The sequence below is a fragment of the Melanerpes formicivorus genome, unplaced genomic scaffold (genome assembly GCF_026170545.1).
Source record: "Melanerpes formicivorus ecotype bairdi unplaced genomic scaffold, bMelFor1.0.p_v2 SCAF_5, whole genome shotgun sequence".
NCBI lineage: Eukaryota > Metazoa > Chordata > Aves > Piciformes > Picidae > Melanerpes > Melanerpes formicivorus.
Genome location: NW_027142357.1, coordinates 33,693,485 through 34,199,294, shown reverse-complemented (window position 1 = coordinate 34,199,294; position 505,810 = coordinate 33,693,485). Strand labels below are relative to the sequence as shown.

At 41.3% G+C, this 505,810-nt stretch overlaps 1 protein-coding gene across 1 annotated transcript; it reads left to right on the top strand.

Moving 5' to 3' along the window:
- The first annotated feature begins 18,744 nt into the window (after window positions 1–18,744).
- On the top strand, window positions 18,745–343,730 carry DPP10 (dipeptidyl peptidase like 10). Its single transcript, XM_068139088.1, has 26 exons — window positions 18,745–19,127; window positions 86,917–87,031; window positions 96,931–97,026; window positions 171,843–171,937; window positions 183,174–183,248; window positions 253,852–253,904; window positions 254,005–254,086; window positions 278,832–278,952; window positions 283,128–283,282; window positions 287,662–287,759; window positions 296,905–297,028; window positions 299,130–299,168; window positions 300,845–300,952; window positions 306,732–306,823; window positions 308,553–308,600; window positions 308,686–308,807; window positions 313,647–313,694; window positions 317,187–317,285; window positions 317,394–317,463; window positions 328,935–329,129; window positions 330,604–330,658; window positions 336,623–336,722; window positions 338,122–338,180; window positions 338,265–338,337; window positions 341,528–341,601; window positions 343,070–343,730. Exons 1-26 carry the CDS (start codon window positions 19,056–19,058, stop codon window positions 343,205–343,207), a joined length of 2,406 nt encoding a protein of 801 aa, XP_067995189.1. The 5' UTR covers window positions 18,745–19,055; the 3' UTR covers window positions 343,208–343,730.
- Window positions 343,731–505,810: the final 162,080 nt, after the last annotated feature.

Genomic DNA, 505,810 nt, shown 5'->3' with positions numbered 1-505,810 from the left:
CTTTAAGTGCAAAGAAGTGGTTGGTATGCAGTAGTTTTGCAAGTGTAACAGTGTGTTAAATCTGTGAAATCCTGTCAGTGTCCAGAGATGCCAGTGCTGCAAGAGGGCATGAAGGCTGGTTGCCATACTTAGTGACTACTGAGCCTCATTGGAATGCTGAGCTTAAGGCTCTATTTTGTGTTTTAAACATTCCAGGTATTGCACATTTGCCATGTACTTCATGTCAAATGGTCCTCCAGTCAAGAACTGATACTGTAACTTTTCAGTCAGGCACTTTGACTGCTGTTGACCAAGCTAGTGGAGAGCTAGAGGTCTCTTTAATCTGAAAAGTTTCAGTCAATTAACATTCATAGCCATACAATTTCTGTCAAAATGAGATACCCAATTCTGTGTTTGGAAGCTAAGATCAGCACCAATGCAGTAAGATACCCATTTAGAGCATTGATTGGGTGGCAGTGTCTGAATATCTACCTGCTGCTTTCAGACTTCGTGTTTGAAGCTGGAGCTAACTGAAGAAAATGCAGGAGTCTGGAAAAAGCTTTAACTTGGGTGAATGTTGTCCAGAGCAGACACCAAGAATGAAGTTATTCCTGAATGTCAGAGTTTTCACAATTTTCTTCCACTGTTAATAGGTGAATGTCACAGAACAATTGAGGCTACTGGATAATGAAACTCATTAACCACCTTCAAAATGTGCATTCAAGCTGTTATCTTTTTTTAAATGAAGCAGTGGATAGTTACTTTGTTTCCTTCAGTTAGAGTTTGTGATTTCTTTTTAATTAAAAGCTAAGAACTGACAAACAAGGACAGGTCCTCAGTAGGGAAGAAAATAATTTTGGATGTGTTACCAAACACCTATTTCTGGATGACTAAATGTCAGTAATGTATTCAAAAATATGTCTAATTATGACCTGAACCAGTGGCTAAGTAACATTTCAGAGTGTTTAATACATGAGCATATGCAGAATTTCTATCACCTGAAGCTATCCTGGCATCATTCTGATGGCCTAGTGTATTTTTGCAAATTACTTTGTCTTCTTTGTGGCTGTGCAGTTCTTCTTCTTGATGACATGTCACTGATAATGTCACTTTCAACAGTGACTGTGTGAACACTAAGAATTACTAATAATTTTCTGATGGTCTGTTTCTTACATCAAGATTTTCTTGTCCTGCTGGCCAGTGATGACAGACTTTCTGAGAACTAGCATTCAGAATATTTGGTTTATAAATACAATTTTCTTTATGTAGTAGACTGTTCTTCAGGATTAGGGAGATAATATGACATATTGCTCTTTAAATAAAAGTCAGGTTGAAAGATGAAATGTAGACTACTTTTTGTAAGATTTCATTCTGCAACAAGTAATTAAATACAGTTTAAGCATGCCATAAAATATGCTATTAAAAAAAAAAAACAAACAACAAAGAAAAGTTCATGCACCCTGGAAGGTAATATAGTAGGATAGGATAGGATAGGATAGGATAGGATTAGGATAGGATAGGATAGGATAGGATAGGATAGGATAGGATAGGATAGGATCATAGAATCATAGTATCACTCAGGGTTGGAAGGGACCACAAGGATCATCTGGCTCCAACCCACCTGCCATGGGGCAGGGACACCCCACACTAGATCAGGCTGGCCAGAGCCTCATCCAGCCTGGGCTTAAACACCTCCAGGGACGGTGCCCCAACCACCTCCCTGGACAACCCATTCCAGGGCTTCACCACTCTCATGGTGAAGAACTTCGTCTTAATGTCCAGCCTGAGTCTCCCCACCTCCAGCTTCACTCCATTCCCTCTAGTCCTATCACTACCTGATATCCTGAGAAGTCCTTCCCCAGCCTTCTTGTAGGCCCCCTTCAGATACTAGAAGGCCACAATTAGGTCACCTTGGAGCCTTCTTTTCTCTGGACTGAACAGCCTCAACTCATTCAATCTGTCCTCATAGGAGAGGTGCTCCAGCCCTTGGAATGGTATGGAATGGAATGGAATGGAATAGAATAGAATGGAATGGAATGGAATGGAATAGAATAGAATAGAATAGAATAGAGAATAGAATAGAATAGAATAGAATAGAATAGAATAGAATAGAATAGAATAGAATAGAATAGAATAGAAATAGAATAGACCAGGTTGGATATTACAGTCCTGCAGTTTGTTCTTCTTGCTACCTTATAAGAAAATACAAATATTGACTTTTGGTGAAGGGCTTTTGATCAGACAGCTAAATATTGACTAAGCTGAAGTGGATGTCAATGTTCAAACCCAAGGGTCAGAATAAGTGTATGTTTAGAAGGCGTGAAAGAGTCTGCCAAAAAAAACCCCAACAAAACAACAAAGCAAAGCAAAACAACAAAAAAGAAAGATGACCAGCATGTAGATTGTCATAGTTTTGGAGGTTTCCCACCCAAAAAAAAGTCATTATGACACCGGTCCTACTTGGTAGCATTAAGGCAGCTGTCTAGGTTTGGGGTTTTTTTGCTTGAAAATCCTCAAATCAGAGAACCTTCCCATTCCTGCTGCTTTAAGATGATATTTGAGTTTACTGCGTAACACTGCTTTGATGAGGTGTGCACAGCTTGTTAAATTCATGTCTTTGTACTGGAGTGCTAAGCCTGAAGTCACCTATATGTTAAGTGAATGTTATTCAACCTAAAATCTGCATGGCAATTGATTGCAGAAAAATACCTCTCTAGGAACAGGGACTGTGCAGAAGACTATCATTTTCATCAGTGTGCTCTGAAAAAACTATGCAATGTACGAAGTGAAGATTAGCAGTCTGTGGCATTCTTCTTCCTCCTTTCTAGGTCTCTTGCTCTATAGCAGGTAATTACATTCCTGTGTAGCAATAATTTAGACCCATGTCACCATTGTAATGACTTTGGAAAGCTATAAAGACACCGTTTGCAGAGTTTTAAAGTATGTGCTTAAAGTATATTGCTGTTGAGCAAAGCACTTAAGCATGTGCTTAATTTCAGGTATGTAGTAAAGTGTCATTGGGTTTATTTATACAGTAGTCTAAAGATGGATGAAAGGTTCATTCAGAATCGTGTTCAGCTACCATGCAGAGAGGGGTGCCAGAGGGCAGGGCATGCTGGGAATCATGGAAACTGAGGGTTTGAAGGAACTCCTCATGTCTATTCCTGAAGTGCCTGTAAATCACCACTGACAGTACCTGCTCAGTAAAGATTGGGTTGGTAATGAGGGAAATTCTGTATCATTAGAAATACAGTCCTGAACCATTCCAGAGGTTTGTGTACTGGAAATGCTTGTCTTGCCCCATTAGAGGCTTTTCAAAAAGCAGGTGTCCTCTGTCCTTTAACACTTCTTTACATACTGGGTGATTTACCAGATCTAGGCAAAGCAAATCTAAGCATGTTTTCTCTAGATTAAACAAATCCAATTTCTTTAACTTCTCCTCAGATCTCATGCCTCCTTAACTACTGGTGGTGGTGTTTCCCATTTTGTTTTTTGTAGTGCTGTGACTAAAATTAACCACAGACCCACAAGACTGATTTGTTTTGGACATACATAGAAGCTGTGCTCTTCATCCATCCCAGGAATTACATCTGATTTTTGGAGAACAGCATCAGACTGCTGAGCTGTATTTAGTTTGTGGCTCAACACAACATGGAGCATGGAACAATGTTTCTCTGCTGCTTGTGGACCCTAGTTTGTCTTGCTGCTTTTGTGCATGTGTTTTCAGCTCTGCTTGGGTGGCACAATCCACACTCTTTGACTAAGTTTCACGTGGCTTATTAAGGATCATTTTCCCAACCAATTTTCAGTTCTGATCCTGTTCTTGAGATTGTGATCCACCTTTCTGCACATTCCCAAGTCCGAGTTTTGTACTCACAAGTGTGTCTAAGAATATTCTCTAATGACTGAAATAATGATGAATAATGCTGGACTTGCACAAAAGTTCCTGAAAGTTCCTAATTGAAAATACTTCCCCTTTTGGCAATTTAATATTAAGAATTGATATTTCTTCTACTTTGTGAACTGGCTGTGCAATACTAATTTCATCTAAATCTCATTTTCTTATGAGAAAATCATATGGTATTGTTCTTGAAGTCTTACAGCATGCTCCTCTGATTATTCAGTTTGTCTCTTAAAGAGCAAAACCAGATTATTGGCTGGACATTACCTGGTCTGGATAAATTAATGCTGACTGTTATTTTAATTTCTATGAAGTTAAGTTCTGTATTTATGTATTGGGTAGTTTTGTTGTTTCAGTTTGGTTTGGTTTGTGGGGTTTTTGGTGTGTGGTTGGTTGCTTGCTTGCTTGTTTGTTTTTCCAGGAACTGGAGACTACGATGTTTGTATATACTTTGCTCTCTTCCTTGTTAAAGGGATGCACAATTTTTGCCCCTTTCCAATCCACCAGAATTACCCCAGGTCTTTTAAATTTTGCAGAGACATCTCTTAAATGGTTCAGAGATGGCTGAATTTTCAAATGCATTTGAGTGAGAATATTTTCTTGAGAGGAAGGTTGATTTATCGAAGGTATTTTCCAGCCTGGTTAATTCCATTCCATTCCATTCCATTCCATTCCATTCCATTCCATTCCATTCCATTCCATTCCATTCCATTCCATTCCATTCCATTCCATTTATCTAATAAGTTATCTATCTGATATATTTATTTGCTTTTATGTTCTGGTCTTCATAATCAGTGAGTGTATAGATAACTAAGTATGTGGTCTCAGTTCTTTGTGTGTGACAAAATACAAGAAACATCAGCCTTGCTCATTTTCTCTTTCTTCTTTTGGAGTCTACCTTTGCTTACAGCCACACGTCCAAGTGCTGGGTGCTGCACTTTGGCCACAACAACCCCATGCAGCACTACAGGCTGAGGTCAGAGTGGCTGGAGAGCAGCCAAAGAGAAAGGGACCTGGGGGGTACTGGCAGCTGGCTGAACATGAGCCAGCAGTGTGCCCAGGAGGCCAAGAAGGCCAGTGGCATCCTGGCCTACTTCAAGAATAGTGTGGCCAGCAGGAGCAGGGAAGTCATTGTGCCCCTGTACTCAGAAACTGGTTAGGCCACACCTTGAGTACTGTGTCCAGTTCTGGGCCCATCAATTTAAGAAGGATATTGAGACTCTTGAATGTGTCCAGAGAAGGGCAACAAGGCTGGTGGGAGGCCTCGAGAACAAGCCCTATGAGGAGAGGCTGAGGGAGTTAGGATTGTTTAGCCTGGAGAAGAGGAGGCTCAGGGGATACCTTATTGCTCTCTACAACTACCTGAAGGGTGGTTGTAGCCAGAAGGGAGTTGGTCTCTTCTCCCAGGCAATGAGCACCAGAAAAAGAGGACACAGTCTCAAACTGCACCAGGGGAGGTTTAGGCTTGGGGTGAGGAGAAAGTTCTTCAGAGAGAGAGTTGTTGGCCATTGGAGTGGGCTGCCCAGGGAGGTGGTGGAGTCACCATCCCTAGAGGTATTCAAGAGGGGACTGGAAGTGGCACTTGGTGCCATGGTTTAGTAGTCATGAGGTGTTGGGTGACAGGTTGGACTTGATGATCTTTGAGGTCTTTTCCAACCTTATTGATTCTATGATTCTTTTAACTTTTTTTTTCCTCATTTTTCCTAATGATCTTGTTGGAATAACTTTCAAACTTTAGATCCTTAAACATTTTTATTTTTTTTTACTTCTATTTCCATGATGGTTTCTCCTTTCATTTGGAAAATAAAACAATTCCCCAGGTATATTCAGAAAGCTGACATGTCATCTTGGTGTGCCAACTGTATTGCTTTTCCATCAGACATTTGTATAATAAAAATCCTCTTTGCTGCCTGATCCTTCCCCAGCATTTCTCTGCATATTACTCCCTTCAGTACAAAGACATGAATCTCAGGATATTTGTGAAGACTAAGGCTTGTGCTTGATTTTCAAGGTTAAATAGGGAAAGAATGACTCCCTACAGAGTAGCACCCTTATTTGTGTGCCCTTTTATGCTTACACAGAGTCATTTGAGAAGACACTAATTTCTTCTGACTTGTTGAACTGCAGACTTCAGAGCCAGGATGTGTGTTATTGATGCAGCAGCAAGGCCACCTTTCTTCTCTCTTTCTGCTCTTCTTGAACAATTTATTACTGTTTTACAGCGAAATCCCAATTCTGCAGCACATCCCATTAATGCTGGAGCGCTGCTTATGTTTTTGACTGCGTGCTACAACTTCAGCTTCTTGCAGCTGTTTTTCATTTTCGTGGCATTTACATATCGATACTTTAGATACTTAACTGGGGGCTCCGTTATTTCCTTTCCCATGATTCTGTTTCAATTTCTCAACCAAATTGCTGGCCTGAGAGTTTCAGACTTCCATAATATCCACTTTTTTTGCTCCTCTGTGTGATTTTTTTCACTGTATCAGCCTAGCTTAGGGGAGTGATGTGAAGGATAGCTCTTCCCCCTTATAGTATTTTTTTTCCTCAAACTTACTGTATTCTCCAGAGTTAGAAGTATCAGCAATTTTTTATCAGCCTCTCTTGCCCAATAGCTTGTCAAAATCCTTGAGAGGTTTTCTGAATGTAGCTCCCAGATGACTAATGACGCTGAGGCCATGTTTTAGATAGTTATTTAGAATCAATGCACCCCTGTGCCAATATGTGGTTCTCTGTAAGTCTCCTGAGAGCATCCTATCAACACAATTGGGAAGTGGGAGGTTTGTGTCCAGTTCTCAAGGTTAAAAATAGTCCCAAAGTTTTTTGTAATGCTTCTTAATGTGTCCTCCCAAGTCTCCAACTATATTAACTTGTCTGTGTTTTGCTACTCATTAGAGATTCTTGGCAATTAAGATGAGAGGTCTGAGGGAACTGGGATTTTTCAGCCTGGAGAAGAACAGGCTGAGGGAAAACATCATTGTTCTCTTACAACCACCTGAAAGGAGGTTGTAGCAAGGTGGGAGATGGCCTCTTCTCCCAGGTAACAAATGATAGGACAAGAGGAAATGTCCTTAAGCTGCACCAGGGGAGGTTTAGATTAGATATTATGAAAAATTTCTTCACTGAAATGGTCATTGGGCCCTGAACAGGCTGCTCAGGGAAGTGGAGGAGTCACTGTCCCAGGAAGTGTTCAGATGATGTTTGGATAAGGAGCTTAGGGAAGTGGTCTAATAGTTGTGTACAGGGAGATGTTAAGGTATGGTTGGACTTTATAATCTTTAGATCTTTTCCAACCAGATGATTATATAATACTATACTGAAAGGGAAAGAGCTTTTGCACTCTATGACTTCTGCAAGTACTCTAAAGTATCTCTGCTGCCTTCTTTATTGAGAAGTGCTGAAATGATTGCCAGTCATAGAATAGAATAGAATAAAATAGAATAGAATAGAATAGAATAGAATAGAAAGAATAACCCAAGCTGGAAGAGACCTTTGAGATCATTGAGTCCAACCTATCATCCAATACTAATCAATGTAATCAACTTAACCATGGCAACAAGCGCCCCATCCAGTCTCTTCCTAAACACCTCCAATGATGGTGACTCCACCACCTCCCTGGGCAGCCCATTCCAATGGCCAATCACTCTTTCTGAAAAGAACTTGTTCCTAACATCCAGCCTAAACCTCCCCTGGTGCAGCTCGAGACTGTGTCCTCTTGTTCTGTTGGTGGTTGCCTGGGAGAAGAGACCAACCCCCACCCGGCTACAACCATAACGGAATATTATCCAAATGAAGAATCTGGACACTGCCATCAGGATTAGGTCTGAAATGAGAGTTCAGCCATATGCAATCCAAATGGCAGAGTTGCACAAGGTTGGTATTTTTTATTTTGGAAACACTCGGTTGCATAAACGTTTTCCAATAGAAATTGAGCAGACTTGCTGAGTCAAGTACTGTATTCATTTAATGATTCCTTTATAGCTTTTTTAGGTGTTTCTGTTTCTGAGCTAAACTTCATCAACAGAACATTTTTGTTATTATTATTGTTCAATTTTTGTTTATTGTGACACCAGTATTTTGAAATGTGAACAAAGACATGCAGGAAACTAGTCTTACAGGGTTTGATTTCTCAGTCATTCCATTAATTTTACTTGTCTATGATTCCAAAACGTGGTCTGTATCCTATTCTGTCAGGAAGGAATGGTACATTTCTCTCTAAGCCAGTCCTTTAGCGTGAGGCTGGGTATATTGCCTTGCTGTGTTTTAATACAATTCTTATTAATTCTTAATAGGCTATATACTTAGATTATATACAAGCCTTATGAGGAGAGGCTGAGGGAGCTGGGGTTACTTAGCCTGGAGAAGAAGAGGCTCAGGGGACACCTTATTGCTCTCTATGACTGCCTGAAGGGAGATTGTAGACAGGCAGAGGTTAGTCTCTTCTCCCAAGCAACCAGCACCAGAACAAGAGGACACAGTGTCAGGCTGCACCAGAGGAGGTTCAGGCTGGAGGTCAGGAGGGAGTTTTACACAGAGAGAGTGATTGCCCATTGGAATGGGCTGCCCGGTGAGGTGGTGGAGTCACCATCGCTGGAGGTGTTCAGGAGGAGACTTGACAGGGTGCTTGGTTGCATGGTTTAGTTGATTAGGTGGTGTTGGATGATAGGTTGGACACGATGATCTTGAAGGTCTCTTCCAACCTGGCCTGGTCTTATTCTATTCTATTCTATTCTATTCTATTCTATTCTATTCTATTCTATTCTATTCTATTCTATTCTATTCTATTCTATTCTATTCTATTCTATTCTATTCTATTCTATTCTATTCTATTCTATTCTATTCTATTCTAGTCATTCTTATTACTACACTTAATATTCTTAAGCATTTATTTCTTTCAGTTAGTGTTGTGATTGCCAATGTTCAAGAAACATCCTACTCTATTCAAGACTCAGGATTATAAAAGCAAGATTCTTGCTAAATCCTGTGTATTTATATGCTGTACACTTAACACCTTCCTCATGGTCTTGACTGGAGAATAGTTCCTTCACTTAGTAATTTTGTGTGTGTGTGTGTATTTATACAGTTGTTCTGGTTTGCCTTGGGCTGTATTTGTGCTTCCTTGATGGATGAATAGCTTTCTGCATGGGTAATTTGTATATCAGTTTGTAAAACATTTGGAGATCCTTTGGGAAAGAACAGGTATTACACAAATCTCCTATAATATGTATGTGTATTTTCATACAAACATTTGATACCTTTCATTATATAATGTCTGCTATGGATAAATAGGCTCTTATCATATAATTCTGTAACAGTTCCACTTCATGTTGTTATAACATCATGGAAAAATACTCAATGGTATAATTTTACACAACATCTTTCCTCCTTCCCTTTGATGCAGGAATAAGTCTTTCAGGATGCTAAGACCCAGTCTATCAAAGGCCTGCTAATCAGAACTTGCATCGCTGCTCTCTGCTTCTTTCCCCCAATGTTTTAAGACATTCCAGAAACACAGTGGCCAACAGAGTTATATCCAAACTGTGCAGTGTTAGATTCATAAATTGATAGAATGGCTAGGGTTGGAAGGGACCTTAAAGATCATCTGCTTCCAAACCCCCTGCTACAGGGAGGGACACCTTCCACTAGACCAGGTTGCTCAAGGCCTCATCCAACCTGACCTCAAACACCTCCTGGGAAGGGGCACCTATGACCTCCCTGGGCAACCTGTTCCTGTGTCTCACCACCCTCACTGTAAAGAATTTTTTTCCAATATCCATTCTAAATCTACCCTCCTCAAGCTTCAATCCATTTCCTCTTGACCCATTACTATAGGCCCTTGTAAGAAGTCCCTTCCTGGCTTTCTTGTAGGCCCCTTTCAGGTATTAGAAAGCTGTTGTAAGGTCTCCCTGGAGCCTCCAGGATGAAAAGCTCCAGCTCCCTCAGCTTGTCCCTATATGGGAGGTATTCCAGCCCTCTGATCATCTTTGTGGCCCTCCTCTGGACCAACTCCAGCAGTTCAAAGTCCCTCCTATGCTGAAAGCACCAGAACTGGATGCAGTGTTCCAGGAGGGGTCTCATGAGAACAGAGTTGAGAGGGAGAATCACCTTTCTCATCCTGCTGGTCACACTTCTTTTGATGATCTTTCTAATTTCCAGCACAAAGTGAGTGCATACAGTCATACCTCTGTTTCAAAGGAAAATACAATTCTCAACAGATAACTGGGGTTTAATAGTTGCTAGCATCCTAAGTCTTATTGGTTTAGTTAGAGAGGGAATTAGAGCTGGGTGGAGGATATTTCAGAGGGCAATCATCCTGCAAGAATGAAATCTGATGAAAAGGGTCAGAGAATTATAGAGATTTATACAAAATTGTAGAAAAGGGGCAGAGAATAATTCATATTGGTATTAGAATGTTTTCCTTAACTTTCTGCCTTAAATTAGTTTTGACTTTTGCAATGAAGTATAACTAACGTAATATCACTTCCATGTAATATAGATAATGAAGCTTAATTAAATAATATAATAGGGGAAATGTATCATTTTGCTTCAGTGAAAGGGAAATATTTCAGAGCTATTAAGCATTTTAACTTTTTCCCCCCTGAAATTTGATTTTGTTGTTGGTTATGGCATATAATCAAGACTCTATTTCAATTTTTAAATCCCCCTGTTCTTTCCTTTTTTTTTTCCTTGTCATCCCACTCTTCTTCCTCTCCACTCCCCAAATTAGCAAATGAACCTGGGGCCTTCTGATCCATCCCAGTTGACTTATGTGTGGTTTAAGGGCAACATTTTCAAAGTTGCTCAATTAATTGAAGCATTCAATCTGGGTAATTTTTATTGATAAATAAGTGCCGAATCTATTGAGTCTTTTTTTTTATTATCCCACTTACTTCCTAGGAGCATCCCCCATGGCTAAATGTCTGTGAATCTGACAAGGTTTCCAAGAGCAGCAAGGAAATCTCAACTCCTGAATACGCCAATTTTGTTTTTGTAAGCTGTGGTATAAGACAGGAGAGCCCCAATGCACCATTTCATGTTACTGTACATGAGTGCTGTAGCCAAGGAAAAAGGAAATCAGTCTTGCCACTTGTGGTTTCAAACATGAGCTTACACTACTGTCTTTTTTTTCTAGATATCTGGGTTTTTAGCTGTGTCAGTATGGGGCCAGGCATATATTGGCCAAATTTAACCTGATTAAATCTTAAAAAGTTGGCAAATTAGTCAGTAAATATATATATATATATAACATTAGATAATATAGATAATATAAATATTGTATATTTATCACAGTATCACAGTATCACTTAGGTTGGAAAGGACCTCGAGGATCATCGAGTCCAACCTATCAACACAGACCCCATGACTAGACCATGGCACCAAGTGCCACGTTTATATTATATATTATATGTTTTCTTACAATATATTTATATTTCTGGAATCAGATATTTTACTGCAAATATGCATCAAGAGAACTGTAACAGTCTGAACCTTCTTATTTTTTTGCTTTGCAGATTGATCCTCAATACAAATTGCACTATTTTCCCCCTCAAATTCAGGTGTGTCTAAGAATTACAAAGTTAGTCAAAAGTTATTATATGCAAGCTTTGCTATAGCAGTTCTTCATGGGTGAGGGGTTAACTGATTAACTTTTGCCAGATTAGAGAGACAGTGCAAGGCTAAGGAAAAGGAAATATGTTTCAAAATCCATGATGTAGTTTTGCCTCTTCTCAGCCTAATCCATAACTTTTATATCTGCCATGACTTTTCTAACTGCTTTCTTGAGTAAAAACAGTTTTAGTGATAAGCACAAGTAGTGCTATTTTTATATTAGTGAACTGCTTGTGAGATTTGAATCAGGATCTTTTGCTGTAAGCTACTGTTAGGATTTAAAATCCACTAATCCATTTGTACAGTATTTACTTCACAGAGACCTCTGGAGTAGGGTATGTCTGCCTTTTGAACTTTGAACAAGTACTGTTGTCAAAATATTAGTCTTGTTTTTCATTTCATAGTTATGTTTTGCAAATTTGCTCCTTACTATATTGGTAAGAAGAAATATTTTATGAATATCATAAAGCTGTTCAGAATTACAACAACTAAAAGCGTTCCTCTGAATGTGGAAATTCCTCCCCATAGCCATAGATAGTTCATATAAAGCCATGCCTGGCTTCTGGCTATGGCACATAAAGAGAGGAGAGAGGAAGGTCTTGTGGGACCAGGTCAATGTAGTTATATGGTGACTAGAGTAGCCCCCTGCATCCCTGTTTTATGCTGTGATCTTGGATGCAAATGATCATCTATCTCTGATTCTCTTAGCAACTCTTGTTCTGAAATAGAATCATAGAATCAATCACAGAATCATAGAATGGTCTGATTTGGAAGGGACCTTCGAAAATCATCTAGTCCAACCCCCTCTGCATTAAGCAGGGGGCATCCTCAACTAGATCACAGCTAAATCACAGCTCCTGTGTTCTTCTTTTATGAACCATTCCTCCAAACACTTGTGAATGCTGTGGCTGTGATTTTTGTTGCTTAATGAGGGATATTTTTGGAAATGTAGTCCTGTTCTGCATAATTTTGGTGAAGTATTTGCACATGTGTTTTATTAAGCCCTGTAAGTTTCCTACTGGAATATCTTTGCATTTATTTGTATTAACTCAGTGTTTGCATTGATTGTTGTTTGGTTTTTTTTCCTGAAACAAGACAAGGAGAGAAACATAAAAAGAAAATAGCCTTTCACTGAAGCAGGTATTAGAATATAGTGTGTTTCTGAATGCAGAAGGGTACTTTGAATTTTCTCTCTCAAAGAATTTCTTAAGAAACAAAGTTCAAATATACTGTCATTTAAAACCACAACTTAAAAAAGCATTCTATATAAACCCACATTTTGTCTGGCTCTCAGGTTTATGTGACTCAGAGTGGTTCTTCTCGGGACAAGTGTTTTTAGTTTTAGCAAACCCACAGCTGCACTTAAAACACCAATGATGAAGTTCAGCTTTTCTTGGGTTTTGGTCACTATGATTTGACTTTTAAATTCACCTTTATCATTTCAAGGATTTTTTTTGCAGCCCAGTTGCTAGAGCTTTAAGAGGAATAAAAAACACATAATCAGAGTATATTCATAAGATCTGATTTGAAAAAGCCACTGACAAGCTCTCAAACTATGACATTACAGCTTTCATAAACATCAGTGTTGGGCTGCATGGAATCTGTGAGGTATATGATGGGAGGCTCTTCTCCTCAGTTATAAAAGCTTGAGCAGTAAGGCTGCTACCAAGTTGTGGTGGTTTTAGGCTATGCCTTTAAAATTTAGCTGCAGATTTTGAGCAGAAATGCTGGGGGGAAACTTCAACCCACCACACAAGTGAGATACGAACCTGAACTTTTAGGACAGAGCTGATCTCAAGGATCTTTGATCTCAATAAATTGACTTTGTGGCAGAGTTTCAAAGAACCAAACTGCAAAGGGTAGTTTTGTTTTCTGTGTATTTTACATGGCACTCATCACTGTGTAATTAATAACTATAAAGCCCAGTGGAGATGTAAATACAGCATGATTGCTAATTATTTAGAATTTAGAATTAATTTCCATAAAAGTAAAGAAGGCCATTACAACTTTTCCATCCAGCTGACCCATTCCTACCATGTCTGGGGTTTTTGCCATGAAGTCAGTTGATATCAAAGATTGTCAGCCACCTCTAGCCTGAAAGTTCACTTGGTAGCAGCCTTACTTTCCAGGTTCTTATAACCTGAGGAGAAAAGCCTCCTGTCATACAATCAACAGCCCCTGTGCAGCCCAATGCTGATGTGTTTATGAAAGCTGTAAGGTTTAGCTTGAGAGCTTGTTGGTGGCTTTTTCAAATCAGATCTTATGAATATACTCTGATTATGGATCTCTGATTCCTTTCAAAGCTGTAGCAACTGGGCTAAAAAAAGCCTGGCTATTCATTTGCCATGCATTCATTGTGAGGTTTTAGAACTATAGTGGACTGACATATGAAGCACAAGTTTCATAAAGGTCATGCATGCTGGTTGTTGGTGTGTATAAATCAGAATTATCTGAAACATGAGGATTTTGGAGGTGGAGTTTGGGGGATTGGCTGCAAACACACTGAGTCCTAGCTAAGCTTTTAAAAATGAGTACCAAAACTCAAACTAATATTATTTGATCAACCCTCTTGACATTATTTTTGAATACTTGTTTGTTGATTCAGAATATTGATTCTTTGGAGCTGTTAAATTAATTCTCCAATTTTTCACTACACCCCATACCAGCTACTATTTGGGTGATTTCTGGTAAATTACTTCTCAAAACTCCTTTGAGTTGCTTAAAAGGCCAGTGGTTCTACAGCCATTAATAGGACATGTCTTTGAAACTGGAGCTTGGTACTAAAACTGATGCCATAAGGGTAAAAGCAATTGAGATGTAGAATATTTATGGTAGTTTCTTGCATCATTTTGACCAAACTGCCTTATAGTATCATCAGGGAAAGCACTTTAGGCTTGGGTGAAATAGCTGCGAAAAGAAATGGAATTATGTTCTTGATCAGTTCTTTACAGAGTCATTACATTAATTCAAATCAACTGAAATTTTATGTTACAGACTCCTTGTAATTTCCTCTGTCTTCCTTATCAGGCACAAGATCTGGGTGCATGAGTCAATGTAACACAATTACGTTGTCTTCCACATAAACTAAGTATCAGCTCCATCAGAGTATTATTTGATCATTACAGCTTGTGCCACATGGTGACTTAATAATATAGCTGTTTTCTTGACATAGCAGACTAATACCTAGCGCTGATTTTGAACAGGCAGTAAATAAGCCAGAAAAAGAGGCACAAATGGCCTGGACATATGTGCAACTAGCACATACCAGTGTATCACAAGTGAGGAGAATTCTCCCTTTTCTCTTTGAAGAAATCCTGGTTTACTACTCTGCTGGACAGCTCCCACTTCAGGCTGGAGGAGTTATTGAGAGCAACCCTGAGTGCCAAAGGCTGTGTTTGTGCCTTGTGTTCATCACTCCCATGCCCTTGGAGTTGGGGTGGGAGCTGCAGTGTCTGAGCTGAGACTGATTGCCAATGTCTTTTTCCTTCTTGATTAATAGTTGAACTCCATCACAATGAATGTCGTCAAAAACAAGCTAAAATTAATCTCTTTTGAAACATGCCCATTCAAAGCCTAAATCATCAGAGTTCTTCAGCTCTGATGGGGTCTCAGTAATTAGTGGAGTTGCACTAGACCTGTGCCATAAACAGCATGAATCAGAACATGTCTGCTTCTAAGACTTATTATTTGTATTACTGTAGCACCTAGAGGCCACAGGCAAAATCTAAATCTCCCTGATATGCATTGCTTAGAATACAACCCCAAGTGCTACAGAATGCAGCCAAGGCACAGGCAGGACTGGCAGTAAGGGCTGCTGTGCAGAGGTAAAGCAAAGCAATAGGTATTGGCATACAGAAAATGCCATCTTGGTCACCCTTTTGCTTTTTCTTTGTATAGCGACATTATTATACCAAAAGAAAGAGCAGCAGAGGGCAGGAAGTTAAAGGGATAGTACTGATGGCAGCAAGGGTACAGAAGTTAGGGAAATAATGAATTATGAGAGAAAACAGGGATATGAAATGGAGAGGTAAGGGCAGAGTTGATGTGAAGAGGAGCACAGGATGCCTATGCCTGAGCTGAAAGCAAGCAGCTGTGCAGGCTGACACCCAAGGGGAGCAGTCCAAGTCCTCGCTGCAGGCTCTTGCAGCTGGATCTCATGTGGGGGGCTGTGCGTAGTTCTCAGTATCATGCTAGAAAGGAATTGTGAAGCCAGCAACACAAAGAGATTGAGTCAGTTAATTTAAACAATTATGCCCTCAGCAACACCAACTATACTCATATAGCTCCAGAACAGGCATTTTATCAGCTTCCAGGGCTGGAGGCACCCAAACATTCTAAGGCAACTATCCTGGTTTGACAGCAACCCAGTCCATGGCTTTGCCTTCCCCCCACCTTTGGAAATAATAATGGTCTTTTCCTAATGTTTACCCCAAATCTTTCTTCCTGCTTTTAAAACCTGTTGCTGTTTATTCAACCTACCATGTACACAGGAGATTAACTGTTTGGTAGTATCTTCACTTAACTGGTAGTTTCTTTTAATAATTTGAACATTGTTTCTGTATCTGTCCCCAGTTTTGTCACCTTAACTGATCCAAACAATATTCAGTTTTCCTTCAGAGCACGTGCTTGCCTCACCTTTGATTCTCCTTTTTACATGGCTGTGTCACTGTGCATTCCCTGATCTTGGCCCGTGTACTCAACAGATGCTGTGCCAGAGCTGACAAAGGCAGGATTTCTCCATGAGTTGTGGTAGCCATAGTCCTGCTTGTCCATCACAGTGTCTGGTTTGTCTGGTTCACCACGGCAGGACAGCTGCAATCTTGAGATCCTCTGTAACATCCATTCCTTGTTTGACAATGTGATCTAACCTGCTCTCCGTACCTCACAGAGTGCCTTGCATACATCATTACTGAGCTGCGCACAAATCCTTATGTCTGTCAAGATCACATTTAAGTCTGATGGCGTCCTCCAATATTCTTGGCATCCTCCCCAGCTTCATTCAGTTTGTGAATCTAATGTTTGTCAGCATAGTGTGCTCAATTACCCTGGTGCTGATGGAAATGGGAAACCCCATGAGGATGGATCATTGAGGAACCCAAGTGCTGTAGCCTTGTGCTGTGTCTGTGGGCTCCTGGAAATGATGTGGTGGAGACAGATTTGTAGAGAATTGGTTTACTTTTACTCAGATTGTTTCCCTCTACTGCACAGAACTGTCCTGAAGCCTGGTGCTGGAAGCCAGTGTGAATCCAGATAGATGACATTTATTGCTCTCCTATCCACGGTCTTGTTACCCTATTAAAGAAAGAAATTAGATTTGTTTGACATGACCTGCTCTTGACAAATTAATGGTAGGCATTATTTGTCTTCTAGTTTTTGCCTAGGTGTTTGTAAAAGTAATTTGATTATTTTTCTGTAACTTTTATTGGGACTTCAGGAGAACTTTTGTGTGTTGATTTGAGGTGTCAGCACAGTGGTAGGTGATACAGGAAGATAGAAATTACTCAGTGCTGTGTTCTCTGGCTGGCTGCTCTGTAATTCCTCAGTTCTTTCTCATCTTCCTGTTCCCACCATATGTTGAAATAATAGAATCAATAAGGTTGGAAAAGATCCCAAAGATCATCAAGTCCAACCTGTCACCCAAGACCTCATGATTAATAAACCATGGCACTAAGTGCCACATCTAATCCCCTCTTGAACCCCTCAGGGACGGTGACTCCACCACTCCTCGGGCAGCCCATTCCAATGGGCAATCACTCTCTCTGTGTAGAACTTCTTCCTAACATCCAGACTAAACCTTCCCTGGTGCAGCTTGAGACTGTGTCCTCTTGTTCTGGTGCTGTTGCCTGGGAGAAGAGACCAATCCCCTCCTGGCTACCACCTCCTTTCAGGTAGTTGTAGACAGCAATAAGGTCTCCTCTGAGCCTCCTCTTCTGCAGGCTAAACAATCCCAGCTCCCTCAGCCTCTCCTTGTAGGGCTTGTGCTCAAAGCCTCTCTCCAGCCTTGTTGCCCTTCTCTGGACACGTTCAAGAGTCTCAATGTCCTTCTATAAATTGCACTGACCATCGAATCAGAACTAATCTTTCTTGTCAGGTTTGAGAAAAAAAAAATACTTAAAAGATCAAACACTTCTCTCATTTTGTGCTGACAACTTGCCTTCTATTCAGAAGTCTGTTAGGACTCAAGCTGGCTAAGAGAGCACTGGGGCTGCTCCCATCAGCCGTGCGTCCCTGACCCAGTACACTAGCTCCTCCACAGTGACAATCTAGCATTCTGTGATTCAGCTGTGAGCTGGATCACAAAACACCTGAATTAACAAACAGCCCAATCCAAGGCTGGGTGTTTCACTTGCTCTTGTTTGAGATTCTTCTTCTTTGCAATGGTTCATGTTCACTTCCTTGAGTCAGCAGCTACCTCCACATTTTCAACTGTTTCTTCTTGCTGGTTAGAAAATAACCTAATAGATGGTCTCCTTATGAAAGGATGTCTTTATAAATGTGTATCTTAAAAAAAAACCCAAACAACCAACCCAAAACCCACGAGGTTGAAGCCAACTGATGATACAGATTTGGGATTCAGGGTAAAATGTGTCCCTAAGGTCTTCCTGAAGTTGTCTTTTTTTTTTTTTTTCCTAGCTCAGTATGAGGGCTTCCTTTGCCGAGTTTAGCAAAAACGGGTACTCCAGACTCCTGTTACAGCCATGGCCTTCGTCAGATGAGTACCTTCGTGAAAACAAGGGCTCTGATGCCCCATGGTGAGCTCCTCAAGCTAGGGGACATTGCCGTATGGGAGCCCCACCTTTGGCTGGTGGGTGGATCGCTGCTGAAAAGCAGTGCCTAGCCTGCACCGCGGTGGGCAGATCCTGCCCTGCCCGTGGGGGGCGGTTGGAGCTCCGGGGTGCAAGAAGTATCACATGAAATCCAATAGCACGACTGTGTGCCCTGTTCCCTTTTTTCCCCCTTTACTCTACCTCATGTTTTCTCTCTGCCGGAGGGGCAGCAGCAACCGGGTGAGCTCGGGGAAAGACCCCGCCGGGCCGGGGCCGGTCTCTGCGGGGCGGTAGCTATAGGAGGGGCGGGCAGCGCGGCCCCACCGCAGCCGGCAGCGACGCCCCCGTGGCGGGGGCGCGGATGGTCTCTCCCGGGCCGGCGGGAACCGCTGTGACACCTGCTGGCGGCGGCGGGCCGGCCCACGGCGGGCGGAGCGGAGGGGAGCGGAGCGCGGGGCGGAGGAGAGCCGAGCGGGGCGGGCGGGCAGAGAGTGCCCGCCGCGGGGCGCTCCGCGGCCGGCGCCCGGCGGTGATGCGCGGCTGTATCCCGGCGCGGGGCACGGCGGCAGCGGTCACCGCGGGGCCGGACACCCCCTGAGCATCGGCGCAGCGGGGCACTGCGGTAGCGGGCGGCGGCGGCAGCTCCGCGCCCCCCGCCCGTCTTCCCCTTTCTCCTCCTCCTTCTCTGCCGCGCCACTTCCAGGGGAGGCTGGTGTCATGCGGCTGGCGCCGAGGGAGGGGTGCCCGGGGCCGCAACGGCAGTGAGAGGCGGCGAGCTGAGTCGAGCCGAGCCCCCTGCGATGACAGCCATGAAGGAGCAGCCGGCGCACCCGGGCGGCAGGGGGAACCCGCCGCCGCCGCAGCCCGACCAGGTGGGACCCGTGGCGGGAGCCGCTGGGGGGCCGGGGGATGGACAGACCGGTGAGGATATGGGGGGGACAGCTGCCGTCCCAGAGAAGTTGTGCGGACAGGGTAAAAAGTCCGGGGGGTTGTGCGGGTGCCCTGGGAGCGGTTCGGCCGGAGGCAGTAGGACCCCCACGGAGCCGCCTCGGGGAATGCGGGGGGAGCGGCTGGATCACTCGGAGAGGACCCAGCCTTGCTCACCTCGGAGCTGGAGGTCGGTCAGCCCCGGCCCCTGCCGTCAGTGGGTCCCGCAGGAGTTTGCGCTCCGCTTCCCCGCGAGTTGAGCCGGGGGGAGGCACAAGAGCTGGGAGGATCCTACGCTTCCAGCGGCGCCGAGACGGGGCTGCCGGCCGCGAGGGCCGGGAAAGCAGCGGTGGCACATGTGGTGCGGGTCGAGGCTGCCGGTGGCGGTGTGGTCCGATGCGCCCGGGAGCGGGGCGCAGGGGTTTCCCAGTACCCACGGCGATGCTGCTCGCCACAGCGCGGGCCCGCGCTCCTCATCGCCGCCCGGACCGCGGTGGGGCGTGAGCGGCCCCGTGGGGCCGACGATGATTGCCGGAGGGTTTTTGACAGAGCCCAGGCGGTGGTCACGTCTGTCGGCCCGACGGATGCCTCCCCGCCGACTGGCGGGTGCAGGGCTGGCAGGGTTACTGATGCCTCTGGGCACTGGATCGCTATGGAAAGGGGCGAGTCTCGGTTGGCTATCGGGATGGGTGATGGGGGAGCAGCTGAACTTGGATGTCATCATCATAAAATCGAAGTTTTCGCTACCATACCGCCGTAGCTGTTGCTCTGGGGCGGTAGCGCTAGGGCATGAGGAGGGATAGTGCTGTGCGTGCTCCCAACGAGACCCCCGATGCAGACCCTTCGGTACCCTCTGCCGCAGGGCCGGGTGCGGGGCGGCGTGGTGAAACCGGAGCTATGCACCTGCTCTCCCGCCCGCCGGCGAGGCCCCGCAGCTCAGGTCGCCCTCTTCCTCCCGCAAACATCTACAAATGTGCCAACTCTGGCGGTATTCCGAGACGGAGGGGTTTTGCATTTTGTCAGTACCCTCCACTCTCTGTTTTGGGTTCCTGCATGCGGGATGGGGCTGGCAGGATGTGGGAAGGCGCATTTCACAATGCCAGTCTCTGTTATGTGCATCTACAGAGCTTATTTTCCCTCTGGTACACTCAAACTGGGTGAAAAACGCCAACACTGAGAGCTGCTGTGCACAGTTATGCTTTAGAAAGCCCATACCCTAGTGTCCAGTCCTGCACACACAGCCAGGCTGCACGTTGTGTTTCTGGCTTTCCCCTTCCAGAATTAGTGAACCCATTCATTCAAATAAACTTACAAATATATGCTTTTTGCTGAGAAGTCTGTACATAATGACACATTTTCGTGCCATACTAGTAATGTATTTGAGCTTGCAGAGTCTTCTTAATTGCTTAAATTCTGAAAAAGATGGGTAACTTCCATCAGTACTGTCATGCGAATACTAGAATTTATGGAAAAGTCAAGATCACTTTAAATAGTCTTAGAGGTTCACAGAGCTCGTAAATTTCAGGGACATTGTTTTGCTTTAGAGGGATACTTCTTTTCGATGGAACAGAAAGTACTTGAACTTGAGCAATCTTTATTTCTTTCTATTCAGTTCAGACATGTTGAGTTGCCAGAATGCTTTTTTTTGTTGTTGGGGTGGAAGTCTTTTCGCAATCAGCTTAACATTTTATGCCAAAAATTACCAGTTTGACTGCTCTTTTAGGTCATAATGAGGAACAGCAGTGAGTTCTCAATTTACAGCATGTATTTAGGAATTTAGGAATTAAGAGCAGGCTGGATGAGGCTCTGTCCAGCCTGATCTAGTGTGGGGTGTCCCTGCCCATGGCAGGGGGGTTGGAACTAGATGATCCTTGTGGTCCCTTCCAACCCTGAATGAAACTATGAAACTATGAATTTATCCTAAATATGGAAATATTATTACCCAGATGCTCTGGAGTTCTCAGTCTCTTTTGGAGTGGATGGGTGGTCCACTGCTGTGTCAGGCTACATGGGGCGTTAAGTGTCAAGTCCTGTATATCTGCATCATGTTTTTCCAAACCAGGTTTGGTTTTCTTGGTTAAAGTTGACACTGAATGAACTTTGATTGCCTGTTGTCCTAGGTGCTAGAGACCTCACACTGTATATAACAACGTCCCATGCAAAATCTTGAGCTTAATGGATGGCAAGTCTTTCTGTGGCTGTAAATGTTAATAAGGGTGCAGTCCAAAGTCTTACAGTGAGCTCTGTACAGTGAGGCTGTGCTTGGTGAATCTCTATGAACAGGAAGGCCACACTCACCTTTGCAGCAGCTGAGATCCAGAATCACATAGAATTACAGAATGGTAGTGGTTGGAAGGGACCTCTGGAGATCATCACATCCAAGCCCTCTGCCAAGGCAGCGTCACCTAGAGAAGGTCATACATACATCCACATGGGTTTGGACTGTCTTCAGAGACAGGCACTCCACCACCTCTCTGGGCAGCCTGTCCAGGGCTTGGTTACCCATAAATTGAAGAAGTTTCTCCTCATGTTTAGATGGAAGCTCTGATGTTTGAGTTTGTGCCCATTACCCCTTGCCCTGTCACTGGGCACCACTGAACAAAGCCTGGTCCCATCCTCCTGATACCCATCCTTTAAGTATTGATCACCATTGATGGAATCCCACCTTGGTCTGCTCTTCTTCAGACTAAAAAGTCCCAAGTCCCTCAGCCTTTCCTCATCAGAGACGTTCCATGTGATCATAGTTCAGCCCTGGCCAGGGCTTGGCTGCAGGATGGATCTGACTCTAGGTTTATACTGGAAACCATTCTTAGCACAGCAGTGGGATGTGGCTGTGATCCTAATAGAAGATATTGTGGGTTCAAAGCTTTTTCTTGGCTTTTTGTGGTTGCAGTTACAGGGCTGCAGCTGCGGTGTGCATGGAGAGGAGAATAAACAGAGGCTCATATGCTCACCCAAGTTTTCCAAGTGGAAAATGCAGCCTTCTTAGGGCCTTCCATAAATCTGTCTCTGTGAGAGTACTCTTGTTTAATGCTGCATTTTGCTTGGGGAGCTTGTATAAGCCTTTAGTGTTGTTATAAGCAACACCTGTGGTTTATTTATTTACTTTTAACAAGAAGCCACAACTGCCCTGAGAGGGTTTCCTGAGGTAGGAGCAGCAAATCTTTTTTGGTAGTGAAGTGGCTGGTCCTGTAGGAAGTCCAAAAAGGAACAAGGAATTACACCAAGACTTTTTGAGTGTAAATCTCCTTGATTTCAAAAATCTGCTTCTACATATGCCTCTGAGAATAGCCATGCTGAAGTTGATGCCTTTGTGGTAAATGTATAGGCTTGGGACCTGAGCTTTAATTTCAAATTATAGCAGGCTGGGACCCTCCACTTAAATAAAAGCCTGGATAAATGGTCTGAAGCCTCCACAGCCATCGCTTTATAAACAAATTGGATACAACTTCACATCCAGCGTGTTCCCGATGGCACTTTTAAACCCAGCCTCCCCTGGACCAAGGCATCTAACAACAACTTCCATTAACAGTGCTATTGATGTTTTGGTGATCAGTCTGATAAATTAGCCAGATTTACTCTCAACTCTTTGCTAGATGATGAGTCATATTTACTGCCAAAATTACAGTTTTATGTTCAGATGATATATCTGTCAAAAGGAAAATAGCTGTAAATTACTTGCGTTTCTGCTCATTTCTGGAAAGCTCTATCAGAGTGCTCAGACTTCTGTCCCTTGAGCACTTGTGTCAGGAGTGAATGTGCCTCTCTCAATTCCTCTTAGAGAGTACCCAAAAATAGTGGTTTTCATGTGGTAGCTTTTAAGAACACTCCTGGGGTCTTGGACAATGCTGTTTAGTGATGGTTTTTAAAAGGCATAACCATTCAGTAGTCAGCAGACACAACATATTTGAAAAATATAATGTAATTGCATGACTTGTTGGTTGGTGAATGTTGCTGCCTTTGCAGATGAAAAGCTAAGATAACTCCTCTAGGCATTACTTCTGTGAGGCTTCAGTCCATTTACAAAAACCCAGCTGATCTACACCACCTGGTGCTACTTGCTGTTCTTTGTCTGTGCAGAAGACAGACCTTTGCAATGTATGGTCCTTCTCTCATGAGCCCTCTTGATCTTCCAGCTTAAGGTATTTTAAAAATCAATTTTAAAATAAATAAGTTTAAAAACCTTCTAGATTATTTTTTTTTTTTTAACTGTATGTCATTTTAGAATCTACTGCATTCCTTACCTGCTTAAAACCAGGTAAGGAAAAATGACATCAGGCTGTATTGTTTTGTACTAAATAGGGAAGTTATTTGGTAAGCATTTAAATTACATGCCTAGCATATCTACAAGGGCAACCAACTACTGTTTGCCTCACTGCCTTGATTTAAGGAGTTGAATTTTCTCTGTCTCAGGACCAGTTTCTCTGGGCATGAAAGAAGGGGCATATCCTTAAAGCATGTCTGAACAAAAGAGAACAATCTGTGGTGGAGTCACCATCACTAGAGGTGTTCAGGAGGAGACTTGATAGGGTGCTTGGTTGCATGGTTTAGTTGATTAAGTGGTGTTGGATGATAGGTTGGACACGATGACCTTGAAGGTCTCTTCCAACCTGGTCGGGTCCATTCCATTCCATTCCATTCCATTCCATTCCATTCCATTCCATTCCATTCCATTCCATTCTCTGAAGGCCAAAGAAATTACCAACTCCACTGAGTTGGTGGTCCTGGCCTTCTTGTCAGACCAAACTCTTAGAAAATGGATGATTCCTCACTGTTATTATTCAGTGACTGAAGCCAAAATGGTTTATGTTCTTATGTCTTCCTTTATTGCCTTACTTCTTTTTCCCAAAGATAGACTGATCTTGAAGTAGGAAAAATGTTGATGGATAGCTGTGTCTGTCCAGAGCAGTATTTGTCTTAATGGGGTTTTATCAAGGTAAAAGGGCTCTCCCCTGCCCCACACAGGTCATTTGGAACTTGATAGGTCAGGGAGAAAGTTGAACTCTTTAATCCTGTATGTACCACAGTTCCAGTAACTTGAAAGATTTAGTTAGTTGAATCCATGTCCCCTGCTCTTGGTTGTGTTCACAGCTGGCTGCAGGCTGAAATAAGAAATTCTACTGAAGTACATAATCCAAAGTGACTTTTGCGTTTTTCTTTCTTACCAACCTAGCAGAACTTTTTACTTTTTTTATTGCAGCAATATATCAAGCCCTCTGGTTTGCAAGGTTCAACATAACACCAGAAACATCAGGTAAAAAAAGCCAATAAAAGTGGAGAAATAAGGTCATATTATTATGCCCAGAATAAGAACTTACATCTAAATCTTAGCTGTAACTTCTGAATTCTATTTCATGTATTCTATATATGTCATACTATATCTGTGCTGGATCCAGAAAGAAGTATTACAGACCTTCAGTATCTCTTGGATATATGACTATCAGCACAAGTATACATGAAAATGTATTAACTGGTGGTTTGGAATGTTGTTCAGGATTTAAATTCTAGGGAAAGACATGGGATGTATCATCTTTCAAACACTCTATTTGGCTTCGATTCAGTTTCTCTTGCCATGTCTCTCTTTCAGTGTAGTTCAGTCATGTATTTGTGGTGATGAGCACAAAAAGCATGAAGCCCATTTTCCTTCTTTACATTTCTAATCTTCTGCCCTGAGCTCTGTGGAGCAGGGGCAAGTAGGATCTCATTTTTTTGTGTGATTTGTTTTCTCATGTACCTTGTGAAACATCATTTTATATGACATCTTGTAAATAGCTTGTGTATGTACAAGATCTCAGGCAGCTTGAGAGAACAGTCATATGAGTTTTATTTTAAGTGGCTGTGTAGTACCTGTGTTTCCCTGTGCATCCCAAATTCAGAATCAATCAGTCTCTCTTCATAAACTCAGTTGCCTAACACAGCGAACTTTACAAAGAACTTTCTAGTGCTCAGTCCACCCTCTGCCCTAGGAACTTGTTTAAATAACAACCTTGAAGAGGTCTCTGTTGGTCAGCATAGGGCAAGGCAATCATGGTTGCTCATGCTCTCTTGCACTTTGTACCCTCCCTTCATGGTTTCTATACTTTTTGTAGGTTCTCTATGTCTTCCTTTGAAAAAGACTGTGTGGGAATCTGTGCCTCAGAAGACAGCACCTGGTCGTTCAGCATGTAGAGCCCTCCACTTTGCAGCTGGATTAGAGGAATTACTTAATGTAGTACATAAACCACTCCCCTGTGGAACAGGGCAATCTTCTTGGCTCTGCTGTCTGAATTTCAGCCATGATGTAGGTTACATAGTAGCCTCAGATATTTGTAAATCTTATTGTATTAGCTACTTTTAAACATGCTTTGTGTATTTCTTTCCAGTGTCTTGCAACTGAAGGTATTGCCTCAGGCAAGCTATTTTGATAATTAACAAGAGGGAGGAACTCTCAAAGTAAACTGAGAAGTTGTTTGATGTTATTCTAGAATTTGAAAGCCAACATCATAGCATTTTTTAATAACTTGGGGGCATTCAGAGATTGCATGCATGTGTTCCTAACTTGAAAATGTGAATTCAGACTTTCTTCCCATAGTGGTAATAAGGTTGAATGCAATATGTGATCCCTAGAGAAGTATCTTGTATTTATTTATTTATTTAATTTATTTATTATGTTAAACTATTAGAGCTTTGAAATGTGCCTGCCTTATGGAAAAAGTTGTGGGTGTACAAGGCTGTACTTCAGACATTACACTTCCTTTAGGATTTCATTGGAAGACGCAGACACTGCTTGCTACAAATGCCCGTGTCCTGCCAGCAGGGAGCTGTAACTCATTGACACCGTCTTTGTAGCCCTTATAAGCCCTGTGTCATATTTCAAGTCCATGCATTAGCCATGAAGTCTCAACTGCCTCAAACTCTGTCCCTTTCCACTTTAATCATACACTTCCTCTGTGCTCCACTCAGCTGCATCAAATAAGGCTCATGAATATATGATAGTAAAAGGAACAATGCTGATGGTGACTGATGATGATGAATTACTGTATTTATCCATTAGGAAGGACACTTCGTGACCTACAGATCCGAGGCTGAAGCTGAAAGACCTTTTCTAATCGTTCTTAATACTGCTGGCAACAGTAACATAACTTACTCTTTGTTGTTTGTGTAGAGAGTCTCTAAATATTTTGAATGATTCTAAAGCAAGATAAAACCCCTCTGACATTTGGAGGATGTTGTCTAAAGAAAATCAGTTAGGAAGTGTTAAAACATGTGATAATTTAAGGAAAAATAAGGATTCTTTAAATGCTTTTAGATTACTTTAAACTGCCTGGGGCAACATTTGCAATTTGCATCCCTTCAGGGAGAAAAATAGAACAATGCTTTGTAGCTTTTCAGAAAACAGACTGGGCAAATGTTAGAGTTTTCTTTTTGGAAATAGAGAGACTTCCAAATGCTGGTGGGAAAAGCCATTAAACTTGTTTGTAATGCTGGGTGAGTGGAGGAAACGAAATCAAACGCTGCCAGTGCCACTGATCATTCATCCGCCGTGGTTGTTCTTTCTGCTCCTGAAGGTGCAGGGGCTGCTGACCTCCCCCTTTTCCATCCTCAGGGTTCAGGGGCTCATTAAATCAAAGTGTTTAATATATATTAGAGAAGTCTTTCAGAGTAAGGATCTGAGCTTGAGTACACTGAATTAGGAGTAATGATGTGCCATGGTTTTGAGTCTCACAGAAGAGCTGTTTAAATGAGATGGTCTAATGTCAGTTCTAAATAAAACAAAATGACTATAAAAATCGTGTGGCTTTAGTAAGAGAAAGAGATGAACTTCTTGACACTTCCTGCTGGAAATCTGTGTGGGAATTTATACTTGATTTGTGAAGATTTCTGCAATACTTCGATGTGTGCAGCAACACAACACATCCTAGTCAGGTTTACTCAAGGGCATTCTTGTTCTGGGGTGCAGATGATTGTACTGGATAATTGGAGGTCATCAAGCATAAATATAAGTGTAAATCTCGAAGTAATAAGCCCACTAAGTCAGGAGACTGTGCAGTGAGTGGGCAGCTGCATTGTGAGGAAATTAGTTGAATAGTTTCATTTTTAGTTTTGGTTCAAAAGCTCAGTTATTGTGGCGCATTGACTGCATGTTCCCTTTTGGTCCCTGAACAGATTTCTATGTCCTGGCCTGTTTCTAACACATTTATTTACATGTTGTTTACTTCAGTGGCATTTGCCCTTTGGAGTCAGTGGGACCACTTATGTGAATGAAGTCTGCAGGACTAATCATAAAATTTGCTCTGTAGCAGTTTCCATTGCATTTTGGGGAAAACATCTTGTGGTATACAGTAAGAGCTGCAGTACTCAAGCTGTATGAGAGGTGGTTATCAAAATGTTGTCACTAGCATTCTCAGAGGTTTTTTGGTAATAAATGTTCAGTGTTGTGGCATGTTTTCAAATTCAAAAGGACAGAACCATATTTCTAGTATTATGTGTCAGACTCTGAAAAGGTTCCTGAAGGCAGCTGTCAGTTTATGCAAGCTGTTTGCTCACCCGATCCAGGAAAGGCAGGGTTTACATCTATATATAGTACATACCATTTTTTTGTGTGCCTTGCAGGGTCTCTGCATGCAGTTCTCTACTGAAGAGAGGATTGGCCTGGTTTGGGTCCTGTTACTGTAGGTAGAAATGAGCTTAGTGTTATAGTCCTAAGTAGCAGTGTCAAGATCCTGCATTTCTGATTTCATTGTGACATAACTAGTGACAACTGAAGGAAGGAGGGTGAAAGATCATCAGGATGGGTTTGTAGACTCTAGCAAAGTCTTTTTTTTTTTGCTAGTGACTGTTTAGACCGTGTCCTTAGCTATTTTCTTTTGTCCTTCTACACTGTTTCTAACAATGTTTTTGGTTCTGTAAAATACTGTGTTCTGCATGAGTGGTTCTCAGTGCCGACTTCTTTTTCACTTCAGTTCAGTTACATCTCCATGTGACTCCCTCCTGTCCCATACTTATCTACCCCATCTTCCCATCTTTCATCTTCTATCCATAGACTTTTCCTGACAATTTTCTTCTAACAGCCATTTTGCCTTTATCAGTGTCATATTTCTGCTTTGTAAGCTAAACAACATCTTTGTCATCTGTTTCCTTATTTTTATTTCCCTATTGCTAATCATTTGAAGAACACTATCTCACTTAAGTGTACCACAGTGTAAAAGGAGTCTCAGAACAGAGGCTAGTAACATGCATATAATGAATTTATGTAGTTTGATACTTTCATTGTGATCCAGTAATTTCATTAGGTACTGGGAAACCATTAGCTTTGAGGGCATGGAAGAGAATAGACTTAGGGTAAACAAGAGTGTCATTGTGGTAACCTGTCTCAGCTGCCCAAATGGAAGCCACAGAAGACAGAGAGACATTTGACAGAATTGTATTCTGTTAGAACAACTCGCACTCTTATTTTCCTATCCCATAATACTAATCTACATGAAGCTTTTAGTTTCAAGAATGCACTGATCAGGAAATGAAAATGGAGTAATCCTTGCAGAATATGTATTGATACATCATAGTAAATCTGAATTCTTCGTATTTCTGGTTTCTGCTGTATTTATGTAGGAAACAAGCACACGCAAGCAAAGTGTAATTTAGGGGAAGGAGCTTCCTTCCTTGCATCCTCGTGGTATAAATAGTGCAGAAAGCCCTTGCTTTTTCAAGCAAATGAAAAATTTGAGGAGAAAAGGCTTTAGTGCACTAATTCTGTGAGCATCACAGCACAGGGGATATCATTTTGCTCTATTTATACATCCTGTACACCAAGCCCATGAATCTGCTCTAGCAGTCTCAGACCGTACCACACATATGGAGAGATGATAGATAATTTCTGAAAGAGGCACATGCAGGGGTATACATCTGTCAGCAAGGGAATATATTCAGTGTGTAAGGAAGAAGTAAGCTTCTTCCCTGAAAATGTGCTTTTCCTGAGGTCTCTTTAACTTCCTCATTCTGGCCGCCTCCCTGCATTATTTCCACTTGGGGCTACAGTACCACAGTACCCAGCCCAGATGGGGTTACAAATGGGCTGTGGATCTTTTTACTCTAAAAAACAACCAACCAATCAACCCAGTAACAACAGCAACAAAACCCCCAAACCCAGAACAACTCTCCCCCTCAAAACTAGCTTTGAGAGTTTTCTTTGTCTTTTGCTTCTATTCTTCCTAAATCTTGCTTCATTTCTGAGAGGATAAAGATTCCTTTCTAAAGTGTAAGCTAGGGAGGTAGGGTGAACTATTGCTTTAGTTCAGCTCACCCTTGCCAGCCTAAGTGGACTTAACAGCACTTCTTTTCCTGGGATGGAATGGTCCTTCAGTAAAGGAATTTTTCTTTTCCCTCTAAAAATGAAGTTTCTGCTAGAGTAAGACATTGGAAGTGTAAAGTAGATAAATGTCCTTACCTGCTGTTGTTAATAATTTTTAAACTACCATAACTTACAAAGGTGTAATCTCTTTAATTTTAATTACCTATTCCATTTCTTTTTGTCAGGCATCCTCTTTCATCTCCCCTGCAGTAGGGTGGGGGAGATGCTGTATGTGTTTGCTCATCTTTAGGAGGGGAAATACTTCCACTGAAATAATATGCTCTGAGTCTTTGCATGTAAGCTTGCCCTTTGGCATTCCTTTGGTGTGCAGTAAATTTGGGTGTTGCAGTGCAATAACTCTTGGCTAAGCCCATGGCAGCATTTTAGTTTGGATCAGAAATACACCAGTGAAACAAATCTGATCATACTTACTGAACCTTTTGGCTTGCACCCCAGAGCAGTTTCAGAATGTGAAGTGGATTCTTTTAGAATGAAATTAAGCAAGGTGATGTGCTCCAGGAGCACACTTGGTGTGCTTCAGCTGCTACTGGGTATGTGGTCCCTGTGGTTAGACAAGAGGTGGTCCATGTAACCCCAAGAAACACATAGTTTGTGGGCATCAGGTCCTAAATATGAATGGTTTCTCTCTCTGCTCCTCTCTCCTTGCCAGTATACACCTAACTTCAACAAACACAGAAGGTGATGCAGGAATGCATATTTTTAAAAGTAATTGATTTTGCTTTGTTTTTCACTTGGTTGTAGGCCTGGTGCAACTGCCTTTCAAGACCCTTTCTTGGTTTTAATTGCAACACTAGATTTTATTCTTTTTTTCTGAAGCGCAGGTATTTGTTTGGTGTGTTTCAAATGTGCCAGTGTTTGTTGCCTCTGCAGTTCAGATGAAAAATGAATGGGTTGCAGGTGAGGAAGAGTTCTCATCTTCACTGGAGGGATGGCTATGGATCTGACTATAGAAGAGAAAATAGACACAAGGATAGAAAATGAGGATAAGTCTTGCTGGAGGTTTATAGATCGTATGATCTTTTGTGACTGTACCTGAAATAGTGCCACTAAACTAGAAGAGGATGGAGTTTAGGAAATCAGAGATTAAACCCCCTGCTTCTGTTCTTGGCTGGCTGCAATTTCAGAAGTGCTTGCAGAGTTTGAGGTGTCTTGTTCTGGAAATTAGAAAGGTCAGAGTTGCCTGTGTTGGACAAAAATACCTTCAGTGCATTGAAGATTAATTACTATTTGGAAAGACTATGTTGCCTTTAAAAGATGTTATCAAGCAATAAAATAGAGGTGCTATGTCATGTTTGGGGAGTGACCTGTTGGTAATACAGTGGTTAGTGCGAGTCTAAACTTGCTTATATTTGTGTATTTATTTGAGACTAACAAAACCATGTTAGGAAGACATTCTTCCCAGCAAGAGAGCTTGGCCCTTGGAATGTGCTGCCCAGGGAGGTGATGGAGTCACCATCACTGGAAGTGTTTAAGAAGAGACTGAATGAGGCAATTGGTGCCAAGGTTTAGTTGATTAGATGGTGTTGGGTGATAGGTTGGACTCGGTGATCTCAAAAGGTCTTTTACAGCCTGGTTAATTCTATTCTATTCTATTCTATTCTATTCTATTCTATTCTATTCTATTCTATTCTATTCTATTCTATTCTATTCTATTCTATTCTATTCTATTCTATTCTATTCTATTCTATTCATCATTGCCTGGAGTATACTCACAATCCAGGTGGGTTGCAGAATGATAACATTATTGGAAAGTTAACTAAGTCTCTAGATTTCTGCCCTGAATTCAGGAACCTGAGACACTATTAAATGTAGTGATCATGGTGGTTGTCATTCAAGGTGCAGTTAATACTACCAAAGTGTCACATTTCTTGGGTGTCCTGTGTTATTGAAGCAGCTCCATGGGTGGCTGACATGAAGTGTGTCCTGCTGCTGCTGAGGGTTTATAGCAGAGTTTGGCACTGGCTGCTCTCAAAACCATCTATGCAGGCTGATCCTGCAAGTGCCACCTGCAAGATTTTCCATTAATTTCAGTACATGTTGCCTCTGCAAGTGGAGTTTCATGTGAGTAAATGTGTGAACTACTGAAAAAACTTGTATTGAAATAGGATGATTGGAAGGAAAAAGATTTTAATCTTATTTTCTTATACTATGCATTGTCACATCCATTATTCTAGGAAAAATACTCTTAGATTGTAAATAATGGGGATCATTTTGAACTTGAGGTATGATCCAGGGTATTTTTCAATGATCTATAAAGTAGTTCATAAGGCAAACTTGTTATTCACTTTTTTATGTGAATAATTCTGTGATTTTGGGTAGAATCAGTACATAACCCCAGCAGATAAGGGCTGTAAGTTCCTGATCTGTTCTGTCTGTCAGCGCAATCCTCTGTGACTCAGCTGAGCAGAACAGCCTTAAGCACTCAGCTGTTTTTCAGTATTCTGTAGCCACTGAGGACTACCAAGTGTTGCTTTTGCATCAGTTTGTGTCTTTCCATCATTTGTAGGAATGTACACAGGTAATAAGGACGAGAGGAGCAGCACAGAAAATTGTTAGCAAATAGCAAAGTACCTGAAAAAAACAGGTCATTTTTTTGTCTGTCTGTGCTGCACCTGGACAGTGTGCTCAAGTGTGCTCAAGTACAGTATAGAGTAATGAGCTGTGGTCACATTTACATGGAAACCAGTCCCCTTAATGAGGGGAATGAATGGCATTGTTTATTTTACTGTAGTGGAGTAAAAAGCAGAGAGTTCAGCATGTTCACCATCTACAGTGTGTGCTGGGCTGAGCTTGATGGCAACAACCCAATAGCAGGAATGAATGAGGCTGAAATCCCTCATTGTGACTAGTTACGGGATGAAACATGCACAGTAAGAAGTGCCTGGTCTGTGTTACGTTCCACACGCTGGTCTGTGTCACACATGGGTACGGAGTGTCAGAGAAATTGTAGCAAGAACCAATAGATACATAAAAGAACAAAGGGAAAGTGAAATAAGGACAGTATTTTTAAAGTGAGACCATTTAACCCTTGGACTAGAAATGCTGAGATAATCTTTGAACTCTCCACGTGTGAAATATTTGACCTAAAAATGGTTTTCAGAAAGATGTCCAAGCAAAAATTCTTGGCCCAGCAAACCTTTTTTTACCAATCATTTCTCATTCCACGCCCCCTTCTGTGGCTTGACAATGATAGTAAGTTCCTCCTTACCTTTTTATATGTCATTGTAAATCTTTGCTGTAGTAGCAAAGGAATAATACGTTATCTTGTATAGGAGCTAAAGGGAACTTTTCCTGAAGAGCTGCAAACTTAAATATCAAATCCTACTGTTAGGGAAGTTTCCATGCAGCAATTGACAGAACTTAATGATTTAAGTTTATGGATTTTTAATTATTTTAGTGATTAATTTACTTTGGATTTGAAAGCTGCAACTGTGACCATGAAAGGGATTTCAGAGTCTATAGTTCTATATCTGACTGTCAGTAATATGCAGTCTTCTTTCTTGATTTATTGTTGTTGTTGTTGGTTTTGTTCTGTTGTTTCTGTTTTGTTGGTTTTTTCCCCCTCCTTGATAGCATCTCACTTGCTATTTAAGTGTTGAGGAAAATACTTCTTTCTTTCCTGCTTTTTATTGCATGGCCTGTTGCAGTGAAAAAAGACTTAATGAGTGTCTTCCTTGTGAATATGCAGAGTGGTGATTCAGTTAATGCAGGCACAGAAATACATGGACCCTTTAGCTTTAGTAGATGCGTGTTTGGCCATGCAAATGAGTAATGTCCACTTAGCTCCAGTGGAGTGACTCCATCTGTTCAGTGTATCAGGCACTTTGGATTTCATGGGGGTATTTTCTTCCCAAAAAAAGAAAAGTCTTGTTTTACATCTGGTATACTGGGACTTGATTTTGAGACTGGGTCAAATGTAAGACGTTGCTTTGCCATATTGTATCTCTCTTCCTGACATTGCATGATAGGCAGACAAATCTTGTATTTAAAAGTATTTGTAGAAGTAGTGTTTAGCCTTTGAAGATGAGTTAACTGTTTCTCTGAAGGCTCTCAGATTTATCTGATAGATTACTGAGAGGATTTTGCCCTTAAGGACATTTTTTGAGTGTCCTAGTATGGAGAAAACTGTGCTTTGAGATTAAATTATTCAGCGAGTGTTTTTCAAAGTAATTAAAGCTTCTAGCATTTAATGTTTTATGGATGCAGATTAAAAATGAAGGTTGATTAAATCATGACAAAAAGAAAGTTTATTCACAAACAGAAGTTGGTAATCTCTCTTTTATGACTGGTGGAGCACTGTTGAGCCTCCTACATTATATTGAATATTGAACCATTATATTAGTGCAGTTTTTTCTAAGTGATGGCATAATTAAAGAACAGAAGGTAGAATTTGATGCAGTACAGCCCTGGCTTTGCTAAATAGAGCAGAATCCTTATTTTTCTGTCAGGTATCTGATTTATAGACAAGTTCTCAGCTTGTGTTTTTTGAAATGGCCAGGTGAGCTAATAGACATGCTAGCATAGCATGTGATGACATCAGGCTTTACAGCATGGTGCAGAACAGTAGGAGTCTGACACGTTAGATAAATGATCTGTGCATAAGTTTTTGCTGACTTAGTATCATAGTATCAGTCAGGGTTGGAAGGGACCACAAGGATCATCTAGTTCCAACCCCCATCCCATGGGCAGGGACATCCCACACTAGATCAGGCTGACCAGAGCCTCATCCAGCCTGGTCTTAAACACCTCCAGGGATGGGGCCTCAACCACCTCCCAGGACAACCCATTCCAGGGCTTCACCACTCTCATGGTGAAGAACTTCCTCTCACATCCAGCCTGAATCTCCCCACCTCCAGCTTCATTCCATTCCCCCTAGTCCTACCACTACCTCCCCAGCCTTCTTGTAGGCCCCCTTCAGATACTGGAAGGCCACAATGAGGTCACCTCGGAGCCTTCTCTTCTGCAGACTGAACAGCCCCAACTCCTTCAGTCTGTCCTCACAGGAGAGGTGCTCCAGCCCTCTGATCATCCTCGTGGCCCTTCTCTGGACCCGTTCCAGCACCTCCACATCCCTCATGTAATAGAGACTCCAGAACTGGATGCACTACTCCCGGTGGGGTCTTACCAGAGCTGAGTAGAGGGGGAGAATCACTTCCCTTGACCTGCTGGCCACACTTCTCCTGATGCAGCCCAGGTTCTGATTGACCTTCCGGGCTGCAAGTGCGTATTGAGAGCTCATGACTTCTGGGCTACAGTAACTCATTCATGATGTTTTAGAGTTTCAATGCATGTTTCAGCCATTAAAAAGTTTTACCTGTCTATCTCCTCTGGATTGAGTACCTCTTCCTTTGAATACGTGTATTTGCTGTTCAGGAATGAAAGAATGCTCATCTTTGAAATGAAACCTCACTGTTGCAGGTGCCCCTGCGGATGATGTGCACACTCACATGCACACCAAGAGTGATACTGACTCTGAAGATTGGCAATATTTTCATGTCAGGTGAAAATTGTTTCTTAAATTGCTACATAAAAAAGTTTTGTCATCCTAAGGAATTAGAGTATGTGTGATCACATGAAAATGAAGGTAGTTCTTTAAACTGTCACACTGAATCACAGAGTTGCACAATCACAAAATACATCTCGTTGGACGAGACCTCAAAGATCATCCAGTCCACCCCTTGACCCAGCACTGAAGAAGGGTCAACACTAAACCATGTCCCTAAGTACCAGGCCTGCATGCTGCTTGAACAACCCCAGGGATGGTGACTCCACCACTGCCCTAGGCAGACCATTCCAGTGTTTGACAAGCCTCTCAGTGAAGAAATATTTCCTAATATCCAGCCTGAATCTTCCCTGGTGCAGCTTGTAATCATTTCTTCTAGTCCTGTCACTTGTCATCAATGAGAGGAGGCTGGACCTCTCCTTGCTCCAACCTCCCTTCAGTTGTAGAGAGCAATGAGGTCTCCCTTCAGCCTCCACCAGACTGAACAAGCCCGGCTCTCTCAGATGCAGGTCATGTGCTCCAGGCCCTTCATGAGCTTTGTTGCCCTTCTAATGAATGAAAATGTTCATTATACAGTAGATTCTCTGAGTGGATTTCCCAGTGGTTTCCCTGGCAGGATCTTTTAACTATCCAGTAAGTGCAACTTCTGATATATCAAAGGGATGAAGATCCATGACATCTCCCACCTTCCTATCAGGCTGGGCAGGCTGCTCTGGGTATCTTGGTGCTATGTTTCCTGGAGGTAAGAAATGCCTTCATCTGATAGAGACCTTATATCCTTAACATGGATCGACCAAGTCTGTTCCCATCATTAGGGCAAGAATAACAGGCAGACAGGCGGATGATGGTCTCTTCTCCCAGGCACCCAGTACCAGAACAAGAGGACACAGTCTCAGGCTGCGTCAGGGGAGGTTCAGGTTGGATGTTAGGAAGAAGTTCTATACAGAAGGAGTGATTGCGCTATGGAATGGGTTGCCCGGGGAGGTGGTGAAGTCGCCGTCATTGAAGGTGTTCAGAAGGAGACTTGATGGGGTGCTTGGTGCCATGGGTTAGCTGTTTGGGTGGGTTGGATTGGTTGATGGGTTGGACACGATGATCTTGAAGGTCTCTTCCAACCTGGTTTGGTTTATTCTAATAAAGGTTTTATTCTAATAACCACCTGTCTAGTCTAGCAGTATGCTTAGCAGGTGTTGGTTAGAGAAAACATCCCTTATGTCAAATGCCTTGATAGCTGTGGCTTGAGCAGTGTGCAATACTTCTAATGCATCTTTTCTACCATCTCATTAAGGACATATGAATTCCATTCAGTAACTGGAACTTTCTCTAGACTGTAATTATATTTTCCAATAATGCTTGCTTACAGCACTGGCAGTTCATCAAAACAAGCAAATAAAAAGTGTGATTTTTATTTTTTCAAAATGCTTGATTTAGTTCTAGGTGGCTGATCAAGTTAAATTGAGGATCAAATGACCAGGCTTTAAATAACAGCCTCCATGGAGCTTGTTCCACATATGCTGCAGTTAGAAATAATCTGAATTCTTAGTTTTATCACAGAGGTTGGTTGGAGTCCAGGGCATGCAATGTCTAAAACTATTTTTATTTCTTCCTTTTGGTTGGGAGGGCTGAATAAGTTCCTTATTTTAGGAACTACACTCTAAGCTCCAAATGATAAAACTGGAAACAATTTCTGGTGGAGCAAATGCAAAAGGGGAATATTCTCCAGTGCATTTGGGCATTTCATAGTTTTTCTGAAGTCAAATCAGAGAGGACAGGAAATACTGGCTAGGATGAGGAGGGGGCAGAAATCAAGATGTGGCTGAGAAAGGCACCACACCAACAGCATTATGAGCTTCTGAAATAGGACTGCAAGCCAAGAAGGCTTGGCTTTTACAGCTGGAAGATGACATGAAGTGGCTGAGCTGAACTGAGAAGCCTGTGTGGAGAGGGAGCTTGATGGCTTCATAGAGCTCTCTGCAGACTTGGGTGCTTGCTTGACCTTTATCTCTCGTTCATTCAGGGCCCCTCCAGCACTAACTGTTCTATTCCAGTAGCTGAATTTTTACTGAATGCCTGTGATGTCTAAAGAATCACTTATGTATCTGTGTGTACACGTGCAGATCATGGTGGGATTTATCAGTGTTGCTGTGGAAACTTTTCATGTTCCAATTTCCTCTCCTCATCCTCTTTGCTATCAGGGAAAACAACAAAGCAGCACCCGGTATACAAACTTAGAATATCTGCCACACTGTGTAAGTGTGAGATAACTTTACCTTACCTTTAGTATTTCTTAATTAGTCTGAGTCTGCTTTCTTGGCTGCTTTTGTAAGGGCTACTGCCATTGTACTGCCAGGACTTTGTACTCTTCTGATAGTGCTTCTTGGTCATCATTCTGATTTATACTTGTCCATCTTCTTTTGTGTGTATTATGTAAATACATACAATGTGCTTTGTCCTGCACTGTGCCTTGTGCTTTCATTTCTCTACTCATCAGCCTGTATAATGCATTAGAACAGCTCATTCCTGTGTCTTGATTCCTCCACAGTGTATCTCTTTCACAACATCTAGGGAGATGTTGTGTGTCTCCTAATCATTTCTGCAAAAAGCAAACTCACCAGAGAGCATAGCCCATGAATATTTGTACAAAACTGATATGTGATGGGTCATCTCAGGCTAGAATTAAGAGCCCTAATTCTTGAGAATAGACATGTGAAAAGTGCAGCTCCTTAAAATTTCATAGGCATTTGAGGGATTTGCAGCCCCATCAAACAAACAGTGAAATATCTTGACTCTTTGTCAGTTTCCACCAGACCTGTAGAAAACACAGTAAAGCTGGTTCTTAACTAGCAAAGATTGCACCTTTTTGTTCTACTAGGATGTAAAACTTCCAGATAACATTAGTGGATCCTTCCAGAGGGGAAAAGCTTCCACCTTTTGAATGGTTTTGTCCTGCCCTGAGGACATATTTTTTTTTAGTGAGGTTACTTTGGGGAAAGGGAAGATGGTTATGGAGATAATATTTTCATATTATGAAGGTCATAGAAAGGCTCTGCAGAGGGACCTCGACCGACTGGACAGATGGGCAGACTCCAATGGGATGGCATTCACCAAGTCCAAGTGCCGAGTGCTGCACTTTGGCTACAGCAATCCCATGCAGAGCTATAGGCTGGGGTCGGAGTGGCTGGAGAGCTCCCAAACAGAGAGGGACCTGGGGGTGCTGATTGACAGCCACCTGAATATGAGCCAGCAGTGTGCCCAGGTGGCCAGGAGGGCCAATGGCATCCTGGCCTGCATTAGGAATAGTGTGGCCAGCAGGAGCAGGGAGGTCATAGTGTCCCTGTACTCTGCCTTGGTTAGGCCGCACCTTGAGTACTGTGTCCAGTTCTGGGCCCCTCAGTTTAAGAAGGACATCGAAACACTTGAACGTGTCCAGAGAAGGGCAACAAGGCTGGTGAGAGGCCTTGAACACAAGCCCTATGAGGAGAGGCTGAGGGAGCTGGGACTGTTTAGCCTGGAGAAGAGGAGGCTCGGGGGTGACCTCATTGCCCTCTACAACTACCTGAAAGGTGGTTGTAGCCAGGAAGGGATTGGCCTCTTCTCCCAGGCAACCAGCACCAGGACAAGGGGACACAGTCTCAAGCTGCGCCAGGGGAGGTTTAGACTCGAGGTGAGGAGGAAGTTCTTCACCGAGTGAGTCATTCGTCATTGGAATGGGTTGCCCAGGGAGGTGGTGGAGTCATCGACCCTGGAGGTGTTCAAGGGGAGATTGGACGTGGCACTTGGTGCCATGGTCTAGTCCTGGGGTCTGTGTTGATAGGTTGGACTCGATGATCCTCGAGGTCCTTTCCAACCTAAGTGATACTGTGATACTGTGATACTGTGATATTAAGCCTCTTACAAATCCACCTTGATGAACCAACAAAGTACTTTCTGGTTTTGTTTACTTTATTTGTTTATTTTGTTGCTGTTGTTTGTTTTGTTCTTTTGTTATCATTGCCCTCCCCCCTCCCCCCTTTTTGTTGTGTGCCATACTTCAAGGCTGTTTCTGTCTCTGTGACTCTTTTTTCTAACAAAAAAAGTCCTTACCCCTTATCATCTGAGCCCTTCATGCATTTACAGACCAAGTTTTATGTAGCACTTCTGGAAAATACATCTACTTTCTAATCATGTCACAGTCATCATCTGAGACTTAGAGGTGTCTACCTCACCTTGAAGTGTTTGAAAACAATTCCCTGTTACCAAGATTTAACATCACTTGGGAAAAATCAGAGATTAGTCAGCTTTTAAGATATCGCCCAGAGGCACTGCATTCAGGATACAGCCTGCTCTGATGCTGGTGAAGCATGAAATTTGAGACTCTACAGAAGTTCACCTCGAGTATGAAACTTCTAAGTAAAAACAGGATTTGGAGGCTGCCCGGAGGTTAATCTGGGCGAGGGTGAGTTGTTTGCACCAAGAAAAGCCTGTGCTTTTATGGCTTTGTGAACCAGGGCTTTTGGTACAGAGGCATGCAGCACTGAATCTGTCAAAGTTGCTGAAATATCCCATCTTTTTTAGTGAGCAATGAAGGATTTTTGTACAAGGTTGTAGGACCTTTCATTATTTCTCTTCAAAGCAGCTGCTGGTTTTTTGAGGGCTCCATTCTTCAGCTACGTGGCACCAAAGACTTTATTTCTGTGGTTTTGTGCTTCGACAGTTCCAGCTTAATTCTGAGAGAGCAGATGGTTGATCAGAGTTTCTGAAAGTTTTATTTATATTGTGACAGGGCTTTAATCCTCATCCAAGATTGGATTGCTATTCTAAGATCAAGGGAAACAAAAGCATTTCCCCCAAATCTAAATAGATAGGATAAGTATCAAGCGGATGAAAGATAATACTGTTATCCCCTTTCTCTGATTTGCCAGTTTGCTATTTCTGTTCTTCTCAAATAGAAGTGATTTGCTGTGGTCTGACAAACCTACCAACAGCTTGCATTGGCTGTGTTTGAAATGGGGACAGAGTCTTTCCAGGCAGAGGGAAAGTAAAGCGGGAAGAGTATTTAACTCCTTTGAAGTCATTTGGTTTAAAAACAAGCAAACAAAAAATCACTGCAAACCCAGAATATTGGCCAACAATCCCATCAAACTGGGAAAAGAGGCAGGAAGTCTCTATACTGGGAAAAGAGCTGCAGGGTATAAGTGTGGCTTGGTTGGAAACCTTTAACTAGAACTTCAGGATCGTTTTCATGATGACCTTTCCTGCTCAAGGATTCTTGGTGAACACTAATAATTGTATGCATGTAAGGAATTGATTTAAAAGAATGTCTTCAGCATACTGTATAGCAAGGTCTTATATCTACTGCAATCTGTGTTATAATTTTTTGTACATGCTGACTTGGAGAGTTCAGTCTCTACCCACCATTGGTATCTCAAACTCTGGGACAAGTTCCTGACATGCCAAGAGTGGAACTATTATGGTTCTGCTTTGCTCTACGCCCCAAAACCTCAAGGGTTGGGCACCAGAGCATGAACCACTGAAGCGAGAGGCTGCAAAAAGCCTCTGGAAACAGTTACTGGTGCGTAAACCAGCTAGCACTTCTGAGAAGGATTTTGTCCCTTTCACAGCTGTAACAATACCTTTCTCTCCTCCTTTTTGGGTATGTGCCCCTCAACAATTTTTTCAAAGAGTCTAAACATAATTTCTAGAAGAAACAGTATGGTTTATTCTGAGTTTTATTGCGTTACCTCTGACCAGGGCTAGCCTTTTTGTGCCTGGATTTATGATAGTTGGTATAAAAGCTATTGTCAGCCTTTCCACTCCTGATTATTTCCGGCCCCCCTCCCCTTTCAAAATGCAGTCACATGCCTGGAAGATGCCCTAATTCTTACAGTTGAGTCTGGAAGTTTGAAGGCACCAAAATCATTAGTGATACTAAACCAAGATGTAATTGTTTGTAATGATACCTGCTTCCCAGGGCAGTTAAGATTTGTGAATCGGTTTGAAATGCTGAAGTAACAAGTGCTTTGAAAGTACAAAACGTTGTTATTATTCCCCAGAATACAGGGCTTGCCAGTAGAAGCACTCATAAACATGCTGCAGTTCTTGAGATTTACTTAAGTCTTCATCTTGGGCTATGTGCTCTGTAAATTCAGTTGGAGATTTTATTGATTTTTTTTTTCCATATTAAATAATGAATCTACAAGTAGCCCTGTTGCTCAGTGAAGAGCCATATTCCAGTTGTGCTATGGCTTTGAAGAAACCAGTCTTACTGGAGATTCTCCATTCTTGCAAGGCATTCAACTGGTAATGCTGGATGTCATCCTTATTAACCCTTGACTCCAAGTGCTATAGCTGACAGCAAATAACCTTTTCCTCTAAGCAATACCCCTTCTTCTCCATGGGATAAACCAGCCTTGAGAGGAGTAACAGATTAAGAAAAGCTTTAATCCAGTCATCCAATCCCTAAACATTAAGCTAAAGCTCTAAATCCCATTTTCTTGTTCAGAAAGCTTACATAATAAAAACATCAGTTATCTGGATATAATCTGCCTCTTGCTCCCCTGCTGCTGACCTGCATGAAGGGCTCCTGCAATAGCATATGGGACTGGGGAATGACACAAGCGAAACGTCCGAAAAAAAGATACTGCAACACTTTATGGTATTTTTGTATTATAATTGGAGATTGCAGACAAGGTTTGACAGTTTAAATGCTGGAAGAGTGGAGCAATGTTGGTGAGCTACCCATTGTTCACCACAGTGCAGACTAATGCTCACAAAATAGAATAGAATGGAATAAACCAGGTTGGAAGAGACCTTCAAGATCATCATGTCCAACCTATCATTCAACACCACCCAATCAATTAAACCATGCAACCAAGCACTCTATCAAGTCTCCTTCTGAACACCTCCAGTGATGGTGACTCCACCACCTCCTCGGGCAGCCCATTCCAATGGGCAATCACTCTCTCTGTGTAGAACTTCTTCCTAACCTCCTGCCTAAACCTCCCCTGGCTCAGCTTGAGACTGTGTCCTCTTCTTGTTCTGGTGCTGGTTGCCTTGGGTCACACAGAGTCAGGGTTGAAGCATCACCCAGTGGTGCTGCTGACCTTGGCATCATGTGTGTTTTGAGGTCATAGAATCATAGAATGGTTTGGGTTGGAAGGAACCTCTAAAGGTCACCTAGACCAATCCCCCCTGCAGTAAGTAGGGACATCCTCAATGGGATCAGGTTACACAGAACCCTGTTGAGCCTCACCTTGAATATCTCCAGGGTTGGGGCCTCAACCACCTCCCTTGGCAACCTGTTCCAGTATTCCACCCCCCTCACGGTAAAGAACCTGTTCCTAGCATTCAATCTAAATCTATTCTAGTTTGAAACCATTGCCTCTCACCTTATCACTACAGGCCTTTGTAAGCAGTCTCTCAGATGCTGTAATGGAAAAGACTGGGGAAGGAGATGCATGCATGGCAGCAGCATGTGTGGCCAGGGCAGTGCAGCATGAGTATGGTGTCACAGATGCTGCAGTGTCAGCACCTGCTAATTTTAGTATGAGCTGGTACAGCCTGCAGTCAGGGTGCCACGCTGGTGTCAATGTGTTACCTGTCACCAGCATATTGTTTGCACAGCGATTTCTCACTCCACCTGTTTCTGAGTATGCATGGGATGATTTACCACCATTTGGAGCTGCAGATGCTGAAGCGTGTTTTCACTTCTTCCATTGCCAGACCTGAGAAGTGAGTCGCAGACTGATTTTGCAGACTCATTTCTCTGGAGTGGATCATAGCTGATCAATATGCAGAAATTGCAAATATTCTTAACAGCCTGCCTGGAGTACTTGGGCTCCTGAAACCCACTCTAAAGCAGAAATAATTACAAACCAGTAGATGGTAACTGATTTTCACACCACCATGACAAAGCCTTTTCAAATAATGGCTTGAAAATACAACTTTGAAATGTGTTTTCTCTCTTCCTAGTGCTATTTATCAGATAAGCATCATGTTGTTAAAATTAATCTTCATTTACAAGTAATTTTTTTTTTAAAGCAGAGCCCTACTGCTCTGCCTACTGTTATTAATCCCTTGAGTTTACCAACATGCAGACATCAGAAGGAAATGTTGTTTTGTTTTGATTGGGCCCTTGTGCTTAGATAAGAGCACATGCTCTGCCCATCTGCTTCATTAAACTGGAAAACTGCCTCAGTTTTTTTAACATCTTAAAGGACTTTTCCATCCAAAATGATTCTGGCAACATATTTGACTTCACAGGCATTAAATATTTTGTGGACCTTGAGTAGCCATCTGGCTTTTGTATTTTTAAAGCAGACTGTCCTAGATTTCTGGGTTGCTTTTCGTTCTTTGGGGTTTGTTTTAATTTATTTTTAATTTGAAAGTCTTCTTACCTGACTTTAAGGCTGTAGATGAGGTTCTTAAATCTGCAGGGAGGATGAGGCAGATTTTAGGTATTTCAGCAAAATGATTTGGGTCATCAGTCTTTTGCTGTTAATTAGAGACAGGAGCCTGGGTAACCTTGCTCTCAAATTAGATGTCTGCAGTGATGGTGGAAGGATTCTGGATCTTAGCATGGTGAAGTGATGTCAGATCCCAGTATAAGCAAGTTAAATCTGAAATACAAAATATTATGGTTTTTGTTTGATTTGTTCATGCCTAGAGAAAGCTCTGGGGAGACCTTATAGCAGCCTTCCAGTGTTTGAAGCAGTGGTTGAAGCTGGGGAGGGACTTTTTACAAGGTTTTGTAGTGATAGGATGAGGGCTCATGGCTTTAAGCTGAAAGAGGGTAGGTATGAGGAAGAAATTCTTTACAGCAGGGGTGGAGAGATAGTGTAACAGGTGTCCAGGGAAGCTGTGGATGCCTCCTCCCTGGAAGTGTTCAAGGCGAGGTTAGATGGGGAGTTGAACGACCTGGTCTAGTGGAAGGTGTCTCTGCCCATGGCAGGAGGGTTGGAACTAGACGATCTTTCAGGTTCCTTCCAACCCAGACCATTCCACGATTCTCTGATGATTAAAAATGCATTCTCAGAATAAATTTTTATGAACATCTCCTATGCATAAAACATAGCAATGTATGAGCTGGCTTTTCTTCAAATGTTATTCTGCAATTCCTTTTGAAATGGAGAGCAAGCAACAGAAAATCTAGTGACAGGAGGAACTAGGTAAGACAGTCACAGCCAGCAAAGAGAGGAAGCTTGATCTGCAATATCTTTGAACAGTCTAAGACTGCTTGACTGAAAATCATAGAAGCTACTTCAGGACTCCTGGTAATTCTAGGGATTTATTAGTTATGCCATGATTTCAGAGTTAGCTCTGGCTGCTGGTTCCCAAGGGAGAAAGTGTTGTGTCAGTGTGTTCTGGTGTCACAAAACGTAAACCATAAACAAAGGTGATTGACAAAGATTAATGTTTTGTAATTATGAGCAACAAGAGGAAGCTAAAGACCTTTGTACAGTGTATTTTTAAAAACAATCAGCAAGCTGTTAAGAAATGTTTAGGTGTGGATTGGCATAAAAATTATTATTTATTTTTCCCCTGTGTAACGAGAGCCTTAGTGCTGAGTAAAAATATTACTTTCCTTTGAGTTGCTTATTGGCCTTCTTCATGAGAATTGAGTAGAATAGAATTAACCAGGTTGAAAGGGACCTTTGAGATCATCGAGTCCAAGCAACACCATCTAATCAACCCACCATCTAATCAACTAAACCATGGCACCAAGCACCCCATCCAGTCTCTTCCTAAACACTTCCAGTGATGGTGACTCCACCACCTCCCTGGGCAGCCCACTCCAATGGCCAGTCACTCCTTCTATGAAGAACTTCTTCCTAACATCCATCCTAAACCTCCCCTGGCACAGCCTGAGACTGTGTCCTCTTCTGATGCTGGTTGTCTGGGAGAAGAGACCAACCCCCATCTGGCTACAACCTCCCTTCAGGTAGGTGTAGACAGCAATAAGGTCTGTCCTGAGCCTCCTCTCCTCCAGGCTAAGCAACCCCAGCTCCCTCAGCCTCTCCTGATAGGGCTTGTGCTCCAAAACATTTTGCTTTCATGAGTGTGGGAAAATAGAATAGAATAAACCAGGTTGGAAGAGACCTTCAAGATCATTGTGTCCAAGCTATCATCCAACACCACCTTATCAACTAAACCATGGCACCAAGCACCCTATCAAGTCTCCTCCTGAACACCTCCAGTGATGGTGACTCCACCACCTCCTCAGGCAGCCTATTCCAATGGGCAATCACTCTCTCTGTGTAGAACTTCTTCCTAACATCCAGTCTAAACCTCCCCTGGCACAGCTTGAGACTGTGTCATCTTGTTCTGGTGCTGGTTGCCTGGGAGAAGAGACCAACCCCCATCTGGCTATGACCTCCCTTCAGGTAGTTGTAGAGAGCAATAAGGTCACTCCTGAGTCTCCTCCTCTCCAGGCTAAGCAGCCCCAGCTCCCTCAGTCTCTCCTCATAGGACTTGTGTTCCAAGCCCCTCACCAACTTTGTTGCCCTTCTCTGGACATGCTCCAGCAAGTTAACATCCTTCCTAAACTGAGGGGCCCAGAACTGGACACAGGACTCAAGGTGTGGCCTAACTAGTGCAGCATACAGGGGGAGAATGGCCTCCCTGCTCCTGCTGGCCCCACTGTTACTGATGTACTGTGTACAAAAGTACTGGACACTGACTTCTCTGAGGCTCAGCTATGTCTCTGAATATGCTTTGAGATCCACAATTGAATTTTGCAGTACCAATGTTACATTTTTCACTGCTGAGGTGTTTTCCCACCTGAAATTTAAATTCCTTCCTTATGCAGTGTTGCTCAAGCTGTTAACAATCTTGTTTTCTGTTTTTGCTGTCAGATGAAGAGAGTGCAGATCATGACTGTAGCAACTCTATGGCTGTAGAACAAAAAGACAAAAGTGTTACTGTTCTTTTTGAAGCATCAGCCACAGATGGGTGTTTTTTTTTCAAGTGTTTTCATCAACTGGTTTCAAAACCCTCTTCACCATTACATTTATGTGCTTTCTGTTTGGGTTCAAATCCAGGTCCACACTTAGCTAGCTGAAGTCAGGAAAACTGGTCCAGATAGAACATGGTAAAGCATAACTCCAATAAGGAAGGAAAGAGGATTAAAACACATTTTATCAATGAAAATATCTGTCATTGCCCCGAGATTGCACTGTCTGAATGGCCTCACTTGTTGGCATCAGGGTGCTCTGTGCTTGACTGAAGCTGTTCACATCTTTGCAGGCTTCGTTTTGCTTAGCTTCCTCTGTTTTGTCACTGCAGCACAGGAAATTCACTGTGGCCCTTAGAGGAAGGAGGTGATAGAGGTGAATTATTTTTGACCTGTGGTCAAACAGACGGTACTTTCAATGGAAAAGGAGTGCAAACAGAACAGGCTTTATTGTGGAGTCCTCCTGATTTCCCCTTTCCTTCCACCCTGTGTCTCTCTGTGTTTTGCTGTACTGGAAAATAGCTTGTCTTGCTTCCCCGGTGCCTTGCTTCCCTGCCTCTTGCCAGCCTCACTGGGGCTGCTCCACATTCATGTGCAAGCACTCTTCATAAAGAGAGTGATTGGCCATTGGAATGTGCTGCCCGGGGAGGTGGTGGAGTCACCATCACTGGAGGTGTTCAGGAGGAGACTTGATGGGTGCTTGGTGCCATGGATGATAGGTTGGACACGATGACTTCGAAGGTCTCTTCCAACCTGGTCTGGTCTGGTCTATTCTATTCTATTCTATTCTATTCTATTCTATTCTATTCTATTCTATTCTATTCTATTCTATTCTATTCTATTCTATTCTATTCTATTCTATTCTATTCTATTCTATTCTACCCCATTCTATTCTATTCTACCCTATTCTATTCTATTCTACCCCATTCTATTCTACCCCATTCTATTCTATTCTATTCTATTCTATTCTATTCTATTCTATTCTATTCTATTCTATTCTATTCTATTCTATTCTATTCTATTCTATTCTATTCTATTCTATTCTATTCTATTCTATCCCATTCTAATCTATTCTATCCTATTCTATCCTATTGTACCCTATCCCTACCCTATCCCTACCCTATCCTACCCTATCCTATCCTATTCCTATTCTACATGGACAGTGTGAGTATTCCTGCTACATGAAAGCCTCGTCCCATACAATCAAGGACATAATGGGATAAAACCTGGTAGAGGACATAGCTCAGCTACTGCTGACAGCAGGATGAAGTTAAGGAGTGATTTCTCCTTCCCAGCAATATGCTTTTTTATCTTGGTTCATTTGTGGTAGGAGTACATCTTCAAGACCCAATCTCTATATTTTCCCCGCAAAAGAACAAAGAGAAGATTTATGTCAGAGAAATGCTTGATTACTTTTCAAGATTTATAGTCTTATCACCCTTTCCCTAGTACAGGGTTCTCTAATAATCATGCATAGTCTTACTTTATAATAATGTTGGGACTTTGTTGAAAAATGCCTGCAAGAGAAATCTAGATGTCAGCTAGTCAAAGCAAAAGGCATTTCCCTGCTATAGTGCTTTCATCATTATGGGAGATAAAGGAGATTCTGATGGAAGATATTTGTAAAAGATACATTTCTGAAACCTTTCTTAGCAGCAGGGCCCGCAGGACACTCTCAGCTGGTACAGCCTGTTCTCAGGCTTCAGGACAAAGCTGTGTTCAAGTTTATCTTGTTTCACCAGCCATTCTTTCTAAGGTCCTAATTGTGTACTGCTCCCCACCTGTCTGTCTGCTGGATTAGTGTGTTAAGAAGATGAAAGGCTCTAAATACTGTGTTTTGGAAATAAAATATTCTAAGCATCTTAGGGTTTTGCTATTTTTGGTTTGCCTCCGGGAAAATTGTCCATCTTCTCCGTGTACCAGCTTTGGTCTCAGCAGGATATCTTTTTCTCCTTCTTCTTGAAAGGAGGCAGCAGCAGCTCCTTCACTCATAACCAGCTCTCAGGAATTACAGGTACCATAGGGCAGGCTTGCCTAGCGTGCCTTCAGGCTATATGTAGCCATCTTCATAATGGCAGGAGCCCTAAGAGACAAATACTATCCCATCGAAATTCAGGATGTTTTAGGAATAATTTACAGTGTATAGCTGGGTTAGTCTTTGCTCTCAGCAGTGGACTATTTGCATATTAGATCCCTGGTTTCTTTCCTTCTCTCCTTCTTCACAGGCCACTCTTTGATGACACAGCCCAATACTAACAGGGCAGGTGCTGGTGTGATTGTCCCTTCCCTTGTGTTTTAGGGAGTTGAGAGGTGTCTTGTTAAGCAGATGTGAAGGTCTGGTCTGTTAAATGCGATTTGGATGTGGGTAGAGATTGCCTTCCATGCTTTGCACCTCTGATGCTTATCAGGATGCAGTTATGGCAGCTGTGGTACCTTGTGCATGATCAAGAGCCCCAGGATTCTCCTAAACCAGCATTTTCTGTTAGTGTCTCAAAATTTAGGTGAACATTTGAATGCAGACAGGGATCCTGTAAGTGCCCATTTATATGTGTCTATGTAATTCTTGGTCAAGGAGTAAATGAGAAGAAGCTAGAAGGATGATATTTGGAGAGGCTTTTGAGCGCTGCTGGCGATAAACTATCTAGGAGTGACTCTGCCCAACTCACCTGTGTGCAAAATAGTTATGGCAGAGCCTTCTGCTCAGGACAACCTGCTGGCTTTATGCCACATCAGTCCTGGAGAGTGTGAGCAAGCTGTGGGGTGAGAGCCTGAGAATCTGGGCAAGCCCAGGTGCTGGCTTTGGGGTGAGCTGTGGGCTGTATTTGCAGGTCCAGAAAGAGAAGCCTGTGATTTTGTGCAAGGACAGACACAAAGAAGTGCAGACTTTACCCTGGCTAATCACAGCCTCCCTCAGGAAGCATGAGCAGCTGTGTAGGAAATGGCATTTCAAGAAACTGTTAAATTAGCAGTTGGGAGTAATTGCATTGCATCTTGTGTATTTCTTTTGTCAGGTCTCCTGGATTTAAGTTGTTTGTTTATTAAAATAAAGAACCCCTGAGAACTCTCCTGCCTGCAAAAGACTCAGGCAGGGTGTTGCTGCTTGCCATAACATAGCAGCCTGTTTTAACATGCTGCAGGTTCAGCATAAAATCACAGAAGAAATAGGATCATTACTCTGCATTAAAGAATTAATTATGCTGCTTAGTTTATTGGAAGAATTATGCATTGGCAGTAGAGAGCATGATCTTGCAGGTAGCAGAGATGAGTGAGAAAAATAATGGAAGTAACTTCTGCAGTCCATCCTGCACCTGACCAGAACATCCATCATGTCTGAAATCCCACTTATGCCCATGTCAGGGTGCTGCAGAGCTATTACCCCTAGAGAAGACCCCATGGGATATTCCAAGGGAGGAAGATGTTAATTTTCCCCATTAAGGCAATGCCTTTTGGACCTTATCTGAGGTGGGAAGTGGAGATGTCGGCCTCAAAACTAGAGGGTGGATCCATTCCTCTGCTTCCTTTCCACTTTAACTCACAGTCTACAGAGGGGTGAGAGGTTCTCCTTGTGCCATGCCCTCTTGTTAATGTTTCTAGAAGAGGTGTGCCCCTGCACCATCTTGGCAGTATCAGGGTCTTTTTCTCAAAGGCTTGTCAAAGCATCCTTCGGTTATCCCTGCAATGCTTTTATCTATTTATAGATAAGCAGTATTTAAAGGGAACAAATGGTCTGTGTGATCATTCCTGTGTTCATTTTTTAATGCATTTAATTCCTGATGCTGACACTTTGTTTCTAAAAGTGGGATTAAAATTGCCGAGGATAAACAGTGCCAACATTGCACATGGCAATAGAGGGGGCCTGTGTAAAGCTCAACCAGGGTTCCTTATTGACAAAGCCTAATTAAAAATGGATGAAGTTAAAGATTTTTTGTTGTTCTTAGTCAGATGTCCTGGCATGAACTATCTCGTGCAGCTATTCTTTTGGTGGTAGCACAAAGGGAGTTAAATCACGAGTTAGTAGAAGGCTTTGTTGCCGGTGTCAGTGGTCTCTGGGCACTCAAGAAAACCATGGGCTGGAACATGCCATTGCTATGAACAGCATGGCTAGACCCTTCAGCACAGCTGCCTTCTCTGTATGTATTCTATTTAAAAATCTTCAATTCATTTCCTGGAGCAATTCCTCAATGCAGCCAGATTGAGCATCAAAGGACTGCCCAGAGCTCTGGGGTAGACCTATTTATTAAGGCTGATTAACACGATGAACATACTGCGTATGAATTAATGGCTTTCTTAAATATTGGGCCTCCAAGAGTTTGTAAACATGTCTCTGGAGAAGCTGGTTAGGAGGCTGTGCTACAGCCATTGCTCTGCATTTATTTTAGTTGCTCCTGATTACCTGGAAGTTCTAGTCAATTTATTCGGCGGTTAGATGAATATCATGTTTATAACAGTAAGGGGTGTAGAGGTTGTGTCTCAGAATTAAGAGCAATGTTTCATTTCTTTGGTTTTGGAGGGGATGAACAATGACTTATGAACAGCTTTGTTGTACAGTGTGTTTTGCTTTGGGTTTACTGCTGAGTGTTGTTTTCTTCAGCCAGCAAGCTGGCAGGGAATTGCAAACAGTGACCTCATTTATCCTACTAGAGCTCACTCTTCTTCATGGTTTCATCAGCCAGTGGGAAGACATTTACTGCTCAACTGCTCCCAGCAAAGCTCGGGCTTATTCTTAGCTCAGTGAACTCAGTGAATATTCTCAACATTGCATCAGCTTAAACAGTGTTATACTCATCTTATAGAGTACCAAATTTTGTTGCTGAGCTAGGAGCTGGAGCAGGCCCCAGCAATTCAGTTAGTTCATTGGTGTATTTATTATAGCTTTGTGCAGGATGTGCAGTAAGGCTGTATATAAGGCCGTACATAATTTGAACCTTATTAACTGGGAACCATTTACAAAAATAGAGCAGCATAGTGGTTTAATGAAACTGTTATTTTTCCTCATTCAGGACAGATGAAGGGATATCTGCACATACATAATATTACTGCTTTGATTTTGGGGAAAGTAGATACTGAAGCTGTTGCAGATTTATCATTTTCCTAACTATTTTTAACTTTTAGTATGGAGCTGACAGGAATGTTTTTGCATAATTTAGGGTCTGTAGATCAACCAATAGTGAAATTGGTGGTGGAGTCGCTGTCATTGGAGGTGTTCAGGAGGAGACCTGATGGGGTACTTGGTGCCATGGGTTAGCTGTTTGGGTGGGTTGGATTGGTTGATGGGTTGGACGCGATGATCTTGAAGGTCTCTTCCAACCTGGTTTGGTTTATTCTAAATAAAGGTTTATTCTAAATGAAGTTCCTCAAAGAAAACCAAACCAAACAAAAAACCCTCAAACACAAAAAAAACCCCAAACCCCACCAAAAAAAAACCCAAAACCCAAACAACAAAAGAACCCCCCAAATCCAACTGTTTTCCAAAAACAGTTACCTGGAGTTTCCTGCTCTCAATTAGTTGCTTTGATTTTGTAATGTCATGCTTCTTAGACTTTTTGTACGCTGCACAGATTGTGTGTGAAGTCCAAAGTGCAATGAATCAGGACTCAAGTGTTTCTTTTTGTCTTATTACCATGAAATTAGCAATGCATACGTGTGGTGGTGAAGGGCAAAAGTCTCCTTGCTGCAAGCTGGCAGACAGGAGCTTCTTGATTGCAGATTGTCAGGTTTGTTTTGTACGTGTCCTGGCAGTGATTTTGATGTGTATGATATTCAATGGAACTTCCTGGAACATTTTGAGGAATTCATTAGTGCTGTAAGAGTCCCTATCAATAATATTTACTTAATAGTGTTTAGTTTAAGCAAGGAAATACATCCACATAGTTAGAAGTAAGGGTTATAAAAAATTTCATCAAGTTTTCAGACTTTGGACTTTTAAAACTCATAATTACTACACAAAGTGTCTTTGCTTCCCTCTTTTGCACAGAATCCCAGCAGGACATATGTGAGAGATCAGAGCGGAGTACCTGCACCTTGTTTTGGGTTATTGATAGATTGATTGGATAAACTGATGATGCTTTTTAGACAGCTTCTCCAGAGAAGAGACCCTTTTGGGGCTTTATCTATATCTATCTATCTATCTATCTCTATATCTATATAAATATCTATAAATGCATGAAAATATTTTTCTTTTCCATTAGCTATTTGAAGATAAAGTGGTTTGGTTTGTCTTTTCTTCCGTGGTTCTGGAGAAAAAAAGCATATTTCCAGAAAAAGAAGCCAGACAGCCTGTGTGTATGCTCAAATGCTTAGAGAGAGCTTTGATCTTGAGAGTGCAGGAAAGAAAAGGAATATTATTGTAGTTGTATGATGCCAAAGCTGCCTGCTGAATAATAAGCAAGACATTTTTGGAGATGTTTCACTGGCAGGTCATATGTGAAAGGGGAGAAAGCAATAGTAAACTGAATGTGAGGGTCAAGATCTGATCACTAGGTGGTGAGCCTTTTGATAGAGTCTGTTAGGAGGCTGAACTGCTGCTTTGATGCCCTGCTGGGATGTGCACCAGAGATGGGAACAGCGACAGACTGGGAGGAGGCTGAGTACCAGAAGAAGCCTTCCCAGGGATACTCTTGCCATAACACCATGTGGGAGGATGACATGAGGTCAGCTTTTGGCCATTGTCTAAAACATGTATCTTACTGTGTCATAAGAAGGTACTTGTTTTCTACTACCAAGTTTTCTCTTTGCAAGCTATTTCTGTATCTGCCAGGAACATTTCTAGTTTAACTGAGGGGAAAAAAAGCTGCAGTGGATGCACTGCACAAAATGAATAATGTAAAACATATAAGACCGATAGGTCCTGTCACATCTTTGTTCAATTTGAATAGATTGCTACAGCCATTAAGGTTAAAGAAAGGCAGACTACTAAGAGGTTTTTTGAGTAACTGAAATCACATTTGAATTTACTAGCAAGACTTAATCATGTAATTCATTAATAATAAGCATTCTTGGAAACTGCTGCTATTCAGATTACCTTTCCTGACTTCACATCTTTCTGGAATAGGTTGAACTCTGCTATTTGCTCTACAGCATACAACTGAGAGGAAATACATCCATCCCAGAGGCAAGACTTGCTGGTTTGCTCTGGAAGTGTAATGAACTCTTACTGAATTCTCATTTATTCAGTATCTGCTGTCCGTATCACTGTATCACTGTTTAATCCTTAACAAAGCTTCTTGTTACTGTTCTTAATTCCTGATTCTAAACCAAGATGTAAACAGCATAAAGTTCCTGTGCTATCACTGTGCTGGACTTGGAAGCTAATTTGCTTTTCTGAATTACAAAAAAAAACAACCCACAACACAGTACTTACATATGATTGAAACTGTTCTGATGATTTTAGTTTACTATTTGTTTTCCTGAAGGATCAACCCCCCCTCCCCCAACATGCCCTAGCCCAGACAATGGGCTAATCACCTGAAGATAGAATAGAATAGAATAGAATAGAATAGAATAGAATAGAATAGAATAGAATAGAATAGAATAGACCAGATCAGACCAGGTTGGAAGAGACCTAAACCATGGCACCAAGCAAGATTATGCTAACCTGGACATTTCTTGGGGTCTTGATGGCCAAGACAAATGTATAGCATGTGTGATTAACATTGTGAGCACCTGTGAATGTGCAAACCAGGAAACTTCCTGGAGTGCAGATCCAGGTGTTGATCTTTTTACTGGGTAGGATATCTCTGCAGAGGGACCTTGACAGGCTGGACAGATAGGCAAAGTCCAACAGCGTGAGATTTCACACATGTAAGTGCTGGGTCCTACACATGGCCACAATAACCCCATGCAGTGCTACAGGCTGGGGTCAGAGTGGCTGGAGAGTGGCCAGGCAGAAAGGGACTTGAGGGTGCTGGTTGATAGTAGGCTGAACATGAGCCAGCAGTGTGCCCAGGTGGCCATAAGAGCCAATGGCATCCTGGTCTGTATCAGGACTAGTGTGGCCATCAGGAGCCGGGAAGTCCTTCTGCCCCTGTACACTGCACTGGTTTGGCCACACCTTGAGTACTGTGCCCAGTTCTGGGCCCCTCAGTTTAAGAAAGATGTTGAGTTGCTGGAATGTGTCCAGAGAAGGGCAACGAAGTTGGTGAGGGGCTTGGAACACAAGCCCTATGAGGAGAGGCTGAGGGAGCTGGAATTGCTTAGCCTGGAGAAGAAAAGGCTCAGGGGAGATCTTCTTGCTCTCTACGACTACCGTAAGGGAGGTTGTAGACAGGCGGATGATGGTCTCTTCTCCCAGGCAACCAGCACCAGAACAAGAGGACACAGTCTGAGGCTGTGCCAGGGGAGGTTTAGGCTGGATGTTAGGAAGAAATTCTCAATAGAGAGAGTGATTGGCCGTTGGAATGGGCTGCCCAAGGAGGTGGTGGAGTCACCACCACTGGAGGTGTTTAGGAAGAGACTGGATAGCACACTTGGTGCCATGGTTTAGTTGATTAGATGGTGTTGGGCTATAGATCGGACTTGATGATCTCAAAGATCTCTTCCAACCGTATTTATTCTATTCTATTCTGTTCTGTTCTGTTCTGTTCTGTTCATGAACCTGTATTTCATGATTCTATGTTGATACCTTAAAAGCATGGAGATGCTTTTTATATATAAAGACAGCTATTTAACAATGCAGTGTAAGGCTTGCACTAATGTATACAGGATGAGTATGTTCCCTTTCACCATGAATACTCTGGGCATGGATTAGGCTGCAAAAACCCTTTGCTTCATGCTTCACCTTGAGTTTCTGTTCCCAGTCACCCAGAGTGTCTTCATGTTTGGTCATTCCTGGCTTCTCTTTGGAGAAGACCAGCTTTTTCTTTTTAAAGCAAAGCTTATGTGTTGTTTCTGGGTTTATTTTAGTGCAGGGATGACTACTCATTGTAGGTGCTATTGTGGAGGATGCATTGAGTTTTCTTCTCTCCCAGTCCTTTCCACAACCTCCATGTATTTCTCCAATATTACTCTGGAAAGCTTTGCACACACCATGGGGACAGGCTTTCAGTACTTGCTGTATATCACCTCTCTTGTGTGCTGTTAAAGCAGGCTTTTAATAAAGCAACGCAGGTCTTGTTTTATTTTGTGCATTTTGAACCAGAAAAGTCCCTCACAAATAAATATGTCAACAAAGATGCCTCATGGGACCCAGAGGAGATCTGTATCAAGTGCTGTGCGGTATGGCTACAGCTAGCATAGCTCTGAGCACTGTAGGCAAAGCCTTTCTCTGCAAGGTTTTTTACGGACTAGAGAGATTGGTATGGTCAATAATTTAATATGCACTTTAAACACTTAGAATAATTTAGTGTGCTACATAAGTGGGAGGGGAAAAAGCTCTATCTATTTTTCCAGTTCATTGTTCATGATGATGAAAGGAGCTTTATTAACTTCAGAGTTGGTGCTACTCTCTTTAGCTCTTAATTTTTACTGGGTTTTATTTTAATGCATTCAAAAATAACAGAATTTTACTGAGGTTTTTTTGTGGTTTGGATTTTTTTTGTATTATTATTATTTGTTTTCCCTTTCCCTTTCTGCCTCATTTGTCTTATTTGGAAGCTTCAATTCTTCATAGTGTTTAAACCTGAGGAGGACCTTCCATAGCAAGCATGCCCAATACAGGCACTGAAACATGGAGGAAGGGAAGTCAAGGGCTGTATTAGTATTAGGCTCTTAGTTTGAAGGGTTGAGAATGCCATGTAAAACACATTTTCCAGTAAGACATCACTAAAACATTTCCTTCAGAGAAGGAAAACATCCCTTACAGAAATTATGGACAAATAATATAGGTGAAGAGCTCAAGATATGTCCTTGTCACTTACCTTTGCCTGTGGAGTGAGGCAAAGTCTTTGGTTTTCGGTACTCAGTATTCTGTGGAGGCTGTGCTGGAAGCAAGCACGTGTTGGTTGTGTGCATTTGCTTGCTCTGTAAAGCAGAGCACATTAACAATTTTTATTTCTATTTTACTTGTGATACTTCTTTTGCTCTGTAAGGGTCCTTAGATGACCAGTAATTCATCAAGAACTGGAGATATTTGTTATGATTTACTGACACTGGTAGCATGGATAGCAGAAAATCCTGCAAATAGGTAGGAAAGATAAAACCTGGCTGAGAAACCAGAGTGTATTCAAGAATTTGGCATGGTCAGGAAAAAGAACTTGATTAGGCAGTTCTTTAAGACAGGTTTAGGGATATTTTGTAGACAAAACTAGCAGCAATTTGCCACAAAAGTGTAGTAAGATACAGGAGACAAAAAAAGAAAGTGAGCCATAAGAAAAAAGCAGGGAGAGATTGGAATAAGAAAACATGTAAGTAGTGCAGGCAGGCACTACTGTCGGAGGATTTTCTCTGCATGATATCTGCAGACAGTTCTTTTTGGAAAGGGGAGTTCTTTGTGGTGCAAACAATAGCTATAGAAAGCATTGGAGGTGATTACCAAGGCAGCTTTGTAGGATGCTGTGTAACAGATAGATTATCACTTAAATGTACTGAAAAAGTGATGAGTATAAGCACTGCAAGTAATAGCTCAGCTTTGTGGTATGTGCATGGTACATCACTGAGTGAGGGTTTAGCAAGAGGCTCCGGAGCTGCATTCAGACCCTAAGCAAAGTTTGAATGAATCAGTGAAGCTTGACCACTTTTCATCAGAAAACACCCTGCATTTTGAAAATAGATTATTGGTCTTGAGTGATGCTCTGTTCATTACTGTGATGGACACCAAGTAATCCAGATCCAGGTTTACTGCAAAATAACAGTTACGTGTTCAAATAAGGCTGCATGCAGTCTCAGAAGGATCAGAGGAACTGTAAGGTGCTTTCTATTGTCTAAACTCCAGGAGAGCAGTTCATTTATCTTGAGAGATCTACAAAATTTAAGAAGGCATTTCAAGAGGTGTGGAGAAGTCAATAAGAATTGTCTGCTTCAAAAACTTTCTTTAACTTTCTTTGTTCAAGTATTGTATAAAAAGAATTTACAGAAGTGAAGGTCTGCAGTCCTAGATGGTTTCAGGGCTTACTCAAACAAAGCAATAGCAACTTTTGGGGGGATCATCAAGGGCACAGCTTCAAACGATGATTTATGTAGAGGTCTACCTTTGGATTCAGTCCCTGTGTTCTCTGCCTGAGGTAGTTGGCGTGCCTTATCATCAGCAAAGCTCTTATCAAGGAGGGAAAACTTTGGCAATGATCTCTTCAGTAGTGCCTGGTCTACCTTTTCTTTAAAATGTGCTGGTTTCAGTCTGCTGCCAAAGGGGATCTTGTCATTGTCCTGGAATTTTCTGTTGGTGACTCCCATACCTTAATCCAATGAGATGCACAGTGCACCACTGTGCTCTGCCTAAGAAAACAATGGGCCCAGTCTGGGTTTCATCTCTGCTAGAATCATCTCCTGTGATTTTGGTAGTGCTGCTCCAGACTTGTAGTTGAAATCAGAATCTGGCATATATGTTGTTTGAGAAGCTGTAAAAAAAAACAACAAACAAAGCAAACCCAAACCAAATTAATGTTCTTGTGAAGGTGCATGCTGTGCCTTACAGCTTTCTAAAGCCAGATAAACTCTAACCACAGAATCACAGCATTGCCAAGGTTGGAAGAGACCTCAAAGATCATCAAGTCCAACCTGTCACCACAGTATCACAGTATCACACTATAACTTAGGTTGGAAAGGGTCTCGAGGATCATCAAGTCCAACCTATCAACACAGACCTCATGACTAAACCATGGCACTCAGTGCCACGTCCAGTCCCCTCTTGAACACCTCCAGGGATGGTGACTCCACCACCTCCATGGGCAGCATATTCCAATGCCTAACAACTCTCTCTGTGAGGAACTTTCTCCTCACCTTGAGCCTAAACTTCCCCTGGCACAGCTTGAGACTGTGTCTCTTGTTTTGGTGCTGGTTGCCGGGGAGAAGAGACCAACCCCCATGTGGCTACAACCTCCTATTAGGTAGTTGTAGAAGGCAATGAGGTCTCCCCTGAGCTTCCTCTTCTCCAGGCTAAGCAACCCCAGCTCCCTCAGCCTCTCCTTGTAGGGCTTGTGCTCGAGACCTCTCCCCAGCCTTGTTGCCCTTCTCTGGACACATTCCTTTTGTTTATTTTCTGTCAAGAAGTGGCTCTTAACCCTGAAACAGGGAAATAGGGGACTGATTCATGGCAACCTACAAAAAGAGAATTCTTTCCAGGAAATTCAAGAACATTTCAGATGCTGAAATTGGGAGGGAAAAAAATAAAAAGGCAAAGAAAAAAAATAAGGCATCCCTGTATATCTTTTCTGTAGTTAGCAAATGAAAAAGACTGATGTGCAAACTCATGCCATTCATCACCTTTCTCAAAAGTCATCCTCTTTTCAATGTTTGGCAATATATAAAGTCTTATGCATGTGCGTGGAATACTAATTGAGACAGTTTTAAAGATAATCTTGCATCAAACATTTTTTTGAATCAAGTTCGTATGTTTTTAATTGATGATTACTTCTCCAGCAGTCCAGTGTTACATACTTTTAAGGCTGGCTCTGATCCATGTTGGTATTGAAAGTGTAGAGATCAGAACTCTTCTGACTAATAGAGCGAGGCACCAAGCAAATACTGCAACTTGAAATGCTGTGTGCAAATTGTTATCTCCTGCCTAATAATAAACCCCATGGATCTGGCAGGCTGAAGAGGGAGTGTGTAGCCACCAAACAGTATTTAGCTGTGAAATGTGCCATGCACAGTTGGTCTCTTCTCCCAGGCAACAAGGACCAGAACAAGAGGACACAGTCTCAAGCTGCACCAGGGGAGGTTTAGGCTGGATGTTAGGAAGAAGTTCTTCACAGAAAGAGTAATTTGCTGTTGGAATGGGCTGCCCAGGGATGTGGTGGAGTCACCATCACTGGAGGTGTTTAGGAAGAGACTGGATGTGGTGCTTGGTGCCATGGTTTAGTTGATTAGATGGTGTTGGATGATAGGTTGGACTTGATGATCTCAAAGGTCTCTTCCAACCTGGTCCTGTTCCATTCCATTCCATTCCATTCCATTCCATTCCATTCCATTCCATTCCATTCCATTCCATTCCATTCCATTCCATTCCATTCCATTCCATTCCATTCCATTCCATTCCATTCCATTCCATTCCATTCCATTCCATTCCATGGTGCCTGTTTGCACTGTTTGCATAACCATGGGGAAGACCTAGAAAGTTTTCATGACACTTACTGAATAAAAATGTTTAGAAAGCAATACCTTCTCCTAATATTATCTGTCACCAACCATCCAAGAAAAATGCATCTTTTAGATGAGAACCAGTGGAGAAAAAATGATATTAATAAAAATATCTGTTCAGGACAGGTTTGTCATGATGGACGTGTAGGGGGTGTGTAATAGCTCTTGTTAAACTGAAGTTAAAGAAATACTTATAAAAAGTGCTTTCCTAGTGGGAGAAAGATTTGAAAGAGCTGGGTTTCATTACACTGTCTTTAGTGATGTGCACATGAGCATGATGTGAGGTAGGCAATTTTACTGGCTTAGCTGTAGAAGAGCTTCTTTAGTTATGAATTGTCTCTTTTGCTGCTGCCATCAGTAGCAGGAGTGAAAAAAGAAGAGACTTTCCTCTAGTAGAAACTTCTGGGGAAGATGAAGGGTTGTTCTTCCTGGTAGACTGCTTAGTACATGCACAGTTTTAGAGTTGGAAGTGGCCTCACTGTGTAGAGGCAATGGAAGTTGTTTCATCTCTGGATGAACATCAAAGGAAAGTGAGCTGCTGGCATGCAGGTTTCCTGCAAAGCTGCTTAAGAGTGACAGTGTGTGTGCACCTCAGCCTCTGCTAGAAAAGCACAGTATTCCCTTTTCCTATCCAGTTGTCTGGCTGCATAAGATAGGCTTTCAGTGACTACAGGGGAGGGGAGCTTATTGCACATTTCTGTGGTTGCTGCTGTTTTGTTTGGTCTTGCTAGGCAGTTTTTCTGTTAGGAGGAATGCAGAAATAGTGAAGTTTCCAGGAGGAAACTTGTTTGTAAAGGATCTAGCATCAGTGAAGGGACACACACTCCTGCTTCGCCCAAGACTGCGCAGCTTGTGTTCATGCAGGAGTCCAGTAGCTCCATGAGCGTAGGTGTCAGCCTTCAAACTTCTCCTTCCCTGTGGTTGCCTCCTCTCTTCAGAGGCTTTCCTCATGAACATGTGTTGATAGTAGAGTAGTTGGGTCTTCTCTCAAGCCAGAAACTTACATTATGTATCTCTCCTCCCCCCCACCCCCCAGCCCAATCTTTCTGTCATATGAATGGATTACCAAAAGTCTGTTTCCATTTGTGACAGTACCTATTGCTTGTTAACTAACATCTCTTACCCTTACCTCAAACTGGTCTGTCTTTGGAGAGGTATTGCTGTGAAAGCTTTTATTTTAAGGCACAATGTAGAGCCATAGCAGATTTGCCTTCTGGCTGATATGCATTGGGTGAACTCTTGCTCCTCAAGCAGCTTTAATTCTTGACTTAAAACTGAGCAGTGCTTCATACCCTTGCTCCATACCCTGCGTTTAGGATGATCCTCCAGCTGTAATGGTGAAAACACCACCACTCTTCTGGCTGCAATCCTCCTTCCTCCAAAAGTCATTAAAAACTGTTTTGTGAATGCAGTCTGCATAGGTGGGTATGGGCTGGTGGAAATGGGGAGCTGCTTCCTGCTTCCACTTGTGCCTCCGTGCTTAAGTTCAGCATGAAATGAATTGGTATAGTTCTGATAAATTGTGTCCTTCACTCCCTTTGCAATTAGTATTATTTTCTCTTGGGAATGAAAGTGTCTGTAACTTTGGCACTACTTCTGTCTTGCACAGAGTTAGATGAGAATTGTATTTTCAGAGTTATCAACTGTTGCAATAATTTTTTTGTAATGATCTGTTATATTTTAATTAAAAGGTCATATTTGAAGACTGAAGTCTATTTTTTGTGTGTAATGGATCTGCTTCTCAAGTGCCTTTGTTCATTAAAATTACAAAATTAAAACAGAAAAAATAGACAAGGGAAGTGAGGCATATTATATTATTACTTTCATGTTTGGTTTTGAAGGTAAAACTATGTCAAAATGGTAATTAGGTTTTGTCCTCAAAATGGCCTTGCCTAGAGTACGTGCATTGATGGGAAAAAAAAAACACTCTGGTACTTCTTCCTTTCTGGAGTTAGATAATTCCTAGCTAAGTAGACTCAGAATGCCCCCAACCACTCCACTAAAACACAATTACAATACCTAAACCCAGGATACCTGTAAGCTGTAAATTCATGTGGGAGGAGTAGAAGCCTCATTCTGAAGACACGGACTGTGGAATTGATTTCACTTGGAAAAATGTATACTGCTGTCTGTGTTGGAACTGTGGACTTGGGGCTCTTGGCAAAATGGCAACCTTCCTAAACTCATTTTGTTTCAATGCTTTTACATCCCAGTTTTAATGTGTGCTGTGGTTTTTGGTTTTTTTTTACCCTCTGAATGGAATGGAATGGAATGGAATAGAATAGAATAGAATAGAATAGAATAGAATAGAATAGAATAGAATAGAATAGAATAGAATAGAATAGACCAGACCAGGTTGGAAGATACATATTTCTATTTCATATGCAAAAGTATTTGTATAGCCTTTAAGTTAGATGCACTAAATAACAAAATATACTTCCTGTGGTGGAAGAAGTCATGTACTAGGATAACTTTTCACTGTGGGAAGGTGCTTTTGATGTCTGAAGTAGGTTGCTGTTCTTTGTATGAGCACATTCTGAGGATAAATAGGTATTTCATCATCACTTGAGCAACACAGCTCATGTTGGCTGCTTTGAGGTCCTGTGGGCTTCCCAGTTAAGAGGCTGACTGCAGTTAGAATAGAATAGACCAGGTTGGAAGAGACCTTTGAGATCATTGCATCCAACCTATCATCCAACACCACCTAATCAACTAAACCATGCAACCAAGCAGCCTATCAAGTCTCCCCCTAAACACCTCCAATGATGGTGACTACACCACTTCCCTGGGCAACCCATTCCAATGGGTAATCACTCTCTCTGTGTAGAATTTCTTCCTGACCTCCAGCCTAAACCTCCCTTGGTGCAGCTTGAGACTGTGTTCTCTTGTTCCAGTGCAGGTTGTCTGGGAGACGAGACCAACCTCTGCCTGTCTATAACCTCCCTTGAGGTAGTTGTAGAGGGCAATAACGTCTCCCCTGAGCCTCCTCTTCTCCAGGCTAAGGAACCCTAGCTCCTTCAGCCTCTCTTCATAGGGCTTGTGTTCCAAACCCCTCCCCAACTTTGTTGCCCTTCTCTGGACACGTTCCAGCATCCTTCCTAAACTGAGGGGCTGCATCGATCCCTGTATCGGTTAAAGTTTTCTACACTGGGATTTAATTACTGATTCCCATAAAATCATAGAATGGTTTGGGTTGGAAGGGACTTCCAAAGGCCATCTAGTCCAACCCTCCTGCAGTGAGAAGGGACATCTTCCATTAGATCCAGAGCCCCGTATACAGGAAAGGCTGATCCTCTTTAATATCTCAGCTAAGCTTTGTAAATAAGGGAAGATTCTAGTCAGGTAGACAGATTTTCTCTGATTATTCACTGAGATAGTAAAAACTAAAATTAGTGTTGTAGCTCAAAACCAATTTTCCACTGGTACTTAAGGTTTGCTTTTATGATTTCTTTTTGGTTTTGAAGGGAGAATGCCTGAGTAGTACGGGGAAGATTTGCATGCTACTACCTGTACATACTGAAGTACAGGGAAATTAAAATGCAGTGCTTTTCATAGTGCTTTAACTTGATTAGGATGTTAGTGGAACTGTTTGTACTAAGGTAAAGTAAGTAATCTCCATTGAAATAAAGAGACTTAATTTAGGTGCTATTAAAAGCGTGACCCTGAGAGGCAGCTGAGGACTTTAAATCAGGTCTGAGGTCCATCCATGCTTTTGCGTAATCCATTCATAATGAATGAATCCTTCCAAAGTATGTGCAGTGCAAATACATTTACAGATTACACACTCCAAATCACTGATTCACATTAAAAATCCCGAAACCAATTGTTCATAAACATGACTTGTTTTGCCTCCTCTCTTATGAGTGTAAAAGGAAATGCTTCTGAAATGTATGTGAAATTTCTCACATATTGGGGGGAGATTTTTTGGGGAAAAATCTCAAATTTCAAATATTAATTTAGAAAAGAAACATGCTTTTTTTTTTCCCCTCAATCTAACTCATAACTAGCATAATAATATACTACTTCTCTCCACCTACCGATCAAAAGTAAACCTCAAATGTACAAAATCTGAGGTTCCTTTAGTGAGTCCACACCCAAACCTTGTATTCTATATTGACTCAATTTCAGCAATGAATGACTCATGTTCAGATGAAATTTATACCTTTCATTTGTATCTATGGGAGCTGCTCAAGGTTGCTCCACTAAACATTTCCACTTTCTGAAGTTTCTCATTTCTGACTTTCTGAAGTTTTGCTCGTTGCTAGGCAGGGCATGGGAGTTTCATTGTCCTTCCAGCTGTATTGCTGTATGTTAGTTATGCAGGCAGTCATTGTGCATGAGCAAAGTTTTAATATAAAGTAGTGTTTCTTGTAAATCCTGCATAGACATGTAATGTGCTACCTTCATTCAGAAATACAGTGTTAGCTCAAAAGAGTGAATTGACAGAAGTTGTTTTTGGTCTGCATTAGCAAAGAAATGTGTGGATTTTATTCAGTTGGCAGTGCTACTTATTTTTGATAAATCTTTTTCTTTGATGTGGTCTAATAAATATTGCAGCATTAAATCCTGGAGATTACCAAGTATTTGGAGAGAATGCAAATTGTCTTTGCGTTGTGCATTGTATGCTCAAAGCACTGCAGAAATACAGGAGCTATTGAAAGCTGTGTAACAATTCTATTAGTTCGCACAGCAAGCAGTGCAGATGCATCACTAGTGAACTATCTGCAGGGTTCCTTTGCATCAGTGTGAACATTCCCAGAGACTGCAGAGGTGGAACTCACCCTTGCATCTCTCATGGAGTAGTTGAAACAGTCTTACCAGATTCACAGGCATTATAGTTCCATAGTTCCGTAGTTCCATTCAGGGTTGGAAGGGACCACAAGGATCATCTAGTTCCAACCCCCCTGCCATGGGCAGGGACACCCCACACTAGATCAGGCTGGACAGAAACTTATAACTTTGAAGATCGTTAAAAGGCTGCCTAGATACTACTTTTAATGATTTTTTTGGGTGAAATATATCTGACCATGAATTAGTTTCACAATGCAACATTGCTCATAAATGGAATTTTTACTTGAATGTTATTTAATACTGTTCTTTTCACAGAAAGCCTTATGTGCTTATATGCATTAAAAATGTTAGAAGGTATTCTTATGGCCATGAGCGTTTGATAAAGCAGAGTGATTTGGCTTTATCTTTCGGGTTCTTAATGGTCACTGTAGATAAAAGGGCTACTTACACTTCTAGGTAGTAAAACTGTAATGTAGAGAAAATGAGAATTGTGGAAGGGAGAAGATAGAGTTATATGGTGTCTGTAAAATGTGGAAAGGTAAAGATGAGAGGGAACAGAGAGCTTTTGAAGAAATGAAGGTAATTTAAAGTCTCTCCTACCAGTGTTAGGGGTAACAAAAACAAGAGCAAGAGTAGAATAATGGGCTAGATGGGAAGGGGAATAAAATTTCAGTGGCCTGCTACAGCAACTCTTCTCTGCTTGTACTTCCAGTTTTATGAAACTGAACAAGGGAAATGGTTTTCCAAATGATTTGGAGATTAACAAGGGTTTCAGCAATTTAAAGAGAAGTCTTCAAACAGTAGCCACAAAGTTCAAAAAGTTTGAGTAGATACACCTGAAGACTGAGTTTAGTTAATGTATTGTAAAGCAGCAAGCCAGATTGTATGAATCCAGGAATTATTAAAGACTACTGGAAATTGCACCCTAGGTGGTAATTTTTAACATCTCATTTTTGAATGACTGAGTAGGCCAGGGTTGTGATTTTCCTCAGTGCTTCAGCTACGTGATTTCTTCTGTGGCACAATGGCAAGATGAAAAAACTTCTGAGGACTTCAGAAACCAGTCAAGGAAAGACTTAAATTACAGCCTAGGGAATTTTATTCTATTGGTTTTATTCTTCTGAAATGGACAAGCACTCAGTGTTCAAATAAAAACGTTATAGTACTCAGAAATCCACTACTATCATGTTGTTGTTCTCACTCTACTGAAAACTTCACTGATATTAGGATGCTTCTCTATTGTATTTTTCCTTCTAAGCTTACTAAGATTTTCTAATTACATGAAGGCAACTATGCTAAATGCTGTGTCTTCATGAAGCTTTGAGCAGATAGAATTGCCTCCCTTGCAAAATTTTGACTTGCTGAATTTATGTGCTTTGTCTTCTAAGGGTTTGGTTCACACACAGAATCACACAGAATCACCAAGGTTGGAAGAGACCTCAAAGATCATCAAGTCCAACCTGTCACCAAAAACCTCATGACTAAACCATGGCACCAGGTGCCACGTCCAATCCCCTCTTGAACACCTCCAGGGATGGTGACTCCACCACCTCCCTGGGCAGCTCATTCCAATGGCTAACGACCCTCAGTGAAGAACTTTCTCCTCACCTCGAGGCTAAACTTCCCCCGGTGCAGCTTGAGACTGTGTCCCCTTGTTCTGGTGCTGATTGCTTGGGAGAAGAGACTAACTCCCACCTGGCTACAACCTCCCTTCAGGTAGTTGTAGGTAGCAAGAAGGTCTCCCCTGAGCCTCCTCTTCTCCAGGCTAAGCAACCTCAGCTCCCTCAGCCTCTCCTCACAGGGCTTGTGCTCCAAACCCCTCCCCAGCTTTGTTGCCCTTCTCTGGACACATTCAAGAGTCTCAATGTCCTTCTGAGGGGCCCAGAACTGGACACAGTACTCAAGGTGTGGCCTAACCAGTGCTGAGTAGAGGGGCACAATGACTTCCCTGCTCCTGCTGGCCACACTATTCTTGATGCATACCAGGATGCCATTGGCCTTCTTGGCCACCTGGGCACACTGCTGGCTCATCTTCAGCCAGCTGTCAATCAGTACCCCCAGGTCCCTTTCTGTTTGGCTGCTCTCCAGCCACTCCAACCCCAGCATGGTTGCTTTGTTTTTTGCTTGTTTGTTTGTTTGGTTGGTTTTTCCCCTTAGAATTTCTCATTCTTTTGCTATGGTGAACCCCTGACATCAGTTTTAATGTAGCCTTAGAACGAAAGATGACAATTGAGATTGAAGATCTGTAAATAAGGAGGAGGGAAAAAAAAAAAAGAAAGTGGAAATGAACTAAACTCTTCAGGTTTAGATAATCATGATGTTTCTGTAGAGGAAAATTTCCATGCTCATGTTGAGTAATATTCTCTGTTGACCTTGTATCATCTTTATTGATGATCTGGATTAGGGCATTGAGTCCATTATCAGTAAATTTGCTGACGACACCAAGCTGGGGACAGGAGTTGATCTGCTGGAGGGTAGAGAGGCTCTGCAGAGAGACCTCGACAGGCTGGACAGATGGGCAGAATCCAATGGCATGAGATTTAACACATCCAAGTGCCGGGTTCTGCAGATTGGCCACAACAACCCCATGCAGAGCTACAGGCTGGGGTCAGAGTGGCTGGAGAGCAGCCAGGTAGAGAGGGACCTAGGGGTACTGGTCGATGGTAGGCTGAACATGAGCCTGCAGTGTGCCCAGGTTGGCCAATGGCATCCTGGCCTGCAGCAGGAACAATGTGGCCAGCAGGAGCAGGGAGGTCATTCTGCCCCTCTACACTGCACTGGTTAGGCCACACCTCGAGTACTGTGTCCAGTTCTGGGCTCCACAGTTTAGGAAAGATGTTGAGTTGCTGGAACGAGTCCAGAGAAGGGCAACAAAGTTGGTGAGAGGTTTGGAACACAAGCCCTATGAGGAGAGGCTGAGGGAGCTGGGATTGCTTAGCCTGGAGAAGAGGAGACTCAGGGGTGACCTTATCACTCTGTATGACTACCTGAAGAGAGGTTGTAGACAGGCGGATGATGGTCTCTTCTCCCAGGCAGCCAGTACCAGAACAAGAGGACACAGTCTGAGGCTGTGCCAGGGGAGGTTTAGGCTGGATGTTAGGAAGAAGTTCTATACAGAGAGAGTGATTGCCCATTGGAATGGACTGCCTGGGGAGGTGGTGGAGTCGCTGTCACTGGAGGTGTTCAGGAGGAGACTTGATGGGGTGCTTGGTGCCATGGTTTAGTTGTTTAGGTGGGTTGGACTGGTCGATGGGTTGGACGTGATGATCTTGAAGGTCTCTTCCAACCTGGTTTGGTTTATTCTAAATAAAGTTTATTCTAAATCTATTTTGTCTGAGGTATCAAGCTGCAGTCAGCTTCAGAACCCCTTGTAACTGATAAAATACTTCAGTTTTGGCAAATTTGTGGAGCAGGTTTGGTAGAAAGTTAAATAAACTGAAGGGGTAAAGAGCATGACTGATGTTTTGGCTACTTTGGTGCCTGTATTTCTGTTAGCCTAAGCAAAGTGTTTTTCAGTATAGTGTTTTGTGCCACTATTTGCAGTACTTATTGAAGTTTTGACCTATCCTATGATTATCAGTCTAAACTAAGTATAAAAATTACTGTTGTAATCTCAGAAGACAGTGACCCATAAAAGAGGTGTGATTGAAAATCAGATATATAATTGCAAATGTGATCATTGTTCCTTTATATATGTATTTATGTGTTAAAGCTGTCTAGCAGTAGCTGATCTGCCCTTAATTTAACTGTCATTAATGGACACAGGTATCAGGATAGATATGGGTCATGAAGATATTCTCCTTTGAGATGAGAGTGGCCTCATTATAATTCATTTTTCTCATAAGAATGAGTCTTTTGTAAACCCAGTTACAGAAGAAGGAATCACGGGGGAGGTAGAGCTCTTTATGGTTGCTTGTGCTGTTTGAGCTTTCCTATCTGGCTATCGGCTCCTATCTGACACGGATATTTCAGAAGTTGTCTTTTACATTTGAGCTGCAATTAGTTGTACTGATGATTTCTTCCATTCATGTGCCTAATTACCCGATGGAGCCTGCAAATCAACTTGGCTGCAGTCAGAGCACAAGTAATTGCACTTTCAATTTAGAGCATGAGTGGAGGGCTCGTGAAGATTTGCAGCCCTGATGCGTGGTCATGAAGGAAAGCTTGAGTATTGTTTGTGGGCACTTCTTGATAAAGCAGCTGTAGTTAAGGCATTGATTTGATTCTTCTCCTTTGTTTTATAACAATAGCTTGACTTGTAATCTCAATCATATGTTTTTCTTTTCTTTGTAACCTTTGCATTAACACAGTAATTACTGGGTGGCTGTCACATTACAGAACAAGGCAGCTCATTTTTTCAAGCAGTTTATGCTCTTTTCTTGCTTGGTGTGCTCAAATATTTGAAGTTACAGTCTTAAAATAAACTACTTGACAAAAGCACCATGGGTTTCTTTCATTGCTCACTTGCAGGGTTACCTAAACGTGCAACTAATAACCTCAGGGAATGAATAGAAAACAGCAAATAAAACATTCTTATTGCGGTGTCTTGCAGTGCATTGAGTACCGACACAGATCTATTCAGAAAGGAGGTTAAGTATGTTTCTTGGTAGATGCTGAGTGGTATATAGACAGCTTTTGGGTAAATTTGCAGTCCTTGCATCTTTGGTAAGGGCATCCAGAGAAATTAATGTATGTATTTTTAGTAGCTTCTTGTTTCAGAAGCTGACCTATAAAAGATACAGAGAACTAGAAAAACTCAACAACTAAGACTGTTAAGGAGGTATTGTTTAATAATTTATGTACAGTGCTAGACACAGAACTGGACACATGCTGGGGGGGGGGTTGTTTCCCCTCCAAATGTGTGCATCTGAATTCATGTTTTACAGAGTTAATATACAGTTAGCTACTATATATTTATGCTATTTCCTATCCATTTGCATTCAGCTCCTTCCATCTGAACATGGCAGTGTCCCCTGGCAATGGGCTTGGAAAGGTCTTCCTCTTGGTTGCATTTTTCCTCTCCACATATGCTCTGTTGGTGGATTTTCCCATTCTTCTGCTCACGTCTGCAGAAGCAAGCTGGTCTGTCCCTAGCCTGTTTCCCATTATCTATACATTGTCTTTGATAAGCATTCTATAGATACTCTTTCCTTTAAACATTACAGTTGTAGTGTGACAAGCTTTCTGCCTGTAAGGTGAACAGGCCTCAGGCTTAGAAATACAAAATCCAAGATTCGTGGCTTCCCTTCTTTCAGTTCACAAATCAGAAGCACATTGGTACCATTAACATCTGTTTTGCAAGGTCAGAAAAATTAGAATAGAATAGAATAGAATAGAATAGAATAGAATAGAATAGAATAGAATAGAATAGAATAGAATAGAATAGAATAGAATAGAATTAACCAGGTTGGAAAAGACCTTTGAGATCATCAAGTCCAACCTATCACCCAACACTATCTAATCAACTAAACCATGGCACCAAGTGCCCCATGCCGTCTCTTCTTAAACACCTTCAGTGACAGTGAGGTCCCTGGGCAGTCCATTCCAATGGCCATTTACTCTTTCTATGAAGAACTTCTTCCTAACGTCCAGGCTAAACCTCCCCTGGTGCAGCTTGAGACTGTGTCCTCTTGCTCTGGTGCTGGTGGCCTGGGAGAAGAGACCAGCCCCCACCTGCCTACAGCCTCCCTTCAGTTAGTTGTAGTTGTAGTTGGCAATATGGTCTCCTCTGAGCCTCCTCTTCTCCAGGCTAAGCAACCCCAGCTCCCTCAGCTTCTCATAGGGCTTGTGCTCAAAACCCCTCCCCAGCTTCATTGCCCTTCTCTGGACACTTTCCAGCAACTCTTGCCCCATCTTACCATGTTACATACTCATTTTGATACATATTAATTAAGAATAACATCAGCAATGTAGATATGCAGTTGTTATGAGGCTGGATTAGAAACTTCAAATACTTCTCCTGTAAGATGTATTGCTTCAAGTCCTTTTGCTGCATCATGTTGAAATATTATACAATTAAAATATCACATTGTTTTGCAAATGATTCTGTTGTGGGCAGGTACTTCTGATGAACTGATGAGATTAAGACATCACTTTCAAATGTGTGATAAACCATGCTTTTTTTTTTTTTTTCTCTTAAAGACCTCTGTAGAAAGCATTAAAGGAAAGTAGAGTCTTAGTTGCTGACTGATTGGATTTTAGAAGCTGAACTTTTTTACTGATGCAAGTTTTCATGAAAAAAATTAATCTGTGCATTCCCTATTTATGTCTAAGAAAGTCTAGGGCAGAAGACCATGCACAGAAAAATGTCTTGGGGTGTTCTTTTGCTAGGAAATATAAAGGGGTTACTTATGAGGCTTGCGATGGCCAAGACCAAGTTTTGTCAGAACCACTTTTGGTTTGCTTTGCCCATTTTTATCTTTTCCTATGTTCTGACTGTGTTAGTGAGGAACTTAGAAAGGATGTAGTTCAGTCTCTGGGTTTTGTTTTCCCATTTAATGTGCTGCACAAGTTACTTTAGTAGTAAGTTTTTGTTTTCAATGCCATGTACCCAGCAAAGAGACATGTCCCCGGAGGTGTTTAAGATCAGGCTGGATGAGGCTCTGGCCAGCCTGATCTAGTGTGGGGTGTCCCTGCCCATGGCAGGGGGGTTGGAACTAGATGATCCTTGTGGTCCCTTCCAACCCTGACTGATACTATGATACTATACTATGATACTATGTCTCCACAACCTTTGATTTGACGAGTTGTTTCCTCCATGGGCCACTGTGGCCAGAAATCTTGGGGGGCAGCATGTAGCCAGCTGCTCACTTGGTCACTTGGTGTGTATCATACTAGCTTCAAGGCTAGTTTTAATGTTATTCGAAGTTTTCATCCTGTGGGAAAGCTGCCTGAAGTTGTAACTTAATAATTTGTAATATAGCTGCTCCCAGAAAATAAATTGTTTGCACAAAGGAGACAAGGTTATGAAGGATGATTCGGTTTTACAAGAGGGAATAAGCAACATACAGTACTATGAGATGTAGAAAACAGAAAGAAACCCCACAGGTGTAGAATCAACAGAAAATGTGAAGAAGGAAACTTTCCTGCCAAAGTCAGATATTAACTACCCCTGCACTTTGGATAGACACCATTCCCTTTTTGTGAAATAGAGAAAAAATAAATCCTGACAGATTTCCACACACTTCTAGAGAGGTTTGTTAATTACTGCCACTTGTCTGTGAAGAAATTCATACTTACTGTGGGTGCTATGTTTTAGTTTGGTATTTTTCTGTCTTCTGCTCTGAAAGTGGTGTGTATGACCATTTAAGATTCCCTATGAACCTGTTTTTGCATGGCATGAATCTGGAAAAGCTCTCTTTTTGTAGCTGATTAAATAAGGTATTCAGATTACTTGTCCATATAGGCCTGGATTCTAACTTGTAATAGATGATTTTTGAAGACAGACTAAATGTGTTCCTTCAGTCTCATTGAAAAATAAGCAACTCCTGACAGGCATTTGGGAAAATGACATTGAGGTGGACACTTCTGTAATTATTAATCTGTGAAATCATGAGGTATCCCAGGAATCCATTTCCTTTTAAACCTAGAGTATATCTCTGTAAGTACCTACAAGAAAGCCACAGTATTATAGCCTGTCTCGCAGCCCAAAACCCTTGTTTCAGTCAAATATGGTCCTTGGCCTTCAGACATTTCAGTAGTGGATCTGAAGGAATTATTTGGCTATTATATTAAAACTCAAAACCAAGGAGAGATTTTGAACTGAGTATCTCTTGTGAGGGGTAGATCTGTAAACAGCAGAGTTTATTCAGGGCATGAACTTTTCATCCAATTTAGTGTAACAGCTCTGTCAATAGCCAGGTACCCACCCCTGTGTTACTAAGACCTTTGCTGTCTTTCTCTGGCTCTATTTAACTAACTTCTGATTAGAACTCCTCTGACTCTCAAAATGGCAAGAAACCAACAAGAAAATAGAGAGTACATGTTTTATAAAACTCAGCCTTGCCTTATTTGCAATGAGAATCAGCGAGGAAAAGACATTACTCTAGAGAAAATGAAAGGTGCCATTCATTCCTTGCTCTAAGTCAAAACTCCTGATTTGGATGGATTTCTGCCAAAATCTCTATGGTATTCAGTGATATGTTTTCACCTTTATTACTATAAATACTAATGTATGCACAGGGTGTGTGGCAACATCATTGCCTTTCATGCCACTATCTATTATTCTCCTTTTAAGAGTATGACAGAGCTCTAAAATATTTTTAGTGCCCCATCTCCCTTTTAATCTCAGAGCTCATCTGTTTATTTTACAAAAGAAGCCCCACTAAACCTGAATTCCCTGATTTCTGTTGTTCTGCTTGTGATTCCCATACTGTTACAGCTATGTAGAAATGTATCTCAGAAATGGTTTTGTTCTGGCAGTGATAGAGCCTGCATGGATTAGAGAGAAATGAACGTATTACAATATATGTAACTTTGGTTAAAAACCATCTGTGCACCTCAGAGGAAGCTGTGATTGCTACAGGAATTGCTAATTCCGCATTTGTTTTGCTTGTTCAAATAATTTAAATATTATTCCCACAAAAATGTGGTGGAACACAAATGGATTACTATTTCTCTCTGTGCAGTGCAGATGTATTCTTGATTCATCAAAAAGCGTAAATTATCTACACAAAATGACTCAACTATTGCTGTTTTGTACTGCTTGAAATAGTATTACCTAACCACCAGCAAGGAAAGGGTTTGGGCACTCTTCCATAAGTTGCAGTAATACAGTTTATTGCTCTTCCATAGGCTTTATGCTACTGTGATAATGTTAGATTATGGTTGGACTCAGTGATCTTAAGGACTTTTTCAATCAGGTCACTCTGTGATTCTAGGATAAGCAAAGAGCTGTATGTAAAGTGGGAATGCTTGTTCTTTGGTCATCAGTGTTATTCTTTTCCTGCAAGGGCCTTTGGAATCTTTTGTGTGGATAGAATCATAGAATCAATAAGGTTGGAAGAGACCTCAAAGATCATCAAGTCCAACCTGTGACCACAGACTTCATGACTACAAAACCATGGCACCAAGTGCCACTTCCAATCGCCTCTTGAATACCCCCAGGGATGGTGACTCCACCACCTCCCTGGGCAGCACATTCCAATGGCTAACAACTCTCTCTGTGAAGAACTTTCTCTTCATCTCCAGCCTAAACCTCCCCTGGTGCAGCTTGAGACTGTGTCCTCTTGTTCTGGTGCTGGTTGCCCGGGAGAAGAGACCAACCCCCACCTGGCTACAACCTCCCTTCAGGTAGTTGTAGACAGCAATAAGGTCTCTCCTGAGCCTCCTCTTCTCCAGGCTAAGCAACCCCAGCTCCCTCAGCCTCTCCTCATAGGGCTTGTGCTCCAAACCCCTCCCCAGCTTTGTTGTCCTGCTCTGGACATGTTCTAGCAACTCAACATCTTTCCTAAACAGAGGGCCCCAGAACTGGACACAAGACTCAAGGTGTGGCCTAACCAGTGCTGAGTACAGGGGCAGAATGACCTCCCTGCTCCTGCTGGCCACACTATTCCTGATGCATTGCCAGGATGCCATTGGCCTTCTTGGTCTCCTGGGCACACTGCTGGCTCATGTTCAGCCTACTATCAACCAGCTCCCCCATGTCCCTTTCTGCCTGGCCGCTCTCCAGCTACTCTGACCCTAGCCCGTAGTTCTGCCTGGGGTTGTTGTGGCCAAAGTGCAGCACCTGGCACTTTGGCTTGTTGAATGTCATCATGTTGGACTCTGCCCAGCCATTCAAGGTCCCTCTGGAGAGTCCTTCTACCCTCTAACTGATCAACATCTGCTCCCACCTTGGTGTCATCTGCAAATTTGCTGATGAGTGACTCAATCCCCTCATCCAGATCAATAAAGAAATTGAACAGGATGGGTCCCAGAATTGATGCCTGTGGGACCAATTGGCTGTTAGTGTAAGAAGAGTTAACAGGGGTGAAAAAAAACCGAAGAAATGAACAAACTAAGTGAATTTTTGCATTATCTTGAAGTATACTTTTAAAATCAATGAATCCTGTAAAACAGCCAAAAAATTCCTGATATTTTTTTTTCTCCTTATACTGCATTTCCTTTTTAATGGAGTGGAATATATGTAAGGAGATGATCTAGTGACCCAGAGGCTTTCTACAAATGCTTTTTTATAAGCTCTCTCTGTGTGTGAAAAATGTGATGTTAGTGCTGTGAAGACTTGGCTTGTTTTTAAGTGAACTATGATCTCAGTTCCACTGGGTTGTTGTGTATATTATTTCTGTGAAATATATAGTATCCAATGTGCAATTTTTTTCTGATCACCTCTCTGGTGTGTTTCCCCTAAAAAAAATGCAGGATAAAACCTTATCTTTACTTCTGATGAATTTCCGCTTTGAGTAAAATTCCAGCTTTCAGTAAAGCAGGTAATTTAATCGTGAAGAGGACTGTGAAAAACTAAATGATGAATTCCTAACCAGAACCCAGTGATCCAGGCCAAAAAAACCAAATTTGTTTGCTGCACTTTTTGTTTACAAATATTTACATAAAGAGATGCTGGTTTACCATTCTCACATGACCTTGGGAAACCAATCTAACTTTCTACTACCTTAGATCTCCCAGAGATTGCAGTCTTCTCTTTCCTGGCACTGACACTCTTTGGCTTATTTACATTTTAATTTATTTATAAGAATATTTATCTGTATACATATTCAGTGATAGGTGGGGGTGTCTGTGCATATGTACATGCACAGAAAGGCTTATTAAGGCACTTTGGATTAAAATTACCTCTGTTTGCAAGTAACTTCTGTGTAAATCTGGAACTAAATAACCTTTACAAATTTGTTCCATATTTTCACAACTCTTGATTTAATCTCACTCATCTAAAAGAAATGTTTTTTGTCAAATGCCTTCCCCAGGACTCTTAAATACCACAAAATGAAGCATGTGCATAAGTATCTGAACAATGAGAAAATCTCAAGAGGCAGTTTTGATTTTTCTGATCTAACAGTGGTCTTGACTTAAAGTTATGCTCGAGTGCAGAGCTTGTTTTTTTTACCACCAAATATAGGGGCAGTCTTAAGCTGTGCCAGGGGAAGTTTAGGCTCGAGGTGAGGAGAAAGTTCTTCACAGAGAGAGTTGTTAGCCATTGGAATGTGCTGCCCAGGGAGGTGGTGGAGTCACCGTCCCTGGAGGTGTCCAAGAGGGGATTGGATGTGGCGCTTGGTGCCATGGTTTAGTAGTCACAAGGTCTCGGGTGACAGGTTGGACTTGATGATCTTTGTGGTCTTTTCCAACCTTGTTGATTTTATGATTCTATGATTCTGCTTAATTTAAATTGTAAAATTATGTGGCATAAACCGGATCTTGACTTCTGTGACATTACTGCAGCATAATAACTTTTCCTTACCTTCACTGAAATGTAGTGTTAGGCTGGCACAGAGATCCAGTCAGTAGTGCCAAAATCAACATTATCAGTTTTAAAAGTCATATGCTATAGGACCTTACAAATATATTGAGAAATAAAAATGCACCTAAAAGTTTGTGGCATTTTTAGTTGTTTGTTTTTAAATGCAAATCAAGCAATGCATAGTTTAGCTTCTGAGTAACAAACAGGACTGATTATAGCATACAACACTGATAGATCTGTTGAGAGATCTGTAGTTATGCACCAGGTGAATGGAATAGAATAGAATAGAATAGAATAGAATAGAATAGAATAGAATAGAATAGAATAGATTAGACCAGGTTGGAAGAGACCTTCAAGATCATCATGTCCAACCCATCATCCAGCGACATCTAATCAACTAAATCATGCACCAAGCACCCCATCAAGTCTCCTTCTAAACACCTCCAATGATGGTGACTCCACCGCCTCCCTGGGCAGCCCATTCCAATGGCCAATCACTCTCTATGAAGAATTTCTTCCTAACATCCAGTCTAAACTTCCCCTGGTGCAGCTTGAGACTGTGTCCTGTTGTTCTGGTGCTGGCTGCCTGGGAGAAGAGACCAACTCCTACCTGTCTACAACCTCCCTTCAGGTAGTTGTAGAGAGCAAGAAGGTCTCCCCTGAGTCTCCTCTTCTCCAGGCTAAGCAACCCCATCTCCCTCAGCCTCTCCTCACAGGGCTTGTGCTCCAAAACCCTCCCCAGCTTAGTTGCCCTTCTCTGGACACATTCCAGCAAATCAATATCTTTCCTATATTGAGGGCCCCAGAACTGGACACAGTACTCAAGGTTTGGCCTAAGCAGTGCAGTGTACAGGGGCAGTGTTGCCTGTATTCATCTTTGTATTTCACTTGATTGGGGGATTTTTCTTCAACATCATAGGAATGGAAGAAATATCTTAGTATCTTGTGACATTTCATTAAAGTTTGGATCAATAGAAATGTGTGAAAATACCTTTTGGGCCATAAATGATTGTGTCACTTCACTTGTACAGACTTATGCCTTTACATCACAGTAACCTGCATCAAATCATGTTTGTGCCTGCTGCTTTGCTATCTTTTTCTGTCTATGGAATTACTTGCTTTAGGAAAATACATACAAAATTTTCTTTAGTTATGGCAAATGAATTGTTGATTTTCTCTAGATACTGATAGGCTCACTGGAAATGAAGCAATTGTTTCATTGCTGTGTAATCTTGAAGCAGTTTTCAAGATACAGAGGTAGCTTCTCATATTCAGACAAAAATGTCATTAGCTTCAAGATGAGACTTGTGTGGAGCATAGTGTGAAAATTGGAGCCTTGGTCTGGTGACGACCCAGGGAACATAACCTGAAGACACATCAAGACTAACAGTGAGCTTCACACCCTCAGAGAGGTGTGAGACTCCTCCTGATGCCCCACTGTCTGGAGGTGAGATTTACAGGGGAAGTTGGATGAGTATTGCAAATAGATGTTTTTAATAATGCACCTATTTGGTAGCTGTTCCACTTAGGCATTTGCAAAAATCCCTGTAGGTGGACATCTGTAGCTTTTGTGTACACAGTACATAGCTTACTGTGTCCAGAGAAGGTCAACAAGGCTAGTGAGAGGCCTTGAGCACAAGCCCTATGAGAGGCTGAGGGAGCTGGGATTGTTTAGCCTGGAGAAGAGGAGGCTCACGGGTGACCTCACTGTGCTCTACAACTACCTGAAAGGTGGTTGTAGCCAGGAAGGGATTGGTCTCTTCTCTCTAGCAACCAGCACCAGAACAAGGGGACACAGTCTTAAGCTGCACCAGGGGAAGATTAGGCTTGAGGTGAGGAGAAAGTTCTTCACTGAGAGAGTCATTCGTCATTGGAATGTGCTGCCCAGGGAGGTGGTGGAGTCACCATCCCTCGAGGTGTTCAAGAGGGGATTGGACGTGGCACTTGGTGCCATGGTCTAGTCATGAGGTCTGTGGTGACAGGTTGGACTCGATGATCTTTGAGATCTCTTCCAACCTTGGTGATACTGTGATAGTTACTTCTCAATCTCAAGATACTTACTCTCACATCTTGCCAGAACACTTGTTCTCCTTCTCCAAATATTTCTGCTGGACTAGAAAAAAACCACAGTATTTTTACTTCTGAAACATTTTTAGAAACAAACTGTAAAAGACTGTGAACACAGGATGGGAAGGGCTAACACCCTCAGTGTAAGCTGCCTCTGAATCTGCAACAACTCTATGCAGCATTATACCTCCTCGTGGAAGTGTGTAACATTCAAGTCAGCTCCGAAAGCTAAAGGAATTCCATTGCCTGCTCAAGCTTGTCTCTCCACCATGACCTCAGTTTTGTCATTCATCGTTATTTTATCCATGTCTTCCTCTGCTTCTGCCACTCCACTGTCCTTATGGCAGTATTTTCCATGACCAACGTTTATGTTTTTATTTAATATTGTGCACTGTGACAGTTAGCTTTCCCCTCCCTTGCTTTCCTATGCTGCAAATATGCGTCCTACTGTGTCAGAAAAAAGTATATGGCCACAAATTTTAACTTGGGCACGTGCCACTCACATGTGTTTGGTTGTGCTAACCACATTTCCTGCTTGCTTTGTATTTATTGCATGTATAAGTAATGACCAAAAATTTATGTTCATCTGCAACGATTAGACCTTGATCAGAGATTTTGATGGGATGCTTTAGAAGGTGGGCTTTTACTTGTTTGTCTAGTGTAATAGCTAACTCATTGTCTTTGAGTAAATGTTGTAAGGTACACTGCAAAATGAGTTGGAAGATGTGAAATGCATTCTTAATGCTAGCCATAACACATGAAATAAATTCCATAAATGCTTCTGATCTCTTTGGTGAGTAGTCAGAACTAAGGGCATTGACAGAACCTTTCCAAAATAAGAAAAATTGCCAACATTCAGCTCATGATTGGTCACTTGCAGGTCCAGGGGGAAAAAAAACCACACATCTTTCTGCTTGGGGAAAAATAAAAAAGGAATTATGAAGGCTGAAAAAAAAAGCACAAAATGTTCTGACAATTTAAGAAAATACCTAACCAGTGTGGGTGATTAACACCTGTCAGAATGGCTTACACATGCACATTTATTCTTTCAGTTTGTTTTTGCTGAGTGGTTTTTAGATTGGGCTGGGCTTTTGTTCAGTTTGGCTCTACAAAAGGAAAGGTTTCTCTTACCAGCACGGCCCAATGAAATAAAAATATGAAGACAGATTGTTCCCATATCCAAATCCTGCACCTGTTCTAAGCAGGGTAATTGCTAACAGGCTGCTCTCTTTAAAATGCCCATTACCCACAGAGCTGACAGTCATGAGTTCCTGTGAAAGTGGCATTTTACAGTGACTCTGAACAGAAGCACCAATGTTTTGATGAATAAAGGTATTGACTGGGGAAAGTAATTGTATGACCATAATGAGTCAGGAAAGAACTGGAGCTGTGGGATTTTCTGACACAGTGAATTGTAAAGGGAGCATGAGGGATGAAGATGATAGGTACTTATGCAAATGGATTATAGCTGTCCTGTGCCACTTTGTGGATCTGTCTCTTAGTCTCTTGCCATCTAGGCCATGGGATTAGGCAAAAACAGCTGGAAGGGAATGCATGCAATCATTTCATCATTCTAAATGCTTGCTGTGGTAATTTTCCTGCAAATAGTGTGCTGTAAAATCAAGGCAGGTAGTAGTTAACATCAGTTGCAGGACCAGCTATATGAAGAACTCAGTAAAGACTGTAGTCTTTCTATTAAAAGTGTCCTGCATCTGTCTTATAAAACACCTGAGATACAATGTGAAACAGTTTGTCTTTTATGGTTATCACCTTTTTTTTTCCCCTTTTTTTATGTTTGGGGAATGCAAATGGTAGAATTTAATGAAGTAGATGCTGGAGGAGTCATTAAATGATATTGTGATTACATCTATGCTACAGTGAGACATTCTCATTCCTACTGCAAAGCAAATTACGTTTGCTTTTCCTACTCCAATGCACTTTGTCCTTGAAATTCTCATCTTGTCTTGTTTGTTTCTGGTGACAGTGTAGAAACAGTCTGAGAATTTAAAAAAAAAGGAAGGGAAAAAAAAAGAAACAATAAAGAATGAAGATCATTCAAGGCTTCAGAAGGTGCTGTGCTGGAAGAAACTACTCCAGCCTGTGGCCCCTGTAAAACTAAGATTCATAGAATGGTTTGGGTTGGAAGGGACCTTAAATATCATTTAGATCCAATCCCCATGCTGGGGTCAGGGACACCATCCACTAAACCAGACTGCTCAAGGCCTTATCCAGCCTGGTCTTGAATAGTTCCAGGGAGGGGACCCCATGACTGTCCCAGGAAACCTGTTCTGGCATTTCACCACCTTTACTGCAAAGAATTTCTTCCTACTATCCAGTCTAATCTACCCTCTTCAAGCTTCAATCCATTCCCTTTTGTCCTATCACTACAAGCCTTTGTAAAAAGTCCCTTCCCACCTTTCTTGTAGGTCTTCATCTGCCCTTAGTGCCTCAGCACAAAACCAGCCAACCACAAAGGCACCACTGCAGTGCTGTGCTGATGGGGTTTCTGTTTCAAATACCTAGAGGTCTAGGTCTAGAGAGTCTAGAGGTAAACACCAGTGCGCATCTGCACACTTGTACCACTGAGAATGTCAGGTAAATAAAGTTCATTCTAGGCTGCAGAAACATTGGCAGAGTCTCATCTTTCACTTTGAGCTGTATGCAGCTCCACACAATTAAAACTGGTAGAATTCATAATTTTTGTAGACAAGTGCCTGTTTTCTCTGTTTGGCTCATCACACCATTTATCAGCTAGGTCAGTTTCAGCATGGACAGGTAGTCCTGTGAGAAAAAGCAGTTCAGTTAAACGCCAGCTCTCAGGGTTAGCTTGTCTCTTAAAGTTTGTTTTTCATTTCTTCTCCCAGAGGGGATGCAGCATTTGAACTAACCTGCCTCTTCTGGGAAAGCCTTGCAGAGGCACTCTTTAGTCTCCAGGCTTTGGGCAGTGCTCTTCAGTGTGCCTGCTTGTACCAGGCAGTCTCCCACTGCTTCTGTCATTATTTCCATGATAGAAATTATCTTGTGGTTTATATAAAGTTTTCCAAGAAAGCAGGAAAATGCTATTAATCAAAAATAAACTACCTTTACTTATTAATGCAGCATATTACAGAAGCTGTTTCTGACCTTTTATTGTCTCCTTAGTTGTACACCTTTGCTTAGAAACAGGATGCCTTAATGGCTTTTTATCTTTGCTGATTAACATTAAATCTGTGCAACTTGATAAGCTTTAGGAAGGAAGCTGTGATTTCTGATTGTGTTGCTTTCAAGCAAGATTGGAAGTTTATTCAGATAAATATATGGTAATATTGGAGAGGTTTGCGTTTGTTTTTGTTTTACAGCAGTACATCTACTAATTTAAGTGATTCTTCTTCACAAATCAATATCCCCAATACTACCTAAAAGGAAACAGCATTCTTAAATTATAAGCATTTAGGTCCCTCTGTCAAGGGTTAAAAAATACTTCTATGTGAAATAAATGTAATGGAAATTTACTTTCATGTTGTTTCTCCTGCAATAGGAGCTTGGGTTATGTTTTGTTGCATTCAGGGGTAAGAGCTGTTATGAAGGCAATACTATAGTTTTTTATTTTTAAGATGAAATATCCATGTCAAATTCTGTATATTGTTCAAAAATAGAGAACAACTCCTCAGAGCTGCCAGATGAGGTTACATGCCGTAGACTGTGAAATTCAAGGCTATGTCCTGCTAGTGCCTAAAAGATTTTCCTGCTTGTAGTGAATCAGTTCATCATCAGTCAGTAAATTGTGTTTGCAGAGGGAGTTTATATATAGAAATCAGCATAGCAAAGGAGAGAGCATCAGAGTATTTGATTTCTATTTCCTGGATATAGTTTTTCAGCATTTCCCTCTGAAATATCTTGTTTGGCAGTGATGGGATTTAGCATGAAGGGATGCTGACAGGTTGGAATGACGCATGCTGTCCTTCGAGAGTCTCAGCCTCTCATGTCTGATCTCTGCAGGTTGTTGGTTTAGCCTTTCTTTTAGCTACCCTTGCAAAATTGTGGTGTGATCGCTTAATTACACTCTTTGCATCCTCTATAATGACACGTAATACCTGTTTTTTGTAAAACTACTCTGACAGCCAGAGCTCCTTTTCTTTTAGGGGTCTTTTCAATAGAGATTAAATGGAGACAATCACAGAGCAGAAAGTTCTTAGGCTAGAATCTTTCAGTTACATATGTTGGATTCTTTGATGGTAGTGATTTAAAGCTCATGGTAAAGGGTGTTCTTTAGCCTTTGGCTGGAGTAGATCGAAAGCATTAGGGATTATAACACTGGTGTACATTTTTTGTGTGTATGCAGGATGATGATTTTTTTTTGTCTTTGAAGAAAAAAATTACTCAATCACAAACTGCATTCAGGGATATATATTACCTGAGGATTGGTTTTGGCAACAACACAATTAAATGGCTTGTGAAAAAGGTACTTTAAATAATGAGAAAACCTGCAGTGTATGGTGCTTTGAGCAGCCATTTTCTGATTCATTAGATTTAGATTGTAAAATCTATAACAGTACTATAGATAGTGTTATATTAAGCAAAAATATTCAAAAGTTGGTGTTTCTTCAAGCCACATTAATACAAGAGCCTTTTTAGGGATTAGATTAGTTGATTAGATGGTGTTGGATGATAGGGTGGACATGATGGTTTTGAAGATCTCTTCCAATCTGCTCTATTCTATTCTATTCTATTCTATTCTATTCTATCCTTAAATCTCTATCTGCATGTTCATTATTGTTGCATACCAGTTAGCAGTTTGTTATGGGGAAACTACGATACCAAAAGCTTCTCATTGTAAAGCTCTCTATGATGTTTCCTCTTGAATGCCTCAATTTGTAGTCATACTCAAAAAAGACAGCTTCTGTCTTGCCAGTGATACATGGTCTAAACATCTATTTAGCTGCCTTATGCTATTTTGAAGAGCAACACAAGGCTAAAAATATGTTATTATTTGAGCTAACTCTATTTAAAATATGTAGGGTTTTCTTTTATTTTTTTTTTCTTTCTTTCTGTATAGCTAACATCAAGAAGGTTGGTTGCAGGTATCCTTGAAACTGGTTGTACCATGAATTCACCTTCTGGTAATTTTTCTAATATTTTATCAGACCTTTTTTGTTAGTGTATATTTACTTCACAAAGTCTTATCAGAATGTTGCTTCTCAATATTAAAACATTGTCATGACCTTTTAATAACTTCTTACAGAATAGAATAGAATAGAATAGAATAGAATTAACCAGGTTGGAAGAGACCTTTGAGATCATCGAGTCCAACCTATCACTCAGCACCATCTAATCAACTAAACCATGGCACCAAGCACCCCATCAAGTCTCTTCCTAAGCACCTCCACTGATGGTGACTCCACCACCTCCCCAGGCAGCCCATTCCAATGGGCAATTACTCTTTCTGTATAGAACTTCTTCCTAACATCCAGACTAAACCTCCCCTGGTGCAGCTTGAGACTGTGTCCTCTTGTTCTGGTGCTGGTTGCCTGGGAGAAGAGACCATCCCCCACCTGTCTACAACCTCTCTTCAGGTAGCTGTAGATAGCAAGAAGGTCTCCCCTGAGTCTCCTCTTCTCCAGGCTAAGCAACCCCAGCTCCCTCAGCCTCACCTCATAGGGCTTGTGCTCCAAACCCCTCACCAGTTTAAAAATAAATTGAAACAACTAATGAATTTTATCAAAATCATAAACCCAAGTACTTTATTCTTAGAGATAAGTCTTTTTAGGCCTTTCTCTAGGATTTTCAACTAGCTGGAAGGCCCCCTTTCTCACTGTGATTACCATTAAGCTTTCTATGCTTGCTACTAGATTTATCCTTTTGCTATTTTTCTTCCAAATGTTTGCAGAAGCATTTAAATTTGAGCTTTATTTTTAGAAGCAGAACAATAGCCATGCCTTTAGAGAAGAACTTTCTGAATAAAGAGGATTTGGTACATTTTCTTAGAGGTTTTGCTTCATTCATCAAGTTGTCCAGACTGTTGTTTTGACTTAGTCCTTTGGAATAGAATTTCAGGGTTCTCTGGAGGTAACTACTGCTTTCTCACCTCCACTTGTTTGTACAAAGTGCTAGTTCTTCAGTTAGAATTGGACTCTGTTACATCTCATTGAAGAAGTTTATATTTTCTAAACTGTGTTATTGACACTAAAATAATTCTTACTTAAGGGAGGATAATAGCTTGGATCTGAGTTTACATGCAGGACATGGAAGTTTTGTATTTGTATGAAAAGGCCAAGGGATTCTTGCAATGTCACTGTGGATAGGGCTGTCTAGAAAGGACTGCACTATGCAATCCTCGTAACCTCGGGGTCATCACAAGAGCTTGTGAAGCTGTCATGCAATCATCTTAAAGTCTAGCGAGGAAGTTGCTCTGATAATTGGTAATAAGCAAGATTAAAATATAGTCATGACAGTCAGGCTTCCCCTGCGTGGTGAGTCCCAGGAAGGTCACACAGTTTGAGAGGGATTCTCAGACTGAGAATCTCTATGGGTTTTTTTAGAGATTTTTTGATGGAACTCCTCTTGGTTTCCTGGATAGAGAATATCTTTTACAAGTTGAAATTAACCATTAGAGGTGTTTTTCTGGGTAGTGTATATTGCTGAGGTGGTCTGCAACAGCTGAGAAGTCACAAGAGTGTTGTCATAGAACAAGATGACTGAGGTGTCAGTTTCCCCCATCCCTCTGCCCTTTTGCCTGTCAGAAAGGGGCAAGGTTAGCAAACGCAGGATTGCAGATCAAGTAAGAGAGACTCCAAGTGATATCTCATCTTTTGTGGCAGTTGCTCCCTATGTCCTCAGTGGAGAGGTGGCCTTGCTGGGCTCTGCTTGAAGCACCTTATTACAGCAGGTCTCAAGAAGGGGGAGAGGCTTTTATGTGATGTTGTTCTCAAGGGCATTTTTTACCTCATCTGGTATTTATTTGGAGTTTAGTGGAAGCATGTGCAGACTGTGAAGGTCTCAAGTAACATAACTCAACTTTGAAAGCAGGCTGAAGTGAGACCTGAGAAGCCCCACCCAGGTTTCTCTTCACTGAGAGTCTTACTCTAGCAATTTAATTTTAAGATAGTAAAAGTCTGGGTAATTGTGGTGAATAAATATTTATGCCTGCTAGCTGTAGGGAGAGAAAAAAAAAATGTTTCCTGTGGGAGAAAGTAGAGGCTGGATGAAGCAGTTGTAGTTTGTCATTCTGTTGTTAGATGTATGTTATTTGGTCTCAGACTGTCCCATGAACACAACCAATGCATTGCTACTACTGACAAACCTATATGTCATCTTGTTTGAGTTAATAGAAGTCAAGTATGCAAGCACAGAGAATTAGGTGTAAGTATACTAGTAGTTACAGAAGCCTTAACATTTGTTACAACCTACTGTTGGTTTTTTATGAGTAATGGGGGAACAGTTTGCAGTTGAACTACTGTGTAAGAAAGAAGAGCTGTGTGGCTTCAGATGGAGTACTTGGCATGCCTCAGGCATTTTTTAGGATGTTTTCCATTACAAGTAAGTTTAATAAAGTACCTTTAAAGGGATGTGTATTTAAATGTTTATGGTCCATACCACATTAGGTGAAATTACAGTAAATTGCAACGTTTTATTTCTCTAATTATCTTATAAACTACAAGATAATATTGTCCTGAAGTTTATGTTCGGTGCATTGTAGCAACAGCCATATTTTGGACAGCTTGTATAAGCTCATTTGATTGTCTCATAGGGGATACAATTGCATATTTTTGTTTGTTTTAAGAAGAGACATCTATTTTGGCAGATGAGGTTGCTGAACCCCTCTCTATTATATTTCAAAAGTCATGGCAATCTGGTGAAGTCCCCACAGACTGGAAAAGGGGAAACATTGCCCCCATCTTCAAAAAGGGCAAGAAGGAGGAACCAGGGAACTACAGGCCAGTCAGTCTCACCTCTGTGCCTGGAAAGATCATGGAGCAGATCCTCCTGGAGTCACTACTCGCTCAAAAGAATAGTGAAGAGGTGATTGGGAACAGTCAGCATGGCTTTGCCAAGGGCAAATCCTGCCTGACCAACCTGGTGGCCTTCTATGAGCAGGTGACAAAATTAATAGATGAGGGGCAAGCAACTGATGTCGTTTATCTGGACCTGAGCAAAGCCTTCGACACTGTCCCACACCACATCCTGATATCCAGGCTGGTGACACATGGGTTTGATGGGTGGACCACTAGATGGATAAGGAACTGGCTTGAAGGCCGCACCCAAAGAGTGGCTGTCAATGGCTCCATGTCCCAGTGGAGGCCAGTGACAAGTGGAGTCCCTCAGGGATCAGTCCTGGGACCTGTCTTGTTCAACATCTTTGTGGGGGACATGGACAGTGGCATTGAGTGCACCCTCAGCAAGTTTGCTGATGACACCAAGCTGTGTGGTGCAGCAGACACGCTGGAGGGAAGGGAGGCCATCCAGAGGGACCTTGACAGGCTGGAGAGGTGGGCACAGGCCAACCTCATGAAGTTCAATAAGAGCAAGTGCAGGGTCCTGCATCTGTGTGGAGGCAATCCCAGGCACAAATCCAGGCTGGGCAGTGACTGGCTGGAAAGCAGCCCTGAGGAGAGAGACTTGAGGGTGCTGGTGGACAAAAAGCTCAACATGAGCTCTCAATGTGCACTTGCAGCCCGCAAAGCCAATCAGATCCTGGGCTGCATCAGGAGAAGTGTGGCTAGCAGGTCGAGGGAGGTGATCCTCCCCCTCTACTCAGCCCTGGTGAGACCCCACCTGGAGTACTGTGTCCAGTTCTGGAGCCCCTATTACAAGAGGGACGTGGAGGTGCTGGAGCGTGTCCAGAGAAGGGCCACGAGGATGATCAGAGGGCTGGAGCACCTCTCCTGTGAGGACAGACTGAAGGAGTTGGGGCTGTTCAGTCTGCAGAAGAGAAGGCTCCCAGGTGACCTAATTGTGGCCTTCCAGTATCTGAAGGGGGCCTACAGGAAGGCTGGGGAAGGACTTCTCAGGATCTCAGGTAGTGACAGGACTAGGGAGAATGGAATGAAGCTAGAGGTGGGGAGATTCAGGCTAGATGTGAGGAGGAGGTTCTTCACCATGAGAGTGGTGAAACCCTGGAATGGGTTGTCCAGGGAGGTGGTCGAGGCCCCGTCCCTGGAGGTGTTTAAGAGCAGGCTGGATGAGGCTCTGGCCAGCCTGATCTAGTGTGGGGTGTCCCTGCCCATGGCAGGGGGGTTGGAACTAGATGATCCTTGTGGTCCCTTCCAACCCTGAATGAAACTATGAAACTATTTAAAAAACCCATGTGAGTTACACACCTTTGGATGACTGTCTGCTATTGAGGGTGGAGGGACCATGATCACCTCCCGTGCTGTCATTATGAGTATCCCCTGTGCAATTTTCCTATCACTGATCTTCCTAGAAATATATGATTATGAAACATGGTCTTTTCCTTTTATCTTTTTCCATTCCTGTAGGAACTTGGAAGTAACAGCCCTCCGCAGAGGAACTGGAAGGGAATTGCTATTGCGCTGCTGGTGATTCTAGTTGTTTGTTCACTCATCACAATGTCTGTCATTCTTTTAACCCCAGGTAACCTACTTCTTTATTTTATCTTAATGAAGGTGTATGATTCATAATGCAGTTATTAAAGTGGCATACAAATGTTAAAGTATCTTATGCCTTTATGTATTTTTAACTCTTGGCTACTATAAATTCGGTGCCTATCTACAGACTTGACATATACTAGAGACCTTATGGAGCAGAAGCATTTGGCTTTGGCAGTAGGTCCTTGTGTCAGCCTTGAGACAGCTACCAGCAATCCTCATTAGCCTCAGCAGGTTTGAGTTGACTTTAAGACTTTGATGTAATTTCCAACTCTCAGATAAGCTGAGAGAAAGCTATATGTCATGGAAAACTAATACTGAGGAGGAAACTTCTCATTGAACCAGAAGGATGTCCCTTTCATACATGTATGCACACGCTTCTTCCCTTTTCCTCCTCTCAGAAACAAAGACAGGAGAAATTAAGAGTTTATTTGCAAAAAAAAAAAAAAAAAGCAACAAAAAGGAGAGGAGAGCAAGTAAGAAGAAAAAAAAAGGCAATGGGACATATAAAATAATTATTAACTTTTGTTGTTAGTTCTAATTTGATCTGAGTTATCTTTCAAAATGTTTTCTTTTTGCTGATGGGACAGCAACCATTTAAATGTGTAGGAACATAAGAGAAGGAAACACTGCAGAGGTTGTATATTAAAACATATCTTTGAATTCTTTTTGTCAGTTTTAAAGATATGTGAAATCTTTGATCAGGATGTCATGTCAGGATGGGAAATACTGGTCTACAGCTATTCTGGCATGCAAGTGCTCAGTTTATGTAAACAAAAATATTAATGAAGTGTTTTAGTTAAATTGTGGTTCCAGACTGGATGAATCATCAAGGGAAGTTGGGTAGAACTGTTCATGGGCAAATACAGTAGCAGGCTGCTGCTGCTTGGAAGGAGAATGGTGAGACTGAATAGAATGGGATCAAAAAGTTTTGCTTGTCAGAGGGAACAGGACATCTGGAAAGACTATATAGGAATACTGCATCCGGTTCTGGAGCCCCTATTACAAGAAGGATATGGACGTGCTGGAGAGAATGGCCACGAGGATGATCAGAGGGCTGGAGCACCTCTCCTATGAGGACAGACTGAAGGAGTTGGGGCTGGTCAGTCTGGAGAAAATAAGGCTTGAGGTGACCTTATTGTGGCATTCCAGTATCTGAAGGGGGCCTACAAGAAGGCTGGGGAGGGACTTCTCAGGATATCAGGTAGTGATAGGACTAGGGGGAATGGAATGAAGCTGGAGGTGAGGAGATTCAGGCTGGATGTGAGGAGGAAGTTCTTCCCTATGAGAGTGGTGAAGCCCTGGAATGGGTTGTCCAGGGAGGTGGTTGAGGCCCCATCCCTGGAGGTGTTTAAGCCCAGGCTGGATGAGGCTCTGGGCAGCCTGATCTAGTGTGGGGTGTCTCTGCCCATGGCAGTGGGGTTGGAACTAGATGATCCTTGTGGTCCCTTCCAACTCTGACTGATTCTATGATAATAACTATGGATTCTCTGCTTCCTCTATTTTGTAGAAATATCTGCTACATATGCATGGTGTTGTCCAAGGAATGATAAAAAACAAAATAGGAAAAAGAGGAGGAATGTTTACTTATTTCCACTTAGAACATTTTAAGAAACATAAAACCAAAGGTTACTGTCTCAGTTTATTCAGGGACTAATAAAAAACAGTTGTTGAAGACAAAATGTGGGATATATTGGTACACTTTAAGACAGAAATCTGTTTCCTTTCAAGAAGATGTAACTTCTTTTTTCTTTAAAGCTTGTAAAATCTCAGAAGTGTTTTATCTGGAATTCACAATAACAAACATCAGTTCTGGCTCTTATGTCTATATAGAATTATTAATGATGCAAAAATGGAAATGGAAGTCTTTGAAGGCACTAGTGGGAAAAAGAATAGGCAACCTGGGGAAATGTTAATTTTTATATATATGGGTTTTTTTTAATATGGTAAAGACGAGTGAATTATGATGTCTCTGAGGCTGTTTCAAAATCCAGAGCTTGCCTGAAAACTTGGTGTAAGCTGGGACCTACATTTCATTTCAAGTCAAGCAAGGGAAAACTGGTTCTGTCTAAGATATCGCCATAGAGACTTTGTAGAATTTGCTATAAATAAAACCTTTTTCCCAGAATGATCTAGGTCTGTAAAACTGGGGTTTCTTGCAGGTTTGAAGTGCTTACCAAGGAAAGCTTTGGAGGTACATTGTAGGACAGTTACTTTTCCTGGTTTGATCCCAATTAGTGCTGTTCCCCCTTCACTTTTATGATGAATTCATATGTTTTGGGAAGAAAATATTCTGGTAATCTGTCACTTTGCTGGTGGGCATTAAGCACTGTAGCTGCAGTTGTCTGGTCTTGAAGATAGGTAAGATTACTTTGACATGTCTGGCATTTGAGATAAGGGAAAACTTGGAAACTTTCACAGGTCTGGCTATTGCAAGTTGCTCAATCCTGAGGTGTTACCAATATCTTATTATCATAGTATCAGTCAGGGTTGGAAGGGACCACAAGGATCATCTAGTTCCACCCCCCTGCCATGGGCAGGGATAACCCTACACTACATCAGGCTGGCCAGAGTCTCGTCCAGCCTGGTCTTAAACACCTCCAGGGACAGGCCCTCAACCACTTCCCTGGACAACCCATTCCAGGGCTTCACCACTCTCATGGTGAAGAACCTCCTCCTCACATCCAGCCTGAATCTCCCCACCTCCAGCTTCATTCCATTCCCTCTAGTCCTATCACTACCTGATATCCCGAGAAGTCCCCCTCAGCCTTCTTGTAGGCCCCCTTCAGATACTGGAAGGCCACAACTAGGTCACCTTGGATACAGCTTGAATATATAGCACTGAGCAGGAACAGTGTTGAAATAAGAAATGTATTTTGACCTACTAATAGCTTTTGTTAAAGTATGAAGTATCTGTGTTGCAATTATGGCTGTGCTTGTACCAACAATATTAATAATATTTTTGGTTCCTCTGATACTGCTTTTCATCTGTGCTAGTACTCAGAAACATTATAAATATATTCATTTTCTCAACAAAGACCACTCAGTAATGTAAGAGATCAGTGGTAGAGCCTGAACGGACTCCCAGTACAGTAACCTCTTGTTGGGGCTCAACAATTCTTTATGCACCTGTATGGACTAAGAACCTGAGTAAAAAACCACAGCTGAATAAGTACAAATTGCTACACTTTTCTGTAGCCTGGAGTAGGAGGCTTGCAGGCAAGTTTCTCTGCTAGTTTTCTTCACAATTAGGTAAGTACAATAATAATGAATGAAGTTACAAAAGAATGAGGTTAGTCTTGTTAAAGTGAGGGACTGGAGTGTGGAAAAACTTGGGAGGTTCACAATTGAAGTCTGTCTGTTCTCTGGGGCAGTTTAATTATAAATCTAGTGACATTTGTGTAATATTTGGAGATGATTAGTGGAGAATTATTTAAGAGAGAAGAAAAGAAGAAAGCAGCTTGAGAATAATCTTATAACTTTCTTTAGCTTGGGAATTAATGGCCAGTGCAGGGTCAGAAGTAGGTGTTAATGAGATGCCATCATTTGATTTGTATAAACACAGTATAAACACAGCACAGGTAACTTTCTGTTAATCTGTTATTCTGTTTGATGTTTACAAACCTTAATCACATATTGCACATACTGAAATATTCATAGGTAGATTTTTCTGGGATCAGCACCTTACTCCTGCCTTTAATTCAGCATGTTTTTGTGCTTTGCACCGTGACAGTGTGTTCCACATCATAGGAATTATCTGAAGACCTACCTGACTGGCCACTGTTGATCTACATTTCAAAACTTAGAAATGCTCAATTGGAAGTGCTGGCAGCTGAAGGCTTTTATACAGAAAATCACCTACAAACAGCCTGACTTGTACAGGCATTGCCACCCTTGTACAGCTGTTTTGCCCCAACACTTAAGGCTGCTTTCCATTTTGCGACTGACAGTACTTCTACTTTCATGTTAACTTACCGTTTCTGAAGTTGTGGCAGACTCAAATGCTTTGTGTGGGATTTCTTTACTGAGGTTTTGATGTTAGCTTTTAAACCATGCATGCTGATCTATGGTAATTACTGTTGAGCAAAGTGGCGTGTAACTCTAATCATAGACTCAAAGCAAACTCAGAGTTTGCTTTGCTGTCTCTTGACGGGAAAACAAATAATGCAGCTTTGCAGAAAAATTCCTCTAGGGAACATTTAGGTCAGCCAAACTGTCACAAAATGCTTTTTTTTGAGAAAAATCAAGCTTTAGGAGGAGAGTCCGTTTGGATTATAACCAACAGAGGAATCCTCTATTTAGAACGGTGTTGGGCCTGACCCCTCCACACTGTCTCTCGTGATGCTCTTGAATGAATAGAAAACAAGTGGAGATTCATTACTAGAAGATGCAGGCTTCTGTTCATGCTGTATTTTCATGCCTGTAGCTACTGTAAATTGGCAAACGAGTTTTGACATCTGACTACTTTACAGCAAGTTGGTTTTTTGCTTTTCATGCAAATGCAGTAAGACCTATACTAATTCCCAGTTATTGATATATCTATTAGCTTGCATACAGTTTACTAGTGATGTTTTTACCCTTGCCAGATGGTACTTAACATCAAGCCTTTATTGTCAAGTCTAGTGTTAAAAATTATTTACCCATAGAAAAGTCAGTGAGGAATTTGCTTTAATAAGAAACTACAACACATCATGCTTAGTTTTATTTGCTAAGTTACAAGGTAAATTTTATTAAGTGTTTAGACTATTTTAAACTGCAAAAATAGTATCTAATAAACTCAGGAAAAGTAACAAGGCTGTTAATTTCTGCTTTTGCAGTCCTCTAGTTTAGTAACATGTTTATCATTTCGCATAAACACTCAGCAGGGAGGTCATTCTACCCCTGTACTGAGCACTGGTTAGGCCACACCTTGAGTACTGTGTCCAGTTCTGGGCCCTTCAGTTTAGGAAAGCTGTTGAGTTCCTGGAACATGTCCAGAGAAGGGCAACAAAGCTGGTGAGGGGTTCGGAGCACAAGCCCTGTGAGGAGAGGCTGAGGGAGCTGGGGCTGCTTAGGCTGGAGAAGAGGAGGCTCAGGGCAGACCTTCTTGCTCTCTACACCTCCCTGAAGGGAGGTTGTAGCCAGGTGGGGGTTGGTCTCTTCTCCAGCACCAGAACAAGAAGACACAGTCTCAAGCTGTGTCAGGGGAGGTTTAGCTTGGCTGGTAGAAAGAAATTCTTCATAGAAAAAGTGATTGGCCATTGGAATGGGCTGCCTGGGGAGGTGCTGGAGTCACCGTCCCTGGAAGTGTTTAAAATAAAACTGGATGAGGAACTTAGTGCCATGTTTTAGTTGATTAGATGGTGTTGGGTGATGGGTTGGACTTGGCGACCTCAGAGGTCTTTTCCAAACTGGCTAATTCTGTGATTATGTGACATTAGAAATAGGATTCCTTCAAGGAATAACTGAGTAAAATTTTAAATGGAAATGGAAAAGTGATAGTAGGCTATTGGGTAATAAACATAAAGTGGAAAAAGACAGTTTTAAAAATAAAGTGTCTTATGAAATACTAATTTGTGCTTGTACTCAAGAAAGGATGCTATGTTCAGCTCTGGGGCCCTCACCTTAAGAGGAACATGGACCTGTTGGAAGGAGTCCAAAGAAGGGCCACAAAAATGATCAGAGAGCTGGAGCACCTCTGCTATAAGGACAGGCTAAGAGAGTTGGGGTTCTTTAGCCTGGAGAAGACTCCAGGTAGAACTTCTAGTACTTAAAGGAGACCTACAAGAAAGATGGAGAGGAACTTTTACAAGGGCGTGTAGTGATCGGACAAGGGGTAATGGCTTTAACCTGAAAGTGACTAGATTTAAATTAGATGCAAGGAAGACATTTTCTACTGTGAGGCTGCCCAGAGAAGTTGTGGATGCCCCCTTCCTGGAAGTGTTTAAGGTCAGGCAGAATGGGGCTTTGAGCAACCTGGTCTGCTGGAAGGTGTCCCTGTCCAGGGAATGCCTCTCCCCCCAAAGGGATTGGAACTGGATGATCTTTAAAATCCCTTCCGAACCAACCCATTCTATGATTAGTCCAGTAGAGTGTTTTTGGAGTTCACTTGATGTGTAATTATCTTGCTCCATACAAATTAGGCATTTTGAAAACATAAATTACTGTTTTAGAGTCTTTTGATGTCAAATTAGCATTTTTTAAAAAAATAATTATACTATATGAGATATTGACAGGGGGGAAAGCAAATTACAAGGATCACAAGTCAAGCTCTGCTTTGGCAGTGACTTAACATCAGAAAAAAACCCACACTTTTCAACCATATAGTAAAGTTGCTTGAAGATGCCAATCTGTTCCAGTTTGCAAATGCAAGTAGCAATTAAAAAAGTTACTTTCAGATTCAGATTATGCCAAGATTACTTGGCAGGCACATGAATTAAACAGAAGACAGAGAGCAGAGCCAGTGTAGTTTTCTTCTCTGTACACAGTGTATTGTTCAGTGATTTTTATGAAAGCAATTAATAATAATAATAACAATAATAAAATTTGTGAAAACTAAACTGTCTTGGGTAAGACAATTTTGGCAACATAACAGCTTGTGTGAGCTTGTTTGATAGTAGGCAAACTGGCAGGATGTATGGGGTCACAATAAATAGAAACCAACTCAAAGGTTAGACGGGGAGTCCTTTTGGGATCACAAACAGCATCAGGACCAGGGTGCCTTGAAACAGAACAGGTGATGGAAAACATCTGGTTGAGGGTTGGGAGTCAGCAAGGTTATGGAGAAAGGGGAAAATGGACATAGAGGTTTGATGCTGTTAAGTTAGAAGTAGTGTTTTGAAGACAGGAAATGTGTTTGTGGAGCTGCGTAATGCATATATAGCAATATGTGCTTACTTTGAAGGTAGAAATGCAGCGTGTGGCAGGAGCAAGAGCTAACAAGGTCCCATGATGTGTAAACAGAGGGATTAGGTAAAAATCAAGAAAGATAATGTTACTCTGATTTAAAGCTCTAGTAAACCTGCAAGTGGAATATTGTGTCCCATGCTGGACTTGGAGGGAAAAAAAAAAACCAAACAAATAGGCTATTTTGATCCCTGGGCGGTAGGAAGAGGGCAAAAAGCTTATTTAAGGGTTAGAATGTTTGTCTTATGAAAGAAGATTTGAACAACTCTACATGCTTATCCTTATAAGACATCAAGTGCAGGAAGAGTTGATTATGGTGAGTAAGTGCTTACTGGAGACCTGCTGAGACCTGGGAGGCAGGTGCATGCAAAATGCAGCAGCACTGTGGAATGAGCAGCTGTGGTGGCTTTATGTCTATTGTAAATTTATGATGTGCATTAGAAAGGAGCTTCTCTTCAATACAGCAAGGGTGCACCTTATTAATACTGACTGGAGTGACTACAGTGGGCACTGCTGACATTTAAAGGCAAAACAATCTTACTGTTGTTGATTCCAGTGAGCTTTCAGCTTTTCTGATTGAGAAACTTGGCTAAATGAAGACCAATAACGAAACTATGATTGACTTTATTCACTGTGAAGGGGTCACATTTTCATCTGAAATGTAATACAGGATATGACATTTACAAAGCACATTTCTTTGTTAAAAAGTGCTGGTAACATAATGGGGTCAACATCAAGATAACAAGATTGTTCCTTGACTGCTGCGATTCTAGGTATTCTTTGTCTATGAGTCTAATATCAGTGGTGGTGTTTGATAAGGAAAAGCTCATAAGACCAGAGAAATACTTCAGTAATCAATTCCAAACCTGCCCAATGGTGATAAAATGATGAAAAGATCTGGCTGGGCATCTGTCTAGTTGATTGTCTAGGAAGTGCATAGTGCATTTGTTTTTTTGCCAGGACACAGGTGTTGTATAATACAGCTTTTGGCGGCTGCTGTTCTCCTAAATAACCTATAGCAGTCACATGAAGTGCATAGAATAGAATAGAATAGAATTAACCAGGTTGGAAAACATCTTTGAGATCATCGAGTCCAACCTATCATCCAACACTATCTAGTCAACTAAACTATGGCACCAAGTGCCTCCCCTCAGGTAGCTGTAGATAGAAATAAGGTCTTCCCTGAGCCTCCTCCTCTCCAGGCTAAGCAACCCCAGCTCCCTCAGCCTCTCCTCATAGGGCTTGTGCTCCAAACCCCTCCCCAGCTTTCTTGCCCTTTTCTGGACATGTTCCAGCAACTCAACATCTTTCCTAAACAGAGGAGCCCAGAACTGGACACAAAACTCAAGGTGTGGCCTAACCAGTGCTGAGTGCAGGGGCAGAATGACTTCCCTGCTCCTGCTGGCCACACTATTCCTGATCCAGGCCAGGATGTCATTGGCCTTCTTGGCCACCTGGGCACACTGCTGGCTCGTATTCAGCCTATTATCAACCAGCTCCCCCAGGTCCCTCTCTGCCTGGCTGCTCTCCAGCCACTCTGACCCCAGCCTGTAGCACTGCCTGGGGTTGTTGTGGCCATTTTGTAGAACCCAGCACTTAGATCTGTTAAATCTCATGCTGTTGCACTCTGCCCATCTGTCCAGCCTGTCAAGGTCCCTCTGCAGAGCTCTCCTACCCTCTAACAGATCAACTCCTGTCCCCACACTGGTGTCATCTGCAAACTTACTGATGATGGAATATTCATTGGAATCTTTGTGTTTTGACAGCAAAATTATTGCTTTAGTAATACCTCTGATGTCACATTAGTGTGACAGTTCTCTGTTGAATTTTTACTGCTTACTATTTGTTTAACCTACAGCACAAGAGAAGTAGAATTCAATAAAATTGTTTTTCCTATTCTTTTCGAAGCGTGGGGATGGTTTTAGGATCTGGCAACTTCTGTTTGTTTGTTTGTTTGCTTGTTGTTTTGAAAATGAATGTTGGCTGATGTTCAGAAGCACAATATTCCTGGATTCTATCATGTTTGGGAAAAACACAGGGTGGTTAGCCAAATGCTGTGTTGTTTTATCACTAGAGAGCAAGAACAGCCTATAAAATGTGCATATAGAATTACTATTTTTTTACATTTTAGTTTGTAGAATAGGTGATTAGAGGGCTGGAGCACCTCTCCTGTGAGGACAGGCTGAGGCAGTTGGGGTTGTTTAGTTTGGAGAAGAGGAGGCTCCGAGGAGACTTTATTGTGACCTTTCAATATCTGAAGGGGGCCTACAAGAAATCTGGTGAAGGTATTCTTAGGCTGTAATGTAGTGATAGGTCTAGGGGGAATGGTTCAAACCGAGAGGAGGGGAGATTTAGATCAGACGTCAGGGAGAAGTTCTGCACCATAAGGGTGGCAAGACACTGGAACAGGTTGCCCAGGGAGGTGGTAGAAGCCCCATCCCTGGATGTTGTTATGGCCTGGCTTGATATATCTCTGGACAACCTGATGTAGTGGAAGGTGTCCCTGCCCATGCTAGATGAGATCCCCTCCAACCCTGGTAATTCTGTGATATTGGTTCCAAATTTACTTACAGGAGGATTTTACGTAGTTTCTGTCTGCAGAAGGTGATCAGTATAGTCTATGTCCTTTGGCTGTCATGGAATTTTTGTATCAGTTTATAAACAAACCTATGGTGTAGGGCTGTGGGAAGAAGGAGTTTTGTCACTGTAACCCCAGTGCAATAAATAGCCAAGCACTACATTCTTTGCTTATCCTGTCTGTGAGGTACCGACATTTTGTTTTCATAGATTCATAGAATGGTTTGGGGTTTCTGAAGGTTTACTGAAGGAAAATGAAATGTTTTCTTGTAGTGTAAAAATAATAAAATCAAGGTATTGTTACTGTTTTTGACATGACCTTTAACTGTGTATTCTGCTTCTGTAATTTCAATGATGTACAGACTACAGTGAGTGTACTGCTTTTAACGACTCTCTGAAATGATTTTGTTATGTCTGTTTTAGACGAACTCGCAAATTCGTCAGAAACCAGGTTGTCCTTGGAAGACCTCTTCAGAAAAGAGTTGACAGCTCACAATCCAGAAGCCAAATGGATTAATGGTAAGTGTAAAAACTCTCACATCATTCAAATCTAGGTAATAATTGTGAGTGCTGGATGATAGCGCTCTCCAGTCGCTGAGAAAGAATGAGTTAAAATTTCCCACTCTTGAGATTGGCCAGTGTCCCACTTTTCCTTGGAGTTGAGAATCATATCTGTTTCATTAATTTTTGAAGTTCCTTTCTAATTTTAAAGCTTCCTCTGGTAGAAACCCACTAAAATCTTCTTCTTATGCTACTGACTCAGTTGGAAGCAGTGATGAAGAATTGTTTTGAAGAACTGGATGTTGTTTCTGGATTCTCAAGAATATCAATTCAGAAAATTGAGTATTCCTATTAATACCTGAACTTTGGTTCTAACTCCTCCCATTGGGAATGGAGTTTTTAAAAATTTCAATATATTTCTACAGCTCTTAGTCATTTTCTGATGTCTGCAAATTGTATTGAGTGTCTACTTTGTTACATGATTTATAAATGCTATGCCAAAGAATCACTTGGGTTTAATGCAAAAAATGGAAAGAAATTCAAATCCTTTTTGTCAGCTCTTTGGACTCCTTTTCTCTGCATCATGTGGGTTGTTGTCACTACCTGGTATCCTGTGCCAACCCTGGATGGCAGGGGAAGTCTCATTAAGATTCAAATATTCCCTTGGAGTAAATAAAAGTGAACCAATACCAAATGGGTTTGTTAGAGCCAGTGGAAACTCTCAGTAATGGACTGGAGCAGATTGAAAATGGGAAGAAAAAGAAGATGGAGAGATAGAGAGGGAGAGAGTTAGATAAAAGAAAGATATCACCACCCTTGGTTCCTGCAAAGTCTCATGAGCACAGTCCAGGTTCTTGGTGGTGGGTGTACATTCCAACGGGGTCTACTGTAGCAGATGCAGCACCTAGTCCTCGTCACAACTGCTGACTCTTCTTCCTCAGGGGGAGGAGTCCCCACACTCTTTCCCTTCTCCAGTATGGAGTCCATCCCACAGGAGACAGTCACCCAGAAACTTCTCCAACATGGGTCCTTCACACAAGTTGCAGTTCTTCATGAACTCCTCCAGTGTGGGTCCTGTCTGCTCCAGTATGGGTCCTCCATTGTGTCACAAGTCCTGCCAGCAAACCTGCACCAGTGTGGGCTCCTATCTCCATGATTACACAAGTCCTGCCAGGGGCCTGCTATAGCAGGGGCTATCCCATGGAGTCACAGCCTCCTTTTGGCACCCAGCTGCCCTGGTATGAGATCTTTCCCCCTTCTTAAGCATTCTTTTTCCAGAGGTGCTACCACTTTGGTTGTTGATCTTTGCCTTGGCCAGCAGCAGGTCCATCTTGGAGATACCTGGCATTGGCTCTGTCAGACATCAGGGAAGCTTCTCAGAGCTTCTCACAGAAGCCACCCCGGTAGCCTTTATTCCAAAACCTTGTCACACAAGGTTTAGTATGTACATGTGAACTGAGGAAACAATGGGGATAATTAGTTTATAACTAATTATTGAATATTCCTGGTAAAAAGAGTTATGTATAGATTTGGGGTTTTAATTGCATTTTCTTTGGAAAATTCCCAGTTTGGTCAATGAAGTCAGTATCCCAGATAACAAATGAAGTGAGAAGTCTCATTTCTGCTTTCTGCTTCTATTTTTCTTTTCAAGATTTAAGATTGTATTTTTTTTCCTGGCATGGTAGTATTGCCATAGTGACATTATATGCATGGAGAATGAAATATTCAGCATTCATTTCTGTGGAGCTGGAGGGGAGCATTTGGCACTTTGGTTATTGTCAGGGTAAGTGCTTCTGGACTCTGCAGAGGAAGATTTTAGCAGAAAATAAGTAGCTACTCACTACTGGTTTTTGCTCCTCTGGGGATGGTATAATTTGTATCCATCTGAAAGTTTCATCATCTTGACCTCCTGAGAGGGGTGAGAATAGAGACTGAAAAAGTGATTCCCACTGTAAGCAGTTTCTATAAGGTCTAGAGAATATTTTGTAGAAAAACATCTAATGTAAGGATTTCAAGTGCTAGATGAAGCCTGATGTTCCTAGGTAAGGTCTAGTATTTAACTGCTGCTGCTTGATGAAACTCCATACTGATGTCTGAATAGCATTATCTTCCAAACACAATCTTATTTCTTCCTTGTTTGCAAGTTCCTCCACTACAAAATTCATCCCCATGTAGTTGTTTCTAGTGTACTCTTTAGTAAGAAAAGCTCTGCATACCAAAGTTTTTACAGTCCATTTCCTTTTCTGCTTGAAACTGACTCCACAATTTTATGTACTTGCCACCAAAGTTAATAATTATGCAAATGTTTAAAGCCACAGAGGAAATGTTGTCCTTTATCTGAGATAATCAGCTGTTGCCAAAGAAAAGGAAAAATCCTGAGCCGGCTTTAAAGTCACAAAAGATATTAATATTTAATTTAATTTGAGCATGTATCTATGCAGGTCTCTTTCAGATTTCTTCCTCCCTTTCTGTTTTTATTCAAAGGTAATTTTTTAGAAATGTATCATAGTATCAGTCAGGGTTGGAAGGGACCACAAGGATCATCTAGTTCCAACCCCCCTGCCATGGGCAGGGACACCCCACACTAGATCAGACTGGCCAAAGCCTCGTCCAGCCTGCTCTTAAACACCTCCAGGGACGGGGCATCAACCACCTTCCTGGACAACCCATTCCAGGGCTTCACCACTCTCATGGTGAAGAACTTCCTCCTCACCTCCAGCCTGAATCTCCCCACCTCCAGCTTCATTCTATTCCCCCTGGTCCTATCACTACCTGATATCCTGAGAAGTCCCTCCCCAGCTTTCTTGTAGGCCCCCTTCAGATACTGGAAGGCCACAATAAGGTAACCTCGGAGCCTTCTCTTCTCCAGACTGAACAGCCCCAACTCCTTCAGTCTGTCCTCACAGGAGAGGTGCTCCAGCCCTCTGATCATCCTCGTGGCCCTTCTCTGGACCCGTTCCAGCACCTCCATATCCCTCTTGTAATAGGGGCTCCAGAACTCCAGGTGGGGTCTCCCCAGAGCTGAATAGAGGGGGAGAATCACTTCCCTTGACCTGCTAGCCACACTTCTCCTGATGCAGCCCAGGATCTGATTGGCTTTCTGGGCTGCAAGTGCACATGTCTTGAATGTGGGATTTTTTTTTTTGGTAAGCATTTGCAATGAAAAAAAGAAAAATATGGGTGATGGGTACTGGTTTTTGAAAATAGTAGCTGGCTTCTTCAAACACAATTCTGATCACTTCAAATGTATTTAAAAGGCCATGATAGAGAGCATACACAGGCATCAGCCAGATCAGTCCATGTTATCTGGAAGAGCATTTGATTTCAGAAATTAAATAAAAAGTGAGTCTGGGAAACTTGGAATGAAGGTGGTTGAAATTGCTTTACAAAGTGGATGATGAAAATGGAAGTGGTTTGAAAAGCACAGCTCACGGATTCCACCATACCACCTCTGCCAATTTGTGGGGGAAAGTATGATTTAAAGCATTCAGCACTTTTTAAAGGAAGCTTTTCCTGTTCATGTGAGGCAAATATGAACTTTATCCATCAGAGCTGAGCATGTTGTGATGTTTGCTAGTGTATATAGGTCAAGTGCAAGAAATCAGTCCATCACTGAGCAGTAAAAAGAGACAGATTCTACTCCAGAAACTTGATACTGAATTGGAATCAATAATCAGACAAACATCTCTATTAGATTTGTGCATCTCTATATGTTGCTATTACTCATGTAATTTATGATGGATATTAAGAGTGAATTTTATTTCTTATTTCTGTCCTTCAAATGAGATGAGAAGTGGCTGGGCTGGAATGCAGCCATGGGGCACAAGTGCATTTTTGGTGTAGCTGGAGCTGTGTTTGACATTCAGGTATTTAGGGTGTGATATTATGCATTAATGTTCTGGCAGGGACTTGGGCAGAAGGGAAGAGGAGTATGTACAGTAGAGCTTTTGCCAGCTCTGCATATAGCTTTCATTATTTATCTGAATCTCTCTGTGCAAACCCTGAAGCTGACAGCCAGGCCGGGGAGTTGTTTTGTTGCCTGTGGTTCAGCACGAAGGGTTTATTTCTGAAAGGCAAAAGAAGGTGGTCGGGCTTTGATTCCTCATGTAGGGAAAATCAGCACACAGAAGAGCAAATAAAAAATAATAATTCTAGATAACAGTCCAGACTTTGAAGGCTTTTAGCTAAAATTCTTTCATAGAAGTCTAGCAGTGGTGTGAACTACATACCTGCTTTTTGTCAAGTCTGATGACTGTATTTTGGGAAAGTCTGCAGAACATTTGAAAAGATGCATTGACTCTCCCCAGGCTGGCAAAATTTCTCACAGAGACTGCTAAAAAAGGGGAACCAAAGTTTTGATTGATACCATTCTACTGATTTGTTAAAATAACTTGTTAATAGCATTTAAACAGTGTTGTTGTGAAATGGACTGATAATTCAATTCTCTCATTAAGGAGCTCAGTGAAGGAGTTTGGGGCTGTATTTATGCTGATGTTGAGGACTTCCCTAGGTCCCTAGCTGTAGATGGTCATTCAGGATAAAGTTATGGAGGTACCTCTGGTGCCTTTTTGCATCCTTTGATGCAGGAATTGTTGCTTCTCAAGCAATGGCCAATCTTGGATTAGGAAGAAGTTTCATTTTCTTGTTTGTTTGGGTGTTTTGGGGATGATTGCTTTAGTTTGGTTGATTTTTTTGTTTGTTGTTCTGAGTTTAAGTGCAGTAGTTCTTTGGTTTGGTTTTCTATGCATTTCTCCTGTTAGAGAATGAAATTATTCTTAAACATGAATCATGCATGCAAAGTAGGAGATAAATAATGTGAGGTGCTTAAAGCTACAAAAGTGCTAATGTGAACAGCAAATACAAATGGAAATAAATTATACAGCATCGTAAGTAGGATTGCAAATGATAAAGCATGAAATGATTTGGATTGCACCTGTACATGAATTAACATACTCCTGTAAAAAACAGGGTGGGGAAAATCCTTTACTTTCTTCTGCATGGAAGTGCAGATTTCATCTCCTATCTGCAGACATTTATCAGAAGGAATAAAAGCAAAAAAAGATGCCCTTTTCATCCATAAACATTATCACAAGGGAAATACTAATTTTCTTCCATGAAGCAGAGAGGTTTTTGTGCTTCATATTCAGAGCCTTGTCCTTGTGAGTGGATCTCGCCTGTTTAGATGTTGTGTCTCTGCAGCTGTGGGACTGTCATCAGGGTTGCAGCAGATCTTTCCCTAATGGGGAGAAGGCCAGAGGGTTACTGTTCCTTACATCCTCTGATTCCCCACCCTGAGGATGGGCAATTGTATAGCCTGTTTATGAGGAAGGTGTTTTGTGCTCCTCATTAAATTTCTGTTTTACCAGTTGTAACACAAGCAAGTTTTCCCTCACTTATATTTTCCTCTGAACTACATGCAATCTAGTCTTTCAGTAATGTTACTTAGTGGCTGTTGTAACTGATCTTCCCTGCTGCATCCACTGGACTTCTTCCTGCTCTTGTATTATCGATGTCTTTACCACATGACTTGCTTACTTAGAAGTAGATCTTGGGTAATTTCTCCTCAAATCAACTATGTTAAGCCCCATTGCAGTATCGATACTGGTGCCACTGTTAATGATTGTTAACAAGCATTAAGTAGTGCTATGTATTCAGGACCATTAACTCGTGTCACCATTGCATTTTGTTACTTCTTAGTGTACCTCTCCAGAAATCTCCCTTCCTTCACTATATTCTTTGTACATAAATAGGATACTGTATTTAGCATGACCTCTATACTGTCTTGTAGCTCTCTGTGACATTATTGATTGCAAAAGTATTTTCCTGGGCATTTGTTTCCTGACCCTTTGATTTTGGTTTTGGTTGTTGATGTTTTCTGTTTTAGTTTCTTCCACAGAATGGAATGCTTATGGTTTATTCTAAAAAGTACCCAAAATTTATTTTCCTTGAGTCTTTTGCTTCTTGTAACAGCTTAGTTACTTCTAGTTGCATTCATTAAGACATAGATTGATTCCATGCTTACTGAAATCTATGGTTATGGGACAAAATCCACATCTTGGGGTATGTTAGGAAAAATGATAAACTGTTTTCCAGCTAAAAGAACATAGAATCATAGAATTGTTACAGTTGGAAAGGACCTCAAGGATCATCTAGTTCCAACCTCCCTGCCATGGTCAGGGACACCTCACACTAGCTTAGGTTGCTCAGAGCCACATCCAGCCAGGCCTTAAAACTTCTAGGGATGGGGCTTCTATCACCTCCCTGCGCAACCTGTTCAAGTGTCTCACCACTCTCATGGTGAAGAATTTCTTCCTAACATCCAATCTGAATCAAACTACTTTTTGTGACCTTTAGTCAAAAATACAGCTAATCATTGCAATCCTTAAAATTTATGTTTCTATTGATTTTTTGTTTCTTCCACAACCCTAAGCATTAAGTATTTAATAAAGAGATCAATGTCCTTACTTAAAATTTACAGGGCAGAGTGTATCTGTTGCATAAGGTATTGTATTTTGAAAGAGGTTAGCAGAATGGTTTACATCTTCCAAGCAGTATTTATAGATAGCAACCTAATGTTGAAGGGTTAATTACAGTAAATGTGTATGTGAACTGCTAAAAAAGTGGACCAAACACTTAATAAATCTTAGTTCTTCCTGTTTGTTGAAGCAAAAGTCTCCTGAGTGGAATGCATGTATTGAGGTTACTATTTCAGTTACCATAGCAATGTCCATGAAAGAGAGAGACCTTTTCTCAGTAATATATTTTTGACTAAGAGAGCAGGCTCCTTAATGTCATGAACAAGTCTAAACTGGATGTGCTATGCCAATACTCTTGGGACGCTACACGCGAGGACAAATATTTTTACTACATGAGCAAACCAGAACAGTGGATTGAGAGCTTTGGGATGATGATAGATGGTGGGTGCTTTACAAGAGATTTGTGGGTTCCCTCCAGAATGCCAGACTTTTTTGTGTTACACACATAAAGACTCCAGTGATATATGTGTTCATACATCATTGGGTTTCTATATGTGTGAAAAGTATTCATTTTATCCTGTGCCTCATTTTTCTGCCTTCCCCACTTACTATAAATGCTCCTGAGCAGAAAGGTGCCTGTTGCCCAGCTGGAGCTGTAGTCTTTTCCTCATGGGTTGGATTTGTAGTGATCTGTTTCCCTTTCTTGTGGGAACTGCTGTTTATACAAGTCAGCTGCTTTTATGGGTCCTTCTTACAGGCTCATTTAAGTCAGCTCTAATTTGCTCATCAGCAATTTGATTTGCTTAAAAAGAGTGTTGCAGGAGGGGGATACGCTCTTAGTTGTTGCTGCATGCAGCAGTACTGTTGGCTGATTCTGCCTTGTTTCCTTTTGCCAAAAAGAAATCCTTTCAATTATCTTCAGTTTTCTTACTTATTTGCCTAAATAGACCTTTAACAAATGCTCAGTTGTGTTTTGTGGCAGATTGGTAATCTGTGCAGTGTTTAAAGTAGTTCTCTTTAAACCCCTGAATTTTACATTTGCAATCCTTAAGGGTTGCTGTCAATTTTTGTTCTCTTGATTTAAGAGGCAGTAAAAGCAGTGCTTTGTGTACCATCCTGCACTGCTCAGATGCTTACATAATGGGTTAAAAAAAGTTTTTAAACACATATGTATCTATGGACATGTAGGTTTATTTCATCTTTAGTGGTTTGATTTTTTTAAACTACTTTTTTCCCTCTCATTAGTTGATTCAATTGTGTCTACTGACTTGCCTTTTCCTCTTCAAATACCAAATTTCAGAGACACTGTCTCATATTTACCATTCACCCATTATTTCCCTGCTCTGTTTTGCTTTCTGTGTCATTTATACTTTTTCTTCAATGGGTGAACTATTCCTCTACCTCTGGCATGTCAAGGCAGTTCAGACACACAGAAATGGATACCAAGCCAGGGTCATTCTTCATATGAAAATGTGTACTTGAAGGATTTTGTTTCTCTTTCATTATGTTAAAAAAAGAACTTTTGATTTCAGTATGCTTGGGAAAGTGGATCTATCCATCTATCAATCTATCTGTCTATCTATCTGTTATTTATACATACTTAAGGTCATATATTTGGGATTCTTTCAAGGGTCTACTCAGTGCATTAGTTCTGATAAATTCTCTCATGAGGTGTTTCCTTGAGCAGCAGGAGATGGCACAAGTGTTACACAGTTTTGCATCCTGTTGCAGTTGTTTGGATCTATTCCTTTAGGTAGGTTGATATTAGAAGGGAAGGCACTGGAGGGAGAAATCCATAAAGTAAAAGCATAAAACAAGTAATGACAAAAAAATAATGAAAAAAAACAAACAGTAAAACAAGGGGCCCCAGAGAAAGCAAAGGCAGGAGCAAAAGAGAAATTAAGGGCCAGTCCAATGGAGAGCACAACTGTGCTAGATCTTCATCAGTGCCATAGAATGTGTGTGTTTCCCATTACAGACATCTCTTTATTCTGTAGCTCTGGGTAGCTTCTGGGAGGATGTATATAGGCAGTGAAAATTTCTACTTCATCATAGTGTTCATGATCTTTGAGAGACAAGAGTTGGCCCAACTGATGAACAGGTAATGTGAAGCTGGTATGAAAAGCACTCATGTGATGTGTTGCTTATGTGGCTGGCTCTAACACTGGATCACAGCTATACTACTGCCCTGAAGCTGCTGACACAAGTACCTGAGGAGCATCCTGCCTGCCATCTTGTTTGGCCAAAAGTTTTGCTTTAGAATGGTATCTTTGTCTTTATTTGGGCATGTGTGAAGAATAATGCTATAAACTTTAAATGATTACATTCTTGATGACCTGATTTAATTACATTTTTAATTTACTGTTGCAAAAATCATATATGGCTCCCAGACTGTCTGCTCGAGGATGCAGAGCTGAGATAACCAAAGGCAGCTTGGTATTTGCCAGCTAGTAATCATTGTAGCAACCATGTTTTCATTTTGCCATATGCATAAATATAGATTTTGATCCATTAACAGGGCTATACAAACCCAGAACCTCTCTTTGTTGAAATAAAATTACTAAAACACGAAACAATGGGATAAACAATTGGGGTTTTGTGAGAGAATTTAGATTTTGGCCTCCCCTGCTCTGAGCAGTTCAACTTCAACTCAGGTTAGGTAATCTTTTCTATTGCAGGACAGGCACTTTATGAGAATGAATTGTAATAGTTTCAAAAGTGATAGTTATTGACCCCATCCTAGAGCACCCATCTCTACAATAGGAAGATAGCTTTTTCTGTTCTTAAGCCTGGAGTTACATCCTAAGGCTTGTCTGCCAAAATGACTCTGTTAATTCTGTAATGATGTTTCAGGTATTTATGAATTTATAACTGAGACAGCTCATCTGTAAAGGTCACTAGGCAGCTGTCAGGTGATGATAACTTTTCAAGTACTACTGGCATCAGTTAGATTTGGAGTGACAGTTACAGTTGCCTAAAGATATTTTTGGCAGAAAAGTTTTCTGCCTATTTTCTGCTTACAGTCTTCCCTTGGAAGTTTTGTATGACTGTTTCTGGAGAAGCTGTATGAAAAAGGTGTAAATAGTTCACTTCAACTCCCTCACATTTTGGGGAATGTGGGTTTTATTGTTGAAATCTTTTTAGCATAATCATTTTGTTCTGACATTTCTCTGTCATTTTAATGTCTTTCTTAGTTTGTGCACACTTCTGTTCATGCAGAAGTATTGGTATTGTCAGAGTGAATGGTTCAACATTTTAAAAGAAGAGTTTCAAAATATTCCAGTTGAAATTCTGAGGAATCTTTTCAGAATCAAAGATCCAATTTAGAGAAGGAGACTCTAAGCTGTATCATCAGTTACATCTCCAAGACGCATTACAAATTACCCAAATGATGATGCCATGTTCCAATCATGGAAGGCAACTGCAGAGTTGCTATTACAAGTGTCAGCATTTGCATTGACTTCTGATGGATTCAAGATGTATAGAGGTAAAGACATAGGCTCTTGTTATGAGATAACTCACCACAAATGACAACATGCTAAGAATAGAATAAAGCAGGTTGGAAAAGGCCTTTGAGATCACTGAGTCCAATCCATCACCCAACAACTATCTAATCAACTAAATTATGGCACCCAGTGTCCCATCCAGTCTCTTCTTAAACACCACCAGTGATCGTGACTCTGCCACCTCCCTGGGCAGCCCATTCCAATGGCCAATCACCCTTTCTGTGAAGAACTTCTTCCTAACATCCAGCCTAAACCTCCTCTGGCACAGCTTGAGACTGTGTCCTCTTGTTCTGGTGCTGATTGCCTGGGAGAAGAGACCAACCATTTACCACTGGGTTTTATTGGCTCCTTCAGAATGGAGGAGGCTATTAATGTATATAAATAAATGCTAGTATAAACACTCTGTTTATGTACCAGGAATTTGTCCTGACCTGTCTCTTACTCTCCACACAGCAGATTTGCTGTGTTTCCTTTTGTCCTCCTGACAAAAAGACATTCTCAGGCAAAGAGCAACCTCAAACTCACAACTCGGCAATCACATCCAGCAGATGTGATTGGATGAGATGCAAGACCTCAGTGATGAGAACAGATTTCAAAAAGCCCAGTGAGTCAGATGTTCTAAAGTTGTATGATAGTCATTTGCTTTCTGTGTAACTGCACAAGTAATGAAATTCATGCAAGTTATGAATTTTTGTCTTTTTTTCCATGTACTTGCCCAGAGTTAGGCCCTGTCCTCCCAGAGGCAAGGACTCACTGTGCTAGCAAGTAAATCCTTTCTTTTTTTAGCAGTTTGAAGTGGTCATAGAAAGTGTTACATAAATGTTCCTCTCTGTCTTACTACTCATTTCTCTTTTCCAGCTACTTCTTGAGTTCCCATTGCAGTAAATTGTGAGTCGAAAACAATTTGGCCTCAAAACTGTTTCTGAAGACCTTGATTAGCCCATGCGGGTTACTATAATGGAAATAATAACAATAGTTCTATTATGTACTTCCAGTAGAAGTTATAAAATTGTATTGCATTTTTTAACTACTGAGCTAATGTATGAGGACAAAGAATATTGAAAAAGAACTAAGAGTGAAGATGCACAAATTTTTTCTTCAGGTAGCGTCATTGTCGCCTCCCTCTTTGCTCCCTCGCTATTTGGTATATAGTATATGGAAGTAGAGGCAGACAATATGCCCTTCAGGACTAAATGCTTTCTGTCTCATTACCATCCTCAAAGTGATGTTTTCCTAGTTTTAACCAAACATTGCTGTTCTTATAGGACATGTCTGTCCTGGGTAATACAGCATTCAGCCGTCATTTGACTCGCCACTAAATTAAAATCTACTCTGAATTAACAGTGTCTCTTACTCTAAACCTTGTTACGAAACTAGGAAGTCAGAGTGTTCAATAAATGACATTCTATTGTGTTGGTATTTTGTTTGGATTAAGGTGTACTTCTGAGGAAATAAAACTACATTTGAAGTATACTCAGTTTTCATCTGAGAGGAAGACTTCCCAGAGATGAGAGTATTCTGAACTAACCTAACTCATGGCTGGCTTGTGAGGTTTTCTGAACATAAATTGAAGACATTCCCTTTGTTGAGAACCATAAAATTCCCAAATTCCAAACACTGGTAGTGTGTTAGATTAAAGTTATTTTAATGCATAATAAGGCCATTGATTGATTTGTTATCCATTTTGTTCTCTGCTTTCTGACATCGTTTAAAAAACACAGAAAGCTTCATAGCAAAACTTCTCAGTCAGTCCTATTCAATAAGTTGAACTGGATACATCGATCTATCTGTGGCTGGCAGCGAATTCCTGCTCATTCAGTGCCTAGTACTGAAGGTCAGTACATTAACATAATGAAAGGTATTTTTAAATTAAGGTGGAGATTAAAAAAATGCAGTTTCAATGAAGTCAGAATATATGGATATTAATTTTTAGTTAGAATTTTGAAAAGGCTTGGGAGCTTTGGGTATTTCTAGTAGGTGTAATGTCTCTGCTGAATAGTAGTTTATAATGTTTTATTTGTCAAATAGAAAAAACAGGAGTATTTGCATCATAACATAAAACTTGATTTTTTTTTCCCATGAGTGCTGAGCACCCACGTTCTATACAGAGAGAGTGATTGCCCATTGGAGTGGGCTACCCGGGGAGGTGGTGGAGTCACCATCATTGGAGGTGCTCAGGAGGAGACTTGATGGGGTGCTTGGTGCCATGGTTTAGTTGATTAGGTAGGTTGGATTGTCACTGGAGGCCAGTGACAAGTGGAGTCCCTCAGGGATCAGTCCTGGGACCTGTCTTATTCAACATCTTTGTGGGTGACATGGACAGTGGCATTGAGTGCACCCTCAGCAAGTTTGCTGATGACACCAAGCTGTGTGGTGCAGCAGACACGCTGGAGGGAAGGGAGGCCATCCAGAGGGACCTTGACAGGCTGGAGAGGTGGGCACAGGCCAACCTCATGAAGTTCAATAAGAGCAAGTGCAGGGTCCTGCATCTGGGTCGAGGCAATCCCAGGCACAAATACAGGCTGGGCAGTGACTGGCTGGAGGGTAGCCCTGAGGAGAGAGACTTGGGGGTGCTGGTGGACAAAAAGCTCAACATGAGCTCTCAATGTGCACTTGCAGCCCGCAAAGCCAATCAGATCCTGGGCTGCATCAGGAGAAGTGTGGCTAGCAGGTCGAGGGAGGTGATCCTCCCCCTCTACTCAGCCCTGGTGAGACCCCACCTGGAGTACTGTGTCCAGTTCTGGAGCCCCTATTACAAGAGGGATGTGGAGGTGCTGGAACGTGTCCAGAGAAGGGCCACGAGGATGATCAGAGGGCTGGAGCACCTCTCCTATGAGGACAGACTGAGGGAGTTGGGGCTGTTCAGTCTGCAGAAGAGAAGGCTCCGAGGTGACCTAATTGTGGCCTTCCAGTATCTGAAGGGGGCCTACAGGAAGGCTGGGGAAGGACTTCTCAGGATATCAGGTAGTGATAGGACTAGGGGGAATGGAATGAAGCTAGAGGTGGGGAGATTCAGGCTAGATGTGAGGAGGAGGTTCTTCACCATGAGAGTGGTGAGACCCTGGAATGGGTTGTCCAGGGAGGTGGTCGAGGCCCCGTCCCTGGGGGTGTTTAAGAGCAGGCTGGATGAGGCTCTGTCCAGCCTGATCTAGTGTAGGGTGTCCCTGCCCATGGCAGGGGGGTTGGAACTAGATGATCCTTGTGGTCCCTTCCAACCCTGAATGAAACTATGAAACTATGAAACTATGAAACTATGGATTGGTTGATGGGTTGGACGCAATGATCTTGAAGGTCTCTTCCAACCTGGTCTGGTCTATTCTATTCTATTCTATTCTATTCTATTCTATTCTATTCTATTCTATTCTATTCTCTCCTATTCTCTCCTATTCTCTCCTATTCTTTCTTACTTAGGTGTAAAAGAATTTAGGGAGTTCCTTGTTTGGTTTTTGCCTATTTGTTAGGTGATGTTTAGACAATTGTGAAGAGGTTTGGGGTTAGGAAAAGCATTTGGTCTTCTAGCAGAAAGGGAACTTGATATTGAGAAGCTATATTAACAGCCACTGACTGTGATAGTGCTGTCAAGGGCACAGTGCTGAGCATAGGGAAACTCTGGTTTGATATGACACAAAAGATGGTTTCTTGCATGCCTTTTTGAGAAGGTTTTTACTATGGTTTGTTGTATTCCTTTTTTTAAACTGTTGTGACTGTTTGAGGCGGTGCCTTTAACAAAGGGACACCATGGCCGAATGTTTATAAACAAAGGACAGGTCTAAACTAATTTCATTGGTGGAGAAGCAGAGCACTGCCTTAAGTTTGGATTCCCAGTGGAAATTGTTTCTCTTTTGAGTCACATCATACAGAGGTTTCACAATCTGACTGTATCCAGGAATGTGCAGTCTCCAAAATCCCACTATCCCCAAGAAACATAAGGTCTCTTGCTTGTTTGTGGGATTTGCCATGGTAGAGACTCTATTTACCACATCCGCTGGAATGTGTTGGCATCCATCCTGCCACCTACCACAACTGTCCTGAAGCTTGTGCTGGAGTAAGAACTAGGATCCAGTGTTTTGCTTAGTCTTGATGAATAAATAGTGTTAGAATCATTGAATCATAGAATCAATAAGGTTGGAAAAGACCTCAAAGACCATCAAGTTAGATGGGTATCTATAAGACTTCCAATGGAGTGGGTCCACAGCAGGGCCACAAACATGGTTGGAGGGCTGGAGCACCTCTCCTGTGAGGAAAGACTGAGAGTTAGGGTCATTAATTTCGGAGAAGAGAAGTCCCTGGAGAGACCTTATTATGGCCTTTCAATACTTAAAGGGGGAATATAAGAAAGATGAAGACAATCTTTTTAGCAGGGTCTGTTGCAATAGGACAAGGGACATTGTTTTTAAAGTAAAAGAGGGTAGATTTAAACTAGAGATCTGGAAGGCCTTGTTGAAAAGTCTGTCCCAAACAGAACACCTAGATAGGCCAAACCAGTTTGCTGATAGACAAAACTGTAGCCATTCCTTGGAAAGGTATTGAATAACAGACCATAGACAGGAATCACCTGATTAGAACTTTACCAGAGCAGCCCTGAAAAGTTCTTTCAAGAATGGGATTTTTAAAAGCATTTTACTGTGACAACCTTTAATTATAAGGACAATTATTTTTATTGCAGTTTGTGATGTATTTTTTTTTTAACATAATAGCAAACTGATTTCCTGCATTCAGTCCTTTCTAAGTGCATAATTTGAATTTAAATGAATGCAAGCCTCTGTGCTCAGCTTGCATAGCATGTGAGCGATAACTTGAGAAAAATACAGCTTTGTGACACTCTGATTACTTTTGTAAAGACAGAAGTATATTCCCCCTTTGATGACTGTGTCTGACTTCCATTAGTGCTAATGGGAGCTATGCATTTAGGCTTTGAAGAGTCTGCACTCCAATTAATTATAACACTTTAAAGAAAATGTGAGATGTTATTGGAAGTGGAGATTCTTTGGTGTTGAAATATTTTTTTTTCCCCCTAAATTTCTATCCTGTTCCTCCTTCTGTGAGTATTTTGACACTGACTGACATACTTTAATGAAATCTTGTAAATACGACTATTGTGTTTAGTTGACATTACATTGTGACATATCGATAGTGGAAGTCATCTCACATCTAGTTTTTAGACACCTAGCCTACTTCCTGACGGTCTCTTTTTTTTCCTCTGTTTATCTTTAGCTGACAGCTGAATAACTGTTCCATTGAGTTATCAATTCCAAGGTTAACCTCAGATCAAGTTTTATCTGACTGAATTTGAGCTAGACGAGTGAGCTATGTTCCTTGTGCCTTCCTTTAATTTTCCTGTTGTGAGCAGAAACCAGTGAGCATCAGAAAGCAGATAAATTGTCCCTGGATCCTGTGCTTCAAATATGATTGCAAACACTAAACAGCACTCGACAAAAGGCTGAATGGCTTGAGGAGAGCATGGATGAGTTGTTGCTAGTAGTTGCCCATATTGAAGGTGGTACATCTGGAAACTGAAAGCAGTTATGCAATTCATGCACAAAGTGAATGAATCAGTGTGACCAAAGAAAGCTAATTATTTATTTTCCCCAAAAGTAGTTTATTAATATTAGTCTCCATTGCTTCTCCTTGAAGCTCCTTAGAGCTGCCCAGGCATCTGACAAATTCACTGCATGATTGAAATCTGCCTGTGAACCACGGAGAGGTTGAATGGGAGCAGAGGAATAAAATTGCATTCAGATTCTAATTCACAGATCTCAGACATGAGTAAGATTGAGAAGGATGTAACAGTACTTTATTGATTTATTATTTTCACCCACAATATAAAATTTGAAGCTCAACTTTCCCACAAGCTGGAGTTGAGTCCTCAGAAAATTTCTTTTTCTCTTGGCTTGAAGGATTGTGTTGGTGGCAAATACATCACCTGGAGTGTATGCCAAAAAGAGGGAGCAGGTTTAAGAAAGCAGAAAGACTAATTGTTTAGTCCAGTGCATAGAAATAGACAGAGAATGTACACAGAGATGCAGAGAAGAAAACAATCTTTCTGCTAAGATGATAGAAATACTGAAAAGACTTTGCTGGATAAGCCATAGCAACTTGAAACCAAACCACACCAAACCCACAGCTCTAAAATGTGCAGGAGAGCAAAAGGGTGAAAATTAAAACGCACAACTGGTCCTCCTTAGGCTGTCATTTGTTGGAGAATACACACTATCATTTACCTTCTAGTTGTCATAGTTCTTTGGTTCTGTTGAGCATAGGAATGGAATTTATGGATCCAGACTACCCAGAGGTTGTCAAAATTCAGCTTTATTGACAGCTAGATGACAAGGCAGTTGCTGCAGAAAGGAGCAGAAGGAAAAGCTGTTTTGCACTCCAGAAGGCTCTGATAACAGCCTTGGTGTAATAGTGCACTGCTAAGGTCAGATGGGACAAGGTACTTCATGCTTCCTTGCAGTGAAGTATGTGGACTAAGAAAATTACCAGATGCACAGGAGTGAGTGACTCAGTGCAGTTTCTTACCTGTTCATGACCTTTTGAAGATGGAAAATAGAGGCAAGTGAATGTGAAGTCACTAAAGACAGACTTGGGAATTTGGATTATAAAACTGCCAGACTACAGACTGCAAAGTCAATCTTTGGTGCAAGGGCAAAAAACAGGAGTCACTGAAGTTTTGATTCACTGTGATACATACCTGTTCTCATGATACTGTGTGTGTCCTACTGTGACTTATTTATTCTTAATTTATATGCTATATATATTCCTACTGTAATGCAAAGTTCTACAGTAGCAGAGTTTTCTAGAGAGAGTTTAGGCCAAAATTTTGATGCTTCATGATCAAATTAATTCCACTTATTTATTCTAACATAAAGAACTACATTTTGAAATGAGGTATTTTTTTCTTTTGCTGAAGTGTTGAACTCCATGTATGGATACTATGTATGGATATTGTTTCTCATTGTCTCCAGTTTCTTAATACCCAGTACACATATTTCCTACAGAGAGATGTCTTATATTTATATTTGTGTATTGAGTTTCATGAGAGAAAAACAGTGTGGCCAGCAGGAGCAGGGAGGTCATTCTGCCCCTGTACTCAGCACTGGTTAGGCCACACCTTGAGTCCTGTGTCCAGTTCTGGGCCCCTCAGTTTAGGAAAGATGCTGAGTTGCTGGAACATGTCCAGAGAAGGGCAACAAAGCTGGGGAGGGGTTTGGAGCACAAACCCTATGAGGAGAGGCTGAGGGAGCTGGGGTTGCTTAGCCTGGAGAAGAGGAGGCTCAGGGGAGACCTTCTTGCTGTCTGCCACTGCCTGAAGGGAGGTTGTAGACAGGTGGGGGCTGGTCTCTTCTCCCAGGCAACCAGCACCAGAACAAGAAGACACAATCTCAAGCTGCACCAGGGGAGGTTTAGACTGGATGTTAGGAAGAAATTCTTCATGGAAAGGGTGATTGCCCATTGGAATGGGCTGCCCAGGGAGGTGGTGGAGTCACCATCACTGGAGGTGTTTAGGAGCAGACTGGATGGGGTGCTTGGTGCCATGGTTTAGTTGATTAGATGGTGTTGGATGATGGGTTGGACACGATGATCTCGGAGGTCTCTTCCAACTTGGTTAATTCAAATCTATTCTATTCCATTCCATTCCATTCCATTCCATTCCATTCCATTCCATTCCATTCCATTCCATTCCATATTCTAATTCCTCTCACTGGCTCAGGCCAGGCTGATGTAGAAAATCCTGACATCCTTCACCACAGAACAAGTGTGCTGATGTGATAGTTTAGTTTGAAAACATGTAATTATGATAATGGCAAAAGAGCATGTCTCTGTGGGGACTTAGATTTCTTTCGGTGTTACAAACCAAAGGCACTCTCAAAATGTAAGTTCTGTTGTTTCATCTAATATAATGGGCAATTAATCAAGACGCAGTGAGGAAACTCTGCTGATAATGGTAAAAGCTGGCACGTATCTTTCTAATTTGTATTGCAACAAATTGAGAGATGTAATCACAGCAGAGGAAGATGTTAAATAAAATTTGAGCTGTGATAGAAAATGACAAAGGGGAGAAACCAAGAGTTAAGTATGACATTTTGTCTTATTCTAAAGCAGCTGTGAAATGGAACAAGACCATCTCAGTGGCATGAGCTCTGCTGATACAGATGAGCTGTCAGCCCTAGCTACAAATTTCTGGCTTGGCATTTGGTTATGATACGTCAGCTGCACTAACAGGATATAGTTTGGTGTGTGAGTTTTGAGCCTTTATTGTTCTTCAGTGCAACTGGGGAATGGATGAAAATGGTTTTATTTAAGAATGGGAACTGGAATGGAATGGAATGGAATGGAATGGAATAGAATAGAATAGAATAGAATAGAATAGAATAGAATAGAATAGAATAGAATAGAATAGAATAGAATAGAATAAACCAGGTTAGAAGAGAGCTTTGAGATCATTGAGTCCAACCTATCATCCAACATTATCTAATCAACTAAACCATGGCACCAAGCACTCCCATCAAGTCTCTTCCTAAACTAGGTGGCAAAGCTTGTTTTCTAACCTGCATTGAGACTGATTTATTAATATGCATATAATATCTGAATTGCTTTCATATATTTGTGTCTTTGCCTACATATCTTATGCTTGGCAACACTTAAACCAAGTGTCACTTTTGTGTCAAAAATTAGGAATGCTACCTATGGTTATGGGTATATTAGAACTCTAACAGAAAAAAAAACTTCTTTTTCTCCTACAAAATTGACTGCCATACCTATCATTGGAGATGGGATAGCCCATGCAGTGCTACAGGCTGGGGTCAGAGTGAAAGGAGAGCAGCCAAGCAGAAAGTAACCTGCGGGTACTGGCCGATAGTAAGATGAACACGAGCCAGCAGTGTGCCCAGGTGGCCAAGAATGCCAATGGCATCCTGGCCTGCATCAAGAATAGTGTGGCCAGCAGGAGACCTTCGTGCTATCACTACCTGAAGGGAGGTTGTAACCAGGTGGGGGCTACGTTGGAATGGGCTGCCCAGGGAGGTGGTGGAGTCACCATCACTGGAGGTATTTAGGAAGAGACTTGATGGGGTGCTTGGTGACATAGTTTATTTGATTAATTACTGTTGGATGATAGGTTGGACTTGATGATCAAAAAGGTCTCTTCCAACCTGGTCTGGTCTATTCTATTCTATTCTATTCTATTCTATTCTATTCTGTTCTGTTCTGTTCTGTTCTGTTCTGTTCTGTTCTGTTCTGTTCTGTTCTAAACTAAAAAAATTCTTTTAAATGAAGAATGGAGCATGATGTAAATCTCTGTTTGGTTCTTCACTGTGTACCATATACCTCTACAATCCCTAGTCTCTAAAGAGTGCTTCAATACATATTTTAGTAAAAGCCCCATTCTTCTGTGAAACAAAGTTGGTGTGACCTAGTAACTTATTACGTAGTAGTAGGCTGAAGTCCTTCTTTTGCATCAGTGCTTCTTCCTTTGAGTAGGAGTATCTTATTTCTGGAGCCATAGAAATAATAATGACCTCAAAGACATGCAAGATCTTCACAGCACATTTTCCACCACAGATAAACAGGTCCTTTATCATTGAGAAGCACAGTCACTGTGCCTCGTCTGCTGTGAGAAAGTTAAGACAGAACAGAAGAAGTGAAAGTGGTAGTTGAAGAGAAAGAAATTATAAACTCTTTTTCCAGAGATGAGATGGAAAGAGATGATTGATTTAGGCTGCATCTGTTTTAGCAAGTGGTGTGAGGCTGCAGGGAGGGCCTTTCAAAGTGAATCAGCTGGTGCTGAGATCAGCTTCCACCCTGTAGGCTAACAGGGATGCTTTATTTCAGACCAGCTTCAGTCTGGTCCCTTAGATGGTGGGATAACTGCTGCTGAAATGCATCTGGTGTTCTGGAAAAGTTTAGTTCCATTGTGCAGGACTCCAGTTTGTGTGCTCCAAAATTGCTTTGTGACGTGAAACCAAGGATTAAAGGGAGAGAAATCAGATGATGAGACAAGCGTCTGCCTGAGACAGTTTAGGTTCAGTTGGTTCTAAGTAGGTCAGGGGAAGTTACAGAAGATCAGAGGAAGAAGGAAGTTCAAGGAGGAGAATAAACCCCCAACCTTGTCTATTCTATTCTATTCTATTCTATTCTATTCTATTCTATTCTATTCTATTCTATTCTATTCTATTCTATTCTATTCTATTCTATTCTATTCTATTCTATTCCATTCCATTCCATTCCATTCCATTCCATTCCATTCCATTCCATTCCATTCCATTCCATTCTCTTTTTTGGGGTATGTGGGTTTTTCCTTCCCCCCCCCCTTTTCTTTTTCAGAGGCTTTTCCTAGAAGCACAGGGGAAAGGGGGTGTTTGTGGGAAGCGAACACTTTCATCCCTTTCCTGTGTTTTCATTGTTGCAGGGCATTGCTCCCCTTCAGGAAAATTGATTAACCTATGAAATCCATCATGAACCTTGTAAAGGTGATTTTATCTCTATATCTATGGTGGTAACTACCTTGCAATATCAAATTCTGAGAGAAACACATTCCAGGGTTGAAAAACCTTTCTGCAAAGCTATAGAAGGACTTTAGGTAGAGCTCTTGGGTAGCAATTAAGGGTGAAGTTTAATTAAAAAAAAACAACAAACCAACAACAAAACAAAGCCCCCAAACCCCCAAACAACTCCTGGAGTGATTTAGATAATATGTCTATAAAATCCTAAAGGGTATATCTACAGTGCTGGTCTGTTTTAATTGGACTTAACTGATTACAAAGAGCAATGCCCGAATGTTTGTGCTATGTGTAGATTAGCATTTACAGTTGTGTGCTTAACTCAGTGTAATGGCAATTTAATTAATTTGAATTAAAAAGAGCACTTGGGCTGCCTGGTCCTTTCACATTTCACCTCCTGATGGTTCAGAGGTGCCAAGGTGCGTAATCTGAAGCCATGCACTTAATCACACAGTCACCCAGGTGGTTGACTTTCATGAAGTGAACTGAAAAATCTCTTCCCTGATAAAGCACAGATATTCTGAATTACAGTACATACTGCAAGGCATATTTGTCTTTGTGGTGTTTTCTTCAGGTTTGGATGCAATGAGGAAGGATACACAATGATCCTCTAATGGCAATTGCATGTTGTTAGGTTGCGGTTTTTAGGTACTGTAGGTACTTTTTGTAGGCACGTGCCTAAGACTGCACATGAAACTGATTCTTACTCAATATGATTACTTTAAGCAAAAGTGAATGTTTTTAAAGGAAATAGTAATTGACAAAAATTTTTACCTTCAGTCTCTTGAAAAGTCCTGATGATTATGGTGCTTTTACAAAGAATGTACTCACACATTCATGTTTCTGTTGAATGAAGCTCTAAAGAGACCAAATGCATGTTACAGGAAAGGAGCCACCTTGTACCCTAGCCTCAGTACATACTAATTTCTTTCTTGTCTGGCACTTCTAAATTATCAATTTCCCCAAAAGCTAAAAGCAAACAAAAAAACAACCCAACAAGTCAATATAAAAAGAAAACAACATTACATCTCTGAATCATAATTATTTACACCATTTTCTAGAACTGCAAGCCTTTTCTTGTATCAAAATATCTTTTCTATAACCAATGACCCTTTTCTTTTTTTGCTTACACCCATCTGTCAGTGTTTAAATGCCAATATTTAGTACTTGATGCAAAAAAAAATTGTTGTTGTGCTCTAACCAATGGCAAAAATTTAAATCAAGGCTCTTGAAGGGGGTTCCTGTAACAAATGAATTTCAGTGGCTTTATTGGACCTTGATATATTCCCCTGTTGCAATGTGCTGCCTTGTAAGTGGATGTTGAAGTTTAGATCAAACAAAGAAATGTACTGAATCTGGAGAAATTGTTGGAAGCCAGAGTAGCTTGGAAACCTTGTGTGTTATTCAAAAAAAGTGGGGTTTTTTCCTGTACATCAGCACCCAATGAGTCAGAGCTGCTAAAACAAATGAAAGAGTAAATGGAACAATGTCAGAATGCTGCCTGTGCCCTGCTCCCACCTGTACCTGCCAGAAAAGCAGCCAAACAGAAAGGGACCTGGGGGTGCTGATTGACAGCCACCTAAACATGAGCCAGCAGTGTGCCCAGGTGACCAAGAAGACCAATGGCATCCTGGCTTGCATCAAGAATAGTATGGCCAGCAGGAGCAGGGAGGTCATTGTGTCCCGCTACTCAGCACTGGTTAGGCCACACCTTGAGTGAGTTCTGGGCTCCTCAGTTTAAGAAGGACATTGAGAAACGTGAACATGTCCAGAGAAGTGCAACGAGGCTGGTGAGAGGCCTTGAGCACAAGCCCTATGAGGAGAGGCTGAGGGAGCTGGGATTGTTTAGCGTGGAGAAGAGGAGGCTCAGGGGAGACCCCATTGCCCTCTACAGCTACTTGAAAGGTGGTTGTAGCCAGGAAGGGGTTGGTCTCTTCTCTCAAGCAACCAGCAGCTGAACAAGAGAACACAGTCTCAAACTGTGCCAGGGGAAGTTTAGGCTGGAGGTGAGGAGAAAGTTCTTCACTGAGAGAGTCATTCATCATTGGAATGGCTGCCTAGGGAGGTGGTGGAGTCACCATTCCTCGAGGTGTTCAAGAGGGGATTGGACATGGTACTTGGTGTCATGGTTTAGTCACGAGGTCTAGGGTGACAGGTTGGACGTGATGATATTTGAGGTCTCTTCCAACCTTGGTGATTCTGTGATTTCCACGAAACGTGTTAAATCTTTAAATAATTCTATGAAATAATTCCAAAGGAATTGCTGTGCAGAAAATGCCACTTGGCCACAGGGAAGAAATGTGAGACAAACCCTTACTCTGTAGGGTTCACAAATTCAGGGCAGTCAAATTGTAGGTAACAGTTTATCCACACAGATACATGTGCAAAATGAAAGCCAGGAGAAAAAAAAATATTGGAGGCTGAATTTTGGTTTATTTTGCAACTCTGTTAATAGATTTTGAGGGTATGTAAATTTTGCCTTACTCAGATTTGTTTCTTAGCAGTGCATCTCTGGGGATTTCATGTGCTACTTTATTGTTTTCTGTGGTAATAAACTTAGGCTGAAATATTCTTCATCTACAGGCTCACTCTTGCTGCTGCTAAGAGTGAGCCTAACAAGTGAGGCTGGCATTTTTTAATTTCAAAGCTATGTTAGGAGATGAAAAACTGAAGAGAGTGTCCTGTATTCCACTGTTCAGTTGAAACACTAGGTATGCAAGAATTACCCTTCTCCATCAGGAGAAGAAACAATAATTTAGATTCTTTACTTAGAAACCATGATGTTACTTTATGAATTGGGAGCAAAAGAACAAGTTCTGGGCCCCTCAGTTTAGGAAGGATGTTGACTTGCTGGAACGAGTCCAGAGCAGGGCAACAAAGTTGGTGAGGGGTTTGGAACAAAAACCGTATGAGGAGAGGCTGAGGGAGCTGGGCTTGCTTAGCCTGGAGAGGAGGAGACTCAGGGGTGACCTTATTGCTCTCTACAACTACCTGAAGGGAGGTTGTAGACAGGCGGATGATGGTCTCTTCTCCCAGGCAGCCAGTACCAGAACAAGAGGACACAGTCTCAAGCTGCAGCAGGGGAGGTTTAGGCTGGAGGTTAGGAAGAAGTTCTATACAGAGAGAGTGATTTGCCCATTGGAATGTGCTGCCTGGGGAGGTGGTGGAGTCACCATCATTGGAGGTGCTCAGGAAGAGACTTGATGGGGTGCTTGGTGCCATGGGTTAGTTGTTTAGGTGGGTTGGATTGGTTGATGGGTTGGACGCAATGATCTTGAAGGTCTCTTCCAACCTGGTCTGGTCTGGTCTGGTCTATTCTATCCTATTCTATCCTATTCTATCCTATCCTATTCTATTCTATTCTATCCTATTCTATCCTATTCTATCCTATTCTATTCTATCCTATTCTATTCTATTCTATTCTATTCTATTCTATTCTATTCTATTCTATTCTATTCTATTCTATTCTATTCTATTCTATTCTATTCTATTCTATTCTATAATTTTGTAACTGCTGACTTCTTCAAGCAATCTATGGAAATAAACACAATTCTATGTTTCTTCAAAGTCTGATTTCTTTTCTTCCTGAAAGCTTGTGTCATATCTGACTGAAACCTGAGTATAAATCTGGTTCCTTAGCTTTGACTTTTGTTAGGTTTTCTCTAAGGAAAAGTCTGCTTATTTGTTCAGGTGTACCCAAAATACACCAGGTGGAAATCCTTCATAGTTCTCTGGAGCTGCAGGGTAAGAACTGTGTTAGTGCAAGCAGGTCAAAGAGATGAGAGAGGTCAGCCCTTACAGCTCTTATGACTCATTGCAAGAAACCTGAATCTGTTTCTCAAAGCATAATAAGACATGCTACATGCTTGCTATTGAAAACTACTGCATCGGCAGCCTCACTCCATCATACTTAATGTGGCAAGGATAAGTGCAGAACAGCCTTAGGTGAGTAACCTGTTCAGATACAGAATTAGTGATGTGTTTCATGGTAGGTGATTTGCCCAGAGGTTATTTGGGGATTTTTTAGGCTTCTTTTTTCCAGTGGAAATCTTCAAATCTTATTTCCTTGGGAAGATAATAATATTTTCTGACTGAAGGGAGTAAGTTGATTCAGTGGCTGAAGTAAAACTGTTAGCACTGTGGTATGGGCTGCCCGGGGAGGTGGTGGAGTCGCCATCATTGGAGGTGTTCAGCAGGAGACTAGATGGGGTGCTTGGTGCCATAGTTTAGTTGCTTAGGTGGGTTGAATTGGTTGATGGGTTGGACGCGATGATCTTGAAGGTCTCTTCCAACCTGGTCTGGTCTGGTCTGGTCTGGTCTATTCTATTCTACATTTTTAATTCAGAAATTCACGTGTGCTGCATGTCTCCTTGCATGGTACAGATTTTGTGCCACGATTGAGCGATGGGACAAAGCTTGATACAAGCAATAGTGTCTCCTTTATTGTACAAAGTCTTTTCTTTATATAGGCTAACATAATCAAAAGCAATTTGTGATTGGTTATTAGATGTGTCTGTGCGACAGTTAGAGACTCATGATTGGCTGCCAAGAAAATGCCAGGGAACACCTATCCCTTTGCAAGGCTCAGACAGATGTTAGACAACAGACAAACGAACACACGTCTCTTATCTAAGTTCAGACAGAAGACAAAAGACTCTGTTGCAATGTTTACCATCTCCTATTTTCAGGTCCTTATGTAGCTTCCCTGAGTCACAATGGCCATTGGTAATCAGCTAAATGCTTTTTTCTCTCTACACAGCTGCAGTTTGTCCTCAGGGTTTGTGGCCCACAAGAGCTAAAACATTTCCTTCTATCAGCTGAGCACTGCTTGAGGTTCTACTCTCTACAACTACCTTAAGGGAGGTTGTAGATAGGCAGAGTTTGGTCTCTTCTCCCAGGCAACCAGCACCAGAACAAGAGGACACAGTCTCAGGCTGCACCAGGGGAGGTTTAGGCTGGATGTTAGGAGGAAGTTTTACACAGAGAGAGTGATTGGCCATTGGAATGGGCTGCCGGAGGTGGTGGTGGAGTCACCATCACTGGAGGTGTTCAGGAGGAGACTTGACAGGGTGCTTGGTTGCATGGTTTAGTTGATTAGGTGGTGTTGGATGATAGGTTGGACACAATGATCTTGAAGGTCTCTTCCAACCTGGTCTATTCTATTCTATTCCCTAAATTCAGTCCTTCAGTTTTGGATTCTGTAGGCTTAGATCTGCCATCTCATTTATGTGTTTGTGTTGCAGGATGTTGATTGTAGCTGGAGAAGAAATTACTGTAAATCAGATTGCAAAAAAAAATATTTTTATTGATTATTTTACCTTTTGCTAAGACACAAACCAGGAGGAGGTGGATATAATTTTTATTTCCTAATGATCTGATAACAAAGAAGGAGCATCTCCTTATTACACTGGAAAATTCCTGGTCTCTATGTACCTGTAGTGCTAACACGGGTTACATTGTTGAATCCAAGCAGTAGGCACCTGAACAGTCAGGGGGTTCCACACAGAGACAACCAGTTTTATAAATAGTCCTGCAAGATGGTTTTAGGGCACATGTGTAACACTAACAAGCATGAAGTGTGGTACGTTTAAGGATGTTGTTAGATTGTGTAGGAGAAAAATTAGAGAGGCAAAAGCCCAGTTAGAACTTAAACTGGCCACTTCTGTGAAAGACAAGAGTAAGCATTTTTATAACTACATTAATGCTAAAAGGAGAGGCAAGAAGAACCTCCACTCCTTACTGGACCTGGAGGTAACTGAAGATTGGAACTGAACATTGTAACTAAAGATGAGGAAAAGGATGAGGTCCTTAATACCTTCTTTGCCTCCATTTTCAACAATAATGCAGGAGGACTTCAGGATAACTGGCCTCCTGAACTGGTAGATGGAGTCAGGGAGCAGTATAATTTCCCTGAAATCCATGAGGAAGTAGTTAGGGACTTGCTGAACCACTTGGATCATCACAAGTCCATGGGACCAGATGGCATCCATCCCAAGGTGCTGAGAGAGCTGGCAGATGAGTTAGCTAAGCTGCTTTCCATCATTTTTCAACAGTCCTGGCTCACTGGAGAGGTCCCAGATGACTGGAAACTGGCCAATGTGATGCCCATCCACAAGAAGGGCCAGATGGATGAACCTGCAAACTCCAGGCCTGTCAGCCTGACCTCAGTGCTTGGAAAGATTATGGAGCAGATCACCTTGGGGGCAATCACAGTGCACCTACAGGATGGCCAAGGGATCAGGCCCAGCCAGCATGGATTTAGGAAGGGCAGGTCCTGCCTGACCAACCTGATCTCCTTCTATGATCAGGTGACCCGCCTGGTGGATGTGGGGAAGGCCTGTGGATGTGGTCTACCTGGACTTCAGCAAGGCCTTTGACACCATCCCCTATAGTAAACTCCTGGCCAAGCTGTCAGCTCATAGCTTGGACAGCAGCACTCTGAACTGGGTTAGGAACTGGCTGGAGGGCTGTGCCCAGAGAGTGGTGGTGAATGGTGCCACATCCATCTGGCAGGTAGTCACTAGTGGTGTCCTCCAGGGATCAGTGCTGCACCCAATCCTATTCAATATCTTTATTGATGATCTAGATGAGGGGATTGAGTCCATCATCCGTAAATTTGCAGATGACACCAAGCTGGGGGCAGGTGTTGATATGGTATAGGGTAGGAGGGCTCTGAAGAGGGACCTTGACAGGCTGGACAGATGGGCAGAATCCAACATGGTGGAGAAGGGGAGGCTCAGGGGAGACCTTATGGCTCTCTACAGCTACCTGAAAGGAGGTTGTAGCCAGGTAGGGGTTGCTCTTTTCTCCCAGGCAACCTGTGCTGGAACAAGAGGACACAGTCTCAAGCTGTGCCAGGGGAAGTTTAGGCTAAAGGTGAGAAGAAGGTTCTTCACAGAAAGAGTGATTGGCCATTGGAATGTGCTGCCCAGGGAGGTGGTGGAGTCACCGTCACTGGAGGTGTTCAAGAGGGGATTGGACGTGGTACTTGAATCCATGGTTTAGTTAGTCATGAGGTGTTGGGTGATAGGTTGGACTTGATGATCTCTTAGGTATTTTCCAACCTTATTGATTCTATGATTCTGTGATTCTAAGAAAGTTCAGTTACTGACTTATTACTGTGTTACTAACACACTTATTTTTATGGTCATAGAATTATGGAATGGTTTGGGTCATAAAGGACCTCCTAATGTCATCTAGTCCAACTCCTCTGCAGTGGGCAGGGACATCATCCTCTAGATCAGGTTGTGCACAGCCTTGTCAAGCCTGACCTTGAGTATCTCTAAGGATTCTAAGGATGAGGCCTCAACTAACTCATTGGGCAACCTTTTCCAGTGTTCCACTACCCTTACATTAAAGAACTTGTTTCTAACATCAAAGCTAAATCTATTTTTCTCTAATTAAAAACCACTGCCCTTTGTCCTATCACTACAGGTCTTTGTAAACAGTTCCTCTCCAGCCTTCCTGTAGGCTCCCTTCAGGTACTGGAAGGTTGCTATCAGGTCTGCCTGGAGCCTTCTCTTCTCCAGGCTGAACAACCTCAGCTTCCTCATCCTGTCTTCATAGGAGAGGTGCTCCAGCCCCCCCAGTCATCTTCATGGCCCTCCTCTGGACCCAATCCATCAGGTTCATGTCTTTCCTGTGTTCTTTCAGCAACTTCTTTTAGTAACAGGAAACCACATTAAAAAGCAGTTGAGGGTTTTCATCAGGTAATCAGAAATTCTATATTTTGTGAAAGAAATGTAGCCAACTATAAACAGAATTTGTGTCAAAATTGGGAAAAGCAAAACAAAGCAAAACAAGAACACCCCAAACCAAAACAGGAGCTACTCTCAATAACTTTAAATTAAATCAGGAATAAATCCACATAACAATCAAATCAAGGTCAAACCAGCAAGCTGACTTCAATATGGTATGTGAATCAACTAATCAAATTAGTTGAATTGTTAGATTAACACAAAGGTAATAAATCCTTTTAAGTCCTAAGAAAGATCTGAGGAGGCTTTTGTTACTTGAATTATAAGCCTCAACTAAGGGCTTAAAGCACGTCGTAAACAAGTCTTTAATTTAGAGCCAAATAAATATTTTAATTCCAATACTCCCATATAAAGTTTGAACAGATGCCTTAGGTCTTTTCATCCAATAGATCTCACATTACAGTCATTCCTTCTTCTAGCAATTAAGAAACTGCCGTGCAGCCTTAATGAAAAGTTCTGATTAACTAAAGTCAAGTGTGCAGTTAGTTAGCATTTGACTGTGTTGGATTCTTCAGGACTCAAACAGTAAGGCAGACACTGAGAAGCATAACGCCTAGGCCAGTTTTTAGAGGTGTTGCAACCTGTAGAATATTTCCCTCCCATCTATGGATTTTATTGCAGCTTATATGGGCTTACACTACCTTAAGGAAGGTTGTAGACAGGTGGATGTTGGTCTCTTCTCCCAGGGAGCCAGCACCAGAACAAGAGGACACAGTCTCTGGCTGCACCAGGGGAGGTTTAGGTTGGACGTTAGGAAGAAGTTCTACACAGAGAGAGTGATTGCCCATTGGAATGGGCTGCCGGGGGAGGTGGTGGAGTCACCATCACTGGAGGTGTTCAGGAGGAGACTTGATAGGGTGCTTGGTGCCGTGGTTTAGTTGTTTAGGTGGGTTGGATTGGTTGATAGGTTGGGCATGATGATCTTGAAGGTCTCTTCCAACCTGGTCTGGTCTATTCTATTCTATTCTATTCTATTCTATTCTATTCTATTCTATTCTATTCTATTCTATTCTATTCTATTCATTAAAAGGATCTTACTGATGAAGGATTAAAATGACTTGCTGGAGCGTGTCCAGAGAAGGGCAACAAAGTTGGTGAGGGGTTTGGAACACAAACCCTATGAGGACAGACTGAGGGAGCTGGGGTTGCTTAGCCTGGAGAGGAGGAGACTCAGGGGTGGTGGAGTCGCCGTCATTGGAGGTGTTCAGGAGGAGACTTGATAGGGTGCTTGGTTGCATGGTTTAGTTGATTAGGTGGGTTGGATGATAGGTTGGGTATGATATTATATTAAAAAAAAAAAGGAGTGTGATGACTCTTTGCTCTTGCAAATAAGTAGATACCACAGAATAAAATAAATTAGTCTGGGGCTAGGAGGACTGGGGAGCCCAGCTATTTTTGGCCATGAGAACCCTCCTGCCAAAGGCTCTCAGATTTTTACTCTTTCGTGCAGCTACTTCCTCTTGCAGTTCAGGCTTGGGATTCTGGTACATAAACAGTGTTGTAAGTGGTCTGTTGAACAGAAGAAAGTAGATTTTTTTTTTTACCCTTACCTCTCACAGGTTCTCTCAGCTCTGGTCATACTCCATAGAAATCAGACACATAGCTTCCCTCCAATGCACACACACTAACCCATGTTTACAGTGTCTCCTTTCCCTAGCATCAACTTGGAAAAGCTGAAAGACTAAAATTTGTGATTATGAACCACAGACACACCAAAGAATTTAGGAGGCTATCTAAAAACATGTTTTTAGTATATGAGGATTTATATCCTGAGATGTCATCTTAAATTAAATCCAAAGAAATAAGTTCCTTTAACAGCCAACTCAGAACACCTCAGATGCTATATGAGCCTCTTAATTTCACTTGAGCAGAAAGCCAGACTAATTAATCTCAGTAATTTCAACATTAGCCTCGGAGATGATACTTTCTTCTTCCTTTCACAACTCCCCAACATCTCATACTGTGATATTTTAGCACTGAAAATAAAAAGAATACCCATAAGACTATTTTGGAGGCACCTGGCACAACCTCTTCCAGCTGAAGAAACCTTATAATGGCACACTTGTCACCAATTTACTAAACACTCATCCCAGAAATTTATAGAAATAGCTAACTGAAAGAAGCTAACAACTGCAGCTACTCAGCATTCATCTATCAGCAACATTAAAAGTGAATTTTACGTCCTCATGACTAGATGTCACCCTTCATCTTGCAAACAAATGTAATGGGAACTAGGCTGTAAGTCAAACAGCCCACCTTTGAAACATTTTTTTGCCTGGATACAGAACAGGTATTTAAGAACTTTACAAAACAGAAATCATTTTAGAAGAATAAATTGTATGAAAGGACTGTGTTACCCTGCCAAGGCTGTTTCACACATCTGCAATTACAGTATGATAATACTGTACAATAATGCTCCAGTCAGACATTCCAGCAAAAAAACCCCAACCAAAAGACCCCCAACAACCTTGGAGGCTTTTCCTACCAGAGCACTATATTGCTGTCTTTTGTATTAAATTATATAAAAGCTTCTTACTAATCACTTTCTATTCCAGCATGCAGGCACTTAGCTAACCAGAATTTAGGGAAACTACAAAAAAAAAAGAGTGTTTTTCAGAGCCACAATCATGAAGTCTTATCTTCTTTCAATGTTTTTGTTTTATCCATTGCTTTCCTCTTGTTCTTCTTTTAGCTAAACAGCATTTTATATGTCATAGACTCACAGAATGTCAGAGATTGGAAGGGACCTTGAAAGATCATCTAGTCACATCATCACCTGGAGCAGGTCACACAGCAGTGCATCCAGGCAGGTTCTCAATGTCTCCAATGAAGGGAACTTCACAGCCTCTCTAGGCAGCCTTTTCCAGTGTTCTGTCACCCCCATAGTGAAAATGTTTTTCCTTATGTTCACATGGAAACTCCTGTGCTCCTGCTTGCACCCACTGCCCCTTGTCCTATTATTGGATGTCACCAAGCATAGCCTGAATCCATCTTCCCCTCACTGCCCTTCACATCTTTATAAGCATTAATGAGGCCACTCCTCAGTCTCCTCTTCTACAAGCTTAAGAGACCAAGCTTTTCCAGCCATTCCATATAAGGGAGATGTTCCACTCCATCAACTATCTTTGAGCTTTGCTCTGGACTCTTTCAAGCAGTTACCTGTCCTTCTTGAGGGGTCCAGAACTGAGGGGCCCAGAAATGGACACAGTGTTCCAGGGCAAAGTAGAGGGGGAGGATAACCTCTCTTGACCTACTAGCCATATCCCTTCTAATACACCTCAGAATGCCATTGGCCTTCTTGGCCACAAGGTTACTTGTCTCTTGTCTGCAGTGTGGAATGAAATGAGTTTTCGGGCTTACCTTCAGTGATCATTCTCAATCTGGTTTAAAGGTCTCTGAGATCTCTTCTTATCCATGCTTACTGATTTTTTACATCAGATGATCAAATAATTAGTATTAGGATCTTTGCTGAAATGGTATAATTACATCATTTTGAGCTATGCAGCAGCAGGTTGCATAAAATATATTACATGCTTTTGACATCGACTTAGTGAGTCAAATACCCTGCTCTGAGTCATGTAGTTAAAGCCCAATCTGTGCAGCACTCAAGATCAATTAATATTTAATCATTTTATCCAAAATGAAGCCACTGCAGCACAAAGCACTGAAAAATCTCTACTCCAGAACATACCAGAGTGGTCCTTTTGTTATTTATCTAGGAAACAAAAATTCACTTTCAGATATCACCAGAAAGAGATTCCTTGGCTCTCTCGTGATTGAGCTACATCCTCTACAGCTTCATGCTACCAGTCAAATTAGAGTCTGAAAAAAACCCTAGCAGGTCAAACCAAACAAATCCAAAACCAAACACAAACAAATTATAGAAATAGAAATAAACAGTTTGGAAGAGACCTTCAAGATCATTGTGCCCAACCCATCAACCAATCCAACCCACATAAACAAATAAACCATGGCACCAAGCACCCCATCAAGTCTCCTCCTGAGCACCTCCAATGATGGTGACTCCACCACCTCCCCAAGGCAGCCCATTCCAATGGGCAATCACTCTCTCAGTATAGAACTTCTTCCTAACATCCAACCTAAACCTCCCCTGGCACAGCCTGAGACTGTGTCCTCCTGTTCTGGTACTGGCTGCCTGGGAGAAGAGACCATCATCCGCCTGTCTACAACCTCCCTTCAGGTAGTTGTAGAGATTGATAAGGTCACCCCTGAGTCTCCTCCTCTCCAGGCTAAGCAACCCCAGCTCCCTCAGCCTCTCATAGGGTTTGTGTTCCAAACCCCTCACCAACTTCGTTGCCCTTCACTGGACTCGTTCCAGCAAGTCAACATCCTTCCTAAACTGAGGGGCCCAGAACTGGACACAGTAATGAATCTGTATAAAATTGTAGAGGATTAAATGTTCACTACATGCACATGCCAAGCAAGTGTTCCACCTCTGGACAGCAGAGCAGTAGATACAACTTTGAGTGAAATTGATTTTGCAGTTTCCAAAGAAGGGCAAGGTATTGGGCCTATGCAAATGTGATGAGGGTGAATGATCATAGAAAGTATCAATAAAACAAAAATGGAGTCATCTGAATGTTAATCAAAAGTTCCTGCTATTTCCTTCTGACAAATGGCTGGAGTAAGGGCTGAGAAACCTTGGAAAAAATTCAGAAGCTTAATGTTAATGACAATGAATGCAAATTATTTGCATCATCTTGGACAGAGGATGCTCAAAGATCAGGACTTATCTGATCTGCTCTTGAATTCTGCCACACAATAATTATTTATCCAAAGTACATGAGAAGAGTTATAGATCTGACATTGCCAAAATAATGAAGCAGATAGAGAGATATAAAAGTAATATAATTAAAGAGATGAAACTGACCTTCATATCATAGTGAAGTGACCTTCCTGTATTTGTTAATTCAGATCTTTTAGGACTACAGCCTTCAGGAAACCATATTTATAGAGACTTAACTGCTGACAACACTTTGTTTTTAAATGTTAGACTCCAAGGACTAACAGTGAATCACCACAGGTGATAGCTGATCATCACCAATATCATCACTTGGTCTTTTCTGTCAGTGTTTTAGTCATTAAATAAATAGCATCAAAATTAAGCACAGGAACACAGGCTAGATTTCTTGCATCTCATCTTTTTTTAACCCAGAGATATAATTTGTGATTTTTTTTCCCCCCTAATTACCTTGTGCATCTGTTTATGAGGTGTGTGCCTCTGATCATCACCACAATATTCAGTATCAGTCTGAATTAGTTTGACATGGAGAAGGGTCTACCAGGCTTTCAGATTTCCCTGTCTGTCTTTGCCTGGGAGCTAGATATTCATCAGTGCCTACAGGGCAGACTGGGTTTAATTTGGATACTTTAAGAATAAAGGAACAGACTTACACTGTAAAAGACTTTCCTTTTTAGCACCAGAGCACGTAAGTGTTACGTACTGGAGTGGTGGCTACTTACAGATATTCACATCAGGACTTGTCTTGCTTTTACTCTGTATACACTCCTTGTATCATTTCCCATTTGGTAGATATTTCTTTCACTTTATACACAGAAGAGAAGACATTACCTGACCCCACTCCCAAAACTCCATAGTAAGTGTGATTCCTTGTCACACAAACCAAAGCCTACGTTTTGGTGATTGTAAGCCTCTGTGATGCCACCATTACAGTTTATGTGTATCGATAAAAAACGTGCTTTTGCTAGATGCATCAGTGGCAGCAGAGTCAAAGGGGTAGTGTTAGTTTGCTTATCCCCTCAAAGGCAACAAGAAGCTCGCCAGGGAAACATCATGAACATCAGAAGAGCATTTAGCATGAGGATAGTTCAATATTTCATTTACCACAATAGAATAAGTCCTTTCTTCCAGTGTTACTGGAGGAATAGTTCAATAACTCAGACAACAGAATATATGAAGCAGAGATGAGTGAAGAGGTACTGGTGTCTCCAAAAGATTTTTGGAACTAGTCTGTCATTGAAGGGAATGTATGCATAAAGTAGGTATGAGAGAGTAAGGAAAGTGGCAGTTGCAGTTCATAGCTGCTGCTGCCCACAATTCATGCAGCAGCTTTGGAAAAATTGCATCACCTTTCTATTTTAAATGGGAAACATTCCAGAAGCTTTGCATTGGTGTCAGGTAGTCAACAGACTCTAGAGATGCATATATGGAAATAGGGATTGGGGCTGGTCTTCAGGCAGAATGACAAATTTGAGTCCACTTTTGAGCTTTGAAGATCAATTTTATATCCCATCACCTGACACTTCTATACAGACAACAGATCATATTACAACTTTTCAATGTTCCCTCTTCTATCTTCCAGTAAAGTGCAACAGCCCACAAACTGAGGAACAAAATGCTGTCAACAGGGACAAGCACAAGCAAGGGAATGCAAGGAAGAATTGTTTAGAAGAGTTCTGAATTAACTGTAATGTCTTAGGAAAAGAAAGCAGAAGAAAATGAGGAATATTGTGTTTTCAATGCAGTACAGGATCTGACAATCAAGCTGCGTAAGGAACAGGAATGTGTTGAGAAAGATGTTAAAAACATAGGTGTTTCATAGAGGTACATCTTCAGTTTGTTTCCTAAACATATGACACAAAGGAAAGCAAAAGGATGCAGTCAGAAACAGAGATTGCCACTTGTAAAAAAAAAAATTACAGACAATATCCTCAATTTAGAAAAGAAAAAGAAAATGCTAGAAGAATGCCCCCAGTACAATAACAAACAACATTTATATTGCTTTCCTTCTCTGTAAGAGAAGTCTTTCTATGATTGCTCTAAAATGGAGATATGATATGGATAGAATAATTTTTTTTTCTAAGAAGATATAATGAACCTTTTGATCTTGCTGTCATAGGAGATCTTGAGGCAAGTGGTAATTCGACTCAGCGAAGCTTTGACAGCACAAAGTTAAATTTATGGTGAAAGCATAACCTTGAGTGAAATATTTTCAGTCCTACTGATTTTAACTTTAATAGTCTCAGGATCAGAATGAAATAGTATTTCCCAGAAACAGAGCAGTTTACCTAGATTTGGATTTCTGGTAGGTCAGCCTTCTACATTGCTGACTTGGAGCACTCTGTACATTTGTTTAATTATATTTTTAAAAGGCTGCATGCTATTTGAACACCCTTATGAAATATTTATCTCCTAGAAAGACCATCATTCCAAAGGCAAAACTATCCATCTCTGGAAGTGCTCATCCTTCTGTCACATCTGGGCTGTGATGTAAGGCAGGACACCTGCTGCTGTCACTGTCACCATCCTCCACCTGCTGGGATTAAAAACAGCAAGTCTGTGTCTAGAGGAGAAAGGACAGTGCTCACTCTTTTCTCATAATTGTCAGTCATTGTCTTGGTGTATTGGTGATGTGATGAAGTGACCCTATTAACCCATATATATGATACATTGCATAACATTTTATATCATTTTAAGAAAGACATTGAGACACTTGAATGTGTCCAGAGAAGGACAACAAGGCTGGTGAGAGACGTCGAGCACAAGCCCTATGAGGAGAGGCTGAGGGAGCTGGGATTGTTTAGCCTGGAGAAGAGGAGGCTCGGGCGACACTTTATTGCTGCCTACAACTACCTGAAGGGAGGTTGTAGCCAGGTGGGGGTTGGTCTCTTCTCCCAGGCAACCAGCACCAGAACAAGAGGACACAGTCTCAAGCTGTGCCAGGGGAAATTTAGGCTTGAGGCGAGGAGAAAGTTCTTCACGGAGAGAGTTGTTAACCATTGGAATGTGCTGCCCAGGGAGGTGGTGGAGTCACCATCCCTGGAGGTGTTCCAGAGGGGATTGGATGTGGCACTTGGTGCCATGGTTTAGTCATGGGGTCTATGGTGACAGGTTGGACTCAATGATCTTTGAGGTCTCTTCCAACCTTGGTGATTCTGAGATTCTGTGATGTTGCTTATTACGCATGTTTGTCTTATAATGCCCTGTGCTATCTATATTCATTTTTCTAAGCCATGCAAGACAGCTGTTGTGCTTCGAGTGTCTAGAACTGTGCTCTGTTTAGATTTCACCAAAGGTTTTAGTCTGGACTTACAATCAACTTTCAAGTCTGAGGTATCCTGACAGAAGCTATGACCACTTTTATAGGACTCTGACTTACCAGTGTGTTAGAACAAATGTGTTATTGGATAATCATCAGACTTTCAGAGCAAATAGGAAAATGCTTGCCCAGAATCTGTCCACAGAGAGCTGTAATGCTAGTTAAAAACTTTGCAAAGTAGCACTGTCAGCCATGTGTTACACCTCATGTCAGACAGGACCTGTTCTTAATAAGGGAGGCTGCACTTCTCCAGGGAAGTGAGTAGTACCTTCAGAAAATCAAGGTGCAGAACTTGTCACATTTCTATACTCAGACTGATGTAATTCACTTTACATTATACAACCTGGTATTCTTTCTCCTAACCCAAACTGCCTGGGTAACCATGTGTCTTAGTTATTAGTGCTCCTGAGATCAATCATTTCTGACCTTCAGCTAAATTTAGGCTGCAAGGCTTTTATGAAGGTCTGTTTTTTAAGATATCCCTACAAGATGCTGCCCATTACTACATCAGTGGACTCCCTTGGAATGGAATGGAATGGAATGGAATGGAATGGAATGGAATGGAATGGAATGGAATGGAATAGAATAGAATAGAATAGAATAGAATAGAATAGAATAGAATAGAATAGAATAGACCAGACCAGGTTGGAAAAGAACTTTGAGATCATTGAGTCCAACCTATAATCCAACACTATCTGATCAACTAAACCATAGCACCAAGCACCCCATCCAGTCTCTTCCCAAAGACCTCCAGTGATGGTGACTCCACCACCTCCCTGGGCATTTAGTAAAATGCTAGGGGGAAAACCCCACATGCTTAAATATCATGCTACATAAATGCATTGTAAATATATTCATGCAATCAACATTTTATTATTGCATACCAAGTGCTGTTTTTTTATTGAACAATCTCTACTATTATAGAACAATTTCCATTTCATAAGGATACATCCATCAGAAGAAGAAAGCTGAAAAGGTTAGGTATGACTAAATGGTTTGAAATTTAGGAGCTCTTTATGTACAGAAGAAAGGACAGTGGGAGCTAAAAGACAGGAAAGGGCAGAATGATTTGTATACACAAAGGCCTAAACAAAATGCTTCTAGAACGCTGGTTAGAATGTGAAATACTTGAAAACCAAAACACTTGCATTTCTCCTCCTAGCTATTTTAAAATTGATGAATTAAGTAGATTTATTCAAGTGATCCCATGCATAAAACTCTTCCTTTATTTTTCCTCAATTAATTCTGTGGAGCTGTGGTTCCTGAAATGCCTTATATGAGATTGCTTTAATACTGTTAGGTGCATCATCAGACTGATAATACTGTGTTATGTCATCAACTAATGCCATATTGAGAGCATGGTCATTAAAGCTTTCCAGAGGGAAAAAAGAAGAAAAAAGAAGAAAAAAGAAAAAAAGAAAAGCTATATCCAAGTGCTGGTTTTGAAATTGATGAATGAATGTGCCCATCAGCTTCTGACATTTTCCTGTTGGGGGAATCCTGCCTGGTTCAGTAGAAATATGTGCTTAGACAGCTAACAGACTGAGTATTCTAGAAATTAAGACTCAAACAGAAGGCAAGGAAAACACTGGAGTCAAATGCAAATGTAATTACCATTGTGGTGGTGGTGTTTTTTTATTTCTGAGTAGATGAAGAATGAAGGAGGATTTCTCTGTTGCACAAGTTCTACATGTGCTAAGACAACACAGCAAATAGGGTAGGGTACACACAGAAAGAAACTGCAGTCTGGGACACTGGAGCTCTAGGGGCTTGAGTTTTTCTCTTCGCCTATATCTGAGTGGTTAGGAACTAGCAGAGACTAATCATGGAATATTGTCTCTTCCTCTCCTACCTCCCCTACTACCAGAGTTTGGAAAATACCACATTATTTGGGGTGAGGAGTGCATGCATCACAGAAGTTGCTGTGCTTGCAACTGCTGACAGTGGCATCATTGGCATCTTTGGGCGGCCTTTGCTTTGTTTCTGGCCATGTGCTTCTGTTTGGCCAATGTACATCAGCAGGCTGTGTGCTTTTTGTTACTGGAGCCAGAGGCATAACTGGCTTTGGAAAAGTTCACTATCTCAAACAATGTCCTATGTTTATAATTCTAAGTGCCTATATTTATCTTCTTTTCTGTCAGTGAAAGTAGACCAGGATGGAGAATCCATAACGATGTAAAAGCAAATTAAACCAAAACAGATTAAGAGGAATCATGAAATGGGGATACTACTCTGTATTTTAAATGGGAATTGCTTTTCATCCTAATTTAGTTTTCTGAAAGTAGTGGGGGAACAGCTACCAGGATGAATGGTGCACATTTTAAGTCTGGAAGAGGACAACTCCAATGCAGTGGTCCTAGCTGTACCCTGGCGGGGGGCATTTTTTACTAGGTTATTGGAGTTGTATCCTGTAGGAAGTGATCTGAGTGACTACAATCTGTCTGCCTGTCTGCTTTAATTTTGAAATAACATTATTTTGTGAAAGCTGCATGAAATCATTGCATGCATAGTAAGCTGCTTACTGAAAAATCCTTACGAAAAAAATAGATGCTGTGAATTTGCAGTAGGCATGCAAACGATTTCAGATTTTTCACTCATTTAAATTTATTTGTTAAAAATAATTTGCTTACCAACTGGGAGAATGTAGGAGGCAAGTTTCAGGGACACTGATGACTTGTGAAGCCTTCAAAGCTGGTTAAATTGTAAAAACATTGGTTTGTCTGTTTGGGGTATTTATTGCCTTACAGCTGTGAGTATATTTATTTATCTATGGAGGAATGAAAATGCTTTTTTTTTACTCTCCTTTTAATAACTGAGGAAATGAGTCAGAATATGAGTGATATATCTGCCATCAGGCAGGATCTCCACACACAGCATGTAAAAAAAACAGCTGTGGTTTTACATAGAATGGCTTTACATAGAATAAACCAGGTTGGAAGAGACCTTCAAGATCATCGCGTCCAACCCATCAACCAATCCAACCCACCTAAACAACTAAACCATGGCACCAAGCACCCCATCAAGTCTCCTCCTGAACACCTCCAATGATGGTGACTCCACCACCTCCCCAGGCAGCCCATTCCAATGGGCAATCACTCTCTCTGTATAGAACTTCTTCCTAACATCCAACCTAAACCTCCCCTGGCACAGCTTGAGACTGTGTCCTCTTGTTCTGGTACTCGCTGAATCTACATCCCAGACACTTATCATTACCCAGGAGTAATAACGCACCCCTCAAACTGACTGATTCTCCTAAACCAGGAATTACAAGAATGTGGAGTACAGTCTGCTTTCCCTCCCACCTCTGGCTGAGGAACAAATATACTGGAAATTCCAGGTAGACTGTATTCTTTTTCTTTTCAATCTTCCTACAGGGAAAGAATGTCCAAAGAAGATAATGTGCCTAGTTTGCATGCATAGACCACATGGCTTTACTCTTTTTCTTTCTGATCTTGTCTCGGTGACACATTGCAGCAATGATAAGGATATAGAGAGAACTGGGACTTCAGAAATATTACTTCACTCTTTATGAAGACTGAATTTAGCTGCTTCTGAGAAAGTGTTACATGTATATAGGACTAGTGGTGCAAAAGTTAATACTGAGAACTTTGTCATAGATTTCAAAGGGCTTAAAAAAAGGTGGAGGGATTGTGGGGAGATGGTAATCAAAGATGAGTTTCCAGAACACTTAGTGTTGGCTCTGTCCACAGAGGTCACCACACTCTGTTTTCTTTCTTCATCATCTCTCAGTCAGGTCTGCATTCACCTTTACAAGAAGAGCGAGTTGTGTAAACTGCATTGTATGGCAAATCTGAAATCTGGTAACCTTGTAATTTAATGGCAGTTTCTTTGTTCCTTTAAGGTGATAAAGTTAAAGGACAGTCCCAAAACTCCAGTAAATTGACTTGTCTTTGCTTTTCTTCCTGTTAACTGAAAGGACATTATTTAGAAATCAAGTGGTTGATCCACACGTAAAATCTTATTAATAACCTCTTTGTGAACAGAACTGCATAATATAATAACAGTTTTGTCAGAATTCAGAAATTCATTTGATATTACTTATGTGATTCCAAGGTCATGGTGAAATATTTTGTTTGTGTATAATTAGTGTATCTGTCTACCATTAGGGACAAGAAGAAAAAAAATAGAGCAAAGCAAGACTTCTACAGCTTGATTTGTATTCACTCTTACCAACTCTAGCCTTGTCGTTGGTTTTATGATGAGTATTAGTGTAGATTATGCGTTGCATAGCACCTGTGAAGAAACATGTGGCTATTCTGATCCAGCACTTTGCAAACATCTGTACTAAAGGTTCAGCCTTGCAAGCTCTAAAGCAGCATAACTTTTCATGTGAATGACCATATTGATATTTGCAAGGCAATGCAGATGAAACATTACAGCCTGTTTGCAACAATAAGATCATAATCCAAATGCTGCTGTTATTGTAGATGTCTCCAGATGTTTCCCAATGAGGATCACTTGTTAAATATTCTTGGGAGAGGTGGGGCACTATGATCTAATTTAGCCTCACTCTGTGAGGGCACAGGGGTGGTGGTGGGCATCCCAGTTGCGAGGCCCTGTGGCAGTTTTCTCAGGATGGAGGTGTCTTTTGAGTGTCTCTACAACCAGCTTTTTGCTTGGGTTGAATTTTCACTTTACAACTGAGTTACCCTGTTGCCCACACTTGCTGTACTTGACCTTGCAATGTGGTTGGTTGCAAAGCACATGAAGTGAATTCTTTTCAGATGAAAGGAATCCAGGAGGGATTGGTGGATCCAGGAATATACTATGCTTCAGTCCCTGAGGGAAGTTCAGTTCACCCACTTTAAAGTGGGTCTGAATTAAAAACCCTGATACAATTACTGTAGGAGTATGTTAGATCTTCAGCAATCTGTCTACAGATTAAATCCTGCTGGGCTGCAGCACTTCTCACTATACATTTGTTTTCTTTTCTGTGCAAGAGTAACAAGCTGGTGAGAGACATTTGCCACCGCCACTTGATAGCAAGTTTGGGCTTAGCTTGGAAGTTGCTACACCATGGAACTGTAATCCTTTAGACTGAATTTCCTGAATTGACTTTGTGTCAGCATTAATATATTTATAAAAATGCCTTTTATTGTCTTTCACAGAAGTGGCCAGCTTGAGTGCTAACTGGGCTTTTACCTCTCTAATTTTTCTTCTACATGATCTAACAACATCCTTAAACATATCTCAACACAGTCTTGGGCTTCACTGGGGGAGGTTTGGGCTCGAGGTGGGGAGAAAGTTCTTTGCAGGGAGGGCTGTTGGCCATTGGAATGGGCTGCCCAGGGAGGTGGTGGAGTCACTGTCCCTGGAGGTGTTCAGGAGGGGATTGGACGTGGCACTTGGTGCCATGGTTTAGTAGTCATGAGGTTTTGGGTGACAGGTTGGACTTGATGATCTTTGAGCTCTTTTCCAGCCTTGTTGATTCTATGATTCCATATAACTCAGGACCTTAGCAATGTGCAAAGGATTATACCTTAATTTTGAGTCACCATTACGTGAAGAGTCCTTACAAAGAAACGTTGAGTTTGGTGATGTTATTTGCACAAGGAGGGATTCTTACAATCAAAATCTTGCTTGTTGATAGTTTTTTGTGCCCTCAGTTTGAGATTCTTGGGATACATAGGGAGTGACTTGGTTCAAACTTCCCAGAGGGTTACTTTGAATTACATTTACCTTCAGTTGGCTTTAAATCAGTGCTCTTGTTGGGTTTAACAGCAGTTTAAAAAGGCAAGTAAAGAAAAAAATACTGATTTCTAGAAAAGTAACAGTTTTGGATCTTTTTTTTGCCAACGCCTAGGTTCTAAGGACTTAGCTGAAAGACCTCCCTTTCTTTTTCTTTCTTACTCTCTCTCCTTTTGGTTTGTTTTGTGATCATGAGAACATTTTATTAATTCTGTGCCTTTATAGAAATCATGAAGTAGTCTCCATCATCCTTGTAGTGACCCTTTATGTACTGGCACATGGTAATTAGGTCTCCCCTAAGCCATTTCTCCAGGCTGAGCAAACACAGTTCTCTAAGCCTTTCTTAATATCCATAATTCATAACTGATAAAATATGTGGCAGGTTTTGAGGTGTGGTTTTTTGTTTGGTTGGTTGGGTTTTTTTGCTTTTGTTGTTGATAGTGGTTTCATTTGGGGGGGGAGTTTTGTTTTGTTTTGATTTGGTTTTGCTTTGGAAGATTAACTGGTTTGGCAATGAAGACTATGGACTTGGTAGATAGGGAGGAACAAAATGCACAGACAGGTGTGCACTGGATTCATTGACATTTAAATTAGTTAAGAATTCTCAGGAATAAAATCAGCATTTGCTACCAGGAGTTTCTAGTAGTATTTCATTCAGAAATGCAGTTGCAATTGTCTGTGGTTATGCATGTGTTTGGTTTGTGTTGTGAAAGACCTGAAATAAAGTCTTAATGCAGTCAAAAAGTTTGCTGTAATGTATATTTAATTGGGATCATGAAGCCCAACTTTCTTTTTATGTATTTGGAAGCCTATTTTTATGGTTAATTTGTTTCTAAGCATACAACAATTCCAAGCATTGTCTTCTCAGTCCCCACATAAAATCACTGATGAGATGGTGCACAGAGTAGCACCTTAAAGGTCATGAGGAAGTCAGTCTGCCTTGTCTGAGGGTAGAGTCTTTAAGTGGCCAGTATTTCATGTTCAGGGCTATTGAAGCCTCCAGGAGCACAGTTGCATCCCAGCCTTTCTGTCAAGGATGTCTACTTCTGGGCAGCCATCTGGCCACATACTGTTATTTTTAATTTCAAAGAGCTTTTCCAGGTATCCTTTCTTGCTCTGTTTCACACATTTCTGTAACCTGTACTTGAGATGGAGGATACTGACTATACTTTTTAATCTTTAAGCTCTGAGAGAGTAAGGCACAAACTTCTGTTAGCTTTCAAGGCTTGTTGTCTCCTAAGATGTTTTTAAAATAACCTGTAGTGGAAAAGGTGGGTGCAAATCAGTATCTGAAGGGGGCCTATAGGAAGGCTGGGGAAGGACTTCTCAGGATATCAGGTAGTGATAGGACTAGGGGGAATGGAATGAAGCTGGAGGTGGGGAGATTCAGGCTAGATGTGAAGAGGAGGTTCTTCCCCATGAGAGTGGTGAAACCCTGGAATGGGTTGTCCAGGGAGGTGGTTGAGGCCCCGTCCCTGGGGGTGTTTAAGACCAGGCTGGATGAGACTCTGGCCAGCCTGATCTACTGTGGTGTGTCCCTGCCCATGGCAGGGGTGTTGGAACTAGATGATCCTTGTGGTCCCTTTCAACCCTGAATGATACTATGATACTATGATACTATGAAATGAGAGACTTGAAGCCATGACTACTTTTCAATAAACACTGATGTTTAGAATTGTGCAAGATATTTCAGCTACCACACTAAACAGAACGGCAGTAGAGAATAGCAGCACAATTAATTTTAAATGAATGAAGAATTATCTGATTGACAGGCCTTAAAATGTAGCTGTCAGTGGAAAGTTATGTCATGAAAATGGTTTGAATGAGGTTCCCAATGAGTGAGTCCCACACTACCTGGTGTGCTCATTAGCGAGTTGAAAGTAAATCACTGCTGCTACAGTTTGCTGTAAATGATGTTAAGATCCTGATGTGAGTAAGAGTAATCTCTATGTCTGTCTATGCTGTATGTTCCTCATGTGAGTGAAAGTAATTTGTATTTCTTTCTATGCCATTTATGGCAATAATATGGATCTATGTGCACTCAAGGTGATTTTGTATTTCTTTTAAGAGAGCAGAACCACAAGAAAAACCCAACAAACCCAAACCAATACTTGTACTTCTAGGAAGGAAATTGCTGTGGTACAGTCATATTGCTCTTGTGATATGATTGTATTTTAGAAAGTGATGATCCTCAAGATGATTTAGCTGTGATGATAAGCAAGAATTTGTGAGTTCCCAGTGAAGTTCTGGCAAAAACTGGCTGGCGGGAGTGGTGCCATAATACAGCTCCTGGAACTGTTAAAGCAAGAGCAGAAGCAGACAGGTAACTTTTAGCTCAGGATGTGGAACTGGCAAGATTAGTACAGAATTCCAGGTGAAAGGTCTTCAGTTTTCAAAACCTATTACAAAAATTTTGGTGATTAATAGAGAAGCTTTGGGTAGTCACAGATGTAGATTAAGCTGTGTTTGCACTGGACAGCTCTTGGTTAAAAAACATAAATAAACCTCAGTCTCTCCTCTAAGGGATCTCACATTCTCAGGTGAAAATCTGAACAACTGAACTGCAGAACTGTGTCCCTATTAGTCTTGCTCAGTTCTCCAGTAAAACATTATTTTATGTAATTTCATTAAAGGAGGAATGTGCTTCCTAAGGAAAATCAGCCTGAAACCTATGATGTGTTGGAGCATTTTTGAGGGAAAGTAGGGGATGAAATGTAATGTCCTTAAGGAGAATATGAATTTAAAGTGTTTTCCATATCTTGTCTAAATGTTACTAGATAAAATGTATTTCTACCAAACTATGAACAGAAGCTTCCAGTCCAGTTTCTATCTGCTTGCAAATGCCTGGACTGAGATCCACAGAGGACTTGAACTGTGGGACAGGTAATTTATTGATTTGGAGTGGGGTTTGCAAGCAGGTAGGTATCAGGATGCTGAGCTCTGGTTGTGTAATGAATGCACAGAAGCAGAAGGTAAAGCATCTGGAGAATGGTGACATTAAAAGTAAAGTTCTTTGCCATTTAGGAGTCCCTGTGTTTAGGCAGTAATTGAGGGCTTTCAGGATCACAATTTTGGCTGCAGGCCCTCAGAAATTGTGAACATTTATCTGGAATACTGAAGGCTCACTTTTTCATTCTGATGGCCCAAAGGAGGTTGATTGTACTCTCCTGATTATTCATCCATTTGCACCACCAAGTGAAGCCTTTTTTATTGCATTATTGTGTCACATTTTTGACAACTAAATAATTCCGAACACTATTCTCCCAGAAAAGTAGAAAGTGTCTCAGAATGATTGGCACCTCTCTACTAACTGCAGAGAGCATTACAATGATAGATGACTTCCACAAGCTTCAGAAAGTAAAAGGTTAATTCAGGGAATGTGGCCAAATAGTTCAATACAATGAAAGGCCAGGGGTTTGTATGTGCTTTACCGTTTGTCAAGCTGTTCAGGAGCACAGCCTAGCCTATGTGGTCTGCCATGGACTTTGTGTTCTTGGGAAAAAGCAAAACTAAACCGACAAACCCAAACCCAAGCACCTGTGCATTGTTTTGTCATTACTATGTTATAATTCATATGCTCATTTTTTGCTGCAAATTCAATAAAGAACTAATAGTTTAAGGCAGGATCCGTAAGTACTAAGGTGTGTTTTGCAGTTGTCAGAGTACATCCCATTCATTTTACATTTACTTTCCCTGTGCTTACACAAGGCTCATGCAGTAAATGTATCTTCTCTGAAGAGTCTGTGTGACTGAATGAAGGAGGAGGAGGATAAACTTGTAAACTGACCTTGTATTTACATTCTTCATATCTGCAGACTTCTTTTTAAGACAAGAAGCATCTGAATTATTTTTATTTCTTCTGAAACATGGCTACTCTTAGCACTGCTCACAGAAAATTGCAACTTGGGTTGTTTTTTTTTTGTTACTGAAAGGTCTGAGGTGTTGAATAGCTGTCAGACTTGCTTTTATCCTATTACATGCTCTCAGGGAGTTGAAGGTGCAGTTTGACATTTAGTGGGGAAAGACTAAAACTTCACTCTTAAATGTTGTTCTGTCTTTCATGTTCCCAGAATGACTTTTATTCCTTTTTTTCTTTGTTCTTTTGTTCATAAATCATAACAGCCATGTAGAGTGTGTTTCTGCTTTGGCCAAATCTCTGTGTGTTTATGTGGTAAATAATTGCAGTGGTACTAAGCAGCCACTCTAAAGGTGGCTGTGGACACCAGTCAAACCACAAACCACATAGTCACTTGTCAGCGAACACACTGGAACTCTTATGGTTGCTTGGCCAAAAGGTCATGTCATTGCTCCTAAAGTTGCTGGGGCAAAGCACCTTTTCATCTTTCTCATTTGCAGATGTTGTATTGCTCCTTATGGGTCTCTTGGTTTTGTCATTTAACCCTGAGCACTGCCTGAGAGTTGGAAACACAGCATGGATTAGCAATACTCTCTTGAAGACTGTAAGGCTCTAAAGAAATGAGAAAAAACCCACAAATACTTCCCCCTGTGGTAGACTCTAGGTGTTGGACTGACAGGTGAGACTCTTCAAACTAACCTTAGTGCTGGACTTCAAAGATGGGAGTGAATACCTTATCAGAGATCAAGGATTCCCAGAGCTGGTACAGTAAATTATTTAAGATTGGAATTCAGTTCTAATATTAATCTGCAATGTATAGAGACCAGGCTTCAATCTGATTATTGGAAACTTCCCAGTTTCAAATGTCCCCCTCCTCTGTGATGTTGCACAATCAGGAGACAGGATGGAAGGAAGTAAATAAGTAGCAATTGTCAAAGACACAAGAAGTACCTCTAAATATGACTAAGCTGAGACATAAACATGAGAATTTAGCACCAATGCTCAGAAAGTGTTTTGTTCTAAGAGTGAAATTACTGGTGCACAGTAGTAAGACAAGGAACAATGGGTTCAAACTTGAACATAGAAGATTTCACCTCAACATAACAAGAAACTTCTTTACAGTGAGGGTTACAGGGAACTGGAACAGGCTGCCCAGGGAGGTTGTGGGGGATTTTCAAAACCCACCTAGATGCATTCCTGTACTGACTACCCTAAGTGATCCTGCTTTGATGGGGGGTTTGGACCCAATGATCTCTTGAGGTTTCATAGTTTCATAGTTTCATAGTTTCATTCAGGGTTGGAAGGGACCACAAGGATCATCTAGTTCCAACCCCCCTGCCATGGGCAGGGACACCCCACACTAGATCAGGCTGGACAGAGCCTCATCCAGCCTGCTCTTAAACACCCCCAGGGACGGGGCCTCGACCACCTCCCTGGACAACCCATTCCAGGGTTTCACCACTCTCATGGTGAAGAACCTTCTCCTCACATCCAGCCTGAATCTCCCCACCTCCAGCTTCATTCCATTCCCCCTAGTCCTATCACTACCTGATATCCTGAGAAGGTCCCTTCCAACCTCTAATACACTTTGATACCGTGAAATTCACCGTTAGAGGAATTAGGTAGGCAACAAAAGCATCGCTTAGAAGATGCTTGTAAGTATTGCATAGTATTTCTGCCAGCACCTAGCAGACAGGTAAACATCACCTGTGTTTCAAAAGAAAGTACAGGCAATTTTTCACCAGGTTTGTTTTTGTTGGTTATTTTTTAAGCTACATCTTGAGGATTTAATGGATTGATTAAGCCCATTCAAACAACATTTCTTCTGACTTGGTTACTGTTTGTAACTTTAAAATAAAATGCTTCTAAACAAAAGGCATATCCAGAGTATCCAAAGGTAATGTAAATTTGCATCTTGTCAGCTGAGTAAATGATAGCATTATAGCGAATTAGATAAGTGATTTAATTCTGTAATTTACCTTTGTACCTTTACTTTTAAGATAGGAGAGTGAGGATTTTTTTTGTTTGTATGATGTGAAAAGTTCTTAAATCACAGTGAAACTAATAACATTGGATCATCATCTTAGCCTGTTATAGGCATTTAAATATGACAAAATGTAGAGGTCTAATCATGCCAGTTACAGAAATGTGTAAAAACAAAGATGTTTGCATATACATTTGAAAAATCCTAAGTCAAATCAATAGCTGTACTGAGCTTCAGCTTGATCCAGCCTTTGTTGATTAACTGAAATTACCATAGCATTGAAAGCAAATCCAAACACTGAAAACTCTGTGTTTTGTTCTACTGTTTTAAGTCTGCCTCAGTGGCTTCTGCCAGAGTCAAAGGGTATCACCACTAGTGATGATAAAGTAGATTAAAGTAGATTAGTAAAGTAGATCTTAGACCGTCGTGAGACAGGTTAGTTTTACCCTACTGAGGATGTGTTTATTCTACATTTCACTGCCAGGGAGAGACTAAATGATTAATATTTAGTAGTGAAGCTTGCTCTGATAACTCATGCCTTTTCTTTTTGCAAGCTTGGAATGCATCATGTGGGAGGGAACTGAAATAGAACGGGGCATGAAATCACACATATTGGGAAGAAAGAAATTTGCTCTATTTTTTTTTTCTGAGCCTCTAGAGCTGATACAGCAAATTATTTATTATTCATGCCAATTGTACAAAGAAAGCAGACAGCAATAAAATATGTGATTAATAGGCTGCTCTTTAAAAAGATTACCAAAATGAATAAATAGATAATGCTAAGGTAGTATTCCCATTTCAACAGATGCATTAAATATTATTGGAAATGAATTTTTCTTTGTCTCTGCTTCGATTGTATCTCAAATAATAAAGCAGCCCTCAGCTTGAGCTCCCACCTCAAGTTTTCTTATTTCTATGCATGCACTCGATCACTGCAATACTAATATTATTGCTTAATACTGAGCTTTGTGTAATTGATCTCAGCCCACTTATTCCTATTGATCAGAGTGAATAGGATTTCAGTTGTGTTCAGAGTAGCTGTATTCCCTTCCATTTGGGGATTTCATGCACATTTGAGTGATGCAATAGCTGCATTATGCAAGCACACTAGTTCTACAAGCATTATCACGGATGGATTATAATGGGTTTGGATCTTAGTTTTGTGACATAAAACTAGTAGGGAGAAACATAACAAGAGTAGTCATTGTGAGTGACTGCTGTGCTCTTCTGGAAACAAATAGCAAGAAACACCATGGTTCATTATTCATCCGTGTTACAGCACTGATATAAATCACTGCAGTGATTGGGATAATTGCTGGTATGCATGATGGCCCAAACCTGCTCCATTAGAAGACCCTGAGATTTCAAGTCTCCCATTGTTTTTTGGAAGATAAAGGTGATTCTGCCAATAACTTGGAAAAAGTATTCTTCCCTGCTTGATGTGGTAGCTGAACCTGCTCATGATAATTACACATAAGAATCCACGCGTGAAACTCAGTTAGCTTTTTAATACCCTAAAATTGCCTGTTTTTAACAGCTGTGAGTGAGTAACTGATTCTTTACAACTCTATCTCATCTAGTGTGCTATAGGATACAGCAGTATTATACTATCTTATAGGAAGGCATGCTATCTTATATAGGAAGATATTTTCAGGATGAAAGTAAAAATGTGCTAAATAATAGTCTTTGTAAAATAATGTTCTTCCCCGTAGCAAGTTGGAAAGTGTCATACGTAAAGACACTTTTTAAGGAGAGGATCAGTGCTTATAAAGTAAGGGAGGTAACTGTATGTAGAGAAGACCAATCTGAACACAGATGTAATTTCAAATCTTTTTGTGCTCTTCCTCATTATAGTGGAGCTATCCCTGGAAATACTTTATTCAGTTCTCACTGACTACTCAAAGAAATGTTCCCTACAGATAGCAAGTTTACTTTTCTGTGTTCATGCCCATTCTCACACATTACAGCTGAAGCTATATCTTAAAAGCTTTGTCATTGCTCATTCTTCTTTGCTCCTACTCAAAAGATGATGATAACTTCTGGTACTGGAATTAAGTGAGGTACTTTTAAGGCATCACAACCTGAAAGTCCAGAAAAAGATTCTAGCATACTGTGCAGCCAGCATTTCTGAGAATGCATTATTGCTAGAAACAGAATTAGCATGAATTATTTACCTGGAAATATTAAACTGGCTTGAGAACAGTGCTGGAAATAGAGGGAATTATGGGCCTTGTGACTCATTCATGAAACTTTATCATAGACTTCTTTTTGACTTCACAGACAAGTGAATTGTATTTTATAACTTCTAGGATGCTTCTGTGTGTTTCATTCTGCCCATAAATAGGTGGGTTTCTTTCAGTGCTTTCTAAGGAAGAGCTGAGCAGGAAAGCTACCATTTTATGTTGACTCTTGTGTACCTGGTTGGTTTTTTTACAAGTAAGGAGCTATGGAAAAAGAGGCAAAGTAGTATGTGGCAACGAAGAGGAGATGGGTTTGATCATGTACTTTGTCTCACCTTTGATAGGGTGCTTGGTTGCATGGTTTAGTTGATTAGGTGGGTTGGATAATAGGATGGACGCGATGATCTTGAAGGTCCTATTCTGTTCTATTCTATTCTATTCTATTCTATTCTATTCTATTCTATTCTATTCTATTCTATTCTATTCTATTCTGTTCTGTTCTGTTCTGTTCTGTTCTGTTCTGTTCTAATGTGGATGTTTACCCAAGCAACTTAACCCATGGATAGTGTGATCTTTAGTTACTTGCAGGATTTGCTCAGCAGCTGCCACAAGTAAGCTGTTGTCTTCTCTGCTTCCTTTCCACAATTGTGAAGTTGCTATTTATATATAAGGATTTTATTAAGCAGCTCTATGGCATCTCCTTCAGTGCCACTGAAAAGTTGTATTTCAACAGTCTATCCTTTATCAGACTGTTCCAGAGGTTATCCCACACAGTGATGTCAATCAAGACAAATAAAGTCCTATCACTAGTGATGGTCTCTCTTCTTGTAAATAACGTATCCTCGGCTTGCATAGAACGTGTGGTGATGAGGCTTAATCCATGTCTCCAAATGACAATAAAAAGTGCCATTCCATTAATTTATACACAATCCAGATAAAATGTTTAAACATATCCACACCACAACTGTTAACTGTATGTAGATGTTGGAGCTACTAACATGAAAAATATTGCATGCTAGTCCTCAGTCATTATGATGAAAGAAATGCAAACCGAACAACCCTAAAGTGCTCTGCTCTTATTTGTCAGATTTTATTAGAAATGCTGCTTAACGTGGCCAGAAATTTGTTTTAATATGTGTAAATATTTACACTGTTAGCATTTGGAGACACATCAGCTAGTGCTAATTTGGTAAAGTTCAAATGTGAGCTTGTGATAATCTTCTTGGGTCTTTTAAAGATTTAATAGTCTCAAAATCTGAAACTTGCATTGATGTGAGGACAAAAGCAAAAGGAATTATTTGCTTTGGAAGCCCAATGCATACACTTGATTCTTGATATGGTATTGCTGATCAGTGGGGTTTTTCCTCTCGTTTCATAGTTTCATTCAGGGTTGGAAGGGACCACACGGATCATCTAGTTCCAACCCCCCTGCCATGGGCAGGGACACCCCACACTAGATCAGGTTGGACAAAGCCTTATCATTCAGGGTTGGAAGGGACCACAAGGATCATCTAGTTCCAACCCCCCTGCCATGGGCAGGGACACCCCACACTAGATCAGCCTGGCCAGAGCCTCATCCAGCCTGGTCCCAAACACCTCCAGGGACGGGGCCTCGACCACCTCACTGGACAACCCATTCCAGGGTCTCACCACTCCCATGGTGAAGAACCTCCTCCTCTCATCCAGCCTGAATCTCCCCACCTCCATCTTCATTCCATTCCCCCTAGTCTAAATCACTGCTCCCTCCATGAATGCTATTTGTTAAGATAAGAGCCAGCAGGTATTGAGAGTTTGGCTTTTGTTATAAAGGAGGTAGAAGAGAGAGCCCATAAGACTGAATCAAAGCCCACCAAGGTCGCTGGAAATACTTCATGGGCTGTGTTTTGGCACCATGACTTCCAGAGATGCCATCAATGCTTGTTTTAGAATAATGTCCTATCTGATAATGCTCGTTGGCCTGACATTGTGAATCAAAATAAGATGCTGGTTTGTTTACATGAATAGTGGTGTTTTTGTCATACCCTTCTGAAGAAAACGTGGTAATATAAGAAAAGAAAAAGGAAGTAATCATAGCTGAATTTGAGGAAAAGCTAGAAATACCAAGACATCTCAGCTTATAGTGGAAGTCCTCCTCTTCTGCCTGATCAAAAATAGCTGTGACTGTTATTTACCGTGAAAGGCAGAGGTAGTATAGATCACAATGACATCCTGAGTCTTGCTTGTGCAGCTACGGTATAGATGAACAAGAAGCATGCTGAAAAAAGCCCACTCGAATCTATTTAAAGGCAATTTAATTTCACAACAGCTCATCCCGCGCCAGACACACGGTCGAGCAGATACGATTACACAATGTTTCTTTACGTTCCATTTTCTTTTAAAAGCTCTGGTTGTAAGACAGATTTCTCAGCAGTGTTGCTCTTTTTTGAACATACACTTAATAAAAAGCATTCAGCAACCAACATCTGCTGGTGTTTCCAGATGATTTACCTGTTTGTAGCACATGGCTGGTATAATCTAACTTCTTGGTGCTGGAAATTACACATTTGTAAAGAAAATTCCAATGAATGAAGAAGGTGGATTTTTCTACTGGGTAGTTTTTCTCTACTTTTTGGCCAAGAGTTTTTTATAGCATGTCAGCACAAGTCAATCAATTTGGTTTATCTTTATAGGAAGATGAGAGCAGAAGTGACCTGTAGTCCCTACACCCCAGGGAGAGAATGGAAAAAACTCTTAAACAGTAATTATTTTCTACTGATAGCCTTAATTCTTTCAGCTCCTGTGAGGACCCTCAACAGGAGTGAGAAAAGTTTTTCGTTCTCTGCTGCTTACACAGTTGTTCATCCTTAGGCTTGTCAATGCAAAGGTCACTGGAAGCAAGAGATCTGTAATCCTAATTAGCAATGGAATATACTCACCTATCTAACTAAGTCTAATAGAAATTTGTTAGTATCAAGTATATAAAAAATGTTTTTATGATCCATACAGAAATACACTTTTGTTTTTTTTTAATCCTAAACTGCACCTAGAACAGAAAATTAGAGTGAAATGTATGGTTGCTGAAGCACCTGGAAGTCTTTTCTGCCTCTCCTTTCACCAGGCTGATTGATTCAAGGCAAAAATAGCAGTTCTGATTTCTTTCTCAAGAGATGTGTGCAGTTAAAGCAAGGTTTGGCTGTTGTGGGTGCTAAAGTGACTGTGTTTTGTCCTCTCTGATATTAGTGCAAAGGTTGCTCATTTTCATCTGAAAACCTGACTGCAGTGAATGAATGTTTTGCTATGGCAGCAGAACTGAAGGAAGACAGACAGATATTTGTGTGTATGTGAAATGCTGATTGTGGATCAGATCACATCAACCTCTCAGCCAATACCGAAATTGATTGTGCAGAAACCATCAGTCATCACTACGTGTCTAGGGAAAAGCCAGGTATCTCCTGTAAAAATATCATTAAAAACAGGGCATCATTTCAATAAAGGCAGGAGTTTTAAGCACATTGTAATGATACTGCTTCTGTTATACTCTGTGCTAAGATCAGTGTCTTTCAGACCTGGGGAAGAAGTGGTAAAGGCATATCTGCTATAGATGTCATGAAAGATATTCCTTCCAATTAAAAAGAAAAATAAAGGCTGTTATGTGAGTGATATACAAATTGCAGCAGACAGTCTGCAGGGAGTTCTGTGGCTCACCAGAAGGTTTCAAATAATGTCCTCAGCATTTCAGCATGCTAAAGATGCATTTCAAGCTGTAAGCTCTTTTTCTGTCTCTCTTGGACTACCACTATTACCTGCAGAGGTTGTTGGCATGGGTACTTAGCTAAACTGGATGTAGTATTTTGTCTCAAAGCAAATTTAATCTCAGTACCCTGTGCCTAATGCTTAAATAAATATAGTCTGTGCTGCTGCCTTACATCAATACTGGGGTAATCTGTGCTAAGAAATACTATGTGCAGTTAAGAACTAGGTGAGTGATAAAGACATGTATTAACAGCCTTAATGGCCTTAATGGGAAGTCTGCCTGGTGATATCATATACCTTATTAAGCTGATTAGTATATAGCTTTAGGAGACAACAATACAAGGGTGATAATGCATTTAGCACTACAAATTGTTGTATGTGAGAAAATAGTGAGGTTAAAGTCACTACAAGATAAGAAAAGGCCGGTGATAAAAGTCTCACCATTTACATGTTGTTCCTTCTGCAGGAAATGCACATTTTCATTTTCTGCCTGTAGCACCACTAAAGTCATCATAGTTCTCTTCCTGTTGTTTGCCACCATAATTCTGTCAAAGCAACTGTTGGATGATTCAAGAGAGAATGTTCCTCCTCAACCATTTATTTATACTCTATGTACAAATGCTGTCTTTGTGCAGCCACCAACTATAATGTGTTCATGACTAAGTCCTTGGTTTTGAATGCAGACTCCAACACCTTCATCTTTGCTGAAGGTTTGCTGGGATCTGTTCCAGGATCTCTCCTGACAAATGTCTAAGGAAACTGCCCAGGTATCTTTTCTATCTATTAAAAAATAGCAGAATGAGGAAGGAAAGCTTTGTCAGCTCATTTTCTCTCCTTTAGATTTGAAGAGACTGTGAAATGTTTGCCTGTAAGTATGTATTTGCTTTTGAAAACAAGAGAACTGACTTTTTACTTTAGTGCCTTCTATCTGCTGTCTGAAAGTCTTGTAACACTCAGACATTACCTGCATGGACCCTTCATGAATAACAATGGCTCTTAATGTTGAGTGAATGCAGAATTTAAGTGTTACATTTTCTGGAAATATTTTGAATGTCTATGTCTCTCTCTGTCACAGGAATCACCAGCTGGTGAACTGAAACAGTCTTTTATGTCTTCCTCCATAAAAATTCTTTCTTAGTGTTAGTAGTTTCTTGTGAGGAGGAAGGATTTATTTAAGGAATTCACTAGTGAACTTTTTTTCCATGGCAAAGATTTTGCCATGGTATGTATATAAGCAAGTAAATAACAATTTTTTTTTTTAATCTGGATCATAAATGTTCATTCTGGTTCTATCTCATGTGATGCTGGTTATCTTAGAATCATAGAATCAGTCAGGGTTGGAAGGGACAACAAGGATCATCTAGTTCCAACCCCCCTGCCATGAGCAAGGACACCTCACACTAGATCAGGCTGGCCAGAACCTCGTCCAGCCTGGTCTTAAACACCTCCAGGGATGGGGCCTCAACCACCTCCCTGGACAACCCATTCCAGGACTTCACCACTCTCATGGTGAAGAACTTCTTCCTCACGTCCAATCTGAATCTCCCCACTTCCAGCTTCATTCCATTCCCCCTAATCCTGTCACTACCTAATATCCTGAGAAGTCCCTCCCCAGCCTTCTTGTAGGCCCCCTTCAGATACAGGAAGGCCACAGTCAGGTCACCTCGGAGCCTTCTTTTCTCCAGACTGAACAGCCCCAACTCTTTCTGCATTTTCTGCAGTATAGTCCCCAGATCTTTCCCAGCCTGCATATAAATTGGACAGTTCATCTGTTGCTTTCTGTAGAAGATGCTTTCCACCAAGATAAAGCATATTTGGAAGTGCATTTTGTGCACTGAATGTCCTTCACTGTAACAGCATCTACTTTTCTTCTGTTTTATGGTTCTAAAACCAGACACATCTATTGATTCATTGGATGTGATATATCTCACAACTGAGGTTGTCCTTCTAGCTATAAGCTTTAGATAGAAATTAAATAAAAATAATAGTTGAATCTATTCATATCTTCATAGTATTAATGAGTTACTAGTATTTAGAAACATTGCTCTTAAACATATTCCTTTAAGTTACCTCTACTTTGCATGTGATAAGACAATAATTTTGACATTTAACTGTGTTAAGTTTTGCTAGCATAGTACTCTTTATTCTGCCATGCCCTGCCATGTATATGTCTAACCAGTCACCTATTTAAGAACAATACATGCAGTAGAATCTCATATACTAATTTGAAGTAGTATTTAGAAATCCCATACTTGGAAATAACTTTGTGCTGAAAAGCTTCAAAGGCTTTTTGTCTCAAGAAAACCTAGCATGTTACAAACAATGAAATGCAGGTTATTTATTACATTACAATTATTAGCATTGCCTTGGGGCATTTCACAAGAGTGTTTAATTTGCTGTAAGAGTGCAGGAGCAGGGATGATGTAATTTTGCATGATTGTTCATAGCTAGAAATAACTTTGTGTTTCATAGATAGTCCTGTAATTACTGCTTAGTTACTGAAAAGAGTGAATGCATTTTTCTTACCTGGTGTATGCTTCCATTTTTCCTAGAGGTAGGAAGAACAGTAAGTCCTGCAGTAAGAGGCAGAGACAAGCTTTGCCAAACTTCATCAGTGATGAGTTTCAAATATTTTGAAAGTTACCTTTTTTTCCTGACTGCTTTTCTTGCTGTAGGGAAGAAGTAACCTGCTCTTGCCAAGAGCTAGCTGCTTTTCCCTTTTCTCTTTATTTATTTTTTAAAGTGAGAATTAAGGCACTTCTCTCATTTCTTGTCTCATATCCCCAATCCCAAGTATGCCAAGCATGTCCTCATCACTGAACACTGACTCATAGTGCTGATATTTCACTCCAGGGAGCTTGGAAGCTTTCTTTCTCTGCCCTTCTGCTGTGTAAGAAATGTGAAAAGTATTTCTTAGAGTTGTTGGGATCAGGCCAAGGGTTCTCTGCCCAGATTGGGCATCTGCATGGAACAAGCCAGCCCTCCTCAAATATAGTAGATATTTTCTTACTAGGAAGTAATTGTCTTCCTAGCAAACTTCATTTGTGGGTTCCTTTCTTGGAGGGGAAAAAAGTGGAATGGAATGGAATGGAATGAAATGGAACGGAAAAGAATAGAATAGAATAGAATAGAATAGAATAGAATAGAATAGAATAGAATAGAATAGAATAGAATAGAATAGAATAGAATAGAATAGAATAGAATAGAATAGACCAGGTTTGAAGAGACCTTGGAGATCATTGAGTCCAACCTATCATCCAGCACTAACTAATCACTAAACAATGACACCAGACACCCCATCCAGTCTCCTCCTGAACACCTCCAGAGATGGGGACTCCACCACCTCCCTGGTCAGCCCGTTCCAATGGTGAACGACTCAGTGAAGAACTTTCTCCTCACCTTGAGCCTGAACTTCCCCTGGTGCAGCTTGAGACTGTGTCCTTAGTATGGACCTTCTGCCACAGGCACAATTACACCAAATGAAATTTCATTCCTGTTGCTTGTGGATCAGTCCTTTCACATGTCCAGGTAGTGAAGTAGAGGAAAAAAAGCAAGGATGCTTTTGTTCAGGGTTTCGTAATGGCATTGTGATACTTCCTCTGGATCCGTTTTAATAGTATTAGATTACGAGCACTGCTGAGTATATAATTTTCCTCTTTCATCCTCTAGTTTATTCAGTCCTCCCAGCCATTTTGCTAGTTTGTTTTTGGGTACAAAAATAAAAAATCTCCAAGCAGGTGTGTTAAGCTTGTAATAGAATAATTTCTAGGTTTTTCTAGCAGCTATTGAGCCAGTTAGCGGTTCAATGAAAAAAAAAATGACGCATTCACTTAGGGAAGACCAGAAATGAATAAAATCAATAACAATGCTAATCTGAAAGTGGAGCAACATTTAAATGTAAAACAAAAGGTGAATTGCTTGAATTTCCTGATCAGAAGCAGTGTAATTCCCTGGAAAATCAGTAGGATACATTTGGAAACATCATTTAAATATTTATTATTTGAAACTAATGGATGACTAAAATGTGGAGAGAAGTTCTACTGTTTGACTTGCACATCACACCTGGAGCAGACCTTACCTCCTCCTTTTGTGGGTAACATGCAGTCAAATTACCACTAGATGTTTTTGCTGTTAAAGAACAGTTGTTGGCTTGCCAAGAGTGCCATTGTTCAGCCTTTCTTGGATTTTCTTCTTGTTGTAATATTGTCATTCATATGTTTCATTTTAAATTAATTGCATAGATGAACTGCACAGTGTCCCTAATTAATATGTTGCCTTTTTAATTTTTAAAGGCATAAAGGCCATGAAGATAGTGTTATAGTTAAAACTTAAATTGCTTGTGCCTCCTTCCTCTGGAAATAAGACTTCATCTTTGAGCCAAATAAAATCTGTTCATGAATGCTCTGAAATACAATCAGAATCCTTTCCAGGTCATTATGAATAGCTTTAGCTGATCTTTTTCTATCAGAATGTTTGTTTGCATGAGCTTACACCTGAGTTTCCTGTTTATATCCTGAGTAGAAGACTGTTGCCCAAGTAATTTCATCCTCCAGATCATTTACTGCACCTCGAGTACTGTGTCCAGTTCTGGGCCCTTCAGTTTAGGATGGATGTTGACTTGCTGGAACGAGTCCAGAGAAGGGCAACGAAGTTGGTGAGGAGTTTGGAACACAAGCCCTATGAGGAGAGACTGAGGGAGCTGGGGTTGCTTAGCCTGGAGAGGAGAAGACTCAGGGGTGACCTTATTGCTCTCTACAACTACCTGAAGGGAGGTAATAGACAGGCAGATGATGGTCTCTTCTCCCAGGCACCCAGTACCAGAACAAGAGGACACAGTCTCAGGCTGCACCAGGGGAGGTTTAGGTTGGATGTTAGGAAGAAGTTCTCTACAGAGAGAGTGATTGCCTGTTGGAATGGGCTGCCCGGGGAGGTGGTGGAGTCACCATCATTGGAGGTGTTTAGGGAAGAGACTTGATGAGGTGCTTGGTGCCATGGTTTAGTTGTTTAGGTGGGTTGGATTGGTTGATGGGTTGGACGCGATGATCTTGAAGGTCTCTTCCAACCTGGTTTATTCTAATTCTAATTGGGTGTGCCATATGGGAGAGGACCCCAAGACAAGCAATGTCCTGGTGATCCTACACAGTTTACTGGCACTGCCTAATTCCTCAGGCTTCAGCAGACCACTAGAATTGCATGTGCAGACTACACAATGATAACAACACAAATGAATGCCAAAGGAAATTCTGCCAGTGTTTTCAAACGTTGATGCCAAAGCTTTGTTTCCCTATCTATGTTGATTAGAGACCTACACACTCACCATCTAATTTTCAAATTAGCCAGCATGGCTATTTCCCAAGAACTGCAGTCATATGGTAGGTAGTGAACACATACGAAAACAAGATCTCCTAAGTGCTTTCATTTCAGAGCTTAAATTTAGATACACAGGATTTAATATTTCTGGGCAAAAATATTAATCCTATATGCACTTTTCATATGTCTAATTTCTATTTGAAGTCCAGATGACTGATAAGCAGAAATAATATAATATAGACTGATATATTAGGTGTGAATAAAATCAGAAAACAATGCCTTGCTGTAGTTTATGGTTGCTTGGTTTCATGGTTGCTTGATAATTCTCAAGAGAAAATGATCTTCATTTAATCAGCATGTTTTTTCCTGTAAATCAGAATGAGACACCTGTTGTTTGGAAAAAGCAGGTTAAATAATTAAAAAGGAACAGAAAATTCCCTACCCTAGGTAATTTTTATAGCCACTTAGAATATTTTGTTTATCCTTTGGTAAAAAAAAATGCAAACCCCAAGTCCTCTCAATTGCATGTTTTTCTGACATTTAGCTGCACCTGCTAACCTGTGGGTCCACTGCACTGAAGCAAAACTCTCATGAAGTCCAGCACAGTCAGGATTTTAAGAAGTATGTCTAAATTGTAGCAACAATGTTGGATTCAGTGCAGTGAAATGGAAGCACATGATAAATATCAGGTAAGAAAGGGCTAAGAGTAAACAGACTGGTGGCTTACTGAACTTTTTTGCACCATTTGTATGGTACATTTATGCCATAATGATGAATATTTATTAAAATAAGAAGCATTTCTATTGCACACAGATATGCTATTATTCACAATCATTTTTAGTGGCAGAAAATTGTGACTGCAAAATATGCCTTTTCGTTACCTCTAAGTAAAAACTTCAGAGTAGATTGAAACTACATGCCTGAGATCACAAACTTTTTACCTTTTTCTACTCAATATTTAGCAGATACTCAGTCTCAGACATACACATAAAGTAATAAAAGAGAGAGGAAAGATTTTCACAGGTAACTAGCAATATCTTCTGCATGTTCTGTCACCACAGACCTCATGACTAGACCATGGCACCAAGTGCCACGTCCAATCCCCTCCTGAACACTTCCAGGAACAGTGACTCCACCACCTCCCTGGGCAGCCCATTCCAATGTCGAATGACTCTCTCAGTGAAAAACTTTCTCCTCGCCTTGAGCCTAAACCTCCCCTGGTGCAGCTTGAGACTGTGTCCTCTGGTTCTGGTGCTGGTTGCTAGAGAGAAGAGACCAACCCCTTCCTGGCTACAACCACCTTTCAGGTAGTTGTAGAGAGCAATGAGGTCTCCCCTGAGCCTTCTCTTCTCCAGGCTAAGCAATCCCAGCGTTCTCAGCCTCTCCTCATAGGGCTTACGCTTGAGGCCTCTCCCCAGCCTCGTTGCCCTTCTCTGGACACATTCAAAAGTCTCAATGTCCTTCTTAAATTGAGGGGCCCAGAACTGCCACTTGCCACTGTCATACTCTGAAAATTGTTTTTCAGTGGGCTTCATATGCACATTTTCTTTTGAGACATAGTATATTGTCCTCTAATTTCATTGGCTAAAGTTGAAGTGCTAGGTGCTCTGGTAGAAGGTTGTTCCATGCTGAATGAAACATCTGCTAAGATCCAAATAAAAGTAACTTGGTAGTATAGATACATTTATTTCATCTTTCAAGTACCTGTGAACATTTCTTCTCCACAAAACCATTTGCAAGATTTTCAGTAGCAAGTAACCTGACTCTAGGCTATCCTTGCTTTCACTTAGGTATTAGATGTTACACTGCATAATCACACGTGCTCTATTCTCTGTTCTCACTTAGGTTTTAGACATATATAACCACATGTGCTGTATCCTCTATTTTGAGTAGAGTTCCTTCAAAGAGAAGATTTGTAGAGCCTGGGTTTGGTGCAATTTCCACATGCTAAAGAAATTAACTATAGAGTGGTAAATAGTAAGCATCAGCATTGTCAGTGTAAACCTAGAAATCTTATGCCATGACCTTATTTGCCTTTGACATGCTCTGCTGGGAGTGCCAGATTCTTAAGAGCTGCATTACACAGCTTGTTAAGGACAGCCTTTAGGCCAATTCAATACTATACTTGCAGTCTTTTCACTGCCAGTCTGCAGCCTAAGTGTGGTGGTAGGCATTAAGCCATCATCTGAAGGTGAATCAGCTTGCCGAGATGTCTTCATGTGGACAAAGTGGGTGAGAAAACTACAGCCCTACAGTTGCTCAAGGGACTGATCTTTTACTGTGCTGTGTTTGCAGACCTTAAATGTTAAGTTTCTCACTTGTTGGGCCTGTCTACGAAATGCCAGTCACATCCAGAGTACCATGGTAGTGGGAATGCTGGTGAGCTCCCAGGAGTGTTTGAAAGGCACTGGAAGTTCATGTTTCTATTGCAGGTTGAAATACCCAGTTTTATTTCAGAAGGGCCACAGGGATGATCAGAGGGCTGGAGCATCTCTCCTATGGGGGCAGGCTGAGAGAATTGGGGTTGTTCAGTTTGGAGAACAGAAGGCTCTAAGGAGACCTTATTATGGCCTTTGAGTATGTGAAGGGGGCCTATAAGAAAGCTGGTGAGGGACTTTTTAGGGTGTTGGGTAGTGATAGGACTAGGGAGAGTGGATCCAAGTTAGAGGAGAGGAGATTTAGACAAGATGTTAGAAAGATGTTCTTCACCATAAGGGTGGTGAGACACTGAACAGGTTGCCCTGAGAGGTGTTAGAAGCCCCATCCCTGGATATTTTTAAGGCCAGACTGGATGTGGCTCTGGGAAACCTGACATAGTGGAAGGTGTTCCTGCCCGTGGTGGGGGGGTTGGAACTAGACAGTCTTTGAGGTCCCTTCCAACCCCAACAATTCTGTGATTCTATAATCATAATTGTGTAGGAGTGGAGAAGCACATAAATCATCCTTCATTTAAATCACTGTATCACACCTTTGCCAATTCAGTAAACTGTGTGAAATCAGGCCTGGGCCATGTTGCCCCCTCCACAGCAGAGCCATTCACATGTGTATGGCTTGTCCTCTTGATAGTCTCAGCAGAAAGGTCAACTCCTGGGACTGTCAGAGAAATGCTGCTCTATTGAGATACCTTCTTATCTCCCTGGGGAGGAGTCTGGGATGGGATGTGTGACTGATTGATAATTTGTTCCCCAATTTTCTCAATAGTCCAGGGACTTGTACATTATTCAAGCAACAGCTGGCTGAGTCCATTGCCAAGCTGGCTTAGTAATGGTCCTTAGTGCAATGCATGAGAGCAACCAGAGATGATATTTTATTCCTGAGCAAAATTTTTTCCATTTATTTGGGAAATCTGAGCAGTGTTGTGGAAAATTTAAGGAAAAATGGAATGTTGTAGGCAGGCAAACACACTTACAACAATGTCTGATGTTTCACCATCACTGTGCAATGTGAAGTGAGAAAACTGAAGTGCTGGTATAACCCTCCCTATTCATTCTCCTTAATTTTTTTAGCACATTAAGTGCAGTGCATTTTCTGGTTCAAAGCCCCTAAATGTGTCAGAGGACACAGTCTTAAGCTGTGCCAGGGGAAGTTTAGGCTCAAGGTGAGAGTGTTGTTAGCCATTGGAATGGGCTGCCCAGGGAGGTGGTGGAGTCACCATCCCTGGAGGTGTTCAAGAGAGGATTGGATGTGGCACTTGATGCCACGGTTTAGTCATGAGGTCTTGGGTGACGGGTTGGACTTGATGATCTTTGAGGTCTCTTCCAACCTTGGTGATTTGGTGATTCTGTAAATATGTATATGTACATGTATATATGCATATATATATATATATATCTGTATATATTTTAGAGGGAAAACAACTAAGTAAAAGTGTAGCTACCAGAAAATTTGCTGGAGTAAGAACTTGGTGGACATTATTAGAGTTATGTGGCGCACAAGCAGTGATTCGCCTAATGGAAGGCTGTCAGAGTGACTTGGTTGGAAGTGTCTGCCATGAATACTGCTCTTTTTCCTTCTCTTTTTCTTGGTGCTGGTTTACTGTTAATTGCATTTCCAACAAACTGGACTGGACTAATAGACTCAAGTCTATTATCCCAACCATTTAACACCTAGAAATCATGCCTTGCTTGAGGGGAGAAATGAATATCCCGAACTTTTTCCTCCCACTAATCACAGAAATGCATATGGAGATTTCTGCATTAAGAAAAGTGGAATGGGGAAAGTATGAGGAAGAAAGACAGAAATAGTCAAACCTTATGCTTTAGTCCATCAACTGATTTTTTTTTTTGGGTTGGATAATTGTCTCCCTTTACTATTAGCACACACATAAATTTGCTTTTTAAATTTAATTGTTTTCATTTGCTTTGTAGTACTTTGTCCTGTTGTGTTCTAAATTACTTCTGATAGGATATTGTGGCATAGCTCATATTTTCTTTCAACTTTTTGTAATTGTTAGACATCTCCTTAAATGTTGTAAGTTAACATCTTGCTGATGTATTGATGATTTCAGAAAGCTGTAGCTCAATTCTAGCTCTGTTATTGTGAGTGTACTCCTGAGACAGGAAATGAGACAGACACTGCTGGGACAGCCTGAATTTGGGAAGTCAGAGTGAGGAGGTTTGCACAGAGGTGCTATGCTTGCTCCCAGTCAGAAACACCAGGCAGTAAAGAGAACTGCAGAAAAGTTTCTTCATCCAGGAAGACTCCAAAAGGAATAGCTTTTACTCCATCCAACATGACTGAAAAACAAATAGCTCCAGGAAGCAATTTCTGCTCTCTGCAGGAAAACCTTGGAAAATTCTAGATTAGAATAACTGTGTTATCACAGAAGTACATAGAAGAGGAATATATCTTTCAAAAACTTGTATGTGATGGTTTAGTTTTGCTGTGAAACTAAGTTGACAGCACACCTGGATTCCACAATGTGTCTGGGTAGAGTCCCAGTAGAATAGAAATGGAATGGAATGGAATGGAATGGAATGGAATGGAATGGAATGGAATGGAATGGAATAGAATAGAATAGAATAGAATAGAATAGAATAGAATAGAATAGAATAGAATAGAATAGAATAGAATAGAATAGGCTGGGTTGGAAAAGATCTCTGAGATCATTGAGTCCAACCTATCATCCAACACCATCTAATCAACTAAACCATGGCACCAAGCACCCCATCCAGTCTCTTCTTAAACACCTCCAGTGATGGTGACTCCACCACCTCCCTGGGCAGCCCATTCCAATGACCCTCCCGTGAAGAACTTCTTCCTAACCTCCAGCCTAAACCTCCCCTGGCACAGCTTGAGACTATGTCCTCTTGTTCTGGTGCTGGTTGCCTGGGAGAAGAGACCAACTCCCACCTGTCTACAGCCTCCCTTCAGGTAGTTGTAGACAGCAAGAAGGTCTCCCCTGAGCCTCCTCTTCTCCAGGTTAAGCAACCCCAGCTCCCTCAGCCTCTCCTCATAGGGCTTGTGCTCCAAACCCCTCACCATCTTTGTTGCCCTCCTCTGGACACGTTCCAGCAACTCACTGGAACTTTATTCAGATACATTCTTTGTGATTATGTGTTTTTCAGTCTGTCTAGCTGTATATTTGTTGTCTTTGTGAAATAAATCAGCTCCATCTTTCCAGCATGTACAGAAATGACTTGTTTAGGCATCAGACAGGTGTGTTCTTCCAGCTGAGCTCATCACAGACATTGCTACCCGCGGCTGATGATTGCTTTCCACCTTATCGCCTCCCACGGCTCTGAAGGGAATATTTCCTCACCTGCTTCAGTTCAAACTCAAGCAGTCTTGCTTTAACTGCACTGTTCATTTTACTATTGCATTTCTTTTCCCTTCAAAGTCAGTCCCTCTATGGATTTGTTATTATTCAAGAACTATCTAGCTCCTCTGCCCCATCTGAAATGCTAGCACAGGGATATCAGCAGCTGTAATAATGAGGCACAATCCTCTGCAATTGTATGACAGGGAAGGAATCTGCAGTTTTATAAATGAATAGTAACTGATAATAATAGCTGGAGGTTTTCTTACATTGATATAGTAGTTGGGACCACTGAAAATCGGCATGAGTTGAGCATGGCTTGGCTTGATATCCAACAAGGTCAGGAAGAGAGGAGTATACATTGGTTATGAATAGAGATTTAAAATTTCCAGGCCAATCCATTGTACCTGATTACTTTATTGCAGAGCTGAAGAAAGTAGGAGGATAGGCTTTGTGCAAGTGCCTAAAATCCCAGTTTGTGCTACTTACTCCTTTCTGCACAAGTGTGCAACATGCAATAAATATAATTGAAAAACAAATTCAGGTTGGTTTTATTAGGCTGTTTAATCCATCAGTAGCAGCATAACATTTGAGATCTGCTCTTTTGGGCTCTACCTTCACATTAATATAGCTCTGTACAATAACTGAGAAGTCCACCTTCTCAGCAAAGTGAATTGCTTGTGAGCAACAGGATGCTGGTCTGACCATGCTGGTTCCATTTCTGTAGCTACTGTGCCATCAGTTGCCCTCTTGGCTTTTTTGTTAGCTTTTGTTGGGCACAGGAGGGAAAGGAAGCAGAAGATCTGTAGAATTACCAGAGTAATTGTGTTTTAAAAGCAGAGCTTAGATTCTATTCTATTCTATGTCCAGAGAAGGGCCACGAGGATAATCAGGGCTGGAGCACCTCTCCTGTGAGGACAGACTGAAAGAGTTGGGGCTGTTCAGTCTGGAGAAAAGAAGGCTCCGAGGTGACCTAATTGTGGCCTTCCAGTATCTGAAGGGGGCCTACAAGAAGGCTGGGGAGGGACTTCTCAGGATCTCAGGTAGTGATAGGACGAGGGGGAATGGAATGAAGCTGGAGGTGGGGAGATTCAGGCTAGATGTGAGGAAGAAGTTCTTCACCATGAGAGTGGTGAGACCCTGGAATGGGTTGTCCAGGGAGGTGGTCGAGGCCCCATCCCTGGAGGTGTTTAAGACCAGGCTGGATGAGGCTCTGGCCAACCTGATCTAGTGTGGGGTGTCCCTGCCCATGGGAGGGGGATTGGAACTAGATGATCCTTGTGGTCCCTTGCAACCCTGACTGATACTATGATAATATAAGTCATAAAGCACAGGAATTGCCTGTCTCCACCGCTTTACAAAGCATTTTGAATAGGGAATTTTCCATACAGTAAAAGGTTGTCTGGAACAGTCACAGTTTACATATTAAAACTGGTACAGAATAAATACTGCATTGGAAGCACTGCTAAGAAGAGCCTAAACTTTTAGAAAAGCAGTGGAAATCTTGCTCCGATGACGTGTGACTGGTCTGGCATATTGAGATGCGGTCTGTATTTGTAATATCTTTGTAAATTACTATTTTATTTAATTAGTAAGCACTTACTTAGACAAAGATTTGTCTAGCACCTCCTGTCCTGAAAGCATTCTCTATTTTAATTAGCATGACATTTTCTATAATCAATTTAATGAAATGCCATCTGCAGTTCTAATAATACTGTGTGCAGCAAAGGCTGATTGACATGTCTGTTGACAGCAGAGTATCAACCTTCTTCTATGTTTATGCTTTTTATAAAAAAAAAAAGCAAAATACAAGGGAAAGGAGGAGTCTGACTTGCTGATTCTGCTGTTTGTGCTGCAAAACAGAGTTCTATTTAAACAAACCAAGTCTTAATAAATGTTTGCCAGTGTTTGCAACCTTCAGGTTAACACCGTCAATAATTTCAGAAGACTCCCCTGAGGCCTTCTTATTCTAGATGTTGTGGAGCAGATTTTCAGCATTGCTTGAATATCTCTCCTTCACTTTCTGTATGCTACTTGCCCCCTCAAGAATGGTTCATATGTTGTCTTAATAGCTGATGGTTTCTATGCGTAAAACTGTCTGACTGCTGATGCTGCTGTTTCCCCAGAAACTCCTTGGGCCCTGCCTGTGAGCATCAGCCCCAGAGCTCATCAGCTAGGTGTCTTCCAGCCAAATGAAAAGCAGGATCTGGTAGAGGGATGAGGAGTCTGCTCCTCTTGCTATGGTACTTGCTGGATAGGGAGAAGCCCCAGATTTGAGTCTTTCTTCTGTATTATCATGAGAACTGAGAACATGAAGTGGTCAAAAGCTCATCAGATTTCTGTAACACTCATCATTTGTTAGGATGTGAATATTTAATGTCAATGCATGCTGCTTCTGGGCTCCTTAAGACAGCTAGATTAGGCTGTGATTTAGAGTGCTGTAAACAAATTAGCCAGCAAATATCTGTCTATGCTCTACGTATCTTCTTTCTAAATCATTTTCTTCTTCAAACTATTCAATATGAGTAACAGTAAATTCTACAACACTAAGACTGGTCCTAGGAAGTTGCATGTAGTCTGTCTTAAATGAAACTGATGGATCTGCACAAATTTATCTCTGGAGTTACTATAAAGTAAACCTTACTATCAACAAATAATTAGAATCTAGTAAATATTCTACCAAAGTAAATTTGTTTTGCTAACAAAATTTACATCAACAGTACTATGGATTAGGTAGGATTTTTTTTTCTTGACCCCAGTTGGGATCTATTGAGTCTGCTATCCCTTGTCACTGTTACCATCTGCAGAGATCTGCAGTTAATCTCAGTGAACACAGTGGCAATGCAGATTTACAAGCTCAGCAACTTTTAGGTTTATAATAAGCTTGGATATGATGAATGTTAAAGGCTAGAGGACAAACACAATGTGTATTCACAGGTTAAAATTCACAGGTTACAAACTCTATGAATAGAACAATATTCAATAAAATAAGCCCACTGGTAGAACCACAACTCTTGCTTGGCTAAGTTGAATCATGCATTGAATAGTGGAGGTTCAGATTCAGGAATCCTAACTCCTGTGGCTTTAGTGAGACTATAACGCAGCTCTGTTTTCATAAATTTACTGGGTTCATGAAGGGTAAGGTTCCTGTTTTTATGCTTTATAAAGGAAACCCTACTTGTTCCAGAAGCTGTTGGATCATTCTAAGTACAACATTGATAACGCTTAGTATTTAATTGACTGGACATGTCTCATATCTCTGTTGAATTGTGATCTCTTGCAGTATATCCCAGATTTAGAGACCTGCAGGATTTCATATCACCTTTATTCAATCATGCATAAGACATGACTAGACTTCTCTTGACTCTTAGAGCTGAAATATGCAGTTAATAAATGTGTCAACAGTTTAAGGCACACAGGGAGTCTCTTGGAGTGACTCAGCAGGAGAATGAAATTAAATATGTGGTAAGTAGCCTGGAGCTGTTTGTGACATGACCTTGCAGATACCACCAATAAAAGAGGAAGAGTTCCTAGAGTGCTGAGAGAGCTGGCAGATGAGCTGGCCAAGCTGCACTCCATCATTTTTCAGCAGTCCTGGCTTACTGGAGAGGTCCCAGAGGACTGGAAGCTGGCCAACATGATGCCCATCCACATGAAGGGCTGGAAGGAGGAACCAGGGAATTACAGACCTGTCAGGCTGACCTTAGTGCCAGTCAAGATTATGGAACAGGTCGTCTTGAGTGCAGTCACACAGCACTTAGAGGATGGCCAAGGGATCAGGCTCAGCCAGCATGGATTTAGGAAATGCAGGTCCTGCCTGACCAACCTGGTCTCCTTCTATGATCAGGTGACCCATCTGGTGGATGTGGGGAAGGCTGTGGATGTAGTCTATCTGGACTTCAGCAAGACCTTTGACACCGTCCCCTGTAGCAAACTCCTGGCCAAGCTGTCAGCTTGTGGCTTGGACAGCAGCACTCTGTGATGAGTTAGGAACTGGCTGGAGGGCTGTGCCCAGAGAGTGTTGGTGAATGGTGCCACATCCATCTGGCAGGCAGTCACTAGTGGTGTCCCCCAGGGATCAGTGCTGGGCCCCATTCTATTCAATATCTTTATTGATGATCTGGATGAGGGTAATGAGTCTGTCATCAGCTGGGGGCAGGTGTTGATCTGTTAGACGGCAGGAGAGCTCTGCAGAGGGACCTTGACAGGCTGGACAGATGGGCACAGTCCAAGGGTAGGAGATTTAAGACATCTAAGTGCTGGGTTCTACACATTGGCCACAACAACCCCATGCAGCGCTACAGGCTGGGGTCAGAGTGGCTGGAGAGCAGCCAGGCAGAAAGGGACCTAAAGATACTGGTTGATAGTAGGCTGAACATGAGCCATCAGCGTGCCCAGGCGGCCAAGAAGGCCAATGGTATCCTGGTCAGTATCAGGAATAGTGTGTCCAGCAATAGCAGGGAGGTCATTCTGCCCCTGCACTCAGCACTTGAGTGCAGGCCACACCTTGAGTCCTGTGTCCAGTCCTGGGCCCCTCAGTTTAGGAAAGATATGGAGTTGCTGGAATGTGTCCAGAGAGGGGCAACAAAGCTGGGGAGGGATTTGGAGCACAAACCCTATGAGGAGAGGCTGAGGGAGCTGGGGTTGCTTAGCCTGGAGAAGAGGAGGCTCAGGGGAGACCTTATTGCTGTCTACAGCTACCTGAAGGGAGGTTGTAGGCAGGTGGGAGTTGGTCTCTTCTCCCAGGTAATCACCAACAGAACAAGAGGACACAGTCTCAAGCTTTGACGGGGGTTGGTTTAGGCTAGATGTTAGGAAGAAGTTCTTCATGGGAAGAGTGATTGCCCATTGGAATGTGCTGCCCAGGGAGATGGTGGAGTCACCATCACCGGAGGTGTTTAAGAAGAGACTGGATGGGACACTTGGTTTAGTTGATTAGATAGTGTTGGGTGATAGGTTGGACTCGATGGTCTTGAATGTCTTTTCCAACCTGGTCTATTCCATTCCATTCCATTCCATTCCATTCCATTCCATTCCATTCCATTCCATTCCATTCCATTCCATTCAGTTCAATCAGTATTGAGGTGAAAGTGTGTATGGTGTTGGACTAAAAATCAAGAGACTTAAGTTCCCCAACACACTATTGACAGGCTGTGTCACTTGCAGCAGATGACTTCAGCTCTTTGCGTATCTTCTTTATCTATTACATTTTGTTCTGTCACTTGTAATGCTTTGCAGCAGGCAACTAACAATATGTTATCAAATTTCTAGTAAAACAGATTTGTACATCTTTAAACAAGATTGGTTTTGGAGGAAATAGTTGCCCTACTGGGCCAAACTCTTATGCCAGCAGGGTGAGATTTTCAGTGATGGTGATGTAATGAGGGATGTGAGTTAGTCCATTTCCCCCTGCAACTAATACATCATTTTTCATTAGAATTTAGGAGGATGATATTTTTTTTGAGATGTGAAGATACATGATGCCATGTATGAAGCTAATTGGAACAACAAGTACTGCAAATGAATTCTACAGCATTTAGGACATGGCAGAGTGTTGTCAATTCAATAAATAAGGGAAAATTCAATAAATGTGGGTAAAGGAGTTATTGTAGAATTGATGGAGGTCAAGCTGCTTGTCAGAACCAAAAAGTTTTGCATTGATTTCTCTGCATTTTATGATATTTTGCTTGCATTTTGACATTCTCTGGAATGACATATGTAGGCCAGGCACAGTGCAAAGCTGCATCTCCTGCCAGCAACACATGTCCTAATCTTGAGCAGAGCCTTTAGCAATGTGGACTCTAAACCAGGAACAATAGCCTGAGTAAAACTATTTATATGGAAGGCTGCTTTCATTTTAAAAACAGCTGAGATTGTGATTCAACATGTATCAATAGTTGCATCCTTAAGTACTGTATTTATGATACTGATATGTGCATCCAAGCTATGATTTAAACTATGTGGGTTAATCATTTCAGAAGAACATGTGTTCCATGTTCTTAGCCTAGAAATAGAGCACATGCTGAAAAGGTTTTCTTACAAGAATATGCAGTAGCATAAGGGTTTGGACATTTAGCCTCATAATGATAAATTATTCTTTCTTCTACAGCTAATATAATGGTGTAAGGAGATGGAATGTTTATGTTGCTGACTCAGAGGAAATTATTATGCTGCGATAATAACAGAAGACTTTTGGGTTTAGGGTTTGGTTTAACATAATATCTTATTTAATGCTTCATTCTTTGTGAAATCCAAGTAAGTTGTAGAGAAGCAGCAGGTTTAGTCTACAGGGCTTTATGCCCACTAGACAGCCTCCCTCAGAGTCAGCTTTAGAAATAAGCTCAAAATCACAGAGGTAAATACTTCCCAAAGATAGTTATCTATAATGTCATATGAGTAAATCATACCTATGCCTGTCTATCATCAGAATGACTGCTGAATCACCAAGTTTGTTATCTCATCCAAACAGGCATTAGGTTTGTCTTCTAACACCTTCAGTAGTTTATTTAAACTAGACACCGAGGTTCTGATGAAAAACCTTAAATACTCAACAGAGAGAACAATGAAGATATTTATGGTACTCTGTTGAAACCTTTGCAATTGTGCTAATCAACTTGGTAAGCCATTCCAGAACCATCTCAGCAGGTAAACTAAACCAACTGCTGCAGGATGAGGCAGGGGAGAGGAGAAAGCTGTATTCCATTTTGTCTGTCTGGGAAAAGTTTCTCTTCTGAAGTTCATGGAATTTGCATGCTGTGCCTTTAAGCATCACACCAGGCATACATCCACATGGATTCTCTGAATGAGGCTGCAACACTAACCAACCCTGGTATGCTGTCTGCAGCTGAGATCAATATTTGATAGTTTGTAGGAAAGTAGAGTAGAAGTCATAAAGAGGAGACAAATTATGTATCAGAAGGCAAAATAAATATCCCTTTATCCCATGGAAAGTCAACTAAAAAGCCCCAATATTTGAGATTCTTATTAAAAATATCTTAGCACAGAACTACAAACACAAGTTATATTGTACAGACAATCCAGTATTTGCAAAGATCCATTGCAGAAGGGGATAAGAAAATCAGGAGAGGTAGTTAAATCCACAGATGCCAGGCCAGAAGAGATTGCAACAGCCATCCAGACTCAACCCTTTATATTTTTACGTACATTCAGACTAAACTAATTCTTGACATGAAGTTCTAATGCATATATTTAAGAAAAATCATCCCAGGGCTGCTGATTCTGTCATTTCCTTTGCTGAGCTCTCCCACACATCCTAATGTCCATACCTGTTGTCGGCTTTTCCATAACTACGTATGTACCTGACATGGGTACCTTTGAATTTTCCTTTTGATCACCTGAACAGTTTTAGCCATTTCAACCTTTATTTAGAATAAACTTTTATTTAGAATAAACCTTTATTTAGAATAAACCAAACCAGGTTGGAAGAGACCTTCAAGATCATCGCGTCCAACCTATCAACCAATCCAACCCACCCAAACAGCTAACCCATGGCACCAAGCACCCCATCAAGTCTCCTCCTGAACACCTCCAATGACGGCGACTCCACCACCTCCCTGGGCAACCCATTCCAATGGGCAATCACTCTTTCTGTATAGAACTTCTTCCTAATATCCAACCTGAACCTCCCCTGGCGCAGCCTGAGACTGTGTCCTCTTGTTCTGGTACTGGCTGCCTGTGAGAAGAGACCATCATCTGTCTGTCTACAACCTCCCTTCAGGTAGTTGTAGAGAGTGATAAGGTCACCCCTGAGTCTCCTCTTCTCCGGGCTGAGCAACCGCAGCTCCCTCAGTCTTTCCTCATAGGGCTTGTGTTCCAAACCCCTCACCAACTTTGTTGCTCTTCTCTGGACTCGTTCCAGCAAGTCAACATCCTTCCTAAACTGAGGGGCCCAGAACTGGACACAGTACTCAAGGTGTGGCCTAACCAGTGCAGAGTACAGGGGCAGAATGACCTCCCTGCTCCTGCTGGCCACACTGTTCTTGATGCAGGCCAGGATGCCATTGGCCCTCTTGGCTGCCTGGGCACACTGCTGGCTCATGTTCAGCCTGCCGTCGACCAGTACCCCCAGGTCCCTCTCTGTGCACCTTTCATTTTTATGTTTGCCTTCTGATCCAGAGTTACACTGACAATTCCTTAGTATTCCTCAGTACTCATCCTCACGGTGTGCATGCCAGGACCTAGGCATTTTACAATAGCGTCACTCTCACCAGTGGTGTGAGTAGAGACTAGATCACCCTAGGACTTTTGCTTGTGATCTACTTATGCTGAAGAATTGCATCAACTCTTTTTGCCACGATGCTGCACTGAGAACACATAGCACAGTGTTAATTTGTATAAGCCCATAAGCATTCCTTTCACTGCTCTTCAATTCCTCTCTCCTGCCTGCAATTATGTGCAGCTAGCCAAGTGAGAGAGAACACTTGGTAGGAAAATAAATCAAATATTATAAAGAAAACCCAAGGCACAGTTCCCTCATAGTAGCCTCTATCAAAAAAAGATCTGTTTTCCTTAAAATGCTACCAGGTATTAATTATATTGTTAGCCACTATTGTGTAGGAAGAATCCTGGATTTACTGCCACTATTTTATTTGGGGCTGATGTCAGGATAACTTAAATATAGACCCTTCATCATCTGTCTTTACCTTTTAGCAACACAGAATAAACTTTCAAGTCATTCAGTGCTCTGGAGTTTCCAAAGTTTTCAATTAGGAATTTTTCAATGAGCTGTTTTAAAGACTGTTTTGTGTATATCATCTAGGGTTAGTCAGTTCTTTATAGAGGATTCCTCACATTCTCCTTTGCTTGGGACAAAATGCTTTCTGTTTTAGTGATGTCCTCGCACAGATAATGTGGCTCTCCAGTGCTGCAATTTGTGCCAAGAGATTTTTATGTCTTACTGCTCTTTGTTTTAAACTAAATCAGAATTTCTTTGAGGTTGGATCTCTACATCTCTGATGGCTTTGAGAACTATCATGGATTCCTGAACTTCTTTGTGGTGAAGACACCAAGACAGTAAACAAAATAAATCAACCTGTTGTGTAAATGGACAATGTTAAGGGCTAGGTGTTACTTTCTTCTGTAGACTTTTTTACTCTAGGTAGCAAAAACTTCAAAACAAACTTATGTTTATGGCTCTTATTTACATTTGAGCTATCCATGAAAAAAGCATCATGATGTTGCTTGGCCATCAACTATCACATTATCCAGCATGGCAAGATATTGACTGGAATGAGACTTCCATATAAATTAATAGGATTACTTTTGAAGACTGTATTTATGCTTGATGCCTGCATGGTATTTTGCTGTATCTTTTATTTGAAAGTCTCTATGCATTTTGCAATTTTCTTTATGTACTTCAAGAGTCAACTACTGAAATAAAAATAGAGATGAAAGCCCATGTTCAGTGAGAGGTATCATTACTGTCCAGTCAAGTCTGCCTTTTGAAGAAGCCTGCCTCTCAGTTTCCTGTTTTGGTGATTTGAATGTGTTTTCTTCTAACCTGAGAACAAAGGCTTTGTTAGAATCACTTCTAAGGAGACATGTGAACATGATGTTCAGCAAAAGGTTTTTTCTTTGCAAAACTTTACTTTGGTATATATCCCTTTTCATAGTGCATGTGGTTGAACTTTAAAGTGTCAGAGTGACAGTGATACTTAGATGACTGCAGTTTTACATTCAAGATGTCAGTTTGTTCATAGGAATCCCATTGGGTATGATTTCACCATGGAAAAGGTTTCCATTTAAATGAAATAATATTTTTTGAGGCAGATGAACTTGCTATAAGACATAAACTGGTATTTTTGAAGCTCATAAGGCAAATTAAAAAGCCCTAGATGTTGTGAATGCAATTCTTCTCTCAATCTTGTTGGCAGAGTGCAATAAAGATATCCTAGTGACCATAAGATGCTGGGTTTCTCTACAGATTTTGTCTTTGCTAACTTTTAATGCTTTCATTGTTGCAGATGCAGCAGTGGTGTATAAAACCAGGAATGGACATGTTGTCGAACTGAATGTAGAAACAAATACAACTACATTAATACTGGAAAATACAACTTTTGTAAGTAATATATATTATTTACTTATTTCTTAGGGGAAGTCTATTACATATTTTTTTCCTGCAAGGGGAGTGAGAGAATATAATATTTAGAAGTTACAGAAAACACATTTATAACCTAGACCTCATTACATCTAAATGGAAAGCACAACCCATTACTCTATCAGTGCACAATTTCTGGCTGAAGTTTGTTTTATTCAAGCTGTGTATAAATATCCAAGATGTTGGTGGATATGTTGTTGGCTGTATTCCATGCTTTGTTCAGGCAATTTGAAGGATCATGCCTGGCATATGTGCTGGTGAGTCTACCTGATGTCTGCTATAATAGATTTCATAAAATGAGGGAATGACACTCAAATGCTGAGAACATTTCACTGTTTGAATAGGGGAAAAATGCTCAAAAGTCATATTAAGATTTTCCTTTAAGTAATTAAATATGAAAAGAAAAGTATATTTCCTAGCCCTGTTAGTTTCTGTCTTGTTCTTCTGTGCTTTAATGGTGAGCTAGATGACTGTGGATCATTCCTCTTGACTAGTACATACGTGAGTGCTTTGCATATGTTTCTGACTTGCAGCAATTGGTAAGAAGTGCTTTAATGCTTTAGTCTATGGATCCTTTTTGCTTGGCTTTGTGCTGTTCTTCTCAGTGGTACCCTATCATTCTTGTTTATCAGTTTTGCAGCATAAATGTGTGGCTTGTCGATCTTTCTTCATAAACACTTCGTACAGACCACTGGCTGTTACTATTAATCCCTGTATTTTTAAAGTCTTTAGCACCTGCAGACCCAAAGGATAACTGATTTTCATCAGCAGTCTTTGGCAAAGGCTGATTTTATTCCTGGTGTGTTCATGGCCTTTGCTGATGCTGATTCTTCCTTTCAAAGCATAAAGCTCATGGTGACCTTTTCTTCTAACTCTTGAACTAGAAAGAGGAGACTGGAACTTCAGGAGAAAGAACTTGGTGCTGGCTTCCTAGGTCAATGTAAAGATGAAGGAGGGGGGAGGAAAGAGCTGCATTTTAGTGGTGTGTGTCAGGCTCCCTTTCTGTCAGATGAGGCCATCTATATGCTGGGAAATGCCTTAGGGTACTTCTTCACTCAGAAAAAGGCTGGCAGAGAATTAAAAATGGGCAAAAAGGTGATTTTCTGTAAAGTACAACCCAAAAAGTATTGCAGAAACGTTTCCCCTCTTGTCTGTATATGTGTGTGTGAGCACTTGCCTGACTAAGTAAAGGATTAACTGTGTCAGGACTATGCATTGCCTTTAGTTAATAACTTGAATGCAAGCTGCTTGGACATCCTTGACTATAAAACTAGACTTTAGTTTTCTTGAAGATTAATTAATGTATTTTTGGCTGCAAGTATTTGGCTCATGTGATGTCAAGTGTAATGTCAGGATGACAAGCTATTCAGACCATTATGCTAAACCAGCCTGGCCAAGTGTACCGATGGATCAGTATGGACAGGCTGCTTCACACTGTGAGGATAGCCTCTTCTCACAAAGCTGCCTTTCTCTGGACTTTTTATGAAACTGATTTATCCAGTGTCAAGCAGACACTAGGTATCAACTCTTAATTAGAAAGGTGAGATACCCACCTATAATGAATAATATTCAAGTAACCACTAACAAGTATGGACAGAACAGACAACAAATAGAAATGTATCTTTTATCCTGCAATGCTTCTCTTTGTACACAGTCAAAAGCTAAGAATGTTAGAGGCAAATAATTCCAGCAATGATTATTCATGTGGAAGTAGTTGGTGTATGTTTGGCAGAGAGCAATGGGAAATGCTGCTGTGCTGATTTGTCTGCTGACAAAGTGGTCAGCAATCCCAGCAGAGGAGCATAACATTGCAGAGGCAGACTGAATGGCTGAAAGCAAAAGGTGTCCTGTTCTTCTAGGCTCCACTGTCTTGAAATTCACACTGCTAAATGTACTATTCCAAAGTTAGACACCTGGATCATTAATCAAACATTTTCTTTGCTCAATCTCACATCTGCTTAATCACTGGTGCATAATTAGAATGGCTCTGGTTTAATGACTCTGTAGATATATCTTGTAAAATACCACACAGGTCCAACATAGGCAGTGCCAATACAAGTTCCCGTGTTCTTCCCTAACAAAGGATTTTAGTCATGGAAGAGTCACCTTTTGATGGGAGTTACTAATCTGCTTTCAATCTGCATTCCTCCTTCTGTTTGCTGCTCTGCTCAAGCAGCCCACAGAAGTGCCAGGTTTTTCTTGCTAATCTTGGTAATTGTCCACTGAAAACTGAACTGCCATGGTGAACTCATTGTGCAGAAGCAAGGGGCTGGTAATGACTCTTTGTCACTACTGATTGGGCTGTATTTAAACCAGCAGCTCGGAAGATAGTTTCTTTTTTCCTCATTATTAATCCCCTAAAGCAGTCTTCCACTGTGTGCAGGTCACTGGCTCTTCTTTTGCATCTTAGGGACTGCCATTTTTGTGCGAAGTGCATTTCTTTTATCCTTCTTTGTGTTTCTTATTGTCTAAAACTCAAGTAGCCCTACTGAACAGCTGCTGTGCTTAATATGGATGTGGATCTGCAAAAAAGCAGGCTGCAGATTTTGAAAAAATCATGCATGCCACATATATAAAAGATTTGACAAGACTCCAGCTTTAAAAATAACTTACAAAAATATCCATGCACCTGGAGAGAAGGCCAGTGTTTTGTCATTTTAAGATGCTAATTTCTCTTACATGGGGAAGTGTGTGTCCAACATTCCAAAATTAAAGTATTTTCTTTCCAGCTTCTTTAGGTTTTATTCAGAAATAGAAGAAATTGCTGCACTTCATTTGCTAGAGTAGAATAGAATAGAATAGAATAGAATAGACTAGAATAGAATAGAATAGAATAGAATAGAATAGAATAGAATAGAATAGAATAGAATAGAATAGACCAGACCAGACCAGGTTGGAAGAGACCTTCAACATCATTGTGTCCAACCTATCATCCAACACCACCTAATCAATTAACCCATGTAACCAAGCACCCTGTCAAGTCTCCTCCTGAACACCTCCAGTGACGGCGACTCCACCACCTCCCCGGGCAGCCCATTCCAATGGGCAATCACTCTCTCTGTGTAAAACTTCCTCCTCACCTCCAGCCTAAACCTCCCCTGGCACAGCCTGAGACTGTGTCCTCTTCTTCATTTGTACTTTTCAAATCACATCCTTTTCTGTCATCGATCTATTAGTAAATTAATCTGTCCTTTATACAATTAAACTATCTGCAAAGCAGTATCGTAGACACCAAGTACAGTGACATAACTAAAAAGTGTACCTTGTAATGCACAGAGATGATCTGTTAACATCTCTGGATATTATGGCTGAAAGACTTTGTCTCGTGCCTATTTGTCCTCTGAGTGTGTTTGCGTAGTGCATTCTGTTTGAGCCATCTAATAAACAGTTAATATTCTGAGCCAGCGGCATACAAATGTTAACAGCTGGAGGCTGGGCAAGTCTTCTATTAACTGAAGCCAAAAAAAAAGCCCTAGACATTAATCACTGTGTGGCATCCTGATGTTTGTGATGCTGCCTCAGTGTGTGATTACAATATGTTCTCTATCATCTATCTGACGTGCCTATCACCGTGATTGTAAGTGACATGCCTCCCAGTCTTTCAGCATTTAGCAATACATTATTACACATTCCAGTTCCAAAATAAGTAATATTATGCCACACTTATCAAAGGAATTTCAGTGTTTAACAAGCATTTTATTTATTTATTTTGCCATCAACTATTAGGCAGAGCAGCTTAGCAGTTCACACACCACCCATCCCAAGATTTGGCTAAGCTGGAAAGCAGTGTGTGGAGGACCACATGGATTCTTTTGCTTAGGGGAGGTTGTCCATCTGGTCCCTTACCATGCTTCTAGCTCAGCCTCTCTGGTGTGTTTGATGAGTGGACCACTAGATGGATAAGGAACTGGCTTGATGGCCGCACCCAAAGAGTGGCTGTCAATGGCTCCATGTCCCAGTGGAGGCCAGTGACAAGCGGAGTCCCTCAGGGATCAGTCCTGGGACCTGTCTTGTTCAACATCTTTGTGGGTGACATGGACAGTGGCATTGAGTGCACCCTCAGCAAGTTTGCTGATGACACCAAGCTGTGTGGTGCAGCAGACATGCTGGAGGGAAGGGAGGCCATCCAGAGGGACCTTGACAGGCTGGAGAGGTGGGCACAAGCCAACCTCATGAAGTTCAATAAGAGCAAGTGCAGGGTCCTGCATCTGGGTCGAGGCAATCCCAGGCACAAATCCAGGCTGGGCAGTGACTGGCTGGAAAGTAGCCCTGAGGAGAGAGACTTGGGGGTGCTGGTGGACAAAAAGCTCAACATGAGCTCTCACTTGCACTTGCAGCCCACAAAGCCAATCAGATCCTGGGCTGCATCAGGAGAAGTGTGGCCAGCAGGTCGAGGGAGGTGATCCTCCCCCTCTACTCAGCCCTGGTGAGACCCCACCTGGAGTACTGTGTCCAGTTCTGGAGCCCCTATTACAAGAGGGATGTGGAGGTGCTGGAACGTGTCCAGAGAAGGGCCACAAGGATGATTAGAGGGCTGGAGCACCTCTCCTGTGAGGGCAGACTGAAGGAGTTGGGGCTGTTCAGTCTGGAGAAGAGAAGGCTCCGAGGTGACCTCATAGTGGCCTTCCAGTATCTGAAGGGGGCCTACAGGAAGGCTGGGGAAGGACTTCTCAGGATGTCAGGTAGTGATAGGACTAGGGGGAATGGAATGAAGCTGGAGGTGGGGAGATTCAGGCTGGAGGTGAGGAGGAGGTTCTTCACCATGAGAGTGGTGAAACCCTGGAATGGGTTGTCCAGGGAGGTGGTCGAGGCCCCGTCCCTGGGGGTGTTTAAGAGCAGGCTGGATGAGGCTCTGTCCAGCCTGATCTAGTGTGGGGTGTCCCTGCCCGTGGCAGGGGGGTTGGAACTAGATGATCCTTGTGGTCCCTTCCAACCCTGAATGAAACTATGAAACTATGAAACTATGAAACAATCCTTAAAGCCAAACCAAAATTAAAGAAAACAAACAAACAAACACAGAGATGGGACAAAATGTGTGCAGGGACTGTGTTCTGTTTTGGTACCTTCCATATGTGTTAAATCCTGTGGAAGAAACCTGCAGAAATTTTGCCTTCCTTTCTCCCTCTTAGGAAAACGGCAAGAACTATGGAAGTGCTAAGACTGTTATTTGATTGCCCTGTTTTCCACTGATTTTGTGGTGAATATATGCAAAATTATTTGGATGCTGAATATATAGAATGGCTTGAGTTGGAAGGCACTTTAAAGATCATCTAGTTCAGACACCTCTGCCATGGGCAGGGGAACCTCCTACTTGACTAGGTCGCTGAAAGCCTCATCAAGCCTGGTCTTAAACATTCCCAGGGATGAGGCATCCACAACTTCTTTGGGCAACCCATTCCATGCATACATCCTAACAAACACAGTCCAGGATGCTTGGTCAGAAATTAATCTACTGTGACTCGTTAAGCATTTCAAGTGTAGATGATGGAATATATTTTGAATCATCCAGTAAGAGGCTGTTGGTTTGCTTGCAAGGCCCAATGTTACAAGTATCACAGTGAATCAGAGGTTGGAAGGGACCTCAAGAGATCATTGGGTCCAACCCCCTGCTAAAGCACAGGAATGGGTAGGTGGGTTTTGAAAGTCTCCAGAGAAGGGCAATCCACAACTTCCCTGGGCAGCCTGTTCCAGTGGCCCATCACACGCACTGTGAAGAAGTTTCTCCGCATGTTGAGGTGAAGTCTTCTATGTTCAAGTTTGAACCCGTTGTTCCTTGTCTTACTACTGTCCACCACTGAAAAAAGCTTGGCCCCATCCACTTGATACCCACCCCTCAGGTTTTTATACACATTGATGAGATCCCCTCTGTCTTCTCTTCTCAAGACTAAATAGCCCCAGGGATCTCAGTCTCTCTTCAATTATATATAATGATGTAGCAGTTTTTCAGTTTGGAAACTAGAATAGGGACACATATTTACAACAGGTTCCCCTCAGCTCTGTGCCTTAGACTCTTTTAAAACCCATGAGCTTCTAACTTGCTCTTCCACCTTGATTTTGGTGCCTTTCCACAGCTCTTTTCTAGCATCCTGGTGCACAGCAAACCAATGTTACTGAGTCACAAACCTGTTTCCAGTTTGCTGAGGGTATACTCCAGAGTATGCTAGGTTGTCATATTACTATAGACCATCTTTTACAAAGGAAGGAGAGAGAAGTATTACTACTTGCTGCCTCCTAATTAGGGGATGGTATCAGAAGGGTGAGCAGAGCAGGAGTAGTCTTGGCTCATGAATCATGATTAGGCTGTGGCAGCTCAGCTGTGAAAAGCCTGTGGAGGCCTTGAAGCCAAAAGCAGAGAATGAGAGTGTTAGTCTGAGGGGAGCTTTTGGCAGGGACTGTTTTGTGGTGTTTTACGGAGTGTTGTTCATAAACAGCCCTTTTTGTTGATAATTCTCCTCTTTTCCATTTTTTACTTATTTTATATTTACCATCACCACACCCTCTTCTTTTTGATAGGAGACTCATTGAAGCATCTTAATGCAATTATAGTTCCTTTGTTGATTAATGTAGATTTAATTACAAGAGTAGTTTACATGGTTATGTTTTAAGAGCCTTATATAAGAGATTAATGAAAGGCTGAACAACAGTAAATACATTAAATAACATTACATAACCACATAAATATTAGTAATTGTTGTAACACTGGACATTTTAATGACCCTTGCATGTTGTAAATAGGTGGTTGTGAACATTGTGAACATTATTCTCCCATGCTCCTGTAAATGTTAAATAATCCCTTCAGCAAAATCTTTTCAGTAGAAGAGGTTTTATGAGTTGGGGTTTAATGTTGCAGTGCACCACTGTGCAGAGATGGGAAAGCCTGACAGATGGAGGGGTTTGCAGTCACTGTGTTTTGGTAGTAGCCGTTGGGTTTTGTCCAAGTGAAGGATGTTTCAGCATAAAAGATGCAGAGAACAGTGCTCCCCTGTAACTATCAGGTTAGGGTAGGCCTGCATGGAATCTCTCCAAATAATAGTCTTGCCAAGATCATTCCTTGATATAGAAAATAGTTGAGGTTCAACTGTCAAAGATGGGGGATAAGAGGGAGAAAATTCTGAGATTTACTGGATGGAGGTTATTTTTCTACTAGAAAAGCAATGGTGCGAGGCTCCTGCGTGCTTCCCAGGTGTGTTCATGTCTTTTTCATGTCCTGTGATCACCTGCTTAGGGGTGTGAAAGTATCTTGGGACTACATGAGGAGTGTCAGATGAGATTTGGGAATTTGATTTGTATTTTTGAAAACCATCCATCTAGGATTGCTCTCATCCATAGGGTAGAGTTCAGCTTACATCAGGTTTTAAAGGACATTCATCTTTTACACTGGATAGGAAGCCTCTGCATTAACGGTTAACTGCGGAGAACATTGAAGCATTTTTGGATCTAGATTAAATACTCAGGTGACACAAGAAATAGTGTATTAAGAAATGTAACCTTGGAAACCCAAGTTTTTCAGTATTCTAATTATCATACATTTTCCTAATTACGACCTGACTATCTTCTCAGAGGTTCCCTGGGTTTTTGCTGCTATGCGGCTTGCTCTCCTACTAGCCTGCACTCTTAGTTTCTTTTTCATTTAACCTACCCATGGTCCATCTTCTTTCAGTTTCAGTAGTGGTAATAGAAGGAAAATCCTATTGTTCCCTTAATTGCTGATACCACCCAAGGAAGCTGCTACATGACATGCTTTCTCATTTGCCACTAGTGTATTTCTGGCCCATCTGATTCCTCTTATGCATTGCCGTTTGGTCAATGCTTGTCTGACAATGCAACGATACAGAGGGAAACTAAGCTCTGCTTCTGCATTCAAGGAAAGTACCTAATTATCTGGTTATATTTTCCCTGTTTCAGGGCGTATTTGTCCAGAGCTACATTTCTTAGAGATCACAGAATGCTAGAATTTGTGAGGGACATCAAAAGATTGTCTATTCCAACCCGCCTACAATTCTATTCAATATCTCTATTGATGATCTAGATGGGGGTATTGAGTCCATCATCAGCTGGGGGCAGGTGTTATCTGTTAGAGGGTAGGAGAGCTCTGCAGGGGGACCTTGACAGGCTGGACAGATGGGCAGAGACCAAGAGCATGAGATTTAACACATCTAAGTGCTGGGTTCTGCACATTGGCCACAGCAACCCCATGCAGTGCTACAGGCTGGGGTCAGAGTGGCTGGAGAGCGGCCAGGCAGAAAGGGACCTAGGGATACTGGCTGATAGTAGGCTGAACATGAGCCAGCAGTGTGCCCAGGTGGCCAAGTGGGCCAATGCCATCCTGGCCTGTATCAGGAGCAGTGTGGCCAGCAGGAGCAGGGAGGTCATTGCACCCCTGTACTCAGCACTGGTTAGGCCACACCTTGAATACTGTTTCCAGTTCTGGGCTCCTCAGTTTAGGAAAGCTGTTGAGTTGCTGGAATGTGTCCAGAGAAGGGCAACAAAGCTGGGGAGGAGTTTGGAGCACATGCCCTGTGGGGAGAGACTGAGGGAGCTGGGGTTGGTTAGCCTGGAAAAGAGGAGGCTCAGGGGAGACCTTCTTGCTGTCTACCACTACCTGAATGGAGGTTGTAGGCAGGTGGGGGCTGGTTTCATCTACCAAGCAACCAGCACCAGAACAAGAGGACATAGTCTCAAGCTGCACCAGGGGAGGTGTAGGCTGGATGTTAGGAAGAAGTTCTTCACAGAAAGAGTGATTGGCCATTGGAATGTGCTGCCCAGGGAGGTGGTGTAGTCACCATCACTGAAGGTGTTTAGGAAGAGACTTGATACAGTGCTTGGTGCCATGGTTTAGTTGATTAGTGTTGGATGATAGGTTGGACTCAATGATCTCAAAGGTCTTTTCCAACCTGGTCAGGTCTGTTCTATTCTATTCTAAATTAAGTGCTTCTTATTTGCCTACAAGTAGACATTTCTGAATTAATCTCCAAAATTTTGCTTATACTTTCTACAAAACAACCAACTAAACTATAACCAACTAAAAGTCCCAAACCGACAAAAAACCCAATCAAAAACCTCTAAGGAAATTTAAGTCACTTTAGGTCACTTAGATCTCTACAAAATTGTGTTACAAATAAACATCTATTTCTTTAACAGCTTGCTTGATTATAAATCCAAACTAAGAAATGGTCCAATTATGTTTTTATAATCATTTAAAGAACTCACCATTGCTATCAGATTTGGCAGTGAACACATGGTTTCTGATGGTCTAATTTTTATTTCCTCGTTTCTTAAATGAAACATTAAGAAGTATGAAACAGTTTTATGCTCCTTATAACAAGAATAATGGCATTATACCAACAAAAAGAAAACTACTTAACAAGAATAATGGCATTATACTAACAAAGAAGAAAACTATTTTTGCCAAAACCATTACCTGCAATCAAGGGATTTTAGCTTATTTGCATTGTGTACACACCACATACCTGAGGCATTTCTGGAGGCAAACAGAATTTTGCAGGTGAGTGCAAGCTGAATGACTATAGGTGGCTTCAGCAGGATTCAAATGACTTGAAACCCTGAATCCACAATACTCTATGATTGGATACAGGATGTGTGAGTAGCTCTTGTTAGTATTGCCTCTAACTGCCAATCATTTGCAGCTGAGCTAGTCTGGGGTTTACTTTTGTGGTGCCATAATCAGTGGCTGAATGTTCTTACTAAAAGCCTGAAATGGTAGGCATCATACTCCCAGAGAATGAATTTGAAAAGCTGCCTGGGTTGTATATTGTGGAAGACTGAGGTAGTGGCGCAATAATTAGTAAGCTGGTAGAAAGCAGAGACCTTTCACATCCAAAAGTATTTTCAGTGATGTGTCTAGAAAAGGGAATGCTACACGTAGACTAACATTAACAGTCTCTGCTTAAAGATGGTTAATGTATAAGAGCCAATTTAGGCACAGTAGGAATCTATTCTGAATATTTTGTAGATACAAAAGAGTGCTTTTAGATTGGTGAGGGTTTTTCCTTCTTTTTCTTTTCTTCTTTTCTGTCCTGTGGATTGATCTTCTAAGTTTTGATACTGCCATACTCTTGCATCAAATGAAGACACAGTTTGTCTTCAAAACTGTTTTCCCCTTAGATTTCTTTGGATAGCTTGCTTCTAATTATATTATGTAGGAACCTGAATTTAATCTGCATATCAAAACATAGCATCTTCACAGTTTATTGGAAGATTAGCTTCTGCTTGGGTTCCTTCTAGGAATAACTCCTTATCTAGTCTGAAAATATTACTTTCTGACTTCAAGTTTGTGTACCTTAAACCCCCTTTGAATTCATTAGATTAGCAGTGGGATTAGGGTAAACTGAAGAGGATGCTTAAGAAGTAAAATAAGGGAAAGCCTTCCTTTGAATAGTGGCTAGATTTTACTTTGCATAGGTATTTGTTTTCTTCCATCTTGTACTTTTGTGGTTCTCATCTGTTTTTCTATCCTGCTCTGATTTGTGTTTTTCGTTTCTTCTCACTTTTCCTTTCATTCTGCAAGTAGATGTCTTGAGATTCATTTTAAATTATTTCCTTCAGTGCCTTTTAAAGCACATTCTCATCTTTTGTATGCATTGGATGTATTAAATTCTTTCTGACATCGACATTACCCCTTGATTAAATTACCACCCTGAATTCAATTGGGTGCCATGTAGCTTTGCATAGACATAAAGCAATATTAGTTTTCTCTTGCTACCTTGTGTTTCACTTTGGTCTCTGCTAGGCATTTTCTTTCTTTTAAGAAAGAGTTTTTCTCTAGTCCAAGTTGCTTTTCAAAATGTTTATGTATACGGCCTTAAAAGAAAAGCAGCAGAGACACAGTGCGCACCTGATTGTTTTCTTGTATGTTATCTTTAAGCCTAACCTAGTGATGAATCTCCCTTATAACTAGTCCTGAAGTACACACCAACGAAAGTGTCTTCTTTCATCTTCTGTAAATGAAATTGTAATAGTAGTTATCCTTGAGCAACCATGATAAAAAATACATCAGCTTCTTAATTGGTATTTAGTGTTGAAGCCGCATTCATCTGTTGTTATTGTATGTGCAAAAAACAGACTGAGAATTATTTAAGCCTTTCTTTTGTGAAAATTATATAGATGCTCTGAACCAGATATCTCTTTAAAATAGAAAGTTCTTAAGAAAATCACTTTTATTGTTACTTCATTTCAGGTAACATTCAAAGCATCAAGATACTCTGTTTCTCCAGACTTAAGATTTGTTCTTCTTGCATATGATGTTAAACAGGTAAGCCAACTGTTCTTAACCAGAGAGCATCTAAATTGAAACTCTGAAAGCCTTGTTTTGTATATTTCATGTGCAATTCCACGTAATGTAATATGATTCATATACATGGTTTAGTTGATTAGATAGTTTTGGATGATAGGTTGGATTCGATGATCTCAAAGGTCTTTTCCAACCTACCTTACTCTACTCTACTCTACTCTACTCTACTCTACTCTACTCTACTCTACTCTACTCTACTCTACTCTACTCTACTCTACTCTACTCTACTCTACTCTACTCTACTCCCCTACTTCTCTTCTCAAAAGCTATCTGATGCAATGGTAGTGAAGTATGTATTTAGGTATGTACGGAAATGACACAAGGTAAATTGCTGTGTCTCCTCTCTGAAGTGTCATGCTTATTTCTTTAGCAAAGGTGTCATAACCCTTAAACTGCTCTGTGACTAGCTGATTGTGGGAGAGCACATCTTTTGATGTGCCTTCTGTTTGAAAAAAACTCTACATGTCCTTTATGGACTCTATATATGGATACACACATATATATATATAATACTCTCATTTGATTCATGTTTTATTCCTGATTTTGGTAGTCTGAAACCTGATTGTCTAAAAGTCTCTTGGACGATATGATGTGGGGTATTTGTTTCTCATAGTATTTAGAGATTTTCCAGGCTATCATGTTGTCAAAAAGAGTTTCAATCAGTAGTACCACATGGAGATTTCTTAAATAAATCTTTGAACAAAACAAAGAAGGAACTGGCTTAATTAATTTCCTCTGTGCATATTGGTGTTTGTATAAAAGGGTCTGTCAAAATACGAATTGTTCTTTGTTACAGAATAGTTCTGGATTGATTGACTCAGTGGTTATTCAAGCAAGTTTAGTTTGGGTCTTCTTAATTTTATTTTGGAACAGTAAAATTTACAAATTCATATTAATACCTGTGTCCTTAATGTCAGAAGGTAATGTTTAGCAATGAGAAAGTGTTACTATTGTTTAACACTTTAAACTACAGTACAGTAGTTTGCTTACTGTTTCACGTTGGTAACTGATAGCACAATAGATGTGTGTTGTGGATTTAAATTCTTAGAACAATAAAAGATTAATTTCCAGGTCAATATACAAACCTTTCTTGTCTCCTGGTAGCATTGCTGTATTGATCTGTATACCTGCAGCTTTAAGAATTACGTCTGCAGACTAGAAAATGTGCTGGAAGCTGCTCTGAAATAGTCTAGAGTTGCTGATGTAAAATGGTTTGTTTATTTGGTACTAGAGCCAAGCAGAGTTTTCTTCTACCAATTCCAGTGCACTTTGGATCAAGATCTTTTTCACAATACACAAATACCAATGAACTTGGAAAGAGCTGCTGTTCAGTCCACGTTTTTTTTGCTGTGAAGGTTTCCAGTTTGATTGTTGCCTGAAACCTACTTGCACCTTGCTGTTTCCCTTCTTGATTGCTTATTATTGTGTGAAAGAACCTAATAATCCCTCACACTGACTTAAGTGCCTCATCTGATTCTACTGAAATGCTAATTTTTGATGGATTTGTTTGTGTAGGATTTTTCTTAGTAATAGTATATATAGCTGATACAGAAAAATATGGAAAATGTGTAAGTATCCATTATACTTCATTGCATCTAAATGTTGTAACATCAGGGATGAATCCCTGACTCACAACAAAGACAGTCCATCAATGTGCATATTGCTCTCAATATGGGCTGAACAAATATATCACTTTGCGGTACAGCTCCCTTTCCATATTTAATTCTTGGGTTTGTTGCGAAAACACATTTTCCCCTCCTTTTACAGTCCAGTTGCTGGTAGTGACATAGAGGGTTGAGATTTGTAGCATTCACATTTTGCATCTGGCTCTTTCCTTTGCTCAAGTATATTGACAAGAAGTAATTAAAATGAGGAATTAAAAGGGCTTGGCAAGCAATTTGTGTTGGTAGTCCTGGATGGCTTTAGATGAGGCTTGTGATGCTTGCTGTCAAGTGCTCCAGCTGGGCTCATGGCTTTCAAACCAGAAACATACTGTGATTGTGGCATCCTCTAGAAATGATGGTGATGGTGCTAAAATTGGTTAATAGCTGCATGTTGTTCAGTCAGGTGTAAATACTAACAAATGCCATTGATGCCTACTACATCCTGAGAAAAATTGGTTGCTTAGGGTGGAAGGGAAAATAACAAAGAGTCTAAACCAATTCTTTAAAGTTACAAAAAAGTGTTATTGTGGTAAAAAGCCTTTTTCCTCCCTCCTTTTTTTAGAGCCTGGCCTATTTGGCCTTGATGAAAGGAAATCCACCTGTAGCCCTTCTCCTTCCCCTGGCTATCAACTATGAATTATTAAATTTATTTCTTATAAGATTAACATTAAACAGCATAACTTAATTGAATATTAAAGAATCTGAACTGATTCTACTGCAAATAATTTTTTAATCTCATTTGAGTTTAACATTTTATGAAACTGAGGGTTACTTGTCATGTGCTACAACATAATATTGAGCCTTTAATGATACCTAGTTTGAGGAACCGCAAGTAACTTAATGTAAGCATTTAACTGATCTCATCTATGAGTTGCTACAGAGCCCTGGACTTTTCTCCCTGTGTTTGCCCCTTATTTTTCCTTCTTTATGAGGATTTAGGTGTAATTCTGTCATATATTTGAGGGGATTTCTGCTTTTGCAGACTGTTCAGACTTTGGGCTTTTCAAATGATAATGGTTGTTTACACACATTAATCTGTGTTCTTCGCAGTGTGCAGTAATACAGCTGGGACAGATTTATTAATCAACAGTTTTATAAATAAGCCAGGGTGCTTCAGCTGAGCAGATTGGAGAAAAATAGAGACAAATGTTTCTTCAAGACATTTTGTCATGAAATCGTAATTAGAAGCAAGGTTATTTTGATGTTTGGATTAAAAATAAATGCAGAGTTAAATTAAATTGTCGAATATTTATTTTAGTGTTGTCAGCATTTTCTTTAATCTCTTTTATGCTTGGAATGGCAAACTTTAATTAAATTTGCAGTTGTTTCAGCGCAATTAAGACTGTCCTCTCTGCATAACGGGACATAAATCTGCATGAAAATAAGCCATCTTTGAATACAAAAGTAATAATTGAATGAATCATTTAAATTGTGCTTAATGGAAGGAGCAAAACCATTTCATGTGGCATAGCAGCTGTTTTGGTATAGCTTTACAAGATGCATGTGGAGTAAAGTTCCATTCCTAAAGAATTCAGTGTTGCAAATTGACTGCTGGACCCCAGATTCCCCTCCATCTATGCCATAGCAGGTGACAGAATGTAAGCCACTTACTCCTGGAACAAGCAGGTTGTCTGCCTGGCTTTATCTTATCTAATAGAAAGTTGTGACAACTTTAGAGGCACTTTCTGAGTGTTCTTTGCTGCAGTATTCCATAGTTCTCCATGTCTAAAACACTTTCATTAATTCTTTGAGTTTTGGGGTGTTTGTTTCTTTTGGTTTGTTTGATTTACTTTAGCAAAACTTGCATGGATCCACTGTGTGTCGTTCAGACTTTGTCACTCACCGTAATTCAGTCAGCATCACTGAAAAAGTCTCAGTTTTTCAAGGCAGCAGATCAGTAAGTAGGAAGTAATTTGAGAAATGAACACGTACATTCTTGCTGAATGTCCTGCCAGCTTGATTCTTCTGGGACAGTGGGAACAGAGCAGCAGGGAGACAGTTGTATGTATTGTAGGCAGAGAGGAGACATTTCCATGGTTCTATAACTTTTTGATTTGCTTTTGAAGGCTTCCAAGGTATGAGCAGAGAATGTGATGCTCTGAGAGGCAGGGTACCTAAGACAGTTGAGAATTCCAGAGAGAGGTTATTTCACTACTGCTTTAATAAGGACTATGTTCAAATCACATTTAAAATTTCTCTCACTCTGCTCATAGTGTTACTCACAACTACAAAATCCTTAATTATAGTTTTGATTAGAAAATTGGACATTCTGTATTTGGATTATTGGTAAAGAATGGGGCAGTAATTTGCAGCTTGCCATGCACTGAGTACTGAGGTCCTAAGAATATCTTTTACCGTTGGGGAAGTCTGAGGTCCTAAGAAAGTCCTTTACCATTGGTGTCCCTCAGCAGAAGTTTGTACCTTGCAACATGGCTCTGGAGCCCACATAAAATGAAAATGAGCTTTATTCCAGACATTAGTGTGGGTTTTGCATGTTCTTCCCATGCTCTTGCTATAATATAATATGCCACAGAATAGTAAGTGAAGAAGTAAATGAGTTCCTCTTTTTCTTTTAAGTCTCTTTCTTTCCCCCTCACTTGATGTAATAATCCCTTTCTTTGTGATTTTGTTTTTTTTCCTATAAGCTGTCCTTTCCTTCTCCTTGCTTTCAAGTCCCTTTTGAATACTAACATTCAGGATCTTTTCTTGCTTTATTCTCTTTACTGTTACTAATGCACAATTTCCTGCTTTCAATGCAAAATGAATTATGTGCCGGTTTTTTTTAGCCTTTGGTTCATAAATGTGCTTAAAAGACAGATTGAAGTTCAGCTCCAGTTTAGAAACATAATCATTTATAAACTCTCTAAAAAAGGAAATATTTTTTTCTGAATTAGGGCTTCAAATGGTAATCTTTTTTTAAGCTAGATAACTTTGATAAAACAATGTATTTAACTTAAAACACCGTGAAAATAACTTCTAATCATTCTTATGGTAAGATCAGGATGAAGAATAACCCAATTATTTTCAGAAGAGTAGGAGAAAAATAGTTCTAAACATCATTCATTCAGTAAGAATGAAAATTATTTCAAAATATTTTAATGTATTGAAGTATCATGGTATCAGTCAGGGTTGGAAGGGACTACAAGGATCATCTAGTTCCAACCCCCCTGCCATGGGCAGGGACACCCCACACTAGACCAGGCTGGCCAGAGCCTCATCCAGCCTGGTCTTAAACACCTCCAGGGATGGGGCCTCAACCAAAGTGAAGATGAGAGTCCAACATAGCATTTGAAGCAAAGAACTCAAAGAGAAAGAAGCTGCTTATCTGCTGTGTGCTGATGGATGTCATCACTTTGCTGCTATAATACCTATTTTTAGAGGATAATGATAGGGAGTACTGACCACAGTCTGCAGCGAATGGCAACAAGTGACAGGCTCATCAAGCTTTTAGAGATTAGCACTGATACTGGCTTACTCAAGTGCACTGAAATGATCTTCAGTTTATCTGCAGATTAGAAGAATACATGAGTAGGAAAATACAATGAAACCTTCATTTATGATTATCTGTTCTGCATTAGGAGATTGTCTTTCTTCCAGTTAAGTGGCACACAAATGTTCAGTGGTCTCTAATCTTCTTGGTCAGTGAAATTGATTATTGGATGCTTCTTTCCTGCAAAACTTAGAGGACACAGAAATTACCTTGCATTATGTCACATTATCTAATGAAGGCATTGGTTGGTGTTAACGTGCAGGTGTTTTCAAGGTATAGTTTATATAGTACCTATGAAAATCTGACTTTGAAGAGTACTACCTAATGATTAGAAACATATATGCCAAAGATGAAATGAAATCTGTCTTCTAACATAGAAACAATATTTTCTCAACAAGATTATTCCATACAAAAGAGTAACAAAAGACTTCTTACCTCAGCAGTGATTTTTGACAGCATTTTTTGTAGTGCTGTCTGTGAAGTATAGGTGTGATACAAAATTCATACTTTTTTTTCTCCCCCCAGAAATGCATGCTTTTTAAAGATAAACCTGTTTGTCACATGTATTTCTCTAGGTCCTCAGGGTGATCTTTAATCTTTCATTTGTTCACTTTGAGGTGAGTCCAGAACGTGCATGCTCCTGATCCAGACATGACTTTCCCGTTCATATTTATCTCTCATCTCTACCTTGAGAACAATAAAGACCAGGTTTTATCAGCAATGCGAAAAAAAGGGGGCAGGAAAGAGAGAAAAGGGGGGTGGGGGAAAGAAACAAAAGGAGGGACTTTTAAGTCAGATTCACCCTCAAAATTTGCCAATATTTTTTTAATACATTTTAATATATTTTCTTAGGTATGATCAAATTAAGTGTTTAAAAGGTCAGATATTGAGAAATTCATGGAAGTGGGCTTCTCAAATTTTCCCCTTTCAAAGGCTGTTGCTTTACTTCAGTTGAAGTTTTATCTGGATAGAACAGAATATGTTAACATAATAGCTAGGCTGTAGATGGGCTTGGCATAGTGTTGACTCCCATATATTTGACTTTATGTAGTGTTGTGGTTTAACCCCAGCCGTTAATCAAGCACCACACAGCCACTTGCTCAACCCTGTTATAATCATAATAGAATATACAAAATGAATGAAGAATAAAATTGCATACCACCCACTGAACAATGCTTAGTCAACCCCCAAGCCATGGCCCCTGGCCAGCTCCCCCCTGGTTTATATACTGGGCATGATGTTATATGATACGGAATAACTCTGTAACTCATTTGGATCAGCTGTGCTTGTTGTGTCCGTATCCAGCTCCTTTTGCACTCTCACCCTCCGCTGTCAGGGCACTACGAAAAGCTGCAAAGTCCATGACTTAACTGCTTAGCAACAACTAAAACATCAGTGTGTGACCAACATTATTCTCTTCTGAAATCCAAATCACACCACTCTAACCAACTACTGTGGCAGAAATTAACTGTATTCCAAAGAAAAGCAGGGCATACAGCTCCACAGATATGCGAGGCATGTTAAAGATGTAACAAGACAAGATCTTTGCCTGGGAAGATGATGTGTTTTGTAGTGAAGTCTGGCAAAAATGGTGATGCTATGTGTTATCATGAATTATGCCATAAAAGTGACTATTCATATGAATTATGTCATAGTAGTGACTTTTCATATGAATAGATTATGTCTCACTTCTATTCAGGGTTTCATCTAAATTATGTATCACAACAGAATAACCACCAGTCTCATAAATAGAAGATGGGGAAAATAGAATGCATTTATGCTAAGGATTGTGGCCATTGATGTTTTAGTATGTGTCTGATAAACAGCCTGTTCATGTGTCATCCATGTTGAAGTGCAGTGAAGTAGTTCCATTGAATTTATCACAGAGCTTACTAGCTTGCTGCTTGTTAGAAGTCACAGTTATACCTGGAGCATCTGCATAATATTTTGCATTAGTTTTCTTCATGTATACATTAATATATTTACATTATTGCACATTTTTGGTGGGATAACAGAGCTGCTCTCTCCCAGGGCATTGCTGTGATCACCTGCAGAACAAGAGGTGAAATGTCACACTTTGCCCCTATAAAAAAATTTATGAAGTGAAAAAGTGAGAAAACTGGATACTTCCAATAGTTTTTAGGTTTCATTGGTGGTTGTTGTTTGTATCACAGTATCACTTAGGTTGGAAAGGACCTCGAGGATCATCGAGTCCAACCTATCAACACAGACCCCATGACTAGACCATGGCACCAAGTGCCAAGTCCAATCTCCTCCTGAACGCCACCAGGGACGGTGACTCAACCACCTCCCTGGGCAGCACATTCCAATGACGAATGACTCGCTCGGTGAAGAACTTCCTCCTCACCTCGAGTCTAAACCTCCCCTGGCCCAGCTTGAGACTGTGTCCCCTTGTTCTGCTGCTGGTTGCCTGGGAGAAGAGACCAACCCCTTCCTGGCTACAACCACCTTTCAGGTAGTTGTAGAGGGCAATGAGGTCACCCCTGAGCCTCCTCTTCTCCAGGCTAAACAATCCCAGCTCCCTCAGCCTCTCCTCATGGGGCTTGTATTCAAGGCCTCTCACCAGTTTTGTTGCCCTTCTCTGGACATGTTCAAGTGTTTCGATGTCCGTGTTTAGTTTTGCTTTTGTTTTACTCTGTTGCAACAGCTGTCCTGTCACTTATGTGCCCATGTGCATACATTTACCTATCTATCTTAAATTTCTGCTGGGAACTGCTTGATTTCATCAGCTGACATGGTGATTCAAGTATTCAGGTTCAATGTTGTGTAACAGTGTCAAAAACATAGCTCACCCTCCACTTTACATAGGTAACAACATGAGACAAGGTGCTGTTGCTTTTAAGATAACTTAGTCTCTCTGTTCCGTTTCTTCTTACAGAATTGCTGTTTAACATAATTTTGTATGTAAACATTTGCCTCAACAACCAATGCAGCACTACAGGCTGGGGTCAGAGTGGCTGGAGAGCGGCCAGGCAGAAAGGGACCTAGGGGTACTGGTTGATAGTAGGCTGGACATGAGCCAGCAGTGTGCCCAGGTGGCCAAGAAAGCCAATGGCATCCTGGCCTGTATCAGGAGCAATGTGGCCAGCAGGAGCAGGGAGGTCATTCTGCCCCTGTACTCAGCACTGGTTAGGCCACACCTTGAGTCTTGTGTCCAGTTCTGGGCCCCTCAGTTTAGGAAAGCTGTTGAGTTGCTGGAATGTGTCCAGAGAAGGGCAAAAAAGCTGGGGAGGGGTTTGGAACACAAGCCCTATGAGGAGAGGCTGAGGGAGCTGGGGTTGCTTAGCCTGGAGAAGAGGATGCTCAGGGGAGACCTTCTTGCTGTCTACAACTACCTGAATGGAGGTTGTAGGCAGGTGGGAGTTGGTCTTTTCTCCCAAGGAACCACCAACAGAACAAGAGGACACAGTCTCAAGCTGTGCCAGTGGGGGGTTTAGGCTGGATGTTAGGAAGAAGTTCTTCATAGACAGAGTGATTGGCCATTGGAATGTACTGCCCAAGGAGGTGGTGGAGTCACCATCACTGGTGGTGTTTAGGAAGAAACTGGATGGGGCACTTGCCATGGTTTAGTTGATTGGATAGTGTTGGATGACAGGTTGGACACGATGATCTTGGAGGTCTCTTCCAAGCTGGTTAATTCTATTCTATTCTATTCTATTCTAATTTACCTACAAGATAGCTTTTTTTTTTTTTTTTTTCCCATGTAGAGTTGCCCAAATATAAAAATCAGTGTTCATGTTTTCAACTTCTTGCTCAAAGACAGCCTTGAAAAAATAATATTGTGCTTTGCTATAGTAAAAACAGAATCTAGGGCACTTGGCTTTTCAAACAAATAATACTATCATTTGTATCAAGTATAAATTCTGTTATTTTTAGGAAGACTGAAGCAATGTCCAGCTGAGTTGGCTAGATCCAGCAGTTTAGAAACACAGTCTTAACATAACTCTGATTTTCACATGGTAATATTCCTGTGTCACATAATATGCCAGAGGGACTGCAATCCCTTTGTTCTAGTGCTACATAAGTAGGTGATATTGCACTGTTTTAAGACAGCAGTTGTCTTTATGAACTATTTATTTTATACAGCAGAAGTTCTACCTTCAGCTGTGAAATTGCCATCCCCTATCACATTCTGTTTCTAATGCCCCTGAAATGCCTTCTGTGAGTGAAGGGTAATTCTGTCATATTCCACAAACAAAAAAAAGCATTAAAAAAAACCAAAACAGAATTTTTTAAAGCCCACTTACCTCTTGCTACAGTCTGTTGTGTGTATTGATTAGAGGGGACAGTCTCAAGCTGCACCAGGGAAAGTTTAGACTCAAGGTGAGGAGAAAGTTCTTCACTGAGAGAGTCATTTGCCATTGGAATGGGCTGCCAAGGGAGGTGGTGGAGTCAGCATCCCTGGAGGTGTTCAAGAGGGGATTGGATGTGGCACTTGGTGCCATGGTTTAGTCATGAGGTGTTGGGTGACAGGTTGGACTTGATGATCTTTGAGGTCTCTTCCAACCTTGGTGATTCTGTGATTGATGAAGTTACCAAAAATCATGTACAACTGAAAGTTAGTTTTAAAATCCAATTGTAATGTATGCTTTTTTAGAAGGTGAGCTACTGGTGATAGTTGTATCAAGTATCTGTGAGGTCATTCTTCTTCAGCAATGCTGAATGGAAACATAAGGGTTTGTTTCTTGCTTTTGTTGCATTTTTGTTTGGTTTGTTGAAGGTTGTTTTGGTTTGGGCTTTTCCGTGTCGTTGTTTGGTTTGGGTTGGGTTTTTCTTTTGTGGTTTTGTTGTTGGTTGGTTGGTTTGTTTTAACAAGGAAAAAGACATAGAAAGGCAGCCTGAATAGGTCAAAAACTTTTAGGAGTTCTGATTGGAGACTGTATCAGTAGCTGTTAGGGGCTGGAAAAGCTGAAGAGAGCTTTAATTTGGATTAAGATCTGACAGAGTTGACCAGTAGCAACTACAGTCAGCTGATACACCCATCCATTTTGAAAAGGTCTTTGTTCCATGCTTCCAAGAAATAATTCCCTTCCATGCTGTCAAAAGAATGTGGACTAAAAGAGTATTTTACACATCTCTCCATTTTGACAAGTATTACCCTGTGCATTTATCGTTGTTAGTTCAACTGCTAGTTATTGATTTCTCCAATACAGCAGCTGGCTCACATCTTCAAATGCAGCAAATAAATGACTGCTGAGGACCAAAATCACTAGAACATATTACTGAAATCCCATGCATGTTTTTTGTGATGTGGACATCAGCATGTTCCATAATGACTAATTTCAGATCTAACTTAAAGACACATTCTTTCTGCATGTACTGAAAATAAACATAATGAGATTACATAGAGGATAACCACCTTAACAAATACCTACAGGCCACTTCATGTGTTCAATACACTTAGAAACATCTATTTTAAACACTGGGGTGGGTTTTTTTGGTCCTTAATTTCATTGTTTTCAGAATATCTTCTATCTGAAATTCAATAACAATGTATCTTACTGAGAAATGTGATATGCATGATAGCTTTCCCATCAAAGCTTTAAATAAGATACTTTAGTATTGATGAATGTAATCCCAAATGGTCACTTAATCTTTAAAATAGCCATTGATCACATATTCAGATTCTTAGTCTTGCAGCCAAGCTAGTATATGTTCTCAGTGGTCATGGATTTGTTGCCAGAGGAATTAACATCTTTCTTTGGCTGTTGTGTCATGAATTGAATTAAATTTACCAACTAGGCATGACTTAGTGAATTCCTGGGGTTTTGTATTGCGGGTGGGGAGGTTGTTTGTTGGTTTTGGGGTGGGTTGGTTTGTTTGTTTTAAACTTTTCAGATACATTTGATGTATGAAATAGAATCTTTAAGCACAGTCTGAAAGCTCTAAGTCTTCATTGTCTGAAGTATTTTGTCTTTAACTGTTAAAAATCATTCATAAAATGGAAATTAAGAGACAGAGTTAATCCACAGTATTGATTGATGTGCTGCTATATGGTTGGAGTCACATTATCATAGTATCACTCAGGGTTGGAAGGGACCACAGGGATCATCTAGTTCCAACCCCCCTGCCATGGGCAGGGACACCTCACACTGGATCAGGCTGGCCAGAGCCTCATCCAGCCTGGTCTTAAACACCTCCAGGGATGGGGCCTCTACCAACTCCCTGGACAACCCATTCCAGGGCTTCACCACTCTCCTGGTGAAGAACTTCATCCTCACCTCCAGCTTCATTCCATTTCCCCTAGACCTATCACTACCTGATATCCTGAGAAGTCCCTCCCCAGCCTTCTTGTAGGCCCCCTTCAGATACTGCAAGGCCATTAGTAGCAGAGACACTGGATTTATGTGTTTCTTGATATCTTTAGAAAAGCTAAATCACATCTCTGTGTAGAGGAGCCCTGCTGTTTTTCATATCTTAAACATAGCTAAGGATATATATAAATATACATAAATATATGCATATAGTTAAATAGAGATTGAAATATTTATTTTTAAATAGCCTAGAAGTTAAATAATGTGGACAAATTGGAAGCACATATAAACCAAAAGATCTAATATTTCTCTAGTTTTGTCAGTGTTGTCATACATCTTTTGAATGAAGTCCATCAGTGATGCTATCTTGAAATCAACCCCCTCTGCCCCCCAACATTATGTGCATCTCTTTGTCATTTGTTACATGCAATCAAGCATAATTTAACTTTACTCAGAAAGGCTGTGCACCTGCACCAAACCCTGGGCCGTTTTGTCTGCATTCTAAGTTAATCCTTCTTTGTGCAGGAAGTTGGACTAAAGACTTCCTAGGATGCTTTCAACCTGGGTGGGTCTGTGAGGCCGTATTATGGTGTCAGTGGTATTCCCCCTTGAGATAAAGATTCCCAAGATTAAATAAATACTTTTAATTTGTTCTTATTTTATTAGAATAAACATTAGAATAAACCAAACCAGGTCGGAAGAGACCTTCAAGATCATCGTGTCCAACCCATCAACCAATCCAACCCACCCAAACAGCTAACCCATGGCACCAAGTACCCCATCACGACTCCTCCTGAACACCTTCAATGACGGTGACTCCACCACCTCCCCGGGCAGCCCATTCCATAGCGCAATCACTCTTTCTGTATAGAACTTCTTCCTAAACTTCCTAACTTCTTCTTATCTTGGGACAGTTTCCAAGAAAGGTCTGCCCAAATGTCCAGTTTTGTAAAGTGCCAAACACATCTGTTCCTTAAACCGTTCTCAGCAGTTTTATTCATCCTTCTTTTATATGTTTCCTTACATTCTCAATTCTCTCAATGTTTCTATACCTTTGCCTAGATGAGAAATCTCATCCTCTGCCATGGAATTCTCACTGCAGCAGTCAGATTTGGATGGAAGAAGTTCTAAAATATTTGTGCTCTGCAAAATGGTGAAAGTAGATGAAGGGAAAACCTCAGCTCTGACTGAGTGAAGCTTCACAGTTACTTCTTATTATGATTAAATAGTGAAACAGGCTGGCCAGATATGGAAACCAATTATCCTAAAATGTGAGAGCAGAAAAAAAAAAATACATCTGTTTCTTTTTTTTCTCCCCCAGTTATTCTGCATAATTCTGTCTCTATCAGCAGCATGCATTGAATAATAATTAAATTTTGCTTAAAATAGAGAAGTTGGAAAAAAAAAATTAGTGACTTAAAAAATAAATGAAGACATCCCAGTAACAGATAAGGCTTGCAACTGCTTTTTTAATTCCAGTCTGCAAGTTTCTGGTCAGAAGAATGTCATGGGGTAACTAAAAGTGTAATTGTAACATTCTTAATTAAAAATAGTTTTTAGTCTTGAAGGAGAAACTTTGTGTGTTGTGCATTAACTCAAATTGCTTGAGTCAGAGGGTGTTGACTTTTATTTTTGTTGTTTGCTTGCTTTCATAAGCAGAAAAAAACCCAACATGTAGGTTGAAATCTTGAAATCCTGACACGTTTCTGGAAAATATTAGCCAGATCAAAGTAAGGTTCAAGTATCAGTATCAGCACAACCTGTGACAATGGCAAATGGCCCAGAAAATGACCAAACTTGTTCAAAAGCTGGCCCCTAGAGAATATTTGCTTGTCCCAAATGCTTGTACCAAAAATGATCTTGAAGTTGGAGGGTGTTCTGTGCCATGGGAGCTCCAAAGCTGCTTGTCACATTTCTGAGAACCAGTGCAAACACTTCAGAGTTTAATTTTCCTCTACGATCTTTCACTTTCACTGTGCAGACAATATCATTAACTTCATATTTAAGTAGCAACCTTTATCTAGCAGGCCCCTAAAGTGCTTGTCATATCTGAACTTGATGAAAATGCCATTAAAGTCAGTGGAACTTTTCCCATTGAGTTTAAAATGGACTTTTGGATTGCCTCTTGTCTACCTATCACACAAATGTGATAAAATCATAGAATCATAGAATCAGTAAGGTCGGAAAAGACCTCAGAGATCAAGTCATCTCCTATCACACAAGTGTGATAAAGTCATCTCCATAGTGCAACAGTCAGATGAACAATGAATAAGGCTTAGTGTGCTGCCAGGTTTTTCAGCAGGATCTTGTAGAGGATAGATTTATCAATGATTTCAGAATGTCAGCTGTGCTGTAAGTCAGCCTTTAGGTCTGTAGGCTGTTCGTGCCTTTGTGAACATTAGTCATCTTGATTCCCCATAGTGTTCGTTCTCTGCAGGGACAGCCACGACAGAGACTTTTGACAGCTTGCTATCCTCATTGCTATTTTCTGTAGCATTTTGAGTGCAATTCACTGAGCCCTGATGCACTGTCAGCTTGTGGTGGTTCTAATTGCTGTCTTCAGTGTCATTATCATAAGGATATTTTAAAACTACATTTTCCCGCAGTGGAAAGCTTCCAGCATGTGACCTTCAGCTGCTTCTTGTGGATGCTGAGATAAGAATTGATTCAAGTTCTTGTCACTGCAAACTTCATCTGTCCATGTTTTTTTAGTTTGTTTGGTTTTAATTGTTGGTTTGGTTTGGTTTTTTTACAAACTCTCTTCACTTTTGTCTTGACATGTATGTGAAAGTTCTGTGTTTAACATATTTAAGACCAAGAGCCTGCATAGGGGAATGAGAGCAGCCCTATTCTTCTTCTTCTTCCTCATGGGGAGTTGGGATTGTATTGGTATCACGCCTACTCACATCATCTGTTCTCTCTTTGGGATTTATGATCAAGGAGTAATCAGAAGATGAACAGGGCCTTTATTTCGCTCCCTAGTCTTCACCAACTGTGCTGGCCAGATTTGGAGAGTGACAAAAAAAGTCACTGATGCTCTGTGCTAAGTGCATCTGAAGCTCCATATTTTCTGTGATAATTCCTTACCTCTCTACTGTCCCCTGAGGGTGCCTGTGTCTGAAACTGCGATCTAACAAATTCAGCTCAACTGCTTGAACTCCCATTTATGTTCTGGTGGAGAACTTGTTACTTTATGTAGTTCATTCCTACAAAAATTTGCTTTTTTTAAACTTAACTTGGAGGGTTAGTAGGAAGTGGCTGTTAGTAACATAAGCTCTTCCACACCTTGCTTGTTTACTTATTTATACATTCTGATACTTTGCAGCTGCAATGTACCTACTAGGTCTATTCTACACTGGTGTCTTGCAGTCTTTGTGTTCTAAAAATGCATCTGGCTTTTTCAGTTTCCTTTAACCCTTTGAATTTCAGTCCTTAGGAAGATGAAGATGATCAAGTTGGCAGGCGTAACTTTGTGTCTCTTTTTCCAGCAGTTCACAAAGGCACAAACAGCCTACAGACCTAAAGGCTGACTTACAGCACCGCTGACATTCTGAAATCATTGCCAGTGCTGCTTTGTTTTTGCCTCAGGTGTCTTTTTGAGTCAGCAACATTAACAGTAATGGCAGTTTTGGTACAGTGGCATAAAGATCTTAAAGGACATGATGTTAAATGTGCTTTTAGCTCATCACAGTAGTCTTGAGGTTAAGGGCAGATCATTAGTACTACTGTAACCCTTTCTCTTTCTTTTTTTTTTTTTTGGAGGCTTCTTTCAGATAGTTTAATTTACTGTATAGACCTTGGCATTTTGTTGTGAGGTTTCTATTTGTCATGCAGTAATGTCTGTGACTGTTGGTCAAAGCCGAAGAGCCTTTTCCTGAGAAATACTGTGCTAGTTAACTTGGCATTGTATCAGGAAAGATCAAGATACCATAATGGTTGAAGAACTTACTTGAAATAGTGTCAATATACTGTAGTTACACATAAGTTATCAAATTGAAGTGGTGCTTGCCATTTTAGTAGAGAACCTATGGCTATTTCTCTCTTGATTTCTCTGTAACCTGATCTCATATATATCAAGTAAATAAGGCTTTTGTATGAATGTTAGAGAAATTGGATCAGTCTTATGTTTGAGGTGATGGTTCTTTTTCCACATACCTTAGTCTCAACCTATATATGATCCCATAACACTTACTTGAGGTTCTGTATCATAGAAATACTCTGTATAGAAGCCACCCCAAGTGATGTGAAAGCATACATGAGTTATACCTCTCAAGGGTCCTACGAAGATGTTTTCAAATTTGAATACGTTATGTGTTTATAGACTTGTAAAATTTTTTAGTTATACACTAAGGTTGTCCTCTTTAGCAATATATCCACATTTAATGATGTTTTATTTTTAATATTAGAAAAAGCTCAGTTGGATGCCTTGGTGAAAAAGTTCAGGGTTTCACGATGTGCTATTAGGCCTAATTATTTGGTTTGCTAAATGATTAGAAGCATTTGGTCTGGGTGCTTGGTATGACTTTCACATAGGAGGCTTAAAAACAATTAAGCTAATATATGTAGGGAAAAAAAAAATAGTAATTTGAGGTATGTAAAAAAACCTAGTCCTCCCCAAAAGGACAGATTATCAAGCTGAGAAAGGAAACTTTTATATTAATAGTATTTCTCATCAGTGGAATTTCCCTCTGACTCTCTGCTGTAGTATTCATTACTGCAGCCATCTGCTTTCCCAGTGCCACCATTTCATTTTCTCAGATGAAATTAAAATTGTCATACAGTGAACACTGCTAAGAAACTAAAATCTAAACATAAAAAAAGCCTAAATATGAGCTTGGTATTAAAGTTATTGTGCTCATTGCAATTCATATTCTATTTGTATATTTGTTCCAAAAATATGCTATCCAACTACTGGTTTGAACATTAACTGGTTTGAAATTTCAGGGAAATGCTGTCTATTGGGATGGTCTAGCTCATATTGCTGTACCAGTAATTTTTGCAGCTGTACAGTCAAATAGGATTTTAGAATTTGTTGTAAATGTGACAAGTGAAAGAATGTGGATAAACAGAGAATCAACCAGGGACACAATGGGGTACCAACTGCTCTACCATTCTCTTCCCTATCACTAACATTCAATAATATGTCATTCTAACTCTCTTTTTTTCATAATATATATTAGTAGTCTTAGGTTTCCAGTTATTTGCACTTATCCTAGTAATTTGTTATGTTCCACTAGGGAATGTTCCCAAATTCCTGATGTGTTTTCTTGGTGTGCTTCCGGAATCAGAACCTTAGAGTACCCACCTATTGGAGAAACCTCACCTCTCCTTCTTTTCTATCTTTTTCCATTTCTCTATTTTCTTTCTTACTTTTCCTTCCTCTGTCTACCCTGTTTAGTGTTCAGGAGACCAACTTTCTGTCACTTAATCACATCCTCTTCCAGTTAAAGTTAGGCACTCTAGATCTCTTCATTTTCCTCTTCTTTCGCTCTTTCCCTAAGAGAGAAAGTTCCAGTCCCAAACAATTTCTTGGTCTCAAAAATCCTCACTTAATCGATGTTCTGTCTACTATTTTGCATTTTCTCACAATTAGTAATATTTTCTTTCCTTATTACTTGTCTTACTTGATATATTTTTTTAAATGTCAGTCATAAGGAATCTTAGGAAATGTGAGTTGAGTATGTCCCAGCAAAAATGGGAATCCAGACCACGCAGTTACAGCAACTGATGATTTGGCTACAATGTGACACTGGAGCACACTTAGTGATTAACTGTTCAAAGATACCTGATTCCAGAACTTCTTTGCTCATTTTTCTGATTGTATCTCAGTCTCAGAAGTGGTATATGACTGACATTAGTTATATCTTCTGATGAACTGGGCAGATGGTCTTGTTCATGCTGAGTGCAGCTTGATGGGATGAAGTAGAGGGGTAGCCAATTTGAATTCCTACAGAGGGCTTGCCATTGTGATGCTTTATCAAAAAGTCTGAGACTACAAAATGTTCCCATGCATAGAAAAATGGGTTTAAATAATAAGCAGAGTAAGAAATGAATACAGTAGATGATAAATGCTGGCAGCTAGATTTGGTCACCATTTATACTCTTTTATATCTGATAAAGTACTCCAAATGGAAAATTATTGCCAGTAGTGGCTAGCATAACTATCAATCTATACATTTACTTACCTTAGATAATGCAAATAAAAGTCAATTTATGAGCTGTATCTCTTTCAGAAGCGTTTGAGAGTCTTTTTAACCTTGGGATTGTATATATGGTAGTATATTAAATTAGCATAAAATGTTATGATCGTTGAAAGTGATATATGCTCCTGTGTTCTCTTACAATGCATCAAGAATAACGAGTGATAATTGGGTCAGGACATTGATTAAAGAGCTATTGAATAAATTTGAGATGTAGTTTACTATACAAATGGCATACAGAATTTCATCTCTATTGTACTTGCTACTTTATTAGTCTAAACTGAAAGTATAGCTGGACATACATGCAGCGCTTTATATATCCATTTAAATTGTGGAAAAAAAACTTCCTTTGTTCAAAGAGTTGTTTAAAGGATTTACTCCAACATCTCCAAGAGTTGTTGATGGATGATTTTAGTGAAACTGGGTCTTCAGCTGTCATATCTGTAATTGTGGAAAATCATGACGAGCACATACTAGTTACAGAAAGCCGATGAGTACCATACTGAACAGAATTTATTAAGCTTACCTGTTAAGCTTACATATGTATTACAAGCCCTATGAGGAGAGGCTGAGAGAGCTGGGGTTGCTTAGCCTGGAGAAGAGGAGGCTCAGGGGAGACCTTATTGCCATCTACAAGTCATTCGTCATTGGAACGGGTTGCCCAGGGAGGTGGTTGAGTCATCGACCCTGGAGGCATTCAAGGGGAGATTGGACGTGGCACTTGGTGCCATGGTCTAGTCACGGGGTCTGTGTTGATAGGTTGGACTTGATGATCCTCGAGGTCCTTTCCAACCTAAGTGATACTGTAACTATCTGAAGGGAGGTTGTAGCCAGGTGGGGGAAGGTCTCTTCTCCCAGGCAACCAGCATCAGAACAAGAGGACACAGTCTCGAGCTGCACCAGGGGAGGTTTAGGCTGGATGTTAGGAAGAAGTTCTTCATAGAAAGAGTGATTGGCCATTGGAATGTGCTGCCCAGGGAGGTGGTGGAGTCACCATCCCTGGAGGTGTTTAGGAAGAGACTGAATGGGGCACTTGGTACCATGGTTTAGTTGATCTGATGGTGTTGGATGATGGTTGGACTTGATCTCAGATGTCTTTTCCAACCTGGTTAATTCCAGTTCTAATTCTAGTGTTAAACATTGCCACCAAAATGAGCTTAAAATAAAGGAAACTTCTTGGAAATGACACACTAATCCTACATATGTTTTGAAATAGTTTGGAATCAGTGGTTTTGTTGGTTTTAGCTGAGGAAAACACTTATAACACCCTGGGCATGGATAGATTCTCAGAGATTTGTTTCTGATTTATTTACAAGATTTTTTGGTGTTGTTCTGTATTATCCACACCAGATACGAATTTCAGTGTACCAAAGTAATCTTAATTCACTGGAAAGCTTATTGTTTTGAAAGTGTAATCACAAATTAGAAAATGGTCTACTCAACTTAATCATTTAAATTTCTGGAATAAAATGCCTTGCTGGCTTGCTTTCTGCATACATAAGAACATAGTTGTCTTGAATAACATTTCCCTTGCATTTACTTTTTGGGGGCAACAACCTTCTTATTTAGAGGAGAGGAAGTTTGGTCAGTCTGTGTGAGATTCAGGGAGAGTGTTGCCTGTCATAGCAGTGGGACACATTTGATACAGGAGAGATGTTTATAAACCTTATTACTCAGTAGTTATGGTGAAGTTTACAACCAATGATTTCAGTGATAAAACAAAAACAACTTGTAAAATTAGAATAAACTAGGAGAAACTGTTCATTAAATTCTTCATAAAACAGTAACAGAATTCAAAGGGAAAAGACCTGTAACATGAATGGAACAATTCTGTTCTATGAAGTAGGTGGACTGGGTGATATGCAAGAAGATTTCCATATCTAATTGCATTTGGTCCCTTTGATCTTCAAACTCTGATATATTTCTCCCTGATGATTTTCTGCTTTCAACTGCCTTGCATTCATTTATTTCCAGTCCTACACAAAATGCTATTACCAATCTCTGCACTGTTCATCTATAATCTATTACATTTCCTTTTCTCATTCTTTTTTTTTTTTTGTCTTTTTCCCTTAAAATACCTACTGTAAAATATTTATTGCCCAGAACCATTCACCATCAAAGTGAGTGAACAAAGAAGCATATGTGATCAAACTTTTCTGATAGTTGAATAAATTCTCTGGAGCCCTGGTCTAGTGAATTCCAGGGAATTTCAGACAAACACAATTTTTCCATTTCTTTTCAACTTTCCTGTGTTAGGCAAGGAAAAGGATTCAGTAACTTAAATGAGGCAAAAGTAATGAATATTAGTGTGAATTCTGTACTAAAGGTTTTTTCCTCCATCTCAGATTTTGGCTGTGGATGAAAGAGACTCTATAAGGGTGAGTTGAATCCAGTCAATAGATTCAAAATGCACAAAGATACCTAAGCAGATTAAAGAAGTTCAAAATCAAAGCTGACTCAGTAACAAACTTCAGTGTAGACAGTGAAATGCAGTAAGACAACACTGACAACTGTCATCTAGATCTTATTTGCCAGAATACAGAATTAATCATGTTGGAAAAGACCTTTGAGATCATCAAGTCCAATCTATCACCCAACACCATCTAATCAACTAAACCATGGCACTATGTGCCTCATCCAGTCTCTTTTCAAATGCTTCCAGTGACTGAATAAGAAGAAATATTGATCTACACATATGAGTAGAATTAGAAAGAAATCTCCCCTCATTCTAAATATTTAATCATTCATGGAGTTTGCATTTACTGTAGAATCAGTGTTTTAATTAGTGTAGAATAAGTGTATTAATAGAATTAACCAGGTTGGAAGAGACCTTTGAGATCATCGAGTCCAACCTATCATCCCACACTATCTAGTCAACTAAACCATGGCACCAAGCGCCCCATCCAGTCTCTTCCTAAACACTTCATAAAATCATAGAATCAGTCAGGGTTGGAAGGGACCACAAGGATCATCTAGTTCCAAGCCCCCTGCCATGGGCAGGGACACCCCACACTAGATCAGGCTGGCCAGAGGATGGGGCCTCAACCACCTCTCTGGACAACACATTCCAATGGCTAGTCACTCTTTCTATGGAGAACTTCCTCCTAGCATCCAGCCTAAATGTCCCCTGGCAAAGCTTGACCTGCAATTTTCAAATTTCTTTTTTCTTAATTGAAAATTGAGGGGAAAAAAACAAAACAAAGATTTCTTGCTAAGGCTTTTAAACTTCAAAATGTTCCAGTTTTAAGGTAGCACTAGCCAGGTAATACATTTATAAAGGCATGCAGTCAAGGTGTTTTAGGTTTTGTTGATCTGGTAACAGTCAGGAGTAAGTATAAAAGATGTGGAGAGGCTCTATCAAGGGGGAGTTAATGTGGTACTTTGAGATCACTGAGCAGTCAGCTCTCAGAGTATGCAACTGAAGTGAGAAACTTTTGCAGCTCTGCAGTATTGTTGAGTTGTACTACTAGAGACTGAATGAATGTATGGGTTGAGGGAATATTCAAAATGGACATTTGGTGGCTTTTGTGTTTCCTTTAACTACTAAACCAAGACTGCTTGGTTAAGGAGGGACTAGTCTATTGTGCACATAACATGTAAGGATGCCTTTAGTTGATACTTGAACATGTCTGGAGAAGGGCAACAAGACTGGTGAGAGGTATCGAGCACAAGCCCTGTGAGGAGAGGCTGAGGGAGCTGGGGTGGCTTATCCTGGAGACGAGGAGGCTCAGGGGAGAATAGAATAGAATAGACCAGACCAGGTTGGAAGAGACCTTCAAGATCATCGTGTCCAACCTATCAACTAATTCAACCCACCTAATCAACTAAACCATGGCACCAAGCACCCTATCAACTCTCCTCCTGAACACCTCCAGTGGTGGTGACTCCACCACTTCCCCAGGCAGCCCGTTCCAATGGGCAATCACTCTCCCTGTATGGAACTTCTTCCTAACATCCAACCTAAACCTCCCCTCTTTACAGCTTCCTGAAAGGAGATTGTAGCCAGGTGGGGTTGGTCTCCTCTCCCAGGCAACCATCACCAGAACAAGAGGACACAGTCTCAGGCTGCACCAGGGGAGGTTTAGGCTTGAGGTGAGGAGAAGGTTCCTCACAGAGAGAGTAATTGGCTGTTGGAATGTGCTGCCCAGGGCACTGTTGGAGTCACCATCCCTGGAGGTGTTCAAAAAATGATTGGATGTGGCACTTGAAGCCATGGTTTAGTTGTCATGAGGTGTTAGGTATTAGGTAATAGGTTGGACTTGATGATCTCTGAGGTCTTTTCCAACCTGGTTGATTCTGTGATTCTGATACAAGCACAGGGGAAAAAAAACAAACAAACCAAAAACAAGCTCCAGAGAAACCTGTCCTGCAGAGGAAGGAGTTCATAATAAGTAGTAGTGCTAAAGAATGTTTGATAAACACCAAAATTATAAGGAAAATAAAAAAGATGCAATGAATTGCATTGTTTTGTTTTTAAAGCCATGTACACCATCATAAACTAATTGCACACTTACGTCTGTGCTACTTGCAAAGATATTTGTTCAACAGAATACACATGTTGCTATAGCAATCATTTTGGTTGTCAAATGTTAAGTAAACTTCAAAAAAATCCTTAACCTGTTTTGGTTTTGTTTTCTCTGTTGTGTCTAGTATCTCCAACCCACAGGCAGCTGTTGTAAAATAGCTGATAGTGTTACAGTACACAGGATTCATATTCTAAACTGGCAGTAGCTTAGTAGCATGACTGCTGTCAGAGGTGATATATGCATTGCTGGGTTTCTGTACACTTGTCTTCAAGCATGATGTACACAAAACATCTTTCTCCACCCACACTGTTTCTCCATGTGCTAGGCACTATTTGCTTGTTCTGCACTGCACTTGCCTACCTGGTTTTTGAGGCCTGAGCCCATCTTCCCTACATGCCTAATATCCCTTTAAGACCCCTGTGGGATGATCCACTTTTCCTTATGGCCCTGATAAAAAGGATGTTCTAGCCTGTCATCACACACAGCTACAGAAAATGTGCAATTTTGTAAATATGTGGTGTTGCTGTGGAAAGACTCTTATTGCCTGACTCCGATGCTTACACAGTAGGGTGGATGTTCAGGTTGATGTATTGCCTATGTTCCTCTCCAGGAGGGCAGAAACCCTGATAAGATCCAGAAGTGCTGTTCACCTGTAGCTATTACTGACATCATCTAAGCTTAGAGAGCTGCCACACTGGCAAAGGATGAAATATAATGCTTTGCACTTCACCTGATATTTTCTCATTACTTGTAAATACTGGTGGTAAGGACTTTTTTTCCAGTGCTATCCAGACAACAGTTTGCAAGGACATACCTGACAACTGTTGTCTATAGGACCTTCTTTTTCAAAGCAAATGTTACATGTTTATGAGCTCTGTCTTAAAATTCTGTCTATGAACTACATGCTTTTATAAACAGTGACAAAACATTGTGAGAAAAACACATTTTGACTGTTTATAAGAACTTCTGATGGATGTGTAGCAATGACAGCACAGTGAGCCATTTGCCTTTTGCAAGTTCATGTACTTTCATACAAATCTTTGTTTCTTGTCTATCACAGTCACATTGAGATGTGCCAGCGTGATAGTATTTTAAGAAGGAAGAAATAGGAAGCTGTAGCATAAATCCTTTATACAGATGCTGCTCTTATTGGATCATATACAGAATCATCCTTAATTTGATATCTACCTGGAAAAGCTTCAGTGCTTTCACTCTCTCTGAAGCAGTATCAATGATGTCAGCACTTACTTGCTTGCAGCACCATTTTTGACACTTCTGTCTCCATGGCTGTGTCCATAATTGCAGAGCTTGATTCAGAGATGTGAAAGCTTTGTCTCACACAGAAGATCCTGCCAAGAAGTGGATCAACTGAAAAAAGAGGAGTTCGTATGTCTTACTTAGACATAACTTGGACACCTTCCTCTCTTCTCCTGAAGACTGCAGTCTTTGCTCCAGAGTGCCAGAACTGTGCGGAGAGCAGCTGTTGCCTGGATCTTTTCTCTATGAAATACTGCCTTTATCAGGCCTTCTGCAAGCCCTGGGAGTGCAGTCTGAAGCCAAAGGAATTATGCTCATAGCTGGGACTAGGTGCTGAGGAAAATGGGGTTAAGAGCAGAGACAGATACTGCTCTTGAAATGCAGGAAGGCTAAAGAGAAGGTAGATAGAAAAAGAGAAGAAAAAGTAGACAAACTTCTGTAACTCCAATTTGTGTTGTTACTTCACTGTATGGGGGGTTGATAGTGATTGAGGTGGACACAAACCCATAACAGGGAGAGACCTGCCAGCTTTGACAAAAATTATGTGTATGTTTTGAGGGGGGATGATAGGGTTGTATGGGCAAGAATTTATATTCAGATATCTCAAAATTTAGTCATAGGGATTTCTTTAAGCTATAATATTGAGAGGAGGATACCTTAGGGAAAGAAAGGGTGTTCTGAAGAAAACTTAACTGATGTGTTGGTTAAAGGTTAAAAAAAGTTAAATGCATTTATGTATGTGAGATGCAAACAAAATTATTTTGCCCCCCCAAAAAAGACATAAACCATCTCTGTTATTCCTGCTCCAAAAAATAACTCGCAAAGCAAATCACAACAGCTGTAACAAAATAAAGAAAACTAACAAACAAAAATGCAACAACATAACAGATAGTTGACTGGAAATGGAAACCTTCTAGAAATTATGTGGTGAGAATTAATAAACTCTCAGCCTTATAATCTCCATTAATGTCTGCAAGACAAAGAAAGTGGAAGAGGCTGATTGCTGCTCAGAAGAGTAGAAAAGCCTTTATGATAGGCAATTGCTAAAGATTCTGATTCAGGCTTCAATAGAATAGAATAGAATAGAATAAACCAGGTTGGAAGAGTCCTTCAAGATCATCGCGTCCAACCTATCATCCAACACCACCCAACCAACTAAACCATGGCACCAAGCACCCTGTCAAGTCTCCTCCTGAACACCTCCAGTGATGGTGACTCCACCACCTCCTTGGGCAGCCCATTCCAATGGACAATCACTCTCTCTGTGTAAAACTTCCTCCTGAAATCCAGCCTAAACCTCCCCTGGTGCAGCCTGAGACTGTGTCCTCTTGTTCTGGTACTGGCTGCCTGGGAGAAGAGACCTATCTCTGCCTGTCTACAACCCCCCTTCAGGTAGTTGTAGACAGCAATAGGATTGCACTGGCACAAAAGCAAGAGCAATTCAAGGATTTGATGATGTTGGGCAAGGCATTGAAGAGACCTTTGTGTTTTCACCAGAATGGAATTGTTACCTTTACAAGCTAATAATAATTGCTTTCTCTATAGCATTTTCCACTTTTAGACATTTCAGATGTTTGGACTTTTTTCCACCTAATTATTATGATTTTGATGTCAGACAGTTATGGTGTCTGAAACCACTCTAAGCAGTTGTATCACACTTTCAAATCCAATGGAAAGAAGAATAGTCAGTAGCAGGTCACCTGTGGCTTCTGAGCTTTGCAGAGATTAAATTAGTGTGGAGGAACTTTCCTGTTACTGGTGTTGCCCAAGGAACCTGCAGACATCGGCAGTTTGCAGGTCAAATCTCTGTGTCTTCTACTTTTTGAAGGCTGCTGCCCTTCATCTTCCCTCCTCTTCTATTCACCTCTTTCTGAGAAAGTCTGCTGGGAAAACTACACAATATGTTGGCAGTAAAGATTTTAATTAAATGTCGTATTTCTCTGATCCATTACTTGTTCAGTCGGCATTATAAATAACATTTTAATTTGGGAGCCTGAAGCTTTTGTAAACAACACCTGAAATCTTTTATAGGTCAGAGAATAAGAATGAAAGATAACTTTTCTCCTGGATTTGGTGTGGCTTAACATTACTGTGATAGTATGTATTTTTCTTTTACTGTTTTGAGGGGCTTTATTTTAGTTGATAGCTCTGATTTTGGTGCGTGTTTAGTGAAACACATTTTTCCTAGGTTTTACTTTTTAAAAAATACATTTAAAAATCAGGAGCATGTTGTAATTATAATAACTGTCTCTTTCTCCTTCCAAAGCACTCCCCCTCCCTCTAAACTCTGACTGAATGCAGTGGCTGAATTTCAAACAGAAATGTTGTCCCGCTCCATCCTGGCCAGCCACTGCCTTCAGCCGTTCCAGAAAGTATTGGAGTGGATTTCAGGCTTCAACACTTAAAATATTGGACTGTAATCACTTCTGATTAACTTGCAACTTAAATACTTTATTATTAGTTTTACTTTTTGAATAATTACTCTAGAATAATTTCTAATGCACAGTTCTGTACAAGCCAGGCAGACCTGTTGAGAAAGATGACTCATTAGGAAATGTGATTTGACAGAGTGCTGCTTGCTGAAACCTCAGATATTTATAATAAACATGCTTTTGGTACTGGAAAATAAATTGGACACGTATTTCAGTGATTTTTCTTTCACCCAACCCATTTGTGCCTGTCTATGCCATGATATATATAAGTGAAATGGACTGATGACACACATGACCTGCATTTAATCTGAACCTGCGACAGCAATATGCCTGCAACAGCATGTGTTTACTCTAAGTCATAGAGCAGACAGAACAGAATGGCAGAGATTGCATATGGGGTGTTCTCCCCCCTGTTACATTTAAACCAGCAGCATTATTGCATTCACTTGGGGGGTTGTTATTCTGAGATCTCCCTCTTTTGTTTTTGTTTCACAGTAACGCTGTGGGTTTGTTTGGTACTTAATATAACTGGCAGAATTTCAAGTGTCAGGCAGGAGGCTTTATCAGACAAGCCATCAGCTGTGAAGTTAAAGGTTGTGAATGCACACATGTGCACAAATAAACGGAGGCTAAAAGCAGAAAGATGCCTGTATAAAAAGATAGGTGCAATGTGTTTCAGCTGTTTATGTGCAAATACAAACTGTACTTAGTAACCACGACTTCAAGTTGGCAAAGTCTTTAGTTCTTTCACCACTGTTCCCAATTATAATCATCAACCCCAAAACAGCAATGAAGGAAAGCTTCTTACATTTATCTTCTGAGCTAATTCATGGATACTTAAAGTCTGTTTATATGTAATGGCTGTTCTTGTGCACAATGTTTCCAGGTGTGATGGATGCTTTATTGCATGAAACACTATTCTGTATTGCTCAGTTCTTACTTAAAGAGTATATTTGAAGAGGGTAGACTGAGTGTAGACTACAAAACTGAGGAACGTTTCATGCACAACATGGTATTTTATGTATTATTATACGACATAAGTAGTATACTATTTTTGTTTTAAGTTTGTAGCTTGGATCAAATCTCTCAGTTGGAGGAAACCAGTGTATACTGGGAAATAAGTTTGTAGATGGTACAAAGAGAATCAGTTTTGAATTTCTATGAGCTAGTTGCTAGTTGTCTGTATTTCTTAAATAGTCATCTAGTCAGGTATTTTTTTCAGCATCAAAAAGTTGCCATTCGTCTCTCATTTCCTTTTTAAATTAGTACCTGTATAATCTGCTCTGGGTAGTGGACTCTGGCTTTCAGGCTAAAACATGATATACATATCCTTGACTTGAGCAGAAATTAGTCTTCTCAGTACCCCATCCAGTTCTCTATTGTGATGATGTCCTTGAAATCTGGGATTGTTTCACTGTTTGACTTCTTAGCTTCTAAGCTCTTAAGAAATAATATGATTAAGAGCTGGCTCCTCATTCCATTGTCTTCATTGACTTGATTCAGTGCTGATGGATCAGATTTTTCATATGCAACATACAAATTGGAAATAAAGACTTTAAAAACCATTATTTCTCCTCAGTTAATGGGGATCATTCTGACACTTTTTTGTTTTAATTGAGGAGAAGCTTGTTAGACAAGTGAGAATTTGAAGAATGTCAGGTAGGAATAGCTGCCAAACTTCCTAATGTGTCAGGCTTGAATATGTATGGAATACTCCAATCTGCTATGAAAACAGTTTAGAGCCAGGTTAATGGTTATAAATTTCTATGTGAGGCAAAAGCAATTCATTGGAATTGGCATTGGCACTGTTGACAATTTGTCCTCTCCCAGTGGGGTAGTAAATTTTAGAGAGCTGTAGGATTCTTAAGTTCCAGCCATCCTGCTGGAATTCCAGCAGTCTTCTGCTGCGTGGAAGTCCTGGTGAGAGCAGAAGCTGCTAGTGTTGCCATCTGGAGGATCTGGAAATCCGTGTAACCTGTACATTGTAGACATGTGTCATCTAGCAATGAGTTCTTACAGGAGCTGAACATAGAAGAGGTTATGTACTGGAATAACTTCTGTAGTCGTAGGGGAAAATTTCCCTTAAATGTTTTTTATCAGAAGTTTGTTCACAGGGCAGTTGTTGCTTTCCTATCCAGGGTAGTGGAATCTTATTACAGGGGAAAGAATCTTAAATGAAATCTTAATTTGAAAACCTTCAGCTTATCAACCAGTAATAAGTGCAGGGCATCAGAGTTAAAATTTTAGAGCTATTTTGCCAGAGCTGTAAACTCCAAAAGGGTACTACATACAATTCATTGAAGTTAACTGTGGAACAGAAACCACATGGGGTGCTCAGCATGAAAGAGCTTTAAAAGACAATAAGATTTTATCATGAAAAGCTTGTACTGGTGTGATTCATCAGGTTCCTAAAGGGATCTGTCCTGCCTCCCAAAAGCAGATGCTGTCAAAATGGAATAAATAAATGCAATTAATCAAGATGTCAAGATGCTGCTGTTCATTTTGATTAACAGTGGTCTTTGGCATAAAGACCAATTAGAAATTTTGATAATGATTTTCTTTAAAATTACATTGTTTGTAGCTGAATAAAATCCAGATATCTCAAGTGACTAAGGTGTAAAGGATTATAAAGCTTACTGGACTGCACTTCACCTGTGTTTTTGTTAAATACACATAAGCAGTTCAGATAAACTGGTAAAGGCTTACTGCTAAGTATACTGAATCCTGCTCTGTAACCTGGACAGGTGAGATCCTTGCTAAAGAACTGCTCAGAAGAAAAGGGTGCGGGTATCTTTCATCTTTCTCTTTCTGAGAAGTCTGAAAGCTTGATCTCCATTTCTTTTAGTGCAGTTCTTCAGACTGTCAGCTCGATGCGAGATAAAGGTTTTGATGATGGAAAAATGTTTTCTAGATGATAAGGCTGATCTTCTAAAAAGGCAAAACAACAACCTGTTTTGTTTTGTCCCTAAAGATATGCAAGGAAACAAATGACACTCATCAATGGAAATAAGCAGGACACAAAAGCAGGACATTTCAGTGAAGATGTGGAATGGATAATAATCCACAGTTAGAGATGTATAAAATAGGAGATTTGTTTCTCTGGTGTCTCACTATCCTCCAGGGATGATTAAGAACAGAAGCTTAACTTAGAAGGGTAGGCTAGTAAAGGTAGATTTGTGATACCGATGTGAAAAAACAAATTAAGTGAATAATTGTGATTATAAATGCCCAAAGTTTGTCCAGCTTTACTAGAGGAAATTAAGAATGTTGATTATTAAGTGGTTTTTGTAAGGCTAGCAGAATGCCAGTGGAAACTGCTTGAGTTGGGTTTTTTTTGGGGGGGTATTGTTTGGTTTTGGTGGGTTTTGTTTGTTTATTGGGTTTTGGTTTCTTGTCTTTGTGGGAGTTCTTTTATATCTTTGTTTTCTTCTTTGGTGTGTATTTGTTTATTATAATGTTAAACAGCATGCTGTAACTTCTAAAGGACTTTTGACTGATTTCAGGTTTCATGCAATTTTAAAATAGAAGCAGGTTTCAAATACCTGAAGATCTTTATAGAACAGGAATTGTCAGGGGTTTAAGGATTATGTCCTGCCTTAGATAGTTTGCAACATTTTAGCTGCAAATGCCTTCTTATATAATTAAATCTGGATATATATCTTTTATAGTCATTTTACCTGATTTATTTTTCCTGCTGAAATTCAAAAGCTTATCAGGGTGATCAACATCTCAGGTTTTCAGACTGATCTGTTAAAATAATCATGCTCCTTGCAGTTGACCATCAGTTATTCCTCTTTCTCTCCCATCTTTTATAAAAACATTAGCATTTCTTACCTTGCTTCTATGAAATAAAACTGAGAGAAGTGAAAGTGTCAAGGTTAAAAACATTCCTCAGGTTTTCCTCTACTTGTCTTCTCGTTTTTACCAAGGATTCCAAATTAAGGTGTGATGGAGAAATCTTTCCATAGTGGTATCAGGAAAAAGACCCCATAGTATAAGAGTTCAAATCAAAACTTGAAAATTATTAGTCTCTTTTGCATCTGGGGCATCCTGAACTGATCCCTCTTCTATATTCAACTTTCTTTGTATTCATAATAATCCTCAAGAATTTGCAGGAGTCATATAATTCCTGTTGTCTGTACTTGGGACATCCTGCCCAACCTCTCACCTTCTCTGGCTGTTTTCAGGATGCACTTCAGTTTTTGTACGGCATTAGCAAGCTACCATTACTAAGTGTAATGGTTCACAAATACTATCATCAGGCATGATGAGAGGCCATTAGATAGCTACAGGTTATACAGTCAATGCACTTGCCAATTCAACCTTTTGTGTTCTTTCCTCTTCCATCTCTTTTCAAGTACTAGTTTATATCGATTGTCCTCAGCTGGTGCCAAATCAATTTTCCTGTTTCTTTTTATGTAATATCTATTAATATTTAAGTTTAGCAACTTACCTGTGTTTTGTTCACCTGCCATCTTGGTCAACATATAGTTTCATAGTTTCATTCAGGGTTGGAAGGGACCACAAGGATCAGCTAGTTCCAAACCCCCTGCCATGGGCAGGGACACCCCACACTAGATCAGGCTGCCCAGAGCCTCATCCAGCCTGCTCTTAAACACCCCCAGGAACGGGGCCTCGACCATCTCCATGGACAACACATTCCAGGGTTTCACCACTCTCATGGTGAAGAACTTCCTCCTCACATCTAGCCTGAATCTCCCCACCTCCAGCTTCATTCCATTCCCCCTAGTCCTATCACTACCTGAGATGCTGAGAAGTCCTTCCCCAGCCTTCCTGTAGGCCCCCTTCAGATACTGGAAGGCCACAATTAGTATCTGAATATTTGAATTCTACTTGTGTAACTTCTTAGGAACCCATCTGTGCTGAAGGCAGACGTTATTTAGTGATGCAGAATTGGTTCAGCATAAGACAGTGGAGGTGGGGGTTTATTTAACGAGTGTATTTAAAGTCATATCTCTGGTATAAATGACAACATTCACAAGTTATAGAGCATCATGTTACCCCACAGTGGGCAGAAGGGTTTAATTTTTCCATTGCTTCTTTAGATAATTAAAACTTTCCCTGTCTTAAAATGAGTCAGTCTTAGAAACCTGTGGACCTGCCTTGCCTTTTCAGTCCAGAATGTCAAAGAAGACAAAATCTCCCTGTTTGTATACTTACTTAAGAAAACACACCAACATCAAAAAAAGCATTTCTTTGACCTAACCACCCTGACTATATCCTCTTAAATCAGGGAACTGGTTTGGTTGTGGTTTTGTTTTGTTTTCCACCTAGATTACGGGAGAGTGTAAGTGGCTATTTGCAATTTTCTTAAACCTTGTCAGTGCTGGTGTTAATTAAGTTAGGAATTATGTTCCATAGTAGGCTCTATGACCTGTGTGACCTGTTTGATTGATGAGAATAGTTCAAGTCATTAACAATAAATGCATCCACAAATTAATGCTAAAGTTGCATTAATTTGCAAAGTTCTATTAAGATACAAGACACTTTGCAAAGTACTTACTAAGTCCCAAGAGCTAGGGCCTTTGGGTTAAAATTGCAGACACATTGAGGACATAGAAGACAAATTATTTTCTGCTACAGCACTAATTACACCTTGGTTATAGATATAATTTGGTATGATAAAACCATGTACCTTGGTTTTCTTGAATGCAAGTTAGAATGCACCTGGATTAGTTGGCTTCCAGAGACATTCAAAGTGAATTGAAGATAGAACTCTGAGTTTTGAGAGCAATTTTGTTCTCATTATTCTTTGAGCTACATATACTTGGGCTTTCTTTTCTTTTAATATTTCTATATGTTTATGTATTTTTAATGTCTTCTGATTTAAATGTTTCAAATAATCTGTTTCATCATCACCTGCTATGGGAAAAAGAATATGTCCTTCATTTAAATCCTTTAAAGAGACTACAGCCTATAGGCTGTACAAAGACAGAATTTCTCACTTGTAGCAGGTAATAACTTTGAAGTTGACATTACTTTTCTCTAGCAATGATTGCAACTTCAGGTTCTGTATAAATGGCATATTATGTAAAGTGAAAGTTTAATTATAAGGGGAAACTTAATTGAATATTCCTGTTTGATTAATAATAAAGAAACAGGGACATCACATTAGTTTTTAGATAAGCCATGTACAGGATGTCGAAGTACTGCTGTCAGTGAATTAAACGTGATGCAGTGCTAAGATGTTCTTTCTTTCACTGTGTTTCTCATGGCTGAGCATGGGCTGTGACCTTGCTGCTTTGATTTCTGCTGTATGTGGTATTAAGAGCATAGTCCAAGGCTGACAAGATATAGGTCACAAGGCTTTTACTAGGAACCCTCTCAGTTGGTTGTCAGTGTGCTATCTTTGGCTTAGTGAATGTTGCACTGTTGCCTAAAGGAACAATACAACAACTCTAGTTCATGAAATGAAAACATACTAAAATGGTGAAGGGGCTGAATATTGTGTTTTCTTCAAACTACCTGAAGAACAGAAGACCCAGTATTTTCAAAATAGGATAGAGTAGAATTAACCAGGTTGGAAAAGTCCTTTGAGATCATTGAGTCCAACCTATCACCCAACATTATCTAATCAACTAAACCATGGCACCAAGTGCCCCATCCAGTCTCTTCCTAAACACCACAAGTGATGGTGACTTCACTACCTCCCTGGGCAGCCCATTCCAATGGCCAGTCAGTCTAACATCCAGCCTAAACCTCCCCTGGTGCAGCTTGAGACTGTGTCCTCTTGTTCTGGTGCTGGTTGCCTGGGAAAAGAGACCAGCCCCCACCTGTCTACAACCTCCCTTCAGGTAGTTGCAGAGAGCAATAAGGTCTCCCCTGAGCCTCCTCTTCTCTAGGCTAAGCAACCCCAGCTCCCTCAGCCTCTCCTCATAGGGCTTGTGCTTGATACCTCTCACCAGTCTTGTTACACTTGTTGCCCTTCTCTGGACACGTTCCAGCAACTCAGCATGTCACATCTTATGTAAAATAATGTGAATTCAAAATAACCACAGAAGACTCTGTAAAATCGCCCCATGAGGAAGTACCAACAAGACACAAGTTGATTAAATTGTGATTTGTTGTTTGTGTAGTTTAATGTATCAAATTTTCAGCTTTTGAAAAAATTGAAGATACTTAAAGCCTTTTCTTTTCCTGTTGATCATGATGGATTACTGAAAAATGTCCATGGAATTGCAGCCACGGTGACATCTCCAGTGCCTTCTTGCTGGGCTTTCAAACTCTCAGCTTCAGAGGAAGCTTGATCTGCTGCCAAAGATACGTGCTTGGCCCTGGACAGGCCATTTAAAGCACCTGGTTCCCAAATGATTATCATACCACTTGGCAAACAGCTGTTGCTGAACACAGGGGGTTTTTACCAGCAAAAATACTTTACTTAGTATTTTGATGTACAGACATTGAAATACAAAATGCTAATGGAAATTCAAATGGGCACTGAGTGACAAATGTGCCTAGCAGTCTCTTCACTGAGCAAGGAACTTTAACCTCCTCCTCCTAGCAAAACCAGTTGTCAAACTTGGACCTTGAAAGTACTCTGTCAGGCTTTATATGTTGTATAAGACATGGATCTCCAAAAAGTGATGTGTTTTATGTTATTATGGGATGTTGTTTCAGTAATTTAGATAAAAGAGTTCTGAGTAACCACAACCACTTTTAAATGCTTCAGTTTTAGAATAGAATAGAATAAAGCGGGTTGGAAGAGACCTTCAAGATCATCGTGTCCAACCTATCATCCAACACCACCTAATCAAGTAAACCATGCAACCAAGCACCCTGTCAGATCTCCTCCTGAACACCTCCAGTGATGGTGACTCCACCACCTCCTCAGGCAGCCCATCACAATGGGCAATCACTCTCTCTGTGTAAAAATTTCTCCTGACCTCCAGCCTGAACCTCCCCTGGCACAGCCTGAGACTGTGTCCTCTTGTTCTGGTGCTGGTTTCCTGGGAGAAGAGACCAACCTCTGCCTGTCTACACCCCCCCTTCAGGTAGTCGTAGACAGCAATAAGGTCACCCCTGAGTCTCCTCTTCTCCAGGCTACTCAGATATTTCTACTCCTTAGATTTTTCTGTCAAAAGAATCATCTAACTTGGCAATAGCATCTCACACAGTTAGAGGCATAGACATGGTGTGATAGGATCCCATGCCTAGTGCAGTCCTATTTGTTTGTTTGGTTGGGTTTTTTTGTTTGGTTTTGTTTTCTTTTTGACTCATTAGGAACAAAAATGGAGTGGACACCAGCTTCTAATGCCAAACTATATAAGAGCAAGGGGACACAGTCTCAAGCTGCGCCAGGGGAGGTTTAGACTCGAGGTGAGGAGAAAGTTCTTCACCGAGCGAGTCGTTCGTCATTGGAATGTGCTGCCCAGGGAGGTGGTGGAGTCACCGTCCCTGGAGGTGTTCAAGAGGAGATTGGATGTGGCACTTGGTGCCACGGTCAAGTAATGAGGTCTGTGGTGACAGGTTGGACTCTGATCCTCGAGGTCTCTTCCAACCTTAGTTATACTGTGATACTGTGAAGAGCCACCTAAGAACATTTGGTTTGATTTTCAGGCTATTGTTCAGCTTCACAGGCTGCTGCTTGTAAATAGTTTTCCCACAGAATTTAAGTATTTCTGGAAATCACCGTATTTAGTAGAGCATTAGCACTGCCTGGTATTTTGATATATGAAACTGTCCCCTTGATGATATTTTTGAATGTGCACCGTAGGAAACTTGTACTGGCACTGTAGCTAACCCATACCTTTTTGCTGGAAAAATAGAGATAGAAGCCTCATAATTCATTCAAATTGTATGCAAGGACTCCTATTCTTCTAGCTTGATGGTGCTGCATGTGAAGGAGGAGAAGCTTCTGAATTTTTCAGTAGGGGACTGAACATATATTACTGCAAATAGATCATTTGAAATTAGTGTTCTGTACATTTAGGATAGAGTGTATTTTTACTCACACATAAATTGCCCCTGAACACAATTCAAAAACCTGATGTTAGACTTAGCAATGAACACTTCAGAAAAGTAAATTAGTATCTTCACAGGGGAGAAATACAGATTATTATAGAATCACCTACTATTGCCACTGTAATTATGGCTTTGACAGTGTTTCTGTGGTTTTTCTTTTAAATTTCTTTAATTTTTTTTTTAAGGATTTTGGGAAAAACTCTTTCTTAATAAGACATAGCACAGCCTGCAACTTGGCAGGCAACACCTGCACCCAAGGTGCAGGTGGCCAAGAAAGCCAATGGCATCCTGGCCTGCATCAGGAATAGTGTGGCCAACAGGAGCAGGGAGGTCATTTTGCCCCTGTAGTCAGCGCTGGTTAGGCCACACCTTGAGTCCTGTGTCCAGTTCTGGGCTCCTCAGTTTAGGAAAGATGTTGAGTTGCTGGAACAGGTCCAGAGAAGGGCAACAAATCTAGGGAGGGGTTTGGAGCACAAGCCCTATAAGGAGAGGCTGAGGGAGCTGGGGTTGCTTAGCCTGGAGAAGAGGATGCTCAGAGGAGACCTTATTGCTCTCTGCGACTACCTGAAGGGAGGTTGTAGCCAGATGAGGGTTGGTCTCTTCTCCCAGGCCACCCGCACCAGAACAAGAGGATACAGTCTCAAGCTGCGCCAGGGGATGTTTAGGCTGGATGTTAGGAAGAAGCTCTTCATAGAAAGAGTGATTGGCCATTGGAACATGCTGCCCAGGGAGGTGGTGGAGTCACCATCACTGGTGGTGTTTAGGAAGAGGCTGGGTGAGACACTTAGTGCTATGGTTTAGTTGATTAGATGGTGTTGGGTGATAGGTTGGACTTGATGATCTCAAAGGTCTTTTCAACCTGGCTAATTCTATGCTATTCTATATGTTTAACTCTGAATAGACTTGACTTCTCTCTTGTGAAAGGTCACACATGTTAGGAGATGCTGGCTAGGATGCTTTTAACAGAGACCTTTTCTTCCTGTGGGTATTCGTCAATGGATTCTAAGTCATGCCCCTCCTGTAGGGCTGGTGGTGGCAGAGCTGAAGGAGAACTTGATGCCTCCAGCCTCAACACCAGTGGCTTCAGGGGCCTCTACAAGTTATTTGTGTAAAAGTGACCTTAGACCAGAGACTGCTTGCTGCAGGGGGTGAGTGCTGCCTGTCAGGCTCTATTTCATGTTTCTGTTTCTAGCAAGCACCTTGTCTTCTGTTAGAAAGTTCTCATGCCCAAATAGCTGAGAAAGCCAACAGCATCCTGGCCTGTATCAGAAACAGGGGGACCAGCAGGAGTAGGGAAGTGTCCCACGGTATCCAGCGGTGGTGAGGTCTCACATTGAATACTGTGTTGAGTTGTTTTGTAAAGAAAGACATTGGGGTGCTGGAGTGCATCCAAAGAAGGGCAACAAAGCTGGTGAAAGGTCTGGAACACCAGAATTATGAGGGGCAGCTGAGGGAGCTGGGATTCTTCAGCCTGGAGAAAGGAAGGCTTGAGGGAAACCTTATCACTCTCTATGACTACCCGAAAGGAGGTTGTAATGAGGTGGGTGTTGTTCTGTTCTCTTAAGTAATAGAATGAGAGAAAATGGTCTCAAATTGCAGCAGGGGAGGTTTAGATTAGACTTTAGGAAAAAATTCTTCATTGAAGGTGATAAGCAAGCATTGGAACAGGCTGCTGAGGAAAATGGAGTCACCATCCCTGGAGGTATTTAAAGGATTTGTGGACATGGAATTTAGACATGTGGCTTAATGGTGGACTTGCTGTGCTGGGTTAGGATTTGGATGTGATCTCAGAGGTCTTTTCCAGCATAAATAGTTATGTGATTTCCTTGCTTTCCTTACAGCCAGCTAAAGATGGCATATCTGAAATTATCTACTTACTACTGTTTCAGCATTTAAAATACAAATTGTTGCTGTATCTGTTGGCACAGGAAGGACATATAATTTGGTCTAAATGTTCTCTTCAAAGATAGTGCATATGTATTAAGAGAGTATTAGTTGATACTGTAAATTGCAAAAATAAATTTAATTCAGATTTCAAAGCTAGTTATTAGCCCAAGAGAGCTATATAAGTTTGTGAGAAAAATTTGAGTACATTAAGTAGATGTTATTTGACCACACTTACTTTCTGCTTTTAAACTGACTTTTCTTTTCATCTCTTCTTCAGTTCATGATCTTGACTTCAGAGTCAGTAACTGCCTTGTAGTTCCCAAAAAAAAACTCTTCTGGTGCTAAAAACTGAAGTTAAATAATTGAGATTACTGGAAGTATTGACAAACTTGTAGTGTGAGTGCCCTAATGTCTTGTACTGTGAGCAAAATAAAAAGCAGGGAAGTAATAATTAGAAATCTAAGGAAAACCATTAATCCTCTCTTCTTTAATCTGTAATCAGGCAAGCAAATTTTAATGAGCCAAGAGCCTTTGTCAGGATAATAAAAGGTACAGATTAAAAATTCTGTTGATTGTAGGATTTGTAGGAAGAGAAATCCAATCAAGGATTCTGAATAATCTGATCCACATGTTATTTTGCTTCATTTTACAATTGCTAAACCTGTTTCTCTTGCTGGGATTTGGTCATGTTGAAAGCCCTAAATGAAGTGGTAAGATTGTATAGAGCTATCCTTGATCTTTAGTAGAGTGTTTGCATTGGTGTCATCTTGTAAGCAGGGAGTCATGTCTGTTTCCTCCCAGGAAATCCCATTTGAAGTGAAGGTTTGGGGAATGAGCCTGCAGTGTGCCCAGGTGGCCAAGAGGGCCAAGGGCATCCTGGCCTGCATCAGGAACATTGTGGCCAGCAGGAGCAGGGAGGTGTTTCTGCCCTGGTACACTGCACTGGTTAGGCCACACCTTGAGTCCTGTGTCCAGTTCTGGGCCCCTCAGTTTAGGAAAGATGTTGAGTTGCTGGAACGTGTCCAGAGAAGGGCAACAAAGCTGGTGAGGGGTTTGGAACACAAGCCCTATGAGGAGAGGCTGAGGGAGCTGGGGTTGCTTAGCCTGGAGAAGAGGAGGTTCAGGGGAGACCTTATTGCTGTCTACAACTCCCTGAAAGGAGGTTGTAGGCAGGTGGGGGTTGGTCTCTTCTCCCAGGCAGCCAGCACCAGAACAAGAGGATACAGTCTCAAGCTGCACCAGGGGAGGTTTAGGCTGGAGGATAAGAAGAAATTCTCAATAGAGAGAGTGATTGGCCATTGGAATGTGCTGCCCAGGGAGGTGATCATCATCATTGGAGGTATTTAGGAGGAGGCTTGATAGGGTGCTTGGTTGCATGGTTTAGTTGATTAGGTGGTGTTGGATAATAGGTTGGATGCGATGATCTTGAAGGTCTCTTCCAGCCTAGTTTATTCTATTCTGTTCTGTTCTATCATTACCCACACTACTGTATCCGGGATAATTTTCTCACAGTTTCTACATTGGCCAAAAATTGTGTGGGATCATCTTAGCAGTAAGATGCAAAATTTAAGGTAGCAGAACATTTCCTTTGCTTTCCTGTGAAACTCTGGCATGGTTACTGGGAGCAAAACAGATTACCTGGGTCTGAAACGTGTTACCCACAGGCTTGTTCAGATGGGAGGCTGAATAAGCTCATCAATTTCTAGACATTGTCTTTCATTCTCAGCAGGACTATGTTCAGGAGGTAGGTTTCTGCACTGAAACAGAACAGAGAAGGGAAAGAAGGAGCTAGGAGGAAGGTGGAGGGGTGGTAGTTTTAGGCTATGCCTTTAAAATGTTTCACAGATCCTGAACAGAAAGTGGTAAAATGTAAAGAAATAACTACTGGGTGTAAAGAGGAAAATAATGATAGTTCTAAACAGACCCATTAGAGAGATAAGGGACTTCAACTAGTTGTACAAAAACAATCTCTTCTTCTTGCTTCTTGAGGCTGGGAGATACTGACTTTGTGCTCCTGCTTGACCTTGGCTGCATTGCTTTGTCTCAGTTCTAACATCTCTCTGCTTCTTTCTCTTGTCCCTTTGTGTACAGGGGGAGTAAGGGGGAGGCAGTGGGGGAGAACCTATTAGCAGTCAAAGACCAAGGGTGTCCTTGTGCTGTTTATTAACTGTAGATACCTGTAAATATTGTAAACACTATATATTTTGTACATATTCATTGCATTTCTTTGTAGATTGTAGTTTTGCTTTTAAATACAGCTTCCATTTGCTTCCGACTGAGGTGGTCTGGCAAATTTTAACGTTGGGGGGAATTTCCAACCCACCACAGGGGGGGGGGGGGGGGAAGAGAAAGAAAAATGTAAAATAAGAGGAAAAAAAAGATGTTCAGCAAGCACCATCTTTCAGTGGTGACTAAGAAAAAAAATCAAAGCTGAAAGAAATTAAAGAAGAAAGGAAGGAACCTAAATGTGAGAAACCAAGATAAGTACAAAAATAAAATGCTGAAAGGGTAGGGCATAAAAGTACAAAGGATGTAGTGCAGGAAAAAAAATCAGAGCCTCCAAAAAATGTAATCAATGAAGTTAATTTCCAAGTCATGTAATTTAGTAGAACTTATAATAAGGCAATCAGACTGCAGCACCTTGGAATTATCATCATGGCACGTCTTTTGTTCTAACCACAAGACTAATGCGAATGGATAAGTGATAGAGAAGGCTAACTTCAATGTCTCTTCTGGTTTCCCAAAGACATTGAAAGAGTGATTTCAAGAAAACAGAGTGACTGTAGCTGCATTAGCACTTGGTGCATCTAATCTTCAGTGAGCTTGGCATTTCAGGCAAGATGCATGTCCCACTCAATCACTCCACATCTGGTCATGGTATGGTGCTGTGGGGGTGCAGATGGGCCATGGCTCCTTATCAGGAGCCTTCATCCACAAAGCTCATGCAAAGCCTGGGTCAACCAGTTGATGGGAGAAAGCAGAGTTTCAGCACAGTATCACAATATCACAGTATAACTTAGGTTGGAAAGGACCTCAAGGATCATCGAGTCCAACCTATCAACACAGACCCCATGACTAGACCATGGCAGCAAGTGCCCCATCCATTCTCCTCTTGAACACCTCCAGGGATGGTGACTCAACCACCTCCCTGGGCAGCCCGTTCCAATGACGAATGACTCGCTCGGTGAAGAACTTCCTTCTCACCTCGAGTCTAAACCTCCCCTGGCGCAGCTTGAGACTGTGTCCCCTTGTTCTGGTGCTGGTTGCCTGGGAGAAGAGACCAACCCCTTCCCGGCCACAACCAGCCCTCAGGTAGTTGTAGAGGGCAATGAGGTCACCCCTGAGCCTCCTCTTCTCCAGGCTAAACAATCCCAGCTCCCTCAGCCTCTCCTCATAGGGCTTGTGTTCAAGGCCTCTCCCCAGCCTTGTTGCCCTTCTCTGGACACGTTCAAGTGTTTCGATGTCCTTCTTAAACTGAGGGGCCCAGAACTGGACACAGTACTCAAGGTGTGGCCTAACCAATGCAGAGTACAGGGGCACAATGACCTCCCTGCTCCTGCTGGCCACACTATTCCTAATGCAGGCCAGTGTCCTAATGCAGGCCAGTGTCTGGAAGAGTCTCTCAGGGGAAAAAAAAGCTTAAATAAGACGACTTGTTTTTTTTTTCTTAATATAAATTTAATTTTCTTTTTATTTCTAAAACTCTTTTCGCTCTGTCTGGGAAAGGCTTCATGCTAGTGTAAGGTGGGGCAGCAGAGGGGCAAAAGAAGATGCAGAGCTGTTTTGAGAGTTGAACATATTCCATCCTGTCCTGGAGTCAGAGGGTTAGAGCAGGAAGAAGTACCTCTTCTCCTGCCTTTCTGAGCTTTGCTTCAAGGAGTGAAGAAATTCTTCCACCCCTCCATCACATATCATTACATGTCAGACACCTCAATAAAGCAGTTCTTTCTTTCCTTCTTTCCAGAGAGCTAAATGTGAAATTTTAAAGACATTCACAAATACAATTTTCCTCCACTCATAAAGGCATTTGTTGCCAAAATAAGTTATTAAAAATGGGCATAATTATTTTTGTTTAAATTCCACTTGGTTTTCACAATTTGCAGCATGTGTGACTAAAGCTTAATCAGGTAGCAAGGGAACATACTTAACTCAGAGCAAAGGAAATCCTAGGAGGGATTTTTCCTAATGGAGATGTGAATGTATGTGCTTGATTTTAGTGACAGCTTACACAAGACAGGATTCTTTGATGCTGTAACTATGGCTGTAGAATGAAGATGGGCTGACTGTAGGTTATAAGAGTGGCTTGGTGGTTTTCTTCAAGGGATGTTCAAACTCATACAGAAATTACAGGCATGATGTGTCAGTCACAGGGTAATTTGTGCCATTAGCATGAGCTTGGCAAGAGCTCAACAGCTATAGTGGTCACTTATGGGCTTGAGAAGTCTGATACTGTTCTCTGTGTCCATATCTGGCACAGAAACTCTAATTTCTGTTTAGCCCTCTAAAATGCCAGAAGCTAGATACCTCTTCAGGTTGTATTTACCACCTGTGAAAACGTTTGTTTTCTAACACCTTAGTAGCGCATCGTGAGATCACAAATAATCAGTTTGTACAGCTTATCTTTATTTCTAATCCTAAAATTACTCTCACACTCTAACTAAAATAATTGGAATTGGCTTTTTTCAGTACAGGAGGGCACAGCTCTGTAAAATGGCGCTGCAATTTATAACAAAGGCACTCGGAAGAGAAAACGTATACTGTAAGTGGCCAGTGGTACTGCCCCACTCTGCGTGTCTTGAGTGTTCATTCTCTACTAATTCTGTTTATTTAAATGTAATTAGCAGCTAATTAAGGTAGTATTGAATCTGAATAAGGCTGCCATAAGGTGAATTTGTGACAGAATATATCGAAGTCAGGAAATGTTGGTGGAAAATATAACCTTCAAACTTCAGTGTTGATAGCTGGTGCTCTCTTTTCTCGTAGATTAAATGAAGACTGACGCCACATCTGAACAGTAGCAATTTGTACTCATTTTTTGGTGAGGTTAAGTGGGTTTTAATAATCCAGCCCTAATTTACAATATAATCAGAACATATTAATGAATATAGCTTTCATTTCTACATGCTTGAATCATCTTCAGATTTATCTTATATAATGAAGCAATGCCAGGACGCCCTGCTGTCTGTGAGGACAATGATTTTTGTAGTGCTACTAAATTAAGGAAAAAATCTTTTAAAAGAAGATTCTCCTAATTTTCAAATTCTCAGATCAGCAAAATCATTACCATTAAATTTCATGGTACTGGCAATTCTATGCAGGCTATGGTAGACACTTGAGGGAAAAAAACACCATAAGAAAAAAAAGGATCTCTGGGTAGCTCACAGAAGACATGAGAGGCAGACTTTTCTCAAAGCAACCCTAACTCAGGTTGCATTTTAATCCCAGGTGTGCTACTGAAAAGACTTGCACAGGAGGTTGTGTGCAGCTGTGGGTGTGTATAAAGCAGCCTATTTAGTCAAACATAGAGTGTGTGAAGTATATGCTACTACATTTGTGATAGGACTAGGGGTAATGGAATGGAGCTGGAGGTGGGGAGATTCAGGCTGGATGTGAGGAGGAAGCTGTGGGTGTGTATAAAACAGCCTATTTAGTCAAACATAGAGTGTGTGAAGTGTATGCTACTACATTTGTGATAGGACTAGGGGTAATGGAATGAAGCTGGAGGTGGGGAGATTCAGGCTGGATGTGAGGAGGAAGTTCTTCACCATGAGAGTGGTGAAGCCCTGGAATGGGTTGTCCAGGGAGGTGGTTGAGGCCCCATCCCTGGAGGTGTTTAAGCCCAGGCTGGATGAGGCTCTGTCCAGCCTGATGTAGTGTGGGGTGTCCCTGCCCATGGCAGGGGGCTTGGAACTGGATGATCCTTGTGGTCCCTTCCGACCCTGACTGATACTATGATACATTTCCCTCTTCCTGCTACAGGGGATAGTTAGGCCATACCTGAGACTAGATGCTTAATAGAATTGTCTGATTCCCTTCTTCTAGGAATTTGTTTTTGCATTTAAGATTTCCTTTCATAGCAAAGGCAAAGAGGCATCTTAGGGATAGTTGCTTTAAACTAGATAGATAGATAGATGCTTTAAAACACAGAATGGCATCTGCTTGTTGTGCATATTCCTTTCATCTTCTGCAGAATGGAGTATATCCTATATTACTGTGAATACCTGTGGCAATTCCACATCTTTCTCTTTGATTTCCTAAGATCATAAGAGTATGCAGAGACTTGTATATAATGGGGGGTTTAGTGTCATCAAAGATGAAGCTTCAGTTTCAATTTCTCTGCAGCTACTGATGCTTTATTCTTAGAAGCTGGAATATTATGCATACACACACACACACACTTGGTGTTCCCATTTTTTCTTCCTTATTTTGTAACTTTTTATATCCCTATTTTCAGATGTCCCCAAAATAAAATGGAGACTTTTTTAAAATAAATTAAATAATTTCAGTAAAAATAGAATAACCAATTTCTGGAAGACTGTGCCTAATGAGGGATTGCAGAACATATGATGATGCTAATGTATGCATTTACAAATATAGAGAGCTCTCCTCTTGCCTTTCCTTGAGGAGAGGATTCATAAATACAGCTCCTTCTTTCCTCTGGGTAAAAGGGATGAGTTTCTTACTCTAACCCAGGGAAATCCAGAATCTCATTTTGATGGGCTCAGAGCCACAGGCTTGCAGACGTGTGCAGGCTTTTAACAGGGGTTCAGCTAACCCTGAAGAATCAGTACTGCTCTTGGTGCTTTGAGAAGCTTTTTACTGTTGTGCCACACACTGTTGGCTGTCCTGCTTCTCTGCTTCAGGAAGGGTTTCCTGGATTTGTTCTCAGAAATAAGAGAGCTGTTTTTCTTGTAGCCTTCAATAATAAGGAAAAGCCAATCCAGTGCCTTTTGCTGAAGGACCCCTGTATTGACAAAAAGGTCAATGCAAACACTGATGTCAAAGGTCTACCAGTGTGGTCAGAGTACTTTCTCTGCTTCCCTTGCAGCTCTTTGTACAAAATTTCACACTTCCAGTTGATTTCATTGCTGTGGCAGTTTACACTGGATGCTTCCTGGACTTGCCACATAAGTTACACCTCCAGCGTCCCGAGGGTCCACCCCAGTAGGTGGATGCAGGAAACAGCGTATTTCATACCCATAATATCCTACTCCTTATAAATCCATCTGCCAAGTCATTGTCTTCCTCTTTCTTCCCTCTCTGCCTCCCATGGTGGGGCAGTCTCAGACCTGGCCAGCCTGAGACTAGCCTAGCAGTGAGGGGGAAGAAGGAGCCCTTGGGGTTTTGGGTAGACCCTTAGGTGGGGAGAATGGAAGTGTTGGGAGGCCTTTGGGTGTGCTGAAAGGGACTCGTGTGCTTTGGGATTCTTTTGTCACTATGCTTTGTAGCTTCTGTAAAACATCAGTTGCTTTTCCATTTAAACTTTCCATTACTTTTGCAATCCATTTGTGTGAGTGTCATTCTTTTGCTCCTCTCAAGGGCAAGAGAGGATCTGTCTGGCCTCAAACCAGGACAATTGCATAACTGTGGAAGATGTTCTTCTAAATGTCAGGTATTATCAGAGCACAGCACATTTAGAAGCACTCAGACTGTATAACCCCAAGGTTATTTGTATTTAAATCAGACTTTGTCATATTTTATATAAAACAGAAAACTTCTATCTAAAAAGGTCTTTTTGTTTTCTTTTTCTCCCATTAGTTGCCATACTTTAAAATCAGTAGAAAAAGAAATCAAAAACAGAGTCATGAGGGCCAGAGGGGCACAAAGTGTTGACATACTAAGGTTGTATGTGTTTACTTCTGTGCCATTCATTATGCCAAAACCCACTTCTTCAATAGCACAGTCATTTCTTCTCTGCTAAGGACTGCAAAAAGAAGGTTTAATTATTTACTACTATAAATTCTTCCCATTTAGTATTAAGTTGCCTGGTTTGAAACTGAACTGACATAGAAATTGTCCCTATGAGTCCAGTTTAGAATTACCTTGATTGTTGAGCTGTCCCAGAGTGACTCAGGAGTTTCTCCTATGTTTGAAAGCAGGGAGAACTAAATTCAAAACAAGCTGGAGAGGGCATATGTGAACCACATCCCTCATGCCCAGGCTAATCATTGCATGAGCTCCTTCTGTCTGTAGTCCCCAGCTGTGGTCCTTGTTGTAGGCTGTCTCTTGCTGCAGCTGGTTGTGAGCGACAGCAGGAACCCTTGAAGTCCTTGAAGTCCTTGTTGCTTTGGATGTGTGAGCAGTGGTCTCTGGGGTGGTCAGGTCTCAGATTCAGTGTACCTTCAGATCTTCAGGGAGAGAATGTCTGCTGGAGGCAGGGGGGAAGGCCTCCATTCCTGAGCAGTCCAGTGCTTGAGGCAGCCAGCAGGTGTGCCACCACTGTTCCTGCCTTCTTGAGCCGTGTTTGAAAGGGCAGCAGTGATTGCTGGGGCATGGCATGTGAAGGGGCAGTGAACAGTGGTCTGAGGACGTTTCACCGACAAGAGCAAAGAGTTCAGTTTGTTGGGGATATCAGTGGGTATGTATGTGTGACAGCAGAGCAACCTAGCACCTGTTTCAAACCAGTGATGTTTATTTTTCCTTCATGTGATGAATTTTAATGTAGAAAGGGTACCTTTAGGAGTAGTCAATAACTGAATTTATTCCAACGATTCTTTTCCCCCCAGGGCTTTCAGTGTTGGGTTGCAGCTGAGATTTTGTCTGTGATCCACTTAAACCTGAGTTCTATTTTACATCTGGCTTTTAAATGGCACTGAAAAATGCATCCTGTATTCACATTGATTTCCAGCTGAAATGAATAAAAAAAACTTGACCAGATGATGCAGTTGTGTATTTAACTTCCATCTGAATCTTGATGCACAAGTGCTTAGCTGAGCCACAGCACATGCAGCATAGTTACTATAAGCTGCCTTTCTGGCTTGCAACTGTAGAGCAGTAGCTGATCCTTTTTCTCTCCTTGTTCTTTTGTTTGCAGTTTATTGGAGCAGTAGCTAGAAATAAGGCTGTTTCCTGTTTCCATACATATCTCCTTTGTTTGTTCTTGCATAGACTTTGCTGCATGTCTGCAGAAAACGTATGACCCAAAGAAAGGAACAAATGCTTATGCCAAACCTTGTACAGAAATAGAACAATGAGAGCAAGTAGAGAAAATCAGTCATATAGCATAGCCAGGGATGCAAAAGTTGTGTATGAATTGCACTGCAAATGGTGGTCCTCTGGGTAGTGCTTAGGAGAGCACCACATAACCACACCTGGCCCCCTGGCTAGCTGTCCCATGGCGCATGCTGAAAGTCCAAGACAGGGGGAAGAGACAGAGGAACAAGGAAGTTACAATGCACTTGGATTTTGTGTCAGTGTGTAGAATTGCAGAATCATTTTGCCTGGAAGAGACCCTTTAAGATTATGAATTCCAAACATTAACCAAACACTGCTAGATTACTGCTTAACCATGTCTCTACGCACCACATCTACAGGTTGTTTAGATACATCCTGAGATGTTGACTGATAGTTACAGAATGTCCAGGACATATAGAACCTAGCATCTGTAAAATCCCCCTGGGGTGACTGAGTGACGTGAAGAGTCACTAGAAAGTACTTCAGAGGGAGAAGTCACTATGTGTCTCAGAGAGACATGGAACTTCTATAACAGTGAAAGCTGAAGTGTTCAAAAGCAAGTTTAGCTGCGATCTGACGGTTAATGCATTTAATGTTATCAATAAATGGGTAAGAACTGGCTTAAGATGGTGAAATAAAAGGTTCAATTGCTCTTCTGGTCCTGATAAAAATTGTTGGAGGGAATTAGCCAAGTCAGTGTGATTGTAATTTTTTATTATCTGTAAGACATATGGAAGATAGGCAAAATCCATAAAACTGAAAAGGGCAAGCAGTGGTTTTCCCTTGAAAGAGACCAAACAGGAGGTTCTGGGGAGCTTTGGTGGAGAAATGGAGTAAGTTTGAATTTTGAGGAGGAGTTAAACTTCTTGAATGTGCCTAGAAGTTTACAAGGCCCCTCCTCAGATGTGTTCAAGGCCAGACTGGATGAGACATTGAGTTTACTTGAGAGGTGTCCCTGCCCATGGCAGGGAGCTTGGAGTAGACGATTGCTTAAGTCTCTTCCAGCCTAAGCCATCTGTGATTCTATGATTTGTGGTCAGTGAGCTGAGGAACCATGGTCTAAATGAGACCACTGTAAGTAAAAGCAGACTGTAGTTCTGTGCTTGGAGTGAATGCTGGCAAATAAAAGGTCAGAAAAGATGTATTTATAGCTCACAGGCCTCTGGCCAGAGGTCAAGTGATATTCAACGTTTTCCTTAATGATTTGGATTTGGAGCAGGGAGTACATTCTTAAAAAATTTGCAGATTATCTCAGACTGGGTTACTGGCAGCCTCAGGGACAAGGTTAGAATTGAAAGCTGCATGAAGAAATTGGAAAAGTGATTTGAATATGAGGGTGATATCTCAATAGCCACAAAGGCGAGTGCTTAAAATTACTTGGGAGTAGATCTAGTGAACAAATATGCAATGGGCACTGTGTTATAGACAGTAGTGTGGTAGAAAAAATAGGGGGCTATGGGGCAGGCCACAAATCAAACACAAGTACAATGTCATGCTGTTTAGGAAAAAAGAAGTGTCACACTTTAGTGTTTAAGCATGTGGGTTCTGTATGAAGGCTTGAAAGAATTCTTTAGGTTAAGAAAGATTTTGGTTTCCCTATCATCAGCAGGAGAAGGCTGGGGATGTAATTCTTCAAATCTGTGAAATGTTCTTGTGACTGGTGAGATGAGATGATAAGCTTTTTTTCTTTTACATTTTCTTATGGTATGAGAAGCAATGATTTTATCCTGTACTTAAGGAGAAGTTTTGAGGTTGGAATTAAGAGAAACCTCTCTCTTGCTAAAGAGAGTTATAAACTAAAATAAATTTCCTAGAAAGCTTGTAGGGTTTCCATTCTTGGATACTTCTTGTAACTCAGTTAAGCCAGCATCTTCTGTGTGCTCTAAGGACAGCTCATTCTGCTCTGAGGTGCAGCTGTGACTGGTTCTCAGTCAGATTTTGCATCAAGCATTGATATTTTGGATACTTACTTTCATGCTCTGTGGTATTACAGTCCTTTACTCTGATACAGTGCACAGATAATCCAATAATAAAGAAAGTCTATTTATGCACATCTTTGAGATGTAACAAATTCCCTTTTTCTATTGATTGCAAAGCCTGTTTAAGTTGCATTAAGTGTGATCAGAATGCTGATCAGCTCTTCTGCATTAGCAGGCAGGGTTGTAAGTTTCCAGTTTCTTAACTACACTAAGCTCTCTTGCATTAGCATGGCGTGGAAATGCCTATCAAGCCAAATGTGATACAGCATGAACCAAACCCACCAAAATTAGGTAAATGGGAGGAATAAAAATCAAAGTAAAAATCCAGAAAAAGTAATTTGAAAGATCATGAAGGAAGGACTACTTACCATCACATATAGATGGAAATCTGAATTTAAAGCTAATAATCTGTAATGATAGTGCTTAAATTTTATTGGTGTCTGGCCTACTGAAAATTAATGTAATTTGCTGTATTGATAAAGCATTTGTATTTGTGAGTTACGAGAAGTGGCTTCTGGCTGTCTCCTATTATTTTTTATTAGTAGCAAATATTTAGTTAATGGAAAATGAAGTTGCAGGTGAAAAGTCTTCTGTGGGAAACTCCCATCAGTTAATAACTGGAATGGATGATGAGAGTTAAAACTTCTTGTATCAAAGCAGATCATTAGCTGCCTGACTAAGCTTATGTGCTTCTTAAGTACTGGTACGCAGTGTCTGCTAACAGAAGGAGCTCAGGAGCATGTAGTGTTATATATATATATCAGCTGTCAGGTACCACTGACCTAGTTCTGAAAAAGGAAGAAAGAAAAGATAAAAAAGAAGGCTAAAGTTCTTATTAGACTTTTATAAATTCCCACTAAATGAATATGCAATTAATGATATAGCTTCCACCTGTGTATAAACCAGCAGTAGGTTACAGAGCCTTGTGTGTGTCCTGTATTACATCAGTAGTGCTGCACTTGTAGGTGCAGTGCTATTACTGATCATCCTTTAATATTGAAAGAGAGAAGAAAAAATGATCAGCTTTTTAACAAGTGCTAATTCTTAGGGTCACATTTAATCTCATTCTCAAAGCATTTGTGTGTAATCCTTATCTGTCTCTGCTCTTCTAGCATTAGCTGGAATGGGAATGGTGCAGTCTTAATGAAAAATGTATTTGTTTAATGGCAAGCTGAGGTCTACATGTGAAATAAATGCTTGGAATGTTTATGTTCCTGAGGACAGCTGTGCTCTGTACCATTAAATAGAGTGACATTTTCTTACTGAATTCAATCAGAGAAGAACCAGACTTGGAGAGTATGCTGAACAGGTTACATCACTCCGTTGTGAGCCACAGAACCAGATGGAGATGAAATCTGCACCCTGTGAGAGGCTGAGTTTACTGGGAATTCTGCCCCTCATGTGTGCCATGTGCAAAGTCTTGCTGCTTTATTAATCTAACACAAAATTCTTACCTTTGAAAGAATCATTGTATATTTTTCTGTGCATCGTTAGTGGTTTGGTTTTTGTTGGGGTTTTTTTTCTCCCCTTTTTTCTTTTTCTTTAACTCAGTTTATCCTTTGGATGTATAGATCTTAGAGAACATAGCTAAAGGGAACTGAGTAAATGTTACTCAAACTGCTGCACCAGTATTAGCATCAGAGATTCTGTAAGGGCTTTGATAAATTGACAGTAAATTTCTGTAAGTGAAAAAAAGCCTTCAGAGCACTTGATTGTCGAAATGCAGACCACACAGAGAAGTCTGCACTCACTGTTGAGTATGTGCCTTATTGCCTGTCTCCTGTGACAAATAAAACATGCTTAAAAAAAAACTAAAAAAGACAAAATATTTCATAAGAGGATGAAGATGTTCCTAGTGGACATAGCTCAGTAGAACCCAGAGTCAAAAACTAGTCCAGCCACCAAGAATCTGGCCAGTGGATTATCATGAAATTTTTTTACTCATTATGTACATAATCACTTTAGGTTTAATCATTTAACTCTGCCCATTGAATTACAAGAAAGATGAATTAAATGTCTCCACTCGAGTACGTGAAAGGAATATAAGCACTTTGCATCAGGTATTGGATGTAAAATCACTTGGATTTCTTTGTGTTTTGATTATGATTACTTTAGCATGTGTGGAAGGGTTAAGGGTAACAATTTCCAAGCAAATTCACACAGGTATTTAAATGCCTAAAGGTGTAGATAAGCAATGAAGATTATCTTTAAAAGTCATCCTAGAGGTATGAATCTCATTGACTTACTGACATCTGATTTACTTCATCTGACACCTAAATTCATCCAGCTATCTTTAGAAAGTTTAGAATTCTATTCCCCACATGTTTTATGCAGAAGAAGCATTGAAAATTATGTCAAATAAGGCCCCAAGAGAGTCCTGGTGTTATTGTTGTCCTTTCAAGAGAGCTCCAACACAGAATAATCTGCTGAAGTCTTAACCCATTCCCGTGGGTGCACAGGATCACAGGATGTCAGGGGTTGGAATGGACCTTTGAAGATCATTGAGTCCAACCTGCCTGCCAGAGCAGGACCATAGAATTTAGCACAGGTTATACAGGAATGCATCCAGATGGGTCTTTAAACTCTCCAGAGAAGGAGACTCTACAACCTCCCTGGGCAGCCTGTGCCAGTGCTTTGTGACACTCACAGTGAAGTTCCTCCTCGTGTTGAGGTGGAACCTCCTGTGCTGTAGTTTGTATCCATTACCCCTTGTCCTATCACAGGGTGGAACAGAGAAGAGCCTATCCTTTCTTGCTTGACAGCTAGCCCTCTCAATCTTCTCTTCTCCAGACTAAAAAGGCCCAGGGTTCTCAGCATCTTCTCACTTGGCACATGCTCCAGTCCCTCAATCCTCCTGGTAGTCCTCTGTTGGTTGATGACTACTTATCTCATCTCCTTGAACAAATAGCTCTTTAGGTTTTCAGTGTGCAAACTGAAAATCCCCAATTGTCACTTGTTTATATAGGAGTGAACTGCTGTGAGCATATGCCAATTTAAAAGTAGTGCATATTTAAATGTATTACTTCTTGGTTTCTGGATACAAATCACACATTCCTGAACTAACAGAGGTCAAGACAATGTTTTTCATCAGAAATACAGGTTTCTCATAGCTGTCTCTTTTCAGATACAGTCACATCACAAGTGGGAACAGTTAACAGGATGGGGTAATAAAATATCTGAATCTAGATGTGAAAGGCCTAATGTAAGGATAGGCTTCCCTAACAGAAACTTTCTTCTGTCAAGAGTCTTTTCCTTTCAGCTTTTCTTTATTAGGAAATCTGCTGAGATCTACATCTAGATTATTTGCTTAAAAAATATAATTTGAAACATTCATGTGAGATTTCACAGTGATACTTCAACTCAGTTCTCACAGAGTGGCTGTTGAGGTTGTTGATCTTTGCTGTAGCAAACCCCAACAGAACTTCTACTGATTTATTGAAGTTTCTTTTTCTGACTGTTACAGATTGGCAGAGGGTTTACGTACAGTGTAACACTTCTGCTTCTATAAACATCATCCAAAAGTCACAGTTTCTACATGAAGTAGTTTGGTTACTAAGACAGAGGCTCTCAAAAGAAAAAGGTGCCTGTGAAGATCACATTCATAATCATGCTCAACTTGATATATACAATGATAAATACATCTGAAATCAAGTGTGTTACCAGAACACTGCAAAAAGAAAGTTCCCTGTGACAAATGATAGAAAGATCTGATTTGTGTATTGAGCTTTCATTTATTATTTATCTGAAATCACTAGCATTCATACAAATGTTTTGGGATCAGAACAGAAGTTGAGAAAATGTTAGTGTGCCATCAGAAGGTTTTGAAAATTAACTTAAGCATGTACAGAAGGTGTTAAAAGAGCTGTAATGGGTTGGGGCAGACCCCCTCCCCACCACGCGCAGAAATGACGACTCAGACAAACGGATTGCAAAAGTGATGGAAAGTTTAAATAGAGAACAGTGAGTGCGTGCAGAGAACTAGAAATACAGTGACAAGAAAGACCCCAAAACAGACCCAGAGAGATCCCATTCCCACCTGAGGGTGCACCCAAACCCCCAGGGCTCCTCCTTCCCCCCCCCCCCCCTCCCCACTGCTAGGCTAGTCTCAGCTGGCCAGATCTGAGACTGCCCCTCCCCCCGTGGCCTTGGGCCTAACCAGGCCCATGGCCAGGAGATCTCTTCCCCAGTTACCAGGTGGCGAGGAGGAAGGAAAGAGGAAGTGCCAGACCCCACCATGAGACTTACAGTGGTGCAAGGGGTCATGGTAGGAAATAACCTAATTTCCTGTGTCCACCCACTGGGCTGGACTTCTGGACACAGGAAACACCCCTGTAGCAGAGGACACCCAGCCCAAACTACGACAAGAGCAACTCCAGCTGAGTCCTTAACATGGTGTGGTAAGATGAATCACGAAATCATTTAATGTGCGTTTGAGAAAATCTGTAGCGTTCTTGATACTTGCGTAGCTAACGACTGATATGAAGCATCTTGAGCACACTTACTGCAGCTATTTCTCAGAAATCACTAGAAACATGTTGTAAAAGTGAAATTGCTAATGCAGCTTTGTACTTGAGATAGTAGTATGAGGTTGCACCTCATAGTAAAATGTGTCCTACTACAATTTGAAACCAGTTCTCTGTCCACGTGCCTAGCAACCACCATGAGAGGCAGTTGGCTTGTAAGCATGATGCACTACCTTGTAAATCTTATTTGTACAGATTATGAGAACAGGACTTTAATGAAGTACTTGGAACTGATGCCTCTGGATGGAAATAGGGAAACTAGTGAGATGACAGATGGGGAAATCCATAAATATGATTAACAAAATTATGAAATGTTGAAAGACAAGAAGAAAAGGTCTACTGTCACAACAAAATTAATTCTCAGGGGAGCCGTATTAATACCAGCAAAACCATCTGTGCTATCAGTTGTGCAGCAATATCTGTGACCCATGCTTTTGGTATGTTCAGTGCCAGCCAACAGAGATGGATAAAATACAGACAGTTTTTCTATTCTGCTGGATTCATTCTTGAAGTTGAATTTGCCTTTCTCTTCTTTGACAATGCAGTAGGTGAAGACGATGAACGGCATAGTTGACAATGCCCCTTTAAATGTCTTAGCACATTGTAAAACAGGAAACAAAGTGTACTTCATTTTATCAGGTATATTAACACAAGAAGAACCATTATGTGGAGGTAATGGAAGGAAGATTTGTGGTGGTAATGAAGAAATTCTGCCAGTAGCCATTGCTACATACACCATTAATGGTGAACTCATTGGAGAGTACTAAATAAAACCAACAGAAAGAGTTGTTTTGACGTTCCTTAACAAGAACCAATATCTGGTGCAGTTTAACAAGGGGTCTGACTGTACAGTCAGAGCAGGAATTAGTTCTCTGGGAAATATTTAAAATCAACTATAAGATAAGTAATGTTTTTTAAAAATAGAATAAAGATGTGGTAATAACAATCTGGAAAGGAAAAGGATAAAAAGAAATTAAGAAAAAAAACCCAACCAGCAAGCAAGCAAACAAAACCACCACTTTACTAGTCACTTCCTCAAGAAACAAACAAAAAGCCTAGAGAGATAAGGCAGCAAAATATCAGGCTACCTCCATTATCATTGGAATCTGGAGTTTGCTGTGTCTTCGTTGAAGCAGGAACATGTAACCTTCATGAAAAGCCTGCTCCTTTCTCGTAATACAGAATTACTTAGCCTGAGAGGAAAGGGTCATCCTGATCCAGGTCGTTGGAGAGATCTTCCTTTCACTAGAAGCACTATTGCAACAACATAATTGAATCCACCAGGCAAGGGGATATAAATGGGAATGCTTGGCATTGCTTTGGTTTTTGAGTAATACATCATCCTTCGATGGAAAACTTTGTCCTAGAGCAAATGCCCAAGGGCAAAACATTTTTTTTCCCCAAACATTTTAACTGTTCTGTTTCACAATTCTCTTTTTGTAGCTCGTTGTGTGTCAGAGGTGTTTCTCATTTGCATTATGCATGAGGAATCCATCCCACCTTTCTCAGAAGAGGCATTGGCTCAATTCCTGGCTCCTTGATCAAAGCAAAAATTGGCTGACCTGTCTTTTCTATGACTAGGCCAACAGGTCAGGCAGGAAAGCAGAAATAACTGCTGGCATTTGCATCTCTCAACAGTGTTGAAAAGTGGAGTGTTGAATAAGTGAATTCCTGCAAAATGAGACTTAGCAGTTACATTGGTACAGACAGAATGAAGGATCTTTTAAAATAGATAGAGCTGAAATACCTTGAAGTAGATGGCAAAGATTAGACCTTTATGTAACTGTCCCAGAGAAATGTTTTAAAGAGCATCACTGCAAAGCTGTCTTTGTTGCACATGACGCTTTAAACCAAGCTTCAGTCTCATGCTCTGAGGAGCACTGATAGTGTGGCAGCCCTAATAGATCAAATGATTTGGTCCACTTTTTAGAGAAATATTGAGACGTGCCCCTTTATTACCTAATTTTTGTGTTCCTTTGAAGCAATGGCAAGACTTATTGGGTATTTGAGCATGAAAGGTTGCTAGCCGGGGGTCTTAGGCAATAAATTAATGTTTCATTGAAGGCATTCAACCACCTGCACAAATTTAACCTTTTTAGTTCTATTTATTGTCTGCAAATATAGCACCAGATTAGATGTTTCCTGGAGAGCGGAGTTGGGTGTGAGGTATTCATCACTCTATGATAGCTGCTTTGAGATCATCATTAAGTAGTCCCTTGTACTAAATGAAAAGTTCTCTTATCATGACCTTTTAATCACTTCATCATGAAGAGGTCTTTTATTTGCTGCAAGAGTCTACTTCATGTTGCCCCATCAAAGGAACTATAATGTCATAAAACAGCCACAACAGAGACTCATATAGAAATATGACACAATAAGAGAAAATTAGTGAAGGCTGGCCCGGTTGGCTGCAGCAACACTGTAACTTACTAATGGGGAATGCTGGAGTGCATAACTAGCTGGGAGCTCAATTGTTGGAAACTGGATGTAGAGGTGATATTTTGATGACTTTTGTAGCAAGGCAGTGGAACATAAGGAGAACAATATAAGCCAGCTGTCAGGACCAGCAGCACCAAAGAAATCATAGAGATAAGGGAGATGAATAGGGCATGACCAAAAAATGAAGTTTAAAACTAAAGAAGAAATTCAGCCATAGTGATACCTGTGGAACTTACTCCTATGGCAAGGTTTTCTTTTCATGCTCTTAACATAGGTGTCATTTATTGAAGATACTGGAGTTCACACTCTAGTGCAGAACTGATCTAAGAAGGGGAGAAATCTAAATTGCAGTGTTTAAATCATTTGAAGAGTGTAAAGAGACTTTGTAAAGGGTTTGGAATGTTGGAGTTCTGGTCATGTTGGCTGCCTATGTCATAAGGTTTGATGGAAGTACATGCACATTTAAACACGTACATTTCAAAAGCAACTGGGAAGCCTGTGGCTCAACCTACAGGCAGGTAAATACTCAAAATCAAGGCAGTCAGTCATCTTCTCACAAAAGACTAAATAAGGAGTTGATTACTATCGGAAAAAAAAATTCAAAACCAAAACACTCTCATATAAAAAATTTCCTGGAAAGCCTAGTACCCAGAGATACCACTGAAAGTGTCCTGGTATGACTGTGAGAGACTCCCAAAGATGAGCTATCTCATGAGAAGCACCCACTGCATTCCTGCTTCTCCATGTGTGAGATATCAATGCTTAGCAAGTAATGATGATAGTAAGGAAGGCAGTGAAAGGCAGGAAAGTTCATGTACTCAGGTACTGTATTGTCAGATTCCTGAGAAAAAGGGTTACCTTTTTCTCTCCCATCTTCCATTCTCCAAAAGGTTAGGGCTCTAAATTCCAGACTGCTCTGCATGAAATTCCTTCATCAGTCCCAAGAGGCTCTATTTTCCAGCCACCATATCCACATACTGCAGATCTGCTTACTGCTTTTCCTCTTTTTTGATGTGATTGTCTTCATTTTCAGCCCTTTAGGGGACTCATTCTGTGTTTTTACTGAGCTTGTTCTGTCTGTTATTTCTGTTTTCCGATGCTGATGTTTCTAGCCCTATTTTGTTGTCTTCCTTCTTCTATCTTGTAGGTACGCTGGTTTACCCATCTGCATCTTCCAGCCCAGTTTTCCCTTCCATTTTCTCTTTGCATTTCTTCAGACTCACAGAGCTTTTACCTCTTTGCTTGTACTTTCTCCAGCTGCACAGGGTCTTTTCATCTCCTCATGTCATTGTAAGCAAACAGCAGAAAAGCATCCAGTATCTGCTTTCCCACTGCTGTCTGACTGAGTCAAAATATTGAGAGACTGTTGTCTTGTTTTCAAAATGGTCACATTATATGCCTTGATTTTTTTCCTTCTGTATCCTCATCATTTCAAGGCATCTTCAGTTCAGTTTTGTGCTCAGAAACTGGACATTGCATTTTATATGAAATGTGATTTTAGGAAATACTTCCTCACCAACTTTTTTTGCCAATGTCTTTGCACAGAATGTTTAATTTGAAGCAGTTTGTGTAGGTTCTTGTAAATATCACTGCATGAGGAAGTGTATCTTCTAAACAAAGTGGTATTTTTTCCTACTTGTGCCATTTTTCTCTTTAGCCATTTGTCTGAATAAATACAATGTGAGGAACACATTCCCTTGTTAGAGAAAACCAAGCCTTAGCTCAATTCTTTCTTCCACAGTGTCACAAAGAGAACGAAATTAAACCATTACAGAACACTCTAAAGAGACTTGATGCAGTTCTGCCTTCAAGAATGTGTATTTTAAAATACATTTGGGTTTCACTTAATAATTTTTAATGTGTGGAAATAATCTAATCTTTGGGATTCAGGTTATATTGGAAGTACACTGTGACGAGATCATGGGTTCACAGAATGTTTTAGGTTGGAAGGGACCTTAAAGATCATCTAGTTCCAACTCGTTTGTCATGGGCAGGGACATCTTCCACTAGACCAGGTTGCTCAAGGCCTCATTCAATCTGGCAAACTATAATACCTTGAACACCTCCAGGGAGAGAGCATCCATGGCCCCCCTGATAACCTGTTCTGATGTCTCACCACCCTCACTGTGAAGAATTTCTTTCTAATATCCAGTCTAAATCTGCCCTCCTCAAGCTTAAAGCCATTGTGTCTCATTTTATCACAAAGAAGCCCTTGTAAAAAGTCTCTTCCTGGCTTTCTTGTAGGCACCCTTCAGGTACCAGAAGGCAGCTATAAGGTCTTTCTGGAGCCTTCTCTTCTCCAGGCTGAAAAACCCCAACTCTCACAGCATGTCTCCATAAGGGAAGTCCTCCAGCCCTCCGATCACCTTGGTGGCCCTCCTCTGGACCCACTCTAGCAGTTCGATGTCCCTCTTATACTGGGGGGCACCAGAGCTGGATGCAACACTTCAGGTGGGGTCTGATGAGAGCAGAATAGAGTGAGAATCAGCTCCCTTGTCCTGCTGGTGACACTTCTTTCGATGCATCCCAGAATATGGTTTGCCTTCTAGGCTGCAAGTGCACATTGCCAGCTCATGTTGAGTTTTTCATCAACAGACACCCTGTATCAGGCAGTATTAAACTACTTAAATATTTACTTTTCTAAGACAGATTTAGTATCCCCAGCTTCAATGACCAGAAGCAAATACCTTCACCAGGTGTTTATTTTTGTGGTTATAAATTTCTGGTTGTGTTGTCAGAATTGAAAGTCTTCTGTTTCTTCTTACACTAGTCCAGATCAATGTACAATGGGAAGTTACCTGCAAATCAATTCAGGAAAAGACAGGTTTCTATAAATCCCAAGATATTCTTAAGGTCAAAATGTTAATCACACTGAATAAACTTTATTTAGAACAAACCAAACCAGGTTGGAAGACACCTTCAAGATCATGGCGTCCAACCCATCAACCAATCCAACCCACCCAAACAGCTAAACCATGGCACCAAGTACCCCATCAAGTCTCCTCCTGAGCACCTCCAATGACGATGACTCCACCACCGTCCCCCATAGCAAACTGCTGGCCAAACTGTCAGCCCATGGCTTGGACGGGAGCACACTGCGATGGGTTAGGAACTGGCTGGAGGGCCGAGCCCAGAGAGTGGTGGTGAATGGTGCCACATCCAGCTGGCAGCCAGTCACTAGTGGTGTGCCCCAAGGATCAGTGCTGGGCCCTGTGCTCTTTAACATCTTTATTGATGATCTGGATGAGGGCATTGAGTCCATCATCAGTAAATTTGCTGACGACACCAAGCTGGGGGCAAGAGTTGATCTGCTGGAGGGTAGAGAGGCTCTGCAGAGAGACCTGGACAGGCTGGACAGATGGGCAGAATCCAACGGCATGAGATTTAACACATCCAAATGCCGGGTTCTGCACATTGGCCACAACAACCCCATGCAGAGCTACAGGCTGGGGTCAGAGTGGCTAGAGAGCAGCCAGGCAGAGAGGGACCTGGGGGTGCTGGTTGATGGTAGGCTTAACATGAGCCTGCAGTGTGCCCAGGCAGCCAAGAGGGCCAATGGCATCCTGGCCTGCATCAAGAACAGTGTGGCCAGCAGGAGCAGGGAGGTCATTCTGCCCCTGTACACTGCACTGGTTAGGCCACACCTCGAGTACTGTGTCCAGTTCTGGGCCCCTCAGTTTAGGAAGGAGGTTGACTTGCTGGAATGAGTCCAGAGAAGAGCAACAAAGTTGGTGAGGGGTTTGGAACACAAGCCCTATGAGGAGAGGCTGAGGGAGCTGGGGCTGCTTAGCCTGGAGAAGAGGAGACTTAGGGGTGACCTTATCACTCTCTACCTCCCTGGGCAGCCCATTCCAATGGTCAATCACTCTTTCTGTATAGAACTTCTTCCTAACATCCAACCTAAACCTCCCCTGGCACAGCCTGAGACTGTGTCCTCTTCTTCTGGTACTGGCTGCCTGGGAGAAGAGACCATCATCTGCCTGTCTACAACCTCCCTTCAGGTAGTTGTAGAGAGCAATAAGGTCACCCCTGAGTCTCCTCTTCTCCAGGCTAAGCAATCCCAGCTCCCTCAGTCTTTTTATGAATGTGAGCATCCATTTGAGAGCCATGTGCATGCACATGTGTATCACTGTCAAAAATGGACACATTATGCTTGAGATTTACTAGCCTCACCATCATGTAATAGTGGTTGCAGTGAAGTCATACCTGGATTTTAATGCTGAAGGTGAATAAGCCAGGAAGAAAATCATATACATTTTTGTTATAAGTCATCTCATACCAGACTCAGGAAACATATTTTACATGATAGTGTAACTAATAGAATTTCAAATGACAGTGATATATGAGGCTTTCAGAAGTAGCAATGCAGAACATTCTTTTTTGAATAATTCACTCATCTGAAGTTATTATATATTAAAAAATGATTGAGTTGCGTGTCCAAATATAGGGTGGTCTAGCTCAGTTCTCCATGTAGAAGAAAAAGGAGCTTCTGCAGTTATTCTGAACCAAGGTTCAGATCATATTACTGCTGGTTAGATGAACTGAGTTTAATTGATTATGAATTAATTAACATTCTGCAGTGGATGTCTTTTTCTTGAGATAATTAATCATACTGAAGAATTACATGTGGAACAGTTGAAGCTGCAGCAGATTTTTCTAGAGGTGCTTTTTTTCTGTGGGCTCCCTTGACAGCCTTTTTTCTTGTAGATAAATTATGTGTTTAGAAATGTCTTGCCTTTATATTTATATTGGTTTGGCTGTACTTAGTTGTTATGGCTGGCAATATTTCATACCCCAAAGTATTAATGCTAACCATAAATTATCATCAATGATATGCAGTAGTTCTTATCAATCATGACAAATAATTGATGTTGATTGAAACAAATAAATGCAATGCTTTGCAAAGTTATACCCCTGTCATTTAACTTCAATGCTCAAATGCATCAAGCTATCTTAGATTAATTCTTTGCAATTAGATACAGAACTTTCAGAAAAAAAGCTGTGCTGCCTATAAAGGCCAAATCTTATGCAAAAATATCTAGACATAAATGTTGGCAAAATTTATCTCCAGTTCCATACTTCTAAAGTTGTATAGAAACAATAGGATTCAGATATGTGTAGAAATTCATCATCTCATTATAGTCTCTTTGGTTGGTTGTTGCTCAGGGTTTACTCTGAAACCTGGTGAAGAATCTCTAGTTTTGTATCACACAATGTCTTATAAACTTTCTTTCAGATACAGGAGGTCAGGCATGATGATTATATCGGTTCTTTCTAGCTGTATGAATGATGAATTAGTAATGTGTCACTAACTGCTGGTAAAATTAAGGTAGGGTGAAAAGATTTACTGGATTGTGGTGCAAATCTACAATTCATAAAGGAGTTAATTTCTGTGCCCCTCTCTACCCCAGATATAATCCATATGATGTTGGTCATTAAATCACTAACTTGTGACCAGTAGGATGCGAGAGGTGATTCTCCCCCTCTACTCTGCTCTGGTGACACCACCTGGAGTGCTACATCCAGTTCTGGTGTCCCCCCACGAGGGACTGCTGGAGCAGGTCCAGAGGAGGTCTGTGAAGATGACCAGAGGGCTGGAGCACCTCCCTTATGGAGACAGGTTCTGAGAGTTGGGGGTTTTCAGCCTGGAGAAAAGGCTCCAAGGAGAACTTGTAGCAGCCTTCCAGTACCTGAAGGGGGCCTACAAGAAAGGTGATAAGGGACTTTTCACAAGGGCTTGCAGTGATAGGACAAGACACAATGGATTTAAGCTTGAAGAGAGTAGTTTTAGACTGGATATTAGGAAGAAATTCTTTACAGTGAAGATGGTGAGACACTGGAACAGGTTGCTCAGGAAGGTTGTGGATGACCCCTCCCTGGAGATGTTCGAGGCCAGATTGAATGATGCCTTGAAAGACTTGGTCTAGTGGAAGGTGTCCCTGCCCATGACAGGGGAGTTGAAACTAGACGATCTTTAAGGTCCCTTTCAACACAAACCATTTCATGATTCATGTGATTAAAGCCTTACTGAATCTAGGACCAGCCAAATAACAGCCAAACATTACAGCTCCTGACAACACACTTCACTGAAGCATGGTATGAGCCATCTCTGGTATATTCCCCAAAGCAAATCAAGCTTTGTTATCAATACAGAATCTGAGGTTTCACTGTAGTACTTGCCATGGCATGAAATAATACAATTCCCATCTTTAACCAATGTTACTTTAATAAATGTACATAGTCAGTCCCTTTTTGACATAGTTTGTGTTTTATTCAAACTCTCCATTTGTAGTGTGTTACACAGTGGTTTCATACATATGTGGTTGGGGAGTCAACACTGCAGAGCTCTCCATTCAACCTGTTCAAGCAGCCAATTACGTGAAACCCAAACATGACCATGACATCTTTAATTGCTTAAACCTCTTCAGAAGCAGTCCCCATGCTGAAGAACATATAGACTCAGCCTGGGCAGGCATATGTGGAACATTTGTAGTGAATGTTAATGGAGTTTTAAAGAAAGATGTATTTCTCTTAGTAATGTTATTGATAGCGTTAACATCACTAGTTTATTTGGCACATAAATTGCAAAATGGATGGAGAATTCTCCCAGCAGCTGGACTTTACCTTTGGCAGTGGTCATGCTGCTACTAATTTCATCTTATTAACTCCATCACAGGGTTTACTAACAGGGGTGTTGCACATCTTGTAATACATAGGGAAGAAAAGAATCTATCATTTTTATTGTTTTGTGAAAGTTCTGGCTCAGCACATTAGATGCTGATTCCATTTTCTTTGCACTGCAGCCCTAGCAAAGTCACATGTTGTAAAGCTCTTAAAGGAAAATGAGGGATAGAAGTTTGTTATGTGAATGTTGATTTTGGTTTTTTTTTTTTTCTTTTGAGTTGCTACTTGGACTCCTGATGGGGCAAAGCAAAGACTAACACACGTACACACACACACTCTGTAACTCATTTGCTTTAAGCAAACTACTATAAAGGATGAAATCTGGCTGCAAATATTTTAGTGTTCTCCAAATGTGTAGCAGAATCAAGAGTTTGTATATTGTTTTAATTAAAACACTCAAAGTCTTTTCTTATTTTCAGTACATTGAGCAAAACCAAGTAAAATATCATTAGCTAAAGGAGAAATTATTTAGATAATAATTCTTCACAATTCCTATAGCTAATATCCATAAACTTTATATAAATTTGTTTAATTTGTATAGGCTGTGATGTTGTATAGAGAGTGAATTTCAATATATAGTAAATTATCTTACTGCAAATACATAATACAGTTATTTGTTTTGTCTGACTGATTTTATGCTAGCAGAAAATTAAGTAACAAAAATCAGAACTCTGCCATACAGCAGAACATGTTATAGAGCCGTCCAAACTCCTTTTAGTCTTAATTTGTGTGTCATTGCACTGTGTGCAGATACTGATTGCGGTCTGGAAATGTTGTGGCTGGATCAATGTAGCATCATACTTCAGAAGCTGTGTCACAAAGCCCTGTATTGGAAGCTCATGCACAACTAACTCAGTGCTGCACTTTGTGGCACACCCAGTTAACTGGGGTTAAATCACGTGGAATTAGATGGCTTGTGTGCCTCTGTGGGATATACTTACCCAAAGCCATCAACACAGTCTCATATTGTCTGCTATGTCACTTGTTTTTGATGTGACTGTGTCACAGGTTCAGAGCATTAATTTCAGTAAGCAATTCAAAAGGTCTCAGTAACCATCCTGTGCATCTCTCTTTCATTATGTTCCCCTTGTATTCGTTACACTCTTACTCTGATACTTGCTCCTTAGCTCATGACATGTTCTTGTGGTAGTTTTAGGCTGTACCTTTAAAATTTTCCACAGATCTTGAACACAGAGTGGTAAAATGTAAATAAATCACTATTGAGTGTAAAAAGGAAAATAATGATAAGTTCTAAACAATCCATTGGACAGATATCTACCGTAAGAGTTTGGTAAACAGTTTTTCTCTCTTTTGTTTGGTTTTTTTTTGCTTTATGAGAGACTAACTTGCTTCTGCTTGACCTTGATTGTGTGCTTTGTTTTGGCTGAGTATCATAACAAAAAACTCTCTACCCTTTTCTCTTGTCCCTTTGTGTCCAACGGGGTAAGGAGGGGGACAGGGAGTGGGAAGCTATTAGCTCCCCTGGTTTTTGGCCAGGGGTTCTTGTGCTGTTTATCAATTGTAAATACTCATAAATGTTGTAAATACTTCACATTTTGTACATATTAATTGCATTTCATTGCAGATTGTAGTTTTGCTTGCAAATACAGCATCATTTGCTTCCAACTGGGCTGGCCTGGCAATTCAGTGTTGGAGGGCAAATTTCAACCCCCCACAGCTCTGCAGGCTCTGTTTTCCTTCCAAGATGCTGTTACCCCATAGGCCAAAAAAAGAAGAAATATATGTTTGCATTACTTTGCCTAAATTGAATTTTTGAGTCTTTATTGAAAGTTTAATCTTAGACCTGTGGATGGGGTTCTGTGTGGGAGTACTTTCCTTGCATGAGTGATGGATGAATGATAGGTTGCCTTTTATCTTGGCCTTGTAATCGCTTTAGCATGGCAAAGCCTTTTCATTCAGTTTCAAGCATAAGTCGATTTCTTGGTAATTCTTCAAATGCTTAACTCTGTGGTAGAAAAGAGGATGAAGGCAAAATCCTGCTCATATTACCGTTCTTCAAACTGTGTGCAACAGCCAGTAGTCATTGTGTCCAGCACCCACCAAGGCAATTTGAAAATGTGCCAAACCATTTCGCTGATGTATTATGAAAGATCTTAGAAAGCAAGAAGGGTTGTGTCTGAATGAAAAAGAGTGTCCTTGGCCAGATGTGTTCCTATTTATTTTCCTTCTTCACTTGATTTCTCAATTCATGTGCATTTTGTGATATATACTGTAACACAGGTTATTAATTAGGAAGGATCATTTTTAGGTAGTGCTTTCTTTTCAGCTGGGCTCAGGAATGTTTGTTTATCAGTAAAATTGTTACAGATGTGATGTCCCAAAGAGATGAATGAAGCAAGACTTGTGGGAAGAGCTAATATCTTCCATTAGGGCAACTGATAGAGCTGGAAAAAACGAGAAAAGTTTTCAGGCACCCAAAATCTTTTCCAGGTGGTGGTCTTTTAGCTTTTAACTGCCTGAACTTCTGCCTGTGAAGCAGTAAAAGCAGTTTCTTGATAACTCTCTTTTTATGAATAATAATATTGCAGCAATTAAAACTTTCTCAGCTAAAAGTGTTTCATTCAGACTGGTAGTGTCTTAAAATATTAGATTTTATTTTCCATGTGATTGAAAGTGTGAATTAACCCACAAAAGGTCTGATACCTCACTGACAAATCATAAAGATTTGTACACTTTTGAGCTTGTCTGAGAAACTGCCATCTCTTCCCAAGCCAGTGTTTTGAAACAAGGGAGATGGGCATGATGACATATGGTGCAATTTCAGGTATTTAATGATACTCTAGTGCATTTTAATTTCTTTTTAATTAATGGGAAAGCCATGGCTTTTTAAATAATCTCTTTGTTATTTGCTAAGTACAGGACAAATAAATAGGTATCTACCAAGTATCAACCAAATGTGTGTGAGATATATACCCTATTTGGCTGGTAAACCTTGGGATAACTGGAAGTGTTTCTGCATGTGCTGAACTCTTCAGCGTATTTCATATACCATGAATTTTTATTGTCCTTGCTCAGACTGAGTGTTATGCCTTGTGAGGTCTTGTTTTAACCAGAAAGGAGAATTTACAGAGTGTGGCAGCAATGAGATGAGTTCACAGTATGACTGCCTGAATGAGTGAAAGCAAAAATATAGGCCAGGCAGTTCACTACCTTGCAAAAAGCTGTGCTAGCAAGGAGGCTTCATTATTGCTCTAAATAAATAACATGTGAACAAGTGTAATTGATTTATAATATATGAAATGGATAGAGGATGTGTCAAGGTGTTTGGCATGCCTGAGCATTTTATGATTATAGCAGCGTGTGGTTCTAATGTCATCAGCTCTCTTCCATTTCCCTGGAGCTCAGAGCCCTGATCATCCTGTAGAAATACTACTAGTGACGTTTTCTTGGCAGCTTTTTAGCAAAGCACTGTTCTGCTGAGGGATGCTTTCCAAATTACTCAAGAATAGTGAACTGAATATTTACTGGAGTATATAGCAGAATCACTGGAGTGTACTCAACTAAGTGTATAGAGCATATTGTTTTCCTGCCTCTTGCAGGGCTAGGCATTGAGTGCCACGACAGTATTTCATTTTTACAAACCTCAGAAAGACACAGACGTTTCTTGAAAGGTAGAAAATAAAGGACATCTAAACCCCTCCACAATATGCCATCTAAAAGTTCAGATCATGATTGATAAGTAGGTCATTGGTTTTTTTTATTCTTGGCTGTTAGCTAAATAATAGATTGTTACTTCAGTACGTTTTGACTGGAGTGATTTGTCTTGAAATACTTTTTTTCACCTTTTTCTTTTAGGTCCTTTGTTACTTTAGTGTTTTTTTTTTCATGCACAAATGAAGCTAAGTTTTTTCAGTGTTGGGCAGCATCACGTGAAAGCCTCTCTTCAGTTTATAAACTGATGAAAGACTGAATTCAGAAGGAATACATGATACGCAATTGTTATATATTAAGGAGAAAGTATGCTATCTGAGCTAAAAAGCCATTTTCACAGTTCTTAACATTGTGGGGAACATCTCGAGCTTATCATAATAGAAACAGGAAAGTTATTTACTCATCAGAAAGCCCTGAACCTTCATAAGCATGTATGTCACTCATGAAAGTAAGGCTCCTCATGGTGTCCCACATTAACATTGATAGTTTTATTAATAAATTATGCTAGGCTGTTTTCTGGTCTTCATTTTCCTCCACTGATATGACAGTGCATAAATTACTGTAATGCTTTTCATATTTTTAAAGGCTTTGTTTTCCTCCATTGCTTCGCTTAGAGATGTTCCCTGATTCTCCTCTTTGTACCTAGAAGATTAGCCTTTTTTTTTTTTTCAGTTGAACCTTTCTCCCTTAACCTTGGTTTCACAGTGCTTAAATATGTCTTCTATTTTTGTGTCAACTGGAATAATTTACTGCCCACTTTTAAATATTAGCTTTAGGTCAGTCTTTCGATACCACCCCGTTTAGAAGGCGTGGAGTACAGGAAATACAATACATGAAAGCGTTTTGGAATAGACATGATAAATGGTGAAGACAATAACCAGCCTTTCACTGTAAATAGTGAGGGGTCAGTACAGCCTGAACTTTACCCATGTGGGCTCTCAGTCTGCTTATTTGCAAACTTCATCATAAGTTACCATTTTTATTTAGTTATTTCCTATTAGTGCGTATCCCAAAAAATGAGTTGCAGGGCAGAATTCCCAAGCCTCTTCCAAGGGTGGTGCAGTTTGTGGCTAGGCAGAAGGGTTTTTTTTCCTTAGTATTTTGATATTTGCTGTGGCTTCCTATGGTTAGTGTGATTCTTGGAGCCTTCAGCTGGGCTCCTGTTGTGTGATGCTACATATGGTGTGTTAGGGATAAAGAGACGTGTTGTCCCAGCCACTCACATGACTGTCTGCAAAACGGAGGCAAACGGGTAAGACATTATACAAAACTACAACAGCTTCCTAAACACTTTCTGTATAATCCAGATTTGAAAAAGAAAAACTTTTGTAAGTCTTTTTCTTTAGTTTAATGTTGAAAATTATTGTGTTTCAGTATGTGGCTGTTGCAAGTAAGAGTTAAGATACTTCCTACTTGAACTTGAGATGGGGCATTCCTATTAAGAACTACTAATGAGTAACTGAGAAAAATGTCAGCATCCTGTTTGAAAGTAACTGTTGTAATGTTGCAATCTGCTTATGGAGTTCCTTCAAATGTATTAATACTTGTAAAGATACTAATATTTCCACATAAGCATTTAGATAAACAATTTATCACAAGGCAAGAGGAGAGTTTCCACATGAAACATGAAGTGGTGTGCTTGTTGTTACAGCATATTTTCTGTTAAAGCTGTCAGAATCACTTACTGGCTTAGTATTTCTTGTTGAAATACATTCTGTCTAATTTACTTTTAAAATATTTCTATTCTAAATACTTAGCAGATTTCCACACATTATTTCTGATATACTTCCCACGTTTCCTGGAAGGAAAAAAACCCAACCCGTTTGTCTTTGCTGTAACTAGCTGTATGAGATTGTCCTCTTTAACAGCTGTGGGCAAGTACCCCCTGGGTAGCCTCTGGCGATGTGCAGAAACCACCATGATTTAACTGTTTATGTCCCTTTTGATCTGCTCTCTCTTTCCTCAAGCAATATAAGATCTATAAAAGAGAGCAGGAGCTTTGAGACTGAGGCTTTGTCTCATTGTCTTCCCAGCAGCACTTGACTACCTCTCTCCAGGCTGCCAAGAGAGGTTGTCGAGTCTCCTTCTCTGGAGACTTTCAAAACCTGCCTATACGCAGTCCTGTGGAACCTGATGGAAGTGGTGATCTCCAGAGGTTCCTTCCAACTCCTACCATGCTCTGATTAGCAAATAGTCTGTCTGCATCTGCTATGTATGTAATTGTATGTGTATATAGCATAAAGACACTGCAGGGAATATGTTTATGATAGCTATTTAGAGAAAATCAATTTACTTAGAGTATTCTTCTTGGTGTCTTTGTGCCTCCTACAGCAATCATAATATTATTATAATTTATCTCTATTTCTGTCATACTTAGCACTCCTCAGAAGAGGCTTATATTTTACACAACCAAGCACTCTTTTATAAGCTGTAATATAAAAGCAACTAACAGCTTGGGGTATGCTTATTAATACATCTATAATTCTTTTCAATGAAGCACATTTTTGATGTTAATCATCATAGACTTGGGAAATGGAAGGGAAATTTTGTAGAAGGGAAATGCAGCTATTACACAAAGCACTGTTGGTAATCTTGCAGACCTGTGTAGGCTTGTTGCAGCTTCGACCAGCAAGGATTTAGGACATGCTAAATTTGGCATGTGCATTGACAGGGAACTAATAACAGCAACGAGTCAGTGCATTTCAGGTGATTCTGTTACTGAATGACTTCCAAACAAAACAACAACCTCTGAAACCCCTCTCTTGTGTGATGGGCACATTCCAATATCTCTGTGTACAGCTCTGGAGCCCTCAATATGGGAAGGGCATGGACCTGATGGAGAGAGTCCAGGGGAAGGACACAAAAATGACCAGGGGTTGGAGTACTTCTGCTATGAAAATAGGCTGAGGGAGCTGGGGTTGTTCAGCCTGCAGAAGAGGAGGCTCAGGGGACACCTGATAGCATCGTTCCAGTACCTGAAGGGAGCCTACAGGGAGGATGGGGAGAGAGTATTTACAAGGGCCTGCAGTGACAGGACAAAGGGCAATGGCTTCAAACTAGAGAAGGGCAGATTTAGATTGGATATCAGGAAATAGTTCTTCACTACGAGGGTGATAGAACACATAGAACAGGTTGCCTGGGGAGATGGTTGAGGCCCCTTCCCTGGAGATATTCCAAGTAAGACTTGACGAGGCCCTGGGCAGCCTGGTCTAGTTGGGGACGTCCCTGCTGACTGTGGGGAGGTCAGGCTAGATGACCTTTGGAGGCCCCTTCCAGCCTGGACCATTCTGTGATTCTGTGTTCATATGTGATGCTCCTCTTTCTCTTTGGAGGAGATACTGAAAGATTCCTGATGTAGGTGATATAAACTGAAGAGGTCACACACACACATCTATATCAAGGTTTTGGTTTTACAGCTGAATCTGTTTCCATCTAACCAGAACTAACTTGACACAGTCCTGAAATAAGTCCTCCATGGTCCAAGCAAGGATACTGTAGCTCTGTAGATGAGAAGTTACATTAAGTCTAGTGGATGTCACCCTATGTCTCATTCTGATAGTAGTAATATTAGCAAGAATTTCTCATAGCACAGTAACAATTAGTTGCAAATTTATTTTATATTCCAAGACCGTGAAGTAATTTCAGTCCATAATAAAACTGATTAAGTATGCTACTTTCATATTGTGAAACATAGTAGTAAAGAAATTACCTAGGTTAAAATCAGTCACCAAAGCCCAGAAGACAGCAAAATGTCTGTTACTCACTATATGTGTGACCTTAGAGAAAAGCTGTAATAGCTTGCTTTGAATTTAGGCCTTTGTTGTGCTGGTGTATCACTTTATACACTGTACCATGCTGTTCCCCACCATGCATCTTCTGGGTCTACATACATCAGGCCTTGATATTTTGCTATCAAATGACAATCTTGTTTATTTCATTCATTTTCAGCAAAACTTGCTACGAATAAAGACAGCAGCATAAAATTGTACATTGGATTTTCTTTTGTCCTCTATCCACAGAATCCTGGTGTTTCTAATAGCAAAAGCTGCCGGTAACTTCCTGATGAATTTGGAAGGCAAATACTGACAAATAGTTCTTTGTTTTACCCAAAGTTTTGCATACAAAAAAAAATCTCAGATAAAACAGAATTTCCTTGAATTTCAAAGAAAGTTGGTTAAAATCAAACTGTTTAAGGAAACAAAGATATTTAAGGAAAGCCAAACTAAACAGAGCCCCAGTAAGCACGCATTGTTTTATACTGTGAGCCACAGTTCAGAAGATTGTTCAGGCAGGTGGTCAAAAAAGTATATCTACATTTCATGTAAAATAATTTCAAGTAAAATAAGAATTGTTTTGAACATAAATTAATGAAGACTTGCAGGAAAAAGTTGTTTGTTTGGTTTTTCATGTATGTTCATGTGGTGTTTTGTTTGGTTTGATATTGTCTTTTTAAATTCTATTGTTGAACAGGAACAGACATTTTTCTGGGACCATTTCTGTGCAGCTGTTTTACAGGTTATGTGTCTGGTGACATTCATAGATGAGTCCTTCATACAGCTCTCAAAGCTGATTCAAGTCACTGTATCCCAGTATATTAGAGTTTGGAAGGGACCTGTTGGATATAATGAATTCTGTAAAATCTTTCTGTTAGTAATAAAGATAGAGATGTTTACAGAGTTTGGAAGACGGTTGCTATCATAATGATAGTGCCTCTTTACCTGTATCAGGAACAGTGTGGCCAGCAGGAGCAGGGAGGTCATTCTGCCCCTGTACACTGCACTGGTTAGGCCACACCTTGAGTGCTGTGTCCAGTTCTGGGCTCCTCAGTTTAGGAAGGATGTTGAGTTGCTGGAACGAGTCCAGAGAAGAGCAACAAAGTTGGTGAGGGGTTTGGAACACAAGCCCTATGAGGAGAGACTGAGGGAGCTGGGGTTGCTTGGCCTGGAGAAGAGGAGACTCAGGGGTGACCTTCTTGCTCTCTACAACTACCTGAAGGGAGGTTGTAGACAGGTGGAGGTTGGTTTCTTCTCCCAGGCAAGCAACACCAGAACAAGAGGACACAGTCTCAAGCTGTGCCAGGGAAGGTTTATGCTGGATGTTAGGAAGAAGTTCTTCATAGAAAGAGTGATTGGCCATTGGAATGTGCTGCCCAGGGAAGTGGTGGAGTCACCATCATTGGATGTGTTTAGAAGTGACTTGATAGGGTGCTTGATTGCACGGTTTAGTTGATTAGGTGGTGTTGGATTATAGGTTGGACGCGATGATCGCGAAGGTCTCTTCCAAACAGGTTTATTCTATTCAATTCTTTAATCCAGTATTTATTTGTTTTTGTAATTCTTATACTTTCTCTTTTTTTTCTTTTTTTTTTTTTTTGTGACAGGTTTTTCATTACTCTTATACCGCTTCATATGTGATTTATAACATACACACAAGGTAGGTCACCTTGTTTTTTTCAATACGATGTCATTATTAGTGGTTCTGTGCATAAAGTGATGCGAGTGTGTTCGAGTAAAAATGTTCACCTTTTTTCAAGGGAAGTTTGGGAGTTGAACCCTCCAGAAGTAGAGGATTCTGTTTTACAGTATGCTGCCTGGGGTGTCCAAGGACAGCAACTGGTAAGTACAGTCATTGAAAATGCTATGATTTAATGATGTATTTACTCAGGCTGAAATGAAAAAGAAAAAAAGCCTTAAGATCCATTTTGTTACATATTTATGTGTGATGCTAGTATTGTCCTGTAACACTTCTTAGAGGATCTGTCTATTTATTTGTGTAAACATGTTTTTCTTCAAGTGTTGAAGTAATCACCTTTAATTGTAGAACTCTTGAAAGAATCACATCTTCATCTAAACATGCACTCAAATAATATTCAAAATAACCATCTTTATAGCTACTGCTCTGAGAGGAGGAAAGTTGAAGGTGAAGTTTTCAAGTTCATGATCAATGAAAACTGTGTCAAAGGCAAAAGCTTAGCATCCAAAAGTGGATGTGATGTATTCAATGAAAGTGGTATTTTCATTTCAGTATGAAAACTGCTGCCAAGGTCAGTTGCACTACATTGAATTCAGAATAATAAAACCAGAATCCCTGTGTTGCATATATTGTTTTCCACCAAAAGTTTTGCAACTTTTTATGAACACAAATCATCCATGATCTTCACAACCAGTCTCAATGAGATTTGAATAAGAAAAAGTGAGTTTAAAAAAAGCAATGATTTTAAACTGACCTGTGCTGGTAGTTGAACTCAAGAGACTTAGAAAAGCTTCAGCTCTCTGCATAAGAAATTCAGATAATCCTTGTTAGAGTATTCTAATAAGCTCATTAATGCCTGCAGGCATGATCCCGAAGCCTCTTTGCACATTTGACTTGTTCATACAGAAAGGCTATAAGTTGAGTGTCTAGAGACTGTACCCTGCTGCATATATCATTCATCAAGAGGGTGGCAATGTCAAAACTGCTTCTGGTTCAAGTGTATTACAGGAAGCAAGTGGACGCAGGAAGGAAAAAGTAATTGGGAAACGCTTGCTATGCTTTAATAATTAAAAACATTGATTTGTTAGTAATGAATGCACATAGACAGGATTGATGGTAATGAATCTGTAGGTTATTTACCAGGTATTATTATGGAACATCTCAACCTGTGTAGGTTGTAGCAGAAAGGTGATGCCTTAGCAAAAATGAACAGAATTTTTTAAATGCTTTAAATTAAATTGCAGTTCAGAATATTTGTCCATGCTGCACCTCTGATTAGTAGTCTAAAGTGCACCTAAAATTACATGCATTGATTGCTGAGAAATTAATTTTCCCTTTTCCTGGGTTGTATCCAAAGAGCAGGGGCAGACTTACCAATCATAAACTTCAGGAAAACAATACATTAGAATAACGCTGTCTTTATCAGGTTTGCCTAGATTATCATTCTGGAAATAGGTATGAATACTTCCAGATACAGGCACAGGTGGACTCCTATGAAGCCTCAAAACTGCAAAAACTAGGTGGTCATGTCATGTGCTACCTTTATCATCTAAATTTGAAAACGTTGGCATAATTCATACTTCAGTGAGGATAACATTAGTCATCTTCATTAATGTCCCTAGTAAAGTTAATGTCATGCTTTAAAAATATCTGCTTTACTGTGGGCTTTACGGTGCCATATGGTCTTCAGAATTAGGAAATAATAACTTTGATTGAAACACAAAATCTGTGCTCTCTGAATGATACCAAGTGTTGTCATACAGATGTACATCAGCAATGACAGTCTGCGGAAGGTCACTTCCATACGAATTGCCAATGAGAAGGATGTCCTCCTGAAGCTTTTTGTGGGATAAGAGAAGGTTTCCAAAGTGACAGAAGTGCCTTGCCACATTACCTTCTGTGGCAGTTTAGGCTGGGTAGCTCCTTTTACCGCCACAAAAGTAACACCTATGATGTCCCGAGTGTCCAAGCCAGTAAGGTGGACACAGGAAATGGAGTATTTCTACCCATAAATCCTGTGCTCTATAATTCGTCTGCAAAGTAATTCTCTTCCTCTTTCTTCCCTCCCTGTTCCCATGGGAGATATCTCCTACTGGGTAATGGTGGGGGAGTATCTCAAGGCCTCTTAGGACCTTGAGAAGGTGGGGGGTGAGTGGGGGCAGTCTTAGACCTGGCTAACCTGAGACTAGCCTAGCAGTGGGGGGGGAGGAAGAAAGAGCCCGGGGGGGGTTTGGGTAGACCCTCAGGTGTGGAGAAGGGAAATGTTGGGAGGCCTTTGGGTGTGCTGTAAGGGACTTTGTACGCTTTGGGATATCTTTGCCACTGTGCTTTGTAGATTTCTGTAAAACACCAGTTGCTTTTGCATTCAAACTTTCCATCACTATCCAATCCATTTCTGTGAGTGTTACTCTTTTGCCCCTCTCAGGGCAACGGCAGATCTATCACACCTTCCCACTTCAGCAGGAAGCCAGAAATGTAGAATGAGCATTAATGAATAAAGGCTGTTGTGAATAATGATTATTGCTACTGTCCAAAGGAACAGCTGCCTCTACCAGAAGCAGGACAGTAAAGATTAATCCAGCAAAATGGTTAGGCAGAGAAAATATGTGAGGGCAGATTGCCATGACTGCTTTTAGTTATAAAATCTGTCATTAGAAGCAAACAGTTTACCAGTGAGTTTTGAGAAAGATGGTACAGAAAGCAATCAGAAGTGGAACCGGGTAAAGAGGAAGTTGTAACAGGACCGTCAGCAGTAGCTACCGATAGCAGATATCTTGGCTCAAAGGTGCAGCCTCATGGATCCATCTTGCAAACACACTATGATTGGTTTGCTAAAGCCCCTTCATAAACAATACTTAATGTGCCTTTTCCATATAATAAAGAAACAGTGAGAATTCATATTAAGTAAAACAAACAGTGGACTGCATATGTATTCATAATGTACTCAGGTTACTGAGTAATCTCCAAGAGCCATTTATTTCAGCTGCTGAACAACTAGAAAACAAATTATATATAAGCATTCCATCTAGAAAGATCCATGACACATACCCTGTGGCTATCATATAAGCCAAATATACATAAATCCCTAAGATAAAGAGGAATAGAACCCTTCCAGGTGCAGTGCAAAAAAAAAGAATAGCAGTACAATAGCCATGACTGGTCTGCAAAGTCAGCACAAGGTGTGCAACACAAGGCACAGGTATGCTTGACTGAGCCAAAAGTCCTAACTGTGCACTGTAGCTATTTGGAAGGTCCTGGATTAAATCCAAATGATGTGGGATCATACAGGGATTTGGATCATCTATTTCCATAAATAGACTAGAGTGGAAAATAAGATCTTTCTAATCCTTAGTTCTGCAGAAGAGCCATGTAGTTTACATGTGAATCTTAATATGAGTTCTCTGACAGATAGAACAGATAATATAAGAAGATGAAGAGGAAAAAAGTGGAAATGGAATGACTGAGCAGGAAAATCTGTGTGAAGACAGACTCAGCTTATTGGACAGAGGAGGGAATATGGCTGCAGCGAAGAAGAGACTTAGGTTCATATCAGATACCAGATGACTGGACCTTAACACCCCTGTTTTGTAGCTGCCATGCTGGCTGGAAGTTATTTCAGTTTCTTGTTGTTTACCTAGAGCAGAGAATTTTATAAGATGGAAAGCTCAGAGAAGTGTCAGCTCTTTGAGTCGCGTCATTGTGGTGGTGAAATGTTGGCTGTCAGTGAGAAGAAACTTTTATCTAATGAATTAATGTGTTTCAAGGTCAGATAGCTGTTATTTTGCAGAACTGTTTTCAAGGTCACACTCTTTAAATGGCAATCTTTTAACTGTGTTAGAACTGTTCCAGATCTAAAGTACCTCTATGTGTGTCTTAGGGAGCTATCTGCATACTTGCTAAATATTTTTCATATTTTATCATGTTTGATTAAATTTTTGAAAGGGATCAGTTGATTATCTCTTGATTTCACATCTATAGAATTCATTACTGGATTATTATTTACTGCATCATTTATTGCTGTCTGCAACTACCTGAATGGAGGTTGTAGCCAGGTGGGGGTTGGTCTCTTCTCCCGGGCAGCTAGCACCAGAACAAGAGGACCCAGTCTCAAGCCGCACCAGGGGAGGTTTAGGCTGGATGTTAGGAAGAAGTTCTTCATAGAAAGAGTGATTGCCCAGTGGAATGGGCTGCCCCAGGGAGGTGGTGGAGTCACTATCACTGGAGGTGTTTAGGAAGAGACTGGATGGGGCACTTGGTGCCATGGTTTAGTTGATTAGATAGTGTTGGATGATGGGTTGGACTCAATGATCTCAAAGGTCTTTTCCAACCTTCTATTCTATTCCCAGGGAAAACAAAACAGCACAACTGGATACCTAATTGGTTTCATAAACATTTTTCTGCCTGCAGTTTCCTTGGTTAAAGACCTCAATGCTTGCATCTGAGGAATAGATATCCTATGCCCGGTAGGAAGGCTTCACTGAGGATAAGAATGCTTTGGGGGCTTTTAACGGGTCCCTGGTGTTGAAATATCTAATTTTAATGCAATATTCTCTCTGGCCTTATCTTCTCCAACAGTTTTAAGAAATTATTTTTATGTTTCTGTGCTGGACCTGGCTTGTATCTAACACAGGTCTTTGTGTCTAGATCTGTCTATGGAGATGTATTGCAGTAGAAGCCTGAATATAAAAGCTGACCTCTGGTCTCCAGTGCATGCAGAATTTTCTATAAAATACATAGTGTTTCTCTTCAGTGCCTCTTGTGATACAGAGAATTCTTCTGATTAGTTATCAGATGGATTACTTCAAGTAGCTCCCAGTGAAGTGTGTTTAAAAGTTACTCACTTTGACACAGCTATTAAAAGTTTGGTGTAAAGTTTCTTCTGCCTGAGTGGTAAATTGTTTATCTTCTATGCAATACTTTATTTTCACTTTATTCTGTGAACATATATCCATGCCAGCCACTTTGCCTTTATATTAATAACAGGTGTTTTATGTTATTTATTGCACTGAGCTTATTGTTCTGATGATATATTAAGGGTATTTGAAGGGAGCTCGAGTTATATATTTGGATGGTTCAGCATAAATAATGATTGATTGACTTAACATATGAATGTCTGTGCATAAATAAATGTGTGTTTTAACAAAGCAGAAATCAAGAAAACAGTAAAGCTCTCCAGAATACTGAAAAGGTCAGTCTGGGAAAGCTTGATGGTCTCTTTTGTCAAAATTTCATGCCATCAACTAAACATAGCTTTGTCAAAGGGTAGGATTGAAGATGAGCTATTTCTATGCTTTAAGGTGATTTAGGTCATCATTGGGTAGAATTACCTAGTATCCTGTATGCACAAAGCACAGATTTTTGACTGCAGGTGAATTATGGATTCAGCATTACTCTCATTAATTTTTAGAAGGTATTTTAAATACTGAAAATAACAAGCAGTTTAACCTCTTGTTCCAAAACCAAACCAACCAGACAAACAAAAAGCAACAAAAAAAGTAACAAAATACAGGGAGATAATAGGGCTTGGAAGCTGAAGCTTTTGCAATAATAATGGAAAAAACCAAACAAAACCAAAAAAGCCCAACACAAAACTAACAAAAAAAACTGTGAAAAAGGACCTCATCTTGTAACAAATCTATCTAAAACCAAGCATACAAAACAGAGCAAACCAGAAACAAAACAGAGCAAAATCTGCATTTAATTGTTATTAATATATGTACCACTTCAAGAACTCTTTGTCCTTCTGCTTTGTGTTCAGTCACCTTTGTCCTGGTTATCTTGTTTGGAGGTTAATTTTGCCGTCAACCCCATCAACACCTGTTGCTCCACAGAAATGCAAATAACTTTCAGATTGTTGAACTCATGTGACATTTCCTTACAATTGCCCTCACTTCAGAATTTTAGCTTTTCTTCTGGGGCTTTCAAATACTGCTTTAGACAACAGAAATACTGCAGCAGAGAAGTTTATTTGATGTTATATGAGACATTTGCAGGACTATACTGGACACATACCTTCCTCAACAGCTGCTTTAACAGCCATTAGTTGCTGAAAGCTTCATTTACTATCTGCTCTGTCAAGGTTCAAAGTAGAACTACTGTGAAAAATTGGTGACTTACCTTTCTGGAAAATATTTGCTGTGTGTTTTACTTTTTGCATAATTAATGCTCTGGGTACATGGCACCCCCTCCTGGCAAAAACATTTCTGTTTGCAAAGGAAGAAGAAAAGATCTCTTAGGGTACATGAGTCAAACAGAAGCTTAATTAATGCCTATGAAGGAAGTCCTAAATAAATATATTTAGTTTGCTGTTTTCATTTTCAAACTCTTTTGCTCTTTGGACTTGCTGTATTTTTACATATGTAGCTTAAAAACACATATGGAAATGTCAAGGCTTTATTTTCTTTTAATTCTAATGCTAAGGAGGAAAATGGGAGTAAAACTGAGAGGAAAATGCCTGAATTTATTCTGAAAACCAGAAATAAACAAGAACATTTTAATGTGGCATTAACCTAAGGAATAATTTCTTGTTTACAGTGTATAAGGAGTTCTGTCTTGCTGATGATGTTTCTATGAAGAAAGGCAAACTGTATGGTTAAGCATCGCTCACCTGGTTAAGATTTTGCTACAGTTATGGCCCAATCCCTTAAAGACTCAAGTCTACCAGAAAGCCACTTACTAGCCTACTTGCAAAAGCTTTCTACTGCTATATTTTTTGCATACAAGAACTGCTTTTTATTAGGGCCATGGTGAGCATGGGCAATATGATATTTTTCCTCCTAAGCTGTTGCTGCATGTTGGATTGCCTCCTGGTTTTCTCAAATTGGCATTGTAAAATGTAAAGGTTAGAATAGAATAGAATAGAATAGAATAGAATAGAATAGAATAGAATAGAATAAACCAGGTTGGAAGAGACCTTCAAGATCATCGCGTCCAACCTATCACCCAACACCACCTAATCAACTAACCTGTGTAACCAAGCACCCTGTCAAGTCTCCTCCTGAACACCTCCAGTGACGGCGACTCCACCACCTCCCCGGGCAGTCCATTCCAATGGGCAATCACTCTCTCTGTGTAAAACTTCCTCCTGACCTCCAGCCTGAACTTCCCCTGGCGCAGCCTGAGACTGTGTCCTCTTGTTCTGGTGCTGGCTGCCTGGGAGAAGAGACCAACCTCTGCCTGTTTACAACCCCCCTTCAGGTAGTTGTAGAGAGCAATAAGGTCACCCCTGAGTCTTCTCCTCTCCAGGCTAAGCAACCCCAGCTCCCTCAGTCTCTCCTCATAGGGCTTGTGTTCCAAGCCCCTCACTAACTTCGTTGCCCTTCTCTGGACTCGTTCCAGCAAGTCAACATCCTTCCTAAACTGAGGGGCCCAGAACTGGACACAGTACTCGAGGTGTGGCCTAACCAGTGCAGTGTACAGGGGCAGAATGACCTCCCTGCTCCTGCTGGCCACACTGTTCTTAATGCAGGCCAGGATGCCATTGGCCCTCTTGGCTGCCTGGGCACACTGCAGGCTCATGTTCATCCTACCATCAACCAGCACCCCCAGGTCCCTCTCTGCCTGGCTGCTCTCCAGCCACTCTGACCCCAGCCTGTAGCACTGCATGGGGTTGTTGTGGCCAATGTGCAGAACCTGGCACTTGGATGTGTTAAATCTCATGCCGTTGGATTCTGCCCATCTGTCCAGCCTGTCAAGGTCTCTCTGCAAAGCCTCTCTACCCTCTAGCAGATCAACTCCTGTCCCCAGCTTGGTGTTCTGCTTTTCCCTCTAAATCACTTAACTCAAACTATTCTTCCAAAAAAATTAAAAATGATTAGTTTCTCTGAAGGTATTCTTCTGAGCTATTTTCCATTTTCAATTATTAATTTCTAGGTGCCCACCGCTCTTAAATATAGATGAAGCTGGAGGAGAAGTTAAGCATTAACTGCATGTGCTCTCGTTTCAAAAGTGATACTTGATGCAAAAGCAGTTTTCTCCATCTCAGAAAGGGGAATGCAGAACATAGCCAGCAAGCACAGGCAGTTCTGGAAAGCAGGGTAAAACACAATTTTGCATATTGAGGTTGAATTTATTCAATAAAAGTTTTGTGAAGCTCTAGAGATGTGGAACATTTATAAATGGAAGCAAGGCTGTCTTGAGCATAGAAGGCGCTTCATCACTTTGCTTAGCAAAATGCAATGAAGGTGTCCTGGAATCAGAGGTAACTTAAAAATATTAACTATTAAGGATTAGATATTGCTGGCCCTTTGTTAGGATAACTACTTGCCTGTATCTGAAAGATGTGAAGAAATAATGAGAAAAATCATATGTTTTATAGGAGCATTATTCTTTTACTACTGTTTTTCATGTGGAACAATAAAAGGCCCAGCAGCTTTATAATGAATAAATTGAGAAGGGAGATAAAAGATGTTTCCTTTCCCTGATTCTTATTCTATTATCACTGCTCTAGCATGCAGCTAGTATTCGAATCAGTGTGTAAGGCATGCAGATGTAGTGCGTTTTTCTCTCCAGTCTCAGATCAATAACTCTTTTGTAAGCAAATATATTGGGAATTTGATACATCATCTTACTAGAAAGCTATTTTAATTCCTTACTTTTCACATAGATATTTCTCTCTGTGTGTGTATAGATACGTTTCCATATAAGAAACATGCAAAAAAGCATAGATGCATGTTTGATAGGAGCAATCATCAGGACTTTCCTGTGCAGCAACCTGTAGTGAGTGATGAAAATAGCTATACATATCTCATCTGGAATCTCATGTTGCTCAACGTGTGTGTGTAACAAAGCATATCTGAATATTCACACTTCTGTCTGCTAGTGATTATTCACTGCAAGTCCAGTGACTCACAAAATAGGACTGTCGTGCTTGTGTGAAAATTGCATAGTTTTTTGTAATGCAGAAACAAGAATGTTATACTTCAGGAGCGTAACATTCTTTAGAAATAGGCACTCAAAAGCTAAGTACAGAGGTCAAAATCTGACTGAACCTTTTGCTAAATTAGAGTTCATAGCATACTGGGTTGGAAAGGAACTCAGGAATGAAGGTCCAACCTTTCTTCAGAAAAGCACAGTTTAGATAGCATGGCCCAGCACCTTGTCCAGCTGAATCTTGAAAGAGTTGCAAAAAAACTGGGCAACAAGTTTTATTATTAACTGTATTGTCATATGATTCCAAAATCCTGCCCCAAAACATTGCAGGCTTGCAATGTTCATGGATCATATAAGCACTTAGTCTACCTGGAGGGAGGTTGTAGACAGGTGGGGTTTGGTCTCTTCTCCTAGGCACCCAGCACCAGAACAAGAGGACACGGTCTCAAGCTGTGCCAGGGGAAGTTTAGGCTAGAGGTGAGGAGAAAGTTCTTCACAGAAAGAGTTGTTAGCCGTTGGAATGTGCTGCCCAGGGAGGTGGTTGAGTCACTGTCCCTGAAGGTGTTCAAGAGGGGATTTGATGTGGTGCTTGGTGTCATGGTTTAGTTAGTCATGAGGTGTTGGGTGTCAGGTTGGACTTGATGATCTCTGAGGTCTTTTCCAACCTTATTGGTTGTATGATTCTATGATTTAATCTTTCACGACTAATCCTGTGTCATATCATGTGTTCTTGAAAGTTAGTTTAGTTGTTTCTGTGGTCAAGAGAGGACATTCTGGCCCAGTTTAGATAACATGTCAGTCAGTCAGGATTCTACCCATTGCATATGTGTAAAGATGGAGTAGATGGTCCTTGTTATTATTAACAAATAGATAAATTGAAGCTGTATAGGCATGATGGATGATGATGTCAGGACTCAGTGTTGAATCTCTGTCATCAAGATGTCTCTGCTGAGTAGGGAAAAAACCCCACCAGATTATGACTGCACAGCTTTTGGATGTTCCTCCCCTGCAGGCTCTTTCTATTTTGGCCAAGTATTTCTTGAAAAAGAGACATTAAATTCTGCTGTCAGCAACCCAAAAAAGTCCTTGCATGTGTTTGGTTTTCTTTCCCCCCCTACAATAGGGTTATGATTTCCCCACTGTGTTTGTGCTAAAGGATCAGAGCAGGTTAATATCCTGCCACACTGTGTTAAAGTGAGTTAGGCTTTCATGTTGACTCAGCCTGACCCACACAGAGAAATGCAGATGACTTCTTGTGGATGTGTAATTGTGGGGCATGACATCTCCAAGGCCAGGATGGCCCTGGAGAATAAAGATTAAAAAGCCAGTTACAGTGTTGATTTGTAAGAGAAAACAAAGCATTGATTGGCAGGGAGGAAACTGGCAGGGAAGAAAGAAGGCTGAAGCCAACACTTAAAACTCTTATGGAAACAAACTGATATTAGAAAGGTCTTTTTAAGATGGTGGAAACAGTATTGATGAGGAAAACAGAAACCTGTGCAGGTCAATGTATTTAGAGGTTTACAGGTGGGGTAGGGTGTATTGGAGGCATAATATACTAATAGTATTCATATGCTCATGTATGTTATGAGCAGAGCTTTATCAGTAGGGACTAATAGTATCATACAGGTACCATTGCAGAACACTGTACATCTATATGTCACTGTTTATGGCAGGTACCACATCCTGGGCTGCATCAAACAATGCAATGCCAGCAGATCCAGAGAGGTGATTCTGCCACTTTGCTCTGCTTTGGTGACACCTCACCTGGATTACTGTGTGCAGGTCTGGAGCCCTTGGTATAGGAAGGACATGGACCTGATGGAGAGGGTCCAGAGGAAGGGCACGAAAATGATTGGGGGTTAGAGCAGGTCTGCTACCAGGACAGGCTGAGGGAGCTGGGGTTGTTCAGCCTGGAGGAGAGGAGACTCGGGAGACCTAATATCAACCTTCAAGTGCCTGAAGGGGGCCTACAAGAAGGCTGCAGAGGGACTGTTTACAAGGGCAGGCTTCAAACTAGAGAAGGGCAGATTTAGGTTGGGTATCAGGAAGAAGTTCTTCACCATGAGGGTGATGGAACACTGGAACAGCTTGCCTGGGGAAGTGCTTGAGGCTTCTTCCCTGGAGATATTCCAGGTAAGGCTCGATGAGGTCCTGGGCAACCTGGTCTAGTTGGGATGTCCCTGCTGACTGTGGGGAGGCCAGACTAGATGACCTTTGGAGGTCCCTTCCAGCCTGGACCATTCTATGATTCTATGATTTTATGGTAAGGGCAAGTTATGATTTTATTATAAGTCTGTAGGGACAACTCAGGCATGTGAGAGTGGCATTTCTGTCCATGCTTTTCCACACTGGTTCATTAGTCAGAAGCTATCAGTAAATGTGACGAACAAGAAGTGTGAGTTCCTGTTCAGAGAGAAGCCTGTCATACACCTCACAGTGACTAAAGACCCGAGCAGTCCAATTCCTTTAAGACACTTTGCACAGTGCTGCAACCAGCATAGTTCTTCAGGCAGCTCCACAGGCAAAGCAGTAGCTCCAGGCTATCAGCCTGGGGGCAAGGCAGTTTTACTGTAATCTTCCGTGTAGTCACAAAGATTTATTAAGTAGTTTTTTGTGCAGGTCATAGGTCGCATATTATATATTATTTTGTTTATGTAACATAGAGCACAATGTTTCCACTCATGATTTAAACTGCTGTGGGATTAGGCAGGATGTGAATTGAGTGAACATCATGATCCAATATCATTGGAAAGACAACACAATTAATGTGTATCTAAACAAAAGAGGGCAATTCTTGCTCACTCTAATTGGAAACCAAGGACATAAACACAGTTATCATCAAGTTGCTGATACTCTGCGAGTTCATGGCCTGGTTTAGTTCATGGCATTAGTAACAAATCTATAGTTGTATTATGAGTGTAGCCTTGCTGTTGTTTACAGTAGATTTATAAACTATCTAAATAGCAATTAAATATAATAGGCTTGTAGATTGTTTGCAGTTCAGAAACGACTGTTCTAACACATTACTACTGTGCAGTAGCATTAATCTAGATGGCAGAGAAGTGGTGCTTGAGTGTCCTGATCATGCTATGTTTGGCAGCTTGATAAGTGCAAAAATAAAATTAACATATCATAACTGGCAAAGTAAAAAGGTGGTATGTGACACTGGGATGTATGTGTTTTGAGGTCTCCAAGCTGATCAACAGCTACTTCCTGTCTTTCTTAATTGCAACATAATCCAAATGTTTGAAAACTTCCTCTGAGAAAATTCCTGTGAAGGTCAGTCACAACAGTTAGAAAATCGGTGTCTTTAAGAATGAACATAGTTATTATTGTTTACAATTACAATCATTTTGCTATTATCTGTTGTTTTCTGAGTCATTTGCAATGTGTCTGGTGATTTGGAAACAGAGGTCAAATGAGGGTGGGTTTTTGTCTGCTGCCACAGTTTGCTTAGCTGGCTGATGATAGATCTTCGAGAGAGTGCTGCCTGGGGCGGTGGTGGAGTCACCATCATTGGAGGTGTTTAGGAGGAGATTTGATAGGGTACTTGCTTGCATGGTTTAGTTGATTTACCTTCAAACTAATTTTTTTCTCATGTGTTAGGGCTCTGGGCTAGTACATTTGACTCTGGGGTTTAACTGCTAGTTGAACTGGCTATATGAAGGCTATTTAAACTGTACTTACATATTGTATTCCTTTAGCTGCGGTCATGGCAACACACAAGTTATTCTCATTCTTAGGGACATGGTTTAGTGGTGGACTTGGCAGTGCTAGGTGTAATGATTAGACTCCATGGTCCTGAGGGTCTTTTCCAACCTAATTATTTCTATGATTCTGTGATGTGGGAAGAGCGTTGTTTTCTGGAGCCCCTATTACAAGAAGGATGTGGAGGTGCTGGAAGGTGTCCAGAGAAGGGCCACAAGGATGATCAGAGGGCTGGAGCACCTCTCCTATGAGGACAGACTGAAGGAGTTGGGGCTGTACAGTCTGCAGAAGAGAAGGCTCCGAGGTGACCTAATTGTGGCCTTCCAGTATCTGAAGGGGGCCTACAGGAAGGCTGGGGAAGGACTTCTCAGGATCTCAGGTAGTGATAGGACTAGGGGGAATGGAATGCAGCTGGAGGTGGGGAGATTCAGGCTAGATATGAGGAGGAGGTTCTTCACCATGAGAGTGGTGAAACCCTGGAATGTGTTGTCCTGGGAGGTGGTCGAGGCCCCGTCCCTGGAGGTGTTTAAGAGCAGGCTGGATGAGGCTCTGTCCAGCCTGATCTAGTGTGGGGTGTCCCTGCCCATGGCAGTGGGGTTGGAACTAGATGATCCTTGTGGTCCCTTCCAACCCTGAATGATACTATGATACTATGATACTGTGATATACCTTTAGAATACTATAGAGAAGATTTGCCTTTGCTCAAATTAGAGAGGGCTATGTTTTGTCTTTGGCTCTGAGGGTAATGTAAACACCTTGTAACTGAAGTAGAGAAGCTGGGTAGAATTTGGTTGGATGCGTTAAAATATTATTTGGTTTTTTTGACCTACTGTATGCCTTAATTACATGTATGCCTTAATTACATGCATGCCAGTAGAAAATGACCAATTGAGAGGTGGCACGTGCCTTCTGATAGACTGTGTAACTTTGCTGTATAACAAACATCTTTGCCTGCTTACATCTGGTCCCGAAATCGTTGCATGAGGCAAATCAACCATCTATAAAACATCTATACTATTGCACTGTGATTATGTTCTATGATTCCTCCATTGCTGTATGTTTTATTCCACCACATGCTCCAGCGTGAACTCAGGGCTAGGAAAAATACAGCTATTGCATGTGTTGTGGGATATTCTTTCGCTTTCCAGTATGAGCTGCAAAATAGTGCTGTGCCAACTTGTTATTGTACCTGAAACTGGGAAAGTATAAAATTTGCTGAGTGACTGAGAAAGTATTCTTTATTTTACTTTCTTCTGTTTAATGAATACCTGATATTATTTGTATTAACACTAGTTAGCAAGAAAACACATTCTATCTGGAAATTCCAGTGACTGATCCAACTAAGGGTAGTTGGATTTGGCCTTGGTTAATGTATGGTAAGACAGGAGTCAGAACTAATGGTAAGAGGCAAGCCCAGATGGAAAAAACATCTTGAAGCTTTTGAAGAATTAATTATCCAACTAATTAGCTGGCATTCTCACAAGAAGGAGGGATGGAATTTAGCCATATGCTTAGAAGATGAAGTCTAATAGCTAAATCTTGGCATAAGGTCTATCAGCCATGATGATGGTGGAGTCAGCTGGTTAGCCAGACTATCTATGTGGATGCACAGGACAAACAGTTGTTTCTGCATCAGTAAAGATACTTATCCCCCTGAACAGAGCTAAAAGTCCAGTTGAGTGGTCTGTTACCTAGAACATTGGGCTCTGAATATACCTGTGCCAGTGCAGAGAGTGGTGAACTGTGTATCCTTGCCAAGGTCCCACGGGAATATAGCCATTAGTGGTCTGCCTGAAGATGCTTCAGGTCAACATCTTTATCACTATCATTAGCCACTGTCAGAGTTCTGCAACAGAAGCATTTACTGTATGCCTAGAGGTCTCCTTCTAGGCAAAATCAGAAATTCCTTAGTTTTGTCTGAGTTCATATACCCAGTGTAAAAGATAAGGAAGACTGTCATGTTGCTGAGGTTGATCCAGATTGGAATAGTTATTTATATTTGTTGGTCAGAGAGACTCTTGAGGAATCTGATGATTTCCTAGTTTCACAAGTAAAGAGCCTGTACAAGAAGAGACCAGTGCTTGTTGTAGTTGAATTGATATAGATGCTGCCTTTGTTTCTTTTCTACCTGCACCTGCTAAGTAGTTGTAGAGTATGGTTGGTGCCTTCTTTGAACTAGGTATTAGCCTTAATGAATCTCAGGCGGCTCAGACCCTTAATGGGAAGGTCGTGAGTTCAAGCCTGCAGTGGGCAGTAGTGTCCTCTCTACTCTAGTCATGAGGTCTGTGGTGACAGGTTGGACTCGATGATCTTTGAGGTCTCTTCCAACCTTAGGAATACTGAATGTAATGATGAACCATGCCATTAGTCATACTCCACCATTTCTTTCCTTCAAGATAAGATGCTGGATCTTGGGTAATTTTCTTTTTTCTTTTTTTTTAACTTGGAAAGTTAATTTTAGTAGCTTTAAAAACTGATGGAAGGGTAAGTCATGGCTGCAAAGCTCACTGTTACTTGCAGTTTGCTTTACCCATTTCTATTATTATTGGTGGCAAAACGTATTTGTGCTGGTGATGTGAATCAGGAAGTCAAACAAATGTGCTGTGCTCAAACTCTGGAGGATTAATTAGAAAGATTCACTTCATCCTGTTAGGAAAATAAGACCTTAATATATTAAGCATTATGGGATAGGTGCCCCAGTTTTCCCGGTAATAAATGTCAAGACAATTTAGAAGGCTGAACTAACTACTTTTTTTTCTGGTTTTGTTAGTTATTAGTGACTTCTGCTATCATTTCACATCAGGTGATATAGAAATATTGGGACTGCAGATCTGCAAATTTGTGCCTTATAGGATGGCTTTACCTTCTGGCGGCTTTTGAACTGTAGCCACATTATGCTACAGCATCCAGTTCTGGGCCCCTCAGTTTAGGAAAGATGTTGAGTTGCTGGAAGGTGTCCAGAGAACAGCAACAAAGCTGAGGAAGGGTTTGGAGTGCAAGCCCTATGAGGAGAGGCTGAGAGAGCTGGGCTTGCTTAGCCTGGAGAAGAGGAGGCTCAGGGGGGAGACCTTATTGCCGTCTACAACTATCTGAAGGGAAGTCATAGCCACTTGGGGGCTTATCTCTTCTCCCAGGCAACCACCAACAGAACAAGAGGATGCAGTCTCAATCTGCACCAGGGGAGGTTTAGGCTGGATGTTAGGAAGAAATTCTTCACAGAAAGAGTGATTGGCCATTGGAATGTGCTGCCCAGGGAGGTGGTGGAGTCACCATCACTGGAGGTGTTTAGGAAGAGACTGGATGGGGCGCTTGGTGCCATGGTTTAGTTGATTAGATAGTGTTGGATGGTAGGTTGGACTCAATGATCTCAAAGGTGTCTTCCAACTTGGTTTATTCTATTCTATTCTATTCTATTCTATTCTATTCTATTCTATTCTATTCTATTCTATTCTATTCTATTCTATTCTATTCTATTCTATTCTATTCTATTCTATTCCATTCCATTCCATTCCATTCCATTCCATTCCATTCCATTCCATTCCATTCCATTCCATTCCATTCCATTCCATTCCATTCCATTCTAAGAAGTGGCATAGGTCAATGAGTTTGTGGTTGTGGTACAGACTGGGGAAACATACCTTCATCCTGGGCAGAGCAGGGCATGAGTGACTAATGTTGTCTCTGTACATGAGGTGTTTCCCTTTTATACGGAGGAACAACAGTGGCAATACAGAGTACCTATATGGTTAGTCTTCAGTGGCTCGATGTCCTGATGGAGACGGGTGACTAGTAGTGTTCCTCAAGGTTCTGTACAGGGACCAGTGCTGTTCAATATCTTCATCAGTGATATAGACAGTGAGATTGAGTGCACCCTCAGCAAGTTCGTAGATGGTACCAAGCTGAGTGGTGCTGTTGATTAGACTGAAGGATGGGATGCCATCCAGAGGGACTTGGGCAGGCTGAAGGAGAATCTCATGAGGTTCAGTAAGTCAAAATGCAAGGTCCTGCACCTCGGTCAGGGCAGCGGTCATTGATATCAGTACAGACTGGGAGATGATGAAATTTTAAGAACTTTCTGAATGGTAAGGTACCATATCATATCCATATAAAAATAAGTTTGTCCATGACTAAGTTAGAGAAAGGACTAGTGTTAGATTAAGTCTCCCTCCTTGGCATCAGAGTTGAGAGAAATTTGCTTCAGTTTCATAGGTTCTCTGTGCATGTGAGGCTGATGACTGGTTCCAGTGAAGGAGAAAGGCTTCATTAGCCAGGGCTGCAGCTCTGAATAATACTGGGCTTCTGGATTTAAGTACAAGTCTAAACTTTGTTGTCTGGATGAATTTCTAGGACATATGCAAATACTTGATCGTGGTTCTGTCTCAACTGCCAGGACTAACCAGCTGCTGGCAACCTCTGGTAGAGAACTTGACCCAGATTTGGTAGAGGGCTCAAAGCCCTGCTTCACACACACTCACAGCATTGCATGGTGACCTCCACACAGCTCCAGGCAAACTACTACTGCTGCCCAGCTGATGGGTAAAAAGTTTGAACTGTTGCCAATACGCTGCCCTGTAATCAGAGGAGTGATTGAGTGTTGATATGCCCAAGCAGAAGGCTACAATGGAGCACCTAAAGGGGAAAAGTGGAGTACTTTTCTGTAATTTAGCAGCTTTTCTTTGCCTGTGGTGTTTGAAATGATTAAAGATACACAGGGGGCCTCTCCAGCTATTGGCACTGGGTTTGCTGTTCAGCTGTGGGATTAGATGTCTCTATGTTTTCACAGCTGCCTGCCATCTGGAACTAACTGCTTGGACTGGGTGCTCTGCTTAAGACCTCAGCCTGAAATAAAGTTATGTAATTGTGAACCACGTTGCAAACAATAAGTGGCTTTGGAAGAAATTAATTTAGGAGAAGATTTATGAAAGAAAAAGGAAAGAAAAACAGTTTCAAGGCTGACAGATGTGGAAGAAGGAGAAGGATTAGTGCAATAGGTAGAATATTAGAGCAGGCAAAGCTTCACATTCTTCACAGTCAGTTGAAATAAATGTGATCATTATCAATAATTAATCTCTCCCTAATCCAAAACACTCTTACAGATGTTTTTCATTAATTGGAAAATACTTCATAACATAAAGAAATGCTGTGCTTTTTCCTTCATTTGCTTTCAGGCTGGATGCGATTAACTGTGCAAAGCATCTACGAAAACAAAAAGTCAAATCATTTTGCAGGCCGTACATTTTGGTATTTATCCCTATTTACAGCATTATTAGCTAAGGACCTTAGCTAAAAAACAATTTAAAATGCTTTAAAAATACTTGGGAAATAGATGGTAAAGAGAAGGTGTTTGGGGGAGGGGAGTGTAGTAATAATTTTCATATAAGATAGCATTGCCTGGTTCCAGTTTGTGCCTTTTTCAATTTATTTTCTTATCGGCATGCCTGGAAGCTGCAAAAGCATTTTGGGAGCAAATCCACTGGTGTATTCATGAGACTACCTGTCTGATACACAGTGAGAGACTCCCCTTTTAGCAGCTTTGGAAGATTCACTAGTTACAGTCAACATTTTAGTACACATGATGTAATAATTAGACTGAAGTGTGTACTTGTTCTGCATTACCTGAATAGAGATAGACTAGCAAGGAACATTTTTGGTTTATGTGACGTTGCTCACAACACAATACACAAAGTGATGAATTATGTAAAGTCCCCACCCTGGAAACCTTTGGGCACACGTTTGCATACTGACTTACCTGACTTACTGAAGGCAAGATTCTGCTCCAAGAATAATTTGTTTTGTTTTGATCAATAATTCTTCTCCCGGTGTCGTGATTTGCTGTCTGCCTTGCAGTACTTAAGAGCTTTAAAAGTCTCTGTTGTAAAAAGAGAAGTATTCTGAGCTCTCTCCCAACCACTTGCTCTCTTTCACTCAATTTTGAAGACCAAATTGTTGCTCGTAAATTCAGCTTCTCTGTATTGCTGTACTGCGGCTGAGCAGCAGCCACAGCTGCCACCTAAAGTATAAAAATCTCCATCTAGCCTTTGTGGCTTTGACATAAAAGCTTGGCCATATATTTTAGTGCAGCATAAAGTAGAGCTGTAAGGAGTTTTCTGCAGATACTGTTTTCAACAGAAAGCACTGGCGATGATGTTTAAATAGAGCAAGGAAGCTAAAAATGTATGAACCAAAGGAAAGTAACTTCGATGTTTTGCAGCCAGGATAGAGATCAACCAATATATTTAAAGACCTCCTCTGCTTCTGGAGCGTAATAGAGATTTTTTTTTTTGCATGTTTCAGCTGAGGAATATTTTTATTTCTTGGTTGATGGACTTGCAATAATCCATATAAAAACTGGTATCCATCTTCCTGCTGAAGTCACGTCACATTTGATACCACCTGTTGCAGCAGGAAGAGCACAGAGTGGTGTCTTGGCCACAGCAAGCCAGTGGGAACTCAGGAGTAACCAGGGAGAAAAGGCCCAACTTCACTGCTCTCTGGTAAAACCATAGTTGCTGTACACATGCTTCTTCTAGTCATGGGTATTTTAAAGGGCAATGAAACAGTATCACAGTATAACTAAGGTTGGAGGAGACCTCGAGGATCATCAAGTCCAACCTATCACCATAGACCTCGTGACTAGACCATGGCACCAAGTGCCACATCCAATCCCCTCTTGAACACCTCCAGGGATAGTGACTTCACCACCTCCCTGGGCAGCCCATTCCAATGATGAATGACTTTCTTGGTGAAGAACTTTCTCCTCACCTCGAGTCTAAAGCTCCCCTGATGCAGCTTGAGAGGTGCATCACCAAGGTGCTTAGCTGCTGGTCAGTGTTGTATGTGCAGATGTGACCGTTCTAGGCTGTGCCTTTAAGAAAAGGGACAGTTGCTGGAACGCTATGGCTGAATATTTTGAAAACAAAGATAGGTCTAAACAAATTTCATTGGTAGATTGGTAGAATGCAACTTTAAGTTTTAGTTCAGTTTGAGTCTGTCTCTCTTCCAGTCTGTTTTGCCCTTCCAGCCTGTCTGCTTCTGAGCAACTAGCCGGAGCTGACCTTGAGATAAGAAAACTAATCCCTGCATGAGCTTTTGAGCCTAACAAGAATTTCCTCCTTATTAATTACCTTTTCTCTCTCTCTAACCCTTTTTGGAAGAAAGGGAGGTAGGGGGAGAGAAGGGGTACAGGGGGGGAACCCTCCTCTGTCCAGAGGAGGGAGTTTTGTTCTGTATTACTTTCTTTGCTGTGTATTTCTGTATATATTGTAAATACTGCATATTGTGTATATATTAACTGCATTTCATCCTGCTTGTAAATATAGCTCATATCCTTTGCTTCTCCGACTGAGCTAGCTGTGGTTTCTTTCTTTGTGGGGGAGGGAGAACTGAACTTGCTCTCACCACCACAGCAGACAATAATCATAAATGAGCAAGATCTGTTGACTCTCTTGTGAATTAAAATTAATTTAAAGCAATTGTCTATTAACATTTCAGTATGTTCAGAGTTGTGTATGAGGTACATTTATACCATGTAAATACTATACTGGGAAGAAGTCATACGGTGACTATGACAATAGCATCCTGGCCTGCATTAGGAATAGTGTGGCCAGCAGGAGCAGGGAAGTCATTGTGCCCCTGTACTCTGCATTGGTTAGGCCGCACCTTGAGTACTGTGTCCAGTTCTGGGCCCCTCAGTTTAAAAAAGACATCGAAACACTTGAACGTGTCCAGAGAAGGGCAACAAGGCTGGTGAGAGGCCTTGAACACAAGCCCTATGAGGAGAGGCTGAGGGAGCTGGGATTGTTTAGCCTGGAGAAGAGGAGGCTCAGGGGTGACCTCATTGCCCTCTACAACTACCTGAGGGGTGGTTGTAGCCAGGAAGGGGTTGGCCTCTTCTCCCAGGCAACCAGCACCACAACAAGGGGACACAGTCTCAAGCTGCACCAGGGGAGGTTTAGACTCGAGGTGAGGAGGAAGTTCTTCACCAAGCGAGTCATTCGTCATTGGAACGGGTTGCCCAGGGAGGTGGTTGAGTCATCGACCCTGGAGGCGTTCAAGGGGAGATTGGACGTGGCACTTGGTGCCATGGTCTAGTCATGGGGTCTGTGTTGATAGGTTGGACTCGATGATCCTCGAGGTCCTTTCCAACCTAAGTGATACTGTGATACTGTGATACTTTGGAAAACGTCTTTCTTGGCTGCTTTGCTCTGGTAGTAATGCCAGATAGGAGTCTGGGTTTTGTAACTACACATGTGCTTAGTTGAATCCACAGCTTGGATTTACAGGGAGCAAAGCAAAGAGCTTCATGGACCTGTTCACAATAACCTTGTCACTCCAACTCTGCTGCCTGTTTTGCTGCAGAAATCAACGTTTTAGCTCCAAAATCTTTATTTCCAAGACATGAATGAATCAAATAATTATAGATGAGCACTTTGTATGTTCAGAATGTGGGGTTTAGGCAGCATCGTTGGAGGAGGTGTGCACAAAGCCATTGCTGTCGGTACAAACAGCAGTTTGTGGGCTTCAAGTGGAAAGTGGCACCTCCTGAAATAGAGCAAATATTCAAAATTATAGGTGAGATTCAATGACTGACCATAATGGTGAATCTCCTTAAGATGCTTCTACAAGCTCAAACGTGAGGATATTGATCTTTTGGAATGCTGCAGGTGGTGCAGAGCAGTAGTTGCCAGTGCAGTCCAATGGCATCCTGGCCTGCATCAGGAACAGTGTGGCCAGCAGGAGCAGGGAGGTCATTCTGCCCCTGTACACTGCACTGGTTAGGCCACACCTCGAGTACTGTGACCAGTTCTGGGTCCCTCAATTTAGGAAGGATATTGACTTGCTGGAACGAGTCCAGAGAAGAGCAACAAGTTGGTGAGGGGTTTGGAACACAAGCCCTATGAGGAAAGACTGAGGGAGCTGGGGTTGCTCAGCCTGGAGAAGAGGAGACTCAGGGGTGACCTTATCACTCTCTACAACTACCTGAAGGGAGGTTGTAGACAGGCGGATGATGGTCTCTTCTCCCAGGCAGCCAGTACCAGAACAAGAGGACATAGTCTCAGGCTGTGCCAGGGGAGGTTTAGGTTGGATGTTAGGAAGAAGTTCTATACAGAAAGAGTGATTGCCCATTGGAATGGGCTACCCAGGGAGGTGGTGGAGTCACCGTCATTGGAGGTGTTCAGAAGGAGACTTGATGGGGTGCTTGGTGCCATGGGTTAGCTGTTTGGGTGGGTTGGATTGGTTGATGGGTTGGACGTGATGATCTTGAAGGTCTCTTCCAACCTGGTTTGGTTTATTCTAAATAAAGTTTTATTCTAAATCATTGATGTGGATTTGCAAGCTGTTTAGTTACGTGGAGGAACATGGATGTTGTATTGCATAAACATTTTGCAAAGCAGCATAAATTCAGCATTTTCAATGTTAAATTCATGTAAGCGATAAACTTGAGGCTTGCTATGGAGAGAGCTGCCAGGTGACCTTGGAAGTTTTTCAGGAAATTAAAAATGTGCTAATTCCTATGTTGGAGAAAAAAAATTATTCTTTGGGGTTGAAAGAATACATATCACAGGTAATGAGGAGATAAGGGAAACTTTAGATGACAAGAGGAGACCAAGGGGATTGCGGGGATGTTCAAGGAGTGGCTGAGAAACGGTTGGGGATAGAGACAAAGCTTTATGCAATGAATGGGGGATAAAGCTGAGGAAGCTGGCAATTGGTGGCGCAAGGGTGAGATACTTGCTTATCTGAAATCTGTCAGATGGAATTAACAATACCTGCTAACTAGTAATAACAGGATTAAAGACCTTTTCATGGTTCAGTCATGAAATAAGTAGTTCTTAATCCTGTAGTTTGGCGGTGATGGCCTTAAGTGAATTTTTTTCACTACAGGCACTAGACACTATGCTTATCTTCCCCATTAAAAATACAAACAGCTTGAAAACAGGTGACAAAGGCAAAAATGATGCTTCTGATCTTCAAAAATTAATTGGATTGAGCTTGTTTAATGGAATAAGGTTAAATAAAATAGAATAATTTGATCAAGCAGGCTTTTCTGGTAATCTGGAAGTAGTTGTTTATATAAGAGATTGTCAACTGTAGGAAATTGCTGCTTACTAAACCACTAGTGTGTTACTTACATAATTTAGTGTAACAGGAATATTTTTAATTCACTTAATTAGCAGGTACAGGCCTAAAATATTTTTTTCTTGGTTAAGCAATTAACCATGTCTTATTATTACTTGTATTTGTTTGTTTTACCTTAGGAAAAAAAACATTACCTTTTTTATTGTGGAAATACACATTGACAAAAAGTGTTTGTTGGTATTATTTCAGTCTGACACTCTCTAATCCTTTTTTTCTTTTGATGTTAATGCAGCATCATACAGCAGCTTCCCATAGCTTCTAAGTTTTATTTCCTGTCATTTGTAAAGCTATAAATGTTATTACTGGTCTGTGCCTTTCATACTATTGAAACTGGATCAATTATTTTCACTTCAGTTTTGAACTCATTGCCAAGTTTTGAATTTCTGACGGTAAAGAGCTACATTCTAAGTCAGCCTTGATTCCCAGTAATGGTTAAAATCATTGCATTGCTTAGGGTATGAAAAAACCCTTCAGCTTTATTGCTTTCTACAGCAGAAAGCATGAAGTGGCTACTGCTAAATTCAAGAAACTCCAGTTTGGGGACTCATAGGGAAATCTATTTCAGATGGTAATTTAGAAGCAAAGAGAACAGCAGTAATAGTGGTAATAAAACTTAGCTCTCTGCTTAGTATTTTCCCATAAGTCATTTATCATAGAAGCATGATTCTATGATAAATGACTAGCCTTTTAAAATGGTCTTTGGTGGAAATGTATTTACTTCATGTTAACAGTTTCTGAGACTCCTAATGTCAGTGTACATTGATGAAATCATGTAATGAAAACATGCATTGTACGTTGCTTCTCTGATGCTGTTAGCTGCATTTTCCTGATGTGGATCAAGATGGTGCATAACTAGTCTGATTTCAGTGTTAAGATGTGCAAGCACATAGGTGGCCTTTATAATTTAAGAAAAAACTAAAGAAAAAGTCTACAACTCTGAAGTGACAGCTGAAACACCAGTCTAGTCATGGAAGATGAAACTTAGGAAGATGAGGAATGAAGGAGTACAGAGAAAAGAAGAAGAAGAGCATTATTGCAGGAAATGCTAGTATTTGTTGTTCTGCTTTTTATACCCATCTGCAGCTTTTGAGCTGTTAGTATCTTGGATGTTTGTTTCTCATTAACCTGAACTGGGAAAGATAGGGAAGTTCAGGACAACATGCATCAAAGCAGTGAAGTGCTTGAAGGTCTCCTCACTGGTAGGAGAAAGGCAAATACATAGCTTGTTGTGGCTATTTCTGTGTTGTGATGGTTTCCATGTCATAAACCCTCCTTATGATCACTGTATTTATCTTCTGCCCTTTTTGCCATCATCATACCCTTCCAATGTTAATGTTTGTTTTTTCTTTCTCTCCCCCTCTCCTTCCCTCCCCTCCCCCCCTTTTTTTTAACCTTTCTTTTATTGCACTTTGTCTTGAAGCCTGGACCTCAGTCTCACAACCTGAGTGAACCTTAAATTCATTGCTGTAAAGTGAACAAGAAAAGGCAAGCACACACGAGGCTGAGAAGTGGCAGTAAAGGAGGAAAGGACAGTCTGTCTAGTCTCTTACTTGCAGGAAAAGGAGGAGTGGTCTAGGCTTGAAAAGAAAAGGGCATTTATGTATCACACTTGAGGTAAAACATTTGTGTGTCAGAGTCAGAAAGTGTCAGCAAGCTGAGAAAAGTTAACAGCAGCCTGCTATTTATTTTGCTTCTCCAATATGTTATCACACCATGATATAAAGCTGGAACTTACATTTCTGGTGCGTGTGCTGCTCTGTATGTAGTTGCAGAAGTGTGTCTAATTTCACAGCTAGAAAAACAGGTGATATTATTAGACAGAATGGAATTAAGAGAGAATTTCTTTATCTATTCAACTGATAAAAAACTTGTCTTCTGTATGATTCTGCAGAATGTAATAATATTTCATAAAGCAAATGGAAACATTTCAACTGGAAAAACAATTTCAAAGGAAGAATTTAGCGCGGCATAAGGATTAAAAGTTTGATTAGTTTGTCCAAATTGATGGTAAAAGAAAATATGAAGCCAATGTTGGTGAAAACTCAGTTTGATTTATTTTGTAGACTTTTCTAAGCCCAAGGAAACTGGATATTCATCGCTGAACATTCATTTATATCAACCAAAATGTTCTTTTTTTTTCCTCTCCTTCCCTTTTGCCTCCTCCAGATTTATATTTTTGAAAACAACATCTACTATCAGCCTGATGTAAAGAGTAGCTCATTGCGCCTGACATCTTCAGGAAAGGAAGGAATTATTTTTAATGGGATTGCAGACTGGCTATATGAAGGTAAGCTGGACAAAAATGTCTGTTTATTAAAACAGATGAGAGGTTCTTGTACAGACCCAACAGCACAAATCTATTCATTTCAGAAAATGCTATATGAGGCTGGGTTTGATTCTTTACCTTCTCATTTTCTTGCACGGTTGCCTTTGTACCTATCCATACTTTGCATTGGCTGTTTGTTTTGCATATAGCAATATTTTCTGAGAAAGTGTGATTTATTTTCAATCAGAGTGTATCAAATGCATTATGAACACTAGATAGTATTTTAAAAATGCTATAATTGTGAAATATTGATGTGGGTCGTTACTACCAACTTCAGTGGAGCTCGCAGTTCAAGTAGAGCTGTTGAAATAAAACTAAATCCCCTGTGTGTTTTCCTTGCCTAGAATAGCTCCCTATGTATCAAGCTACTATGGGACTACAACACAAGTTAGGAGACAAAGGATGCTGTTGCTTGTGCAAACGAGAGTCCTGATAATTGTGGCCTTCCAGTATCTGAAGGGGGCCTACAGGAAGGCTGGGGAAGGACTTCTCAGGATCTCAGGTAGTGATAGGACTAGGGGGAATGGAATGAAGCTGGAGGTGGGGAGATTCAGGCTGGATGTGAGGAGGAAGTTCTTCACCATGAGAGTGGTGAAACCCTGGAATGGGTTGTCCAGGGAGGTGGTCAAGGCCCCGTCCCTGGGGGTGTTTAAGAGCAGGCTGGATGAGGCTCTGTCCAGCCTGATCTAGTGTGGGGTGTCCCTGCCCATGGCAGGGGGGTTGGAACTAGATGATCCTTGTGGTCCCTTCCAACCCTGAATGAAACTATGAAACTGATATGTTTGGAGTTAGAGCATCCTGATAGAAGGCAGCATAGAAGAACCATAGCATATGGTTTGCCTTTATGCTACTGAATAGAGAGCAGGAGGTGATCAGAGACAATACTGCCTGGTGGTACTTTTTGTGGTCGGTGTTCTGTGTGCTAGCTATGACTCATGAGAGACTCCAGTCCCTCAAGCCAAGCAGTACCATTATGCTTGAGTTGAAAAATACGCCTGAATTCAAACTGAGTGTTTTGACAAGATCTAAAAACATCATCCTGTTACCTCAACAGTGAATGCTACTGTTGTATAAACCAATCTGGGCTAGACTCCTGGAAAACTTGCTGTTGATAGCAAGCAGTGCTAAAATGGAGTAGAGGACAGCTCAGTCTGTGATATCCTCTGAGTTCTGAAGCCAGCTAGCTTCTCTGTAATGCCATAGATTGTTTCCCTCTGCATGCAATATGCCTTTAACATCAACAGAGAAATAAAATGAGGTCAGATTATTGAGTTCATACAGGAGCTTGAAATAGCATTTCAGTTGTCCTATGAGATTCAGTAATTTTATAGATCAATAGCTCAGTGTTAATACTTGGTTAGTGAAGTACACAGCTGCTCGTATGTAGAATTTTGCAGGGCAGAGTGTGTCTTTAGGAATGTTGTAGATCCATACAGCAAGGAATTTCAGTGTAGTCCTTAGAAATGGTCTGTCTGTACCTCCTGCCTTTTCCATAGCTATGAGCAGATAGCTCACATCAGGATTTTTAAAAGTCTCAGCCCAAGTAAACTCCTAAATGAGAACAGTGATTTGCATCCGTTAGTCATATAAATGTCTGTGTCTGGTAGTTACCCACTTCCAAGGTTGCTATTAATTATATGAATTGTTTTAATGTGGCAGCATATTTCAAAATCTAAGGACAAAGGACATCTTTGGAATGGAATATAGTTTTGGATGCACTTCATGTTCTTCAAATCTAACACGACTGCATGACACTTCAGGAGTTTAAGCCAATATATCTTATCAAAGTTGAAACAGTATGTCAAGCTTTTTCCAAAGCAAAGTGAAGTTAGTAAGAGTCACCAGTCATGGATGGAACAAGGCAGTTACGGCTTCAGTTCTGCAGGGAATTTGAGGGCACCTGGTCAGAAGAAGGCAGCCTGTGTTTCTGATTGCAGCATGGAGCTGCAGCCAGCGACATGGCAGTGAAGGATCAGTATAAAGCTCTGCATCACAGAACAAAATATAATATGAAATTCTTTTAAAAACATTCTTCTCCAGTCTGCAAAGGATCATAAGGATATCACAGGGTAATTCAGACTGAAAGAGACCCCAAAAAGTTACCCAATGCAAGGGGCCATTTCTGGTATTTTCCAGGCATTTTAATTGAGCTGTCTGGAAGGGATGGAGTAGACCACATCTCAGAACTATACATATAGAATTTAAAGACATATTTCATGGAAGAACTGTGAGGATGTTTTTTATGTGATTTGGACCTGCATATTCACAAGGTCTACATTTGGGAAGTAAAGGGAATCAAAACTTTGAAACATGCCAGTATGCTTTTTTTTTAATTTAGGTTCTATTTCAGCTTAACTCTATCTTAGAAACAGTATCTGAAAGAGGTTGATGTGGATTTTTTGTATCTTAGTATTTTGAAACATCAACAAAGCTGTTGATGAAACAAAAGACTGTTTCTTTAAGCTGCAAATGTTTCATAATGAACAGAGAAAAGGAATGAGGTATCTTGGAAAGAACGGGAGCAGCAAGGCACAATAATGGCAATGATGCTTGTCTGAGGTTACGTTCCTTCTTCTCTGTGTGTGCCCATCATTCCTACAGATACATTTTATTGATTAATATTTGAGGACTGAAAGGCTCAATATACATAATTAAAGTCAGAGAAAAAGGGAATTCTGTCTGTACACACTGGAAGACCATAGTCCATGTCTGTTGTCACGAACAAATATACTGCTCCTTGTCCATTAACCAATGTTTAACTTAGAACCATCTTCTACTTTCAATGGTATTTTTAGTAGCAGCAGAGGCTGAGCAGGGCAAATACTGTTCAGATAAAGCGAAAAGATTTTCTGTTGAATCAAGAACTGTTCCTCCTTTTGACCTCATTTGTTTTCTTTTATCATTTGCCTGAGTTTGTTATTAGCATTTTACCTTGGAAAACATTTGGGAATAGCTTTTCTTTGTGTGAATAACCTTGTTTGAATGCCAGCAGCAATGTTTTAAAACAGACACAGATGTGATTTTTGCTATCCAACGTTCACCATTCATTCTCTGCTATTCTCATGTGTAAAAGGTTTTAGCTATCCTTCTAGGGAGAGAAACATGACCCAGAGTATATGACTTTGAATATAGGTCCCAGCTTCCTTGCACCTAACCTTAGATAATTCAACCCATTAAACCACTTCAAAACTTTCAGAATGTGATTAGCACCTTGGAGAGTCTTCATTGACAATTTAAGTGGCTTTGTGGGTGGACTCTTAAAATATGAATGCAGTTGGGCCTTTGTTCCTGTCAGTATTCTGTCCTTAATTTTCCAGCCAAGCTCTTCAAGTTTACATACAAAATGCTCACCAAACAAATCAACATGTCAATTGCATAGTGAAAAAGAAATCTTTTCCCAAGTGGAAAACAGACCTCTGAATTTGAAATTGGTCAGGAGCTGCATTTCTGGGATTCTAGGAGTTTAGGTGCTGATTCTATGGCTGGTTCTGTTTTATTTCTTTTGAATATGAGATGCAGTGACAATAAATACAGGAAAACATTGCATCACATTTTTGAGCATTGCTGTCATTTGGAAATCAAATAAAATGTGGACAAAAATGTATAGGTTTGTTTGGAATTTTCCAAAACTGAACTTAGTAAGAATTGAACAACTGGTCAACTGAGACAAAAAAGTCAAAGTATTGCACTCCAAACATTACACAAATATCACTGTGAGAGGATGTGCATGCTACCAGGTACCACAGCTCAGACAAATCAGGTAAGATAAAGTATTTTATTAAAAAGAAAACTTGACAATACTAAGAACCCTATTAAAATGGTCCACATAACTTAAAAATTAACTAAACACATCTAACAGAAGGTAAAAGAATTAAGCATATGACAGTTACAATTATTTCCATCTTCAGATGATTTATTGACATCAATGAAAGTATTCATTTGAGGAAAACGGTTGAAGTTTGGTCCTTTGATATGCCTTGTTATTCAAACATTCAACCCAGGATGATGTGAAATTACTGAAATTGCACCAGATGCATTTTAAGTAGGCACAGAAAGAACAAATCAGTGCCAACTGAACGAGCTGGAAACGATGTGATAAATATTTTTATGGACCCTAAGGAAATTTGGTTTTGCAGAGGAACTTCTTCATTCGCACATTGCCCACTGGTGGTCTCCAGATGGTGAAAGACTGGCGTTCCTCACCATAAATGACTCTCTGGTACCAAACATGGTTATTCCCCGGTTTACTGGAGGTCTGTATCCAAAAGGAAAGCAATATCCATACCCTAAGGTAAGATGAGTGTGAATGCTGCCCCCTCCTCTGGGCCCCTCAGTTTAGGAAAGATGTTGACTTGCTGGAATGTGTCCGGAGAAGAGCAACAAAGCTGAGGAAGGGTTTGGAGCACAAGCCCTATGAGGAGAGGCTGAGGGAGCTGGGGTTGCTTAGCCTGGAGAAAAGGAGGCTCAGGGGAGACCTTATTGCTGTCTACAACTACCTGAAGGGAGGTTGTAGCTAGGTGGGGGTTGGTCTCTTCTCCCAGGCAACCAGAACAAGAGAACTAGAGGATGCAGTCTCAAGCTGCACCAGGGGAGGTTTAGCTGGATGTTAGGAAGAAATTCTTCACAAAAAGAGTGATTTGCCATTGGAATGTGCTGCCCAGGGAGGTGGTGGAGTCACCATCACTGGAGGTATTTAGGAAGAGACTGGATGGGGCATTTGGTGCCATGGTTTATTTGATTAGATGGTGTTGGGTGATAGATTGGACTTGATGATCTCAAAGGTCTTTTCCAACCTGGTTTGGTCTATTCTTAATTCTATTCTATTCTATTCTAGTCTATTCTATCCTCTCCTCTCCTCTCCTCTCCTATCCTCTCCTCTCCTCTCCTATCCTCTCCTCTCCTCTCCTATCCTCTCCTATCCTCTCCTATCCTCTCCTATCCTCTCCTATCCTCTCCTATCCTCTCCTATCCTCTCCTATCCTCTCCTATCCTCTCCTATCCTCTCCTATCCTCTCCTATCCTCTCCTATCCTCTCCTATCCTCTCCTATCCTCTCCTATCCTCTCCTATCCCTTGTTCAGTGATGGTATTCAACCATATGGAAGGAGTGTCTCTAGACAGAGACTTGTTTTGTTCGTGTTGCTCTTCAGCAAATATTAATCACATTTTTTTTCTATGAACTGTTACACCTGTTGCTTGAAAGAATCTATCGAGTGAGGGAGCAGCAGACAAACTAATTCATAGTAATTTAACCTTTGATATATGTCTTGGTAAAATCAATCCACCACTTCTCAGCGAAAGGTAATATGTCTGATGGACTGCACAGGCAAAAAAACAAGAAACAGATACTGTCAAAATTGCACTGAAGTAATATACACTGTGTGCAGAGCAGAGGGCATTTTCCATTGCAGTTATACAGATCTCAGTAAATCATGCTCTTATTAACAAAAGTGGCAGTCTGACCTTGAATAAGATAAGCTACAGGAAAATCTTGTCCTAGCCATCAAAATGAGAAGGGGAAAAAAAACAGGAAAAAAGAAAAATAGGACTATGACAGAGTTCCAGAAGACTTAGAAAAGGTTTTTTAGATTCTTGTTGGAAAGTGAAAGAGCAGCCCAGACAGGGTTCATGTCTGAAATCACTCCTCATTTTCAGGGGATTTCCTCATTACATGCCTGCCTAGCTGTCGTTTTTGTGCTGAGCTCCAGCACAGGTATTATATTCCAGTTTAACAGTTTATCCATCCCTTCTGTGCAATTTTGAATTGTCTGAGTTCCTTTCTGACAGGATGTGTATAGCTGTGGGCATGGTACTCCTTTGGCATTTCAAGGGGAGTTCATTGAAGGGTTCTGCCGCGATTAAGAGATGGGACGCAGCCTGATGCAGGCCAGGTGTCCACTTTATTATACAGAATTCTTCTTTATAAAACTAATACAGCGCAGAAGCCGTTTACAACAGGAACAGGGACATCCTTCTCCTGTATGTCTGAAGACTGACACTCTCAGGTCATAACAACCACACGTAATCAAATATCTGCCCTCCTCCAACAGCACTGCTGCACTGAGTTCCCATAGTTCACAAGCCATCAAGGCCAACACTGTCTCCTTCTTATCAGTCCAGCAGTGCTTGGAGCTCAGCTCTCCGAGATTTAACCCTTCATTTCCCCCTTCTGTTATATAACAAGAATCCCCTTAACAAAGCAATTAATCAAACTCTATAAGCACTACAATAAACAAGGTAAAAAAAGGATAGCAAAAAGAATAAAGCAGTAAAAGCATACATAATTGTTCTAAGAAAACTACAAAGCCAGAGAAAAAGTCCCCAGTTAGCAAGCAATTTAAAAGATGAAGGAACATCACGAAGTGTCTTCACATGTACATCGATCTGTAAAGACTGTGGAACAATTGTCCCTGTTCCTGTTGTAAACGGCTTCTGCGCTGTATTAGTTTTATAAAGAAGAATTCTGTATAATAAAGTGGACACCTGGCCTGCATCAGGCTGCGTCCTGTCTCTTAATCGCGGCAGGGTTCAGCACATGTTACTGTATATCTCCTACTCTTTTTTGGTGATGACCCTCTATGCATGATGGGTGAACAGGCACTAAGAAACAATGGTATGCAAATGTGATATCTTTGCACTATGAAATTGTCGTGGGGTTGGAAGGGTAAGGCCCAGAAGCCTCCTCCCTCCCCCCTGTAAAGTAAAGGGAAAGAAAATTGAAGGGAAAGGAAAAAAAAAACTCACAGCTGAATTAGCAAAGCAGTGGAGCTGTATATTTACAAAGCAATGTAGGATATGCAGGGGAATATATACAAATTTACAATATTTACAATATATACAAAGATATACAATAAAGTAACACAGAAATGAGAGTTCCCCCCTCTGCTGATGGGGTTCCCCACCTTCGCTCTCCCCCTCTCTCCCCCTTTTCCCCAGAGCAGGTTAGGAGAGAGAGAGAAAGAGAAAGAAAGAAGTTAAAAGCAGTTTTGTGTTAATTGAAAAGCAGTTAATACAGGCCTTATATCTTATCGGTTTCAAGGCCGAAGCCTTGGCAGAAAGCCCAGCACAGAAAGCTGCTGCCCGAAGGAAAAGCGGAAGCAAGACTGCAGAAAAGTCCTGGAAAGCCCAGTATACCTTCCTGCACTCCCAGTTCAGAAGGTGCTTCCTCCCACTTCACCAATGAAATTAGTTTAGATTCTTCTTTCGTTTACCAACATCCATCCACCATATTCCCTTTCTTAAAGGCACAGCCTCAAACAGTCACAGAAATAATGCTCTCAAATAATGAAATAGCAGTATTTTCAGTAGTAGTTAACAAGCTTTCATTGGCAAAAGGCCTTGAGTGACACAGCAAAGAAAAAAAAATATATTAGAAGTCAGCTTTGTAAACAAGAAATGAGTAATTCCATTTCATTAGCAATTCAGCATAAAAGTGATACACAATACTACTTCAGTAATCTCATTAATGGACAAACATTATCTTTATTTAATGTCTCAATTTAATGCCAATTTAGCTGCACCATTAATTGGTAATGAAGCTTGTGGTATAGCAACAGAGAGGAAGGAATAAAGCTTTGGTCTTTATTATGGAATGAAACCATCAATAAATTATGTCTGTGATTAAAAAAATGAAATGAAACCTGCATGTGTTTGTGAATACTGGGACATGTTCATCTGTGTATGTGTCAGACACACAGATTGTATTCTTTAAAAAAAAAAAAAGGAGAAAGAAAAGAAAGAAGAAAAGAAAAATGAAAAGGAAGTTTAAATTTTATCAAATGCATTGAGGGCAAAGTAGGGTTGCAATGTAAAGAGTTGTTGTACTAGTGAACAAACTTGGGTATTAAACAAAATTTAAATTGTCATGAGGAGACCCTGTGTGGTGGAGGTGAGGAGAAAGTTCTTCACTGAGAGAGTTCTTAGCCATTGGAATGTGCTGCCCAGGGAGGTGGCAGAGTCACCATCCCTGCAGGTGTTCAAGAGGGGATTGGACGTGGCACTTGGTGCCATGGTTTAGTCATGAGGTCTGTGGTGACAGATTGGACTTGATGATCTTTGAGGTCTCTTCCAACCTTTGTGATTCTGTGATACTTCTAACATTGGTCCCCTGATCTATACCGGAAGGTCTGCCATTGATAATAGGCAGTGAGAGAATCAGCCAATTAATACTTCATTTTAAAATCCCTGTAATTTACATGGCTGTGAATATATTTTTTAAAAATTAGGACTTTTAAATGGGTCACCATCACTGGAGGTGTTTAGGAAGAGACTGGATGAGGCACTTGGTGCCATGGTTGATTAGCTGCTGTTGGTTGATGGGCTGGACTTGATGATCTCAAAGGTCTTTTCCAACCTGGTTAATTCTCTTTTCTCTTCTCTTCTCTTCTCTTCTCTTCTCTTCTCTTCTCTTCTCTTCTCTTCTCTTCTCTTCTCTTCTCTTCTCTTCTCTTCTCTTCTCTTCTCTTCTCTTCTCTTCTCTTCTCTTCTCTTCTCTTCTCTTCTCTTCTCTTCTCTTCTCTTCTCTTCTCTTCTCTTCTCTTCTCTTCTCTTCTCTTCTCTTCTCTTCTCTTCTCTTCTCTTCTCTTCTCTTCTCTTCTCTTCTCTTCGAGTGGTTCTATTTAGCTGTCACTGATTCAGTGCCTCTAAAGCTCCGATTTTCTTTCTTTCAAAGGCAGGTCAAACAAACCCAACAATAAAGCTGTTTGTAGTTAATCTGTATGGACCAGCACATACACTGGAACTGATGCCACCTGACAGCTTTAAATCAAGGTATATAATTTCATTGTTTTGGTTAGTTTAACCTGACTGTCTCTCAAGCTAATTGTTGCCTTTTTACATCAGCACGCCACTTGTCATAGATGAACGTTATGATGATAAAATAAAATACAGCTGTATCGGGTTGCTGCTTCTCTTAAAAACCACATGGATCTGATATTTGGTCATGTTTGATGTCCTGAGAAGCTCCAATTTACTTGAAATATATGACATTAAGCATCTTAAGCTAAGGTCAAAGGGGCTGAACACTGCCCTGTTTCTGAGGTCCTTTAGTGCATTCAGATGTTCTTTGATGTGTGCCAACTTGCTACTTTCAAGTTCTGAAATGGGATTGCAGAATATAGAAGTATATTACAAATGCGCAGAACATGAAATCAGAGTCTTCCCACACTTAGAAATATTCTGAAATTTTCAAATCCAGCAAATTACAGAAAGTTGATTATCACATCTGACAAATGCAGTGAAGTGACAGAAGATGAGATGTGATGCCACAAGACTAAGAAGAGTTGTACTGTGTTTTTCAGGAGAAACTGTGCTAATTTATCAGTCCCTTTGACTTTGGGACTGAAGAAATGAGGTCTGGCTGCAACCAGTGAATCTTCTGCTAAACTTACTACCTTAAGCTGAGCTCCCAATTACTTGCTCTTGCTTTGAGATGCCTTGAGACTTTTGTTTAAGGGCAAGAAAATTTTCATGCCTTCCAAAAATGTGTAGTCAGGTTTGTAGAATTGCAGTTGGATAGATCTAATTCCCGTTGTGATTTCAGTGCCCATGCTAATCATGAGCATCTTAATTCTGTGAAACAGCATTAAAAATTGTCTTTTGAATGTCAGAAGGCACAAGGAAGTGAAACAAGAAAGCAACATATAAATCCATCCACGTCTGTCCCCCCCACCCCCCCCAAAATACCCAACTTTTACAAATGTTGTTCAGATGTTTGTGTTTCACTAACTCATTCCCCCCGAAATTTTTCAGATTTCCTTGCTCCCCAGCAGACCTAAAAGTGGCTTCAATAGAATGAATACTGGTATCCTAAAACTTTGGGGGGTTTTGCAGCTTGAAGCTAAAGGCCAGCAGTAGCTCAATTGGAGGAGTTTCTTTTGTAAGCCTTGTAAGAGGCATCTTTCCCAGATTTCTGAGTCCTTGATAAAGATATTGTTGCTATTTAATTGAAATAATACTCATGTCTAAAGCTCTGGTTTGCTGCTGTGTTGAAAGACAGAGTGAAACTGTTTATACCTGGAGAGAAGTTAGTTTCATCTTATTTTTAGCTATTAATGTCTGTGCCATAAAATTTAGAAAAATTATATAGTTGCCTGCCACATATCCTGTAAATCTTGCTTTCTGAGTAGCAATCAGTCTTCACACTGTTCATCAATCCATATATATTCATGTATCAATACATATATATATACAGTATGAGGAATGAGCCTTGAACAGAGTTTTCTCTGAGAGTTTTTGGAGAATAAATCTTACAAAGAGTGACTGAAGGAGCTGGAGCTGTTTAGTCTGGAAAAGAGGAGGCTGAAGGGAGATCTCATTGCTCTCTATAACTACCTGAAAAGACGTTTTAGAGAGGCTGGTGCTGGTCTCTTCTCACAGGTAAGTAGTGATAGAACAAGAGGGAATGGCCTCAAGCTATGACTGGATAGGTTTGGACTGGACATTAGGAAAACAAAAATTCACAGAGTGTTTAGGCATTGGAATGTGCTGCCCAAGGAGGTGGTTGAGTCACCAGCCCTGGATGCATTTAAGAGTTGTTTGTACGTGGTGCTTGGGGATACGGTTTGCAGGGATGAACTTTGTAGAGCAGGGTTATCAGCTGGACTTGGTGATCCTTGGTGAGGGTATTTTCCAACCTGAATGTTTCTGTGATTCTAGAGAGTAAATCTTTGAAGTTTGTTACAGTTAGGAGTATATTTTTAATGACTTGACCACTAGAACTACTACTTTCTTTTCAGTGCCTTTCTGATCAGTTCATTATGGAGTCATTAGTAAATAGGTAATGTGTGTCTTTCAGAATTAAATGGAATGGGACACTATCATACATAGTTTTATGGATCTTTCAAGGAAATTATACTGCACAAGTGATAACCAACCCCTGTTATGGGAGAGATTTACTCCTATGCAGAGAGGCCACGTAAATAGGTGGGGAATGAGGTTTCTGTAACTGTAAAACATCACATTCAGGTTCTCAGGTCTCACCAGACTGTGCAGTGTAGGACTTCTGAATACAGAAAACTGTTTCTTTGATTTTTTGGGGCACCTGGAAACTTGATATAAGATTGAGTAAATTCATTTTTCTGCCTTGATTTACAGCTTGGTAATATTTCCCACATTTTGTTCAGGTTATTCTGGTACAAAGTTAGCAATAATGTTTGTGAATATACTCCTGAAAGTTTTATTCTGGGGAAAAAAAAATACCATCCACTGTGCACTGTTAATGCTACAAAAAGACTGACAAGTCTTGCTTCAAAGATGCGGTTTTATTCTCGGCAATTACTGTTCTCCCCTTGGTGTTTTTATTCCATGTGTGCAATTACATTCTATTTTCTTCAGTGCCAAACATGATTTTGTACTGCAGGGGTTTTTTCTTATTTGTCCTAGAAAGCCAGTGTACATATAAGATGAAATATGTGTGCAATTATACACTCCTAGCTCCTATTGGAAAGCTGATACTTTCCTCCTGCTGCAAATCTTGAAAGAGCAATACGGTGTGCAAGCCCTCAGCTCAAACCACTGTAACTTGGGACACCTGAAGAATCCTTTTAAATAGTGATATTTAGATATAGGATATTAATACAATATTAAGAACTTAACATAAGCTGATTTTTCAAAACCCACACTTGAATTTACACCTGGCAGGCAGAAAAATGTAATTGCTTTTCCAAAGTGGAAAGAAAAAGTGAAGTAACAGATGAAAGAAATTGCAGCTGAGTTATTAGAGCTGTGCTTCAGTATAAGATGAGAAGATTTTTCTGCCACAACTGTGTGTTGGGTCTTGAAAGTCCCACCGTGGCAATCGTCCACTGCTTGCTTACCCTGTTCTCAGACATAGGATAGGATAGGATAGGATAGGATAGGATAGGATAGGATAGGATAGGATAGGATAGGATAGACCAGACTGGAAGAGACCTTCAAGATCATCGTCTCCAATCTATCATCCAATACCACCTAATCAACTAAACCAAGCACCCTATCAAGTCTCCTCCTGAACACCTCCAGTGATGGTGAGTCCACCACCTTCTCGGGCAGCCCATTCCAATGGGCAATCACTCTCTCTGTGTAAAACTTCCTACTGACCTCCAGCCTAAACCTCCCCTGGCGCAGCCTGAGACTCTGTCCTCTTGTTCTGGTGCTGGTTGCCTGGGAGAAGAGACCAACCTCTCCCTGTCTACAACTTCCCTTAAGGTAGTTGTAGTGAGCAAGCTGTGTTTTTCTGCACTGGTCTCAGTCACCGCTGACTAAGTATTTTTAATACAAGCTATAAGAAATTAAGCCAGTCCTTTTTCTGACTTTTTCCAGTAGTATTTAAATGCCTGGAAAAATGCTAGATGTTCACATTCTCATGCCATTTATCCCAGCTTTTAAAGAGACTGAAATATGCGAGACCCTTCTGACTTTGTATGATAAAGTTAAATAGTTTTAACTTATTTGAATTGGTATTTTATAATGGAACTGGAAACACCCAAGAACTTGTTTGCATAAATTCAAATAATGCTCTTTAAAGCCTCACCAAGTTTTTTTAATTATCTACACATTTCCAAATCAACAAAGTCATTTTGATATTTACATACTTCTGGTTTGAAATCACCTTCTGAATCTGGGAAGTCTGGGTTTATATTCTGGCAGCCAGTTTATCTGAGCTTTGCTTTGGAATTTAAAGCATATTCGATTCTGACTGGAAGTAGGGAAGATAGAGGTGTGTGCAATTTGGTATTAAGAAAAATGGGATTTGCTTCCAGCTTTTCTTAGATGGGCTATTTCTAGTCATTTCTTTCATGCTTCTGCCCCTCCCCTCTTCTGTAACTTGGCAGTAATATTACCTGTCTCACAAGGTTCATGTAAAGGATTAATTCACTATCACACCTTGCAGCAAACAGCTGTAATCTATTCAGCCAAAGCCTACAGGCTAAAAATATATTCACAGACTTCAATAAAATAAAGTTTTCCCACACAATGCCAAGGCATATATTGATTATTCCCTTCCCTGTTCAGTGGGAAGAAGTGCAAGTTCTGCACATGGGCCAGGACAATCTGCTAGGTCAGCAGGGGCTGGGACCCAGCTGCCTGCCCAGTCATCCTGTCTGAGACGTTTGTGGTTTGGGCTGACAGCTCTACACACTTACCATCACCAGGGCTGGGCAGCTTTCAAAGGACTGCAGCCAACAGAGTGAAGGAGGTTACTCTGTCCATCTCCAGTAAAAGCAGAGCACCACCCACATCAGCTTGGGTGTTTATAGGGGACAATGAGAATCCATCAGTGTCTACCAAGATGGTCATGGCCAGAACCCTTATGTCTGTAATGAAATGGGGAGGAAAGCTCCATGGGCACCAGCACCCATGGGCAAAAGGTGCTGGGAAAGCTCTTTCCGACTAAATGCCTGTGGCTTAGTTTCAGAAGAAAACTGCAGTAGATCCATCAATGTATGTGTAGAAAAAGTCATCTATACCATGTAATTATCTTTGCTGCTTTGCAGATCATACCTGAATTTGTGGTGTTTTCCATGGTGTCTCAGAGAAGGATGTTTTCTAGTAACATCTTGAAATTCTCACACACTTTTCAATGTACTACAATGTAAATTACTTAAGAATATAGTAACTATCCTAGAGCATTGTGCATGGAGCATATATCTGTTGTCTGCCTTCTTGCTTAACAACTTGCCAGCAATCTAGTAGAACATAACTAGTTGGCTTTCTTTAGCTGAACCCTGTTGTATTTATTTTCTAAATCAAAATCTATTCAATCTGTCAACAAAAGCAATGTTCCTTTTCCCGCTGCCATAAGTATCTTCCACCTGTCCTTATCGTCAGATATCTTTCATAATAAGCCCATTGGCTTAAATTAAATCAGCTTTCTTCAATAGAGTGAATCGTATGAACTTACCAAGTTTGACTCTTTTTCTTGAACGGTTTTTATTGTTCACTTTCGTCCTGTGAGTAGTTCTCCTGTGATTTTAGTCTGCCTAATTCAAACCTAACTACCTCATTTTCAAATTTAATTGTGACTGTAACTATGCTTCCATTGTAATGTGGTGCAAACCCCTTTCCTTTGTTTGGCTTATAGTCTCTGTTTAGAGTTAGACTCTGTTAGACTTTGTTAAAGCACTTGCAATCACAGCCAGCAGGACACACATATGTGTCTTTCTAGTCACAGGCATCCCAACACTTATAGGTGAAATAAGACATGCTGGACATTCTTGAGTGATGATAAATGTATTAACAAACTGATAAAACGCCTCCATCACATTGTGTGTCAACTGAGATAATCAAAATAAAGTAAAACATTCTATAAGAACAAATACATTTCATTAAAAATTGGGTCTGTCATCCTGGCAAACTGCAAGCATACAGTTGGGATTATTTTTTTCCCCTCACTGAATATCCTCCATCTCCCTCAGGCTCCAGGACTTGATGTTTCTCACTTTGCAACACTTCTTCGGCATACATGAGATTTTTCCAGTTCCTGTTGACTGTATGTGTGTCATGTTCCTGGTTCACATGCCTCAGGGAAAGCTCTGCCTTCTTTATACTGGCTACCTTAAATAATTGCCTTAGGTCAATTTCAAGCCAAGCAACAGATTTAAATACCCAATGTGGAATAGGAAGTGGCTCACTCTCTAGTCAAGGAGCTTGCAGCTCTTGTTTCTGTGCATTGCCTGGCTCAATCCAACTTAGAATGAGGCAAGTAACATACAAGATTCATCAATATGTCTCTTCCAACATTGGTGATACGGTAATATTGATTGACCATGAGATGCTGTGGAAGGAGACTATTTTTTCTGTGTCTTCTGTCTACTTTATACAGAGTACAGAAAGCTAACTCTGGAATTCAGAAAGGGAAAAAATTCTAAGGAAAAATGTAAAGGAAGAGACTCAAAAAAAGTTAGAGACAAAAAATTGGCTAGACCATGACATGGGGGCTGGATAAAAAACGAAAAGGCAGGAACTGAATGTGGTTTTCTTGACAGTGATTTCACTGGGAATCCTGAGAACTGATGTGATAGTGGGGATAGAGGAAATGGATATCCACAAGCATGTTTTATGGTTCTCATGATCATCTTACAATGACCTTACTCTGAGAAAAGAGATTAATAAGGAGAAACCTGGAACTGGCTACACAGAGTATAGGCACAGCTTGAGTAAAGCAAGTCATGAGAGAAAAGTCAGCTCTTATTAGCCCAATTGAATACTAAATGTGCATTCTGTCTCAGCTGCACAGCCCCTGTGTGACACACTGAGTTTAAACCACCCTTGCAGAGGTAATCAGTAATTGTGTTTGTTACTCTTTGGACATGCAGCAAATGAATCCACAGTCTGGTTTAAGAAATGTTCCCGAACAAGGATGAAACTAAAGTTCTGAACATGCAAAGTGCTATAGAGCACATAATTAAGTGGGTATCAGACTGAGGTTCTTTGTCCAGAAATCAGTCTTAGTCTTTCCTCTTTACAGTGATGTTGTGAGGAAACTTAAATGCATGTACTGATGCAGAGGTCCTAAAAATCCCAGTATATCTTTGTATTTGGTCTGGAGGAAAAGACAGTGCTTATTTCACTACTAGAACAATAGATTAGTTGCAAAAAAAAAGTCTGGTCAGCTTAGAGACATAAACTGATAGCAGCTTCCTCAGAACTATTTCAAATCATCATCATCCTGGTTTTCATATGTGAAAATATCTGTCTTACTTAGAGTCAGCTGTGAAGCCAAAGAAAGTCATGTATATTGGGGTTTTGCCCTTCAGGCTTCTCTGTTTTTATCCAAACATATCAGCCAATCTAATAAAACATAGGATTTTTCTTTTATAAACTTTGACCTGGCTGTATTTCAGAAGGGTATGTGTCTCCACATTATATATATATACACACATACACACATATACATATATATACACTATACTCTTGATAAGTAAGTCATAGTATAGTGAAATTTGAACATAATTTTATGCATAGTTGATGGAAGGGGGAAAATACTGAAAAAGGCCTTTTAAAGTTATGTATACTTTCACTTCAGTGATCAAGGAGTTTGTCAATGATGGAAGACAATGTTGCGGTTTGATTTGGACTATTAATTACTCTATCAACTGGATTCTGAATGATTACATCACCTGTTTCCAGTCCTCACTGAAGACTCTTTCAAAGGGAACAGATCAAGCTCTATTTTATAGAATTTGGTTCTGGGATAATTTGGCTTTGTTGTCAGCAGAAGTTGTCTTGGTGTGTAAGTACTGGTAGAGGGAGGCAGTCCATATATACATGTTTTGAACATTTGTTTTTTGCTATGTTCATGCTTCCACATGCATAATTATAATGATTTTGTATGGCCTTATGGAGGGACAACTGCAGAAGGTGAAGTGAAGTTTTCAACTCTTGTTTCTTGAGTTCTTCTACAGGGAACCAATTACCTGAGATTTGGTGTTGCACTCGTTGGTTTGGTTTTTGAGATCGTTGCTTTGTTGGCTGTGTCACCTGGTCTCACGTTAGATTTTTTTGTGTCACTTTTGACACACATTTTTGCTCCTCAGTAAGTTGAAAAGCTTTTTAAACAAAACCCCAGAAGTATTAGACTGAGAAGATGCCTGAAATCACTGTTTCAAATCATTATCATCCTGGTTTTCCTATGTGAAAATATCTGTATTACTTAAAGTCAAATGTGAAGCCAAAGAAAGTTGTGTATTTTGGGTGTTCAGCCATGTTCCTCAAACAGAGCATTAGCCTGAGGCTGGGTGAAGTTGTAGTGAATTGTTGTCTGCTGCATCTCCTGTGTGCAGTGCCAGAGTTGTATACAACTTTGCTGTTGACTGTTGATCTCATAAGGAGTCTTTTGAATATATAATGTGTTGTCAAATAGTAATGAGAACTCCATCACTGTTACATTAAAAGCCTGACTATATGCAGGCTAAGAGCCTTCATTTAGAGGGGAAGCTGAGTTTCCAGACAAATTTGCCCCACTGTTGCACACAACTCAGCCTGACTGTGAAAGTTACCATGAGTAGAAAAGTGAAGCAAATAGCCTGGCTGGATGACAAGCTGCAACAGGTCTTCCTCTGTAACATCCAAAGTGTGGTAGCCTCACAGGAGTTTGAGAGAAGAAGGCAGATACTCCATACCATGAATCTGTGCTTGGGAAGTCTCCCTTGCTCAGCCAGGGTTGTTGAGGGAGAGACACTTTGACCAACTACTGATTTAAACAAAGTTGATTTACAGTGATACTGAGTGTGATTTCCTTTTTATCCAGAATTCCCATTATAAAATACTTAATTTTACAACAAGTGACATTTTAAAGTCGTTGTGCCTACACAATGTTACAGGCTTACAAATACTTTTAGGTAGTAAGGCTGAATTCTGTTGCAAAAATGTGTGTCTTCTGAAGGTGTTTGCTCTATGGAAATACTGGCTTCTGGTTTAATATTTAGTGTTTGTTTTTAAGCTGGCCAACAAGTACTGCCTCATGTGTATTTGTAAAGGTATGTTTCACAAGCATATGCTTTTAAACTCATGTATAATCTGTCTGAGATAGAAATCCTATGAGAGTGCAAAATTCCCAGGAGAAGAGCTCACTAGGACCAAACCTTCCCACCCGTAGGAACACAGATTCAGGGCACAGTTTGAGGTGGCAGGGCTCAGAGAGGCTGTGGACTCTCCATTTCTGGAGGCATTCAAAACCCAGCTGGACATGTTTCTGGGTGATTTACTCCAGGTGATCCTTCTCCAACAGGGGGGCTGGACTATATGATCTTCAGAGGTACCTTCCAGCTTCTCTGATTGTGTAATTCTGTGATTTGGCATTGTTTTCTCCACACCTCAGTGTCAGCACTGTCATCCAGCATTTGATGAAATGTGTACGTTGTTGTCTATTTTTAAGAAAGCCTAATCTGAAATAGGAATGACCTGAACATTGTGCTTTCAACTGTTTCTATAGGGAATATTACATCACCATGGTGAAGTGGATAAGCAACACCAAGGCTGTCGTGAGGTGGTTAAACAGACCTCAGAATATTTCCATCCTTACAGTTTGTGAAACCACAACTGGGGCTTGTGCCAGGGTAAGTTGCATATTTTTTCCTAAGCCCTCTCTTCAATGTTTCTTCTGTATTTTGTTTTCATATTCAGAAAAAGGTTTTCAGAAATCAGTTTGCAGTTGCAGTAGTTGCAAGCTGAGTATAATTAGTCAACAGGGAGGAAATGGCTGTGAGAAAATTCCAAATCTGGTGAAATGATTGCATGCAATTAGCAACTTTGAGTGACATTTTCACAATTACTGAGCTTTGTTCATTCATTAACTTCAGTGGAAACTGCAGTTGCTGAACACGATGTACTCTGACTATCGCTAGTGCAGTGACAAGCTTGCCTTTCCATCAGATATTTCCATCTGCCTGGTTTCTCCTCTCACACCCCTACAGAGTCTCATTTCAGATCTTTCAGCTTCTCTGAGTTTACATGTGTTTAAGGAAAAGGTGTAAAATTCTGATAATTCCTGGAAATTTGACAGCAGAATGAAGTAACTTCAGGAAAAAAATTAAAATTGAAAGTCAACAAGGATGTTTCATTTTGAATGCCAGCCAGGCTGAAATGCATTTTTCTGTATGAATCCAGCCACATCACATCCCTTCACCCAGCCTTCGACTTTGGATGCTCCTGCCTTACATCTTGCCATTTTCACAGTCAATCTCTTATCTTGAATGCAGTTGGCCATTTTCCCATTCTGAGTCATAATCTCTTCCCAGAACCAGCTAAAAGCAAAAAAATATTTTCTATACAGGCTGGTATCAGTACCAACAGTAGAGAGTACAATTTGGCAGTGTGAGTGAATATGAGTGATTTATATATGTCTTGGTTTGGCCTCCGAGTCAAAAGTGCCTGCTATACTGGTCCGTCATGTAAAAGTGTTAAGGGATTATATTTGAGCTTGTCTGCTTTTGCTACATAGTTTAGGTTGCTTTTCCTGATTGAGAAACTGTGAATATGTCTCCAAACAATGGATTAAGACTGGGAACACTGAAGTTTGTTGATGGGATTGCTTTTTACCTTGTTCCTGCAAGCCCTGTGCTATTTTGTTTAGGAAGTTGATCGAGAACCTTTATGAGCAGTCTCTTTTAATAGGAACCTTTATATGCTGCAAGGTCAATTGGACTTGTCTGAAGTAGGTATCCAGGGACCTGTAATCTGGGACATAATATGAGAGAGACAGACTGAGAAGTCCTACTCCAAAAGAAATAAAGTGCAGTGAAGGACCTTTTCAGATGGGTGAGGAGGAATGCTGATGTACTGTCACTGGAGTGGGTGCAGTTCAGGCCAGGCTCGTGCTTGCAGCCCTGTGTACTGCCAGCACTGCATCCCCTGGGATAAGGTGATGCTCTCAATTTAAATAATGGATGAGGAAAGGTGTTACTGTGAGAATTTAGCATTGTATCACAGCACTCAATTTCAACTGTAAACTACTTTTTTTTTCAGCATTTTGCACATGTTCTCAATTCCAAAAAAGTACTGTATGAAACCAGCTGCAGTGAGAGCTACAGATGTTTCATTTTTCAGACCATGTATCTACAGATGCTTCTATAGCTAATAAATTTTCATGACTTCATGTGACTGTGGCCATTTACAACAGTTGATATATATTGTATTTTTTTTTTTCAACAAAATGTGCATGATATTTTATTTTTTTTTAGATGGTGTGGTGTGAAATATGATTTGGACCAGTAAAAAACAATCATTTGTGCGATTTTTGTGGTTGTGGTTTGTTTTCACTAACGTCACACTACAACCTGTTAAAGCAAGGGACTGTGATTTGAGAAGGTCTCACCATTTGAGTTTGATAATGGCTGTTTTCCCAGTGTTGATGAAGGACCTAAAATACCCAGTTGTCAGATGATGCCTAGAGGTAAAAACAGAAATAGAACTGTCTGTGTAAAGCTTCTTGATAGCTAATCAGAAAGGACTGAGAAAGGTATTCTTAGATCCTTTGTGGTGTTCTACTGAAAAAAAAACACCTCTGAATAAAGCAGCTTTGTAATTAAATTAGCATTTGTTTCAATGTAAGCACCAATGAAAAGATGTGAAGATTATTACACAACAGAAAGGAAGTGTGAAATAGCTAGAGACCTTTGCTGTTCCGTAAAAGCAATTTTATTCTTTTTGTCTTTTTAGAAATATGAAATGCAGTCAGACCTGTGGCTCCCTAAACAGGTATAGTATCAATGCTCTTTCTGGGTGTGTGTTGTGTGTAACGGCTTTAATGTCATTTTTATTTAATTATGTGTTATTTTATGAGCTATTAAGCTCATGGAATACTTTTTAGGATCCTAAATTAATTTAACAGCTGAAGATTATAGCAGTGTCTCTGTAAACATGCAAAAGGCAGTTTGTTTCTCTGGCGTTGGGACTCCTGCCTCTGCATCACACAGAGGACATTTTGCTACCTAGCTGACCATGTCAGTGGCAAAAGGGGTTAGGCACTTCCAGAGAGTAGTTCAGCCCTTCAAATGGAGACACCTGGCTGAGTTTCAGAAGCAATATTCACTTCAGTATCTGGTCTCTCTGCATTCATTTAAGTAAGTACTTTGATGACTAGCTGATTACCTAACTCTTGGATGGTTAAACACAGATCGGAGAAATACCATTCCAAGCATGTCCTGTATACTGTGCTGATTTTCTTCAATTGAAAAATAACCTCACCAAATTAAACCCCAAAGAATTCAAAGATTAGAGGTCATATGGGCTATAATTTGAATGCATAAGAAGAATATTTCTAAATTCATACCCAGAACAATACATTGAACTAATATGTCAGCAAATTATTCCATTCTCATAGCTTTGGAAGAGATCTTCTTCCAAATAAACGGATGAAACACATTCTATTTCAAATACATTTCAGGCTTCATTTTGCACTGTGCAAATGAGAAATCATTTTTTAAAACCTATGGGTTTATAGCAAGATGTCAGGGGAGACCTTATTGCTGTCTACAATAAGGGTGGTTGTAGCCAGGAGGGGGTTGGTTATTTCTCCCAAGCAACCAGCACCAGAACAAGAGGACACAGTCTCAAACTGCACCAGGGGAAGTTTAGGCTCGAGGTGAGGAGAAAGTTCTTCACAGAGAGAGTTATTAGCCATTGGAATGGGCTGCCCAAGGAGGTGGTGGAGTCAACATCCTGGAGGTGTTCAAGAGGGGATTTGATGTGGCACTTGGTGCCATGGTTTAGTAGTCATGAGGTCTGTGGTGACAGGTTGGACTTGATGATCTTTGAGGTCCTTTCCAACCCTTATTGATTCTATGATTCTATTCCATGTCTTCCTGTAATATTTCTGTGTAAAGTTAGACATGGAGTAGTGGTGTCACATCAGGCTGCAATTTGTAGTAAGACCACAGTTTCAGAATCCCTTTTCAATGTACTTAATTTTTCTGTACAACTGCATCAAAATCAGTGAGTGTTAAACACGTACTTAGAAATATTTTGATGAGTCCAGGCTACGGAAATATGTGTTTTCCTCATCACTAGTAGGACTTATCTCTGTCATTATCTCTGTCATCTCTGTGTGTAAGGGAATGTATCCTGGAAAGTTCCTCTACATTAGGGATAAAAGTGACAGACATTTTTGTTGTGAGGGAGAGTTTTGTGAGGACTGTCACCCATGCTTTAGGACAAGACTGCACAATGGTAACTGCTGGCATGAGCTGTATTTACCTTTAGCCACCATGTTTTTGTTAATCTTAGCAAAATACATTTAAAAATCAAAGATTTTTCCCCAGCTGCCTTAGGAGTACAGCAACCACCAAAACCAAGGAATCAAAAAACCTAAGCTGGTGTTTTGTTTGGCAGCATAATGGAAACTGTGACAAACTGACGCAATCTTATGTTTCTAGAATGAAGAACCAGTGTTCTCCAAGGATGGCAGTAAGTTCTTCATGACTGTCCCAGTGAAGCAGGGAGGCCGGGGGGAATTTCACCACATAGCTATGTTTATTGTTCAGGTAAGGTTTTGATTCAGAATATTGTTAAAATCCTAATGAACTTTTACTGAGGACATGTGACCCAAGCAAAGGTTTCCACTTCCTATAGAAGTGGAAGTCACTGTCTGAACATGCGTTGTAGTCATTTGTCCTGTCCGGGTTATTACTCAGTTCAGAGGGACGTATTTGTATCTTCTTCCAGAATAAGTGGAATTCTTTCTGCTTTCATAGACCTCTGGTGTGGTAGCACATAAGTTCTGTAAACGAAAAGTACTTCCAAAGTGCTCTTTCTGGAAGATTTCCTCTGTATTTTTTATCTCTATAGTCAAGCAGAGACACTTTCTTTTTAAACCCTCCTGTCAATAACTATGTTTTATAGCCACAGAAATTCAGGACACCTGCAGAAATGCTCATTTTATCCTCTTCATATACACTTTATATGCAGAAGTATCATTTTAAATGTCAGTTCAGAATATTCAGGGTCTGGTCTGGTCTTACATGAAACAATAAAGGGAGGTAATACCCAAAACTTAAAATTTTGTGAAAATTAGGACTCTTATATTGCCCTTTGCAACATTTTCCAGTGGTTTCCATTTCCCAGAGTCATTACTTTTTCCAAAGAAGACTCTGAAAGAAGATTAATTTGTGCTGTGACTTTGAAGGTCACCAGTACGAAGTTGTGATGAACTAATAAAGGAAATTATGCCCTGGAACGGAATACTCCGAGGCATCTATTTAAATCAGCAGAGCATTAGTCCAGGTACTTTAGCAGAGCCATATGACATAGGAGAGATTATCAAGGTACCCAAAACATGAAAATAGCACCTGGCAACTCTATTATATCCCTTTATGACAGTGTTCTGGTATGAACATTATTAAGTCAGAAATATATTCACAGTGTATTGCAGACAGCACAAGAGCAAAAGAAGTTTGATGAAAATTTAACTGAAGGAGCAAGAAGATACTCAGTCATTATAGTAAATATATCAAGAAAGAATAAGAAAAGGGGAACAAAGAGTTGTCAAATTCTATCTTCCCAAGAGAAGCAACTCAGACGACAATCTGGTAAAGGTATATTAATATAGTGACCACACAAAAAATCACACTGAAGCAAAACTTACTTATTCAACCAAGTTTTATCTTGGTTTCTTTCCCATTATGAATAATTATCTTTAAATTGCATGAAGTAGTAATGATGTGGATGTAAAAATGAACTTGCAACATTCCCTTGGACCATCAAATTTGCCTTAAACCTCTAGGCTCTGATACTTTTCAGTGTTGAAGAACCCAGTAAACTTGATCCTAATCAAGGAAAATATTTCAGCAAAGGATTAAATCCAATCCTATTTAATAAAATAATGAAATATACACCTGCCTCTACATACATGTTTAATCCCACCAGAATAAGGGTTAAAGTCAGGTTTATGATTAAGTGTTTAGTATTCTGTCCTTTTTTAAACAGAAGTTGATGTCTGGGTACTGCACAGCTCTGAAAGTCAAAAACACTTCTGTTTAGGTCACCATCAGCATGAATACACAAGTCTGAGTGGTATCAAGAATGACAAATTTGCTTTTTAGTGTCTACCTGCTGCTGAGAAGAAGAGGAACTGTAATATCCTATGTATCAACCATTCTTCATCCATAGGCAACATTCTGCGTGCTAATGGGGCTGATACAGAGCAGTAAAAAACAGGAAATGTGTTTATATGGTGTGTTTTACACAGTGCATTAACCTGATTGTCCATTATTTCTAAAGCAAACATGGAGGCATAAAAATTATATTAACCATTGCACATAAAGTCTTTTGTCATATCAAATGTTTGTCACACCTTGTGAGAGCCACAGCAGCATAACAGGTGTGCTGCTGAATTTAAAGCAGTTGGCAGGTCACCAGTGCCCAGATGATCACAGTTCTTTAATGATGGAGCTTGGGTGAAATTGTAATTTGTCATTCATATTCTCATTAATTATCTCTACTACTTAGTACAGATATCAGCTCACGTATACAAAATCAGCCTCCAAGTATGAGAAAGTTAAAGCACAGAACCAATGTCAACATACAGTGACATATACAGAGAGAGTGATTGCCCACTGGAATGGGCTGCCCGTGGAGGTGGTGGAGTCGCCATCATTGGAGGTGTTCAGGAGGAGACTTGATGGGGTGCTTGGTGCCATGGTTTAGTTGTTTAGGAGGATTGGATTGCTTGATGAGTTGGAAACAATGATCTTGAAGGTCTCTTCCAACTTGCTCTATTCTATTCTATTCTATTCTATTCTATTCTATTCTATTCTATTCTATTCTATTCTATTCTATTCTATTCTATTCTATTCTATCCCCAACTAGATCAAGTTGCCCAGGGCCTCGTCGAGTCTTCCCTTGAATATCTCCATGGAAGGGGCCGCAACCATCTCCCTGGGCAACCTGTTCTGGTGTTCCACCACCCTCATAGTGAAGAACTGCTTCCTGATATCCAGTCTAAATCTGCCCTTCCCTAGTTTGAAGCCATTGCCCCTTGTCATGTCACCGCAGGCCCTTGTAAACAGCCTTTCCCCATCCTTCTTGAGGGCCCCACTCAAGAACCGGGAGGCTGCTACTAGGTCTCCCTGGAGCCTCCTCCAGGCTGAACAATCCCAGCTCCCTCAGCCTGTCCTCATAGCAGAGGTGTTGTAGCCCCCTTCTCATTCTGGGCCCCTCAATTTAAGAAGCACATTGAGACTCTTGAATGTGTCCAGAGAAGGGCAATGAGGATGGGGAGAGGTCTTGAGCACAAGCCCTATGAGGAGAGGCTGAGGGAGCTGGGATTGCTTAACCTGGAGAAGAGGAGGCTCAGGGGAGACCTTATTGCTGTCTACAACTACCTGAAAGGTGGTTGTAGCCAGGAGGGGGTTGGCTTCTTCTCCCAGGCAACCAGCACCAGAAGAAGAGGACACATTCTCAAGCTGCACCAGGGGAAGTTTAGGCTCGAGGTGAGGAGAAAATTCTTCACAGAGAGAGCTGTTAGCCATTGGAATGTGCTGCCCAGGGAGGTGGTGGAGTCACCATCCCTGGAGGTGTTCAGGAGGGGATTTGACGTGGCATTTGGTGCCATGGTTTAATAGTCATGAGGTCTTGGGTGGCAGGTTAGATTGATGATCTTTGAGGCCTTTTCCAACCTTATTGATTGTTATAGATGACTCCTGGTAAAAGTTTTTGGTAACAGTTTTATTGGCACTAAAAGATCTTAAGAAGGTAATAAAAGGCAATGAAAGCAAGCAAAGCAACTGGTTGGGCATGCAAGGGTACAAAACTTCACCCCACAGCAGCCTTACAATAGCTTTCTTCATCTTATATAGTTACATCATCTACATAAACAAGCTTATGCTAAATAGAAGGCAGGCATATGATAATGAGTCTTCAAAATAGGTGATCACATCCCTTCTCCCTACATTCAGTGTGGTAAGGGTCAAAGCATCCACTTTCATGCATGCTCAATTGTCCAGGCTTCTTATCTAAAGAAAACAAATTCTCAGTTCTTCTCCTCAGCCTTGGTGTCTCCAATTAGCCAAACACACTGTCTCTGTTTAAGTCTGTAAAATATGCAGCTCCCCCTTTGTCCTCAAAACAGGCTCCTGCAAGTTTCTGACCCTCAGTCCCAGTGCACTCTACCTTTAACACCAATCACAGATCACCAGTATATTCATAACATTGATTCTATGATTCTATGATTTTCATGTCCCTCCTCTGGACCCTCTCCCATCAGGTCCATGTCGTTCCTATACTGATGGCTCCAGACCTGTACACAGTACTCCAGGTGAGGTCTCACCAGAGCAAAGTGGCACAATCACCTCTCTGGATCTGGCAATGCTTCTTTTGACGCAGCTCAGGATGTGATTGGCCTTCTGGGCTGCAAGCACACATGGAGGCTTATTTGTCAGTCTTACAAGAAGCTTTGACAAATCATAATCTTTCTTGGGCTGCATCTCTTTGAACTGTAGTTTGAAAAAGCATGGGTCAATTATATCATCAAAGCAGGTCATCGGAAGCATCTAATTACATCATCTTGCAAGGGGATGTTACTGTTTAAAATGTTCCTGTCTATCATATATATATTTGCTCTCTGAATGTAGGACTGTCTGGACTAGATGTGTGTTTTATTGTTTTCAAATGCTTTTAGTAACTTATGAAATATTTAAAAAGAAACTAATCTCAAAATGGGATTGAATCATGTGTTATGTATCTAGTAGTGTCTTACATGGGGTTTTGCAACTCTAGAAAGTCTTTTTTCCCAGCCACAAAATTGGAATTGTAAAGTAATTTAATGGATCAAGGCAAGAACTTCCTGCAAGCTTCATAAATTATGTATTATGGCTGCAACCTTGAAAAATAACGATGTTTATTAATGCTTGGCAGGGCTTTTTATTGTTGCTTCTTGTTAGATTCTGTGATCTCAATGTTTAAATTTCTCTTTCAATAGTTTCAACTTCTCTCTCTCTCCAGAGATGAAATAGTCACAGTAAATCACTAATTTATATTTTAACCATTCCTAGAGACAGCACTGACTATCAGAACATTCCTCAACAAGGAAATCCTGGTCATAAATATATGTGCAGCACCTAGCACGATGTTCTGATTTCAGTTGGTGCCTGCAAGACTCGTTTTAGTGTTTCTATGTCATTCCTTCTCTAAGGGACTTGTTTCTGCCTTGCTGGTTCCAGACATGTTTCAGAGGTGTCCTTGAGCATTTTCTGCTTTCTAGTTACTACTACTATTGGTGTCAAGTGCAGAGTTGACATGATATGGTTCAGAAATACTGGGTTTCAAAAACGCTTTTAAACTTTTTGACTTTTTGTAGGCCACAAAACCACCAAAGCCACTGTGTTTATATATGGACTGGTGCTCCAGATTCACATGGTGTGTGGCCTAAGCAAAAAAATCTACCTTTTGCAATAGGAAGCACTCTCAAGTGAGCTTCTTACTCTTCAGATTTCATTTTTTTTTTTAACCTGATTAGGAGTCTGCTGTAGCTTCCAGCCAAAGGGTTTGGCTCTACCTTCAGGTGCATTGGCTGAGAAAACTGCCATCACTTTCTCTGAGACAGGTTTTTAACTTCCCTTTATAATAGTTGCTCTTCTAGGCTTGTGCTGGGGTAGAAACAATTTATTTGAGGGAGCAAGGGGTGCTCCTCAACTTGGAAGCTGTTGCTTCAGTTGCCAAAATTTGGAGATATTCTTAGACCCTAGATAAAGAGAGGCTTTTCCAGAGTGTAGTTTTAGATCCTGTGAACTTCTGTGTCAGTGGATTTCTCATAAGGTTTGCCTGTCTCCATGGATGAAAGTGGTATTGATGTCTTGTCTTGGCACAGAATCTTTGCAGTAGTCTTGGCTCAGTACAAGCATGTGATAAACATTAAAGCTTGGTGAGCACACTGATAGAGATATTTGGTTCCAGGGATCTGTTCAGATTCCACTACTATGCAGCCATAAAGAAAAAGAAATGCTAATAGAAACAAAATATGTGTAATGATGCAATTTTTAGCCTGAAGTATGAGATTTCTATTGTTTGTTGGCATCTGGGCAACTGGAAGAAAAATCATGATGTAAACTGAAATGTTTTTAATGACTTTGAGATATCAGTATATGGGAGGGAAAGGATACTTGAAGTTCAGGCCTGCAAGAATGTGAGGTTTATGATTAAAAGATGTTGTGTTGCCTATTAAAGTTTAAAGAGCTGTAATCAGTAAAGACATGTGCAGACAATCCTGCTAGGTGAAGAAAAATGTAACAAGTAAGGTGGAAGTTAATATTTTCCATTTTTCTCCAGACTAAAAGTGAACAAATCAGTGTGAGACACTTGACATCAGGAAATTGGGAAGTTATCAAAATCCTGGCATATGATGAAAATACTGAAAAGATGTAAGTACTATTTTCTTTGTCTGTTTATGAAAGATATCTGAGTTATTAAGGTATCACAGTATTGCAGTGTCACAGTACATTAGAGATTGGAAGGGAACTCCAGGGAACTCCAGAGATCATTGAATCTAACCCCCCTGCCAAAAAAGGATCACCTAGAGTAGTCTGTACAGGAATGCATCCAGGTGGGTTTTGAAAGTCTCCAGAGAAGGAGACTGCACAACCATTTGACTGGAAATAGCATATCTAAAATTAAGCAACAGTATCTCTTTCATTTTGGAGCATTGCCATAAATACTGTATTCCTTAGAACATAAAGTGCAGTTGTAAGATAGTTTATCTTCCAGTGTGTTACTCTGTGTGTGTTTTAATGAAAAGGTTAAAAAAAACCCCAACCAAGCAACCAAAAAAACAACCCCAACCATGACATCAGCTGACTCACTGTATTGTTTTGAAATAAAAGAAATCAACACACCATGCAGCAGCAATAACATTTTGGTGACTTCTTTCCTGAATTCCAGGTAAGAAGTCATAGTAAATTTTTAGTACTTGATAAACTCTATAATCTTCAGTTTTCATGCTTGTTTGTTCCTTGAATGATGTCTCTGGACTTTGGGGATCTGCTTCAGCCTTGTAAATTCAAATTATAGAGAAAGATTTTCCAAACCCCTAATTCCTAGCCAGCTTGCTCATCTTAGCCCATATTAGTGCTATAGTGGGAAGGAAATGCAGCACATACTCGGTGATCTTTCTGATCAATACAGAATGGACACAAACCATCTGAAGGTTCCACAGAACTTCAGTGGATCTTGGTTAGTCTTCCCATATATCTGCACATGGAAAAAAAACAACAGAGATGTGCCTAATTTTCTTTAAAATCAATGATATTTCAGCATGGGTATTTTTGTGGCTGCAATGATGCCTGTCACCTCCATTGGTGGTGGAGACACCCTTTCTGACAGGTCCTTCCACAGGTTTTGAAAATATATCCATAGAGAATGTTTTGATGCTTCTTCAAGTTTCAGATGAGAAAAAAATGAGGTCTAGATGCACTCAGCCTTCAGAGAAGTTGCAGACTGCACATGGTTTGTCTCAAACACTTAAGAAGACTTCCTTACCCTCCTTTTCCCCTTCAAACAGAAACTCTATGGAGATTTCATGTGAGACACGCCAAGGACTTGTCTTGATATTCTTGCAGCAGCACTCTTTCCACCCACACAACCTTGTCTGTAAACCATTGCCTAAGGTGCTAGCTTCTGTCTCTAGATAGAAGAAAAAGTCGTTCTATAGTTCAAAAAGGCTTTTGGGTATCATAAGGCCTATTGAAATTTACGATACAATTTCGTTGTGACCTTTTTCTACTCCTTGGATTTATATTGCAAACTCTTGGAGTGAAGGAGAAGCTTTCTCTTCTGTATTTATAATATGCAGAAATGGGTCCCAGTTGCTAGTAGAGCTTCTGGGCATTAACAGAAATTAAACAGAAAACATTAAATACTTTGTTCATCGTTTGAATATGAACTCATATAGCCTCTGAAATAACTACTCTGTACACTGGCTCTAAGTTTAATCTTGGAGCTTAGGTTTGTATGTAAGTATTTGATCTTCCTGTGTATTTGGTAATTTTTTAATTATAAGAAATACTAGTTATTACATCTCTCACTTCTCTACACACCATGCAAATCAGGCAGTTTACCAGGCTGAGTTTAACTTTGTTTCTCTTTTGGGCACAGTTATTTCTTAAGCACTGAAGAATCCCCAAGAGGAAGACAGCTGCACAGGTAAGAAGTACATGGGGCTGTGTTATCAGGTTCTTCATCCCATTTCATTTCAATGAAAATTGTTTCTGATCATTTCTTTCCCCAGTGTATCAACAGTGGGATCACTGAATCGTCAGTGTCTCTCATGTAACTTCTTGAAAGACCAGTGCACCTACTTCAGTGCAAAGTTCAGCCCCCTGAATAGGCATTTCATCCTGCACTGCAAAGGTACGTCAAATGCACAGCATGTATTTGCTTCAGAATTAATGTATTCCCTTTAGAAGTCCAGAGTCTAACATATAGCTCAGTAGTGGATTACTTGAAGTTCTATACAGAGCTCATTGCATGACTGTAACTAAAGATGTTCAGTGCAAAAGCTAAATAACAAGTTATATCAGAACATTGCTAACCCTTTAGGCCTAGTAAAGGACACTGACTTCCAAATATACCCTAAAAAAAAGTCCTTGGCCAAAAAGTGTGGAATTTATAGTGGTAGTACTGTGGTTTGTAGCAGCCTGCTTTCTGTAGCACTGTGTCTTTATGTGTGTACATTGTACATGTATGCATACAGTATATCTACACACACTCCCCCAGATATGTATGTACCTACCAAAACCCAGGTATGGTTTAATCCACATAGGCAGATCTTCTTTATCAATACAATAAAATAACTAATAGGTTTTTTTATTGCTAGCTGCATGCCAGTAGGACTAAATGGCCTCAACTGCCTTCAGCGTTCCTATATAAACAGAGAACTGGAACCATCCCACACTGGCAAATTTATAACCTCCACCCAGGAAACAAGCAAGATTGTGAAATAAGCTCAGAAAAGTATGAGACAATCCATAATAAAGTGTATAGGTAGACCTGTTGACCTTGAAACTTGCAATATTTTACACACAACCTTCTCCCAGTGTTTTTGTTCAGCTAGCATCAGTCTGAAAAGAGTGGAACATAATTCATCCAAAATACATATGAAAAGCCCATTCTATTTGCATGCTTTTTTTTTTTCTTACTTCTTTGCAACTGTGCATTTGTTTTGCACAAAAGTAAAACATCTGCTGGCTTGTGAATTGAATCTATTCAAACATACAAACTATGAATATATATTGGCTAAAATAAGGTTGGTGGAGTTTTTTTGCAGAAGTGCACCTATAGTACATAGATGATTAGAAAAGGAAAAAACAAACAACTAATACAGCTTTGTGGCATATAAAGGGTTAACGCTGCAGCAGAACTTATGGAGCTAATCCTGAAGCCTTTAACTGAACAAAGACTGCCCTAATTATGAGCTCCTCATGGTTTAAGAGGAGTTATCCCTTGTGCTTGACATAGTCCCTATGGGGAAAATCTCAGATTCCTGCAAGAGGAAGGGTTTGTAAATTGGGAAGTATTTTTTTTACCCTGAATCAGCAATGTGCTAGGGCCCAAAGACGCAGTTTCTTGTTACTGTTTTAGCTAAGTATATGCAGCCTGTAATTTTTAACTTTGATATAAAAATGTGGATGCCAGTAGAAGGTTGCACATGAAATTGCTCACAAGCTCATGACTTTCAGTGACTTTGCAGTTGGCAGGTCTCCATTTGAGCTGGTAAGACTGTAGATCATCCTCCTAGGATTAAACCTACACTCCACTGAGTTGCAACCAGTAGACTGCCCAAAGCTGCAGGTGTTGAGCAGGGATGATATACCACTGCCATTAAGTTTTTTCTACCTCTAACATTAATGTATAGTTGTCAGCTTAGGGTTATTCAGAGGTCTTCTCTTCTGTTCCATCAGAACATGACAATTACAGCAGTGTGGCCCCCATGCACTGCCAGAGCTCTGTAAAATGCCTTTGGTAGGCTGAATATTTGATAGCATCAAACTTGATGGCACCATCATCATAGAGCAAATACTAAAACCCTTCTGTGGGGAACTTCCTGTAAGAGTATGAGGTATACTGCTTCAAGGAGACAGATGGCACCACATCTTCATGCATACACACTCGTTTTCACACAACAAAAAGCCTGACTAAATTGTTACAAAAGCAATTTGCCATTTGCCCGGAAAAATCCCCAGGAGACTCTGGACTGGTTTCTGTAGAAGTTTCAATTCTTTCACCTGCTGTTTACCCATGAACAACTTTATTGGGATAGTTTCTCCCTCATCCAGGAGACCTCTCAGTATACCAACTTTCTCTGTCTCCAGAGAGTCTCCTGAGTGAGAAGGTACAGCTAGGCTGGTAGGTGGAGGACTGGCTCTACAGCCTTGCAGGTTTTGGCAAGCGCATCCTTTACACTTAGTTTCCACACTGCTTGTGGATTTTTCCTTTAGCACTTCATAAACAGTAACAAATGTTAATCTTTCCACTCAAATAGAGTACTTTACACCATGAGTAACTATTTTGCCCCTTTTATGCACCAGGAAATGAGTTGTGGATTTAGTGTTAGTTATAAGGTCAGTGGGAAATCCAAGTTCTATGTAAGTTTTGAAGAGCTGTAAAAAACGATCCCTGTAATGCAAATCTGTCTTTCTGTTTTCTGATCAGTTTTTTAATCTACTCTAATCCCTCTTTTTAAAACTCTGTCATTGTCCTTCCACCATTTAGTATGAAAAATAGAGTTGGCCTGGAAAATGGCAGTCCTTTGCCCTGTAAAAATGGTCAGTTTTAAGTCGGAATTCAAAGCAAAGTGTAAAACTCAGCAGAGGTAAAAAGAGCTGGGGAAAAAAAAAATAAAACCAAAAAGAGACACCTGAAGAAATTATCTTCTTGGAGAACTAAGGCAGATAGATTTGATTTGTCAGCAATCTACCTCTCAGATTTTTGTCAATAGCCTCCCTTGAGGCAGAGAGTGAAAATGATGAAAGTCTTCAGTGGAGACTGTCAGAGGTTGTGAATGGCATCAGGCTATTTATTTGAGGTCTGTTTCCCTAGACTCATGCTGTAATTAATTGAGAGAGACAGTCTCTCAGAATGACTCAAAACACATAAATTAAGCTCTGTCTCTGAACTGCTCTCAAAGGGATTTTTTTTTTTTTTTTGGGTTTTCCAAAAAACTGAAATCTTAACTTCTAATTTGAGAGAGTTCATGCTTTCGTCTGTCATTAGGTCTTCAGGGACTTCATCTTTTCTGCATCATCCTTCCTAGCCCAATAGTGATTCTCTGCATGTAATTTAAACTTGTCTCACCAAGATAAAACTAAGTTTCCCATACACAAATTCCAGGTTAGGGGCGAGATGGAACATTTCTTTTGCAAGTTTACACTTGGGGAGCTGTTCAGAGCAGGGACAGCAAACTCAACTATGCTTCTGAGTGTGCAGAATGTTTGGCCACTACAGTTTCCTGTGCCATCTTGTGCATTTGCACAGTAGAATAGAATAGAATAGAATAGAATAGAATAGAATAGAATAGAATAGAATAGAATAGAATAGAATAGAATAGAATAGACCAGACCAGACCAGGTTGGAAGAGACCTTCAAGATCATCGCGTCCAACCTATCATCCAACACCACCTAATCAACTAACCCATGTAGCCAAGCACCCTGTCAAGTCTCCTCCTGAACACCTCCAGTGACAGCGACTCCACCACCTCCCCGGGCAGCCCATTCCAATGGGCAATCACTCTCTCTCTGTAAAACTTCCTCCTAACCTCCAGCCTGAACTTCCCCTGGCGCAGCCTGAGACTGTGTCCTCTTGTTCTGGTGCTGGCTGCCTGGGAGAAGAGACCAACCTCTGCCTGTTTACAACCCCCCTTCAGGTAGTTGTAGAGAGCAAGAAGGTCACCTCTGAGTCTCCTCCTCTCCAGGCTAAGCAGCCCCAGCTCCCTCAGTCTCTCCTCATAGGGCTTGTGTTCCAAGCCCCTCACCAACTTTGTTGCCCTTCTCTGGACTGGTCCCAGCATGTCAACGTCCTTCCTAAACTGATTTCCTGGTGCATTTAGTTTCTTAGTGGTACAGTAGCAATATGACATTACCATGAAATAAGATTAGATCACACTTCTATTTAACCATGATGCTTGTCGAGGGTTGAGGGGAAGGCCCCTGCCTTCTCCCCCCCCGTAAGTGGAGGGAAAGAAAAAAAATGAAAGAAAACCACAGCTGGATAAGCAAAAGGAAAATGTGCTGTATTTACAAGTGGGGCTGCAGGAGATAGATATATATATATACACACACACACACAATTTACAGTATTTACAATATATATACAGAAATATACAACAAAGGAATGAGATTCCCCTCCCCCGCCAGGAGGAAGGGTTTCCCCCCCTGTACCTCCTTCTCTCCCCCTTTTCCCCAGAGAGGGTTAGAAAGAGAGAAAAGGAATAATTGTTAATTAAAGCAGAATATGTTAGTAAGTTTAGTACAGGCCTTATGGTTATCAGTTCCAAGGTCAGTCTGGCCGAAAGCCCAGAAGCTGCAAGCTGCGAAAGGAGGGGGAAAAAGTGCAAGACTGCAACTAGTCTCACTGGGAATCAAAACTTAAGGCAGTACTCTGCCTATCCACCAATGAAATTAGTTTAGCCCTGTCCTTTGTTTATAAAACATACAGTCACAATGTCCCTCCTCTTAAAGGCACAGCCTCAAACGGTCACAATGCTGTTGGTCTTTCAAGACTGGCACACCAAAGAAGCTTCTTAAACAGATAATCAAGGGGAAAATGTGATAATTTTTCAACACTTCTGCAGATATTTCATAGAAAATAGAACTGAATTTTATCATAAATTCACTTCCCAGTTAACCTGAATTTCTGTATTTTAGACAGTGCCATTAAGTGCCTCCATAGCAATTTATTCTTCAATTATAGCTACAACATGGAGATTAAAAATAAATAAATAAAAAAGAGAGGCTTCATCTGGGTGCAGGGAACTAGACTGCTTGCTGAACAGGTTTGTTGGTGCTGTAGTCTAACCTGCATCCTTCCCAGGAAACAGCAGTGGAGTTACTGCTTTGCTTGAAGGGAGGCACTTGTATTGGCTTTTTAGGACCTGGTCTTACATGGTAAATGATGCTCTCATTCTTTGTTGCTGAAATACTGACCCCTAACTACACTATGCTCCTTCTGTTTTTCTTCTTTTCTCAAAACAGGGCCAGGTGTTCCAGTTGTTAGCGTGCACAGTACAAGTAACACAGCAAGTGAGTATTCCTTATGGAATAGGTATATTGTAGGTGTATTTTATTATTGTCTTTGATTGGTTTGGGGAGTATCTAGGAGAAGAAAATTACAAGTGAAAGAAAATTAATAGATGACTCCTTCATATAAAGTACCATTAGCATCCACATCTGCAAATGATAAGGAAAGAAGTTAATGAATGACTAAACTTTCCTTGGCTTTTCAGGTGGGTTTTATGCTAAGTTCGTGTAATTCATCTTCTATTTACACTTGAGTTAATTAGCTGGCAGGTTGGTCTTCATCCATTTCACTTTCTATGTAAATTATGCTGCCATTATGATGCACCTCTTGTATCTTTAGAGATCTTTTTGCAGTTACAATCCAATTATCTTGAAGTAAGGTACAGTCTTTGGAAGACTGATCACAAAATCTGACCTGAATACAATGAACTAAGTCCTTCTCTTGTATTTCTTGAATCATAGCACCACCACTGACATTGGCAGTGGATAGCAAATCCAAGAATAAAGGGCTCTTAAGACTTGAGTATTCAATACCTTTAACTTTCAAGTTTTACTCATTGGTTTTTTTTTTTGTACATTGGCACCAAATCTATTGCTGTTTCCTTGTTACATGAGGTGCTTTGTAGTGGAAGACTATCCTTCAGCAGCAGAATTTTCCTCACTTAGGTATTTCTCTGATGCACTAGAGGTAGCAACTCAGCTACTACCAACTCCAGCGTGAAGGGGTGAATTAGAGGAAAGAAGACAGCTTTCAATTCAAAACCACTAAATCAGTCTTTCCATACCCTCATTTTATTCATTAGATTATCCCAAAAGTTTTTCCTGGAATATGAATGTCCTGAACTGTACTTGTCTGCATCCCTTTTGTCATGGGCCAGCCACTACAGACCTCAACAGGCTGGACAGATGGGCAGAGTCCAATGGCATGAGATTTAACACATCCAAGTGCCGGGTTCTGCACATTGGCCACAACAACCCCATGCAGTGCTACAGGCTGGGGTCAGAGTGGCTGGAGAGCAGCCAGGCAGAGAGGGACCTGGGAGTGCTGGTTGATGGTAGGATGAACATGAGCCTGCAGTGTGCCCAGGTGGCCAGGAGGGCCAATGGCATCCTGGCCTGCATTAAGAACAGTGTGGCCAGCAGGAGCAGGGAGGTCATTCTGCCCCTCTACACTGCACTGGTTAGGCCACACCTCGAGTCCTGTGTCCAGTTCTGGGCCCCTCAGTTTAGGAAGGATGTTGACTTGCTGGAACGAGTCCAGAGAAGGGCAACGAAGTTGGTGAGGGGCTTGGAACACAAGCCCTATGAGGAGAGACTGAGGGAGCTGGGGCTGCTTAGCCTGGAGAGGAGGAGACTCAGGGGTGACCTTCTTGCTCTCTACAACTACCTGAAGGGGGGTTGTAAACAGGCAGAGGTTGGTCTCTTCTCCCAGGCAGCCAGCACCAGAACAAGAGGACACAGTCTCAGGCTGTGCCAGGTGAAGTTCAGGCTGGAGGTCAGGAGGAAGTTTTACACAGAGAGAGTGATTGCCCATTGGAATGGACTGCCCGGGGAGGTGGTGGAGTCGCTGTCACTGGAGGTGTTCAGGAGGAGACTTGGCAGGGTGCTTGGTTACATGGGTTAGTTGATTAGGTGGTGTTGGGTGATAGGTTGGACGTGATGATCTTGAAGGTCTCTTCCAACCTGGTTTATTCTATTCTTCTATTCTATTCTATTCAGCCATTACAGCGAACATACTCTTGTATGTTGCATTAGCATACTGATCAATAGCATCATGCTATGAACTGTTAACTAATGTGCCTACTTATTGGGGGAGGCATTTAGTTGGGGTTTTTCATGTCACTGTTAGTGTTTCCCAAGCTCAGTGCCATAGTGCAGCAATGGGAGGAGGTTTTATCCAACCCAGTAAGCGAAAGCTGTTCCCACAGTAAATTCAGTGTCTTCTGTAGGGATGTGCCGTTCAGTGAAGTTAGATTTTTACTCGCCTCTATTTGCATCTAAAGTACTGTTGAAAGTGAATTATTGTAAACCAGATTTATGTACAGCATTTTAATGGAAAACGAAACAAGTCAGGTTAGAGGAACGTCGTTTGTTGTAACAACAAGAAACCAAATAATGAGAGAGATAATTCACCGTTAGTGTTTCACTGCAAGATTAGATTATCCTCTTCAATTCATAAAAGAATGATTAAGGATTACTTCAATTATTCCATCCTCAGAGTATAATTATACCATTTTGGTTTACTGCCCAGAACATTCTCCTTAGATTATCTGTTCGGGCCCTAAGTGGAGGGTTTGTTGTTTAATAAACAAAAACAACACCCAAATCTACATTTTGGAAGCAAGGTTGGTAATTTGGTTTGGCGCACAAGCCCTGTGAGGAGAGGCTGAGGGAGCTGGGATTGCTTAGCTTGGAGAAGAGGAGGCTCAAAGGAGACCTTATTGCGGTTTCCAACTACCTGAAGGGAGGGTGTAGCCAGGTGGGGCTGCTCTCTTCTCCCAGGCAACCAGCAGCTGAACAAGAGGACACAGTCTCAAGCTGCACCAGGGGAGGTTTAGGCTGGATGTTAGGAAGAAGTTCTTCATAGAGAGAGTGATTGGCCATTGGAATGGGCTGTCGAGGGAGGTGGTGGAGTCACCGTCACTGGAGGTGTTTAGGAAGAGACTTGATGGGGTGCTTGGTGCCATGGTTTAGTTGATTAGATGGTGTTGGATGATAGGTTGGACTCGATGGTCTCAAAGATCTCTTCCAACCCGGTCTGGTCTGGTCTGGTCTGGTCTATTCTATTCTATTCTATTCTATCCTATCCTATCCTATCCTATCCTATCCTATCCTATCCTATCCTATCCTATCCTATCCTATCCTATCCTATCCTATCCTATCCTATCCTATCCTATCCTATCCTATCCTATCCTATCCTATCCTATCCTATCCTATCCTATTCCATTTGAATAAAAAAAAGGAAAAAAAATCCTTTCATGTGTGAAAGGTATTCTTCAAATATATCTGCAGCTTGAAACCAAACTGAAGTGTTATTCTTCATTGAAGTGCAGAAGACAGAGAAGAACATGCAGTGCTCAAGTAGAGCTATACTGGCTAAATATTGAGCTGGAATATATATCTTGGAAAGGATGCCTGCCTGCGGCTCAGGATATTGACCAGCAGACTGACCTTTTCTTGTGACAGCTGCTGTCAGTGTTTGTCAGGGATACTACCGTTCATGTTGTTCATCAGCAAATTCATTCTTAGTGCTTAATAGCAACAAAGCCTACTGAAGGCAGAGAACGGAAGAGATGTGTATGTTTTGAGTTAAGTTGATTGCTCAGTTTGTGAATTTGCAAAGCAGCTGCTCTACCGAAAAGCATTCACAAGAGGAATCCATCTACAAAACTTACTATTGCACATTTGTCTCTCTTTTATTTTTTTCATCTTTGATGGGATGATTCTCTGCACCTTTCAAATTGCTTTTTGCTCGTTCTTTCCTGTTTTCTACAGAGTTCCACGTTTTGGAAAGTAACACTGTGCTGAAAGAAGTGGCTTTGAAGAAAAAGAACTTCAGAACTGAAATCAAAATGCTTCACATTGAGGATTACGGTAAATGTGGGAAAATAATGTTTTACCAGCCTGATAGTTTTCTTACAGTGTTACTGTTTTTCATCTGTGGGACTACCAGCCTGTAATGTTTTGCTCTTTTCTTAAAAGAACTCCCTTTACAGCTGTCACTGCCAAAAGACTTCACGGATCGAAACCAGTATGCCCTTCTGTTAATAATGTAAGTATCTCTGCAGAATCACTCAACATAACAAAAAAGTACTTCACAGAAAAGAACTTATCTCTGTAAATAGATTATTTTGGTTTTCACATTGTATAGGAAAATTACCTCATGGATTTGAGTTGATAAATGAAGCGGCTTCTTCTAGGGAAGATTTTGTTATAGGTACTGTCTGCTAGAGATGTCTCGGGTTCTCTGAGCCTGTCAAACCTAGCTCTATTTCATTGTGCTTTTAAGTATATGAGACACTGGCCCTTTTGGTGCAGCTGTGAGTACTTCTGCAGTCTTTCCTTGGCCCATACTGATACCTACCCATAGAGGATCTCATTCACAGCATATATTCCATTTTATCTCTCAGAGAAAAGGATAGAGCTTCTAAAAGGAGCTCAGTTAAGATGCATATAGCAAAACTGCTTTCAGGAGCACTGCAAAGAAGAAAAAAATATTGAGCATCAGTGACTGAAGGCATTATAAATAGGATCCAATGTCTGTTGATGTTTGTAGAAAACCTCTGTGGGAGGAAGGAGGTATTCATTGGGAACCTGCATTGTCCATTTGAAAAGAAACAGTGTGTGTATTTCTTTTAGAGAAAGTCAGCCCTTAAGCTGCATGTCAGCAGAACATACAGCAGAGAACAAGGACAGAGTCAGGAGTGTACCTGCAGTCTGCCTAGGAGAACCATTGATGAACTCAGTACATAGTTTCATAGTTTCATAGTTTCATTCAGGGTTGGAAGGGACCACAAGGATCGCCTAGTTCCAACCCCCCTGCCATGGGCAGGGACACCCTACACTAGATCAGGCTGGCCAGAGCCTCATCCAGCCTGGTCTTAAACACCCCCAGGGACGGGGCCTCGATCAGCTCCCCGGACAACCCATTCCAGGGTCTCACCACTCTCATGGTGAAGAACCTCCTCCTCACATCTAGCCTGAATCTCCCCACCTCCAGCTGCATTCCATTCCCCCTAGTCCTATCACTACCTGAGATCCTGAGAAGTCCTTCCCCAGCCTTCCTGTAGGCCCTCTTCAGATACTGGAAGGCCACAATGAGGTCACCTTGGAGCCTTCTCTTCTGCAGACTGAACAGCCCCAACTCCTTCAGTCTGTCCTCATAGGAGAGGTGCTCCAGCCCTCTGATCATCCTTGTGGCCCTTCTCTGGACACATTCCAGCACCTCCACATCCCTCTTGTAATAGGGGCTCCAGAACTGGACACAGTACTCCAGGTGGGGTCTCACCAGGGCTGAGTAGAGGGGGAGGATCACCTCCCTCGACCTGCTAGCCACACTTCTCCTGATGCAGCCCAGGATCTGATTGGCTTTGCGGGCTGCAAGTGCACATTGAGAGCTCATGTTGAGCTTTTTGTCCACCAGCACCCCCAAGTCTCTCTCCTCAGGGCTACTTTCCAGCCAGTCATTTGTTGTTCTCCATTTGAGTTCAGCATCAGTCTGCCATGGCATTCCTGTACCTACACATCTTCTTCCGCTCCCATTTGAAGGACTTTATGTGAATTTCACAATCACAAGTGTAGGAATGCGCTGCTTAATTCATGAAAATGCCACCTTAGCTGAGATGTACCACCTGGAGTAGACATCCCCTTAGTGACAGCAGAGATCCTTGTTGCTGTATGTGACATCAAATTTACAAGCTTAAGCTGCTGTATGATCCCAGATTCCTTTACTGAGATCAAATCTAAGGTAATAGGACAGAGAGGTGTAAAACTGCCTATTTCAGTCTGTGTTTAAAACTCATTTTTTTTCAGTTGTTTTCAACTGCAGCTGTGGAGGCAATCTGCTGTAAGTGGCTCATGAACACACTTGGCTTTTCTTGAGCAGAAGCAAGGCACATGGATTATTTTATCTTTGAGGTATTTGCTAGCAGGATCTTGAAGCACGGTTACATTTTAAGGAGCTCTTTAAAGTGTGCCGAAGCAGCATAACAGGGACTTGTAAACATTTGTGCTTACTCTTTTTTCTGAAAGTCAGGAAGCACTAAGGTGTTAACAGTATAACACTTTCCTTTCTAAACATCCCATAAATACATAATCAGATGTATACAGTTACAGTAGAATCTGAGATTATATACTTGTGTAGAACCTAGAGAAGATAGTATAGAATGATCAGAAACCTGGAGAAGGCCACAGCCAAAGCTGACTGCAAATGGGAAAAAAAAAAAAAGCTAAAGAAATACTACTATGAAATGTTTTTAGATACCAAGAGTTGAAATAACACAGACCAGTAATGAGGTAAGATCTGAATTTAAACTTATCCAAGTTGTCAGGAAGCAAATAAAATGGCTAAGTCCTAATGTATGGATATGTTTTATAATTGCCTTATTTTGTGTTGCTGTTTCGTTCTGTGGGGAGTGAGTTTGTGGGTTTTTTGTTTGGGTTTTTGAGTTGTTTCCATTGTTTGGTTTTTGTTTGGTTGTTTTTTTTTTGTTATGCTTAGCATGAGAGATGAAAAGGAAACTGATCCACTTACAAGTACAGAATCTGCTGTCTATATTTATTATATGGAGACTTCACTTCTTTGTAGTTAAATCCTTACCTTTTCAGTGCTGAATTCTCGATGTCAGCCTTAACAATTAGTTCTTTTTAGGAAAACCTATACACTAGTGAAAATACCAAACCAAACATTTGAAATCTATTCTGGCTCATGTAACATTGAATGCTTTGTGTCCCACTCCCCCCTAGAAGAGAAGGGAGTTATATATCTCCAGCAGCTTTTTTATAGACTTTAAACTACGGTTGTCAGCAAACCTTTTTTTTTTTTAAATTTAATTAAAGATGTCCCCAAATAAGATAAAAACTGAGAACTGTGACTGAGATTCCCTTGCAGGATGGTTGGTTGAGCCTAATAAATTCTGCCTAGCTCCTGAGAAAAAGAGATGGGTAGTCTGTGTGTGCGCCATGGGTAATTTCTTGATCCACACACCTCCATCTTGACATCTTAAAGTTTATTTCATTATCAGAAGTAATACTTTCGAAAAAGAGAAAAATAATTACACCACTGTTCAGGTCCAAGAAGAACATGTAGCTTTTCAGGGATCACTGATATATCATAGTATCAGTCAGGGTTGGAAGGGACCACAAGGATCATCTAGTTCCAGCCCCACTGCCATGGGCAGGGACACCCCACACTACACCAGGCTGGCCAGAGCCTCATCCAGCCTGGTCTTAAACACCTCCAGGGATGGGGCCCCAACCACCTCCCCGGACAACCCATTCCAGGGCCTCACCACTCTCATGGTGAAGAACCTCCTCCTCACATCCAGCCTGAATCTCCCCACCTCCAGCTTCATTCCATTCCCCCTAGTCCTATCACTACCTGAGATCCTGAGAAGTCCTTCCCCAGCCTTCTTGTAGACCCCCTTCAGATACTGGAAGGCCACAATTAGGTCACCTCAGAGCCTTCTCTTCTGCAGACTGAACAGCCCCAACTCTTTCAGTCTGTCCTCATTGGAGAGGTGTTCCAGCCCCCTGATCATTCCCATCCACTTAAATTTACTAAGTCCCAGAGTGGCACCGTTGGGACTGATTGAGGAACACCCTGTTCCTACAGCTAGAAGTGTCAGACAAGAATTCTATTAGTGGCTGATGGCAAGCACTGCCTTTCATAATGATCAGCTGCACCTACTTTATTGCTTCCATCATTAGCCATGATACAATTATCATTTTATTCCAGCTATTGGAAGTTTGAAAAAGCATGCTGAGCAATGTAAGAATGTTGGTATAATTGTATACCCATTTTTTGGAAAGGAGATACTGTATAACATCTCCATTCAGGCAACATACACTTAGATGTGTATACAGAGAAGATAGGTATCTGGAAGTGTGGAGTGTTAGCAGGTATGAAGAGGCTTTTGCATTCTATCAGTAGCACTGTAATGTGACAAAGACTTAAGAAAAAAGAGGCAGGGGGAAGGGAGGAAGGTGAGGAAAAGGGAATGTGAATTTAAACTTGAATTTCACCTAATATGTCTCTATGGTGCAAATTAAAAGCCTAATTACGTGCATATGAGCTTCTATGTGTGCACAGATGCTTTGTCCTCTAAGCTGGAGGATAAATATGGCCTGTAAGATCTAACAGGGTCTGACTGGCTGTTTGGCTGCAGTCACTGTTTCGGTCACTCCAAGCCTCTGGAGAAAATTCACCTTTCTTATGCCTTACATTTTGCCAGTATCTGATCTGTCTGTGTGCTCTCATCTCTGCAGAATTTTTGTGCTGGTGGCTGGTTTTGCTGGCTTAGAATAAAGTGGGTGTTTGTTGGCTGAGGTTCATAATTTTAGTGTAAATTTTCAGCAGCAGCAACTATTTCTGTGTGATGTTAATAAACTTTCTGTATCAACAGGATTACAATCACGATAACACAATTTGGAAGTAGTTAAAGGGCAGAAAGTTTAAAAATCTGTGGGTGGCTTTATTTTTTTCTACTCACTGAAAGCTAATAGCCATTTCAAAGGTATATGTCTGTAATAAGGCTTCTGTATTCTTACAAGGGTGTCTACAGGCAAATTTGAGCTTCCTGCACATAGCACACAGGTGTTTGAGTGTTAAGACTGGATGCTAGAAAGAGGTCTGTACAAGTGGCCTGGTGTGAAACATGGATTTGAACTCAGTACAGCCCCATGTACACACTGCACACAAGCTCAGCTTAAGGTCCAGGCTCTGAATATCCTATCATAGTATAGTATCATAGTATCAGTTGGGGTTGGAAGGGACCACAAGGATCATCTAGTTCCAATCCCTCTGCCATGGACAGGGACACCCCACACTAGAGCAGACTGGCCAGAGCCTCGTCCAGCCTGTGGCCTTCATCATAAGGAAGTTGTGAAGATTCATCCATTAGAAGTTGTAAAACATGCTGCAACGCTGCTGCAGTGCTCAAATAGAAGATCATTGTATTGCTATGTCACAATCTCTGTTCATCTGTGTGGCTGGACTATCTAAAAGACAGGGCTCATGGAGAAAGCAGTTATGTTGCCTAGCACTATTTTTCTTCCTAGAATTGTGATGCATTGGCTATAAAATGCTAAATAGATTACAACACTCTCCTTTTTTCCATTTGTTCTCCTGAACCACTAATATATTTCACACTCAGTTTCCTTCTGATGTAATACATACAGTGTAGCTATAGATTAGAGAGGTGTACAGTAATTGCCTGCAAGAGTGATTGTCATCTCCTTGCTATATAACTAAGATCAAAGTTTACATTTCAGTTCCTTGATTTCCTCATTATGGTTCACCTTACTCATTAAAAAAGTCAGAATATAAACTCCTTGGTAACACACAGGAAATGATTAAGTAAAGACTCTGGCATTTAATCTGAGTAATAAAATGAGAGGCGATGATCATTCTTTATTTTCTCTTGAACATAATTAACCTCATTCCTTCAAAACCTGTAGATAATGTATCTTAAATGTCAGCATTTATTATTTAGTGCCACTTAAAATTGTCCAATATGTAAGTGGCTATTGTAAAACTCAGTCAGTGGAAAATTTTTCTGATCTTTGAGGAGAAAAAAAAAACAACAAACAAAAACCAAAACAACAAAAAGGGTATTCTCCAAAGGCACAAGGAATGGTTTCCAAGAGATTTCTGCTTGCTTTCTTGTCTTTTGGTAATAAACAGAAATCACTTCACCTGTTATTGCAGTGATGAGAGCATTAGGCCTTGCACAGGCAATCAAACCTGTTTATGCCACCAATTAATGAACTCTCAGGACTGATGGCAAGATAAGACAGCACGGTTGTAAGTGAAGAGCTTTTTTACAGCTTCAAGAATAACTCATTAAAAGACTAAAAGAAATGTAGAGAGGCATAATGCAAGTACTGGGAAATATTTGGGATCTGAGGTATGGTAACACTTTGCCTGTTAACAGCTGTCTTGTGTACCTCTCATTCTTCATGGAGGATTTTGCTCATTTTAGCTGGCAGCTGTTGCAAGGGAAGGAACAGTGCTTGGCTCTATGGATATGTAGATTCTTCTGCTGAGCAGTGCAGCATTTCACTGCTCTGTTTTGTTTCTGTATTTGATGGAGAATCTTTTCTGGTTCACTCTTTCAGATTTTCCCCATTCTTTGAATGTTGTAATATTTCTCAAAACTTGAAGGGAGAATTCATTTAGCTTAGGCTAAAAGAGGGATAGACTGGAGGCTCACTTTGGCTATTTCGTTTGCAGTAGCAGACCCAGGGCTCTGGGCAGTGATGGATCTGCTCACTCCCTTTCTCCCTTTCTCTTTGGTCTTATCACCACATAAAGCTTGGCAAACTGTTGAGCTAAGATCCATCCTCTTTAAGCCTCTCCTACTCCCATTTCCCCCACAGCAGTACATATCTTACTATCTGATTAAAATGCTAATGTTTTTGTCTTCAGAAAAAGACGAGGTGAGATTCCAAACTTCACATTTACTTATGACACAGGACAGTGTTACATCTCTTGTTCTTGGAACTGTATTTTTCAAGTCTTCAGCTGCAAGAGTTTCAGAAAGATATTTTAAGAATATATCTATTTTTTTTCACTCTATTATTATCTGCTTCAGTCCTGCCTATTACATGGTTCTACTCTAGTAATGGAATAATTTCTGGTAATGTGTTTTAATTTGCTTGGCTGTATCTGCAGAAGGACTTGTAAACCCGCTATCTCTTTTTAGTTACAATCTGTCATATTTAAAGAGGATGTAAAACCAGGTAGAAAATGTTTGGGATTTTTTTTTTGTCCTCAGTGTTTAAAGCAATTAAAGTTCCCTGACTTTTGACCAGTGATGACAGATGTCTCTGAAAGCTGATGCTTGTGTAAGAGATGGTCATGAAATCTGAAACTGAAGTGGATTTTTCTACTACATAAGTTTTTCAAAATCAGCTTCTTTCCTGTGTGACCTGTGCTGGATTCTATGGTCCTGATCTGGCAGGGGGGTTGGACTTTGGGATCTCCAGAGGTCCCCTCCGGCCCCCAGCATCCTGTGATCCTGGATGATCTTGGAGGTCTCTTCCAACCTGGTTGGTTCTATGATAAGTGCAAGGTCCTGCACTTGGATCGAGGCAATCCCACGCACAAATCCCAGCTGGGTGAGGAGTGGCTCTAGAGGAGTCTTGAGGAGAAGGACTTGGGGGTGTCAGTTGATGATAAAGTCTGGCACTCATCCATCCATCCCAAGGGAATGGTCAATATGAGACTTGACTGACAAAGAGTTTAAAGAGTAGAGTATAATGAGTATTTCCTTCCTCAGTTTCATCATAAGACAAAGATTGCTTTCATTAGTGGCATTTCTTTACATAGATTTTATCCTCTGAGTTGTAATCTTTCTCACTTATTTGCTATCCATCTGATGTATCAAATCCACTGTTTTGCAGAAATAGAGATGGACTAGAAATTAAGCACTGATGATAACAGTTCTTGCCACATGCCTTTAGCAATTGTCTCCCCACACTGGTTGGTCAGTCCTATCACTTCTAAAATTCCTATTTAAAATCTTACCACTGAGTTTCTAAATAGCACAAAACCTTGGTGAAGTTTTGCTGCAGCTGTGATAGCAGAGTGACAGAGGAGAATTGCTCAGAGTACAACAGCAACAGCCACTCTGATAACACTGTATTATTCCCTATAGGCTGTAACTCTAGTCTTGAACAGAGACTCGTTTAAGGCTTCGGTTACAGTATCTAAAAGAACAGATTCTTCTCTTTTCAGCAATATATAAACTTAGGATGAGCTGCCTCTTTTCCCAGACAGTCTGAGATATATGTGACTGCCTTACAAGAAGCATACAAATTGCCTACTAAGGTCAATGGTATTGGTATATTATTGATGGCTTCTGTCTATTTGAATAGTACCTCAATAGAACTTCAGCAGTATGCCTGACTTGTCATCATTTGCATTGCCACAGTGGATTCATAATCTGAGTGTAGTCACTGCCAGAGACATACACTAGGCAGCTCTGAACCTTGAAAGTCAGGAGCAGAATTAAAAAAGGGAATGTGCAAGTATTGTCACTTACCAGGAATAATCAGGAAGCCTTCATTTGAATCATTCTGCACTTGTTTGATTCATGAAATAATGCTCCTTAAAGAACCTTTCAGGGCTGTGGAAGAGCCTGTAGCTTTGGATAGCCCTTTTTGTGATGGCTTCAATTTTGCTGTAGTGCTTTGGCTAGTCCATGGTTCCTTTATGACCATCTGTAGTTGGGTGGAAAGAATACTTCTGTGTTTGTGTTACAGCCAAGCACAAAAGGCATGGGCTTTCTTCCAGTTTTACTGGTGGGGTCAAGGAATAATTCTATGAAGAGGGTACCACTGAACAGCAGTTAATTATAATTAGACTGTAAGTAGTGATGAGCATAAAGCAGAAACTGATGTTTGAAATAGATGTAATTCTAAGATAAACTTGACAAGGGGCTGTGCATCTTTTACTGTGCTGTAATTACAAACTTAGTTTCTTATAGAGCCCTCAGGGTGATGTTCAAACTTGCATAAAGGATTAATACCTTGCAGGAACCCCATTTAAAAGGTTAAAAGCAGGGTGTAAATGGTGCATAGAATATATGCTGTCTCTCTGTGGAGGACAGAAGCACACCTCAGATAATCAGTATCATTTTATAGTAGCAACTGAAGAGTAAAGGGACCTTTTGATGTTAATGGGAATTTTGACATGTACCTCAATGGAAATGGCTTTAAATGCCTGTCACAGACCACTTATATGGACATTCTTGAAATAAATTAGCTACTGTAAAATTGCTTCCAAAAGCAATATGTCAAACAACCCATCATGCAGGAGCAGAAGATGTATCGTGTTTAAAGTCTGAGCCTAAAAGGAGTCCACCTATAGCCTCTAGTGAAGAAGCCTGGGAAAATTCGCTATTAATTCTCTTCCACTGAGAATCTTGCTAAGGTTCTATTACTCCTTTCTTAATAGAAAAAAACTTCTTTTGGTTTTAAGCACTTTCTGATACCAAGAGGTGCTTACAAATATTGCTGATTTTCCCCTGTTCCTAAGTGTCTAGATATATAACATATATATACTTACACACACACATATAGCTATAACCTGAATATATCACAGAATCAACCAGGTTAGAAAAGACCTCAGAGATCATCAAGTCCAACCTATAAAATGTATAACACAAATGTAAGCACCCTATTCATTTTGCTCCTACAGCAGGTGGGTGTGAAGCAGGATGAATCATATTTTCACTTGCATTAGTATCAGTCAGGGTTGGAAGGGACCACAAGGATCATCTAGTTCCAACCCCCCTGCCATGGGCACGGACACCCCACACTAGATCAGGCTGGCGAGAACCTCATCCAGCCTGCTCTTAAACGCCTCCAGGGATGGCGCCCCAACCACCTCCCCGGACAACCCATTCCAGGGCCTCACCACTCTCATGGTGAAGAACCTCCTCCTCACATCCAGCCTGAATCTCCCCACCTCCAGCTTCATTCCATTCCCCCTAGTCCTATCACTACCTGAGATCCTGAGAAGTCCCTCCCCAGCCTTCCTGTAGGCCCCCTTCAGATACTGGAATGCCACAATTAGGTCACCTTGGAGCCTTCTCTTCTGCAGACTGAGCAGCCCCAACTCCTTCAGTCTGTCCTCATAGGAGAGGTGCTCCAGCCCTCTGATCATCCTCGTGGCCCTTCTCTGGACACGCTCCAGCACGTCCATATCCCTCTTGTAATAGGGGCTCCAGAACTGGACGCAGTACTCCTGGTGGGGTCTCACCAGAGCTGAGTAGAGGGGGAGAATCACCTCTCTTGACCTCCTGCATTAAACTGTCAGAAGGGTACCTTGCCAAGCAAGAATATTTCTGATAAATTCCTTTATTGTGGAAGGTAAGTTGTGGAAAAGTTGAAAAAACTTCCAGCTACTCTGAGGCTGCTGCTACTGGAAGTAGTGGTAAAAGTTGTGTGACATTATGTGTGTCAATGAAGAGTGCTTCTGAAAGCTTTGCTCTGTACAATAAGCAGAAATTGAAAGAGTTGTTCTGCTCTTGCTCTCACTGTAAAGAATAATGATAATGCACTTCTCAATTGTGTGTTTTCTGCAGAGCTCACTTGACAATCAGGGTTTCCAAATTATTTTTTCTGCATTGTTAACAGCATAATCACAACTGAGTTGGTTAAGCAAACAAAATAAAAATGCACTTCCTTTCTTTTTATGAAGCTAAATACAAACCTGATGCACAAAATAATGGTGGATCGAGCACAACATGTTGTGACTGGGTCAATAACCAAGGAATCCTGATTTCAATGCGTGATATAGCAACTACATAGGTAGCTCTGACCGAATTTGAGAACATCTGTATTCATCATATGCTTGCTAATTAATAGAGTGATTACCTTGAGGATGGTCTATATTATCCAGAGGCAAAAGCAGATATGAAATCAGCACGCTATTGCACGTATAAGACAGGAGTTATTGTAGGAGATTTTATATCTCTCTCTCCTGCCCTGAGGTTTATATAAATCTCTTTGGCAAAATAATAATTTCTGTCTTCATCTTTCTTTCACCTTAGACAGGATATTCCCACAGACACTGTCCAGCCTAATTTCCATACAGCCTGCACAGACACTTTTACATTTTAATTTGCATTCAACTGGCAGATGCAGCCAGCATAGAAGTATTTTGCATTTGGTCCAACGTCATGGTAGTCTGCTCTCTTATTCTGTGTTTATCTTGGGGGGAAAAAAAAATAATGACAAGCTACCCTTTTAAAACTGACATTTTATTTTCTTTGGAAGGAAAATACTATGTTTGGCTTCAATAGAAAATGCTTATTGTTCCTCTCGAAAATGTATTCTCCTATTCTATTCCACTTTTGCTGCTGCAAACCACTTTCTCTTTTTTTCCCTTACAGTCATAAAATAAACTTATCACTCCTTTATGCATTCGTTTCTGGCTATGAATTTGGATGGAGAAAATGTAATTTTCTCCAGTGCGTACTTTAGCCTTCTCTGTACCTTATTTCAAGAGATCCATTGAAGGATACAATAATGCAATTATTTTTGTTTGCTAAGATGACATTCTTCTTAATAGTATTGTATATCCTACAGAATCATGAACAGAGTGCTGAAAGAAATTTTCCTTTTTGCCTCTTTAGTGTGACTTCACAAATTTTGCCTGAGCCCTCTCCAGACTGAGCTAGCCATTAGTGATTATCTTATTTTCTTTCTCACTTTATTAACCTCTAAGCAGCACTACAGGCTTTAGTTTTCTGTTTCTTCCTATAAAGTATATTCAGATATTGGCAACACTGCAACATAGTGGTTGTAAAGATAAAAGAATTCATTTTGCTTACTACTACTGGAGGAATATCAGCACTAGCTAATGTGATGGTATTGATGGAAGTGGCAATAATTCAGCAGGATTGCATAACCGACTGAACTCTGCCATCTAGGCTAAATAAAATATTGGAGAATGGCAAAGTGCATCACATTGTCAATAGTCTTCGTTTGTGTCTGGTGTGTTGGTATTTGCAGTGATGAAGCTCCAGGCAGCCAGTTGGTTACAGATAAGTTTCACATTGACTGGGACTCAGTGCTTGTCAACTCTGATAATGTCATCGTAGCTCGATTTGATGGCAGAGGGAGTGGATTTCAAGGCCTTAAGATTCTACAGGAGGTCCACCGAAGCTTAGGATCAGTGGAAGTGAAGGACCAGCTAGCAGCTGTAGAGTACGTATGTGTGAATTTTCCTTCTCTTTTACCTTTCTTCCACCTTGATGAGTGAGCATTTTTAACTGAGTCTGCCCAGAATGTTGTGTTTGTATGGCAAATACTGTTAATGTTTATTTCTAATGCAGTGGCAGATTTTGAAACAATAATCATTCAATTAAGAAACAGCAAATGAAAGCTCAAAGAGACATTTGCTTTTTGTGTTGGTGCTTCTCTGATAAAGCTCTCCTTCTGTGTGCAATTTCAATGTGCTAACTCGTATTTGTATTCATAGGAAAACATCTTGCAGTGCACCTTAATGTTTAGGTGTATTTGTGTTACAGTGTTTTAGGCCTATGCCATAGGTTACTGCTCTCATTTCTGCCACAGAATTCTAAAGTAATTGTATGAAGTAAGTGGAGTTATAGTGGTGTAAATTACACCATTTGCATTGTCTTCCTTAGACTGATAAAATCCACCAGCTGTAGAAAGAGAGTCGTTTTCCTCAGTGGCATAATCACACAGGGCTTTGACAGCACTCTTTATTCAGGGTGCACATGTTAAACTGGCTAATATCAAGGTCTGGATGGATGTTTCTGGGGATTCTCATGAAAAGACAGATTTTAAGGCAGATATGTTTTGGGTTTTTTTTCTTCTTATGAAAGAGGTTGATGCCTCAGCCATTGCATGAGTAGGCAGCTCTCTCTAATATAACATACCTGGGTTCCTAGTGTTCTTGTTGGTCAGGAATGGGCAGGCCATATGCTGTGCTGTGAGAACAGCTCCCTGCTCAAATATTAAGGTGTCTGAGGTTCCATAACACCTGGACTCCTTTTTTGGATGCATTGTGTGGGAAAAGGAGAGGGTGCCCTTGACTGAGAGGAGGTACTGCTTCTGGTTTTGTCTCCTCAAAAAGAGTTGGATTTTGCCCTCAGGTAATTCTGTCTTTTCTGTATAAAATTTACTGTTGCTGATTAATGGCCTTGATGAGAGACTTAATTACTTGGATCATTTTCTAGAATCAAGAAGTTGCATTGGCCTCACCTTCCTTTAGCTGTCTGAATACTAGGTACCTGGTCAAAGCCAGTCATCTAAGCTCTAGTTAGTGGAAAATCCTGGCAGTTCTGAAGGGTGATTCTCCTCAGACTGGGAGAGGTTTCCAACATTGGTGGGAAGGAATAGCTCTTTGGGGGTGTCTCTCTTCTGTCCTTTAAATGAAGAGCAGATGTAAATGGACAATTTACTCAAGATGCTCAGATTCACATATCTTGAGTTAGATGAGATAAGCCCAACACTAACTGCCATATAGAGGAGGAATTAGAAAGCAAATCGCATTTCCCAGTGCAATAATACTTTTATTTGTTCATCCACCTGATGTGCATGTAGAGAAATGTGCTCGTACAGTAAGGATTTGTTATACATATCAGGTTCAGTAAGTATAATTCATCATTTTACACTGACAAAGAAAAAAAATGTATTTTTTTTTCTCTTTCAGATCACTATTGAAACAGCCATTCATTGATCCTAGGAGACTGAGTATATTTGGAAAGGTAATGTGCAAATATAGCAGGATGTATCATCATGATAATTTAGGAAAACAATATCAGTTCATAAATAAGTATATTTAACTATTTTTTGTAAGACTATTTCACTTACTAAAAGAGAGGGGGAAAACTTCAATAGTTTGCTGTTTCTTGCTCTCTTACATTTTGTCTCCAGTTAAATTACAGAATCACAGAATGTTAGGGGTTGGAAGAGACCCCCAGAGTTTATTGAGTCCAACCCCACTGCCAAATCAGGATCACCTAGGGCAGGCAACACAGGAATGCATCCAGGCAGGTTTTGAAAGTCTCTGGAGAAGGAGAATCCACAATCTCCCTGGGTAGCCTGTTCCAGTGCTCTGTCACACTCACTGTACAGAAATGTCTCTTTGTATTGAGGTGGAATCTCCTGTGTTCTAGCTTGTACCCATTGTTCCTTACCCTATCACTGGGCACCACCAAAGAGAAACAGGCACCTTCATCTTGACACCTACCCCTTGGATATTTGGAGACATTGATAAGCTCCCCTACAACAATTGCCAACATCCTTTTATATATAGAATATATATATAGATATACTTTTATATCTGAATGTTTACTGACCCTTGAAGTTAGCCGAGGAATAGCCCTGTGGTACTGTCAACAACTTCCTTTTTGCACCACCTAGTAGTCTGGCCTTTGCTATTATGTCAGCAGGCTTCAGTGTGTGTGCCAGTGAGGCATTGCCCCAAGAATGAGAGAACAATGCGAAGGCTTAACCTTTAGTAACAAACTGCACAGCATTTCAGTGATGTCTGTTAGAAAGCAGCAATGGGAAATACCACATAACTGCTGCTTCCTCTGTGAGCTGGTGTCTACAACCTTCTTTAAAAAGGTAATTTTTCATAAAAATGAAGACACTGTGTGTCTTTGACTTCAAAGCAATGAGAAACCGTGTTCAAATACCTAGATGAATCTCCCAGTTATCAGTTACAAAAGCAGCATGTGTTCTACTATAAAACCCCTTAGTACCCATCTGCACTTTGCTGCTGACTTGCTGCATGGCCTTGGGCAAAGCATTTTACCTGTCTGTCTGAACGTGAGAAGAGGATATTTTTACCTCCTGCATGGTAACATTTTGTAGACTGTGTTTGTGACTGTTATGGTGTTCCATGTGGATGTGACCCTCTCAAAGATTTGAGCTGAAGAAACTGTCATTGCAAGAATTTTCGTAGCACCAAGGCCAGTATTGGATTTGCAGAGCAGCAGTCAGATTTTCCAGCTGAGTATGTACAAGCAAGAACTGATTCCATCCACCAAATGATCATGGGACACATTTCAATTCAGGTTTTATTGCCTGTTGCCAATGTGTAGTAAAGTACTGTGCATAGAAGCATCTATTTTTCCCAATCTCCCCTTCCCAATAGAAACTGAAAATGTAATTTCTGAAATTCAATCACTGAGTAGAAAATAGTTGGCCAAAATACAAAATACAGGATTAACCAGGTTGGAAAAGACCTTTGAGATCATCGTGTGCTATCACCCAACGCCATCTAATCAACCAAACCATGGTACTAAGTGCCTGGTCTCTTCTTAAATGCTTCCAGCAATGGTGACTCCACCTTCTCCCTGGGCAGCCCATTCCAATGGCCAATCACTCTTTCTGTGAAGAACTTCTTCCTAACATCCAGCCTAACCCTCCCCTTGCACAGCTTGAGACTGTGTCCTCTTGCTCTGTTGCTGGTTGCCTGGGAGAAGAAGCCAACCCCCACCTGGCTACAACCTCCCTTCAGGTAGTTGTAGACTGCAATATGGTCTCCCCTGAACCTCCTCTTCTCCAGGCTAAACATCTCCAGCTCCCTCAGCCTCTCCCCATAGGGCTTGTGCTCCAAACCCCTCCCCAGCTTTGTTGCCTTCTCTGGACACATTTGAGCAATTCAACATCTTTCTTATACCCCAGGGGGACCAGAACTGGACACCCAAAATTGCTCAGGTGTTTGTGACTTCAGAAATTGTTTTTGTTACTGCTTGAAAATTTCTAACTGGTTTTCTGTAGGAGTTTCAACAGTACCTTATTTATTAGCAGTGACAGGATGAGAGAGTTACTGCAGAGCATAGATGTAACCACAGTTTTACATGCACGTTTTACATTTACAGCTGCCAAAAGTTGCACCAAAAATATTTTTTATTTCACAAAATGTTGTTGATGATGATGTCCCTGCACTGATTTTCTGGAAGAATGAACAATGTATAGTGGAAATGTGAGAATGTCAAGTGCAAATCCTGGGCCACAAGGATGATCAGAGGGCTGGAGCACCTCTCCTGTCAGGACAGACTGAAAGAGTTGGGGTTGTTCAGTCTGCAGAAGAGAAGGCTCCGAGGTGACCTAATTGTGGCCTTCAGTATCTGAAGGGGGCCTACAGGAAGGCTGGGGAAGGACTTCTCAGGATCTCAGGTAGTGATAGGACTAGGGGGAATGGAATGAAGCTGGAGGTGGGGAGATTCAGGCTGGATGTGAGGAAGAAGTTCTTCACCATGAGAGTGGTGTAGCCCTGGAATGGGTTGTCCGGGGAGGTGGTTGAGGCCCCATCCCTGGAGGTGTTTAAGAGCAGGCTGGATGAGGTTCTGGCCAGCCTGATCTAGTGTGGGGTGTCCCTGCCCATGGCAGTGGGGTTGGAATTAGATGATCCTTGTGGTCCCTTCCAACCCTGACTGATTCTATGAAATTCTATAAGCTTCAACATTGCCTTGAGTTCAGGGAAATTCACGCTTTCCAAATTAATCTCTCAAGAGTTGCTTTCTGCTGTCAAACAAAATTTCATTAAATTTAAAAATAAATTTTAGAATCAGGAAAACAAAATCTACTTAGTGGCTTCCTGTATTTTCCTCCACACTACTGGTGTCATTATTTAAAAATCTTTTAAAAGAATTTCCTTTTTACTATGTACAGTATCGTGATAGGATGTTGGGGTTTTTTCTTTAGATGCCTTAAGTTTGGCTTACTCATGGAAATAGAATATGCACTTTGCTCGAAAATAAGATGACTTTGAATTTGCTCAATGTTCATCTCATAAAGCCGTACTCCTGCACACTGTGAGGGAGCTCTTTAAGAGGTTTCACAACTATAGAGAAATAAAATCCTTGCCGCAATCGGTACTGTGAACTAGGCACAAGAGTAACAAGGCTGTTCAGAAAGACAGTGTGCAAAAGATCTGCCCCTGAATGCCAGGCAATCTGCCAGTGTCACCTTGCTTACCTCTGTGAGTGGTACACGCCCAAGTGATACACAGTCCTGGGGACTTTCTGAACTCTTAGACAGCAAATTGTGTTTCCACATACTTTACTTTTTATTCATGGAAGAGAAAAAGAGAGCTTCAAAATAAATTGCGCCTTCACAGCCAGCCAGCTTCTTGAGAATATGGCAATTAAGCTGTAACCACAGAAATCCAGCTGCTGAGATACCATATATCCTTACATCAGGACATATGATCTGTTTTCTCCATTGTCACTGTGAAGCGCTTCTGAAAATGTGGTCTCATTGTGTAATGTTTTTTTTTGTCCTGTAAAGCCTGGCTGGAAGTAAGGGCACAAGCACCAAAGACAGACATTCCCAGGAGAACCAAACCAAGCTCTTAATGAATACATGGCATAAATAATAAATAAGCTGGCAATAGCTATCCTAGGATTAAAATTGTGCTGTGGAGCTACTGGGAAAGACACAAACAGAATATTAAACAAAAGCAAATCTAGAGAACCTGGGGCAGAGGAAAGTTGCTATTCTCTTAAACTCTTTGAATTATACAAGTTAGCAGTGCCCACTCAGAAATTCTTTCTTAAATAGAATCTGCTTCTGCTCGTGGACAATTCTGGACAGCTGTTGTCCTCCTGGGCTGTAATTTCACAGAGAGAGTTGCTAGCCATTGGAGGAGGTGGAGTCACTGTCCCTGGAGGTGTTCACGAGGGGATTGGACATGGCACTTGGTGCCATGATTTAGTAGTCATAAGGTCTTGGGTGACAGGTTGGACTTGATGATACTTGAGGTCTTTTCCAACCTTATTGATTCTATGATTCTATGATCATTTCAGTGGAAAAGGGATAATTCAGTTCTTCACATTCCTTTGAAAATCCAGGTCTTACTCTGTATTTCCATTAGTGGGTTTATTTGCATTTACTGTAAGTTAATTCCAGAAAATACTCCTATTTGCTTATCTTCCTTAGCTAATATTAAAGGATTTTCAAATATTCCCATTCTCCTGCAGAAATAATCTATTCATTAAATAGTTAGACATCAGAAGAGTAGCAGGCAAGATTCAAGGTCCATGCTGAAAACTCTATGAGCATTTGATACATAGTATTGTTTTTTTTGGGCCTAGCTGGTGTTTTACATTTTTCTTTCCTCTATCATAGGATAATTTCTTCTTCCTCAAATGTGTTGTGCCAAACACAAAACGATAATGAAAAAACCCTGCAAAAAAAAAATCAATTTTCCAGCTCTGATGAAGGAAAACCAAAAATGGCAAACAGAGAAATTTGAAGAGCCCATAACATATGAGAAAATAATTGATCTCAGACTCCACAATTCAGAATGTCATTTTCTGTGGGTCAGGAATGATTATAGCTGTACAGATATGGATTGCCACTGTCATATCTGGGAAATCTGTTGTCTCAAGTTTAAGTTTTCATGTTTTCATGCAAAGTGATGCTCTTGTAACTTCCTTTGTGTCACAACTCTTTCCCAGGGAGGTGTATTACAGGCTTTGCAGGAGAGATGATTCATCCTGATGATGATTTGTGATTTGCAGGGTGAATAGAAGTCATAGAATGGTCTGGGTGGGAAGGGACTTCTGAAGGTCATCTAGTCCAATCCCCTTGCAGCAAGCAGGGGCATCCTCAACTACATTAGGTTACCCAGAGCCCTGTCCAGGGATGGGGCCTCAACCACCTCACTGGGCAACCTGTTCCAGTGTTCCACCACCCTCATAAAGAACATGTTCCTAACATCTGATCTAAATCTGCTCTTGTCTAGTTTGAAGCCATTGTCCCTCCTTCCATCACTACAGGCCTTTGCAAACAGGCCCCCTTCAGGTACTAGAAGGTTGTTATTAGGTCTCCCCAGAGCCTTCTCTTCTCCAGGCTGAACAACCCCAGCTCCTTCAGCCTGCCATTGTAGCAGAGGTGCTCCAACCTCCTGATCATTTTCATGGCCCTAATGTGCTATAACAGCAGATAAATGTGGTAGGGGCACATTCCTGCCCCATCCCTCCCAGCTTCTTCATACCATCTCTGCAGTCTCCTTTGCACCAAAGCAGCATGATTGATGCTTTTGTGGCCAGAAAGGGCATCCAGAGATTAGCATAATATTGAACAATGTGGCTACATACAGCTTGTGTTTTTGCAAAACAGTGCAGGATCTGTACCTCTCTGGGATGCTTGACAATGTTGTAGCAGCAATATTTTTATTAGCCATAGGATTCAATCTGTGAAGGTTCAAGTGTCAGAGGGAGGACTTACTGTGATCATTTTACAGGTTTCACCCATTCTCATACTCTGTCCTGTCAGCAAAATGCTCAGTATGTCTTGATAAATAACAAGTATCTACGTTAATAATATTAACAACTGAGTACAAATATTCCCATCTACTGTGTGTTCCTAAAAGCCTTACCTTTGATGATCAAATTGGGTTTGTTTTTCTTCCTGTAATTTTCAAACCTTTTTCTAACTATGGGCTAGTCTGCTGCAATGGATTTCTGGAGCTTAAAGTGAAACACACTTGTTAGTATTAATTGCCTAATTTAAGGGTCATGACCTTTAAATGAGATCAAATGAGATCTTTATTCATCCTTAATTATAGATTTACTTTTACTTTAAAAAGAATTCTTGCAGATGTAAATACACAGTGTAAAATTATACCACTGGATTCACAAAATGGCCTTTAACTTGATTGTTGCTAAAAAGATAATCAACATCAATCACAACATCATTTCCATTTCTAGGGATATGGTGGCTACATTGCATCAATGATCTTGAAATCCAGTGAACGGCTTTTCAAGTGTGGAGCTGTGGTGGCACCAATTACAGATATGAGGTTGTATGGTGAGTATTCCCTGCTCTATGCCTGTGTGATAGTCTATTCAAAATATCTTTAGTTCTGAGAGCTACTATTAACTTTAACTAAGGGCAGATAATATAACAGTATCAACTAGATGTGCCCAGGTGGCCAAGAAGGCCAATGGCATCCTGGCCTGTATCAGGAATAGTGTGGCAAGCAGGAGCAGGGAGGTGCCCCTGTACTCAGCACTGGTTAGGCCACACTCTGAGTACTGTGTCCAGTTCTGAGCTCCTCAGTTTAGGAAAGATGCTGAGTTGCTGGAACGTGTCCAGAGAAGGGCAACAAAGGTGGTGAGGGGTTTGGAGCACAAGCCGTGTGAGGAGAGGCTGAGGGAGCTGGGGTTGCTTAGCCTGGAGAAGAGGAGGCTCAGGGGAGACCTTCTTGCTGTCTACAACTACCTGAAGGGAGGTTGCAGCCAGGTGGTGTTTTCTCTCGTGTGGCCAGCAGCAGAAGAAGAGGACACAGTCTCAAGCTGCACCAGGGGAGGTTTAGGCTGGATGTTAGGAAGAAGTTCTTCACAGAAAGAGTGATTGGCCATTGGAATATGCTGCCCAGGGAGGTGGTGGAGTCACTGTCACTGGAGGTGTTTAAGAAGACTGGATGGGGTGCTTGGTGCCATGGTTTAGTTGATTAGATGGTGCTGGATAATAGGTTGGACTCGATGATCTCAAAGGTCTTTTCCAACCTGGTGAATTTTATTCTACTCTAGATTTCACTTCACTCTCTTGTTCTCTCCTTTAAATAAAGAGACAGCTCACATTGGGATTGTTTACCAAAACATGACAGATACAGTAACTTCTTTTTCTTTGGTAAAGAAGTTGTATTTCCAGTTTCCCACTGAAAGTCACTCAGGCCCCACATTTTCTGAGAATCCTACAGGTGTATCATCCTGAATCGAGACTTTTAATAGGATTGAATCTGTTATGGTCAGTGGTGAATTCCTTATGATACCAACCATGTGGTCATTCAACCACAGGATATCTAGTGCTGTGTGAGAAGTTTCTGGTACAGATTGTGATCTGTGAACTCTGATATACAGGAAATCAGAGCAAGTTACTTTAATGGTCTGTTAGTTTTTCCTTTGGTCTTTGTTTAGTTGGTTTGGTTTGAGTTGGGGGGGTTGTTATTCTGTTGTTTGTTTTGTTGGGCTTTTTTGTTGGGTTGGTTAGTTAAGTTTGGGGGTTTTGTGACAGCTTGGTTTTGGTTGTGAGGTGGTTTGAAACCTTTTTTAAATGGTTTTAAATAGTACATGTAAATTAGGATCTTGTTGATTTCATGGCTTAAATAGCTCCTCCTGATTCTAGGTCAGATCTGCTGCAAGGTGTTGTTTGTTGGGTTTTTTTTTTTGATGAATTCACAAACTTTTCGTTTTTACTTTCACAGCATCGGCGTTTTCAGAAAGATACCTTGGTGTTCCATCAAAAGAGGAAAATACCTATCAGGTATGTTAGCATAAACAAGTAATTGAAAATGACCATTTTGCCCTTAAAATGCAATTCACTTAAACCTCTGTGTTTGTTTACTAGGCATCCAGTGTATTACACAATCTTCATGGTTTAAAAGAAGCAAATTTGCTAATAGTTCATGGGACAGCCGATGGTAAGTGTTCAGAGACACAATTGTATTTGGAGTCAGAGATTCTAACAGGCAGGCATTCAAAGACTGATGAGGCACATAACTAGCAAGTACCTTTTTAAGTTTTATTATCCCTCTGATAAGATTTGTTGTTGTTGTTGTCACTTCTGATTCTAAACTCATGATGCTTTTCCTTGCTGAGTGTTTGCACCTTTTAGGTGCTGTGTGTTCAAATTTGTTTAAATCTCATAGACCACCGTCTTGCTAGTGAAAGGTGTTCTATGAATTATTAATAAAACAACATACATTTTTAATGGTATTTTAAATTCACTGAGATTCTGCAATTGAAGAAAGAATTATCAGAACAGTTGGTACAGCACCACACGAGAAGTTAAACTTTTCACTCCATGAGGAGTTAGTTCGGGACCTGCTGAGCCACTTGGATATCCACAAGTCCATGGGACCAGATGGGATCCATCCTAGGGTGCTGAGAGAGCTGGCGGATGTGCTAGCTAGGCCACTCTCCATCATTTTCCTCCAGTCCTGGCTCACTGGTGAGGTCCCAGATGACTGGAAACTGGCCAATGTGGTCCCCATCCACAAGAAGGGTCGGATGGAGGAACCTGGAAACTACAGGCCGGTCAGCCTGACCTCAGTGCCAGGGAAAGTGATGGAGCAGATTATCCTGGCAGCAATAACTGCGCACCTGAAGGATGGCCAAGGGCTCAGGTCCAGCCAACATGGATTCAGGAAGGGCAGATCCTGCCTCTCCAACCTGATCTCTTTCTATGATCAGGTGACCCGCCTGGTGGATGTGGGGAGGCCTGTGGATGTGGTCTACCTAGACTTCAGCAAGGCCTTTGACACCGTCCCCCACAGCAAACTGCTGACTAAGCTGTCAGCCCGTGGCTTGGACCACTACACTCTGTGCTGGGTTAGGAACTGGCTGGAGGGCCGGGCCCAGAGAGTGGTCGTGAACGGTGCCGCATCCAGCTGGAGGCCAGTCACCAGTGGTGTCCCCCAGGGATCAGTGCTGGGCCCTGTCCTCTTCAACATATTCGTTGATGATCTGGATGAAGGGGTAGAGTCAGTCATCAGCAAGTTTGCAGATGACACAAAGTTAGGGGCAGATGTTAGTCAGTTAGAGGGTAGAAAGGCTCTGCAGAGGGACCTCGACCGACTGGACAGATGGGCAGAGTCCAATGGGATGGCATTCAACAAGTCCAAGTGCTGAGTGCTGCACTTTGGCTACGGCAATCCCATGCAGAGCTATAGGCTGGGGTCGGAGTTGCTGGAGAGCTCCCAGACAGAGAGGGACCTGGAGGTGCTGATCGACAGCCGCCTGAATATGAGCCAGCAGTGTGCTCAGGTGGCCAGGAGGGCCAATAGCATTCTGGCCTGCATTAGGAATAGTGTGGCCAGCAGGAGCAGGGAGGTCATAGTGCCCCTGTACTCTGCTCTGGTTAGGCCGCACCTTGAGTACTGTGTCCAGTTCTGGGCTCCTCAGTTTAAGAAGGACATTGAGACACTTGAGCGTGTCCAGAGAAGGGCAACAAGGCTGGTGAGAGGCCTTGAACACAAGCCCTATGAGGAGAGGCTGAGGGAGCTGGGATTGTTTAGCCTGGAGAAGAGGAGGCTCAGGGGTGACCTTATTGCCCTCTACAACTACCTGAAGGGTGGTTGTAGCCAGGAGGGAGTTGGCCTCTTCTCCCAGGCAACCAGCACCAGAACAAGGGGACACAGTCTGAAGCTGCGCCAGGGGAGGTTCAGACTCGAGGTGAGGAGGAAGTTCTTCACCTAGCGAGTCATTCGGCATTGGAATGGGTTGCCCAGGGAGGTGGTTGAGTCATCGACCCTGGAGGCGTTCAAGGGGAGATTGGACGTGGCACTTGGTGCCATGGTCTAGTCATGGGGTCTGTGGTGTCAGGTTGGACTCGATGATCCTCGAGGTCCTTTCCAACCTAAGTGATACTGTGATACTGTAATTGCAGGGTAGTGCCAAAGCATCTGAAGCTTGAACTATAGGCACCCTTTTAGTAGCACCAATACATTCAGTAGTAGTTTAAGGCAGAGAATAGGTAAAACAGAGTAAGTTCTGACACATAAGGTATCTAGAAACCTAAGATATCAATCAAAAGATAAATTGTAATTACAGATTACTGCAGTATGTGTTTTTGAACTTTAACTGATCTAGGTCTAAAGAGCAAACTTTGATGCAGGCACAAATTACAGTGCTGCAACAAGCTTCTTTCTAGAGGTTTACATGCATACTTCTTCCCCTGAAATTTTCCTGGTGAATGTGGAATATAAGGTTTCTTACTCCTCAGTCTGTAGGGATAAGTACCTTGCTCTGCCTATATGCACAGTTGGCACAGTAAGGCTGGTACCCATCAGCCTGCCACCCCGGCATAAATTGTCCAACTTATGTTATGGATCCCAAATGTAAGCAGATGGGTGAAAACACTGTCCAGGGTTTCTTCCAAGAGCAGGGGAGAGAGAGACAGAGAAGATATACTGCATGACTGAGCAGGCATAAAGGTCTCAGACTTTGCTGATTGTAAAAGGCAGCAGCAATTTCTACCCCTGTGAACTCAGCACTGGAGGGAATTGGGACTCTGATAGGTGTCTGAGCAATTCAGTGTGCCCAAGACTAGGACTCTGATTGCTTGCTGCCCTTGCTTAATATCCCATCTAGTAACACCACCCAGCCCACTTGCAGGCTAAGCTCTGCAGGGCTGGGACACGGTAATAAAGTTGCCTGGTTTTACCACTCGTTACTGGTATGTTGCAGAAAGTCCGTTACCTAGAGTAGTGTGGGCTGTAATAATCCTGTGCAAGACAGAGGAAATCCAGTGTGCTTTCCTGTAACCAATTACAAACTGTCATGATGCTGGAGCAGAATGATTCTACATACTTCTAAACTATCACAACATGTGTAAATCTCTACATGCAGTGTGTGTAGAGAGAGGAGTCCTTGTGGAGTGCCTGGAGAGCACAGCTTCCCTTGGGGCATCCAGCTCCTTCTCTAGAACCTCAGCTGTTGTGCCCTGCATCACTGTTACTCACAGGGCTGTGCATTTCTGAGCAGGTAGTCAACTTAAGAGCTCCTAATTGCAGAGACTGGAAATGGTTTTGGCCAAAGCTGTTTAATAGATAAATATTTCATATTGGTGCAGTTTTATTTTTATTCTAATATCCAAACGTTATCTTGCAGCTAAAGTCCACTTCCAGCATTCAGCAGAACTAATTAAACATCTAATAAAAGCTGGAGTTAATTACACTATGCAGGTATGTGCATTTATATGCATTTAATGTAAACATCGTTCAACATTTAACCTCATGGTGCTATTTCTTCTCCAAGAAGGACCCTCCCTACCACAATGCCCTAGTATTACCTCAGTTTGCAGTTAAGGCTCTGTTTAACCTCATTTTTCATACTGTTAGTACAGACCTCATCTTCTTGTCACTCTTCTGGATTCTTTCTCTTCTCTCCTCTTTCTTTTTCCCACCCGTTTGTCCTACACTATGCAAAGTGCTTTCAAGTCCATATGCACTCTGTGGTCCCATTTTGCCTAAAAAGAGTATTGATTTGCATGAAACTAATTTCCTCTTATTTTCAATGTTTACATTTATAAAAAGGTAGCTTAAAACGTGAGAGCACTGTTCTGTCTCACCACAGCCCTATGGAGGATGAGGGTGCTGTGAGGGACAGGCTGAAGTGAGGAGGAGAGGACATGCTGCTAATGTACAGACTTGCATGGGACCCACCATGGAATACATGGATGTTGCTGCTGAGGGTTCTGATTGCGTTAAACATTCTTGAATATCTCAGACTCTGTGGTTTTGGGTCACTGCTCCACGTATGTCTGATATTGCACATTGCAATCCTCAACCTTACTGAAGCTTAGGTGAACCTGTAGTTTCCACAAAAGCATGTGAGCTCACACCAGGGCAGAGGAGACAACATGGGAAAAGGACTTTGTGTGAAATCTTAGTGGGGTAGGATCTGTTCCAGCTGTCCCTGTGATTTCAGCTGAGGTGATGTGAAGGCCTGTGAAGAGAGGAAGAAGGAGGAATGACAGGAATATCTCAGAAGAGCTCTTCTGAACCATTCTCATGCAACCTGGTGATAACCTGAGTTTGAGGAAGCAGCTGAAGCTTTTTGCCTCAGGCCACTGCAAGTCTCCTGATCTGAACCCTGTGGCCTGGAATTCTTCATTCAGCCTGCACATTTTTTGTTCAGCCTCACTTGGGAGAAATTTCTAGTGGAATTTGAATTGAGAGATAAAAATGCCAATGTTCACTCTAGGAGAGAGATGATGGGCTTTAGATAAGATAGGAAAGTAGTTAAAAATACGAATAAAAAGGTTTTTCACTGAACACTTAGAAGCTGGAATAGTGAGAGGTCCCTAAAAGCATGAGGTAATTAATCCTCATTGATGTTAATGGGATTTGGATGCTTAGACACTATTGAAAACGCCAGCTAAGTAAACTGTTGTAAGCACAATGACTGAGAATATAATTTTTTTTTTCACTTCTGCAGATCCCACTGCAGTGGTTGTTTTATGTGGGTTTGTATTCCAAGAGAATGAGTTTTACTTTGAGTTTTATTAGCTTTTCTTGATGCCTTAAAACAAATACTATCATCCTGTTGTCATCTAAAACATTTTGAAGATCAGAGAAAGAAAATTAGAGCCCTAAATATTTGGAAGGCCTTTTAAAAACTGTTTACTTTTTTTCCTTTCTCCTCTGCCAGATCTACCCGGATGAAGGTCATAACATTGCATCTGAGAAAAGCAAATATCACCTTTACAGCACAATCCTTGGTTTTTTCAGTGCTTGTTTAAAGGAGGAGACGCCAATTTTACCACAGGAACCTGAAGAGGATGAATAAGGAAGCTTATTTGTGTAGTACTGAAGGGGACTTACTTTGCGGCTCAATAAAACCTTAAATAAAAGTGACTGTAAGAGTGCAGATTCTGCAGAAGCTCAAGGGCAGCTAAAGGATATCACAGTGGAGCAGCACATTTACAGACGATGAGCTAATAAACTGGAATTCAACTACCAAGTCCAAACATATTACCAAGGGACAAAACCTTTACCTTTGTGGAAGGTCAGCAGTTGGTTACAGTTTCCTGGAAGAACTTAGTTTTGCATAAGTGTAGGGTTAGTGCATGTTTGTTATGTTAAGCCTCACTGTTGGTTCTGTAAGTGGTTGCTCGTTTTTTAAGTTAAATGCACATCTTTATTCATCTTTGCATAATGCACAACCGATCACAAGTATTATGGCCACTAATATTTTTAAAGGTGAGCTGCAATCTAACACTCTACTGTAACGTTACAATAAGTGCAATTCTTTTGCTCTCTATTACACATAAGAAACCACAGAGATAATAAAGGGCACGATATTTTCTCTAGTTTCTGCTCAAAGGGGATATATTGTCTAGTGCATCATATATCACTGATACTGAAGATGGTTTCTTTTCCCAATTTCAGCATTCACTATTATTGCTCTACCTACTAGTAACCAATAAGGGTCTTCTCGGTAGTGTGCTCTTGGTCTTTATGTATATACCCAGGACTCCCTAGGCAGAAAATCTTTCTGGGCTCAAATCTGTTTTTTTTTCCCCCCAAGACATAATTAACAGCTGTATTTAAAACAACATCTGCAATTGAAATCTTTCCCCAGTCCAAACTGTATCTATTTGTTTGCTTAAAATACATTTGAGTTGTGTTTCGGTATTGTTTATAGTAGTTAATAGTTTGCTGGTTACACTCTGATTTTAGAATATGCTACTTTGTCACATGTAAATTAGAGACATAAATATTAAATTATAGTTTCAGATAAAGAAACTTTATTAACAATGTATAATGCCACTGAGTAATACTTTACTCTTCAAATGAAGACGTATTTTGTATAGTGCATCTTCCTCCTCTTCCCGTTGCTCTTAGATGTAACTCTAATGCTCGTCGAGGTGGCCACATAGACAGAACACACCATTAGTTTTTATTCCAGAGCTGCTCATTAAGTCTCTTTGCAAAAGGATTTTGCTTCAACACCATCACAGAGATGAAATGTTTCTCATTCAAGGCAAAGGAAGCTCCTGCCAGGTTAAATTTTATTACTTATTCAGAGGGTGAGCCCCTCGTACATCCATTTAGTTGCCAAGGTGAATTACAGCAGTAGAAATTGAAACTATGGAATAAACAAGGCAGGTGGTTTGGGTTTGCAGAATATTAACTCTGATCACCGAAATCAAGTACTGTGGTGACTTAATTTGAGATATCTTCCTGAAGGTATGTGAAAGCTCTTGACAGATGCTGTGCCACTTACATGAGAATAGGTGTAGTATCTTTTTTCTTTCTGGATATATTCCAAATACTTTCCTACCCAATTAAGGTTTAATTTCTTGTAAGATTAAAAAGAAAGTAATTTTTTTGAAGGTAACTCTGCTATTTAAGATGCAAAATTCTGCATATTTTATGAAGAATGGAAATTGTTTTTATTGTAATCAAAAAAAAAAATCACCTGAAGCTTTTTACTCATTGCTTCCTTCGGAATATTTTCTTTCACAGCTAGCGTTTCTTTTATGATGCAATTAATTGATTTGTCTGAAAGGTGTGGGTTTATGGAACACTGGAAAGTCTCTGTCTTTACTGTTTTAGTATTTATCTTGTTTTATTAGCAATGTTGAACTATTTTTCAATTAGTTTAATACAATTTCAATGTGTAATGGTATCTCTCGTTTGGGTCCCGGTGTTGCCACAAAGTACAGCTTTGCTTTGTGGTATTTATAGTAAATATGGAGTACATATGTATAGGCTAAGTACAGTATATATGTATGGAGGCTACTATGTGCACTACAGTAAGGCCGTACAAAACAGCAGCAAAAAGAGAAAAGTTCCAACAAGGTGTGCAAATCCTGTTTTCTCTGGAGGAGCAACATTTCAGAGTCTTCTATTGGCTAGGCCTTCTAGATTGTGGTTTTATAAATTGCACCCACTACTTAATAAAAGCTCACCTGGCAATTCCGATGCTTTTCCTGACCAAACACAGTCAATTAGGTCCTCATCCAGTTGTAGTCAATGCAACTTTTTGCCCTGATTTGAGACAAAGGCAGAGATGAAGAAAGCACAAGCTGTGTGCACACGCTGAGCATACCACTTAGACTCAGCATGTGGAGGCTAAGTGAAAAGGGTAACTCTTCCCGATATCCGCTGGCTGTCAGACAGCCACCGGGTGCTCAGATTTGCTATATTAAACATATAGAGCCTTTAGTTACCTGCAATAGAAAACAAACAGCAGTAGGATTATACATGTGCTCTGGAAATATGCTATACCAAATCTGTGAAACCTTGTCTTCTCCTTTCCCCATAGCTCTGTTTCAGGCCCCCATTCCCTACGCTTCCTACCCCAACATTTCATCACCAATATTGATCCATTTGCTTCAATATAAAGGTGGCGTGAGGAACGTGGCTTCTGTAAGAGTGCTTTTGCCAGGACTAGAGTGTTTTCAAAGTGTGCTATCTGAAATGTGGGTTATCTGTGCGGAAATGTGGTATGCTCTTTATGTTTTCAATATTTCTCACTCTGTTCTACAACTACAGGTATGTTTTATAGTGAACGGTAGTGAACGGTGCCACATCCAGCTGGCGGCCAGTCACCAGTGGTGTCCCCCAGGGACCAGTGCTTGGCCCCGTCCTCTTCAACATCTTCATTGATGATCTGGATGAGGGGGTCGAGTCAGTCATCAGCAAGTTTGCAGATGACACCAAGTTAGGGGCAGATGTTAGTCAGTTAGAGGGTAGAAAGGCTCTGCAGAGGGACCTCGACCGACTGGACAGATGGGCAGAGTCCAATGGGATGGCATTCAACAAGTCCAAGTGCCGAGTGCTGCACTTTGGCTACGGCAATCCCATGCAGAGATACAGGCTGGGGTCGGAGTGGCTGGAGAGCTCCCAAACAGAGAGGGACCTGGGGGTGCTGATCGACAGCCGCCTGAATATGAGCCAGCAGTGTGCCCAGGTGGCCAGGAGGGCCAATGGCATCCTGGCCTGCATTAGGAATAGTGTGGCCAGCAGGAGCAGGGAGGTCATAGTGCCCCTGTACTCTGCTTTGGTTAGGCCACACCTTGAGTACTGTGTCCAGTTCTGGGCCCCTCAGTTTAAGAAGGACATTGAAACACTTGAACGTGTCCAGAGAAGGGCAACAAGGCTGGTGAGAGGCCTTGAACACAAGGCCTATGAGGAGAGGCTGAGGGAGCTGGGATTGTTTAGCCTGGAGAAGAGGAGGCTCAGGGGTGACCTCATGGACCTCTACAACTACCTGAGGGGTGGTTGTAGCCAGGAAGGGGTTGGCCTCTTCTCCCAGGCAACCAGCACCAGAAGAAGGGGACACAGTCTCAAGCTGCGCCAGGGGAGGTTTAGACTCGAGGTGAGGAGGAAGTTCTTCACCGAGCGAGTCATTCGTCATTGGAACGGGTTGCCCAGGGAGGTGGTTGAGTCATCAACCCTGGAGGCGTTCAAGAGGAGATTGGACGTGGCACTTGGTGCCATGGTCTAGTCATGGGGTCTGTGTTGATAGGTTGGACTCGATGATCCTCGAGGTCCTTTCCAACATAAGTTATACTCTGTGTGTGTGATAAAGATGCGGCTACAAAGGTGAGCATCAGACAGATTTCAGTTGGTTTACTGAAATTTTGCTGTTATGTGTTGAATTTAGGTATTGCAGGAGGATTTGTTCCTAGGTAGACTGAAGAATTTGATTCAAGGGTTCTCTGTACTCTTGCTAGCTCATTCAAGTATTTCTTCCACTTACAGCACAGCTGAGTATTGCTATTAGATTCTGTACACATAACTAACACCAATCACTCAATTAGTCTCTGTGTTCTCTAGTGTTGATGGGAAATTTGTACACATTGCACACAAATGGCACGAAAAGCGTAGATTTTTTTGTGTGTGTTTTACACATTGTTAAGCACTGTGATCACATTTTAGGTCTGAAAAGCTACCGTTTGATTCATCTTTCCTTAGAATATGACACTTTCTATACTAGTTGTCTTAATTTATGGAAAGCTAGGGAATAAGCATATCCATTTACTGCTTGCTAGATCTTATCTCTATCTTCTTGATTTCCTCTCTCCTTTTTCTGCTGTTAGGACTTGCAAAAATCTATGAAATCTGTAGGTCGTGTTGAAATTTCAATTGTATTACAAAATCAGGAGTAACAAAGATGGTGATTGGAATATTTCCTTCAGATTATTAAGTACAAAGAAAAGCTGATTAATTTTAAATTTGCTTTTTTTTAGAAATCTTTTTGCAGTGAGGACAGAATTACTTAGGACCTGGTTTGATCAATGTCTGCCATAATTTGCTATAACCAGCTGCTCATTGTTCCTATGGTTTTGGCATATGTAGTTCTACCAATGTCTGCAAATGAAGATGATTGCCTCTCTTCTCTCAGCTCTGGCACTTATTTTGAGTGTGGAGTCAGTTAGGTTCATTTAGTTGAGGAATTGTGCCTTTTAAGACAGAAGAGCTCATATTTGATCTGAAGCCAAAGATTCTCCTTGGAAACGTGGGAGTGTTGAGTGTTGGCTCCTTTATAAAGCACAGAGGATACAAGGTACACCCTAACATCCCTCGTTACAGGTTTATTAGATACTGCTGAAGAAACTGAAGCAATGGCAAGACTGGCCCAAGGCCTAAAAAAAAAACATAGGCAAGGTTCACTGGTCTTAGTATTTTATATTTACTTCAAGTAACAATTGCTGTCAAGTCTGTTGGCTCTGGGGAAGAAAGAACCTCACAGGTATTGATAACAGGTGCATCTTCTGCGTAACAGCTTTCAGTGCCGTTAAGGTCCTAGTATTTCCCCTTTGAACAAGAGAGTGCTTCAGAGAGTGGGGAACTCATGGGATATGGCTAAGGAGAGTTACAACTTCCAAGGTACCTGGAGCTTTGAAAAGCAAAGAAAGGATTTAGTTAAACTTCTATCTGCTGCATTTCATACATGAAGGTCGAGGAAGAGCTTGGCCTCAAGGAGGTAGGTGGAAGGCGAGTGTTGATGATTCACTCACCGGGGAGGTAACACAACATGCTTCCTACCAACCTAGTACCAAAATGTGCAGTGGTAAGTAAAATAAATGTCTCTTTTCCAATGCCTGACAATTATAATGCTGCTAGATTAAGCTGATCAGATATTTGGATAGAATTAAGGAAATTCAACCACCTGAGTGTATGCAGACCAAAGTTTCCATTAAACTTCAGGTTGGAGTTCTTGCCTGTATAATTACTTTAGAAATCCAATATCCTACCTTTATGTTAGTTTAACTCCACAACAACAAAATTGATTTAATAATGTCTGTACCCCATGAGGACATGGGTGATGTGTACAATTCTATTTAATTTAAATATCCCATAAATTGCTAAGAGCCCATTTTTAGATTTCATTATCAAAGGGGGGGCGGGGGGAGTTTAAAAATTGTAAAAGCAGCTTCTGATTGATAAAACCAGCAGAAGGAATGTAATTGAACTGGTAGGAAGATATTCAGGAAGTTTTCCCTTAGGAAAGTTTTCTGCTAAAAGGTATTTTATGTCACAAGTGAGCTCAGAGTACAGCTGTCAGCAATGTTTCTAAGAGAATTTAGATACTGGCAGAGATCTGATGTCCAGAAGGCTCACATAGGACATAGGGAGATGGTCCTGTCCTCCACCCAGTGCAGAACCTTTACAGCTCTCTGTGAAAGAGGATTATAGTCTATCAAAGTCCATTCTGGATCCAGTAGGGATTCAGAATACTGGAACAGGAATGCAATTAACATGGAATTGTTACATCAGGAATAAGAAACTTTTTGTTGTTGTTTTTGTTGTGGGTTTGTTTGGTTTGGTTTGGGGTTTTTTTTTTGGGGGGAGGGTAGGGGTGGTGTTAAATAATTGAGCAGTGTGGTCACTCCACTATTCTCCAAGGTTGGGGAGCTCAGGCAGGGCACTCAGTGATGGACCTAACCAGCTTCCAGCTGAGAGATCAACTGGCAGAGATTACAGCTCCAGCAGGGTCTGTAAATGCTGGGGAGGGGGAGGGAACGTGAAAGAAAGGAAGGAATATATGCACAGACAGAATATTTTATCTCTGTGCATATTGTGCAACTGGTTGTTTTCATAAAATGAGCAAATTATTCCAAAATAATAACAAAAGAGCAGACCAAGTCTGAAGAGGCTCACTGTTGTTTTTTTTCCAGCAGCAGCACCTGTCAGCCTTTTCCCAGCAAAAATATTTGACAAGCAATGTGAAAGATGCATTCTTGAGACAGTTTTCAGCACCATTGGGAGAGAGCTGAAAAATATGAGTGTTGGGAAGAGACAAGCAGAGAGGTTTCATTGCAGTATGTTGCTCTGTTCAGAGCTCTTGCTCTATGATGCAATGTAGCGTATACCACAAATCCCAGTAACCTTAGAGACAAATGTAGCAAGGCTTGATTCAATAAAATTGCAAACTGAAGCAGGAGAGCCCGAACATGCAGGCATTTTCACAAAATAATGATGAATTGCATGGCTTCTTAAGGATTTTTAGTCCTATGTTTAATTTGTCTCTTAGATTTTAGATAATCATTACAAGACAGGAATAGTTAAATATATGTCCACATTTTAATGAAGCCATTATGGTGAGAGCTGCTGTTTTGTAAAACAGTGTTGCATTTACAGCTATTTATGTTGTCAAGTTAACTGTTTCTCCTTTTGGGTTGTACTAGACACTACTTGAGGTTAGGCCGCACCTCCAGTACTGTGTCCACTTCTGGGCTCCTCAGTTTAGGAAGGATGTTGACTTGCTGGAGCATGTCCAGAGAAGGGCAACGAAGTTGGTGAGGGGCTTGGAACACAAGCCCTGTGAGGATTGACTGAGGAAGCTGGGGTTGCTCAGCCTGGAGAAGAGGAGACTCAGGGGTGACCTTATTGCTGTCTACAACTACCTGAAGGGAGGTTGTGGACAGGCAGAGGTTGGTCTCTTCTCCCATGCAACCAGCACCAGAACAAGAGGACACAGTCTCAGGTTGCACCAGAGGAGGTTTAAGCTGGAGGTTAGGAGGAAGTTCTACACAGAGAGAGTGATTGCCCATTGGAATGGGCTGCCTGGGGAAGTGGTGGGGTCACCATCACTGGAGGTGTTCAGGAGGAGACTTGATAGGGTGCTTGGTTGCATGGTTTAGTTGATTAGGTGGTGTTGGATGATAGGTTGGACGCAATGAGCTTGAAGGTCTCTTCCAACCTGGTTTATTCTACATCTGTTGGGCTGATGGGTTGACAATCTTTTAAAATGGGAATGGAAATTGTACTGCACCAGGAGAGAGGAAGAGGGGATTATCTGGTTTTGTAAGAATTACTGGTGGAAATACAGAGAATTTGAATACCAGTGAAATATTTGAAGGAGCTTTTATAGAACATCACGTGCAAAATGCACATTACCCTCAGAAGCTGAAGGCTACAAATGAAGGAACAAGTACAACCATTTTGCAGTCTAATCTGAGTCCAGCAAGACAAAAGGCAGTGTGGCAAACTCGTTTAGACAGAACTTTCAGTCTACATGAAGCACTGTGAGTGTGTCAGATTGTGTAGCTTTGCTTGATCTCCAATTTTGGTTTCAAGAACTTGTTTCTGAGATGGGGCTGGAAGCAAGGTTGTCGTCAGATTTTTCCCAGAAGGATCTGAACTGACTATCAGTACACTTTCTTTACTAAAAAAAAAAATCAAAGCCCAGAATGCAAGCTCAGCAATAACAAATTGGAAGAGCAGGAGATTCAGCTAATTGCAGCAAGTGGCACAGTGCTTCATGAAGAGCCATCATCAGAGTGAGAAAACAGAGCAAGATGCTATTTAACCTGAGTGAAGGAATTGAAATGTGGTTCATAAACACATTAGGACAAGACTCTTCTCTATCTTAATATGATGTAATGAGAATAGGATGAGATGATTTAATTCCTTTGGTATGGTAATGAGTATTCATTAATTGTAGCAGAGACCAAATGTGTGAGGCTGAGTGCCAAACACTTCTAGTGCTATGTAGTTGCACAACATGAATTCTGACAAGAAGGCTATGTCAGAGTCTTAATGGTTGACTTGCTTTCCTATGCCCCTAGAGAAGGCATTAAAGAGAACCCATGGTGGGGAGGAGCAGCAGCCCAGTCACCTCCTTGGCAAAGGAGGGAGAGAAAGGCAGATGCTTGGTGTAAAGGAGAGCCACCTCCCCTGCTAGTCCTTAGGAAACAGGGAGTTTTTAAAATGAAGAGTTTGGGGCAATATTTGAGGTAAGAGGAAGCTGGTTCTCAGATATCCTCTTATGCCTCTATAGGGCTGTTATGGAGAGGATGGGTGGTTAAATCCTGTTCATCAAATGGAGAAAGGGGAGAGTGAAGTTTCCTGAAGTGGATCTGAGAATGTCCTCATGAGCCTGAAGTGTTTGGGAGGTGATGGTGCTTAATTATAGGGGAGGGCAAGTACTCCAGTCCTCCACTCACTGTGTGCTTGGCAGGGAGAGAAACTATGATGGAAACCACACAGGATGAGCGCTACTCTGTCCTGCATTAAGAAACAACTGCAGGGAGAGTGCTGTGAGGGAGTTGCTGCTTCTCTAACCATCAATCAGTTAGGATTTTTTCCTCATTTTTAATACTATTTTATGTTTTCAATAATTATGTTGGTTTTTTTTCTCTGAGTCTTAAGACATGTGGCAACTTTTACATTTTAACTCTGTGTGTGAAGTAGTAGTAATTTAAAATGCAATAGGTGGGGCTGTCCAACTCTACAAATGCAGAAATCTTCCTTTTATTCTAAACAGGGCAAAACTGAAGGAGGGAATAAATTCAGGAGTCCTTCAAGTCTGATTTTAATAAAAGTTTAAATACCAGGAAATGCAGTTAAAATGAAAATGATCCTGAAGAAAAACAGAAGGTTTTGGGGGGGTTTCCTGACCCCTGATCCCCAACTCTTGTTTTAAAACAGAAGAGATTAGGATTCTGCTTGCAAGCTGGTCTATGACAAATCCAACTTACTATTGGTTGGCAAAGTATCAAATAAATGAGGAGAGGAGCGCAGCCCAGATGAAACAAGCACTAGTGCATGTTCAGGAGGGAGCCTTCATGTGGAGTGTGTGAAAAGTCAAAACCTCAAAAATTGCATTTGAAGGGTGGTAAAAGAGAACTACAGTTGGACTGAGCCAACCCTGAACAGAAATATTCCACTCTTGTCTTTTAAAGACTAAACAAAGCTTTGCTTAAGAGCATTTATAAACTAAATCTCTGTTCATATATAGGAACTGGAACTATGAGTCAGGATTGCTCATGGAAGATATTTCCAAGTCATTACTATCCTACAGTTAACATTGTTTCACATGCCAAAAGTGGGTAATGGGCAGAAGCAGCAGATAACTTGGCTTTTGTTGTCTAACAAGGGTACATTGCAGCCTCAGGTGCCACCTCCTGCATGTTCCTGATCCTTTTCCACAATGGATGACAGTGACTTAGTTCTTCAATTTCCCTCTATATAGCCATTATACAAATAAAAACATTCTACATATGGTGGTGGGAGGAGAAGGTCCATGTCGTGTGGTCCTCTGCTGAGGTGAGCATCTTCTTGCTGAAGCCTCTCCTTTCTCCTCCAGAAATGCCCACAAAGATGTGCTACAATAAGCAGTTCAAGAATTTATATAAGCAGTTTTTGAAACATGGTGCTGGCAAGGCAGAGAAAAGTGCAGTGCATCTTTTATGTGTGATACTTTAGACAGCAGAACTGTCTGAGCTAAACATGTACTCTGGAAAAGCAGCTTCCATCCTTAAATGGCAGACAGGGCTTTGTGTAGAAATGTTGCTGTGGGTGAATCACATAAATATAGTGTGTTTTAGACATGTTTCAGGTTTCTAAATGGTAACTTTTCTGTTAAGAATTGGTTTCCTGTCATATTCAAAGTCTGTGTACATACTGGTATAGATAGACTTTCCATCTTCCCAAAGAAACCCTGCTGCTGCTTATACTCAAAATCTTATTTGCAAGAAGGAAACACCTCATATACGTAGACAAGTTATTGTTACTGTACCAGTAATATTTCCTCTTGATCACAACACTTAGTAAGAATTTGAGACAGTGGCCTCCTCATCTGGGTACAACCAGAGCTAGAGCAAATCTTGTCTGCAGGAACTACATCCAGGGGAAGAGGATGTGCAACTTTGATGGAGCAGCTGGGGCTGGGTTGTGTGGAACTGCCAGGAGCAAGGAGGCAAAGGATGGTCTGGTTCTTGCCTCTCCCTGCCTCTGCCCCTCACTTCCTCAGGGTCCTGCAGCACCTCTTACAGTGTTCCAGGCACTGCAAATTAAGAGCCTCTACTCATTCCCCATTTGCTCCAAACACACATTTATGCACTTCTCAGACTTAGTGTGTGATATCTGCCTCTTATGCTGTGGTGTTGGTTCCAGACCTAGTCCTCTCTACTGGGACTTCCCAAGGCTTGGCAAAGCCCTGCACTATGTAAAGCTCAGGGTTTATGCCATGTGCATGCCTGCTGTGAGCTTGTGGGATTCCTTTGCTGTACACAGCATGAATCCCTTTTGCTCTCTCTACTTCTGCACAGACACTTGAGCCATGCCTGCAGATTAGTCACTATAAGTAATGCCTTCCTGCCTATATAACACTTATCTTCCCTGCCACAGCTCATTGCTTCTTTTCTTAATTGAATTTGTAAACCTTCTGGAGTGGTTTGCACACAAACACCAGGTGTTCTGGCATCTCTCTTCAAGTTGGGCTGTGTGTGGTGCCGAGGTGCATGTTAATGATGAACCGAAATCCGCAGTAGCCCTATAGGGTGAGGATGTCCAGCTCATTTCTGCAAAGGGTGGCAAATACTCTGTACACGTTCAGTTATCCCCTGTCAGACATAATACAAATCCCATAGCTTTTATTTATTTCTTTTTAGTGCCTCCAGAGAATGCAAACTGTACATTTATTTTAGGAGGTCTGTAATACACCAAATCCCCCAGGAGAGAGGCAGTTGACTTGCAAGCAGCGTTGTTGCATGTGCCCTGCTGATCTTTCAAGAAGAAGAGGTGCAAAGTTAGAGAGCCCCCAGATCCAGCTGGTAAGGACGAGTCTGTTTCAGTTTCTTGATGCTGGAGAGAATGAGCCACTCATCATGTTCTTTGCCTCTCCTGTGGTGATGGATTAAGGGTATCTACCATATCTAGCCCTCCTCAGTCCACAAAAGATGGAAAAGAAAAAGCAAACCCAACCTATTCTTGTAAAACACTTTAGGATTATGGCTAAAAATAATGCAGGCATCCCATGTGTGTTAAAAATTAATTCAGTGATAATTACCCACTTTTCAATATATCTGATAGATTAATCCATCTGCAGAGAGAGCTGATTGTGTTGGCATTTTTCAGGATATCAGTCCTGGTCCCTCTGTAATTGCCATAGTGTGAGCATGGCACCCTGGGCAGGTAAGAGAACAAGTCTCAGAAATACTGATATGCAAATGGTATTATAAAATATAGCTAAATATCAGTGTGAAAGATTTAAGAGCACTTTTCTAGTTGCAGCTGAAGTTTGTCATTTCTACAGATACATATTGCTCTTGCTGCCAGAGAAGCCTTCAGTTCTTCCTCACCTCCTTTTTTGGGCTTTGCTTTGTGACAGACTTTACAGTGGGGGAAGATATATTTACTGAAAACCAGGGAACACTCTGACAGACTTGTGATGTGCTCACACTGAGGATTGTTATTCCTGCAGTGCTGGTTCCAGTTTCCATTAGATTAATTGTTTTTCCTTAACAAACTCTTGAATCCAAGCAAATTATATCATTAAATTGCACTGCAATGGGGGTCTGGAGCTAGAACCATTTTTTTTGTAGTTGTGTGGAGGAAGAAAAACAACTTGATGCCTGCTGAGATATCATAGTCTATTTTCATATAAATGTATAAAAACATCTTGGTACTCATTCAAGATATCTGCTTATTCTGAAAATTATTATGAGAGGGATGTCTAGATGAAGTGGAAAGAAACTTGAGGGTTTTTTCCCCTTCTTATGTCACTGGTAGAGGCTGCTTATTATGGATGCTGAACTGTGTTTGTGCTTTTGTCCCAATTAACCTACCACCTTCTCAATACAAAGCTTATACAAATGTTGTTGTGCATGACCACCAAATGTTATCTCAGCTCAGCACACTCAACAGAGTTGACTGGTTTCTGTTTTCCTTATTATATTGTTGGGTTTTTTATTATTGTTTATTTATACACTGATCATTAGAACAAGTTCATCCATTTAATGCAGTAATTAACAGCATAGTTTAAAACATGTCAAAGTATAAAAATATGGACATTTCTGAATTGCAGAAATGTGAAAACGAGAACCCAAACTGAAAGCTCCTTCTGATATTTAATGGCCATGTTAACATCCCTAATAGTAAATGACAAGGTAATTAAGGTGGAAAAAATATCCCAACAAAAGTGAGCTAAGCAATTATAGTAATGGCATGAAAGTAAAAGAACACATCCAATATGAAGGGGGAGGGGGGGAATCTCAGACTGTCCAAGTAAATTGATTATTCAGATTATCAATGTCTCATTTAAGTATTTCTAGATGTATAATATATGAAGTGGCACATATGACTATTTTAACTCCACTGGGTGATGCAGAAATGTATTAACAGGTGATGCAAGTACTGCAGATACAGAATGGATTAAACATAAATGAGGAAAGAAAGAGAATGAGGTTTCATATGGTTGCTGTTCTGTGGCAAATCTCTGCTGGACCCAGATTACTGGAGAATCTAAACCTAAGGGATTTATGTATACAGAGGAAGGTTATACTTGATGTAATGGTATGCTTGTAAGACCTATTAATTTGCAGTACAAAAGGTTGGATGATCTTGTAGCAAAGCTGATTGATAAGAAGTCAGACATATGGAGATCTAGTTCTGCTGCTGTGTTGTGATGTCTTTAGGTAAAAGTACAGAGAAGCTCCCATGTCACAGACATGCCCCGTGTCTGCTCTGTCTGCACGTGCCTTCCCCGTGTCTTGATTTTCTAGTTAATTCTGGGCACAATATATTCTTGTGATAGAGATGTATAGGACATTACCTGCTTAGGTAGTAGGGGCAGAATGGTAAGAGAGGGTTAGTGAAACTGGAAAGATGCATAACTTTTTGAATTGATACATGCCATCTTCTGGGGAAAAAAAGAAAAGGACAAACATCTGGAAAGTGATGCTTCTGGAGAGCAGCTCTGACAGCACCAGCACTTTTCCTTTGTACTCAGGTCTTCATGCTGCTTATCGCTGTTTACAAGGGAAGAAGTGGTAAGATCTGCCCTGTACTCATTTTCAAAGGACCAAGCCCCTAAATACACAGTTGTGGAAGGGGTTTGTTTTAGGATTCCAGCCATAGTATTTATGCCTGAATGTAATAATATGGTGATGGTGTTCGATCACCCCAAGGTACTGCAAGCACAGCTTCTAGGCCAAGATGTTACCAGGCAAAGATGTTTATTACATTATACAGCAAGGTTATATACTCTTTTAGAAAGCATGTGTGTCACATCTTATAGAATCATAGAATCAATAAGGTTGGAAAAGACCTCAAAAATAAAGTCCAACCTGTCACCCAAGACCTCATCACTACTAAACCATGGCTTCAAGTGCCACGTCCAATCCCCTCTTGAACACCTCCAAGGACAGTGACTCCACCACCACATGACCTTCTCTAATTTGAGCAAAGGCAATTCTTCCCCTACACCTGAAAAAGGAGTAGAGCTGAAGAGAGCTAAAATGCTGGTATTGAATAAAAGTTTAAGGACTGAAAGTGATGCAAGTAATTTTGTGTGATTTAGAATGCCTTGGCTATTAGAAATAAAGGTTCCAAATCCTGTCTTCATACCTGGATGAAAAAGTCAAGTGACCAGACCTCATATACAAATAAGCCAGCTGTGCCAGCTGTATAGTGCTTCTGTTGGCCAGCTTTCAAATGACAAGCTGTTGAACAGCTGCAGGAAAAGCAGCAAGTCAGCTGAGGTCAAAGGCGCTGTTCAGTGCTGTAGAGATTTGAACTGCAGTGTGAGTACCCAAAACAGCTAGTTTGGTGCAGGTCATACAGTGACAACGCAGAAGGAACTGTGTTGGTTGTACTACAAAATACTGAGTGAATGCTACAGGGTTCTTCCATTTCCTTTGAGAGGAGAATATCCCTTGTAACCTTTGCTAATGTCCTTTTCTCAGGATCTGAATGTGCTAGAGGAGACTAGAAGTTCAGGCTTTGTGAGCTGCGCAGGAGTGAAGCAGTGCAAACGCTAGTGGGGATTTGGAGCATTGACTAACACAGTATAGTTCTCTATCTGCAGATGCTTAATGTTTACATCATAGATTTCCAGATATAGCATGTTTACTTTTGACATTTGACATTATAACACATTAAGAAGACCACCTGACTACCAAGCTTTGTGTTTCTTCATGTGTGAAGCAGAGGAGTAGGCACAGAGTGCTGTGAAAAGTTACAAAAGAGTGATTTATTTACCTTAATTTACTTAAATCTAATGTATTGGCATTTACCTATTTATGCTGTACCAACAGAGTTGTTGTTGAGGGATTAAGCAAAACAAACTGCTTGCAGGATATGTATGGTAAAATAATTATTTGTATTGATTCTTGCAGCATTTATTTTCAGCAGAAGTGCAGTGCATTATCACTGCTGATTGTGTTTTGTTTTATCAGAAGGTGGGAATAAAAAATACAGGAGAAATTTGTCACCACCTTGCTATTCCTAGCTGAGCATCTCCAGGGTGCCTGGTGAGACTGGGGTATGTGATGGAAGCTAAACTCACTGCAGTGGGTTTCTCCTGATTGATTACCATGCTCACTGATGACAAGGTTGAGAGCTGTGTGGAATAGTAAATGTTTAGCAGAAGAGAAGGCAGAATGAACAACTCTCATGGCAATTAAGTGACCCAGAGAATATTTAGCAAACAAAATAGCTTTTCCTTCAGTGGCTGTGGTGTCTTATCCCATGTTTTTGTGATTATTGCCTGTTTCATTCCTCTTTGGTTTAATGTAGAATTGAAATTCTACCATAAACTCACTGGAAAAGAATAATAAATGCTTAAATGCCCCCTCCTCCTATTTGGTAATGAGGAGTCAGATCCTTTAATTTCCCTTTGCCATCCTGATGGAGTAGGCAGGACTAACACAGTGCTCGTTTCTGTGTAACTGCTTTGATTTTCCATCTCCATCCTCATCAACACCTTTGGGATTTTTTTGAGAGACTACTTGCCAGCTCTCATGGTTGGCAGGTGACTAGAAAAGTAATCAGGTGTGCAAATGCCTAAATGCTGTGGGAAAACCTTTTGGGGTCTTCTCATTACCCATGGAAAGAAATGTCATTAGTTGGTATTTCTGATGCTGAATCACACAGACTGTTCAAATTAATCCATTTTGCAGGCTACCTGTGGCAGCACCATTGAAATGTAGATGGATAATAGCTACCTGTGCTATGTATAATCAGTCACTATTTCAAAACAATGTCAATGGAACCAAACTGTTCCCCTCCTTGGCAGTGTCAAGGCTGCTGACACCTACCTGGTGTGGCAAAGCACGTGGGATCCAGAGGTGCAGCATCCCCGAGTGGGATTTCTCCTTCCATGTAATACAATTGAAATGTGGCTGTTGTGTGTTAAGCTTCTAATGTTAACAATTAACATTGAATGTGGTCTTGAGTGAGTCTGATAAAAGAAAGGTTGTTCTTGATCTGGCAGAGAATTTATCAGAGAGTCAATCTGTTTGGTCTTGGTTGTGTGAAGTCTTTTTCATGCCCTGTGCAGATGGGGACTTTCGGTGGTGGTTTTGAGGATGCTTCTTTGGGATGAATAGGGAAATGTTCTCTGAATTCACTGGGATAAACTGGTGTATTAACTCCAGTCTCAAGAAAATCACTGTCCTTGATATTTATATGGACAATTCTGCCCATATGAAATTGAAATGCTACCTCCTCAACAGATCAAGGGTCTCTGACACCAGTAATCAGTGCTATAAAATACAAAGCATGGTTTCCAAGATCTGTTCATCCCTAAGCTTCTCTCAGTGACACCCCTGCTCTTCATTTAGGAAGCATCTCTTGATGAAGACGTTTTTTTCTCTCCTGCTCTTGACAGTTCTGTTTCCTGCCAAAATGTTATTTTCAGGAAATAATATTGTGAGCTCTTTATCCACATGAAAACTAATGAGATACATTAATAGTGCCTTGTATGTATTTGATGGGCATTCGACATTTGTAGCCTTCTGTTGTATTCATTTGTAGTCGTCCCCCCAGGAACTGATACCATAAGCGAAAATCTCTAGGAGTTATGGCCACTTTGTATCATAGTATCATAGTATCATTCAGGGTTGGAAGGGACCACAAGGATCATCTAGTTCCAGCCCCCCTGCCATGGGCAGGGACACCCCACACTAGATCAGGCTGGCCAGCACCTCATCCAGCCTGCTCTTAAACACCTCCAGGGATGGGGCCTCGACCACCTCCATGGACAACCCATTCCAGGGTTTCACCACTCTCATGGTGAAGAACTTCCTCCTCGCATCTAGCCTGAATCTGCCCACCTCCAGCTTCATTCCATTCCCCCTAGTCCTATCACTACCTGAGATCCTGAGAAGTCCTTCCCCAGCCTTCCTGTAGGCCCCCTTCAGATACTGGAAGGCCACAATTAGGTCACCTCGGAGCCTTCTCTTCTCCAGACTGAACAGCCCCAACTCCTTCAGTCTGTCCTCATAGGAGAGGTGCTCCAGCCCTCTGATCATCCTTGTGGCCCTTCTCTGGACACGTTCCAGCACCTTCACATCCCTCTTGTAATAGGGGCTCCAGAACTGGACACAGTACTCCAGGTGGGGTCTCACCAGGGCTGAGTAGAGGGGGAGGATCACCTCCCTCGACCTGCTAGCCACACTTCTCCTGTGCTTCTAACACAATCTTGACCTAAAGCCTGCCTAACACTGGTGAATCAACTGCAGTGATTTGCCAGACCCACAGGGGTTGAAGGTAAGCCACTCTATTCTCATGGTACTGGTTGATCCAGGAAAGTAATATAACTGGAATACTGCTGAGGTTGTGTCGGTTTTCATCTGTGATGGGAACCCCTATTGACTTCTATGTTCTGCCATTTTGGAGAGATGTCCTCATAGAGATGATAGAGGACAGACAGTAGCAGGATTTGTTCTGTCTGAAATGGCTTTGAGTAAAGATCCTTGAAGACACTCTAGTTTGTGTGTTCATCTATAACTGGCCTACTGTTTTAGTGGCTTAGGCTTGTACTCACAGGACTACAAGTGCTCGCAGGGAAGAGTGATCTTAAGTAGAACAGGGATGTTTAAATACAGCTTGGTAAAATGTGTACCAAAAAGAATATAAAATGACAAGTCTGTGGGGTTTTTTTAAATACCAAAAGTGACAGAGGTCCTTCAGGGGCATATTCACCTTCTCTTATTTGAGTGATCCATTGATCACTTTTTGATATCTCATCCATGCTGCATCTGCTGTGCACAGCACAATTTTGTGCAGAGGTTGTTCTGTCTCACTGATAAGGGCTTGATAGAAAGGGGCATTCTCTTCTATGAAAATCAGTAACAGCCCTGTGGATTTCCTTTGGATTCCCTCTTTTCATAATCTCATTCAGTGTTTTGGATGGATGTGAATTAGCACTAAAGCCATCTGAAGGAGGAAGTCACATGCACAGTCCATCTGCTTCCACACATGCTGTCTTCCACCCTGAAACAGTCCCTTCTCAACTGGTTCATAGGTGCAGTTGCTCAGCTTCTACCTGCAAGTCTGTTTATAGTATGAGTCTGGAGAAGGTAGCCTGTTTTAAGTAAAAAGGCTAACCAGGCATTATGCAGTTATGCTGATTGATGAAGTGACCCAAATCTTGTTACTTTCAGTCAACAGCATGGATCTGATAGCTCTGAGTTGGATTCTTGCTTTCTACCATCTGCTGTAGCTATTTCAGGCTGCAAAATCCTGAAAGCAGAAACTGCTTCACCCAAAATGTCTGCAGTGCTTTAGTGGTGCTGTGCTATAATATTGCAGGAATCCAAGTTAGCTTTCAGGTAGAATATACAGGAAGTCTTCCCCCCAAAAAAAGCAGAATTATTTCCCATACCATGTGATAACCTCTGCTTTAGGGTGGATTTGTGAGTGTAGGCTACTAAACACTTATGCATATATGTAACATACTCATTTTGTTACTAGTTTGCCTAGTGTAGTATTTCCATTTAATTCCCTTGTTACCTGATTTGCAAATGCAAATCCCAGCTGCAAAGGCAGTGGAAATAACAGAAAGAGATCACTTTGAACACACATTCATGGTTGATATGTGCAAAATGATTCATGAATTAGGTCTTGGATTTCTTCAATAGGGCTTTCGAGTAGGGTATATAGGTCTGCATTCCATTCCAGCAATCAGAAGCATCACAGCTGATTGTATCCTGGAGTTTTTCTTTGCTGAGTAAATCTTCAGAAGCACAGCAGCATGTATAACATTTTGGCAAGCAATATAGATTCTCAGATTTTATTGTAGGTGAGCCATTAGTCTGGCCTACTTTTTATTCCCCCTCCTTATGTTATATCCGTTTACTAAATAAGTGGACTTTAAACAAGTTGGGGTAATTTAAAAGATGAGATTGTTTGGAGGATGTGCTTCTGAAAGGCAACCAGTCTTGATTTCCACGTATCAGGAGAGATTTTCTGTTCCGCTTCTCCCCAGGCAAACAGGATAAATACCACATGGGATCTGGTGAAGAGGCGGCACTTTAGAAATGTTAATGCTTCTTTCTTGAATCAAGTAATCAGGGAAGCCAAAGGAGCAAAATCAGCTGGTGATTTGGTTGTGAGTAGTTCATTGAACCTTTCATATGATTTAGGTGTTGAAGAGCCCCTCGGTATCAGTGAACATTCTATTTCTCTACTCAACATTCTCAGAGATGAAAAAGAGATACCAACCACCCAATATAGTAACTTTAATCTTAAGTAGAGGAACAACATTAAATGAAGGAAACAGTTAAAGGAGCAGCTTTCAGGGGCATAGACTTTGTTTAAAGATGCTTTATAAGATGCTTGGAGTAAATGTAAATACCTTGTTGACAAAAAAAAATAGAAAACACCCAGGTAAAGTGGCAGTGTAGTTAGGAGTAGTAAAGACACACTTTAAAAATGAATAACATGTGGAAATGGGAAAAGTAGAAAAACTCCAAAGTACTGGTAGCTGGTGGAATATTGTGACAGTTTTAGGCTATGCCTTTAAGAAAGGGACACCACCACAAATGTATGTAAGCAAAACAAATGAATCAGAAAAGATTTTGAGGCATGGCTCTCTGAAACCCTAAAAGCTGGTGGTAGAAAACTTCACACAACCTGGCAAGGCAGAGAACCTGCAGGAAGCCTGGAGGGCTGAGGCAAGGTGAAGGAAGGGCTGTAAGGAAGCATCACCAGCAAGTGCAAGGAACCTCTGAGCAAGAGTTCATGGCAGAGGTGGGACCTGTGCTGAGTTGAGTCCAAAGAACTGTCCAACTCATAGACTTCAGTAGAAAGGTTTGTAAAGCAAATAGATGAAATTTACAAGTTGCCAGGCTATTCTGGTTTCACTGGGACAGAATCATTGGCCAGCCATGGTGTGCAGGCCAATAGCAATTTGGAGTCAGCCAGGAGCTAAAGCTGAGAGGGCAGAAGCCAGGTCAGTAACCTGAGTTGGCTCACAGGTGTATCTCAGACAATAAGTATCATGCTCAGTATGAAGGGTGAATGCTGAAAATTGAGGCTTGCTTGTCCTCTCCCTTTTTTCTCCCACTTCTCCTTATCCATTCTGCTTACCATTCTGCTCACAATGACTGCAGTCCTGTGATCGTCGTACATCCTTTGGGCCAATGCTTCATGTTGGCATTGATATCACTATTAATTTGGCTGTTTCATTGAATCCATTTTCATTTCATCCTATGGATCTCCTCCTTTTCCCATTTCCCCTTCTCAGCTGGGGAGGGGTCACTGATTGATAGAGAACAGCAGTTGTAGTTTAGCCCTGGAAGCCTGATTTTTGCATCCCATGTAGAAACAGGAGCTGTGGAAAGAAAGGAGTGGAAAGATTCAGCCATAGGGATGATACTGTGGGGAAGAGCTGCCAGAATTTTGCAGAAATCCCTACTGCAATAAGAGTCAAGGTACGAGCCCAGGGCTATTCAGCACCATATGCATGGATTATTTTTCACAAGGTCCTTCACCAAATTTTCTTACTGACTCAAAGTTTTATGTCATAGAAGAGTAATAGAACTACTTACAAGATGGGAAACAAAGGTGAGGATGAACTATTAGGCTTTAGCTAGCCCAGGAAAAACTGCTGGGATTTCTTCTACTCAAGATATTCATAAATTATCAGAAAAAGAAACAAAAACATAGCCAAGGAAACAACTTGGCTGATGATACAAAACTGCTTCATTCTGACAAATCCAAATCTGATTGCCAACACATACAGAAGAATCCTGCAGATGAAATTCAGTGGCAATAATGCAAAGTAATGCATGGAGGGGGAAAATTGTTCTATTTCTGTGCATGGTAAGCTCTAACTGTGCTATTACTATGAGAGGGAGAGATCAGGAAGCTGTTCTGGATTGTTCTCTCTATACTGTGTGAAGTCCAATGTTGAGAAGGACAAGTAAAGCACAGGAGATAATAGAGGAGCCATGAAAATCAGGAAAGCAACCAAAACAACAACAAAACCCCACAATTATTATGCAGTTGCAGAAATCAAGTTTTCAGAAAGCTATCCAGAAGTCTTGACTATCCTGTGTATGGTTATTCTCCCTCAGATGAGATGTGATAGTACCAAGATCACTGGTAGTCAGAAATTTTGGATAGTTTTTGGGTATGATACACAGAGTAAGTAAATGTGTAGGATCTCAACAGCTCAGTCTTGAAACCTTAGTCAATAGTGATCTGCTAGAAATGATTCCCAGAAAGTATATGAATCAGAATTAGCCAGCACTGTGAGTAAGAAGCAGTCAGGTGTTATGACTGCTACTAAACTAAGTGAAAATGTGGAGAAAATTGGTCTAACAAGGTTGATTATTGTTGTAGGTAGAGTTCATTGGTTTTTAGCTAAAATGCATTCATTGGTTTGTGCATTGTTATCCAAAATTTTATACCAAGCACACATGAGGGATCTGTGAAAGGGGTGATAGGTAGGTAAAGGGAGAGAACTGGCATAGCTGGCATTACAGTTAACAACATACTAAGTGTGAAAGGAAAGTTTGAGAGATGATGTAAGCTACAGATTGTGACATTTTTGCATTCCTTTCTAATGGCCTAGCACTGTTTTCTTTGCTGTTTATTTCTCCAAGTACTGTCTTCCAAATCCTGCTATGCCGGGCACATGCCAAGTGATACAATCATACTGGTCCCTGGAGTGTCACTGTTCGAGGGTCTAATCCCTTGTGCAACATCACAGTAAATGTCAAACTACTTCACTAGCATCCAGTGATGTTCCTAGTGCTTTATATTCTCTCTTGTAATTTCCATACCTTTCAGCATTGATTTTTATATCAAAAACAAAGCAGAAATACTTAAACAAGCAGCAGGCTGTAATTTTGCTATACAATGGCAGATAAACTAACTAAAATTACTTTAACTTTTAATTAAAGTTTATATAAGCCAATATAAAACTAGGTTATGGAACACTGTTTAATATCATGACATGTTTGATTCCATTGTATTGATTTGCATTGTGTGATTTATAAGAAATCCCTGGTTCTGAAAGGGAATCGTATACCAACTTGCAGCCAGATGAGGTGAATTAGAAGTTAATACAGCATTAAATAATTGGGAATGTTTTCTGTTTCACACAATAGGCAAGTGCTAAAGCACGCTCTAAACTGCCTCTTTCATTATGCTGTTACATAGTGTTAATATGTTATTATTTTTCAAGTACCTTACTGAATAGCATGTACCAGCTATAGCACAATCAGTTGTCAAGGGCTAGTGCTTGGCTGGCTGCTAAAAGAATGACAGATACTTCATATTGATCATGGAATCATAGAATTGTTAGAGTTGGAAGGGACCTCAAGGATCATCTGGTTCCAAGCCCCCTGCCATGGGCAGGGACACCTCATACTTGATCAGGTTGCTCAGAGCCATATCCAGCCTGGTCTTAAAAACTTCCAGGGTTGGGTCTTCTACCACCTCCCTGGGCAACCTGTTCCAGTGTCTCACCACCCTCATGATGAAGAACTTCTTCCTAACATCTATCTCTATCCCAATCTACCCATTTCTAGTTTTGTTCCATTCCCCTTAGTCCTATCATTACCTGACACTCTAAAAACTCCCTCCCCAGCTTTCTTGTAGGCCCCCTTAAGGTACTGGAAGGCCACAATAAGGTCTCTTCAGAGCCTTCTCTTCTCCAGACTGAATAGTTCCAAGTCCCTCTGTCCTTATAGGAGAGGTGCTCCAGCTCTCTGATCATCCTCGTGGCCCTTCTCTGGACACACTCCAGCATGGCCAGATCCTTCCTGTAATAGGGGCTCCAGAACTGGACACAGTACTCCAGGTGGGATCTCACCGGGGGGCAGGCATGGAATAAAGCAAAGACTTGTGGACTGGGAAAGAAAACTAAACTGCTTTAATGGGGGGGGTGGGGTGTGTACAGGAAAAGAAATGTAAATGTATAACAATATATGCAAAACCAGTATTGAACTGCACCCCCCTGCTGGCAGTTAGCCATCATCACCACTGATGCTGTGGAAAAAGTCCCAGACTGGACTTAGCAGCAGATGAGCACCAGATTCAGGAACTCATGGATCAGGATCAAAGACAGAACTGACAGTCCTCCAGGGAGGCCAGCCATTGAAGAAGAGGAAGAAATGTAAGCAACAAAACCAAAGCACAGTACACAAAATTTATATATATATATATATATATTTAAAGCTTTGAATACCTTTAAGAATCTTTATGAGAATAGTTTGTGTGTGGAGAACCAAATTCTGTCCTCAGCAGTATGTCTCTGGCCTCTACTGTATCAAGTTCTTGAACAGGAATTCTAGCCCAGGAACAGCAAACACTTGTGAGTTTGGAGTATCTTCTTTATTCTCCTGCTCATTTAAAGTATTCTCTCAAGCAATTAATAATGTTTATTTGGTTTTGTTTTGATTATTAACATTTTTAACATTTGAATACTTTGGAGAATGGTTTCTCAGTGCAGTGAAGAGAAGAAACATAATAGAATAAATTAAATGAGATGTGGGGAAGTGGATCTTTTGTGAGTCTGTTCATTTGCAAGGGCTGAATTAGTTCATTTGGACTGTTGGTAGGACGTCTTATTCAATCTTGAAACTATGCACAGTCTTTTCTTTTTTCATTATTATTATTATTAGAGGTGTCTTGTGAAGTATACACCACTAGTTTGAGTGGAGGATAATACTGTCAAAGTTAGAATCATAGAATCAATAAGTTTGGAAGAGACCTCAAAGATCATCAAGTCCAACCTGTCACCCAACACCTCATGACTACTAAACCATGGCACCAAGTGCCACATCCAATCTCCTCTTGAACACCTCCAGGGATGGTGATTCCACCACTTCCCTCGGCAGCTCATTCCAATGGCTAACAACTCTCTCTGTGAAGAACTTTCTCCTCACCTTGAGCCTAAACTTCCCCTGGCACAGTTTGAGACTGTGTCCTCTTGTTCTGGTGCTGGTTGCCTGGGAGAAGAGACCAACCCCCTCCTGGCTACAACCTCCCTTCAGGTAGTAGTTATTGGAATAACTGCCTAGTGTAACATGGGACAGGAATGCAGGTTTATTTAGTGTGCTTCAGGAGCAAGACTGAGATGCTTACATCCAAGAGATACTTGTTATTTCTGGGAATAGAGATCTATGATGCTGGCCTGTCAAATGGCTGTAAAGAAGGGCAGGAGTCTTGTGAAGATAAGCCATCCCTACTTCAGCTAAATCTAATGAAGAAAGCCTGAAACAAGAAAAATATGTGGGTTCAAAATGAATTTTACCTAATTAACTGCAATATTATAAATAAAATCATGCTAAACATCATCTAAAATCTGAGACAGACAGGGTTAGGCTGAGGGAGCTGGGATTGTTTAGCCCGGAGAAGAGGAGGCTCAGGGGAGACCTTATTGCTGTCTACAACTACCTGAAGGGAGGTTGTAGCCAGGAGGGGATTGGTTTCTTCTCCCAGGCAACCAGCACCAGAACAAGGGGACACAGTCTCAAGCTGTGCCAGGGAAAGTTTAGGCTCAAGGTGAGAAGGAAGTTCTTCACAGAGAGAGTTGTTAGCCAATGGAATGTGCTGCCCAGGGAGGTGGTGGAGTCACCATCCCTGGAGGTGTTCAAGAGAGTACTGGACGTGGGACTTGGTACCATGGTTTAGTAGTCATGAGGTGTTGGGTGACAGGTTGGATTTTGTGATCCTTGAGGTCTTTTCCAACTTTATTGATTCTATGATTCTAAAAACCCATGAGAGAAACACCTCTCTGGAGAGAAAGACTGTAGAATTAGCAGAGATAAAGACAGTCAATGGACTGTGATCCTTTTCCTCTACCCAAGAAAGGGACACTTTCTAGAAAGAATTGCTGCATTTCTATTATATATTAGAGCTATTGCAAAGATTTGTATTTCCAGCTGTGTCAGATGTTAGCTAGAATCCATTAACTCGAGATCCATCACTTGCAGTTCATGCATTTGTCACCAGTGATCCCAAATCTGTTGTATCTGTAGCTTTAAAAAATTAAACCTATCCATTACTTTAACTTTCTGAGCCTGTGTTAGTGCAAGTCCTTACTGGGGCACTAGAATAGAGGCAAATGTTAATTTTGTCAGTCAATTCCAGAAAGAGTCCTGGGAGGCTGATATGGGCATATGTCATGAACTTACCCACAACCTGATACAAAGAGAAAGGTGCAGGGACACATTCTGATGTGACTTGTGTATTTGTCTTGTATATTTGTATACATCAGTCTGCAGAACTGCTCTGGAGTTTTACATAAAGTCTGACTGCAGAATATCTATGTCCTAATTTTGTATGAGCTCGTGAATACTTCACCTCCCTGAATGATTCTTACATCTGTGGTTATCACAGGTCACAGTCTGGCTCATTGCGCTTGGTTCTCTACTTTCATTTTGCATCAGATTAGACTCATGATTATATTCCTACCCAGGATCCTCTGCAAATATACCTCTTCTCTTTTCCCTTGTTTGGTAAAGTCAGTCATTACCAAGGTACACAACATTTAAGTGATGTTTTACTCAGTGGTGTTACTACCCTAGGGTTTTTTATATCTCTGTATATCTATCTGTATACCTTATTGCTGTCCACAACTACCTGAAAGAAGGTTATAGACAGGTGGGGGTTGGGCTCTTCTCCCAGGCAACCAGCAACAGAACAAGAGGACACAGTCTCGAGTTGCGCCAGGGGAGATTTAGGCTGGATGTTAGGAAGAAGTTCTTCATAGAGAGAGTGATTGGCCATTGGAATGTGCTGCCCAGGGAGGTGGTGGAGTCACCGTCACTGGAGTTGTTTAGGAAGAGGCTGGATGGGGTGCTTGGTGCCATGGTTTAGTTGATAGTGTTGGATGATAAGTTGGACTCAATGATCTCAAAGGTATTTTCCAACCTATTCTCTTCCTCTTCTCTTCCTCTCCTCTCCTCTCCTCTCCTCTCCTCTCCTCTCCTCTCCTCTCCTCTCCTCTCCTCTCCTCTCCTCTCCTCTCCTCTCCTCTCCTCTCCTCTCCTCTCCGAAACTCTCCTCTCCTCTCCGAACCTCTCCTCTCCTCTCCGAACCTCTCCTCTCCGAACCTCTCCTCTCCTCTCCTCTCCTCTCCTCTCCTCTCCTCTCCGAACCTCTCCTCTCCGAACCTCTCCGAACCTCTCCTCTCCGAACCTCTCCTCTCCTCTCCGAACCTCTCCGAACCTCTCCTCTCCGAACCTCTCCTCTCCGAACCTCTCCTCTCCGAACCTCTCCTCTCCTCTCCGAACCTCTCCTCTCTTCTCCTCTCCTCTCCTCTCCGAACCTCTCCGAACCTCTCCGAACCCCTCCTCTCTTCTCCTCTCCTCTCCTCTCCTCTCTTCTCCTCTCCTCTCCTCTCCAAACCTCTCCTCTCCGAACCTCTCCTCTCCTCTCCTCTCCTCTCCGAACCTCTCCTCTCCGAACCTCTCCTCTCCGAACCTCTCCTCTCCGAACCTCTCCGAACCTCTCCTCTCCGAACCTCTCCTCTCCGAACCGAACCTCTCCTCTCCGAACCTCTCCTCTCCGAACCTCTCCTCTCCTCTCCTCTCCGAACCTCTCCTCTCCGAACCTCTCCGAACCTCTCCTCTCCGAACCTCTCCTAACCTCTCCTCTCCGAACCTCTCCTCTCCTCTCCGAACCTCTCCGAACCTCTCCTCTCCGAACCTCTCCTCTCCGAACCTCTCCTCTCCGAACCTCTCCTCTCCTCTCCGAACCTCTCCTCTCTTCTCCTCTCTTCTCCTCTCCTCTCCTCTCCGAACCTCTCCGAACCTCTCCGAACCCCTCCTCTCTTCTCCTCTCCTCTCCTCTCTTCTCCTCTCCTCTCCTCTCCAAACCTCTCCTCTCCGAACCTCTCCTCTCCTCTCCTCTCCTCTCCGAACCTCTCCTCTCCGAACCTCTCCTCTCCGAACCTCTCCTCTCCGAACCTCTCCGAACCTCTCCTCTCCGAACCTCTCCTCTCCGAACCGAACCTCTCCTCTCCGAACCTCTCCTCTCCGAACCTCTCCCCTCCCCTCCCCTCCCCTCCCCTCCCCTCCCCTCCCCTCCCCTCCCCTCCCCTCCCCTCCCCTCCCCTCTCCTCTCCTCTCCTCATCTGTACTTATCTCCTATATATAAAATTAGTATGTGTATCTACCTTCTAGTTATTTGAGGTAGTTGATGTTATCTGTGTTGAATGTGGGCAGTTGCAGTTGAAGATCTAGCAAAGTATTTGCCTTTGCCTTTGGTTTTTTTGCTTTATTTGCCCTTTGAAGCCAGGAAATGTGTCATGCCTTCTGATCTGCTGACATGAGATTTATTGGCAGCACACCTAAAGGAAAAGATGGTGGATCATAAGAAGAGGAGAAGGAGTAAGTTTGATGGATGGCTTGGGTCTCAAAAGTCTGTCCTTAGTCCAGAAATCCCTTTTGTCCATTATTTAGAAATCACATTAGTCCTTTCCTTTTCTCGTAACTAATAAACCAGATGCTCTGGGATGGTGTCTATCCAGGTAGTGTGCTAAACAGCCTGCTGAAACTGGATCAGCAGGGCTGGGGTTATATCACAGAAACAAAAGGGTATCCTTTTCAGGTTTTGGTCTCCAGCCTCGTGTTTCCCATTATATCTCATGAGGTTCAACAAGACCAAGTGCAGGGTCCTGCATCTGGGTTGAGGCAATCCCAGGCACAAATACAGGCTGGGCAGTGACTGGTTGGAAAGCAGCCCTGAGGAGAGAGACTTGGGAGTGCTGGTGGACAAAAAGCTCAACATGAGCTGTCAATGTGCACTTGCAGCCTGGAAAGCCAATCAGATCCTGGGCTGCATCAGGAGAAGTGTGGCCAGCAGGTAAAAGGGAGGTGATTCTCCCCCTCTACTCAGCTCTGGTGAGACCCCACCTGGAGTACTGCCTCCAGTTCTGGAGCCCCTATTACAAGAGGGACATGGATGTGCTGGAATGTGTCCAGAGAATGGCCACAAGGATGATCAGAGGGCTGGAGCTTCTCTGCTATGAGGACAGACTGAAGGAGTTGGGGTTGTTCAGCCTGCAGAAGAGAAGGCTCCCAGGTGACCTAATTGCGGCCTTCCAGGATCTGAAGGGGGCTACAGGAAGGCTGGGGAGGGACTGCTCAGGATCTCAGGCAGTGATAGGACTAGGGGGAATGGAATGAAGCTGGAGGTGGGGAGATTCAGGCTGGATGTGAGGAGGAGGTTCTTCACCATGAGATTGGTGAAGCACTGGAATGGGTTGTCCAGGGAGGTGGTTGGGGCGCCATCCCTGGGGGTGTTTAAGACCAGGCTGGACGAGGCTCTGGCCAGCCTGATCTAGTGTGGGGTGTCCCTGCCCATGGCAGGTGGGTTGGAACTAAATGATCCTTGTGGTCCCTTCCAACCCTGACTGATACTATGATACTATTATGTGCTTTTAAAGTTGTCATGAGCATTTGACACAGATGTCGAAGACAATTTGTATATTCCACAACTCTTCCTAGAGAATGGTTCTGATGGAAGTTTTGCCAGTTCTAATTGAACTCATGGATTTATTTATTTTTTTTTAAATGAAAATTCTAATTTGCCAGCTTAAACATCTAAAGCAAGCACTCAAACATTTAAAGAAAGTGGCGTGAGGGAACAAGCTCCCTGATTTCTGTCTTTCTGAGGAATCTGTCCTCACCAGGATATATGGCCTCTTGCTCCTTATTCAGCTTGCTTTCCCACTGACTCTTGAATTCCTGCTTGTCTGTTGGTGTAACTTTATGGCAGTACCTGGAATTCACCCCTATGGATGACCCCTCTGGCTGGCCCCACTGGGCACTGGGAGGGAGCCTGGGAATGCAGAGGAGCATCTCTGGCTTTCCAGGGCAGAGACTGACTAATGAGGTTTAGGGGTTGTGACCAAGGCCTGGGGTTCAGGCTCCCTGGTTTGTTTCATCATTAGGTTTTATTTCAGCTTCTTGTAGGCCCACAGGTGCTGAAATTTTTATTTCATCAGTATTCAGGCAGATCTGCGTTTTGTTTGTTGCACTGAGGTTTGTCTAAGAAGAAATTTCAGAGCCTGGCACATTTTAGTGCAGCTGTCAGATCTGCAGTTGTGACTGGCTTGGCATAAACCCCAGCACACTCTTCTTTTTACAAAGTGCTTACAGACTTCTGAAAACTTCTCAATCTTTGATTGATCCTAACAGGCCTTATGGAGTTATGTTGTTTAAAGCCTGATATGTTAGTGAGAAATACCCTTCTTGCACTCTGTGTTATATGGTCCCATGTAGGGCATTCCCGTAACCCCAAAGATATGTAGTGGAATATTTATTTAGAAATTATTCCTGAATCATATCAGCTTGCAGAGCAGAGGAAAGAGGAGAAGGAAAAAAAAAAAACACCTCATAAAATCTGTCTCTTCCTCTTGGTGGTTGTTGTAAGTCTTATAACTATGCATATTTTGTAACACAGTTTATAATTTAGCTATTGGTGACTGCCAGCTGTTGGGGACTGTGTTAAGTGAATAAGGTGCAGGAATAAATGACCCAGAGGAATAAAAAGCCCCTGTTCCTTAGAAAGAGCCAAGGGTATGTCAGTCTTTTAACTGATTTCATTTTCCCTCCCTGAGTGGTTAATAGATATAAAAGAAAATCCTGATACAGTGCTCATTTGTGAACTCTGAGATAAATTCTCAGTCAGTAACCAGTTTAATGTTCAAATGTACCAGGTGAAAGGATTTGGCCAAGCACAGAAGTGGGAGATGATGTTTGTAAGAGGCACACTTACAAATATGTAACATGTGAGGCACCTCAGACTACAGTAGAGGTGCTGGAAACACTTCAGGGTAGGTAAAACCAGGCTTAGGATAATGGTGGTGAACTGTTGCAAGGATACCAACATTCTGTACGTGTACACCAGGAGCTAGAGGGACAAAACCACCCAGCTCTGCTGGGCTTGCTGACAGCATCACCTGCCCTTCCCCTGCTGACCATATTTAAAAGGATCTAATCACAGTATCACAGTACATTAGAGGTTGGAAGGGACCTCAAGAGATCATTGAGTTCAACCCCCCTGCCAAAGCAGGATCATGTAGGGTAATCCACATAGGAATGCATCCAGGTGGGTTTTGAAAGTCTCCAGAGGAGGAGACTCCACAACCTCCCCGGGCAGCCTGTGCTCCATCACCCTCACTGTAAAGAAGTTCCTCCTCATTTTGAGGTGAAATCTTCTATGTTCAAGCTTGAACCTGTTGTTTCTTGTCTTATTGTGCACCCCTGAAAAGAGCTTGGTCTCCTCCACTTGACACCCACCCCTCAGATATTTATACACTTTGATGAGATCTCCTCTCAGTCTTCTGAAGACTAAACAGCCCCAGGGATCTCAGTCACTCTTCATAGGGGAGATACTCAAGTCCCCTAATCAGCAAAGCACACCTGTAGCACCTGGAAAACAAGCCACCAGTGCTCACTGACCAACATGACTGACATCATGCATGTAACTGAGGTGTGCTGTGACCTGTCTGGTGTGTGTGAGAATACAAGGTGTTTGAGGTGGAAGGAATCCACCCGGTCATGGCAAAGGTTCCACTTACAGCTCTGTGCTGCTTGCCCTTGGTATGGTGCACAGAGTCCCGCTGGAAATACCTTGTGCTCTTGTCTTCCTGAGCTGCTTGATGAGTCTACAGGGGCTCATTAGTGGTGTTTTTACAGAACATCGAGCTCTTGCCTGAAAGCCAAATGCAGTGCTCGTGCATACATTAAGGAAATGAAACTTTCTGTCTTACCTTTATTGAAATGTATTTATGCTACAAAAGTGGACATGCCTGTTGCCTGGGCAAGGTTCAAATCTCTAGAAGCATAACAAATTAAAATATTACTTTGTCAGAAGGCATCCAGCAGAACCAGACTGGAGGGGAAGGTAGAGTCAGGGAGTGGGCAAGCTCAGGTTCCTTTGACTGAAAAACTGTGGTTCTCACCCCATAAATTCCCTGTGTGTCTCCCTGACCCTCTTGACAACAGAGGATGCTCTGTGCAGACCTATTATTTCCTCCAACACAAGCAACATGGATTGAATGTAATTCTTTCCCCATCTCTTTCATCAGTGCAAGAATTTCCCATCCGAGCTCCCTGCCTCTACACCCAAGCCTGTCCTTGCACTCAGTGACCCAAACACTTGTGTCTTGTGACCCCTCTGCTGATGGGGGTCCAAGCTTGAGAAGTGCATTCCTGAAACAGCCTAGCTATTCCATGAGCTGTCATACTGCCAGGGAAGTGCCAAGGGTTTTATTGTGATCTTCACTATTGCTTACAATAAATGACAACAAGAAAAATAAAGTGTCATCACTTGTACCCAGATGCTTCTGTAATAAGATCCCAATGTATTCCTTGGGGATCTAGTGCAGTATTCTCTCTGTGACCAAGGCTGTTTGCACTTCTGTTCCTGAAATGTCCCTCGATGCCTTGTTTGAATGCAATCAACCACCCTGGGTCTGTACAGCTCATTTGCTCTCCTGTTACCAAAGCAGTGCTTGATGATGGAGCCATACAACACCCTGTTTTCTTCTTCCCTTGGGATAATGCTGATCCCTACTTATTTATGGGTAGGTAAGATTCAATTTTTATTTTATAGATTCTTTTTTTTTTTTTTTTCTCAGCCCTCCTCTGTTGCCTGTGGTCCCCACCCTTCTCTCTAGGGAAAAGAACTAATTCAAGGCTGTGTGGAGTCATTACTGAATCTGGGGAATGCTTAGAGAATTCAAGGCGGCATCCATCACATGAGTGCAAGAGAGCAGGGCTCTGTGCCAAGTAAACAGTTCTGGATGTTAGCTGAGAATAGGCTTATGTTTCTGCCCATTGTGAGATGGTCTCTTCTCCCAGGCAACCAGCACCAGAACAAGAGGACACAGTCTCAAACTGTGCCAGGGGAAGTTTAGGCTCAAGGTGAGGAGAAAGTTCTTCACAGAGAGAGTTGTTAGCCATTGGAATAGGCTGCCCAGGGAGGTGGTGGAGTCACTGTCCCTGGAGGTGTTCAAGAGAGGATTGGACGTGGCACTTGGTGCCATGGTTTAGTAGTCATGAGGTGTTGGGTGACAGGTTGGACTTGCTGATCTTTGAGGTCTCTTCCAACCTTATTGATTCTATGATTCTATGGTACTGCTAGTGCTGCACCTCAATGAGACTCGAGTGTCGGGGCCCCTGGAAGGTGTTTATGGTACACAGCCCATGGGAAACCTCCTGTGGCTGCTGAGATCATAGGACAAGATGATGAGCCAGTCAAGGATTATACATCGAAAGATGCCATTCAATTTTTGCTTCTTCCCAACATTTTTCTTTTTTTCCCTAATGGAAATTGTGGAGATCAGTAGCTGAATGCTTTCTTAACCAATATCTCCAAATTCTCAGTGTAGGTAGATGACTCTCAAACCCTAAGAGATGTTTGAAAATGGAGATGTCAAACACTGATAAACCTTTTGCAACATAGTTGCTGACACTAAGGCGATGGTTTTGAAAGTTGATCTTCTGTTTGAATTGTTTTACTAATGGGCAAAGTAGTTCAACTGCAAAATGTGGAGGAGATATTTTCATCCCAAGGGGCATTGGATACAAGAACAGAATGCCAAAGACTTGGTGGAGATGCTCAAAGTTTGATTGAAGAAGGCTCTGAGCAAAGCGCTCAGCTGGTTTTGCTTCAGACAGGTGTTTGAAGTTGTTCTGTGCTTCTGTCAGATATAGGAGGTGTAAGGTGAACAAGCTATTAAGATTTTTTTTCTTCTCCTTCATCCCCTCATACAGGACTGTGTATTTCTAGAGCCAACAGATGACAAGACCAAAACAAGACAAATCCTGTGCCAGTTCCACTGTAATTCAATGAGCTACCTCCAGCCCACTGACACTGGGACAGTATTTATTACTTCCAGTTTCACTTGGCAGAGGAACAAATTAAAATATCATCATATCTGTGACTCTGTTTTAGCAACCAAAGGGCAGCAAATGACATTGTTCATAGCTGTCTTACAAATTCTCCAAAGGTATGCAAAAGCCACTGTCTGAAAATGCTGGAGCTGGGCCATGCATATAGTTGTTGCAGTGATCAAAAGAGATGTGTCCATGTGCTATCTACTCACTGCAGCCAAGGGAAAGGGTGCCGCACAGCCAGTCAGTATAGATGAAGCAATAAAGCATGTGGCCACTAGGCATTCAGAGAGGCTAGAAGAATCATAGCAGCCCTTGGCTGTATTCTGAAAGAGAAGACCAAATAGCAGTGCTATGATGACCTGACTGTTAGTATTTGGCTATCATCTGGGATTTCAGAAGTGGGTTGTATCATTTTATGGTGGTGTGCTGTCAAATCTAAAACCTCATTCACTCTCTGGTATGTTAGAAAGCACACCGTGGCTTCTGCTCTTTGTGAGGATGATTAGTTGAGGACTGATAAATGCTGATAGCTACTGGAGGAAAGGAGTAAATATTAAAATCTGTCGAGAAGGCATAACTTCATCTTCTGAAAAGTCTATAAACTGAATGCTTTTGCAACAAAACCCAGTTTGCTGTATTATGTATCATGCTATGACTGGTTAGAATCACCTTTTTCACACAGTGCTCCATGGAAAATTTTCTGTGAGATGAATGGCTGAGATAGTGCAAACAGAGAGCTTTGCCATGCTTCCTGGTGAGAGGCTCTTATTTCTCCTAGGTTCCAGGAGTGGCTTTGCTACACAACTCCACCGGCGTTGCCAATGACTCAGGTCACTTCAGCCACCTGGAGCTTAGGTTTTCTAGGGTGAAACAGGATGGATAATATCCTATACCAGTCTGTAAAGCATGCTGATGTGTGAAAGACAAACAACAAACATCAAATATAGAAAATGTATGTGATCAAAACGAGGTCATCAGCCGCTCCACAGGCAAAACAAGCAATCTGTGTGTGCTTGCAGAAATACAGAAATTAGTTCAAACTGCACAGGTTTTGGATGCTTCTTCACTGAGTGCTGGTTTTGACTGACACGTGTAATTTAAAATAAGGCATTTTTGAATCTAACATAACTGCATCTCCAAGTATCCAGGTTTTTCTGCTTCACAAACCACATATAAAGATGTGTGTCCTTAGGAGACAGTAAGTAAAGTAGCAGTGAAGCTTTTATCTCTCCAAACCATAAAATATGATGACAAAACCAAGGGTTATTCACATAACATCTTAAAAATGGAAAATGGAGGAACACTTAAAATGAGGCTGTGAACAAAACACTTCCTGTCTGCTTAATCTGTGACATTAAATTTACCACTTTAAAAAATTGCTAATTTAATCCATCAGATGTAATAATTTTAATGAAGATCAGAGGGCTGGAGCACCTCTCCTATGAGGACAGACTGAAAGAATTGGGGCTGTTCAGTCTGGAGAAAAGAAGGCTCCGAGGTGACTTTAATGTGGCCTTCCAGTATCTGAAGGGGGGCTACAAGAAGGCTGGGGAGGGACATCTTAAGATATCAGGTAGTGATAGGATTAGGGGGAATGGAATGAAGCTGGAGGTGGGGAGATTCAGGCTGGATGTGAGGAGGAAGTTCTTCACCATGAGAGTGGTGAAGCCCTGGAATGGTTGTCCAGGGAGGTGGTTGAGGCCCCATCCCTGGAGGTGTTTAAGACCAGGCTGGATGAGGCTCTGGCCATCCTGATCTAGTGTGGGGTGTCCTTGCCCATGGCAGGGGGGTTGTAACTAGATGATCCTTGTGGTCCCTTCCAACCCTGACTGATTCTATGATTCTAATTATTCAGAATACCTGAAATGTTGTGGTGTTTTTATTGATGGATGTGAGGAATAATATTTTCCAAAGCCTGGCTCGTTAGTATTAAGGGTGTTCTCACCTACCATCTTTGGTTGGACTGCTTCTTTTGTGCTTTATGATGGTAAGGTGAAACTACCATGGAAATCTTCAGGGTTTCTGATGTAGGAAAAGCAGGCTCACGTGAGGAAAAACAGAGGTCACCAGGGAAAAGATATTATAGTTTACTGGAGGAATAACCCAGTTCATTTTATCTCAGGAGGCACCTGTTTACAATTGCTTCTTGTAAGAAATCCCCTCAGTTCTTTTGGAATAGGTCAACCCAAGGAATGGGATCACAGAAACCTAAGCTTGCCTTTCACAAGCAGAACTGACAGCTGTTGGACAACACGAGGCTAGTTTGTTATGAAACCCTAAAAGCCCACTGTGGCTAACCTGCTGCTCACCACCAGATGGTCTGTGCGTGGTGTAGTTCCCCCTAATAAAAAGATTAAGGGAGACCAATAGATTTCACCAATTGAAATTTAATGAGGAGTGAAAAGAACTAGGTACATATTTGAAAGATGCTTGCCTGACTTTTTCAGTTTTCAAAATGACCTTGTAATTTTAATGACTGTAGATTAACAGCAGTTAAGAATCTCAAGTGACTAATGCAAGTATAGACTGGGTTCAGAAAACATTAAGGGACACCTAGGAAGAGTCATAGATTTTACACAGAGTACAGTAATGGGCTTGCAGACAAAATGTTAATTATTTAAGATAGAAATGTTGTTCTCACTCCCAAGGTTCAGGAAAATAAGTTTGAAGTGGTTGCTTTCCACAGCTACTGGAGCGACTCAGAACCTGTATCAACACTCATGAAATGCAAGGACTGCAGGATTATGCTCAAATGACTCACAGAAGCTTATCTACAGTTTATAGCCAACTCCTGTTGGAAGGTTTATGTCCCTTAGTGAGCCATGGTTTAGTTGATTAGATGGTGTTGGGTGATAGGTTGGACGTGATGATCTCGAAGGTCTTTTCCAACCTGGTTAATTCCATTCCATTCCATTCCATTCCATTCCATTCCATTCCATTCCATTCCATTCCATTCCATTCCATTCCATTCCATTCCTGAGGGGTTTGGAACACAAGCCCTATGAGGGAAGACTGAGGGAGCTGGGATTGCTTAGCCTGGAGAAGAGGAGACTCAGGGGTGACCTTATCACTCTCTACAGCTACCTGAAGGGAGGTTGTAGACAGGCGGATGTTGGTCTCTTCTCCCAGGCAGCCAGTACCAGAACAAGAGGACACAGTCTCAGGCTGCACCAGGGGAGGTTTAGGCTGGATGTTAGGAAGAAGTTCTATACAGAAAGAGTGATTGCCCATTGGAATGGGCTACCTGGGGAGGTGGTGGAGTCACCATCATTGGAGGTTTTCAGGAGGAGACTTGATGGGGAGCTTGGTGCCATGGGTTAGTTGTTTAGGTGGATTGGATTGGTTGATGGGTTGGATGCAATGATCCTGAAGGTCTCTTCCAACCTGGTTTGGTTTATTCTAAATGGTTTATTCATTCCATTCCATTCCAACTGATGGGGAATATTGAATTATTAATTTGGAAACAGAGATGTGTCTGTTGTGAGGAAAAGGTGGGAGAAGCTACCCCTTGATACATGTGAGTACAGCTGTTTGAGGAGTTTTCCCACAGCTAAGAGGGAGCTGTGGCTCCAGCATCTGGGTTGTGTACAAAGCTGAGATAGCTGCAAAATATTTCTTACATCTTTTCACAACAAAAGAGTGGTGTCTCATAGACTAGTAAAGGAAAGGAACTGAAGCTTTGGATGACCTATTTGCTTGTAGATACTTTAATTTTCTCCTTCTTCTTGACCCTTTCTAAATTAAGAGATTGACCCTGAAAATTTCTCTGCCTGACAGCAGTCACAATTACACAGCTTTTAGAAAAAGGCTACAAAATACTGAGTAACAGAGCTAGTGGAGGCTAGGAAATGTTCAAGATTTGATGCCAGCTGAAACAGATAGGGATTAACACAGGGCTGTTCATGAAAGACCCCATTTTGAATGTGCTGATACCTAACAAAATGAGACAGAAGGATGCTCACCAGACCTAAAGGCCTTAACAGGAAACCTAGGAAAGACAAATGAAGACAGCAGTGGAACTGTCTTCAAGTGCAAGTGGCCAAAAGGCAGCTTTGGGAAGTGTGACTCAGAGAATATTTTTTTCAAATGCAGAGAAAAGATTCTCTAGATGACCAAACAGAACAAAAAACTTTAAAGAAAAATAAATAATGTTGCTTTGAATATTGTAGACAGATTGTAGAAAAGCAGGTGAGAGACATAATAGAGTAATGCAATATGATTTGATCATATTTGACCAGCAAATGCTTGAGATCCCACCTTGTGGGCTTTATCAAATTGTTAAAAGTAAAATATGTCAGGAAATACCATAGTTTTAAAGACATTTTATATTCTATCTGTAATTGGAAGTAAAATTATGTTCTTCTTTGAACAAATATTGAAGAATGTGCATATCAATTGCTAGGCCTGGTCCTAAATACACCTGCTAAGGACTGAGTCTCCCACGTCTCAACCAGCAAAAGTTGCATTCCTTAGCAAGTTTGCAATGCAAAAGTTTCAAAACATAACAGTGTTGGAGAGCTGTGTCACACAAAGTCTTGCAGCAGTCACAAAATAGTCCTTGAAGTGCCATAAAAGCAGGGTACTGTTGCACAAGGTCTGATGCTTTTTCAAACTTCAATTAAAGCTGCTAGTCAGTCTTCTGAGTGCTGTGAGGAGCAGTCAAGATGGGATGAAAAATGATTGAAACAGGACTTGGCTTCTAAAGGTATTTCTTCTGGTTGCACCAAAACCATAATGATCTAGAGTGGGGTTTTTGTTTGTTTGTTTGTTTTGGCTTTTTGTTTTTTTACTGTGATAGATTTGGCTTATCTGCACTGTGGGAGAAAAGGGAGAGTCTCTCAGCCCTGTGCTGTCTCATGGTGAAGAACTTCTTCTTAACACCCTCTCTCAATCTACCCATTTCTATTGTTGGTTTTTTTTTTCCATTCCCCCTAGTCCTATCACTCACTGACACCCTAGAAGTTCCTCACCTGTCCCATTTTCCCCCTTTTTCCACTCAAATCCCAGAGCACCTGGGCTCTGTTGGAGTCTCCTCCCACCCCAGGTGTGGCCACTTGGCTCTCACCACCCACTGCCCTATTTAATCTCCTCCAGGAAAGGCAGAAGCCCCAAGCTAAGTCCATCTGGACTGAAGATTTTTCTCTTATCACTGGTGAGTCCCCATGGTGCACACTGGGTGATGGTGACAGCAAAGGCCGGGGGGCCTGGTGGCCCCCTGGTTGTTAGGATCAGGATTCGTGACTCCTCCATTATCATCCACGGGTGCTGGCTGGGGCTCCTTACTGGGGCTGAACTCCTCTGAGTGGTGTCTTGCCTGGTGAGGGTCTTGCCCCTGGCTCTGGGCTGGGTGCAGGAGTGGTGGTGGTGGAGCAAGAGCTGTTTAGCCATATGATATGACGCTAATTACACTGCTTTTATTAGTTTCATAGTTTCATTCAGGGTTGGAAGGGACCACAAGGATCATCTAGTTCCAACCCCCCTGCCATGGGCAGGGACACCCCACACTAGATCAGGCTGGACAGAGCCTCATCCAGCCTGCTCTTAAACACCCCCAGGGACGGGGCCTCGACCACCTCCCTGGACAACCCATTCCAGGGTTTCACCACTCTCATGGTGAAGAACCTCCTCCTCACATCCAGCCTGAATCTCCCCACCTCCAGCTTCATTCCATTCCCCCTAGTCCTATCACTACCTGAGATCCTGAGAAGTCCTTCCCCAGCCTTCCTGTAGGCCCCCTTCAGATACTGGAAGGCGACAATTAGGTCACCTCGGAGCCTTCTCTTCTGCAGACTGTACAGCCCCAACTCCTTCAGTCTGTCCTCATAGGAGAGGTGCTCCAGCCCTCTGATCATCCTCGTGGCCCTTCTCTGGACACGTTCCAGCACCTCCACATCCCTCTTGTAATAGGGGCTCCAGAACTGGACACAGTACTCCAGGTGGGGTCTCACCAGGGCTGAGTAGAGGGGGAGGATCACCTCCCTTGACCTGCTAGCCACACTTCTCCTGATGCAGCCCAGGATCTGATTGGCTTTGCGGGCTGCAAGTGCACACTGAGAGCTCATGTTGAGCTTTTTGTCCACCAGCACCCCCAAGTCTCTCTCCTCAGGGCTATCCTCCAGCCAGTCACTGCCCAGCCTGTATTTGTGCCTGGGATTGCCTCGACCCAGATGCAGGACCCTGCACTTGCTCTTATTGAACTTCATGAGGTTGGCCTGTGCCCACCTCTCCAGCCTGTCAAGGTCCCTCTGGATGGCCTCCCTTCCCTCCAGCGTGTCTGCTGCACCACACAGCTTGGTGTCATCAGCAAACTTGCTGAGGGTGCACTCAATGCCACTGTCCATGTCCCCCACAAAGATGTTGAATAAGACAGGTCCCAGGACTGATCCCTGAGGGACTCCGCTTGTCACTGGCCTCCACTGGGACATGGAGCCATTGACAGCCACTCTTTGGGTGCGGCCATCAAGCCAGTTCCTTATCCATCTAGTGGTCCACCAATCAAACCCATGTGTCACCAGTTTGGAGACCAGGATGTGGTGTGGGACAGTGTCAAAGGCTTTGCTCAGGTCCAGGTAAACGACATCAGTTGCTTGCCCCTCATCTATTAATTTTGTCACCTGCTCATAGAAGGCCACCAGGTTGGTCAGGCAGGATTTGCCCTTGGCAAAGCCATGCTGACTGTTCCCAATCACCTCTTCACTATTCTTTTGAGCGAGTAGTGACTCCAGGAGGATCTGTTCCATGATCTTTCCAGGCACAGAGGTGAGACTGACTGGCCTGTAGTTCCCTGGTTCCTCCTTCTTGCCCTTTTTGAAGATGGGGGCAATGTTTCCCCTTTTCCAGTCTGTGGGGACTTCACCAGACTGCCAGGACTTTTGAAATATAATAGAGAGGGGTTTAGCAACCTCATCTGCCAGTTCTCTCAGTACCCGTGGGTGTAACCCGTCGGGTCCCATGGACTTGAACACTTTCAGGTTCTTCAGATGATCACGAACCTGATCTGCACTTACAATGGGCAGTTCTTCCTCCCCGTCCCTGGCTTTGACTTCCATAACATCAGGAGTGTGGCTAGAGGCCCTTGCAGTGAAGACTGAGGTAAAGAAGTTATTAAGTACCTCAGCCTTTTCCTCATCACAGGTGACCATGTCACCATTTTCCTTTCTGAGGGGGCCCACACCTTCCCTAGTCTTCTTCTTCCCATTAATATACCTGTAAAAGTTCTTAGTATTCCCTTTAATCTCCCTGGCTAGATTCAACTCAAACTCTGCTTTGGCTTTCCTAACCAGGACTCTTGCTGCTCGGGCAGCTTCCTTGTATTCCCCCTGTTCTACCTGTCCTTCCCTCCACTTCCTGTAGAGTTTCCTTTTAAGTAATAGTGTGTCCAGTAGCTCCTTGCCCATCCAGGCAGGCCTCCTAGCATTCTTACCTGCTTTTCTCTTTGTTGGTACACAGAGCTCCTGGACACAGAGGAGGTGGTCCTTGAATACTGACCAGCTGTCCTGGGTCCCTCTTCCCTCCAGGGCTTTGTCCCAGGACACTTTGGCTAGCAGATCCCTGAAGCGATCAAAATCTGCATGCCTAAAGTCTAGGGTCATGAGCTTGGAATACTTCCTCCTGATTGCCCTGAGGATGTTAAATTCAACTGCTTCATGGTCACTGCAGCCAAGGCCGTCTATGAGCCTCACATTGCTTACCAGCCCTTCCCTGTTGGTGAGAACAAGGTCCAGCATAGCACCATTTCTTGTTGGTTCCTCCACCATTTGGAGGAGGAAGTTGTCTTCTATGCAGTCCAGGAACATCCTGGATTGCTGGTGCCTTGCTGTGTTGTCCCTCCAGCAGATGTCCGGGTGGTTGAAATCACCCATGAGGACCAGGGCTTGTGACCTGGAAGCTGCTTCTATTTGCCTATGGAGGGCCTCATCTGCTTGGATCTGCTGGTCAGGTGGCCTGTAGGAGACCCCCACAGTAATATCTTCTTCCCCTGTCCTGCCTTTAATTTTGACCCATACACTCTCAACTAGCTTATCATCCCTCCCCAGTTGGAGCTCCACTGATTCCAACTGGCTATTGACATAGAGGGCAACACCTCCTCCTCTCCTTCCCTGCCTATCCTTCCTAAAGAGTTTATACCCATCTATGCCTACATCCCAGTCATGGGATTCATCCCACCAAGTTTCAGTAACAGCCACTATGTCGTGGCATCCCAGCAGCACAGTGGCACTTAACTCATCCTGTTTATTGCCCAAGCTGCGCGCATTCGCATAGAAGCACTTCAGCTGGGCTGGCCCTGTCCTCCTCTTGTGCCAAATCCCCTCGGTTTCCACAGAATGTCCTGGTGGATCATTCGTGGCTTGCCTCAGGGTAGCAAGTTGAGAGCCCTTACCAGCTCTCCTTCTCTCTACTGCTGGTGAGCTGCCCCTCTGTTTGTCACCAGCCAGCAGGAGACTATTAACCCCATCCCCCTTCAAATCTAGTTTAAAGCCCTATCAATGAGCCCTGACAATTCCTGCCCCAGGATTCTTATCCCACTCTGGGACAAGTGTGTCCCATGAGTTGTTTTCAGCTCAGGTGCCTTGAAAACCAGTCCGTGATTGTGGAACCCAAAGCCCTGTCGATGGCACCAGCCCCTGAGCCATGAATTGATCTGTCGGCCCTTCCTCAGTGTGTCCTCATCCATTGCTGATGTTAGAGGGATGGCAGAGAACACGACTTGAACCCCTGATCCCTTTAGCATTTGCCCTAAGGTTCTGAAGTCTTTCTTAATAGATTGTGAGCCTCTCATTGTTACATCGTCACTGCCCACCTGAAAGACCAGCAGTGGGTAGTAGTCCGAAGGACTCACGAGGTTGGGAATTCTATCTACAACATCTTTTACTTGGGCACCAGGGAGGCAGCTGACCGCTCTATGAAATGGGTCTGGTCTGCATATTGGGCCCTCTGTTCCCCTCAGTAGGGAGTCTCCTATGACGATGACCCTGCGAGGTTTCTTTTCTGGGTAAGTTTTGATGGCTGGCCTGAGGCAACCTGTCATTGGTGCAGCTTCTGACCTTCTTGGGTCCTCGACCTTACCAATGACCTGTTCCTCCTGCAGAGCCTCATACCTGTTCTGTAACTGCACTGGAGGCAGCGTGCTGCTCACAGGAGCAGACTTCCTTTGTTTGCATTTCTTCCGTCGGGCAGAGACCTGTTCCCATTGGCCCTGCTCATGGGGGTTACTACAGGGAGGTTGAGAGGCTTGCTGCTGGGAAGGTATCAAACTCCCTGTTCCCCTAAGTGTTACCCCCTGTTCTGGTTTAGAAGAGATTACCCCCTGTTCTGGTTTAGAAGAGATTACATTATGGGAATCGTCAATTTTCTGCTCGCCATCTCTTCTATCTCTTAGCCTTTCTACCTCTTCTTTTAGTTTGACCACCATGCTCATCAGATCACTGACCTGCTCACACCTGAAACAGGAGCTGCTCCCTCCAGCCTCCATGTCGAGTGCCAGGTTCCAGCACTCACTGCAGCCACCTGCCTGAACATCTGCATGCTTGTGTGTGGTCTCTGTTTGGGTGCCCACTGTCCTTCTGCTAGCCTTTGCTCTAGTGGTGACCATCTTGCAGTAACCACCCTCTCTCCACACGGCTTTTTTTTTTTTTTTTTTTTTTTTTTTTTTTTTTTTTTTTCCCTGTCAGTGAGCAGGCGAGCTGCGCTTCTCAAGCTGCCTCCTCTGTCAGCCACGCGCTGGGGTCTGTTTGGTTTGCGCGCGGTCTCCGCGGCAACCCCTCCCCCAGCTACGTCACTGCCCTCCGGCAGGTAGGCAATCCGAGCCCGCTGCCCCTCCTCCTCTCTTTGGAAAGTCCCAAGCCACCAGCCCCTTACCGCCTGAAAAGCAAGGGAATCAAAGCCAAAAGCCAAACTCCCAGAGCTGCGCTTCTCAAGCTGCCTCCTCTGTCAGCCACGCGCTGGGGTCTGTTTGGTTTGCGCGCGGTCTCCGCGGCAACCCCTCCCCCAGCTACGTCACTGCCCTCCGGCAGGTAGGCAATCCGAGCCCGCTGCCCCTCCTCCTCTCTTTGGAAAGTCCCAAGCCACCAGCCCCTTACCGCCTGAAAAGCAAGGGAATCAAAGCCAAAAGCCAAACTCCCAGAGCTGCGCTTCTCAAGCTGCCTCCTCTGTCAGCCACGCGCTGGGGTCTGTTTGGTTTGCGCGCGGTCTCCGCGGCAACCCCTCCCCCAGCTACGTCACTGCCCTCCGGCAGGTAGGCAATCCGAGCCCGCTGCCCCTCCTCCTCTCTTTGGAAAGTCCCAAGCCACCAGCCCCTTACCGCCTGAAAAGCAAGGGAATCAAAGCCAAAAGCCAAACTCCCAGAGCTGCGCTTCTCAAGCTGCCTCCTCTGTCAGCCACGCGCTGGGGTCTGTTTGGTTTGCGCGCGGTCTCCGCGGCAACCCCTCCCCCAGCTACGTCACTGCCCTCCGGCAGGTAGGCAATCCGAGCCCGCTGCCCCTCCTCCTCTCTTTGGAAAGTCCCAAGCCACCAGCCCCTTACCGCCTGAAAAGCAAGGGAATCAAAGCCAAAAGCCAAACTCCCAGAGCTGCGCTTCTCAAGCTGCCTCCTCTGTCAGCCACGCGCTGGGGTCTGTTTGGTTTGCGCGCGGTCTCCGCGGCAACCCCTCCCCCAGCTACGTCACTGCCCTCCGGCAGGTAGGCAATCCGAGCCCGCTGCCCCTCCTCCTCTCTTTGGAAAGTCCCAAGCCACCAGCCCCTTTTACCGGGAGGCCCCTGGAGTCTGCTCTCATCATTCAATAAATCTCTGCTTTTGTGCCTCATTTACAGACCATTTCTTTCCCCTCACTGCTTCTTTTCAGAAATAAGGAAGGAAAGGAGGGGGGAATAAAAGCAGTAAAGCATATCTGGAAAATGCACTTATCAATCAGCTCTGAACAGGAAGCCTTCAGGAAGAGGGGTAGGGTGGAAAGTGAGAATCACTTCTTATGAATCACTTCTTATGAATCACTAGACAAAAGTCATAAAGAACAGACAGGACAAGACTGTCCAGTGCTCAACATTGTCCTCTTTCTTTCTCATGGTCCAGTCTTTAAAGATCTGACATCATAATTTTTATGTGATGCACTGAATGAATAATAATAATAAAGTCCTAGCACAGGTACAGCTAAAAGATTAGGAAGCACTAGAATGTTACATAGGCAAAAATAAATTATTGAGGCTGATGTATAGTCATATTGGAAAGGACTAATTTCCTGCCAATATGATGTACTAAGAGCAGATAATAATGCAGCTTAAAGAGAGATCCCCAGTAGAGCAGGAAGTGGGTTGTTCTTTCATGGCATGCCATGTCATACCCAAGCCTGTGTACATTGCATATATGTTGTTAGCATCGAGCATATCTCAGAGAAACAGCTAGATGATGAATCACCTACTAGGAGAGGTCCCAAGCCACTGGTCATATGTATTTACATGCATTTATTTTCAAACATTTTGTGCTTTTGCCTCTGCAGAGAAAACTTCATTCCATGTAATGTCTTTTTTTCCTCTTATTTAATGTGTTAACAGGAAAAAGTATTGACAGAGATGGAAAGGGCATAACAGGCGTGGGGAAATAGACATCTCCAAGACAGACATTCTCTTCTATGGCCAGAGGAGCAGCTGAGGGAACTAAAGCTGTTTAGCATGGAGAAAAGGAGGCTCAGGGGAGACTTCTTTGCTCTCTCTAACTACCTGAAAGGTGGTTGCAATGAATGTTGGTCTGTTCTGCCAATTTTCAAGAGACAGGAGAAGAAGATGCCTAAAGATGCACCATGAGAGGTTTAGATTGGACATTATGAAAAATTTTTCACTGAAAGGAACAGGCTGTCCAGGAAAGTACTCAAAACACCATCCCTGGAGGTATTTAAAAGATATGCAGATGTGGTGTTTAGGGACATGATTTAGTGAGGTGTTTGGCAGTAGGAAGGGGTTGGTCTCTTCTCCCAGGCAACCAGCACCAGAACAAGGGGACACAGTCTCAAGCTGTGCCAGGGGAGGTTTAGACTTGAGGTGAGGAGGAAGTTCTTCACCGAGCAAGTCGTTCGTCGTTGGAACGGGTTGCCCAGGGAGGTGGTTGAGTCATCATCCCTGGAGGCATTCAAGAGGAGATTGGACGTGGCACTTGGTGCCATGGTCTAGTCATGGGGTCTGTGTTGATAGGTTGGACTTGATGATCCTCAAGGTCCTTTCCAACCTAAGTTATACTGTGATTAGGTTTACGGTTGCATTTGATGAGCCTCAAAGTCTTCTCCAGCTCAAACAATTCTATGACTTGAAATTGCCATTAAAAGAACAAAAAAAATTAATCATTGTCTTAAAGCATAGGGGCTAATAATTTAGAATCTTTCTAGTTTGCATTATTTCCTTGTTCAGATCCCAAGAGTCTATGGGAGACTGAATTTGATAACTACAGGAAGCCATATGTACTTATCCAAATTTACAGCAGCATTCTCCGGACAGTTTGATGTGGGCTCTGGGAAACACTCTGTGTGACAGGGGATGTGTTAAATTGCCTAACAGTGCAGAACACCAAATTAAGACAGGAAAAGATACTTCTGTCCACAAACCCCCTCAGATTAAATCCCAAATAAGTCATCATGGATTTATAAATGGCATCAGGAGATGGTAGGGATTCGGTAAGAGGAAGATGCAGTTACATTTCCTTCCCCTGTGAATCAGCAGGAGCCTGGTGTCCCCAGGGGCCTGCTTGTGAAGTGAGGTGCAATTCATTATGAATGAAAGTACTGCCATGATTTCTACATCAGCCTGGCTTCCAGAATTCAAAATTACATTCCAGCATAAGAGTGGTGAAAAGTTGGTTGGATAAAAAAATTCAACTGTTTCTGAGGAAAAAGCCCTCATTGGAGTGATTTTATGGAGAAAAGCCTCTGAATTGTTAGTCAAGAGAGAAAATGATAACTTCAGCTCTTATGGTAAGAAAAACTCTTGAGAAAATAACCTGCTACCTTGCCATTATACATATCTTCGTGATATTGAGATATCTTTTATGTTTTGCCTTGACACCTTCTTTCTGGAAACAGCTGAAGATATGGGAAGTGGAGACATTTTCACCTGTTCAGGCATGCAAAGATGGAAGCAGGTTTACACCAGAAAAAGCGCTCAGTTGTGTGTCTGAGGACAAAATGCTATCAAAGCCAAATTGTTGGCTCCCTTGCTCCTTATGGTATTTCTGGAACTAAATGTCTCCTAGTAGAGTCCATGGGCTAAGTCCTTCTTTTTGTACTAGCATCATGAATGCAGTGCACCTCCTTTGTAGATCAGTTCAGTTATTCTGTGACCAGAACACATAGCTTTAGGGGCAATTTTAATTAAATAAAAACATCAAAATATTAGGTGATGGTACTTCATTTTCTTAAGGTGCAAGTGAAGTCAAGAAAGCTGCTTCTTCCTAGCCCTCAAACTCCAGAACATTACCATTTAATGCAGCACATCATCTAAATCTGTAATGGAAAGAACTTTTGATGCACTGAAAACTAAGTACAATCCCTTTTAAAATGCAGAAAGGCCAGTCTGTTTTCTGCCTGTTGCTTAAGAGTAAAGACAGTTGGTATTAGGTGATTGCACTAGTGATGACTGGTTCAGGCTGCCCCAGGGAAGTGGTGTAGTCACCATCACTGGAGGTGTTTAGGAAGAGACTTGATGGGGTGCTCGGTACCATGGTTTAGTTGATTAGACAGTGTTGGATGATAGGTTGGACTCGATCTCAGAGGTCTCTTCTAACCTGGTTAATTCTATGACTACTAGACTGGGAACTGAGCTCAGCAGTATGTATGCAGTGATGAGTTAAGCAATTCTGGGTAAAAAAAAAATCATTCTGATTAAATCAAGTCCAACTAAGCTCATGTCACTTTTGGAGTCAGTTGTTCAATGGTAGAGTTAAGGCCTTCATTCAATATGGTGCAAAGAGACTCATCTCCATCTTTAAATATGTGTTTTGGTACTAAGCTTGTTCTGTAGCAGAAATTATCTATAAAAGAGTCTATACTTGTTCTGGTACACTTTTAGTTTTAGAAGATGATATACTTTTCTCTGCTCTTTTACCATTTGGTGACCCAATCAATATTGATTGCATAAGATGATTGACTTCATGCGTAGAGAAATTTAATAAGTGTCAGGATTGCAAGTTTGTTTTCTGCCTAACTGCAAATGACTTTGTGTCATGGCCTCTAGGTCTAAGTTTCCAACAGATTTACTTGCTGATGCAGTAACAGTTTCAAGATCCACTTTTTAGGTATTTATCTCTGAGTTGAACACAGAAAAAGGTTTCAAGTAACTGTCTGCTCTGGATAGTGTATAAGAAGAGCTAAACCCTTCACTGTGGGTTCCAGAGCCACCATGGTGAATTAGCCATAATGAAACATGCTGGATGAGAGAAGGTCCTTAGCTTTCTCTGAGCCTTATGTGTCTTGTGAACAATAAAATTCATTATTTCATATCTTGAATGAGTGTTCAAATGCTTGATCTTCTCCCTAAGTATAGACTTTTCTGAATGTTGTGGTCAGACCTGTGGTTTATGTCAGATTCATTCTTGCTGGGTATGCAAAGGGAAGGCATGACAGATAATTCCTTGGAAAAAAACAGGAAGATTGGAAGATTTGGAATTGGGAAAAAGGAGGTACCATTTCCATGGTTTGTGTCATGGGTTCTAAAACTGTAGGCAGATTCAAGTAACACTTGTTTATGTTTGTGCAATGCCATGCCATGGAAGAGTGTGTTTTAAGCTGTCCTCCTGTACCTGCAAAGCCCTGCTGGCTATTTTCGCAGGGGAAGATGAGTATTCACATTTTTAAAGGCAGTAAGGAGACTGCAGTGAATTCCAGCATCTGACAGGTGTCCTGGTCACAGCCTTTCTGTCTAAAGTGGTTCAATATTTAGTATAAACTGCACACACTTCTGCATACAGCACACATTTTTCTTAAATGCTGCTGAAAAAATGGAAAGCAGGCACAGAGGAGCCACAAAGACATTATTTGCAATATATAGCAGCAAGAGACAAAAAGAACCCAATCTGTGGAACTGACTATCCTGAACTTGCTAGCGAAAGGCAGAAAAGGAACATAAATTAGATGTTAGGCAAAGATTATAATGCCAAACTAGACATAAGGGGAGGTTTCTTGGGTGTTTGCAGAGATGGAGAGAGAGAAGAGGTAAGTAATAGAAGAGGTAAGTAATTTTTATCTATGTGGGGGGGAATTAACTACCAGAACAAGCTATTAGAGGAGATAGCAGGTACCAGGGTCCTATCTATCTTCAGATGACAACTGAATGACTCCCAGGAAGATGTAAATTAACCAACAGTGGCTTATACTTTGACCAAAAGCAAGTTACTGTGCTCAATACACAGCTGGTGTAGTAGCTACTTTCACAAGAAGGTCATGTTTGGTGATTTTTATAGTCATATCAGGCCTTAAATTCCTTATATATATTCAGCTGTGAGAAGCTCTACTCTCCTATTAGTCCCTTGGCAGAAGCAGACCCTTACTTCTGTCAGCAGTCTCTTCTGCTGATTTAGTTTCTGCCTCAAAAGGACAAAAGGCCCTGTGACAGGATATCTTCCAGGGAAAGCAAATGTGAAACCAAGCCAAATCTATCTGATACTGTGCAAAGAAAAAAACCCCAAACTATCCATGTGTTAAAGACTTATCACTGTCTACTGGTAATAGTTATTGGAGTATCCCTGTACAGTTCTTAAAAAGAAAGAGAGGGCATTACTTCCAAATATCCCTGAGGAACACAGCCCTCTCTGCCTGTAGAAAGATGGAAAGCAAGTACACCACTATAATTGTTACTAGGCTGCACTCTGGTCTAAAGAGAGGAGGGAGACAAGTGGAATGGGGTGCAGAAAATGTCATCTTCCACCATCACTTTCTGCTTATTTTTTGTATGTACAAGGCAGAATTACCTTCTATAGCTAAGGCCTTCATGATTCAGGCTTTTTGCCATGCCCATGAGGAGATGAGTAATTTTTCCTTTTCCCAATACAGCTCCATAGTAACACTAAACATGGAAAAAACAGTGCCAGCAGGGCCAATACTGTCAAAACTTAATCACAGAGAAAACCTACAGAGAGTAACCTTTTATTGTACTGCAAGAAAGAAACCTCTGAGCCCAATCTATGGCCAGGGAGGTGAAAAGAAATATTCCTATTGTGTCTTGGGGATAGGAGACAATTCAGTCTTGCAGTAAGGTCAGATTCTCTCCCATGTCAGCAAGCATAACATAAATGAAGTTGGCGTCAAAGGTGTTGCACAAGACTTAAGCAGAATAAATACTTTTTTTTTACTGCAAGAGATAAAATCACATCTGTCACCTGCTGTTTCTATAGGAAGTATTCCATTCATTGGAATATCTGCTTTTGTTATGTCTCTTTGAAGTGGCTTGTGCAAACCCTTAAGCTAAAAATTAACGTTTCACATAAAGCAGATGTTGATGTATGTAGAAGATGAGTCAACAGGCCAAGAAAGAATGCAGTCTGCAGTCTGAGCTTCAGTTCTTCATGACATAGGATGAAGCCAGGCATTTTGCTTGTGTAATTACTTGCCTTGCATTTGAGACGTAACAACATCCACTGTTTCTCCAAATGCAGTTGTCACGTTTGAGTGTTGTTGATTCAAATTATTTTATCCTGGACTGCGGGAATCAATGCATTTTAACATCAAAGAAGAAAAGATTAAGCATGTAGATGCAAAATATTCCTCCTCAGTAAAACATATACTTATAAGCAGCTAAATTTCTGGGATGCATTTATTCTCATATTCATGGATCCTTCTCATATTCCCTTTCAGTCTCTGCTTGGGGGAAAAAAAATGTTGTCTTAACTTACCTTGGAACAATCTCTGTGTGCATACATACATGTACATGCTCATTGTATCTATTTGTATTTGTACCTAAAAAAGCTGTTAATCCTCCAAAATAACATCTCATACTAAAACTCCACTGTGGTCATTTGCCTAATGAGCTACAGCAATAGAAATAGATGATAATAATGCATTTGAAGACAAGCCTGCTAAAGGCCAATTACAGGCTTTTATCATGAGAATAGCAACCTGAAGGATTTTTCTTTGATGTGCCCTTGATTTTGACAGAACTATACAAAATGTACATTGTAAGTCTGTGGGAGTTAAGCTCTTGACTGGAGTATAACCCAGATTCTTTAATTCCTCATTACAGGTTTCTCTTTTATCAATGCAAAAAGCTGCACCACTTCTTCCTCTCAGGTAGTGAGGCTTTTGAGCAAATTTGTCTCCATTGTCCCACTCCATTTTTAATGCTCAGAAGGAGCACCCTTTGTCATCGTGCTTTTCAGTTCATCCTACTTAAAAAAACCCTAAGGTAATTGTAAAAGTCAGTTCAATTTGTTTTTCTAATATGCTAATGGAAGAACAATAAATGAATGGCTTTTTCACACATAGAAAAATGTATCTTGGATACTTTGGATTTTGTAACCTGATTTAGGTTGGTGTCATGCACAGCACTTTCCAGAGCAGATTTAAGCAGTTGCTCTCTCTGAATCTCCGAACACTACCTTTCCCCCAGAGATCTATGGGAAACAGGGGCTGAAGAGGGAAAAAAAGGCAAGACTTTATCTTTTTTACAGGGTTTCAGTCCTTCAGCATCCATGGTGCACAGCAATCTCTCCCGTGCACAGCCAGCCATAGGCTTCAGCGAGGAATAATTCCTTCTCTCAAAGGGCCAGCACAAAAGGGAAGGTACCTGACTGCTAAACAAGATGCTTAAATGACCATGTAGTTGCTACAGCTATATCTACCCTTTCAAATCAGTTACTAGGTCTTTGGTTATGGCTGTACACACAATGTGTTGTTGAGCACCACACCCAGTGGATGAAAATCTGCACCTTACCACCACTCCCACAGCACAAGCTATGGGAGCCTTGGTGGTGCTGCTGATTTAGCAATGCATGGAACTTTTTCTGGCTCCTGGGATCCTGAAACTCGTCTCAGCCTGTGGCTGGCCTGCTGGTGGATACTGGAGGTACCAGGGTGGTATGTGGTTCATTGCCTGAGGTTTTTCTAGCTGGGCAGTTTGGGAGGAGCACATGTACCTTTGTAAATCATGGAGTTGGTGCCAGCCCTAGATGTGCCAGGAGGATGAATGCACAGTCATAGAAATGTGTAGCCCTAGTCACTGGCCCCATAACTACAGAAGGAGGTCTGAGCCACTTTCACAAATGTGGAGGCTAAGATACCATGTAGCAAGGCTGGAAAGCCAGATGGTGAGTTAGGTATTTCCTTCCCTTCCCCAAAGACTCTCAGTATTCAGGCTTTATGAATTTATTACTCAGAAATGGGAGAAAGTAATTTTTGTAGATATGCACAGCCCAGGAAAATAATTAAGTACCAGCCTCATTTTAATCAATGTACTTAAGTAGCTTTCTGACTCAGAATCATAATAGCCATCTACATATTCAAACTAGGCATGGCTTCAATTTTCATGAATAGTTATAAGTTCAGGAACTGTTATTACAGCCTTTTCTCATAACCATATTTATTTCATTTTGAATCAGTTTTTGCCCTGTATCCCACTAATTTTGAATCACCTAATTGTAAATACATACAAATAATGCTACCACTCTAAAGTAAATTGACTGTGATTATTCTTCCTGATATTTAATTAAACTAAATAAGTTCTTAACATGGCTTCATATTTTGTAAGTATGGTTTTTAGGAGTGGGATTCATTATCTGTGTTTTAGTTAACCCGTGGTAATTTTCAGTCAGTAGTTAACCTTCCAATTAGCTGATTTTGTTCAAATTATAACCATCAAAAAGCATATGTAGTATAATTAGAGGCATTCTAGAGTTTCTGCCAAGAGGGCAATAAATTATTCCCCATGACCACTTTAGAACAGTCTAAGAAATAACAGGATTAGTTTTCAGCAAGTGAGATTTAGGTTAGGCTTCAAAAGAACTTTGTAATACTGAACATAGACAGCAACACAAAAAATCCCAAACTTCTGAATTCCAAACCTCTGTCATTAATAGCTTAGGTGTGGCACAACCCCTCCTCACAGAATCACAGAATTGTCAGTGTTTGGAAGGGACCACAAGGATCATCTAGTTCCAACCCTCCTGCCATGGTGTGAGAGTCTAATAAGTTTGTCTCTCTTGATGTGAGCCAACAAAGATAAACTGATAGCAGAGCCACTGGAAAGAAGGTGAAAAGAATCCTGTCTACCAATCCTGGATGCAAATCAGTTTGTGATTGCATCGTGATAACACGGGACTACAACAATGGACCCAAGGACCCAGCCATCACGCCTTTAGGGCAAGATAATCTCCACCCATCAAGTACCCTGGGCAGGGTAACCCAATGGTTTTTACCACCTGTTTCCTGCTGTGTAAGGAATGTGGGGGGCCTTGTCTGGATGAAGACGAGGGAGACGGAGATTCCCCCCCCTCCATCCAAAAATCTTGCCCAAACACACAGCAATACACAGAAAGATTTCCGGGGAAACGATACCTGGATTATTTCCTGCCCCTGGAATTCCTGAGGGACAGTATTTGAATACATACCTAAGGACTAAAAACTGTATAAAAGACTTGAGCAACTACTGGTTTGTAGAGAGAAATGGAAGAGAGAGAAACAGAGGAGAAAAACGGGGAGAAAAATGGAGATGAAGGAAAACACAGGAGACGGGCCAGGTCGCTGAGAAGAGAAAGCCGGGACAATGCTGCTCCGGAGAAAAGTAGCTGCCCGGAGGACCACAGCTCCAGCCAAAGCCTCAGCACCCTTTCTCTACAGACCCAGGCTGCCCAGAGGAGCCTCAGCACCGTTCCTGTATCAACCCAACATCTCCCCAGAGGACCACAGCTGTTCTCCAGCAAAAGCCTCAGCACCGTTTCTCTACAGACCCAGGCTGCCCAGAGGAGCCTCAGCACTGTTCCTGTATCAACCCAACATCTCCCCAGAGGACCACAGCTGTTCTCCAGCAAAAGCCTCAGCACCGTTTCCCTACAAACCCAACATCTCCTGCAGCACCTTTCCTCCACAGACTTTAACTTTCCTGGGGGGGATGAGGGGTGTGGTAATATAATTCCTCTTCTCTCTCTCTTCTCTCTCTCTCTTTTCTCCCTCTCCCCTTCTTATGTCTACTTTATTTAATATTTAATATAATTCCTTTCCTCTTCTCTCTCTCTTCTCTCTCTCCATTTTCTCCCTCTCCCCTTCTTATGTCCACTTTATTTATGTAATAAATAGTCTAGCTGTTGATACTTTGGCCTCGTTTGTGCCTCTAATTTCACAACACGGGAATATTTAAAAGAACTGTGTCTCCGGACCTTGACACATGGTCACAGACACACTAGAACAGGTTGCCCAGAGCCACATCCAGGGATGGGCCTTCCACCACCCACCTCCCTGGGCAGTCTGTTTCAGTGTCTCCCCGTCCTCACAGTGAAGAACTTCTTCCTGACATCTAATCTAAATCTCTTAAGGGATGGAACCTTACACCTTTACAAATCCCTTTCACACTGCGTTCAGTGCTTTTCAATTTGTGCTTTGAATTCTCAATGCAGTTTTCATCTGTTGTACAGCTGTGTTTTTGAAGGTGTTTTGGGAAGCTTCATTGTACTTTAATAAGCATTTTCTTCAAACATATATTTATGGCTAGCAACAGATTCTTGAGAAGCGGGCAGGTGATGTTTTGGTTTCATTTATATGGAAATGTTAAGACTGTAAATTTTCTGTGGTGTTCCTGCCTAGTGATAAATGTTCCCTAGAAATGTTATTTTAATGAAGAGCTTCAGCTGATCTTTTAGTCTCTCCCTACCACAGTGATGTGCAGAGAATGTGGAGAGATTTTGCTGTTAATATAGCTTGCATGGTGTTTACTCAGGAGCTTCCTACTGACACCAAGAGCTTCAGAATGAGAGCACTTAAAGAATAAGTCAGCAACCAAAATATGTACACATTATCATTATTAAAGACACTCATATATTCAGAGCATCTCATTCCAAGTTACTTATTGCTTATTTTCCCCAAGCAGTATTTCTCACGAGTCCTATAATTTCTTTTCTGTTGTCTTAAACAGGTATTACAGTGTCGAGGATGTAATTACAGAATAAAAGCAGCAAAGGGAAAAAAAAAAAAGATGATGAATTTTCACTTAAGTAAATTGTTGCTCTTTGGTAGTTTTCTGAAAGCTTTTCAGGTTTTGTATTATGAAAGTAATTCAGGATAACCGGGAGCTGATAAGCTTGCTTTTGTGCAGCGCTGTTAATGCATCTGTTTGCTGCAGTTACCAACACGTGCCGAACAAGGATGCAATAAATAGTTGCCTTCTCAGAAGACAAAATGTGAGAATAGGACTGCATGAGCATACAAAGTGCTTTCCATTTATTCATTATGCACTTTCTGAGATTTGTGTCTCGAGAGATTCTTTTGTGTTTAGGCCAGAAGAAACTCAGATACTTAAAAGATATGCAAATGCTTTATGGAGTGGACTCAAAATACCAAATGATTTCCAAAATATCTTGTAGTATGTTGGAAGACTGTAAGTATGGGATTGTACTGCATCTATTACTGGATGCAGTGTGGACTTTGAAAAATCTTCTGTTCCTTTGGCCACAACAACCCCATGCAGTACTGGGGTCACAGTGGCTGAAGAGCAGACAGAAAAGGACCTGGGGGTACTGGTTGACAGCTGGCTGAACATGAGCCAGCAGTGTGCCCAGGTGGCCAAGAAGGCCAATGGCATCCTGGCATGCATCAGAAATAGTGTGGCCAGCAGGAGCTGGGAAGTCATTGTGCCCCTGTACTCAGATACTGGTTAGGCCACACCTTGAGTACTGTGTCCAATTCTGGGCCCCTCAGCTTAAGAAGGACATTGAGACTCTTGAATGTGTCCAGAGAACGGCAATGAGGCTGGGGAGAGGCCTTGAGCACAATCCCTATGAGGAGAGGCTAAGGGAGCTGAGAATGTTTAGCCTGGACAAGAGGAGGGTCAGGGGGGAGACCTTATTGCTTTCTACAACTACCTGAAGGGAGGTTGTAGCCAGGTGGGGGTTGGTCTCTTCTCCCAACCAACCAGCACCTGAACATGAGGACAGGGTCTCAAACTGTGTCAGGGGAGGTTTAGGCTCAAGGTGAGGAGAAAGTTCTTCACAGAGTTGTTAGCCATTGGAATGTGCTGCCCAGGGAGGTGGTGGAGTTGCCATCCCTGGAGGTTTTCAAGCGGGGATGGGACATGGCACTTGGTGCCATGGTTTAGTAACCGTGAGGTCTGTGGTGACAGGTTGGACTTGATGATCCTTGAGGTCTTTTCCAACCTTATTGATTCTATGGAAATAAAAATCATTATTTCAAAATACCTTCACTATAAATAAGCTACTTGCGATTAAACCTGGAATCAACCAGGATTGTAGCATGCTCACATGTTAGGAAGGGCAACTATAAACAGACAGAAGCACTCAATGGCTGCCAGTGTCTGGTTTTCATATTGCTGGCAAACACAAGAAGAGGTTAGTAAAAAGAAATATAGTGATCTTTTGCATAGTTGGAGTGTAAATAGATATCTTGAAAAGATAATTTTAATCCAAGGCAAAACCCCAGACCCCACAGAACTGTGTTTTTTCCTTAGCTAACATTTACCATAGGATACATTTTCAGTGTAATTAGGTGTGTTTCTAATTTGCAAGGTAGCCAATCTTTTGTTATTGGAAGGGGAAGTCTGAGAAGCAAATTTTGCTCCTTGATGAGGCTGATGGGGAAAAAAAATCAAATTATTTCTAAAAATCCACCTAAATTAGGCTGAATTAATCTTCTGTTCTTCAAGGCCAAGCAGGGTCTGGAGCCCTGATGTTAGGTGATACTAAGCAGCATCTTGTACAATTTTGGATTCAGTGCAGAGGCAGATCCGCATTGGAACCACTGCATCATTTTCTCTCTATTTGTTTGCTCTTTCACTTGGTCTTGCTGTGTTTCAGTTATCCAAGTCCTATTTAACCTAATTGTGGTTACCTTCTTTTTGATCCTGAAAGAGCCTTAGCTATAAAGATACCAAAATAATGTTATCAGGTGTGTGTTCATAAGGAAATGGGTGCAGTTGCATTACCTGAGTGACATGAAACAAGGCAGCTGAGAGTAATACAGATTGCAAGCTTGCATTAGATGAAATAGATGTCCACAATCAATCTCCTCATATAATTTATTACTCATTTTTTTTCCCATTATGAGAACATAGACAGGAAGAATCAAAACATGAGACACCAGGAAAACAGCACCATTTGTTTGATTTTTTTTTTTTCTATACAAAGAGTGGAGATGTTCTTCCTCAGGAAACCACAGGGGTATGAGAGGAGTTCTGGCCACCTCAGCGGCTGTGACAGGTACAGTAGTAAAGCAATGTGTGATATCCTGGCACTCTTCTGCCAAACCCCTGCTGCTTTCAGGTCAAATAATGCTGCTTTATAGCTGTATGAACCCTGCCTCTGTTTCTTCGTAATTTTACATCGGGGAATGGAGCTCAGAAGAGCGCAGCTGTGTTCAAATATGTCCCGATGCTTATGCTTCCCACAGAGATGTTGGCTTACCCATTGCTTGGAGGCAATGTTTCCCTCTTTGTTGCTTTCAAAAAGACAAATTTATCTTTTAGTTTGGTTTGGTTTTGAGTTATCTAATTCTGTCCTCTTGTCCTTTTCTCATCCGCCTTGCTCAGCTCACAGCAGCACAGATCTGTCTGCAGGTTCTTCCTTGGTGAAGCTCTGAGAGAGCTGTTTTTTCCCTAAATAAAACTTCAGTGAATGTGGCAAACTGCTGCAGAGTGTTTCTGTTTATGAACTGACATTTGCTGCTCAGAAAAAACTTTGCTGCAGTATCTCCACCTGGCTATAGATACAGTAGTCCTTTAGATTTGTGTTTTAAAGCCCTGATCCTGCTTCCAGGCCTTTGTCTGAACAGGCTGAGGGAGAAAACACAAAAAGGACAAAATTATCATTGCTATTTATTTTTTTGACTAGCAGAGAAAAATCTACCAAAGGCAAAAGAAACCCTGTTGAGACCATTTCCACAGCCATATATCCTTGTAGGGTAATACAGCTATATCTGGGGTAAATAAAAGAGGAACATACAGACTGATCTCTGTGGTGTGGTTCCAGTATGCAAATAGAGTAACTTCTGCAACATTAATGAAAATGACTTCTAGGAATGCTTATTTGCTATGAAAATTAGTCTTTTATATGACTGAGTCATGCTAGAGAGCCAACCAGAAGGTTTACCACAGTTACATGGGAAGGGCTTTTATAGTTAGTGGTTACTGTCTTATTTTGAATGCTGCCTAGTATGAAAAAGTAAAACTTTTCCCTCAGCTGCAGCAAACTATCTTCCTTCAGATGAGCAACTTTAAAATCATAAGGATAATCTCAATTGACATGCAAATTAGGCAACCTAAATGAGGAAAAAGCTAATCCTTCACTTACTGTTGGAAAATGCAATTTGGTCTCCTGTAACTGGTGCTTTCCATGAGATACATGTCTCAAAATGATTAATATCTCCAGCAGCAAATTGTATCAGTGGTATGTGTAGAGCAGAAAGGAGGCTTGGAGTAATGTAATTCTGCTCAAAATACTAATTTATTTTAAGCAGGGATGAGTAAATTATGCCATCTAGTTAAGCCTTTACGTATTTTAATGTGAAGCAATATATTCAAATTCCATATTCTGCTTAAAAAGGAATAAATTTGTACCTGCAGGTTTGTAAACCCTTGAGGGAGTGATTTAAATGAGAAAGTGACATCGTGGAAATTTTTGAATCCCAGCAAAAAAGAGGAGTCTGAGTTCTTAACATTGTGTTTTGACCTGGAAAACCTGCTGATATTGCTGAAAGCCTATAGAAAAGGCATTGATGGTTCCCTTTATTTTATTTTTTCAAATGGATAGACTTTGCTAATCCTAAACTTTTAATAGCAGGGAGAAGGATTAGAAGAAACTGCAGAAATGATGTTTTATTAAATAAGATGATGAGTTCAAAACAAACTGCCCTGAAATGGTGCATAGATCTCCACACTTTTTCAGAATGGACCTTTTCCTGCACCCAGACACATGACCTGGACCTTAGGGTTGTTTTATGTTTCTAAATGAGAAAAGGATCACTGTATCAGATATGTGAGGTTGAAGTCCAGGTGCCTGAGTGATACTCTTGGTTTCACCTGAGTTAATCAGATACAGTACATATTTGCCCATAATTTAACACCATTAATAGATTATAAGATTATAGGCCTACATCACTTTCTTCCAAGTTATTGGCTTTGCTTAATAATTAATTATAGAAATCGAAATTAAAAAGAGGGTGCACACTGCATAATCATATCTCCCATAATATGTAAGAAACAGAAAAGTAGAACTCAGCAATGCCAGCTGCTTCATGCCTCGATCCATGTTCTGGCTGAAGGAGAGCTTTCTCATTATCCACAAACTCAGTAACCATGAATTTGGGAGATCATCAGCTCAGTTTCATCTACTAGAGGACTTTTTGGGAGCTACACATATGATTAAAAAAAACTAACAAGTTTCAAAATGTTGGTTATTGTGAGCTGCTCACTGTCCCAGGGAGACCTACAGAGGTGTGGAGAGAAGTGGCTTACCCACGTCCCCATCCAGAAGGAGTTACCAGCATTGAGTTACCTCTTACCCATGTCCCCATCCAGCACTGAGTTACCTCTAGCCTTGCCTGGATTTGATTAACCATCTACCCTCCCTCCTCTTTCTGAAAACAAATGGAAATAGAGATCACAATCTACAGCTAGTATTTCAGGTATTAGATTTGTACTATCTTCCATTTCATGAGACAATAATGGATTTGACTGGACAATAAACTGCAAAAAGTTAATTTAAATTGAAGGATAGATAACTGATGCAGATGAATATGGCTCTTCAAGGGTGTAAATTTGAAAGCCACTCCTTTAAGAAAAGTCATAGCAGCCATTCACATGCACAACTCTGATGGCAGAGGTGTATAGTACCGACTCTCACGTATTTTTTTGCAGCACAGAGGGTCACAGACTGGCTCTGCCACCAAGCTGAATAGCCACACTGATGGGATGTTTCTGAAGGGCTTGAGGTGGGAATTTGGTCACCCATAGCAGAGAGGCAGAGCTCCCCCAGGGTCCCTCCACCACAATGCTGGAGCACATCAGCTGTGTGGTAAGTACAACAAACTGATGAGGACCTGTGGGCTCTATCTCAGGGTGCTGCCTGTGATTTCATTCCTCTCTACACTTTCAAAGTCCACCTATTGTTATATATTGCTTTTTTAAAAGAAGCCAGTCTTTCAGGGTACGAGCTGTATTTACTATGAGAAGCACTTGGTGCAGCAGGCTTTAGCCTGATGCCACTGGCAGCTACCACAATGTCATTGTGATAAAGATATTGCTGTTCTGTGAGACATAACAGCTAGTGAGTCTTAGTTCTGCAGCTGCTCTGTACATCCCAGACTGCGGTCCATCTACAACCAATGGGGTGATGCTTCAGCAGAGATGTACTGTATGGATCAGGATTGGTCGTTGGCAAGGTAAGGATCATGTTTACGAAGGCATTTATGGTTCTTGAGATGCACAGACTAATAGTGTGGATAAGTCAGGCATTATGGTAAATGCTTTCAAAGAGGGACCTTGGAAACTGCCAGGTTAACTCTAAAATGCATGGGATTAAATAAACAAGGGGTTTGTAACAATTTTGTGCAAGGCCAGAGAGGTGACATGCTTTTAGAGGCAGTCTCATTTCTTCTAGGGTTGATGAGGGTAGTACCTCTTCAAAATTGAAATAAAACCAAGATAGGGAGAACTTTTTAGAAATGGCATCCCCGTTACCTTGCATGCACACATTTTTGCTACATGCATAAAATTGCACTGTAAATCCTTCTCCAGACTGATTCTGATTTATACTGGTGAGAGAGGAAAGTCAGGCCTGCCACTGGGTTGTTGAGCTGCATGGGTTTCACTCTTTTTATCCAGAGAGAAATTCAAAGTGCTTATAGTAAAAACCCAGCTTCATTTTCTCACATCAGTGCTATGATTTACTACCTCAAGCATCCTTGAGAAACATGGGATGATGACTGTAATGGTTGTGGTCCTTCTCTGTCATAGGCCTCGTTGATATCCTTTATTATTTCCTCTCAAGAGGCTTTTGGAACTATTCTGCATTATGGTTTTCTAAGTGTTAATATTACAGCTTCTTTATGCAATGTTTAATTACTGAAAATTAAGTCTGGGACAGATGCCAAGCTGAGATATTTCTACCTTACTGCTTAATGTCCATTTATTCAACTCTAACAAGTTAAGGAATAGAATAGGATAAACCAGCTTGGAAGAGACCTTTGAGATCCTTGTGTCCAACCCATCATCCAACACCATCTAATCAACTAAACCATGGCACCAAGCACCCCATCCAGTCTCCTCATAAACACCTCCAGTGATGGCAATTCACCACCTCCTGGGGCAGCGCATTCCAATAGCCAATCACTCTCTCTATGAAGAATTTCTTCCTAACATCCAGTTTAAACCTCCCCTGGCACAGCCTGACACTGTGTCCTCTTGTTCTGGTGCTGGTTGCCTGGGAGAAGAAACTAGCCCCCACCTGCCTTCAATCTCCCTTCAGGTAGTCGTAGAGAGCAATAATGTCTCTCCTGAGCGTCCTCCAGGCTAGGCAACCCCAGCTCCCTCAGCCTCTCATCATAGGGCTTGAGCTCTAAACCCCTCCCCAGCTTTGTGGCCCTTCTCCAGACACGTTCCAGCAGCTCAACATCTTTCCTAAACTGAGGGGCATAGAACTGGACACAATACTCAAGGTGTGGCTTAACCAGTGCGGTGTACAGGGGAAGAATGACCTCCCCGCTCCTGCTGGCCTCACTATTCCTGATACAGACCAGGATGCCACGGGCAGGAAGCTCTGTATCTTCACATCTGCCCATCTAATTGCAAGAGAGAGATTTCTGCTTACATATATCTGCACAGTAAGTTATAGTAGTTCCATTTTATTAGGTAAGCAGATCCTAATGAGCTAACTGTACCATTGGAAAAATGGTTGTTAGAGCTTATAAATAAATGGCTAGATTTTTATGCTGGAGCAATTTGTCCCAGCTCTATCAAATTTAAATCATCTTCAGTGCACCAAATGAAGTATAGAGCTCTATTTCCCCTGAGCCTTTAGCATAAAAATGTTTATGAACTATGGATATTTTTGACAAAATTGTTTACCATGGGGAAATGAAGACATTGTGACAGGGCATTGCAGTTGCACCTTCAACCACAGGCAACCAGCTTACCGAAAGCTTTGTCTGCATGGAGAAAGGGTATGTTCATATTTCCAACTGCCTCATGTGACCATTTGTTAGTCAATGTGTGTCTTCTTCATCTGCAGATTTTGCTCCCTGTGTTAGGTTGTTTTTTTCTGAGGAGCAGAATCTCCTGCAACCTCCCAGATTAAATTGCAAAGTATGTCAGTACCGTCATGTTGACTGTTGAATGGATTGACCTCTGCTTTGCAAGGGAATGAGGTAATTGGGTTTCTAGATTCAAAGCTGCATCTGACATCAATCAGTTGTCAAATTTCATTAACTCTCACACCCTGAGTTCCAGGAAGATTGACTGTACATGCCTTTCTGCTTGGGAAGGCACTGAAAGTCTGACAAGCCTTAATAACAAAAGTTGCTTGAGAGAATGTCATCAATAATTGTTGGCTCACTTTTCTGTATGGGCCAAATTTCTTCAAGTAAAAGCTATTATCCTGAACTATAAATATTTATGTATATAAAAAAGTAAAAGTATGTGCATATATAGATATCTATGGAAATATATATATATACATATCACTCTCTAGATATATTTTATAGGTATACGCTCACACACTTATATACCTGTGCGCACACACACACATATATGTACATATAACAATCCCTAGATGTTCAAAGTCCCCCCTGAATGGGTAACCTCCTATAATTTGCCAGATGAAAGAAGCCACCACACATAGTCTACCAAGGAGCAAGAGTGTTCAGGTGCTTCTGCTTTATTATGCCAGAGGCATGGATGTGGATGGGTTTAAGATTATGTGTTTCAGGTGAGCAGAGATTCACAAAACCTGTGCTTGTCTTTCTAGTGAGGAACCTTTAATTCTTTAATCTGGTCAAGGGACCCAGTTGGAGCATATGCATAAAGCACTCTGAAGTAACATTTCCTACTTGCTATATTGTTTCATTACCACTTAAAAAAAAGATCTCTGAGATATTTTGCACTGAGCAGCAAACAACCTGGAGTAGATTTGTCCATTATGAAATGGTGACTCTGTGATATTTGGTACTGTGTCTTTCTAAGTGGTACTGACCACTGCCAGACTTCTATTAGAATGAAATGGTCTATTTTTATGTACCAGATTTAAGCATGATCTCTGCTTGCAATGTTAAAATAGCAAGGTCTTTTATTTAATTAGAAAGACTTTATCAGGCTCCTCATTACTGACTTTTCCAATTTAACTCCTATTTCCGTGATAGATGCAAGGCTTTTTACATAGTGTATACAGTGAAATGCATCTCCTAGACATACACCTTGTTTACCCTGAAATTATGGAAGGAATAAAAGTAATTCAGGATTTAGGAACAAGAATACAAACACTAACTTCAGAATCTGGATTAATTGTTATGTTCTTAACAGTGTAAGAAAATGTTTGGGATTGTTTTATTTTTCTGAAGAAGATAAATTGACCAAAAACTGAGTAAAGAGTAAATATTATCAAGGAAAACAGACAACAGGTTGTTTTCAGTGCTGCTGAGCAAATGTGGATAGCTCTGTTCTTAAAAGAGTGCTAGACTGCAGCAAGGGATACTTATTGCTGATACTGGACATCTATGGTCCTCGAAGAATAGAATAGAATTAACCAGGTTGGAAAAGACCTTTGAGATCATTGGGTCCACTGGTTAGGCCACATCTTGAGTCCTGTGTCCAGTTCTGGGCCCCTCAGTTTAGGAAAGATGTTGACTTGCTGGAATGTGTCCAGAGAAGGGCAACAAAGCAGGTGAGGGGTCTGGAGCACAAGCCCTATGAGGAGAGGCTGAGGGAGCTGGGGTTGCTTAGCCTGGAGAAGACAAGGCTCAGGGGAGACCTTCTTGCTGTCTACAACTACCTGAAGGGAGGTCATAGCCAGGTGAGGGTTAGTCTCTTCTCCCAGGCAACCAGCACTAGAACAAGAGGACACAGTCTCAAGCTGTGCCAGGGGAGGTTTAGGCTGGATGTTAGGAAGAAGTTCTTCATAGAAAGAGTGATTTGCCATTGGAATGTGCTGCCCAGGGTGGTGGTGGAGTCACCATCACTGGAGGTGTTTAGGAAGAGACTGGATGGGGCACTTGGTGCCATGGTTTAGTTGATTAGATGGTGTTGGATGATGGATTGGTCTCTGGGTTTGAAAATCAGTTGAGCAGAAAATACGTCTTTTGTCTAATGTATTTTGTGCCTAAACCAAGAATTATCCAACTAACGAACCTTAGTGCCTATTTACTGTCCTTGCATAATTTGCTAGGAAACTGAGGAAGATGGTATACATTTGTAGACTTAGTAGCCTGCAAAAATTCATGCTGGAAGGAAATGAAATGACTTTACAGCTTTGTCTAATGTAATGAATACAATCACTAGATCTTTGTGATAAACACCTGCTTTCTTCTACTTTTTATGAATATTTTGTTAATTCTTGAGAGAAGAACACAAAGATTTAATTCATGTGCCAACCACAGCAGCTACTTTTTCATGTTTGCTTCTGCTACAGCTTCCATGAGAAGCTGAAGTCAACCAGCTTGCCACATATCTACTTAACATAAGTAACTGGTTGGAACAGTAGATCTATAATCTTTATGTGCTCCATTTATGGTCACCTAAAAATGTTAGAAACTCAGCTGTACACACTGAATACTCAGTTGTATACATGTCAACAGCTCAGAACTCATTTTAGGTTATAGTTATTTATGCTTATTTACGGCAATGACTGCCTTTTTTTTTTTTTCTTTCTGTCCTGTCATCCATTTTTCACCAGAAATTCCATTTTTTGACATCCTTGCATTTACATACAAAAATATTTTGAAGGTTTGTCTGAGCTGCTGTACATTTGAAACAATCAATCTAGTAAAAAAGATGGGTAGTAGGATTTTTCTAGTAACTGCTGTACTGCATTACTTTGCTCCTTTAGCCTTTTAAATCCCAAGATCTTCTTACAGGGGAAAAAAAAATAATCATAAATTGAAATAAATTAAGTTCCTGATTAAGATATTCATTATAAATTCCCTATACATTGGTGGCTTACAATGTTGTGGTTTTCTCAAGTTAGGTGTTTTGGGTTTTTTCCTGCATGTTCCTCAGGCAGTAAATTAATGCTTGTGACATTTCTGTGATTCTAACTTTGAATGAGCCTCATACCATCCACTGGATTATAAATACAGCCTTACATTATGTCCCATGTGTGCCTCTCGTGTAGAAATTAAATAGACACTATAATCATTATTCAACTTAATTTGCAATATTTATTACCCTTGGTGCATGTGAATGCATTTGTCCCATTGGCAATAAATGGCCTCTGGGTTTCAGAGATATGTGTTATTTTAGGAAAAAGCTTGCAAGGAGTAAATAATACCCCTCTGTCGTGGTTGCAGGGAGCAGAGAGATGCTTTTGACCCCTCCCCAAAGCGGGGAAAAAAAAGCACTCCGCACAGGATTGGAAAGAATGGGAGATTTAAATGGGACTACTATTCACAACTACATACAGCAATTAGAAAACATATAAAAATACTCAACAATTTATATTCAGCTTCAGCCCAGCTCTCCAGCCTGGGCTTCCCCAAAATTTCATCATTGTCCAATCCTTCCCCCTACCAGGCCTCAACCCCAAGGTGTCATGGTTTAGTTGATTAGATAGTGTTGGATGATAGGTAGGACTCCATGATCTCAAAGGTCTTTTCCAACCTGTTCTGTTCTGTTCTGTTCTGTTCTGTTCTGTTCTGTTCTGTTCTGTTCTATTCTGTTCTGTTCTGTTCTGTTCTGTTCTGTTCTATTCTATTCTATTCTATTCTATTCTATTCTATTCTATTCTATTCTATTCTATACACACCCTGCCCCATCCTCCCTCCCACCCAGGCCCGAATGATGCAGTAAAAATTAACTCTGCCAAGGCCAAAACCAGGCTGCAAACCTCCTCCACAGAGATAAGGTCTGGCTGGGAATGGGGTGGGGAGGGGGAAAAGGGCAGGCACTGTCTATGCATCCAGTTTATAGAGTGGAGATGCCAGGCATGATGGGAATGAAATAACAAAAAATGACACTTTCCAGTGTCCACCCCTGGACTTCTCTGGCACTTGGAGGACTTTCAACTCCACAGTTAAGACATCTTAGTTCTTAAACCTATAACACCTTCCCTTTGTCTCTGTGGGTCTTCTTTTTCTGCAATGTTGCTATTGTATTCTGTATCTAATTTTAACTTATGTTAAGATGACACAATCTCATGTTACAGCACAAAACAAAGGTATTTGTGTATTTGCAGTAGAAACAATACAGCCATGTGGCTTACCCTGGTGACATTCAGGGGAAAAATCCTGTAAGGACCACCTGTAGAGTAAATCTCACATGAATAAAATGTTGCTTGCATCACCTGCATTCTGCTGACAAGAAATCTGAAGTGATGAGCAAAAAAAAAAGTTATAGCAATATCACCAGTGCACTAGTAGCACTCCTGGCACTCAGGTTCACATCTGCTAATTCCCCACTCTTGCACCAAACGCCAGTGAAATGGCTGCATATAGTCCAGAGCCACAGCTTGAGCCAAGGGTACCTGGTAAGCCTTACTGTTTATTGCTACAGGAGTCTATCAACACCAAAGCAAATTTTCTTGAGCTATCATCTTCCAGAACTGCTTTAAAAGTCTTTGTGCAGTGAATTGACCTGCTTGAGGGTGGGATGTAGTCAACTAAGTGCTGAATGGTTAACATCATTACACAGATATTCTGGACCAAGACTAACACTTTCTCAAAGCAACCTGAGTTTTTCCATAGTTTTGAATAACACTTCGAGTCAACAGCTTCTGTTTTTATCAGCTACTTCTCTTTTATTAACAAATCACACATGGAAGTGTTTGTATTCAACAAAGCTGTTGAGCTCTCTTGTGCTGTTGATCTGTACAGCCAGAATTGATGTAAGTGGAAAGAACCTCCTCCTTTCCCTCCTAATTCACCTCCTATGTGATTAGCACAGTAATTGCTTTAATTTTCTAAATGCCTTCTTTGCACCACTTCTGAACACTCCAGTGCTGGTTCAGTAACTATATCTCATGGCAAATTATTACATTCCTGACTAACCTGGGTACACTGTTGGAAACTTTTAATCAGGTGCACTGTAGTTGCAATGCACCTGCCCTTAATTGCTTGTCATTACTGCTTACTTAAAGTACAGCCAGGGTAATTTAAATAGCCTTTCTCCTTTTTTATTTGTACATGTGGGCCTGCCCACATGCTTTTTTTTTGCTCTCAACTGTTCATGCTGATTTCCCCTGCTTTTCTCTGGAGTGAGCAAAATTTTAATACTTTTCCTCATCCTTTAAAACCCCTTCCTTTCAAAGCATCTCTCTACTCAGTTGTCATCTGTGAAGTTCATTCTGGTTTCACAGTGGATTACAGTGTGCCTAGCTAATGAGAAAAATATTCTAGTATTATTCAGAAAAAGAAGTAAAAGAAAGAAAAAATTATCAGACGTATTTTAAAACCAGTAATGTTTGCTGGTGGTAACAAAGATACTGTGTGTCAGTGAGGCCAGTCACTAGTGGTGTCACCCAGGGATCAGTGCTGGGCCCCATCCTATTCAATATCTTCATTGATGATCTGGATGAGGGGATTGAGTCAGTCATCAGTAAATTTGCAGATGACACCAAGGTGGGAGCAGATGTTGATCAGTTAGAGGGTAGAAGGGCTCTCCAGACGGACCTTAACGGGATGGACAGGTGGGGAGAGTCCAACATGACGGCATTCAACAAGTCAAAGTGCCGGGTGCTGCACTTTGGCCACAACAACCCCATGCAGTGCTACAGGCTGGGGTTGGAGTGGCTGGACCGTAGCCAAACAGAAAGGCACCTGGGGGTACTGGTTGACAGTAGGCTGAACATGAGCCAGCAGTGTGCCCAGGTGGCCAAGAAGGCCAATGGCATCCTGGTCTGCATTAGAAATAGTCTCAAGCTGTGTCAGGGGAAGTTTAGGCTTGAGGTGAGGAGAAAGTTCTTCATTTTGGTAAATGAAGTTGCTAATTAAATGATCTACACAGGAGACTGGCTTGAGAACTGACAGAGAATTTAGATTTGAGACTTGAAGATTATTTTAACCCAAATATTAATAAACTGGAAGGCAATAGAGGATGGGAAGAGAAAGTTTCTGTCTTAAATACAAAATGGGAGAAGTCATTCTTGGAAGCAATATGTTAGAATATGCTTTATGACTCCTGACATTTTTCAGTAGAAAAGAAAATCCTCATCTTACAGAAATTCATGTTGCAGAAGGTAATTTTATTCAATTATCCAGATATTCATTTTGCAGGAGATAGTGAAGCATGTGGTGAATGTTTCAACTGATCTTATTTTAACAATTCACCATCCATGTGATAAAATGCCATACACAAAATCTTACATCAAGTTTTTTTTATTGGTGTGAAAAAATGATGCCTCAAAACATTTTGTGTGTTCATGGATGAGAGTCTAACATATGAAACCCATATAATGTGATAGAATAGAATAGAATAGACCAGGTTGGAAGAGACCTTCAAGATCATCGTGTCCAACCTATCAACAAATCCAACCCACCTAATCAACTGTGTTATTCATAAATGTGTGCTATTCATGAATAGCAGCTAAGGTCTCCTCCCATAATGTCACTGCCAAAGCAGAGAAAGATAAGAGAGATCATTTTTCTTTGGCTTATTTTCTCCCCAACTGATATAAATCCAAGGTGGAGTCACCGTCCCTGGAGGGGTTCAAGAGGGGATTGGATGTGGCACTTGGTGCCATGGTCTAGTCATGAGGTCTGTGGTGACAGGTTGGACTCGATCATTGAGGTCTCTTCCAACCTTGGTGATACTGTGATACTGTGATATTAGAGGATTCCAATCACCTGCAGGCAGCCATATTTATTGCTCATGGAAATACATTTTAACATTTCACAGTATCATAGTATCAGTAAGGGTTGGAAGGGACCACAAGGATCATCTAGTTCCAACCCCACTGCCATGGGCAGGGACACCCCACACTAGATCAGCCTGGCCAGAGCCTCATCCAGCCTGGGCTTAAACACCTCCAGGGATGGGGCCTCAACCACCTCCCTGGACAACCCATTCCAGGGTTTCACCACTCTCATGGTGAAGAACCTCCTCCTCACATCCAGCCTGAATCTCCCCACCTCCAGCTTCATTCCATTCCCCCTAGTCCTATCACTACCTGATATCCTGAGAAGTCCTTCCCCAGCCTTCCTGTAGGCTCCCTTCAGATCCTGGAAGGCCACAATTCGGTCACCTCGGAGCCTTCTCTTCTGCAGACTGAACAGCCCCAACTCCTTCAGTCTGTCCTCATAGGAGACATGCTCCAGCCCCCTGATCATCCTTGTGGCCCTTCTCTGGACATGTTCCAGCACCTCCATATCCCTCTTGTAATAGGGGCTCCAGAACTGGACGCAGTACATTTGATATTTAACAAAGAACTACGTAAGGCCTTTTCTCTCTGAAAGTCACAGAACTTACTGAAATGATTCCATAGGCTTATCTGATTGTCTTATGACAGTTAGAATGGATTCTTTGCTTTTAATTCAGAGTGTAGATATTCTAATTCTCTGATGACACTGTCAAGGTGTGTAGTACATTATTGTCTAGTCTCTGCTTTGGAGCAGTCTTGTATTACTTAAGAAGTGGCAGAGCAAAGCCCCGTAATTGTAAATGGCTCCATCTCACCACACAATTGCATTTAAAGGAAAAGAAATCAATGTATAAAGTAAAAACAAGTATGAGTGAGAAAACCCTGTTAAATCAGCTTAGCAACAGTTAAAGAAAATTAATTCTTTGACACTGAGATGTGAATAGGAAGCTTTGCAGAGTGTAGACCAAAATCCCTCAAGCTCTGATTCACTTGACCACATTTTGAGCATATCCAGAGCTAGGTTTTCTATTTCTGTGCTATTCACACAAAAATAGAATTTATCTGAATCTTTTGCAAATCCTAACTATCTGTTTCTGATGAAGTTTTATGTAGTGGGAAATTTCCCACCAAGTAGCAAATTCCCCAGCATTTGTCACTCTTGAAATTTCTGTATTATCATGTCAGAGAAATAACCAACTCCTGTTTTGCTGTGGCCAAGAGTGAAAACTCACTGAGCTCTTTGCAGAGATTCATAGAGCTTATTGTAGAGAGGATCAAGTTCAGAGCCAGGAATCCTACCACATTTATATAGCAAGTATAGGTACAGGCATCATACTACACTAGAGTGGTTTGCTAAAAGGATTTCTTCCTAGAAGCACTTTACATTCTTACTGTCCTCCTTTTCAGCTTTTCTGACCTGGCTTTCACTGCTTTATGGCCTCATTCTTCTTATTGCTGGAGCAGAATACAGCTGCAGAAAGACTGAGCGCTGGATGGGAACTGCATTAACAACCGTGACAGAGTTACTGCATGGCTGTTGCCTAAAATGTCCTTTTTGATCTTTACTAACAAACAAACTCACTTAAACTGAGTTTATCTTCATGTTTCTAGCGGGCTGAAGCAGCCATGTATTGAAGAGGCCAGATACCATTTAGACAATACTTGAGATGTATACATGTATCATATCAGTGATTCTTTTTGCTAGTTTAGAAATCCACCCAAAAGCCATCTCAGGACATATACAGCTTTAAAGTAGTACCAAAGATGCTGTAAACCTTGGCCACCTGGAGAAACTTGAAAAAGCTTCTTCACTTTCTAGGGATAAACAGAAAGTAGCATCAATTCACTCTCACCCCTGCATTTTGTTAGGAATTTCTTCTTTTTATTCATAATATTTTGAAGATTACATTTTTCAATGGTGCATTTTCATTCCTAGGTAGTCAAGAAGATGGATTGCAGAGAAGCTAGGAAGTTTTGTAACCTTCTCATACACTTTAAAGTACTAAAGGAAAATTTTAGAAGTGCCATTTTTTTCTTGTAATATCCCTATGAAAATACATTTGTGACAAAACAGACAGGGCTAGTGGCTGGTCTGAAATAGCCAGTTCTAGCTTCTGACAGAAGAAAATACTATGCCATCCCAAGATCTACTTTTTCTTTTGATGATACCTGACCAAGACCAAACCTTTAAAGAGTTCTCTATTAGTGAAAGCTATGAACTAAGAGCCAGAGGAACAGCAAATGTAACAGATCATGCCTTGATCCTTGTCTCTTGATGAGCTTTGCCTCTGCATCCTTCTCTCCTGTTGTCTTGGTCCAGAGAGGGAAAGAGACTCAGTTCTTTTTGAATATTCCCACAATGTGAAATTAGAGGCACAAACGAGGCCAAAATATCGACAGCTAGACTATTTATTACACAAATAAAGTGGATGGATCAGAAACAGAGAAAGAGAAAATAGAGAGGGAGAAAGAGAAGGAATAGGGAGAAGAAGGAGAAAGTAGGAAAGGGATTATATTACCAACGGTCAGAGGTGGAGAGGGGGTTTTCAGAGTCCAAGATCCATTGTGTTGTCCCGTGATGTGTGTGGTGCCGTCTTCTTCCTTCTGCCTTGACAGCGTCGCTCAGGTCTTTTTATACAGTTTTTTAGTCCTTAGGCAAGTGTCCAGGTGTTGGTCCCCAGGACATCGTTCTGGGAAATCATCCTTAGGTAAGTATCCAGGTATTGTTCCCCAGGAAATCATCTTTAGGTAAGTATCCAGGTATTGTTCCCCAGGAAATCTTTCTGTGTATTCATGTGAATTTAGGCAGTGGTCTGGATGGGGGGATGGGGGTGGGGGGTGGGCTCCGCTCCCTCCTTCTCCATCTACCTGCCCACACATCAGAAAACAGGTGGTGAGTCCATTGTCTCACCATTCTCCCTTCCTGGGGGCTGTCTGATAGCTGGAAATGATCTTGTCCTGAAGACATGATGGCTGGGTCCTTGGGCCATTGTTGTAGGCCAGCTGCAGTTCGGTTGTGCTTTGTTGGGGCACATCTTGATTCATGATGTAATCACAAGGTGATTTGCATCCAGGATTGGTAGACAGGATTCCTACACCTGTTCATGCAGATTTTTGCAAGATTTTAATGTGGATGAGTTGAGAAACAGCTGTGTAAGCAATGTATGCAGAAGAATTGGATAAGTAAGAGTGGGGTTTATCTTGAAAAGGTTTGAATGGTTTTTGCTGCTTTGGAGAAATACTTCATTGGGAAATCCTTAAAACCCACCTACTTAAGTATATACACACACACACACATACTAAAGATCCAATAGCTACCATTTAACTTTACCTGGTATTGATCTAGAGCTGTTTTGTTTTGTCATTTGGGAGAATTCTGTACACACATGGTCAGTGGAGGTTAGTCTTGTCTGTCTGTATTTCCTTCTGCTTTAAGCAACTAGGAAAAAACAGTCAGGAATATCTCTTTACAGTCCAGCTAGCCTGCACCTCAAGAATGGCTAGAAATCAGATTTTACTAGCTATGGGGAAATCAAAGCAAAGAATATCTGGGGTTACTGTACCTCTCCTGATGCTGACAAATACATTCTTACACTCTGGGACCTTAATTTCATATTGTCTTGTTTCCATCAGAATTTTTAGAGGGTAAAAAGAGGAGAAATTCTTCAGTTTGCAAGACGTATCAACTTCAGGTGCTACTTACTGAGTCTGAGAAAACAGAATTTAAGGCAATAAATGATAAAACAATCCAACCCCAACTCATTGAGCAGTTCTCATAGAACTGGTCAATTTATGACCCCTTTTTCTAGTTAAAGACTTTACTCAGATTCTGAGGACTAGATTTTCTATCATAAATACTTGATAAATATTTCTCATTTTATTTGTTGCTTTTGCAGGCCTTGGATTTTTTTTCCAGAATCATTGCATCAGGTTCCAGTAATGTGATGGTGCCTTGAAACTGAAATGCACAGGACATGGATTTTGATGACGCTGCCCTGAGGTAGGTATGTTGTGAGAAGCCCTATGAGGAAAGACTGAGGGAGCTGGGGTTGCTCAGCCTGGAGAGGAGACTCAGGGGTGACCTTATCACTCTCTACAACTACCTGAAGGGAGGTTGTAGACAGGCAGATGATGGTCTCTTCTCCCAGGCAGCCAGTACCAGAACAAGAGGACACAGTCTCAGGCTGCGCCAGGGGAGGTTCAGGTTGGATGTTAGGAAGAAGTTCTATACAGAAAGAGTGATTGGCCATTGGAATGGGCTGCCCGAGGAGGTGGTGGAGTCGCCGTCATTGGAGGTGTTCAGGAGGAGACTTGATGGGGTGCTTGGTGCCATGGGTTAGCTGTTTGGGTGGGTTGGATTGGTTGATGGGTTGGACACGATGATCTTGAAGGTCTCTTCCAACCTGGTTTGGTTTATTCTAAAAATTAAAAAATATTCTATTCTAAATAGAGAACAAAATGTCTTTGTGCCCTGCAGAGAAGTCTTAGGGCCACAAGAGTCAGAGAACACTTGATATGATCAATTATTATACCAAGTATTCCTCTCAAAGCCCTGAGGCATGGACTTATGCTCAACAAATGAATGACTGCTGATAACTTATATGTTGTGTACACATGGGTGAAAGGGAGCTCATGTATTTGACCTGTCTTCTCCAGTAAACTCAAAATCACAGAGATCTATAAGGTCTCCCAGTTTACTAGTACTAGATATCTGAGGCCAGATTCTTCAGTTTTGAAAGCTTGGTTTTTGTACTTTCACCTTCCCCACTGAATTTCCTGATGTGTAACAACACCAGGAATGTATTGGTTCTTGGGCATCATAGCAATTAAATTTTACATCAGCCTCTAGGCCTGGGCCCCTAATTAGAGAGCTGAAATGGTGCTTCCCATCCTGCTCAGCCAAACTGCTGGACCATTGTCTGGTTTTAAAGAAACTTAATTTCTTTCATCAAACATTCTAACTGTAAAATGAACTGGATTTACAAAGCACTTATTACTCGTAATTCTGGGTTGAATACCTTGCATTACATTGTTCTTTATAGGGCATTGAAACAGCCCTGGGCGAGATTGTAAGGCAGCACTCCTAGTGAGCCACTCGTAAAAATGAGATGTTCATCTCATCTGGCAAATGCTGAGAACAAAAAAATGATGGATAAATTATTTTTAATGGTACCTGGAAATGCTACTCACTAACAAAAGAAGTGTAATCTCTCTCTCTCTTGCCTCCCTTCTGTGCTTCCTCCATAACATCCCCAGCAATAACCTTGGGATAGCACAGACATTGCAGTTGCATTGTGAATAGTGCTGGCAGAAGCAGTCATTGCATTTGCTGTCCTTTCAGGGACAATTATGCTTTGTTTATTGGGATTATTTGTAGAGTGCCTTAAAACTTTCTAGCAGGATCTTCCCCACCTAAACCAACGGTAGCAGAGCAACTGTTACATTTAGTTTCTGCTGAAAGAGTGAGTTACCTTTTACTTTATTACGCCCGTAAACTGTGTGCTAAACATATGCTGAAGGACCACAGCTGAGTATGAAGGAAGGAACCTCAAAAATTGAAACTGTTGTGCATTTGTGGATAGAGGCCTTGATACTTTTTCCTTCCCCCCCCCCCCCCCCCCCCGCTTTTTGTTTGTTTGTTTGTTGTCTACAGGGTTGTTAGGTGTCACATTTCAGCACCGCAGCTTTATGTTATTGTTCTACAAGTATATAGCTATAAAATAAACACAGACTGAGAATTTTAATGGAGCCTTAGGTACCAAGTGCCGCTGAAAGAACATAAATGTCACTGAGAATCAAATCAGAAGTTAACCCAGCTGCCACTAGATACCTTCTGTTCTCTTACAGTTTGACAAAGATTGTGCAATGAATGCTTTCACTGCTACAGCACCAGGAGCTGATCTTCACAAAGGCTTTGCAAAATTGTGCTGCCAAATGATAGCTCTGCCTTCCTGGACCTTTGCCACAGAGATTCTACTGCCATGGCAGTTGTAGCTGTTGTGTTTTAGGATCCCTTCTATTAAAAAGCATGACTGGTATAACAATTTATAACTGGAGCTTGGTGTGACTGAACTCCTGAGGCAGTGGCCTATACAAAAAGCCCCAAACATAACAGATGGCTGTGTGAGAATTGTAGGTATTTCAGATCAAGAGGTGAAGGTGAAAATGGATTTGTAGATGAGTTACATGAATAGCTTGTGAAGAGGAAGCAAAACCATGTAAGAGTTAATCAGCCTGCTGAAGCCAAAGCCTTTGTACTACTAAAAATGCAATAGCTAGTAATTCACTTTCAGATCTGTAATGAACTAATAATTAAATTTATTTATAGCCTTCTTATTGGCTGACAAGAATGGGAAAATCAGCAACAAATAGAGTTTTTCAGCATGGGAAAAGATACATTTTAGAAGAGGACCTTGATATGTAATAGTCAAGGGAGTTTTGACAGATGAGGGAAGAGTATTGGCAGATGCTGTCAGAAGAGGAAAAAAAAGTGTGATGGATTTCTTGAGGCACACTAAAATAACAGTTCTGTACAAAAAAAGAGATATTTATTAAAAGGAATTTTCACAAGGGATTTATTTATTTTTTTTTACCTTGGAGAAGCTCCTGTGAGAAAGAGAAAACTTAAAGGGGGGGGGGGGGGAGGAGGGGGGAGAATCACCTTTTCAGGGAGATTTGAGATGACACAGAAGAACAAAGAGTGTGTCTTTCAAGAATGTTAGTCCTGAGCTGAAAAGTGCAAATGGAGAAGTATTTTCCTAAAATATTCGTTGCAAAAGTTGTGGTTGAATTCAGAAATGTGTTAATTTGCATGAGGAGGAGGAAAAGTTAGTAATTTTTCAGCTTTCTTACAAAGACTTAGTATGCAAAGGTCATTTGACTGTATATCTAACAGTAGTTAATGTGAAATTAGAGCAATTAGTGATCCTTTGTATATGTGCCTGTTGCATTAGATTAGTCAGCTTCTATTTTTGTCAGATGCCATTTAGCAAAGCTTTAAGAAACGCTTCCCCCCCTTCTCCCCCCCAGGCCTCAATCTTCATAAAAATTGCAGCAAGGAAAGGTATAGAAACAGCACTTAAAACTAATTAAGTTTTCACAGTATTTTACAGTGAAGTTAAATCCTAACTTTTCTGAATCAGATGTCCCCTGAATTATTGTTATGTCATCTAGTTCCCAGATATCAACAAATCAATGTGTCTTCAGCTCCTGCTTATGCTTTCCAGCTGACTTTTTATTCCTAAATAGCTGCTGGGAAAAGAAGTTAAAAAATCCCAAGGCTAAGATTTTCTCACTTCAGGATATTTTTTAAGTGTTCAGCCAGGATGCTTTGTGAATTGTCATTATGTAGAGCCTCTGCTAAGCTGTGGAGTGGAAGTGGAGTGACAAGTTCACTCATCAGCTTCTGAACTTCACCAAGTCACCCACAATTCTCTGCTTGCAGTTTCCCAGTTGCAACCTACCTGCTGCACTGGGTGTTGTGAAGCTTACCTGCTGTTTGAAAAGATTTATTATAATGTTTGCAAAGGTCTTTGAAATCCTCAGCTGAAAAATGAAACACAAGTGCAAATTACAATAATCACCATTCCCAGCTATTTAGTATAAACTGTTAAAATAAATTACTCATCAACAGACTATTTCCATGCCCTTGCTGAATCTTGAAATTCAGTTACTTTAGCCATTATTGACAGCTAAATTGGAGTGGAATCACTAATGTGAAATTTGACCCTTTCATCTCAGGTTATGTGAAAGCTCTTTTTCAAAAAGCAGAAAAGATGTACTTGCATATGCATTAGCAGTAATGATTTACCAAACCAGGCACTAATTTTCTCCATTAACATCTTGTTCTTTTGTGTAGTCCAGATTGTGAAATTCTGCCATTAGCTGCCTCTTTTACTGAGTGTGAAGCAGATGCAGACTCTGTATTAAACTGCATAGAAAAAAAACCACTACAGGAAACACCTATTCTGTTTGATTTTTTTGCTAACAGTAATAAGACAGACTCTGTGTGAGGACTAGCAAATTTCCCAGTGCTCTCTCAATCCTGACCACTTGTGGCAAAAAAACATAGGCATGAAAACTTAATCTCAAATAATATTACCGTAGATGGCATTGCTGTGATGTACCAAGAGGCATGGAACCATGGAATGGCTTAGGTTGGAAGGGACTCCACCCCACCTACCACAGGCAGGGATGCCTCTCAACTAGACTTGGTTGCCCAAGGCCTCATCCAGTCTGGCCTTAAATGCCTCCAGAGAGGGGGCAATCACAGCCACTCTGGACTGAGTGAGCTGGGGTTGCTTAGCCTAGAGAAGAGGGGGCTCAAGGGAGACTTTATTGCTCTCTACAGCTGCCTGAAGGGAGGTTGTAGCCAGGTGGAGTCACCATCACTGGAGGTGTTTAGGAAGAGCCTGGATGGGGAGCTTGGTGCCATGGTTTAGTTGATTAGATAGTATTGGATGATAGTTTGGACTTGATGATCTGAAAGGTCTTTTCCAACCTGGTCTATTCTATTCTATTCTATTCTATTCCATTCCATTCCATTCCATTCCATTCCATTCCATTCCATTCCATTCCATTCCATTTTTCCTAAGATCTAGTCTAAACCTACTCTCCCTCAGCTTAAATGTCCCCCCCATGTCCTGTTACTAAACACCCTTATAAAGAGTCCCTCTCCTGAGTGTCATCTAAGCTCTTTATCAAGTGAACATTGACACGTTTAAGATCCATTATTTGACATAATACAAAACCCACTTTTCACTCAATTAAGTACATACTTAATTGTTTTGTTAACTCAGAGACCAAGTAGACTTGGGGGTGGGGAATTAGCCCTGATTAGGGGAAAAATCACCCCTTTTATTTATTCAAGTCTATTGTCAGCTGTTAAAATAAATAAATTAAAAAGCAGTAAAGCATTAAAGATTTGGAATTGCCAAGGTGAAGGCACGTGTCTGCCTGTAATTCACTGTTGACAGGGATTCTGCTCCAACCAGAGATATTTTGTACCGGATTCTTTACCTGGTGTGCGAAGACCAGTTGGCACATGGTTATTTGTTTTATTCCATTGCTGCTCAGAAAATGGTGTGGGGTGGTAATTCCACAAAATTAACACCCTGGTTGGAATTTGTGGCAGGTGTTTATACAGTAAAGTATATTAGCTATGCCTGGTGTTGATGGCTGCTAACTAGCCACTGGTTAGTTTATTTCTTGCTTCATCTTAAAGATAGAGCTACTTTCAGATTCACTTCAGATACTCAGAGGGTATAGGGCTTATTTAAGTAGGGGGCTTCTCTAGCTAGGAGGTGTGGCTTTTCACATTATAATAATAATGTATATATTATAATGAGGTAAGTTCAATATCAGAGCACCAATCTGGGGGATTTTGTTGACTGTGTTTATCTTTAAGGATGTATGTCTGGTGTTTTGGGAATCCCTGATCTTTCCTTCTTGATAAGGTTCCCCTGAAGCCAGTTATCTCAGTACACTCTGAATATAGGCGGCAGTATTAATATGAAGATAGAATAGAATAGAATAGACCAGGTTGGAAGAGACCCTCAAGATCATCGCGTCTAATCCATGAACCAATTCAACCCATCTAAACAACTAAACCATGGCACCAAGCACCCCATCAAGGCTCCTCCTGAACACCTCCAAAGGCCTCCATAGACATCACTTTATCAGTGCCTCTTCCTGAGACCATCTTACCTCACGGTAAGGAATCCCAGCCTAGATTAAACCAATTAGTCCTCAGGTGTACATACCAACAAATCCTCCAGGAAATGTTCTAAGTCCTTACCTATTCTGCAGTCAGACTTCATCTGAAGAGGTGCTGAATGTCAGTGGATAATTGGAGGAAGGGCAACAGTAGTATTGCACAATGTGAAAAATAAGTGAGCTCAAGGCTGGAATCAGTAAGCCTACAAGAACTGCCCTTTGAGGAAAATGTTATATATAGCCCAGAAAAATCTGTGAATAAAAATGAGCCTGAGGTTGGAGTCTTGAAGCCAACAGTTGATTACTTTCTTCTAAACTATTGTGTTACACACTTTATCAGTCTAAATGTCAGAAGGTATTACAAAACCCTCGGAAATATGACTTTTTGATTTCCCAGTGGTCCAAGATATTTTCATTGAAAGGGAAATTTAATACTGAAATCATGCAAATCCTTTAAAGCCTGTTATATAAGATTTTTAGGATACATTTTCTTTGATTTTTCATTTCATCTGTTTCTGTAAACTTTAATATATAAAATAATGTAACAAAATGTCAGATTTAAAGATGTCAGACAGCATCAACAGCTGCCAGACATCAGAATTTATCTGAACTGTTTGTTCTGGGATAATCTACAATGCTACCACTTCAAAGAAGTTATTCTTCTTAATCCCAAATGCTGCCAGTTCTGACTTTGTAGATCTGCTCAAAACTGCTGTGAAATTGGTCGATTTAAGGTCTACATGTAATATGAATGGATACTGTGTGTTTGCTTTTGATCCTTTTTTAATTAATGTCATAGCTTGACTTCAGTCTGGCCTGAGTATCAGGGACTCTTGGGTCTGCTCACATGGCAAGTAGGACCAGACCCAGACAGCATGGTTTCATGAAAGGCAGGTCCTAATTGACCAACCTGATCATGTCATATGAGGAGCAGTTGAAGGAACTGGGGTTGTTTGAGGAAGAGAAGGCTAAGGGGGGGAATCTTTTTGCTCTCTACAGTTGCCTGAAAGGAGGTTGTAATGATGCCAGTGTTGGTCTCTTCTCCCAAGTAACTAGTGATACAATGAGAAGAAATGGGCTTAAGTTCTGCCAAAGGAGATATAGATTGGATAGTAGGAAAAAACTTCTTTATTGTAAGAATGTTGAGGTGAGGCATTGGAATAGGCTCTCCAAGGAAGTGGTGCAGTCACCATCCCTGCAGGTGTTCAAGAAGTGTGAAGATGTGGCACTTCAGGATATAATTTCAGGGTCATGTTTGTTGAGTTACAGTTGGATTCTACGATAGTTTCATAGTTTCATTCAGGGTTGGAAGGGACCACAAGGATCATCTAGTTCCAACCCCCCTGCCATGGCCAGGGACACCCCACACTAGATCAGGCTGGACAGAGCCTCATCCAACCTGCTCTTAAACACCTCCAGGGATGGGGCCTCGACCACCTCCCTGGACAACCCATTCCAGGGTCTCACCACTCTCATGGTGAAGAACTTCCTCCTCACATCTAGCCTGAATCTCCCCACCTCCAGCTTCATTCCGTTCCCCCTAGTCCTATCACTACCTGAGATCCTGAGAAGTCCTTCCCCAGCCTTCCTGTAGGCCCCCTTCAGATACTGGAAGGCCACAATTAGGTCACCTTGGAGTCTTCTCTTCTGCAGACTGAACAGTCCCAACTCCTTCAGTCTGTCCTCATAGGAGAGGTGCTCCAGCCCTCTGATCATCCTTGTGGCCCTTCTCTGGACATGTTCCAGCACCTCCATATCCCTCTTGTAATAGGGGCTCCAGAACTGGACACGGTACTCCAGGTGGGGTCTCACCAGGGCTGAGTAGAGGGGGAGGATCACCTCCCTCGACCTGCTGGCCACACTTCTCCTGATGCAGCCCAGGATCTGATTGGCTTTGCGGGCTGCAAGTGTACATTGAGAGCTCATGTTGAGCTTTTTGTCCACCAGCACCCCCAAGTCTCTCTCCTCAGGGCTACTTTCCAGCCAGTCCCTGCCCAGCCTGTATTTGTGCCTGGGATTGCCTCGACCCAGATGCAGGACCCTGCACTTGCTCTTATTGAACTTCATGAGGTTGGCTTGTGCCCACCTCTCCAGCCTGTCAAGGTCCCTCTGGATGGCCTTCCTTCCCTCCAGCGTGTCTGCTGCACCACACAGCTTGGTGTCATCAGCAAACTTGCTGAGGGTGCACTCAATGCTACTGTCCCTGTCCCCCACAAAGATGTTGAATAAGACAGGTCCCAGGACTGATCCCTGAGGGACTCCGCTTGTCACTGGCCTCCACTGGGACATGGAGCCATTGACAGCCACTCTTTGGGTGCGGCCATCAAGCCAGTTCCTTATCCATCTAGTGGTCAAACCCGTGTGTCACCAGCCTGGATATCAGGATGTGGTGCGGGACAGTGTCGAAGGCTTTGCTCAGGTCCAGGTAAACGACATCAGTTGCTCGCCCCTCATCTATTAATTTTGTCACCTGCTCATAGAAGGCCACCAGGTTGGTCAGGCAGGATTTGCCCTTGGCAAAGCCATGCTGACTGTTCCAAATCACTTCTTCACTATTCTTTTGAGCGAGTAGTGACTCCAGGAGGATCTGCTCCATGATCTTTCCAGGCACAGAGGTGAGACTGACTGGCCTGTAGTTCCCTGGTTCCTCCTTCTTGCCCTTTTTGAAGATGGGGGCAATGTTTCCCCTTTTCCAGTCTGTGGGGACTTCCCCAGATTGCCATGACTTTTGAAATATAATAGAGAGGGGTTTAGCAACCTCATCTGCCAGTTCTCTCAGTACCCGTGGGTGTATCCCGTCGGGTCCCATGGACTTGAACACTTTCAGGTTCTTCAGATGATCACGAACCTGATCTGCACTTACAATGGGCAGTTCTTCCTCCCCGTCCCTGATCTTGGAGATCTTTTCTAACCTCAATGATTCTATGATTCTGTCATAACATTTCCTTACTTATTTTCTGGTAAATTTTATTACTAGCATTTTTAGTAACCTAAATTACAGTATGGAGATGTTTCTAGGCAGATACATTTTATTATATAAACAACAAATTATTTTAGGTCTCTGTTGCCCCATTACTTGGGGTAAACAACTACATGATATTTAGAGAGCAGCTCTGACAGAAAAGGAGGTTTGGTTGAGACTTAGTGGGGAAAAAAGAAAAAAAACAAAACAAAAAGCTCCCATCCAAAAGAATTCTGTCCAAAATAGCAATACATGTTATTTCACACCGCTCTTCACTGAGTCAGCTAAGCAACAGTAAGTAATAGTTTTTTGACTTCCTTTATGGCTTTATGATTGTCACCAGTTTTACATAAATAGTCAAAACTGAAGAGAATAAGTCAGAATACAATTCAGAGTGTATCAACAGGTAAGAAATGAGAGCAATTCTGCTTTTTGTCATCTAATAATGGAAAGTAATTGCCTGCCTTTGAAAAGTCTGTTCTGTTTAGGCTTTCCAGGAACTCATGCCTGGCCTGGAGTCATTCCTAAGAATGACCTAACTCCTCTGTAACTGACACATCATCTACATTTTGTAAAGCCCAGTTTACTCAAAGTTGTTATAATGTTTGAATGGGAAGAATTATTCATTGAATTTATTTGCACACAGCTCATAGAAACCCAAACCATGATATTTCCAAAGCGTTACCCACTGAATCATGGCCAAACAGCCGCCTCTCAGCTGTAAATTGCTTGACAATATCATGCTGTCTGTATAAACAGATGTCCTGTAAATTGTGTTAACCTGCAATTACAGAAATAAAAATGCAAAAGTAAGTCTATGGGCATTCCTGTTTCTGATTATGTCTAGACAGTGTAGGACAGATACTTGCATCTACATAGATTCATAGAATGGTTTGGATTGGAGGGGACTTCGAAGATCATTTAAATCCAACCCCCCTGGCATTGAACCAGACACCTTTCACTAGACCAGGTTGCTCAAGGCACCATCCAGCCTGGCCCTGAACACCACCAGGGAGGGGACACCCATGACCTCCCTGGGCATGCTGTTCCAGTGTCTCACCACCCATATTGTGAAGAATTTATTTTTAATCTCCAGTCTAAATCTACCTTCCTCAAGCTTTAATCCATTCCCCCCTCATCCTGTCACTATAAGCCCTTGTAAAAAGTCACCTCCCTGTTTTCTTATAGTCCCCTTCCAGGGCCCCTTTTGTCGAAATAACAAAACTCTCTCTAAAGAAAACCACTACAGCTTTGTGCCATAAGCAAACTGAGTAATTTGTAATTCATGGGCAAAATATTCTTCTTTGCTTCATTAAACCTTGAATTATTAAACAAATAATTATTGGCCTTTTCCACATATTAGTTTGCTTTGCACTTTCCTGGAACGTTCCACGTGTGGTGTTATCCTTATTTAAATATCACATCAAGTGCTGGCCCAAACCTGGGGGTCTGATAGGTTGGAGGTTAAGAAAAAGTTCTTCATGGAAAGAGTGATTGGCCATTGGAATGGGCTGCCCAGGGAGGTGGTGGAGTCACCATCACTGGAGGTCTTTAGGAAGAGACTGGATGAGCACTTGGTGCCGTGGTTTAGTTGATTAGATAGTGTTGGGTGATAGGTTAGACTCGATGATTGCAAAGGTCTTTTCCAACCCAGTTTATTCTACTGTAGTTTATTCTAGTCTGTTCTATTTGCAGGTGGACTGTAGCACATCTTTCTCACAGTAATTTTTCTGAGACATGCAGGGCTAACCTTGAGTTCTTAAAGCCCTAAATCCAGGCAAGCCCATGATATAATCTTCTTTATAAACAACTCAAGTCTGATAAAAGTAGAACTTGTTTACTTCCAATAGAATGGGAAAGTCTGTGACAAAATCTTGCTGTTTTGCTTTCTAGGTGATTGTTGTTTTTTGGGTTTTTTAACCAAGAGTTTGAAAAAGAATATAAATGTCTTCATTTACCAGCATGATGGGTTGTTTTATTTTTTAGGTTAGGAGTTTGTGAGGTTTTGTTGCCTTAATGTTTGTTAGTTATTCTTTAGAAAATTGTGTCCTCTTTGAGTCTGAATTTTCCTAATCAAATGGGAAAAGGCTCTTTTGTCTCCCATTTTCAGGTGGTATTTTCATCCCTCAGATCACTTTCATATCCCTTTGTGTACAATTCCTGTGAAAACTCGTGTTTGCTCTCAGTCTGTCCCACCGAGGACATGATATCTGGGCTTCTCTGTCAGTTCACTACCTGATAGGTGAGACTACCATGGTTGATGGAGTTGAGGTTCGTAGTCAGTCTATAATCCACTAATACTGCAGACCTTCCCTGAGCTGCTATTCCCACATCTTTATCACTTTTGCCATTTTGAGCTGATAAGGTCTGTTTTACAGAGGAGATGTGTAGTGTTGATCACTGTGTGCTTGAACTTGCACAGTAATCCTCAACTCTATGATCACGCTCCTCAGGGATGTAGAGTCAGTATAGCACAGTGATTGATGTTGACTTGCTGGAACGAGTCCGGAGAAGGGCAACGAAGTTAGTGAGGGGCTTGGAACACAAGCCCTATGAGGAGAGACTGAGGGAGCTGGGGCTGCTTAGCCTGGAGAGGAGGAGACTCAGGGGTGACCTTATTGCTCTCTACAACTACCTGAAGGGGGGTTGTAAACAGGTGGAGGTTGGTCTCTTCTCCCAGGCAGCCAGCACCAGAACAAGAGGACACAGTCTCAGGCTGCACCAGGGGAAGTTCAGGCTGGAGGTCAGGAGGAAGTTTTACACAGAGAGAGTGATTGCCCATTGGAATGGACTGCCCGGGGAGGTGGTGGAGTCGCTGTCACTGGAGGTGTTCAGGAGGAGACTTGACAGGGTGCTTGGTTACATGGGTTAGTTGATTAGGTGGTGTTGGATGATAGGTTGGATGCGATGATCTTGAAGGTCTCTTCCAACCTGGTCTGGTCTGGTCTATTCTATTCTATTCTATTCTATTCTATTCTATTCTATTCTATTCTATTCTATTCTATTCTATTCTATTCTATTCATCAGTATTAATGATGCCTCCTACCCTTGCATCATCATCAAATCTCAGATCTTTATTTTTGTGCTGATGAAGTAAAGGCAGGTCACAGAAAGGCATAATATAACCAGATGATTGTCAGGGGACCAGTCCTTTGCAAATTCACTTTCAGCCTTCTCATTTTATGCTTTCCTTTTGGTACCTCATCTTTTGCTGTTGTTTCAACTGCTTCCCACAGTCTCCAACATTTCATTTTTTTTTAAATAATCTTGTAGAATCACATCAAATGCTCCATGAAATTCAGACACAGATGAGTTACTGTATTTCCTTCAGGCAGTTAACATAACAAAAAAATAAAGGTTTTTATTCCTCTGGCTGTATCTTTTTATGTCCAGTCCTGCTGCTCTTTCTTCTACTTGCTATTTACCTTCAGGTTTTTAATTATTCTTTTAGAGCAATGGATCAAAGTCAGACTAATAGACCAAGGTCAGAAGTAATTTCCTGAACTGCTTTCCTCCCTCATCCCTATTAAATGCAGGTACTTTATTTGCTGATTTTGACTCCTACAGTGCCATTCTCATTGTTGTACATTTGTTACACAGTAGACTTGTGGCCCCCTCATTCCTCCCTTCCTGCCGAAGGGTCAGATTTGGAACATTATCCTTGATCTGCAGGTATTGTGCTCCTCCAGCTTTCCCCTTTTGACATTTACTATTCACCTGCTTTGCTGCTTGAATGATTGCAGTCACAAAGTTACAAGGATTTAGGCACAAACTCAATACAAACCTTCTGCAGTTCCATACAAAGCAAAAGAAAAATTCACTGATTTCAATAATATTTTGCAGGTGTCTACAGGTTAACAAGGCTTAAGTGCTTTTCTGGATGGGGGCCAAAGGAAGCCACAAGTTCTTTCCATGTGTCCTCACTGTCAACGCCAATCTCTCAGCCGTGAACATGCCTGGTAAGTACTGATGAGACCACGAGCTCAAATACTTCTGCCTCCAGAGCTTCATCTTCCCTTGTGCAGCCAGCAGACAGGACAAGTCCAGCCCATGCATTGACACCAGACCAGACAGAGGCAGGCATCACAGAGGCACCCAGAAAACAGCAACAGCCACCTGAAAATGGTGCATTTATTGCAATTAATCTGCTTTCCTTCTGACACACTAAAACTACAGATCCAGATGTCAGTTGGGAAAATACTGTTACACATCTCATTAAACTGTTTGGAGAGAGATGAACCAAAATGTGCCCACACTCACTTAGAAAAGGAAAATTTCTCTGTGAGTACCCAGTATATAATACAGAATACAGCATCCAGTTCTGGGCCCCCTCAGTTTAGGAAAGATGTTGACTTGCTGGAACACATCCAGAGAAGGGCAACAAAGCTGGGGAAGGGTTTGGAGCACAAATCCTACGAGGAGAGTCTGAGGGAGCTGGGATTGCTTAGCCTGGAGAAGAGGAGGCTCAGGGGAGACCTTATTGCTCTCTACAACTACCTGAAGGGAGGTCATAGCCAGATGGGGGTTGGTCTCTTCTCCCAGGCAACCAGCAATAGAACAAGAGGACACAGTCTCGAGTTGCACCAGGGGAGGTTTAGGCTGGATGTTAGGAAGCAATTCTTCATAGAAAGAGTGATTGGCCATTGGAATGTGCTGCCCAGGGAGGTGTTTGAGTCACCATCACTGGAGGTGTTTAGGAAGAGACTGGATGTGGTGCTTGGTGCCATGGTTTAGTTGATTAGATGGTGTTGGAATATAGGTTGGACTTGATGATCTCAAAGCTTTTTTCCAACTTGGTTAATTCCTATTCTATTCTATTCTATTCTATTCTATTCTATTCTATTCTATTCTATTCTATTCTATTCTATTCTATTCTATTCTATTCTATTCTAAATATTCTATTCTAAATATGCACAACTGCCTGTAGATTAAGGTATACCAAGTGCACTAGCTTGAGTACTTCATTGCACACCTGAGGTGTGACCACTTTAAAATAAGAAAAACATTTTTACAGACCTGTCCATTCATCTGGAGAGTCACCACTTCCTTTATGCATTCATTGGAAAGAAGATATTTCACAGTTCCTTGTGATTTATTTCTTTGAATCTTGTGTGATTAAACACCATAAGATTTATTTCCACCCTATCATAGTCCACATAGAATTTTAATTGTAGAACAGTGGGGAAAGAACTGGAGCAGAATAAAAACATATTGATTTAATTCAATTTTTATACCCTTTTCAAGTTATTTTACCACTGGGGGTAAGTGTGTTTGGGGATGGAATTGGGGAATACAAGCTATAAATTCCACTTGATTGATCAGTAATAAAAATAAATGATCTCATTTAAAAATTTACAATTAAACCACGAGATGTTGAATGGCCATATTAGTTTGACAATAGGTGCCATGGGGCATGTATAAAAGGAAGCAGTGACAGAGCAGCAAAAAACTAATTTTAGTCAAAGAACATTCTTCATTATCTCTGGAAATGTAGTGCCTTTTTGACCTACTTTTGGAGGAATTTTTCTTGCATGGGGCCCAGCACTGATCCCTGGGGGACACCACTAGTGACTGGCTGCCAGCTGGATGTGGCACCATTCACCGCCACTCTCTGGGCTTGGCCCTCCAGCCAGTTCCTAACCCAGCACAGAGTGCTGCTGTCAATTAGTTCTTAAGGGTTTAATTTGAAAGACTGCTGAAACTCCTTTGTATGGGAAAAGGTGCCACTCTGATGGCTGGTAGTAGATCACACAGGGTAAACCATTAAAGTGAGACAGGTTGGAATGATGTGCAGAGATCTGGAAATCTCAAGGCTTCTTGCCTTCCTTCCACCTGTCCACTTCAGGACTTTTATTTTTGTCAGAGTGATGTTTACTATAAATAATTCTTGGTATTTTTATTACTGAAGCATCTGGAGTCCTTCGGTATGATCTAGGTCTGCAGGCTGCTTGCTGCAGTACAGAGCAGAGTGAAAAAGTTGGAGCACTAAAAAAATAAAAGTGATGTATTATTGATCAGTTTGCTAACTCTGCCAATCCAGCGGCCCAAGGGCTTTTTTCTTGGCTTCTTAGGAAAGGACATTTTCAAGCAGGAACTTGATGGATGTTTGATCCTGCTGGGGTGAGCTGTGATGCTGAAGACATCAGGAAGATGCTCCATTGACCTTCTCATTGCAGGCTACTGCCAAAGAAAGCATCCTTCCCCAGGCAGGTATGATGAGTAAAAGGAAGATAACTTGTGAATTTTTTGAAAGTGAGAGTTCTGTTTGAAGTAATTGGACTGGAGATCTGGCAGGGTCACATCTGGTAAGAGGCAACATATCAAGATCAACAGAGTGACTATGCAGGAGGACAGTCTTCAGACAAAATGTCTTCAGGTAAGCAGTGTTGCAAACCAAAATAAGTGATACATTTTCTAGTTAGAATAGACTAGACTAGACTAGACTAGAATAGAATAGAATCAAACAGGTTGGAAAAGACATTTGTGAGATCATCAAATCCAACCTATCATCCAACACCATCTAATCAACTAAACCATGGCACCAAGAGCTCCATCCAGTCTCTTCCTAAACACCTCCAGTGATGGTAGTTGTAGAGAGCAAGAAAGTCTCCTCTGAGCCTCCTCTTCTCCAGGCTAAGCAACCCCAGCTCCCTCAGCCTCTCCTCATAGGGCTTGTGCTCCAAACCCCTCACCAACTTTGTTGCTCTTCTCTGGACACATTCCAGCAAGTCAACATCTTTACTAAACAGAGGGGCCCAGAACTGAACACAGTACTCAAGTTGTGGCCTAACCAGTGCAGTGTACAGGGGCAGAATGACCTCCTGGCTCCCGCTGGCCACACTGTTCCTGATACAGGCCAGGATGCCATTGGCCTTCTTGGTCACCGGGGCACACTGCTGGCTCATGTTCAGACTACAACATATTTGAAGAGGCCAAAACCAAAGGTTGTTTCAAGTAAGAGACATAATAACATATTCATCTCTGTTGAGAAACAAGCAGTATAAAAGACACAACAACTTAAATCAGTCTCGCAAAAAAAAACAAAAGAGAAAATGCTTGGGTGACCTTATATCTGCTTCACAATACCTGAAGGGTTCTGACCGGAATGCTGGACAGCGACTTTTCATGTGAGTGTCTAGCAACAGGAGAAAGGGGAATGGTTTTAAGCTGAAGGAGAGTAGGTTTACACTTCTGAGGAAGAAATTCTTCAGTACCAGAGTGGTGAGAGTGTTTAGCATGGAAAAAAGGAGGCTCAGGGGTGACCTCATTGCCCTCTACAACTACCTGAGGGGTGGTTGTGGCCGGGAAGGGGTTGGTCTCTTCTCCCAGGCAACCAGCACCAGAACAAGGGGACACAGTCTCAAGCTGTGCCAGGGGAGGTTTAGACTCAAGGTGAGGAGAAGTTCTTCACCGAGCGAGTCATTCGTCATTGGAATGGGCTGCCCAGGGAGGTGGTGGAGTCACCATCCCTCGAGGTGTTCAAGAGGGGATTGGACGTGGCACTTGGTGCCATGGTCTAGTCATGGGGTCTGTGTTGATAGGTTGGACTCGATGATCCTCGAGGTCCTTTCCAACCTAAATTATACTGTGATACTGATACTGTGAATAGGTTGCCCAGGGAGGTTGTGGATGCCTGCTTCCGGGGGTTGCTCAAGGCCAGGCTGGATGAAGCCATAAGCAGCTGAGTCTCATTGAGAGGTATCTCTGCCTATGGTGGGAAGGTTGGAGTAGAACAGATCCCTAAGGTCCCTTTGAGCACAAGCCATTCTGTGAAAAACATGTTCCTTCCATGGGTATGTTTTTGTATGTTATCCAGCTAGTGCTTAAAGCTGGCACAAGTGAAACAAACTTTCTCATCTCTTAACTTGTGTCTGAGCCAAGCTAACGTATTCACTTTCTTGTTTTGCTCTGAAATAATGTCTTGAACCCAGCAAAATATACAACCCAATTTTTCACACAGTAATACTTTTTCTTTTTAACAGGAAAGAATAGTTGTGTTAAACATTTTTCTTACACTTTTCACTTAGAAACCTTCCTCCCTGGACCTGGTTTCCTTTATAGTTCAACTACTCTTCCATCTGTTAAATGGCAAAAAATTTTACTGATTTCTCTTAAGAGGCAATGAATGGATCTGCTTAATGCTTGGAAAATTATCAGTGCCATGGATCTGATTTTCAGGCACGCTGTGTAGCTCTAATTCCAAATGACAGTAATAGAACCAGCAGACATTCAACAGTAAACATGGAGATCTTTGTTCCTAAGTTAATAACTGTGGGAGAAAAGCAGATAATAATTTCAAATTGTGAAGTTTTTCCCCCACATTTTTTAGCTATATTACAAATTTTAGACTCTCACTTGAATTACAGACACATGGATCAAGATGTGGCTTGTATCCCAAGGAGTTACACTTGCTCCTGCATTTTAATCTTGGGCTGTTAAAGCCTTGCCAATAACATCAAAGGTCTTATGCTTCCATTCATAATTAATAAGCAAATATTTAACATAGGGTTGTCAGTGGATAATAATACTAGATTGTACTTCATGAGTTTAAAACAAAAGAGACAAAGACTAATCCTTACTAGTATCTTAGAATCATAGAATCAGTCAGGGTTGGAAAGGACCACAAGGATCATCTAGTTCCAACCCCACTGCCATGGGCAGGGACACCCCACACTAGATCAGGCTGGACAGAGCCTCATCCAGCCTGCTCTTAAACACCTCCAGGGATGGGGCATCAATCACCTCCCTGGACAACCCATTCCAGTGCTTCACCACTCTCATGGTGAAGAACTTCCTCCTCACATCCAGCCTGAATCTCCCCACCTGCAGCTTCATTCCATTCCCCCTAGTCCTATCACTCCCTGAGATCCTGAGCAGTCCCTCCCCAGCCTTCCTGTAGGCCCCCTTCAGATCCTGGAAGGCCACAATTAGGTCACCTCAGAGCCTTCTTTTCTCCAGACTGAACAGCCCCAACTCTTTCAGTCTGTCCTCATAGAAGACGTGCTCCAGCCCTCTGATCATTGTGGCCTCTGATCATCCTCTTAGGAGATTTTGCAGGCATCTAGCAGGCTGGAAGATATCTGAACATTATCTCCAAAGAAAAGATGAAAGATTTTCCCAGCATATTGATCTGTACCTGAACATGAATGATTAATACAGGTTCATCTGGGCTTCTTTAGATAACATCCATGAAGCAGCCTATGATCTCATATGTCATATCTATTGATAGATTGATAGCTATATATATATAATTACTTTTATCATATGTCAGGTCAAGTTATAAGTTATCTTCAAGTCTTGGCAAAAAGGAAGGTATAGAGATGCCAGAGTTCTAATTTATGTGTTTCAATATTTACTCATTTTTATTTTCAGTGTGAATCTCTTTCCATCTTGTCTCATTTTTCACTGAGACTCATTTGATAGATACTATCATTTCCTGAGTTTTCCTCTGTATTGGAAAACTGTCTGTGTTATCTGAGATGTATTATGGAGAGAAGGCTAAGTCCCCATTACTTTGCTTAAAATAGGCCCTTATTAATGGGTTGATTTTTTTTTAAATCCCTTTTTCCTTCTAGTGTAAGTCAAAACAAAACTTGAAGTTGACTAGGAATTTGAACTGAGGAAAAAAATGAGGACAAAGGGTGTTTCTTGCAAAGCAACAAGGACTTGTCTCAGTGCCTTAGCTGAGCAGCGGAGACTTCATGTTTTCTAGGGAGAAGGATAAGTAAAATCAGTGCATCTCAAACAGCATCCCTTAAAACTGATGTGTTAAATAATGTAAATAGCTACATTAATCATCTTTTCTGCCAATTTGCATGTGTATTTCTTCCCAGTGTACCTTCCAAACAACTCTTTTCCCTATGCTATCATTTCTGTCAACTAAAACTCCCTATGCTGACAGAATAATTCTGCTTTCATTGCCATGCACAACAGATTGCTTTTAATGCCTAGATTACTTTTCCAGTCTAATACATAGGAAAATAGGTGTTCTGAAAAGCTTTCAAAATAAGTTTGAAGACTTGCAGCCAGCTCAAACTGCAATGAGTGTGTTGGTGGCTTTTGTAAGGAAAGACACCTAGCAGCTGAATACTCTCATAGCTGCCCAGAAGTCTTGCATGGCATTTTACATCCTGCTTCATACTGGTGGTGCAAAAACATTAAGTCAAAATGATTATAAATATGTAATCTATGTAATTTGATATGTCAGCTTGAAACATCACTGTCATATTCTGGATGAAGCTGCTGCTTTTGTGGCATAGTTGCATTTCTATCACAGTAATCTACTGCAAGCCAATAACAAAAAGCAAGTAAATATGGAAATTATAATGCCTGAGGAAAACCTGCCACACGCAATACAGTGATAACCAGCTCAGATAAAAAAGAATTCAAGTGAAGAAAGAATTAATTCTGTTCCCTTGTTTTTAAAGCAGGAAAAAGAAAAAGGTGATAACTATCTTGCAAAGTGATGGAAAGCCCAAAGGCCCTCTTGTTGCTGGGATCTGCACTTATCTTTAGGATGCTGGATGGTAAATTCAACCTACATCTAACTAACATCAGTAAAGTGATGGCTTGTTACCAGGGAGATCTGGGCCTGCTGCAAACTTGTGTCCAGGCTATTTTTTTACTGCACTTGCCTTGCATGTGCTCCAAGTTGTCCAGCCTCATATTAGCTGCATGTCAGAAATCATTAGCCCTGATTGTGCTTTAAGTGAATCCCTGTTCTGAGGTAGCTCAGACAGGTGTCACACGGGTGCCCCTCCACTCACACAGATCAAGGGAATTTGGTGCTGCAGTTTGTTGTTCTCCCAGATGCAGCTACCTGTCATCCTGCCAGTGTAAACCTGTCCTGCTGCTGCACTAGCCCTCTTCACCCTTGCTTCTACAAGTAACATTTCTTTGCTTTTCTTCCTCTGCCTGTGAAGAGCTTGGGCCTCATAACAGAAGAAATTGTGTTGCCTGGGTGTAAGAAGGTCCAGAGCAATTGCATGCCTTATGTTGTAATACTGAAAGCACTGTCTGCACATTCAGGTGCATTTGTGTTTTGATCTGCAAAGTGCTGACAACTGAACCACTACCCAGCAAAATGGTTCAAGACAGCTGGCTGTGGGGGTCTTTTTCAAGAGAGAGATAAAATGTTGTGCTTATTCATGGTAATATCATTCATGTTCTCTGTACATTCCATCTCAAATGGGAATGAATCACTTCTTTTTCATGATTGTGTATCATGATTCACAATAAACCTAGTGCAAGGCGAAGCAGCTGACAGCTTGATGGTGGTATCACAAATAAAGCTGCAGATGCATCCAGCTTAAAAAGCTGGGATTTTTTTTAATCAGAGGTATTTGAATTTAATTCTCCAGAAAATGAAATTAAATTTATTCATCACCAGCATGGACCAGCTTAAGAACAAGAGAAGGCATGAATTACTCATATTTTCTTCTGGGGTTTTTGGTCAGACTGAACAGTTAGGCTTAGGCTTTGCATAGCTGTCTGCCTATCTCTCTGTCACCATAATGCATGAGTGCTGTGTTTTTTCAAGGCAGAGGTTACTCCTAGAGACAACATCTTGAAGAGAAACTTAGCCACAAGCAATATGTCGAGTGAACAGACATTTCACAGAAGTGATTGTGTCTTGTCCTGCTCAGGACCCTTGAATTGGAAACATAAATCCACTGGGATGAAATAAATTTATAGCTCAGAAATTAGTGTGCCACATTTCATTAGGACCTGTGGCTGCTTCACTGTCCTTTTCATTACATCTGTGATGTGCAGTTGGAAATCCAAAATGGATCATGCTGGCATACTGCTAGAGTGCAGCACTGTCTGACAAACCACTTAATAAATGCCATGAAGGAGTGACATACAGCCTGCTCCTAAAAGAGCTTTCACCAGATGCCAAGAAAAAAAATCTGCATTTGCTTGATAATAGGAAACCATAATGATTTTCTTGTCATGTAGTTTTTCCTTCACCAAGCTGAATATGGCTGCTTGTATCTCAGTAAATGACTGTTAAGGTATTAGCCAAAGCTGTTGACTTTCTGGCCCCTGAATGTCACTGGCTGTAAACACTACATGTTTTCAGTGGATTCCAATAATCGTATGGAAAGAGACATCACTCTTGTTGGCAATAAATACAATAATAATCCTCCTTAGTGAGCACAAGAATGAGCTATAGTTTTGCTGATCAGAATATGCATTCCCATGGGCCCCTCAGTTTAGGAAGGATGTTGACTTGCTGGAGCATGTCCAGAGAAGTGCAACGAAGTTGGTGAGGGGCTTGGAACACAGGCCCCTATGAGGAGGGGCTGAGGGAGTTGGGGCTGCTTAGCCTGGAGAAGAAGAGACTCGGGGTGACCTTATTGCTGTCTACAACTACCTGAAGAGGGGTTGTAGACAGGCAGAGGTTGGTCTCTTCTCCCAGCTAACCAGCACCAGAACAAGAGGACACAGTCTGAGGCTGCACCAGGGGAGGTTCAGGCTGGAGGTCAGGAGGAAGTTTTACACGGAGAGAGTGATTGCCCATTGGAATGGGCTGCCCGGGGAGGTGGTGGAGTCACCATCACTGGAGGTTTTCAGAAGGAGACTTGAGAAGGTGCTTGGTTGCATGGTTTAGTTGGTTGGGTGGTGTTGGATGACAGGTTGGACACGATGATCTTGAAGGTCTCTTCCAACCTGATTTATTCTATTCTATTCTATTCTAAATGAACACAGCATATGGGTAGGACAAAAACCTACTGAATTGGAAGAGGAGTTTGGGATGGAAAAATTAGAATAAACTCTGAAAGTTAATCTATACTGTAACAGTTCAGTAATTAGCTCACAAGAACACTGTAGAGTTCTGGCAGCTTTATGTAAAGACTGTGTGTAGGCTTTGCTCATCAGCTATAAGGAAATGGTATTCAGAAAAGTTTGCTATTATTTTTAGATAAATTAGTAAAGATTCCTCATGGCAATTTATTCAGGTTTTCATAATGTTCTCTGTCTTAAAATATGCACACTAAGGACCCTGTAAGTGCTTTTGTTCAATATGTCATTTCAGGAAAGGATTACTTGAGGCTGTGCCAACTGACTTTGCTACAGCCACACTGAAATAATTATTCAAATATCTTCACAGGAAATCAGTGAAATCCTCCCACCCCTCCATTTTTACCATTCATTCTATTTTCATGCATCAAGCCAGCTTATGTCATGGTGCTATTTCAGCCATTTCTCTTCTCTCGGGCGGCCAGCACTACAACAAGAGGACACAGTCTCAAGATGCACCAGGGGAGGTTTAGGCTGGATGTTAGGAAGAAATTCTTCACAGAAAGAGTGACTGGCCATTGGAATGTGCTGCCCAGGGAGGTGGTGGAGTCACCATCACTGGAGGTGTTTAGGAAGAGACTGGATGGGGTGCTTGGTGCCATGGTTTAGTTGATTAGATGGTGTTGGGTGATAGGTTGGACTTGATGATCTCAAAGGGCTTTTCCCACCTGGTCTATTCTATTCTATTCTATTCTATTCTATTCTGTTCTGTTCTGTTCTGTTCTGTTCTGTTCTGTTCTGTTCTGTTCTGTTCCGTTCCATTCCATGCCTGCATGTATGTAGTTCTACTCTGCAAGCTGATGCTGTAGCTGAGAAAGTTGTATTAAAAAGCTAAGTTAAAAATGTCTTGTTTAGAGGAGTTGGATATTTTTGTGTAATTTCAGCCTAGTGAGGTTTCCAGCTCAGACAGATGAAGATCACTTCTGCTGGGTGTAATGGGAACGTTTTTTGGAGGCACATGAAGATGATGCTCCAAAATACTCTGTTGAAGACTTAAAATAAGCTAAGAGGAATGCCATGTTAATCTGTCCATGTCCTGAGAGAGAAAACCAGCACATGCACAGAGGCTCTACCATCAGTACCACAGGGGCAAACACTTGTGAATTTAAACTTGCTACCTGTCAGATAGCTTTGGAAGGTTTTTCTCTAGGGACCAAGGCTCTGCATTTTTTCATGACAGCATTTCTGACAAACGTGGGGCTTGCACCATGCTTGTGAAGCTCTAATCACTTTTTCAGTTATACTTCAGATCCCTCGGAACAGCATGGAAGCCATCCCTTTTAAATAATTCCCTATTGCACAGTTCAAAACTTTGGAGAATCACCTGGGAAGGTCTCCATCTGGCAACAACCCACTAATTAAAGACTTACATGTATTGTCCAGCTTTTTGTATAATTAAAGCGCTCTCTTCTGCTGTAATATGGGTAATAATATTATGTGGATAGTCCATTATGATGAAATAGCTTTTCTTATAGAAACATCTCTTCCAAACTCTTACTTCCCTAGGTCTAATGTGATTCCTTTTTTAATTCTTTACCCCCTGTCCCCCTTCTTTTCCTGTATTATAAAGCTGTTGACTGAGTTCAGAATTCTAAAACTGCAAGTAATTTATCCTAACTACATACTCTCTTCTCCCCTCCCCCTCCTTTATTTCTGTCACATGCAAAAGGATCTTTTCATAGAATCATAGAATCAATAATGTAAGACCTCAAAGATCATCAAGTCCAACCTGTCACCCAAGACCTCATGACTACTAAACCATGGCACCAAGTGCCATGTCCAATCCCCTCTTGAACACCTCCAGGGACAGTGACTCCACCACTTCTCTGGGCAGCCCATTCCAATGGATAACAACTCTCTCTGTGAAGATCTTTCTCCTCACCTCAAACCTAAACCTCCTCTGGCACAGCTTGAGACTGTGTCCTCTTGTTCTGGTGCTGGTTGCCTGGGTAAAGAGACCAAGCCCCACCTGGCTACAACCTCCCTTCAGGTAGTTGTAGAGAGCAATAAGGTCTCCCCTAAGCCTCCTCTTTTCCAGGCTAAACACTCACAGCTCCCTCAGCCTCTCCTCATAGGGCTTGTGTTTGAGTCTTCTCATCAGCCTCATTGCCCTTCTCTAGACATGTTCAAGAGTCCTAATGTCCTTCTTAAATTGAGGGGCCCAGAACTGGACACAGCACTCAAGGTGAGAATGTCTTCTCTATTTTCTGAGCAATACTCCTTGTACTCTGCTATCAGAATTGAGTACCATGAGTCTGAAAGGGATCTGAGAATATAATGATATTGTAGTATTCAGGGGTAAGAGGAGAAAGCACATTTGACTTTTCTGTCTCTGTGTTAAGGCAATTACCTTCCACTCTCCAGCAAACAGAACCCAGGGCCCTATTCTCCTGCTTGCTAAAGGAAGCTGAAAAGGGTATTTGTGCCTTCTTTCGTTTTTTCCTTCCACTGTTTCCTCTGAAGTACTTCCTCCTTTGTTAAGAAGTTATTTTTACCTGACATACCCTTTATATATATCCCCTAAGGACTCAGCTAAAATTGTCTAGTAGTTCAGCCAGCTTTTTCCTGTTGTGATATTTAACCTTCTTACTCGCCTAACTTGGTGGCTAAGCTGTTACTTTCAACTTATCAGACTAACTTATTTGTATTTTCTTTTGCCCTTTTTTTTGGGCTCTGTTTTCTATAGAGCCATGTTTCAGCCTTCATAATTAATTAAAGGAATAAATCTGTTTCGGTTAGGCCAAATTCCATTATAAACCTTCTGTTTAGCTCCTAATAACTTTGTTTACAAAAGTGAATCTGCCTTGAAATTTTCCTAGGCTTACTTTTTTTAATAAAGACAAAGGACATTTTAAAAAGCATTTTGAGAAACAAAAAATGTTTAAAGGGCTCTCAGTTTTTAGAATAGAATAGAATAGAATAGAATAGAATAGAATAGAATAGAATAGAATAGAACAGAACAGAATAGAATAGAACAGAACAAACCAGGTTGGAAGAGACCTTCAAGATCATTGTGTCCAACCCATCATCCATCACTGTCTTATCAAATAAACCATGGCACCAAGCACCCCATCCAGTCTCCTCCTAAACACTTCCAGTGATGGTGACTCCACTACCTCCCTGGGCAGCCCATTCCAATGGGCAATCACTCTCTCTATGAAGAGTTTCTTCCTAACATCCAGCCTAAACCTCCCCTGGTGCAGCTTGAGACTGTGTCCTCTTGTTCTGGTGCTGGTTGTTTGGCAGAGGAGACCAGCCCCCACCTGCCTACAACCTTCCTTCAGGTAGTTGTAGAGAGGAATAAGGTCTCCCCTGAGTCTCCTCTTCTCCAGGCTAAGCAATCCCATCTCCCTCTGCCTCTCCTCATAGGGCTGTGCTCCAAGCCCCTCCCCAGCTTTGTTGCCCTCCTCTAGACACATTCCAGCAACTCAACATCTTTCCTAAACTGAGGGGCTCAGAACTGGACACAGTACTCAAGGTGTGGTAGTATTCAAGGTGTGGTACTTTTGATAAGTATCTGAATTTAAATTGTGCAACTGCAATTCTACTTCTTTTTAAGAGGTTGCCATTTTCCAAAGAATGTGAATGATGAATTTTAAGATGAGAATATATGGAATGAGCCTAGGAAGTTTCTGTGACATAAAGGACAGGTAAGCCATTTAGATGTTTGAATTGCTTTAAAGGTACTTGGTTTGTGATGTTAGCCTACTAAATATGTTGTTCCTTTTCAAATCCCTTACTCTGAGACTTTATACCTTTATACCTGCTGCACTCTAGCATATTGAAATGTAGCACTTTGAACTGTTGACTTAACGATGGACAGGCCTCCCTGTGCTGGGAAATGTTAGAATAGGAGAGGGAGAGGGAGAGGGAAAGGGAGAGGGAGAGGGAGAGGGAGAGGGAGAGGGAGAGGGAGAGGGAGAGGGAGAGGGAGAGGGAGAGGGAGAGGGAGAGGGAGAGGGAGAGGGGAGAATTAACCAGGTTGGAAAAGACCTTTGAGATCAAGTCCAACCTATCACCCAACACTATCTAATCAACTAAACCATGGCACTAAGTGCCTCATCCAGTCTCTTCTTAAACACCTCCAGTGATGGTGACTCCACCACCTCCCTGGGCAGCCCACTCCAATGGCCAATCACTCTTTGCATGAACAACTTCCTAACATCCAGCCTAAACCTACCCTGGCACAGCTTGAGACTGTGTCCTCTTGTTTTGTTGTTGGTTGCCTGGGAGAAGAGAAAATTAAGTCACAGATGGAGATTTGTCCAAGAAGGCGGCAGTCCTGAGCTTGGATCACACTGATTCAAATGGGGGGGGCGGGGGGGAGAAAAAATATAGTTCTGCTGAATGAAACAATGGAAGTATGAAATAAAACCCATTTCTATTCACACCAAAGCTTCCTACCATGTGTTTGAAAAGTCTGATTGATTCTTGGGGAAAAAGACAGAAAAAAAAAGATAAAAAAGAAAAGAAAAAAGGAATAAAATTCCACCTTCTGCAGTGTTATCAGGACTTTAAAACAATACACCTCAAATCTATTGGAAAATAAGCAATTTCACTGTATTCTCCTTCTTCAGATAATGCAATGTAATAGTTCTAGAAATGCAAGTACCAGTTTGAGCTATGATTTCTTAAAAAATGTTCCCTACCACCTAAGTAGCAATATTTGTGTTAAATGATGCATACTTAACAGTGTCATGTTTAACAGGATATCATGAGATGTTGTACCAGAAGGTAAAATATCATGAAATAACTTTGGTTCTTTCAACAATTTATTTCAAACAGAGTTTCTAGAAACATAAACCTGCCAACAATATTTTTATGCAATATATTTATTTTATCAACAAATGCAGATGTAACGTGGAGCAATAAAATTTCTCGAGGAGAAACATATCCCATTACCTGAAAGTAAAGTATTACTACTATCATTAGTGCTGCTCCTATTGTTAGGAGTTACAAGTTTGCAGATGACACCAAGTTAGGGGCAGATATTAGTCAGTTAGAGGTTAAAAAGGCTCTGCAGAGGGACCTCGACCGACTGGACAGATGGGCAGAGTCCAATGGGATGGCATTCAACAAGTCCAAGTGCCGAGTGCTGCACTTTGGCTACGGCAATCCCATGCAGAGCTACAGGCTGGGGTCGGAGTGGCTGGAGAGCTCCCAAACAGAGAAGGACCTGGGTGTGCTGATTGACAGCCACCTGAATATGAGCCAACAGTGTGCCAAGGTGGCCAGGAGGGCCAATAGCATCCTGGCCTGCATTAGGAATAGTGTGGCCAGCAGGAGCAGGGAGGTCATAGTGCCCCTGTACTCTGCTTTGGTTAGGCCGCACCTTGAGTACTGTGTCCAGGTCTGGGCCCCTCAGTTTAAGAAGGACATCAAAACACTTGAACGTGTCCAGAGAAGGGCAACAAGGCTGGTGAGAGGCCTTGAACACAAGCCCTATGAGGAGAGGCTGAGGGAGCTGGGATTGTTTAGCCTGGAGAAGAGGAGGCTCAGGGGTGACCTCATTGCCCTCTACAACTACCTGAAAGGTGGTTGTAGCCAGGAAGGGGTTGGTCTCTTCTCCCAGGCAACCAGCACCAGAACAAAGGGACACAGTCTCAAGCTGCGCCAGGGGAGGTTTAGACTCGAGGTGAGGAGGAAGTTCTTCACCGAGCGAGTCATTCGGCATTGGAACGGGCTGCCCAGGGAGGTGGTTGAGTCATCGACCCTGGAGGCGTTCAAGAGGAGATTGGATGTGGCACTTGGTGCCATGGTCTAGTCATGGGGTCTGTGTTGATAGGTTGGACTCGATGATCCTCGAGGTCCTTTCCAACCTAAGTGATACTGTGATACTGTTACTATCTGACATGGAAGATGAATGGTGAAATATGTCCAACCTCTGTGGGCTGAGAAAAGAAAACTATTGAAAGAAAAAAAAGAAGGAGACAGAGGAAAAAGGAAAAGGAAACCTACCTTTTGGGTAGCAGCTAGAGCTTTTAATGGAAAAAGTTATTTTGACAGAAGAGTCAATTGAACAAGACAAAGAGTCTGAATGTCCCTAAGTCTGGCCAGAAGTGCAAATTGTTTGGAATTTCAAAGAACTAGGTTAGATTTCAAATTATATGAAATGGGGGGGTGGGGAAGGACAATTTTTGCAATTTCATCTTTTCTCTTTCATATCAAAACTTCAGTCCCTCGACCGTCTCCAATAGATGGATATCAACTCTTGGTAGTCATGGGAAGGAAAGTCTTTATTTTCAGGACTTCCCAAGGATTGTTTTCAATGGGAAATTTCAGATGCTGACATCTGGTCCTGTAGGTGTATACATAGGACATAGGTATTCAGCCTCATTCTTGAGATTCAATTAATCTACTAACAGATCAAATTCTCCTTCCACATGGTTCTATGCCAAGTGACTCAGAGCTGTGTGGTAGCTGCAGGAAATCTGCCCCCCAGGGTTGGGGGCAGCTGCAGAAGCTGGGCATGCATGGGTGCTCAAGATGCAACCCAAGCAAACCACCTTCTTTCAGCTCTCATACACATACAGCCATATGGACATTTTGCCTGTGGCTTGTCAGGCTTGTCATTACCCATGATTTAATAGATGGGTGCTAGGCAGGTTAGCTATTATTTCAAAACAGAGAAGATTCAGGGCTTGAATCCCCAGCTACATAAAAAAGGGTAAAGAACTTTGTCATATTTGCCCCACCCCAGTTCTCCACACTATGCAATGAAAGATTAACAAGCAAAATTAATAATATATAAAAAGACCCAGTATTCAATCCCACAGCCTTTCACTGGTGATTGACCTTGCAGTAGGAGCAATCTGTGATGGATGATGTTTAAGGTGAATTACACAGAAACTGTCAGCAAAGAACTGGCTCAAATTCTCCTTTCCAGTTTTCAAAATTACTTACAAAAAGCCAAGGCAAAGACAGTAGTCAAAGTGCAAAGAATTTTATGTATATGTACATAAATGTTACACACAACTGTAATGCATGGTAACTGAAGACTGCAATTTGCATTGCCACTTTTCTCTATAAGTAGTTCTGCACAAGCTGTGTTGGGTTGTTTTTTTTTTCCCCTCCTGACAGCTAGACTCCTAAAGGAAGGCTGTCTTGGAGTTACTGAAGCCAAATGGAAGTAGGTTATCTGAAATGGCATGGCACAGCAGTGTCCATGTAATGCATATAGGCCTATTTACCCTGTAGTAGTAAATGGACTGCTCTAATTGCTGTTGTCAAAGTCTGCAGATCTTTACTTATGCTAAGGAGTACCTTTTTCTGTGAGTAATCACACTGAATTTAAACAGGAACTTCTGTAGAATAATATGACAGAGCAAGTGATTAAAATCTTAACAGGGAAATATAAATATTGTATAGTAAAGCACAATGAAGTAGACACCTGTATGGTACCCAAGATGTGTAAAACCATAGACTGTAAAACCAGAGACTGTTTGCAGCAATAACTAAAGCCTACACCATATACAACTCAAAATCAGGTAAGAAAACTGATTTCGTGAGGATTTTACAGAGATGCTTTAGTTATGGTAGAGTGTGACAGATATCTGGGGTCCTCTTTAAGGGATGAATCTTGGCAGTCCTCTCAGCAAGGGAGAGAATTACTGTTAGCACTTAGATCTGCAATATTTTCCTTCTTTTTGCCTCAAGAACAAAAGACTTAGCCAGTCTCTTGTGGAAGAATTTTCGACAGAGAAAGAAAACAAATTGTCAAACCTCAGCTTCAGGATGTGAAAGTGGAAGTTAAAAACAAAGACATCAGCTTTACCCTATGTATCTGACTCTTAAACTTTAGCAAGTTTGACCTGCCACAGCTAGGAAGGAATAAACAAACAACCCATGAGATTAGCCTCAGGGTCATTTTTGTGACTTTACCTGATCTTTACCTGAAATTCTGCAAATCCTCCGCTCCAGAATGAGCTTATTTTCCATAGCAGAATAGATGGAAACATGAGTTCTACCTGTATTCTTTAGAGAAAGGTTTTTATCCTCATTTCTATTAGTATGACAATGCTTCAAAATCTTTTCTATTAAAGCCTTATTGTTACGGAAAAATGTTTAACCCATTTTAGTAGACTCATAGAATCAATAAGGTTGGAAGAGACCTCAAAGATAATCAAGACCAACCTGTCACCCATGACTTCATGGTTACTAAACCATGGCACCAAGTTGCCACGACCAATCCCCACTTGAACACCTCCCTGGGCAGCCCATTCCAAAGGCTAACAACTCCCTCTGTGAAGAACTTTCTCCTCACCTCAAGCCTAAACTTCCCCTGATGCAGCTTGAGACTGTGTCCTCTTGTTCTGGTGCTGGCTGCCTGGGAGAAGAGACCAACCCCCTCCTGGCTACAACCACCCTTCAGGTAGTTGTAGACAGCAATAAGGTCTCCCCTGAGCCTCCTCTTCTCCAGGCTAAGCAACCCCAGCTCCCTCAGCCTGTCCCTCTCCCGAGCCTCGTTGCCCTTCTCTGGACACATTCAAGAGTCTCAATGTCCTTTTTAAACTGAGGGGCCCAGACGTGGACACAAGACTCAACGTGTGGCCTAACCAGTGCTGAGTACAGGAGCACAATAACTTCCCTGCTCCTGCTGGCCACACTATTCCTGATGCAGGGTAGGAAGCCATTGGCCTTCTTGGCCACCTTGGCACACTGTACCCCCAGGTCCCTTTCTGTTTTTTCTAAGGCGTTTTTCCCTACATTTGTGTGTAACTATGAAGCCAACAGAGCAATTTCAAGTGTCCCCCTGGCTTTTTTTTCCCCCTTTTTTTTAACCCCCACTACTGGGATGCAACAAAATAGAACATCTTCAGAAAGTTAAAAGAAGGAAACCAAGGGATGATAAAGATTTATTTTTTTCCCCCCACAGTCCTGGCTTGCATGAGGAGTATCTTTAACTTTCATCAGTTTCCTGACTGCACTAAAGATTTTTCCTTGTGCATAGAAAAGGCAGTGTCATTTATCCTTGACTGAGAATCGCTGATACATTTTAACAATGGAATTAGCTATTCACCACATTACAATGACTGCTTTCTGTAATTTGCCATTAATATACTCCTACCTGAAGAGTGCAAAATGTGAATTAAATTGCCACAGGGAAAAATGATGAGCCTATTCTTTGATTCCATCTAAAAGCGGACAGTTATAGTCTCTTTGCTCATAATAATGTTCATCTCTTTCTTCCCAACAATTTCACTTTAACTTGTCTAAGTTTTCTTTTTAATTCATGGTAAAAGGGCAGCAAGCAAAGTGGGCTTCTTTTTAGCACTTTTAAATTCACAGTTTATAAATATTTAAATATACAACTATATATTGGTGTATATATACTATACATTATACTATATATACACACTATATAATACAGCTATTTATTTGTATAATTGTATTATATAGAGATTAAATTATAGATTAAATTATATTAGAATATAGAGTCTTCCCCTCTAGTTCTTGGCCCCACAATGAAAGAGTTAAATCAACATCAAGGATTCAGCTGAAGCTCACAAAAGTAAAAGCCCCAACCCAACAGGGAGATCATGCTGAAAAGCCTTTTTTAACATGCTGCCTACTCCAAAGCATATCTAAACCATATGCCTGACACTATACCCCTATAGATTGTAGTTGTTCCAAGAATATGCAACCTTTGCTACAGTCTGACAAAGCACAGATACACTTTGCTGATTCTCATTGACGGTCTCTGTCCTTGTGAAAGACAACTGCTTAAACCATTTAAATGAGAAAGCATTCTCATGTATCTGACTTCACCAGCTGTCTGCCTCTTCTCTGAATCCAAGCAGAGAGACTATTGCATGTTCAAGTGTAAAATGAAAAGGCTCAAAAGACACAAGTATGTTCTTTGAATAAGGCAAGGTGTATTGATGCTGTTTTATGCATTACTATTTATTCCTCTCTCTTTCAAATTGTTATTTGTTAGATATTTGTAAAGATCTGCAGCATTAGACTCTTCTTTATGCAATATTTTTATGTTCCTTGGTAAATGGTCTGGACAGAAAGCAAGATTATGTGTTCTATATTGCATTTTTGTTACTACCCTTACAGTTGTAGATTCAGCTTATTTGTGACAACAGGAAAGGTTTTGGTAGCATACTCCAAGATATAAAATGGCTAAACCTTCACTGGCACCAAAATATTCCATCTCAAATACAACAGCACTCTAGTTTTCATTGATAAGCAGTGATAGAGGAGAGTGGAGCAGCAACACATTCCAAAGGAGAGTTCTGGATGTATCTTGGTTTTCTTGCTATTAATGGAGGGATGCCTGTAGTGGTGGTGAAGTTTCCTGATGCCAAAGTCAGTCAACTTCTAATGTAAACGCCTGCAACCTGTACCTGTACCTGTTACCTTAGACAACTGCTTACTTCATCACTGATTATGACTTCTAGGTGTCTATTTAATATAAAGATTTTTGAGACATCTCCCACACGTCTTTAATAACATACAAAAGGTCCATAGTTTGTATGTTTAATTATCCTAATGCCAAAAAGACTTAATAAATGCTTGCCCTTGCCGCTAACACTAGGCAGAGTGGGTTGCAGGTATGTCCTAACACGTTCTGGCTTCCTCATAATCTTTATGGACATTAGTGCTCTCTATGTAAATAATTTCTTCTTGCTTCAACTTCTGCTTAACAGGACACATGCATTTTCCATCCCTTTCTCCTAGCTTTCTGTCCTGCAGTGAAGCAAATACATTTTTTTCTGGTAATGGACAACATCACATTTGAATATATCCAGCTTTATGGGTGTTTTTTATTATTATTTCTTGCTTTTTATCTGCTCCTGCACACAGAATAGGCATGGTAAATAAGCCACTTTTATCAGTGAACATTCCTCCATATTAAATCTCTCATTCATCCTGGAATCTACTGGAGCTTAAAATATGCCTTGTGTCAGTGGCGGCACAGCCTGGAGACACATTGCAAAGCCAGGAAGAGATTGACTTTCTGATAGCTATCTATTTGTGATAATAGTATAGGAGGAGTGTCAGTCATACTTCCCACATCTGCTGCAGCTAAGAAAGAAACACAGTAATAAATTTTTATGGCTAGCATGAGTGTATTGGGCAGAACCCCAGCTGATAAGCAAATGTGATGATATCCCTTTCTTCCCTTCAATATATATTCATAATATATTATTTTGAACATTCTCTTGTCAAAAGCCATTGCAGCATATACAGGCAATTTTTTTCCTCCTAAGTGTCTCAGGATCATCACTGCCCTCTCCCATACTATTGAAAAGTTATTTTCTTCAGGTCACAATAGTGACTCTTCCTTTGTCCCAGAGAGTATTAAATGTCTGCATCTTCACAGATCCTGCACCCTTGCATGAAGAATTGCCAACTCTTTGAAGCTCAGCAGTTGAAAACATATAAGAAAGACCATTTTGACTCTACTCTTCATTCTGTGTCTGGTAATATTTACTCACACTTGCTTTCCATTTCAACCAAATGAAACCACAACACTATGCAGTTTTTTATCCCCCCTTGTGGCCCTGTTTATACTATAGCAAGTTTTTTGTTATCTAGAACTAAATACTCTTCAGAACATAAGTTTCTTGTCTGCCTTTCCACCCAGACATGTGTCTACATTTTCTTACCTTAGTTGTGTCCATCACCACCACAGCAAACTTCTGACCACGTATATCCAGTTCTCCAGAACTCAGATACGTACTCTGCCCTATGGAGGACACAGTGCCATGAGCCATGCTTTCTTGTTCACTTGCTGCAAGTCACTTTTAAATAATCCTGTAGAAGCACTTTGCATAAAGCATACAATTATTTTCCAACACATCTATTAATCAAAGAGGAAAAAAATTTGCAGATAAATGCTTAGGCACAGTAAATCAACAGGGTTCCACTGATTTAAATGGAGGTTTGATCACATCTCGCATCTTAAGGCTGATTATCTTGGTGGTGGTCCCTCACACAAAGCCTTAGCCATTATCTTATGCAAGATTTTCTCAACTTCATTTTCATTGCTAATGAAATGTGGTGAACTTTTACTTCTAGGACGTCCCTACATAAATCTGGATTCAAAATCTATTTCCCTAACTCCCAATGTTCATATTGATTTGAAATTATTTCATGTGTCTCTAAAGGATTCTGAGCCACAACGTTATTGCAGTTTCATATTGAAAACACTGATTTTTATGGCATGTCAGTTGAGATATGTCACTAGCAGATCTCTAACCATTTTGTAATTTCATTTGGGTTTAAATTTTCTGCATAAATTCACCAGGATCCTTTGGAGACCATAAGCACAGGCTCTATGAACCCATTCTCTGATTTGAGCATTTCTTGAGCACCTGCCCTGTAAAAAAAACCAAAACCTTGAGGTGCTGATGTTTTTAATTATTTTTTGGGCTGGTATTTCTGATTACCTGATTAGCTATGTACCTAATTTTTAGTGCAGGACTTTTTACTTATGTCATTTCCTCAGTAGGTAATGTCATTACCCTCAGTATGATTAGTGGTTGGACTTGATGATCCTGAGTGTCTTTTCCAACCTGAATGATTCTGTAAAACAGCGTCTTGATACAAAAAGGAACACAGAGCTTCTTTAAAACTTGGCTTATTTTATTTGGTGTGTCAGGTTAGAGGCAGCATGTAAAGATGCTCTTACAGTAGGTTTGTTTGGCAATGATGAAGGCTAACATCAGACAACTGTTTGGTATTATGTGGATGAATTTCACAGAATCACCAATGTTGGAAGAAACATCGAAGATCATCAAGTCCAACCTGTCACCACAGACCTCATGACTAAACCATGGCACCAAGTGCCACATCCAATGCCCTCTTGAGCACCTCCAGGGATGGAGACTCCACCACCTCCCTGGGCAGCCCATTCCAATGGCTAACGACTCTCTCAGTGAAGAACTTCCTCCTCACCTCGAGCCTAAACTTCCCCTGGCACAATACAGACAGGAAACTTTCCTTTGCCCTTAGCAGAATGTTTCAGAAAGACAAGCTCATTAAACAGCTCAGAATGAGAAACATGATTGCATTCAACAACTCAAAAGGAGACTAATTGTCTGGGTTTGTTTTAAATAATACTCTGTCTTCTTGCCATTAATGGTTTCTGATATTAGGATTAATAATAACTTTCAGACACAGTATGTGTCATTTAAAAACAGGGAGAGCGAGGTCAGAGAGGAGGGAGAGAGAGAGAGGGGAGAGAGGGAGAGAGAGAGAGGGAGGGGAGAGAGAGAGAGAGAGAGAGAGAGGAGCCAGAGATTCTGAACTGGCAACAAACACCTCACAGTAACACTTTCATCTGTTTATGCGATGACCATCTGTGGCTTCTTGGCAGTGGAGGTAGATGCAATATGGAAGGCCTTCAAGTTCAAAGGCGGCCTTTTGTTTTCTCTTCATTCTTTTCTTTCTCGTTCACAATTTTCCCATGGACTCTTCTATTCCTGTGATTATACTTCTGGCTTCAAGAGGCAATTATGAAAACTAAGCAGGTGGTTTGGAGGGAGGTAAAGTGCTTGCAAAGACAAAAAACTGAGTAAAAGGAGAATTAAAGAAGTGGGAATACAAGAAGTGCATCATGGCAAAGGAATGAATTTAATAATGTATTAAAAAACAAACAAACAGACAAACAGTAAAAGAAAATACAGAATTGTCTTGCATAAAGAGTCATAGTATAATGAATTTTGGAAGGGAGCTCCTTGTGCAACCTCCTTTCTTGGGTAAGCTCAGTTCTGAGATAAAATCAGGGTGTTCAGGGCTTTATTCAGGTGGGACTTGTCTTCCTTGAAGTCAAAATCACCTGCTTCCAAAACGAAATGGTAAATTGGACAGTAATAGAAAAAGTTATGTGTTAGTTTTTCTTTGATATTAATTACTTGAAAATACTCAATTTTATCTCATTAGACATAGTTGATCTCCATCATGTAGGAATATATGGTGATCTACCTTAAAATTTGTCAACTGTAACCAAATACAAGATCAGAAATTTCTTTGCCAGCATTTTCCAAGGCTTTTCAGAGTATAACCCTACACTGAAATATAATAAAATAGTTCATATACCCAAATATAAAGTGAAAAATTGGCTGTTTGTGTAAGACTGACTGAAATAGAAATGGAAATTGAAGTAAATGGTGGCTCATAAATGAAGAGGTGAAAAGAGGCAGACATGATTGCACAGCAGTTGGTATTGAGTTCAAAAAAAGGCAGTTAGGCACACATCGTTTAATCAAATCTTCCTCTCCTGCTTTGAGAAGTTACATGGCACAATCAGCTCAGACACACAGACTGAGATAAATAATGCAAGTGGGTACTCTAATACATTTTAAACAGCTGTCTGGGGGAAATACATTTATTTCTTTAGGTAGTTGCAAACAAAGATCCAAGTTACAAAATCTCTTTTTCTTTTGCTTTATGAGTTTCCTCATGCATAAGAATTATTTCTTTATGAAGGACTTGGCAGCAGCCTCACTGAAAATATCGAACAAAGCCTTGCAGTTTGAAGAAATTATGGATAGACTTTTCCAGAAATATCTAATCTGCCTTGCCACCAGCCTAGCACAGGCATTGTTGGAAGCAAAAGCCTTGACTCCATTTCCAGAAACACTCTATTGTGTATTAAAGAAAGCATCTCAGATACAGTAGTGACAGAAAGATGGTCACCACTGTAAGCTTTTGAGTTTCATCATATGAGATGTCTGGTGATTATGGCAGCTCTGCTGTCTAACACAGAAAGGATCATCCCTGAGGCTGAGCATGTTAAAATTTAACCAAGATAGGGATGACAAGAGTTTTAAGCAGAACATATAAGATCTGTGACTTGTCAAGAACGTTGATGGGCTTTGCTCATTAAGGAATAAAACAGCCACAACAGACTTTTTAGCAAACATCTATTTCTATGCTCTGCAAATGACAACATTTTCTGAGTATTTGCCCTGGTATACTCTCAAAAGTCCTTGTAGATTGCTTTAGAACCCAGAAATATTTGATTGTTTGTCTATTTTGAATTATTGTTGTTATTTCCCACAAATCAGACAATGTCTGTTTACCTTGCTTTGATGAGAATGTTGAGTTTCACATCATAGAATCATAGAATTGTCAGGGTTGGAAGGGACCTCAAGGATCATCTAGGTCCAAGCTCTCTGCCATGGGCAGGGACTTGTCATATGTGATCAGGTTGCTCAGAGCTCCATCCAGCCTGGCTTTAAAAACCTCCAGGGATGGGGCCTTTTGTCACCTCCCTGGGCAACCTGTTCCAGTGTCTCACCACCCTCATGGGGAAGAATTTCTTCCTAACATCCAATCTGAATATATCCATTTATATTTTTCTTCTATTCCCCCTAGTCCAATCATTACTTGACACCCTAAAAGGTCTATCCCCAGCTTTCTTATAGGCCCCCTTAAGGTACTGGAAGGCCACAATAAGATCTCCTCAGAGTGTTTTCTTCTCCAGACTGAACAGCCCCAACTCTCTAAGTCTGTCCTTATAGGAGAGGTGCTCCAGCCCTCTGATCATCCTTGTGGCCCTTCTCTGGGCACACTACAGCACATCCAGACCCTTCATGTAATAGCAGCTCCAGAACTGGACATGGTATACAGAGTCTTTATGAAAAAGTGTGGTCATTGTTAGAATAGAACAGAACAGAGCAGAACAGAACAGAGCAGAACAGAACAGAACAGAACAGAATCAAATCGAATAGAATTAACCAGGTTGGAAAAGACCTTTGAGATCATCACCATCAAAACTCATGTTTAAACTCATGGAAACACATGGGCTTACTTGGGCTTCTGAATATAACCCCAACTGTGTCATAAATAAAAAATCTGATTTAAACAAACCACCGCTCTCCCAGGTACTGTTATAATTAGAGAATTAGCAGCTGTGTCAGGTTACATCCAGCCCTGGAGGGGGTGGTCTGAAAAGAACCTAGCCTCCTGGTGGACAAAGAAACCTGACCCAGGTGGGCAAGAGAGACTTGGTCCCTTCTCCCAGGGGAGGGTCCCCAGGTCAAAGTCTATTCCACTCCCACTTCCTGTCCACCAAGCATATTTAAGGGGAGCTGTTGCCTGTTCTTTCTCCTTGCCTGCCTGAGAGATTCTCCTGCTGCTGCTCCCTGCTGTTACTGTAATCATGTGGTGAAGCCTGCTCCATGCTGCACTCAAACTCCTAAGGATTGCATCTAAAGAGAATCCACATTTGCATCCAGGGAATCCTTTGCCAGCTAAGACTGGTTTTATATATATTTTTATTTACCCTTTTTCTTTATACCTTTGTAACTTGCCTTTTACTCAAACGCCATGTATGTTTTGTTAAGCTTAACATTTTTTACTTCCAAATCAATTCAAGACTGTTTCTTTTGTGATTTTACCTCTCTTTTCTCCTGCCTAATTTGCTTTCCCCTACCAGGAAAAAAACAGAGAGGGGAGGCAATCTCAATCTGTACCCTTTGGGCTTTTGGACTTGGAGAAAGCTTGAACCACAACAGGGAAGAAAGGAAGGAAAGAAAGGAAAGAAAGGAGGAAAGGAAGGAAAGGAAGGAAAGGAAGGAAAGGAAGGAAAGGAAGGAAAGGAAGGAAAGGAAGGAAAGGAAGGAAAGGAAGGAAAGGAAGGAAAGGAAGGAAAGGAAGGAAAGGAAGGAAAGGAAGGAAAGGAAGGAAAGGAAGGAAAGGAAGGAAGAAAAGCTCACATCCATGCTGAGGTGTCTCATTTTGCCCAGAGCTTAGACAGGTCAGCTGATCTGAAGTGGCTTTTGTAGCCTCCTGCCTTTGGTGATCCTCACTCAGCTCAAGATTAAATACCTTCTCTATTCAAGGTTGCCCAGTTCAAGGGCTACTCCACTATCGCAGGCTGAGTATTTTGAGATCAGTTAGAGGAAGGCATCATAAATTTCTGTACTAACAGTAGTAGTAACCTTTTTATAACATTGTTGACCTGCTGCTTATGTGCTGAAAGCCTCTGTAAGACAAATTCTTGAGTCCATATATTACACAGTATTTGCAAATAATGATAAAATTGATAAACATAATTAATATCTTCAAGGTAATCTTCCAAATTTTAGCTGGAGTTTGACCTTGCTGAATTTTCTCCTCAAGTCAATACACAATTAAGATTGTGTGAGGCTGATAGAGGTAACAGGTAAGTTGTAAATATATCCAAAATGCATTTCACAATTGCCTGATTAAATCAATCTGCTTAGGACAATTTATGTTGGCTGAAGAATTGTCCTTGGTTGGTAGGTTCCTTAGAAATCTTCTGAAGATCCTTCTACTGCAAAAAATAACTAAGTACATAACTTTAAAAATTGATGGTGCAGATGAGGTTGCTGGAAACTAATGTTGATCAGAACAGTATGGTTGCATGCAAAGACAGTCAGCTTAGAATAATGAGTATACACAACAAGTTTTACTTTGATGTGGTAATGCAATGAAAGGAAAAATGCATTATTAGATTTTCAAAGATTAGAACAGGAAGAAAGATTTAAATGGAATACTAATTTGGTTTGGAAGGCCTTGAGGAAACTGTGCCCTTCATATAAAAATTCATTATTTTTTTTTTTTTGAATTAGCAAGGTGTTTCATCTGCTAGATGATCATAATTGAAGGAAGCATTTTATACAGCCAGAATAGGAGCAAGCCTTGTCTTTATCCTTTGTGCATCCCTTAGCTATGGTGCCATGCTGCTGTTCAGCATAAGGAGGCACAACTGGAGGTCAGTGAGGAGAAGAGAATAGAATAGAATAGAATAGAATAAACCAGGTTGGAAGAGACCTTCAAGATCATCGCGTCCAACCTATCAAACAATCCAACCCACCTAGTCAATTAAACCATGGCACCAAGCACCCTATCAAGTCTCCTCCTGAACACCTCCAATGATGGTGACTCCACCACCTCCTCAGGCAGCCCATTCCAATGGGCAATCACTCTCTCTGTATAGAACTTCTTCCTAACATCCAACCTAAACCTCCCCTGGTGCAGCCTGAGACTGTGTCCTCTTGTTCTGGTGCTGGCTGCCTGGGAGAGGAGACCAACCTCCGCATATCTACAACCACCCTTCAGGTAGTTGTAGAGAGTAATAAGGTCACCCCTGAGCCTACTCTTCTCAAGGCTAAGCAACCCCAGCTCTCTCAGCCTCTCCTCATAGGGCTTGTGTTCCAAACCCCTTACCAACTTTGTTGCCCTTCTGTGGACTCGTTCCAGCAAGACAACCTCCTTCCTAAACTGAGGGGCCCAGAAGTGGACTGTACTCAAGGTGTGGCCTAACCAGTGTCTATGAGGAGACAAGGACTAATTTTGATCTGACAAGTGGCTAATGGGAAAGAAACTAGCTGGAGCTAAGCCTGCGTGTATAAGTGGGTAGTGGAATTCACAACCTGCATCTTCTGAGCACAGAGAATGGAAAAGGCTGCATAAATGGAAAAGTCCAGTTAGAGACTCAGACAGACATAGCAATCAAATGTACCTGTGTGCCAACTAAAAGTATTTTGGAAGAGAGTTCCTTCTAGAATTTATTGAAACCATTGTGCTTATCAATATCAGAAATCATGTATCCATTGCTTAAATAACTCAAGATAGTGATGCTTATTGCGATAGTCATATCAAAACGACATAATAGAATTTGACATTATGTTTGCTGATACTTGTCAAACTTGAGACATCTTAGGTGTTCAAGAGGGGATTGGATGTGGCACTTGGTGCCATGGTCTAGTAGTCATGAGGCCTTGGGTGACAGGTTGGACTTAATGGTTTTTGAGGTCTTTTCCAACCTTATTGATTCTGTGATTCTATGATCTTCAGGATGCTTTGGCCCATGGATTTGATGGCTTTACTGTGGAAGATTGCTGCCTTCATACTCAACCCTGTTGAGGACCATGTAACTGTTGGTTATTGAGAAGACAAACTGACAGTTCAGTTCAGTGAACTGTGTAGAGAATCTGAATTTAGAGCAAAGCAGACAGAGTAACACTTAATAAGTTACAACCTATGACTGTTTTCAAAAAAACCTATGGGTTCTATTATTCCCTTTTATTTTAACGGAGATGAGGGAGATGAAAATCAGTTTCCAGGAACTGGTTCTTGAAAAGCAGTGGACAGCTAAGGGAGCCAGTGGGCAGAAACTACTTTTCCAGGCTTTCTGGCATGACTTGATTCATTTATCAGTGACTGGATTCAAATGTTTCTGCTAAACCACCCATTTTCCTATGACTCTTGTTGATTCTCATGAGCATGACTTCCACCCCAGCTGCCATAGCGAAATTAACCCTGGAGAGAAGAAATAACAGCATGTGTCAAGCCCTTTCCATATAAATACAAAATGCCAAGCTTTGAATTTACATCTTTATCTAAGAGTTAAATGGTTTTATGGGATAATTGATGATCTGTTTTATTTTGCAGTTGTCATGTGAAGGGAATGCCACTGAAGGTGAATGAGAAATACATCTGACAGAAGAAACACATTATATTGTTCTCCCTAAATAATCCATGGTAAAATCTATGCTCCTAAATTGGGTTATCCAAATTAGTATTCTGGAGATGATATCTCTCCATTAGATGTTTATGGAGTGAGCTTCATAATTTAAAAGCAATGAATAAGCCAGTTGCTCTATTAGAGCAAGCAAACATCAATGAATCTATATTGGTTTATCTGAGATCTCACTTCATCATTGGGAAGAATCTTTGTGTTTTAATCTGTTTCATATAAAATGACAGTTCTAGTGCCACTGCATGAATTTAATCTTTAGTGCAAATACATCAAACAAGATATGGTAGACAAAATGTGAAAATCACCTTCTTAATGTAAAAAAGAAGAAAAAAGTCTTCAAGACTATCTGTGGATATAATTTTTCTTCCCAATGATGCATGTCTGCACTGGACAATATATTTTGACTACTGTAGATGTTTAAAAGATGTGGAAATGATTCTGCTTATTGATTTCCCTTCATACTTAGCAGATAAATCAATAGGATGTGAAGATGAGGCTCCATTAAAATGATTCCTGGTGACAGCACTTTTGCCTTAAAACTTCCACAATAATGACCCTTGGGTTTCTCAGTGGGAGGTCATTCAAACAAAGGAATGCAGTAAAATCAGAGTTCTCTTGTGGATCTAAGCTATAATTTCTACTTTTAGGATATATTTATGTCTTTATTTCTGCTATGATGTAGGTACAATTTGTTCAGATAAAAAAAAGAAAGCAGCTGAAGTTAAATAACCTCAGCTGACCTTGGCTCTCACACATATGACTGCTGTAGTCTAAGACAATAAAGGCCATAATATACATGTCTGTCAGAAGGGCTATATATACACAGTGGTGTAGAGATGACAAGGATGTACCATCTTTGTGAAATTGTTTTGGAAGCTGCAATGATTACTCTAGAAGACTACCTGATGACAATTTTACTTGTTTTTTTTTTTTCCAAGCTCTGTTACCTGAAAGATTCTTGACCAGGAAGGTTGCTGAAAAGGGTCTGGTCACCAGACTGCACATAATGCATGAGGGTTTTGTGATTTTACTATTGTCCCATATATATATATATATATATATATATATAGCCATAATAAGTACCTCCTTAAGGATGAAGGTCCTTTAATCCAAGAAGCTATAGAAAGAGCAAAAGGAAGGTCCACACACAAAGCTTTCAACAACCTATATCACAGTATCACAGTATAACTTAGGTTGGAAAGGACCTTGAGGATCATCGAGTCCAACCTATCACCACAGACCCCATGACTAGACAATGGCACCAAGTGCCACGTCCAATCTCCTCTTGAACGCCTCCAGGGTCGATGACTCAACCACCTCCCTGGGCAACCCGTTCCAATGACGAATGACTCGCTCGGTGAAGAATTTCCTCCTCACCTCGAGTCTAAACCTCCCCTGGCGCAGCTTGAGACTGCGTCCCCTTGTTATGTGACACAAGAGATGACAGGGAGGTTCTGTAAGGGTGTAGAATGAAGCTACCCAGCCAAATGGCGGGGGGGGGGGGAAGTATAAATTGTTACCTAGATAGTACTGAAATGAGAATGTAACATTTATGTTCAAAGAAAAAATGAAAAGTGATATACAAGGGTTATGGCATGACATGGCTTTGTGTGGTCTGTTACCTTTCTTAGTCACCACTGGACAGTAACGCTGTTCGTTGGAGGAGAGCTATCAGAGGTTAGGACTGAGGAACTGTGCTTATTCAATGTACTCCCTCAGGTAACTACAGACCCTTAAGTGACAAGACAAACTGGTGGAAATTTTATGTTTTTAACAGAGGACAGATTGAATTGAGATGTAGATCAGGTAATCATTTAGTGAAAGATGGTTTTGTTTGTGGGATTAAATCTGAGTGGAAGGATGAGTGAATGAATAGTTTGGAGAAGAACTAGGAGAAAATTGAATCATCAAGAAGCGTGATATCTCAAGAAAGAGAGAATGGTGGCACTATTGAAGGCAGCTGTCAGGTCACAGAGATGAAGACAGAGTACAAGTTCTGGGACTTGGCTAAGAATAGGCCATTAAAAATTTTGGCATGAGTGCTTTGAATTGATTGAGTGTAAAGGATGCAAGGCAGAGCTAACAAGTCTGAGCATGAAATTGAGGGAATTGGAAACAGCATGGTAAATAAGAATAAAGATAAATGAGAACAGGAAGGTAAAGTGGTCTCTACAGAAGCAAATGGGATAAAGTGTGAGATTGTTTTTAATAGGAAATAGCAGAGCAGGCTTGTATGAGAAACATAAAAATCACAGTGTATGAGGAACTTAGGACTAGAGTAATATGTCAGTGAATGAAAGAGTAGTCAGCTGATGTGATGAGGTGCAATAAAATGCAGAGGTTGGATGGCATTTTTCAATCAATGTCAAGAAGGAAAAATAAGGAAATTAGAAATAAATATGAGAGGAATAAGGTAATGTTGCATTTGATATTTTTATCTTCAAATAAGCTATAAAGAACTTGTGAAGACACACCAGGCAGGATGCAGGCAGGATGGGAGAGATTTACATGTGTCTTTAGATGAAAACATGGCAGAAAAACAGCTTTAAGAAGGATGAGACCAATCAAGAATACATTGATACAGGCTGGGCAGTGACTAGCTTGAGACCAGGTCAGAAGAAAAGGATTTGGGGTTGCTGGTGGATGAGAAGCTTCACATGAGCCATATGTGCACTTGCAGCCCAGAAAGCCAATTGTATCCTGGGTTGCATCAAGAGAAGTATAGCCAGAAGGTCGAGGGAGGTGATTCTCCCCCTCTACTCTGGTGAGACCCCCCATCTGGAGGACTGCATCCAGTTCTGGAGCCCCTATTACAGGAAGGATCTGGAGGTGCTGAAACATGTCAAGAGAAGGATCACAAGGATGATCAGAGGGGTGGAGCACCTCTCCTATGTCCTATGGAGACAAAGTGAGAGAGTTGGAGTTACTCAGAGTGAAGAAGAAAAGGCTCCAAGGAGACCTTGTTGTGGGGGGCAACAAGAAAGCTGGTAAGGGACTTTTTAGGATGTCAGATAGTGATAGGACTAGGGGGAATGCAGCAAAATTAGAAGTGGGTCAATTCAGATTGGATATTAGGAAAAAGATTCTTCCCCATGAGGGTGGTGAGACATTTGAACTGGTTTCCTAGGGAGGTGGTGGATGCCCCATCCCTCGAAGTTTTCAAGGCCAGGCTGGATGTGGCTCTGAGCAACCTGGTTTAGTGTGAGGTCCCCAGGGCAAGGGGAGTTGGAACTGGATGATCTTTGAGGTCCCTTCCAACCCTGTCAGTTCTATGATTCTATGATGCTAGTAGACTACAAAAAATAAAAAGTCCAAGTGACAAGGTCTATTAGGCTATAGAAAGTGCATTGGAACTGTAGAGGTGTACATCAGAGATTAAGTGGTCCAGGAGAGTAGGACACAGAAGAGGTCAACTGATAGAATTCTCTGCAAGAAAAGAAAAAAGGGGAAAAAATCAAGAGTCAGTGGAGACACTATCCACTAAAAAGCCTGGGGCAAATAGCCTCCATTTGCTTCCAGGATGACCATAACCACAGTGCCCATATAAACCAGAGTGACTTTTGGGATTTAGTGGCTTTAGGAAGCTCAAAAGATCTCAGCTGGTCTCTAGTGATCATCCTGGGATGTCTGAGTGCCTCTTTTATGTCAATTACATCCTCATATGTGAACTTTTCCCCACAGAAACAATGCAACTGTTCTGGTTGCTGTGATCTTTTCCCCCCCCCCCCTTTCTAATGGGAAAAATAATCATCTGATCTTTGTACAGCACCGAGACAAGGTAGGAACATGAGCAAACAGCCTCAAAGGTGGGTCATCTTATGACTAGAATTTGATTTGGTCTCTGGCTTGTTACAAGACACAGACATGCAGGGGGTTATTTTAAATAGCAACTTATTCTATTTTTCTAACAATGCCATTTGCATTAAGTAGTCAAGAAAATTATCATAGAATCATAGAAGGTTGGAAGAGACCTCAAAGATCAAGTCCAACCTGTCACCACAGACCATAACTACTAATCCATGGCACCAAGTGCCACGTCCAATCCCCTCTTGAACACCTCCAGGGATGGTGACTCCACCACCTCCATGGGCAGCACATTCCAATGACGAATGACTCTCTTGGTGAAGAACTTTCTCCTCACCTCGAGCCTAAACTTCCCCTGGCACAGCTTGAGACTGTGTCCTCTTCCTCTGGTTCTGGTTGCCTGGGCGAAGAGACTAACCCCCTCCTGGCTACAACCTGCCTTCAGGTAGTTATAGAGAGCAATAAGGTCTCCCATGAGCCTCCACTTCACCAGGCTAAACAATCCCAGCTACTTCAGCCTCTCCTTGTAGGGCTTGTGCTTGAGGCCTCTCCCCAGCCTTGTTGCCCTTCTCTGGACATGTTCAAGAATTTCAATGTCTCTTAAATTGAGAGGCCCACAACTGGACACTGGACTTAAGGTGTGGCCTAACCAGTGCTGAGTACAGGGGCACAATGACTTCCCTGCTCCTGCTGGCCACACCATTCCTGATACAGGCCACAATGCCATTGGCCTTCTTGGCCACCTGGGCACACTGCTGGCTTATGTTCATCTGGCTGCCAATCAGCACCCCCAGATCCCTTTCTATTTGGCAGCTCTCCAGCTACTCCGACCCCAGCCTGTAGCTCTGCATGGGGTTGTTGTAGCCAAAGTGCAGCACCCAGCACTTGGATTTGTTAAATGCCATCTTGTTGGACTCTTCCCTTCTGTCCGGTCAGTTGAGGTCTCTCTGAAGAGCCCTTCTACCCTCTAACCGATCAACATCTGCTCTCAACTTGGTGTCATCTGCAAATGTGCTGATGACTGACCCAATCCCCTCATCCAGATCATCAACGAAGACATTAAAGAGGATGGGTCCCAGAACTGATCCCTGGGGAACACCACTAGTGACTGGCCACCAGCTGGATGTGGTACCATTCACCACCACTCTCTGATTAGATGGTGTTAGGTGACAGGTTGGACTCGATGAGTTCAAAAGTAAGGTCTATTCTATTCTATTCTATTCATTGAAGCAGAAAGGTGCATCTTAGAATAGAATCCTCTGTTCTATAAACCAGGCATAGAACTTCTCCTCTGTGTGCCAAACTCCATAGTAACCATTAGGTTTCCAACCTTTCATCCAATATTTTGCTGATGCCAGCTTTCCTGCGATACCAGCTTTTCCTCTGCCTGTGCAACTGCTGCACAGTGCAATCTATCATTTCTAAGCTGCTCTAGAGTAGTTAGAAACTTGCACAGATATCCACTCTCTGGAGATTTGCCACAGTCTGGGGAAAAGATGCAAGGCTGGAACAGCAAGACAGATGAATGAACTCTTTAAATCTTCTTCTTACATGCTAAATTCTAGACTAACGGTGTGAAGGTGGTGTTACCCACTCCTAAATTCCCAGGCTGTACAGTAGCCAGTGATCATCACCAGCTTTTTACTATCAGTTTGATGTCTTTAGGATGTGTAAATTTGAACACAATCTGCAGATCCTTTTGGGATTCTGTCTTCAGCCATCAGAGAGGCGCCCACCCAGTTTGTTATCCTCAAATAATGCTATGCAATCAAGTCGAATTGATTTAAGAAAGACTTGTGGGGGGACAGAGACATTAATCTAGCATTTTGGCTTCCTCTGCTGTTACTCAGGCTGCAAATGGTATTGCCATCTGTTTTCCTCTGTGTTCTCATCCAGGCTGTGAGATGTGCCCTTGAGAGACTGAAGAAAAAAAATAATGGGGAAAAAAAGGAAAGAATAAAAAGCACCAGCTTGATGTCAGGCTGCAGCTTGAAGTTCGTGCCAGTCATTGGCAGAACGCTTTGTTTGTAGGCAGCCATGGGGTGCTAAGACAAATGACTGTTCTGTTATGGAATATATTTTCCAAGAAAAATGTTGGGATTTAGCCATGAGACTTGTGGCATAATAGGGATCAATCTGCGGGTTTTGAACGGTCTCCTTTTCTTCTTAGAAACACATTTCCTCCCCTGAAAGAAACATATTTGCACACTTTGCATTTGATTGAGGAAGCTCTGAGGCTATTTTTGATGATGTTTTGGGTTTTTTAGTGTTGAAATTTGCTTTGCAAGAGGTATGATTATGTAAAACAACATTTCCCCCTTTCCCTTTTTTTTTATAATTATGCTATAGCTTTTTATGGCCTGTTTAATGAGGCAGTTATGTAAAACAGAGACAGAAGAGTCTTGGGAATAGTCTTTCTGGAAACCAAGTTGCCCATCCTCCTTGTCTAAACTGTCATCTGTGAAATGCATCAAGATTAAGGGGGAAAAAAAAACCCAAAAATACTCACAAAACTTCTTGAACAAAGTTGCAATGAAGCACCTGAATAAAACAACAGAATTGACCAGGTTGGAAAAGACCTTTGAGATCATCAGGTCCAACCTATCAACCAACACCATCTAATCAAATAAACCATGGCTCTAATTGCCTCATCCAGTCCTTTTTTAAACACTTCCAGTGATGGCTACTCCAACACCATCCTGAGCAGCCCATTCCAATGACCAACCTCTCTGGGAATTTCTTCCTAACATCCAGACTAAACCTCTCCTGGCACAGCTTGAGATTGTGTCCTCTCATTCTGTCACAGGTTGTCTGGGAAAAGAGACTAACCGCAACCTGGCTACAACCTCCCTTCAGGTAGCTGTAGACAGCAATAAGGTCTCCCCTGAGCCTCCTCTTCTCCAGGGTAAGCAGCCCCAACTCCCTCAGTCTCTCCTCATAGGGATTGTGTTCCAAAGCCCTCCCAAGCTTTGTTGCCCTTCTCTGGACAGGTTCCAGCAAGTCAACATTTTTCCTAAACTGAGGGGTCCAGAACTGGACACAGTACTCAAGGTGTGGCCTAACTGGTGCTGAGTACAATGACCTCCCTGCTCCTGCTGGCCACACTGTTCCTGATACAGGCCAGGATGTCATTGGCCTTCTTCGCTACCTGGGCACACTGCTGGCTCATGTTCAGACTACTATCAACCAGTACCCCCAGGTCCCTTTCTGCCTGGCCACTCTCCAGCCACTCTGACCTCAGCCTGTAGCACTGCATGGGGTTGTTGTGGCCAATGTGCGGAACCTGGCACTTGGATGTGTTAAATCTCATGCCCTTGGACTCTGCCCATCTGTCCAGCCTGTCAAGGTCCCTCTGCAGAGCTCTCCTACGCTCTAACAGATCAAAACCTGCCCCCACCTTGGTGTCATCTGCAGATTTACTAATGATGGACTCAATCCTCTTATCCAGATTATCAATAAAGATATTAAAGAGCATGGGGCCCAGCACTGATCCCTGGGGGACACCACTAGTGACTGGCTTCCAGCTGGATGTGGCACCATTCACCACCACTCTCTGGGCTCAGTCCTCCAGCCAGTTCCTGACCCAGTGCAGAGTGATCCTTTCCAAGCCATGGGCTGACAGCTTGGCCCAGAGTTTGCTGTGGTGGACAGTGTCAAAGGCCTTGCTGGAGTCTAGGTAGACTGCATCCACAGCCTTCCCCATATCCACCAGGAGATCAGATTGGTCAGACAGGACCTGCCCTTCCTAAATCCATGCTGGCTGGGCCTGATCCTTTGGCCATCCTGCAAGTGCTGTGTGACTGCACTCCAGATGACCTGTTCCACAATCTTGCCTGACACTGAAGTCAGGCTTCTGGTTCAACTAGTCAGACTAATCAGATTTTTAAGATCAGATTGTTCTTAGGACTTTGTAGCGAGCTGATGACTTCAAAAGCAAACACAGGCTGAGCTTGTTGATATAAACCACAGATGAGACAAAAGGGAGAAAAAGAGACAATAATAAAGGAAAGAAAGAAAAAAGAAAAGTGAGGACATGTACAACTTTCTGCTGTAGTGACTTTCATTATTATTTAATGTCACTGCATTTCACTTCTGGTATGTTATTTATGATCTATTTTTAAAGATATAAGATATTGCTTTCCTTTTTATTTATTTGTTGTTGTGGGGAAGAAGTGTACTTTATTCTTACATCTAATTGCAGCATGGGCTTCATAGAAAGTTTGGAAGGTGATTTTGTTTTTTTCTTTTTCTCATGCTATATTTTTGAGATTTTACTGCCATCTGCTACACAGAGAGGTAGAAAGTAAATCTTGTGTGTGTGTGTACAGAAATTGACCTTTGTTCAGCCAGTTGAGCCCTACTGAGTAACCAATATTCTGGCAATTGTTGAGTATGATTTACCAGAATTCTTTCCCTCAGAGCTCTAAATCAGGATCTTGGAATATAGAATCACACAATGGTCCAGGCTGGAAGGCACCTCCAAGGATCATCTAGTCTGACCTCCCTGCAGTCAGCAGGGACATCTCCAACTAGATAAGGCTGGCCAGGGCCTCATCGAGTCTTACCTTGAATATCTCCAGGGAAGGAGCCTCAACCATCTCCCTGGGCAACCTTTTACAGTGTTCCACCACCCTCACAGTGAAGAACTTCCTCCTGATACCCAATCTAAATCTGCCCTTCTCTAGTTTGAAGCTATTGCCCCTTGTCTTGTCACCACAGGCCCTTGTAAACAGCCTCTCCCCATCCTTCTTGTTGGCCCCCCTCAGGTAGTGACAGGCTGCTACCAGGTCTCCCCAGAGCCTCCTCCTCTCCAGGCTGAATAACCCCAGCTCCCTCACCCTGTCCTCGTAGCAGAGGTGCTCCAACTCCCTGATCATTTTTGTGGCCCTCCTCTCTACCCTCTTCATCAGGTCCATGTCCTTCCTATATCAGTCTCAGGAACCTGATGTGAGTTACAATGAACAGACATTTCCCAAAACTTGATCAGCTCTAATCTTGTGAGAAGCTAATTTTAATAGGTAAATCAAAGTTAATTTACATTAGGCTTCAGCTATACAAACTGGGAGCTCTTACTTCACTCTGTATTTCCTGCTTTTCCCTCTCTCTTATTAACTTACTGATTTACCAAAAGCTTAGGCATGGTATTTTCTGCATGTTACTACAACAAGAAGTTGTCTCTGTCTGGAAGGAAGATCTCAGAAAACCAAAATAACAAAAAGCCTAGTTCTTTTTGACCAGAATAATTTTATATAGTAATACTATAAACCAAATTTTAATCTTGTGCAAATTTGTTCAAAATCTAGAGGTATGATTGCTGCATGTTACCGAGTTACCCTGACTGACTCAGCACTACCAAGAAATAACACAGTGGGGAAGGAATTTTCAGTTAATAGGTTGTTATAGTAAGTGCTCTAATCCTCAGGTTTTGAAATAATTGAATCATAGAATCAATAAGCTTGGAAAAGACCTCAGAGATCATCAAGTCCAAGCTGTCACCCAACACCTCATGACTACTAAATCATGGCTTCAAGCGCCCCATGCACTCTCTTCCTAAACACCTCCAGTGATGGTGACTCCACCACCTCCCTGGGCAGCCCATTCCAATGGGCAACAACTCTTTCTGTGAAGAACTTTCTCCTCACCTCAAGCCTAAACTTCCCCTGGCACAGCTTGAGACTGTGTCTTCAGCAATGTTCAATATAAACTCCAGCTGAGGAGGGAAAAAAATACAGTCTTCTTTGTGTTCACATTGAGGTATCACTCACTTAACCACAGATTTAAGCATACAGTTGTTCTCAAATGACCCATTAAAATAAGCTACTGCAGATTATTGGATTCCAGACAGACACAAAATCATATAATGAATTATTATTATTTTTTTTCAATAAGTGGTGTGGATATAATGATCACAAACACTTTCTTTAAGTTTTCAATATTTTCATATGCTTAGGCTTTAAGTTCTTTTAAGAAGAAGGAGCTGCAGTTAAATCTTTGCAACCCGCAGGTAGTAGTGATGTTTTAAGGCATAAAGCAAGTGCACATCATGTTTCAGGGAAAAATAAAGGAAAAAGGAAGAAGGTATGGTTAGACTGCTCGGGAAGGTATGTTGTTCAAGTTGAGAGTACCAGCTTTCTGAAAATCTAAATTTGTCTTTAAATGAGAAAAATATATAGAAAACAGGTGCTGGCAAGTTCATAGAATAGAATCATAGAATCAGTCAGGGTTGGAAAGGACCACAAGGATCATCTAGTTCCAACCCCCCTGCCATGGGCAGGGACACCCCACACTAGATCAGGCTAGCCAGAGCCTCATCCAGCCTGGTCTTAAACACCTCCAGGGATGGGGCCTCAACCACCTCCCTGGACAACCCATTCCAGGGCTTCACCACTCTCATGGGGAAGAACTTCCTCCTCATGTCCAGCCTGAATCTCCCCACCTCCAGCTTCATTCCATTCCCCCTAGTCCTATCACTACCTGAGATCCTGAGAAGTCCCTCCCCAGCCTTCTGGTAGGCCCCCTTCAGATACTGGAAGGCTACAATTAGGTCACCTCAGAGCCTTCTCTTCTCCAGACTGAACAGCCCCAACTCTATCAGTCTGTCCAGTTGAATGCAAAAGACACAGTAAGAATGACTGAAAAAAACTTTTACTTGGAAACTATTTACCTGTAGTTTTTATACACTTAACACATTGTTCCTTAAACATATTAAGAGGAAAAAGCCTTCCAGAAGGTCTCTAGAGGCAATAGATTAAAAAAGGCATAAAAGGAGCACTCATAGAACAAAATGATCAACCAGTAAACAAAATTATTTTTCTGCCATTGTATTCATTGTGGAAGAGCTTGGGGAGGTTCCCACACTGGAACCCCTCATTACTGGGCATTCACAGAAGTTCTGAACCAAATTGAAGTGTCAATAAATGTTACAGAGCAAACAACAAAATTGAATAGGAACAAATTGCATCAATCAGCATTTACTTAAGAACTCAAAGGAAGTTCAAGAGCCAGAAAGGTGAACAACTCTCAGTGCTATATAAAGTATCACTAAATACTACTTCCATACCTGAGAACAAGAAAACGTCAGATACAGTGAAGATTTTTCAAGCAAAAACCAAGACATTAAATGTAACATCAAACCAGCAAATCAGGAATCAGTCTGATTGTGCATACACAATGAGGGGATCTGCATTGAACAATATAGCTGACAAGTCTGGTGTTGAGGTTATAAGGTGTAGCTCAATTATTTTCCATATCTCATGAAGAGTGAAAAAAGGAAATAACATGCTAGAAATCTTTAAAGAATGAATAGAGAATAAATGGAAAACGTTTATGCTCCTGCATAAATCTATATACCACATACCATTCTCACACTCCTCTACAAAAAGGCTCAAAGGAGGGCAACAAAGATGAAAAAGAATATTGAATGCTTTCCTTACTTTGACTGAGTAGACAAGGACTTACCCTACTGGAGAAAAGGCAGCTGAAGGAGAATTTGATAGAAGTCTGGAAAATCATGCCTGGTGAGGGTGAAAAGAGATTGATTATCCAGTGTCTCTTCCAGTACAAGAATGAAGAGGCATCAAATGCAATTAGCTGTGAGCAGATTAGAAAAAAAAAACCACAATATCAAACCATAAAACAACCAAAAAAACAACCCCAAAGACCACAGAGAAGCAGCTTCCCTTACATCTCAGTTGTTTGAGCTGCAGAGCTGCCTGCTGCAGTACATTGTGGATGCTAAAAGTGATAGGAACCAAAGGGAAAGAGCTTTGAGGGGCAGAAATATACCAAAGTGTTTTAAATAGATGCTATCACCCCTGAGGGCTTTTTTGGAGTGTGCATCCCATTTTGGGATGATTTCAAAAGTCCACTATACTTCTATGGTACCAAATTATCATGATGTGCACACATGTAAGCTCATGTTGTCCACATGCCAAGAAGCAACTGGTCTGATGGTTTTATTAAACATTCCATACAAGGCAGCTGTTACTACAACCTGTCTCCAGCTTTCTTTTCCTATGCTTAATACTACAAGTCTTTACTCCTAGCTTGTATTTTCTAAATAGATCCTTATTTCTATCATAAATGGTTGTGGTATTTTTCCAGTTCCTCAATCGCTCTCAGCAGAATAAAGCTTGTATTCTACCTGACTTGATTCTGGTCATTAGAGACCAGTTTAATCACCTGGTCTTTACCCAAGACCTTCTTACTCTTATAGTATGACACCCTTCAAGCCATATTTGTTGTGTTGTTGACTTGTCTTTTATAACCTGAAGATTACTTTCTGCAGGTATTCTACAGGCAGCTCAACAGCTTGTCCTACAGTTTTCAAATTCCCATCTTGCTTTATGAAGTTGTGACCGTTTGAGGCTGTACCCTTAAGAAAGGGAATATGGTGGACGGAAGTTGGTAAACAGAAAGAATAATCTAAACTAATTTCATTGGAAGAGTGGGAGGAAGCACCTTCTGAACTGGGAGTGAGCTGGGAGTGAACTGGGCACTCTGGCACTCTATCTTCAGTCTTGCTTCCGCCTCTTCTTCAGGCAACAGCTTTCTATGCTGGGCTTTCTGCCAAGGCTTCGGCCTTGAAGCCGATAAGATACCAGGCCTGTATTAACTCCTTTCCAATTAACACAAATTGCTTTTAACTTTTTTTTCCTCTCTTTTCTTTCTCTTTCTATCCCATTCTGGGGAAAGGGGGGGAGAGAGGGGAGAGCGGAGGTGGGGAACCCCCTCTGCCGAGGGGGGTCACTCTCATTTCTGTGTTACTCTGTTGTATATCTTTGTATATATTGTAGATATTGTAAATTTGTAAATATTCCCCTGCAAATCCTACACTGCTTTGTAAATATAGCTCCACTGCCTTGCTAATTCAGCTTGTGAGTTTTTTTTCCCTCTCCCTTCAATTTTTCTTTCCCTTTACTTTACAAGGGGGAAGGGAGAAGGCTTCTTGGCCTTACCCTTCCACCCCACCACAGAAGTGTAGGACACAGGCTGAATTTGATCTGATTGATTTCTCTTCCCCGTCTTCTGAATACATACAGTTTACTCTCATTCTTCAAAGTGGTTGTCCCCTTTCCATGTTTGATGTCCTGTGCAACCAAATCAGAATACTATGGCAATTTAATCAAATCTGCATTTTCTTGTTACATTGTTGAAGAAAATCATTACAGTTAGCTTGGTTTGACATAACTGGCTTTTGACTGATCTAGTTTCATTGACTATATTACCTCTTTTATCTTTTTTTTCTGCTCACAAATTGTGGTGGGTTTATTTTGTCATGGATTTGTTTTCAGTATTTATTCTGGAATCAAAATTATGCACACCTGAACTTATTTTTCCCAAGTACTCATAGTCCATCTAGACTTATATGTCCATAGACCTATAATCTTCTGGCATTTTCCAGCTGTTGTCCTGTTCTCAATCTTGTGAAGGAATTGCTTTGGTTTGTTTTTTAAGTGCTCAAGGGGAGATTATTCCAGGCTGTGGTGCTGCAAATATGTTTCTCTATTAAAAGAAAAGAGAATAGAGTTTTTCCCCCCTGTGTTCTGGCCCTTTCTCTTATTGTTTCATTATCTCACCACTTGTCATCATTAAATTTCTTCATATATTTATTTGCTCAACTCCCCTGTTACATGAAAACATCTCACCTTATATTCCTCTTGCTTGTAAGAAATGTTGAAAGAATATTTTCTCACTGTCATGTGTACCATTTCTAAAGAATGCATCTGCTTCCATTTTAGCATATTTTTGTTTATCTTCTTTAGGGTTTCATTAATTTTATGAAGTTGTCATGAAGTGCATTGATGATTGATGTAATTGCAAAACTAGCTGTTCTTCTTTACCTATTAAGACTATCATCCAGTGGAATATCCTTAGCTTGGTGTTTTGTTTTGTTTTAATCTTTCTGACATTTGTTCTTTTAAACAAAAAGTTTTCTGAATTTACTTTTTCATGCTGAGCTTTTCCCTAGTTGGACACTTTCCCATAAATCACCCTCAAATGAAAACTGAAAAACCAATACTATCTCACAATCTGAATTTAACCAATTCTTTTTAATCAGTTCAAATACAATTGCAAACAAATCCATTCTCATAAGTCTTGCAAGATTCTGAAAGGAAAAAAAATCTCATCAACTATTTCAGGAACACCCAATGTATTCTGCAGTCTCTATCAGTTTCACTCCTTTGATTGACTTTCTGAGAGGGCTGCAAAACTTTCATCAATCCATTGCTATCTAGTAAAAGATATTTCCTTTCACTGGCATCATTCAGAAGAGAACATCAAGGCTCCTAGATACTTTAGGACATTTTTACATACAGCATTCAGGAAATCTGACCATTTAGTATGAGTGATGTTAGAATCATAGAATCAGTCAGGGTTGGAAGGGACCACAAGGATCATCTAGTTCCAACCCCCTGCCATGGGCAGGGACACCTCACACTACATCAGGCTGGCCAGTGCCTCATCCAGCCTGGTCTTAAACACCTCCAAGGATGGGGCCCCATCCATCTCCCTGGACAACCCATTCCAGGGTCTCACCACTCTCATGGTGAAGAAACTTCTTCCTCACATCCACCCTGAATCTCCCCACCTCCAGCTTCATCCCATTCCCCCTAGTCCTATCACAACCTGATATTCTGAGGAGTCCCTCCCCAGCCTTCTTGTAGGCCCCCTTCAGATACTGGAAGCCTTCTTGGAGCCTTCTCTTCTCCAGACTGAACAGCCCCAACTCTTTCAGTCTGTCCTCACAGGAGAGGTGCTCCAGCCCTCTGATCATCCTCGTGGCCCTTCTCTGGACACAAATTGTTTCCAATTTGCCTTGAGCAATAAAAACCCTAAAGCCAGGACTGTTTTCTACACAGCAAAATCTACAAAGCTATACAGGACATGTACGGTGCACAATACTTACAAAGAATTAAACCTCTCCTCCAATTTTTATGAACAAAGCACTCTAAATAGTCAAGAGTCCAAAGGCACCAATGTGCTGTTAGGCCCTGGAACAACTTCAATAACATCACAGTTAAGTAAATTATTTAATGGCTTCCTTTGCTATAAAGGAAAGTGTAATTGCAGCTCCACTGGGTAACACATTGAACAGCCCTGATCAAAAGCTTTCTTTCTGCTTTGTCTACTGTACCATCTGCTTATTCCTTCCAGAACTTCACTCTGGCAAGTGACCTATTCATTGCAATCCAGCTTGGCAGACAAGTGACAATATAGCGTACTTTGTTCCTGTGTGCCTCCACACATTCAAATGTATAAACATTCCTAAAGTTACTTTTTAATTAAATTAAATGTACAGCAACATAGCATTGATTTCTGTTTGCTGTGGTGAATCTGTAGTGGAATACATTTCTTTCTTTTGCAGTTAGGAAAAAAAAATAACAAAATAGCAAAACCAAAATAGAAATGACATTTTTAACCTGGAGTTACGAACAAGGTCTTTGCAGATTTTCTAAGACTCCAGGGCTGTGCTTGGGAAATGTTGGTTTCTAGTGTAATGAACAGACTAAAATCCACAGGTCAGGAAAATTACAGGTGAGGCAACTACATAAGGTACTAAGTTATAAAACTTAGTATGTTTAGTTATAAAAATTCAGTATACAATAAACTGGTCTTGGAAAGCCAGTACCATGAGAGTGGTGAAGCCCTGGAATGGGTTGTCCAGGGAGGTGGTTGAGGCCCCATCCCTGGAGGTGTTTAAGAGCAGGCTGGATGAGGCTCTGGCCAGACTGATCTAGTGTGGGGTGTCCCTGCTCATGGCAGGGGGTTGGAACTAGATGATCCTTGTGGTCCCTTCCAACTTTGCCTGATACTATGATACCTATTTGGAGGGCAAGCTACTGACATAAAGATCTGTTGACGTTTGTCAGTAGGCACCTGGACAGATGATGACATCCTAGTTTCTATTTCTGAATTCTTGACTATTATTTATTAATATCAGCCTTGTCAGATAATAAAAAATAGAAAGGCAATGCAATTATTGAAGAAATTGCACTTTCCAAATTGGTTTCTTTAAATGTCAACCCCTTCAACCACTGGCAACTTGCTCACATATTTTTCTTTATCATTTGCTAAGGAAGGTTTACAAAAACACATCAACATACTGTTGACATTTCTCTAAAATTCCTTGCCAACCACACTGAATATCATGGGTCAGCACCCTTACAAGCGTGCAGCACAAGGAGGTCTTTGGGTTTCTTGGAGTACGATGTGACAAAACAGATAAGCTGCTTGAATTCTGCAAAGCAGCGTTTACAATGTGTACTTTAATTCTGAGCAGCTGTTTGGCTTGATCACGATTGTGCCCCTTTTTATTCTCTCTTCATTGGCATTCTTGTGGGTGTTTGTGGTTTGAGGGGTTTTGTTTAGAGGAATATTTGAATTACTACCAAGCATAAACCTTTACAAGCAAAAAAAAAGTGTTTTGCCTTACATTATTTTTCACTCTATTTATTTTGGTTAGGCTTTATTTATTTACGTTTCGGTCACACCACATCAAAAAAAGAACTTACTCCATGTTATAGGTGTCAGATTCATATGAGCAAGACCTGGGCAACATTCAAAGCGAACCCAATTCAAGCAGAATTTTTACTAGAACTTGTTAGTGTCAAACTAACAAATGATTGGGGCCTACAAGAAGGCTGGGGAGGGACTTCTCAGGACATCAGATAGTGATAGGACTAGGGGGAATGGAATGAAGCTGGAGGTGGGGAGATTCAGGCTGGATGTGAGGAGCAAGTTGTTCACCATGAGAGTGGTGAAGCCCTGGAATGGGTTGTCCAGGGAAGTGGTTAAGGCCCCATCCCTGGAGGTGTTTAAGAGCAGGCTGGATGAGGCTCTGGCCAGCCTGATCTAGTGTGGAGTGTCCCTGCCTATCGCAGGGGGTTGGAACTAGATGATCCTTGTGGTCCCTTCCAACCCTGACTGATACTATTGGCCATGGTTTAGTTGTTTAGGTGGGTTGGATCGGTTGATGCATTGGAGGCAATGATCTTGAAGGTCTCTTCCAACGTGGGGTGGTCTATTCTATTCTATTCTATTCTATGATACTATGTTTACAAAATACTTCATTGGGTCACAATGGGATGAGTCGATGCACAATATGTGCACTCACATGCTAGCTGCTTTTCATATAATAAAATATCCTTCTATCTGCTTTATTTGTGAAATTCCTGTCCTGTCCTGGGTCTTTGGGTACCTGTGCTGAGTTAGCTCAGCCTATTCTCACCCCACCTCTCTCCCAATGCCAGTGAGGGGAAAAGTAACAGAAAAAAAACCAAAACCCTCTGGATTGAGATAAAGAGTTTGACTGGAAATGATACAATGTACGATGGCTTTAGCCTATTTGCACAAAAGTGCAGTCCCACTTCCAGATTATCATTTTTATCCCATGCTATAGGTTGAGTGATATAATGGATAAATTCTGCATCCAATAAATATATTTTTCTGGCTATTTCTTCCAATTTTCTTTTCTGCCTGAACTTTTTATTGCAGCTCTCTGGAACTCTGCTGAAGTTTGGAATATTGTAAAACCATAATGAAATGAACTAGTGAGTAAAAATGTGAAACATAGCTGGAGTTTGTCAGATGTCTTGGCATCAAGTCACCTGGTACTACTAATATATTTATGACATTTCTATTTTAGAAGTGAGAGGGAATTAGTCATAAAACCTTTAAGAACTTTCTCAGACAGTTCTGTGCAAGATTGATTTTGATGATGCAATAGAGAAAGCACTGACATAGATTGCTCCATTTCAAAGGTGAAGTCATGTGCACTTGTTAAGATACCATAAAACTGCCCCCTTTTTTTGGCTGACATATTATGCTATTATAATTGCCTCAAACTAGGCTGCTAATTCTTCAGAAGGAATGCACCAGGGCTACCTAAAAGGGAAGACTGTTTCTTTTATTTGTTTCCTAATTGAAACAGTCATTCTAAAGCCAGTTTCCACCCATATTTTTCATGTATTCAAATACCATTTTTAACATATCAGCTTATTTTTTTCCCTTTTAATGGCCTGCTTGTTAAAAAAGTCACAAGTTTTGCTTTTAGAAGTATCTGAACAGCAGATAACGAGGTGAATATTAATTAATTTTATTGCAAAGAAAATTGCCTTGCCAATCATTGTTACTGACTAATGGATAACGACGTGAAATTGCAGTGAGATAAATGATTATTCATACTAACCAGCAACTATTTTGTTCTGCAATGCATAATTCTCTAAAATAGACAAAGTGTAAATACAAAAAAAACCCAAAAAACCACCACCCTGCATCATCTGAAGAACTTCATTTCACAAGCTGTCAAGAAAGATGAAGATGAGAAATAATTAAAGTGAATGAATAATCTGAGCTACTGCTTAGAGAATAAGATATTGCTGTTTCCTGCTCTTTCTGGGTTTTATTCAATTTCCCCCTCTTCTTACTCAGGAGAGCAGATGTGGAAAACATATAACTTTATAACTTGCTCCTGGAAAACCTGGCTGCCCGTGGCTTGGATGAGTGGATGCTAGGCTGGGTTAAAATCCGTCTGGATGGCCAGGCCCAAAGAGTGGTGGTGAATGGAGACAAACCCAGCTGGTGGCCAGTCACAAGCTGTGTTCCCCAGGGCTCAGTGTTGGGGTCAATCCTGTTTAATGTATTTATCAGTGATGTGGATAAGGTGGGGGGGAGGAAGGTGGCAAAGTCACCCTCAGTAAATTTGCAGATACAATAGAATACAATAGAATAAACCAGGTTAGAAGAGGCCTTCAAGATCATCACATCCAACCTATCACCCAACCCACCTAATCAACTAAACCATGAAACCAAGAACCCTATCAAGTCTCCTCTGAATACCTCCAATGATGGTGACTCCATCACCTCCCCAGGCAGCCCATTCCAATGGGCAATCACTCTGTCTGTGTTAGAATTTCTTCCTCACCCCCAGCCTAAACCTCCCCTGGCGCGGCTTGAGACTGCGTCCTCTTGTTCTGGTGCTGGTTGTCTAGGAGAAGAGACCAACCTCTGCCTGCCTACAACCTCCCTTAAGGTAGTTGTAGAGAGCTCTCTTTAACCAGGCTCTGCTTCTTGTAATTCTTCAAATACAATAATCTCCAACTTAATTAAGAATCATCAGCTGTCCCACATGGCCATACTGATGTAAATACTTATCAGATCTTAGTTTTTTTTCTTCTAGAAATGCTGATGACACCAGATTGGGTGGGAGTGTTGACCTGCTTGAAGGCATGAAGTCTCTGCAGAGCGACCTGGACAGGGTGGACTAAGGATGGGCTAAGGTCAGTTGTATGAGTTTTAACAAGCCCAGCAGGAAAGGACCAGGGGTGCTGGCTGACAGACAGCTGTACGTGAGCCAGCAGTGTGTTAGATGGCCAAGGAGGCCGACAGCATCCCGGCCTGTATGGGGAATAATGTGGTCAGCACTCACTTGATAATGTCCCTGTACTCCACACTGTCGAGGACATGATTTACTGGCTTTATTGTTGTCAAAACAAATACAGCTCCTAAAAGAGTAAGAAAAATGTCTCAGAATCTTAAACATGGGGCTGCAAATATGTCAAGATCACAGCTGGAATCAATGAAAGATGTGTTTAGTGCAATTGCTAGGAAAGGGACATTCGCTGTAGTTACCACTGTATCTGCAGGTACAGATTAGAACATGTGACGTTTCACTTGATCTTAAGGAAAAACCTCTTTGCTTTGAGAAGCACTGTAACAGGAATCTTCTTCTCTGGAGACTTTCAAAACCCTCCTGAAGGTGTTCTTGTGCAACCTGATCCAGGTGAACATGCCTTAGCAGAGGGGTTGGCCTAGATGATCTCCAGAGGCCCCTTCCAACCCCTGCCATTCTGTGATTCTGTAATAGTTATGTCAGTATATAAAAAGCTTCTAGGGAGCAGTTTATAAAATAACTACCCAACATAACTATTTTGAGCCAGTGGACAGAGTCTATCTGAAACGACCCTGTATGTGACAAGAAAAGCTATCCGCAGTGTGAAAAGAAGTAATGCTTTGAAATGCTTATCTTTCAATAAACATAAGAGACAGCTGCTTTCTAGAGACACCAGAACACCCAGTCAGAAACTGGGACAACCCTGTAAGTATGTGGCTTTTCTGACAGAGGGAATAACAGGACATAGTGAAATATGCCTTTGCTCCCTACCAGCCTAAGGTGAAGCATGATCGTGTTTGCCCCATTTAGTACCTTGCTTTTGCTCACTGCTTGCTGTGGTTGTGGGAAGAATAGTTTCCTCCAAGGAAACAGGGTTTTAGAAGATGGTTGCAGATGAGGAAGCATGCACTTCAATCATGGTATGATTTATGAGAAATGTTGGTCTAACACCCATAGTCAATAAGAGATTTCCCTAGGTCAAATGAGAAAATAAAGCCTAAACCTCCAACTGTCTTCTGAGACATTTTTCTGTAGAAGTCTTCAAAGCATGAGGGCATAATTTAAACAGTGTATGACATTTTCTTAGTGCCATTCTTATAGACCTAAGACTGCAGTAACAGTTCCTGCATTTCCACTCCAGCTGCGTTGGCAGAGGCTGATCTAGAGAGTGTGCACACCACAATGTTTGCAATTTTAGCCCTCATCACAGGGCAGCCTTGTTCAGGCTCAGTTTCTGTCAGTGCCTTTTGAGTTTACTAACACAATATATTCCCCTGCAACATTTTGTTTTCCCCACAGTCCCTCTTTCTTTCATTGTTACATTTTGTTTCTAAGCTCCCATTGTGTTTCAGGTCTGACCACTATTTTTGGTTGCCAGCAAAGGAAAAAGAAAAACAAATCAAAACAAAAGATGCTTTCCTAACAAGCTGCACAACATCAACAGGTGAGGAGCTGAAAAGAATGTGTCTCTTTTTTTCCGCAGGTAGGCTTTCTTGTGATGCCCTGTATGCCATTCCCTATTGAGCTTTTAACTATTGTAAAATAATCCAGACCATAATTATGTTCAAATTGAGCAATGCTACATATAGAATTACTTTTTCCCCACATAAAATCTTTCTCTGCTCTGTGCCTATTTGCTAAGAGCTCTTTTGCCCCTAAAAAAACAAGGGAAAAGCACAACAGAAAAACTCTAATGGAAATTCAACTTTTGATCCTCTGCGGAAAAGCTGAGCCTTGAGATTCTGGAGGTTCCTTCATGCAAACTAACATGATATTGCACGGGGGGAACCTTCCAGGTGCCAGGAAATAATGGATCTACAATAGCCAGCTATAGATTCTGTATATGTGGAAAAGGAATACAAACCACACTGCTGTGGCACAAACGATTTACCAGAAGCAGTTTGAGATGCAGCCTTTTCAGCACAACAGTCAAAAGTGCTTTTGTCAGGGAAGCCATTAGCAGTGCACTGAATGTTTGACATTTTTCATGCCCCCTGATCCTTCCCAAAATAAAGGCATAATTATATTTAAAATTTGTAAGTCTATATGTTAAAAACTGTATTTTAATTCGCTTTCCTAAAGAAAACTTTTTTTAATGCCGTCTCTTAACCAAACTAGTGTAGCCCGGGGGCTGAGCACGCAGCACATTGCATAGGAGCTGATTATTGACAGCGTCCTCAAAAATCAGTGGGTCCCACACTGTGAAGCTTATAGCAACAGAGTTGCTAGCACAAAAGATACAAGCAATTGTGCAAGTGCCATCTGTTTTTCAAGAAGGCCTTCACTTGTCTTCTCATTCTTCGTCTTTCCTTTTTATGCCAAAACCGTAGGCAGCTTTTAGCAGTGTTTTTGTTTTGACAGGCCTTCCAGAACAACTGCTTGTGACTGCGAAGGGTTAGGTAACCTCTCTTTTTCACTACATTACCAAATGTAAAGCAGCATCTGTCTACACGAATGGCTGAACCCCATCCCATGTCTGAAATCACTTTCTGAGATATAACAGAGGATCTAATTTTTCGCACTGGATTTTATGACGCTGTGCTTATGATATTGCAGATGCATCATTATTAGCTGCTACGGAGCAATTACACCACCATAACAGTATAGCAATTCTCCTTTCTCAGAATAAACCATGGAAGAATTCATTGCATTTACAAATCTGAACTGAAGAGGAGGAGATATATGATTATAGCAACATTTGGAGTGGATGACTGCAGCTTTTAAGGCAGGCCAGATTGCAGAAAAATTCCTCTGTCTAGCTTTAGCTCTGTAGTCCTAAGAGGCTGTTTAAGGTATAAGAATGCCTTACAGTTTTCAATATTCATGCCATTGTACTTTATTGCAAATACAGAGTGACCATCCTATACAAATGTGACAAGATGCATCCTAATGAGAGACAGTATTAGACTGCTGAGAAAAAAATAACTTACAGCGTAAGATTCTTAGCAGGGTTAGCTGTTTGGGTGGGTTGGATTGGTTGATGGGTTGGACGCAATGATCTTGAAGGTCTCTTCCAACCTGGTTTGGTTTATTCTAAGTTTATTCTAAGTTTCATTCTTGGTTGGAACAAGGTCTTAAATCCTTGCCTAGCTGAAATCAGTGGTAGAAACCTCTTAAACTTCATCTGGGCTGGGATTTCTCCCAGTGTCTCTCATCAGCCTGCATAGCTCAGAACCAAGAGGCTACTCCTTAGCTTCGCCATCACAAAGAAAACTCATGAATACCTATTGTGCATTCTACATCCTAAATAATACTACTTATTTATTCTGCATTCAGAATGGTCATGATTCAGAATTTTAATAGCTGTCACTGCCTGGTTTTGTTTATTGGTTGTTTTCTTAGTTTAAGTGACTGTATTGCCTCCATTGATAAATGGATCCCTGCCTCTGCTTGTGTATGCCTGTGGGTCCCTTCTCCCCTTTCCATAAATTCTTCTGACTTCAGCATCCCTGTACTAGACTATGATGGATAAACTCTGCAGTCACTTCTGCTAAGGACTAATGCACATTCCAACCTTTTTCTGACAGGTTTCTGAACACAGCATAAATTTGTTTGCTTTGGACTCTTTTCAATATTCAATATTCATTCTGGTCTAAATTGACAATATTAATCCTGTCATCATGACAGTTTGGATATTTATTGATATAAGACACGGCACAATTAAGCTTAAGAAGAATAAATTATGTTTCCAGGGAAATCCATTACTATTAATGTATACTCAAGGCTCAGAATGCAGAAAAATCTAGTGACCTGTTCCAATAGATAAGGTGTTGTCAAAGAACTCTACCGCTTCCCCTGCCACCTATTGCCCATTCTCTAGGTTCAATATCACTTTTTGGCTTTCCTAATTGCAGAGAGCCACTTTCTGCTGAGTAGTACTCAGACAGAGTACTCTTGGTAGGTTCTTAAATCCTAAAAAAAAAAAAAGTTCTGCACTTTTAAGTCAGTGATACACCACAGACAGCTCTAATCTCTAGTGGCAGTGCAACTGGGACAAGGTTTTCTAGTGAATCGTCTTTTCATTGGCACTAAACTTTAGTTGTGTTCCGGTGGTGTAGTTGACAAACCTGAGGAATAAGCTGAGAAAGATGGGGTGTCCTGGAGGGACAAAAAGCCTCAAAAAAAGCCTGGAGAAGAGGAGGCTCAGGGGTGACCTCATTGCCTTCTACAACTACCTGAAAGGTGGTTGTAGCCAAGAAGGGGTTGGTCTCTTCTCCCAGGCAACCAGCACCAGAACAAGGGGACACAGTCTCAAGCTGCACCAGGGGAGGTTTAGACTCGAGGTGAGGAGGCAGTTCTTCACTGAGCGAGTCATTCGTCATTGGAACGGGTTGCCCAGGGAGGTGGTTGAGTCATCGACCCTGGAGGCGTTCAAGAGGAGACTGGACGTGGCACTTGGTGCCATGGTCTAGTCATGGGGTCTGTGTTGATAGGTTGGACTCGATGATCCTAGAGGTCCTTTCCAACCTAAGTGATACTGTGAAATGCACTGAATCATACAATGGGGCAGGAGCCAGCAGGTCTGTCCACATTGTCCAGGCCTGTCTGAACATGCCCTGGGGTCCAAGTGGGCCAGGTGTGTGTGCCTTTGGCCACATTTGGAGAAAACTTATTCTATAGGTTAAAGTGTCAGGGTTTTATCTCTTAATCTTTGTTGTCATGGGCCATCATTGTCTCAGGAAATCTATAAACAACAGTCCAAAGAGCCAGTGCCTTGCCTTGCAATTGTCCAAATTCTGGGAAAGCCACAAACCCTGCTTGTCTTGCAATTTGGAATCTGAGCTGTGCTTCACTTTACCCAGAAAGATTACAAGACCCCTCACTGTAAGCGTTGTAAAGCCCAGGAGCAGACAGATGTGTCTTGCCGGGCCAAGACACGAACCCCAGGAGGAGCCAAGAGTCCCCAGCATGGTTTTGTTTTATTGGCAGAAGCAACAAGCACAAAGATTGCAGCTGAAGAACCTCTCCCAATAGGCAAAGCTACAAAGCAGACAAGCCCTGCGAGCCTCGGCAGCAACCTCTTTTCTACAAAGCTTTCAGCTAGAAAGCCTTTGAATGTAAACCTTGTAAGTACTACAGCAACAAGCTGCAGATGCCAACAGAAAGTGAAACTGTGTTCCTGCAGCTTTCACGTGGTCGATGCCATTTTGGTTTTGTTTCTATCTCCAGGCATGCTATGTGGTACCACAATCAGTGAGTAATTAAGAGATCTGCTTTTTGATATGCATCTGCTAAAGGTCTGTTGCCCTAGAGAATTCTAGAGCTCCCTCCTCCTACCCCTTTTGTGCAATCTCTGGCATACTGCTGATGTTCACAGTCTCAAGCTGCGCCAGGGGAGGTTTAGGCTGGATATTAGGAAGAAGGTCTTCATGGAAAGAGTGATTGGACATTGGAATGGGCTGCCCAGGGAGGTGGTGGAGTCACCATCACTGGAAGTGCTTAGGAAAAGACTGGATGGAGTGCTTGGTGCCATGGTTTAATTGATTAGATAGTGTTGGATGATAGGCTGGACTCAATGATCTCAAAGGTCTTTTCCAACCTGGTCAATTCTATTCTATTCTTCTCTTTTTTCATTACAGTTTAAATTACTCTTTGTTCAGTTTCTGGATTTTTTCTCATATTGTTTACATTGTTACATGTTCCTGCTGGGGAGGTATATGTTCCACAACTGAATATTTCAAACCAATAAATAGGTTTTATTAATATTTCTGTGGTATTTTTTAATTAATAAAGTTATTAATATTTTTATTAATTATTCCACCTACTAAATATTAATAACCTCTATGTGGTCATAACATGAAGTTGTATAGCTAGGAGAAAAGAAAGCTCTGGCAAGAGCTTATTGTGGCCTTTCAATACTTGAAGATGGAGACAAACATTTTAGCAAGGCCTGTTGTGGTAGGACAAATGCTAATGGTTTTAAACCAAAAGAGGTGAGATTTAGACTAGATAAAGTGAAGACATTTTTTACAATAGAATAGAATAAACCAGTTTTGGGTTGAATGGGGCTCTGAGCTACCTGATCTATTGGAAGATGTCTGTGCTCATTGCAGGAGGGCTGGACCACATGTCCTTTTGTGGTCCTTTCCAGCTCAAGGCTTTCTATAATTCCACACCACACCTATCTTTAATAAACTTGTGAGACAGGCTCTGTCCCAACACTGGGACAGGAACATCCCCAGAATGGCTTGAGACTATAATCTTGAGATTTTCCCTGCTTTAAGAAGTCGTGTGGTTTTCTTACTCAATTGGAAGTAGATTCAGCCAACCAGAGGGCAGGGTGGGATTTAATTGTTTCCGGCATTTACTCATGACTTCTGAGTAAATTTGATCCTGACCTGAATCAGGATGAAATACTTAGAGACACCGAGATACTGTGAATTAGATTCACAAAGTGATCAGAACTTATTTTTCCACCATTAATACAAACTCTGCCATAGAATATGTTTCTATCCACTTAAGCTACTGCTCATGCCTCTCCTACCTGTTTCATCCTATACTGTCTGGTACTTGTAACTGATAAGAACAGGATTTAAACTCTGGGATTCATTCTCTTCCATTACAACTTTCATTGAGATGCTATGTGTCTCTATTTGCAGTCACAACCTGATAGATTTTAAATTAACTGTATCAGTAAGGACATTAATTTGTCTTTGGATTAGATGTTACTAGGAAGAATGGTAATATACTATTAGATGCTCTATTTTAGTGCTCAGCTGAGCAATTATAAAAATATTTAAATAATGAATGTAATTGCTTATTACAATCATTATTGAGCATAAATATTTATATTCCTAATCAATGTTTCCTCAAAGGTATGGCTGTAAATACAAAGAAAACAATATGCATATTGTACGTACCTAGTACCTCAGCTAGTATAAATCATCGCTGCATAACTGCTCTCAGAGTGACACCATTCTGCATGAGCTAAGGACCTGGCTTTTTCAGCCTGCACGGGTCATCTCAGTAGCCTACCTTTTGACTGACCAATGTCAGATATCAGGGACAACAGTGGTTTTTGGACAGCAGGAATCCAGCATTGCCTGGCAATCAAGCACCTCTGTGGGTGGTGTGCTGGCCTCCTGCAAATCAAGTCAATTTCCCCCCTTACTTTAGTAGGTCTGGGTGCTCCATAAAGATAGTACACAGCACTTAATACTTGCAGTCATTTCAAAAGGGGTATCCATGGATTGTTTCTTTGCTTTTGTACAGTGACCACATTGGAGAAATGCAAAGCATAAAAAGGGGTGACACTACAAAAGGAGACAATTTTGTGTGCTTCATTTCATAAACACACCATGAAATTCACAAAGAGAGCTCTAAAGGAATAGCTTTTTATGTCTACTATCTTCCAGTCTCTCCAAATCCAACCTGATTGCATATTGCTCAATAAAGGAAGAATTAAACCCACCAAAAAATGTGACATTGGAAGTTTAAAAGTAAAACCAGTGATGATATGGTGCCTAATTGCTTTTTAGCTCTGAAATACTGTGAACTGGTTTATTAATTCACTGCTATACACTGTATTACCATATGCAAATAATTGCATTAACCCCTGTGCTCCCCCACCTTGTATCTTATCACAGGGAAGAGCAGACTGACAGGAAAGTCACAGCAGGGTGTAACAGTGCTAGGTGAGGAATAGCAGTATGATTCCTAATTAAGAGTCAGGAGTCTTAGATGACACATTATTACTGGAGCTCAACAAGGATAAAAGATGAATGTCTAATATAATAGCACAATAGCCAACAAGGAGGTAGAGCAGCAATGCCCTGTTAACATACCCTCTTCATTCCAGGGATTTCCGTTCATTTCTGAAGGTCTGGAGGACACAGAATGTGTGTATGTGCAGGTAGCTGTGCACATTTGACGGATGACTACCAAGTATTTTAAGGTTACTAAGTCATTACAGCATTTGAAGAGAAGCCCTACAACTGATAATACCCCCCATAGTCTGCTTTCAGTCTCAGGACCAGAATCTGGCAGGCTTGTTGCTTGTTAAGTCACTGTGTCTGAGATGAGTTTTGGTTTTATATGTGCTCTATGCAAGTGGTTCTCATTCTCTCTCTCAAGAATTTACATATGCCTATTTGTGTGCCTGTGGGTGTTTGCTGAATTAAACTGTGGGTATTCAACATACAGGTTATAACTAGTTTCCAAGGGAAAGTGTCACCTGCTCATCCATGTATTCATAAATTCTTTCAACTGATCATAGAATCATGGAATGTTCTGGGTTGGAAGGAACCTCCAAAGTTCATCAAGTCCAACCCCCTCTGCAGTAAGCAGGGGCATCCTCAACTAGATCAGATTGCTCAGAGCCCTGTCGAGCCTCACCTTGATTATCTACAAGGACAGGGCCCCAGCCACCTCCCCAGGCAAGCTGCCCTAGTGTTCCACTATCTTCATGGTAAAGAACTTATTCCTAACAGCCAATCTAAATCAGCTCATCTGTATTTTGAATCCATTGTCCCTCATCCTATCACTGCAGGTCTTTGTAAATAGTCCATGTCGGATTCATGCCCTTCATGTATTGAAGGCTCCAGATCTGGACACAGTACTCAGGTGAGGTCTCACCAGGGCAGAGTAAAGTGGCAGAAACACCTCACTTGATCTGCTGGCCCTGCATCTTTTGATGTAGCCAAGTGGGGCTTTTTATCCAGTGCATTCAAAGTAAATTTTACCCTTGGTTTAAATGCCCAATCCAAACATGAGAGAGAAAAGATATGTTTCATGTTTAATATCCTGCACTTACTGGCTCTGCTGCAGAATTTTGTCATAATCTATTGTAAATCACTTAGGGAACATTTACATTTCATGTAGTACCTGCTGCTGGAAGTTTAGTTCCAGGCTTTGTCTTCCTTAACAAAAGAGACAAAGATATGAGTTAAAATTCCCCTAGCCAAAGGAAGGAATTGAACCTGTACCTCCTTTTCTAATGCTCTACAGGCCATATTTACAATGAAGACACACACACAAAAGTCTTTTCTCAGATCTTCAATACTACCCTGTGTTCTTGAACCTGACTACATTATCTTAAGTATAGGATTTTAAATTCATGTTGTACCCATTTGCCCACTTTACTACTCCTTTCAGAGTTAAGTTAGACTGCCTGCTTCTTGTGGTGTGTATTTTGACTGAGCTCCACCACACTATCTACAGGGGGCTTGAATTGCCCCCACAAAGCTAAAAAAACCCATCCTGACAGGTCAGATACCCAAAGAGTTTGTTGGAAGATGTTTGCAGGTGTTTATTGGATGAGACCTCACAACCCTTCTCTGTTACTGTACTGAAACAGACCTCTAAACTGTTGGTGATCTCTCTGTATAGGATGCTTCATGAACACAGAACAAGCTCTGATTCTGACCTAAAGAAATAGTACTAAAGTTGAAAGAAGAGTAAGGATAGACATGGAGAAACAATTGGGAAGACAGGATATAACATTGCAACAGACAGTGGTATTTGGGAAATACCTTTACTTTTTTTTTTCCCCCAAATAAAATATGATTATGCAAACAATTGTAAAAAGTGTGTGGGGAGACAAAAAGTACAACTATGATACAATATTTGACAGTAAAATAAAGTTAAGTATAAATCTGTCATGGACTAGACAAGGCACCATGATAAAAACCCCAAAGAATAGACCATCCAGCTGAGCTCTGCAGGAGAGCTAAGATCTGTTCACACACACACAGCAATTTGTTTTGTAGATTACATTTAATGTGTAATTGGAAACAACTTTTTCAGGTCAAAAGGCTTTAGAGATTTTTAGTGCTTTTCAGTTTTTTGTTAAGCTGTTTTGGAAAGGATTCTACCACTGAGCCAAAATGATAAAGAGAAGAATACTTAGTACCCAATTTCACATTTACTTGCCTTACTGGTCTAAGACATGGATTTAATATTAAATGAGAGTGAATAAAATTTATTCTTTTCAAGTATTTTTTAACTATTTAAAATGGTATCAGCCTACTGTGTCCCACTTTGAAAACAGCAGTAAGTATTCTGACAAACCAAGTTTTATGCACATATGCATGGCTGCTATTGTTATGCTGTCTAATTTGGATGTATATGTGGCTCCTCAGACTCATTTTTGTGTGACATTTGTTTCTATTCCCAGTTAAAGCCATGCTTCTTAGTGCAAGGCACACTGTTACTATAACAGATGGCTTATTTCAATTCATAATGACTGGGAAAAATAATAATGAATCTTGTAAGCAAGAATAAGCACTTCACTTTCTCTACAAGTTGCTCAGTGCCTGCCAATTTGAAAAAACAGCTGAGGGCTCTGGCTCCTTGTCAGGAACGCAAGGATGATCTCAGGTTAGATTACAGTAGTACATCCAATTTAAGGAGAGCAAAATGAGCAAGAGCAAAAAGCCTAAAAATCTTTCCATTTGGCCATTCAGGATTTTCCTTCCTACCAATGAAAGGAAAGGAAAAACAGCATAAATCCCTGGTGTTGGAAGGCAAACAACCAAACAACATCCAGCAAACTCAAAGGGAAGAGACTTGACTCTCTCCAAAAGGAGGCTCTGGTTTACAGCCCCACTGTCACCATTCGTTTCCACTGATGTGGCTTCCTTTTAAAGAGGCATAGGTGTGCAGAACCTACATTTGCTTGAAAACGAGGGAGACATTGAAGAATGCAACATGGAAAAGCAGGAATTTCATCAGATTGCCTACAGGTTATACCCTGCACAGCAAATTTATTGAATAGAAAGTTAGCAGGCACCTCAACACAGGTATCTCAACACATAAGTAAATACACAAAACTACATTTACCTGGATGTGTCTGTGACTTGTTCAAAGCCTCCAGAGATTTCTCCGTTGCTTCTTTCTCAAGTCTGTACATCCTTCTTTCTATTTATGTTGAGTCCTGCAAGGAAACACATGCTCTGAATTGGAGTCACAGATTTTCACTAGTATAAATGTAAAGGGCTCCATTACAGAGTCCTCCTCTAAGTAACACTAAGTTGATTTCGATATTTTATGGGTTGAGAAAACAGCTGACGAAGGAATAGAAACAGAACTTTAGAAACAGACCTTTCTTTATCAGTTCTCTTTGCACTGCTCAAAGTTGGTTGAACTGATAGATTAACAAAAGCCTCATCTTTGACACACACATTTTTTATTAATTTATTTATTTTTGGCTTATTCATAAATGACTGACATTGCTGTGTGACCTTCCTACCTACGTTGTTCACAAATTCCTCTGAGAGCATAGGATGCAACACCCAACATTGCCCTGTCATTGGGGTTTTTCTCTTCCAGGAGCAGATAAACCAGAAGTAACTGAAGGTAAAGGCAAAGCTGGTCAGAGCAAGCAGGAAACGTTTTTTGGTTTTCCAATAGATTTTAAAAGAAAAATGAAAATTGGATCTCTGGCCTCTCAGATGACATAAAAGTCTTCATAAAGAGCAATTATTTGACCTGACTCAGGAGAAAAAAGCTGCCTAAATGTAAGGTCCTAATGACACGTGTACTAGCTGTCCCTGTCTGGAAGCCTTGCACACATGCACATGGCTCCAGTTACAGCTCTTTAGGCACCTAAACTGCTTCCAAAAGAACTGTCATGGGGTCTGTGTTTATAGGTTGGACTCAATGATCCTCAAGGTCTCTTCCACCCTTAGTTATACTGTGATACTGTGATGATTCTAACCCTTAAAATAAAAAAGAAGGTTCTCACAATGAGTAATAAATTTGTTCCCATTCTGATTGAGAAAAACAAAGTAAAAGGAGTAAAGAGACAAAGAAAAGATCAAGACATTTGCTGTGAATATTTTCCAAGTTGAAGTCTGTTTGATTTCTACATTTCTAATTGAAACTGCATTTTAGTTTTGATAAAGCATTTTCATTCAAAAGTGACACAAACAGAAAAGAAATAGGGGATTTAGCAGCTGAAGTGAAAGCAAGCAGATTGCATCAGGAAACAAAAAAAGCCACCATTTTGATTTGATTTGAATGATTGGTTTTGAGGCTCGATCTCTGCTTTAATAGTCCCCTAGAAATAGTTGGGGTTTTGTGGGGTTTTCTTTGTTGGTGTTTTTTTTTGTTCAGTGTACGCTGCATATGTTTTGCCTGTGAATTACTAAACTGAAAAATGTATCACTTTTCAGCTCTTCCTTCACCTTGGTTTCTTGTCAGTGGCTAACGTGAGCACATCTGAATGGGATGTACAGATGTGATCTATGAGTTTAAATCTCTTCTGAAGTTTGCTCATAACTCTTTCTGTTCAGAAAAACAATTGGGAACACTACCAGACCAGAATTTCAGCAACCATTGCTCACAAACTTGGAAAATACACACGAGTGTGTGGGCACAAGTGGTTAGTTCTTCTCAGTAAAAAGTTATCTGTGCTATATATTCCACTGCATGTTTATGAAGAGTGTGGGTAATGGTGGATGAGAGCCTATTCTGCCAGCAGTCTTGTTTATCTCATTTTCTAGTATCTGTTTTTGTTATCTTCTTCTTTTATTGAGTGCTGCACTTTTTATTGCTTCACCAGACACATTATAATGTCTTTCTTTTCATACAGAAGATACATACCAGGCAGCAGCTGACTTTAAGAATGTGGTTTATACATCAGTAATTGAAGATGCTTCATAAATTGTGAGCCTCTCAGCCCCAAACTTAACATTGCAGCACAGAATCAGAAAGCATACCTATGTATTAGATCATTAAAAAGTGTCAGCACACATACATCAACATAGTAGGAGAAAATGTATCAAAAGTGATGTACCTACTTGCCAAGATGCTCAAAACACTTACATGGCATTCTTCTCTTTAAAGCTCCTCCTAGTACAATGTAGATTTCTTCTGCTGAAGACTGTAGAACTTCAGTTCTTTAAATTTGCCCTATAAGCCAAGAGCTTCCAAGAAATCTTGCTGCTTTGCCAAGAATAACTTCACTATATAACATTAGCTTCATACTTCTGACTATAACAGTTAGAAACCAGAAGATAACTCAGGATCCACACTGCATGTGTCTGCATGGTTATGTTCCGGACCTGACTCAGGCTGGAATATATCAGGTGCACAGCTGAAAGTCATTAGGTGCACAGGTGGAAGGCATTAGGTGCAGAGCTGGAAGGCATTAGGTGCACAGCTGGAACAAATCAAGTGCACAAGTGGAATGCATTTTTCAGTTTGGTTTGGTCCACAGAGAGTCTGTTAACTGTGCTGAGACTCCTCTATTACAGGAATCAAAGCAGAGTTCATAGAAGTCTCAGGAAATTCAGTAACTAGGAGGTTCAAGTGCAGTCCAGATCTGAACTAACATGCTAATGTAGGTGGGCCTCATCCTTACCATGTGGACCTACTGCATACAAAACCTGCTCCTCAGCAAGTAATTGTTACCATTCATATTACATTAACTATACTTAGAGATGTAGTTGATGAAATGAAATGTGATGAAAACTAGTTGCACCTGCAAGTAGAGTGCACAGAAGGATCTTATTTCCTTCATAGTATCTGTACTTAAATTACTGTTGACTAAAATTTTCAAGTTAGGAATTTCTTTAATCCATATTTAAGTCCTCTGACTGAGAGCTGCCTTGCAATCTATAGAAGCAAAAACTAAGTAAGCTAACACATCATCTGTTTGAAAATCTTAGTGAATTTCATGTCTTTGGCATACCATGCCTCAAATGAAAAGAAATTTGTAGTTCATTTGTCGATGCCCATTGAAATTGCTTCATTTGAACTACTTAGGGTTCTCAGCTGATCTCCCTGATCTCTACTGATAATCAAGAAATGCAGAATATCACTTTGAAGCACTTTCCAAACACTGACTCAGTCTGTGGGGACATTTGTGACAAATGCCTCAGACCCGGTACCCAAGTGACTGCTCCACTTCTTATGCATGGGTAAATATGCCAGGGAAATCTGGTGTGGGAGAGAGGAAGGAAGAGGGGAAAAGAGAATTTACATTTCTAACTCTTGTGCTGACCTAAGGGCCAAGAAGCTGGAGAGTGGGAAGGGGACGTGGCATTTAGGACTATGTCTGATTCTTGAGACATGGGTTTTCCTCTCTTGGTCAGATGCAACAAAGGAAGCCTGAGAAAGCTGACTGACCTTATCAGCTATGTGACAAAAATGGAGAGTAATGTCAAAGCTCAATTTTTTCCTCACTTTTTTCTTTTTTTTTCCTGCCTTGCAGTTGGTTAAAGTATGAGACAGAGGAAATGCTCTGCTGACATTTTGCAAAATGAAATACCACCAGCTAAATTGGCACCAACTAAATTTGCAGGTGTGAGGTAGCTTATATTCAGTTTAATTAAAAAACAAACAAACAAAAAACCCAACAAACCCATCATTTTTTTACACCCAAACATAAAAGACAGACAAGTGATGTCTCCAGCAGAGGAATGGAATAAGCATTAAGCCAAGACTTGAGAAGCTCACTTATTTAGAAGAGGAGAGGCGAGGTTCGGAGAGGAGAGGAGAGGTTCGGAGAGGAGAGGAGAGGTTCGGAGAGGAGAGGTTCGAAGAGGAGAGGAGAGGTTTGGAGAGGAGAGGAGAGGAGAGGAGAGGTTCGCAGAGGAGAGGAGAGGTTCGGAGAGGAGAGGAGAGGTTCGGAGAGGAGAGGTTCGGAGAGGTTCGGAGAGGTTCGGTTCGGAGAGGAGAGGTTCGGAGAGGAGAGGAGAGGAGAGGTTCGGAGAGGAGAGGTTCGGAGAGGTGAGGTTCGGAGAGGTTCGGAGAGGAGAGGTTCGGAGAGGAGAGGTTCGGAGAGGAGAGGAGAGGAGAGGAGAAGTTCGGAGAGGAGAGGTTCGGAGAGGTTCGGAGAGGAGAGGTTCGGAGAGGAGAGGTTCGGAGAGGAGAGGAGAGGTTCGGTTCGGAGAGGTTCGGTTCGGAGAGGAGAGGTTCGGAGAGGAGAGGTTCGGAGAGGAGAGGTTCGGAGAGGAGAGGAGAGGAGAGGAGAGGAGAGGTTCGGAGAGGAGAGGAGAGGAGAGGAGAGGAGAGGAGAGGAGAGGAGAGGAGAGGAGAGGTTCGGAGAGGAGAGGAGAGGAGAGGAGAGGTGAGGTTCAGAGAGGAGAGGAGAGGAGAGGTGAGGTTCAGAGAGGAGAGGAGAGGAGAGGTTCGGAGAAGAGAGGTTCAGAGAGGAGAGGAGAGGAGAGGTGAGGAGAGGAGAGGAGAGGAGAGGAGAGGAGAGGTTCGGAGAAGAGAGGTTCAGAGAGGAGAGGAGAGGAGAGGTGAGGAGAGGAGAGGAGAGGTTCGGAGAGGAGAGGTTCGGAGAGGTTCGGAGAGGAGAGGAGAGGAGAGGAGAGGTTCGGAGAGGAGAGGTTCGGAGAGGAGAGGTTCGGAGAGGAGAGGAGAGGTTCGGAGAGGTTCGGAGAGGTTCGGAGAGGTTCGGAGAGGAGAGGAGTGGAGAGGTTCGGAGAGGTTCGGAGAGGTTCGGAGAGGAGAGGTTCGGAGAGGAGAGGTTCGGAGAGGAGAGGTTCGGAGAGGAGAGGAGAGGTTCGGAGAGGAGAGGAGAGGTTCGGAGAGGAGAGGAGAGGAGAGGAGAGGAGAGGAGAGGTGAGGTTCAGAGAGGAGAGGAGAGGAGAGGTTCGGAGAAGAGAGGTTCAGAGAGGAGAGGAGAGGAGAGGTGAGGAGAGGAGAGGTGAGGAGAGGAGAGGAGAGGTTCGGAGAGGAGAGGAGAGGTTCGGAGAGGAGAGGTTCGGAGAGGAGAGGTTCGGAGAGGAGAGGAGAGGAGAGGTTCGGAGAGGAGAGGTTCGGAGAGGTTCGGAGAGGAGAGGAGAGGAGAGGAGAGGTTCAGAGAGGAGAGGTTCGGAGAGGAGAGGTTCGGAGAGGAGAGGTTCGGAGAGGAGAGGAGAGGAGAGGTTCGGAGAGGAGAGGAGAGGAGAGGTTCGGAGAGGAGAGGAGAGGTTCGGAGAGGAGAGGAGAGGTTCGGAGAGGAGAGGTTCGGAGAGGAGAGGTTCGGAGAGGAGAGGAGAGGAGAGGAGAGGAGAGGAGAGGAGAGGAGAGGAGAGGAGAGGAGAGGAGAGGAGAGGAGAGGAGAGGAGAGGAGAGGAGAGGAGAGGAGAGGAGAGGAGAGGAGAGGAGAGGAGAGGGAGGAAGAGACCTTCAAGATCATCATGTCCAACCTATCATCCAACACCACCCAACCAACTAAACCATGCAACCAAGCACCCTATAAAGTCTCCTCCTGAACACCTCCAGTGATGGTGATTCCACCACCTCCTCGGGCAGCCCATGCCAATGGGCAATTACTCTCTCTGTATAGAACTTCCTCCTAACCTCCAGCCTAAACCTCCCCTGGTGCAGCCTGAGACTCTGTCCTCTTGCTCTGGTGCTGGTTGGCTGGGAGAAGAGACCAACCTCTGCCTGTCTACAACTTCCCTTCATGTAGTTGTAGAGAGCAATGAGGACACCCATGAGTCTCTTCCTCTCCAGGCTAAGCAACCCCAGCTCCCTCAGTCTCTCCTCATAGGGCTTGTGTTCCAAGCCCCTCACCAACTTTGTTTCCCTTCTCTGGAATCGTTCCAGCAAGTCAACATCCTTCCTAAACTGAGGGGCCCAGAACTGGACACAGTACTCGAGGTGCAGCCTAACCAGTGCAGTGTACAGGGGCAGAATGACCTCCCTGCTCCTGCTGGCCACACTGTTCCGGATGCAGGCCAGGATGCCACTGACCCTCTTGGCTGCCTGGGCACACTGCAGGCTCATGTTCATCCTACCATCGACCAGTACCCCCAGGTCCCTCTCTGCCTGGCCGCTCTCCAGCCACTCTGACCCCAGCCTGTAGCACTGCATGGGGTTGTTGTGGCCAATGTGCAGAACGTGGCACTTGGATGTGTTAAATCTCATGCTGTTGGACTCTGCCAACATGATAACAAAAAGGATTCATGCCTATATGGACTCACAGTACTTTTTGGAACTCTGTTCAAGTTATAAAATGCCCACATTATAAGATGCCCACATTCTCTATTTTATGTTCAAAATTTAAATAAGAATTCATTGATTTACTAATTCCTAATGTACTTTCAATACCCAGTCCTCTCTGGTTTGTATTCAGAGTTTACATGTGCTTGGTTAGAGAAAGGTATTTATTGCATTTGTAATGTTGGTTTTGATATGCTAAATCTAGAATCTGAAAGGCAGGATGACAGCCTTGTAATGGAGCTTTGTGTACTAAATGTAATATGCATCTCAAAATCTGCCTTCAGTACATAAGTTATAACTTGTCCTTACCAGGATACCACAATAAATAAATAAATAAATAAATAAAGCAATGCATTAAAATGAGGAGAAAATGACAAATCTGACAATTAGTTTTTGATCCTGTGAAATCCTGACTTCTTTATCACTCACTGCAAAACCACTGTGCAAGGATTTCACCATCTGAAATGCACTTATGTGATTTGCACTACACACATATGATTAGCCTTCTGTCTAGGTCAGCAAAACCCTTCAGCTGAGACCTTACATTTGTTTGTGAGGGTTTGTAAGCATAAGCATCTTATTATCACTCTTTCACAAAGGCAGCAAATAATTGCAAATAAATGGTCTTAATATGTAGAATTGAAGGGCAAGTGCAGAGTCCTGCATCTGGAGACATATAACACCAGGCACCAGTACAGACTAGGGGTCATCCTGCTGGGAAGCACCTCCATGGAGAAAGACCTTGGAGCCTGGGAGTCATGGTGGACAGCAAGTTACGTAAAGGACAGCAATGTGCCCTTGTGGCCAAGGTGGCCATAGGCATCCCAGGGTGCATTAAGAAAAGTGTCTTCAGCAGGTCAAGGGAGGTTCTCCTCCCCCTCTACTCTGCCCTGCTAAGACCACACCTGGAATACTGTGACCAGTTTTGGGATCCCAAATTCAAGAGAGACAGGGAGCTGCTGGAGAGAGTCCAACGGAGAGCTACAAGGATGAGTGCAGGACTTGAACATGTCTCCAATGAAGAAAGACTGAGAGAACTGGGGCTGTTTAGTCTTGAGAATAGAAGGCTGAGATGGGATCTTATCAACATCTATAAATATCCAAAGATGTCAAAGTGAAGGTCTTTTTTTGGTGGTGCCCAGTGATAGGACAAGGAACAACAGGTAGAAGCTAACACATACAGATAAAGGACCAGACATGCCTGTAACTAAATGCAAATTAAGATGGTTCTATGAGTTCTATAAGGTTCATCTTTTAAAATAGTAAGTTAATATTTTTCTTCATATATTGCTTAATTTTCCTTAGCAGGTAGTTATGTGTTCTGGAGAGGATCTTTCTGTTGTACTTGTTGGGGATTTTTTTTCCACTGTTAACACCACATAAAGACCTGAACCCTTCTGATTTCAAACAACTGAAATGAAATACACATTGTAGTACACAACTGAAATGAAGTACACATTGTAGTACACAACTGAAATGAAGTACACATTGTAGTACACAACTGAAATGAAATACACATTGTAGTACACAACTGAAATGAAATACACATTGTAGTACACAACTGAAATGAAATACACATTGTAATACACATATGGTTATGCACTTTGCCAGGGTATACTATGTAAAGGGGTTGCTATTTCATCAGAAGAAGTAATACACACCTCCAAAAATTCCAGTTCTCTGCCAAATGCTTCACAGGGAAGGACTGCATGCAAGGAGGGCACGCAAGGTCTTGTTTCCAACCCTTAAACACACTTCACTTTTGCAGTGGACATGTATCTCATCTGCTCCAAAAAAATGAAAGTTTTACAAAAAGGCAATTAAGACCTGGCTGTTGTACCAGTTGCTGCAGCACTCACCAAAGGGAAGTACCTACCAGGCAGATAGCTCCTCCATCACAGCTATGCTTACCAAAGGTCCCCCAAGGTATCATTTCAGAGGGAAGGAAAGAAAATATTCCTGTCGTTGAAGGCACACAGCTGAGATGTAACTCTGTGGCAAGGAAGTTATCTTTCAGGATTCCCTCTCCAGCACCTTCATCTCTTGGATGCAGAAGTTAATTCTGTTTTCTGTCTGCAAAAACAAAGTTGATGAAGACATGCATGGGAGCTGGTGGTGCTGCAAGAGCTGTTCTTGGATTGCATGGAGAGCATTGCTGCAGCAGCCAGAGAATCTTGCTTCCAGAATCATAAATTCCTGCCTTCTCTTACAGAGCACTTCTAGCAGGTAGGTCTGTGAGATGTCTGAAAATACTTAATAGATGTGTGGATACACGTGAAACAGTCAATTCTAGTTCCCTTAATTGCCTCTGCTGCCTTCCATAGACTCTTTACTACTTAAAGTGCCATATGAAGCTTTGCCCTTTTGGAAAAGCAAACCAAACAATAATCCTATCCATGATAAAGTCAGCCATAAGTATCTACTCTGGAGGATGAAGTTTGATCATAAGGAGATTAAAAGGGATTAATCTGACATTGTAAAAACCACATGAGATCCTATATCTTGCTATCAATACCAGACAAAAGACTTAAATTTGACTAGAAATTCATTCCCAGTCTCTAGTGTCTGGCAAATACTATTACACAAGACAGGTCTGAAGGTTGCAACATATTGGTCATGAACATTCCTTGTTTCAAAGTCTACTTTCCAGAATCAGGATTAAGTATCACCCAGCAGCACTGCCCCTGCATCTTAGCTGTCTTCACAGTATCACCAAGGTTTCACAGTCTGACTCCTCTGTTTTGAGGCAGAGTAGTAACTGTTTCAGATTTGGAGGCCTGGACAAAGCCATGGTAACTCAGGAAAACATAGCAAAAGAAGCTTCTTGCAGCAAGTGAAGTCTCTCTTGTTCTTTTCACAAAGTGAATAAGGAATAACTGTTTCTGAAAAATGTCATATCTTTAAGGTTTGGGGTGTTTTTTTCTGTTGTTGTTGTTTGAGGGGGGTTGTGTTATTTGTTTGTTTTTTAAGATGAATTTGAATTTAAGCTTATAAATTGACTATTATAAATTTGAGCTTATAAATTAACTGAATTTGTATGGAAATATTATCACACTGGTATTCCAAATGTTGTCTAATTCACAGCGAGATCTTAATGCCCTGTAAGCAGTAGTCTGAGCACAGTAAGTAATACAGCAAATTATCTAAGAGTATCAAAAGAGTGGTGAAGTACATCTGCCTGTTCCAACACAACCGTCTTTGCTTGCTTTGTAATAAAAATAATTATGTAAAAGACATCTGCACAGCTGCTTACTTTGCACATTATCAAACAACCTTAAGAAATATGATTACCAGGAAAATCACCAAATGTCTCTATTTCCTCTTCTGAGAGTTAGATCCTCACCCTTTAAAGTTAGAGACTTTTTTTTTCAGTTGATATCAGCTGGACCAGGTTTTAGGATATACCTAGCTTTGTGTGATTTGCTGCATGCTCTGCCATGACAGCATAAGGTTTTTTACCTCTCCATCCTTAATTCCAGGATGCCAGAATTCATCTTTAAGGTAAATGTGAGTCAGCTTTCTCTCTATGTGCCTATGTATCCAGACAGTCCCTTTCCTGAATTCTAATACTTAACCTCTTTATAAACTTGTAATACTGACATAGAGTCAGGGAAGTAGTCATGAGGTCTGTGAAGTAGTCATGTAGGGAAGTAGTCATGAGGTCTGTGGTGACAGGTTGGACTTGATGATCTTTGAGGTCTCTTCCAACCTTGGTGATTCTGTGATTCCGTAAGTACCTCAAAAAGCACCTATTAAGAGATTCCCAAGGATGTCAAGAGATCTAAACCCTCTTTATAGGCCTGCACCTATGAGGCTGACACCAAGTAAGTACACGTGGGATCTCAGTGTGGCCCTCTCAGCCCTACAGCTTCCTCAGCAGAGCATCCTGCCTTCTCTTCTGTGACCATTTGAGACTGTGCCTTTAAGAAAGGGAATATGGTGGATGGATGTTGGTAAACGAAAGAAGAATCTAAACTAATTTCATTGGTGAAGTGGGAGGAAGCACCTTCTGAACTGGGAGTGAACTGGGCATTCCAGCACTTTTCTATCAGTCTTGCTTCTGCTCCTCCACAGTGCAGCAGCTCTCTCTGTGCTGGGCTTTCTGCCAAGGCTTCAGCCTTGAAACTGATAAAGGCCTGTATTAACTCCCTTCCAATTAACACAAACTGCTTCTAACCTTTTTTTTCCTCTTTCTCTCTCTTTTTCTATCCCACTCTGGGGAAAGCGGGAAAGAGGGGAGAGCGGAGGTGGGAAACCCCCCTCAGCATAGGGGGGAACCCTCATTTCTGTGCTACTTTATTGTATATCTTTGTATATATTGTACATATTGTAAATTTGTATATATTCCCCTGCATATCCTACATTGCTTTGTAAATATACAGCTCCACTGCTTTGCTAATTCAGCTGTGAGGTTTTTTTTCCTTTCCCTTCAATTTTCTTTCCCTTTACTTTACAAGGGGGAAGGGAGGAGGCTTCTGGGCCTTACCCTTCCACCCCACGACACCTTCACTCCTCAGCCACAACCTCAATAATACCAAGGGATCCAAAGAATAGAAACATTATATAGGAATGAAAGGATGTTTCCAGACTTCCAAGTCACCAAGAACTCCTCTCAACATTAAAAGTAATCCATTTTTTCCCAATTAGTTTTTAAAGTACATGGCTCCATGACAAAAAAACCCCATGATGATACAATATTTGGTATTCCCTGACCCATAGTAGCAACATCCTAGAACCTCCATACAAGAAAAGCCATCTTTAAGCATCTATGTGTATCTATGGAAATCAATGCACAGTACATTTCCTTAAGGCTTTTCATGGGACATTGATTCACATTTTCTACAGTTCTAAAATCCATTTCCACATGGGGAAAACAAAATCCCTGTTACATTCTGTAGAATTTTGTAGCCCTATTACAAGGCAATAAAATTTACACACCTCTGGAAAAAAAAAATCCTCCCCTAACATTTTTCCAAGTGAGGCAATGATTCAGCCAGAAAAAAAAAAAAAAAAAAAAAAAGAAGAAAAAAAAGGAAGAAAAAAAAAGAAGAAAAAAAAAAAGAAGAAGAAAAAAAAATGAAGGAAAAAAAAGGAAGAAAAAAAAAAAGAAAAAAGAAGGAAAAAAAAGAAGAAAAAAAAGAAGGAAAAAAAGAAGAAAAAAGGAAGAAAAAAAAGAAGAAAAAAAGAAGAAAAAAGAAAAGAAGAAAAAAAAAAAGAAAAAAAGAAGAAAAAAGAAAAGAAGAAAAAAAAAAGAAGAAAAAAAAAGAAGAAAAAAAAGAAGCAAAAAAAGAAGAATAAAAAAAAAAAGAAGAAAAAAGAAAAGAAGAAAAAAAAAAAAGAAAAAAAAAGAGGTTTTCTCAAAGTGAGAGTAGTAAACCAAAAATATTAAACCTCTTTCATCTTTATTTTCTTAAGTCTACTGAAAAATATGACCCTTCCAAGTCTTTTGTACTCAGTGTTTTTTCCATGATGCTATCACTTAAACCAGAAAAGTAGTAGAAGAGAAAAGGAGAGGAATAAATTATGGCACAGCTGTCACAGGAAAGCTCCCCAGCTCTTGCATTTTTAGGAGATCATAGAATCAGTCAGGGTTGGAAGGGACCACAAGGATCATCTAGCTCCAGCCCTCCCTGTCATGGGCAGGGACACCTCACAGTAGATCAGGCTGGCCAGAGACTCTATACTTAATACATTCTTGTTCTGGGTAAATGAGTAGAAAATGTAAAGATTATTTCTGGATTAATCTTCCATTGAGGATAACCCAGACTAATCTCTCATTGAAGCATTTTGCTTCCACTTTCCCCCTGGAGCCTTCAGTAAGATTAATGTGTGAGTACAGCATATTAACTTATTTAGCTTCAACAGTGGTCATACTTGATGGCAAATTATTAATATTTATAAAGAAATTGTGGTAACAGAAGGCTCTGTGCTGTATTAACTATCTAGGAACACATGTCTAATCCTTGGACAAGTGGAAACACTTAACATGAATACTCAGTTTCTTGAGGGTCAAGTGCTAGCGGTCTCAGAATTTCTGGCCTATGTACATCTACACCTTTGAAAACTACCCATTTGGAGAGCCCTCATAAAATGCACTGATGTTTATCTTGTGCATCTTTCTTGAATATCTCCAGAGCCTAACTGGACAACAGTAGCACAGGTCTACTCTTGTCATTCATATTAACCTTGTCAGGCTGGGTTCCAGTTTTTCTTTGCCTGTATTTCCTCTGTAAAGCTGACAGTACATGTTCTGGGGTCACGCACTGTCTGCAGTGAGGCACAATGGGGTACTGTCTTTCAGACTGCTGCAAAGGAGCAGACAAATCACTTCCCTGTATTTACCACATAGGGAAACAGCTAGCAGTTAAAGCACTTCAGTAACATTAAGTGTATTGACCAATTTGCCGTCAGAAAGATGACAAACAGGTCACAGTGCTACACTTTACTCCCCCTGGCTTCAGTGGGACTAAGTGAATGAACTGATTCTGAAGGGTTTAAGACAGATCCTGTGGAACAAGGGAATGTGTGTTATGAGCAAGGACCTAATTCGGCAGTCACACATTTTAACTAATTGCATGATGGGTCATGGTGAGATTAGTTTCCCAACCTAAATTCTTGTATTACTTGAAAGTAATAAATCTAAAGCAGAAACCAGTGTCTATTCTCTAGCTATAAATTTATTTTCTGCTTTGTGGTTCTCAGGAATCACTGCTGAAATGGTGAACTTTTCTAAATGTCAGTTAAAAGGTTCACTGATTTCTTTGCTCATTACTTAAAACTAATGTGTGTGTGTTCTCTGGGCCTATTGCTTCAGCTAATCCTGCCTAGCCATTCTGTAAGCAACAAGAAGATCCACATTTCTGTCCAGTACTACTATCTCCTCTTCTTTCTCTGCTGTCTTTCAAAGACTGAGCCATGACTTCAACAAAAAAAAAACCCAAACCAAAAACCTACTAAATTTTACTGGGCATTTAATTGTAGATTATAAACTTCTTGTAAATTTTAGAACTATTCTGCACTTTCTTTCTCTTTTGTTTATTGAGTATATATGCATGTGAGAATTCCTTACCTTTGAGATTTCTAATTCAGTTTGTCACTTCATTGCTTTTATCTCTTTTTACTTGTCCTGAAAAACCTCCTGGTTGTCTTCAATGCTTTGTGGCTTTGTTTTTTTCTCTTTCCAATGGCATTTGCACACATCAGCGTCTTCAAGCACAAGTGCTCAAGGGGTAGAAAAACAAAGACTCTATATTCAAGGTCTCAACAATACAGTTTAGGAAAGATGTTGAGTTGCTGGAATGTGTCTAGAGAAGAGCAACAAAGCTGGGGAGGGTTTGGAGCACATGCCTTATGAGGGGAAGCTGGTGGAGCTAGGATTGCCTAGCCTGGAGAAGAGGAGGCTCAGGGGAGACCTTATTCCTCTCTACAACTACCTGAAGGGAGGTTGTAGCCAGGTGGGGTTTGGTCTCTTCTCCCAGGCAACCAGCACCAGAACAAGAGGACACAGTCTCAAGCTGTGCCAGGGGAGGTTTAGGCTGGATGTTAGGAAGAAATTCTTCACAGAAAGAGTGATTGATCATTGGAATGGGCTGCCCAGGGAGGTGGTGGAGTCACCATCACTGACTGGATGGGGTGCTTGGTGCCATGGTTTAGCTGATTAGATAGTGTTGGATGATAGGTTGGACTTGATGATCTTGAAGGTCTTTTCCAACCTGGTCTGGTCTGGTCTATTCTATTCTATTCTATTCTATTCTATTCTATTCTATTCTATTCTATTCTATTCTATTCTATTCTATTCTATTCCATTCCATTCCATTCCATTCCATTCCATTCCATTCCATTCCATTCCATTCCATAAAAAAGACACTGTCAATAAGCAAAGTACATTCCTTCTTACCTCTTTACCCTTCACTGATAGCGTGGACACTGCTAGAACAGAACTGATTTCTGAGGACATCAGGAGTCTCATTGTCTCATTTCAGTGGTAGGAAGGGAGCAGAATCTGGAAGTTCTGGGAAAAAGAAAAGAAAAGAAAAAAAAAGGGGTTTGAAATCTCTAAAGTGGAGCTATTGGGGAAGAAAAAAAAAATGAATATTGTGTTCTTACCCACTTTATGCTGACACTTCAACAAGACCACTTGTTCATTTATAGAAAGGAAACTTTCATATGCAGTTCTTTGGCACTGTGAAAGAAATTGATTCTTTAGTCTCCCTTTCTTGGCCAGAAGAGGCAGAATCAAAGTTGAGGAATTAAGTCACGTATGTGTGTGTAAAAGTGGAAATGATACTGTTCCCCTCAGCTGGGACCTCTAAAACAAAGCTAGAATATATACAGGCTGAAGCTATTTTAAGGAATGATTCTCAGAATATGGTTAGACAATCTCACAGGTATTTCCCAGCTGTGAATGGGAGCATGAAAAGATCTTGTCAGTTATATGCTTCTGCTTTGTACAGGTTTTATCCTGCTTGTCTCTAATACTGAGGATACCACAGTAAGTTACCTTCTGAAGCTACCATTCTCACCCATGCTGTTGAGTACTCACTTGTGTGAATAATTTTCCACAGGCTCCACAAGGGATACCATAAACCTTAGTTTACACCAGAGGATGTGAGCCTACTGAACAGCCATAGAGTGAGCATAGATCTAATTTTTGTGTCCCTCTGTGAGCAGTCTCACAGAGGTGGATGACATTTACCCTGTGATCAATATGAAGGCATGAACAAAACTAGAATTCTGAAATCTGGTTCTGAGCTTCTTCTTTATTTCCTTTTGTTAGCCTGAATTGTAATTGTGGTCTTGCTATTGGTATCTGAAACTTTTAATCCTTTCCCACTTCCTCTGTGTACTGTTGAAATTCAGCCCAATGACTCTTTACTCACTGCATACTCCTTCAAAGTTTGCTTCTCTCCAAGCTCAGTATATTAGCATTGCCACCTTCTCCGTGGGCCTTCACCAGCATGATAAACTCAATGACAGAAGAGAAGAACAAGGAGTCAATGTGTTAAAAGAGGGCTTTTGGTGATATATGTTCAAAAGGGATCTTTGAAATTTCAATGAGCTAAAATTGCATGCATGAAACAGCCTGCATTCCCGAGGCCATCAGCAAGGTGAAGTATTCTCATCATCACACAATAAAAATGCCATTGGTTTATGTATAGCAATTCTGTAGTACACTCTACCTTGGGGTGTGCAATTTGTCCAAGAATAAAAGGTAAGTATTCACACTATAGTTTTTACACTGCCATTTGAGCAGTCTGAAGAATCTTATCAGCCAAACAGTATCACAGTATCGCCAAGGTTGGAAGAGACCTCGATCATCGAGTCCAACCTGTCACCACAGACCCATGACTAGACCATGGCAGCAAGTGCCACATCCAATCTCCTCTTGAACACCTCCAGGGATGGTGACTCCACCACCTCCCTGGGCAGCCCATTCCAATGACGAATTACTCTTTCAGTGAAGAACTTTCTCCTGACCTCGAGCCTAAACTTCCCCTGGTGCAGCTTGAGACTGTGTCCCCTTGTTCTGGTGCTGGTTGCCTGGGAGAAGAGGCCAACCCCTTCCTGGCTGCATCTACCTTTCAGGTAGTTGTAGTGAAAGAGGTGAATGTGAAGAAGAAAAAAACCCAACCAACCAAACCAGGAACCAGCACAATATGGAGGATTGGAGGGGACAAAAAGATACCAGACAACACAGCACTATAGAAAATTGAAACTAAAAGGACAAATTAATTTTGCTTAACATCATTAAGATGAAGTAAAATAGTTCAATTTGTCATCAGTGAATTCTAAAGGACATAAAAAATATTTTCAGGTGCTTTAATGGTACAAATTCTCCACCAGTAATGTCCAGCCCATAAGTACAGTCGTGGCTCAGTTGGTAGCACATCAGACCCTTAATGGGAAGGTTGTGAGTTCAAGCCTACAGTGGGCAGTAGTGTCCTCCCTACTCTAATCATGAGGTCTGTGGTGACAGGTTGGACTTGATGATCTTTGAGGTCTCTTCCAGCCTTAGTGATACTGAATACTGAATTTAACTCAGTTTCACGACCCAAACTCCAGCTAGCAGTGAAGGCTGAGGGTAGATGAGCAGAGCTGTGCCATCACACAACTGTGCTTTCTCCATACACTCTCTCAGTTCCAGAGGTTTGGTACTCAAACCTAAACCCAAGGTTATTTGTATTTAACAGTCATCTAGGAAGCATTTTTCCATCCATGTTTTAGCAATTTTTAACACAGGCAAATTATTTTGCACACACAACATCATCTGGCACCAATTCCCTTGGCTTAGCTGTGCAGTTCACTAAGAGAAATCATTATGAAATGCAGGAGCTCCATTTTAATGGGATGTTTGGTTCAGGAATTTGAAATCATCTCTGATATCAAAACTTATTTTAGGCCTTTATCCACAAATTCTAGACTGTTCAGTTCCATATCTATTTTGAAGAGAGAACAACAAGGTCTGGTCATGCTTCCTACACTTCTTGTGAAACTAAAACCAGATGACTTTTATATCTGTTATTGGTTTTGTTGGAATTTTTTTTAATATGTTCACAGTACATTCAAACAAATGTCAGGAAGAGGAAACCTACAGTCCCTGTAACACAGTATGAGTCTTGTGCAGGCTTTAAGCCATACAATCTACCATAAATTCTCTCTTTTTACAAAACTTGTTACTTTTCCCATTTTTCAGAGTCAGAGGAACATTTCAATAAGACAATTAGAGACACCCACACTCAGGAACTTAATCACTCCAGATGCAATTTTATGAGCAGACTCAAATCTTTGACCACTTGATGATGATTAAGTACTTCATGCCACCTCCTATTAGTTAAAACGGACCCTCTGAGAAAACTGAGCTTGCCTCACTGAGCATTCACCCTCCCAGGGCAGCATATTGCACACTGCTGGAGCTGATCTAATGTAGGTCTTATATCATTTCAGTGTCACATATTCAGCAACCATTTCTGAAGATTCATGAATGCAAAAAGGCACTAAGAATAACGTCTGTGCAGACTTCTGAATTCAATGTCTTCACACCTCTACTGCAGGGTTTGGCCTTTTGGGATCTTTCTACATATCTCAGGATGAGATGTGTAGAGCAGGAAGACATTTGGCTTGTTCTTGGTGTAGAGCAGTCAGCCAGAGAAACCTAGAATCTATTGCCACCTGTTAAGATGCCATGAGTGAGGTATTGTGTAAAGCTTGAAACAATGAGCTGTGCCTTGCACAGAAGAGCTATTTGCACAAGGAAAAGCAGTTTTCAGCAGTAGGCAAGCAACAGAAACACAGAGTATGTTTTCATGGAAATTCTTCAACACAATTCTCAGTCTTCTTTCAGAAAATCACAGGTGATTTTCCACTGCATCTTTAATTTGCCTGTGTCCTTCCTTTTTTATCGTATGAGGTTGTTATACTAGCTGTGCTCTCATAGGAGCAGTGCTGCAGTAATGTGGCACTGCAGGACTGAGAAGCATCAGGCCAAGGTCCATGTAACCCTGGTAAAAGCCTGCAGATCAGCTCTCACAGAACAGGTCCATTTTACAGATTCTGTATAATAGGCAAGTGCAGTCTGAGCACACAAACTAAACACTCTTTAAACCAGTGTTTAAAAAAATAAAAGATATTTCCTGAATCATGTCATTGGCAACTAAGTTATGCATCTTATGAACTGTAACTTGGGCACAGTGGTAGAGTAGGGCAGAATCAGATTTATGGGAGAGGAACCGTCCTTTAGACAGTTGCAACTCTCGGGAAAAGCTACTGAAATAATACTTTTTCAGACACAAAGGCAAATTTTCAGTGTTTCCTTTGAACTGCTACAGGCAATTCAAAGGAACCTGTAGCTGCTGAGGCAGCTGTTTACACTGAGGCATCCCTTTCAGCTCAAGGCTTGCACTGAAGAAAAGCAAGAGACATTTTCTCCTTGTTTAGGGTAGATTTCTGTCTCTCTTTGCAACCTAATGACTATGCTTCTTATAGGCAGAATAATTTTACTCACATTTTTCATGATATTTTATGCTCTAAGATAAATTAGGATCTGTTAAAAAATAGAGCTCACGGCTTGATCACCAATGGACAGACTGCCAACAAATAAGGAACACCGTGTATTCAAATGAAATCTGTGCTTTCCAGGCAGCTGGGAAGACTATCAGTTTAAAGAGGGCAATCCCTGTCTTTTCCAGAATGCCTTTGCTGAGGAAAAAAAAGTACAAATAATGAGGAGCAAATATTTTGCAAGACAGTTATCTATTCATTGTAGGCACTTGCCATCTCCTAAAAGGCATGAGTTGCAGTTACCAAGTCAAGCTTTGTTAACAAATCACATTTTCCTGTTCTGCAATGCAACAAGTGATGAAGAAAAAGACTGATGGGTGAAAGAAGGCAAGGCCTGCCAGGCCTTTCAGTATCATTTTTTTCTTAATTGCATTCTCATACAAAAGTATTGCAGGAGTGAGATAAGCAACTATCTTTGTCATATGCACTCACATATCCTATTTCACACCATTAGTGCCTGAAGCCTATTTCAACGTTAAACAAAGCACACAACCAGTTCCACAGCAGTGACACACAGGAACAAAGAATCATTACAGACTTTTCCATGTAGGTTTTCTTTTGGGAAAAGAAAAAAAAAATAAAAAATATATATCTGTTCTTAAGCTGATGATATCTGACATCTAGTCCTGACTCGGTTATTTGCTTGTGAACATTCAGATGCAATAAACAAACCACACAACAAATACAAAACCAGGGCTGGGCTGAAGTGTCATAGAAGTGTAAGACACCATAGTAGATTAAACTATTACAGGGAATTTTGTCTCTCTTTACAGAGCAGCTGCAACATAGATCACAGTATCACAGTATCACTTAGGTTGGAAAGGACCTTGAGGATCATCGAGTCCAACCTATCAACACAGACCCCATGACTAGACCATGGCACCAAGTGCCACATCCAATCTCCTCTTGAACGCCTCCAGGGTCGATGACTCAACCACCTCCCTGGGCAGCCCGTTCCAATGACGAATGACTCGCTCGGTGAAGAACTTCCTCCTCACCTCTAGTCTAAACCTCCCCTGGCGCAGCTTGAGACTGTGTCCCCATGTTCTGGTGCTGGTTGCCTGGGAGAAGAGGCCAACCCCTTCCTGGCTACAACCACCTTTCAGGTAGTTGTAGAGGGCAATGAGGTCACCCCTGAGCCTCCTCTTCTCCAGGCTAAACAATCCCAGCTCCCTCAGCCTCTCCTCATAGGCCTTGTGTTCAAGGCCTCTCACCACCAGCCTTGTTGCCCTTCTCTGGACACGTTCAAGTATTTCAATGTCCTTCTTAAACTGAGAGGTCCAGAACTGGACACAGTACTCAAGGTGTGGCCTAACCAAAGCAGAGTACAGGGGCACTATGACCTCCCTGCTCCTGCTGGCCACACTATTCCTAATGCAGGCCAGGATGCTATTGGCCCTCCTGGCCACCTGGGCACACTGCTGGCTCATATTCAGGTGGCTGTCGATCAGCACACCCAGGTCCCTCTCTGTTTGGGAGCTCTCCAGCCACTCCGACCCCAGCCTGTAGCTCTGCATGGGGTTGCCGTGGCCAAAGTGCAGCACTCGGCACTTGGACTTGTTGAATGCCAT

What these genes read in the sequence shown, in the direction of transcription:
- DPP10 (XM_068139088.1), top strand. Translation starts at nt 19,056, where the DNA reads ATGACAGCCATGAAGGAGCAGCCGGCGCACCCGGGCGGCAGGGGGAAC. An exon ending in ATTTATAACATACACACAAG is followed by an intron (nt 253,905 to 254,004) that starts GTAGGTCACCTT and finishes CCTTTTTTCAAG; the next exon opens with GGAAGTTTGGGAGTTGAACC. An exon ending in TACAGATATGAGGTTGTATG is followed by an intron (nt 336,723 to 338,121) that starts GTGAGTATTCCC and finishes TTACTTTCACAG; the next exon opens with CATCGGCGTTTTCAGAAAGA.